Source organism: Pristiophorus japonicus, chromosome 6, assembly GCF_044704955.1.
Source record: "Pristiophorus japonicus isolate sPriJap1 chromosome 6, sPriJap1.hap1, whole genome shotgun sequence".
Classification (NCBI taxonomy): Eukaryota; Metazoa; Chordata; class Chondrichthyes; family Pristiophoridae; genus Pristiophorus; species Pristiophorus japonicus.
The window spans coordinates 65043392-65620107 of NC_091982.1; the positions used below are offsets into that span (position 1 = coordinate 65043392).

The 576716-nt window shown below is 47.2% G+C and overlaps 1 protein-coding gene across 1 annotated transcript; it reads left to right on the top strand.

The window, feature by feature from the left end:
* Positions 1–190306: 190306 nt before the first annotated feature.
* LOC139266116 (sterile alpha motif domain-containing protein 15-like) lies at positions 190307–473987 on the top strand. Its single transcript, XM_070883964.1, has 34 exons — positions 190307–190403; positions 195558–195620; positions 198434–198496; positions 199648–199710; positions 207319–207381; positions 216478–216540; positions 218133–218195; positions 252963–253025; positions 253739–253837; positions 263264–263326; positions 271540–271602; positions 275334–275396; positions 300082–300144; positions 309241–309303; positions 321743–321805; positions 330843–330905; positions 343555–343617; positions 344513–344575; positions 356487–356549; positions 357445–357507; positions 358437–358499; positions 393118–393180; positions 398768–398842; positions 402235–402315; positions 411895–412005; positions 414190–414273; positions 417128–417229; positions 418155–418304; positions 426734–426850; positions 427758–427874; positions 433864–433962; positions 452448–452619; positions 473751–473838; positions 473949–473987. Exons 2-34 carry the CDS (start codon positions 195614–195616, stop codon positions 473985–473987), a joined length of 2538 nt encoding a protein of 845 aa, XP_070740065.1. The 5' UTR covers positions 190307–190403; positions 195558–195613.
* The last annotated feature ends 102729 nt before the right edge of the window (positions 473988–576716 follow it).

A 576716-nucleotide genomic window follows, 5' to 3' on the forward strand; every position in this document is an offset into this window, starting at 1 on the left:
TGGACGCTGTGTACTTTGCTGTACAGAGAGTTTAGCTCATTTCTGACAGGATTTCCTCTCACTTTTTATTTAACCACGTTTTTAGACTCCTGTACTCTAACTCTATTTGCTCCCGTACTATCAATGCCCTCCCTTACTTTATTCTTTCCTAGGCTCTCTTTTCCTGTTTTGTTTATATTTAGGCTGGTTAGGTTTCTTGTAGATCCCTCCCCTCATCTTACCAGTTTAAATCCTTTGCCATCTCCCTATTTACCCTTCCCACCAGGACACGGGTCTCATCCTGGTTCAGGTGAAGCCCGTCCCATCGGTACAGCTCCTTCCTGTTGCAGAATTGGTGCCAGTGTCCCATGAAAAGGAACCGCTCTTTCCCACACCAGCCCTTGAGCCACGTGTTAATTCTCCTGATCTGTCTGCTTCTATACCAATTTGCACGTGGCTCGGGCAATAATCCAGAGATTATTACCCTCGAGGTCCTGCTTTTTAATTTAGAGCCTAACTCCTTGTCATATATCCTACATGTTTACTGCTGGTACCATTACTTATGATGTACCACCAGAGGGCAATGCAGTGGGAGACTTGTAGGTTACCTGTGCAGGTGTGCCTGTCCTAGTATAAAATGCAGGCCACCATGTGTGATCCTCACTCTGGCGTTATCAATAAAGGACTAAGGTCATTACAGTTCAAGTACAACACATTACCTCGTGGAGTCATTATCAGAGCATTCAAAGACATTGCTGGTTAAAGAGGAAATGAATGCAATAGTAAGAAAGGACATTAGCTTGGATGATGTGGAATTGGTATGGGTGGAGCTATGGAATACCAAAGGGCAGAAAACACTAGTGGGAGTTGTGTACAGACCACCAAACAGTAGTAGTGAGGTTTGGGACAGCATCAAACAAGAAATTAGGGTGCATGCAATAAAGGTACAGCAGTTATCATGGGTGACTTCAATCTACATATTGATTGGGCTAGCAATGCGATGGAGGAGGATTTCCTGGAGTGTATTAGTGATGGTTTTCCAGACCAATATGTTGAGGAACCAACTAGGGAGCTGACCGTCCCAGACTGGATGATGTGTAATGAGAAAGGATTAATTAGCAATCTTGTTGTGCGAGGCACCTTGGGGAAGAGTGATTATAATATGTTAGAATTCTTTACTAAGATGGAGAGTGACACAGTTAATTCAGAAACTAGGGTCCTGAACTTAAGGAAAGGTAACTTCAATGGTATGAGGCGTGAATTGGTTAGAATAGACTGGCAAATGATACTTAAAGGGTTGATGGTGGAGAGGCAATGGCAAACATTTAAAGATCACATGGATGAACTTCAGCAATTGTACATCCCTGTCTGGAGTAAAAATAAAACGGGAAGATGGCTCAACCGTGGCTAACAAGGGAAATTAAGGATAATGTTAAATCCAAGGAAGAGGCATATAAATTGGCCAGAAAAAGCAGCAAACCTGAGGACTGGGAGAAATTTAGAATTCAGCAGAGGATGACAAAGGATTTAATTAAGAGGGAAAAATAGAGTACGAGAAGAAGCTTGCCGGGAATATAAAAACTGATTGCAAAAGCTTCTATAGATATGTGAAGAGAAAAAGATTAGTGAAGACAAATGTAGGTCCCTTGCAGTCGGATTCAGGTGAATTTATAATGGGGATTAAAGAAATGGCAGACCAATTGAACAAATACTTTGGTTCTGTCTTCACGAAAGAAGACACAAATAACCTTCCGGAAGTACTAGCGGCCCGAGGGTTTTGTGAAAAGGAGGAACTGAAGGATATCCTTATTAGGCGGGAAATTGTGTTAGGGAAATTGATGGGATTGAAGGCCGATAAATCCCCAGGGCCTGATAGTCTACATCCCAGAGTACGTAAGGAAGTGGCCCTAGAAATAGTGGATGCATTGGTGATCATTTTCGACTCTGGATCAGTTCCTATGGACTAGAGGGTAGCTAATGTAACACCACTTTTTAAAAAAGGAGGGAGAGAGAAGGCGGGTAATTATAGACCAGTTAGCCTGACATCAGTTGTGGGAAAAATGTTGTAATCAATTATTAAGGATGAAATAGCAGCGCATTTGGAAAGCAGTGACAGGATCGGTCCAAGTCAGCATGGATTTATGAAGGGGAAATCATGCTTGACAAATCTTCTGGAATTTTTTGAGGATGTAACGAGTAGAGTGGACAAAGGAGAACCAGTGGATGTGGTGTATTTGGACTTTTGACAAGGTTCCACACAAGAGATTGGTGTGCAAAATCAAAGCACGTGGTATTGGGAGTAATATACTGACGTGGATAGAGAATAGGTAGGCAGACAGGAAGCAGAGAATCGCAGGCAGTGACTAGTGGAGTGCCGGAGGGCTCAGTGCTGGGACCCAGCTCGTTACAATATACATCAATGATTTAGATGAAGGAATTGAGTGTAATATCTCCAAATTTGCAGATGACAGTAAACTGGGTGGCAGTGTGAGCTGTGAAGGGGACGCTAAGAGGCTGCAGGGTGACTTGGACAGGTTAGGTGAGTGGGCAAGTGCATGGCAGATGCAGTATAATGTGGATAAATGTGAGGTTATCCACTTTGGGGGCAAAAACGCGAAGCCAGAATATTATCTGAATGGTAGCAGATTAGGAAAAGGGGAGGTACAACGAGACCTGGGTGTCATGGTTCATCAGTCATTGAAAGTTTGCATACAGGTACAGCAGGCGGTGAAGAAGGCAAATGTTATGTTGGCCTTCATAGCTAGGGGATTTGAATATAGGAGCAGGGAGGTCTTACTGCAGTTGTACAGGGCCTTAGTGAGGCCTCACCTGGAGTATTGTGTTCAGTTTTGGTCTCCTAATCTGAGGAAGGACATTCTTGCTATTGAGGGAATGCAGCGAAGGTACACCAGACTGATTCCCGAGATGGCTGGACTGACTTAGGAGGAGAGACTGGATCAACTGGGCGTTCATACACTGGAGTTTAGAAGGATGAGAGGGGATCTCATGGAGACATATAAGATTCTGATGGGACGGAACAGGTTCGATGTGGGTAGAATGTTCCCGATGCTGGGAAAGTCCAGAACCAGGGACACAGTCTTAGGATAAGGGGTAGGCCATTTATGACTGAGATGAGGAGAAACTTCTTCACTCAGAGAGTTGTTCACCTGTGGAATTCCCTGCCGCAGAGAGTGCTGATGCCAGTTCATTGGATATATTCAAGAGGGAGTTAGATATGGCCATTACGGTTAAGTGGATCAAAGGGTATTGAGAGAAAGCAGGAAAGGGGTACTGAGGTGAATGATCAGCCATGATCTTATTGAATGGTGGTGCAGACTCGAAGGGCCGAATGGCTTACTCCTGCACCTATTTGCTATGTTTCTATGTTCCTATAACACTCCTGATACTGTTTCAGCAGGACCTCCTCCCTGTTCATGGCATTCGTTGGACATAACTTGGGAAAATAGCCCAATTCTCCTTCCGCAGAGGCCTTTTTCCCAGGGATGCGTTGGGTCTGTTCAAGAGAATTCTTGACAGCACGCACATTCCAGGTTTTCACGCATGTGCATGGCGGACAAAAACATGGAACTTGTGCAGCACTTGTGATCGCGTGACCACCTCGTGCCTACGCATAGCAGCTGCAATTTATGGCCCGTAGTAAACAGCCCAATCCGCTAAGTTCACCTGGGCAGATTCACCATTTCCTGCATTTCTGTGGCTCGTGTTTCCCAGTTATGATCTGTGACTTTGAACGCTGTGTTCAGTTTGTTTATGTTGTGTATCTGCAAAGCATGTACTCCCATGTTCCACCACCAGGGAGCTCATCCCCTGAAGTCCCAAGGGATCCCAGCATCCCTTGGGAGCACTGTATATAAGTCGGTCCCTAAGGCCTGTTCCTCACTCTGGAGTGTCTTATTAAAGACTGAGGTCACTGTTACTTTAACGTCCCTGTGTGCCGCCTCATCTGTGTTAGGAACACAACAACTGGCGACGAGAACACGAATCCAATGCAAAGATGCAGCAAACTGTGCGCATTCTAGAGAAGTTCTCGGAGGGTGAGGACTGGGAAGCCTATGTCGAACGGCTAGACCAGTACTTTGTAGGCAACGAGCTGGATGGAGAAGGAACCACTGCAAAAAGGAGAGCGGTCCTCCTCACAGTCTGCGGGGCACCGACCTACAGCCTCAGGAAGAATCTTCTAGCTCCGGTGAATCCCACAGATAAGTCGTATGAGGAGCTGTTTACACTGATTCGGGAGCATCTTAACCTGAGGGAGAGCGTGCTGATGGCGAGGTATCGGTTCTACACGTGCCAGCGATCTGAAGGTCAGGAAGTGGCGAGCTACGTCGCCGAGCTAAGGCGACTTGCAGGACAATGTGAGTTTGATGGCTACCCGGAGCAAATGCTCAGAGACATTTTTGTACTGGGCATTGGCCATGACGTTTTTGTACTGGGCATTGGCCACGAGACTATCCTACTAAAACTTTTGACTGTAGAGACACCGACTCTCAGTAAGGCCATTGCGATAGCACAGGCGTTTATGTCCACCAGTGATAACACCAAACAAATCTCTCAGCACACAAGTGCGAGCAATGTTCATAAATTAACTGGAACTGTGTTTGCGAGCAGAAATGTACAGGGCAGAACCCACGAGTCTGCAACTGCCAGTAGGCCTCAGGTGACCCAGATGACTCAGAGTCTGCAACAAAGGATGAATGCAAGGCAATTCACACCTTGTTGGCATTGTGGAGGCTTCCATTCAGCCTATTCATTCGCTTCAAAGGGTATGTTTGCAAGCTCTGCAAAACCTGCTAACCCCCACGTCGCAGAGGAAGATCGGTCCATGGTGAATCTAAGCAATGTCGAGCCTCAGAGAGAGGAGGCTGAAGTACACGGGGTGCACACATTTTCGATGAAATGTCCACCTATAATGCTAAACGTAAAATTGAATGGCTTACCCGTAGCCATGGAACTGGACACTGGTGCTAGCCAATCAATCATGAGTAAAAAGATGTTTGAGAGACTGGTGCAACAAGGCATTTAGACCAGCCCTGAGCCCCATCCACATGAAACTGAGAACATACATCAAAGAGCTTATCACTGTCCTGGGCAGCGCCATGGTCAAGGTCACCTACAAGGGCACGGTGCACGAACTGCCACTCTGGATTGTCCCGGGCGATGGCCCCACACTGCTTAGACGGAGCTGGCTGGGCAAAATCCGCTGGAACTGGGATGACATCTGAGCGCAATCACATGTCGATAAGGCCTCGCATACTCAGGTTCTTAACAAATTTTCTTCCCTTTTTGAGCCAGGCATTGGAAACTTTTCCGGGGCGAAGGTGCGGATCCCAGAGGCACAACCCATTCACCACAAGGGGCGAGCGGTACCTCACATGATGCGGGAGAGAGCGGAAATCGAGCTGGACAGGCTGCAACGCGAGGGCATCATCTCCCCAGTGGAATTCAGCGAGTGGGCCAGCCCAATCGTTCCAGTACTCAAAAGTGATGGCACGGTCAGGATTTGCGGCGCTTATAAAGTAACTATTAATCGTTTCTCGCTACAGGACCAATACCCGCTACCTAAGGCAGACGACTTATTTGCGACGCTGGCAGGAGGCAAGACGTCCACCAAGCTTGATCTGACTTTGGCCTACATGACGCAAGAGCTGGAGGAGTCTTCGAAGGGCCTCACCTGCTCATCACGCACAAGGGACTGTTCATCTACAACAGATGCCTGTTTGGAATTTGGTCGGCTGCAGCGATCTTCCAGAGAAACATGGAGAGCCTACTCAAGTCAGAACCCCGCACGGTGGTCTTTCAGGACAACATATCGGTCATGGGTCAGGACACAGCCGAGCACCTATAAAACCTGGAGGAGGTCCTCCAGTGACTGCATCGCATAGGGAGGCGGCTGAAGAGGTCGAAATGCGTCTTCATGGCAACAGAAGTGGAGTTTTTGGGGAGAACGATCGCGGCGGATGGCATTCGGCCCACAGACGCCAAGACAGAGGCTATCAGGAATGCGCCCAGGCCACAGAATGTCACAGAGCTGCGGTCGTTCCTGGGACTCCTCAACTATTTTGGTAACTTCCTCCCGGGGTTAAACACCCTTTGAGAGCCCCTACATGTGTTATTGCGCAAAGGTGAGAACTGGGTATGGGGAAAAAACCAAGTAATTGCTTTTGAGAAAGCCAGAAACATTTTATGCTCCAACAAGCTGCTTGTATTGTATAACCCGTGTAAAAGACTTGTGCTTGCATGTGACGCATCATCGTACAGAGTCGGGTGTGTATTACAACAAGCTAACATTGCGGGAAAGTTGCAACCTGTCGCCTATGCTTTCAGGAGATTGTCTAAGGCCGAGAGGGCCTACAGCATGATTCAGAAAGAGGCATTAGCGTGTGTGTTCGGGGTAATGAAAATGCATCAGTACTTGTTTGGTTTCCAGCTCAAATTTGAGGCCAATCACAAGCCCCTCACATCCCTGTTCGCTGAAAACAAGGGGATAAATACAAATGTCTCAGCCTGCATACAAAGGTAGGCACTCACGCTATCAGCATATAACTATACCATCCGCCACAGGCCAGGCACCGAGAGCTGTGCGGATGCTCTCAGTCGGCTACCATTGCCCAACACGGCGGTGGAAATGGCGCAACCTGCAAACTTATTGATGGTGGCACAGCCCGCAGACTTGTTGATGGTCATGGAAGCATTTGAAAATGATAAATCACCTGTCACGGCCCGCTAGATTAGGACTTGGACCAGCCAAGATCCTCTGCTGTCCCTAGTAAAAAAACTGTGTACTGCATGGGAGCTGGGCCAGCATCCCCGCTGAAATGCAAGAGCCAATCAAGCCATTCCAGCGGCGAAAGGTTGAGCTGTCCATTCAGGCAAACTGCCTGTTGTGGGGTAACCGCGTAGTGCTGCCAAAAAAAGGCAGGGAGACGTTCATCTCGGATCTCCACAGCACACACCCAGGTATAGTAATGATGAAAGCGATAGCCAGGTCCCACGTGTGGTGGCCCGGTATCAACTCTGAATTAGAGTCCTGTGTACGGCAATGCAGCGTATGTGCTCAGTTGAGCAACGCGCCCAGAGAAGCACCACTAAATTTGTGGTCCTGGCCCTCCAGACCATGGTCGAGGATCCATGTCGACTATGCAGGCCCGTTTCTCCGTAAAATGTTCCTGGTGGTGGTGGATGCTTTTTCAAAATGGATTGAATATGAAATAATGTCGGGAAGCACTGCCACCGCCACCATTGAAAGCCTGAGGGCCATGTTTGCCACCCACGGCCTGCCTAACACACTGATCAGTGACAACGGGCCATGTTTCACCAGTGCTGAATTTAAAGAATTCATGATCCGCAATGGGATCAAACATGTCACCTCGGCCCCGTTTAAACCAGCCTCCAATGGGCAGGCAGAGCGGACAGTACAAACCATCAAACAGAGCCTTAAACGAGTCACAGAAGGTTCACTCCAAACCCGCCTGTCCCGAGTATTGCTCAGCTATACCGCACGAGTCCCCACTAACTCACAGGGGTGCCCTCTGCTGAGCTACTCATGAAAAGGACAAGTAAAACCAGACTCTCGCTGGTTCACCCCAACCTGCATGATCAGGTAGAGAGCAGGCGGCAGCCACAAAATGTAAACGATGGCTGCGCTACTGTGTCACGGGAAATTGATCTGAATGACCCTGTGTATGTGCTAAACTATGGACATGGTCCCAAGTGGATCACAGGCACGATGATAGCTAAAGAAGGGAATAGGGTGTTTGTAGTCAAACTAGACAATGGACAAATTTGCAGAAAGCACCTGGACCAAACGAGGCTGCGGTTCACAGACTGCCCTGAACAACCCACAGCAGACACCACCTTTTTCGAGCCCACAACAAACACCCAAAGGATCAATGATACCACGCCGGACCAGGAAATTGAACCTATCACGCCCAACAGCGCAGCAAGGCCAGGCTCACCTAGCAGCCCTGCGAGAGCACAGCCAACACACCAGAACAGACATTTGTACCGAGGCGGTCCACCAGGGAAAGAAAGGCTCTCGGACCGCCTCTCCTTGTAAATGGTTTTCACTTTGACTTTGTTGGGGGAGTGATGTTATGTATCTGTAAAGCATGCACTCCCATGTTCTGCCACCAGGGAGCTTATCCCCTGAAGTCCCAAGGGATTCCAGCATCCCTTGGCAGCACTGTATATAAGCCGGCCCCAAAGGCCTGTTCCTCACTCTGGAGTGTCTTAATAAAGACTGAGGTCACTGTTACTTTAAACTCCCTGTGTGCAGCCTCATCTGTGTTAGGAACACAACAGTTTACATGCTCGTGGAAGAGGTCAACTTCGCTGCTGTACCTTATCGAGGAAGAGATCGCATCCCACTTATATCAGATGATGAAGAGAATAGATTGTGTTCCAATTGAAGGTTTGTCCCAATTAAATAGTTTAGGGAGGACCAGGGGGTCACAATTTTAGGCTGTACAAGGCCAGTTCTAGGTTACATGTCATGAGGTGGATCTTTTAGAAACATAGAAACATAGAAAATAGGTACAGGAGTCGGCCATTTGGCCCTTCGAGCCTGCACCGCCATTCAATAAGATCATGGCTGATCATTCCCTCAGTGCCCCTTTCCTGCTTTCTCTCCATATCCCTTGATCTCCTTAGCGGTAAGGGCATTATCTAACTCCCTCTTGAATACATCCAATGAACTGGCATCAACGACTCTCTGCGGTAGGGAATTCCACAGGTTACCAACTCTCTGAAGTTTCTCCTCATCTCAGTCCTGTATGGCCTACCACTTATCCTAAGACTATGTCTCCTGGTTCTGGACTTCCCCAAAATTGGGAATATTCTTCCTGCATCTAACCTGTCCAGTCCTGTCAGAATCTTATACGTTTCTATGAGATCCCAACTCATCCTTCTAAACTCCAGTGAATAAAGGCCCAGTTGATCCAGTCTTTCCTCCTATGACAGTCCAGCCATCCCTGGAATTAGTCTGGTGAACCTTTGCTGCACTCCCTCAATAGCAAGAACATCCTTCCTCAGATTAGGGGACCAAAACTGAACACAATATTCCAGGTGAGGGCATACTAAGGCCCTATACAACTGCAGTAAGACCTCCCTGCTCCAATACTGAAAGCCCCTAGCTATGAAGGCCAACATAACATTTGCCTTCTTCACTGCCTGTTGTACCTGCATGCCAACCTTCAATGACTGATGAACCATGACTCCCAGGTCTCGTTGCACCTCCCCTTTTCTTAATCTGCCGCCATTCAGATAATATTCTGCCTTCGTGTTTTTGCCCCCAAAATGGATAACCTCACATTTATCCACATTATACTGCATCTGCCATGCATTTGCCCACTCACCTAACCTGTCCAAGTCACACTGCAGCCTCTTAGCATCTCCCTCACAGCTCACACCGCCACCCAGTTTAGTGTCATCTGCAAACTTGGAGATATTACACTCAATTCCTTCATCCAAATCGTTAATGTATATTGTAAAGAGCTGGGGTCCCAGCACTGAGCCCTGCGGCATTCCACTAGTCACTGCCTGCCATTCTGAAAAGGACCCGTTTATCCCAACTCTCTGCTTCCTGTCTGTCAACCAGTTCTCTATCCACGTCAGTACATTACCCCCAATACCATGCGCTTTGATTTTGCACATAAATCTCTTGTGCGGGACCTTGTCAAAAGCCTTTTGAAAGTCCAGATACACCACATCCACTGGTTCTCTTCTCCCTTATCCACTCTACTAGTTACATTTCAAAAAATTCTAGAAGATTTGTCAAGCATGATTTCCCTATCATAAATCCATGCTGACTTGGACCGATCCTGTCACTGCTTTCCAAATGCACTGCTATTTCATCCTTAATGATTGATTCCAACATTTTCCTCACTACTGATGTCAGGCTAACCGGTCTATAATTACCTGTTTTCTCTTTCCCTCCTTTTTAAAAAGTGGTGTTACATTAGCTACCCTCCAGTCCATAGGAACTGATCCAGAGTCGATAGACTGTTGGAAAATGATCACCAATTTATCCACTATTTCTAGGGCCACTTCCTTAAGTACTCTGGGATGCAGACTATCAGGCCCCGGGGATTTATCGGCGTTCAATCCCATCAATTTCCCGAACACAATTTCCCGCCTAATAAGGATATCCTTCAGTTCCTCCTTCTCACTAGACCCACTGTCTCCTTGTACATTCGGAAGGTTATTTGTGTCTTCCTTCATGAAGACAGAACTGAAGTATTTGTTCAATTGGTCTGCCATTTCTTTGTTCCCCATTATAAATTCACCTGAATCTGACATTTGTCTTCAGTAATCTTTTTCTCTTCACATATTTATAGAAGCTTTTGCAGTCAGTTTTTATGTTCCCTTCAAGCTTCCTCTCGTACTCTATCTTCCCCCTCTTAATTAAACCCTTTGTCCTCCTCTGTTGAATTCTAAATTTCTCCCAGTCCTCAGGTTTGTTACTTTTTCTAGCCATTTTATATGTCTCTTCCTTGGTTTTAACACTATCCTTAACACTTTTCCCAGAGAACAGCGGGCCTCAGGAACAGGCTATCGTCTCATGCGGTGAATGTTGATTCGTTGAATTCCTTCAAGCGAGAGCTGGACGCCTTTCTGGCTGCAGTGGAGATCACCTCTTACAGAAATAGGTACTGCAGGGAATTCAGGGCCAGAGCGATCTCCTGAACTAGTTCCAATCACCTAGATGCATAGGAGAGGACTTTTCCAGATTTTTTTCATCAAATTGGCCTGCGAGCTGTTATTTTTTGCTTCTCCCGGGAGATCACATGGCTTTTGGGTGGGGCGGAGATTGTATTTATTGTGATGCACAAGGCATCACGACTGAGTGGGAGAGGCTGGATGTAGCAGAGGGGCGTTACCTGTCCATCGTTATTCGTATGTTCATACATTCGAGCAGTTCACATGCAAGGGCAAAGGTGAAGAGTGACACCGCCATTCAATGGAAGTGTAATGGATTCTTGTGCCTCTTCCTACACACGCAATTTAGGGTTTGCAATAATTGCAATAATGATCCTTAATTCGAAGATTATGTGGGGGCTTGACAAGGTGGGTGCAGAGAGGATGTTTCCACTGATGGGGGAGACTAGAACTAGAGGGCATAAACTTAGAATAAGGGGCCGTCCATTTAAAACTGAGATGAGGAGGAATTTGTGTAATTTACTGCCTCAGAGAGCTGTGGAAGCTGGGTCACTGAATAATTTTAAGACAGCGATAGACAGTTTCTTAACCGATAAGAATAAGGGGTTATGGGGAGCGGGCAGAGAAGTGAACCTGAGTCCATGATCAGATCAGCCATGATTGTATTAAATGGCGGAGCAGGCTCGAGAGGCCATCTTGCCTACTCCTGCTCCTATTTCTTATGTTCTTATGTTCTTATCTTGAAAATTCAGCCGTGGCTCAGTAGGTAGCGTTTTCCAGCAACATTGGCTGTAAGTTACTGTTGGGTGCAACTCCAAAATGCAGACTTAAAGTGGCCATTTTCCAATGCGCACTGTCGACAGGGGAACTTACCTGTCAGCAACGCTATTCTGTAAGAACAAAAATTGCTGGAAACACTCAGTAGGTCAGGCAGCATCTGTGGGGAGAGAAACAGGATTAACGTTTCAGGTCGATGACCCTTCATCAGAACTGGAAAAATGTTAGAGATGTGACAGGCTGTTAAGCAAGTGCAAGGGCAGGGAAAGGGGGGAAGGGGAGGGATGAACAAAAGGAAAGGTCTGTGATTGGGTGGAAAGCAGGAGAGATTAAATGACAAAGAGGATGATGGTGCAAAGCAAAACGAGATGGTAATGGGGCAAGTTAAGAAACAAAAGATGTGTCTAGATAGGTTGTAAATGGAGATGGGAAAATCATCAACAGTTGCCGTGGGAAAGGAACAGAAAAAAAGAGAAAAAAAATATTTGGGCAGAGTTTATGGTCTGAAATTGTTGAACTCAATGTTGAGTCCAGAAGGCTGTAAAGTGCCCAAATAAAAGATAAGGTGCTGTTCCTCGAGCTTGCGTTGAGCTTTGTTGGAATAGTGTAGGAGGCCGAGGACGGAGAGGCCAGAGTGGCAGTGGAGTGGGGAATTAAAGTGACAGGCGACCGGAAGCTCGGGGTCACACTTGCAGACTGAACGGAGTGTTCTGCAAAGCGGTCACCCAATCTACATTTGGTCTCCCCAATGTAAAGGAAACCACATCATGAGCAGCGATTACAGTACAAGTAAATCACTGTTTCACCTGGAAGGAGTGTTTGGGGCCCGGGATAGTCGGAAGGGCAGATGTTGCATCTCCTGCGCTTGCATGGGAAGGTGCCGTGGGAGGGGGAGGGGGTGCTGGGGGTGATTGTGGAATAGACCAGGGTGTCGCAGAGGGAGCAATCCCATCGCAATGCTGAGAGGGGAGGGGAAGAAGTGATTGGTGGTGGGATCACGCTGGAGGTGGCGGAAATGGTGGAGGATGATCCGTTGAACATAAAGGCTGGTGGGGTGAAAGGTGAGGACAAGGGGAACCCTGTCATGGTTCTGGGTGAGAGGGCAAAGGGTGAGAGCAGAAGTGCGGGAAATAAAATGGACACGGTCGAGGGCGAAGTCAACCACAGTGCAGGGGAATCTTCGGTTTTAGGCCAAAGGAAGACATATCGGCAGCACTAGTATGGAAGGTGGCGTCGTCAGAACATTCTCGACGGAGACGGAGAAACTGTGAGATTCAATCCTGCCATCGATACATGCTCAGGTTCAGTACCACCAGTTGCTGCCATAAGGGGTCGGAGCTTCTAACTTTTATTGAGTTGACTCTCACTGCCCTATATCTGCTTGCACTGTAACCCAGGCATGTAACAATAGTTCCCCCTTGTGACCTGTGCTGGAATTTCACATCTTTCTCCTGTTCACGTCAAAAAGAAAGACTTGCATTTCTATAGCGCCTGTCACGACCACCGGATGTCCCAAACTGCTTTACAGCCAATGAAGTACTTTTTTTGAAGTGTAGTCACTGTTGTAATGTAGGACACGCAGCAGGCAATTGGTACACAGCAAGCTCCCACAAACAGCAATGTGATAATTACCAGATAATCTGTTTTAGTGATGTTGATTTTGGATAAATATTGGCCCAGGGCACTGGGAATAACTCCCCTGCTCTTCCTAAAAATAGTGCCATGGAATCTTTTGCATCCACCTCAGTTTAACATCTCATCTGAAACATGGCATCTCTGACAGCGCAGCACTCCCTCTGTGCTGCTTTGCAGTGTCAGCCTAGATTTTTGTGCTCAAGTCTCAGGAGGGGATTTGAGCCCAGAACCTTCACTAACTAAGAGAGAGACGATGTTAGCCACTGAGCCAGTGAGCCACATACAAATGAATCAGCAAATACTTGTTGAGGTGAGGCTTGATATGAGTCAACCACTTCACCTCAAATTAATATACAGAAGTTATGATCAGATTCATTTCGTTCCATCAGTATAACTTGTTTTCATGTATTAGTACAAAATAATGAACGCGCTACATTTCACCACATCAGCGGCACATCGGGCTTCACTTAACTAGAATGACCTCTGACCCACTCTCCTGCGTTCCAACCTTCTCGTGGCCTTTGCCCTCGGGGATGGTTCATAACATTCTGTTTCCAAAAGCTGACAGACTGCCATCTCAGAGATACAGAGGGACCTGGGGGTCCTTGTGCATGAAACACAAAAGGTTAGTATGCAGGTACAGCAAGTAATCAGGAAGGCAAAAGGAATGTTGGCCTTTATTGCAAGGAGGATAGTGTATAGAAGCAGAGAAGTCTTGCTACAACTGTACAGGGTATTGGTGAGGCCACACCTGGAGTACTGCATACAGATTTGGTCTCCTTATTTAAGGATGGACATACTTGCATTGGAGGCTGTTCAGAGAAGGTTCACGAGGTTGATTCCTGAGATGAAGGGGTTGTCTTGTGAAGAAAGTTTGAGCAGGTTGGGCCTATACTCATTGGAGTTTAAAAGAATGAGAGGTGATCTTATTCAAACGTATAAGATTTTTAGGGGGCTGGACAGGGTAGATGCAGAGAGGATGTTTCCCCTCGTGGGGGCATCTAGAACTAGGGGGCATAGTTTCAGAATATGGGGTCACCTATTTAAAATGGAAATGAAGAAGAATTTCTTCTCTCAGAGGATTGTAAATCTGTGGAATTCTCTACCCCAGAGAGCTGTGGAGACTGGATCATTGAATTTATTCAAGGGGGAGATAGACAGATTTTTGAACGATAAGGGAATGAAGGGTTATGGGGAGCGGGCAGGGAAGTGGAACTGAGTCCATGATCAGATCAGCCATGATCGTATTGAATGGCGGAGCAGGCTCGAGGGGCCAAATGGCCTACTCCGGTAACTGTTTCTTATGTTCTTATGTCTCTGTTTCATCTCTTACCATACAGCCAGAAAGGGCTTCCAATACAATGGGCGTTATAAGGGGTATAAATAGCAGGCAAAAGAGCAGACACGTAAGTGGTCACAACACAATGCTGAAGGTGGTGAACTAATCAGTATTAGGGGGGGTCTGAGAAATTGCCTATATATGTAACACTTGCTTATGTAGGTATAACACACTTATAATGCATTAAAACTGTATGGTTAACCTTAGTAACATTTAAACAGCCGAAGTCAGTAGTTGCAAATTTTGATTAGAAGTCTCTGAGGAAGAGATAAGAAAGCCAGTATTTTGGAGCAGTTACTCCAGGTGATATAGACTAAGGCAAAGGGCACATTTAAGTGAACAAACACAATTAACATATGATGGGAGATGGACAATTGCATGTACCACTCAGAGCCAGTCTGATAAGAGTCGACAAATCAATGGAACTCCGCCGATAGCAATAAACCTATCGATGATTTTGTAGAAGGGTAGCTCCTCGCCAAAACCTCTATAAATTATACTCGAAACCTCGTGTATTTTGAGGGTTTCCAGGACTGAACTTTCCCTTGCATTGCTCGAAATGAAGCCGGTTCAACCTGAGGTTTCATGTGATTACTTCCGTGGTCATTATACAGAGGAGAAGGGCGAGGTATCGATTATCTATATCAGGTAGTCCGCCCCGAGGAAGAGAAGCCTTCCTTTTTACCCCGACAATTGGCGCTGCGAGCAGGGTACAGACCCTCCGACCTGGATGATGTGGCAGCTAGCAAGGACAGTGAGTATGATTTTGTACCATTTGCAGCTGTAGCATTGATGGGGAAGGAGGTAATCTGTATAAAAAACTAGAAGGGGGTAATCTGTAGAACAAAGTTATAGCGAACCACCGAAGGCCGAAAACCAAGGTTGGGGATAGGTGTATTGCCTGAAAAAGAAGGAATACAACCTAAAAAGGGGGTGGGATCCCAGGATGTTTAGTAAAACTGGCCAGTGGGATAAAATGAAGACCAAAAGGGTCCTGGGTATAAATGCTAATAGAGAAAAGACGAAAAATAAAACCGACACTTCCAGTCAGAGTAACCAGATTAGGGTATCTGATAGCAGTATTGTTAGTCCGGCTGGACTTTAGAGGGGTCAAAAGACTTGGAAACAATACATGGAATCTGGTAGAGGGGTAAACATACCCAGAGTAAAAAGTGTTTGCAATAAAGTTGCTGGAAGAAACATTGAATTCACAAAGAACAGCTTGATAATAATCAAAAGATAAAGATACAGCCTTGAAAGCAACAGCTGCTAAAAAGGAAAACAAATTGAACATCTAATTGGGAAAAAAAAGTGTTTGCGATTGTCTTATGATTTTAAATTAACAAATTCACGGAGACACAAGCCCTCTGTGTAAAAATACAAAAACTAATTTGAAGAAAGGAGATTTAAATTGGCTGTGAAAAAGATATTGGTTTGATTGGAGGGTAATTAACCAATGAAAGCCGAATTTTCATAATGGCCACAGTGAAATCTCGGCTTTGTTTCAAAGTGTGAAATTGGAAAAGAGATATAAGACACTCTATGTTGATAATGATTTTAAATTACGAGGAAATTTCACTGCAGTAAAGAAAAATTTTAATTTCGGGTTTAAAAACCTTTTCAAAATGGATGGTGCTTATCGAGGAAAAGTCCCGAACACTTTAAACAAGCAGGAGGGTTTTGGAGATAACAAGGGGGAAAGATCTAAGCTATGTCAAGTCAGCACAGGAAGGAAAAAAAACTGGGAATTAGAAAATGTTACTGAATTTTAAATTCTTAAAAAAGATGGAACCGGCATGAAAGTTTAGCTTTTGTGCTGAGAGAAATAAAACACAAGATTTGCTCAGTGAACAGGACCTTAAAAAAAACAAAATGCTGGAATGTATATAACGTTTGTGAAAATGTAAAAAGTGTGGCCGTTTCCCTGAATGTTTTGACTATGATTTACAGAGCTAAGAAAAATAAGCCACAGTTGCCAGTACTTACTTTAAATGGGATTTCAGTAAACAAAATAGCTATTAGAAATGTGTGGTCTCGTTTTAAATCAACTAAAAAAAATCTTTGGCAAGTATTTGAATTGGAAGTTTCGAAAAATTTGAGTTTAATCTAAAATGCTGTCTTTCCCGATGAGATGGTTTCATTTAAAGCTAATTATGTCAGCTTTACTAATGATTTCTGCTGTTTTAGCGGATTCCTAATTTCTAAGCAAGTTTTGAAGGCATAAAGATTGGGGGGAAATTCTGATGATTACGCAAAGGCCCAATGACATCAGGCTTTCTTACAAACCTGTAAAGGAATTAACCCTTTCCATTGACAGCTGTTTTATACTGGACATTATTAATTTGGGTTTTTTAATAAAAGAAATGAAAAAGCAAGGAAGGTAGCCAGAAGACTCACCTGGCAGACAGAGGAAATGGTGGGATAGTCAGAATAAAAATAAAACGAAGAAAGCCTATGTAATAATACTCGCCTGCCACAGAGGACAGATAAAAGAAATAGATATGCAAACAAAACAAATTCAAGAGTTAGAAGCTAAGATAAATAAGCTGGAAAAGATAAAAGACGGACAGCACAGTGCACAGCCGTAAGGAAAACAAAATGCAAAAATTCCTCAAGCACGGGATGTTTAAAGACAAGCTAGGAGAAGCCCATCAAAAAATAATAAAGTTGGGATTTAAAGTGGGGCATGATCACGATGAAACTTTGGAGTAGGCAGAACACGTAGAGGAGTTAAAGTCAGAACAAAGGGAGAAGATAGCAAAAATAACAGCAACGACGGTAGCAGCAGATAAGAAGGGGGAAGAGACACACCCCCGCGCAGCTCCCCTGATATGATTTCGCTGCAATAAGGGAGGAGGCGCAGGAAGGCAAGGCCCCCAACAGGCAAAGAAGGGAGCACCCTTTCGCAGTGTGTGGATGATATCCTTATTGCCTCCAGCACAGAACAACAACACGTACTAGCTTTAACTACAGTGCTAGGAGCTCTACAGTGCAGGATTAAAAATAAATCCCAGTGGGAAGGAGCGAAGTAACATATCTAGGATACATAATATCACAAGGGAAGAGACAGATGCCTGAGGACAGCAAGGAAGCAATTTGATCAACTCCCAGGCCAGGAACCATGAAAGGGATCAGGCAGGTACTAGGGCTATTCAACTACTGCAGAAATGCCCAGATCAAGAAATTGTGGTTGTAAGGTTAAAACAAGCTCTCACAAGTGCTCCAGCCCTGGCATTACCCGATCAGAATAGGCCCTTCCACATCTATACCCACCACAGTAAAGATCATTACATAGGGACAGGCATAGGCCAGTGGCATAGTAAGGTCGGGACACATACCCAGCATACCTTAGTAGAATTGTTTAACACAAAAACGGTATCCAATGTGCGAAGGGCAAGGTGGGAAGCAATGCTCTTACCCCCCCCCAATGGGATGGTAACAATAAAAGACAACTGTAACAACCCTGCAGGGTGAATCATTACGCAGGGAGAGGAGCATCAGTGTAGCCCGAGAGTTGTGAGCATGTGGAATTCTCTACCACAGAAAGTTGTTGAGGCCAGTTCATTAGATATATTCAAAAGGTAGTTAGAAGTGGCACTTACGGCTAAAGGGATCAAGGGGTATGGAGAGAAAGCAGGAATGGGATACTGAAGTTGCATGATCAACCATGATCATATTGAATGGTGGTGCAGGCTCAAAGGGCCGAATGGCCTACTCCTGCATCTATTTTCTATGTTTCTATGTCTATGAGAGAAGTAGTCAGCCTTGCGGAGGCAGACATGGATCTATACATAGATGGGTCTCGGTGCTATATCAACGGGACACCACGGACGGGATGGGCCGTGGTAGATAGCAGCGGACAGGTCAAAAGGGAAGGACGGTTAGAAGGGGCCTTATCAGCTCAAGTGGCTGAATTAGTGGCTTTCACTGAGGCTCTGAGGCTGGCTAAGGGAAACGGAGTAAACATCTATACAGACAGTCGATATTCTTTTGGAGTAGTGCATGATTATATGATAGCCTGGAGCAGACGGGGATATATGACCCTCAGGAGGAAGGCCGATTAAACATGAGGAGATTGTTAAAAAATTAGTGGAAGCCTCCCTCCTACCCCAGGAGTGTGCGATAATAAAGGTCAAAGTTCACATAAAAATTACCAATCAACTCCAACAGGGAAACGGATGAGCAGACGAAACAGCCAAATGGATGGCAGAGACAGGTACACTGGCCGGTGAAGCCCAGGTCGGAGCATGTACAATTGGGCCTGAGGAAGTAAACATGCTTAAGGTACAAGGAGAAGCCACTCCACAGGAAAAGGTGGAGTGGAAGCAAAGTGGGGCCCAACAAGAAACCGACGGGATATGGAGGAAAGATAGGAATGTGGTGGCCCCGGAATACATCCAGGGGAGCCTATTAAATTTATACCACAGGTATGTCCATACAGGTAGAACCAACATGATAAGCTCGATGTCCAGATGCTGGTGGTGGAAGGGAATGGGTAGAGATATGGAGCACCACTGTAGAAGGTGCGTGACATGCGCAAAATACAACCTAGGGGGAAAGTAAAGGTCAGAATGGGACATCAGCCTGACCGAAAGGACCCTGGGAAAACTTACAGATAGATTTTACTGGACCATTACCCAGCAACAAGGGGAAAACATACTGCCTAGTTATCATATCCCGATGGGGAATACCATTGTAGCTACTCTCAGATCAAGGTACACACTTCACAGGAAAGGTAATAAAACCGGCCTGCACTTTACTAGGGATCAGGCAAAAATGAAACTGCCAGAAGTCTTGGTTACAGGAAGAGAGGATGAAGGACCTTATAAAGATAGGATACGGAGGTTTGTGATGGAACTCTGTAAGCAGTTACATGATTTAAAGACACAGGCTAGAGATCAACAAATAACCAAGGACTTAGAGAATGACACTAAGGAACAGAAGGTCCAAATACCCCAAATAGACAGTCAGGTGATTACCCCAGAGAGGTCCGGGCACGCATCCAAATGGACCGGACCCTATTAGGTAATAATGGTAAGTTATGGTAGTTATAAGGGGTATCAGCAGATGGAAACATGGACCCAGTTGAAAAAGCATAATCACTAAATTAACCGGTGACGACCGGGAAGTATTGTTTTTTTGCAAGACTCTGGTGCTCATGGAAACAATGTGGGGTAACACAGCCTCACATCAAGGAGAACAGGCTGAGGGATGGCAAGGCCTGTATTACAGGGACTCGGGCGACATTAGTTTAATAAAGAATCAAAAACACTGATGGTGATGGACGGAGCAACAGTAGACTTAAATAACGGGCATAGAACAACGTAACGAGGAAACAAAACAACATTGGAGATAGGCCAGTAATACGGGACCAATAATTAGTGGGAATAAGACCACGGTATGTTTTAGAATCAGGAGGGACAGAGATACTGCACCCGGGGGAAGGAGATGCAGATTTCACTCAACATCTATGAATGGTGGTGGAGAGATATCTCCCGAGGTAGACCCACCAACACAGCCCCGACCACCACACCCCCAGCGCCACAAACGTGTCCAACTATGAACACTGGGGCAAAAGGGGGATTGATAAGACAGACCCAGGATAAGATACACTTCGGGGTACGCCAACGAATAACTACTAAATTTAAACACTATAACCACCCCCAACTTCCGCGGGTCAAACACCATAAGCCTGTATAAAAACCTGACCCTGCGGGCACTTAAAGGCCTTGAATTAAAAACCATGACGTTTAATGTGGAAAGAGGGTCAGGTAGAAAGTGGGACCGGGGAAAAAGAGGGAGACTAGAAATGGTAGACGGCGGGATACACGGCAGGATACGAGGCAGATTACGCAGCGGGATACGCGGCAGGACTTGCGACGGTAAGCACAAGATAGATGATTGAGTTGACGCCCTAACACGAACCTTACAGAGATTGTTGGAGAGAAATGTAGGAGAAACTCGTGTACGGTACCATGACAATCCAGAAATGTAACTAAAGAGAACAATAGTACCAAGAGTCTCAGCATCGATAATTGTTATAAAAATGACCAAGTTGCTTTATGTCGAGATCCACGAGGAATGATCAAAGTTGACTGTGGATGTGACCAAGTGCACGGGTGCACCTTGAGTATCACCCCACTAACACAGCACTACGAAATTATCACTGTTCCACGAGGAAATGGAGATTGGTGTGTGAGCACCACGGCAACTGAAATGAAGAAGGAACACCTCATGCACCATCATAGATATTGACTTTTGCTTTACTCCGTTTGACGAGACAGATATAAACGGGTTTATTATAACCCCCGAACTAAAGGAGAAAAGATCGATGGGACAATGATGGACATTACCTGAGGAGGTTATGCGAAGGCCATCGGGCCGCAAGGAAAACCGATACTCGAACTGAAAGAGGAACAAACTCGACTGAATTGGACACCATTTGACGACATGGGGCAGAAATTTGGCAGAATAGAGAAGACCCCAAGTGGAGAAAAGATAGAAGAAACAGAGGATACCCCAGGTGGGGCATAATTCGAACACCGAGAAAATGTTGGCTAAAAAGGACTTATACACGAACTATGCTGGACTCAATGTGCATGGATAAGGAGAGTGTCAATAATACTGGTTGTAATGCAAAGGGTCATCTTGGTCATCCTACTATTGTTAGCCTGTAAGAAGTGTGACTTACGTAAGAGGCAGGCCCTAGCCCGTACAATAGATAAAACATTGAGTAAAGGGAAATCAGACAGTCCGGCATTACAATAATCTTGATGGGAAAGTCAACAGGTAGGTCCTGCAGCTCTGGAAGTAAAGCTACCCAAGCAAAAGGACAACGCTGGAAGCTCACCTATGAGGGATTAATTGGGAAATGGCCTATCTTGGGCATATAGCCAAGGGCCATTCGGGGGGAATTGTAAAGAATATAAATAGCAGGCAAAAGAGCAGACAGATAGGTGGTCACAACACAATGCTGAAGGTGGTGAACTAATCAATATTAGGGGGGGTCTGAGAAATAGCCTATGTATGTAACACTTGCTTATGTAAGGTATAACACACTTATAATGCATTAAAACTGTACGGTTAACCTTAGTAACATTTAAACAGCCAAAGTCAGTAGTTGCAAATTTTGATTAGAAGTCTCTGAGGAAGAGATAAGAAAGCCAGTATTTTGGAGCAGTTACTCCAGGCGATATAGACTAAGGCAAAGGGCACATTTAAGTGAACAAACACAATTAACATATGATGGAAGATGGACAATTGCATGTATCACTCAGAGCCAGTCTGATAAGAGACGACAAATCAATGTAATTCCGTCGATAGCAATAGACCTATCGATGATTTTGTAGGAGGGTAGCTCCTCGCCAAAACCTCTATAAATTATACTCGAAACCTCTTCTATTTTGAGGGTTCCAGGACTGAACCTTCCCGTGCATTGCTTGAAATAAAGTCGGTTAAACCTGAGGTTTCATGTGTTTACTTCCGTGGTCATTATACAGAGGAGAAGGGCGAGGTATCGATTATCTACATCAGGTAGTCCACCCCGAGGGAGAGAAACCTTCCCATTTACCCCTACAGGCATGATGTACTTATCGATTGTCGAGGCAAGCTAAGGATTTGTCGATTGTTTATGGTCTTTGGGAAAACAGCAACGATGAGCATAACAGCCACTGTTTGCCCAGGTGTCTTTTCATGTAAACTTTCAGGAATAAACTTTAAAAAAAAACCACAAGGACAATGAATTTGCAGCTGTCATGACGGCGTACCGCCTTTGAAATTGACCACAAGTTCGGGATTTTCACGGTGCTTGCGCTAAATCCCGAACTTGAGATCTGTCACATTCCGAATAGAAAGCTAACCTGCTGCGACTTTCAAATCCTCATTGTTGGCGAAAAGTTGGGCTAATTGTCCACCTACTGCACATCAATTACACTAGACAATTTTACGGCTGGTGCAAATAGGCACAGGAGCTTGTTGGCACAGCGTAAGGGGAGGGAGGCTGAGAAAATTGCAATTTCAGGGCCATAATAATTGACAATGTACATGTAAAAGAATCTATGAGGCAGCTGTACAGGCCTGTTGTGAGGCATGAGATCGCTTTAATTATTTTTTAATCTTACAGAGTAAAATTAATCTATTAATCTTAATTTTTTAATCTTCTCGTTTCAAAATTGAAACTCAACCAGAATTAAAATCTGTATTGATCTACTTTCATTGACGAAAGGGTTTGGTCGTGACAATGCTGAGGTGCCAGGGTTTTGCATTCAAAGAGCGAACACCAGCCAGTGTGCTTCACTCCGCTGGCGACTGGATTCCAATTGGTTTGTATCTTCCTTTAAAACATATCAGTCAAACAGGGCTTTCTATGTTTCCTGATTGGCTGGTGAAAGGAGCAGTTCCCCACATGGTCTCAGATACACTCATGCCTCAGGTCCATGAGTCATTACACTGCGCACAGCTCCGTGGCGATTCAAAGCAGGTTTTCGCTTGGCGCTTGGCACGACGTAAGTGTGGATTTTGTTCGGAGGCCGGCGGCGTAGTCCTTAGCTACAACAACAAATTGTACTTATATAGCGTCTTTACCACAGTAAAACGTCCCAAGGCGCTACCTTGAGTCCCATTAGCCTGTCCAGCACTACCCCCTAGTGATAGTGATGATCTCAAGGTCCTCCCTTCCCACATTCCCGTGACCAGCAATTTTTGGCATGGTTTTTGTGTCTTCCACTGTGAAGACCGAAGTAAAATAATTGTTTAAGGTCTCAGCCATTTCCACATTTCCCATTATTAAATCCCCCTTCTCATCTTCCAAGGGACCAACATTTACTTTAGTCACTCTTTTCCGTTTTATATATCGGTAAAAGCTTTTACTATCTGTTTTTATGTTTTGCGCAAGTTTACTTTCGTAATCTATCTTTCCTTTCTTTATTGCTTTCTGAGTCATTCTTTGCTGTTGTTTAAAATTTTCCCAATCTTCTAGTTTCCCACTAACCTTGGCCACCTTATACGCATTGGTTTTTAATTTGATACTCTCCTTTATTTCCTTGGTTATCCACGGCTGGTTATCCCTTCTCTTACCGCCCTTCTTTTTCACTGGAATATATTTTTGTTGAGCACTATGAAAGAGCTCCTTAAAAGTCCTCCACTGTTCCTCAATTGTGCCACCATTTAGTCTGTGTTTCCAGTCTACTTTAGCCAACTCTGCCCTCATCCCACTGTAGTCCCCTTTGTTTAAGCATAGTATGCTCGTTTGAGACACTACTTCCTCACCCTCAATTTGTATTACAAATTCAACCATACTGTGATCACTCATTCCGAGAGGATCTTTTACTAGGAGATCGTTTATTATTCCTGTCTCATTACACAAGACCAGATCTAAGATAGCTTGCTCCCTTGTATGTTCTGTAACATACTGTTCCAAGAAACAATCCCGTATGCATTCTATGAATTCCTCCTCAAGGCTACCCCGTGCGATTTGATTTGACCAATCAATATGTAGGTTAAAATCCCCCATGATTACTGCCATTCCTTTTTCACATGCCTCCATTATTCCCTTGATTATTGCCCGCCCCACCGTGAAGTTATTATTTGGGGGCCTATAAACTACACCCACCAGTGACTTTTTCCCCTTATTATCTCTAATCTCCACCCACAATGATTCAACATTTTGTTCATTAGAGCCAATATCATCTCTCACAACTGCCCTGATATCATCCTTTATTAACAGAGCTACCCCATCTCCTTTCCCTTGTTGTCTATCTTTCCGAATTGTCAGATACCACTGTATGTTTAATTCCCAGTCTTGGCCCCTCTGCAACCACGTTTCTGTAATGGCCACCAAATCATACCCATTTGTAATGATTTGTGCTGTCAACTCATTTACTTTATTTTGAATGCTGCATGCATTTAGATAGAGTGTTTTAATACTAGTTTTTAAACCTCTCAAGGTAGACAAGTCCCCTAGTCTTGATGAAATGCATACCAGGGTATTAAAAGTGATGGCGGAAGTTATAGCAGATGCATTCGTTATAATCTACCAAAATTCTCTGGACTCTGGGGAGGTACCAGCGGATTGGAAAGCAGCTAATGTAACGCCTCTGTTTAAAAAAGGGGGCAGACAAAAGGCAGGTAACTATAGGCCGGTTAGTTTAACATCTGTAGTGGAGAAAATGCTTGAAGCTATCATTAAGGAAGAAATAGCGGGACATCTAGATAGAAATAGTGCAATCAAGCAGACACAACATGGATTCATGAAGGAGAAATCATGTTTAACTAATTTACTGGAATTCTTTGAGGATATAACGAGCACAGTGGATAGAGGTGTACCGATGGATGTGGTGTATTTAGATTTCCAAAAGGCATTCGATAAGGTGCCACACAAGTCAGAGGAAATATATTAGCATGGATAGAGAATTGGCTGGCTAACAGAAAGCAGAGAGTCGGGATAAATGGGTCCTTTTCAGGTTGGAAATCGGTGGTTAGTGGTGTGCCACAGGGATCGGTGCTGGGACCACAACTGTTTACAATATACATAGATGACCTGGAAGAGGGGACAGAGTGTAGTGTAACAAAATTTGCAGATTAGTGGGAAAGCGGGTTGTGTAGAGGACACAGAGAGGCTGCAAAGAGATTTAGATAGGTTAAGCGAATGGGCTAAGGTTTGGCAGATGGAATACAATGTCGGAAAATGTGAGGTCATCCACCTTGGAAAAAAAAACAGTAAAAGGGAATATTATTTGCATGGGGAGAAATTACAACATGCTGCGGTGCAGAGGGACCTGGGGGTCCTTGTGCATGAAACTCTTTTAGATCCTTGTGCATGAAATCCCAGAAAGTTAGTTTGCAGGTACAGCAGGTAATCAGGAAGGCAAATGGAATCTTGGCCTTCATTGCGAGAGGGATGGAGTACAAAATCAGGGAGGTCCTGCTGCAACTGTATAGGGTTTTGGTGAGGTCGCACCTGGAGTACTGCGTGCAGTTTTGGTCACCTTACTTAAGGAAGGATATACTAGCTTTGGAGGGGGTACAGAGATAATTCACTCGGCTGATTCCGGAGATGAGGGGGTTACCTTATGATGATAGATTGAGTAGACTGGGTCTTTACTCGTTGGAGTTCAGAAGGATGAGGAGTGATCTTATAGAAACATTTAAAATAATGAAAGGGATAGACAAGATAGAGGCAGAGAGGTTGTTTCCACTGGTCAAGGAGACTAGAACTAGGGGGCACAGCCTCAAAATACAGGGGAGCCAATTTAAAACCGAGTTCAGAAGGAATTTCTTCTCCCAGAGGGTTGTGAATCTGTGGAATTCTCTGCCCAAGGAAGCAGTTGAGGCTCACTCATTGAATGTATTCAAGTCACAGATAGATTTTTAACCAATAAGGGAATTAAGGGTTTCGGGGAGTGGGCGGGTAAGTGGAGCTGAGTCCACGGCCAGATCAGCCATGATCTTTTTGAATGGCGGAGCAGGCTCGAGGGGCTAGATGGCCTACTCCTGTTCCTAATTCTTATGTTCTTATGTTCTTATAGGAGTATTATGAGCTTTAAAAATTTGACACGAAACACATAAGGAGAAATTACAGCAGGTGACCAAAAGTTTGGTCAAAGAAGGAGGTTTTAAGGAGCGTCTTGAAGGAGCAAAGAGAGGTAGAGAGGCGGAGAGGTTTCGGGAGAGAGTTCCAGAGCTTGGGGCCCAGGCAGCTGAAGGCACGGCCACCAATGGTTGAGCGATTATAATGTTAGCTGTGGCTCAGTGGGTAGCACATCTAACTCTGGGTCAGAAGGTTGCGGGTTTAAGTCCCACTCCAGGCACTTGAGCACATAAATCAAGGCTGACATTCCAGTGCGGTGCTGAGGGAGAGCTGCACTGTCGGAGGTGCCGTCTTTTGGATGAGATGGTAAACTGAGACCCTATCTGCCCTCTCAGCTAGGCATAAAAGATCCCAATTCAAAGATTTCAAAGAAGAGCAGGGTAGTTATCCCCGGTGTCCTGGCCAATATTTATCCCTCGATCAACATAAAAGAAACAGATTATCTGGTCATTATGACATTGCTGTTTGTGGGAGCTTGCTGTATGCAAAATGGCAACAGTGACTACACTCCAAAAGTTCTTAATTGGCTATAAAGTGCTTTGAGACGTCGGGTGGTCATGAAAGGCGCTATAGAAATAACTCTTTCTTTTACACATCTCTTCCGATCTTCATTTCTATTGAAGTCACCAGAACTAAAAACCGTGGGAGATGTCTAACGCACAGCTGATCTGATTGACACCTCACCCAAATTACCCCCAACTCTTTATCCACATCCTTTCTGTGGAAAAATAGTCAAATCATGACAGGCTCATATTGGAATCTCCCAATTTCTGATATGAGGTTTCAGCAGATGAGAATCCCCGTGAGTCACATAATGTCAGTAAATGAACCCGTAAATGAGGTCATGTGATGCACCTCTGTCCATTATTTTAACAGGTGACTTGAGACCTGTGATCCCCAAAGTTTTCCCCCACTGGGGGTTTTCCTCACCTCGTGTCTGGGTCTGTTGTAGACTCATTGATCGAGATTGGTCAACAACTCCAGTATCGTTGGATCATGCGATTACCAGGATGGGAGAAGGCGGACTGGTTGGACCTTGGCATTTTTTCCGACTAGCAATTCCGATATTTCTGCGGTCGCAAAACCCCACAAAATGAATATTGAGTATATTAAAGTAATCTTACAATCCTTTTAGTAGCCTGTTTGCCCCACCCAGATTTGGGTATTCTTATTACAGGATACATGCCCCATGTTACAAAGTGAAGCTAATCTTAAAATTAATGTTCGCAATGATGACAAACGCATTAAAAGTAAGTTTGGAATCAAATTATCTTAACAGAGAAGTGGACTGCAATGAAATAATGGGCCGAGAAGTCCGGTCTCTGCGGGTGTGTACGGAGTGCGCACGAACACGGCGAGGTTTGGCAAAAGCCAGTTCTCGGGGCACGATGCGCATGCGCTGAAAACCGGCTTTTCTAATCTGTCACGATTTCTCTGCACAGATCCTCCGCATCCCTGGGAGAAGGAGATCCGTGCGGGAGAGATTGGGCTAACTCATGCCCAGTGAATATCCTTCAAACTCTTACGCCTGGTAAAAGCAAGCGCATAGCTTACTTTTACCAGCATAAGAGTTTTATAACAAATAAAATTTTAATTTAATACTAATTTTTATATTAAAATCCCTGTCCATTAAGGTAAATTTATTTTTAACACTATTAAAACACCTTAAAAAAAATTTCAAAAAATATATATTTTTTTCGAAAACATTTAATTACATTTAAATTCAATTAATTGTAAATATGTGAGGTGTTTTATTTATTTATTATGCTGTATTTGGGTGTTTTCGGGTTGTTTCTCATTGATAGTAATGGGAGTCCGTACAAACAGAGCTCACATTTTTATCAATGAGAATACTGCATCGTGATTGGTGGAGGCCCATGTGACTCCAGCATGTACGTACGTACCTGAAAGGCATCTTCCCATGCGCTGCGCAGCGAATCTAGACCTCTAACTGGGATCCTACGTTCCTCCGGGACCAACAGGTAGTTTTGTAGATTTTCTGGGGGGTTGGAGACGTTTGTATGAAGAAAGCCACCGCCCACAATTTCTCCCCCGATAGAATTATATTTGATGCCCAAAAAAATACTTTAAAACTAATAGGTAACAGAACTGAAAAGGGTTACATTTATATAGCACCTTCCACAAATCAAACCATTTCCAGTCAATGAAATGCTTTTGAAGTGTAGTTGCAGTTATTTGGGCAATCATGACAGTCAAATTTCACAGCCCAGCAATAACAATGCAATAAATGACCAGTTAATGTAGTTGGTGGTATAGATGAGGAGGTCTCAGCCATGGGTAGCACACTCACCTCTGGGTCTCAAGGTAGTGGGTTCTCACTCCAGTACTTGAGCGCAAAATCCAGGCTGGCACTCTAAGTGCAGTACAGAGAGAATGCTGCACTGTCGGAAGTGCCGTCTTTCAGATGTGATGTTAAATGGAGGCCCTGTCTGCACTCGCCAGTGGACAAAAAGTGATCATAGATAGAATCATAGAAGTTTACAGCACGGAAGGAGGCCATTTTGGCCCAACGTGTCCATGCCGGCCAACAAGAGGCTATCCAGCCTAATCCCACTTTCCAGCTCTTGGTCCGTAACACTGTGGGTTGCGGCAGTTCAGGTGCACATCCAAGTACCTTATAAATGTGCTGAGGGTTTCTGCCTCTACCACCCTTTCAGGCAGTGAGTTCCAGAGCCCCACAGCCCTCTGCATGAAAACATTTCCCCTCAAATCCCCTCTATACCTTCTATCAATTACTTTAAGTATATGCCCCTGGTTGTTGACCCCGCTGCTAAGGGAAATAGGTTCTTTCTATCCACTATATATAGGTCCCTCATCATTTTATACACCTCAATGAGGTCTCCCCTCAGCCTCCTCTGTTCCAATGAAAACAAATCCAGCCTATCTAATCTGTCCTCATAACTAAAATTCTACTCTCCTGGCAACATCCTCGTAAATCTCCTCTGTACCTTCTCCAGTGCAATCACATCATTCCTGTAATGCGGTGACCAGAAATGCATGCAGTATTCCAGCTGTGGCCTAACCAATGTTTTATACAGTTCAACCATAACCCTCCTGTTCTTGTATTCTATGCCTCAGCATTCCGTATGCCTTCTTAACCACCTTATCTACCTGGCCTGCTACTTTCAGGGATCTGTGGACATGCACTCCAAGGTCTCGATACTTTGTTCCTCTATACTTCTCAGTGTCCTACAATTTAATGTGTATTCCCTTTCCTTGTTAGCCCTCCCCAAATGCATCACCTCACACTTCTCAGGACTAAATTCCGTTTGCCACTGTTCTGCCCACCTGACCAGTTGATTGATATCTTCCTGCAATCTGCAGCTTTCTTCTTCATTATCAACCACACAACCGATTTTAGTATCATCTGCTAACTTCTTAATCATACCCACTATATTCAAATCTAGATCATTGATGTATGTCACAAAAAACAAGGGACCTAGTATTGAGCCCTGCGGAATCCCACTGGAAACAGCCTTCCAGTCGCAAAAACACCCATCAACCATTACCCTTTGCTTCCTGCCTCTGAGCCAATTTTGGATCCAACTTGCCACTTTGCCCTGGATCCCATGGCACTATTTCAAATTAGAACTGGGGAGTTCTCCCCAGTATCATAGCCAATATTTATCTCTCAACCAACATCATTGGAACAGATTATCTCATCGTTATCACATCGCTGTTTGTGGGAGCTTGCTGTGCGCAAAATAGTTGCCACATTGCCTACATTACAACAGTGACTACACTTCAAAAAGTACATCATTGGCTGTAAAGTGCTTTGGGATGTTCTATGGTCATGAAAAGCGCTATATTAATGCATGTTCCTTTATTTCCTTATTTAAGTTGAGGGTTTAATGTTGGCCAGGGCTCAGTGGGAGAACTCCCTGCCCTTCTGCAAATGGTGCCATGGGAACTTTTACTTCCTAAGACCAATTAAACGGATTTGGTGCCATGAGCATTGAGAAGGATATTAATGGCCAGGACACTGGAGCAAAAGCCTGTTCTTCAAATAATGCTATAGTTTTAGAATTCCAGATTTCTACTGTACTTTGTGTGTAAAAGTGATTTCTTCTTTCACTCCTGAACAGCCCAGCTCTAATTTTAAAAGTGTTCCCTTTGGATTATTCGGAAATCTTTCTTTCTTTGAGAATTTCAATCTGATCAGAGAGTCATTCTAATTTGGAAATATCCAATAACGTCAAGAACTCAAACCGAAAATGTTTATTTTGTCTTTCCGAGTCCAAGATCAACCTGACATACATTATGCAAATCGCCTGCCTCATGCCTGTTTGAGAAACATAGAAACATAGAAAATAGGTGCAGGAGTAGGCCATTCGGCCCTTCGAGCCTGCACCACCATTCAATAAGATCATGGCTGATCATTCACCTCAGTACGCCTTTCCTGCTTTCTCTCCATACCCCTTGATCCCTTTAACCGTAAGGGCCATATCTAACTCCCTCTTGAATATATCCAATAAACTGGCATCAACAACTCTCTGCAGTAGGAATTTCCACAAGTTAACAACTCTCTGAGTGGAGAAGTTTAGTCTCATCTCAGTCCTAAATGGCTTACCCCTTATCCTTAGACTGTGTCCCCTGGTTCTGGACTTCCCCAACATTAGGAACGTTCTTCCTGCATCTAACCTGTCCAGTCCCGTCAGAATTTTATATGTTTCTATGAGATCCCCTCTCATCCTTCTAAACTCCAGTGAATACAGGCCCAGTCGATCCAGTTTCTCCTCATATGTCTGTCCCGCCATCCCAGGAATCAGTCTGCACTCCCTCAATAGCAAGAATGTCCTTCCTCAGATTAGGAGACCAAAACTAAACACAATATTCCAGGTGAGGCCTCACTAAGGCCCTGTACAACTGCAGTAAGACCTCCCTGCTCCTATACTCAAATCCCCTAACTATGAAGGCCAACATACCATTTGCCTACATCATCGCCTGCTGTACCTGCATGCCAACTTTCAATGACTGATGTGCCATGACACCCAGGTCTCATTGCACCTCCCCTTTTCCTAATCTGCCGTCATTCAAATAATATACTGCCTTCGTGTTTTTGCCACCAAAGTGTATAACCTTACATTTATCCACATTATACTGCATCTGCCATGAATTTTCCCACTCACCTAACCTGTCCAAGTCACACTGCAGCCTCTTAGCGTCCTCCTCACAGCTCACACCGCCACCCAGCTTAGTGTCATCTGCAAACTTGGAGATATTACACTCAATTCCTTCATCTAAATCATTGATGCATATTGTAAATAGCTGGGGTCCCAGCACTGAGCCCTGCGGCACCCCACTAGTCACTGCCTGCCATTCTGAAAAGGATCCATTTATCCCGACTCTCTGCTTCCTGTCTGCCAGCTAGTTCTCTATCCATGTCAGTACATTACCCCCAATACCATGTGCTTTAATTTTGCACACAAATCTCTTGTGTGGGACCTTGTCAAAAGCCTTTTGAAAGTCCACATCCACTGGTTCTCCCTTGTCCACTCTACGAGTTACAAATATTCTAGAAGATTTGTCAAGCATGATTTCCCTTTCATAAATTCATGTTGACTTGGACCGATCCCGTCACTGCTTTCCAAATGCGCTGCTATTTCATCTTTAATAATTGATTCCAACATTTTCCCCACTACTCATGTCAGACTAACTGGTCTATAATTACCCGTTTTCTCTCTCCCTCCTTTTTTGAAAAGTGGTGTTACATTAGCTACCCTTCAGTCCATAGGAACTGATCCAGAGTGGATAGACTGTTGGAAAATGATCACCAATGCATCCACTATTTCTAGCACCACTTCCTTACATACTCTGGGATGCAGATTATCAGATACCGGGGATTTATCGGCCTTCAATCCCATCAATTTCCCAAACACAATTTCCCACCGAATAAGGATTTCCTTCAATTGCTCCTTCTCTCTCAACCCTCGGTCCCCTAGTATTTCCGGAAGGTTATTTGTGTCTTCTTTCGTGAAGACAGAACCAAAATATTTGTTTAATTGGTCTGCCATTTCTTGGTTCCCCATTATAAATTCACCTGAATCTGACTGCAAGGTGCCTACGTTTGACTTCACTAATCATTTTCTCTTCACATATCTATAGAAGCTTTTGCAGTCAGTTTATATGTTCCCAGCAAGCTTCCCCTCATACTCTATTTTCCCCCTCCTAATTACTGCTTTATGCTGAAAGGGATTGCAGGAGGCCACCACCTCAAGGTGCGTTAAACACAATACTTATGTGGATGTGAAGCCGGGAGGGTCAGGAGTGATTGTCCCGGACCCACTTCAGTCTCAAAGATCATTAGCAGAACTTATTCATCACCCCCCTCCCCCAATCACCTGACCCCCTCCAGCTCACCCCCCTCCCGATTATCCCCCCTCCTCCCCCAAATCACCCTTCCCAATCACCCCCCCTGCCCGCTCAAACCCCCGATCACGCCGCCCCCAACCACCCCTTCCCGATCACCACCCTGAATTCCCCCATCTCCATCATCCCCGCAACCTCCAGGTTACATCCTGGCCACCCCCACCCGCCCGATCTCCCCCCACCCAGGACCTAACTGAGAGTGACTTCCGGAGAAGGCACCCAGCCCAACTTCACCGTTGTCAAACCTGTGAGCTGCCTCTGGACATCCAATTGGCACCCACAGCTCATCATGTCCACCTGAGAGAGCAGACGAAGCCTCAGTTTGACAGCTCATCTGTAAATCGGCACCTCCGACAGTGCAGCGCTCCCTCAGCACTCCACTGGAGTATCAGCCTAGATTTCTGCGCTGATGTCCCTGGAGTGGGACTAGAACCCTCAACCTTCTGACTCAGAGACAAGGGTGCTACCCACTGAGCCACTGCTAGTAAAGAGATGGCTGAGTGTGACCTGATAGAGGTCTTAAACATTATGAAAGGGTTAGAAAATAAGAAGATAAGAAATAGGAGCAGGAGTAGGCCACTCAGCCCTTCGAGAGATTCAATAAAATCACGGCAGATCTTCGACCTCAACTCTACCTTCCCGCCCTATCCCCATAACCCCTTGAATCCCTTAATATCCAAAAACCTATCGATCGCAACAACAGAGCATCCACAGCCCTCTGGGGTAGAGAATTCCAAAGACTCACAAACCTTTCAGTGAAGAAAGGCCATAAATACAAGATAGTCACTGAAAAATCCAATAGGGAATTCAGTTGAAACTCCTTTACCCAGGAAGTGGTTGAGGCGAATAGCAGAGATGCATTTAAGGGGAAGCTGGATAAAATCACGTGGGAGAAGGGGATAAGGAGTCATGGGGAGCGGGCGGGGAAGTGGACCTGAGTCCATGATCGGATCAGCCATGATCTTATTGAATGGCGGAGCAGGCTCGAGGGGCCGAATGGCCTACTCCTAGATCTTATGTTTTTATGTTCTTATGTTTAGAAGGATATGCTGATGGAGGGGTGAGATGAAGAGGGGTGGGAGGAGGTGTCTTGTTTCTGTGCTGTAAATTCTGTGTGATTCTATGTTTCACAATGCACCACTAGCCCATCGGAGGAAATGCGCAACTTACAGCCACACTGTACTGTCACCTTCCACACCAATGTCACCAGAACTGCGACAGTTTTTTTCCCACTTTTGCAAACCCGCTCCTCCAGCTGCTATTCTACTGATTTTTCACCTCGCTTGGACGTTACACAGAACAGGTTTTATTTCCGTCAGGTCCTGAAAAATGTGATTTTGATCCTGGCTCCTGCTTCACCCCCTTGGGGCATTATCCCAAAGTTAAACCCAACCGAATCGCTATCGGCGTGGTTTAGAGACGCTGGCTGAGGTAGGAATTGTCAAAGTACAAACGGATGTTTGTATATGGCCCCTGTCTCCTTGTTTCCCACACAAATATATTCTGTGTTTAAAATTTATAAAGCTGGACAGCACCCTTCTCACGCTGTACAAAGTAAAATATTGCAGTGTGGTTCCCTGTGTATGACGACCAACAAATAGTCTCTTGTTGTCGAACTTTTTTGCCTGCGAGGTTAATGAGTGCGGGTTCAGGAGGTTAATTCCAGCAGATAGCGTTTTCTTTTGACTAAACAGATGTTGGTGCGGGTTTAATGTGGTTATCAGACCCTCTGCCCTCCAAGCTGTGCTATCTGTGGCCTTCTGCATTGTTCCCGGTGCATTCCAGCATCGCACTATGGAAATGCACTGGGGCAGAACATACCAAAGGATAACATTTAGCAAACACATCCACCACGGAACAGGTTACCATTAAAAGGACCCCTTGTGAGCCTGCAGTGTGAAGCGATGAGGAATACAGCAGACGTGATCTCATAGCGGTACACAAGTGTATAGCAAAGGTTAACCCGCAATATTGCTTTAAATTCAAGGATGGGAGTGGAACTAGGGGACAAGCTAGTAAAGGGGCATTTTAAGATTGATATTGGGAAGGGCTGTTGGGGAGGGATTTCCAGGATTTTGATCCAGTGACGATGAAGGAACAGCAATATATTTCCAAGTCGGGATGGTGTGTCTAACTTGGAACTTGGAGGGGAACGTGGAGGTGGTGGTGTTCCCATGCACCTGCTGCCCTTGTCCTTCTAGGTGGTAGAGGTCACGGGTTTGGGAGGTGCTGCCGAAGAAGCCTTGGTGAGTTGCTGCAGTGCATCTTGTAGATGGTACACACTGCAGCCACAGTGCGCCGGTGATGGAGGGATTGAGGGGTCAAAATTGCCCTCCAACCGAAAGTGGGTGCACTCACTGAGCGTGAAGGAGTAGAGCGAAATTCATCCCTTTAAATGTTGTTTTTCTTTTGTGCGGTGTTCAAGGCGGACGTGGGTCAGTGTCATCAGCGCTGCGTCATAACATCTCTCCCCTTCAGTTAAAGGGGAGGGCCGCTGCGAACTCTGCAGGTAGTTTAGTTTGGCTCACTGGGCCACCAGGGAGGGTTTCAGCCGGGCCAAGGACCTGGTACCCAAGAGGAGGTGCTGGGCTGCCAGTTGGCAGCCCAGCCGAACCCATGGCCATCATTGTTGGGAACGACTTCAGAGTCGGCCGACAATTAAAATAAAACGGTGGCCGCGGCAGTGCGCCCTCCCCTTTAAGGACGGACGCGCCGTCCAGCCACAAGAAGCTTCCCGCCAGGGAAAGCTGTCGGGGGCACCGAGCGGCGATGAATCCTCTCCCACGGGGCAATTTCCAGTGGGGTGGAAAGGGTCACCGCTGGTCAGTGGGGATTGGCGCGTGCCTGATGGCGCGGCAACATGGGCTGCGCGGTGATGATCACCGCTGGAAAACAAATGGAGAGCAATTTATGAAATGTCGGCGACTCTGCCGACTAGGCGATGAGTCCATGCTGACCTGTATCCATTTCTTTGAGGCGCTCATGGCTCTTATAGAAAGGGACAATTTCGGCCCCTGAATGTTTAACAACAATGTGTATCTATATAGCACCTTTAACATAGTAAAACTTCATAGGAGTATTATTCTGCTAAAAATTTGACACTGCACCACATATAGAGAAATTAGGACAGGTGACCAAAAGTTCGGACAAAGAGGTAGGTTTTAAGGAGCACCTTAAAGGAGGAAAGAAAGGTAGAGAGGCGGAGAGGTTTAGGGAGGGAGTTCCAGAGCTTGGTGCCCAGGCAACAGAATTCACGGCCACCAATGGTGGAGCGATTATAATCAGGGATGCTCAGGAGGGCAGAATTAGAGGAGCGCAGATATCTCGGGGGGGTTGTAGGGCTGGAGGAGATTACAGAGATAGGGAGGGGCGAGGCCATTGAGGGATTTGAAAACAAGGATGAGAATTTCGAAATCGAGGTGTTGCTTAACTGGGAGCGAATGTGGCTCAGTGAGCACAAGGGTGATGGGTGAGCGGGACTTGGTGTGAGTTAGGACACGGACAGCTAAGTTTTGGATGACATCAAGTTTTCACAGGGTAAACTGTGGGAGGCCAGCCAGGAGTGCGTTGGAATAGACTGTCTAGAGGTAACAAAAACATGGATGAAGGCTCCAGCAGCGGATGAGCTGAGACAGCGACTTGCGATGTTACGGAGATGGAAATAGGCGGTCTTAGTTATGCTGCGGATATGTGGTCGGAAGCTCACGTCCGGGTCAAATATGACACCAAGGTTGCGATCAGTGTGGTTCACCCTCAGATAGATGTTGGGGAGAGGGATGGAGTCAATGGTTAGGGAACGGAGTTTGTGGCGGGGACCGGAAACAATGCCTTCGGTCTTCCCAATATTTAATTGGAGAAAATTTCTGCACATCCAGAAGTGGATGTCAGACAAGCAGTCTGACAATTTAGAGACCGTGGAGGGGTGGAGAGAAGTGGTGGTGAGGTAGAGCTGCGTGTTGTCAGCGTACATGTGGAAACTGTTTGCGGATGATGTCGCCAAGGGGCAGCATACAGATAAGAAATAGGAGGGGGCAAGGATAGATCCTTGGGGGACACCAGAGGTAATGATGCGGGGGCAGGAAGAGCTGCCATTGCAGATGATTCTCTGGCTACGATTAGATAGCTAAGAATGGAACCAGGCGAGTGCAGTCCCACCCAGCTGGACGATGGTGGAGGGACGTTGAAGAAGGAACGAATGGTCAACCATGTCAAAGGCTGCAGACAAATCAAGAAGGACGAGGAGGGATAGTTTACCTTTGTCACAGACATAAAGGATGTCATTTGTGACTTTGATGAGAGCCATTTCAGTACTGTGGCAGGTGCGGGAACCTGATTGGACGGATTCAAACATGGAGTTGCAGGTAAGATGGGCACGGATTCGGGAGGCGACAACACATTCAAGAACTTTGGAGAGGAAAGGGAGGTTGGAGATGGGGCGGTAGTTTGCAAGAATGGAGTGGTCAAGTGTTGAGGATAGGGGTGATGATGGCAGATTTGAGGGGAAAAGGGGACAGTACCTGAGGAGAGAGAACCGTTAACAATGTCAGCTAATATGGGAGTCAGAAAAGGAAGTTGGGTGGTCAGCAGTTTGGTGGGAATAGGATCGAGGGAGCAGGAAGTGGGTCTCATGGACAGGATGAGTACGCAAAGGTCAAGAGGGGAGATTGGAGAGAAACTGGACAGGGCTAGGGCAGTCGGGATCCTTGAGAATTTTGGCCCGGTGGGCGAGGGGAAGGGAGGGAAGAGGCAGCGTTAGTCGATCGAATGGCCTCAATCTTAGAGACAAAGAAGTCCATGAGCTCCTCACCTTTGTTGTTGGCAGCGAGGGTGGAGGAGATAGGGGCGAGGGGTTTTAGAAAACGGGTAGCAATGGAGAATAGAAGCCAGGGTTCATCTTTACATTCCAGATTGATTCTGGAATACTGAACTATTTTGGCAGACGAGAGCAGGATCCGATAATACTTTATGTGGTCCAGCCAGATCTGGCGGTGAATGGCTAAACCAGCTATCCACCATGTCCGTTCAAGTCTGCGTCCCTTGGAGTTAAGAGAGTTAAGATGAGGGCTGCACCAGAGGGAATGGCCAGGTTAAGAGAGGGGAATTATTTTAACAGGGACTAGGGCATCTAAAGTGGTGGTGACAGTGTGGTTGAGCAGATCGGTAGCTGCAGAAATGTCATGGTGAATGGAGAGCCAAAGGCTGGACAGTTGGGCCAATAAAGCGGCCTTCTTCGTGCTGGATGGTGTCGAGCTTCTTGCGTGTTGTTAGAGTTGCACTCATCCCGGCAAGTGGAGAATATCCCATCACACTCCTGACTTATGCATTGTAGATGGTGGGGAGGCTTTGGGGAGGTGAGTCAGTCGCTCCAGAATACCCAGCCTTTGACCCGCTCTTGGAATCACAGCATAAATCAGGCAATTCAGTTCCTGCTTGTAAAAAAAGAAACCGAGAGCTCATTCATTGCAGGACAGACACCAGAATATATCTGCTTAGCCCTGGAATTAGCCTGTGGAGATATCAACCTCCGATCTCTTGGCCTACGTGTTCGAAACTCTTTTGTCTGCTAGTCTGGTGCAGGTGTCAACCCATTTGTTTCAAACATTTTTTAGCCCCATGCATTGTTTGAGATCTGATTGTTCACCGAAACACAAAGCACTTGAAGTTACACTGTGGGATGCCAGCATAACCCTCCTTAAAGAAACTAGCAGGCTAAACATCAGCTGTCATTTAAGTGTTTATTCGTTTTTGGTTCCCGAAGGCGCTTGCAACACAATTTGTAAACCAATATGAAGAGGTTACAGTCATCAGTGTTAAAACATATCATACAGATAGTCACATATTTCCTGAGCAATGCATGCAAACAGGCTAAAATAGTGGACAGACGAGTTTCAGACGAATCCGTTAAGCATTCTTATATTGGTAAGAAAGAAAGACGTATTTATATAGCAGCTTTCACAACCTCAGGATGTCCAAAAGCGCTTTACAGCCAATGAAATACTTTTTCCAGTGTAGTCACTGATGCAATATAGGAAACAAGGCAGCCAGTTTGTGCACAGCAAGCTCCCACAAACAGTAACATCTGAGTCAGAAGGTTGTGGGTTCAAGTCCCACACCAGAGACTTAAGCGCAAAAATCTAGGCTGACACTCCCAGTACAGTGCTGAGGGAGTGCTGCACTGTCGGAGGTGCCGTGTTTTGGATGAGATGTTAAACTGAGGCCCCGTCTGCTCTCTCAGAAGGATGTAAAAGATCCCATGGCTCTATTTCGAAGAGGATCAGGAGAGTTCTCCCCGGTGTCCTGGCCAATATTTATCCCTCGACCAACATCACAAAAACAGATTACCTGCTCAATTATCACATTGCTGTTTGTGGGAGCTTGCTGTGCGCAAATTGGCTGCTACGTTTCCTACATTACAACAGTGACTACATTTCAAAAAGTACTTCATTGGCCATAAAGCACTTTGGGACATTCTGAGGTCGTGAAAGGTGCTATAGAAATGCAAGTCTTTCTTGCTTTATGCCATACAAATATGTTAACCATAATATCTCCAGCACGAATTGTTAGTTTTGAAGTGATAATTAAAAAAAATATTTTGACGTGTTTTTCGAGAACCCTAAACTTTCTGAGATCCAAATATATCAAGTTATTAATTTAGTTCAATACAACTTCCTCCGAAGATGCAAAATCAAGCCATCTCAGTATGTGCTCTACATAGTTTCAATATAAGTTTGTTCATTGTGTTCTGCCCTGGGACAGATCCTAACTCAAGTCGCACACATGCGTCACCCACTGGGGAAGAGGAGCTGAGGTGGTTCCTGGTAATTTCCTCATGGTTTTTATCTTCAGAGTATCTTCTGTTCGGTGAACTGCAACCAGTGCTGAAGATCCCCACCTACCCTTTACATCAGTATTCCTACATTACAACAACAACTACACGCCAAAAGTATTTCATTGGCTGTAAAACAATTTGGAGCATCCTGAGGTTGTGAGAGGCGCTATTGAAATGGAAGTTCTTTCCTTCAGTCCGAACTCTGCTCGCAAGGGCTATCTGGAACTCAACCCCTCTGACTCAGTGATGGGATTACTACTCCTGAGCCAGTGGTCACTCTGCCTGGACACAAGTACCCCACCGGATGTCAGCCGGTATAAAGAGGCAGGAAGCAAAGGGTGATGGTTGTTGGGTGTTTTGGTGACTGGAAGGCTGTTTCCAATGGGGTTCCACATGGCTCAGTACTAGGTCTCTTGCTTTTTGTGATATACATCAATGACCTATACTTGAATGTAGGGGGTATGTTTAAGAAGTTTGCAGATGATACTAAAATCAACTGTGTGGTTGATAATGAAGAAGAAAGCTGCAGACTGCAGGAAGATATCAACGGGCAGAACAGTGGCAAATGGAATTTAATCTGGAGAAGTGTGAGGTAATGCATTTGAGGAGGGCTAACAAGGCAAGGGCATACACATTAAATGGTAGGACACTGAGAAGTGTAGAGATACAAAAGAACCTTGGAGTACATGTCCACAGATCCCTGAAGGTAGCAGGCCAGATAGATAAGGTGGTTAACAAGACATAGAAACATATATATATAGAAAATAAGTGCAGGAGTAGGCCATTCGGCCCCTCGAGCCTGCACCACCATTCAATAAGATTTTGGCTGATCATTCCCTCAGTACCCCTTTCCTGCTTTCTCTCCATACCCCTTGGTCCCTTTAGCCGTATGGGCCATATCTCACTCCCTCTTGAATATATCCAATGAACTGGCGTCAACAACTCTCTGCAGTAGGGAATTCCACAGGTTAACAACTCTCTGAGTGAAGAAGTTTCTCTGGTTCTGGGCTTCCTCATCATCGGGAACATTCTTCCCGCATCTAACCTGTCCAGTCCCGTCAGAATCTTATAAGTTTCTATGAGATCCCCTCTCATCCTTCTAAACTCCAGTGTATAAAGGCCCAGTTGATCCAGTCTCTCCTCATATATCAGTCCCGCCATCCCGGGAATCAGTCTGGTGAACCTTCGCTGCACTCCTTCAATAGCAAGAACGTCCTTCCTCAGATTAGGAGACCAAAATTAAACACAATATTCCAGGTGAGGCCTCACCAAGGCCCTGTGCAACTGCAGTAAGACCTCCCTGCTCCTATACTCAAATCCCCTTGCTATGAAGGCCAACATATCATTTGCCTTCTTCACCGCCTGCTGTACCTGCATGCCAACTTTCAATGACTGATGAACCACGACACCCAGGTCTCGTTGCACCTTCCCCTTTCCGAATCTGCCGCCATTCAGATAATATTCTGCCTCTGTGTTTTTGCCCCCAAGGTGGATAACCTCACATTTATCCACATTATACTGCATCTGCCATGCATTTGCCCACTCACTTAACCTGTCCAAGTCACCCTGCAGCCTTTTAGCTTCCTCCTCACAGCTGACACCACCACCCAGTTTAGTGTCATCTGCAAACTTGGAGATATTACACTCAATTACTTCATCTAAATCGTTAATGTATATTGTAAAGAGCTGGGGTCCCAGCACTGAGCCCTGCGGCACCCCACTAGTCACTGCCTGCCATTCTGAAAAGGACCCGTTTATCCCGACTCTCTGCTGCCAACCAGTTCTCTATCCACGTCATGTACATTACCCCCAATACCATATGCTTTGATTTTGCACACCAATCTCTCGTGTGGGACCTTGTCAAAAGCCTTTTGAAAGTCCAAATAAACCACATCCACTGGTTCTCCCTTGTCCACTCTACTAGTTACATCCTCAAAAAATTCCAGAAGATTTGTCAAGCATGATTTCCCTTTCATAAATCCATGCTGATCCAGTCTCTGCTTTCCAAATGCACTGTATTCCATCTTCTACATACGGAATACTTGCCTTTATTAGCTGAGGCATAGAATACAAGAGCAAGGAGATTATGCTTGAACTATATAAAATACTAGTTAGGCCACAGCTGGAGTACTGCATGCAGTTCTGGTCACCACATTACAGGAAATATGTAATTGCACTAGAGAGGGTGCAGAGGAGATTTACGAGGATGTTGCCCGGACTGGAGAATTTTAGCTATGAGGAAATATTGGATTGGCTGGGTTTGTTTTCTTGAAACAGAGGAAGCTCAAGGGAAACCTTATTGAGGTATATAAAATTATGAGGGGCCTAAATATAGTCGATAAGAAGGACCGATTTCCCTTAGCCGAGGGGTCATCAACCAGGGGTCATAGATTTAAAGTAATTGGTAGGAGGTTTAAAGGGGATTTGAGGAGGTTGGGGGTTTGGAACTCACTGCCTGAAAGGGTGGTAGAGGCAGAAACCTTCACCACATTTAAAAAGTGCCTTAACCTACAGGTCTATGGACCAAAAGCTGGAAAGTGCGATTAGGCTGGATAGCTCTTTGTCGGCCGGCATGGACACGATGAGCAAAATGGCCTCCTTCTGTGCTGTAAATTTCTATGATTCTGTGATACTGGATGAGTAGAACTTTTCTCCAATTAAATATTGTCTTTGGTCCCCGCCACAAACTGCGTTCCCTAGCCACTGACTCCTACCTTCTCCCTCACATTTATCTGAGGCTGAACCTGACTGTTCGCAACCCAGGTGTCATATGAGCTGAAATGAGCTTCTGGACACATATCCGCGGTGTAACTAAAACCGCTTATTTCCACCTCCATAACATTGCCCACCTCCGGCCCTGCTTTAGCTCATCTGTTGCTGAAACCCTCATCCATACCTTTCTTACCTCTAGACTTGACTATTCCAACGCACTCCTGGCTGGCCTCCCACATTCTACCCTACCTAAACTTGAGATCATCCAAAACTTGGCAACCCGTGTCCTAACTCGCACCAAGTCCCGCTCACCCATCACCTCTCTGCTCGCTGACCTACATTGGCTCCCAGTTAAGCAACACCTCGGTTTCAAAATTCTCATCCCTGTTTACAAATCCTTCCATGGCCTCGTCCCCTCCCTATCTCTGTAATCTCTTTCAGCCTCACAACCCCCCCCGAGATGTCTACACTCCTCAAATTCTGTCCTCTTGAGCATCCCTCATTATAACTGCTCAAACATCGGGGGACGTGCCTTCAGCTTCCTGGGCCCCAAGCTCTGGAACTCCCTCTCTAAACCTCTCCACCTCTCTACCTCTCTCTCCTCCTTTAAGATGCTCCTTAAAGCCTACCTCTTTGACCAAGCTTTTGTTCATCTGCCGTAATTTCTTCTTATGCGGCTCAGTGTCAAATTTACTTGTTTTGTCTTATACTACTCCTGTGCAGCACCTTGGGACATTTTACTACCTTAAAGATGCTATATAAATACAAGTTGTTGTTGTTATATTCCAGTCTCCACTTGCCGTAACTGTCTGAAGTGAGGATTCTAACCCCAGACTCAGACGTGTGAATGCTGCCAATTAGCTGAAGACTCTCTCTCCCAGGCTATGTCAGGATATCGCAAATCAAGTGCGTAGAATTACAGGAAATTCACACTGGGATGTTCTATTAAACATCTTAACCCTAACCCTAACCCTCTATTAAATATACAGACCCTAATACTCCCACCCACATTCCCCAACTTAACCCTAACCCTAATACTCCCACCCACATTCCCCAACTTAACCCTAACCTTAAACCTCTATTAAATAGCCTGACACTAACCCTAACCCTAATCCTCCTGCCCACATTCCCCAAATTAACCTTAACCATAACACTCTATTAAACATCCTAACCCTAACCTTCCCACCCACATTCCCCATCATAGCCTTAACCTTAACTATAATGGAAGGAAATGCTGAAATAAATTTGAGTTAATAAACAGTTACTAAAACCATTGTCAAATACTCATGGTGAACTTTTAGAAATTCCTCCAAAATGAAATAAAACTTGAAGTTTGTACACGCAAAAAAAATGTGTCCTTTTTCACTGTAAAATTCCATTTTGGAGATCACTGATTTTACAAAAGTCTGAAAGCAAATTTGTTTCATATTTCAGCTTCCTCTAATAGAAGGGCCTGAGACTGACGTTAAGGAGTGGCCTGATAGAGGTCTTCAGGATTCCCGAGGGTTGGGAGAGGGTAATCAATTATAGATTGTTCCCATCGGTCAGCGAGATGGGCTGAGTGTGCACAAATCTAAAGCAGTCACAAAAAGACTTAAAAGGGAGGGTTGGAAGAACTCCTTTACACAGAGGGAGGTTAAAATGTAGAAATCTCGGCACAGACCATGGTCCATACATTATTTTAAAAGTTGCTTACAAAAGAGGAATAGTAAAAGGTTTGGGGGCCATGTGAATAAATTGGGATTAGGCTGGATTACTCGTGTAGGAAAAGGCATTGGTGCTGGTTTGATGGGCTGATTCTGTGCTGAATCATTCTAAGGTTCTATGCTAATCAAAAATTAATGATTGTACAGTATAAAAAGAAATCGTAATTTTATCTGTGACGATGTGGGTTTCACAATGTCTGTAATGAAGACATGCTGTTGCAGTTCATTTCATCAAACCCCCCCCCCGAGTTAAATTCTAAGCTTATTACACTCTCTGGGCAGCCATAATTCTCCATATCAAATCTTCTCTCATGGCACGGATATTAAGCAAGTCTAAACAAGTCTGTTCTCCAACAAAACCCTATTTGCTTGTTGCACGTTGCAAATAAAGCTTCACTCTAATGATGTTCATGCCACGTGTGGCGTCACCAAATCTGGTTGGACCATATTCCAGGAGGATTCATCACATGATCTTCCCATCTCCAACCGCCCCAGTCTGACACTCCTGCCATGGTTGCCGGATTAATCAATCATTCAATAATGATGGCTACAGTACCCACAATCCTCTGCACTCCGAAACCCCTCGATCCAACGCATGGTTTTACTGCAGCCCACATGTGCCAGGGCTCCATTGCAACCTGGGCGTGTTACGTTCCTGCTGTTCATTGGGAGTCCAGGAGAAGAAATTGTCCCTACGATTTTTCCACCAGATTTCTCGCCCTCCCCTCCCTATCTCTATAACCTCCTCCAGCCCTGCAACCCTCCGAGATCTCTGCGCTCCTCCAATTCTGGCCTATTGCGCGCCCCTGATTTTAATTGCTCCAACATTGGTGGCCATACCTTGAGCTGCCTGGGCCCCAAGCTCTGGAAATCCCTCCCTAAACCTCTCCGCCTTTCTTCCTCTCTCTCCTCCTTTAAAACACTCCTTAAAACCATCATCGTTCTTAATATCTCATTATGTGGCTCTGTCATATTGCGTTTGATAACGCTCCTGTGAAGCATCTTAAAGGTGCTATATAAATGCAAATTCTTGTTGTTGAGGTTAATTTTTAATTCCCTGACAATCCGGTAGGGTTGGAAATCCCTAACCATGCGACATGTCAAACCTGCATCAATAATGGCAACCTTCTCTAGATTTGAATGATAGAACTAGAAGTGATCTATCCCTAATATTAAAAATCTTACACCTGAGCACAATTGCTGGCAACTTTTACTATTACAAATTCCTATGTCTGCATTTACAGTGGAAAATGTCTATGTAAACATGCGATATTGTAATTCCACCTTCCTGCCAGTGATGGCGCTGCACTATTCTATCCAACAGTGTGCCTTAACCCTGACCTCTAAACTTGTACCTCCTACTGCAAATGTATGTTATTTACAGTCCTCCCACACCAGAGATCCCTACAGCCCCTTTTAAATGTCACTAACATAGGACCTGAAATTTTGGTCGGGGGGTACTTTTGGACGAACGCCTCCAACCAGAGAATTTTTACGAATTTACCTGATGGTCCCGCAGGCGACTGCGATTGTGGTGGGGTGGCCTTCTCTTCCCGCGTTGCGAAGCGCGCTCCTGTCCTCCAGGTTCGGACGCAGAAGGTGCAGTCACATGTAAATATTCTCATTAACAGCAATGGGAACTCCGTATCTATGAGTTCTCATTGCTATTAATGAGAAAAAAAATAAACACTAAATACATTATAAAAAATAAAAAACACACCTCACATAATTAAAATTAATTGAAATTAAAGTTAATAAATCTGTTAGAGAAAAAAAAAGTTTTGATTTTCTTTAAAGTTTTGTAATTAGGGTTTAAAATAAACTTACCTCAGTGGGCAAGGTTTCTATCATAAAAATGTGTTTTAAAATTTTATTTTTATATGTTTTTTTAATGTTTTAAAACTCTTACGCTGGTAAAAGTAGGCTATGACCCTGCTTTTATCAGGCACAAGAGTTTTAAGGACATTCGTTGGGCAAGAGATGGGCAAAAAGAGAAGCCAGAACTTGACAGTTTGGAAAAGCTGTCATTTGGTGCATACACATCACCTTCCGGAAATAATAGGGGACCGAGAGTCTAGTGAGAAGGAGGAACTGAAGGATATCCTTAATAGGCGGGAAATTGTGTTAGGGAAATTGATGGGATTGAAGGCCAATAAATCCCCGGGGCCTGATAGTCTGCATCCCAGAGTACTTAAGGAAGTGGCCCGAGAAATAGTGGATGCATTGGTGATCATTTTCCAACTGTCTATCGTCTCTGGATCAGTTCCTATGGACTGAAAGGTAGCTAATGTAACACCACTTTTTAAAAAGGGAGGGAGTGAGAAAGCAGGTAATTATAGACCGGTTAGCCTGACATCAGTGGTGGGGGAAATGTTGGGATCAATTATTAAGGATGAAATAGCAGCGCATTTGGAAAGCAGTGACAGGATCGGTCCAAGTCAGCATGGATTTATGAAGGGAAAATCATGCTTGACAAATCTTCTGGAATTTTTTGAGGATGTAACTAGTAGAGTGGACAAGGGAGAACCAGTGGATGTGGTGTATTTGGACTTTCAAAAGGCTTTTGACAAGGTCCCACACAAGAGATTGGTGTGCAAAATCAAAGCACATAGTAATGGGGGTAATATACTGACGTGGATAGAGAACTGGTTGGCAGACAGGAAGCAGAGAGTCGGGATAAACGGGTCCTTTTCAGAATGGCAGGCAGTGACTAATGGGGTGCTGCAGGGCTCAGTGCTGGGACCCCAGCTCTTTACAATATATATCAATGACTTGGATGAAGGAATTGAGTGTAATATCTCAAGTTTGCAGATGACACTAAAATGGGTGGCGGTGTGAGCTGTGAGGGGGATGCTAAGAGGTTGCAGGGTGACTTGGACAGGATAGGTGAGTGGGCAAATGCATGGCAGATGCAATATAATGTGGATAAATGTGAGGTTATCCACTTTGGGAGCAAAAACGCGAATATTATCTGAATGGCGGCAGATTAGGAAAAGGGGAGCTACAACGAGACCTGGGTGTCAAGGTTCATCAGTCATTGAAAGTTGGCATACAGGTACAACAGGCGATAAAGAAGACAAATGGTATGTTGGCCTTCATAGCTAGGGGATTTGAGTATAGGAGCAGGGAGGTCTTACTGCTGTTGCCTTGGTGAGGCCTCACCTGGAATATTGTGTTCAGTTTTGGTCTCCTAGCCTGAGGAAGGACGTTCTTGCTATTGAGGGAGTGCAGCGAAGTTTCACCAGACTGATTCCCGGGATGGCTGGACTGACATATGAGGAGAGACTGGATCAACTGGGCCTTTGTACATTGGAGTTTCGAAGGATGAGAGGGGATCTCATAGAAATGTATAAGATTCTGAAGGGATGATACAGGTTAGATGCGGATAGATTGTCCCCGATGTTGGGGAAGTCCAGAACTAGGGGACACAGTCTTAGGATAAGGGGTAGGCCATTTAGGACTGAAATTTGGAGAAACTTCTTCACTCAGAGAGTTGTTAACCTGTGGAATTTCCTGCCGCAGAGAGTTGTTGATGCCAGTTCATTGGATATATTCAAGAGGGAGTTAGATATGGCCCTTATGGCTAAGGTGATCAAGGGGTATGGAGAGACAGCAGGAAAGGGGTACTGAGGGAATGATCAGCCATGATCTTATCAAATGGTGGTGCAGACCGAAGGGCCGAATGTCCTACTCCTGCATCTATTTTCTGTGTTTCTATGTTGCTATCATGCGCCGAAAACCGGCTTTTGAGATGCCTTCCCGGGTCCGTACACACTCTGTACGCACTCCATACGGACCCGGGGGAAGCCGGGATTTCAGGCCCAATGTTTTTGACTGGTACCCATTAGGTACGGGATTAAGACTGCTGACATTAATTTAACTTATAATTCTTAATGGAGGGAGCAGTCTGGAGACAGTTACAAGAGATGAAGGAAGACTAGGTTAATCCATTGCAGCAGCCAAATCTTCAAAGATAGGCTTAACTTCTTAACATAGGTCTCAGCGGCTCAGTGGCTTGCCCGGTCATCTTTGAGTCAGAAGGTTGTGGGTTCAAGTCCCACTCCAGAGAATTGAGCACAAAATCTAGGCTGACATTCCAGTGCAGTACTGAGGGAACTCTGCACTGTCCGAGGTGCCATCTTTCAGATGAGACATTAAACCGAGGCCCCATCTGCTCCCTCAGGAGGACGTAAAAGATCCCACGGCACTATTTAGAAGAAGAGCAGGGGAGTTATCCCCAGTGTTCTGGAGCCAATATTTATCCCTCAATCAAAATTACTAATATAGATTATCTGATCATTAACACATTGCTGTTTGTGGGAGCTTGCTGTGTGCAAATTAGCTGCTGCATTTACTACATTACAACAGTGACTACACTTCAAAAGTACTTCATTGGCTGTAAATTGCTTTGGAACAGCGGATGACCGTGAAAGGCGCTATAGAAATGCAAGTCTTTCTTTTTCTTTGAGCTGAATATAGCCAATAAACATGCTTTAAATATGTTGCTTGCAGGAACTTTCAGCCTAATCTATTTCTCAATAAGAAAATTCATTATAAAATAGCAGATTCAAAATTAAATCTGATCGAATTTATTTGATCTAGAAAGATCTCTTGCAGCAGGTGTAAAAGTCAGACTTTCCTCTTCATTTTCGGCGGTTTTCTTGGTGGTACAGCTCTTTTTCAGCATAAAACCGCCTGGCGAAAGTTTCCTCTTCATTAAAGAGTTCCGCCGACATTTTCAAAATACTGTTGGGGAGCGGACCGCCCAACGTGCATCTGCGTGCACCGCCGAGAAAACCACCACGGTCCAAGTTTTGCCTCAACGGTAACCCATACGTAAGATCGAAAAAAAAACACCCACAGAAAGCTACCGAAACAGGGCAGTAGGTAAGTACCCTGCAGAGAAAGGTAAGTCAAAGGGTTTTTTTTATAATTAATTTTTAATTCTTTCACGGCGATTAAGTTAAAAAGGGACTTGAGAATGTTTTCTAAATTTTTACTTCTTGTTTCGTTGAAAAAATATTTTTTGAGTTTCCCCCCCTCCCTAGGCCCAACTTGCCTCGGTCTAAATTTTGAGTACTTACCGCCCATTCTGGTAAGAACTGCCGATTTTGCCAAGTTTCGCCTTTAACCGCTGAGAAACCACCGTGAATCTACGTGTAAGATCCATTTTCTCGCCGGGCGATAATTTTTCGCCAACGTTATTTGAAGAATCTTAGCGGTCTTTTTAGGCACCAATCTGGTGGTGGGAGACTTCAGGGAAAGTCTAGTCCAGAGTTTTTAGAAAAGAATATTGTTTGAAATTAAATGTTTTTAAGGCTCAGGAATATTTTTTCCGATGCTTTAAAATATACAACCCATCGTATTCTGATGGAACTGCAGGTCTTACTGTATGTTCATTGGACTGCAACTGGTTGTATCTAAAATGCATCTTTTTAAAACATTGTGATATTCATAATTCTAGAGAAATTATTTTGCTTAAATAGAAGTCTCAATATCGTGATGCTTTCCAACAACAACAACAGCTTGTATTGATATAGCACCTTTAACATAGTAATACCTCCCAATTTGCTTCACAGGATCGATTATCAAAGAGAATTTGATACCGAGCCACATAAGATTTTAGGACAGATGAATAAAAGCTTGGTCAAAGAGGTAGGCTTTAAGGAGCATCATTAAGGAGGAAAGAGAGGTAGAGAGGTGGAGAAGTTTAGGGAATTCCAGAGCTTAGGATCCAGGCAGCTGAAGGCACGGCCGCCAATGGTGGAGCGATTAAAATCGGGGAAGCTCAAGAGACCAGAATTGGTGGAGCGCAGAGATCCCGTCGCAATTATTTTCACATAAGTGCACAGCAAATAACCTACTTGTAAAATTCCAGTCAGATTTTTTTTTAATCGAATCTCGGGTTGTGGGCAAGGCTGACATTTATTGGTCATCCCTGATACAACTGAATAATGTGTAGGCCACTTCTGAGGGCAGTTGAGAGTCAACCACATTGGGGTGAGACTAGAGTCACATATAGAAACATAGAAACATAGAAATCTACAGAGCAAAAGGAGGCCATTTTGGCCCATCGTGTCTGCGCTGGCCAACAAAGAGCCACACAACCCTTCGTCAGCAGCCCTAAAGGTTACATACAAACCCATGAACCCATGAACAATAACGGAAAGGCAAAGAGCACCCAGCCCAACCAGTCCGCCTCACACCACTGCAACCTTATATTAAAAACATCTACAGTCCACCCCAACTGGAGCCATGTGATCTCCTGGGAGAAGCAAAAACCAAATAAAAACCCAGGCCAATTGGGATAAAACAGCAGGTTTCCTTCCCTAATCATCATCATAGGCAGTCCCTCGAAATCGAGGAAGACTTGTTTCCACTCCAAAAGTGAGTTCTCAGGTGACTGTACAGTCCAATAAGGGAATTACAGTCTCTGACACAGGTGGGACAGACAGTGGTTGAAGGAAAGGATGGGTGGGACTGGTTTGCCGCACGCTCCTTCCGCTGCCTGCGCTTGTTTTCTGCATGCTCTCGGCGACAAGACTCGAGGTGCTCAGCGCCTTCCTGGATGCTCTTCCTCCACTTACATAGAAACATAGAAACATAGAAAATAGGTGCAGGAGAAGGCCATTTGGCCCTTCAAGCCTGCACCACCATTCAATAAGATCATGGCTGAACATTCACCTCAGTACCCCTTTCCTGCTTTCTCTCCATACCCCTTGATCCCTTTAACCCGTAAGGGCCATATCTAACTCCCTCTTGAATATATCCAATGAACTGGCCTCAACAACTCTCTGCGGTAGGGAATTCCACAGGTTAACCACTCTCTGAGTGAAGACGTTTCTCCTCATCTCAGCGTTAATGGCTAACCCCTTATCCTTAGACTGTGTCCCCTGGCGGTCTTTGGCCAGGGACTCCCAGGTATTGGTGGGGATGTTGCACTTTATCAGGGAGGCTTTGAGGGTGTCCTTGTAGCGTTTCCTCTGCCCACGTGGGGCTCGCTTGCCGTGTAGGAGTTCCGAGTAGAGCGCTTGCTTAGAGAGTCTTGTGCCGGGCATGCGGACAATGTGGCCGGCCCAATGGAGCTGATCGAGTGCGGTCAGTGCTTCGATGAGCTAAAGGACACGGAAGGACATTAGTGAACTAGATGGGTTTTTACGACAATCCGATAATTTAGATTTATTTAAAACTGAATTCAAATTTTCAAACAGAGATTGACATCCTCTGGATTACCAGTCCCGCAGTATAAACACTAGACTAACCTTAACCAGATAAGACAGTTCAGAATCACAGGTGCAGAATAAATAAACCCGACCAGTGAGCTCTGCAGCCAGGCTTGGTGTGAGATGCAGCATTGAATAACTATCTGTTATATAAAATAAATCCATTTTAAGATGGGGATTGAGATGAAGTAATTACACAAATATAAACTGAGACAACTGTATGTGTACAGAAGAAGAGAGTTGAACATAAGCCTTTTGGAGCCCGGGTAAAGGGTTTATCGTGTTTAATATACTTGAGAGGACAAAGGAGTGAAAAGAATACATTAAAGAGTTCTCCCGATCGCTTGGATTCTTTGAAAATTCCTGGAAATATATGGTTCAGTAGCATTGCCCTCCACTGCCAGCTTGCACCGTGGTTGTTGTGCCCGGTTAGAACAATGACCGAGACACAATGGGAATATTCAATTAAGCATTAAATACCCTCTTAAATTAGTGATGATTTATTAATCCGATTGATGATCTAAATGAACCAATTCCTTTTATCGTCCAAGCGGAAAGACAAAAGACTCCAGCTCGCTGGGAAATGATCAGGATTTCTAAGTCGATTAGAGTTAAGTGCACCCTCGGTGCTGGAGGTGAATGATGTGAGCCGTATTTGCACAATGCTAATTTAAATGAGAGGGGATACATCATGCCTCCGAGAGCTCCTGAAGTTTAACCGTGGCAGCAAATATTAATTTCACTCCGGAGTATTTAAATTAGCCCCAGGGTTTTTTTTTGGAGTGTATCATTAAACATGACTGATCAATTTCTAATTACAGCCGAAACCACCCTCGCGACATCTGGCTCTCTGCAGGAGAGACTGGGAGACAAGTGGTGCTTTTAGAGAAACAATCAAACGATAATTCTCCTATATCGACCGATTATCGGGAGGGAGACGGCTGTACGCCCCTCTGAACTCACAAAGTGGCTGTGTTTGAATGGTCCCATCACTGCATTATTCCTGTTGCTTATTTCGGGGTTTGTTGAATAATGCAATCTTTATCTCCACGCAAGACATTTCAAAAAATACACGCTGCCTTTGATTGGAAAGTCGATGCCTGGGTCTGCCGAAGTTGTTTGTGTGTTTTGTTTGGCTGCCATGAGTTTAAAAATATCGAAATGTGCCAGCAACAGACATTTGCAAAGTTTGTGCACATTTCGAAAGCTGCTTGAGATTCAGCCTCGAACTGCTTATCAAGAGAATGTAAGTTCGGCTGTTACAAACTAACTGCTAAAACATTAAAGTGAACATTAAAACAAAGTTGATAGAGGTTCAAACTCCCCCCTCAGTAAACTTCATCAAGCACAGCCCAACTTCGGATACTTATTTAAAGTTTGAAACTTGAGCAACTTTTGGAGTTCTCCAGTGGGAACATGTGGTGTCAAGTTGCCTTTAATTTTTGGTTGAAGAAAAACGCACCTGGGTCGGAGAGAAAGCTTAACCCTGGCCAGGCCAGCCCTCCTCCCCCTCCCCGCAATCCTTTCCCCTTGACAAATTCGGCGGCTTTTTTTTTCTTGCACAAACCCCCGGTTTCTTTCGCTTGACTTTCTTTTTCCAATTGGGAGTTATTGATCGCCCTGCTTGCTTGAGTTGCTAAAGGTCTATAGAAGTCCGACTGTGGGCCGCTCAATTCCATCTGACAGCTCCGTGACATGACGAATAGAAGCGGCTCTTTCTCAGGCAAATGAGTCTCATTCAGCCCGGCTTCAGACACTTTCAATGCAAGAAGTCACATTCTCCCCCATTCCGTCAGATGCGGAATTATTTACTGCAATCTCCCAGCCATCAAACTCCCTTTAAAGTGGCGGAATCCCTCTCCCTCTCTCTCTCTGTGTGTCAGCCTTTGTTAAATCAAAAATCGTTTCACACTTTTTGTTCCACAAGATATTTCTGCAAACTTTTTCAAACGCTGAGTTGTTGAGTGAGCACGCAACTTTCAACGTGTTTGCAGTTAAATATTCTGCACTTCGAGTGTTGCAAATAAAACGCCGAGCTTATATCAGACAGTTACAGCTCCGAGTCAGGTGTACATTTTCTTTGCAATAGATGGTGGAATCTGAACTAAACACAGAACATGCTGGAAATACTCAGAGGGTCAAGAGACAAACGGAAATCCCGGTCTGAGGGCAGGGCAGAGCTTCTTCAAGGTGGGCATTCCTAGAAGTGTCAGTGAATTCAACACTAATACTGAAGCAAAATACCGCGGATGCTGGAATCTGAAATAAACACAGAAAATTTTCTTTGAATAGCCCGATGTAAAAATATCCCTGTTCTCCAAACATGTTCTCAGCAGAAAAACATGTTGGCAGTTGGACGTGTGAAATTCCCTGGATTGTTCACAGAATGGCAGAAATCAGAGCACGAGAGGAGGTCTGTGCTGTATCTAAGTCTGCAGCTCTGCCCGTTCCTTCCCATATATATATACTTCCCTTTCAATTATTTCCCCGATTCCCTTTTAAACCTCGACAGCCACTTGTGCTGAAACATTCCACGCTCTATAAGTGGAGAACTGCGTTCAGTTCTGGTCGCTATATTATAAAAAGTATATGGAGGCACTGGAGAGGGTGCAGAGAAGATTTACAAGGATGATACCAGAAATGCGAGAGTACACATATCAGGAAAGGATGAACAGGCTGGGTCTCTTTTCTCTTGAAAAAAGAAGGCTCAGGAGTGATCGAATAAAGGAAATTATGAAAGGTTTTGATAGAGTGGATCCAAAGAGAGTGTTTCCATTTGTGGGGAAGAGAATAACTCGAGGCCATCAATATAAGATAGTCATCAGGAAGTCCAATAGGGAATTCAGGAGAAACTTCTTTACCCAGAGAGTGGTGAGAATGTGGAACTCGCTGCCACAGGGAGGGGTTGAGGTGAATAGTATTGATGCATTGTTTTTTGGCGTGGAAGCAAGTCATCCTCGTTTCGAGGGAGCACCTATGATGATGATAGATGCATTTAAGGGGAGGCTAGACAAGCATGTGAGGCAGAAAGGAATAGAGGTTATGCTGATAGATTCAGATGAGGAAAGACGGGAGGAGGCTCGAGTGGAGCATAAACGCCGGCATGGACTGGTTGGGCTGAATGGCCTGTTTCTGTGCCATATATCCGATGTAATCCTGTTATTATTCAAATAAGAAATACTGTAGGGTTTCTGCATCTTTCAAACAATGAGTAAATAATGATTGTTGTTAATTTTGATATTTCTAATGTCCATTCTTCACATTTCTATTTACCCAATGAAATTTAAGATGTCTTTTATGATTTTAATAAATCTTTCAATGCCATAAAATAGCAGATGGATGAAATGAACCCTCAGATTAGCAGTCCATGCCCGCATGCAGCAAGACCTGGATGACATTCAGGCTTGGGCTGATAAGTGGCAAATAACATTTCCATCACACAAGTGCCAGGCAATGACCATCTCCAACAAACGAGAGTCTAACCACCTCCCATGACATTCAACGGCATTACCATCGCCGAATCCCCCACCATCAACATCCTGGGGGTCACCATTGACCAGAAACTTAACTGGACCAGCCACATAAATACTGTGGCTACAAGAGCAGGTCAGAGGCTGGGTATTCTGCAGCGAATGTCTCACCTCCTGACTCCCCAAAGCCTTTCCACCATCTACAAGGCACAAGTCATGAGCGTGATGGAATACTTTCCACTTGCCTGGATGAGTGCAGGCTCCAACAACACTAAAGTAGCTCGACACCATCCAGGAAAATGCAGCCCGCTTGATTATCCCCCCATCCATTACCTTAAACATGCACTCCCTCCACCACCGGCGCACCGTGGCTGCAGTGTGTACCATCTACAAGATGCACTGCAGCAACTCATCAAGGCTTCTTCGGCAGCACCTCCCAAACCCACGATCTCCACCACCTAGAAGGACAAGGGCAGCAGGTGCATGGGAACAGCATTACCTGCATGTTCCCCTCCAAGTCACACACCATCCTGACTTGGAAATATATTGCAGTTTTTTCATCGTCACTGCGTTAAAATTCTGGAACTCCCTCCCTGACAGCACTGTGGGAGCACCTTCACCATACAGACTGCAGCGGTTCAAGAAGGCGGCTCACCATCACCTTCTCAAGGGGCAATTAGGGATGGGCAATAAATTCCGGCCTTGCCAGCGATGCCCACATCCCGGAACACATTTTAAAAAGTATACCAACATTGCAGAGCAACAGTGGCATGGCAATGAAGAGGTTTCTTTTCAGATCATTCTCTGCTTTTTGGACTTTTATATGGATACGGAAATAATATTAAGATGTGTCGATGTCTTTGAAAGGCACATAGGGGGTTAACCACCGTACGGACAGTAGGGGTAACAGATTGGGATCACTGTTTACACCCCACCCGCATTTTACTTGGCTTCAGTCTGATGAAGGGGGCTGGCCAAGTTGAGAAGACTGCTAATAAAAAGCATACGGGATTCTGGGCTTTATTAACAGAAGCATATGGTTTAAAATCAAATAAGTTTTGCTGTATATTTATAAATCACTGGTTAAGCCCCAGCTGGAGTATTGTGTCCAATTCTGGGCACTGCACTTTAGGAAGGATATCAAGGCCTTGTTGAGGATGCAGAGGAGATTTACTAGAATGGTACCAGGGATAAGCACATAAGAACAAAAGAAATAGGAGCAGGAGTAGGCCATACGGCCCCTCGAGCCTGCTCCGCCATTCAATACGATCATGGCTGATCCGATCATGGACTCAGGTCCACTTCCTCGCCCACTCCCCATAATCCCTTATCCTCTTATCGTTTAAGAAACTGTCTATTTCTGTCTCAAATTTATTTAATGTCCCAGTTTCCACAGCTCTCTGAAGCAGCGAATTCCACAGATTTACAATCCTCTGATAGAAAAAATTTCTCCTCATTTCAGTTTTAAATGGGTGGCCCCTTATTCTAGTCTCCCTCATCAGTGGAAACATCCTCTCTGCATCCACCTTGCCAAGGGACTTCAGTTATGTGGAGACTGGAGAAGCTGGGGTTGTTCTCCTCCGAGCAGAGAAGTTTAAGGGGAGATTTAAATTGAGGATTTCAAAATTATTAAGGGTTTTGAAAGAGTAAACAAGGAGAAACTGTTTCCAGTGGCAGGAGGATCGGTAACCAGAGGACACAGATTTAAGGTAATTGGCAAAGAAACCAGAGGGGGAGCTGAGGAGATATTTTTACGCAGCGAGATATTGTGATGTGGAACGCGCTGCCTGAAAGGGCGGTGGGAGCAGATTCAATAGCAACTTTGAAAAGGGAATTGGATAAATACTTGAAGGGGAATAATTTGCGGGGCTGTGGGGAAAGAGTAGGGAAGTGGGCCTGATTGGATCGCTCGTTCACAGAGTCAGCACAGGCTCGATGGGCCAAATGGAATGTAAGATTCTATGATGGCTCTTTATTATATGATGCCTCTTTATTATATAACTGAGTACCGAATCCTAATTATTTCCCTAAATTGAGGTTTGGTCATTTTAGCCTCAATGACGACTTTAGTTAAATGTAGCCATGTCAAAAGCACCATCCCTTGGAAGTTTCTGCGGGTGCCCCAGCCTGTTAGTTGAACACTGTTTGTTTTGGAATATCACCCCTTCCCTTTTACTCGAAGGAGTTCCCAATGGAAAAGTTGAGTGGGGTTTGACTACATTAATGAGCGGACCAATAGACAAGCAGATCAGTGGGCGTTGTACGCACCTGTCACAACCCAAATGAATCGGAAAATGCACACTTTATAAATGAACACTGCAACTCAAACAGGAATGAGAGAAAGCAAATGCATTGGAAGGCGCTCACATTCATGGGATGTTTAGCACTTTATTTGCGATACAAAGATTTTAAAAAAACAATTGTGATTATATTTCCCTGAAACATTGTCCACGACTACTTAAGTCAACTTTGCCCTAAGCTATTATTTAATATATTGTGAGGAAACAGATTGTCTATTGCGGTGATGCCCACTCTGTTGGTTTTCTCGTTTAAGAACTTGTTCACGCTGTTTACCAAGGACTTGTCTGCTGTGACAGCTTTCATCCAAACATAAACCCGTGAATGATCTGTTGCAAACTGATGTTCCCCACCAAGCAGCCAAAGAAACGGATCATTCAGAATCAATCATGTGAACTTTTCTTACAGAACAACCTCCCCAGACAGAGCTATTCAGGCGAAGTACCGTGAAACAGGGACCTTGGGGTTGAATCTCACGTCGCAAGCCTTTCAGACGAGGCAAAGTCAAGGCCACCAGAGTCGCATTCGTCAGGAGAGCTACTGTGTGCAGCAAAAATGCCTAATGTCTTTCAACAGAAGGCTTTTCATCATATCCGCGATGAGTACTGTATCTGCTAAATGTAAGATCTCCAAAGTCACCAGCGTAGCACTGTCATTCAGAATTTAGCAGCCAATCACACAGACAATTGTGCGTTGGCACCTTTGTGTAAATTCAGACTGACAGGCGGATTACAGTGATATGTCGGGGCCAGTCGAAAATGTGGCCATGGTTTTTCAGGCAGTGGCCCTTAATTCGATTATTTCCGTTAGTTTCGTGGGATTGCATTCACCCTAGTTTCAATTTTTTTTAAAAATCGCCATTACGTATTTTTTTTTGTATTCTGTGCCAATTTACAGGTCGCGCTTTTAAAATAGCAGTTACAGCACTGAGGTTACCAATGGAGGCTTGCTTGGTCCACTCGATAAAATGGCCAATGTACATCGCAAAATGGCTGCCTGCACCATAACTGAAAGTGAAATGTCAGCACGTTGGTTATTATCTCTGCTGCTTCAACCCATTCTGCAACAACAACAGCGCCTTTAACAGTAAAACGTCCCAAGTCACTTCACAGGAGCGTTACCAGACAAAATTTGACACCCAGCCACATTAAGGGGATATTAGAGTACATGACCAAACTCTTGGTCAATGAGGTAGTTTTGAAAGGTGTAATTTAAAGGCAGAGAGTGAGAGAGAAAGGCAGAGAGGTTTAGGGAGGGAATTCCAGCAACTAAGGGCCCAGGCAGCTGAAGGCATGGCCCACCAATGGTGGAGCGATGGAAATCGGGGCTGTGCAAGAGGCCAGAATTAGAGGAGCGCAGAGATCTGGGAGGGTTGTAGGGCTGGAGCATAAGAACATAAGAAATAGGAACAGGAGTAGGCCATTCGGCCCCTCGAGCCTGCTCCGCATTTCAATACGATCATGGCAGATCTGATCATGGACTCAGCTCCACTTCCCCGCCCGCTCTCCATAACCCCTTATCTCCTAATCGTTTAATAAACTGTCTATTTCTGTCTTAAATTTATTCAATGTTCCAGCTTCCACAGCTTACTGAGGCAGTGAATTCCACAGATCTACAACCCTCTGAGAGAAGAAATTTATCCTCATATCTGTTTTAAATGGGCAGCCCCTTATTCTAAGATCATGCCCTCTAGTTCTAGTCTCCTCCATCAGTGGAAATATTCTCTCTGCATCCACCTTGTCAAGCCCCCTCATAATCTTATACATTTCGATAAGAGCACCTCTTAATAAGGTTACAGAGATGGGGAGAGGGTGAGGCCATGGAGGGATTTGAACAAAATGATGAGAATTTTGAAATTGAGGCTTTGCTGAACCGCGAGTCAATGTAGCCTCCATTGGCACTGTCAAACCACTCAGGCTTCCTGCAAGCAGGTTTATCCTTGCAAGGGTTCAAAATTTGCAATTCCCCAGTCCTCTGGTACCACTTCCATATCTAAGGAGGATTGGAAGATTCTGGCCAGTACCTCTCCAACGTTCACCTTAACTTCCCTCAGCATCCTAGGACGCATCCCATCTGGTCCTGGTGACTTATCTACTTTAAGCACAGCCAGCCTTTCTAGTACCCGCTCTTTATTGATTTTTAGCCCATCCAGCAAAGTCACTATGACTTTGGCAGCATCTTCTTCCTTAGTAAAAGACAGATGCAAAGTACTCATTTAGCACCTCAGCCATGCCCCCTGCCTCCATGCGTAGGTCTTCATTTTGGTCCCTAATCGGCTCACCGCTGTTGTTACTTTTCGCTGACTTTTCACAAACAACTTACATTTCTATCGCGCCGTTCATAGCCACCGGACGTCCCAAAGAGCCTCACAGCCAATTAAGTAGTTTTGAAGTTCGGTCACTGTTGCAATACAGGAAAATCTAGATGAGATTGATGAGATAAGTTACAGATAAGTTCATGACACTTATCTGGAAGTGTTGCTGATAATATGAGACTTAATATATATAATGCAAGGCTTTATATTCATGTGATAGCGAGTCAGCGGCCCGTTCTACATTTCGTCCATTTTTATGTCCATTGCAGCGCACACGGTGAGATGTACAAGGGGCTCCGACTCACTCGCACAAGGTCCAGACCTAGCCGCTTTCGGCAAATCTACGGCAGACGATCGGGAGAAACCCGGGAAAAACCCACCCCAGAGAAACCGTTAAAAGATTTGCTAACCTGCTAAACTTTAGTGTATCGAGCATGGAATTATATTCTCACTCATAGTCTTTGTCTGCCTGCACAATTGGCCATGTGCCATTAGAAGATCTTTTCAATCTTCATTTTTCTAGGATGCTTTCATAGATTCATAGGGCTAGAAATTAAATTTTTGGCACTATCATTTTTTTAGTTATTTTACAGCAAAAATACCACAAAAAACTTTACCGTTTTTTAAGAGGTAAAATTGGCAAAAGAATGCACCCGACGGGGTGAAAATCGACGTTGTACGAGGATTCCCACTGGAAACTGTGGTCCTCGCCGAATTTAGCCTGAGGCCTATCACCGCCAAATATACAAGTCCTGAGAGAGGAGAAAACACACACAAAATGTTTTTTTTTCAAAAATCAAAAAATAAACAATCAGAAAACATTCACCATACATACTGAATGTATCGCTGAAAAAAAATGTAAAAATAAAAACCTCAACTTACCTTTTTTGTCGGTCTTCATACCTACCGCTGTTACTGGGGCTTTAGCGTAGGCTTTTCTCAGGCGGTGTATTTTCACCCTGAGTATGGGTTTGCCGAACGGCCAATTTTAAGCGGTGCGATTTATTTTGGTGTTGCATGTCGTCGCTCCGCTTTTCGGCGATATTTCAAAACCGCCAATTGTTAACTTTGGCCAATTTAGGGTGAGTACCTATAACGGCAAATAAGGAGAAATATTGCCGACAAAACGTGTGCAAGACTGGTCAATGATAGAATCATAGAAATTTACAGCATGGAAGGAGGCCATTTGGCCCACCATGTTCACGCCGGCCGACAAAAAACTATCCAGCCTAATCCCACTTCCAGCTCTAGGTCCGTAGCTCTGTAGGTTCACATGTAAGTGCACATCCAAGTACTTTTTAAATATAGTGAGGGTTCCTGCCTCTACCACATTATCAGGCAGTGAGTTCCAGACCCCCACTACCCTCTGGATGACAACATTTCCCCAGAAATCCTTCTCAACCTCCTACCAATTACTGCAAATCTATGCCCCCTGGTTGTTGACTCCTCTGCTGATGGAAATAGGTCCTTCCTATCCACTCTGACTAGGCTCCTCATAATTTAATACACCTCAATAATGTCTCCCCTCAGCCTCCTCTGTTCAAAAGAAAACAACCCCAGCCTATCCAATCTTTCCTCATAGCTAAAATTCTCCAGTCCAGGCAACATCCTCGTACATCTCCTCTGTACCCGCTCTGGAGCAATCACATCTTTCCTGTAATGTGGTGACCAGAACTGCACGCAGTACTCTAGCTGTGGCCTAACTAGTGTTTTATACAGTTCAAGCATAACCTCCCTGCTCTTATATTCTATGCCACGGCTAATAAAGGCAAGTATTCCGTATGCCTTCTTAACCACCTTATCCACCTAGCCTGTTACCTTCAGGGATCTGTGGACCTGCACTCCAAGGTCCCTTTGTTCCTCTACACTTCTCAGTGCCCTACTATTTAATGTGACAGAGATGGTAATTCCCATATTGGACTGTACAGTCATCTGAGAACTCACTTTTGGAGTGGAAACAAGTCTTCCTCGATTTTAAGGGACTGCCTATGATGATGATGATGATGACTATTTAATGTGTATTCCTTTGCCTTGTTATCCCTCCTCAAATGCATTAACTCACACTTCTCAGGATTGATTTCCATTTGCCACTGTTCTGCCCACTTCAGCAATTATGCCAGTACATAAAGTAAATGTTTTGCCTTACCTCTCATGAAATTGTTCAAAGGAGCCTCGCTGCCTCTCAGAGCTTTTGCCAACTTGGCAAATGTGTTCACAGTCATTTATTTTTTGACGGGGGCGGACTCGTCTGAACCTGGAAATTGGAGTGTTAGGTCAGATCCGAATTTCAGGAGGGGATCAGATGGCATGGGTGCAGCTCAATCCCCAGTGAGAGGCCGCAGCGCAAGGTGGAACATGGATCCACCGGATATCCACCCCACATACCACTCACTAGAAATAAATCGGCGAGGGGGAACGCAGGCGTTTCTTGTAGCTGACCCCATTACAATGGTGGACCACCTTTCCAGCCATGCGAGGTGTGGTGGGAGGGCGGGGGGGGGGGAGGTTGGCGATGGCTACCCAGGCTACCCCAGGAAGTCTGCCCAACTTGATGGACCCAGCAGAGCTCACACCTGCTGAGAGCAGGCGTGGGTTCAATTCTAGGCACCCAACATTACAGGAATCAATGGTAATCAATCCCAGGAAGATGGACCACCTTACATCAGTTGCCCCGGCATTTCTCTGAAGGGATTAAAGTCATTTTTGGCCCAAGGAGAAATGAAATAAATGCATTTATATAGTTCCTTTGATGACCACTGGACGTCTCAAAGCGCTTTTCAGCCAATGAGGTACTTTTTGAAGTGTAGTCACTGCTGTAATGTGGGAAACGCGGCAGCCAATTTGCACACAGCAAGCTCCCACAAACAGCAATATGATAATGACTCAGATCATCTGTTTTAGTGATAAATATTGGCCAGGACACCAGGGATAACTCCTGTGCTCTTTTTTGAAATAGTGTTGTGCATTCTTTTACACCAACTTGAGTGGACAGATGGGGTCTCAGTTTAGCCTCTCATTTGAAAGATGGCACCTCCGATACTCCCTCAGCACTGCACTGGAGGGTTGGCCTAGATTGCTCAATTTGCTGGAGTGGGACTCAAACCCACAATCTTCTGATTCAGAGGCAAGTGTACTACCCATTGAGCCACGGCTGACTGTGAGTGGATTCACCTATGAAGTAGGAAAGACTGGCGGGTTTGCTTCCCTGAAGGACATTGGGAAACCTGTTGGATTTTTACAACAATAGTGGGAGGACCTTGGGTGCCGGCTCTTGGGGAGGGAGCATGCAACTCCACACGCTCTGCCACTTCTCTCAGTTGCGACCCTACAGGTGTGGGTTGCCCACCTTGAATGTTTCAATCACCCCACCCCTGGCACTTGGGGCAGGGTCAACGGCAATGCAAAATGGTGGGGTAAAGTCCCGCCCTGTCCCATTTCTGTCCCATTAAAAGGGTCCGTGGAATTTTGAGACCGTGGACTGGGTTTACCAGCTGTGTGAACACTTGCCATTCTATATGACGAGAATTTTCTCGTCCATCTGTATTGAACTGAAAATCTGATCCTGTCATTAAGGAGATCAACTAAATGTTCCTTTTGCTATCATTGAACAGGTAACTAATATAGGTTTTCAACTTATTGTAAATAGTCAATGAACAGATTGTTATATAATCCTGAGTTGATTCAATATCTGACAGCATGCTTTTCATGTGTTCCAAAGAAAGACTTGCATTTCTGTAGCGCCTTTCAAGACCTCAGAATGTCCCAAAGCACTTTACAGCCAATGAAGTACTTTCTTGAAGCGTAGTCACTGTTGTAATGTTGGAAGCGCAGCAGCCAATTTGCGCACAGCACGCTCCCCACAAACAGCAATGCGATAATGACCAGATGATCCATTTTAGTGATATTGATTGAGGGCTAAATATCGGCCAGGACACCGGGGATAACTCCCGAGCTCTTCTTCGATATAGTGCCATGGGATCTTTTACGTCCACCTGAGAGAGCAGACGGGGCCTCGGTTCAACATCTCATCCGAAAGAAAAAAATCTGCACATTCTCTCCTAAATAAAGGAGCTTTTCGATTGAAAGTGAAAGAATAGTAACATTCTGACTTCAAATTCAGAAGGTTGTTGCTGCAAGCTCGACACCAAGAATTGAGCACACAATCAAGGCTAACAATTTGGAGGAGTGTTGTGTACATTGTTACAATTACTGAGGAGTGGGCATCACTCATTGGCGAGGCCAATATTCATTGTCCATGCTTAGATTACCTGCGAAAGCTTGATGCAACAGAGAGTCTTGCTAGGCACGCTCAGGGGGCAGATTAAGAGTCAAACACGTTGGGGTGGGACTGGAGTCACCTGTAACATAGAAACATAGAAACATAGAAAATAGTTGCAGGAGCAGGCCATTCGGCCCTTCGAGCCTGCACCACCATTCAATATGATCATGGCTGGTCATGCAACTTAAGTACCCCATTCCTGCTTTCTCTCCATACCCCTTGATCCCTTTAGCCGTAAGAGCCACATCTAACTTCCTTTTGAATACATCTAACGAACTGGCCTCAACAACTTTCTGTGGTAGAGAATTCCACAGGCTCACAATTCACTGTGAAGAATTTTCTCCTCATCTCATTCCTAAATAGCTTACCCCTTATCCTTCAACTGTGACCCCTGGTTCTGGACTTCCCCAACATCGGGAACATTCTTCCTGCATCTAACCTGTCCAATCCCGTCAGAATTTTATATGTTTCTATGCAATCCCCTCTTATTCTTCTAAATTCCAGTGAATATAAGCCTAGACGATCCAATCTTTCTTCATATGTCAGTTCTGTCATCCCGGGCATCACCTGTAAGCCAAAGTGGGTAAGGACGGCAGGTTTCTTTCCCTAAAGGGCATCAGTGAATCAGTTGGGTGTTTACGACAATCTGACAGCTTCATGGTCACTTTTACTGAGACCAGTTTTATATTTCCTTGCTAGTATTTTCCTTGAAACTAAGTTCAGATTCTCAGACGGGCATGGTGGAAATTGAATTTCACATTTTTGGATTAACGAGTCCAATCATTTAACTGCTACACTACCATGCCCATGCTTGCGTTGGTGATCAGTATGGGACAGAGGGCAGGATTCTGATCAAACAAACAGAGTCAGTCCTCTTACATTATTAATGTTTGCAACATTACAACAGCGACTACACTCCAATAGTACTTCATTGGCTGTGAGACGTCCGGTGGGCGTGAAAGGTATAGCAAGTGATCAGGAAGGCCAATGGAATCTTGGCCTTTATTGCAAAGGGGATGGAGTATAAAAGCAGGGAAGTCTTGCTACAGCTATACAGGGTATTGGTGAGGCCACACCTGGAATACTGCGTACAATTTTGGTTTCCATATTTACAAAAGGATATACTTGCTTTGGAGGCAGTTCAGAGGTTCACTCGGTTGATTCCAGAGATAAGGGATTGACTTATGAGAAAACGTTGAGTAGGTTTGGCCTCTACTCATTGGAATTCAGAAGAATGAGAGATGATCTTATCGAAACGTATAAGATTATGAGAGGGGCTTGACAAGGTGGATGCAGAGAGGATGTTTCCACTGATGGGGGAGACTAGAACTAGGGGGCATAATCTTAGAATAAGGGGTCGCCCATTTAAAACTGAGATGAACAGGAATTTCTTCTCTCAGAGGGTTGTAGATCTGTGGAATTCATTGCCTCAGAGAGCTATGGAAGCTGGGTCATTGAATAAATTTAAGACAGAGATAGACAGTTTCTTAAGGGAATAAGGGATTGTGGGGAGCGGGCAGGGAAGTGGATCTGAGTCCATGATTGGATAAGCCATGATCGTATTAAATGGCGGAGTAGGCTCGAGGGGCCTTATGGCCTATTCCTGCTCCTATTTCTTATGTTCTTATGAAAGGCGCTATATAAATGCAAGTCTTTCTTTTTCTTTCTTAACAGCCCTCTGAAGTGGCCCAGCAAGCGGCTCAATACATCAAATCACAATAGATCAGGAAGGCCCACCACCGCTTTCTCATGGCAACGGGGGTTCGGCAATAAAGGCCCACTTCCCAAAAATTAATTTTGAAAAAAAAAGCTGGTTTGGGGAAACCTAAATGTTCAGCGAGGTAACTGTCATTTAGCTTTGGTTTAATTTCTCTCCTTCGAATGAAACGGCAGAATGTTCACATTCCCCGAGTGTGAGTATTCTGCACTGTGCGCACATCCTAACATGCACAGAGTGGGCCACTGCATGACTCACTATATAGAATCCCACTGAACAAACACACTTGCCTGCTACTGCTGAATAAAGCATTCTTTCACTCAAGCTCGTGATCTACGGATCATTCTCATGCATGACAGGACTATTGTATTGAACAATCATGGGTGAGTTATTACTGATTCCATCACTTCCAAAGCAATGTAAATACCACAGAAAATATGACTGTGCTGTGATATTGTGCGATGCTGTCACTCGCGTTTTTTTATACCGTTTACTCGCGGACATTTATTGCCCATCTCTGCTCGCTTTGGGCGTCTTGCCCGTCCATTGACCGTCTTACAACTCGCTGCGAACGTGGCTCGCCAACTCTGTTCGGACATATTCCAGGAGGTTTCATCACATAACCTCCAATAGCCCCGCCCCCACACTCCTGTCATTGGTCACCCAACACGTCCATCATTGTGGTGTCCAGCCTTCCCGTGGCCAGTTCTAAAGCGCCAAGCCCCATCCTCACCCTGACTGGATGATTCGTGGCTGTCAGTCAAGCAGCCTTTGCCCCCCTCTCCCACCCCGTCTCCAATATTTATATAACTAATAAATCAAAGCATTCAAAGAAAATGAGAAAATAAACAGACAATTTAAGTATTGCCCCCTTGGTGGTTTACCTCCTGGGGTCTTTGCACGCAGCAGTTTCCTGGAGATTAATCTTCAAATCCTGGAGAAGCCGGAGCAACCCTGGAGGATTGGCAACCCGTAGTGCTAACCCACAGCCTCCCGGCATCAGTCATCGCCACAACTGGCTATGGTTGGATTTGGACTCCCTGGTCGATATTTTCGCTCCCTTCGCCTGGCATTAAAGGGGGTGCTAACGGCTTCAGAATGGGGGTGAAGAGCCTCAGCGTCCCGCTAACACCGGCGATGTGACTGGCTCCACTTCGCAAGGCATTTCCTGCTGGGTGTCCAAGGGCAATGGGCCCCCTTTTCATGTGCAAATAGGATCCCCAATTGCCCTCACACGTTGGCGCTGGGCGGAGGGTACAGACTACGAACACTTCCACAGGCCAGGGAGCCGAAGGAGCTCTTCCCGGCCTCGCCAAAATAACCAGGAACGCTGCTGCTTCAGAACGCTCCCTCCCCCCCCACCTCCGCGATCATTAACTCTAACCCTTGGCGGCCAAGGAGGCCCAATACTGGGAGGCCACACGGTCCTGTGAGATTCGTCCGGACAATGACCCGCAGCCAATGCGCGTGTGGGTGACCGGCTGACGCACTCCGTCCAGCCAATGGTCAAACCCGAGCCCTCTTTCTCGAGCTCCTGCCCTTCCTGCCCCTGGACGAACTACCTTGCTGACCATCCCCACCACACGCTCGTTATGCCACCGGAGCCCTTTGGTGAAAATAATTATTGATATTCACTCTGAAATGAACAGAGAAGTCAGCCGTACCCAGAGCAGCTGATTGGGTTTTCATGGAGAAAATTGGGATTGGATCGTGGACTTAATGCTCAAAGTGTCAGTAAAATAGCTGAGGGTTAATCTGGAGTCTGTGCGAGAGTGTGAAAAGGCCGATAGCCAGTTAGCAGCCCGTTTTACATCTCTCTCCATTTTTATTACCATTGAGTTCAACTGGGAGAGATTTAAAACGGTGGCCAATCAGCGTGCATCTATACATCGTGAGTCTGGGCTATGAATAGAGCTAGAGTGCCCGGCCCTGGAACATTGTGGGCTGCCCCGACCTGTGCGAGAACACCACCGGAGGTCGGGGCTATAAATAGAACTGGAGCGCCGGGCCCTGCAACGTCGTGGGCGGAGGTGCGGCGAATGAGAGTACGGGGCCCAGAAGAACCTAGGGCCCGGGGCAGCATGGGCCTGCCCACACTGCGATATGTGTGCACACTCGGTCCGTGCAGCAGAGCGGGTCTCCAGTCGTCCTGGTTAACCCTTGCCACTGGATAAAGGCCTAGCTCTTTTAAGCCCGTGTGGTGGCTGGTGTGCAACGGTCACCACACGTTAAAAAAATCCAGGCACAGGCATCTTCCACCCCCTCAATTGGAGTTCAGGATTGGAACATCGGGTCCTTCATTGAAACATCTGTGAAAGCAAGTCATCCTCATTCGAGGGACTGCCTATGATGATGATGATGATAATAAGAGAGTAAAAAAAGAGCAACAGCAGATTCTGGAAATCTGAAATTAAAGGGCAGGCCTGATTGAGGTGTGTAAAATTATGAGGGGCCTCGATAGAGTGGATTACATAAGAACATAAGAAATAGGAGCAGGAGTAGGCCATACGGCCCTTTGAGCCTGCTCCACCATTCAATACGATCATGGCTGATCTGATCATGGACTCAGGTTCACTTCCCTGCCCGCTCCCCATAGAACAGAAATAGGAAGGACCTGTTTCCCTTGGCAGAGGGGTCAACAACCAAGGGGCATAGGTTTAAAGTAATTGGTCTGAGGTTTAGAGGAGATTGGAGGAGAACTTTCTTCGCCCAGAGGGGTTTGGAACTCACTGCCTGAAAGGGTGGTAGAGGCAGAAACCCTCATCACATTTAAAACATATTTCGATGTGAACTTGAAGTGCCGTAACCTACAGGGCTACGGACCTAGAGCTGGAAAGTGGGATTAGGCTGGGTAGCTCTTTGTCGGCCGGCGCGAACACAATGGGCCGAATGGCCTCCTTCTGTGCTGTAAATTTCTATGATTCTATGAAAAGCAGAACAAGCTGGAAATACACAGCAGGGCAGGAAGCATCTGTGGAGAGAAAAAGAAAATGATGGCATTTTCTTTCATTGCACTTTTATAAAAATAGTTTTTTTTGGAACATCATTAGTCACATTTTATGAAGCTATTATGCATATAGGTGGACATTGATATATATTGCATGAAGCCATTGTGTAATTAAGGTTACATAGAATTACATCAAGTCTACTGCACAGAAACAGGCCATTCGGCCCAACTGGGTCTGCTCAAGCCTCCTCCCACCCCTCTTCTCTCAGCCTACAACAACAACGTATTTATATAGCACCTTTAACATAGCCCCAAGGCACTTCACAGGAGTGTTATAAGAAAGAAAAAAAATTTGACACCGAGCCAATTAGGGCAGGTGACCAAAAGTTTGGTCAAAAAGGTAGGTTTTAAGGAGCGTCTTAAAGGAGGAAAGAGAGGTAGAGAGGCAGAGAGATTCAGGGAGGGAGTTCCAGAGCTTGAGACCCAGGCAGCTGAAGGGATGGCCGCCAATGGTGGAGTGATTATAATCAGGGAAGCTCAAGAGTGCAGAATTAGAGGAGCGCAGACATCTCGGGGGGGTGTTGTGGGGCTGGAGAAGATTACAGAGATAGGGAAGGGCGAGGCCATGGAGGGATTTGTAAACAAGGATGAGAATTTTGAAATCGAGACGTTGCTTAACCGGGAGCCAATGTAGGTCGGCGAGCACAGGCGTGATGGGTGAGCGGGGCTTGGCATGAAATAGTACATGGGCAGCCGAGTTTTGGATGACCTCAAGTTTACGAAGGGTAGAATGTGGAAGGCCAGCCAGGAGTGCGTGGAATAGTCAAGTTTAGAGGTAACAAAGGCGTGGGTGAGGGTTTCAGCAGTGGATGAGCTGAGGCAAGAGGTGGAGACGTGCGATATTACGGAGGTGGAAATAGGCGGTCTTAGTTATCAGCATCATCATAGGCAGTCCCTCGGGGTCAAGGATGACTTGCTTCCACACTAAAATTGAGTACTCAGGTGACTGATGAACTCATTTTAAAGGGTGGAAGATGCCTGTGCATGAATTCTTTTAATGTGGGGTAGCCATTGCACACCAGCCACCACACGGGCTTGACTGAGCAAGGTCTTGGTCCATTGACAAGGGGATCCAAGACAACTGGAGACCAGGCTCCGCCGCATGTGCCAATACATACACACAAACTCAAACATACTCCTCCTGTCCTCCTTCCTTCCTCCTTCCCACAGGACCTCTCTCTACATGGAATTCATAGTATGCAATGTGAGCCTCACCAGCTCACAGCCTCGCTACTGGCTCATGCTGCGCCTTCCCTTGGTCTTGTCCAAGCTGCTCCCGCTCTGGGCTCCGACCTCTCTGCTCCTCTGTGCCTTGTCCATCCTCTCCTCTTCCGCTTCCGATCTCTGGACCTCGCCCGTCTTGACCTCTGCTCCTCGTCCCTTCTGACCTCCGCTCCTCACCGCTTCTGACCTCTGCTTCTCCCGCTCCTGCTCCTGGGTCCTGACCCCTCCACTAGGCTCCATCACGCTCCAAGAGATGCCACCAATCATCTACTGCAGTATGATGACGTCTCATTTTGCCGCCCACCTTGGTTTTGTTGCTCTCTTCAACCCGCTGTTGATTCTGCGGCTGCAGTGGCCTTTCTTTTATCAGCATAACCTACTATTCCTTTCTCGCTTATGTACTTATCTCACTTCCCCTTAAATGAATCTGTGCTATTCACCTCAACCACTCGTTGTAATAGCGATTCCACATTCTCACCACTCTCTGGCTAAAAAAGTTTCTCCTGAATTCTCTATTCCCATGTTAGCTGACATTATTAACGGTTCTCTGTCCCCTTCTCCCTCAAATCTTCTGGCCTCACCCCTCAAAAAAACAACCCATGACCCCTCCTTCCTTGCAAACCTCCAATCTCTCTTTTCTCTCTGACGTGTTTTCACCTCCCAAACCCGTTCCCATTTTTCCCGCAACTCCATGTTTGAATCCCTCCAATCTGGTTTCCGCGCCTGCCGCAGTACCGATACGGCTCTCATCAAAGTCACAAATGACATCCTTTGTCACTGTGACAAGCGCAAAATCTCCCACCTCGACCATTCCTTCCTTCTCCAACGTCCCTCCATCATCATCCAGCTGGGTGGGACTGCACTCGCCTTGTTCCATTCTTATCTATCTAACCATAGCCAGAGAATCACCTGCAATGGCTTCTCTTCCCACTCCCGCATCGTTACCTCTGGTGTCCCCCAAGGATCTATCCTTGGCCCCCTCCTATTTATCATCTGTATGCTGCCCTTTGGCGACATCATCCGAAAACACAGCGTTAGTTTCCACATGTACGCTGATGACACTCAACTCTACCTCACTATCATTTCTCTTGACCCCTCCACGGTCTCTAAATTGTCAGACTGCTTGTCCATCATCCAGTTCTGATAAGCAGAAATTTTCACCAATTAAATATTAGGAAGACCGAAGCCATTGTTTTCAGTCCCCGCCACAAACTGCGTTCCCTAACCACTGACTCCATCCCTCTCCCCAATCTCTGTCTGAGGCTGAACCAGATTGTTCACAACCTTGGTGTCATATTTGACGCTGAAATGAGCTTTCGACCACATATCCGTAGCGTAACTAAGACCGCCTATTTCCACCTCTGTAACATCACCCGCCTCCGCCCTTGCCTTAGACCATCCATTGCTGAAACCCTCATCCATGCCTTTGTTATCTCTAGACTTGACTATTCCACGCACTCCTGGCTGGCCTCCCACATTCTACCCTACGTAAACTAGAGGTCATCCAAAACTCGGCTGCCCATGTCCTAACTCGCACCAAGTCCCGCTCACCCATCACGCCTGTGCTCGCTGACCTACATTGGCTCCCAGTTAAGCAACGCTTCGATTTCAAAATTCTCATCCTCATTTTCATATCCCTCCATAGCCTCGCCCCCTCCCTATCTCTGTAATCTCCTCCAGCCCCACAACCTCCCGAGATGTCTGTACTCCTCTAATTATGCCCTCTTGAGCATCCCTGATTATAATCGCTCAACCATTGGTGGCCGTGCCTTCTGTTGCCTGGGCCCCAAGCGCTGGAACTACCTCCCTAAATCTCTCCGGCTCTCTACCTCTCTTTCCTACTTCAAAACGCTTCTTAAAACCTACTTCTACGACCAAGCTTTTCGTCACCTGCCCTAATTTCTCCTTTTGTGGCTCAGTGTCAAATTTTGTGTCTCATAATATTCCTGTGAAGCACCCTGGGATGTTTCACTACAACAACAACAACTTGTATTTATATAGCGCCTTTAACAAAGTGGGCTGAACCAAGACACTTCACAGGAGTGTTAAGAGGTAAAAAATATATGTTTAAGGCGCTATATAAATACAAGTTATTGGATTTATTAGTGACTATCTTATAATGATGACCACTAGTTTTGGTCTCCCCCACAAGTGGAAACATTTTCTCTACATTTACTCCATCAAACCCCTTTCATTATCTTAAAGACCTCTATCAGGTCACCCCTCATCCTTCTCTTTTCTACAGACAAGAGACCCAGCCTGTTCAGTCATTCCTGACAGGTATAACCTGTCAGCTCTGGTATCGTCCTGGTGAACTGTTTTTTGGAACTTCTCCAGTGCCTCTGTATCCTTTATATAGTAGGTAATTTCATAAGGACATAAGAAATAGGAGCAGGAGTAGGCCATACGGACTCTCGAGCCTGCTCCGCCATTTAATATGATCATGGCTGATCTGATCATGGACTCAGCTCCACTTCCCCGCCAGCTCCCCACAACCCCTTATTCCCTTCTCGGTTAAGAAACAGTCTATCACTGTCTTAAATTTATTCAATGTCCCAGCTTCCGTAGCTCTCTGAGGCAGCAAATTCCACAGATCCATAACCCTCTGAGAGAAGAAATTTCTCCTCGTCTCAGTTTTAAATGAGCAGCCCCTTATTCTAAGATTATGCCCTCTAGTTCTAGTCTCTCCTATCAGTGGAAACATCCTCTCTGCATCCACTTTGTCGAGCCCCCTCATAATCTTATACATTTCGATAAGATCACCTCTCATTCTTCTGAATTCCAATGAGTAGAGGTCCAACCTACTCAACCTTTCCTTATGTCAACCCCCTCATCCCTGGAATCAACCTAGTGAACCTTCTCTGAACTGCCTCCAAAGCAAGTATATCTTTTCTTAAATATGGAAACCAAAACTGCATGCAGTATTCCAGGTGTGGCCTCATCAATACCCTGTATAATGTTGCAAGTCTTCCCTGCTTTTATACTCCATCCCCTTTGCAATAAAGGACAAGATTTCATTGGTCTTCCTGATCACTTGCTGTACCTGCATACTATCCTTTTGTGCTTCATGCACAAGTACCCCCAGGTCCCGCTGTAAGTTATGAGGTAATAGTATATTTTGATGTACAATCATGAACATTTTATAAGAAAGCATTTCCGTAGCTAGCTTAAGAAATCACAAAGAAAATATCAATCAGAATGGTACTGCATATTAAATATATTTTTTAAACTTAATGGGGACCATTGAGGTGATGTTCAGTGGTTGTCAGCCATGGCTCAGTGGGTGGAACTCTCATCTTTGAATCAGAAGGTTGTGGGTTTAAGTCCCACTAAAGTATCTAGGCTGACACTCCCAGTGCAGTGCTGAGCGAGTGTGGCACTGTCAGAGATGCTGTCTTCTGGATGAGATGTTAAACCCTTTCAAGTGGATGTAAAAGTTCCCTTGGCAATATTTCAAAGAAGAACAGGGTAGTTATCCCCGGTGTCCTGGCCAATATTTATCCCTCAATCAACATAACAAAAAAACAGATTATCTGGTCATTATCACATTGCTGTTTGTGGGAGCTTGCTTGTGTGCAAATTGGCAGCCGAGCTTTCCTATATTCCAACAGAGACTACACTCCAAAAGTACTTCATTGGCTGTAAAGTGCTTTGCGACGTCCGATGGTCATGAAAGGTGCTGTATAAATCCAAATTGTTCTTTTTTTCTTTTAAATGAACTGTAAAGTTAAACAAACAAATTAGACCATGATTGTGATCTCAGAGCAGGAATTCCAAATGAAAGCTTGATTGTAAATACAGATTTTTCAGGTGAGGTGGAGTGATGCTGTTTTATTTGCACAGAGAGAATTATTGAAACTGATCAAGTGTGGAATAACCCTGAATGTTGGAGTAAAATTAATTGCACGATGAGGGCTGAGATGCACAATCTGTGCCACTCTCGTTCTCGTTCCTTTCTCATGAATAAAGTAAGAATTAGTGTTTTTCAGTTAATCTAAATCAAAAGAATCAACTTGTCACATATTGCACAGATAATGCAATCAAGGAAGGACAGCAACAAAGGCTTTGTGTGTGTGACACTTCCTATAGTGGAACTTTGTTGTCCTTCAAGAACTTACACTCTCACTTTTAGACAACAAATTCTCATTAACACCCTGCATTCCTCCGCTCAAGAGTTATTCAAAGCTCCACTCAGATGCGTAATGAGATTGGAGCTGAATGCCCATGATTGCCTCGTAAGGAGTGCAGCCGTGAAACCCTGGGCCCCTGACTTGCTGCCTATTAAAAGCCGGAGCATTGGAAGAAAGCAAGCTGACAAAGATTGTCAATCTCCACTGCCCCCAAACCCTTGGTTCACAGGGATGACAATGACAACCCCCCTCGCTCTGAGCACAATACATCAATCTGTCTCTCCTACCAGCACAGTCCCCCCCCCCTCACCCCAACCGCCCCCCCCCCCACCCCCCACCCCTAACCCTTTGTGAAGGACGCAGGTGCCTGTTCTGGTACCCGTGGCAGCTTCCTGCAGAACTCACCCTGGGGAAGCAGGATCTGCTGACAATGGGGCTCTGTGGGTTGGTGGTGGTGGTGGGTGCTGAGGGATTGAGCAGCAGCTGGGGAAGGGGGTATGGGGAGGCAGAGGCGGTTTTTTGAAAGGTTTCCATTGAGAGTGCAGCATTTCGAGGCGATCGTTAACCTTTTATGGATTGGATTCTGCTCAGCGAACCTAGCAACTAAAACAACAGGACCTAGCTGAAAATCCTGTTCTCCAAAGGGTGCAGAAATTCCACATCTTTCAGTGTATGACACAGGAAGCATATTTTAAGCTTCACGTCTTTATAAGTGGAACTAAAAGATATTTTATTCATGTCGCGTGAACATACTAGTACCGTTAACCCTTTCAGCAGCTGGTGGATGCTGCACTTCTGACCCTCTGTACTGGGCAACAGGAACATAGCAACAGGAGGAGTCCATTCAGCTCCTCGAGCCTGTTCCGGCATTCAATGAGATCATGGCTAATCTGTGACCTAACTCCATATACCTGCCTTTGGCTCATATCCCTTAATACCTTTGGTTAACAGGAATCTATCAATGTCAGATTTAAAATTAACAATTGATCAGCATCAATTGCTGTTTGCGGAAGCGAGTTCCAAACTTCTACTACCCTTTGTGTGTAGAAGTGTTTCCTAATTTCACCCCTGAAAGGTCTGGCCCTAATCTTTAGACCAGGCCCCCTTGTCCTAGAATCCCCGACCAGCAGGAATAGTTTCTCTATCTACCCTATCCCCCGTAATATCCTGAAAATTTCAATCAAAGCACCCCTTAACCTTCGAAATTCTAGGGAATACAACCCTAATTTGTGTAATCTCTCCTCTGGGTATGAATTGGCTGCCATGTTTCCCTAAATTACAACAGTGACTACACTTCAAAAAGTACTGTATTGAATGTAAAGCGCTTTGGAGCATCCTGAGGTTTTGGAAGGTGCTTGGTGTGTCATACACTGAAAGATGTGGAATTTCTGCACACTTCGGAGAGCAGAGTTTTAAGCTAGGTCCTGTTGTTTTAGTTGCTAGATTCGCTGAGCAGAATCCAATCTTTAAAAGGTTATACCCAGCAAGGTCCCAGAAATTAACCTCTGGTGTGCTGGTATCACTCTGGTAAACCTACACTGCACTCCCTCCAAGGCCAATATATCCTCCTTAAGATGTGCTGCCCAGGACTGCTCACAGTGCTCCAGATGTGGTCTAACCAGGACATTGTACAGCTGCAGCATAACCTCCACCCCCTTGTATTCTAGTCCTCTAGATAGAAAGGCCGCATTTCATTCGCCTTTTTGATTATTTTCTGTACCTGTGCAGGATATTTTAATGATCGATGTGCCTGGACCCCCCAAGTCTCTTTGGACCTCCCCTATTTTTTGCCTTGCACCATTTAGAAAGTACCCTGTTCTATCCTTTTTAGGTTCAAAGTTGGATGACTTCACATTTGCCTGCATTGAAATCCAGTAACATAAAGATGCAGAAAGCCTCCAATGTAAAGCTGCAAAATGAAAGAATGGCCTTTTGCATTTAAATAGCACCTTTCACAACCTCAGGGTGCCCCAAAGCAGTACTTTTTGAAGTGTAGTCACTGTTGTCATTTGGGGAAATGGACCAGGCGGTTTATACCCAGCAAGGTCCCAGAAACAGCACTGTGATAATGTCCAGATCCTCTGCTTTTTCGTGATGTTGGTCGAGGGACCGATATCATCCAGGACAGCTCTTCTTCGAAATAGTGCTGTTGGATCTTTTACCTCCGCATGAGAGGACAGAGGGGCCATGGTTTAACAAAAGACAGCAGGGTAGAAATGGCCTCCTGCCCAAAACGGGGCACACGCACCCCGTGTGAATGGTGTTTATGCAGCCGCAGTTCAAGTGGCCTCTTGAGCGAAATTTCGATTTTTGTTTGTTCTTTCCTTTGGATCCAGAAGTCGTTCATAATAGGGGCGGTGAGTACACGAGAGGGGCGGCTATGCAGTGCTGAGTACACCGAGAGGAGCGGGTACGCGGCGGTGAGCACACGAGAGGGGCGGGTACGCAGCGGTGAGCACACGAGAGGGGCGGGTACGCGGCGGTGAGCACACGAGAGGGGCGGGTACGCGGCGGTAAGCACACGAGAGGGGCGGGTACGCAGCGATGAACGGAGAAAACAAAACAATTACAGATTAGATTAGCAAAAATCTCTTTTCATAACTTCAAATCCTTAATCATCGAATCATAGAAAGGTTACAGCACAGAAGGAGGCCATTCGGCCCGTCAAGCCCGTGCCGGCTTTCTGCAAGAGCACCTCAGCCAGTCCCACTCCCCCACCCTTTCCCCGTTGCCCTGAAAAATGTTTTCCTTCAGGTACTTATCCAATTCCCTTTTGAAAGCCACGATTGAGTCGGCCTCCACTGCCCTTTCAGGCAGTGTATTCCAGATCCGAACCGCTCACTGCGTAAATAATTTTATCCTCATGTCGCCTTTGATTCTTCTGCCAATCGCCTTAAATCTGTGTCCTCTGGTTCTCGACCCTTCTGCCAATGGGAACAGTTTCTCTCTATCTACTCTGTCCAGGCCCCTCGTAATTTTGAACACCTCGATCAAATCTCCTCTCAACCTTCTCTGCTCCAAGGTGAACAGCCCCAGCTTCTCCAGTCTAACCTAGGAGTCACTCGCACCTTTGAATATGATTATTCATAATATGAGAAAACAAAAAGATAGACAATGGAAGCCCAGTAAAATTCCAGTCAGTGGCCAGTCGAAAAGGGACACAAAAAGTAAATCCCAAAATGTGTCAAATGAAAGCTGAGATGTACAAGAGTTGCCTCAAAAGAGTTGGAGAAGGTTGGGAAGTATCTTGATGAGGAGAGCCAGGAAGACTCTAGTTTTAATGAAATTGTCAGTTGAGAATAGTGATGGGTGTGTGAGTGTCAGATATAAGATTTAGTTTGTTAAACCCGAGAGCGGAATCAGTGAGAGTGAAAACCCATATCCTTTAGGTGGAAGTGAAGGATAATTTGTGGTCTGTGGATGTATATCATACTTTAGCCCATAGGCTGTTAAATGCACGTGTGTCAGCACATAGCTGCTCATCAGTGCTATGGGGCTTTCTGCATTTTATCGCACCTTGTCTTGCAAAGGATCTGATTGTGTTATTTTGTAATGTAGTCTGTGACAAAAAGGGTAACTATTTCCTAATCCTCACCAGAGTTAAGTGGAGAGATTGAGTAGATTGGGCCTATGCTCGCGGGAGTTTAGAAGAATGAGACGTGGACACATTGAAACATAAGATTCTGAAGGGCACTGGCAGGGTAGAAGCAGGGAGCATTATTTCCCAGGGCTGGGGAGTCTAGAATCAGGGGTCACAGTCTCAGGATAGGGGGTCGGCCATTTAAGGCTGAGATGAGGAGGAATTTCTTCCCTCAGGGGGTGGTGAATCTTTGGAATTCTCTACCCCAGAGGACTAAGGAGACTCAGAGGGCTCAATTTTGCCCAAAGCCGTTTTTTGACATATTGCCAGAGTTACGCCCGTTTTTCTAGGCCACAACTGCTCCAAAAATAAATGAGCCAAGTTTCCCCGTTCTATTTTTTTAAATTGGCACTGCGCAGCCTGTCCTGTAGCCTCGGGAGATGGAGCCTAATGTCTGCGCCGAAAAAACGATGCCGCCCCTTCTGCGCATGTGCGAAAAAAAAGGAAGTTTTTGACGTGATTCCTGTGGGCGCGCGTGGACAGTACAGCTCCCGGTCTGCAATTAGCCATTTTTAAAGAGCCAGTTGTGTGTGTGAGAACGTTGAGTGTTGTGTGAGAACTTTAATTCTCATTGGAAAAATCGGAGCTGCAATACAAGATGCACAGTGGTGCAGGGACCAAGAATTTCTTACAGGATGAAGTGGAGGCACTGGTTACTGTGATTGAGGCCAGATGGCAGAAGCTGGACATCAGCAGAGGTCACATAAATGAAGAAACGCTGGAACCAACTTGCAGAAGATTACTGTGCAATGTGACCACCCCGAGGTCTGGAGGCCAGTGCAAAAAGAAATGGTAGGACCTTGGTCAAGTAGTTAGTGTAAGTAATAATTTTATTTTTCAATGGAATTGCAATTGTAAATGTGATCATCAGTATATGTCCCACTCAGCAGAAAGGCACCCTATCTAAAAAGTTATATATTCATCTTTGCAGAGGAAAGTGGCACACAACAAAAGGGAAAGAATTCGAACAGGAGGAGGCCCAGCAAATCTGCACACACTGACACCCTTGGAAGACAGGGTCCCTGCTTTGGTGGGCCCTGCCTGGAGCAAAACAACCACCACTGCACAAGCTGGGCCCACACTCGAGGGAGAGGGTAAGTCCTGCAAATTCCACAGTCTGGCTTTGCTAAATGTTAAGTACTGCGCGGGCTAGCCATGCTTCGGTTCATGGGGATGTCTCCGTCAGCTATGCTTCGGTTGATGCAATGTGCTATCATTCATCGTGGTCCTTCAAATCAGCCTGCTGCCTGCGCTGTGTGAGCCTACTCATGTCACCCACTTTGCCCCCTCCTCTGCTGCTAATCATTTGTCTGTTCTGTTAAATTTTGCAGAACTTGAGGCCAACCCTGATGATGCAGAAGAAGATTCAGATACGGACGAGCCCGAAGGGGAGAACATCTTCCAATCTCACCTTCCAGACCAAGAGCATGGAGGTGAGGAGGAGGAGGAGGTGGGGGAGGGGGAGGGGATGGATAAAGCCCCATCTCTTGTCCTCACTTTGGAGGAGGTGCAGGTGCCGCCCATTGAGATGCCAGCCCCTTCCCTGAGTAGTGGATTGAGTGTTGATGGGACATTTTATGGTTTCCCACTGTCCAAGGCTGGGGATTCTAGTGGGCACCCAAGGCCCCACCATCCGAGGCTGCGGGTCCCAGTGGGGTGCAGTGAGGCACACCCAGGGTGAGGAGGGGAAGGAGAGCTCGACCGTGCTCTCCTGATTTGCATGATCGAGCAGATGTGGTTCAGATGATGGCAATGAATGCAGAGAGCATTGACCTTACGCGATCACTCCTGGACACCATCAGTGGGGTGAGTGATGAGGTATCAGGACTGTTGGGAGACGTAACAACACTCTCAAGAGAAATGGGAACACTGTCCGGGCACATGAGGGAGGGAATATATCAGTCAGCAGAAACAATGTCGGTGCAGATGAGGGAGGGAATGTCACAGATAGTTCAAACACTGTCAGTGAACATGGGGGAGGGAAGGTAGTTGACACACTTTTGTTCAACATGAGAGAGGGCATGTCACAGGTAACTGGGACACTGTCAGGGCACATGAGGGAGGGAATATTGGAGTGAGCTGCTGCAATAAGGGAAAATGCCCAGGCCCTGCGCCCATTGACAGAATCAACTATCACTCCCTCTCCAATCCACAGACCAGTCTCTGAAGAAGCCCAAGCCGGGCCCTCCACATTACCACCTGCCCCCGCCTGCATTCCCCCCACCCCTACTACCACTGCCCACCCCTCCATCCCCCCATCAAGAAGTGCAGGGAAATAGTGATGGGGAACACGGAGTTGGCAGAAACTCTGAACAAATATTTTGTATCAGTCTTTACGGTAGAGGACACTAACAATATTCCAACAGTGGATAGTCTAGGGGCTATGGGGGGGGAGGAACTTAACACAATCACAATCACTAAGGAGGTGGTACTCAGTAAGATAATGGAACTAAAGGCAGATAAATCCCCTGGACCTGGTGGCTTGCATCCTAGGATGTTAAGAGAAGTAGCGGCAGGGATTGTGGATGCATTGGTTGTAATTTACCAAAATTCCCTGGATTCTGGGGAGGTCCCAGCAGATTGGAAAACTGCAAATGTAACACCCCTATTTTAAAAAGGAGGCAGACAAAAAGCAGGAAACTATAGACCAGTTAGCCTAACATCTGTGGTTGGGAAGATGTTGGAGTCCATTATTAAAGAAGCAGTAGCAGGACATTTGGAAAAGCAAAATTTGGTCAGGCAGAGTCAGCATGGATTTATGAAGGGGAAGTCATGTTTGACAAATTTGCTGGAATTCTTTGAGGATGTAATGGACAGGGTGGATAAAGGGGAACCAGTGGATGTGGTGTATTTGGACTTCCAGAAGGCATTTGACAAGGTGCCACATAAAAGGTTACTGCACAAGATAAAAGTTCATGGGCTTGGGGGTAATATATTAGCATAGGATTGGCTAACGAACATAAAACAGAGAGTAGGGATAAATGGTTCATTCTCGGTTGGCAATCAGTAACTAGTGGGGTGCCGCAGGAATCAGTGCTGGGACACCAATTTACAATCTATATTAACGACTTGGAAGAAGGGACTGAGTGTAATGTAGCCAAGTTTGCTGACAATACAGAGATGGGAGGAAAAGCAATGTGTGAGGAGGACACAAAAAAATTTGCAAAAGGACATAGACAGGCTAAGTGAGTGGGCAAAACTTTGGCATTTGGAGTATAATGTTGGAAAGTGTGAGGCCATGCACTTTGGCAGAAAAAATCAAAGAGCAAGTTATTATTTAAATCGAGAAAGATTGCAAAGTGCTGCAGTACAGCAGGACATAGAAACATAGAAACATAGAAAATAGGTGCAGGAATAGGCCATTCGACCCTTCTAGCCTGCACCGCCATTCAATGAGTTCATGGCTGAACATGCAACTTCAGTACCCCATTCCTGCTTTCTTGCCATACCCCTTGATCCCCCTAGTAGTAAGGACTAAATCGAACTACTTTTTGAATATATTTAATGAATTGGCCTCAACAACTTTCTGTGGTAGAGAATTCCACAGGTTCACCACTCTCTGGGTGAAGAAGTGTCTCATCTCGGTCCTAAATGGCTTACTCCTTATCCTTAGACTGTGACCCCTGGTTCTGGACTTCCCCAACATTGGGAACATTCTTCCTGCATCTAACCTGTCTGAACCCATCAGAATTTTAAATGTTTCTATGAGGTCCCCTCTCATTCTTCTGAACTCCAGTGAATACAAGCCCAGTTGATCCAGTCTTTCTTGATAGATCAGTCCCGCCATCTCGGGAATCAGTCTGGTGAACCTTCGCTGCACTCCCTCAATAGCAAGAATGTCCTTCCTCAGGTTAGGAGACCAAAACTGTACACAATACTCCAGGTGTGGCCTCACCAAGGCCCTGTACAACTGTAGCAACACCTCCCTGCCCTGTACTCAAATCCTCTCGCTATGAAGGCCAACATGCCATTTGCTTTCTTAACCGCCTGCTGTACCTGCATGCCAACCTTCAATGACTGATGTACCATGACACCCAGGTTTCGTTGCACCTCCCCTTTTCCAAATCTGTCACCATTCAGATAATAGTCTGTCTCTCTGTTTTTACCACCAAAGTGGATAACCTCACATTTATCCACATTATACTTCATCTGCCATGCATTTGCCCACTCACCTAACCTATCCAAGTCACTCTGCAGCCTCATAGCGTCCTCCTCGCAGCTCACACTGCAACCCAACTTAGTGTCATCCGCAAATTTGGAGATACTACATTTAATCCCCTCGTCTAAATCATTAATGTACAATGTAAACAGCTGGGGCCCCAGCACAGAACCTTGCGGTACCCCACTAGTCACTGCCTGTCATTCTGAAAATTACCCATTTACTCCTACTCTTTGCTTCCTGTCTGACAACCAGTTCTCAATCCATGTCAGCACACTACCCCCAATCCCATGTGCTTTAACTTTGCACATTAATCTCTTGTGTGGGACCTTGTCGAAAGCTTTCTGAAAGGCCAAATATACCACATCAACTGGTTCTCCCATGTCCACTCTACTGGAAACATCCTCAAAAAATTCCAGAAGATTTGTCAAGCATGATTTCCCTTTCACAAATCCATGCTGACTTGGACCTATCATGTCACCTCTTTCCAAATGCACTGCTATGACATCCTTAATAATTGATTCCATCATTTTACCCACTACTGATGTCAGGCGGACTGGTCGATAATGCCCTGTTTTCTCTCTCCCTCCTTTTTTAAAAAGTGGGGTTACATTGGCTACCCTCCACTTGATAGGAACTGATCCAGAATCAATGGAATGTTGGAAAATGACTGTCAATGCATCCGCTATTTCCAAGGCCACCTCCTTAAGTACTCTGGGATGCAATCCATCAGGCCTTGGGGATTTATCGGCCTTCAATCCCATCAATTTCCCCAACACAATTTCCCGACTAATAAGGATTTCCCTCAGTTCCTCCTCCTTACTAGACCCTCTGACCCCTTTTCTATCCGGAAGGTTGTTTGTGTCCTCCTTAGTGAATACCGAACCAAAGTACTTGTTCAATTGGTCTGCCATTTCTTTGTTCCCCGTTGTGACTTCCCCTGATTCTGACTGCAGGGGACCTACGTTTGTCCTTACTAACCATTTTCCCTTTACATATCTGTAGAAACTTTTGCAATCCGTCTTAATGTTCCCTGCAAGCTTCTTCTCGTACTCCATTTTCCCTGCCCTTATCAAACCCTTTGTCCTCCTCTACAGAGTTCTAAATTTCTCCCAGTCCCCGGGTTCGCTGCTATTTCTGGCCAAATTGTATGCCACTTCCTCTGCTTTAATACTATCCCTGATTTCCCTTGATAGCCACGGTTGAGCCACCTTCCCTTTTTTATTTTTACGCCAGACAGGAATGTACAATTGTTGTAGTTCATCCATGCGGTCTCTAAATGTCTGCCATTGCCCATCCACAGTCAACCCCTTAAGTATCATTCGCCAATCTATCCTAGCCAATTCACGCCTCATACCTTCAAAGTTACCCTTCTTTAAGTTCTGGACCATGGTCTCTGAATTAACTGTTTCATTCTCCATCCGAATGCAGAATTCCACCATATTATGGTCACTCTTCCCCAAGGGGCCTCGCACAACGAGATTGCTAATTAATCCTCTCTCATTACACAACACCCAGTCTAAGATGGCCTCCCCCCGAGTTGGTTCCTCGACATATTGGTCTAGAAAACCATCCCTTATGCACTCCAGGAAATCCTCCTCCACCTTATTGATTCCAGTTTGGTTAGCCCAATCTATGTGCATATTAAAGTCACCCATTATAACTACTGCACCTTTATTGCATGCACCCCTAATTTCCTGTTTGATGCCCTCCCCAACATCGCTACTACTGTTTGGAGGTCTGTACACAACTCCCACTAACGTTTTTTGCCCTTTGGTGTTCTGCAGCTCTACCCATATAGATTCCACATCATCCAAGCTAATGTCCTTCGTAACTATTGCATTAATCTCCTCTTTAACCAGCAATGCTACCCCATCTCCTTTTCCTTTTATTCTATCCTTCCTGAATGTTGAATACCCCTGGATGTTGAGTTCCCAGCCCTGATCATCCTGGAGCCACGTCTCTGTAATCCCAATCACATCATATTTGATAACATCTATTGGCACTGTTAATTCATCCACCTTATTACGGATACTCCTTGTATTAAGACACAAAGCCTTCAGGCTTGTTTTTTTAACACCCTTTGTCCTTTTAGAATTTTGCTGTACAGTGGCCCTTTTTGTTCTATGCCTTGTGTTTCTCTGCCCTCCACTTTTCCTCATCTCCTTTCTGTCTTTTGCTTTTGTCTTCTTTTTGTTTCCCTCTGTCTCCCTGCATTGGTTCCCATCCCCCTGCCATATTAGTTTAACTCCTCCCCAACAGCACTAGCAAAAACTCCCCCTCGGACATTGGTTCCGGTCCTGCCCAGGTGCAGACCGTCCGGTTTGTACTGGTCCCACCTCCCCCAGAACCGGTTCCAATGCCCCAGGAATTTGAATCCCTCCCTGCCGCACCACTGCTCAAGCCACGTATTCATCTGCACTATCCTGCGATTCCTACTCTGACTAGCACGTGGCACTGGTAGCAATCCCGAGATTACTACTTTTGAGGTCCTACTTTTTAATTTAGCTCCTAGCTCCTTAAATTCGTTTCGTAGGACCTCATCCCTTTTTTTAACCTATGTGATTGGTACCAATGTGCACCACGACAACTGGCTGTTCTCCCTCCCTTTTTAGAATGTTCTGCACCCGCTCCGAGACATCGTTGACCCTTGCACCAGGGAGGCAACATACCATCCTAGAGTCTTGGTTGAGGCCGCAGAAACGCCTATCTATTCCCCTCACAATTGAATCCCCTATCACTATCGCTCTCCCACTCTTTTTCCTGCCGTCCTGTGCAACAGAGCCAGCCACAGTGCCATGAACTTGGCTGCTGCTGCCCTCCCCTGATGAGTCATCCCCCTTAACAGTATCTGTTTTGCAGGTGGATGACCACAGGGGACCCCTGCACTACCTTCCTTGCACTACTCTTCCTATTGGTCTTCCATTCCCTAGCTGGCTGTGGACCCTTCTCCTGCGGTAAGACCAACTCGCTACACGTGCTACTCACGTCATTCTCAGCATCGTGGATGCTCCAGAGTGAATCCACCCTCAGCTCCAATTCCGCAACGCGGTCCGTCAGGAGCTGGAGGCAGATACACTTCCCGCACACGTAGTCGTCAGGGACACCAGAAGTGTCCCTGAGTTCCCACATGGTACAGGAGGAGCATATCACGTGACCGAGCTCTCCTGCCATGACTTAACCCTTAGATACACTTAAATTGGTGACAACACTGTTAACAGGTTACTTACTGATATAAAAAAGAAAAAGAAAAACTACTTACCAATCACCAGCCAATCACTTACCCCTTTGGCTGTGACGTCACCTTTTGATTCCTTTCTACTTCTTTTCTGCTTTTTCTCCCAGCTGGAGCTGCACAAGCTCGCCTCTCGCCGCCTGCCGCTGCCTGTGGAACAGCTGTTGGGCCTTTTATAGGCCTCACCACGCTGCTCCCGCCTCTCGCCGCCTGCCGCTGCCTGTGAAACACCCGCTGGGCCTTTTATAGGCCTCACCACGCTGCTCCCGCCTCTCGCCGCCTGCCGCTGCCTGTGGAACACCTGTTGGGCCTTTTATAGGCCTCACCACGCTGCTCCCGCCTCTCGCCGACTGCCGCTGCCTGTGGAACACCCGCTGGGCCTTTTATAGGCCTCTCCACGCTGCTCCCGCCTCTCGCCGACTGCTGCTACCTGTGGAACACCAGCTGGGCCTTTTATAGGACTCACCACGCTGCTCCCGCCTCTCGCCGACTGCCGCTGCCTGTGAAACACCCGCTGGGCCTTTTATAGGCCTCACCACGCTGCTCCCGCCTCTCGCCAACTGCCGCTCAAGGACCTGGGGGTACTTGTGCATGAAACACAAAAGGTTAGTATGCAGGTACAACAAGTAATCAGGAAGGCCAATGGAATCTTGGCCTTTATTGCAAAGGTGATGGAGTATTGCTACAGTTATACAGGGTATTGGTGAGGCCACACCTAGAATACTGCGTGCAGTTTTGGTTTCCAAATTTACGAAAGGATATACTTGCTTTGGAGGCAAAATTCACAAGGTTCACAAGTTTGATTCCAGAAATGAGGGGGTTGACTTATGAGGAAAGGTTGAGTAGGTTGGGCCTCTACTCATTGGAATTCAGAAGTGATCTTATCGAAACTTATAAGATTATGAGGGGGCTCAACAAGGTGGATGCAGAGAGGATGTTTCCACTGATAGGGGAGACTAGAACTAAAGGGCATAATCTCAAAATAAGGGGCCGCTCATTTAAAGCTGAGACAAGGAGAAATTTATTCTCTCAGAGGGTTGTGGATCTGTGGAATTGGCTGCCTCAGAGAGCTCTGGAAGCTGGGATATTGAATAAATTACAGACAGAAATAGACAGTAAACAATAAGGGAATAAGGGGTTATGTAGAGCGGGCAGGGAAGTGGAGCCGAGTCCATGATCGGATCAGCCATGATCGTATTAAATGGCGGAGCAGGCTCGAGGGGCCATATGGCCTACTCCTGCTCCTATTTCTTATGATCTTATGTTCTTCTTACCCGAGATGTGCGAAAGAATATGCTTGGTACCAACCCAAGCAACGCTGCAGGCAGGGGTGGAGTCAACAAGACCAAGCGCAGCGGGCAGTCTTGGAATAAGGTGAAGGAGAGATGGGTGCAGCCTTTCTTTGCTGCTGTTGTTGTTGTTATTATTATTGTTACTATTGTAACTTTTCTCAAATTAAAAGGTTGTGTAAGTTATGTAAATTTACAAGTTTAAAAGTTAGAAAGTGATCTTAAAGTTTTTAAATGATCTTAGAATTTGTAAGTGATCTTAAGTGAAAACTTTAAAGTTTGATACCAGAATATGTTCACTAAAGTTAAGTTAAGTACAAACAAATGTTTGTTAAACTTTTGAATAAAATATATTTTAAATTATAACTGAATCATTTACATTATTTGTTCCATTTTTAACACAATATTTTGAAGTAAAGAAAAACCATTTCCATTATTTGTTCCATTAACACAACGCAACATTACAGAATAGGTCCAAACAGTAAACATGGTCCATTTGGAATAGTTGCCGCTGAGCCTTCAGGCAGCAAAGCATTCAGGGATGAGCTGCTGGTTCAAGGCTCAAGCAATTGTTAAAGGGGAACGATGGCCCGCCCTCCTCCGCCGTCGTGATCTGGGTTCAGGCAGTTGCATGGCTTCCTCATCCTCCTCCACCTCGTCATCTGCATCTTCCTCCTCATCATCAGCCACTCTCACCTCAGGTGGGTCTTCTAATACCAGCTGCTGCTGCCTCATGATGGCTAAGTTATGCAGCATACAGCACACAACAGTGAACTGATCGACAATCTCAGGGGAGTATTGCAAGTAGCCTCCAAAATGGCCAGGCATCGGAAACTCTGTTTCAAGATGCCACTGGTTCTTTCTATTATGCTACGTGTCACAAAGTGCGACATGTTGCATTCCCGGTCAGTTTCCGTCCGGGTTATGCGTCGGGGTGTCATGAGCCAGTTGGCGAGGCCATACCCTTTGTCTCCCAGTAGCCAGCTCTGCCCTTCTGGCTGCTGCTGAAACATGGCAGATATAACGCTCTCGCATAGGATGAATGCATCATGGGTGCTCCCAGGATATCTTGCATCAACTAACATGATGCGATGCATGTCGTCACAAATGAGCTGCACATTAATGGAGTGGAAGCCTTTTCTGTTCCTGTACATCTCGGAATCCTCCAAAGGTGCTCACAAGGCGATGTGGGTACAATCAAAGCAGCCCTGTACCTTTGGGAAGCTAGCAATCCTGGAGAAGCCCATAGGCCTGTCGCGCATTGTCTGGGCGGTCATGGGGAACTTTATGTAGTCATTCCTCTGGGCATATAGTGCAGCAGTCACCTGCCGAATGTGTTGCATGTTAAGAAATGGCGCACACATCCCCAGTTGTAGCTTGGAACAATCCAGATGCATAGAATAAAAGTGCAGCTGTAATCTTCACTTCCCAACTGACAAAGCAGTCCTCCTGATGCTGCTAGGGTGCAGGTCTGCTTTTATTAATTCACATATCTCAGTTACAACTTCTTTGCGGAAACGCAGCCTTCTGACACAGTCTGCGTCACTCAGGTGCAGGTATGAATGCCTGTCTCGATACACCCGACGTGGGTAAGGCCTCCTGCCCATCACCCTACAGGCTCAAAGGTTCCTCATGCGATGACGTCGAATCAATTGTCTCCTCCGCAGTACCATCATGCAGAAAGCTTGCACAAGGTATGGCATTGTCAGTATTGCCCACATGCTTAAATGTTAACTTTGTAAGAAGCTCAAAACTTCAGGCAGGCAGGACAAAGTTCTTTGTTCTCTCTCCCCACAAGGTCTCTATGGACCATACCCAGGTCTGAGCAGGTGCGGTGATTGGGAACCCCACCCACCCACCCCCACTCCACAGCCCCCTGGTCTACATTTGATGGGTAGAGCAGGCTTCTGATGCCTTCCGTATGCCTTCCACAGCCCCACCCCCCGCCCCCAGGCTTCTTTTTCAGCCAAGCCCCTGTGTTCGGGCACGGGACCGATTCTGCCGACCGACGCACCGATCCTCTAGCCCTGTTTGCAGACGTTGGGTGGCGGCGTGTCATTTGACAAAATATGAAAACTTACAGAATTCCATTTACTGCATTATAAGGTTAAAAAAAAATCTTTATTATTCCCTCCAAAACGCTGAAAAACAATGGCGTCTTTCTGCGCCGATTTTTTAATGCACGCTGGTTTTCCTTAACTCACCAGAAGGTTTTTCAGAAATGGTCACATACGCCGACCTAGGAGAAATTTTTTGGGGGCAAACTTACATAATTGACAAAAACTGGTGCAGACATCAGGTTACGCCCCTGTGACACAAAAAAAAACTGAACCTAAAAAGATAGTAACTGAGTTACACTGGTGCACATTCCTTGGGCAAACTTTAATTTTTTAACTTACGCCAAAAAAAGCGGCATGCGCCAAAATAACAGCACAAATCACTGGGGAAAATTGAGCCCACAGAATTTGAGTATATTCAAGGCTGCGATCGATAGATTTTTTGGACTCTAGGTGAATCAAGGGATATGGGGATCAGGCGGGGAAGTGGAATTGAGGTCGAAGATCAGCCATGATCGCATTGAATGGCAAAGCAGGTGCGAGGGGCCGTATGGCCGACTTCTGCTCCTAATTCTTATATTCTTAAGATCTATTCATACATGTCGCGAAAGCAATTATGTGAACTCGGGAGTCCCAAAGTGCTTTTTAGCAATGAATTACTTTTGAAGTGCAGTCACTGCATGAAATGATGCACTCAATTTGTGCACAGCAAGGTCCCACAAGCAGTGATGCGATAAATGACCAGGCAGTGGTTTTGGTGGTTGAGGGAGGAATGTTGGCCGGGACACCAGAAAGACTTCCCGGTTGTTCTTCAAATAATGCTGCGGGATTTTTTATATCCACCGGAGAGAAAAAAAGACTTGCATTTATATAGCAACTTTCACAACTTCCCCGACTACTTTACAGCCAAAAAAGTACATTTGAAGTGCAGTCACTGTTGTAAAAGAGGGCAGACGGGGACTTGGTTTATCATCGCATCACCAAAGACGCCATCTCCGACAGTGCAGCACTCTCTCAGTGCTGCTTCGAAGTGTCAGCCTAGGTTAATTGCTTGTCTCTGGCATGGGGCTTGAACCCAGAACCTTCTGAATCTAAATGCTGCTTCTGAACCAAGGCATTAGGGGAAATTATGAGACTTACCTTCCTGACTTGCTTGTTGATGAGACTGCCTGACATTGTGTTTGTGCAGACATTTTGAAGATCGCAGCAGCATTGAATTCTGACCTTGCTCAAAGAAAACTCTTTCGTTTTCTATTAATTATGTTTCACCAGGATTGTCAGTCACTGTGGCAAAATCTATAGTACAGATTTTTATTGACCTTGCACCATCATTACTCACATTGATGTTCAAAAATAGGCACCTGGCCTTGTTCGTGAGGTGTTGTCTTTTCAGTGCAAAGCCGACTTTGTTATCTTGCTCAAAGGATGTTGTTCAGAAAGTGAAGCTATCACAAGGTCCTTTAAATCTTTGCTAATGGCATGCATTTCTATGAAAATGTTCAATCTGTAATAAAAAAATGATTTATATCCAGAGTCAGTTCCTCACCTGTCAATGGCCAGTTTTTTTCCCATTCTCCAAAGTTTAGAGCAAGATTTTCTTTATAACATTTATATAACATCTCTCACGAAGCACTTTACAACCAATGAAGCACTTTTGAAGTGTAGCCACTGCTGTAATGTAGAAAACACGGCAGCCAATTTGTGCACAGCAAGCTCCCACAAGCAGCAATGTGACAAATGACCAGATTATCTGTTTTAGTGATGTTGGTTGAGAGATAAATATTGGCCCCAGGACAGAACTCCCCTGCTCTTCTTCAAAATAGTGCAATGGGATTTTTTACATCCACCTGAGAGAGCAGGTAGGGCCTCAGTTTAATATCTTATCTGAAGCACAGCACCTTGGACAGTGCACATTCCCTCAGCATGGCACTGCGAGTAGTCAGTCTGGATTTGGTGGGATTTGAACCCTTTGGGCTCAGAGGCAAGAGTGTTACCCACTGAGCCACGGCTGACACATTCATGTTGCGTCCATCTACATCGAATGACAGTAATAATTAACATCAGTACAGTACGGTGGTAAACGTGTAACAAGCATTGCTTTACCTAATGCTGATCAGCGAGTTTTACTGTCTTTTTGCCTGTTGCCACATTTCAGTCGTGTCTGTACCTGTTTACTCATCATCATCATAGGCAGTCCCTCGGGGTCGAGGATGACTTGCTTCCACACTAAAAGTGAGTTCTCAGGCGACTGATGAACTCATTTTAAAGGGTGGAAGATGCCTGTACATGAATTCTTTTAACATGGGATGGCTATTGCACACCAGCCACCACACGGGCTTGACGGCGCAAGGTCTTGGCCCAGTGGCAAGGGGATCCAAGACGACTGGAGACCAGGCTCTGCCGCATATGCCAATACATACACACAGACTCAAACATACTCCTACTGTCCTCCTTCCTTCTTCCTTCCCACAGGACCTCTCTCTACGTGGAATTTATAGTACGCAATGTGAGCCTCACCACCTCACAGCCTCGCTATTGGCCCGTGCTGCGCCTTCCCTTGGTCTTGTCCATGCTGCTCCAGCTCTGGGCTCCGACCTCTCTGCTCCTCTGTGCCTCGTCCATCCTCTCCGCTTCCGACCTCTGGATCTCGCCGGTCCCAACCCCTGGACCTCACCGGTCCTAATCTCCGGGCTTCACTTGTCCCGACCTCCGCTCCTCTCTGCTTCTGATCTCCGGACCTCACCAGTCCCAACCTCCGGAATTCGCTCGTCCAGACCTCCACTCCTCCCCGCTTCCAATCTCCGCTCCTCACCGCTTCCAAACTCCAATCCTCGACACTTCCGACCTCTGCTCCTCACCACTCCCGACCTCTGCTCCTCGTCGCTTCCGACCTCTGCTCCTCGCTGCTTCCGACCTCCGCTCCTTGCCACTTGACTGAAGATGAAATGAAAGCGCTGAGAAGCTTAAAAAAAAAGAAAGACTTGCATTTCTATAGCGCCTTTCACGACTACCAGACATCCCAAAGCGCTTTACAGCCAATGAAGTACTTTTGGAGTGTAGTCACTGTTGTAATGTGGGAAATGCGGCAGCCAGCTCCCAGAGACAGCAATGTGATAATGACCAGATAATCGGTTTCAGTGAAGTTGATTGAGGGAAGCGTATAGGCCCCAGGACATTGGGGAGCACCCTGCTACTCTTCTTCAAAATAGTGCTATGGGATATTTTACATCCACCTGAGAGGGCAGACAGGGCCTCGGTTTACTGTCTCATCTGAAAGACGGCACCTCTGATAGTGCAGCACTCCCTCAGCACTGCACTGGGAGTGTCAGCCTGGATTTTTGTGCTTGTGTCCCTGTAAGCACACCTGGATCCATGGTTAGAGCACACCTGGATCCATGGTTAGAGCACACCTGGATCCATGGTTAGAGCACACCTGGATCCATGGTTAGAGCACACCTGAATCCCTGTTTAGAGCACACCTGGATCCATGGTTAGAGCACACCTGGATCCATGGTTAGAGCACACCTGGATCCATGGTTAGACCACACCTGGATCCATGGTTAGAGCATATATGGATCCATGATTAGCCCACAGCTGGATCCATGGTTAGACCACACCTGGATCCATGGTTAGACCACACCTGGAGCCATGGTTAGACCACACCTGGAGCCATGGTTAGACCACACCTGGAGCCATGGTTAGACCACACCTGGAGCCATGGTTAGACCACACCTGGAGCCATGGTTAGACCACACTTGGATCCATGGTTAGACCACACCTGGAACCTTGGTTAGACCACACCTGGAACAGTCTGGTCTCCATATTATAAAAAGGGCCCCTTTCTCCAGAAAAGAGAAGACCGAGGAGTGACCTATAGAGGTCTTTAACATTATGAATGGGTTTGATGGAGTAGATGTGGAGAAATAAAAAGAGAAAATACTGCAAATACTCATCATGTCAGGCAGCATCTGTGGAGCGAAAAACAGAGTTAGCGTTTGGGGTCGATGATCTTTCATCAGAACTGGAAAAAGATTTTACAGGATTTAAGCAAGTACAGAGGCAGAGAAAGGGGATGGGGCAGGGAAAAGGGGAGGGGAGGAAAGAACAACAGGGAAGGTCTGCGATAGGCTGGAAGGCAGGAGAGATTAAATGACAAAAGTGATGGTGTGCAAGGTGAAAGGAGATGGTAATGGGATAAGTAAAGAAACAAGGACATGTTAATTTGCAACACCTAAAACTCTGATTGGGCCCGCTTGATCACAAGACCTGATTGCTGATTGGTCCTCTTGGAGCATAAGACACATCCAGCAGTTTCTCTTTGCAAAGTGTAATTTGAGCCCTTCTGACTGCCGACTCCAGACAGAACAGAGCTCACTTGGAACAGACAGGGCTCGCTCTCATGGGTAAAGACCTTCTCCCGCCCCCCCAACGAAGTTCCGGTCCCCACCCCCCAAGTTCCTGATCCCCCCCTCCCCAGCCCAGTTGCCTGATCTTCCCCCCCGCCCCCCCAGACCAAGTGCCGCCCCCCACCCCAGTTCCTGACTTCCTGTCCATGGGTCACGGATTGTTAACAGGTTTATTGGGTATGGTGAATATTGACAGTGTCGTGACTTCTGGATTTCGTCCAGTCCAATGATGTCACTTGCCACAAATGCACCGAGCTTTCCGAGAAATCAACCAGGTGTAGGGGGAGTGGGGGAACATGGTGCGGGTGTAAAAGGGGTGGGGTTGCAAGAACATGATCTGTCTTTTCATCTGGATCACATTCTCGCTCTCAACATCTGTCCCCCCTTACACTTGGATTATATTCCTACAGAGTTCCTGACCTCCTCCCCTCCTCTCCCCTCCCCTCCCCTCCCCTCCCCTCTCCCCTCCCCTCCCTCTCCAATCCCCTCTCCCCTCTCCCCTTCCTCCCCTCCCCTCCCTTCACCCTTCCCCTCCCCTCTCTCCTCCCCTCTCCCCTCCCCTCCCCTCGATCCCCTCTCTCTCTGTCTCCTCTCTCTCTCTGCTCCATTCTCTATCTCTCTATCTCTACCCCACTCTCTCTCTTTCTCTCTCCGCCAGTCTCTCTCTCACACTGACTGTCTCTCTGCCCCAATCTCTCTCTCTCCCCCTCTCTCTACCTCACTTTCTCCCTCACTCTGAATCTCTCTCTCTCTCTCTCTCTCTCTCTGCCCCCTCACTCTCTCTCTCTCAGCCCCACTCTCATCTCTCTCTGCCCCACTCTCATCTCTCTCTGCCCCACTCTCATCTCTCTCCCCCTCTCTCTACCTCACTTTCTCCCTCACTCTGAATCTCTCTCTCTCTCTCTCTCTGCCCCCTCACTCTCTGCCCCGCTCTCTCTCTCTTCCCACTCTCTCTCTCAGCCCCACTCTCATCTCTCTCTGCCCCACTCTCTTTCTCTCTCTGCCCCTCTCTCTCTGCCTCATTCTCTCACTCTCTACCCCACTCTCTCGCTCTCTGCCCCATTCTCTCTCTCTCTCCCACCACTCTCCCTGTCTCTCTGCCCCACTCTCTATCTCTCTGCAACACTCTCTCTCTCTCTCACCCCCAACTCTCTCTCTCTGCTCCCCACTCTCTCTCTCTCTTTCCCCCCTCTCTCTCTCTTTCCCCCCACTCTCTCTCCCTCCCCCAGTCTCTTTTTCTCTCCCGACTCTCTTTCTCTGCCCCCCACTCTCTCTCTCTCTCTCCAAGTCTATCTCTCTCTCCCAGCTCCGATTTCCTCTCTCTCTCAGGAGGGCATGAAAATGTTGATGTAGATAATCACAGCGATATTCTAGGCAAAGGTCCCAGAGGCTCCATTACGATAGTCATTGATTTTTGATCGATAACCCAAAAGCCCCAGTAACATGCTCTGGCTCAGGCTCGAGTGACAATGGCAACACCTCTAGGCTCGGCAACGTGGTTCGGCCCCACTCCTGGCGTCCTCAAGTATCGCGCTGCGCATGGGCGACCGGATCGAGAGCCCATGGGCAAAAAGGGGCGGAGCCAATGGCATGCCTGCACTGAAGGTCACAAAAATGTTCGTGCAGATAATCACTTTGAAGAAACAAAAGCTGGGTCGGAAGAGTAGTAAATGGGAATCGTAGATTCATCAGCAACAGCTGCGATCCATACAAATGGGGGCAAAGGTTATGGTCTGAAATTGTTGAACTCGATGTTGAGTCCAGAAGGCTGTAAAATGCCTAAACAAAAGATGAGGTGCTGTTCCTCGAGCTTATGTTGAGCTTCATTGGAACAGTGTAGGAGACCAAGGACGGAGAGGTCGGAGTGGGAATGGGATGGAGAATTAAAGTAACAGGCGATCGGAAGCTCAGGATCACGCTTACAGACTGAATGGAGGTGTTCCACAAAGTGGTCACCCAATCTACGCTTGGTCTCCCCAATGTAGAGGAGACCACATCGTGAGCAATGTAAAAATATTCGCGGCTTCACCTGGAAGGAGTATTTGGGGCCCTGGACAGTGGGAAGGGTGGGGGTAAAAGGGTAGGTGTTGCATCTCCTGCGCTTGCACGGGAAGGTGCTGTGGGGAGGGGAGGGGGTGCTGGGGGTGATTGAGGAGTGGATCAGGGTGTCGCGGAGGGACCGGTCCCTTCGGAATGCTGAGAGTGAGGGAAGAGAAGGTGTGATTGGTGGTGGGATCACGCTGGAGGTGGTGGAAATGGCAAAGGATGATCCGTTGAATGTGGAGGCTTTTGGTTAACAAAAATCTATCAATCTCAGATTTAACATTAACAATTGACCTAGCATCAGTTCCTGTTTCATAGAATCATAGAAATTTTCAGCATTTCGGCCCATTGTGTCCACTCTAGCCGACAAAGAGCTATCCAGCCTAATCCCACTTTCCAGCTCTTGGTCCATAGCCCTGTAGGTTACGGCACCTCAAGTGCACATCCAAGTGAGGGTTTCTGCCTCTACCACCCTTTCAGGCAGTGAGTTCCAGAGCCCCCAAGTGTGAAGAAATTTCTCCTCATATCTCCTCTAAGCCTCCTCCCAATTACTTTAACTCTATGTCCCTGGTTGTTGACCCCTCTGCTAAGGAAAACAGGTCCTTCCTATCCACTCTATCCAGGCCGCTCATAATGTTATACACCTCAACCAGCTCTCCCCTTAGCCTCCTCTGTTCCAAAGACTAACCCTAACCCTAACCCTAACCCTATCCAATCTTTTCTTGTAGCCAAAATTCTCCAGTCCAGGTAACATTCTTGTAAATCTCCTCTGCACCCTTTCCAGTACAATCATATCGTTCCTGTAATGTGGTGACCAGAACTGCACACAGTACTCCAGCTGTTTTATACTGTTTAAGCATAACCTCCTTGCTCTTGTATTCCTCGATTAATAAAGGCAAGTATTCCATGTGCCTTCTTAACCACCTTATCTACCTGGCCTGCTACCTTCAGGGATCTGTGGACATGCACTCCAAGGTCCCTTTGTTCCTCTACACTTCTTAGTGTCCTACCGTTTAATGTGTATTCTATTGCCTTGTTAGACCTCCCCTCATGCATTACCTCACATTTCTGTGGATTAAATTCCATTTGCCATTATTCTGCCCACCTGACCAGTACATTGATATCTTCCTGCAGTCCGCAACTTTCTTCTTCATTATCAACCACACAGCTTATTTTAGTGTAATCTGCAAACTTCTTAATCATACCCCCAATATTCAAATCCAAGTCATTGATATATATGACAAAAAGCAAAGGACCCAGCACCGAGCCTTGCGGAACCCCACTGGATACAGTCTTCTAGTCACAAAAACACCTGTCAACCATTACCCTTTGCTTCTTGCTTCTGAGCCAATTTTGGATCAAACTTGCCACTTTGCCCTGGATCCCATGGGCTTTAACTTTTGTGACCAGTCTGCCATGTGGGACCTTATCAAAAGCTTTGCTAAAATTAATATACACTACATCATATGCACTGCCCTCATCGGCCCTCCTGGTTACCTCTTCAAAAATTCAATCAATTTAGTCATACATGACCTTCCCTTAACAAATCCATGCCGACTGTCCTTGATTAATCCATGTCTTTCCAAATGAAGATTTATCCTGTCCCTCAGGACTTTTTCCAATAATTTTCCCACCACTGAGGTTAGGCTGACTGGCCTGTAATTATTCGATCTATTCCTTTCTCCCTTTTTAAACAAAGGTACAACATTAGCAGTCCTCCGGCATCACACCTGTAGCCAGAGAGGATTGGAAAATCATGGTCAGAGCCTCTGCTATTTCGTCTTTTGCTTTTCTTAACAGTCTGGGATACATTTCATCTGAGCCTGGGGGTTTACCCACTTTCGAAGCTGCTAAACCCCTTAATACTTTCTCTCTCACTATGTTTATCTTGTCTAATATTTCACATTTCTCATTTAAAAGTCTGCATCTCCCCATTTTTTTGTTAAAACAGATGCAAAATATTAATTAAGAATCATACTCATGTCTTCTGCCTCCACACACAGATTTCCTTTGTGGTCTCTAATAGACCCCATTCTTTCTCTAGTTATCCTCTTGCTCTTAATGTATTTATAAAACATCTTTGGGCTTTCCATGATTTTACTTGCCAACAATCTTTCACGCTCTTTCTTTGCTTTCCTGATATCTTTATTAATTGCATCCCTGCACTTCTTATACTCCTCTAGAGTCTCTGCAGTATTGGGTTCTGGTATCTGTCATTAACTTCCCTTTTTTTTTTATCTTACCCTGTATGTCCTTTGACATAGAGGGGGCTCTAGATTTGTTAGTCCCACCCTTTTTATTTAAGGGAACATACTTGCTATAAACCCTACGGATCTCCTCCTTGAATGCCTCCCACTGCTCTGAGACTGATTTACCATCAAGTAGCCGTTTCCAGTCCACTTTGGCCAAATCCCATCTCAGCTCAGCAAAATTGGCTTTTCCCCAATTAAGAACTTTTATTCCTGGTCCATCTTTGTTCTTTTCCATAATTACCCTAAATCTTACTATGTTATGATCACTAGCACCAAAATGCTCTCCCACTGATACCCCTTCCACCTGCCCCTCTTCATTCCCCAAAATTTAGTCCAGAACCACCCCCTCCCTTGTTGGGCTTGTTACATACTGGCTAAAGAAGTTCTCCTGAATGCATTTTAGGAATTCCGCACCCTCTGTACCACTCACACTACTTTTGTCCCAGTTAATATTAGTATAGTTGAAATCCCCCACTATTACAGTTATAATTTTTGCACATCGCAGCAATTTGCCCACATATTTGTTCTTCTATCTCCCTCTGACTGTTTGGGGGCTCTATAATACACTCCCAGTAGTGTAATCGCCCATTTTTTGTTCTTTAATTCAAACCCTATAGCCTGGTTTAATGACCCCTCTAACATATCATCCCTTCTCACAGTTGTAATTGTTTCTTTAATCAACACTGCGTTCCCCCCCTCCTTTTTTACCCCTCTCTCCATCCTGTCTGAAAATCCTGTAACCAGGAATGTTGAGCTGAATTACCTGTCCTTCTTTCAGCCATGTCTCAGTAATAGCTATAATATCGTACTCCCAAGTGTCTATTTGTGCTCTCAGCTCATCTGCTTATTCCCCATACTCCTTGCATTGAAGCACACACCATTTAGTATTGCCAAACTCCCCTGTTGTCTATTTTCAAGCCCTTGCCTTCCAAATTCACTTTCTACGTTTCTGCTGCCCAATTCCAGCTTTGCTTCTCTCCCCACTGAAAATATTCATTGGTTCCCATCGCCCTGCCATGCTAGTTTAAACCCTCCCCAACAGCATCAGCAAACCCTCCTGTGAGGATACTGGTCCCGGCTCTGTTGAGGTGCAACCCGTCTGGCTTGTACAGGTCCCACCTCACCCAGAAGCAGTCCGATGCCTCAGGAATCTAAAGCCCTCCCGCCTGCACCATCTCTCCAGCCACGTATTCATCTTCTCTGTCCTCCTATTTCTGTACTCACTAGCACATGGCACCAGGAGTAATCAGGAGATTACTACCTTTAAGGTCCTGCTGTTTAATCTCTCTCCTAGCTCCCTAAACTCTGCCTGCAGGACCTCACCCTTCTTTCTACCTATGTCATTGATACCAATATGGACCGCAACCTCTGGCTGTTCACCCTCTCCCCCTAGAATGTCTTGCAGCCACTCGGTGACGTCCTTGACCCTGGCACTAGGGAGGCAACATACCATCCTGGAGTCACGTCTGCGGCCGCAGAAACGCAGAAAAGATTTCAAAACTTCTACCACTCATTGTGTGTAATAATATTTCCCTACTTCATTCCTGATAGGTATGGCTCTAATTTCTAGACTATGCCCCCTAGCCCTAAACTCCCCAACCAGCAGAAATAGTTTATCTCTAACTACCCTATTGTACCCCTTAATATCTTGATCATATCTAGATAAGTACATAAGGGTGAAAGGAATAGAGGGTTATGCTGATGGGGTTATATGAAGTAAGGTGGGAGGAGTCTTGTGTGGAGCATAAGCACTGGCACGGACCAGTTGGGCTGAAAATTCTATGAAATTAATTTTAATTCCTGGGAACTCCGAGACAATACTGCAGGGTTGGAAACCCTAGGAGAAGTGACAGAGTCTCTTGTATTGGGTCGTCTAACATAACTAAAGGCAAAGTTGGGTCTGATGACACATTTTCAACCAGAATTGGCCATTGGAGATTTATGGTTTACCTGTCTGGCAAAAAATAAGTCTAGAACTGACTCGTGGAGATATTGGTGGACATCCTCTTCGTGCCTCCATGTGATGCACCTCTCATGATCAGTTGACTGTAGGCATCAACCCAACCATTTAAAAAGGAAAGAAAGACTTGCATTTCTATAGCGCCTTTCATGACCACCGGACCTTTCAAAGCGCTTTATAGCCAATGAAGTACTTCTGAAGTGTAGTCACTGTTGTAATGTGGGAAGCGCGGCAGCCAATTTGCTCACAGCAAGATTCCACAAGCAGCACAGTGCTAATGACCAGATAATCTATTTTTGTTATGATGATTGAGGGATATATATTGACCCAGGACACCAGGTTGAACTCTCCTGCCCTTCTTCAAAATAGCGCAATGGGATCTTTTACATCCACCTGAGAGAACAGACGGGGCCTCGGTTTAACTTCTGATCCGAAAGACGCCCACCTCCAACAGTGCAGCACTCCCTCAGCACTGCACTGGAGTGTCAGCCTCGATTTAAAATGGCTTGATTGCCGCTGCTCAAATAGCAGACAAAATGTTAAATTAATGCGGTCAGTGTTTTATTCGCTATTTGCGGCAACAGTAAATCTTCTAGGCCACAATGTGTATGCTCAACAATGGTCTGGAATTTGCATTCACCATCATTCTGCCTTTGACACTGATCCCAACTTCAGGTTTTAGTTTGCCGATATCCTGAAGTTGCGGTCTGTCAATAACAGATCTGAAACTATCTGCTCTGTGCCCCCTCCCAGCCCCCACAGAGCAGACAATCTGCGTAATCAGCCCAGTCATTGTAACGGACCAAAACTTTGGCTCCTCCGCAGTCGGTACATTGTTAAATTCCCCACTAAAACTTAGACCTGAAGGGGTGAGGTGTAACTGTTGTTTGTCTTTTCCCCATGTGAGAGCCCCAATCTTTGTTTTGCTCTCTTCAACACCTTTTAAAAGTTAGAATTTTAAGAGCTTGCCCACTTCCTGGTTTGCTTGTCTGTGATAATTCTGTGTTTGGATTGGCTACTCAAATGGCCTGATGACGTCACGCTAGGGGATCCTCACTACAGTTCGTTCATTTGAATAGAAGGTTGGAAAACCAAAAGTTCTCGATACAGGAATCGCGAGATCCATTGTACGAAGCTTCATTCAGGGCCAGCAGTGAACGGCTTCGCCACTGACCGCAAATTCTAGGCCCAATGACTTAAATCAAGTTCAATACCATCAAATCCCAATATAAACGTACATTTTAAAGATGCCCAAATGCTCAGTGTCATTTCTGATAAACTTTTTACAAGTTCTGTCAGATTTGTGTGCCAGTTTCTGGCGGATGGTAGCTGTGATTTTTTTTTAAACAAAGAGCACCAGTGGATTATTCAGGTTTTGACAGGAGGCTCTCGTGTAAGATACGATGCTGCTCTATTGCATTCCATAGACACATAATGTTATGTGGCAACATCACCTACAGGTGCAATACCTTTGACATTGTGTTAAAATCAACTTTTCCTGTCACAAGTGGACCTTATTATGCACAACATGGGTGTTTCCAAAGTGAAATAAAGTGTAGACTTCAAGAATAGGTAAATAGTCTAAACTCCATGGGTGCAATTAACTTTGATGTCCCAGAACTGACCTACTCAGATTATCATTATCATAGGCAGTCCCTCGGAGTCAAGGATGACTTGCTTCTACATTAAAAATGAGTTCTCAGATGATTTATAAGTCTGATGCGGGAACTACAATCTCTGCTGCAGGTTGGACTGATGGTGGTTGAAAGGACATTTGGTGAAGTGTCGGTTTGTTGAAGGGCTTGGGATGCCGTCCGCTCCTTCCGCCGTTTGCGCTTGGTCTCCGCTTGCTCCCGGCGAAGAGACTCGAAGTGTTCGACGCCCTCACAGATTATTCTCCTCCACTTTGAGCGATCTTGCGCCAGGGATTCCCAGGCGTCGGTGGGGATGTTGCACTTTTTCAAGGAGGCTTTGAAGGTGTCCTTGAAGCGTTTCCTCTGCCCACTTGGGGCTGATTTGCTATGTCGGAGCTCCGAGTAGAGCGCTTGCTTTGGGAGTCTCGTGTCGGGCACGTGGGCAATGTGGCCTGCCCAACGAAGCTGATTGAGCGTGGTCAGTGCTTCGATGCTGAGGATGTTGGCCTGGGTGAGGACACTGATGTTGGTGCATCTATCTTGCCAGTGGATTTGCAAGATCTTGCGGAGGCAGCGTTGCTGATACTTCTCCAGTGTTTTGATGAGCCTGCTGTACATAGTCCATGTCTCTGAGCCATATAGGAAAGCAGGTATCACTACTGCTCTGTAGACCATGAGCTTTGTGCTGGCAGATTATACCAGATTATACCAAGCCTTCCGTGATGTGACTGATAGGAAGACAGGCAGTATGTTCAACTGATGTCACTCATAGTAGACTAAAGGAGAGAGGCCATGAATGCAAAATTGTTTAAAAGTTGCTAATGGGTTTTGTTCACGTTATTGATTTACTCCACATAATTATCATCTCATAGAGAGGGAGGTACAACTGCAGGCTCGCATGCCTCTCTTATTTCCCTTCAAAGTAGATAAGCTCTGAAACACTGTGCTACCTTCTTGGGTTACATGATACCATGTTTACAGCATAGAAGGAGGGTGTTAAAGCCACCATTCCTGTTCAGCTGTGGCTCAGTGGGCAACATCCTTGCCTCTGAGTCAGAAGGTTGTGGGTTTAGGTTCCACTCCAGGGACTTGAGCATAAAATCTAGGCTGACACTCCCAGTGCAGGGCTGAGGGAGTGCTGTATTGTCGGAAGAACCATCTTTCAGACGTGATATTAAACACAGTCCCCGTCTGCTCCCTCAGGTGGATGTAGAAGATCCCATGGCATGATTTTAAAAAGAGCAGGGGAGTTTTACCCGGTGTCCTGGTCAATACTTATCCCTCAAACAACATCAGTAAAACAGATTATCTGCTCATTTATTAAATTGCTGTTTGTGGGAACTTGCTGTGTGCAAATTGCCGCGTTTCCCACATTACGACAGTGACTACACTTCAAAAAGAACTTCATTGGCTATAAAGCGTTTTGGGAAGTCCTGAGGTTGTGAAAGGTGCTATATAAATGCACGTTCTTCCTTTCTTACATTAAGCTATCCATCATTTTCTTCCAGTTAATCTCGCTTTATGAAATATGCCTACTTTCACGGTGCTACCTAAAGCCCAGAGGGCAGTGAAAAGTCTGATTCTCCATCTGCGCAGGAGATCAAACTGATTCGGATCTGCTGACCTAATCTGAATCAGATCTTCCTCAGACTTTTTATGGCACTTTTCCCTTCAAGCACTACACGCATCAAAGGGTCGCAAATCACAGTTCATCCATGTGTTATGTTGTACAATGGGGCGGGAAATTAGTGAGGACACGGATCAGGTTTGATTAAGTGGACTGATTTTAGTTATTCTGATCTTCAGACAGCCTAAAACCTACACAAGGAAGTGAGCACATTGACTCTAGAGTGACCATGTAGTTAACAGCTCCGTACTGTTTAAATTGGGTGTCAGCCGTGGCTCAGTTGGTTAAACTCTTGCCTGTGGGTCAGAGGGTTGTGGGTTTGCATCCAGCTCCAAAATCCAGGCTGGCACTCCCAGTGCAGTGCTGAGGGAGCACTTTGGATGCCGTCCTTTGGATGGGATGTTAAACCGAGGCCCCCGTCTGCCCTCTCAGGTGGATATAAATGATCTCATGGCCACATTTCGAAGAAAATTAGGGGAATTATTCCCGATGTCCTGGCCAATATTTATCACTGAAACAGCTGATCTGGTCATTATCACATTGCTGTGTATGGGAGTTTGCTGTGCGCAAATTGGCTGCCGCGTTTCCCACATTACAACAGTGACCACTCTTCAAAAAGTATTTCATTGACTGTAAAGCGGTTTGGGATGTCCTGAAGTCGTGAAATGTCCTATTTAAATGCAGGTCTTTCTTTCATTCATAGCCAACAATCTTTTATCCAAAAGGCGAGCCGACCATAATTTTCCTAGTTATGTTTTCAAGTGGTTTCAAACATCTGTTCTTTTTATTAATTCATTCATGGGATGGGGGCATTGCTGGCAAGGCCGGCTTTTATTGACCATCCCTAATTGCCCCTTGAGAAGGTGGTGGTGAGCCGCCTTCTTGAACCGCTGCAGTCCGTGTGGTGAAGGCACTCTCACATTGCTGTTAGGGAGGGAGTTCCAGGATTTTGACCCAGCGACGATGAAGGAACGGTGATATATTTCCAAGTCAGGATGGTGTGCATGACTTGGAGGGGAATGTGGAGGTGATGGTGTTCCCATACGCCTGCTGCCCTTGTCCTTCTAGGTGGTGGAGGCCGCGGGTTTGGGAGGTGCTGCCGAAGAAGCCTTGGCAAGTTGCTGCAGTGCATCTTGTAGATGGTACACAACCACTACGTTGCTGACCTCCATGGCTGCATCAGAGAATCAGGGTCTTGTGGTCAACATCAGGCTGCCTTCCACCCAGGAATGCACCCATTTAAGAGCTGCGGGCTGCCTTTAAGTGAGACGGGTTGGCCGGGTCTCCCGCCCCCTTGCATAGCGAGCTGCCAACAAGCAGTCCGATTAATGCTGGGGCTCGACTGTTCTATTTCAGTGAGACCCGAGCCCTCCCAAAACCTACCAGGCCTCCTGCCAACGTCATTGGGTGGGTGGGCAGAGTGTGTTTGCCTCTCACTGCCTGCTCGATCTGTGCTCCACACCAATATCAACCCCAATAGTCTGGATGTTAATCGGAAAGAAAGACTTGCATTTCTATAGCACCTTTCATGACCACTGGACGTCTCAAAGGGCTTTTCAGCAAATGAAGTACTTTTGGAGTGTTGCACTGTGAGGAAACGTGGCAGCCAATTTGTGCACAACAAACTCCCTGAAACAGCAATGTGATAATAACCAGATAATCTGTTTTTCAGTGTTGGTTGAGGGATGATTATTGGTTAGGACACCGGGGATAACTCCCTTGCTCTTCTTCAAATTAGTGCCATGGAATCTTTTACATCCACCTGAGAGAGCAGACGGAGATTCGGCTTAATGTCTCATCCGAAAGCCCCTGCAACAGTGCAGCACTCCCATGGCACCACATTGGAAGTGTCAGCCTCGATTTTTGTGCTCAAGTCCCTGGAGTTGGTTGTGATCCCACAACCTTCTGACTCAGAGGTGAGTGCGCTACCCACTGAGCCACAGCTGACACTCCTCGGAGAAGTGTTATCGTGCAAAACCATCTCACGCTCATATCAAATGAAAGGGGTAATTCCCCAGTTAATACAGTGGACAGAGGAATCTATTAAGCATCCATGTAATAATATTGCCACAAGTAATTTTCAGGTTCGTAAACATGCTCAGGATTTGCACAATACAATCCCATCAAACTCCAAGTGTCTGTCGAATCTGTAAAGATTTATAAATAAAACATCAGGTGGGGTGTTTTGATAGCTCTTCAATTAATTGAACATATTTGAGATTTATGTCTTGTTTCTGTTACTTGAGTCAGCTATCACTACTCTACAACAACAACTTGAATTTATATAGCACCTTTAACGTAGTTAAACATCCCCAAGTGCTTCACAGGAGCGTTATCAAATAAATTTTGACACCGAGCCACATAAGGAGATATTAGGACAGGTGGCCAACAAACGAGCATCGTAAAGGAGGAAAGAGAGATAGAGAGGCGGAGAGGTTTAGGAAGGGAATTCCAGAGCTTGGGGCCCAGGCAGCTGAAGGCACAGCCACCAATGGTGGGACGATGAAAATCGGAGATGCTCAAGAGTCCAGAATTGGAGGATGCAGAAATCTTGGAGGGTTGTAGGGCTGGAGGATGTTACAGAGATAGGGAAGGGCGAGGCCATGGAGGGATTTGAAAACAAGGATTTTAAAATTGAAGCATTGCCAGACCAGGAGCCAATGTAGGTCAGCGAGCACAGGGTGATGGGTGAACAGAACTCTAAGTAAAGAAGTAAACAGAATATTTAATTTGTAAGGTCAACAAGCAACAAGCTATTTTGAGAATACGGTAGAAGTCTTATTTGCTGTTAACCTTATTTGGTGTATGCTAGTCGATGGCTGATTGGGTTGTCACTCTCAGATATCTCTGCCTCTTCAGAAGACTATGACCTGTTTCCATGAATCAGCCCTTACATTTCTGATAGCTCTTTTTGTTGTATGAAATAAATACAACCAGCTTGTGTTCATCATTAAGTGGATTGATTGCTGAGATCGAATGGATTCTCCAGAGTCACTGCTAACATCTGTGCCACCTCCAGCTGTCTTATCTACAGATGTGCTCTGTGCGTGCAGATGGGCAACAGGACCAGTGCTACTGCGAAGTATTGCTATTTGATCACCATTTACAGGGAGACTAGAGTCACACCAATGTGACCTGCTTCACTTCAGTTATCACAGGATTGGAGAGAAACATTTTAATGGGGCGTTGTGAGACAAAAATTCTCTCCTGTCCTCTCTTCATTTCTCATAGAAGCTTTGAAAAGCAGTGTAGCCTGCTACCTTAAGAAAAATTAACGTGCTAAATTCTAATTTATTGAGCACAGGGGGAGACCATTTGGCCCATGGTGCCTGTGAAAGAGCGATCTGATTACTCCCACTACCCCCATCGCTTTCCCCACAGCCCTGTAAATTTTCCCTTTGCAAGTATATGTCCAATTTCCTAAATGCTGACATCTTGGGCTCAAGTCTCAGGTCTTGGCAACTTAAAAAGAAAAACAAAGCGTGTTTATAAAGGTATCTGCTTTTTGTAGTAAAACGAACATCTTTTACATAAAGCAGCTTCTGTGTTTGCATTTTTAAATTTCCTCTCGGGATGTGGGCGATGGGGGCAAGGCTGTCATTATCGGCCATCGCTAATTGCCCTGAGAAGGTGATGTTGCGCCCTGTCCTAAAACTGCTGGAGTCCTTGTGGTGAAAGTGCGATCACAATTGTACTAGGGAGGGAATTCCAGGGTACTGGCCCAGCAATGATGAAGGAACAGTGATACATAAGAACATACGAAATAGGAGCAGGATTAGGCCATATGGCTCCTCGAGCCTGCTCCGACATTCAACAAGATCATGGCTGATCTTCGACCTCAACTCCACTTTCCTGCCCGATCCCCATATCCTTTGCTTCCCCTAAAGTCCAAAAATCTATCGACCTCAGCATTGAATATACTCAATGATTGAGCATCCACAGCCCTCTGGGGCAGAGAATTCCAAAGATTCACAGCCATCTGAGTGTAGAAATTCCTCCTCATCTCTGTCTTAAATGGCCGACCCCTTATCCTGAGACTGTGACCCCTGGTTCTAGACGCTCCAGCCTGGGGGAAACATCCTCTCAGCATCTACCCTGTCAAGCCCTCTCAGAATCTTGTATGTTTCAATGAGATCATCTCTCATTCTTCTAAACTCAGAGTATCGGCCCATTCTACACAATTTCTCCTCATAAGTCTTATCCCAGGAATCAATCTGGTGAACCCTCATTACACCACTTCCAAGGCAAGTATACCCTTCCTTAGATAAGGAAACCAATTCAGGATGGTGTGCGACTTGGAGGGACTTGGCTCCAACAACATTGCTGCTCTTGTCCTTTTCGGTAGTGGAGGTCGCTAGGGAGGTAGGCAAAGTAACCCTGATGAGTTGCATCAGGGCATCCTGGAGATCGTACAAATTATAACCACAATGATGGAAGGGATGGATATTGAATCCAATGGCAGAGACACAGTGATCAAGTGAGTTGCTCTGTCCTTGATGGTGTTGAGTTCATTGAGTGTGATTGTGGCTGCACCCATCCAGACAAGTGATAAGTATCCCATCACATCACATTCCTGTCTTGAGCCTTGTTGGCACATGGTGAAGAGGCTTTGAAGGCTCAGGACCAAGCCCCTGCTTTGCCTTGTGTAGCCATGGTGTGGATACAGCTGGTCCAGTTCAGCTTCTGTTCAACGATGACCCCCAAGATATTGATGTTGGGGGACCCGGCGATGGCGACGTCATTGAAGATAAAGAGGAGATTTCTGGAAGTTCACTTGTTTGAGATGGTGATTACCTGCCACTTGTTGGCCCAAGGCTTTAGTGTATCCAGGTCTTCCTACAGGCTGCAATGGGCTGCTTCATCATCGAGAGGTTTTGAATGAAGTTAAGCACTGTGGAACCATCAGTGAATAGGTCCGCTTCTGTCCTTGTGATGGTGGAAGTTCATTGATGAAGCAGCTGAAGATGGTTGGAGTTAGGACGTTGTTCTGAAGAACTCCTGTAGCGATGTTTTTGGACTCTGATGATTGGCCTCCAACAAACACAACCATCTTCCTTTGTATCTGGTTTGACTCCAGTGCTGGAGGGTTTGAGCTTCATTGGGGTCAGTTTTTCTAGAGCTCCTTGGTGCCACACTCAGTAAAATGCTGCCTTCATGTTGAGAGCAGCAACTTACATCTCTCCTGGACTATTTAGGGAGAGTCCACCTCGGGGACATGCGTATTGGAAACATTCAGATGCAATGCCCATGAGCTCCCATCCATTAGAGAAGGTGATAGCAAATAGTCGGCAGTGTACCCGAATTCTTTGATATGTATGGCTCTCTGCTAATAAAGCACCTTTGGTAAATCAACCCCTAAATGTGCAGAATGAGTGTTTGAGGCCAACCCAAGCTGATTATTACAGGCTCGCACAACATGATTGGATAAAGAGGCCCTTTTTGGCCCATCGGAGTGACTGCTACCAATGACCGAAAGCTGTGCATTAATCTGAAACCGGAAGTATGATGTTTCTGCCTCCCCCCACCCACCACCCCGCCCCCCCCCCACCTCTGCCTCACCCCCAGAGCCCGCTCCCTCCTCGGCATTTTTCCCCAGAGTCCTTGAGTCGCGAAGTCAGTCACATGCGCAACTACTTCAGCTGCGTTGGCAGCAGTCATGTTCTTGCTTTCTTGGTCTCAGCATGCCAGCTCGACTCTGTTCTCCTTACAACATCTACTCGAGTCTGGCACCCCCAACCACCCTTCCTGATAACGCATTACAACTCTCCATTGTCCTTCATTGATTGTAAAGTGCTTTGGAACAGCCTCAGGTCGTGACTGTAAGGCACTATATAAATGCAAGATTCTCTTCCTTAATTGCCCTTTGTGTAAAGAGATATTGTGTGATATCTATCACAAAGTTGCCCATCACAACCCTTAACCTGTGCCTCTTATTCTGCTGTACTAGGGTTATGAAAGCACTGTATCTGGTTTACTTTCTCTACAACAACAACAACTTATATTTATATAGCGCCTTCAATGTAATAAAATATCCCAAGACACTTCAGAGGAGTGTTACCAAAAATATTTGACACTGAGCCATATAAGATGTGAGGGCAGATGACTAAGGTCTTGGTCGAAGAGGTAGGTTGAGAAGGAGATCTTAAAGGAAGAGAGAAAAGTGGAGAGGTGGAGAAGTTTAGGGAGGGAATTCCAGAGCATAGGACTGGGGTAGCTGAAGGCACGGCCACCAATGGTGGAGCGGTTAAAATCGGGGTGATCAGAAGGCCAGAATAAAGCGGAAGTCAGAGGTCAAGGAGATTATAGGGTTGGGAGGTTACAGAGATAGGGAGGGGCAAGGGCCATGGAGGGATTTGAAAACAAGGATGAGAATTTTAAAATCAAGGTATTTGTTTTTTTTTCACATATAAATTTGTACTTTATTTTTGTGGTTGTCATTTTGATGTAACACTCAAAGTTGCTCCATTACGTATACAAGAAATAGAAAACACACAAACGAAGGTACACCTTAGGTAGACAAATCGAGGGAAGCTCAGTTTAGTATGAACTCATCCATCACTGCTCCAACCCCATTCCAAAGTCTAAGTGGTAAGTAGGCAGTAACTGTTCAAGTTAAACAGAAAACAGACTAAACAATGAATACTGCTGGACAGCGCCTGGTCCATATTGCAGAACTGATCAAGAATCACTTCAGACTGTATCACAATCACTCCTCAGCAAATGATGGGTTAAAAATCACAAACAATATATTTGAACTGGGAGCCAATGTCGGTCAACGAGCACAGAGGAGGTGGGTGAGCAGGTCTTGGTGCGGGTTAGCACATGGGCGGCAGAGTTTCGGATGACCTCAAGTTTATGGAGGGTAGAACAAGGGAGGCCGGCCAGGAGAGCATTGGAATAGTCAAGTCTGGAGGTGATGAAGATATAGGTGAGGGTTTTGGCAGCAGGTGAGCTGAGGTGAGGGCGGAGACTGGCAATGTTACATCGAAACATAGAAATTTACAACGCAGAAGGAGGCCATTTCGGCCCATCATGTCCGCACCGGCCGAAAAAGAGAAGCATGGCCATCGGTCAGCAGCCCTAAAGGTTACTTATCAACCTATGAGTATAGGAGCAGGGAGGTCTTACTGCAGTTGTACAGGGTCTTGGTGAGGCCTCACCTGGAATATTGCGTTCAGTTTTGGTCTCCTAATCTGAGGAAGGACATTCTTACTATTGAGGGAGTGCAGCAAAGGTTCACCAGACTGATTCTCGGGATGGCAGGACTGACATATGAGGAGAGACTGGATCGACTAGGCTTATATTCACTGGAATTTAGAAGAATGAGAGGGGATCTCATAGAAACATATAAAATTCTGATGGGACTGGTCAGGTTAGATGCAGGAAGGAGTTCCCGATGTTGGGGAAGTCCAGAACCATGGGTCACAGTTTAAGAATAAGGGATAAGCCATTTGGGACCGAGATGAGGAGAAACTTCTTCACTCAGAGATTTGTTAACCTGTGGAATTCCCTACTGCAGAGAGTTATTGATGCCAGTTCGTTAGATATATTCAAGAGGGAGTTAGATGTGGCCCTTATGGCTAAAGGGATCAAGGGGTATGGAGAGAAAGCAGGAAAGGGATACTGAGGTGAATGATCAGCCATGATCTTATTGAATGGTGGTGCAGGCTCGAAGGGCCAAATGGCCTACTCCTGCACCTATTTTCTATGTTTCTCTGTTTCTATGAACAATGACAGAAAGGCAAAGAGCACCCGAACCAGTCCACCTCACACAACTGCGACACCCCTTACACTGAAACATTCTACGTTCCACCCCAAACGGAGCCATGTGATCTCCTGGGAGAGGCAAAAACCGGATTAAAAAAACCCAGGCCAATTTAGGGAGAAGAAAATCTGGCAAAATTTCAAAGGTGGAAACGGATGATCTTAGTGATAGAATGGATATGAGCTAGAACGCTCTGCTCTCTAAAGTATCTGGTATACCCCTTTGAGGTCCTTTCTGAGCTGTGTCCTTTTCAGGCTGAAGAGCCCGAGCTGATCAAATTGCCCCTCGAATCTCTATCTTCCCCACGCGAGTACCGGCGCCCCTCATCCTCACACGTCCCAGGTAACGCACGACTTCGACGATGCCTGGATTTGATCTCTGATGGTCCTCGACTCTTGATGTCGCTTGAGGTATTTTATTCCCTTCTATGTGCGTGTGAAACATTCCATCTGTGTCAGCTGGCTACAGAAATGAAGATGCCGCTGGCAACAAAGAGTAATGGGACACCGAGCATCCGGATACATAGGGTTATAAATTCATATCGGGCAGTGCGGCAAATCAGGCGATAGCGAATCGGCAGAGCATTTTGTGCCCAACCTGATTTTCATCTCCCTGGGAACAAAGGGAGACAAATTGTGGTGAAGACAACTCACATTAAAGGGGTCTCACAAAGGAATGCAATGGAAAGGCTGGGAAGCATCTGAACATCTCCCATAACCATTGCTTCTGCACCTAGGGGTGAATATTAAAGATTAATACTCCGAGCACAGAGGTTTGTGTGATGGGAACTTCTCTGAGGAATTGCCCGAGCAACCAAAATCGCTTCTATTGCGCGAAGCTCTCCAGCAATGGCGCTGACTCGTGAGATTAACTCCGTAGTTCCGAGTCACAACAGAAAGGAGACGTACCTGCTTTCGTTGGACTGTTTGACCAGTTCTCCAGAGGAAGAACAGTACTAAACGAGGAACTGCCATTTCGCCTCTCGCGATCTCATGATGTTCCAAGGCACTTCACATCAAATTTATGTATTTTTTTGAAACGCAGTCGCAGCTATAATGTGGGAAACACAGGAGACAATTTGTGCACAGCAAGCTCCCACAAACAGCAATGAGATAAATGACCAATTAAACTGTTTTTAGTGATGTTGATTGAGAACTAAATATTGGCCAGGACACCGAGGAGAACTCACCGACTCTTCCACAAAATAGTGCAGCCAACGAAGCAATTTTGGAGTGTAGTCACTGTTGTAATGTGGGAAACGCAGCAGCCAATTTGCACACAGCAAGCTCCCACAAACAGCAATGTGATAATGGTCAGATCATCTGTTTTCTCTTAAGATGTTGATTGAGGGATAACTATTAACCACGACACCAGGTTTAACTCCCCTGCTTCTCTTCAAATCTTTTACGTCCACCTGAGAGGTCAGGTGGGGCCTGTTTAACATCTCATCTGAAAGATGACACCTCTGGCAGTGCAGTGCTCACTCAGTACTGCCCCACTGACAGTGCAGCGCTCCCTCACTACTGCCCCTCTTTGCGGATGATACTAAGTTGGGTGGCAGTGTGAGCTGCGAGGAGGATGCTATTAGGCTGCAGAGTGACTTGGATAGGTTAGGTGAGTGGGCAAATGCATGGCAGATGAAGTATAATGTGGATAAATGTGAGGTTATCCACTTTGGTGGTAAAAACAGAGGGACAGACTATTATCTGAATGGTGACAGATTAGGAAAAGGGAAGGTGCAACGAGACCTGGGTGTCATGGTACATCAGTCATTGAAGGTTAGCATGCAGGTACAGCAGGCGGTTAAGAAAGCAAATGGCATGTTGGCCTTCATAGCGAGGGGATTTGAATACAGGGGCAGGGAGGTGTTGCTACAGTTGTACAGGGCCTTGGTGAGGCCACACCTGGAGTATTGTGTACAGTTTTGGTCTCCTAACTTGAGGAAGGACATTCTTGCTATTGAGGGAGTGCAGCGAAGGTTCACCAGACTGATTCCCGGGATGGCGGGACTGACCTATCAAGAAAGATTGGATCAACTGGGCTTGTATTCACTGGAGTTCAGAAGAATGAGAGGGGACCTCATAGAAACGTTTAAAATTCTGACGGGTTTAGACAGGTTAGATGCAGAAAGAATGTTCCCAATGTTGGGGAAGTCCAGAGCCAGGGGTCACAGTCTGAGGATAAGGGGTAAGCCATTTAGGACCGAGATGAGGAGAAACTTCTTCACCCAGAGAGTGGTGAACCTGTGGAATTCTCTACCACAGAAAGTAGTTGAGGCCAATTCACTAAATATATTCAAAAGGGAGTTAGATGAAGTCCTTACTACTCGGGGGATCAAGGGTTATGGCGAGAAAGCAGGAAGGGGGTACTGAAGTTTCATGTTCAGCCATGAACTCATTGAATGGCGGTGCAGGCTAGAAGGGCTGAATGGCCTGCTCCTGCACCTATTTTCTATGTTTCTATGTTTCTAATGCAGCACTCCCTCAGTACTTTCCCTCTGACAGTGCGGCATTTCCTCAGTACTGACCCTCCAACAGTGCAGCGCTCCCTCAGTAAAGCCATTCCGACAGTGCAGCACTCCTTCAGTACTGCACCTCCAACAGTGCAGCACTCTTTCAGTACTGCCCCTCCGACAGTGCAGCGCTCTCTCAGTACTGACCCTCCAACAGTACAGCGCTCTCTCAGTACTGTCCTCCAACAGTGCAAAACTCCCTCAGTACTGCCCCTCCGACAGTGTGGCGTTCCCTCAGTACTGCCACTCCGACAGTGCAGCACTCCCTCAGAACTGCCCCTCCGACAGTGCGGCGCTCCCTCAGTACTGCTCCTTCAACAGTGCGGCGCTCCCTCAATACCGCACTGTAAATGGGGTTGTGAAGTGTATACTAATATCTAACTCTGCAGCTGCACCAATTCTAATAGACCCAACATCACCATGTCCTCATTCTTCATCTGTTCTTCATTCAGGAGATGTAAGCTGAACATTTTTGCAATTTGCCTTTTGTGATTTGCATATCAGTTTCCTTTCATTCATCGTGTATCTTGATGGAAATTAACACAAAGAATTTGTTTCAACCAAAAATGATGCAAAGAATTACTAACAATTCAATGAACATAAAGGTAGCAAATACATTGAACAGATAAACGTACACAGTATGCTAAAAGCAAAGGCGCTGGATTGTATATTTTGCAGCCCTTTGGCTAAAGTCATTATTATTTTATGAACTATTGGTGCCATCGGTGGTTGAGTAAACTTGATCGAGAGCAGCAGCCTTTCTACCCTGACATGTCCTCCAGCACACTTCCGTTAAGATTCCTAAACGTGAAGTGGAAATCAGCACTTAAAGCTCCATTTTAACCAACTGCGCTCAAGACTGCAAAGCAAGCCTGTGTGTGAGAGTATTATTTTAGAAAAAAAAATGTTGAAATGTTTTTTAATGTGTTTTGATAGGATTAAGAATAAACTTACCTTAATGGACTGGGTCTTCAATATAAAAATTAGTGACTAAATTTAATATGGAACCAATGCAATCGTATCAATGGGTTGCATCATTCAGCGAGCTCTGGCATTGAGGTTGTTTCATGAAATGACCAGATTTCAAAGGGCTGAAAATTGCGGCCTCGCTGGATGCGTACGATGTACTCATGCACCTGAAGCAGCCTCGCAAATGCCGGTTCTCGGCGCGCAATGCACATTGCCGGGAGAAGGACATCCACGCAAAAGGGATTGGACTGTTTGTCCAACTCCTGCCCAACGAATGTCCTTCAAACTCTTACACCTGGGTAAAGTAGGCGCATAGCTTACTTTTACCAGCGTAAGAGGTTTAAAACATAGAAAAATTAAATTTAGTCAATAATTTTTATATTGAAGACCCAGTCCATTAAGGTAAGTTTATTCTTAATCCTATCAAAACACATTAAAAAACATTTCAACATTTTTTTTTCTAAAATATTTAATTACATTCAATTTCAATTAATGTTAAATATGTGACGTGTTGTTATTTATTTATTGTGATGTGTTTCTTGTTTTGGGGGTTATTCTCATTGATAGTAAGGGGAGTCCGTACAGATAGAGCTCCCATTTTTATCAATGAGAATACTGCATCGTGATTGGTGGTCCAGGCCCACATGATCTCCGGATACGAATACGTATTTGGAGGACATGTTCCCGTACGCTGCACAGCGAATAGAGGTATCCGACCGCAATCCTACGTTCCTCTGGGACCACCAGGTATTTCCGTGAAAGATTTTACAGGAAGACTCCGACCGCAATTTTCCCCCCAAATATATATATGTGAAGTGGTGGATTTTGTTAGGAGGAATTAGGAGACCACATACTGCTGACGTCCACTGCTGAGAGAGCAGAGGTGGGCCTCGGTTTAACGTCTCATCCTAAAGACGACACCTCCGACAGTGCAGCACTCCCTCAGCACTGCACTGGAAGTGTCAGCCAGAAGTAAATACAATATCTTCTTGGGTGAGCCTGGGTGGAGTGAGTACGATTGGAACTAGTTTAGAGTTTGCTGCACCGCGTTTGAAGTCCTGCACCTTGCACACACTGAAAACATTGGCCGAAAACTTTATATAGCACAACTATTTTCATACCGAAGTTGTGGAATGATTTCAGGCCCGGAGCGCCCTCTGGTGGAATATTCAGTAGTCCTGATTTTCGGTGCTGCCCCAAATAGGTTCCTTGTATTGAATTGCGATGTGATGCTTCACAGGATATTCCAGGTGAGACATCACCTTCAAACAGAAGGAATGCAAATCATAGCTGACCACCCCTCCTCACACCCCGGTTACATTCACAGGGTAGACTCCTAATTCCTGTTCAGACCTCAGACGGTCCTTTGGATGAGGCGTTAAACCAGGCGGACGTAAAAGATGCTATGGCCACTATTTCAAAGACGAGTAATCGTCCTCCAGTGTCCTGGCCAATATTTATCCCCCAAACCATTGTCACTGAAACAGATGATCTGGTCATTAGCACATCGCTGTTTGTGGGAGCTTGCTGTGCACAAACGTGCTGCCACGTTTCCCACCTTGCGACAGTGGCTGCACTCCAACAGTATTGGCTGCAAAGCGCTTTGGGATGTTCCGAGGTCGGGAAAGGTACAGAAGAAATGCAAAAATTTTTTTCTTTATGTTGAAATGACCCAGTCAGACATTGGGTGAGAGATTTGATTTGTGGCTGTAGCCCAGAACGGAGGGTGTTGCATCGGCCGCCCGGGCTCAGTTCCCTTGCATCAGGCGGGGTACATTACCTGCAGCCGATGTGATTCTGCCCTTTGTGCACGAATTCCCACCCCACCATGTCCTCCATCGGCACAGCAGAATATAATCTGGGCTCTCACTGAACCTTGCGGGAGTTTACAAGGATGACTGCGATAGGTGCACTGACTTGCTCCTTGGTACCAGCTGTGGGAGCCACATGCCCGTCTTTAAAGGAATGGCCCACAACAGAAGTGCTGGCCACCTGTGCAGGTAAGGACCAGCCGGAGCGCTGAGCCAAGCAGTTACCAGCCCCCCTCCCCATCATCCCCACCCCCCACCTTGGGTGGATTGCAACTGTAGGAGAAGTGTGTCACTTGTACAGGTGAGCCCTATATTGAACCCTACAGGTGAGGTCAGCCCGACAGGTGAGGGCAGCAGGTACCCAGCAGACCAACAGGTGAGGGCAGGTAGCAGGTGAGGTGAGCCCGACAGGTGAAGTGAGCCTTGCTGGTGAGCCATATAGGTGAGCCCGGCAGGTACTCAGCTGACCAACAGGTGAGGGCAGCAGATGAGGTGAGTCTGACAGGTGAGGGAGGCAGTAGGAGAGGAGGGCAGTAGGCCAGGTGAGTCCGACAGGTGAGGAGGGCAATAGGTGAGGGAGGGCAGCAGGTGAGGGAGGGCAGAAGGTGAGGTGAGTTCGACAGGTTTGGAGGGCAGTAGGTGAGGGAGGGCAGTAGGTGAGGGAGGGCAACAGGTGAGGGAGGGCAGTAGTTGAGTTGGACAGATGAGGGAGGGCACTAGGTGAGGGAGGGCAGTAGGTGAGTCAGACAGGTGAGGGAGGGCAGTAGGTGAGGGAAGGCAGTAGGTGAGGGAGGGCAGGTGAGGGAGGGCAGTAGGTGAGGGAGGGCAGTAGGTGAGGGAGCAGTAAGTGAGGGAGGGCAGTAGGTGAGTGGGACAGGTGAGGAAGGGCAGTAGGTGAGGGAGGGCAGCAGGTGAGGGAGGGAAGAAGGTGAGGTGAGTTCGACAGGTTTGGAGGGCAGTAGGTGAGGGAGGGCAACAGGTGAGGGAGGGCAGGTGAGGGAGGGCAGTAGTTGAGTTGGACAGGTGAGGGAGGGCAGTAGGAGAGGGAGGGCAGTAGGTGAGTCAGGTAGGTGAGGGAGGGCAGTAGGTGAGAGAGGGCAGGTGAGGGAGGGCAGTAGGTGAGGGAGGGCAGGTGAGGAAGGGCAGCAGGTGAGGGAGGGCAGAAGGTGAGGTGAGTTCGACAGGTTTGGAGGGCAGTGAGGGAGGGCAACAGGTGAGGGAGGGCAGGTGAGGGAGGGCAGTAGTTGAGTTGGACAGGTGAGGGAGGGCAGTAGGAGAGGGAGGGCAGTAGGTGAGTCAGGTAGGTGAGGGAGGGCAATAGGTGAGGGAGGGCAGGTGAGGGAGGGCAGTAGGTGAGGGAGGGCAGGTGAGGGAGGGCAGTAGGTGAGGGAGGGCAGTAGGTGAGGGAGCAGTAAGTGAGGGAGGGCAGTAGGTGAGTGGGACAGGTGAGGAAGGGCAGTAGGTGAGGGAGGGCAGTAGGTGAGGGAGCAGTAAGTGAGGGAGGGCAGTAGGTGAGTGGGACAGGTGAGGAAGGGCAGTAGGTGAGGGAGGGCAGCAGGTGAGGGAGGGAAGAAGGTGAGGTGAGTTCGACAGGTTTGGAGGGCAGTAGGTGAGGGAGGGCAACAGGTGAGGGAGGGCAGGTGAGGGAGGGCAGTAGTTGAGTTGGACAGGTGAGGGAGGGCAGTAGGAGAGGGAGGGCAGTAGGTGAGTCAGGTAGGTGAGGGAGGGCAGTAGGTGAGAGAGGGCAGGTGAGGGAGGGCAGTAGGTGAGGGAGGGCAGGTGAGGAAGGGCAGCAGGTGAGGGAGGGCAGAAGGTGAGGTGAGTTCGACAGGTTTGGAGGGCAGTGAGGGAGGGCAACAGGTGAGGGAGGGCAGGTGAGGGAGGGCAGTAGTTGAGTTGGACAGGTGAGGGAGGGCAGTAGGAGAGGGAGGGCAGTAGGTGAGTCAGGTAGGTGAGGGAGGGCAATAGGTGAGGGAGGGCAGGTGAGGGAGGGCAGTAGGTGAGGGAGGGCAGGTGAGGGAGGGCAGTAGGTGAGGGAGGGCAGTAGGTGAGGGAGCAGTAAGTGAGGGAGGGCAGTAGGTGAGTGGGACAGGTGAGGAAGGGCAGTAGGTGAGGGAGCAGTAAGTGAGGGAGGGCAGTAGGTGAGGGAGGGCAGTAGGTGAGTCGGACAGTTGAGGGAGGGCAGTAGGTGAGGGAGGGCTGTAGGTAAGGGAGCAGTAGGTGAGGGAGGGCATTAGGTGAGTCGGACAGGTGAGGGAGGGCAGTAGGTGAGGGAGGGCTGTAGGTGAGGGAGCAGTAGGTGAGGGAGTGCAGTAGGTAAGTCGGACAGGTGAGGGAGGCGGGGCTGCGGGTCCTTTCGGGCCATTCTGCCGCCCCCCGGTGACCGGGTTCCCGGCCTGTCTGCAGCCAATGACGCCACAATGCTGTTGCCAGGCGGCGGGGGCGGTGCGGGACGCAACATTTCGCAGAGCGGCAGCGCACCGCCGGCCGGCAGCACATGTCCCTGGCAGCGACTGCCCATGATTCTCCGGCCGCTCCTGCTCTCCGCCTGGCTGCTGCTCACCGGATATATTCCGCAAGGAGCAGATGGGGAACCGGTGCACGGTTCGGCCTCCAGGAGTAAGTGGTTCTTCCCGCACTGCCCTCCATCCCAAACAGCAACACGCTAAGTCACAATTCTACACCCACATCCACAACATCCCCATTGCAAACTTGCAGTGACCAAGGTTTCTCTTTAACGCTTCCCTGCAGAATTCTCCAGACATTCGCCTGTCCACCACGTGGAGGCTGAGGTTGAGTCCATCGCGGCCATTGACGAAGACAATCCATCAAATGGTAAGGCATTGGGCCAGTGAAGTGCATACTGGTGGCATCAACAGGCAGGCTTCAGCCACGATTCCATACCTCCCCTCAACTCTGCATATCCTCTCTTAAAAGACCATTGGAACTTGTCCTGGGCAGGAACGCTAGACTGGCGATAGATACTGCATCTTTGGGTTAAAAACAGAAAATGCAGATAGTTAACATTTCAAGCAGATGACCTTTGGTCAGAACTGTTCTGAGGAAGGGCCATCGACCCGAAACGTTAACTCTGTTTCTCTATCCGCAGAACTCCTGAGCGTTGCCAGCATCTGCTGTTTTTATTTCAGATTTGCAGCACCCGCTGCATTTTGCTTTTGCATCTTTGGAATATTGACATCGCTGAAACTGAATATCGGGTGTGGCGTATAGCCGGCGGTAGGTGATATACTGCCCGCTTTGCGTCTCCGACCAAGACAACTTTCACCCCTCCCCCGCTGCCTCTCTCTGTTTCTTTTCAAAGCTAAAGAAAAAGACTTGCATTGATATAGCGCCTTTCACACCCACAGGATGTTCCAAAGTACGTTGCAGCCAATGAAATACTTTTTGGAGCATAGCCACTGTTGTAATGTGGGAAACGCAGCAGCCAATTTGCACACAGCAAGCTTCCACAGACAGCAATGTGATAATGACCAGATAATCTGTTTTTTTCTTAAGATGTTGATTGAGGGATAAATATTAGCCATAGTGCAACGGGGATAACTCCCCTGCTCTTCTTCGAAATATTGGCCATGGGATTTTTTTACAGCCACCTGAGAGAGCGGACGAGGCCTCGGTTTAACATCTCATCTGAAAGACGGCACCTCCGACAGTGCAGCACTCCCTCAGCACTGCACCGGGAGTGTCAGCCTAGATTTTTGTGCTCAATTCCCTGGAGTGGGACTTGGACCCACAACCTACTGCCTAGTGCCTCAATGGCGAGTGTGCTACCCACTGAGCCACGGCTGACACTAAGGTTATTTCGCCTATCAGTGGCGGCTCACTCCACAACAGTAGTTTTTACTCATCTGTGATCTCCCCAAGAAAATAACTTTTTGCACGAATGAAAGTCTCTTGGCTTGAAATTGCTGTTGGCCTTTTCAGCCAGCCAGCCAATGCTTAACGCTGGCGTATTACATAGCTCTGTCAGCTATTTTAATGCAGGCACTAGCCCAGGTACAGTACATGCGTTAATGTCTCGGTTGAGATAGCGGGCAGGGGATAGGCTTTTTTTGTTACAAAATCTTTCTTGGCAAACCTTTTGTTGTTCACAAACATTTAACACGATGGCAACAAATTGGATCATTCATATTCTGTTGTAATGAATGTCAGTGATCAGCCTCTGGTTCTGCCTCCATTTCAGCTCCGCCAAGGATTTAGAATCATAGAATCATAGAATGGTTACAGCACAGAAGGAGGCCATTCGGTCCATCGAGCCCGTGTCCACAAGGGCACTTCAGCTAGTCCCACTCCCCGCGATTTGTTCAAGAAGGCAGCGAACTAGTTTATTAGGATCCCACCACTGTAAAGCTCATCCAAAATGATTATTTGACTATATTTTAAAATAGACGGCCATCCTTCTCAGCTCCCAATAGAAAGTGTGTGATTCCGGTTTCCAAACTATTCCCAGTCCTGGCTATGCTCTCGAGGTACCCAAGAACCTGCTTGACTCGGAGCTGAGTTTCGAACCCTACATCTAGTCCTGGTGCTTCCATCTGTCTGTCTCGTTGCTCAATACCCCCGCCCCCCTCAGCTTGATTTCTCCAAAACTCACCTCACTAGCCTCCTAAGCTCCAGCCCAACCCAAATTCCAGCTTGTCCAAAACTCTGCTAGTGCTAACCTAACCCGCGGTGATTCCTGCACGTTTATCATCGCGGTCCTCAATGAGCTTATTGTCCTCCAGTGTTAGCCATGTCTCAGTGGGCAGCACTCTTCACTGATAGTCAGAAAGTTGTATGTTCAAGTCCCACTCCATAATCCAGGCTGACACTCCAGATTTGACGCAGCTCTACACTGTTGGAGGTCTTTTGGTTGAGCCGTTGAACTACTGCATTTTCAAAAGATCCCACGGCACTACGAGGAGGCCAGCTCTCCGTGGTAACCTGGCCAACAGTTATTCTTCCACCAACACTTTCAAAAATCCCAGATTATTTGATCATTGATTACATTGTTGTGTGTGGGAGCTTGCTGTGCGTAATTTGGCTGCCGCGTTTCCTATGTTACAACAGTGACTACACTTCAAAAGTACTTCATCAGCTGTAAAGCGCTTAATGTTGCTTCTATCTTTCTCTTGTTTTCTTAACTTCATGGTTAACTCTCCGATCTACCGATACTATCTTCTCCAACGCAATGTCCCAGCTCTGCTCATATCACAAATATTTACTGTGTGTCATCCTCCCTCTGTTCTCTGCTCTGCCATTGGTGGGCGGGCTTTGAACACCCGTGGCCTTTTACTCTGAAATTTCGAGCTGAACCCCTCCTCCTTGCAACCGCTCTTAGCCTTCACAAGCCTTATCCAAGCCTTTGGATGCTTTTGCCAGCTTCCGTCACCCTCTCGTGCTCGAGTGCTTGGCTCCCTGTGAAGTGCCTCGGGATCCCTTGCTAGCTGGAAGGCACAATAAAGTTGCAAGTAGTTCTTGTTGCTAAACTTAAAACTCAATTTGACAGATTCTAAAATGTAGTTACATTGCAGGCTTAGAAACATAGAAACATAGAAAATAGGTGCAGGAGTAGGCCATTCAGCCCTTCTAGCCTGCACCGCCATTCAATGAGTTCATGGCTGAACATGAAACTTCAGTACCCGCTTCCTGCTTTCTCGCCATACCCCTTGATCCCCCGAGTAGTAAGGACTTCATCTAACTCCCTTTTGAATATATTTATTGAATTGGCCTCAACTACTTTCTGTGGTAGAGAATTCCACAGGTTCACCACTCTCTGGGTGAAGAAGTTTCTCCTCATCTCGGTCCTAAATGGCTTACCCCTTATCCTTAGACTGTGACCCCTGGTTCTGGACTTCCCCAACATTGGGAACATTCTTCCTGCATCTAACCTGTCTAAACCCGTCAGAATTTTAAACGTTTCTATGAGGTCCCCTCTCATTCTTCTGAACTCCAGTGAATACAAGCCCAGTTGATCCAGTCTTTCTTGATAGGTCAGTCCCACCATCCCAGGAATCAGTCTGGTGAATCTTCGCTGCACTCCCTCAATAGCAAGAATGTCCTTCCTCAAGTTAGGAGACCAAAACTGTACACAATACTCCAGGTGTGGCCTCACCAAGGCCCTGTACAACTGTAGCAACACCTCCCTGCCCCTGTACTCAAATCTCCTCGCTATGAAGGCCAACATGCCATTTGCTTTCTTAACCACCTGCTGTACCTGCATGCCAACCTTCAATGACTGATGTACCATGACACCCAGGTCTTGTTGCACCTCCCCTTTTCCTAATCTGTCACCATTCAGATAATAGTCTGTCTCTCTGTTTTTACCACCAAAGTGGATAACCTCACATTTATCCACATTATACTTCATCTGCCATGCATTTGCCCACTCACCTAACCTATCCAAGTCACTCTGCAGCCTCATAGCATCCTCCTCGCAGCTCACACTGCCACCCAACTTAGTGTCATCCGCAAATTTGGAGATACTACATTTAATCCCCTCGTCTAAATCATTAATGTACAATGTAAACAGCTGGGGCCCCAGCACAGAACCTTGCGGTACCCCACTAGTCACTGCCTGCCATTCTGAAAAGTCCCCATTTACTCCTGCTCTTTGCTTCCTGTCTGACAACCAGTTCTCAATCCACGTCAGCACACTACCCCCAATCCCATGTGCTTTAACTTTGCACATTAATCTCTTGCGTGGGACCTTGTCGAAAGCCTTCTGAAAGTCCAAATATACCACATCAACTGGTTCTCCCTTGTCCACTTTACTGGAAACATCCTCAAAAAATTCCAGAAGGTTTGTCAAGCATGATTTCCCTTTCACAAACCCATGCTGACTTGGACCTATCATGTCACCATTTTCCAAATGCACTGCTATGACATCCTTAATAATTGATTCCATCATTTTACCCACTACTGAGGTCAGGCTGACCGGTCTGTAATTCCCTGTTTTCTCTCTCCCTCCTTTTTTAAAAAGTGGGGTTACATTGGCTACCCTCCACTCGATAGGAACTGATCCAGAGTCAATGGAATGTTGGAAAATGACTGTCAATGCATCCGCTATTTCCAAGGCCACCTCCTTAAGTACTCTGGGATGCAGTCCATCAGGCCCTGGGGATATATCGGCCTTCAATCCCATCAATTTCCCCAACACAATTTCCCGACTAATAAAGATTTCCCTCAGTTCCTCCTCCTTACTAGACACTCTGACCCCTTTTATATCCGGAAGGTTGTTAGTGTCCTCCTTAGTGAATACCGAACCAAAGTACTTGTTCAATTGGTCTGCCATTTCTTTGTTCCCAGTTATGACTTCCCCTGATTCTGACTGCAGGGGACCTACGTTTGTCTTTACTAACCTTTTTCTCTTTACATACCTGTCGAAACTTTTGCAATCCGCCTTAATGTTCCCTGCAAGCTTCTTCTCGTACTCTATTTTCCCTGCCCTAATCAAACCCTTTGTCCTCCTCTGCTGAGTTCTAAATTTCTCCCAGTCCCCGGGTTCACTGCTATTTCTGGCCGATTTGCATGCCACTTCCTTGGCTTTAATACTATCCCTGATTTCCCTTGATAGCCACGGTTGAGCCATCTTCCCTTTTTTATTTTTACGCCAGACAGGAATGTACAATTGTTGTAGTTCATCCATGCAGTCTCTAAATTTCTGCCATTGCCCATCCACAGTCAACCCCTTAAGTATCATTCGCCAATCTATCCGAGCCAATTCACGCCTCATACCTTCAAAGTTACCCTTCTTTAAGTTCTGGACCATGGTCTCTGAATTAACTGTTTCATTCTCCATCCTGATGCAGAATTCCACCATATTATGGTCACTCTTCCCCAAGGGGCCTCGCACAATGAGATTGCTAATTAATCCTCTCTCATTACACAACACCCAGTCTAAGATGACCTCTCCCCTAGTTGGTTCCTCGACATATTGGTCTAGAAAACCATCCCTTATGCACTCCAGGAAATCCTCCTCCACCGTATTGCTTCCAGTTTGGCTAGCCCAATCTATGTGCATATTAAAGTCACCCATTATAACTGCTGCACCTTTATTGCATGCACCCCTAATTTCCTGTTTGATACCCTCCCCAACATCCCTACTACTGTTTGGAGGTCTGTACACAACTCCCACTAACGTTTTTTGCCCTTTGGTGTTCTGCAGCTCTACCCATATAGATTCCACATCATCCAAGCTAATGTCCTTCCTAACTATTGCATTAATCTCCTCTTTAACCAGCAATGCTACCCCACCTCCTTTTCCTTTTATTCTATCCCTCCTGAATATTGAATACCCCTGGATGTTGAGTTCCCAGCCCTGATCATCCTGGAGCCACGTCTCCGTAATCCCAATCATATCATATTTGTTAACATCTATTTGCACAGTTAATTCATCCACCTTATTGCGGATACTCCTTGCATTAAGACACAAAGCCTTCAGGCTTGTTTTTTTAACACCCTTTGTCCTTTTAGAATTTTGCTGTACAGTGGCCGGTTTTGGTCTTTGCCTTGGGTTTCTCTGCCCTCCACTTTTCCTCATCTCCTTTCTGTCTTTTGCTTTTGCCTCCTTTTTGTCTCCCTCTGTCTCCCTGCATTGGTTCCCATCCCCCTGCCATATTAGTTTAACTCCTCCCCAACAGCACTAGCAAACACTTCCCCTCGGACATTGGTTCCGGTCCTGCCCAGGTGCAGACCGTCCGGTTTGTACTGGTCCCACCTCCCCCAGAACTGGTTCCAATGCCCCAGGAATTTGAATCCCTCCCTGCTGCACCACTGCTCAAGCCACGTATTCATCTGCGCTATCCTGCGATTCCTACTCTGACTAGCACATGGCACTGGTAGCAATCCCGAGATTACTACTTTTGAGGTCCTACTTTTTAATTTAGCTCCTAGCTCCTTAAATTCATTTCATAGGACCTCATCCCTTTTTTTTACCTATGTCGTTGGTACCAATGTGCACCACGACAACTGGCTGTTCTCCCTCCCTTTTCAGAATATCCTGCACCCGCTCCGAGACATCCTTGACCCTTGCACCAGGGAGGCAACATACCATCCTGGAGTCTCGGTTGCGGCCGCAGAAACGCCTATCTATTCCCCTCACCATTGAATCCCCTATCACTATCGCTCTCCCACTCTTTTTCCTGCCCTTCTGTGCAACAGAGCCAGCCACGGTGCCATGAACTTGGCTGCTGCTGCCTTCCCCTGATGAGTCATCTCCCCCAACAGTGTATCTGATTTGCAGGGGGATGAGCACAGGGGACCCCTGCACTACCTTCCTTGCACTACTCTTCCTGCTGGTCTTCCATTCGCTACCTTGTTGAAAGTGAATAGAATGCATTGACTTTAAAAACAACTGAGAAATACTATTCTCCTACCACAATTATGCTTATCAAAGTAAACAAATAATAGAAAGATCTGGGAATAAAACAGCAAAGACAATTAGTTAAGGAATTGGACAATGCAGATCGCAATGGGATTGTGCTCAAAAGGCTTGCCTCCAAACTTGCAATGTTATAGAATTGCATCATGAGAGCAATGATCGCCATATTCCCCTTCTCCTGTTGGATAGTCTATTTGTGTTACAGGCTGTCTGAAAATAGTTTTTGCTGATTCGCTTTCGTTGAGTGCAAGGGTGAATTCTGAGTGGCCTGTGGCTGTGTGAAGCTTTGCCCAGAGCTGTATTTGTGACAGAAGGACCGGTGATCACAGGGTGAGGAGGGAGGCTGATTAGTTCTGAGTACGTCCAACAGGGTAGATTTTGCAAATTAGATCGTCCGGCATAGAGTTTCGCTTGCTGGGAGTCCTATTGGGAATATCGGACGTGCTGGTTAACGCGTCCTTTTTAGGTTCCATGAGAGTTTTAATCCATTAATGGTCATGCATTGAAAATCAAACAGTGCGCGAATGGCTGCTAAAACGTTTCGTACAAACATGCCACACCTTCTACCTGGCCTGTCTTTCCTGTCAACATGGAGATTCAATGAACTGGCAGACTATGTATCTCAGAATGCACCAGTGTCACTGCATGACAGCTCTCAAAATGCAGTCTTGCTACAAACACTTTGAGGGGGCGGATTTTCGGGCTTTCTGTGCCCTGTTTTCCGCCCCAGAGCAGTGGCAATGGCGGCGGTGAAGTGTTCTGGCCCGGCGGCCAGCCTCCAGCGCCCCACGGCGATCCTTGGGTCGGATTGAGTGGCGGCGCAGAGCAACACCCCTGGCTGTGACACCAGCGCGACTTTTGACTCGTGCCCCGCACTGACCGCCCGGGAAATCAGGGCGGGGCACCTCTCCCGACAGCGAAGAGGTGAGTAATGGACTCCTAACATAAGCGCAATTGTTTTTTCTTTACATTTTTTGGTGTGATTTGCCTTGTGATGTCATGGGTAATGTTTTGGGAATGTTTTTGTGTGCATTTATTTACTTATTTATTCCCCTCCTCCCCCCAGGGGTCTCTCGAAGCGCTCCCGGCCGAGCTCTTTTGTTCGGGAATTTCCTACCCTTATTGCTGCGTCCCCTGACTCAGGGCCCAGCTAACCAATTCTACTTACTGTTCCCGGGCCTCGCCACCATTACTGCCCCAAAAACATCAAAGCCGAAAATCCAGCTCTTCAGTTTCTATTTAGAGGTTCTAGAAACATAGAAACATCGAAACTAGATGCAGGAGTAGGCCATTCGGCCCTTCGAGCCTGCACCACCATTCAATATGATCATGGCTGATCATTCACCTCAGTATCCCTTTCCTGCTTTCGCTCCATGCCCTTTGATCCTTTTAGCCATAAGGGCCATATCTAACTCCCTCTTGAATATATCTAATGAACTGGTATCAACAACTCTCTGCGGTAGAGAATTCCACAGGTTCACAACTCACTGACTGAAGAAGTTCCTCCTCATCTCGGTCCTAAATGGCTTACCCCTTATCCTTCGACTGTGTCCCCTGGTTCTGGACTTCCCCAACATCGGAAACATTCTTCCTGCATCTAACCGGTCCAGTCCCGTCAGAATTTTATATGTTTCTATGAGATCCCCTCTCATTCTTCTAAACTCCAGTGAATACAGGACCAGTCAATCCAGTCTCTCCTCATATGTCAGTCCTGCCATCCCGGGAATCAGTCTGGTGAACCTTTGCTGCACTCCCTCAACAGCAAGAATGTCCTTCCTCAGATTAGGAGATCAAAACTGAACACAATATTCCAGGTGAGGCCTCACCAAGGCCCTGTACAACTGCAGTAAGACCTCCCTGCTCCTATACTCAAATCCCCTAGCTATGAAGGCCAACATACCATTTGCCTTCTTCACCGCCTGCTGTATTGCTGCATTGTTTTGGTGAGGGGGCTAGAAATCAAATGTTTGGTTTAGAATTGGCAGCAAGCTTAGCCATTTACAAGATTAGCAGGGGCATAGAAAGGAAGAGCCTATGGACGTCGACCTCCGTAACATCACCTGCCTCTGCCCTTCCCTCACTGAAATGTACCTTTGTCGCCTCCAGACCCAACCATTCCGACACAGTCCTGGCAGGCCTCCTTCCCGCCATTCCCTGCAAACTCCAGCTCATCGGAAACTGTGCTGCTCGTACATACAAACATAAGAACTAGGAGTAGGAGTAGGCCATTTGGCCCCTTGAACCTGCTCCGCCATTCAATAAGATCATGGCTGGTCTGATCTTGGCCTCAGCTCCACTTTCCCCGCTGTCCTGTATCACGTCCTGCTCACCCGTCACCCCCTCTCATCGCTGAGCTACTTTGGCTCCTCAGTCCCCAATGCCTCAAGTTGCAAATTAATTTCCTTGTGTTGAAATCTACACATGCCCTTGCCCCTGGTTACATAGAAACATAGAAAATAGGTGCAGGAGCAGGCCATTCGGCCCTTTGAGCCTGCACCACCATTCAATATGATCATGGCTGATCATGCAACCTCAGTACCTCACCCCTGCTTTCTCTCCATACCCCCTGATCCCTTTAGCCGTAAGGGCCACATCTAACTCCCTTTTGAATATATTCAACGAACTGGACTCCACAACTTTCTGTGGTAGAGCATTCCACAGGTTCACCACTCTCTGGGTGAAAAGGTTTCTCCTCATCTCGGTTCTATATGGCTTACCCCATATCCTTATACTGTGTCCCCTGGTTCTGGACCTCCCTAACATCGGGAACATTCTTCCTGCATCTAACCTGTCCAGTCCCGTCAGAATTTTATATGTTTCTATGAGATCCCCTCTCATTCTTCTAAATTCCAGTGAGTATAAGCCTAGCTTATCCAGCCTTTTTTCATATGTCAGTCCTGCCATCCCGGGAATTAGTCTGGTGAACCTTCGCTGCACTCCCTCAATAGCATGAACATCCTTCCTCAGATTGGGAGACCAAAACTGAACACAATATTCCAGGTGAGGCCTCACCAAGGCCCTGTACAACTGTAGTAAGACCTCCCTGCTCCTATACTCAAATCCTCTCGCTATGAAGGCCAGCATGCCATTTGGTTGTCTCTAGTTGCTACAGCAGCCCCCCCCGGACAGACTGTTCCACTGATTCTGACCGTTTGTGGGGCAATTTTGATAGAGTAGACGAGGAGAAATTGTGTCCACTGGCAGGAGGGTCAATAAGCAGAGGCCGCAGATTAAAAAATATTTGGCAAAAAAATCCAGGGGGGAAATGAGTTGTTACCATTTGGAATGCACTGCCTGAAAGGGTGGTGGGAGATCGTTCAATAGTAACTTTCAATTGGGAATTGGATATATACTTGACCTGGAAAAAAGTACAAGCCTCTGTGGAAAGACTGGGACAGTGGGTCTAATTGGATCGCTCTTTCAAAGAGCGGCATAAGCACGATGGGCCGAATGACCTCATTTTGTGCCGCCTGATTCAATGATTGTGCTTTTCTCCCACTATTGGCAGCCCTGCCTTCAGCCACCTAGGCCCCATGCTCTGGATCACTCTTGCTTTAACCCTTCCGCCTCTCCACCTCCCTTTCTTGCTTCAAGACCCTCTTTAAAACTTGTTTCTTTGGCCAAGCGTCTTGAAAATGGCAGCTGGTCATTATCTCATCATTCATACCGTATCTTGACTAATGTTTTTCTAACTCCTGGCATTATCATTTCTATTTGGCCCATCATCCCTTTTGTCTCTCGAACCTCTCCTGCCGTCCACCCTATCACAGATCTTCCCTTTTGTTCTTTCTTCCCCTCCCCCTTTCAGTTCTTGTTAAGAATCTGTTCTATCCGAACACTCTCCAGTTCTGACGAAGGGCCATCGACCCAAAACGTTAACTCTGCTTCCTCTTCACAGATGCTGCCTGACCCGCTGAGATTTCCAGCATTCTCTGTTTTTATTTCTGAAATTTTCTTCATTGGCTCAGAGTCCATTTTCCGATAATGCTTTGGGCGCTTTTCTATGTTAAAGGTGTTATATAAGTGCAAATTATCATTATAGAAAGAGAGAGAGGGAGAGAGAGAGAAAGGGTTTACAGAGGATTACATCGGATATACGGCACAGAAACAGGCCATTTGGCCCAACCAGTCCATGCCGGTGTTTATGCTCCACTCGAGCCCTCTCCCATCTTTCCTCATCTAAATCTATCAGCATAACCCTCTGTTCCCTTCTCCCTCATAAGCTTGTCCAGCCTCCCTTTAAATGCATCGATACTATTCGCTTCAACCACTCCCTGTGGTAGATTTGGACGCTCTGGGCTAGAATTTCCTAACAGCCCACCAGCGCCTGATTGCCGCCCAAATGACCGCAAAGATTCCCAACATTATCGCCGGCGAAAACTTGCCCCCAAAAAAGAAAAAAATTCACCCAGCGCAGAAAATGGGCGTTGCACCCGATTCTGGGTGAAAAAGTGGAATCTTGGTCTGATTGAACAGTAAAGAAAATGAGCGATAAATAAAAAATTCACTAAAAATTTACCCCGAGACTGCGGGTTGGGCCTAGGAGGAGAAAAACACAAAAAATATTTTTTTAAATAAGAGAACATAAAAAAATCAAAAAAACATTCCCAAGACCTTTTTAACCTAAATTACCATATCAGAATTTTAAAATAATGAGCAATAAAACAATTACTAACCTTTTTCTTGCAGAGCTACTTACCCACCGCCCAGCTCCGCTGATCCTCATGGGCGCTTTTTTAAATACTCACCTACGGGTCACCGCTGAGCCATAGATCGCGCCAGAGCGATCTGTGGACGGTGCACACCGGCGGTCCATAAGAACATAAGAAATAGGAACAGGAGTAGGCCACCTGATCCCTCGAGCCTGCTCCGCCATTCAATAAGATTATGGCTGATCTGATCATAGACTCAGCTCCACTTCCCTGCCCGCTCCCCATAATCCATCACTCCTTTATTGCTCAAAAATCCGTATATCTCCACCTTAAATATATTCAATGTCCCAGCCTCCACAACTCTCTGGGGCAGAGAATTCCACAGATTTACAACCCTCAGAGAAGAAACTTCTCCTCATCTCAGTTTTAAATGGGCGGCCCTTATTCTGAAACCATGTCCCCGAGTTTTAGTTTCCCCTATGAGTGGAAATATCCTCTCTGCATCCACCTTGTCGAGCCCCTTCATAATCTTATCTGTTTCAATAAGATCACCTCTCATTTTTCTGAACAATGTGTATAGGCCCAACCTATTCAACCTATCCTCATAAGTCCGCTCCCCAGGGGTACCTCGAAACCGCCAGCGTAACTCAGTTGGGCAATTTCTCGCCCAAAAATGGCCAATACCGCCCAGAAACCGGGCGGTGAGCCACATCAATTTCTAGCCCTATGATACAACCAAACACATAGCTACAGAAAAGCCGAGACGCACATGTTTGTATGTGAGCAGTGGTGAGGAACTCGGCAGGTCTCAGTAATTGGTGTGTGCCTTGATGGCCAATAATAATGAGCTGGCTCTTTGGGTTGGAATGTAGGTGTCAGCTGTGGCTCAGTGGGAGCAATGCTCGCCTCTGTGTCAGAAGGTCGTGAGGTATAGGGAGCGTTTCCTCTGTTTGTCACAGACCACATTGCAAAATAACACAATCAAAGATGAGGTGCGCTAAAATGCAGAAAGCCCCATGGCACCGATGAGCAGCTGTGTGCTGACACACATGCATTTAACAGCCTGTGGGCTTAAGTACGATCTACAACCACAGACCACAAATTATACTTCACTCCCACCTCAAGGATATGGGTTTTCACTCTCACTGATTTTAGCTCAAGGGTTTAACAAAACAAATAGTACTGTAATTTTCAGGTATGTATGCTAAATTCTTGTTTCAGGCCAGAGAATCATGGTTGAGGCGAAATGCTGTTGAAAGCATGTGCTTCAAGCTTATTACCGCACACCTCTCAGTCCTCTGAGTCAGAAGGTTGTGGGTTCAAGTCCCACTCCAGAAATCAAGCATAAATCTAGGTTGACATTCCAATGCAGTGCTGAGGGAGTGCTGCACTGTCCGAGGTGCCGTCTTTCGCACCAGGCTTCAAACCGAGGCGCCTTTTTGATCACCCATCAAAAACACCTCCTTCTTGGGCTCATGTGCCTACAACACCTCTGTGAAGTGCTTTGGGGCATTTTTTCTATGTTAAGGGTGCTATATAAGTGCAATTTGTTACTGTAGAAAGAGATGGACATTAAACATCCCATAGCACTATTTGAAGAAGAGAAGGGATTTCTTCCTGGTGTCCTGGGGCCAAAATTTATCCCTCAACCGACACCAATAATAGGCTATCTGGTCATTATCACATTGCTGTTTGTGGGACCTTGCAGTACGCAAATTGCCTGCCCCGTTTCCCACATTACAACAGTGACTACACTCCAAAAGTATTTCATTGGCTGTAAAGCGCTTTGGGATGTCCTGAAAGGTCGCAAAAGGCACTATAGAAATGCAACTATTCTTTCTTTCAATGAGATAATGCTTTCTAGTGGTCTCTTTGGCCAGATCAGTGATCTTCTCAAATCTTAGTGGCACTTTTCAGTAACCAAAAGTTGTTGGCCTGTTCCTGCCTCAACGTTGCCGATGTGTTGCGGAGTTTTCTTTCAGTATTTTCCTTCTACTTTTTCTTGTTTATGCCCATCAATGAAAACTCATTAAGGAAAGTTTTTGAAACTCATTGTCGGAAAGTCCGTGTAGTGAATAGTTTTGCTTTTGATGGTTTATCTAATTTACCCAACGCTCACAGTGTGTGTGATCTGTTGTGCTACTGATTGCCTCTGAGCAGTCCAATTTTATGCCACCTTGTCAGAACATAGAAACATAGAAACATAAAAATAGGTGCAGGAGTCGGCCATTCGGCCATTCGGCCCTTCAAGCCTGCACCCACCACCATTCAATAAGATCATGGTTGATCATTCCCTCAGTACCCATTTCCTGCTTTCTCTCCATACCCCTTGATCCCTTTGGCCGTAAGGGCCATATCTAACTCCCTTTTGAATATATCTAACAAACTGGCCTCAACAACTCTCTGCGATAGGGAATTCCACAGGTTAACAACTCTGTGAGTGAAGAAGGCAGTCTAGCCAGAATATTCCCTGTTCAAAATACCTGAATATCGTGCAAAGGCATGCCATTCAACAGAGGTTTCCTCATCGACTAGGCCTCCTCCAGATTCTATTTACTGTGCCTGTTTTGGGGGTGCTGTCATCAAGGTCTCCTTATTAAGAGCCTCTGCCTATTTCTGTACACGGATATGGAAATTGGTTATCCCCCGCCCCCCCCAGCAGCCCCGCTTAGAACCCTTCCTTGCTAGACTTGCTTGTTGTAGGACGCGTGCACTCTTAGCTTCTGTATTGTCTACTTTGACTGTGGCAGTTACCCAGTGAATGATTCCTGAGCTCTTCGAGTGTGTAGGATTTCTGGTGCTTTACTGTTTAGCCTCCTCGAGCATTCTTTTCCCATCCCCTTGCAGATGGCCTTGTAGGATGACCTCAAGGAGCTGGTGGGTGGGAGAGTGAAATCCAGTGATGGTGTTTCTTCTTGTTTTTGTTCGTCTTCTCCTTCTCCTTCTCCATGTGCCTGCCAAGAATGGCCAGCACCATCGCCACCAAGGGGGTGAAGTGAAGCTAGGGATTGGAGTTGTTCCTCGTGTTTGGTAGAGATTGTTAGTATTTGAGAGATAAAGGGTGGTGGGGTTGGCGGTGTGTGTTGCATCGAGCGAGGCTACTGGTGCAGTTGGCTTTTGGAGATGCACTCACTGACCTTGACTACTCATCTGAGGTCATGAAACCTCTTGGGACACTGGAGCTAGGACCTGTTTTTTTTTAATTCATTCATAGGATGTGGGCATCACTGGCAAGACCAGCATTTATTGCCCATCCCTAATTGCCCTTGAGAAGGCAGTGGTGAGCCACCTTCTTGAACTGCAGAGGGCAGTTATGTGTGAACCACATCGCTGTGGGTCTGGAGTCACATATCGGCCAGACCGGGTGAGGTTGGCAGATTTCCTTCCCTAAAGGACATTAGTGAAAGGGATGGGTTTTTACTACAATCCAGTAGTTTCATGATCACCATTACTAATACTATTTTAAGATTCCAGATTTATTATTTAATTAACTGAATTAAAATTCCCCAGCTGCTATGGTGGGATTTGAACTCGCGTCTCAGGGTCATTAGTCGAGGCCTCTGGATTACTAGTCCTGTAGCATAACCATTATGCTACCGTACCAGTTAATCCTGGGGGCAATAATAGCTCCTGGCCCCAGTGGATAGAAGGCCTCTCTTCCAGTGTTCACCCCCTGCACAAAACTGGAGTGCTGTATGCAAGACCCTGAATGCCATTTCCCTGGTCTGTTGAGCCATTTCTGTTAGTGCTAAAGCACTTTTCGCACTTTTGATCAGCAGAATGCAGCTCATCTTTAAGAAGTGCAGACTGCCTATTTTACATTTTTACATTAAAGCAATTTTAATTTATGTAATCTGCTTTAAGAGGTGCAGACTGCCAAGTGCTGAAGCAATTTAATTTTTTTTTAAATCTGCAGAAAGCAACTCAGATTTAAGAGCCACAGATTACCTTGAAGAGGAGCAGGCCAGTTTTAAGTAAAGCCAGCCTTGCTCCAGCAATGCAAACTTTACCCCTCTGCTGAGTGCACAACCTGTCAGCAACGCATTCAACACTAGGCTGTGCGCTGCAATTGTGGTAATTAGTTGACGTGCTTTCTGCGCTTTTTGAATGGGCATGGGCATATCTCACATCACTGTCCATGGCCGTTTTCAGCGGTATCAAATTTCCCGGCTGTATTCTTTGGGATAACGTTGATGCAATCTTGGGGAAAATACTGGTGCATTCTGAGGATAACATCGAACTCTGGATAACTTTGGTGCATTCTCGACGATAATGCTGATATATTGTTGGGGTTAACTTTGATGAAATCTTGTGGAAAATGATGCTGCATTCTTACTGAACGCACTGACGTATGTTTCTGGGTAACACTGATGCATTCTTGGGGCTAACACTGATGCATTCTGAGGATAATATTGATGGATTATTAGCGATAATTTTGATGCTTTCTCTGAGATAATGCTGATGCATTCTTGTGGCTATGTTCATTCATTCTGAGGATAACATCAATGCAAGATGTGGATATCTCTGATGCATTCTTGGAGATTATGCTGAGACATTGTTGGAGATAATGCTGCTCTATTCTTGATGGTAACGCTGATGCATTCTTGGGAATAACATTGATGCAGTCTTGAGGATAATGATGAGGAATTCTTGGGAATAACATTGATGCAGTCTTGGGGATAATGATGAGGAATTCTTGGGGATAACACTGAAGCGTTCCTGGGAACATTGCTGAGCAATGTTGCTCTAATCATTTTTTTGGCTCGCGCGGCCCATTTAAATTTCTGCGCATGACCGTTTTTCTATTTAAAAGCCGGCAAGGTGCAGTCACTGACCTTGACCACTCATCTGAGTTCATGAACCCTCAAGCTGCACTCACCCAGGCAAGTGGCGAGTATTCCATCACACACCTGATGTGCCTTGTAGATGGTGGAATGGCTTTGGGGAGTCAGGAGGTGAGACACTCGCTACAGAATACCCAGCCTCTGACCTGCTCTTCTAGCCACAGTATTTATGTGGCTGGTCCAGTTAAGTTTCTGGTCAATGGTGACCCCCAGGTTGTTGATGGTGGGGGATTTGGCAAAGGTAATGCTTTTGAATATCAAGGGGAGATGGTTAGACTCTCGCTTTTTGGAGATAGTCACCGCCTGGCACTTCTGTGACATGAATGTTGCGACTGGACCTGAACAGTGTGCAATCATCAGCGAACATCCCCATTTCTGATCTTATGATGGAGGGAAGTTCATTGCTGAAGCAGCTGAAAATGGTTACGCTTAGGACACTGCCCTCAGAAACTCCTGCAGCGATGTCCTGAGGCTGGGATGATTGACCTCCAACCACCACAACCATCTACCTTTGTGCTGGGTATGACTCCAACCAGTGGAGAGTTTTCCCCCTGATTCTCATTAACTTCAGTTTTACTAGGGCTCCTTGATGCCACACTCGGTCAAATGCTGCCTTGATATCAAGGGCAGTCACTCTCACCTCACCTCTGGAATTCAGATCTTTTGTCCATGTTTGGTCGAAGGCTGTAATAAGCTTACCAGCAAAATTGAAGCCCATGGAATAAAAGGGACAGTGGCAGCCTAAATATGAAATTGGCTAAGTGACAGGAAACAGAGAATAGTGGTAACGGTTCTAGGACCACTGTTTTTCGGGATATATATTAATGATTTGGACGTGGGTGTACAGGGCACAATTTTAAAATTTGCAGATGACACAAAACTTGGAAGTATAGTGAATAGTGAGTAGGAGAGTGATTGACTTCAGGAAGACATAGACAGGCTGGTGAAATGGGCAAAAACGTGGCAGACGAAGTTTAACGCAGAAAAATGTGAAGTGATGCATTTTGGTAGAAAGAATGAGGAGAGGGCATATAAATGAAATGGTACAATCCTAAAGGGGGTGCACGAACAGAAACCTGGGGGTATGTGTGCATAACTCATTGAAGGTGACAGGGCAGGTTGAGAAAACAGTTAAAAAGGCTTACGGGATCTTGGGCTTCATAGGTAGGGGAGTAGAGTACAAAAGTGTGGAAATTACGATGAATTATGATAAGACACTGTTTCGGCCCCACGCTGGAATATTGTGTCCAATTCTGGGCACCTCACATTAGGAAGGATGTGAAGGCCTTAGAGAAGGTACAGAAACAATTTATGAGAATGATTGCAGGAATGAGGGACTTCAGTTAAGTTGATAGACTGGAACAGAGAAGATTGAGAGGAGATTTGATTGGGGGGGTCTGGACAGAGTAGATCGAGAGAAACTGTTCCCATTGGCACAAGGGTCGAGAACCAGAGGACGCAGATTTAAGATGATTGGTAAAAGAACCAAAGGCGATGTAAGAAAAAAAACTCTTTTATGCAGCGAGTGGTTAGGATCTGGAATGCACGGCCTGAAAGGGTGGTGGAGGCAGACTCAATCTTATCTTTCAAAAGGGAGTTGGATAAGTATCTGAAGGATATGGGGAAAGGACGGGGGAGTGGGACTAGCTGAGAGTCTTTTGACAGATTGCACGTATCCCCGGGAGAAGGACATTCACTCACTATTTGCCCAACTCCTGCCATCGAATGTCCTTCAAACTCTTACACCTGATAAAAGCACACGTATGGCCTGCTTTTTCCAGCTTAAGTGTTTTAAAAGATGGGAAAATAACATATCAATCATTTTTATTTTAAAAACCTTGAACATTAAGGTAAGTTTATTTTACCCTTCTTAAAACATATTCAAAAAATTTCAAAAGATACATTTTTGTCTAAAACATTTAATTACATTTAATTTCAATTCATTTTAAATATGTGAAGTGTTTTTCTTATTTATTTAAAATGTTTGGAGGTAATCCCATTAATAGAAACTGTAATCGCCGTACAAACAGAACGCACTATTACTGTGAATGGGGATGCGCCATTTTCATTGGTTGGTCCGGCCCTCATGATCCCAGGCAGCACATACGCTCCCGGATTTTGTGGGCCCCCATGCTGGGCTGCACACAGAGGCCTCAGAGCACAAGTGTTCATTCCTCCGGGACCACCAGGTACTTTTGTTAAAAAAAAAATAATTCTTCAATCAACAAAGCAAAAAAACAGATGATCTGGTTATTATCATATTGCTATTTGTGGGAGCGCAGGTTGGCTGCCATGTTTCCCACATTACAACAGTGACTACGACCGCAATTTCTGTGCCATTGTTGTGGGCAATGCTGTTGCATTTGTGAAGATAATGCTGATGCACTATTGTGGGTAGCATTGATGCATTCTTGGGATTACATGGATGCATTCTTGGATATAATGCTGATGCCTTCTAAGGCTAACGCTGGTGCATTTTTGATGGATGATTTGATGCAAATCTGTGGGTAATGCTAATGCATCCTTGGTGGATAAATTGATGCATGCTTTTGCAAAAGGTAGATGTATTATTGTGGACATTCCTGTGAAAAAGCATGGTGCATTCTTGATGGCTGAATTGATGCATTCTTGTGGAAAACACTGATGCATTCTGAGGATAACATTAATGCAATCTGGATATAAGATTGATGCATTCTGGGGATAAGGTTCCACGTAAGAAACTGTTAGCTAAAATTAAAGCTCCTGGAATTGGAGGCAAATTATTGATCTGGTAAGGAGATTGGTGATGCGGTAGAAGGCAGCGAGTGGGGATAATGGGTATGTACACGAATTGGAAGGAAATGACAAGCAGTGTCCCACAAGGATCTGTGCTTTGGTCTCAAATATTCACTATATTTATTAATAACTTAGATAACACAATAGATAACACATATATCCAGGTTTGCCAATGAGACAAAGATTGGTGGTATAGTAAGTAGTGTAGATGGGAGCATAACATTCCAAAGAGACATTGATAGATTAAGTGGTTGGGTGAAACGGTGGCAGATGGATTTCAACGCAGCGTGAGCTTATCCAATTTTTACCAAAAAAGGATAGATCTGTGAAATATTTAAATGGTAAAAAGCTATGTACAGATGAGGTCCAAAGAGATCACTAAAGTGTAGCAGTCAGGTACAAAAATTGATCAAAAAGGATAATGGAATGTTAGCCTTTATAAGTAGAGGGCTAGAATATAAAGGGAGGAAGTTTTGCTACAGCTTTACAAAGCCCTAGTTAGACCACACTGTGTACAGTTCTGGGCACCACAGTTTAGATATTGGCCTCGGGAAGCGTATAGCACAAATTGTTACCAGGGTTCCAGGGGTAAGATTATGAGGAATGATTACATGAACTAGGCTTGCATTTCCTGGAATTCCCTCAATAGCTGTAAAAAGCAGGAGCTGCTCGCTCTATGAAATCTGACATTGATACGTTCTTGCCAGACAAGGTTATAAAATGATATCGAGCCAAGGCAGGTGGATAGAGTTAAATACAGATCAGCCATGATCTCAATGAATGGCGGAACAGGCTCGAGGGGCTGAATGGCCTCCTCCTGTTCCTATGGGTAACATTGATGCATTCTCGAATACACCATCAATGCATGATATAGATACTTTAGATGGATAACATTCTGAGCAAAACATCAATGCATTCTTGTGGATAACATTGATGCATTCATGGAGATAATGCTGATGGATTCTGAGGATAATATAGACGCATTCTTGTGCAAAACATTGATGCATTGTGAGGAACATTGGGACAGGAGTAAGCGATTCAGTCCCTTGAGTCTGTCCCATCATTCAGTGGGATCATGGCTGATCCATATCTTAACTCCACCCACCCACCTTGGCTCCATATCCTTTCATACACTTAGCGAGCAAAAATCTATCGCTCTCAGATTTAAAATGATCAATTGAGCTCTCTGCTATTGCTTTTTCTGAGAGAATTCCACACTTCTATCGTCCTTTGCATTTAGAAGTGTTTCTTAATACCTCTCCTGAATGGCCTAGCTCTGATTTTATGTCCCCTTGTCCTAATCTGCCCCACCAGTGGGAAAAGTTTCTCTCTATCTACCCTATCAATTAATTTCAAAATCCTAAGAATCTCAATCAAATCCCCCCTTAACCATTTATATTCCAGAGAATAGAAGCTAGTTGATGTAATCTCTGCTCATAATCTATGTGTCACAGTGTCAGCTGTGGCTCAGTGGGTAGCACTCTTGAATCTGAGTTAGAAGGTTGTGGATTCAAGTCCCACTACAGGAACTTGAGCACATAAATCCAGGCTGACACTCCCGGTGCAGTGCTGAGGGAGTGCGGTACTGTTGGAGGTGCTGTCTTTTGGATGAGACGTTAAACCCTGTCTGCTCTCTCAAGTGGACATAAAATATCCCACGGCAGTATTTCAAAGAATGTAGTACCCTTGTTTAAGAAGGGAAAAAGGGATAGGCTGAGTAATTACAGGCCTGTTAGCCTAACGTCAGTGGTGGGAAAATTATTGGAAAAAATCTTGAAAGACAGGATAAATCTGCATTTGGATAGGCAAGGATTAATTAGGGACAGTCAGCACGGATTTGTTAAGGGAAGATCGTGTTTGAATTTTTTGAGGAGGTAACCAAGAGGGTCGCTGAGGGTAGTGCGTACGATGTAGAATATATGGACTTTAGCAAAGCTTTTAATAAGGTCCCACATGGTAGAATGGCCATGAAGGTTAAAGCCCATGGGATCCAGGGCAAAATGGTGTTGGATCCAAAATTGGCTTGGAGGTAGGAAGCAAAGGGTAATGATTGATGGATGTTTTTGTGACTGGAAGGATGTTTCCAGTGGGGTTCCGCAGGACTCAGTACTGGGTCCCTTGCTTTTTGTGGTATATATCAATGATTTAGATTTGAATATAGGAAGTATGATTAAGAAGTTTGCAACGACACTAAAACTGGCTGTGTGGTTAATAATGAAGAGGAAAGTCATGGGCTGCAGAAAGATATCAATCTACTGGTCAGGTGGGCAGAGCAGTGGCAAATGGAATTTAATTCAGAGAAATGTGAGGTGATGCACTTTGGGAGTGCTAATAAGGAAAGGGTATATTCATTAAGCAGTAGGCCACTTAATAGTGTCGATGAACAAAGGGACCTTGGAGTGCTTGTTCACAGATCCCTGAAAGTAGCAGGCCAGGTGGATAAGGTGGTTAAGAAGGCATACGGAATGCTTGCCTTTATTGGCCGAGGCATGGAATATAAGAGCAGGGAATTTATGCTTAAATTGTATAATACTTTGGTTAGGCCACAGCTGGAGTGCTGTGTGCAGTTCTGGTTGCCGTATTATAGGAAGGATGTGATTGCACTAGGGAGGGTGCAGAGGAGATGTACTAGGATGCTGCCTGGAATGAAGAATCTTAATTATGAGGATAGATTGGATAGGCTGGGTTTGTTCTCCTTGGAACAGAAGAGGTTGAGAGGAGATCTCATTGAGGTGTACAAAATATTGAGGGGCCTGGACATATTGGATAGTAAAGGTCTATTTCTATTGGTGGAGGGGTCTATTACGAGGGGATATAGTTTTAAGGTGGTTGGTGGAAGGTTTAGAGGGGATTTGAGGGGGAGGGGGCTTCTTTACACAGAGGGTTGTGGGGATTTGGAACTTGCTGCCTGGAAGAGTGGTGGATGCAGAAACCTTCACCACTTTTAAGAGATGGTTGGATGGGCACTTAAAGTGCCGTAACCTGCAGAGTTACGGGCCTAGAGCTGATAATTGGGATTAGGCTAGATGACGGCGCAGATATAATGGTAAGTACTGCAGGGAATAGAATACGGCCAGGGTGATCTCCTGGACTAGTTTCGATTGCTGGATGGGTCAGAGAGGAGTTTTCCCAAATTTTTTCTCCCTAAATTGACCTGGGTTTTTAGCTGGTTTTTGCCTCTACCAGGAGATCACATGGCTCCAGTTGGGGTGGAGTGTAGATGTTTTTTAGTGTAAGGGGTGTTGCAGTGATGTGGAACTGGGTGCTCTTTGCCTTTGCATCATTGTTCATAGGTTTCTATATAACCTTTAGGGCTGCTGACGAAGGGCCGTGCAGACACGATGGGCCGAAATGGCCTCCTTCTGCACTGTAAATTTCTGTGTTTATGTGTGTTTCTGAGTTATCCCTGGTTTGCTGGGCAATATTTATCCCTCAATCAACATAATAAAAAAACAGATTATCTGGTCATTATGACGTTGCTGTGTGTGGGACCTTGCTGTGTGCAAATTGGCTGCTGCGTTTCCCACATTACAACAGTGACTACACTCCAAAAGTACTTCATTGGCTGTAAAGCACTTTGAGACATCTGGTGATTGTGAAAGGCGCTATATAAATCCAAGTCTTTCTTTCTTTAATCTCTCCTCAGAATCTAACCCTTGGAGCCCTGGTAACATTCTGTGCTGCACTCCTTCTAAGGCCAATATATCCTTTCTCAGGGGCAGTGCCCTGAACTGTACACACTGCTCCAGGTGTGGTCTAACCAGGGCTTTGTATAGCTGCAGCAAAACTTATTCCCCTTTATATACTAGCCCTCTCGTTATAAAGGCTAACATTCTAGTCGCCTTTTTGATTATATTTTGCATTTGACCACTATATTTTAGTCCCATAAATCTGTTCCTAGCTTTTCACCATTTAAATAATACTCGTCTGTCTTTCTATTTTTGGAAATGGATGACATCACATTACATTGAAATCCATCTGCCACCGCTTTGTCCAATCACTTAATCAATCAATGTCTCTTTGTAATTATATGCTCTTGTCTACACTACTTACTACGCCACCAATCTTTGTGTCATCGGCAAACCTGCTTTTTTGGCTCTCTCTCATGTTAGTTAAGTCAGTGGTTCCCTTTGAAGGACCTCTTTTCAAATTGATTGGTAATCACGGACACCCGTCTGAGTTATAATACTACATAATACTCATCCCGTGACTGAATAAAGGTAAATATGAAATTGCTGCATGGAAAGAGTGTTTTAATAATGCTTTTAAGCAAACTGATATTTACTTACAGATATTGGTGAAATGGGTGTGCCTGCTTGCCGCACCAACTCTGGGCACTCCGCAGCAACAGATGGCCACTATTCACCACGTAGTGTTGAGCAATTCTTAAAGCCGACTGCAGGGTGGCCAAGGTGAGCGAGGGCCCGAGCTCTTGTGCAACTGCTGGGATGCTGCTGGAAACATAGAAACATAGAAAATAGGTGCAGGAGTAGGCCATTCAGCCCTTCGAGCCTGCACCACCATACAATAAGATCATGGCTGATCATTCACCTCAGTACCCCTTTCCTACTTTCTCTCCAGACCACTTGACCCCTTGAGCCGTAAGGGACATATCTAACTCCCTCTTGAATATATCTAACAAACTGGACTCAACAACTCTCTGCGGAAGAGAATTCCATAGGTTAACAACTCTGTGAGTGAAGAAGTTCCTCCTCATCTCAGTCCTAAATGGCTAACCCCTTATCCTTAGACTGTGACCCCTGATTCTGGACTCCCCCAACATCGGGAACATTCTTCCTATCCAGTCCCATCAGAATTTTATATGTTTCTATGAGATCCCCTCTCATTTTTCTAAACTCCAGTGAATACAGGCCCAGTCGATCTAGTCTCTCCTCATATGTCAGTCCTGCCATCCCGGGAATTAGTCTGGTGAACCTTCGCTGCACTCCCTCAATAGCAAGAACATCCTTCCTCAGATTAGGAGACCAAAACTGAACACAGTATTCCAGGTGAGGCCTCACCAAGGCCCTGTACAGCTGCAGCAAGACCTCCCTGCTCCTATACTCAAATCCCCTAGCTATGAAGGCCAACATGCCATTTGCCTTCTTCACCGCTTGCTGCACCTGCATGCCAACCTTCAATGACTGATGTACCATGACACCCAAGTCTCGTTGCATCTCCCCTTTTCCTAATCTGCCTGCATTCAGATGATATTCTGCCTTCATGTTTTTGCCACCAAAGTGGATCACCTCACAGTTATCCACATTATACTGCATCTGCCATGCATTTGCCCACTCACCTAACCTGTCCAAATCACCCTGCAGCCTCTTAGCATCCTCCTCACAGCTCACACAGACCACCCAGCTTAGTGTCATCTGCAAACTTGGAGATATTACACTCAATTCCCTCATCCAAATCATTAATGTATATTGTAAATAGCTGGGGTCCCAGCACTGAGCCCTGCAGCACCCCACTCGTCACTGCCTGCCATTCTGCAAAGGACCCATTTATCCCGACTCTCTGCTTCCTGTCTGCCAACCAGTTCCCTATCCACGACAATACATTTCCCCCAACACCATGTGCTTTAATTTTGCACACCAATCTCTTGTGTGGGACCTTGTCAAAAGCCTTTTGAAAGTCCAAATACACCACATCCACTGGAAGCTGTACTCAGCGCCACCCTGTCCCACGGGCATGAAAAGAAAGAAAGACTCGAATTTATATAATTGCTTTCATGGCCACCGGATGTCTCAAAGCTCTTCACAGCAAATGAAGTACTTTTGAAGTGTAGTCACTGTTGTAATATAGGAAACGCGGCATCCAATTTGCGCACCCAACTCCACTTTCCCGCCCGATCTCCATATCCCTCGATTCCTCTCGAGCCCAAAATTATATCCACTTCAGCCTTGAATATACTCAATGACTCAGCATCCACAGCCCTCTGGGGCAGAGAATTCCAAAGATTCACCACCCTCTGAGTGAAGAAATTCCTCCTCATCTCAACCTTAAATGGCCAACCCCTTATCCTGAGACTGTGACCCCTGGTTCTAGACTCCCCAGTCCGGGGGAAACATCCTCCCTGTCAATCCCCCTCAGAATCTTATGGGCCGGAAATTCGGTTGTGTAGCACCGCAGTTAGCACCCTGGAGAGGCGGTAATGCGTCTGGAATTGCTTAATGCCCGGCCGCGCTGCCTGCAGTGCCCCGCAGGGAGATTTGGTACCGGTTTTGCGGTGGTGCAAAACGCTCCTGCCTCGCGGTGTACTTTCAGTCAGATTGTGACCTCAGTCATCGTGCAACGACCCGCTAGCACCCCACTCGCGAAATTAGGTGTGGCCACCTCATTTAGCGCCCGCCCCTAATCACGCCCGAGAAACCACAATCCTTTGGCGCTACCTGCAGCCTGTTTAATCGGAGGGAGGAGGAGCATTAATCGGAGGTCATATTGAGCGTAACGTTTCCGCACAGCACTCTGCGTGATCCTCTGACTTTAAGGAGGCAGACTTATCTGCCACTGCAGCTTGTGTGAAATAATGTAATGGTGCATTAGTTGTTCGCCAGCATTGCCTACTTCATGCTGTGGTTAGGCCGCATGATGATAGAAGGGTTGTTGGCCATGCAAGGCCACGAATGAGGAGAGGCTGTAGATTTCTGGACAGGAGGCCTTACCCCCCACGGGTTTATAGGCAGCAACACTCGTACCTCCATCATCATCAAAGGCAGTTCCTCGGAGTCGAGGATGAATTGCTTCCACATTAAAAATGAGTTCTCAGATGACTGATGATTCCAATGTAGGACCTACAGTCTCTGTTGTAGGTGGGGCAGACTGTGGTTGAAGGAAAGAGTGGGTGGGAAGCCTGGTTTGCCGTGTGCTCCTTCCGCTCTCGACGCTTGGCTTCAACTTGCTCCTGGCAACGAGACTCGAGGTGCTCAGCGTCCTCCCGGATGATCTTCCTCCACTTTGGGCGGTCTTGAGCCAGGGACTCCCAGGGGCGGTGGGGATGTTACATTTTTTCAAGGAGGCTTTGAGGATGTCCTTGAAGCATTTCCTCTGCCGTGTCGGAACTCCGAGTAGAGCGCTTGTTTTGGGAGTCTCGTGTCAGGCATGCGGATGATGTGGCCCACCGAACGGAGCTGATCGAGTGTGGTCAGTGCTTCAATGCTGAGGATGTTGGGCTGAGCGAGAACACTGACGTTGATGCGCCTATCCTGCCAATGGATTTGCAGGATCTTACAGAGCCAGCACTGGTGGTACTTCTCCAGTGTGTTGAGATGCCTACTGCACATAGTCCACGTTTCTGAGCCATATAGGAATGCGGGTATCACCACTGCTCTGTAGACCATGAGCTTGGTGCTGGGTTTGAGGTCCTGGTCTTCAAACACTCTTCCTCAGGCGACCGAAGGCTGCACTGGCACAATGAGGGTGGTGTTGGACCTTGTCGTCGATGTCTGCCCTTGTTGACAGTAGGCTCCTGAGGTACAGAAAATGGTCCACGTTGTCCAAGGCCTCGTCGTGGATTTTGATAACTGGGGGCAGTGATGTGTGGCGTGGTAGGTTGATAGACGACCTTTGTCTTACGGATGTGTGATATCTTTAAGAGCACACTTAACACACAGCCTCTACGATGGCTGCAGGTCTGGAACTTCCTGTGGAAGTCTCCTTCCTGACAGGTGACCTGACTGTTTATTAAACAGCACTAGCTGCCTTAACACAGTCCGTCCACTGTGTGGAGCTACATACATTACACTTCTCCCGCCTGAATGAAGAAGTCATTATAACAAACAATCATCATATATAACTTGCATGGTTATACATAACAAAGGACTTATTTTGCCATATTTACAAATCAAGCTTAACCACTTGTTTCCTGTTTCGAAGAGGATACCTTCGCTTTCGAACAGAACCTTCCAAACATGGTGTCGAATTTAAACTCATTCGAAGCTGATCCTGAGGGAAGTTTTCCTCCAAGGGATGCCCTTGATTTCCATTTGAACTCCCTCTCACTTCAAACTGTTTGTTTGACTGACTCGGACTCAGACATACATTTTGACTTTCTCTTGGATTTGTTTCCAGTATATTGGATGCAGGATTTGCTCCTGGTGTATCAAAACTATCTGATGAGTCAGAAATAATTGAATCACTCCCACCTTCAACTACTTTCATGTCTGTCGGTAAAATATGATCAATGTGAACATACCTAACCTGTCCATTATCAAACATCTTGACCAAATATGTGCGAGGACCACATATCTTCACCACTCTTCCTGGTAACCACTTTACCCATTTATGGTGATGGTTCTTCACTCTCACCTTCTGGTTTAATTTCACACTTCTCTCTCTTACTCTACCTCTATCATGATTCTCTTTCTCTCTTAATTGTTTCTCTTTATGGATTGTGCCAAGTTTGGTTTTAACAACGAGAATCTGGTTTGTGGCTGTCGTTTGAGAAACAACTCTGCTGGTGTTCTATCTGTAGTTGTGTGAGGCATATTACGATACATTATTAGAAAATTAGCCAATTTGTGTTCCAATGACAACTGTCATTTCTTTGGATTTGGATCCAATATCTGTTTGATGAGGGCATGTTTTACAATTTGTACAGTGGGCTCTGCTGCACCATTCGAAGCAGGGTGGTATGGTGGAACCTTGGTATGTTTCACAGCATTTTTGCTCGTGAACTGTGCAAATTCTTCTGAACGAAATTGTGGTCCATTATCCGAAGCAATTTCTTCTGGGAAGCCAAATGAAGAAAATAATCTTCGTAAAATATCTAATATTTTACTTGCTGTTATTTTCCATATTAGAAACACCTCAACCCACTTTGACGGGCTATCAATCACAATGAACAATTGTTGTTCTTCCAACTCAGCAAAATCAATATGTAGCCTTTGTCACACCCTCGGAGGCCATTTCCATGGCTGTAATGATACTGATGGTGGTTGCTTGCTTACCGATTGACAGGTTGTACACTGACTTACGATGTACTCTATATCTTTATCAAAACCTGGCCACCATAAGTAACTGCGTGCAAAACCCTTGGTCAAGCACATTCCCAGGTGCTGGTCATGGAGGTCTCCTAATAATTTGGACCTGAATTTATTTGGTATAACCACTCTTAGACCCCACATGATACAATTTATCGACTGATAATTCATTTCTACGAATGAAGAATGTATGAATATCTTTGTCTGTTACCTGGTTTGACCATCCGTTTGCAATATAAGCATAAACCATTGACATAAGTGGGTCATGTTTGGTTGCTCTACCAATCTCTTCAGCTGAGACTGGCAGTTTATCAATGTATGAAAAATAGAACACTTCTTCCCTACTGGGTGTAACTTGTGATGGAGAAGGAAATCTAGACATAGCATCAGCATTACTGTGATCAGCTGATCGTCTGTATTCAATATCTTATGTATATGCTGACAAAATCAAAGCCCATCTCTGCATTCAGGCTGCAGCTAATGTTGGAACTGGGGACTTTGGATGGAGGATTGTTGTCAGGGGCTTATGGTACATAACGAGAGTAAACTCACGACCATACAAGTATTTGTGGAACTTCTTGACCCAAAAAATTAATGACAAAGCTTCCCTTTCGATTTCCGCATAATTACACTCTCTGGCACTGAGCGTGCGTGAAGCAAAAGCAATTGGTCTCTCCTCCCACTACGTAATACATGAGAGATTACTGCCCCAACTCCATATGGTGAGGCATCACATGCTGGCTTGATCTCCTTAGATAAGTCATAGTGAACTAACATGATGTTTTCAACCAATTTGCTTTTACACTCCTTGAATGCTGTATCGCATTCTTTTGATCACTCCAATGGGCCTGTTTTTTTTTTTAAAAGTTCATTCAGTGGATGTAGCCAAATTTGGTAAGAACTTCCCATAATAGTTCAAACGACCCAAAAATGATCGAAGTTCAGTGACATTCTTGGGAGTTGGTGCATTTCTGATTGCACCTAGCTTTCCCTTGATTGGATGTAAATCATCTTTGTCTACTCTGTGCCCTAAGTACTCCACTGAGTTTTGAAATAACTCACACTTACGAGCAGACACTCGTACTCTGTGCTTCTCTAGCCGTTTGAAAATTTCATTCAATATGTTGTTATGAATTTGCCTATTTGGTGCTGAAATTAACATGTCATCTAAATAACATACTACCCTTTCAATACCTTGCAAAATCTGGTTCATCACCCCTTGGAATATGGCAGGGGTGGAAGACACTTCAAACAGTAGCCTATTAAATTGATATAGGCCTACATGACTATTTATAGTCAAGCATGACTTGAACTCCTCATCGAGTTCAAGTTGTAAGTAGACATTTATAAGATTCAACTTTGAGAAGATCTGACCATCTGTCAGTGTTGTGAACAAATCTTCTATATTCGGCAATGTATTGGGGACATTACCCTCTAGAACCTGGTTTACGGTTACTTTATAATCACCGCACAATCTTACCTTACCATCGGATTTAGGTACAACAACAATGGGTGTAGCCCAATTACATCGATCTATCTTGCAAATAATGTTCTCAGTCTCTAGTCTTTTAAGTTTTTGCTCAACTTTCTCCTTGAGTGCATATGGTACGGAACATGGCTTGTAGTAAACCGATCGAGCGTCCTTCTGTACCCTGACACTCGCCTTGAAGCCTTGGATCGGACTGCCCGTTTCACAGAACACCTTCGGATAATTCTTGATGACATCATCCTTTGACGCAAATCTTGTTTCAACACGAAAAATCTCACTCCAATCCAGCTTCAGTGATCTCAACCAATTTCTTCCGAGTAAGGCAGGCTTGTCTCCTGCAACTATTATTAGAGGCAAACTCTGAAATTGATCCTTGTATTTCACCGGTACGGTGATACGACCTACCACCGGAATGTTCTCTCTCTCGAAGCCTCGCAGCTCTATCTTGGCTTGCTCCAATGGGAAATCATGCAATTTGTTGAGGTATAGCGACACCAGTACTACACTCATGAATGCACCAGTGTCGATTTCCATGGGTATTTTGAATCCCACAACATCTATGTGGATTATGATACTTTTCAAATCGCTGTCCATTAACCTCGTGCTCCTGATGACATTTAACTCTAACATCTCCTCGTCCTGTTGTTGTTCTTCCACGCTACGTAGTCTCTGGGGATTTCTACTCATAGCTTTGAAAGCCGGTTTACCCTTCAGTCGGCATGCCTTTGCAAAATGCCCAGTTTTCCTGCAGAAGAAACACTCTGCCTTCACATATGGACAACTTTGAGCAATGTGTTGTCCCAGGCACCGATAGCAAGACATCAATGCTCTGTTCCCATTTCCAGTTTCTGAGACTTTGGGGCCCCACCGCCTTTGACTTTGAGTCTGCAGGTGATTCACCTCAGTTGAAATTAGTATGAAATTCTTGGGAATATTGCTCAGCCATGCTCATCGACCTAGCTGCCTGACAAGCTACATCAAAAGTCAAGTTTGCCGTTGTCAATAACTTTCTTCTGATCACATCATTTTTCATCCCACAAATAAGGCGGTCTCGCAATGCTTGTTTCTGAAAATCTCCGAAATTACAGTGAATTGATAGTTTTTTTAATGCTACAATGTACTCGCTGATATTTTCTTTGGTCTTCTGATTTCCTATTCCGAAACGATAACTTTTAGCAATTTCTAACGGAACAGGGCTGTAACGTTGTTCTAACTTCATTAGAATCTGTTTCAGCGTTGTATCCTTTGGCTTGTCAGGCACAAGCAAATGTATCAGCATTTCATACAACTCGGGCCCGGCCTCAATTAAAAATATAGCTCTTTTTCATTCCAACCCCGCCCGATTCTGGTTTCCATCATCAGGAATTTTGATTATATTATTCGCATTGAAAAACATTTCTAGCCAATCCACATAAGCTCTGAAACTTTCCCGGTCCCATTGAAATGTCCCCCCATGTCCTATGACTCCCATGGGGGCAGCCATTTTGACTCTGGCAGTTTACCAAGTGTGCTCGTAATTTAGCTCGAATTTGTAGCTGTTTTCAAAAACAGAGAAGCTCTCAAAGTCTCTCTAGCGGCTGGCTGAATCCTTCATCAACAAAAATTTCAGCTTTGTATTGTCCAATTACATCTCCATTCTCGTCGCCAATGTGATATCTTCAAGAGCACACTTAACACACAGCCTGTACGATGGCTGCAGGTCCGGAACTTCCTGTGGAAGCCTCCTTCCTGTCAGGTGACCTGACTGTTTATTAAACATAGTACGTCCACAGTGTGGAGCTACATACATTACAGGATGTTTAGTATAAGGCCCATGTTCTCATACGCCTCAGTGAAGTGTTGACGATGGCTTGGAGTTTGGCCTCCGAGTGTGCGCAGATGCAAGCGTCATCTGTGTCATGTAATTCGATGATGGAGGATGGGACAACCTTGGATCTGGCCTGAAGGCGGCGGAGATTGAACAGATTCCCATTTGTCCTGTAATTTAGCTCCACTCCAGCGGGGAGCTTGCTGAGGGTGAGATGGAGCACTGCAGCAAGGAAGATCGAGAAGAGCTTGACCCCGATCCGGATGTGGATTGGGTCTGTGGTGGATCCGTTGGTCAGGATCACAGCTTGCATATCATCGTGAAGCAGGCAGAGGATGGTGACAAACTTTGGAGGGCAGCTGAATCTGAGGAGGACGCTCCATAATCCCTAATGTTTGACAGTGTCAAAGGCATTTGTGAGGTCAAAGAAGGTCACGGAGTAGAGTTGATGTTGTTCCCTGCATTTCTCTTGTATCTGCCGCGTGGTGAAGATCATGTCCATTGTGCCCTTTAGTGGGCGGAATCCGCATTACAACTCTGGGGGGAGCTCTTCAGCCACGGGGAGAAGGCAATTGTGGAGGATTCTTGCGATGGTCGACAGCAAGGAGATTCCTCTGTAGTTACCATAGTCGGACTTGTCACCTTTCTTGAAGATGGTCACGATTACAGCGTCTCTGATCTCCTCCTTCCAGATAAGAAAGATGAAATCATGAATTCGTGCCAGTAGTGCTCCTCCGCCATCGCCATGTTTTAATGCTTCAGCGGAGATTCCCTCTGTTCCTGATGACTTGTTGTTATTGAGCTGACGGAAAGCCTTTTCAACCTTGTGCCAGGCTGGGGTTGTGCTGAGATGGTGGTGGGTGGTATGCTGTGGGATGGAGTCAAGGACACTCACGTCGAAGACAGAGTCTCGGTTGAGGAGATCTTCGAAGTGCTCCTTCCAGCGGGCACTGACTGCCTCTCTGTCCTTGATGAGCGCCTCTCTGTTCTTGGCCAGAAGCGGGGTAGGGCCTTCGGTGCTTGGGTCGTAGGTCGACTTGACTGCACTGAAGAATCCTAGCTGCTGGATTTCTTGAGCTTTCTCCACCCACCATCTGTTCTTTAGCTCGAGGGTTTTCTGTTGGACCTCAGCCTTCAGACGTCTGTAAAGCTGCTTTCTTGCTCTCAAGTTGTGTTACTGTTTCCACTCTAAGAATGCCTTGCACTTGTGGCTTATTGGCTCCTAGATCTCCTGGTCATTCTCATTGAACCAGTTTGGTGTTTCCTGGTCGAGTGACCAAGTGTTTCTTCTCAGGTGCTAATTATGGAAGCCTTGAGGGCAGACCAGGCGCTGTGGACACTCTGCATCTCTGGGTCACGGGAGTCATCAGGTTGGTCGCGAGGCACTGGCTGAATAGGGCATTCTTAGCAGAGTCTTTGAGTGCTCTGGTGTTGATTTTCCTGCGGCATTGTTTCTGTTGCCATCGCTGTTTTGAGTCAGTGTTGATGGTGATAACAGAGCAGATTAGGCAGTGGTCCGTCCAGCAGTCATCAGCTCCTGTCATAGTGCGGGTGATGCGCACGTCTTTGCGGTCCCTCGCTCGGATGATGACGTAGTCGAGCAGATGCTAGTGCTTGGAGCTAGGGTGTTGCTATGAAACTTTATATTTGTCCTTCTGATGGAACAGTGTATTGGTTATGACGAGGCCGTGTTCTAAGCATTTCGTCAGGAGGAGGGTGCCATTGGAGTTGGCTTTCCCTAACCCCTCTCTGACGATAACACATCCCCAGAGGTCAATGCCCTTTCTAACTCTGGCATTGAAGTTGCCAAGGAGGATCAGCTTGTCGCCCGTTGGGACGCAGGACAGGGATTGTTCGAGGTTGGAGTAGAATCCCTCTTTGGTCTCGTCTGTAGCTTCCAGTGTTGGGGTGTACGCGCTGAAGACCATAGAACACTGGTTCCGGGCTAGGGTGAGCTGAAGAGTCATGAGGTGCTCGTTTATCCCACAAGAGGAGTCTCTGAGACGGCCCACTAGCTCGTTTTTTACGGCGAAGGCCACCCCATGGAGATGGCATTGTTCTCCTGGTTTGCCTTTCCACAAGAAGGTGTAGCCACTTACCTTGCTCTTTGAACTGGCCTTCCCCTGCCCACCGGGTCTCGCTTAGGGCAGCGATGTCAACGTCGAAGCTTCTGAGTTCCTGGGCAACGATGGCAGTGCGGCGTTCCGGCCTGTCGCTGTTGGAGTTGTCCATTAAGGTCCTGATGTTCCAGGTCCCGAACTTCATCTTATAGTGTGGAAGTTGCTTGTGCCTGAATTATTTTAACGTGGGGTGGCAGTTGCACACCAGCCACTACATGGGCTTGACAGAGCGACATCTTGGTCCAGTGACAAGGGGATCCAAGACGACTGGAGACCAGGCTCTGCTGCATGGGCCTAGTACATACACACACACATTCTCCTACTGTCCTCCTTCCTCCTTTCCCCAGGAACTCTCTCCTTGAGATTCACATTGTAGTCCTCACGACACCTCGCTGTTGGACTGTGCTGTTCCTTTCCTGGGTCACTCCTTGGCCTCGATCTCACCGCTTCTGACTCCACTCTGGGTCACGACCTCTGACCTCCGCTCTGGGTCACGACCTCTGACCTCCGCTCTGGGTCCCGACCTCTATTCCCGCTCTGGGCCATGACCTCCGACCTCCGACACCTCCTGGCCCCGACCTCCGAATCCTCCTGGCCCTGACCTCTGAATCCTCCCAACAATGGCTTTGGTCTTCCCAATATTTAATTGGGGAACATTTTTGCTCATCTAGTACTGGATGTCGGACAAGCAGTCCAACAATTTAGAGACCATGGAGGGGTCGAGAGGTGGTGAGGTAAAGCTGGGTTTCGTCAGTGAACGTGTGGAACCTGACATTATATTTTGGGATGATATCGCCAAGGGGCTGCATGTATATAGGAGGGGGCCGAGAATAGATCCTTGGGGGACACCAGAGATAATGATGTGGCAGTGGAAAGAGAAGCCTTTGCAGGTGATTTTCTGGCTATGATTAGATAGATAAGAACGGAACCAGGCGAGTGCAGTCCCACCCAGCTGGATGATGGTGGAGAGGCGCTGGAGAAGGATGGAGTGGTCAACGCTGCAGACAGGTCGAGAACATAAAACATAACAAATAGGAACAGGAGTAGGCCATACGGCCCCTCGAGCCTGCTCTGTCATTCAATAAGATCATGGCTGATCTGATCATGGAATCCGCTCCACTTCCCCGCCCGCTCCCCATAACCCCTTATCTTCTTATCATTTAAGAAACTGTCTATTTCTATCTTAAATTTATTCAATGTCCCAGCTTCCACAGCTCCCTGAGGCAGCAAGTTCCACAGATTTACAAATCTCTAAGAGAATAAATATCTCATCTCAGTTTTAAATGGGCGGCCCCTCATTCTAAGATCATGCCCCCTAGTTCTAGTCTCCCCCATCAGTGGAAACATCCTCTCTGCATCCACCGTGTCAAGCCCCCTCAGAATCTTATACGTTTTGATAAGATCACCTCTCATTCTTCTGAACTCCAATGAGTAGAGGCCCAACCTACTCAACCTTTCCCCATAAGTCAACCCTCTCATCCCCGGAATCAACCTAGTGAACCTTCTCTGCACTGCCTCCAAAGCAAGTATATCCTTTTGTAAATATGGAAACCAAAACTGCAAGCAGTATTCCAGGTGTGGCCTCACCAATACCTTATATAGCTGTAGCAAGACTTCCCTGTTTTTATACTCCATCCCCTTTGCAATAAAAGCCAAGATTCCATTGGCCTTCCTGACCACTTCCTGTACCTGCATACTAACCTTTTGTGTGTCATGCACAAGTACCCGCAGGTCCCGCTGTACTGGGCACTTTGCAATCTTTCTCCATTTAAATAATAACTTGCTCTTTGATTTTTTTTTTCTGCCATAGCGCATGACCTCACACTTTCAAATATTATACTCCTCTGCCAAGGATGAGGAGGGATAGTTTACCTTTGTCACAGTCACTAAGGATGTCATTTGTGATTTTATTGAGAGCCGTTTCAGTACTGTGCCAGGGGTGGAAACCAAATTGAAAGGATTCAAACATGGAGTTCCGGGAAAGATGGGCATGGATTTGGGAGGCGACAACACGTTCAAGGACTTTGGACATAAGAACATAAGAATTAGGAACAGGAGTAGGCCATCTAGCCCCTCGAGCCTGCTCCGCCATTCAATAAGATCATGGCTGATCTGGCCGTGGACTCAGGTCCACTTACCCGCCCGCTCCCCGTAACCCTTAATTCCCTTATTGGTTATAAGAAAGGGAGATTGGAGATGGGGTGGTAGCTTGCAAGCACCGTGGGGTCATAGGTTGTTTTTTTTGAGGAGAGGGGTGATGACGACAAATTTGAAGGAGAGGGGGACAGTACCTAAGGAGAGAGAACCGTTAACAATGTCAGCTAAATTGGGAGCCAGAAAGGAAGTTGGGTGGTCAGCAGTTTAGTGGGAATAGGGTCAAGGGAGCAGGAAGTGGGTGTCATGGGCAAGATGAGCGTGGAGAGGTGAAGAGGGAAGATCAGAGAGAAACTGGAGAGAGATGCGAGTTTAGGGCTGGGCCAGGCGGGAACCTCAAAGAAAGTTTGGCCCGGTAGGCTAGGGGAAGGAAGGGAAGAGGCAGAGGCAGCTGATCAGATGGTCTCAATCTTTGAGACAAAGAAGTCCATGAGCTCCTCACACTTGTTGGAGGTGAGTGTGGTGGAGACAGGGGAGAGGGTATTAAGGAGAAGGTTAGCAGTAGAGAATAGTAGCCGGGGGTTACCTTTGCATTCCAGAATGATCCTGGAATAGTGAGCATGCTCATAATCGACACTTGTCATCTCGGTGACCTGCTGTAGGGCTGAAAAAGCTTCACCTGGTTAATGTAAAACCATTTAATAGGGACCCTTGTACAGGGGTTCAAATGTGCCCTCTCTCCCAATGTTATGGGCAGCCCTGAGATTCATTTCCTTTAAAGTTTCCCAAAGGTCATTCAGGAACCTGTCCCAAGTCACTTCCTTAGTTTGTCAGTTAAAGTGGGAACCAATTTTGTGAAATTTTCCACTAAAACCAAACAATATTTATGCCCTTCTTAGAGATAAAATCCACCTGCACACACTGCTTTGATCACTCTAGTCGATGGGTATGTCCTAGGGGAGCCTTTCTTTTGTGTGGGTCAGGATTGTTAGCTGCACATACCAAACATATTTTATAGTAATCCCCTACATCTTCCCTCGAACGGGGCCACCATCACACCTCCTCTACTTACTTCTAAGTTATTTCATATCTGGGATATCCTGCCCCGATTGCCAATTTCACCCCTTCTTCCTGAAGGTCACCTACTTAAAACAAAAATAACAGAAAATCCATTGTGACTCTGCTTAAGAACCCAAGGGGTAAATTTGTCAAATCTAAAATTCCTTCTGCCCCATGGGGGAAATAGTCACTTAAAATTAAGAAACTTCCATTTAATAATATCCAATATCTTAAAAATTTCATTCAGCAATTCAAAAGTGGTTCCTTGCTGAATTAAGAAATCATATGTCAGTGGAAAGGGTTAACTTCTTTCTGAGTTTCTAAGAAGGTGGAGCAAAACATTGTCTGACGTCATTACGTCACTTCACGTAATTTAAGAAAAACTTTTCCAACCAACCAAACACCATCTTTTTATTTTTTCCCTGCAAAAATCATCATTAATATAAGGTGTCTTCCTTTTTTTTCAAAGTGAACGTCTCATGTCTGGAACTAGAGACATTCACACTTTGAAATAACCAGAATTTCACCGTGGCCACAATGAAAGTCAGGTTTTCATAGGTTAATTAACTTCAATAACTCAAGGGACACCACGCAAAGACAAAAACTTTCCCTTTCTCCTTTCTTTCTGCAATCACTTTCCTCTGGTATATGTTTACTATTCCCATATTTTAGCTTCTCATCATAGACTAATATATTTTCAAATGGAATTAAAACCGTTAAGTCAATAACAATTTTGTGTAATCCAATTTTCTTTAGCAGACACCATAGCAACTAACTTCAAGGCTGAAGCATATCTTTTGCAGAACAAAAGGAGTTCTGTGCATTTCATAGCTCCATAAAACATAATCAAAATAGATCAGCACCCATGTTTCGAACTTAAAATAGCGTTCAATTCTAGGTACACAATTCAACTTATTCACACTTTCTTAAAACTTCCGACATCCAGGACAACACTACAAAGGGTTAAAACAGCTGTCACACAGAAAAGTGGGTGGAGCTAAAACAAACATAACAGACACTTTATTTTAAAGATAGACTTTCACACAAACTGAAATTCCATCAACTTCCCAAACATTCACTGTCGGGAAAATTTCAACACAAATACACACACTTTCATACAAACTGAACAACATCCTTTAAGGTTACATCGGTATTCAGGCTGGGCTTCCCAACGGATCTCCCCATGGGCTGCATTTCCTTGAGATGCCTCAACCGCTTTCATACGCGTAGCCACAATGCTAAGCAACTCCTCGTAACTAGGGGCGCTAGTCTGAAGTCCCTCTGACTGCGGACCCTCAGTCTTCCCTTAGGCTTCTTACAGTGCTTAATAATGTGCCCTTGCTCTCCACAGTTAAAACAAGCCTGTCATTCTTCCCCTTTCTCGTATTTTGACCATTCCTGCTGCCACTTCTTTGTGCCACCTCCATTCATTTCACACACCTTGCCCTTAGGTGTATCCATTACCCCAGCATTCTTTTTGTCCATCTGACCTATCTCAAAATGCAGTGTCACTTTTCTCAGAACCCTGGCCTCTGAGTTACCTTCACCCTCATCCTCCGGATCAAAATCTGACATAGCTACTTGTAAATATAGCAGACTACCAGCTATCCGGGCACGCAGCCAATGGTTATGTGCCTGCCCATTCAGATCTGCTCGCCTTACTACCCCACCCATGACATCTTTATACATGGCCTTTTTCGATCTTACAAAGGCCTTTGACACTGTCAACCGTGAGGGTCTGTGCAGCATCTTCCTCCGTTTCGGATGCCCTCAAAGGTTTGTCAACATCCTTCGCCTTCTTCACGATGGCATGCAGGCCGTGATCCTTAACAACCGATCCATTACAGACCCAATCCACGTCCGGACCGGGGTCAAACAGGGCTGCGTTATCACTCCAACCCTCTTCTCAAACTTCCTCGCCACCATGCTCCACTTCACAATCAACAAGCTCCCTGCTGGAGTAGAATTAAACTACAGAACCAGTGGGAAGCAGTTTAACCTACACCGCCTCCAGGCCAGGTCCAAGATCACCCCAAGCTTGTCATTGAGCTACAGTATGCAGACGATGCCTGCGTCTGTGCACATTCAGAGGCTGAACTCCAGGATATAGTCAATGTATTCACTGAGGCATATGAAAGCATGGGCCTTATGCTTAACATCCGTAAGACAAAGGTGTCTTCTCCTGTCATTGCCGCACAGCACTGCCCTCCAATCATTAAGATCCACGGCGCAGCCCTGGACAACGTGGACCATTTCCCATATCTCGGGAGCCTCTTATCAACAAAAGCAGACATTGATGCAGAGATCCAGCATTGCCTCCAGTGCGCCAGCACAGCCTTCGGCCGCCTGAGGAAAAGATTGTTTGAAGACCAGGCCCTCAAATTTACCACTAAACTCATGGTCTACAGGGCTGTAGTAATACCCGCCCTCCTGTATGGGTCTGAGGCATGGACGATGTACAGAAGGCACCTCAAGTCGCTGCAGATATATCACCAATGATGTCTCCGCAAGATCCTGCAAATCTCCTGGGAGGACAGGCGCACCAACATCAGTGTCCTCAACCAGGCTAACATCCCCAGTAGTGAAGCACTGACCACACTCGATCAACTTCGCTGGGCAGGCCACATAGTTCGCATGCCAGATACGAGACTCCCTCAGCAAATGCTTTATGCGGAGCTCCTTCATGGTAAAAGAGCCAAAGGAGGACAGCGGAAACGTTATAAGGCCACCCTCAAAAAGCCTCCCTGGTAAAGTGCGACATCACCACTGACACCAGGGAGGCCCTGGCCGCAGACCGCCGAGGTGGAGAAAGTCCATCCGGGAGGGCGTTGAGCTCTTTGAGGCTCGACGTAAGGAGCATGAAGAGGCCAGGCGCAGGCAGCAAAAGGCGCGCGCGACAAACCAGCCCCACCGACCCCTTCTCCCGACGAATGTCTGTCCCACCTGTAACAGGGTCTGTGGCTCTCGTTTCGGATTGGTCAGCCATCAAAGAACTCACTTTGGGAGTGGAAGCAAGTCTTCCTCGATTCCGAGGGACTGCCTATGATGATGTTAGTTGGCCACAGTCGGTCAGCAAAAGCAATTGGGGCTCGTTGGGGCCCTGCTCTACCTCCGCCATGGCTTTAAATAGATTCCCTTTACCGGCCCCCATTACTTGTACAACTCGTGCCTTCAAACCATCATACTCGCCCCCTGCCCTTTTACATTCTGGGGGAAGACCCGCAAAGATACCAGGCGATGAGACTCGAGGTACTCAATGCCCTCCCAGATGCTATTCCTCCACTTAGGGCAGTCTTTGACCAAGGATTCTCAGGTGTCGGTGGGGATGTTGCATTTTATCAAGGAGGCTTTGAGGGTGTCCTTGAAATGTTTCCTCTGTCCACCTGGGGCTCGCTTGCTGTGTAGCAGGTAATCAGGAAGGCGAATGGAATGTTGGCCTTCATTGCGAGAGGGATGGAGTACAAAAGCAGAGAGGTCCTGCCGCAACTGTATAGGGTATTGGTAAGGCCGCACCTGGAGTACTGCGTGCAGTTTTGGTCACCTTACTTAAGGAACGATATACTGGCTTTGGAGGGGGTACAGAGACGATTCACTGGGCTGATTCCGGAGATGAGGGGGTTACCTTATGATGATAGATTGAGTAGACTGGGTCTTTACTCGTTGGAGTTCAGAAGGATGAGGGGTGATCTGATAGAAACATTTAAAATCATGAAAGGGATAGACAAGATAGAGGCAGAGAGATTGTTTCCACTGGTAGGGGAGACTAGAACTAGGGGGCACAGCCTCAAAATACGGGGGAAGCCAATTTAAAACCGAGTTGAGAAGGAATTTCTTCTCCCAGAGGGTTGTGAATCTGTGGAATTCTCTGCCCAAGGAAGCAGTTGAGGCTAGCTCATTGAATGTATTCAAGTCACAGATAGATAGATTTTTAAGCAATAAGGGAATTAAGGGTTATGGGGAGAGGGCGGGTAAGTGGAGCTGAGTCCACGGCCAGATCAGCCATGATCTTATTGAATGGCGGAGCAGGCTCGAGGGGCTAGATGGCCTACTCCTGTTCCTAATTCTTATGTTCTTATGTTCTTATATGACTTAGGGTGTAAAGCAATAAATATTTCTTTTCTTCACTATCCAGGTTACTCAAAGCAGCTATCTGTTCTACCTCTAGGAAAGGAACTTGAGGCTCTTCCCCCACTTCTAATCCCTTTATGTTAGTAGCCATCTTTCTCAAATTTTCCGTACTATACGGAATCACAAATTCCCTATCATCATTATCGGCAGTCCCTAAAAATCGAGGAAGACTTGCTTCCACTCTAAAAGTGAGTTCTCGGGTGGCTGTACAGTCCAATACGGGAATTACAGTCTCTGTCACAGGTGGGGCAGACAGTCATTGAAGGAAAGGGTGGGTGGGACAGGTTTGCCGCACGCTCCTTCCATTGCCTACACTTGGTTTCTGCATGCTCTCGGCGATGAGACTCGAGGTACTCAATGCCCTCCCAGATGCTCTTCCTCCACTTAGGGCAGTCTTTGACCAGAGATTCTCAGGTGTCGGTGGGGATGTTGCATTTTATCAAGGAGGCTTTGAGGGTGTCCTTGAAATGTTTCCTCTGTCCACCTGGGGCTCGCTTGCTGTGTAGGAGTTCCGAGTAGAGCGCTTGCTTTGGGAGTCTTGTGTCAGGCATGCGAACAATGTGGCCCACCCAACGGAGCTGGTCGAGCGTGGTCAGTGCTTCGATGCTGGGGATGATGGCCTTGGCGAGAACACTGACTTTGATACGTCTATTCTCCCAGGGGATTTGCAGGATCTTGCGGAGTCATCTAAGGGTCCCAGAGTTCCTGCCCCCCCCCCCCCCCCGTGCTGGTGGTGTGTGCCGTCTTTCACGTATTGGAGCCATAGGTGGTGGTCTTGCTCCCTCCGATGGGTTATTCTGTTCTATTTCTATTTGGCCTTCATCACTTATTCCTGTTCCCTCATCTGACTGAGGGGTCATTGCACATACAATGCCCCTTTGAATCCATAGCTTATCTTCCAACTCTTTTACCTTCCTGTTGCACTCGGTATGATCCCCTTTTAACTTTCGCCGCTCTACAATCTGCTCCTGGATGACATGTATGCGACTTTTAAACCCATATTAGATCTTTCTGCTGACTCAGCGCGACTTCTTTGACATTCCTCTTTCTCTGCCCACACATCTGCCTCTGATTATTAATACATTGACTCTCGAGGTAGTGCTCCTTATTACACCACCTCTCCTTTTTCTTTGCCAATTTTTGCTCGAGCTCCCTCTTACTTAATCTTTCTTCCTCGAGTTCTTGTAAAAGTCGGTTTACCACCACTTCTCTATCTTCTATTTCCTTTCGTAACTTACTATTTGCACATTCCTTGTTCTTAACCTGCCTTCGATAGGCCAACAACCAGACGGCTTTCTTCAACTTCGGCCGACAAGTGGACCCTTGGATCCATAAATCATCCTCCACCACCGGATCATCATTGTCTATAATGACCCGCACCCACCCCTCCCTGAGGGGCAACTTCTTCATCACATATTTTGTAACCGACTCATCCATAGTCCTTGACATTGTTTGTCTATCACAAGTCTCTCGTACGGGCACCAAATGTAAGACTTATCTTAATTAAGACAGGTTTTAGTCTGTAAGATTTATCTACACGTTACAGAGTTCAGACTTGTGAGACAAAAAGAACAACACACACAGACACAGCATGTTTCTTTTTCTCATCCAGGGGGCATCTTTACTGAAAATATTCAAAGGAAATACAAGCGATTTACGATAGCATCAAAAGCTCTCATTAGCCCACACCAACCTATCGCTATTAGTATACTTTTTAACAGTAACAATTGCCAATCCCCTAAGTGATTAAAAGAAACAAAGACACTCACACCAGACCATGGTCAGCAACTGTAAGGCTTAACCCCCTAATTCTCTTGATAACTGACCAGGTTACCAGTTCTCTTGACTGCAGCAGCCCTCTATCTCACGTGTGACAGCCATTTTATACTGTTTTTCTGGATGTTTGCCCAACATGTACGCAATGGCCTTGCATTGAAATAAAAGGCACCCTCTCTCACGATGAATAGTTCTTTCATTCTCTTATCTTCTGGACAGTCTTCATTTTTCACAGTTCCCAGACAAGCCTTTTGCAGCTGTGAGTTAAAACCCATGAGAAAGTCTTTTGACTTCACACAGCATTTTGGGTCATTAAAAATGGTCAAGTCAATTTCAGCCATCTTGGAGCAGTTTGCAAGCACATTTATTAGCAGAAAAATGAGACAAATAAAATGCTGTAGTCTTACAGTGTTGAGTTCTTGAGTGTTGTTGGAGCTGCACTCATCCAGGCAAGTGGAGAGTATTTCATCACACTCCTGACTTGTGCCTTGTAGATGGTGGAAAGGCTTTGGGGGGATGGCTCGGTTAATAATCCTGAGATTGCTACCCTTGAGGGTCCTGCTTTTTAATTTAGCTCCTAGCTCCTGATACTCCCTCAGCAGGACCTCCTCTTCCCTTTTGTTCCTTATGTCATTGACCACGACAACTGAGTCTTCCCTCTCCTTTTCTAAATTCCTTTCCAGCCACATTGAGGTATCCGTTATCCTGACACCAGGTAGCTAACACTTGATCGTGATGGCAGAGGAATCGCCTATAGCTACTACATTTGTATTTCCCCCCTCAGCTCGCCTTACCCTGCTGACTGACAATCACACCCTTCCCTTCCTGCAACTGCACTTTCCTCTGAGGTGCGACTGTACTCTGGAGAAAACTATCCAGAAATTCCTCCCCCTTCCCTTATGTGTCGGAGTGTCTCTAACTCATACTCCAGCTCAAGAACTCTGAGCTGGAGTGTCTCAAGGCAGAGATATTTCCAACAGAGGTGACAATGCGGTACACTCTCACTCTGCACAAACTCCCACATATTAAATTCCCGGCAAGCAGGCATTTCTAGTTTTCATTCCCTCATTTATTTATTTATTTATTTGTTAGCAGTAATTTAATTCTAGATATAATAGAATCATTTGAGATCGAGATTATATTTAGTAGATGGATTTTTCTTGATTTCAGGTTAACTTTTAACTAATTAGTCCTGTTCATAAATGTCTTTGTTACCTCACCATACCTCCTATTTAGTTTTTATGTGTACCAGATTTTTATTTAATGCAAGTCGGATCACTTTCAGAACATAAGAACAAAAGAAATAGGAGCAGGAGTAGGCCATTCAGCCCCTCCAGAAGATCATGGCTGATCTTCTACATCAACCCCACCTTCCTGCACTATCACCATTTCCCTTAATTCCCTTCCTTCCCAAAAATTTGTCAACCTCTGTGTTGAATATACTCAATGACTGAGCCTCCACAGCCCTCTGGGGCAGAGAACACCAAAGATTCACAGCCCTTTGAGTGAAGCAATTTCTCCTCATCTCAATCCTAAATGGCCGATCCCTTATTCTGAGACCGTGACTATTCTAGACTCCCCAGACAGGGTAAACATTTTCCCAGTATTAATCCTATCAAGCCCATTAAGAATTTTATATGTTTCAATTAGATCACCTCTCATTCTTCTCAACTCCTGGGAAAATAGGACTGGTCTGCCCAATCTCCCCTCATAGGGCAATCCCCTCATCCCAGGAATCAATCTGGTAAACCTTTGTTGCACTCACTGATGTTATGTATTTAACCCCTTGTAACCAGTATTACACTACCACCAGAGGGCCTACCTGTTGGAGTCCCAAGGGATTCCAGCATCCCTTGGGAGCACGGTATATGAGCAGGCCACCCACGAGGTATCTGCACTCTGGAGTCCTATTAAAGGAGCTAAGGTCACACTTGCTCATTGTACACAGTGCTCAGTTTCATCCTTAAATGTGAATGTATCAATTGGCAACGAGATAATGAACAATCGCGCGACAATGCAAAGAACAGTTGGTATCCTGGAGAAGTTCTCAGAAGGGGACGATTGGGAGGCCTTCGTGGAATGACTCGACCAATACTTTGTGGCCAATGAGCTGGAAGGGGACAAGAACGCTGCCAAATGAAGGGTGATCCTCCTAACTGTCTGTGGGACAACAACCTATGGCCTCATGAAGAATCTCCTAGCTCCAGCAAAACCAACAGCTAAATCCTATGAAGAATTGTGTACGCTGGTCCGGGAGCACCTAAATCTTAAGCAAAGTGTTTTGATGGTGAGATATCGGTTCTACACGTGTCAATGGTCGGAGGGCCAGGAAGTGGTGAGCTATGTCGTCGAACTAAGGCACCTCGCAGGACATTGCGAGTTTGAGGGATTCCTAGAACAAATGCTGAAAGACTTTTTTGTACTGGGCATTGGCCATGAGGTAATCCTTTGCAAACTGTTGACTGTTGAAACTCCAAATCTAATTAAAGCCATAACAAAAGCCCAGGCATTTATGTCCACCAGCGACAACACCAAACAGATTTCGCAGAGTAAAGAGGTTTCAGCCAGTACTGTGCACAAAGTAACGTCGTTTTCGAGCAGGAATATACATGGCAGAATGTACACGCCGGCTGCTGCTGCCTGACCTCATGACCCAATGTCCGCCATCAATCATTAATGCGAGGCAGTTAACACCTTGTTGGCGCTGTGGAGGTGATCATCGGCCCATCAATGCCACTTCAAGCACTATGCGTGCAATGGTTGCAGAACAATGGGACACCTCCAGCGAATGTGCAGGCGAGCTGCAAACCCTGCAAACCCTGCAAACCACCTTGTTGCAGAGGAAGATCGATCCGCTGTGGATCAGGCTGAATTGGAGACTCGTACCGAGGAGGCAGAAGTGTACGGGATACACACATTCACTACGAAATGTGTTCACCAATAATGTTGAAAGTTGAACTGAACGGAGTTCCAGTATGTATGGAACTGCACACAGGTGCGAATCAGTCAATAATGAGTAAATAGGCCTTCGACAGGCTGTGGGGCAAAAAGGCACACAGGCCCAAGCTCAGCCCCATTCACACCAAACTAAGGAGTTATACCAAGGAACTAATCACTGTAATTAGTAGTGCAGAAGTCAAAGTCTCCTATGATGGAGCAGTACACGAACTCCTGCTGTGGATTGTGCCAGGGGATGGCCCCACATTGTTTGGCAGAAGCTGACTGGGAAAAATCCGCTGGAACTGGGATGACATCCGAGCGCTTTCATCCGTCGATGATGCCTCATGTGCCCAGTGTCTGAGCAGATTTCCATTGTTGTTCGAGCCAGGCATTGGAAGCTTCTCGGGGGCGAAAGTTCAGATCCATTTGGTTCCCGGTACGTGACCCATCCACCACAAGGCACGGGCGGTACCATATATGATGCGTGAGAAAGTAGAAATTGAGCTGGACAGGCTGCAGCGAGAAGGCATCATCGGGCCGGTGGAATTCAATGAGTGGGCTAGTCCGATTGTTCCAGTACTTAAAGGTGACGGCACAGTCAGAATTTGTGGGGACTATAAAGTAACGATTAACCGTTTTTCGCTACAGGACCAGTACCCGCTACCCAAGGCAGACGACCTATTTGCGACCCTGGCTGGAGGGAAGACGTTCACTAAACTGGATGTGACCTCGGCCTACATGACGCAGGAGCTGGAGCATTCTTCGAATGGCCTCACCTGCAACAACACGCACAAAGGTCTTTTCATCTATAACATGTGCCCATGCGGAATTCGGTCGGCTGCGGTGATCTTTCAATGGAACATGGAGAGCCTGCTAAAGTCGGTTCCTCGCACTGTGGTTTTCCATATTTCCACGACTGGATGTTTAAGATAGTCAGAAAAATTAGCTGGCTGTCCGAATAACTGTTTCCAGTAGCAGTTTCCAGTAACCGGAGGGCACAGATTTAAGATTATTGATGGAAGAACCAGGGGGGTAGACGAGGAGAATTTGTTTTTACGCAGCGAGTTGTTGTGATCTGGAATGCGCTGCCTGAAAGGACAATGGAAGCAGATTCAATAGTAATTTTCAAAATTGAATTGAATAAATACTTGAATGACTGTGGGGAAAGAGCAGGGGGAGCGGGACTAATTGGGATCGCTCTTTGAAAGAGCCGACACAGGCACGATTGGCGGAATGGCCCCCTGCTCTGCTGTACGATTCTATGATTCATTGCTTCATGTTCTTTTGGTAGGTCCTTGGTAATTTTCGTAAGTACTTGGTAGTTCTTAATTAATTGTTTTCGTTTCTGCTTTTCGTTGGCACGATTCCTACCAGTTCATTTGCAACTTGATGCTGTTTTGCAGATATGAAACTGGAGACAATATGAAGCAAATATGATGCAGAAAGTTGCATGTGTGATAGCCTTGACTCCTGAAATGTGACAAATGGCGACATGATCCAGATGCCATGGGCCACAGATGCGTGTAACATCAGACCTCCCATGGTGTAATATTTAGATTGGAATCTGGAACCTGATTATGATGTGTTCCTCAACTTCTGCCCTCTTGCGTATCCCTGATTATAATCGCACCACCATTGGTGGCCGTGCCTTTTGTTGCCTGGGCCCTAAGCTCTGGAATTCCCTGCCTAAACCTCTCTGCCTCTCTACATCTCTTTCCTCCTTTAAGACGCTCCTTAAAACTTTTGGTCGCCTGCGCTAATTTCTCCATATGTGGCTCAGTGTCAAAATTTTTGTCTTCTAACACTCCTGTGAAGTGCCTTGGGGTGTTTTACTTCATTAAAGGCGCTATATAAATAGAAGTTGTTGTTGTTGAGCTGTTAATCTGAGTGGCCCCAATTGAGGGAGTGCAGCGAAGGTTCACCAGACTGATTCCCGGGATGGCAGGACTGACATGAAGAAAGACGGGATCGACTAGGCGTATATTCACTGGAATTTAGAAGAATGAGAGGGGATCTCATAGAAACATATAAAATTCTGATGGGATTAGATACAGGAAGAATGTTCCCGATGTTGGGGAAGTCCAGAACCAGGGGTCACAGTCTAAGGATAAGGGATAAGCCATTTAGGACTGAGATGAGGAGAAACTTCTTCACTCAGAAATTGTGAACTTGTGGAATTCTCTGCCACAGAAAGTTGTTGAGGCCAGTTCGTTAGATATATTCAAAAGGGAGTTGGATGTGGCCCTTACGGCTAAAGGGATCAAAGGGTATGGAGAGAAAGCAGGAGTGGGGTACTGAGGTGAATGATCAGCCATGATCATATTGAATGGTGCTGCGGGTTCGAAAAGCCGAATGGCCTACTCCTGCATCTATTTTCTATGTTTCTATGTTTCTATGAATGAGCTGCTCTCTGTGAGAAACGGTCTAGGAAGACCCACTCATATTTGGGTGAGGGAGAAGGGGGTGCATTCGAGGCATTTGCTGGGGGGGAGTAGAAGGTACTTTACTCTCCAATTAGCCATACTGTTTACAAACTGTTTCATTCCTCAGCACTATCGTGATTCGCGAACAATCTTCACTTGCTACTGTTTCTTGTGTAGGTGAAAATCATGATTGGAACGGTGCCAAAATTGTCATACAGAGAGGGAAAAATTCATCAGTGAACCTACAAGAAGCCATAAATGATTTACAGAACAAGTGTCGTAAGTACAATTTTCAGACAAAATTGATTTCTTTCCCCCCAAAAAAGTGATTCCACAATAATTAAATGAGTTTTCACCTAACCTCTTTTTTAAAAATAAACTTAGCACTTAAAATAAATCATAAATTACAGCAAGACTATACAACTGGCAATCTGTCTTCAAAGGATTCAGCATGGTCTCATTCACACAGACGTTAATGTTAAACTTTCTAATTATTTTATATTGGCTCAAGCATTACTGAACATCATGGTGGGGGTGGGGGGCGGGGGGGGTGAATTCACTTGCGGGTTCTCCCGCTGTGCCGTTGGACGTCCAGCGAGCTTAATATGGTGCAACAGAAAAAGCCTCACCAACATTCAACCCCCAGGAGTTCTTGCTGAAGCTGTGTTTCCATTGGTGGCCTGTGTGGTGCATTGGGCATTGAAGACCTTGTTAATGGAAGTACATTGTGCAGCAGGAGAGTTGTTGACCATAAGCAGATCCTCACAGAGGATCATCCTACTGAACTTTGTCACTTTTGTTGCCCGTACCCCTGATTTACCTTGTCCAAGAACCCTGGTTTTGCACCTTGGATGGATACACTAATTCAGATGGGTTATATTTGGTCATGAGCCATGAGCTCCATGAGCCTCTGCATTGACGTGATTAGCGAATTACATCTTTTTGCATTCCTGGATGAAGATAGGAGCAGAGATTTTGGGGCCGAAATTGCACACTGCTGGAAACAGGGCGCACCCACCCCATTTCTCGTGTTTTTACCGTCGTGGTGGATGAGGTGGCCTCTTGAACGAAATTACACTCTTTGGCAGGTTTTTTTTCAGGCGGACCAGACGTCAGTCATAATGGGGGCGGATATGCGGCAATGAGCACACTAGAGGGGTGCGGAAGTTGGGGAGTGGGCGAAGTGGCTGCCGCTGTCAGTCATCATCGTAGCGGTGATGATGCCATCATGGGGAGAGCCTGCGTGATTTTAAAGGTTCGGTCCCACTGGGCCACCAGAGAGCGTTTCGGCCGGGCCAGCGGCCTGGCACCCAAGAGGGAATGACAGGCTGCTTGTTGGCGGCCCAGGGGATAATTGTCGAGGTGACATTGCAGTCGGCCGACAAAAAAAACAAGGCGGCAGCGGCAGTGCATCCTCCCCTTTAACAGGAGCCGCTCCGCCACTTCAGAAGGCCACAGCCTCACTGGACCATTGGGAAAAAGCAGGTTTTGGCCCTGCCCGACGGGAGGAAGATTTTCTCGGTGCAATTTCGTCATCGGGAGTGGGGGGGTGTAGCATTGGCGGTGCGCACTGTGATAACGCACGTGGGACGGATCGACAGCAGCGGAGAGGGGGTCACTGCCGGGATACCGCAGGAGCGGAATTTTGATAATGACGACCATTACACTCCGCAGAGTAGCCGCCGATTTCCGATGGTAACAGGCCTTAAGGTAAGGGGCAATTTCGGCCCCTTAGCGTTGACAATATTATGGTATGAACACTTAATGGGCTTATATCAAGTGTGTCTCGCTGCTATTTTAACAAAATCATAGAATCTTACTGCACAGGAGGAGGCCATCCAGCCCATCATTCCTGTGCCGGCTCTTTTTAAAAAGAGCTAACCAATTAGTCCCACTCCCCCGCCCTTTCCCCAGAGCCCTGCCACTATTTATTTTTCAAGTATATATCCAATTCCCTTTTGAAAGCACTAACTTGTTTAAAATTAATGGGTTAACTGCTCTGACTTAAATAAGTGGAGCGTGGATATTGGTTTGAGCCAATGAAGCATTTGTGTGATAAGATCGTCAGTGGTGATTTCTAACTTTAACTCTCAACTTAGTCTCTGGCAAATAACAACACGTAAAACTTGGAATGTACACTCATTTTTTAACAAAAATAACATACAATTGCTAGAAGTTATGACCAAGCAGGGCGGCCCAGCTGGCCGCTGGGGAGGGACACGGAGACCGGGCCGCACTGTAACGGAGCGGCAAGGACCCGCTGGGAGACAGCTCCATACAGAGGGATTGCCGCCGCACTGGGCGCTTCTGCCCATCACTGCAAATGGCCCTGCCCCCACCTTTGTTATTGATTGGCTACTTCCTTCCCGCCTCTGTCCCTGATTGGTTTCCGGGCTCATGCGGGGGCGGTTGGATTCAAATGTGAAGCTGTTCCCGGGATGCGCGCTGTCAATCCCGCCCTTTCTCCAACAGCAAAAGCGACGCTTTTTACAGGTGACTCCCGGCATCGCCCGTGGGGCAATTTTATACATGGAACATGGCGGGAGTTGGCATCACTGCATTGGGCCAAAGGCAGTGTGTGTGAAGGCGGGCGGGCGGGTGCTGGGCTGGAGCGGGATTGGATTGTAGGACGGACAGTGATTGGGGAATCGATGGCAGCAAAGGGCAGAATGACGCCTTGTTGAGGAGCCTGTTGACTGAAATCTCCTGGTGGATGGGAGCTGGGATTCCGGGCCGGGCCTGAAGCTCTCACTTGTTCATACAATCTGGGAAAGCTCACTAGGATCCATCATTGGATTGTAGTACTTGGCTCACATTTCAATAATGAAAGCTCCAAAGTGGAGAGAAGTTCTGTAAATTGGAGGTGTGACAATCAATGTACATTTTCACATTGCACACAGCAAATTGCCCCGAGTGACTGCTGGCAACATGCTTGGCAAATATTTTGGAACCTGTCCCATTTCTGCTGAACTGTGGAGTCCTTTATTGGGTAAGAGGAAGGCAGTGATTTTCCTTATTAATCAGCACGGCTGTGATTGTGTTGGGATGTGGTAATGATAATGGGGGACTTCAACTATCCTAATATAGACAAGAATAGTAATAGTGTAAAGGGCAGAGAGGAGGCGAGAATCCCTGAAATGTGTTCGGGAGAACGTTCTTGATCAGTACCTTTACGGCCCAATGAGGAAGGAGGCATTGCTGCATCTGGTTCTGGCGAATGAGGTGGGTCAGGTAGAGCAAGTGTCAGTAGGGGAACATTTAGGGAACAGTGATCATAGTATCATGGGGGAGACTAGAACTAGAGGCCATAATCTTAGAATAAGGGGCTGCCCATTTAAAACTGAGATGAGGAGAAATTTCTTCTCTCAGAGGGTTGTAAATCTGTGGAATTCGCTGCCTCAGAGAGCTGTGGAAGCTGGGTCATTGAATAAATTTAAGACAGAAATAGACAGTTTCTTAATCGATAAGCGGATAAGGGATTAAGGGGAGCGGGCGGGGAAGTGGAGCTGAGTCCATGATCGGATCAGCCATGATCGTATTAAATGGCGGAGCAGGCTCGAGGGGCCGTATGGCCTACTCCTGCTCCTATTTCTTATGTTCTTATATACCATTCTTCAAAGATCCAGTGATGTTGCTGGGAAACAGTGTACTCTAAGGGCTGGATTTTCGACTGATTTGCGCCCCATTTAGCGCCTCGGTGAGATGCAAAAGCAATGTTTTTTGCGTGAAACGAGGCGCACAACATTTTGCACCCGGGTGGAATTTTCGGCAATGGGTTTGCAGCGGCGCTAAAACTTACTGCCCCACCGCTGTTTTGACCGTTGGGACGACGTAAATCGTCGTACATCACTGCGCTAGCGCCCCGGGCGAAACTTGCGAGCATTTCGACCGAGTTAGCGTCCGCTCGGGAAACCCGCCCAGAAAAACCAGACGGACCCCGGGTGCACCGGGCGCGAACGGCGCCATCTGGTAAACGGTGGAGAACGTCACAGTTGTGAGTGATTAAAGATTGGGAGAAGAATGCTACGTTACTGCACACTTTTCATTGTGAAGTTTATGTGAGTTTCTAGATTGTTTTATAAAGGACATTTTAAAAGATGGGGCCGTGCTGTGTTGGGAGCAAGTAATCCTGGCTACTATATTCATACGGCATCGAGCTGGAAGAAGGATTATTGTTGATCATTTGCAACAAAATCGAAGAGGTCGCAGACATATGGGGAGGAGGCCTTATCCCCCACGAGTTTACAGGGAACATCGCTCAAACCTGCAGCTCCCTGAGGCACAGTGTGTTCGAAGGCTGCGCTTCCGAAAAGAAATGCTGACAGAGATATGCCAGCTCATACAGGCAGACCTACGGCCTACCAGTGCCAACAGGACTGCACTGCCCGTCGAGGTGAAGGTGACTGCGGCACTTGTCTTCTATGCCTCCGGCTCCTTTCAGGCATCAGCGGGGAACATATGCTCCATGCATTCGCCAGGTGACTAATGAACTGTACGCACACAGAATGGACTTCATAAACTTCCCAATGACTAAGGAGACCCAGAATGAGAGGGTGTAGTTTTTGGACAATTTGATGGATTCCCCAAGGTTCAGGGTGCCATTCACCCTGTGTGCACATCGCCCTGCGAGCACCTTTACGGAATCCAGAGGTTTTCCAAAACTGAAAGGGATTCCACTCCATGAAAGTACAGATCATCTGCGACCATAATCAGCACATCATGGCAGTCAATGCCCAATATCCAGGGAGCATCCATGATGCTTTCATCTTGCGTGAGAGCACTATCTCAGGCCTGTTCCAGCTTCAAGCAGAAGGCCAGAGCTGGATGCTCAGGGACAAAGGTTACGGCCTCGCCACCTGGCTCATGACCCCCCTCCAGAAACCTCAGACTGAAGCCGAGCATCGCTATAATGAGAACCATGCAGCCACACGCAACATCATCGAATGGACAATTGGAGTGCTGAAGCAGCGCTTCCGATGTCTGGACCACTCTGGAGGCAGCCTGCTATACTCCCCTCAGCAGGTCTCTGAGTTCCCCGTGGTATGCTGCATGCTACACAACTTAGCCACCATGAGGGGACAGGAATTGCCAATGGGGATTGCAGAACCAGCTCAGGAGAGAGGGAGGTGGAAGATGAGGAAGAGGAGCCTGGCGAGGAACCCATGCCACCACCATCACCCCACCACAACCACAGGGGAGGCTTTGTGGAGATTTTGCCACGGCAAAAGCCTTACATCAGCAGCTCATAATTGAAAGCTTTGCTTGAAGAGTGAACGGCAGGTTTGAGCATTGCCTGGCCACTCTATCCCACCATGTTGACTATTCCCTCTCTTCTGCAAATGAGACACTACACAGGACTGGTTAAGGTGAACAAAAGAATTTATTAAACATTATAAACTTTGTCAACTTTGTAAACTTAATTGTGAAACTTTAAGAAAATAACATAAATTAGCTGCATCTAGCAGTGTGATCATTAAACAGCACCAACATCATCAACAACATAATACAGAACATAATAATAATGCAATGTAAAACACAGGATGCATCCAGCATCAACAATATAATGCAGCAACTCCTGCCGCACTATTTTTTACCACCGGCTTTTCACCCCTTCCCCTTATCACCCTCCCTTGCTTGCTGTTCCTAACCAAGTGTGACACCAAGATGGTGTGCAGAAGGGCTGCCAGAGCACTGTTGTGTTGGGGGGAGAGACAATGGAGACACTGCCTGGGGACTCAGTGGACCAGCTCGTGGTATGGAAGGCCCGGCTTCTGACTGGCGAGACACTTTATCGGTGTCGCCTGTCACAGGTGGTTTGGGTTTGGGTGTGACAGTGGGGAACGCAGAGAGTATGGCGGGAGGGTTTATGGCTTGCATCACCTGCCCAAACTGGAGCTGAGCTTGTGCCTGTGATGCACCATATTCCGCAAGGGTTCACGCCATACTCTCCGGGATTCCAGTGTCACTGCTGGAGGCCATCAGCCGCTGTGTGTGGGCACTGATGGCCTCGCTGGTATCTGTGTGTGGGCACTGATGGCCTTGCTGGTATCTGTGTGTGGGCACTGATGGCCTTGCTGGTATCACGGCTCACACTGACAATCTGCGACCCTATCTCCGTAATGGTCGCTTTCAGACTGTCGATGTTCATGGGAATCCTACCCAAGACATCAAGGAGCTGATGGCTGATTAGGATGCTCTCCCTGGACATTCCCACCACGTCGAGTTCCATGTCTGCCTGTCTGTTAGCAGACCAACTTTGCCGACTCACTCTCCGGAGAGATGGCATGCGGGATTCGGCCCCAGCACTGCGTTGCTGCACGCCACTGGTACCAAGAGCCTCGGATTCCTCGAACCCCGAGAACGTCACGTCATCGTCCTCAGACGAGGTGAGTGCCGGTGGTAAAACGGGTGGATTGCATCTGCACCGGAGTCGGCTGATCGGTCTCCTCCTCCTCTACCTCCTCCTACAGACAATGCCCTGACGTGGAAGGGTCCCTTGAGGGATGCGGTGCCTGTGACTGGTCATCTGGAAGTAGAAAGCAACAGATGAATGGTTAACAGCAGGGGAGGGGGCAGGGTGACATGAGGAAGCACATAGCACAGGCTCATTTGAAGGACTGCCACTACTCCATTGTATCTAGTCTAGAGACACTGCAGGACATTGCCCCTACCCAGCCCAGGGAGTGTAGAGGACATTGCCCCAAACCTATTCCACAGACACTGCATGACATTGCCCCAACCCAGCCCAGGGAGTGTCCAGGATGTTGCCCTAACCCAGCCCAGGGAGTGTGCAGGACATACCCTCAGTTTCTGAGCAGGGGTCAGCGCCCCCAATGGCAGCTGCCCAACCAGTGATGCTGATGAGGCCGGCCACTCACTCCTCGATGTCCGTGAGCGACAGGGTCTGAGGCAGACCGCTGCCTGCCTGCAACTGCTCGCGGCGATTATGGGACTTCTTTGCCTGCAAAGATGAAAATGGGAATGGTTACAAGGGGGTCCATCTGCTCTTGTGGCACACACAGATAGCCACCAAAACACTTATGCCATAATGTCTGAATGTAATACAGTCCTCTGTTTAATGGCCTTGGAAGTTGCACGTGGTTCATCAGGAGAACATCGAAGTGCGAAGACATCTTATGAGATCTCAGAAAGCAATCTTAATAATGTGTAAAGATCATTCATGGCAAATAGGGTGCTGAACTAAGCCTACCTATGTGTCATGCATTGTAGGAGGCAACCCACAGAGTGCTGAGGGACACCAACAGCATGAGAACAAATAGTGTGTCAGATTTATAATTGAAGTAATGAAGGAGTGCATGAATTAAAATTGTACTCACTCTAACCACCCTTGAAAGATCATCGAACTTCTTTCGGCACTGTGTGCCAGTCCTGATCACAGTGTCTGAGACAGAAACCTCCTCAGCGATTTCCCTCCAAATCCACTTGAAAATCGATGGCAGTGGTGTCGATCCACCCCTACAAAGTAACTCCTGCCATCTTCTCTCCACAGCCCCCACTAGAGCTTCATTAGCCTCGTGGCTGAATCGCCTGGCACACTGTCTTGATTTGTCATCCTCCATCATGAAAATCCAAATTTTAATTGGTGATTCAACCTTGGGTGTACTGCGCTTGCGCGCGGCTGTGCCCTGCATTAGCGTTTGCGATCGGACAATGACCAGAAGCGTGGGGAAAAAAAAATTGCGAATGCGCAGAATGAGCAATTTTTTTTAGCACCGGAACTTTCGGCTCTGCTGCGCAAATTGTGTGATGCAACTCAGGAGTTAACACTAACGCTACTTGTGAACTTTCATTTGGTGAAAGTTGCGGGCTCTGGCACTAACGTTAACCCGGCACTAAATGTTTGAATCGGGCGAAAACGCAAAAAGCCGAAAATTCAGCCCTACACCTGCTTCAATGGAGGCTCCTAGCAAGTAGAGCTTTGTTATTTATTGCAACCCCACAATGAAACAGGAGCCAAAGACTAAAGGCTTAGGCCAAGAAATTCGTCTCTGGCAGTGGCACAAAGTGGGCGGTATCGGGCCGGTACCCTCAGTTATATGTAGCCCCTTGTAAATGTGTTTCTGATATTGTCACATAGGTGACATCTAAGGTGATTTTATTCAACTGTGAAATTTAGTATTGCCCCATTGTATTGGATGGGGATGGGGATCAAAAAGTACAACTTACTAAGCTGGTTAAAGCAATTCGTGAAAGCCAGTGCCCTGTGCCCTGATAGGGGGCGGCAGTCTCGCCCCCACTGCGAAATTACCCTTACCGCCCCTCCCACACTCCACTTTCTTTGGGGGCGGTAATTGGGGTGCTGACCCACTTCAACGCCCTTCCACTTCGATTAAAGGGAATATCATAAACATCTATGCTGTTCGCTCAACCACTCCCTGTGGCAGCGAGTTCCACATTCTCACCACTCTCTGGGTAAAGAAGTTTCTTCTTAATTCCCTATGGGATTTATTAGTGACTATCTTATATTGATGGCCCCTAGTTCTGGTCTCCGCCACAAGTGTAAACATCTTCTCTACCCTATTCAGTATCTTAAAGAGCTCTATCAGGTCACACCTCAGTCTCCTATTTTCTAGAGAAAAGAGCCCCAGCCAGTTCAATCTTTCCTGATATGTATAACCTCTCAGTTTTGATATCATCCTAGTAAAACATTTTGCATCTTGTAATTTTTATAATATGGCAATCAGAACTGTGCACGGTGCTCCAAGTATGGTCTAACCAAGGTTCAATACAAGTTTAACATAACTTCTCTGCTTTTCAATTCTATCCCTCTAGAAATGAACCCCAATGCTTTTTTATTTGCATTTTTATGGCCTTATTAACCTGTGTCACTACCTTTAGTGATTTGTGAATTGTACCCCGAGACCCCTTTGCTACTCTACCCTATGTCGACTTACTTTCCAAGTAGTATGTGGCCTCCTTATTCCTCCTCCCAAAATGCAGCACCTCAAACTGATCTATATTGATATTATATTGTCTATTTTCTGTTTGCCGGACTTTGCTGTGCACAAAGTAGCTGCCGTGCATGCCGAAGTAACAACCGTGAATGCACTTCCACAGTAATTTGTTGGTTGTGAAGCATTTGGGATGTCCAGAGGACATGTTAATGCACCATATGGATGCAAATGTCTTCATTGATTCATTGACAGATGCACGCTCAAGCACAGCGGTTAAATCAAGCACTGGTAGTTCATTCCATTCGTAGTGGGGTGTGTGACTGTGGCTAGTGTGTATTGTAACTTAGGCTAACTTGTGGCTTAGCCCTCCTAGTGCTGTTATTTGCCAGAGACTCATTATGAGAGCAGCATATTGCATATTTCTTCCGTGGAGAAACTGCGTCTGCTTGTTTTGGGCAATTAATTTATAAGTTTTCCTGCGGAATTATCTCTCTGTGTATTTCTTAATTTTACAGATATAAACCTGACTGGCAACTTCGCTAATTTTAACACTCTAATAAATTCATTAAAAGACCTAGAAACAGAAGGTAGGTAGAGACATTATTAGAAGCTGGCTTTTTGTTAATAGTAAAGATTAAGTTCGAACAGCAAAGTTTCTGTAAAATTGTGTTTCTGCTTTTGCCGAGTTGCTTTGTCTCCTTCTTCGCTTTCCTTCTTCCTTCCCTCCCTCCCCCAGTGCAATACCTAAAGTCACCAAGATCCAGGTCGGTGATTGGAGCGTGGGCAGGTACAGCAGGAGCAGCAAGGTCGAGGTGCAGGAGCGGCGACAGATTGCAGAATGACATGATCGGGCCCCAGGAGAGGCGTGAGTTCGGGGCCCAGAAGAGGCGAGGGCCCAGGGGCAGCACGGGCCAGCCCACACTGCGATATGTGTGTGTACTAGGTCCGTGCAGCAGAGCTGGTCTCCAGTCGTCTTGGGTAATCCTTGCCACTGGACCAAGACCTAGCTCTGTCAAGCCCGTGTGGTGGCTGATGTGCAATGGCCGCCACATGTTAAATAAATCCACGCACAGACATCTTCCACCCTTCAACATGTAGTTCGGGATCTGGAATATTAGGTCCTTCATTGAAACACCTGTGAACTCATCCCCTTTTGGCATGGAAGCAAGTCATCCTCAATATGAAGAACCGCCTATGATGATGAGATGCGGCATGCTACAACTTTTGGGGAGTTTAACTGTTAACTCATTGGGTGAGAAATTGAATAAATTATCGGCAACTGTTAGTGCTGGCAATGGGCGCTAAAGGGTTATCGCCCGGACGCAGCGATATTAGCGCTGCTCGGCAACTTGAAGCGGGTTTTAGCGGCGGCAGTTAATACTTAGCGCCAGTTAATGTAGCGCCATTATGCAACGCCCCCGGCAGCATCATGGAAGCCAACTTGAATGTTAGTGCTTGCCTTACCGCCTAGCGCTAATCACCCCAGAAATAGTTGCCATTCACAGCTGTCCCGGGGCGCAAATGAAAGGGATGAGTGTAACAGGTAAGTTTTAGAGATTTTATTTAACTTCATGTGCATTGATTCTACTTTATTTGGTGTTCCTGGTATGTTAATTATTTGACTTGTGATGTTTTTTAAGTTTTCATTTTTTACAGCTAACCTCTTTAAGCGCTAGGATGCCGGTACGTTAGCACCAGAATTTCAGTAGTGCTATTGGCTCCGTGTGTGGAACACTTCCCTTAGTGCTCCACTCCACTCTTAAGGCGCTAAAAATCAATATGGCTACCTCCGCCGCTAAATATCGCCCAGCGCTAAAATTAGCGCTCAGGCGATGTTCGTGCCACAAAATGGTCGATAATCAATTTCCCCCCCACTGTGTGTTAAATTTTGTTCCATTTCACAAACTCTCAGGAACAAACAAGTTTGCACATTGGGATAAATTTTGCAAGCTCAGCTTCCCGGTGTGGGGAACTGAGCGCAGAAGGCAGTAGGGCTGATTTCGCGAGCCATTGAAATGAACCCTGCTGCATATTCTTGGAGACAGCCGAGCACTCGGTCCAAAGAGATCTACCATAATGGCTCTGCCTCACCCATTAACCTGACCTTTAATCAGCGCATCAGGATAACAAATCAGTGCATCAACCTAGTTAAAATTAGAATCACTCTGTTTTACTGATGAGGCCCTTCAGATTATTGCCGGTGTTGAGAGGGAACATTGTCGGGTAGGAGGATCCCATCAGGCAGGGATTGGACAGGTTAGATGCAGGAAGACTGTTTCAGATGTTAGGGAAGTCCAGAACCAGGGGTCACATCTAAGGATAAGGGGTAAGCCATTTAGGACCGAGCTGAGGAGAAAATTCTTCACTCAGAGAGTTGTGAACCTGTGGAATTCTCTACCACAGAAAGTTGTTGAGGCCAGTTCGTTAGATATATTCAAAAGGGAGTTAGATGTGGCCCTTACAGCTAAAGGGATCAAGGGGTATGGAGAGAAGCAGGAATGGGGTACTGAAGTTGCATGATCAGCCATGATCATATTGAATGGTGGTGCAGGCTCGAAGAGCCGAATGGCCTACTCCTGCACCTATTTTCTATATTTCTATGTTTCTATGTACGCGTTCAACGTGGCCCCAACAATTCACCACACTTGGAAGGATTTGCAGAAGATATACAATTTGAAGAAAAATGCCAAAGTAAGCAATTAGGATCACTGTAAATTTTGTCACGGTGCTCAGAATGATCAGTATTACCAATTTTCATACATTGATCGAAATGTTTTAGCAAAGTGTCAGCTATGTTTGCCTGAATACTTCCAGAGTAGAGTACTATGAACCCAAGTCTTGCCGGCACCTTGCTGTAAGTTGAATATTTAGCTGAGTGAGATTTTGGCAGCGATTTGAAATTAGTTCCTGCTGCATGGGTTTCCTGGGGTTCATGAAATTCATCCGTGAAATGGAGGCAAAATTGAACGGCACTTCATGGAGCTGGTTGAAGGCCAGGTGTCCCAATATGAATAGAAGCATAGAAATTTACAGTGCAGATGGAGGCCATTTCGGCCCATCGTTTCCGCGCCGGCCGACAAAGAGCCGCACGGCCCTCGGTCAGCAGCCCTGAAGGTTACATATAAACCTATGAATAATGAACAATGGCGGAATGGCAACGAGCACCCAGCCAAACCAGTCCGCCCCACACAACTGCAACACCCATTACACCGAAACATTCTACACTCCACCCCAACCAAAGCCATGTGAGGGGATGCAAAAACCAGATAAAAACCCAGGCCAATTTAGGGAGAAAAAAATCTGGGAAAATTCCTCTCCGTCCCATCCAGGCGATCAAAACTAGTCCAGGAGATCGCCCTGGCCGTATTCTATTCCCTGCAGTACTTACCATTATGAATAGAGGCTCGATGCTCACAGCTGCTTTCTCAGTTCCCTCTGAGAAACGGTTTGGTGAAAGGACATGAGAAAATTATTTGCACGGTTTGGAGGTGTTCACACACACACGCACACATACATCAGGATGGGAGACGTCATGGTTGCTTTCGATCGGACCGTTCGAGGTAGACCATCAGCATCCACAGCAGCAGGGGCTTGGTGTGGGGGGAGCAACAGAGGAGCCGAGGTGGCAGGAGACACTACCCACCCAACAGGGTCTACAGACAGAGGCTCAGCCTCCTTGGCCTCACGGGAGAACAGTACTTCCGCAGACTGAGAGTGTTGCGTCAGGTGGTGGCAGACATCAGCAGCCTCCTAGAAGAAGATCGCCTACACACTGGACCTGGTCTCCACGAGGACCTGTGGCTGTCAAAGTGACCACTGCCCTCAAGTTTATTTGCCTCTGGTTCCTTCCAGGGCAGTGCCGGAGACATTTCATAGGGTCCCGCAGTCTGCTGCACAATAATGCATAACGCAGGTAAAGGATGGATTGTTTGCCATGGCTGGGAGGTATGTAAACTTTCCCTTGGTAACAGTAGCCATCATAAGAACATAAGAATGGTCACACCAGCGGGTTTCTTCCTTGCTGTAGTTTGGGAACATTATCTCCATCCTGGTCCTTACTGCATGCAGCATTACATCAAGCGTCTCCTCCTCGAAGCGGGCTGCAGCCTTTTGAACATCTTCGGGGAAAATTTAAATATCGCCCCGTTTGGGGATGGTAACAATCAGAAGAACATAAGAACATAAGAAATAGGATCAGGAGTAGGCCATACGGCCTCTCGGGCCTGCTCCACCGTTTAATAAGATCATGGCTGATCTGATCATGGACTCAGCTCCACTTCACCGCCCGCTCCCCATAACCCCTTATTCCCTTATCGTTTAAGAAACTGTCCATTCTGTCTTAAATTTATTCAATGACCCAGCTTCCACAGCTCTCTGAGTCAGCGAATTCCACAGATTTACTACCCTCTGAGAGAAGAAATTCCTCCTCATCTCAATTTTAAATGGGTGGCCCCTTAGTCTACGATCATGCCCCCTAGTTCTAGTCTCCCCTATCAGTGGAAACATCCTCTCTGCAACCACCTTGTCAAGCCCCTTCATAATTTTATACATTTCGATAGGCGCGGGACTTAGTGCCAGGCGATGAAGCTTCCCCCTCTCCAAAAATTCGGGTTACTGCTCCCAGAAGTAAGTGGTATGGTAAATCAAGCGCTCCACTACTTCTTGGGGGGATAACGGGCCAGACGCCTAAGCAGCGCTGCCGTGTCCGAGAGGCTCTTCCCTCACTTAAAGGGACCTAGCTGGACCACCGAGGAGTGGGGGTGCCATGCAATCAAGCAGAGTGCCGGGCTGAGTGATCACGGCCAGGACCCTGCGAAGAAACCGAATCAGGAGCGAGAAAACAAAGGTACGTTTTTTTCAATTTTTTGACTCCGTCACCTCGCTTTTAATTTTCGCCCCGGTAATGGCCAGCCGCCCGAGACGCACCTCCTGCAGCAATTTTGGTGCCGGTGCGCTAGCGGCGTGATGTGTGCGGCAATGATGTCACGACCTCCGGGCGCAGGAGGTCTGGGCGCAAACCGTAGCGCTGCCGCTAAATTCACACCCAATACGGCGGGAGTCATTAACAGTGCCCAGTCCAGGCGCAAACGCATTTGTGTCCCATGAGCAACCCCCCCCCCCCCCCGGAGGCGCTAACGTGAGGCGCAAATTAGCTGAATTTCTAACCCCCTGACTCGATCTGTGAATATTTTACGCTATTTCCACTGAATTCTATGATTATACTGGCCCTTTAAATAGTCCAGGTGAAATCACGTCACGGGGGAGCACATCACTCCCACTCACGTGCGTTGGAGACATGAAAGCCGCAAGTAAAATAACAATGAGGCATCCGTGTCGAAAGCAGACATTCCCAGGTGTCCCATGATCTTCTCTGTTTCGCAAAATTTCCCCCCCCCTCCGGATGTACCCCCCTGCCCCGCTTGCACCCCCCTCCCCCCCCACCCGCACCTAACACCCGCAGCCCCCACCCCCCACACCCCCGGCCACTCAGATCCCACCTATCGTTATCATCGTGGCTTTTGCTCTTCACTGTGGCTCAGGCAGGTGTCAAGTTGCAGCATTGGGCTGTGTCCAATACTCTATGGAGTAAGTTTTTAACCACATTGAGGATTGACAAATGTTTATTCCTACAATCAAGTTGAGGAGAAGGGGAAAAGACTAATGTGTCCCGAGTTAAGACCAACCCACAAGATCATTAACCATTAAAGTATAATAGACTGCTCTGCCTCTAATAGTCACAGTATGCTTAACAAAACGCAATGCCTCTCCTTATATTTTTTTAGAATTATTAGCCTGTAACATTTCAAAGGCAATTGCCAAACTGAGAAAAAAATATGTTCCGATGGCTTCAGAAGGTAAGACGGTATTAAAAATGGACAATTAAAATGTTAATGTAGGAACATTATGGGGTATATTCTCGGGCGGGCAATGTTCACATATGAACATCACAGGAAAGATGTTATTGCACTCGAGAGGGTACAGAAGAGATGTTACCAGGACTGGAGAATTTTATCTGTGGGGAAAGATTGGATAGGCTGGGGTTGTTTTCTTTGGAACCAGGAGGCTGAGGGGAGACTTGATTGAGATGTATAAAATTATGAGAAGCCTAGGCCTAGAGAAGAGATTTAAAGTCATTGGTAGAAGGATTAGAGGGGAGTTGAGGAGAACTTTTTTCAGGGGTCTAGAACTCACTGCCTGAAAGGGTGGTAGAGCAGAAACCCTTTACCGACCAAGAGCTGGAAAGTGGGATAAGGCATGCATAGTTCTTTTTCGGTCTGCACAGGTGTTGTAAATTTCTATTATTCACAATTAGTGTACTTTTACGAAATTCCTCACAGACAAATTTGGTTTAACATCTGTGCTAAATGAAAAAGTACACGGAGAAACGTAATCGAAATGCATTAAGCGTTCATTGTCTACAGCACAGGCCATATTGGGTTCTTTTGCTTTGCTCTGTGTTATTTAAGAACATAAGAAATAGGAACAGGAGTAGGCCATTCGGCCCCTCGAGCCTGCTCCGCCATTCAATAAGATCCTGGCTGACCTGATCATGGACTCAGCTCCACTTCCCTGCCCGCTGCCCATAACCCTTTACTCCCTTACCGCTCAAAAATCTGTCTATCTCCGCCTTAAATATATTCAATGACCCAGCCTCCACAGCTCTCTGGGGCAGAGAATTCCATAGATTTGCAACCCTCTGAGAAAAGAAATTCCTCCTCATCTCATTTCAAAATGGACGGTCCCTTATTCTGAAACTATGCCCCCTATTTCTAGATTCCCCCACGAGAAGAAACATCCTCTACCTTGTCGAGCCCCCTCATTATTTTATATGTTTCAATAAGATCACCTCTCATTCTTCTGAACTCCAGTGAGTACAGGCCCAACCTGCTCAACCTATCTTCATCAGTCAACCCCCTCATCTCAGGAATCAACCTAGTCACACTTCTCTGAACTTCCTCCAATGCAAATATATCCCTCCTTAAATATGGAGACCAAAACTGCACGCAGTACTCCAGGTGTGGCCTCACCAATACCCTGTACAGTTGTAACAGGACTTCTCTGCTTTTATACTCTATCCCCCTTGCAATAAAGGCCAGCATTCCATTTGCCTTCCTGATTACTTGCTGTACCTGCATACTAACTTTTTGTGTTTCATGCACAAGGACCCCCCAGGTCCCTCTGTACTGCAGCACTTTGTAATTTTTTTCCATTTAAATAATCTGCTTTTTTATTTTTTCTGTCATAGTGGATAACCTCACATTTTCCCACATTATACTCCACCTGCCAAATTTTTGCCCACTCACTTAGCCTGTCTATATCCTTTTGCAGATTTTTTGTGTCCTCCTCACAATTTGCTTTCCCACCCATCTTTGTATCATCAGCAAACTTGGCTACATTACACTCGGTCCCTTCATCTAAGTCATTAATATAGATTGTAAATATTTGAGGCCACAGCACCGATCCCTGTGGCACCCCACTCGTTACAGTTTGCCAACCGGAAAATGACCCATTTATCCCGACTCTCTGTTTTCTGTTAGTTAGCCACTCCTCTATCCATGCTAATATATTACCCTCAACCCTGTATACTATTTCTGGTGTAAAACAAGCATATTATTTTGACAATGCCATCAAACATCAATGCTTAGTCCTCATTTTTGCGAAGATGTAAGCTGCATCAATACCTCTGACATGAGCATTGACATTGAGGAATTGTTTGGACAAGGAATTAATATTTGGATTATTACAACAGTTAAATAACAAGCAATGGAATTCCCTACAAGCAAATTAATTTCCTTAAGCTAATATTTGCACAGTATCATTTTGAAGCCTTTGCCCTAAAGAACTCTACAAACTATATGTCACTGTATGCAAAGCCTAATTCTAGAGTGTTTTCTGATTTCTTTGTCTCTCAATATTAGAAGATCTATTTTGTCTTCCAACCTTTTTAAATCACCAGCAGCCAAGTTTGAGCCATGGCTCAGTGGGCAGCGTTTTTGCCTCTGAGTCAGAAGGTCAGGGGAATGTCTATAATCCAGTTTGACACTTCAGTGCAGTACTGAAGGAATGCTGCAAGTCGGAGCAGCCGTCTTTCGGATGAGACGTTCAACCGAAGCCCCATCTGCTTTCGCAAGTGGGCGTAAAAGATCCCATAGCACTATTTTGAAGAAGAACAGGGGATTTATCCCCCGTGTCCTGGCTAATATTTAATATTTATCCCTCAATCAACATCACTAAAAGAGATTATTTGGACATTATCACATTGCTGTTTGCAGGAGCTTGCTTGTGCACAAATTGGCTGCTGCATTTCCTACATTACAACAGTGACTACACTCCAAAAGTACTTCATTGGCTGCAAAGCTCAGGTGGTCATGAAAGGTGCTATATAATTGCAAGTCTTTCTTTTTATTCAATGAAGAGCAGGGGAGTTTTTCCTGGTGTTCTGGGGCCAATACTTATCACTCAATCAACATCACTAAAACAGATTATCTGATGATTTATTTTGTGGGAGCTTGCTGTGCGCAAATTGGCTGCTGCTTTTGCTTACATTAAAGCAGTGACTACACTCCAGAAGTACTTAATTTACGAACCTTTGGACATCCTGAGATTGCAAAAGGCACTATATAATTGCTAGTTACTTCTTTCTTGCTGGGCTGTATTTCCTGATGAGTGGAGTTTAGGTGTATATGATACTAATATTGACTGTGTGGTTGATAATGAAGAAGAAAGCTGTAGACTGCAGGAAGATATCAGTGTACTGGGCAGGTGGCAAATGGAATTCAATCCAGAGAAGTGTGAGGTAATGCATTTGGGGAGGTCTAACAAGGAAAGGGAATGCGCATTAAATGGTAGGACACTGAGAAGTGTAGAGGAACAAAGGGACCTTGGAGTGCAGGTCCACAGACCCCTGAAGGTGGCAGGCCAGGTAGATAAGGTGGTTAAGAAGGCATACGGAATATTTGCCTTTATTAGCCGAGGCATAGAATGCAAGAGCAGGGGTGTTATGCTTGAACTGTATAAAACACTGGTTAGGCTGCAGCTGGAGTACTGCATGCAGTTCTAGTCACCGCATTACAGGAAAGATGTGATTGCACTGGAGAGGGTACAGAGGAGATTTACGAGGATGTTGCCTGGATTGTAGAATCTTAGCTATGAGGACAGATTGGATAGACTGGGTTTGTTTTCCTTGGAACAGAGGAGGCTGAGGGGAGACCTTATTGAGGTGTATAAAATGATGAGGGGCCTAGATATAGTGGATAGAAAGGACCTGATTCCTTGAGCAGAGGGGTCAACAACCAGGGGGACATTTATTTAAAGTAATTGGTAGAAGGTTTAGAGGAGATATGAGGGGAGATTTCTTCACCCAGAGGGTGGTGGGGGTCTGGAACTCACTGCCTGAAAGGGTGGTAGAGGCAGAAACCCTCACCACATTTAAAAAGTACTTGGATGTGCACCTGAAGTGCTGTAACCTACAGGGCTACGGACCGAGAGCTGGAAAGTGGGACTAGGCTGGATAGTCTCTTGTTGGTCGGCAGGGACACGATGGGCCGAAATGGCTGCTTTCCATGCTGTATACTTCTATGATTCTATGAATTTCGTGCTCACACGGCTTTTCAAAATGTGAAGCCTGCTTCAAAGTTAGTGCAAACACTGCACAAAGCCGCCTCAGTGAGCAAATGCTTTAGCCCCCCTCAAAGCTCATCACTCTAGGAATGTGACACTTCCAGTTTGATCATGAATAACATCAATGTATTTGCCTCTATTATCCTGTCTGGCAAATAATTGCAGACATTTATCATTCTTTGGGTAGAGATGTTCTTTCTCGTGATCAGCGAACTCAATAGAATGTTGAACTTTATAGCAGGAAGAGTAGATTGTAATTCTTAGAATCATAGAATAATACAGCACAGAAGAAGGTCATTCGGTCCATCGTGTGCCTGTGCCTGATAAGTTAGTGGAACTTGTTCTCAAACTGTGTCCCGTTCTGGTCACACCCACCTTGAGCACTGTGTCAAGCTCTGGTCAGACCCACCTTGAGCACTGTGTCTAATTCTGATCAAACCCACCTTGAGCACTGTGACCAGTTCTGGTCACACCCACCCTGAGTACTGTGTCCAGCTCTGGTCAGACCCACCTTGAGCACTGTGTCCAGTTCTGGTCAGACTGCAGCTTGAGCACTGTGTCTAGCTCTGGTCACTGCGACAGAAATGAGACACTCAAGAATTAGAGGCAATGCAGGGATAATGCCCTAGAACCGAATTATGACAAAAGTTGAAGAAACGTGGGCATTTCTGCCTTGACAGGGCACAAGCATTGGAGGCAGGGCAGAGTTGAGGCAGGAGGACACATGTGAAAGGACATATCTGGGAAGGGAGCATAGAGGAATATGACAATTAAGGGAATGGAAAATGTAAATTCAAAATTCAAAATAAAGCATATTTCTCATCCTCGGTATGCCCCAAAGTGATTCACTCTCAGCAAATTACAACTCAAGTGCAGTCACTGTTGTATAGCTTGGATCCATTCTTACCTATTCAATCGTAGTCAGATCATCTACACCAATTAGCTTCTCTTCCTGCCTCCAGATTTATTTTGGACACCTCCAATGATCTATCCTTGGGACCCTCCACTTCCTCATCTCCATGTAGCCTCTGAGCAACATCAACCGAAGCTATGGGCTTAACTTTCACATGTTCTCCGATGTCACACAGCTGTACCTCTCCATCGCCACTCGTGACCTCTCCACTACCTCTGTGCTGTAGCACCCTAGCCTCTGAGTCAGAAGGTTGTGGGTTCAAGTCCCACTCCAGAGAAGTGAGCACCAAAATCTAGGCTGACACTCCCAGTGCAGTACTGAGGGAGCGCCGTACTGTCGGAGGAGCGGTCTTTTGGATGAGACGTTAAACCAAGGCCCCATCTGCTCTCTCAGGTAGACATAAAAGATCCCATGGCATTATTTTTAAGAAGAACAGGGGAGTTATCCAGGTGTGCTGGCCAATATTTATCCCTCAATCAACAGCACTAAAACAGATTATCTAGTCATTATCATATTGCTGTTTATGGGAGCTTGCTGTGCATAAGTTGGTTGCCGGGTTTCCCACATTACAACAGTGACTACACTTTGAAAAAGTACTTCATTTGCTGTAAAGCGCTTTGGGAGGTCCAGTGGTCATGAAAGGTGCGATAGAAATGCAAGTCCTTCCTTCCTTCCTTCCTTTCTTCAAGGGAAATTAAGGATAGTGTTAATTCCAAGAAAGAGGCATATAAATTGACCAGAAAAAGCAGCAAACCTGAGGACTGGGAGAAATTTAGATTTCAGCAGAGGAGGACAAAGGCTTTAATTAAGAGGGGGAAAATAGAGTATGAGAAGAAGCTTGCCAGGAACATAAAAACTGACTGCAAAAGCTTCTATAGATATGTGAAGAGAAAAAGATTAGTGAAGACAAACGTAGGTCCCTTGCAGTTAGATTCAGGTGAATTTATAATGGGGAACAAAGAAGTGGCAGACTAATTGAACAAATACTTTGGTTCTGTCTTCACGAAGGAAGACACAAATAACCTTCCGAAAGAACTAGGGGACCGAGGGTCTAGTGAGAAGGAGGAACTGAAGAATACCCTTATTAGGCGGGAAATTGTGTTAGGGAAATTGATGGGATTGAAGGCCGATAAATCCCTGGGACCTGATAGTCTGCATCCCAGAGTACTTAAGGAAGTGGCCCTAGAAATAGTGGATGCATTGGTGATCATTTTCCAACAGTCTATCGACTCGGGATCAGTTCCTATAGACTGGAGGTTAGCTAATGTAACACCACTTTTTAAAAAGTGAGGGAGAGAGAAAGCAGGTAATTATAGACCGGTTAGCCTGACATCAGTAGTGGGGAAAATGTTGGAATCAATTATTAAGGATGAAATAGCAGCGCATTTGGAAAGCAATGACAGGATTGGTCTAAGTCAGCATGGATTTATGAAGGGGAAATCATGCTTGACAAATCTTCTGGAATTTTTTGAGGATGTAACTAGTAGAGTGGACAAGGGAGAACCAGTGGATGTGGTGTATTTGGACTTTCAAAAGGCTTTTGACAAGGTCCCACACAAGAGATTGGTGTGCAAAATTAAAACACATGGTATTGGGGGTAATGTACTGACGTGGATAGAGAACTGGTTGGCAGACAGGAAGCAGAGAGTCGGGATAAACGGGTCCTTTTCAGAATGGCAGGCAGTGACTAATGGGGTGCTGCAGGGCTCAGTGCTGGGACCCCAGCTCTTTACAATATATATCTATGATTTGGATGAAGGAATTGAGTGTAATATCTCCAAGTTTGCAGACGACACTAAACTGGGTGGCAGTGTGAGCTGTGAGGGGGACGATAAGAGGCTGCAGGGTGACTTCAACAGATTAGGTGAATGGCAGATGCAGTATAATGTGGATAAATTTGTGGTTATCCACTTTGGGGCAAAAACGCAAAAACAGAATATTATCTGAATGGTGGCAAATTAGGAAAAGGGGAGGTTCAACGAGACAGGGGTGTCATGGTACATCAGTCATTGAAATTTGGCATACAGGTACAGCAGGCGGTAAAGAAGGCAAATGGTATGCTGGCCTTCATCGCTAGGGGATTTGATTATAGGAGCAGGGAGGTCTTACTGCAGTTGTACAGGGCTTTGGTGAGGCCTTAACTGGAATATTGCGTTCAATTTGGGTCGCCTAATCTGAGGAAGGACATAGAAACATAGAAAATAGGTGCAGGAGTAGGCCATTCGGCCCTTCGAGCCTGCACCGCCATTCAATAAGATCATGGCTGATCATTCCTTCAGTACCCTTTTCCTGCTTTTTCTCCATACCCCTTGATCCCCTGAGCCATAAGGGCCATATCTAACTCCCTCTTAAATATATCCAATGAACTGGCATCAACAAGTCTCTGCAGCAGGGAATTCCACAGGTTAAAAACTCGATGAGTGAAGAAATTTCTCCTCATCTCAGTCCTAAATGGCCTACCCCTTATCCTAAGGCTATGTCCCCTGGTTCTGAACTTCCCCAACATCGGGAACATTCTTCCCGCATCTAACCTGTCCAGTCCCGTCAGAATCTTATATGTTTCTGTGAGATCCCCTCTCATCCTTCTAAACTCCAGTGAATAAAGGCCCAGTTGATCCAGTCTCTCCTCATATGACAGTCCAGCCATCCCGGGAATCAGTCTGGTGAACCTTCTCTGCACTCGCTCAATAGCAAGAACGTCCTTCCTCAGATTAGGAGACCAAAACTGAACACAATATTCCAGGTGAGGCCTCACTAAGGCCCTGTACAACTGCAGTAAGACCTCCCTGCTCCTATACGCAAATCCCCTCGCTATGAAGGCCAACATACCATTTGCCTTCTTTACCGCCTACTGTACCTGTATGCCCACTTTCAGTGACTGATGAACCATGACACCCAGGTCTCGTTTCTCCTCCCCTTTTCCTAATCTGCCGCCATTCAGATAATATTCTGCCTTCGTGTTTTTGCCCCTAAAATGGATAACCTCACATTTATCCACATTATACTGCATCTGCCATGCATTTGCCCACTCACCTAACCTGTCCAAGTCACCCTGTAGCCTCTTAGCTTCCTCCTCACAGCTCACACCGCCACCCAGTTAAGTGTCATCCGCAAACTTGAAGATATCACACTCAATTCCTTCATCTAAATCATTGATGTATATTGTAAAGAGCTGGGGTCCCAGCACTGAGCCCTGCGGCACTCTACTAGTCACTGCCTGCCATTCTGAAAAGGACCCGTTTATCCCGATCCTCTGCTTCCTGTCTGCCAACCAGTTCTCTATCCACGTCAGTATATTACCCCCAATACCATGCACTTCGATTTTGCACACCAATCTCTTGTGTGGGACCTTGTCAAAAGCCTTTTGAAAGTCCAAATACACCACATCCACTGGTTCTCCCTTGTCCACTCTACTAGTTACATCCTCAAAAAATTCCAGAAGATTCGTCAAGCATGATTTCCCTTTCATAAATCCATGCTGACTTGGTCCGATCCTGTCACTGCTTTCCAAATGCGCTGCTATTTCATCCTTAATGATTGATTCCAATATTTTCCCCACTACTGATGTCAGGCTAACTGGTCTATTATTACCCGTTTTCTCTATCCCTCCTTTTTAAAAAAGTGGTGTTACATTAGCTACCCTCCAGTCCATAGGAACTGATCCAGAGTCGATAGACTGTTGGAAAATGATCACCAATGCATCCACTATTTCTAGGGCCACTTCCTTAAGTACTCTGGGATGCAGACTATCAAGCCCCGGGGATTTATCGGCCTTCAATCCCATCAATTTCCCTAACACAATTTCCCGCCTAATAAGGATATCCTTCAGTTCCTCCTTCTCACTAGTCCCACTGTCCCCTAGTACATTTGGAAGGTTATTTGTGTCTTCCTTCGTGAAGACCGAACCGAAGTATTGGTTCAATTGGTCTGCCATTTCTTTGTTCCCCATTATAAATTCACCTGAATCCGACAGCAAGGGACCTACGTTTGTCTTTACTAATCTTTTTCTCTTCACATATCTTGCTATTGAGAGAGTGCAGCGAAGGTTCACCAGACTGATTCCCGGCATGGCCGGACTGACCTATGAGGAGAGACTGGATCAACTGGGCCTTTATACATTGGAGTTTAGAAGGATGAGAGGGGATCTCATAAAAACATACAAGATTCTGATGCAACGGGACAGCTTAGATGCGGGTAGATTGTTCCCGGTGTTGGGGAATTCCAGAACCAGGGAACACAGTCTTAGAATAAGGGGTAGGCCATTTAGGACTGAGATGAGGAGAAACCTCTTCACTCAGAGAGTTGTTACCCTGTTGAATTCATTGCCGCAGAGAGTTGTTGATGCCAGTTCATTGGATATATTCAAGAGGGAGTTAGATGTGGCCCTTACGGCTAAAGGGATCAAGGGGTATGGAGAGAAAGCAGGAAAGGGGTACTGAGGTGAAGGATCAGCCATGATCTTATTGAATGGTGGTGCAGGCTCGAAGGGCCGAATGGCCGACTCCTGCACCTATTTTCTATGTTTCTATGTTTCCTTCCTTCCCTCCTTCTTTCCTTCCCTCCCTTCCCCCCTTCCCTTCTTTCTTTCCTTCCTTCCTTTCATTCCTTCTTCCCCTTCCTTCCTTCCTTTCTTCCTCAATCCACAATTGAGGAAGAGCTACAAATTCCTCAAATTAAATATTGAGAAGAACAAAGTCATTGTCTTCAGCCCCTGCCACCGATTCCAAACCCTCTCCTCGCCCACCGTCTCAGGCAACACCAAACTCTTCGCAATCTCAGCATTGAACTTCTGACCCCATGACTGTAGTTCTGCCCTTTCCTGGCTCTCCACCTCATCATCTTTTCCTCTCTCTGCTCAGCGTCCACGCAACTTAATCAAGTGCGCTTAGATATCTCTCGAAGTAATGAGGCTTGTAAGAAATAAAGAAAGATGCATTTCTATAGCGCCTTTCACAACTTCAGGATGTCCCAAAATGCTTTACAGCCAATGAAGTACTTTTGAAGTATATTTACTTGTTGGAATGGTTAGAACACAGAAGGAGGCCACTTAGCCTATCCAGCCCATGCCGGCTCCCTGCAAGAGCATCTCAGCTCGTCCCACTCTCCCGTCCTTTCCCGGTAGCCCTGCAAATTTTTCTCCGACAGGTACTTATCCAATTTCCTTTTGAAAGCCACGATTGAGTCTGCCTCCACCACTCTCTCAGGCCATGCATTCCAGATCCTAACCACTCGTTGCGTAAAATATTTTTCCTCATGTCACCTTTGGTTCCTCTGCCAATCACCTTAAAACTGCATCCTCTGGTTCTCGACCCTTCGGCCAATGGGAACAGTTTCTCTCTGCAATGCAGGAGACACAGCTGCTAATTTGCGCACAGTAAGCTCCCAGAAACAGCAATGTGATCAGGACCAGATCATTTGTTTTATTGATGTTGATATAAATATTGGCCAGGACACCAGGGAGAAGCCCCCCACTGCTCTTCTTTGAAATAGTGTCATGGGATCTTTTACATCCCCCTGAGAGCAGGGGCTGGGCCTTGCTTTAATATCTCATCCAAGCACCACTACCTCTGACAGTGCAGCACTCTCTCAGTACTGCATTGGGGTGTTAATCTGAATTTATGTGTTTAAATTTCTGGGGTGGACTTGAACCCATAATCTTATGACTTTGAGGCAAGCATGCTAGCCACTGAGCCACGGCTGACACTGATTATGTATTTTGAAGCAGCAGATGAATATGTTCGCTAAGTTAATGTATTTTTACAGATACACCAAAAGCAGTTGAGGCACCTAAAGTGGAACTGATTGATGAGCCAGAATTCCCATTATTTCAAGGTAAATATCCTACGGATTCTTTATTTACCAACCTGCTGATGCAAAATGATGGTGCAAAATAGTTTCCTTACTCTTTTATCCTCGTTTTTATCTTGAGACTATGACTGTACCCTCTGGAACTGTCACTCCTGGTACTGTCCAATATCTCAATAACAACAAGAAGTTGCCTTTATATAGCGCATGGCGCTTCGCAGGAACGATTATCAGACAAGTTTTGTCACTGAGTCACGTATGGAGATATTAGGATAGGTAAACATAAGCTTGGTCAGAGGTTGGCTTTAAGGAGCATCTTAAAGGAAGCATTAGAGGTAGAGAGGCGGAGAGGTTTAGGGAGGGAATTCCAGAGCTTTGGGCCGAGATGACTGAAGGCACGGCTGCCAATGGTGGAGCGAAGGAAGTCAGGAATTCGCAAGAGACCCGAACTGGAGAGTGCAGATTTCTCAGAGTGTTGTAGAGCTGTCGGAGATAAAGGAGGAGCGAGGCCATGGATGGATTTAATAACAAGGGTAACAATTTTAAATTTAAAGCATTACCGGACCAGGAACCAATGTTGGTCAGTGAGCACAGGGGGTGATGAGTAAACGTAGTGAGGCGGGGCTTAGACACCGAGTCGCTAATCTGATGCGTGCTTGCTCCTTCTATCATTGGGGCCAGAGGCCGGGACAGAGATGAGAGATCCATGGAACGTAGTACGGTCGAGCAGGTGAGCAGCGCGGTTTTGGGCAAGTTGCTATTTTTGTGCAGAGTGGAGTTTGGAAGCCTGGCCACGGCAGCATTCAGGGAAGTCGAGCCTGGAGGTGATCAGGGTATGAATAAGAATTTCAGTAGCATTGGTCACGAGGTGGGGATGGAAGCGGGCAACTGTACAGAGGTAGAATTCGGAAGCCTTAGCTGTGGAAAAGAGGTGGGTCTCAATCTCAGCTTGCAGGGGGCGGGGTGGGGGAGAGTTGGGCAAACCAAGGGGTCGAAATTGCCTACTCTGTCCACTCTGTGTATATACTATGCTCGTACCACTAGAGGGTGCAACTGTGGGAGGTCCAGGCAGGAGCTGTATAAAAGGCTGGTCACCACGCAGTGAAGGCACTCTGCAGTTACAATAAAGAGACCAAGATCACAGCAGTTCAAGTACAGCACTAGGCCTTGTGGAGTGATTCTACAGATAAGTAGAGAAATATTAGAAGGAGTTACCACTCAGTCGGGGCGGAGTGGCCAACAATCAGGATATTACCCTCGTCCCCTTTTTCCGGCAGAGAAGGTTACCGGCCCCGCCCGTGCTTCCGCCCCGTCGGCCATGCGCCAACCCCTTACCGCTCGGCAGTGACTCCTTTCTGCGACCACCGGTCAGTGCCCCCGACAGATTTCCCCGGCGGGAAGCTGCCAGTGCCAAGGCAGTGCGTCCGCCCTTAAAGGGCGCCATGCACCACCATTTTATTTTAATTTTCAGCCAACTCTGAAACCCTCCCCAGTGGCCCAGTGGGCGCCTCTAAATAACTGCAGAGCTCGCAGCGGCCCTCCCCTTTAACCGAACGGGAGGGAGTTTGCTACGCGTCAACGCCACGCTGATGACACCGCCCGCCTTCTGCTCCGCTGCTGCCCGAAACACCACCCCCGGCAGAATTGCTCAGCAAACGAAGGTAAATTCGCACTAATCACCGGCCCATCAATTGGGGCGGTAAATCAACAATTTAATCGGTAAGTGCGCCTCCATTGCACTATTTCATAGAAGAGCAGGGGAGTTATCCCCGGTGTCCTGGGGCCAATATTTATCCCTCGATCAACATCACTAAAACAGATGATCAGGTCATTATCACATTGCTGTTTGTGGGAGCTTGCTGTGCACAGGTTGGCTGCCGCGTTTCCTACATCACAACAGTGACTACATTCCAAAAGTACTTCATTGGCTGTAAAGCGCTTTGAGATGTCCGGTGGTTGTGAAAGGTGCAATATAAATGCGAGTCTTTATTTTTTTTTATTGCCTTTGTCCAATCCTGGCGCTGGCAAGGCCGGCATTTATTGCCCATCCCTGATTGTCCTCGAGAAGATGGTGGTGAGCCGCTTTCTTGAACCGCTGGCAGTCTGATATAACGGAGTGGTTTGCTCGACCACACCAGAGGGCAGATAAGAATCAACCATCTTGGTATGGACTGGAGTCACATATAGGCCAAACCAGGTCAGGACGGCAGGTTTCCTTCCCTAAAGTCATTAGTGAACCAATTGGGTATTTATAAGAACATAAGAACTAGGAGCAGGAGTAGGCCATTTGGCTCCTCGAGCCTGCTCCGCCTTTCAATAAGATCATGGCTGATCTGATCATAGCCTCAGCTCCACTTCCCTGCCCACTCCCCATAACCCTTGACTCCCTTATCGCTCAAAAATCTGCCTATCTTCACCTTAAAGATATTCAACCAGCCTCCACAGCTCTCCGCAGTAGAGAATTCCAAAGATTCAGGACCCTCCGAGAGAAGAAATTCCTCCTCATTTCTGTTTTAAATGGGTGACCCTTTATTCTGAAACTATGCCCCCTAGTTCTAGATTCCCCCACGAGGGGAAACATCCTCTCTGCATCTACCCTGTCAAGCCCCTTCAGATTCTTACACGTTTCAATAAGATCACCTCTCAGTCTTCTAAACTCCAATGAGTACAGGACCGATCTGCTCAACCTATCTTCATGACAACCCCTTCATCTCAGGAATCAACCTAGTGAACCTTCTCTGAACAGCCTCCAATGCAAGTATATCCTTCCTTAAATACGGAGACCAAAACTGTACACTGTACTCGAGGTGTGGCCTCACCAATACCCTGTACAGTTGTAGCAGGACTTCTCTGCTTTTATACTCCATCCCACTTGCCATAAAGGCCAACATTCCATTTGCTTTCCTGATTACTTGCTGTACCTGCATACTAACTTTTTGTTTGCAACATTCTGACAGCTTCATACCAACTGTTTTGTTACTTCCAGCATTTTTTGAAAAACTAAATTTAAAATCTCAATACGGCATTATTTGAACTCGAATTCGCATTCTCAGGATTATCAGTCTAGTTCTCTGGCTCACTAGACCTCTAACATAATAACTATGCTGCTGTACCCTGTTAATGATCTGGAACGTTTCAATTATCACCTCTCAGTCTGCAAAAGCTCACCAATGGCACGACAGTATCTTGTTTCCTGTCTTGGCACTGGAGCTTAATGCCATATATCGCTGCCGCCACACTATGCAGTCGGCCCGGATTTCGAGGTAGGATTAAACATAGAAACATAGAAAATAGGTGCAGGAGTAGGCCATTCAGCCCTTCAAGCCTGCACCACCATTCAATAAGATCATGGCTGATCATTCACTTCAGTACCCCTTTCCTGCTTTCTCTCCATACCCCTCGATCCCTTCAGCCCTAAGGACCATATCTAACTCCCTCTTGAAGATATCCAATGAACTGGCCTCAACAACTCTCTGCGGTCGGGAATTCCACAGGTTAACAACTATCTGAGTGAAGAAGTTCCTCCTCATCTCAGTCCTAAATGGCTTATCCTTAGACTATGTCCCCTGGTTCTGGAACTCCCCAGCAACGGGAACATTCTTCCTGCATCTAACCTGTCCAATGCCGTCAGAATTTTATATGTTTCTATGAGATCTCCTCTCATTCTTCTAAACTCCAGTGGATACAAGCCCAGTTGATCCAGTCTATCCTCATAGTCCTGCCATCCCGGGAATCAATCTGGTGAACCTTCGCTGTTAGTGGGGAGGCTGTCGGCCCTCACCGTTATAAGGTGTAAATGGGACGGCAACTTCTGGAGCCCGTTAAGGTGGAGCAGTTAAACACAGAAATCTGGAATTTGCCGATCGAGGTGCTCCTCTAGAAGCCGCGCTAAACCGATACCTCACCGATAGACTCGGCAATCAAACACGTGAAAGGCATGAATTTGCGGCACTTACCCAGGAGATATCCACTAAGCACACCAGGAAACATTAGGGATTGTCCATTCAAGTGGAAGTGAATTTTTAATGCCGTGATCAGTCTTATTTATTGCCAAGCAACCTCTCTGGCCCGGAAAATTAACTTTTAACAGTGTGGAGTCACATTCCTACAGACTTGAATTATTGTTGCCGATTTTGTAGAATCTTTTTTTTAACTTTTTCTTTCTGTTCCTTTTATCCCTCTCTTAATTGCTTCCTTTGTTCCCTTTCTTTGTTTTGCTTTCTGTACATTATTTGGTATTGAATCAAATATTCTAACTTACATATCCTGGGTCACATGTGCACACCTCGGTAATGATTCTTCAGTCTGATTGGTTAAGTGGGTAGGCCCATGCTCGCCGTGTTCAGGTCCCTGATCCCCTGCGGAGGGCTCCACTCTCTTTTGGATTTCTAATCACAAAGTCGCAGTGCAATAGCCCATGGAACTTCTGTGGGTAAGAGTTTACTGAAGGCAAATTCCGGGCCACTCCATAACAGGCACTCAACCCTGCACTCGGCTGCCCGTGTCCTAACTCGCATCAAGGCCCGCTCACCCATCACCCCTGTGCTCGCTGACCTACATTGGCTAATGGTCTGGCAACGTCTCAACTTCAAAATTCTCATCTTTGTTTTCAAATCCCTCCATGGCCTTGTCCCCTCCCTATCTCTGTAATCTCTTCCAGCCCCACATCCCCCTGAGATGTCTGCGCTCCTCAAATTCTGCCTTCTTGAGCATCCCTGATTATAATCGCTCAACCATTGGCGGCCATGCCTTCTGTTGCCTGGAGCCCAAGCTCTGGAACTCCCTCCCTAAACCTCTCCACCTCTCTACCTCTCTTTCCTCCTTTAAGATGCTCCTTAAAACCTACACTCTGCCGTCATTTCTTCTTATGTGGCTCGGTATCATATTTATTTGTTTTGTCTTATAACACTGCCATGAAGCGCCTTGGGCTTTTACTATTTAAAGGCGCTATATGAATACAACTTGTTGTAGTTGTTGTAAATGCCAAGCACAGCGCCATCTACAGATACAGCAGGTAAATGTTGACACTGTTAAAAGGAGTTTTCCCATTGAAAGAGCCTGACTATGGGACGGTCTCAGTGCAATTTGAGATGGAAAGATGCAACACACAAGGCATTTGTCATTTATAATAGAATAGCAGGTGATTTTCTTAACCGAGTTATTTTTGTTACATCCATGCAGAATTACACTTTGCATCCCCTGAAACCGAATTTATTGAGGAGGAGCCAACACATGAAATGCCAGGTAAGCATCCAGCTCAACACCGTTGGGTTCGGGAATTAACCGTGAGTTGCGGATCTGCTGCGACTGACAATATTCAGGTGGAGCAGGGTGAGAAGGCAAAGGGGAAAATTGGACCCAAGCGAAGAGGGGGAGGGTAGAGAGACAGCTTTCAGAGTATGGGGAATGGTCTGTGGGAACTGGATGTCTGTGAGCTCCTGTTTCGGGGAGTTATAATGACATTCATCTTCGCCTACTGTTATTGGAGTTACCTGAAAGAACAGATCAAAAAAGTAAATCATTATCAAAAACTCAAAGGGGGCAAATTTAACCGAAAACAACGGGTGGACTGGGAGTATGTGCATAGGTAACATTTAACAATCTGATTCCCGACCTGAACCAGCTGGCAAACCACCCACTTCTGGTTTTAAGGAGGTAGGACTATTTAACTATTATAATGAGACTGGAAGCGTCAGCTTTAACCTCCACTTTGTGTGTAACTGTAGCTGGTCGGGTTTCCCAGGCAAGGCGTAGCCTGCATTTACAGCCCCTCCTGGATCCAGGGACCCTGCCTAACTCACCATGTAATCGGAGAGGCCCCCCCAACCCACACCCACGACGAGGCATCACACACCCAGGCCTTCGATCCTCCCGGCCCCGGTCCTTCCCGTACTGCTCCTCCAGACCCCGCCTCCATCATCCAAAAGCCCATCCTCCCCCGACCCCCCGATCTTCTCCCCACCCCCAACCTCCCAATCTTTTCCCGGCCTGCAATCCACTCCCATCCCCCGACCCCCTGATCTTCTCCCATCCCCTGACCCCTCGATCTTCTCCCATCCCCCGACCCCCAAGACATTCCCATCACTCGATCCACTCCCATCACCCGACCCCCCCGATACACTCCCATCACCCGACCCCCTGATCTTCTCCCATCCCCTGACCCCCAATACACTCCCATTCCCCCGACCCCCCGATCTTCTCCCCACCCCCAACCCCTCGATCTTCTCCCCGCCCCCAATCCACTCCCATCCCCTGACCCCCGATCTTCTCCAATCCCCCGACCCCCCGATACACTCCCATCCCCCGACCCCCCGATCCTCTCCCATCCCCCGACCCCCCGATCTTCTCCCATCCCCCGACCCCCCGATACACTCCCATCCTCCGACCCCCCCGATCTTCTCCCATCCCCCGACCCCCCGATACACTCCCATCCCCTGACCCCCCCGATCTACTCCCATCCCCCGACCCCCCGATCTACTCCCATCCCCCGACCCCCCGATACACTTCCATCCCCCGACCCCCCCGATACACTGCCACCCCCGATCTTCTCCCATCCCCCGACCCCCCGATACACTCCCATCCCCCGACCCCCCGATACACTCCCATCCCCCGACCCCCCGATACACTCCCATCCCCCGACCCCCCGATCTTCTCCCATCCCCCGACCCCCCGATACACTCCCATCCCCCGACCCCCCGATACACTCCCGTCCCCCGACCCCCCGATACACTCCCATCCCCCGACCCCCCGATACACTCCCATCCCCCGACCCCCCAATACACTCCCATCCCCCGACCCCCCGATACACTCCCATCCCCTGACCCCCCGATCTTCTCCCATCCCCCGACCCCCCGATCTTCTCCCATCCCCTGACCCCCCGATCTTCTCCCATCCCCCGACCCCCTGATCTTCTCCCATCCTCCGATCCCCCGATACACTCCCATCCCCTGACCCCCCCGATCTACTCCCATCCCCCGACCCCCTGATACACTCCCATCCCCGACCCCCCGATCTTCTCCCATCCCCCGATCTTCTCCCCGACCCCTCGATCTTCTCCCAGACCCCCCGATCTTCTCCCCGACCCCCCGATCTTCTCCCCGACCCCCCGATCTTCTCCCCGCCCCCGATCCACTCCTTTCCCTCGACCCCCCATGCACTCCCATCCCCCAACCTCCCGATACACTCCCATCCCCGACCCCCCGATCTTCTCCCATCCCCCGATCTTCTCCCCGACCCCTCGATCTTCTCCCCGACCCCCCGATCTTCTCCCCGACCCCCCGATCTTCTCCCCGCCCCCGATCCACTCCCCGCCCCCGATCCACTCCTTTCCCTCGACCCCCCATGCACTCCCATCCCCCAACCTCCCGATACACTACCATCCCCCGACCCCCTGATCTTCTTCCCCACCCCCTGATCTTCTCCCCGACCCCCGACCCCCGATCATCTCCCCAACCCCAGATCTTCTCTCGCCCCTGACCCCCCCCCCGACCCTTCATTCGTCTTTCCGCCCCTGACCCCTCAGTCCTTGACCCCCCCGCAACCACTCGGCCCCCCCACTCCACCTCTTCTGTGCGGCCGAGTGCTGAAGGCCCGCCCGCCCAGGGACAGCCAGCCTCTCCATCAGGCTGACTGTGGGAGGGAAGCAGAGGCTTCCCATTCAAATCAGGCCCGGCCGTTAGTCAGCTTGGTTCTCCCTAGTTTCACGGCCACCTCCGAGCGCCCCACCCGCAACCCACCCATTAAAATTCAGCCGCAAAGTCTTCACACTGGACCTTAATGCCAAGTCTTGCTGCCACACTGTACTATTGCTGGGCTTTGCACCTAATGTTATGTGACAGGCACTGAACCTTGTAAATGCCAAGCACGGCGCTACCTACAGGTAAACATTGACATTTGTAAAGTGAGTTTTCCCATTGACAGAGCCAGACTTAGGGGGGGTTTCAATGTAATTTGAGATGGAAAATTGCAAACTCCACGATATTTGTAATTTATAATAGATTATTCCTGTTAAAATAGATAATCTTGTTAAATGAGAAATTTTTGTTCTGTCTGTGCAGAAATACACTATACAACCCCTGAAGTAGAATTGATTGAGTTGGAGTCACCAGATACAATGTCAGGTAAACATCTACTCTACGACCCTGAATTTCTGCTCGGTGGGGAGTTGCGATTGTTCTATTTCTAGGCGTCAATTATCTGAATAGTGGGGAGAACATAAGAAATAGGAACAGGAGTAGGCCATTTGGCCCCTCGAGCCTGCTCCGCCACTCAATAAGATCATGACTGATCTGATCATGGACTCAGCTCCACTTCCCTGCCCGCTCCCCATAACCCTTCACTCCCTTACCACTCAAAAATCTGTTTAACTCCACCTTAAATGTGTTCAATGACCTAGCCTCCACAGCTCTCTGAGATAGAGAATTCCAAAGATTCACCACCCTCTGAGAGAAGAAATTCCTCCTCATTTCTATCTTAAATGGGTGACCCCTTATTTTAAAACTATGCCCCCTAATTTTAGATTCCCTCACGAGGAGAAACATCCTCTCTGCATCTACCTTGTCAAGCCCCTTCAGTATTCTGTTTCAATAAGACCACCTCTCATTCTTCTAAACTCCAATGAGTACAGGCCCAACCTGCTCAAACTTTCTTCACATGGCAACCCCGTCATCTCAGGAAGGTTCATACCGCAGCTCCTGGTGCCATCACCGACAGGGAGAGCCGGCATTCTGTGGAGGCTCCCGGGGCGATATTCAGTGTGAAATCTTTAAACGTCGCTGTGATTTCTCTCGTGTTTCGGGTGGTCCGATTGACCTCCCTGTTCGGCACGAGGATGCCCTTTTCCGCGTGTCAGAACTTCATTATCCCTAAAGTGCTACCGCTCCACTCCCCGCCTGGGGCGCTAGTAGTGAATATCCCAGTTGGAGGCAGTAAACATCATCCAGCGCTAGAATTAACGTCCAGGCAGTGTCTCCGCCTCTAACCTGGCTATAATGAATTTTTTTGGCTTAATGCCGGGTCTCGTTGCCACAACACCGAACCATCGATGGGCTTTTCACCGAACGTTATGTAACAGGCACTGAACCCTGTAAATGCCAAGCACGGGGTCACCGACAGATACAGCAGGTAACTGTTGACACTGTTAAAAGGAGTTTGACAGAGCAGCCTCGAGGGGCCAAATGGCCTTCTCCTGCTCCTATTTCTCAAGTTCTTATGTTCTTACGTAACAGCGTGTGGATTCGTTACCCGAGATAGTTTTGTTTTGCCCCTGCAGAAAGACACGTGCCACGGACTGAAGTGGAGGGGATTGAGCCGAAGCCAACACATGCAGCGGAAGGTAAGCATCCAGCCCAACACCGTTGGGTTTGTGAATTAACCGTGAGTTGCGGATCTGCTGCGACTGAGCAATATTCAGGTGGAGCAGGGTGAGAAGGCAAAGGGGAAAATTGGACCCAAGCAAAGAGGGGGAGGGTAGAGAGGCAGGGAATGGGAGGAGGGCAGGAGGGAAGTGGAGGGAGGAGGAGAGGGGTAAGTAAGATGGACAAGGAGAGGGGACTTGGGGGAGAGATGTGAAAGGTCTGACGTTTTCTATTCCTTTCACATGGTAGTAGGTATAGGAACAAAAACAAATCAAACGTCAATATCTAAGTCAGATATCTAGGCTAAAGCTTCCGGTGTAACAGCATGGATATCTTGTAGGCTGCCTGTGAATTCCCTCTGAGGGCAGTGCTCGATGATGTGCTCCAGGGTCTGATTAGGAGCTCCACAGTCACATTATGGGGAAGCTTTAATCTTTCATCTATGGAGAAGGTGGCAGCATCGACCGTGACCGGTTCTGAGGCGGTTGATGGTTGTCCACTGTTTGCGAGGAAGGTTTGATTCTTCAGGTGGTACTGTGGGGTCCTCTAAAAGGAGGAATCCATTCCGTATGTCGCAGTTCTTCCAAGCATTTCGCCATCGGTCATTGAGGCTGAGGGGAGGTCGCTAAAGGGCTTTGGCGAGGGTCAAAATGGCCTCTTGTATTTGAGACGGGTTGGTGGTAGGTTGGTCATTTCAGCCTGAATCAGCAATTGCATTCTCTGGAGACTATATATTCACGGCGTAGGTGTGTTGCTGCGATGTTTGAAAGTGCGGGAAGCCCAAGGTGCTGTTGTCAATATAAGCATGTGACAAGGAGAGGAAGAAGGAGGATAGATGGAGGAGGGGGAACATGGAAGGTTGGTGAAGGGGAAATGGGAAGAGAATGGGGTGGGTATAGGGAAGCGGGCAGCAAACACTCTTGGGGGGGGAGGGGGTTGTATAAATCTCCTCTGTATCCTCTCTAGTGCAATCACATCTTTCCTGTAATGCAGTGATCAGAACTGCACGCAGTACTCTAGCTCTGGCCTAACTGGTGTTTTACACAGTTCAAGCATAATCCCCAGCTCACGTATTGTATGCCTCAGATAATAAAGGCAAGTATTCCATATGCATTCTTAACCACCTTATCTACCTGGCCTGCTACCTTCAGGGATCTGTGGACATCCACTCCAAGGTCACTCTACACTTCTCAGTATCCTAACATTTAATGTGTATTCCCTTGCCTTGTTAGCCCTCCCCAAGTGCGTTACCTCACACTTCTCCAGATTGAATTCTATTTGCCACTGTTCTGACCACGTGATCAGTACATTGATATCTTCCTGCAGTCCGCAGCTTTCTTCTTCATTATCAATTACGGCCAATTTTTATATCATCGGCAAACTTCTTTATCATAACCCCTACATTCAAGTCTAAATCGTTGATATGTATTACAAAAAGCAAGGGACCCAGCATTGAACCCTTCGGAATCCCACTGAAACAGCCTTCCAGTCACAAAGTCACCCATCAACCATTACCCTTTGCTTCCTGCCTCTGAGCCAATTTTGGATCCAACTTGCCACTTTGCCCTGGATCCCATGGGCTTTAACTTTCGTGACCAGTCTGCCATGTGGGACCTTTTGAATTGCCTTGCTAAAATCTATATACACTACATCAAACACTACCCTCATCAATACTCCTTGATAACCCCTCAAAAAATTAAATCAGGTTAGTCAGACATGACCTTCCCTTAACAAATCCATGCTGACTGTCCTTGATTAATCCGTGTTTTTCTAAACAAAGATTTATCCTCCCCTTCAGAATTGTTTCCAATATTTTCCACCACCGTAGTTAGGCTAACTGGCCTGTAATTACTGAATATATCCCTTTCTCCCTTTTTAAACAAGGATCTTGTTCTTCTTAGGCAGTCCTCTGGAGTCGAGGATGACTTGCTTCCACACTAAACTGAGTTCAAAGGTGACTAATGAGGCCAATGCGGGATCTTCAGTCTCTGTCACCGGTGGGACAGATGCTGGGTGAAGGGACGGGTGGGTGAGGTGCTTGATTTGTCGTGCGCTTCTTCCGCTGTTTGTACTTCGCATCCGTGTGCTCCCGGCGAAGAAATTTGTGGTGTTTGGCGCCTTCTCAAATGCTTCTCTTCCACTTTGAGCGGTCTTTGGCTAGGGATTCCCCAGAGTCGAAGGGGATGTTGCATTTTTTCAAGGAGGCTTTGAGAGTGTCCTTGAAGCATTTCCTCTGCCCTCCTGGGGCTTGCTTTCCGTGACGTAGCTCGGAGTAGAATGCTTCTTTCGGGAGTCTAGTATCGGGCATGCGGACGATCGAAGCTGATCGAGCGTGGTCAATGCTTTGTTGCTGGGGATGTTGGCCTGAGCGAGAACGCTGACATTGGTGCGCCTATGCTGCCAATGAATTTGCAAGCTTTTGGGGAGGCAGCGTTGGTGGTACTTCTCCAGTACTTTGAGGTGCGTACTGTAAATAGTCCACGTCTCTGAAGCATATAGGAGGGCGGGTGACACTCCTACTCTGTAGACCATGAGCTTGGTGGCCGGGTTTGAGATCCTGTTCTTCGAACATTCTTTTCCTCAGGTGGCTGAAGGCTGCACTGGCACACTGAAGGCAGTGTTGGACTTTGTCATTGATATCTGTCCTTGCCGATAATAGGCTCCCAAAATGGGAAGTGATCCACATTGTCCAAGGTCTCATCATGGATCGTGATAATCGGGGAGCAGTACTGTGTGACGGGGGCAGACCATAACTTCTGGCCATTTTGGGTTACATTCCTCCCCCCCTCCTCCCCCCCCGAAGCTTATGTTTTATTTCTCTTTGACTTCAATGGCAGCTGGGCATTATTCCTCCATTCACACCCTGTCCAGATTAACCTTTTTCTACTTCTGCCATTACCATTTCAATTCGGCCCATCCCTTTTGACTCTCTAATCTCTTCTGTCTTCCACCCTATCACAGACCTTCCCTTTTGTTCTTTTTCCCTTCCCCTTTCAGTGCATCTTAAGAATCTGTTCTTTTCGAACACCCTCCAGTTCTGACGAAGGGCCGTCGACCCGAAACGTTAACTCTGCTTCCTCTCCACAGCTGCTGTCCGACCCACTGAGATTTCTGTTTTTATTTCAGATTCCAGCATCCGCAGTATTTTGCTTTGTGTTGTGGTAGAGAACCTTTGTCTTACTGACGTTTAATGTAAGGCCCAGACTCTCGTACACTTCAGTAACGGTGTCAATGATGATTTGGAGTTCGAACTCCGAGTGTGCACAAACGCAAGTGTCATCTGCACATTGTAATTCAACGACAGAGGTTGGAGCAACCTTGGATCTGGGCTGCAGGCATCGGAGATTGAACAAGTTCCCGTTTGTCCTGTGGATTAATTCCACTCCAGCGGGGAGCTGGTTAAAGGCGAGATGAAGCATTGCAACGAAGAAGATTGAGAAAAGCGTTGGTGCGATGACACAGCCTTGCTTGATCCTGGTCTGCACGTGTATTGGGTCTGTGATGGATCTGTTGGTCAGGATCACGGCTTGCATGTTGTCGTGAAGCAGGTGAAAATTTTTTGAAGACAGCCGAATTTGAGAAGGACACTCCATAATCCTTCACAGTTGACAGACTCGAAGGCTTTTGTGAGGTCAAAGAAAGCTATGTACAGAGATTGGTGCTGCTCTCTACATTTTTCTTGGATTTGCCGCGCGGTGAAGATCATGTCCGCTGTGCGCCTTAGTGGGCGGAATCTGCATTGCGACTATGGGAGGAGCTCTTCAGCCACAGGGAGAAGGCGATTGAGGAAAATTCTTGCGATGATTTTTCCCTGTGGTAGACAGCAGGGAAACTCCTCTGTAATTACCACAGTCAGACGTGTCCCATTTCTTGAAGATGGTCACGATTACAGTGTCTCTGAGATCCTCTGGCATGCTCTCCTCCTTCCAGATGAGAGAAATTAGGTCGTGGATTCATACCCAGAGTATTCTCCGCCCTGCTTTAGAACTACAGCGGGGATTCCATCTGCTCCTGAGGCCTTGTTGTTCTTCAGTTGTCGGATGACCTTTTCAGTCTCTTGCTGGGCTGGGGTTGTGCTGAGATGGTGGCAGGTTGCATGCTGTGGGATGGAGTCAAGGGCACTCACGTCAAAGATAGAGTCTTGGTTGAGGAGATCCTCGAAGTGCTCCTTCCAGCGGGCACTGGCTGACTCTCTGTCCTTGATGAGCACCTCTCCGTTCTTGGCTCTCAGTGGTATAGGACCTTGAGTGCTTGGGCCGCAGGTGGTCTTGACTGCGCTAAAAAATCCACGCCCATTGAGGTTGTCGGCTAGCTGCTGGATCTCCTGCGTTTTTTCCATCCATCATCTGTTCTTTAGGATCCAAGTTTTTTGTTGGACCTCGGCCTTCAGTTGCCTGTAGATCAGTTGAGTTTCCAATTCAGAAAATGCCTTGCGTTTGCAGCTTATTAGCTCCTGGATCTCCTGGACATTCTCATCGAACCAGTCTTGATGTTTTCTGGTAGAGTAACCAAGAGTCTCTTCGTAGGACCAGGCACTGTGGACAGTCTGCGGCTCTGGTTCATTGGGAGTCGTCATTTTGGTTGTGAATCACAGGCTGAATCGCGCTTTCTTGGCAGGGTCCTTGAGTACTCCAGCTTTGATTTAATTGTGGCAGCATTTCTGTTGCCCCTGCCGTTTTAAGGCTATGTTGATGGAGATAACAGAGTGGATTAGGCGGAGGTCAGTCCAGCAGTCATCAGTTCCAGTCATGGCGCGAGTGATTCGGACGTCCTTGCGGTCCCTCGCTCAGACGATGATATAGTCTAGCCAATGCCAGTGCTTGGAGTGAGGGTGTTGCCAGGAGGCCTTGTACTGGTCTTTCTGACACAGCAAGACTTGAACAATCCCTGTCTCCAGTCTCAACGGGTGGCAAGCTGATTCTCCTAGGCGACTCTAATGCCAGAGTTGGAAAGGACACAGACCTCTGGAGATGGATGATTGGCAGGGAAAGGGTAGGGAAAACCAACTCCAATGGTATCCTCCTCCTGACGAAATGCTCAGAACATGGTCTTGTCATAACCAAATTCGCAGTCCTCCAGCACCACACCTGTAGCCAGAGCGGATTGGAAAATGATGGTCAGAGCCTCTGCTATTTACTCTTTTGCTTCTCCTAACCTGGGATACATTTAATCCAGGCCTGGGAATTTATACATTTTCAAAGATGCTAATCCCCTTAATACTTCCTCTCTCACTATGCTTATTTTAGCTCATATTTCCCACATCTCCCAGCTGATTGCAATGTCTGCTTCACCCCTCTCTTTTGTGAATACAGATGCAAAGTATTCATTAAGAAGCATACCTACGTCTTCTGCCTCCACACACAGTTTACCTTTATGGTCTCTAATAGGCCTTACTCTTGCTTTAGTTAGAAAGAAGAGGGCAAAGGGTAGCTAGTGGGCAGCAAACACTCTTGAGGGGGGCGGGGGGGTGTTGTATTGAGTTACTTTTTCCTCCATCAAGCCTGGATTTTCTTTCCCGTACGGAACATAGAAACATAGAAAACATAGAAAGTAGGTGCAGGAGTAGGCCATTTGGTCCTTCGAGCCTGCACCACCATTCAATATGATCATGGCTGATCATGCAACTTCAGTACCCCACTCCTGCTTTCTCTCCATATCCCTTGATCCCTTTAGCCATAAGGTCCACATCTAACTCCCTTTTGAATATATCTAATGAACTGGCCTCAACAACTTTCTGTGGTAGAGAATTCTACAGGTTCACAATTCTCTAAGTGAGGAAGTTTCTCCTCATCTCGGTCCTAAATGGCTTACCCCTTATCCTTAGACTGTGACCCCTGGTTCTGGAATTCCCAGGACCCAATTTCCTGTGGGGCACGACCAAATCTTTGCTCCGGTGCAAAAATGGGTCACTGCGCACAGTCATAAGAACATAAGAAATAGGAGCAGGAGTAGGTCATATGGCCTCTTGAGCCTGCTCCGCCATTTAATAAAATCATGGCTCATCTGATCATGGACTCAGCTCCAGTTCCCCGTCCGCTCCCCATAACCCCTTATCCCCTTATCGTTTAAGAAACTGTCTATTTCTGTCTTAAATTTATTCAATGTCTCAGCTTCCACAGCTCTCTGAGGCAGCAAATTCCACAGATTAACAAACCTCTGAGAGAAGAAATTTCTCCTCATCTCTGTTTTAAACGGGCGGCTCCTTATTCTAAGATCATGTCCTCTAGTTCTAGTCTCCCCCATCAGTGGAAACATCCTCTCTGCATCCACCTTGTCAAGCCCCCTCAGAATCTTATACGTTTCGATAAGATCACCTCTCATTCTTCTGAATTCCAATGAGTAGAGGCCCAACCTACTCAACATTTCCTCGTAAGTCAACCCCCTCATCCCCAGAATCAACCTAGTGAACTTTCTCTGAACTGCCTCCAAAGCAAGTATATCCTTTCATAAATATGGAAACCAAAACTGCACGCAGTATTCCAGGTGTGGCTTCAGCAAAACCCAGTATAGCTGTAGCAAGACTTCCCTGCTTTTATACTCCGTCCCCTTTGCAATAAAGGTCAAGATACCATTGGCCTTCCTGATCACTTGCTGTACCTGCATACTAATCTTTTGTGTTTCATGCATAAGTACCCCCAGGTCCCGCTGTACTGCGGCACTTTGCAATCTTTCCCCATTTAAATAATAATTTGCTCCTTGATTTTTTTCTGCCAAAATGCCTCACAATTTCCAACATTATACTCCATCTGCCAAATTTTTGCCCACTCACTTAGCTTGTCTATGTCCTTTTGCAGATTTTTTGTGTCCTCCTCACACATTGCTTTTCCTCCCATCTTTGTATCGTCAGCAAACTTGGCTACGTTACGCCCAGTCCCTTCTTCCAAGTCGTTTATATAGATTGTAAATAGTTGGGATCCCAGCACTGATCCCTGCGGCACCCCACTAGTTACTGGTTGGCAACCAGAGAATGAACCTTTTATCCCAACTCTCTGTTTTCTGTTAGTTAGCCAATCCTCTATCCATGCTAATATGTTACCCCGAACCCCGTGAAATCTTATCTTCTGCAGTAACCTCTTATGTGGCACCTTGTCAAATGCCTTCTGGAAGTCCAAATACACCACATCCACTGGTTCACCTTTATCCACCCTAATGTGCAATTAGCCAATTAGCGCCACTGCTAACCTCCCGCGGAATTTTGCGGGAGTCAGTAGCGGTACCTTGCCTGGTCGAAAAGTAATTTGCCCCCCAGTTAGCATCCCCAGGGGCCACTAATGGTTTTCGCCCAAAGTCTATACACTGGAGCTTAATGCCAAGTTTCGCTGACACAACATCGTACCATCGATGGACTTTGCACTGAACATTATGTAACAGGCACTGAACCCTGTAAATGCCAAGCATGGGGCCACCTACAGGTAAACGTTAACACTGTTAAATTAAATTTTCCCATTGACAGAGCCTGACTATGGGGGATTTCAATGCAATTTGAGATGGAAAGTTGCAACACACACAGCATTTGTCATTTATAATGAATTATTGGAACAGCAGGTGATTTTGTTAACTGAAATATTTTTGTTTTCTCCATTCAGAAATACTCGTGCCATGGACTGATTTGGAGTTGTTCGACCCGAAGGTCACACATGCAGCGGAAGGTAAGCATCCAGCTCAGCACCACTGTGTTCGGGAATTAACTGTGAGTTGCAGATCTGCTGCGACTGAGCAATATTCAGGTGGAGCAGGGTGAGAAGGCAAAGGGGAAAATTGGACCCAAGCGAAGAGAGGGAGGGTAGAGAGGCAGGGAATGGGAGGAGGGCAGGAGGGAAGTGGGGGGAGGGGGAGAGGTCTTGGGAATGGAGGTGGAAGGGGCGAATAGGAGCAAGGAAGGGGAATGCTTGGTTAGGAATGGGGAATAGTGAAGGTTGGTGAAGGGGGAAATGTGAGGACATAAGGTGAGAAGCGGGCATCAAACGCTCTTAGTTGTGTTGAGCCGGCGGGGATGTTTCAAGCTTGAATTTTCTTTCCAGTGAGGACCAGTTCCCTGTGTTCCCAGAGCCTGATTTCCAGCTTAATGGGGGAGGGGTGAAGGGATATCTGTGCCCTACTCTACCCCCCTGAATTTCTGCACAGTGGGGCGCTGGGGTTGTTCCATTCCTAGGGGTGAGTTATCTGAATAGTGGGGAGGGGGGAATGGGGCGGGGATTCTCAGTCCCGACTTCGTGCTTAGGGTGGGGATTGGTGGGAACTCTGGGATATATTTAGGAAAGAGATTTACAGGGCTGGAGGGAGATGGAATTTCTGTCCATGCCGGGAAACAAAACTTTCAGATTATCGGGAATGGTCTGTGAGCTCCTGTTTCGGGAAGTTAAAATCACGTTGCCCCAGCAAGTGTGGTCGGAGGCTTCCTGTGGCTGGATGCCTTCAACCTGGAAAATTTCTTTGACTCTACCTGGTGGTCCTGGAGGTTCGGATGCTTGTGGTCCTTGGGGCTCTACGCAAAGACCAGTGTAGATGCACATGTATCCCAGGATCGTACGGGTTTCGTACGCAGTGCAAGATTTCTAAATCTCTGGCATTGAATTGACAGCAAGACCAATTCTTTTAAAACAATTTGGAATAAGTTTATTAAACACACACACATGCAAATAGCTTATCAAACACAACAGCAATCTATTAGTGTCCGACGGACTCTACTTAATTACAACGGGTACAATGATCTTACAATAAAAAAGGTATAAAAAGGTATACTTTACTTCCTCTGGCAAAGCACACGGCCTGCTCCTTTGTATGTAGAGGGAGGTCCTGCTTTTTTCCATGTGCTTAAGAAAAGAGAGACCCAACAATCTTTGGCTTGAGTTTTTATACCTCTTAAGGCCTTAGGGCTAGCTTTTACACTTTTATGCAGATCGGCCAAAAAGGATGTTAAAAATGGGTTTTCAGATCGCCGGCTTGTCGCACATTCTGAAAGCATCTAGTCTCCATTTTTTAAATTGGGAGTTACCGCGAGCGATATGAAATGGGCGGGTAGCGATAAATCTCTCTGACCTTCTGCCATAAAGCGCGCCGTCTTTAGCAACGGCATGGCAATGCTTGATTTCCGCGAATCAGGAGGTCAAGGATCATCATTACATGTGTGGAGGAGGAGACAAAGAGAGAGGAGCTGAAGGGACTGAAGGCATGTGTGGTGTGTGATTGCTTGGCTGTTGTTGGAGGCACGAGGGAGATTCACCAGCAGCAAAAAGCCTGCGAAGCACCAAGAACATAGTTGGCACTGAGTTTTTGTCCAACAAATAAGATATAACATGGAAGGGATGGAGGAGGCCCTGGAGCTGGTAGCCAGGAACACTGGTGGCAGAAGGCTCCCAGTGGGCCTGGAGCGCGGCACTGCACCCCAAGGTGCCGCAGCCCCATTGCCAACCACACGTGAGAGCCAGGAGCAACATCTTACTTCTGGCTCGGAGGACGTTCCCACCTCGGGACCGTCCTCTCCCATATCGTTCCAAACAGCGTTTGGGCCATCATCCCCCCCAATGAAGCAATGCCTGAGGAGCTCCTCAGCCAGGCGGCTTGGAGTCAGGAGGGGAAGGGGTAGAGATGGGGAGGAGAAGTGGGGGGGAGGGTTGGTTTTTACAGAAATACTGATGATTTCAGACAAATGTTCAGTTTAAATGTTTTTATTTAACAAAACCTTTTTGCGTATTGGCTCAGATAGCTGCACCATTTCACGCTGGTGATTCCTTAACATCAAAGGGTATAATTACACTTAACTTCAATCAACTTAAACTTTTAACACTCACCAAGGTGATGCTCACCATTGATGTTAGACCTGCACACCCAGCAGTGTGTCAGCCTTGTAAATACCACCAACGTTCTTTCAGGCAAAGCGCTCATTGATGAGCTCCTGACATAAGACTCTTGCAGCTATCATGCCACCACGGGCCCTTTCATGCGGTCTACGGAGGGCGGGGCATGGCTTCTGCATCAGCCTGATTGTCTGGGCCGATGTCAGCGTCCACCTTGTCTTCCTCTTCCTCTCTCTGGTGAGATGGACTGTCAGACTCTTCAGGCAATTCTTGACCCCTCCTGATAGCCAAGTTGTGCAGCATGGAGCACACCACCACGAATTGGGATACCCGCTCAGGGTGGTATTGGAGCTCGCCTCCTGAGTGGTCCAGGCATCTAAAACGCTGCTTAAGCACCAATGGTTTTTCTCCTCGATATTGCGAGTGGCTCTGTGTCTCTCATTGTATCGCCTCTCTGCTTCTGTGTGGGTGTTTCACGCGGGGGGGTCATCAGCCAGGTGGTGAGGCCATATCCTTTGTCACCAAGTATCCAGCATTGACCTTGTAACTGATTGTTTAACAAGCCAGATACAGTGCTCTCACGCAGGATGTGAGCATTATGGAAGCTGCCCGGAAATTGAGCATTCACTGCCAGTATAATTTGCTGGTGGTCGACAACGAGTTGGACATTCAGGGAGTGGAATCCCTTGTGGTTCCTGAAAAAGTGCCACATCGTGATGTGCATACAGTCTATTGCTCCCTGCACCTTGGGGAAGTTTGCAATTCTGGAGAATCCTCGAACCCTCTCAGTCTGTGCCTCCCTGGTCATAGGGAAGCTAATCAAGTCCCTCCTGCATGCATACAGGACTTCAGTGACCTGTCAATGCAGCAATGTGTGGCATGCTGAGACAGACCCCAAATGTCACCAGCTGAGGCCTGAAAAGAACCTGATGCGTAGAACGACAGTGCCGCGGTGACTTTGACCTCAACGGACAGTGTAGTACTGATGGTGCTGGCAGGCTGCAGATCTCCCTCAGTGATAATCTCTTTGTGGAAGTGCAGTCTCCGAAGGCAGGTGGTGTCGGGCAAGTCGAGGTAAGAATGCTTCTCCCTGTACTTGTGGGGGGTGTAATGTATGGTCCTCCTCATCAGTCTGGCACGTCTTACATTGGGCACATAATGCTGTGGAGCGTACTTAGGGCATCTTGAGTCTGCAGCTTGTAATTGGTCATCAGGAGAGAGTGAGAAAGGACAGGCCCCATTGCAATAGCTCTCTGTTTTCTACCGATTGGTCACAAAGAATGAATGATCCAACGAAGACACCTATTAATTTCCAATCATTCACAGTATGATAAAGATGTTGTACAGATGTTCACATCACCTCCAAAGACCTCCAGAGTACATCTGAACTCCCCCGAGGTTGAAGCAGAGCAGCCTTTTAAATGATGCGACATGTGATGTAGAACATGGCATCCATAACTGGTTAGTTCCACTTTTTCCGGGTGTTTTTTTGGGTGAGCGATATTGTGGGCGATATGTGTTTGAGGTGGTGAAAGTGACACTGGGCGATCTCCTGGCCATTAGTTTTGGCAAATGTGATCTTTACGACAAAAAAAAGTGGGCGGTCAGTAATATTGAATCTCAGCATTAATTCCGTGCGGGAACTAACGCTGGGCGATATTATGGGCGTTGATTTCGCCCATTCTGATGATTCCGCCGAAAAAAATTGGGCGGGCGGTATTATTTTTTCCCAGCCTTACGCACATGGGGAAAGTAACACTCGGCGATAAAATAGAAACATAGAAACATAGAAAATAGGTACAGGAGTAGGCCATTTGGTTGATCAATCACCTCAGTACCCCTTTCCTGCTTTCTCTCCATACCCCTTGATCCCTTTAGCCGTAAGGGCCACATCTAATTCCCTCTTGAATATATCTAACGAACTGGCATCAATAACTCTCTGTGGTAGAGAATTCTGTGGTAGAGAATGCCCGTCAATTTCCATTTTGTGGCTAAATGGGCAATATATGGGCGTTATACGTCATTTCCGCAGTAAAATGGATGTTAAGTGTGAAGTTAAGCATGTAAAAAAAGTGGAAAATCTAGCCCATAGTTTCTCAGAAAGCCTCAGGATTGGGATTAGGTCCCAGGGCTGTTCCTGATTGGCTGCTCCTCATACATGTTTGTGCCTGGAGGCCTAGTGCCATTCATTGATTAGGTTAATGGCTTTCCACTTAACATCTCTTCTAGTCTGCTGAGTTTCAAAGCCATGCTTCCTTTGTAACTTGAACTCTGCCCGGCCAGGAGACATGAACTTGGGGGAAGATATCCATTTTGTCTCTTCAAACTTGCCTTTTCGTATAATCTACACTTTTAACATTTATATATTTATATACACAGATTCAATTTTATCATTACTAAACACTTTTATTTTTGCAGCAACGTCGGCTGGCCCAACCAATCAAAGTAGGGGGATCCCCATTTATACTTATGGTAATTCGGTATGGACAGAGCAGCCATAAGTATGCATGGGAGTACTCACAAAAACACTGAAAATAACTAAAAAAACAACATCACATATTTCAACTGAATAAAAATGGAATTTAATTAATTATTTTTTTTTTGAAATATAAATTTACATATATTAAAGGGTCCAAAATTAAATTTACCTTATTAAATAGGATTTTAAATGCTTAAATGTTTTTTTAAAAATGTATTTTTCTTTACTTTAAAAGTCTTACGCTGATAAAAGCAAGCCTTAAGCCTACTTTTTTACCCAGAATTTGAAGAACATTCGCTTGGCAGGGGGTGGGGCAAATGGCCCGACTCTTCGCCCGCGGAGGCCCTTTAGTTTCACAGGCGTGCGATGTGTCAACAGAATTTTAGATAGGTTGCAGGTGTCGGGTTTAGGCGCATGCACTTCGCGGAACTTGCAGGGACCCCACAGGCTTCTGCACACCCGGTACGCGCCCATGGAGAGCACGAATTCAGGCCCATTGTGCTGCTGCTGTTATTGAGCAGTTAGCTACAATGAATGAATTGGAGAAAGTAGGTAATTCTCAAATATTCAGTGGGCTGAAAATTCGGGGCGGTAAGAGCCGCGAGGCGGGACAGCCTGTGCCCGGTGCAGAAGTCCCGCCCCGTGAGTTATATTGGCCTTACCGCCCCCCCCCCCCGACTGGAACTGCAGCGCAACATCTCGCACTTCCTGTCGGGGGCGGGGCTGGGGCAAAATGGGACATGGATTTTCCAGAGCTATGCAGAGGGACAGGTCGCGCTGGTGGGGAGACAAGGCCCTCCCCTTCAATCAAAGGGAGGGCCATGCTGCCGACTCTGCGGGTGGACCATCGGGGAACAAGGTACCGGGCTGCAAGATGGCGGCACGGACCCCACGATCGGCGGTGAAGAAGGCCGCGACCGGTAAGTCGACCATTTTGAGATATTTCACCGCAGCTCTCTCCTTTTAATTTGCGCCCCACGAGTGGCCTGCAGCCCAGCACGCGCCCCATGGAGGTGTCGCGTGCGTCACCAGCAGCAGCTCCTCAGGACGCTAACGGAGATTCTCGCTCCTGGGCGAAAATGGGTTGCTGCACATAATGGTGACACCATCTCTGTCAGCGCAGTGGCCCGGGGCGTGAGCGGGGCGTTATCGGTTAGAGCGCCGCGGTTAAACTCCCGTGGAATATGACAGGAGTCAGTAGCAACGCCGCACCAGGCAAAAAGCCGTGCGCACCCCATTAGTGCCCCCCGACCCGGGTCACTGACGGGAGGCACAAATGACCGGAATTTTTCCTCCAAAGTCTATATACTGGACCTTAATGCCAGGTCTCGCTGCACAACACCATACCATTGATGGGTTTTGCAATGAATGTTATGTCATCAGCATCATAGACAGTCCCTCGAAATCGAGGGTGACTTGCTTCCACTCTAAGAATGAGTTCTCAGGTGACTGAACAGTCTAATGCGGGAATTACAGTTTCTGTCACAAGTGGGACAGACAGTGGTTGGAGGAAAGGGTGGGTGGGGAGTCTGGTTTACCGCACGCTCCTTCTGCAAAGCAGTAAACCTGAGGACTGGAAGAAATTTAGAATTCAGCAGGTTTTAATTAGGAGGGGGAAAATAGAGTATGAGAGGAAGCTTGCAGGGAACATAAAAACTGACTGCAAAAGTTTCGATAGATATGTGAAGAGAAAAAGATTAGTGAAGACCAACATAGGTCCTTTGCAGTCAGAATCAGGTGAATTTATAATGGGGAACAAAGAAATGGCAGACCAATTGAACAAATACTTTGGATCGGTCTTCACTAAGGAAGACACAAATAACCTTCCGGAAATACTAGGGGTTCGAGGGTCTAGTGAAAAGGAGGAACTGAAGGAAAGCCTTATTAGTCAGGAAATTGTGTTAGGGAAATTGATGGGATTGAAGGCTGATAAATCCCCAGGGCCTGATAGTCTGCATCCCAGAGTACTTAAGGAAGTGGCCCTAGAAATAGTGGATGCATTGGTGATCATTTTCCAACAGTCTATCGACTCTGGATCAGTTCCTATGGACTGGAGGGTAGCTAATGTAACACCACTTTTTTAAAAAGGAGGGATAGAGAAAACGGGTAATAATAGACCGGTTAGCCTGACATCAGTAGTGGGGAAAATATTGGAATCAATCATTAAGGATGAAATAGCAACGCATTTGGAAAGCAGTGACAGGATCGGACCAAGTCAGCATGGATTTATGAAGGGGAAATCATGCTTGACGAATCTCCTAGAATTTTTTGAGGATGTAACTAGCAGAGTGGACAAGGGAGAACCAGTGGATGTGGTGTATTTGGACTTTCAAAAGGCTTTTGACACGGTCCCACACAAGAGATTAGTGTGCAAAATTAAAGCACATGGTATTGGGGGTAATGTACTGATGTGGATAGAGAACTGGTTGGCAGACAGGAAGCAGAGAGTCGGAATAAACAGGTCCTTTTCAGAATGGCAGGCAGTGATCAGTAGGGTGCCGAAGGGTTCAGTGCTGGGACTCCAGCTATTTACAATATATATCAACGATTTAGATGAAGGAATTGAATGTAATATCTCCAAATTTGCAGATGACACTAAGCTGGGTGGCGGTGTGAGCTGTGAGGAGGATGCTAAGAGGCTGCAGGGTGACTTGGACAGGTTAGGTGAGTGGGCAAATGCATGACAGATGCAGTATAATGTGGATAAATGTGAGGTTATCCACCTTGGTGGCAAAAACAGGAAGACAATATTATCTGAATGGTGACAGATTAGGAAAAGGGGAGGTGCAACGAGACCTGGGTGTCATGATACATCAGTCATTGAAGTTTGGCATGCAGGTACAGCAGGCGGTGAAGAAAGCAAATGGCATGTTGGCCTTCATAGTTAGAGGATTTGAGTATCGGAGCAAGGAGGTCTTACTGCAGTTGTACAAGGCCTTGGTGAGGCCACACCTGGAATATTGTGTTCAGTTTTGGTCTCCTAATCTGAGGAAGGACGTTCTTGCTATTGAGGGAGTACAGCGAAGGTTCACCAGATTAATTCCCAGGATGGCAGGACTGACATATGAGGAGAGACTGGATCAACTGGGCTTTTATCCACTGTAGTTTACAAGAATGAGAGAGGATCTCATAGAAACATATAAAATTCTGACAGGATTGGACAGGTTAGAGGCAGGAAGAATGTTCCCGTTGCTGGGGAGTTCCAGAACCAGGGGTCACAGTCTAAGAATAAGAGGTAAGCCATTTAGGACTGAGATGAGGAGAAACTTCTTCACTTAGAGAGTGGTAAACCTGTGGAATTCTCTGCCACAGAAAGTTGTTGAGGCCAGTTCGTTAGATGTATTCAAAAGGGAGTTAGATATGACCCTTACGGCCAAAGGGATCAAGGGGTATGGAGAGAAAGCAGGAATCGGGTACTGAGGTTGAATGATCAGCCATGATCTTATTGAATGGTGGTGCAGGCTCGAAGAGATGAATGGCCTGCTCCTGCACCTAATTTCTATGTTTCTGTTGCCTGCGCTTGTTTGCTGCATGCTCTCAGCGATGAGACTCGAGATGCTCAGTGCCCTCCACTTTGGGCGGTCTTAGTGCTGGGACTCCCAGGTGTCAGTGAGGATGTTGCATTTTTTCAAGGAGGCTTTGAGGGTGTCCTTGAAGTGTTTCCTCTGCCCAGCTGGGGCTCGCTTGCCGTGTTGAAGCGCTTGCTTTGTGAGTCTCGTGTGAGGCATATGGAAGATGTGGCCCGACTAACGGAGCTGATCGCGGGTGGTCAGTGCTTCGATGCTGGGGATATTGACCTGGTGGGAACACTGACGTTGGTGCATCTGACCTGCCAATGGATTTGCAGGATCTTGCGGAGGCAGCGCTGGTGATACTATTCCAGGGTTTTGAGGTGCCTGCTGTACATAGTCCATGTTTCTTCGCCATATAGGAGGGCGGGTTTCACTACTGCTCTGTAGACCATGAGGTTGGTGCTGGGTTTGAGGTCCTGGTCTTCAAAATCTCTCTTCTGGCATACTGATGGTTGTATTGGACCTCATCGTCGATGTCTGCCTTAGTTGACAGTTGGCTCCCGAGGTATGGAAAATGGTTCACGTTGCCCATGGCCTCATCGTGGATTTTGATAACCAGGGGGTAGTGCTGTGTGGCGCGGGCAGCTTGGAGAACTTTTGTCTTACGGATGTTTCGTGCAAGGCCCATGCTCTCGTATGCTTCAGTGAAGGTATTGACGATGGCTTGGAGTTCGGCCTCTGAGTGTGCGCAGACCCTGTAAATGCCAAGCACGAGGCCACCTACAAGTACAACTGGTAAATGTTGACACTGTTAAAATGAGTATTCACACTGACCAAGGGGGGTTTCAATGCAATTTGAGATGGAAAGTTGCAACACACAGCATTTGTCATTTATAATAGATTGTTAGAGCAGCAGATGATTTTGTTGACCGAGATATTTTTGGTTTGTCCATGCAGAAATACTCATGCAAAAACCTGAAGTGAAGGTGATTAAGCCGAAGCTAGCACATGAAGTGAAAGGTAAACATCCAGCTAAACACCGTTGGGTTCGGGAATTAACCGTGAGTTGCGGATCTGCTGCGACTGAGCAATATTCAGGTGAAGTAGGGTGAGAAGGCAAAGGGGAAAATTGGACCCAAGCGAAGAGGGGGAGGGTAGAGAGGCAGGGAGGGCAGGAGGGAAGTCATCATAGGAAGTCCCTCGAAATCGAAGACTTGCTTCCACTCGAAAAGTGAGTTCTCAGGTGACTGAACAGTCCAATATGGGAATTACAGTCTCTGTCACAGGTGGGACAGACAGTGGTTGAAGGAAAGGCTGCGTGGGGAGTCTGGTTTGCCGCACGCTCCTTCTGCTGCGTGCGCTTGTTTTTTGCATGCTCTCGGCGACGAGACTCGAGGTGCTCAGCCCTCCTGGATGCTCTTCCTCCATTTAGGGCGGTCTTGGGCCAAGGATTTAAAAAGATGGCGGATGGGATGGCAGCTCCCTAGGGAGCTCTCCCCAAACAAACTTCCCCCTGGCCATCTGCTGCCACCTTTCTCTCCCTCAATCCCCCCGCCCCCCCCCCCCCCCCCCACTGTTTAAACCCCTTCCCCGGCCTTAATAGTGGGTGCATATCCCGCCCCCCCAAAAGTATCTCCCTTATCCCTAAAATTCATGCGGCAAGTGCAGCTTCCTGGGCCCACTGCCCACCCTCCAATCAAGACTTACCTTCCAGATCGACCTCCCTGCTGCCAAGACCTTCCAACTGGACTCTCACTTCTCGCTCCCCATTGGCCGACTCAGCCGCTCCACCCGATCCCCGACGGCGGTGAACCTCTGACTTGCTCCGACCACAGGTTTGGGCCCTACCTTGTCTCTCCACCCTCACGCACGGGCCTTCCTCTCCCCGGTGACGTTGGGGCCTTCCTTCCTCCAGCGACGTTCAGGCCTTCATCCCTCCGGCGACGTTCAGGCCTTCATCCCTCCAGCGACGTTCTGGCCTCCCCCCGGCCGCTGGCCCCACTCAATGGCGGAGTCTCTATCGAGCACATGGTGTGCACAATGGCTGTGGCCACTCTAACCTCTCTGACCTCTCCTTCTTCCATGAAGTTGACCTCTGACCATCCTGGCAGAGATGTGGGAGGAAGAGGGGAGGACTTGGGAATGGAGGCGGAAGGTGTGAATCAGAGCGAGGAAGGAGAATGCTAGGTGAAGAATTGGGAACATGGAAGATTGGCGAAGGGGGCAAGGGGAGGGCATAGGATGGGGAGCGGGCAGCAAACACTCTTAGTTGTGTTGAGTTAGGGGGGGTTGATGTTGAGTTAGGGGAAGTTGTGTTGAGTTAGGGGGGGTTGTGTTGAGTTAAGGGGGCGTTGGGTTGAGTTAGGGGGGTTTGTGTTGAGTTAAGGGGGAGTTGTGTTGAGTTGGGGGGGGGTTGTGTTGAGTTAGGGGGGGGAGTTGTGTTGAGTTAGGGGAGTTTGTGTTGAGTTAGGGCGCGTTTCAGTGCAATTTGAGATGGAAAGTTGCAACACACACAGCCATTGTAATCTATAATTGACTATATTGAAAAGCGGATGATTTTCTTAATCAAGATATTTTCCTTACATTGCTTGTCACGTGTGTTTATTTTGCAGAAACACACGTGTCAAGGAATAAAGCGAAGGTGAATAAGAAGAAGCCCACACGTGCAACGCCAGGTAAACGTCCAGCTCAACATTGAGCGCAGGGCAGAAGTGGGGGAATGGGGCAAGGCGGGTAAGCAAGATGGACATATGGAGGGGACTTGGGGAAGGCATATGTAACTTGTGATTAGGAGTGTGGAAGGGGGAGGGTATCACAGAATCATAAAAGTTCACAGCACGGAAGGAGGCCATTTCGGACCATCGTTCCTGCGCCGGCCGACCAAAAGCTATCCAGCCTAATCGAACTTTCTAGCTCTTGGTCCGTAGCCCTGTAGGTCAGCACTTCAAGTGCACATCCAAGTACTTTTTAAATGTGGTTAGGGTTTCTACCTCTACCACCCTTTCAGGCAGTGAGTTCCAGACCCCCAACACCCTCTGCGTGAAAGAAATGCCCCTCAAATCTCCTCTAAACCTCCCCCCAATTACTTTAAATCTATGCCCCCTTGTTGTTGACCCCTCTGCCAAGGGAAGCAGGTCTTTTCTATCCACTCTATCCAGGCCTCTCATAATTTTATACACCTCAATAAGCGGCTGGATTTTCCCTACCTTTGCACTCCGGGTTTTGCCCCGGAGCTGCGAGAAATGGGGCGGCAAAGTCTTCTGCGCCCCGTCGCGATCCTTCGGTCCTGTTTGGCGGTGGTGCTTAGTAGTACCACCAGGAAGAGCTGCGCCTCACGTTGCGACACTGGCGCGAGTTTCGACTCGCACCCGACCCGTAAGCCCTGAAATGCGCCTCGCGATGACCGCCAGGAAAAACACAGCAGTCCAGTCCTGCCAGCGGCGGTGAGGTGGATAAACTGCAAAAAAGTTAAGTTCGAGTGTTTATTCTTTTATTTTTCTGTAGCCATTTGTGTTGTGGTGGTGTGGGCAATGTTTTTGGAATGTTTTGGTGATTTTTGGGGGGAGGGGGTTTCTCCTCTCCAAGGCCTCTCCCAGAGCGATCCTGGCCCCGCACATCATTTGGCGAGGTTCCCATTTTTGCACAGCGAAGGTTGTACAACGCCTCCTTTTGTGCAGCGTCCCTGACAAAAATCTCTGCACACAGCGCAAACATTACCAGGCGGTAATTTTCCCGCCCTGCCTCCGTTTTCGCCCCGAAAACGGCAAAACCGAAAATCCAGCTCAAGATCTCCCCTTAGCCTCCTCTGTTCCAAAGAAAACAATCCCAGCCTATCCAACCTTTCTTTATAGCTAAAATTCTCCAGTCCAGTCAACATCATCGTAAATCTCCTCTGCACCCTCTCCAGTGCAATCACATCCTTCCTGCAATGAGGTGAGCAGAACTGCATGCAGTACTCCAGCTGTGGCCTCACCCGTGTTTTATACAGTTCAAGCATAACCTCCCTGCTCTTATATTCTCTGCCTCGGCTAATAAAGACAAGTATTCAGTAAGCCTTCTTAACCATCTTATCTACCTGGCTTGCTACCTTCAGGGATCTGTGGACCTGCACTCCAAGGTCCCTTTGTTCCTGTACACTTCTCAGTGTCCTACCATTCAATGTGTATACCCTTTCCTTGTTAGCCCTTCTGAATTCCTGCAGTCTAAAGATTTCTTCTTCATTATCCAGCACACAGCCAATTTTTGTATCATCTGCAAACTTCTTTATCATACCCCCTATATTCAAGTCTAAATCATTGATATATATCACAAAAAACAAGGGACCCAGTACTGAGCCCTGCAGAACCCCACTGAAAATAGCCTTCCAGTCACTAAAACACCCATCAACCATTACCCTTTGCTTCCTACCTCTGAGCCAATTTTAGATCCAACTTGCCACTTTACCCTGGATCCCATGGGCTTTTACATTCATGACAATTCTGCCATGTGGCACCTTATCAAAAGCTTTGCTAAAATCCATTTACACTACATCAAACGCACTACCCTCATCGACGCTCCTTGTTACCTTCTCGAAAAATTCAATCAAGTTAGTCAGATATGACCTTCCCTTAACAAATCCGTGCTGACTGTCCATCATTATTCAGTATCTTTCCAAATGAAGATTTATCCTGTCCCTCAGAATTTTCTCTAATAATTTTTCCACCACCAAGGTTAAGCTGACTGGCCTGTAATTACTCGGACTATCCCTTTCTCCACTTTTACACAAAGCTACAACTTTAGCTGTCCTCCGGTCCTCCAGCACCACACTTGTAGCCAGAGAGGATTGGAAAATGATGGTCAGAGCCTCTGCTACTTCCTCTTTTGCCTCTCTTAACAGCCTGGGATACATTTAACCAGGCCTGGGGATTTATCCATTTTTATGGCTAAGCTCCTTAATACTTCCTCTCTCACTATGTTTATTTCATCTAATATTTCACATTCCTCCTCCCTGATTGCAATGTCTGCATCACCCCTCACTTTTGTGAAAACAGATCTGTGGTATTTCAGGGAGCTCACAGCACTCATAGCCTGAAGATGGCAGAATCTTCCAGAAGTCACCAGTCAGGTGACCTGGTCCCTTTATTATAAACAGCACTGGCTGCAGTGCCACAGGAGTCCACAGTGTGGAGCAACAGACATTACACTTCTCCCTCCTTAATGAAGAAGTAATTCTAACAAACAATCATCATACATAACTTGCATGGTTATACATAACAAAAGATATGGACTGTTTTGCCATATTTACAAATCAAGCTTAACAAATTGATTTCTGTTTCGAAGAGGATACCGTTTTGCTCTCGAACAGAACCTTCCACACATGGTGTCGAATTTAAACTCATTCGAAGCTGATCCTGAGGGAAATTTTCCTCCAAGGTATGCCCTTGATTTCCAATTGAATTCTATCTAACTTCAGACTGTTTGTTTGCCTGACTCAGACTCAGACTTAAATTCTGACTTTCTCTTAGATTTGTTTCTAGTACATTGGATGTAGGATATGCTACTTGTATATCAAAACTATCTGATGAGTCAGAAATAATTGAATCATTCCCACCTTCAACTACTTCCACATCTGTAGGTAAAATATGATCAATGTGAATAAACCTATCCTGTCCATGATCAAACATCTTGACCAAATATGTGCGAGGACCACATATCTTCACCACTCTTCCTTGTAACCACTTTAACCATTTATGTTGATGGTTCTTCACTCTCACCTTCTGATTTAATTTCACACTTCTACCTCTATCATGATTCTCTTTCTATCTTAATTGTTTCTCTTCTACGGACTGTGCCAAGTTTGGTTTTAACAACGAGAATCTGGTTTGTGGCTGTCTTTTGAGAAACAACTCTGCTGGTGTTCTACCAGTAGTTGTGTGACGAGTATTACGATACGTAATTAGGAAATTAGCCAATTTGTGGTTCAAGGACAACTGTCGTTTCCTTGGATTTGGATCCAACATCTGTTTGATGAGGGCACATTTTACAATTTGTACAGTGCGCTCTGCTGCACCATTTGAAGCAGGGTGGTACGGTGGAACCTTGGTATGTTTCACAGTATTTTTGCTCGTGAACTGTGCAAATTCTGAATGAAATTGTGGTCCATTATCAGAAACTATTTTTCTGGGAGGCCAAATGAAGAAAATAAACTTCGTAAACTTCGATATGTAGCCTTTGCCACATCCTGGGAGGTCATTTCCATAGCTGTAATGGTACTGATGGTGTTGCTTGCTTACTGATTGACATGTCGTACAGTGATTAATGATGTACTCTATATCTTTATCAAGACATGGCCACCATAAGTAACTGCGTGCAAAACTCTTGGTCAAGCACATTCCCAGGTGCTGGTCATGGAGGTCTCCTAATAATTTGGACCTGAATTTATTTGATCTGACTAATCTTGCACCCCACTTGATAAATCTATATCGACTGATAATTCATTCCCTCAAATGAAGAATGGATGAATATATTTGTCTATTACCTGGTTTGGCCATCCATTTGCAATATAATCATACACCTTTGACATCATTGGGTCATGTTTGGTTGCTCTATCAATCTCTTCAGCTGTGACTGGAAGTTCATCAAGTTATGAAAAATAGAACACTTCTTCCCCATCGGGTGTAACTTGTGATGGGGAAGGCAATCTAGACATGGCATCAGCATTATTGTGATCAGCTGATCATCTGTATTCAATATCATATATATATGCTGACAAAATCAAAGCCCATCTCTGCATTCGGGCTGCAGCTAATGTTGGTACTGGGGACTTTGGATGGAGGATTGCTGTCAGGGGCTTATGGTCCATAACGATGGTAAACTTATGACCATACAAGTATTTGTGGAACTTCTTGACCCCAAAAATTAATGCCAAAGCTTCCCTTTCTAATTGTGCATAATTACGCTCACTGGCACTGAGAGTGCCTGAAACAAAAGCAATTGGTCTTGCCTCCCCACTACGTAATACATAAGAACATAATTACATAGGAACAGGAGTAGGCCATAAGGCCCCTCAAGCCTGCTCCATCATTCAATAACATCATGGCTGATCTGATCATGGACTCAGCTCCACTTACCCGCCCGCTCCCCATAACCCCTTATTGGCATCATGGAGACATGGCTGGGAACTCTACATCCACGGGTATTCAACATTCAGGAAGAATAGACAGAAAGGAACAGGAGATGGGGTGGCGTTGCTGGTTAAAGAGGAAATTAATGCAATAGTAAGGAAGGACATTAGCTTGGATGATGTGGAATTGGTATTGGTGGAGCTACAGAATACCAAAGGGCTAGTGGGAGTTGTGTACAGACCACCAAACAGTAGTAGTGAGGTTGGGGACAGCATCAAACAAGAAATTAGAGATGCGTGCAATAAAGGTACAGCAGTTATCATGGACGACTTTAATCTACATATTGATTGGGCTAACCAAACTATAGCAATGCGGTGGAGCAGGATTTCCTGGAGTGTATTAGGGATGGTTTTCAAGACCAAAATGTCGAGGAACCAACTAGAGGGCTGGCCATCCTAGATTGGGTGATGTGTAATGAGAAAGGACTAATTAGCAATCTTGTGAGAGGCCCTTTCGGGAAGAGTGACCATAATATGGTAGAATTCTTTATTCAGATGGGGAGTGACACAGTTAATTCAGAGACTAGGGTCCTGAACTTAAGAAAAGGTAACTTCGATGGTATGAGACGTGAATTGGCTAGAATACACTGGCGAGTGATACTTAAAGAGTTGACGGTGGATTGGCAATGGCAAACATTCAAAGATCACATGTATCAACTTCAACAATTGCACATCCCTGTCTGGAGTAAAATGAAACGGGGAAGGTGGCTCAACCGCGGCTAACAAGAGAAATGAAGGATAGTGTTAAATCCAAGGAAGAGGCATATACATTGGCCAGAAAAAGCAGAAAATCTGAGGACTGGGAGCATTTTATAATACAGCAAAGGAAGACAAAGGGTTTAATTAAGAGTGAGAAAATAGAGTATGAGAGGAAGCTTGCTGGGAACATAAAAACTGACTGCAAAAGGTTCTATAGATATGTGAAGAGAAAAAGAATAGTGAAAACAAACGTAGGTCGCTTGCAGTCAGATTCAGGTGAATTTTATAATGGGGAACAAAGAAATGGTGGCCCAATTAAACAAATACTTTGGTTCTGGCTTCACGAAGGAAAACACAAATAACCTTGCAGAAATACTAGGGGGCCGAGGGTCTAGTGAGAAGGAGGAACTGAAGGAAATCCTTATTAGGTGGGAAATTGTGTTCGGGAAATTGATGGGATTGAAGGAGGATAAATCCCCGGGCCTGATAGTCTGCATCCCAGAGTACTTAAGGAAGTAGCCCTGGAAATAGTGGATGCATTGCTGATCATTTTCCAACAGTCTATCGACTCTGGAGCAGTTCCTATGGACTGGAGGGTAGCCAATGTAACACCAGTTTTTAAGAAAGGAGGGAGAGAGAAAATGGGTAATTATAGACCGATTAGCCTGACATCAGTAGTGGGGAAAATGTTGGAATCGATTATTAAAGATGAAATAGCAGCGCATTTGGAAAGCAGTGACAGGATCGGTCCAAGTCAGCATGGATTTATGAAAGGGAAATCCTGCCTGACAAATCTTCTAGAATTTTTTGAGGATGTAACTGGTAGAGTGGACAAGGGAGAACCAGTGGATGTGGTATATTTGGACTTTCAAAAGGCTTTTGACAAGGTCCCACACAAGAGATTGGTGTGCAAAATTAAAGCACATGGTATTGGGGGTAATGTACTGACGTAGATAGAGAACTGGTTGGCAGACAGGAAGCAGAGAGTCAGGATAAACGGGTTCTTTTCAGAATGGCAGGCAGTGACTAGCGGGGTGTCGCAGGACTCAGTGCTGGGACCCCAGCTATTTACAATATACATTAATGATTTAGATGAAGGAATTGAATGTAATATCTCCAAGTTTGCAGATGACACTAAACTGGGTGGTGGTGTGAACTCTGACGAGGACGCTAAGAAGCTGCAGGGTGACTTGGACAGGTTAGCTGCATGGGCAAATGCATGGCAGATGCAGTATAATGTGGATAAATGTGAGGTTATCCGCTTTGGTGGCAAAAACACGAAGGCAGAATATTATCTGAATGGCGGCAGATTAGGAAAAGGGGAGGTGCAACGAGACCTGGGTGTCATGGTACATCAGTCATTGAAAGTTGTCATGCAGGTACAACAGGTGGTGAAGAGGGCAAATGGTATGTTGGCCTTCATAGCTAGGGGATTTGAGTAAAGGAGCAGGGAGGTCTTACTGCAGTTGTACAGGGCTTTAGTGAGGCCTCACCTGGAATATTGTGTTCAGTTTTGGTCTCCTAGCCTGAGGAAGGACGTTCTTGCTATTGAGGGATGTAGCGAAGGTTCTCCAGACTGATTCCTGGGATGGCAGGACTGGCATATGAGGAGAGACTGGATCAACTGGGCCTGTATTCACTGGAGTTTAGAAGAATGAGAGGGGATCTCATAGAAACATATAAAATTCTGACGGGACTGGACAGGTTAGTTGCAGGAAGAATGTTCCCGATGATGGGGAATTCCAGAACCAGGGGACATAGTCTAAGGATAAGGGGTAAGCCATTTAGGACTGAGATGAGGAAGAACTTCTTCACTCATTCTTCACTATCGAGTTGTTAACCTATGGAATTCCCTACTGCAGAGAGTTGTTGATGCCAGTTCATTGGATATATTCAAGAGGGAGTTAGATATGGTCCTTATGGCTAAAGGGATCGAGGGGTATGGAGAGAAAGCAGGAAAGGGATACTGAAGTGAATGATCAGTCATGATCTTATTGAATGGTGGTGCAGGCTCGAAGGGCCGAATGGTCTACTCCTGCAACTATTTTCTATGTTTCTATGTTTCTATCCCCTTATCATTTAAGACACTGTCTATTTCTGTCTTAAATTTATTCAATGTCCCAGCTTCCACAGCTCTCTGAGGCAGCGAATTCCATAGATTTATAACCGTCTGAGAGAAGAAATTTCTCCTCATCTCTGTCTTAAATGGGCAGCCCCTTATTCAAAGATCGTGCCCTCTTGTTCTAGTCTGTCCCATCAGTGAAAACATTCTATCTGCATCCACCTCGTCAAGCCCCCTCATAATCTTATACGTTCCGATAAGATCACCTCTCCTTCTTCTGAATTCCAATGAGTAGAGACGCAACCTACTCAACCTTTCCTCGTCAGTCAACCCCCTCACTCCCAGAATCAACCTAGTGAACCTTCTCTGAACTGCCTCCAAAGCAATTATATCCTTTCGTAAATATGGAAACCAAAACTGCTTGCAGTATTCCAGGTGTGGCCTCACCAATACCTTATATCGCTGTAGTAAAACTTGAGATATCACTGCCCCAGCTCCATTCGGAGGGGCATCACATGCTAGCTTGATCTCCTTCGACATGTCATAGTGAACTAACATGGTGCTCTCCACCAATTTGCTTTTACACTCCTTGAATGCTGTATTGCATTCTTTTGACCACTTCGAATGGACCTGTTTTTTCAAAAGTTCATTCAGTGGATGTAATACTGTAGGCAAATTTGGTCGGAACTTCCCAGAATAGTTCAAAAGACCCAAAAATGATCCCAGTTCAGTGACATTCTTGGGATTGGGTGCATTTCTGATTGCATCTAACTTTCTCTTGGTTGGATGTAAACCACCTTTTTCTACTCTGTACCCTAAGTACTCCACTGAGTTTTGAAATAACTCACACTTGCGAGCAGACACTCGTACTCTGTGCTTCACTAGCCGTTTGAGGACTTCATTCAATATGTTATTATGAATTTCCCTATTTGGTGCTGAAATTAGTATGTCATCTAAATAACATACTACCCCTTCAATACCTTGCAAAATCTGGTTCATCACCCTTTGGAATGTGGCAGGGGCGGAAGACACTCCAAATAGTAGCCTATTAAATTGATATAGGTCTACATGAGTATTTCTCGTCAAGCATGATTTGGACTCCTCATCTAGAACAAGCTGTAAGTAGGAATTTGTAAGATCCAACTTTGAGAAGATCTGACCACCTGTCAGTGTTGTGAACAAATCTTCTATATTTGACAATGTATTGGGGGCATTACCCTCTAGACCTGGTTTAAGTAACTTTATATTCAACACACAATCTTACCTTACCATCGGACTTGGGTACAACAACAATGGGTGTAGCCCAATTACATCGATCTATTTGACAAATAATGTTCTCAGTCTCAAGTCTTTTGAGTTCTTGCTCAACTTTCTCCTTGAGTGCATATGGTATGGAACATGGCTTATAGTAAACCAATCTAGCGTCCTTCTGTACCCTGACACTCGACTTGAAGCCTTGAATCGGACTGTCTGTTTTGCAGAACACCTATGGATAATTCTTGATGACATCATCCTTTGATGCAAATCTCATTTCAACACAAAAAATCTCACTCCAATCCAGCTTCAGTGATCCCAACCAATTTCTTCCTGGTAAGGCAGGCTTGTCTCCTGCAACTACTATTAGAGGCAAGCTCAGAAATTGATCCTTGTATTTCACCGGTACAGTAATAAGACCTACCACAGGAATGTTCTCTCCCGAGTAACCTCGCAGCTACATCTTGGATTTCTCCAATGGGAAATGATGCAATTTGTTGAGGTATAGCAACTCCGGTACTACACTCACGGATGCATCAGTGTCGATTTCCATGGGTATCTTGATTCCTGCAATATGTATGTGGGTTATGATACTTTTCGAATCACTGTTAGTTAACCTCGTGCTCCTGATGATGTTTAGCTCCAACATCTCCTCGTCCTATTGTTTTTCTTCCATGCTATGTAGTCTCTGGGAATTTTTACTCATAGCTTTGAAAGCTGGTTTACCCTTCAGCTGGCATGCCTTCGGGAGATACCTAGTTTTCCTGCAGAAGAAACACTCTGCCTTCACATATGGATAACTTTGAACAATGTGTTGTCCCAGGCACTGATGGCAGGACTTCAATGCTCTGTTACCATTGCTAGTTTCTGAGACTTTGGGGCCCAACCGCCTTTTACTTTTAACCTGCAACGATTCACCTCGGTTGTCTGACGACTGAAAATAGTATGAATTTCTCGGGAATATTGGTCGGCCATATTGATTGACATAGCTGTCTGACACGCTAAATTAAAAGTGAAGTTCGACATTGTCAATAACTTTTTCCTCATCGCATCATTTTTACTCCCACAAACAAAGCAGTCACGCAATGCTCGATCCTGAAAGTTTCCGAAACTACACTGAACAAATAGCTTTTTTAATGTGACAATATACTTACTGATATTTTCTTTGGTTAACTGATCTCGTATTCCGAAACGATAACTTTCAGCAATTTCTATGGGCAACGGGCTGTAGTGCTGTTCTTACTTAGTTAGACTCTGCTTAAGAGTGGTATCCTTTGGCTTGTCAGGCGCAAGCAGATTTTCCAAGGTTTCTTGCACCTCGGGCCCTGCTTCAGTTAAGAAAATAACCCTTTGTCATTCCAACACCACCCGGTTATGGTTTTCATGATCGGGGACTTCGATATTATTTGTGGTGAAAAATATTTCTAGCCGCTTCACATATGCTCTGAAACTTTCACGGTCATGTTGAAATTCCCCCAAACGCCCTATTACCCCGATAGGCGCGGCCATCTAGACTCTGGCAGTTCAAACATAGAAACATAGAAACATAGAAAATAGGTGCAGGAGTAGGCCATTCAGCCCTTTAAGCCTGCACCGCCATTCAATGAGTTCTGAATTTCTCCCAGTCCCTGGGTTCACTGCTATTTCTGGCCAATTTGTATGCCACTTCCTTGGCTTTAATACTATCCCTGATTTCCCTTGATAGCCACGGTTGAGCCACCGTGGCTATCAAGCCAACTTCCCTTTTTTATTTTTACGCCAGACAGGGATGTACAATTGTTGTAATTCATCCATGAGGTCTCTAAATGTCTGCCATTGCCCATTCACAGTCAACCCCTTAAGTATCATTCGCCAATCTATCCTAGCCAATTCACACCTCATACCTTCAAAGTTAACCTTCTTTAAGTTCTGGACCATGGTCTCTGAATTAACTGTTTCATTCTCCATCCTAATGTAGAATTCCACCATATTATGGTCACTCTTACCCAAAGGGCGTCGCACAATGAGATTGCTAATTAATCCTCTCTCATTACACAACACCCAGTCTAAGATGTCCTCCTCCCTAGTTGGTTCCTCGACATATTGGTCTAGAAAACCATCCCTTATGCACTCCAGGAAATCCTCCACCACCATATTGCTTCCAGTTTGGTTAGCCCAATCTATATACATATTAAAGTCACCCATGATAACTGCTGCACCTTTATTGCATGCACCCCTAATTTCCTGTTTGATGCCCTCCCCAACATCACTACTATTGTTTGGAGGTCTGTACAAGACTCCCACTAATGTTTTTTGCCCTTTGATTTTCTACAGCTCTACCCATATAGATTCCACATCATCCAAGCTAATGTCCTTCCTAACTATTGCATTAATCGCCTCTTTAACCAGCAATGCTACCCCACCTCCTTTTCCTTTTATTCTATCCTTCCTGAATGTTGAATACCCATGGATGTTGAGTTCCCAGCCCTGATCATCCTGGAGCCACGCCTCTGTAATCCCAATCACATCATATCTATTAACATCTATTTGCACAGTTAATTCATCCACCTTATTACGGATACTCCTTGCATTAAGACACAAAGCCTTCAGGCTTGTTTTTTTTTAACATCCTTTGTCCTTTTAGAATTATGATGTAGTGTGGCCCTTTTTGTTTCTTGCCTTTGTTTACTCGGCTTTCCACTACTGCTTTTTACCTTTCTACCATCTGTTTCTGACTCCATATTACTTTGCCCTATCTCACTGCATAGGTTCCCATCCCCCTGCCATATTAGTTTAAACACTACCGAACTGCATTAGCAAATGTTACCCCTAGGACATCAGTTCCAGTCCTGCCCAAGTGCAGACCGTCCCTTTTGTACAGGTCCCACTTCCCCCAGAACTGGTTCCAATGTCCCAGGAATTTGAATCCCTCCCTCTTGCACCACTGCTCAAGCCACGTATTTATTCTAACTATCCTGTTCCCACTACTCTGATTAGCACGTGGCACTGGTAGCAATCCAGAGATTACTACCTTTGAGGTCCTACTTTTTAATTTAACTCCTAGCTCCCTAAATTCAGCTTGTAGGACCTCTTCCCGCTTCTTACCTATATCGTTGGTACCTACATGTACCACAACAACTGGCTGTTCACCCTCCCTCTCCAGAATGCTCTGCAGCCGCTCTGAGACATTCTTGACCCTTGCACCAGGGAGGCAACATACCATCCTGGAGTCTCGGTTGCGGCCGCAGAAGCTCCTATCTATTCCCCTTACAATAGAGTCCCTATCACTATAGCTCTCCCACTCTTTTCCCCACCATTCTGTGCAGAAGAGCCACCCATGGTGCCATGAACCTGGCTGCTGGTGCCTTCCCCTGGTAAGTCATCTCCCCAACAGTATCCAAAACGGTATATCTGTTTTGGAGGGAGATGACCGCAGGGGACTCCTGCACTACCTTCCTGCTCTTGCCTTGTCTCTTGGTCACCCATTCACTATCAGTCCTAACCCTTACCTGCGCTGTGACCAACTCACTAAATGTGCTATCCACAACATTCTCAGCATCGCACATGCTCCAGAGTGAGTCCATCCGCAGCTCCAGTGCCGTCATGCGGTCTGTCAGGAGCTGCAGCTGGACACACTTCCCGCGCACATAGTAGTCAGGGACACTGGAAACGCCCCTGACTTCCCACATAGCGCAGGAGGAGCATGACATGGGTCCGAGCTCTCCTGCCATGACTTAACCCTTAAATTAATTTACTTACTAAAATTTACTTAAACACCAAACAGCTACTTATTGGCTGGCTGCCAATTAAACCAATCTAAAAGTCGGTCTAAAAGAGAGTTATACTTACCAGTCGAATAGCCAACCACTTACCAGCTTGGCTGTGACATCACCTCTCAATTTCGCACCCCTCTATCTTTGTCTGCAACTGGTTGGGCTGGTCTCTGGGCCTCCATCTCCTACTCTCGCACTCCTTATCAGCTGCTCTCATGTCAGCACTGGTAGGAAAAACAAGGCAAAACAGCACCTGCCACCCTCGCTTGCCCGAACTCACTCACTTACCAAACTCACAAATAGTTGGGAATCTTTCAGGTTTAGGCAGAGAAAAACAAGGTAACTCTCCTGTAGGAGGCAATTAGCAGCTAGTTAAAACCAGTTCTGTAAACGGCTGACCTAGATACAGTTTAAAAAGAGGCAGCTCGTGCAGAGTTCTTGTAATTTATCTCTGATTTGTAGCTGTTAATCAAAACAGAGAAGCTCTCAAAATCTCTCTGTTGGTTGGCTGAATCCTCCAACAAAAATTGCAGCTTTGTTTTATTCACTTAATCCCATCTTCGCCACCATTGTGATATTTCAGGGAGCTCACAGCACACACAGCCTTCAGATGGCAGAATCTTCCAGAAGTCACCAGTCAGGTGACCTTGTCCCTTTATTATAAACAGCACTGGCTGCAGTGCCACAGGAGTCCACAGTGTGGAGCTACAGACATTACAAGACCCAAAGTATTCATTAAGAACCAGACTCACGTCTTCTGCCTCCACACACAAGTTACCTTTATGTTCTCTAATAGGCCCCGCTCTTTCTTTAGTTATCCTATAGCTTTTAATGTATTTATAAAACATCTTTGGGTTTTCCTTGATTTTACTTGCTAACCTTTTTTCATGCTCCTTCTTTGCTTTCCTAATTTCCTTTCTGTCTCATCCCTGCACTTTGTATACTCCTCTGAGCTTTCTGCAATATTAAGCCCTCGGTATCTGTCATAAACTTCCCTTTTTCTTTACCCTACCCTATCCAGCCCCGTGAAGTCCATGGGGCTCTAGATTTGTGATTCCTACTGTTTTGCTTTAAGGGAACATACTTGCTCTGAACCCTCCGGATCTCCTCCTTGAATGCCTCCCACTGCTCTGACACTGATTTACCTTCAAGTAGCTGTTTCCAGTCCACTTTGGCTAAATCACATCTCAGGTTGGTAAAATTGGCTTTCCTCCAATTGAGAACTTTTATTCCTGGTCTATCTTTGTCCTTTTCCATAACTACCTCAAATCTAACTGAATTATGATCACTAGCACCAAAATACGTTCCCACTGATACCCCTTTCACCTGCCCAGCTTCATTCCCTGAAACTAAATCCAGAACTGCCCCCTCCCTTGTTGGGCTTGCTACATACCAGCTAAAAAAAGTCTCCTGAATGCATTAAAGGAATTCTGCACCCTCTATATCTTTCACACTAATTTTAACCCAGTTAATATCAGGTTAGTTGAAATCCCCTACTATTACTGCCTTATAGTTTTTGCACTTTTCAGACAATTGCCTAAATAATTGCTCTTCTATCTCCCTCTGACTGTTTGGGAGGTCTATAATACACTCCCAGCAATGTGATCACCCCTTTTTTGTTCTTTAATTCAACCCATTTGATGATCCTTTAAAAAAGATGGGAGGAAAAGCAATGTGTGAGGAGGGCACAAAAAATCTGCAAAGGAACATAGACAGGCTACGTGAGTGGGAACAAATTTGGCAGATGGAGTATAATGTTGGAAAGTGTAGGGTCATGCATTTTGGCAGAAAAAAAATCAAAGAGCAAGTTATTATTTAAATGGAGAAAGATTGCAAAGTGTCACAGTACAGCGGGACCTGGGAGTACTTGTGCCTGAAACACAAAAGGATATTATGCAGGTACAGCAAGTGATCAGGAAGGCCAATGGTATCTTGGCCTTTATTGCAAAGGGGATGGAGTATAAAAGCAGGGAAGTCTTGCTCCAGCTATATAAGGTATTAGTGAGGCCACACCTAGAATACTGTGTGCAGTTTTGGTTTCCATATTTACGAAAGGAGATACTTGCTTTGAAGGCATTTCAGAGAAGGTTCACTAGGTTGATTCCGGGGATGAGGGGGTTGACTTATGAGGAAAGGTTGAGTAGGTTGGGCCTCTACTCATTGGAATTCAGAAGAATGAGAGGTGACCTTATCGAAACATATAAGATTATAAGGGGACTTGACAAGGTGGATGCAGAGAGGATGTTTCCACTGATGGAGGAGACTAGAACTAGAGGGCATGATCTTAGAATAAGGGGCCACCCATTTAAAACAGCGATGAGGAGAAATTTCTTCTCTGAGGGTTGTAAATCTGTGGAAATCACTGCTTCAGAGAGCTGTGGAAGCTGGGACAATGAATAAATTTAAGACAGTTTTTTAAATGATAAGGGGATAAGGGTTATGGGGAGCAGGCGGGGAAGTGGAGCTGAGTCCATGATCAAATCAGTCATGATTTTACTGAATGGTGTAACAGGCTCGAGGGGCCGTATGGCCTACCCCTGCTCCTATTTCTTGTGTTCTTATGTTCTTATCATCCCTCCTCACAGTTGTAATTGTTTCTTTAATCAATACTGTGACCTCCCTCCTTTTTTATCCCCGTCACTATCCCGTCTGAAAACCCTGTAACCAGGAATGTTGAGCTGCCATATCTGCTCTTTTAGCCATGTCTCAGTAATAACTATAATATCGTACTCCCAAGTGTCTATCTGTGCTCTCAGCTCATTTGCCCTATTCCCTATACTGCTTGGATTGAAGTATATAAGATTTAGCACTGCCATACTCACTTGTCTATTTTATAGCCTTTGTCTCCTCTATCTTCCAAATTCACTTTCTAATTTTATGTTTTCCAATTCCATCTTTGCTCCTCTCCCTTCTGAATCTACTCTCATCTAAATCTGTTCCCATCCCCCTGCCAAGCTAGTTTAAAACCTCCCTAAGAGCACTAGCAAACCCCTCCGCGAGGATATCGGCTCTCACCCTATTGAGGTGCAACCTGTCCGGACTTTACAGGTCCCACCTCCCCCAGAATCATTCCCAATGCCTCAGGAATCTAAAGCCCTCCATCCTGCACCATCTCTCCAGCCATGTATTCATCTGCTCTATCCTCCTATTTCTGTACTCACTAGCACGTGGCACCGGCAGTAATCCAGAGATTTCTACCTTTAAGGTCCTGCTTGTTAATCTCTCTCCTAGCTCCCTAAGCTCTGTTGCAGGACCTCTTGTCATGTATGTATGCTTGGGTTTACTAGCCACGAGGTAGCCCCACTATCAGCGGTCACGTGTGTGCGGCCCAGGTACATCTTGTAATGTAATCACTTTGGGCCCTAATAAAGTAGAGCCAGGTTTGTACCTGTTCAGAGTTTACAGTATTCAGTCTATTGAGTTAATGCATACACAACATTTGGCGACGAGGTAACAAGAACCTTCGCATGCAAAAATGAACACAATTGGAATTCTGGAGCGATTCGTGGAGTGAGAAGATTGGGAAGACTTTGTAGCCCGCTTGAACCAGTACTTCGTGGCCAACAAAATGGAGAAAGAGGCAGACGCAGTTCGGCACCGGGCAGTTCTCCTCACGGTTTGTGGTCCGAAAATCTATGGACTCATAAAGAATCTCCTCTCGCCCTTAAGTCCAACAGAGAAGGACTATGAAAAACTGTGATTTCTGGTATGTGACTATCTCAAATCAGATGAAGGCATCGTTGCCGACCTAAAACGTCTAGCTGGACCGTGTAAGTTCGAAACTGCGTTAGCAGACATGCTGCGGGACTTCTTTGTAATTGGCAGCAACCACGAGGTGATCCTGCGTAAGCTACTGGTGGCGGAGACGCTGGATTTGAGCAAGGCCATCACGATTGCCCAATAATGCATGACAACGGACAAAAGCTTAAAGCAGATATCATTGAAAAATCTGAACTCAGCAAGTACTGTAAACAAGATAGTATCGTCGTTTGGCAGAGCTGCATATGCCAGGGCCTACCTGACTGCGTACGTGAAACCTGTGGCTGCCCAAAGTCCACCAACGGGAATGAATCCGATATCACCGTGTTGGCATTGTGGGGGAAATCATCAGCATCATCAGTGTTGGTTTAAAGGGTATATTTGTAAAGGCTGTTCAAGAGTAGGGCATCTCCAGCGCATGTGCCCGCAACTGCGCAAGTGTGCTGCGACACACCAGTCTAGCATGGATCCGGATATGCAATCCGAGATACCAGATGAGGAAGTGTATGGACTGTATTCATTCCTAACAAAGAGCCAACCAATAACGATTAATGTAAAACTTAATGGTGTGCCGGTATCGATGGAATTAGACATGGGTGCAAGTCAATCAATAATGAGCCAGAGGACATTCGACAGGCTGTGGGATACTAAGTCTGTGAGGCCTAAGCTGAGTCCAGTCAATAAGTTGCATATGTATACTAAAGAACTCATAACGGTGATTGGCAGTGCAGTAGTCAAGGTGTTGTATAATGGTGCGGTTCACGATTTACCGTCATGGATTGTTCCAGGCAATGGTCCAACGCTGTTCGGCAGGAACTGGTTAGAAAAAATCAAATGGAACTGGAATGAGATCAAAGCGTTGACGTCGGTGGAGGATACTCCATGTGCTCAAGTGCTGAGCAAGTTCCCCTCGCTGTTTGAACCAGGCATCGGCATTTTCACGGGAGCCAAGGTGCAGATCCACGTGGACTCGGATGCAAGACCCATCCATCATAAAGCTCGGGCAGTTCTGTACATGCTGAGGGAGAAGATCGAAATCGAACTGGACAGACTCCAGTGTGAAGGGATCATATCACCGGTTGAATTTAACGAATGGGCCAGCCCCATTGTTCCCATGTTGAAAAGTGATGGCACTCAGGACTTGTGGAAACTACAAGGTTTCAACCGAGTTTTGAAACAAAATCATTACCCATTACCGAAGACTGATGACCTGTTTGCAACGCTAGCCGGGGGGAAATGGTTCACAAAACTGGATCTAACGTCGGCTACATGACACAGGAGCTGGTCGACACGTCGCAGAAACTTACGTGCATCAACACTCAAAAAGGACTGTTTATCTGCAACAGCTGTCCTTTCGGAATTCGCTCGGCTGCAGCCATATTTCAGAGGAACATGGAGAGTCTACTGAAGTCCATCCCCAGAACCGTCGTGTTCCAAGGTGACATACTAGTCACAGGTCATGACTCTGCTGAACATCTGAACAACCTGGAAGAGGTTCTATATCATCTGGACTCAGACTGAAACACTTGAAGTGCATCTTCACGGCACCGGAAGTCGAATTCCTGGGGAGGAAAATTGCTGCTGATGGTATCAGGCCTAGGGACTTGAAAACCAAGGCCATCAAAAATGCACCCAAGCCTCACAACGTGACGGAGCTGCATTCGTTCCTTGGTCTACTCAACTACTTTGGTAATTTCTTACCTAGGTTGAGCACCTTATTAGAGCCATTGCACATGCTGCGAAGAAAAGGCGACAACTGGGTTTGGGGTGCGTTTCAAGATAGAGCTTTTGAGAAAGTTACTAATCTACTTTGCTCTAACAAGCTGCTGGTACATTATGATCTGTGTAAGAATCTAGTATTAGCCTGTAATACTTCGTCATATGGAGTTGGTTGCGTGCTCCAACAAGCTAATGAGTGGGCAAATTACAACCTGTTGCATATGCTTCAAAAAGTTTGTCAAAGGCAGAAAGAGCCTACAGCTGGTAGAAAAAGAATCATTAGCCTGTGTGTATGGGGTTAAAAAGATGCATCAGTATCTGTTTGATCTTTGGGTTGAACTGGAAACAGATCAGAAGCCACTCATTTCATTGTTTTCGGAAAACAAAGGTATCAATAGCAATGCATCGTCCCGAATCCAGAGGTGGGCGCTGACATTATCTGCCGATGATTATGTCATTCGCCATAGACCCGGCACTGAGAATTGTGCCGATGCATTGAGCCGCCTGTCGTTGCCCACACCGGAGGTGGAGACGCCACAACCGGCAGACCTACTGTTAGTCATGGATGCTTTTGAAAGTGAAGGAACCCCTGGGCCGCCCAACAAGTTAAGACCTGGATCAGCCAGGGCCCGATATTATCGGTTGTGCAACGTTGTATCCTTAGTGGTGATTGGTCTGCCCAAGCAAATGTTTGAGGAGACCAAACTTTACATCCATCGCAAAGATGAACTATCCATTCAACAGATTATATACTGTAGGGTAATCGTGTTATCATGTCCAAGAAAGGCAGAGAGAATTTGTGCATGATCTACATAGCACACATCCTGGTATTGTCATGATGAAAGCCATTGCCAGGTCTCATGTATGGTGGCCTGGAATTGACTCTGATCTGGAATCATGTGTGCATCACTGCAACACTTGCATGCAGCTTAGTAAAGCACCAGTAGAATCGCCGCTGCATCTGTGGTTGTGGCCTTCTAAACCATGGATCCACACCACACCATGGATCCAGGATCCACATCGACTTTGCAGGTCCCCTCCTGGGAAAGGTGTTCTTAGTTGTGGTGGATGCTTATTCCAAGTGGATAGGGTGTACAATCATGTCATCCAGCACATCCACAGCTACCATTGAGAGCCTTCGTGTCAGGTTTGTTACGCATGGTCTGTCTGACATCGTTGTAAGCGACAATGGATCTTGCTTCACCAGTATGGAGTTTCAAGAATTCGTGAAACTCAATGGTATCAAACAGGAGAGGTCAGCACCATTGGACAAGCAGAGCTTGCAGTCCAAACCATCATGCAGAGCATGAAACATATAACTCAAGGTTCACTGCAAACTCTCTTACATAGAACCACAGAAAATAGGTGCAGGAGTAGGCCATTCAGCCCTTCGAGCCAGCACCACCATTCAATATGATCATGGTTGATCATCCAACTTTAGTACCCATTTCCTGCTTTCTCTCCATACCCCTTGATCCCTTTAGCTGTAAGGGCCACATCTAACTCCCTTTTGAATATATCTAACGTACTGGCCTAAACAACTTTCTGAGGTCAGCAAGGGTATCATGATCGCGCGACTGTGTCACGTGACATTTCTATCAATCCCACAGGTTCACAATTCTCTGAGTGAATAAGTTTCTCCTCATCTTGGTCCTAAATGGCTTACCCCTTATCCTTAGACTGTGACCCCTGATTCTAGACTTCCCCAACATTGGGAACATTCTAACCTGTCCAGTCCCATCAGAATTTTATATGTTTATATGAGATCCCCTCTCATTCTTCTAAATTCCAGTGAATATAAGTCTAGTCGATCCATTTTTTCATTTGTCAGTCCTGCCGTCCCGGGAATCTGGTGAACCTTCGCTGCACTCCCTCAATAGCAAGAATGTCCTTCCTCAGATTAAGAGACCAAAACTGTACACAATATTCAAGGTATGGCCTCACCAAGGCCCTGTACAACTACAATAAGGACTCCCTGCTCCTATACTCAAATCCTATCGCGATGAAGGCCAACATGCCATTTGCCTTCTTCACCGCCTGTTGCACCTGCATGCCAACTTTCAATGACTGATGTACCATGACACCCAGGTCTCGTTGCATCTCCTCTTTTTCTAATCTGTCACCATTCAGATAATATTTTGCCTTCCTGTTTTTGCCACCAAAGTGGATAACCTCACATTTATCTACATTATACTGCATCAGCCATGCATTTGCCCACTCACCTAACCTGTCCAAGTCACTTTGCAGCCTCTTAGCATCCTCCTCACAGCTCACACTGCCACCCAGTTTAGTGTCATCTGCAAACTTGGAGATATTACATTCAATTCCTTCATCTAAATCATTAATGTATATTGTAAATAGCTGGGGTCCCAGCACTGAACCTTGCGGTACACCAGTAGTCACTGCCTGCCTTTCTGAAAAGGATCCGTTTATTCCTACTCTGTGCTTCCTGTCTGCCAACCAGTTCTCTAACCACATCAATGCATTACCCCCAATACCATGTGCTTTAATTTTGCACACCAATCTCTTGTGTGGGACCTTGTCACGCATATTGCTTAGTTACAGGACAACACCTCATACGCTTACCGGGGTCTTTCCTGCTGAACCATTGAAGAAGAGAGGTCTCAAAACCAGGCTCTCTCTTGTCCACCCTGACTTGAATAGTCGTGTTGAATACAGACGTCAAAGTCAGCAAGAGTATCCTGATTGCACTACTGTGTCATACAACAGTTCTATCAATGATCCTGTGTATGTACTGAATTATGGTCAAGGTCCTAAATGGATCACCGGTACTGCTACGGCCAAGGAGGGTAACAGAGTGTTTATTGTTAAGCTCAAGAATGGGCAGACATGCAGGAAACATGTTGATCAGATAAAGCTGCGGCACACGGATGAACCGGAACAGTCTGAGGAATACTCAATCAGTGACCAACCAACCTACCCTCAGTCATCAGAGGACTCCGCTGTCATCAGTGAATCTGGACTTTCAATCACTGACATGGTAAATAAATCTGGACTTTCAATCCCTGACGTGGCCATTGCCACTCCCATCAGATCGGCTACCCAGCCCCCAGTCATAACAGACTCAGAACGCACGCCCATGGCTGGAGTTGAACTGAGACGTTCAACTCAGGAACGGAAAGCCCCGGACCGTCTCAATTTGTAAAAAAGCCTTTACTAATATCTTAAAGGGAGATATTGTCATGTATGTATGCTTGGGTTTACTAGCCACCAGATGGACCACTGTCGGAGGTCATTGGGCTGTGCGCACGTGTGTACGGCCCAGGTATAAAAGGCAAGCCATCTTGTAATGTAATCATTTTGGGCCTAATAAAGTAGAGCCAGGTTTGTACCTGTTCGGAGTTTACAGTATTCAGTCTATTGAGCTATTGCATACGCAACAACCTCATCCTCTTTCTACCTGTATCATTGGTCCTGATAATGGACCACCACCTCTGGCTGTTCACCCTCCCCCCTCCAAATGTCCTGCAGCCGTTCAGTGACATCCTGAGTAGGTGGAGAAGGGGAAATAGAGAAGGTTGGTGAAGGGGGAATGGGAAGAGCATGGGTTGGATACAGGGAAGGGGGCAGAACATTCTCGTAGGATGATTGTGTTGAGTTAGGGGCAATGTGTCAAGCCTGGATTTATTTTCCAGTAAGGACCAGTTACACGTGTTCCCAAGGCCCGATTTCCAGCTTAATGGGGGAGGGGAGACGGGGTATCTGTGCCCTACTCTACCTGGAGAGAATTTCTGCAGAGTGGGGTGTTGGGGATGTTCCATTCCTAGGGGTGAGTTATCTGAATAGTGGGGAGGGGGGAATAGGGCGGGGCTTCTCAGTCCTGAATTGATGCTTATGGTGGGGAATGGTGGGAACTCTGGGATATTTTTAGGGAAGAGATTTACGAGGCTGGATTGAGTTGGAATTTCAATCAGTGCTGAGAATCGAAGCTTTCAGAGTATCAGGAATGGTCTGTAAGTGGTTTTGATCCTAGTCCAATTGCTAGATGGATGGTTTGAATCACCCCCGCCTTACGAGAATTCTATACCCGGGGATTATTATTCAGAGTGTAAATGGAATAAGCCACAGATAGGAATGCTTCGGTGAAAAATTGCACTTATTTATTTGGTCTAACATACACTGGCTAAAACATGCACTATGAAACAAAACCACTGTCTCTGTGGGGAATAAGATCCAGGTTAAAACAACATACAGTTCAACACTGAGGACCGGTGACAGGCAGTAATTTCCTTGTTGCTATGATGGAGTCTAACTCCCCACGACCAGCGAATTATCCAGTCACATGAAGCTCCCTCCCCGGAATAGCCTGAAAAAGCTTCACTTCTAAGAAAACTGAGCCCTTTACACCCCACACAGCTCGGCTGGTGCTCTGGTTCCCAGCTTGGGACACTCGCGACCATGCTCACCAGTTGGTCTGGATCGCTCAGCTGGTCCTTCATGTAACGTCGGTCTTGGTAGAGTGAGAGAAAGAGGGGGAACGCTCGAATGCTCCAGAATGCTAGAGAATAGTGGAAAAGAGCCTATCTTTAAAGGAGTCCTGCTGCCCTTATCTCACCCGCCAATCTTTGGAATCCTTTTGCTTCTAAGTACTCCGGTGCTTACTCGGTGATGGGCCATCAGACTCATGTGTATTGTATTGGACTGATGGCCCTGGGTCTGGGACATCTCTCGGCTTTTGTGTAGGGAAGAACTGGCCCCTCTTGGTCTGGCCAGGCTAGTGGCTCCATTGTTCTGCTTCTCATCTGAGATGGAGGTGAGAAGTGCCTTTGCATATTAGAGTGGTTTTCCAATAGTTTATGCATGCCTCAGATATCTGAGGACCTTTCCCTTTGTTGGGCGAACCCGTACATTCCAGATGACTGACAGTTCTTTGTCACAGCCAACTGCCATGCGGTCTTTGGAGTTTTAACAAACCAGCCTTTTCATGTATCTGCACAGGATGATCCCATCACAGAGAAAGTATCTCCATAAAGTCCACGAAATATGCTCGACTGAGTCCATTCTTTAAACAGAGACTTTGCGATCTCTTCAGATCCGAGGGGCCGAATTTACATAGAAACATAGACATAGAAACATAGAAAATAGGTGCAGGAGCAGGCCATTCGGCCCTTCGAGCCTGCACCACCATTCAATAAGATCATGGCAGATCATTCCGTCAGTACCCCTTTCCTACTTTCTCTCCATATCCCTTGATCCCTTTAGCCGTAAGGGCCATATCTAACTCCCTCGTGAGTATATCCAATGAACTGGCATCAACAACTCTCTGTGACAGGGAATTCCACAGGTTAACAACTCTCTGAGTGAAGAAGTTTCTCCTCATCTCAGTCCTAAATGGCCTACCCCTTCGCCTAAGACTGTGTCCCCTGGTTCCGGACTTCTCTAATATCGGGAACATTCTACCCGCATCTAACCTGTCCCGTCCCATCAGAATTTTATATGTTTCTATGAGATCCCCTCTCATCCTTCTAACCTCCAATATATAAAGGCCCAGTTGATCCAGTCACTCCTCATATGTCAGTTCTGCCATCCCGGGAATCAGTCTGGTGAACCTTCGCTGCACTCCCTCAATAGCAAGAACGTCCTTCCTCAGATCAGGAGACTAAAACTGAACAAAATTTTCCAGGTGAGGCCTCACCAAGGCCCTGTACAGCTGCAGTAAGACCTCGCTGCTCCGTTACTCAAATCCCCTTGCTATGAAGGCCAACATACCATTTGCCTTCTTCACCGACTGCTGTACCTGTATGCCAACTTTCAATGACTGATGAACCATGACACCCAGGTCTCGTTGCACCTCCCCTTTTCCTAATCTGCTGTAATTCAGATAATATTCTGCCTTCGTGTTTTTGCCCCAAAAGTGGATAACCTCACATTTATCCACATTATACTGCATCTGCCATGCATTTGCCCACTCACCTAATCTGTCCAAGTCACCCTGCAGCCTCTTCGCGTCCCCCTCACAGCTCACACCGCCACCCAGTTTAGTGTAATCTGCAAACTTGGAGATATTACACTCAATTCCTTCATCGAAATCATTGATGTATATTGTAAAGAGCTGGGGTCCCAGCACTGAGCCCTGTGGCACTCCACTAGTCACTTCCTGCCGTTCTGAAAAAGACCCGCTTACCCCGACTCTCTGCTTCCTGTCTGCCAACCAGTTCTCTATCCACGTCAGTACATTACCCCCAATACTAAGTGCTTCGATTTTGCACACCAATCTCTTGTGTGGGACCTTGTCAAAAGCCTTTTGAAAGTCAAATACACCACATCCACTGGTTCTCCCTTGTCCACCTTACTAGTTACATCCTCAAAAAATTTGTCAAGCATGATTTCTCCTTCATAAATCCATGCTGACTTGGACCGATGCTGTCACTGCTTTCCAAATGCGCTGCTATTTCATCCTTAATAATTGATTCCAACATTTACCCCACTATAGATGTCAGGCTAACCGGTCTATAATTTCCCGCTTTCTCTCTCCCTCTCTTTTTAAAAAGTGCTGTTATATTAGCTACCCTCCAGTTCATAGGAACTGATCCAGAGTCGATAGGCTGTTGGAAAATGATCACCAATGCATCCACTATTTCTAGGGCCACTTCCTTAAGTACTCTGGGATGCAGACTATCAGACCCCGGGGATTTATCGGTCTTCAATCCCATCAATTTCCCTAACACAATTTCCCGCCTAATAAGGATATCCTTCAGTTCCTCTTTCTCACTCGACCCTCGGTCCCCTAGCACTTCCAGAAGGTTATTTGTGTCTTCCTTCGTGAAGACAGTACCAAAGTATTTGTTCGATTGGCCTGCCATTTCTTTATTCCCCATTATAAATTCACCTGAATCTGACTGCAAGGGACCTACGTTTGACTTCACTAATCTTTTTCTCTTCACATATCTATAGAAGCTTTTGCAGTCAGTTTTTATGTTCCCAGCAAGCTTCTTCTCATACTATATTTTCCCCCTCTTAATTAAACCCTTTGTCCTCCTCTGCTGAATTCTAAATTTCTCCCAGTCCTCAGGTCTGTTGCTTTTTCTGGCCAATTTATATGCCTCTTCCTTGGATTTAACAGTATCCTTAATTTCCCTTGTTAGCCACGGTTGAGCCACCTTCCCCGTTTTATTTTTACTCCAGACAGGGATGTACAATTGCTGAAGTTCATGCATGTGATCTTTAAATGTTTGCCATTGCCTATACCCTTTAAGTATCATTTGCCAGTCTATTCTAGCCAATTCACGCCTCAAACCATCGAAGTTAGCTTTCCTTAAGTTCAGGACCCTAGTTTCTGAATTAACTGTGTCACTCTCCATCTTAATAAAGAATTCTACCATGTTATTGTCACTCTTCCCCAAGGGGCCTCACACAACGAGATTGCTAATTAGTCCTTTCTCATTACACATCACCCAGTCTAGGATGGCCAGCCCTCTAGTTGGTTCCTCGACATATTGGTCCAGAAAACCATCCCTAATACACTCCAGGAAATCCTCCTCCACTGCATTGCTACCAGTTTGGTTAGCCCAATCAATATGTAGATTAAAGTTACCCATGATAACTGCTGTAGCTTTATTGCATGCATCCCTAATTTCTTGTTTGATGCTGTCCCCAACCTTACTACTACTGTTTGGTGGTCTGTACAACTCCCACTAGCATTTTCTTCCCCTTGGTACTCCGTAGCTCCACCCATACCGATTCCACATCATCCAAGCTAATGTCCTTTCTTACTATGGCATTAATTTCCTCTTTAACCAACAATGTCACCCCGCCTCCTTTTCCTTTCTGTCTATCCTTTGTAAATGTTGAATACCCCTGGATGTTGCGTTCCCTGCCTTGGTCACCCTGGAGCCATGTCTCCGTGATGCCAATTATATCATACCCGTTATCTGCGCAGTTAATTTGTCCACCTTATTCTGAATACTCCTCGCATTGAGGCACAGAGCCTTCAGGCTTGTCTTTCTAACACACTTTGCCCCTTTAGAATTTGGCTGTAATGTGGCCCATTTTGCTTTTTTGCTTTAGGTTTCTCTGCCCTCCACTTTCACTTTTCTTCTTTCTATCTTTTGCTTCTGCCCCCACTCTACTTCCCTCTGTCTCCCTGCATAGGTTCCCATCCCCCTGCCATATTAGTTTAACTCCCTCCAACAGCACTAGCAAACACTACCCCTAAGACATTGGTTCCGGTCCTGCCCAGGTGCAGACCGTCCGGTTTGTACTGGTCCCACCTCCCCCATAACTGGTTCCAATGTCCCTGGAATTTGAATCCCTCCCTTCTCCCATGTATTCATCTGTGCTATCCTGCGATTCCTACTCTGACTAGCATGTGGCACTGGTAGCAGTCCTGTGATTGCTACTTTTGAGATTCTACTTTTTAATTTAGCTACTAGCTCCCTAAATTCGTCTTGTAGGACCTCATCCCGTTTTTTACCTATGTCGTTGGTACCTATATGCACCACGACAACTGGCTGTTCATCCTCTCTTTTCAGAATGCCCTGCACCCGCTCCGAGACATCCTTGACCCTTGCACCAGGGAGGCAACATACCATCCTGGAGTCTCGGTTGCGGCCGCAGGAATGTCTATCTATTCCCCTTAAAATTGAATCCCCTATCACTAGAGCTCTCCCGTCCTTTTTCCTGCCCTCCTGTGCAGCAGAGCCACCCACGGTGCCATGAACTTGGCTGCTGCTGCCCTCCCCTGATGAGTTATCCCCCTCAACAGTACCAAAAGTGTATCTGTTTTGTAGGGGGATGACCGCAGGGGACCCCTGCACTACCTTCCTTGCACTGCTCTTCCTGTTGGTCACCCATTTCCTATCTGGCTGTGTAAGACCAACTCACTAAACATGCTATTCACGTCATTCTCAGCATCGTGGATGCTCCAGAGTGAATCCACCCGCAGCTCCAGTGCCGCAATGCAGTCTGTCAGGAGCTGCAGGCGGATGCACTTCCCGCACACGTAGTTGTCAGGGACACCAGAAGCATCCCTGACTTCCCACATAGTACAGGAGGAGCATAACACATGCCCGTGTTTATTGCTGATGGTCAGGTTTAATTTGGATGTGATAAAAGTGATTGAAATGTGTTTAGGCTGATGGAAACTTTGGTGCAGCTTGTGCCTGCAGCCGCCAAGGATCCACTGGAAATGTATGTGTTCTGGGAGATTCCTCCGGAACCGCCCATCTGTCGTCCAGGTTCCGCTCGGCAGGAGATTGGTCGCGGAGGGATCTGCCGGCGTGATGTCATGTTACCTGCCCGTGCCGGAGGCTGCAAATCGACCATTTTGGTCAGGGACGCTGGCCTCAGATTGACCTGCTGCCCACCAGAAGGACCGCTGGCATAAAGCCGGTGTGAGCTGGCCGTGAGTCGGGTGGCAGGGAGAAGGGCTCCGAGTGCCGGAGCGCTGCCCACCGTGGCTATGGTGCAGATGCTCGACCGTCAGGAGTGGGACTGCTGGGAAAAGTTAGGTGCTTTATTTTATTGCTGATGGTCAGGTTTAATTTGGATGTGATAAAAGCGACTGAAATGTGTCTCGGCTGATGGAAACTTTTCTCTTTGACCTTGCTGAAAGACCTTCATTGAGAAGCCCAATGGCGAAGGCAAAATAATTATGAATGTGTAAAGTCATATTTTGTCCATCCAAGCTGATTAATTCTGTGACACAGTCCTTCAAGAAGTTTTCAGGGAAGCACTACATATCACAGAGAGGTTGAGAGGATTAGGGTTAAAATGATCTATTGTAAGCCTGAGACAGCCGCAGACTCTGACAACATTTGTCTGGGAGGAAAAGGGTATAAAGTTACAGCTATTCGACTTTACAGTCGATTGCAGACCAGACTGAATGTTCTGTATGCAATGAAGGTTCAAACTGAGTACTGTTTAATTAAGCAAGGTACAACCTTGCTCTGCTTTATTTAGCCCCAAAGTACCTGACTCTCAAAATGGCTGGCCTTTTATACCAGAGCGGCACCATATGAGTGCTGCTCAGTGGCCTCCAACAATGACGCCATCTGGTGGCTACAAACAGAATGTACATACATGACACTGAGGAAGGACAACGGTCAATAGAACACAGCAAGGGACAAGTGCCGGGGTGACTCAGTGGCCTACCGTTGAGGTTTCAATGACTTGACTGTCACTATCGCCTTGTTCATGTGTCTTTCTTTGTACTGCAAGGAAAGTACTTCATAAAATCTGTTCTGATTCATCACAAAAGACCTGTACCCAGCGTGCCTTGTTATGGTGATGGACATAATCTATTTAGAGAGATATAATTAATCTGACACATCGAATAACTCTCACAGCACATAAAGCATGTTGTGATGTCCTGATGACCCTACCCATTATGCACTTCAGTCATATGTGGATGGGGAGATATTCCTGATATAGCAGATGACCTGAGGTCCCTCACACACACTCCCACACACAATCCCACAAACACACACACTCCCACACACATCTGGCACACAACTCTTCTGGTGTTGGACAGGAGGGAGCAAATACATTTGTACTCACTCTTGCTGCCGCCACCAAGTCGTCCCAACGTTTCCGGCATTGGTCCCCATCCCACTCAGCGTTGCCCATTGCGGACACGATCTCAGCGATCGCCCTCCAAATGCATCGGTATTGGGATGGTGGACGCTTGCCACGACCATCCCAGGTGAGATCTTTGTACCTGCGCTCCATCTCCATCACGAGCTTCTCCAATTCCTCCTCATTAAACCAGGGAGCTCTGGGCCTGGTTTGGCCGGTCTTCATTGCTGGTTTCTCGTCACTCATCATCAATGATGAAACGAATGGGTGCTCAACAGTTTATGGGTCTCAATTCCTCCGACTGCCCCCTCTGCAACTCAGACTGCTCCCTCTCCAACCTCCAACTCTGTCCTCTGCAACCTCCAACTCTGTCCTCTGCAACCTGCAACTCTGTCCTCTCCAACCTCCAACTCTGTCCTCTCCAACCTCCAACTCTGTCCTCTCCAACCTCCAACTTTGTCCTCTCCAACCTCCAACTCTGCCCTCTCCAACTTCCAACTCTCAAATGCCAACTCTCTCATCTCCCCTCTCACACTCACAGATGCAATAAATGGATGTGCCTTTCTGCACATGTGCAGTACAGAAATCAGCCTCAAACAGCCCAGACATGACAACACGTCGGTAGACAAAAACTACAAAAGAAACAACGTCTCGCGCATACGCATTTGAGGCCCTCTGAAGATCCCCGAGTGGAGAGGCCTCCAACTGCCGAACACTGATGACGCTGGCCACTCACTCCCATCCCCGCCCGCTCACTCCCGCCCCCGCCCGCTCACTCTCGCTCACCCCAGCTCACTCCCAACCCCGCCCGCTCACTCCCTTCCCCGCCCGGCAACTGCCGCTGCCTGCCGCTAATGCCCATACAACGGAGCCGAAAGTAGTTCCCGACAGGATCCGGCGGCAAAAAGGTAGGTGCCGCCGGGTGCCGCCGAAAAATGGGCGGCGACCAAATTTGCCCACTTAATGGCTGACTTCCTGTTTCGGGAAGTTAGAATGACATTTTCCTTTTCCAATATTGCAGTTACCTGAAAGAACGAATTGAAAAACCACAGCGTCATCTAAAATTAAATGGGCTGGATTTCCGTTATGTTTCTGCCTCTGTTCACGCTGCAGAGAGGCAGTAATGGCTGAGGAAATGAATTCCGGGCAGGAGGCCAGCTCCCAACGCCCCACCGGCAAATGAATCCTCCTGCAAGATGGAGTGAGGCCCACCTCCTCTCCACCGCACTCACTAAGGCATCACTCGCCACCCGGCTGAAGCGCCTGGCACGCTGCCTTCCCTCCTGCTCCTCCATCCCAGCAGAAGTGGCTGAAGTGGGCTGGTTTAAATGCACATGCGCACGGGAAGTTGGCGCGGCCTGCATTTGCATTTGCGACCAGAAAAGAAAGCAAAAGGGAAAAAAAAAAATTAAATGCGCATGCGCAAAATGGCCGCTTCCTTCACCGCCGAAAGTCTCGGCACCGGCGCAAAAGTCTAACCTTACTCCAACGCTCCTCCAGATGACTTTTTGTCAGAAAAGCCATGACGAGGGCATAAACTATTTCTAGGTGCAAACATCTTGCGCTCTGCCATGATTTGCGCGCAGAAATGCTAAGAGCCGGGAATCCAACCCAAAGTCTTTACACTGGAGTTTAATGCCGGGTCTCGTTGCCACAACACCGTGCCATCGACGGGCTTTGCACTTAAAGTTATGTAACAGGCACTGAACCCTGTAAATGCCAAGCACGGGGCCACCTACAGATATAGCAGATAAATGTGGACACTGTTAAAAGAAGGTTTCCCATTGACAGAGCCTGACTATGGGGGGTTTCAGTGCAATTTGAGATGGGAAGGTGTAACACACACAGCATTTGTCCTTTATAATAGAATAGCAGGTGATTTTGTTGTTGTGTTCCTAACACAGATGAGACTGCACACAGGGAGGTTAAAGTAACAGTGACCTCAGTCTTTATCAAGATACTCCAGATTGAGTAACATGCCTTAGATGCCGGCTTATGTACAGTGCTTCCAAGGGATGCTGGGATCCCTTGGGACTCCAGGGGATGCGCTCCCTGGTGGCGGAACATGGGAGTGCATGCTTTACAGATACACAACATCACACCCCACACCAAAGTCAAAGTGAAAACTATTTACAAGGTGAGGCGGTCGGGAGCCTTTCTTTCCCTGGTGGACCACCTCGGTACAAATGTCTGTTCTGGGGTGCTGGCTGTGCCCTCGCTGGGCTGGCGTGTTGTTGACCCTGCAGGGCTGCTAGGTGAGCCTGGCCTTGCTGGGCTGTTGGGCATGATGGGTTTGATTTCCTGGTCCGTGTGGTGTCGTTGATCCTTTGGGTGTGTGTTGTGGGCTCGACAAAGGTGGTGTCTGCTGTGGGTTGTTCAGGGCAGTCTGTGAACCGCAGCCTCGTTTGGTCCAGGTGCTTTCTGCAAATTTCTCCATTGTCAAGTTTGACTACAAACACCCTACTCCCTTCATTAGCTATCACCGTGCCCGCGATCCACTTGGGACCATGTCCATTGTTTAGCACATCCACAGGGTCATTCAGATCAATTTCCCGTGACACAGTGGCGCGACCATCCTTTACATTTTGTTGTTGCCGCCTACTCTCTATCTGATCATGCAGGTTGGGGTGAACCAGCGAGAGTCTGGTTTTAAGTGTCCTTTTCATGAGTAGCTCAGCCGGGGGCACCTTTGTGAGCGAGTGGGGTCTCATGCGGTAGCTGAGCAGTACTCGGGACAGGCGGGTTCAGAGTGAGCCTTCTGTGACTCATTTGAGGCTCTGTTTGATTGTTTGTACTGCCCGCTCTGCCTGCCCATTGGAGGCTGGTTTAAACGGGGCCGAGGTGACATGTTTGATCCCATTGCGGGTCATGAATTCTTTAAATTCGGCACTGGTGAAACATGGCCCGTTGTCACTGACCAGTGTGTCAGGCAGGCCGTAGGTGGCAAACATAGTCCTCACGCTTTCAATGGTGGCGGTGGCAGTGCTTCCCGACATTATTTCACATTCAATCCATTTTGAAAAAGCTTCCATCACCACCAGGAACATTTTACCGAGAAACGGGCCCACATAGTCGACATGGATCCTCCACCATGGTCTGGAGGGCTAGGACCACAAACTTAGTGGTGCCTCTCTGGGCGCATTGCTCAACTGAGCACACACACTGCATTGCCGTACACAGGACTCTAATTCAGAGTCGATACCGGGCCACCACACGTGGAATCTGGCTATCGCTTTCATCATTACTCTACCCGGGTGTGTGCTGTGGAGATCCGAGATGAACATCTCCCTGCCCTTTTTGGGTAGCACTACGCAGTTACTCCACAACAGGCAGTCTGCCTGAATGGACAGCTCGTGCTTTCGATGCTGGAACGGCTTGATTGGCTCTTGCATTTCAACGGGGATGCTGGCCCAGCTCCCATGCAGTACACAGTTTTTTACGAGGAAGAGCAGAGGATCTTGGCTGGTCCAAGTCCTAATCTGGCAGGCCATGACAGGTGATTTATCATTTTCAAATGCTTCCATGACCATCAACAAGTCTGCGGGCTGCGCCACCATCAACAAGTTTGCAGGCTGCGCCATTTCCACCCCCGTGGTGAGCAATGGTAGCCGACTGAGAGCATCCGCACAGTTCTCGGTGCCTGGCCTGTGGCGGATGCTATAGTTATACGCTGATAGCGCGAGTGCCCACCTTTGTATGCTGGCTGAGACATTAGTATTTATCCCCTTGTTTTCAGCGAACAGGGATATGAGAGGCTTGTGATCGGTTTCCAGTTCAAATTTGAGGCCAAACAGGTACTGATGCATTTTCTTTACCCCGAACACACATGCTAATGCCGCTTTCTCAATCATGCTGTAGGTCCTCTCGGCCTTAGACAAGCTCCTGGAAGCATAGGCAACAGGTTGCAACTTCTCCGCAATGTTAGCTTGTTGTAATATACACCCGACTCCGTACGACGACGCATCACATGCTAGCACAAGTCTTTTACACGGGTTATACAATACAAGCAGCTTGTTGGAGCATAAAATGTTTCTGGCTTTCTGAAAAGCAATTACTTGTTTTTTTCCCCATACCCAGTTCTCACCTTTACACAATAATACATGTCGGGGCTCTAAGAGGGTGCTTAACCCCGGTAGGAAGTTACCAAAATAGTTGAGGACTCCCAGGAATGACCGCAGCTCCGTGACTTTCTGTGGCCTGGGCGCGTTCCTGATAGCCTCTGTCTTGGCATCAGTGGGCCGAATGCCATCTGCCATGATCTTTTTCCGCAAAAGCTCCACTTCTGTTGCCATGAAGACGCATTTCGACCTCTTCAGCCGCAGCCCTACGCGATCCAGTCGCTGAAGGACCTCCTCCAGGTTTTGTAGGTGCTCGATGGTGTCCCAACCCATGACCAATATGTCCTCCTGAAAAACCACCTTGCGTGGTACCGACTTGAGTAGGCTCTCCATGTTTCTCTGGAAGATCGCTGCAGCTGACCGAATTCCAAATGGGTATCTGTTGTAGATGAACAGTCCCTCGTGCGTGTTGATACAGGTGAGGCCCTTCGAAGACCCCTCCAGCTCCTGCATCATGTAGGCTGAAGTCAGGTCGAGCTTGGTAAACGTTTTGCCTCCTGCCAGCGTCGCAAATGGGTCGTCTACCTTAGGTAGCGGGTATTGGTCCTACAGCGAGAAATGATTAATAGTTACTTTATAATCGTCACAAATCCTGACCGTGCCATCACTTTTGAGTACTGGCCCACTCACTGAATTCCACTGGGGAGATGATGCCTTCGCGTTGCAGCCTGTCCAGCTCAATTTCCACTCTCTCCCTCATCATGTGAGGTACCGCTCGCGCCTTCTGGTGAATGGATCGTGCCTCTGGGACCAAGTGGATCCGCACCTTCACCCCGGAAAAGTTTTCAATGATTGGCTCAAAAAGGGAAGGACATTTATTTAGAACTTGGGTACATGAGGCCTCATCGACATGTGATAGCGCTCGGATGTCATCACAGTTCCAGCGGATTTTGCCCAACCAGCTATTTCCAAGCAGTGTGGGGCCATCGCCCGGAACAATCCAGAGTGGCATTTCGTGCACCATGACCTTGACCATGGCGCTGCCCAGGACAGTGATAACCTCTTTGGTGTACATTCCCAGTTTCGTGTGGATGGGGCTCAGGGCTGGTCTGAGTGCCTTGTTGCACGACAGCCTCTCAAACATCTTTTTACTCATGGTGGATTGGCTAGCGCCAGTGTCCAGTTCCATGGCTACGGGTAAGCCATTCAGTTTTACATTTAGAATTATAGGTGGACATTTCATCAAAAATGTGTGCATCCCGTGTACTTCAGCATCTGCCTCCTCTCTCTGAGGCTCGAAATTGCTTTGGTTCACCATGGACCGATCTTCCACTGCCACTTGGTGGTTAGCAGGTTTTGCAGAGCTTGCAGCTCATCTGCAAGCTCGTTGGAGGTGCCCCATCGTTCCACAGCTCTTGCAAACATACCCTTTGAAGCAGCATGAATGGGCTGAATGGAAGCCTCCACAATGCCAACAAGGTGTGAATTGCCTTGCATTCATCCTTTGTTGTGGACTCTGAGTCATCTGGGTCACCTGAGGCCTGCTGGCAGTTGCAGACTCGTGGTTTCTGCCCTTTACATTTCTGTTCGCAAACACAGTTCCAGTTAATTTATGAACATTGCTAGCACTTGTGTGCTGAGATTTGTTTAGTGTTATCACTGGTGGACAAAAACGCCTGTGCTATCGCAATGGCCTTGCTGAGGATCGGCGTCTCTACAGTCAAAGGTTTTCATACGATGGTCTCGTGGCCAATGCCTCGTACAAAAAAGTCTCTGAGCATTTGCTCCAGGTAGCCATCAAACTCACATTGTCCTGCAAGTCGCCTTAGCTCGGCAACGTAGCTCGACACTTCCTGACCTTCAGATCGCTGGTATGTATAGAACAGATACCTCGCCATCAGCACGCTCCCCCTCGGGTTAAGATGCTCCCGAACCAATGTACACAGCTCCTTATACGACTTATCTGTGGGGTTCACCGGAGCCAGAAGATTCTTCATGAAGCTGTAGGTCGGTACCCTGCAGACCGTGAGGAGGACCGCTCTCCTTTTTGTAGCGCTTCATTCTCTGTCCAGTTCGTTGGCTACAAAGTACTGGTCTAACCAGTAAGCTTCCCAGTCCACACCCTCCGAGAACTTCTCCAGGATGCCCACAGTTTGCTGCATCTTTGCGTTGGATTCGTATACTCGTCACCAGTTGTTGTGTTCCTAACACAGATGAGGCTGCACACAGGGAGATTAAAGTAACAGTGACCTCAGTCTTTATTAAGACACTCCAGAGTCAGGAACAGTCATTCGAGGCCGGCTTATGTACAGTGCTCCCAAGGGATGCTGGGATCCCTTGGGACTTCAGGGGATGCGCTCTCTGGTGGCGGAACATGGGAGTGCATGCTTTACAGATACACAACATTTGTTAATTGAGATATTTTGGTTTTGTCCATTCAGAAAACCACTCGCAAATACCTGTAGTAAAGGTGCTTGAGCCAAAGCCAACACATGCAGCGGAAGGTAAGCATCCAGCCCAACACCGTTGGGTTCGGGAATTAACCGTGAGTTGCGGATCTGCTGCAACTGAGCAATATTCAGGTGAAGCAGGGTGAGAAGGCAAAGGTGAAAATTGGACCCAAGCGAAGAGGGGGAGGGTAGAGAGGCAGGGGATGGGAGGAGGGCAGGAGGGAAGTGGGGGGAAGTGGAGAGGCCTTGGGAATGGAGGTGGAAGAGGTGAATACAAGTGTGGAAGAGATGAATACAAGTGTGGAAAGGGAATGCTAGCTGAAGAATGGGGAATAGGGAAGGTTGGTGAAGGGGGAATGGGGAGAGAATGGATTGGGTAGAGGAAAATGGGCAGAAAACACTCTTCGGGGGGTTGTGTTCAGTTTGGGGTGAAATTTAAATGGGAGTTGCACACTGCCATTTTGCGATCTCGGCCGACCCACCAGTCCAGCGTACCGTTGTGTTTTTCACGGGGTCCATGCCCCAATGGTGCAGCTAGGCACTCCGCTTCCCGCATCCCCAGGGGTGTAGTGGAGGCCCTTCGCCCCACTGCAGAGCTCGCAGCATTTGTTCCCCTTTAATGGAAGGGGAGGGCCCTGTGCTCGAGCCGGCACTGCAGGGAGAGGCCGCGTAGCGCTGGAAAATTCATGGGCTCACCGCTGTGATCCTGCCCCCGAGAGCAAGTGGATGATTTTGTTAACAGAGATATTTTTGTTTTGTCCATTCAGAAAAATACTTGCAAAAACCTGAAGTGGAGGTCATTGAGTTGAAGCCAGCAGAAGAAGTGCCAGCAACCATCTCAACACCACTGCGTTTGGGAATTAACCGTGAGTTGCAGATCTGCTGTGACTGATAAATATTCAGGTGGAGCAGAGTGAGAAGGCAAAGGGGAAAATTGGATCCAAGCGAAGAGGTGGAGGGTAGAGATGCAGGGAATGGGAGGAGGGCAGGAGAAAAATGGGGGAAAGGGGGAGAGTCCTTGGTAATGGAAGTGGAAGGCCAGGAAAAGGAATACTAGGTGAAGAATGGGGAATAGGGACGGTTGGTGAGGGGGGAATGGGGAGGGAAGCGATTGGGTACAAGATAGCAGGCAGCAAACACTCTTTGAGGGGCTGTGTTGTTGAGGAGGATGTGTCAAGCCTGGATTTTCTTTCCAGTGAGGACCAGTTTTCTGTGTTCCCAGGGCCCGATTTCCAGCTTAATAGGGGAGGGGTGACAGGATACCTGTGTCCTACTCTAGCCCCCGCCCCCCCCCCCCCCTGAATTTCTGCACAATGGGGCATTGGGGTTGTTCCATTCCTAGGGGTAAATTATCTGAATAATGGGGAGGGGGAATAGGGCGGGGCTTCTCAGTCCCGACTTGATGCTTAGGGTAAGCAGAGTGGTGGGAACTATGCGGTATTTTTAGGGTGAGATTAACTGGGCTGGATTGAGATAGAATTTCTGTCCATGCTGGGAATTATAGCTTTCAGAGTATCGGGAATGATCTGTGGGAACTGGATATCTGTGAGCTCCTGTTTCGGGGAGTTATAATGACATTGTTCTTCTGCTCTTGTTGGAGTTACCTGAAAGAACGGATTGAAAAACTAGATCATTCTCAAAGACTCACTGGGGGAGGAATTCGCATTGTTTGCGGAGGCACAAGACCGGCAGTGCCCCGCTCCCGCCGGTAGCTCGCCGGACCGCTGTTCCGATGATCATGATGATGTCATCGCCATGCGCAGCCACTCGTTTTCACTCCGAAGTGGAAATTGGACGGCGCCGCGTGAAGTCGCTGTGAGGCGATATCAGCGCCGGCCTCGCGGGTCCCGAACCGGGCCGCACTCCACTCGCGGGGCGAAACTTAAAGCGGAGTTGCGCCATTTTGTCCTCTCAGCCGACCTACATAAGAACATATAAGAACATAAGAAACAGGAGCAGGAGTAGGCCATTTGGCCAGTTGGCCCCTCCAGTCTGCTCCACCATTCAATAAAATCATACTGATCTATTCATGGACTCAGTTCCACTTCCCTGCCCGCTCCCCATAACCCTTTATTCCCTTGTCAAAAATCTGTCTATCTCTACCTTAAATATATTCAATGACCCAGCCTCCACAGCTCTCTGAGGCAGAGAATTCCACAGATTTACAACCCTCTGAGAGAAGAAGTTACTCCTCATCTCAGTTTTAAATGGGCAGCGCCTTATTCTAAGACAATGTCCCCTAGTTTTCGTTTCCCCTCTGAGAGGAAATATCCCCTCTGTGTCCACCTTGTCGAGCCCCCTCATTATCTGAAAAGTTTCACTAAGATCACCTCTCGTTCTTCTGAACTCCAATGTGTATAGGCCCTACCTACTCAACCTATCTTTATAGGTCAACCCCCTCATCCCCAGAATTAACCTAGTGAACCTTCTCTGAGCAGTCTCCAATGCAAGTATATCCTTCCTTAAATACAGAGACCAAAACTGTACGCAGTAATCTAGGTGTGGCCTCACCAATACCCGGTACAGTTGTAGCAGAACTTCTCTGCTTTTATACTCTATCTCCCTTGCAATAAAGGCCAACATTCCATTTGCTTTCCTGATTACTTGCTGTACCTGCATACTAACTTGTGTTTCATGCACAAGAACCCCCAGGTCTCTCTGTACTGCAGCACTTTGCAATTTTTCTCCATTTAAATTATAATTTGCTTTTCTATTATGTCTGCCAAAGTGGATAACTTCCCATTTTCCCACATTATATTCCATCTGCCAAATATTTGCCCACTCACTTAGCCTGTCTATATACCTTTGCAGACTTTTTGTGTCCTCCTCACAATTTGCTTTTCCACCCATCTTTGTGTCATCAGCAAACTTAGCTACATTACATTCGGTCCCTTCATCCAAGTCATTAATATAGAGTGTAAATAATTGAGGACCCAGCACTGATCCCTGTAGAAACCCACTAGTCACTGTTTGCCAACCAGAAAATTACCCATTTATCCCAACTCTCTGTTTTCTGCTAGTTAGCCAATCCTCTATCCATGCTAATATATTACACCCAACTTTTATCTTGTGCAGTAACCTTTTATGTGGCACTTTATTGAATGCCTTCCAGAAATCCAAATATACCACATCCACTGGTTCCCCTTTATCCACCCTGCTTGTTACATCCTCAAAGAATTCCACCAAATTTGTCAAACATGATTTCCCTTTCATAAAACCATGCTGACTCTGCTTGATTGAATTATGCTTTTCCAAATGTCCCGCTACTGCTTCCTTAATAATGGACTCCAACATTTTCCCAATGACAGATGTTAGTCTAACTGGTCTATAGTTTCCTGCTTTTTGTCTGCCTTTTTTTAAAAATGGGGCATTATGTTTGAGGTTTTCCAATCCGTTGGGACCGCCCCAGAAACCAGGGAATTTTGGTAAATTACAACCAATCCATCCACTATCATGCAGCCACTTCTTTTATGACCCTAGGATGTAAGGCATCAGGTCCAGGGGACTTGTCCACCTTTCGAACCATTATTTTACTGAGTACTTCTTCATTAGTGATAGTGATTGTATTAAGTTCCTCCCTCCCTATAGCCCCTTGATCCCTTGATTATCCACTATTGGGATGTTTTTAGTGTCTTCTACCATGAATGCCGATAAAAAATATTTGTTCAACGTCTGTGCCATTTCCCTGTTCTCCATTATTAATTCCCCAGTCTCATCGTCTAGGGGACCAACATTTACTTTCGCCACTCTTTTCCTTTTTATGTACCTAAAGAAATTCTTACTATCTGTTTTTATATTTCGTGCTACATAGAAACATAGAAAATAGGTGCAGGAGTAGGCCGTTCGGCCCTTCAAGCCTGCACCACCATTCAATATGTTCATGGCTGGTTTACTTTCATAATCTACCTTCCCTCTCTTAATCATTTTTTTAATCGTTCTCAGCTGGCTTTAAAAAAATTCCCAATCCTCTGGCCTCCCACTAGTGTTGGCCACATTGTATGTCTTTGTTTTCAATTTGATACTATCCCTTATTTCCTTAGTTAGCCACGGATGGTTATCCCTTCTCTTACAGCCTTTCCTTATCATTGGGATATATTTTTGTTGCGACTTACGAAATATCTCTTTTAATGTCTGCCACTGCTCATCAACCGTCCCACACTTTAATCTATTTCCCCAGTCCACTTTAGCCAACTCTGCCTTCATACCTTTGTAGTCTCCTTTATTTAAGCTCAGGACACTGGTTTGAGAATCAACTTACTTACCCTCCAGCTGAATTTGAAATTCAACCATATTATGATCACTCATTCCTAGAGGATCTTTTACTATCTCATTACAAAGTACCAGATCTAAGATAGCCTGGTGCGCAATGTACCGATCAAGGAAACTTTTCCAGATACACTCTATGAACTCCTCTTCAAGGCTACCCTGGCCAATTTAATTTGTCCAATCAATATGAAGGTTAAAATCACCCATTATTATTGCCGTTCCTTTATTACAAGCATCCATTATTTCTTGATTTATACTCCGTCCAACAGTGTAGCTACTGTTAGGGGGCCGATAGACTACACATACTGGTCACTTCTTCCTCATATTATTACTTATCTCCACCCAAACTGATTCTACGGGCTCAATTTTCCCCAAGCCCGTTTTCTGGCATATTGCCAGAGTTTCGCCTGTTTTTCTGGGCCAAAAATACAGCAGAAATCTTTTGCCAAAATTTCTCCAATGTATAATTTGAATTTGGTGCCGCGCAGTGTGTCCAATGGCCTCGGGGGGGTGGAGCCTGCTGTCTGCACCAAAATACAATGCCGCACCTTCTGCGCATGCGCGGAAAAAAAAGTTACGTTTTTGACGTCGTTCCAATGGACGCGCATGCTCAGTACAGCTGGGATTTGGCAATCGGCCATTTTTAAAGAGCCAGGTGTGTGTGTGAGAAGGAGTGCTGTTAAGAACATTGGAAAAATCGCAGCTGCAGCAATACAAGATGCAACGCAGTGCAAGGACCAAGAATTTCTTACAGGATGAAGTTGCAGCACTAGTTACTGTGTTTGAGAACAGATGGCACAAGCTGGACACAAGCAGAGGTCACATAAAAGTTCGGCCAAAAGAAATGAAGAAACGTTGGAACCAACTTGCAGAAGATTACTGTGCAATGGTGACCACCCTGAGATCTGGAGGCCAGTGTAAAAAGAAATGGCAGGACCATGGTCAAGTAGTTAGTGTAAGTAATATCTTCCTTTATTCAATGCAATTGTAAATGTGACCAGCTGTATATGTTCCACCCAGCAGAAAGACACCCTCTCTAAAAAGTTGTATTTTCATCTTTGCAGAGGAAGGTGACACATAATAAAAGGGAAAGAACTCGAACAGGAGGAGGCCCGGCAAATCTGCAGCCACTGACACCCTTGGAAGAGAGGGTTGCTGCTTTGATGGGTCCTACCTGGAAAAAAGCAATCACCACTGCACAAGCTGGGCCCACACTTGAGGGAGAGGGAAACTCCTGCAAATTCATAGTGGTTCTTCAAATCAGCCTGTTGCCTGGTCTGCGATGTGTGAGCCTACTCATACCACACATCCTGCCCCCTCCTCTGCTACTAATCATTTGACTGTTCTGTTATATTTTGCAGAAGTTGAGGCCAACCCTGACGATGCAGAAGAAGATTCAGACGCGGACGAGCCTGAAGAGGAGAACGTCTTGTAATCCATCCATAGGGGTGAGGGGGAGGGGATGGAGCTGGATGAAACTCCCACTGTTGTACTGACTTTGGAGGAGGTGCCGCTTATGGAGGTGACAGTCCCTTCCATGACTAGTAGATTGAATGTTGGTGGGACATTCCATGGTTTCACACCTTCTGAGGTTGCGGGTCCCGGTGGTGGGGTTTGAGCCACACCCGTAGGGAGGAAGGGAATGAGAGCTTGACCGCACTCTTCTGAGGTGCAGGATCTAACAGATATGGTTCAGATTATGTCATTGAGTGCGGAGAGCATTGACCTTACCCAATCACTCCTGGACCCCATCCGTGATGAGGTAGTGGGACTGTCAGGAGAAGTAACAGCAATGATATGAGAAATGGGAACGATATCCGGGACCATCAGTGAGGGAATAGTGGCCATGTGGGAGGTAGTGCAAACCACGTCACTGACCATGAGGGAGGGAATGTTGCAGGTAGTTGAGACACTGTTAGGGTGCATGAGGGACGGCATGTTGGAGTTAGCTGTTGCAATAAGGGAACACGCCCAGACCCCGCGCCCATTGACAGAATCGACTGCCACTCCCACTCCAATCCCCACACCAGCCTCTGAAGAGCCCAAAGCCGGGCCCTCCAACTTGCCGCCTGGGCCCTCCAACTTGCCACCTGAGGCTGACACCCCCCCCGCCACCCGCGCCCCCCCCCCCCCGCACCCTAAAGAGGTGTGCAGTACCCAAGATGTTGGAAAGAATAACCTTGGTATCAAGCCGAGAAACACTGTGCCACCGCCTGTGGACAGGGGTAGTGGAGAGTCCTAGACCAAGCGCAGCGGACGGTCTGAGAATAAAGTGGAGGAGAGATGGATGCAGCCTTTCTTTGCTGCTGCTGCTGTTGTTGTTATTATTGTTACTGTTGTAACTGTTCTGAAATTAAAAGTTTTTTGTAAGTTATGTAAATTTACAAGTTTATAAATGATCTTAAAGAGTGATATTAAAGAAAAGTTTGATACAAGAATCATCTTATTAAAGTTAAGTTAAGCCATTTGTAAACATTTGAATAAAATATTTTTTACATTAAAACTGAATCACGTGCCATTAACACAACACAACATTACGGAACAGCTCCAAACAGTAAACATGTCCATGTGGAATAGTTGTCGCTGAGCCCATCAGGCATCAGTAAATGTTCACGGATGAGCTGTTGGTGCAAGGCTCAAGCAATCGATAAAGGAGCATGATGGCCCGCCCTCCTCCGCCGTCGTGCTCCGGCCTCAGGCACTTGCATGACTACCTCGTCCTTCTCGTCCTCCTCCTCCTCCTGCTCGTCACCTGCATCTTCCACATCATTATCATCAGCCACTCTCACCGCAGCTGGGTCTTCCACTACCAGGTGCTGCTGCCTCATGATGGCTAAGTTATGCAGCATGCAGCAAACAACAGTGAACTGACCGATAATCTCAGGGGTGTACAGCAAATAGCCTCCGGAATGGTCCAGGCATCGGAAATGCTGTTTCAATATGCCAATGGTCCTCTCAATGATGCTGCATGTCACAATGTGCGACATGTTGTATTGACGGTCAGCTTCCGTCCGGGTTACACATAGGAGCATCGTGAGCCAGGTGGCGAGGCCGTACCCTTTGTCTCCCAGTAGACAGCTCTGCCCTTCTGGCTGCTGCTGAAACATGGCAGATATAATGCTGTCGGGTAGGATGAATGCATCATGGGTGCTGCCAGGGTTTCTTGCATCGATTCACATGATATGATGCATGTCGTCACACACGAGCTGCACATTAATGGAGTGGATGCCTTTTCTGTTCCTGTACATCTCGGTATCCTTCAAAGGTGCTCGCAAGGCGATGTGGGTACAATCAATGCAGCCCTGTACCTTTGGGAAGTCAGCAATCTTGGAGAAGCCCACAGCCCTGTCAGCACAGATTTGTGAATGTGCGCTGGTTTTCTTAACTCACCAGAAGGTTTTTCGGGAGTGGCCAGATACGCCGACCTAAGAGGAAAAAATGTTGGCCAAACTGCGAACCATTGAAAAAACTGCCGCAGACTATGACATCAAAAAAAAACTGGCCTAGCAAAATCGTAACTAAATCAGTTACACCGGCGCAGATCGCAAGGGGAAAAAAATAAATACGCCAGAAAAAATGGCACATGCCAAAAAAAGGCACAAATGACCGTGGAAAATTGAGCCCAACATCTTGATCCTCTGAGCCAATATCGTTTCTCACTAACGCACTGATCCCATCTTTTAATAACAGAGTTACCCCACCTCCTTTTCCTTTCTGTCTATCCTTCTGGTTTTTCAAATACCCCTGAATATTTAATTCCCAGTCCTGGTCACCTTGCAACCACATCTCTGTAATGGCTATCAGATCATACCCATTTGTCTCAATTTGTGCCGTCAACTCATCTATTTTGTTACGAATGCTACGTGCATTTAGACAAAGAGCTTTTAAATTTGTTTTTTTACCCTTTTTTCCTGCTTGTTTCCTTTGTCCTTCAAACTCACTTTCTGCATTTTTGCTTTCTAACTCCAGCTTTATTCCCCTCCCTACTAAATCTAGGTTCCCTCCACCCTGCCAAGCTAGTTTAAAACCTCCCCAACAGCACTAGCAACTCTCCCCGGCCCCCCCCCCTCCCCCCCCCCCGCACGAAGAGATATTGGTCCCGGCTCTGTTGAGGTGCAACCCGTCTGACTTGTACAGGTCCTACCTCACCGAGAAGCATTCCGATGCCTCAGGAATCTAAAGCCCTCCCGCCTGCACCATCTCTCCAGCCATGCATTCATCTGCTCTATCCTCCTATTTCTGTACTCACTAGCTCGTGGCACCGGGAGTAATCTGGAGATTATTACTTTTGAGGTCCTGCTTTTTAATCTCTCTCCTAACTCCCCAAACTCTGCCTATAGGACCTCATCCTTCTTTCTACCTATGACATTGGTCCCGATATGGACCACGACCTCTGGCTGTTCACCCTCTCCCCCCAGAATACCCTGCAGCCGCTCGGTGACATCCTTGGCCCTGGCACCAGGGAGACAACATGCCATCCTGGAGTCATGTCTGCGGCCGCAGAAACACCTGTCTGCTCCCCTGACTATTGAATCCCCTACCACTATAGCTCTTCCATTCTTCTTTCTCCCCTCTGCAGCTGAGCCACCCGTGGTGCCGTAGACTTGGCTCTGGCTGCAATCCCCAGAGCCACCATCGCCCTCACCGGTATTCAGAACAGAGTACTGGTTGGAGAGCGAGATAGACTCGGAGTCTCCTGCACTACCTGCCTAGTCCTCCTCTTCTGTCTGGCAGTCACCCACGCCCTCTCTGCCTGCACACTATTAAACTGCTGGGTGACCGCCTCTAGAAACGTGCTTTCCACGTAGCTCTCAGTCTCACGGATGCACCGCAGTGACTCCAGCCGCCGCTCAAGCTCTAAAACACGGAGCTCGAGTTGGTGAAGCTGGAGATATCTACTGTACACGTGGTCGTCCCAGCTGTTTGAAACATCCAGGACTTTCCACATGCCACAGGATGTGCAATCCACGGGACTGAGCTGCCCTGCCAACCCTCTAGTTACACTCGCAACTATCAAATAGAACTAAACTCTAAACATTAGCAAAACACACCCAGCAACTACTCAGCAATCAGCTGATTTAGCTAACTTAACTGAGAAAAAAAACACTCACCAATCAGCTACTTCCCTTGTGCCGACGTCACTTTTAAACTCTGACATCCCTCTCAAATGTTGCCTGTTGAGACTCCCGCTGCTGCTCCCACGCAGGTCTGCTGCCTCTGAGACATCACTTACCTATTTTTAATTTTTAAATTAATCTTCCCCTCTTATCCAAATTCCCACTCTTTCCAAATTCCCAAATAAACCACTCTGTTTAACTCTGCTCCATTTAAGACCTCTCTGTGCAGACCTACCATTGTATCTTTCGCGGGGTCCGTGCCCCAATAGTGCAGCCCGGCACTCCGCTTCCTGCATCCCCGGGGGCAAAGTGGAGGCCCCTCGACCCATGGCAGAGCTCGCAGTGTTTGTTCCCCTTTAACAGAAGGAGAAGGCCCTGTGCTCGAGCCGGAGCTACGGTTGAGGCCACATAGCACTGAAAAGTTCGTGGGCTTACCGCCGTGGTCCTGCCCCCGAAAGCAAGTGGAGCGCCCGACATTGGTTCCACTCCCTCTCGGGGGCGGTACCCCAATTTGACGTCCGGGGTCGAGACTTCCACGAAGGGCGCAAGAAGTCCCGCCTCACCTCAGTTACCGTCCCCAAACGGAGCGATACCGAATTTTGTCCTGAATGTCTTACACTGGAGCTTAATGCCGGGTCTCGCTGCCACAGCACCGAACCATCGATGGGCTTTGCACTGAACATTATGTAACAGGCACTGAACCCTGTAAATGCCAAGCACGGGGTCACCTACAGATACAGCAGGTAAATGTTGACACTGTTAAAAGGCATTTTCCCATTGACAGAGCCTGACTATGGGGGGTCTCAGTGCAATTTGAGATGGGAAGGGGCAACACATACAGCATTTGTCCTTTATAATAGAACAAAATATGATTTTGTTAACTGAGATACCTTTGTTTTGTCCATTCAGAAAAACACTCGCAAATACCTGAAGTGAAGGTGCTTGAGCCGAAGCCAGCACATGCAGTGGAAGGTAAGCAAACAGCTCAACGTCGTTCGGTTCGGGAATTAACCATGAGTTGCGGATCTGCTGTGACTGAGCAATAGTCAGGTGGAGCAGGGTGAGATGGCAAAGGGGAAAATTGGATCCAAGCGAAGAGCGGGAGAGTAGAGAGGCAGGGAATGGGAGGAGGGCAGGAGGGAAGTGGGGGGAAGAGGAGAGGCCTTAGGAATGGAGGTGGAAGGGGAGAATAGGAGCGAGGAAGGGGAATGCTGGGTGAAGAATGGAGAATAGGGCAGGTTGGTGAAGGGGGAATGGGGAGGGAAGGGATTGGGTATAAGATAGCAGGCAGCAAACACTCTTCGGGGTGTTGTGTTGAGCCGGGGAGGATGTATCAAGCCTGGATTTTCTTTCCATTGAGGACCAGTTCCCCGTGTTCCCAGGGCCCGATTTCCAGCTTAATGTGGGAGGGGTGACGGGGTATCTGTGCCCTACTCTACCCCCCCCCCGAATGTCTACAGAGTGGGGTGTTGGGATTGTTCCATTTCCTAGTGGTGAATTATCTGAATAGTGGGGAGGGGGGAATGGGGCAGGGCTTCTCAGTCCCGAATTGGTGCTTAGGGTGGAGAGTGGTGGGAACTCTGGGATATATTTTGGGAATAGATTTACGGGGCTGGAAGGAGATGGAATTTCTGTCTCTGCCGGGAATTACAGAGTATCGGGAATGGTTCATGGGAACTGGATTACGAGATTCAACACCGCCTCCAGTGAGCCAGCGCAGCCTTCGGCTACCTGAGGAAAAGAGTGTTCGAAAATCAGACCCTCAAATCTGCAACCAAGCTTATGGTCTACAGGACTGTAGTGATATCCACCCTCCTGTATGACTCAGAGACATGGACCATATGCAGTAGACACCTCAAATCGCTGGAGAAATACCACCAACGATGTCACCGCAAGATCCTGCAAATCCCCTGGGAGGACAGACGCACCAACGTTAGCGTCCTCAACCAGGTCAACATCCCCAGCATCGAAGCACTGACCACACTCGATCGCATGCCTGACACAAGACACCCAAAGCAAGCGTTCTACTCGGAACTCATACACAGCAAGCGAGCCCCAGGTGGGCAGAGGAAACATTTCAATGGCACCCTCAAAGCCTCCTTGATAAAGTGCAATATCCCCACAGACACCTGGGAGTCCCTAGCCCAAGACCGCCCTAAGTGGAGGAAGAGCATCCAGAAGGAGCGTGCGGCAAACCAGTCCCACCCATCCTTTCCTTCAACCACTGTCTGCCCCACCTGTGACAGAGACTGTAATTCCCATATTGGACTGTTCAGTCACCTGAGAACTCACTTTTAGAGTGGAAGCAAGTCTTCCTCAAAGGACTGCCTATGATGAATGATTACTCTTCTGTCATCATCATCATAGGCTGTCCCTCAGAATCGAAGAAGACTTGCTTCCACTCTTAGCATGAGTTCTTAAGTGGCTGTACAGTCTAATACAGTCTCTGTCACAGGTGGGACAGATAGTTGTTGAGGGAAAGGGTGGGTGGGACTGGTTTGCTGCACACTCCTTCTGCTACCTACGCTTGATTTCTGCATGGTCTCGGCGACGATACTCGAGGAGCTCAGCGCCTTCCCGGATGCACTTCCTCCACTTAGGACGGTCTTTGGCCAGGGACTCCCAGGTGTCAGTGGGGATGTCACACTTTATCAGGGAGGCTTTGAGGGTGTCCTTGTAACATTTCCTCTGCCCACCTTTGGCTCATTTGCCGTGGGCGAGTTCCGAGTAGAGCACTTGCTTGCTTTGGGAGTCTCGTGTCTGGCATGCGAACAATGTAGCCTGCCCAGTGGAGCTGATCAAGTGTGGTCAGTGCTTCAAAGCTGGGGATGTTGGCCTAGACGAGGACGAGGATGAGGACGCAATGGCTGTTAGACTGAGTACTGTTTAACTCCAAGAGGTTTAACCTTGGCTCTGCTTTATTAAGGCCCAAAGTGACTAATATACAAAATGGCTGGCCTTTCATACTTGGGTTACACACACATGTGTGCAGCTCACTGGCCTCCAACAGTCATGCCATCTAGTGGCTAGTGATCCTAAAAGTACATACATAACAATTACGATACGTAATTAGAAAATTCGTCAATTTGTGGTCCAATGACAACTGTCAATTCTTTGGATTCAGATCCAACATCTGTTTGATGATGGCACATTTTACAATTTGTACTGTGTGCTCTGCTGCACCATTTGAAGCAGGGTGGTATGGTGAAACCTTGGTATGTTTCACATTTTTTGCTCGTGAACTGTGCAAATTCTTCTGAACAAAATTGTGATCCATTATCAGAAACGATTTCTTCTGGGAGGCCAAATGAAGAAAATAATCTTTGCAAAATGTCTAATGTTTTACTTGTTGTTATTTTCTGCATTGGAAACACTTCGACTCACTTCGAGTGGCTATCAATCACAATAAACAATTGTTGTCCTTCGAGCTCAGCAAAATCAATATGTAACCTTTGCCACACTCTGGGAGGCCATTTCCATGGCTGTAATGGTACTGATGGTGGTTTCTTGCTTACCGACTGACATGTCGTACACTGACTCACGATGTACTCCATATCTTTATCAAGACTTGACCACCATAAGTAACTGCGTGCAAATCTCTTGGTCAAGCATATTCCCAGGTGCTGGGCATGAAGATCTCCTAATAATTTGGACCTGAATTTATTTGGTATAACCACTCTTGCACATGATACAATCTTTATCGACTGATAATTCATTCCTATGAATGAAGAATGGATGAATATTTTTCTCTGTTACCTGGTTTGGCCATCCATTTGCAATGTAATCATACAACTTTGACATAAGTGGGTCACGTTTGGTTGCTCTACCAATCTTTTCAGCTGTGACTAGCAGTTCATCAATATATAAAAATAAAACACTTCTTCCCTATTGGATGTAACTTGTGATGAGGAAGATAATCTAGACATAAGCATCAGCATTACTGTGATCAGCTGATCGTCTGTATTCAATATCATATGTATATGCTGACAAAATCAAATCCCATCTCTGCATTCGGGCTGCAGCTAATGTTGGAACTGGGGACTTTGGCTGGAGGATTGCTGTCAGGGGCTTATGGTAACGATGGTAAACCTACGACTATACAAGTATTTGTGGAACTTCTTGGCCCCAAAAATCAATGCCAAAGCTTCCCTTTCGATTTGCGCATAATTACGCTCACTGACACTGAGTAGTGAAACAAAAACAATTGGTCTCTCTTCCCCTCTATTTGTAGTACATGAGAGATCACTGCCCCAACTCCATACGGAGAGGCGTCACATGCTAGCTTGATCTCCTTAGATACGTCATAGTGAACTCATGATCATCATAGGCGGTCCCTCGAACGAGGATGACTTGCTTCCACATGAGTTCACAGATGCTTCAATGAAGGACCCGATGTTCCAGTCCTGAACTCCAATTGAGGGTGGAAGATGCCTGTGCGTGGATTTTTTTTAACGTGGGGTGACCGTTGCACACCAGCCACCACACGGGCTTGACAGAGCTCGGCCTTTATCCAGTGGCAAGGGTTAACCAGGACGACTGGAGACCTACACGCTCTGCTACACGGACCTAGTGCGGTGCGCACACATATTGCAGTGTGGGCAGGCCTGTGCTGCCCCTGGGCCCTCGGCTCTTCTGTACGAAATTGAAGGTGTTCATGGTCCAGCAGGACAGCATCAGGATAACTTAAATGGCAGGGAATGTTGGGGATGCTCAGTGGGTCAGGCAACATCTGTGGGGAGAGAAACAGAGCTGGTGTTTCATCGATGAACTTTCGTCCTAACTGGAAAAGGTTTGAGATGCAATGGATTTTAAGCAAGGGAGAGGGTAGGAAAGAACAAAAGGGAAGGTATGTGATAAGGTGGAAAGCAGGAGTGATTAAATGGCAAAAGGTTTGATAGTACAAAGCAAAACCAAAAAGTAATGGGATATGTAAAGAAACAAAAGGTGAGTCTAGAAGAGGTGTATATGGGAATGGCAGATCCAGCTGACATGTGAAAAAATAGAGGCAGAGGTTATGTTCTTCCCACTCAGGACACCCTCCATCATGTTGTGTGGCACGACCATCATGCGAGAGAACATATCCTCAGGTCAGGGCTATAAATAGAGCTGGAGTGCCCGGCCCTGGGACATCATGGGCCACCCCGACCCTCTCTACCAATTGGCTTTTACACTCCTTGAATGTGTATCGCATTCTTCTGATACTTCCAATGGACCTGTTTTTTCAATAGTTCATTCAGTGGATGTAACACTGTAGCCAAATTTGGTAGGAACTTTTTACAGTAGTTCAAAAGATCCAAAAATGATCGAAGTTCAGTGACATTCTTGGAAGTGGATGCATTTCTGATTGCAACCAGCTTTCCCTTGGTTGGATGTAAACCATCTTTGTCTACTCTGTGCCCTAAGTACTCCACTGAGTTTTGAAATAACTCACACTTGCAAGCTGCCACTCATACTCTGTGCTTCTCTAGCCGTTTGAGTACTTCATTCAATATATTATTATGAATTTGTCTGTTTGGTGCTGAAATTAGTTTGTCATCTAAATAACTTATTACCTCTTCAATACCTTGCAAAATCTGATTCATCACACTTTGGAATATGGCAGGGGCGGAAGACACTCCAAATGGTAGCCGATTAAATTGATATAGGCCTAGATGAGTATTTATAGTCAAGCATGACTTGGACTTCTCATCTAGTCCAAGTTGTAAGTTGGCATTTGAGAAGATCTGACCACCTGTCGGTGTTGTGAACAAATCTTCTACATTTGGCAATGTATTGGGGAGATTACCCTCTAGAACCTGGTATATGGTTACTTTATAATCACCACACAAACTTACCTTACCATCTGACTTAGGTACAACAACAATGGGTGTAGCCCAATTACATCGATCTATCTTAGAGATAATATTCTCAGTCTCTCGTCTTTTGAGTTCTTGCTCAACTTTCTCCTTGAATGCATATGATACAGAATGTCGCTTGCAGTAAACTGGTCTAGCGTCCTTCTGTACCCTGTCACTCGTCTTGAAGCCTTGGATCGGACTGCTTCTTTCGCAGAACACCTTCGGATACTTGGATACCAGTTGATGACATCATCCTTTGATGCAAATCTCGATTCAACACGAAAAATCTCATTCCAATCCAGCTTCAGTGATCCCAACCAATTTCTTCCTAATAAGGCAGGCTTGTCTCCTGCCACTACTAACAGAGGCATGCTCTGAAATTGATCCTTGTATTTCACCGGTACAGTGATACGACCTACCACAGGAGTGTTCTCTCCCGAGTAGCCCCACAGCTCTACCTTGGATTTGTCCAGTGGGAAATCACGCAATTTGTCGAGGTATAGCAACTCCGGCACTACACTCACAGATGCACCAGTGTTGATTTCCATGGGTATCTTGGTTCCTGCAACATCTATGTGGATTATGTACTTTTTGAATTGCTGTTAGTTAATCTCGTGCTCCTGATGATGTATAGCTCTAAAATCTCCTCGTCCTGTTGATTTTCTTCCATGCTATGTAGTCTCTGGGGATTTCTACTTAGAGCTTTGAAAGTTGGTTTACTCTTCAGCCAGCATGCCTTCGCAAGATGCCCAGTTTTCCTGCAGAAGAAACACTCTACCTTTACATATGGACAACTTTGAGCAATGTGTTGTCCCAGGCACTGATGGCATGATTTCAATGCTCTGATACCTTGGCCAGTTGCTGAGACCTTGGGGCCCAACTGCCTTTTACTTTTAACCTGCGGGTGATTCACCTCGGTTGTCTGACGACTGAAATGCTACGAAATTCTCGGGAATATTGGTCGGTCATGGCCATTGACATTGCTGTCTGACAAGCTAAATCAAAAGTCAAGTTAGGAGTTTCAATAACTTTCTTCTGATCGCATCATTTTTCATCCCACAAACAAAGCGGTCACGCATTGCTCAGTCCTGAAAGTTTCCGAAATAACAGTGAATAGATAGCTTTTTAATGCTGCAATGTACTTACTGATATTCTCGTCGATTAATTGATCTCAAAGTTTCTACGGACCCGGGAAGGCATCGGAAAAGACAGTTTTCAGCGTGCAATGCGCATGTGCTGAAAACCGGCTTTTGCGATCTGTCGAGCTGGAGCTGGACAGACCCTCCGTATCCCCACAGACAGGACATTCGCAAGGGTGAGATTGCAGGATTTACCCATATCTTGCCCAGCGGATGTCCTGAAAACTCCTGCGCCTGATAAAAGCAGGTGCATAGCCTACTGTTACAGGCGTAAGAGTTTTAAAACATACAAAAACAAAACAAAATAACATTTAACAAACACATTTTATTGTTAAAAACCCTGCCCACTACGGTAAGTTTATTTAAAAACATAATTAAAAAAATGTTTTAAAAAATCTGATATTTTTTTTTATAAGACAGAAATAACTTTAATTTAAATTAATCTTAAATATGTAGTATATATTTTCTATTTTTTATTAGTGCTTTGGTATTTGGGGGCTGTTTCTCAATCATAATAACGGGAGCTCCTAGTTATAGAGTTCCCATTATTAGGAATGAGAAAGTACTGTACTTTGATTGGCTGCCCAGAGACATGTGACACCAGCTCACGGACGTCTCGCTGAACACGTGCTCCAACCCGCAAGGAGAGGGGGCCTGCGGACCGGGATCTCGAGTGGACGCAGCAGGAACAGGTAAGTGCGCATCTTTTTTCCCATTTCCAGTCGTTTGCCCACAGGAAGTTATCGGGATTTCTAGGCCGATAACTTTCAGCAATTTCCAGAGGCTCAGGACTGTAGTGCTGTTCTAACTTAGTTAGAACCTGCTGAAGAGATGTGTCCTTTGGTTTGACAGGCACAAGCAACTTTTTCAGGGTTTCATGCACCTCGGGCGCTGCTTCAGTTAAGAAAATAGCCCGTTGTCTTTCCAACACCACCCGGTTATGGGTTTCATCATTGGGGACTTTGATGATATTATTTGCGGTGAAAAACATTTCTAGACGCTCCATATGCTCTGAAACTTTCACGATCACGTTGAAACTCCCCCAAGCGCCCTATTATTCCCATAGGCGCGGCCATCTGGACTCTGGTAGGTCAGCCAAGTGTGCTTGTAATTTACCTTAGATTTGTAGCTGTTAATCAAAACAGAGAAGCTCTCAAAGTCTCCCAGTCGGTTGGTTGAATCCTCCACCAAAAAAAATTTCAGCTTTGTTATCCGATTATCCCATTCTTGTACCAAATGTTACGTTTTCAGTACGACATCACAAACACACAGGCTGTAAGATGGCTGATAACGTCAGGAAGCTGGTCAGGTGACTTCCTCTTTAATATTGCAAACAGCAATGGCTGCAGTGCCACAGTAGTCCACTGGATGGAGCTATATATATTACAACCCCGAAGCAGAAATTGGACGGCGCCGCGGAAGGCCGTTGTGGGCGATGTCAGCGCCAGTCTCGCGGGACCTGACCGAGCCACACTCCACTCGCGGGGCAAAGCTGAAAGGGGAGTTGTGCACTGCCATTTGTCCTCTCGCCTGACCTACCATTGTATCTTTCACAGGGTCCGTGCTGCAATGGTGCAGCCCGGCACTCCGCTTCCCGCATCCACGGGGGTGTAGTGAAGGCCCCTCACCCCACTGCAGAGCTTGCATTATTTGCTCCGCTTTAACGGAAGAGGAGGGCCCTGTGCTCGAGCTAGCGCTGCGGGTAGAGGCCACGTAGCACTTGAAAATTCCTGGGCTTACCGCCATGCTCCTGCCCCGAGAGCAAGTGGAGCATCCGACTTTGGTTCCACTCCCTCTCGGGGGCGGTACCCCAATTTCACGTCCAGGGTCGAGACTTCCACGCCGGGCGCAAGAAGACTCGCCTCACCTCGGTTACTGTCCCCAAACTGCGCAAATTTCAACCCGAATGTCTTACACTGGAGCTTAATGCCAGGTCTCGCTGCCACAACAACGTACCATCGATGGGCTTTGCACTGAACGTTATGTAACAGGCACTGAAGCCTGTAAATGCCAAGCACGGGGCCACCGACAGATACAGCAGGTAAATGTTGATATTGTTAAATTAAATTTTCCCATTAACAGAGCCTGACTATGGGGGGGGTCTCAGTGCAATTTGAGATGGGAAGGTACAGCACACACAGCATTTGTCCTTTATAATCGAACAACTAGTGATTTTGTTAACTGAGATATTTTTGTTTCGTCCATTCAGAAATACACTTTAAAATTCCTGCAGTGGAGGTGATTGATGAGAAGCCAGCAGAAGAAGTGCCAGGTAAACATCCAGCTCAACACCATTGGGTTTGGGAATTAACCGTGAGTTGCGGATCTGCTGTGACTGAGCAATATTCAGGTGGAGCAGAGTGAGAAGGGGGAAAATTGGACACAAGCGAAGAGGGTGAGGGTAGAGAGGCAGGGAATAGGAGGAGGGCAGGAGAAAAGTGGGGGGAAGAGGAGAGGCCTTGGGAATGGAGGTGGAAGGGGTAAATGGGAACGAGGAAGGGGAATGCTAGGTGAAGAATGGGGAATGGGGAGGGAAGGGATTGGGTGCAGGATAGCAGGGAGGAAACACTCTTCGGGGGGCTGTGTTGAGCTGGGGAGGATATGTCAAGCCTGGATTTTCTTTCCAGTGAGGACCAGTTTCCCGTGTTCCCAGAATACGATTTCCAGCTTAATGGGGGAGGGGTGATGGGGTATCTGTGCCCTACTCTACCCTCCCCCCCCCCGCCGAATGTCTGCACAGTGGGGCGTTGGGGTTGTTCCATTCCTAGGGTGAGTTATCTGAATAGTGGGGAGGGGGGAATGGGGCTTGGTATCTCAATCCCCACTTAATGCTTAGGGTGGAGAGTGGTGAGAACTCTGGAAAAAATTATAAGTTACAGCTTTCAGAGTATCGGGAATGATCTGTGGGAACTGGATGTCTGTGAGCTCCTGTTTTGGGGAGTTATAATTACATTGTTCTTCTACTCATATTGGAGTTATCTGAAAGAACGTATTGAAAAAATAGATCATTCTCAAAGACTCAATGGGAGAGAAATTTGCATTGTTTGCAATTCCCGTTGGATGTGCTAGGGAGGCGCTAATTCGGTGCAAATGATTTCTCACCAGTGGTGTGGTGGGAGGGCAGGGGGTTGGGGTCCACTGACTCCCGTGAAATTGCACGGGATTTATGTAGCAGGCGGGCCACTGCGCCGATGATAATGACGTCATTGCCGTACACAATGACCCATATTCACCCCTGTTATGTTTTCAGTATGACATCACAAAAGCACAGGCTGTAAGGTGGCTGATAACGTCAGGAAGCCTCGTCAGGTGACTCCCTCTTTATTGTTGTAAACAGCAATGGCTGTAGTGCCACAGTCGTCCACTGGGTGGAGCTATATATATATTATACTTCTCCCTCCTTAATGAAGAAGTAATTATAACAAACAATCATCATACATAATTTGTATGGTAATACATAACAAAAGATATGATTTATTTTGCCATATTTACAAATCAAGCATAACCACTGGTTTTCTGTTTCAAAGAGGATACCTTTGCTCTCGAACAGAACCTTCCAAACATGGTGTCGAACTTAGACTCATTTGAGGCTGATCCTGAAGAAAGTTTTTCTCCAAGGGATGCCCTTAATTTCCATTTGAACTCTATACAATTTCAGATTGTTTGGCTACCTGACTTGGACTCAGACTTAAATTCTGACTTTCACTTAGACTTGTTTCTAGTACATTTGATGTAGGATATGCTACTGGTACTGTACTTGTATCAAAACTATCTGATGAGTCAAAAATAATCGAATCATTCCCACTTTCAACTCTTTCTACGTCTGTAGGTAAAATATGATCAATGTGAACAAATCTAATCTGTACATTATCAAACATCTTGACCAAATATGTCCGAGGGCCACATATCCTCACCATTCTTCCTGGTAAACTCTTTAACCATTTATAGTGATGGTTCTTCATTATCACTTTCTGATTTAATTCCACTCTTCTCTCTTTTACTCTATCTCTGTCATGATTCTCTTTCTGTCTTAATTGTTTCTATTCTATGGACTGTGCCAAATTTGGTTTTAACAACAAGAATCTGGTTTGTAGCTGTCGTTTAAGAAACAACTCTGCTGATGATCTACCAGTAGTTGTATGAGGAGTATTACGATACATAATTAGAAAATTAGCCAATTTGTGGTCCAATGACAACTGTTGTTTCTTTGGCTTTGGATCCAACATCTGTTTGATGAGGGCACGTTTTACAATTTGTACAGTGCGCTCTGCTGCACCATTTGGAGCAGAGTGATACGGTGGAACCTTGGTATGTTTCACAGCATTTTTGCTCGTGAACTGTGCAAATTCTTCTGAACAAAATTGTGGTCCATTATCAAAAACAATTTCTTCTGGGAAGCCAAATGAAGAAAATAATTTTTGCAAAATGTCTAATGTTTTACGTGTTATTTTCCACATTGGAAACACTCGACCCACTTCAAATGGCTATCAATCACAATGAACAATTGTTGTCCTTCTAGCTCAGCAAATTCGATATGTAGCCTTTGCCACACCCTGGGAAGCCATTTCCATGGCTGTAATGGTACTGGTGGTGGTTGCTTGCTTACCGATCGACATGTCGTACACTGACTCACGATGTACTCTATATCTTTATCAAGACCTGGCCACCATAAATAACTGCGTGCAAAACTCTTGGTCAAGCACATTCCCAGGTGCTGGTCATGAAGATCTCCTAATAATTTGGACCTGAATTTATTTGGTATAACCACTCTTGCACCCTACATGATACAATCTTTATCGACTGATAATTAATTCCTATGAATGAAGAATGGATGAATATCTTTCTCTGTTACCTGGTTTGGCCAGCCATTTGTAATATAATCATACATAACTAGGTCACGTTTGGTTGATCTACCAATTTCTTCAACTGTGATTGGCAGTTCATCAATATATAAAAAATAGAACACTTCTTACCTATTGGGTGCACCTTGTGATGGGGAAGGCAATCTAGACATAGCATTAGCATTACTGTGATCAGCTGATCGTCTGTATATGCAGACAAAATCAACGCCCATCTCTGCATTCAAGCTGCAGCTAATGTTGGAACTGGGGACTTTGGATGGAGGATTGCTGTCAGGGGCTTATGGTTCGTAACTTTGGTAAACTTACGACCATAAAATTATTTGTCGAACTTCATGACCCCAAAAATTAATGCCAAAGTTCCCTTTCGATTTGCGCATAATTACGCTCACTGGCACTGAGAGTGCGTGAAGCAAAAGCAATTGGTCTCTCTTCCCCACTAGGTAGTACATAAGAACACATGACATAAGAAATAAGAGCAGGAGTAGGCTATAGGGCCCCTCAAGCCTGTCTGCCATTCAATAAGATCATGGCTGATCTGATCATGGACTCAGCTCCACTCCCCTGCCCGCTCGCCATAACCCTTTATCCCCTTATCGTTTAAGAAACTGTCTATTTCTGTCTTAAATTTACTCAATGTCCAGGCTTCCACAGGTCTCTGAGGCAGCGACTTCCACAGATTTCTGAGAGAAGAAATTTCTCCTCATCTCAGTTTTAAATGGGCGGCCCCTTATTCTAAGATCATACCCTCTTGTTCTAGTCTCCCCATCAGTGGAAACATCCTCTCTGCATCCACCATGTCAAGCCCCCTCATAATCTTATACGTTTCGATAAGATCACCTCTCATTCTTCTGAATTCCAATGAGTAGAGGCCCAACCTACTCAACCTTTCCTCATAAGTCAACCCCCTCATCTCTGGAATCAACCGAGTGAACCTCCTCTGAAATGCCTCCAATGCATGTATATCCTTTCGTAAATATGGAAACCAAAACTGCACGCAGTATTCCAGGTGTGGCCTCACCAATACCCTGTAGAACTGTAGCAAGACTTCCCTGCTTTTAAACTCCATCCCCTTTGCAATAAAGGCCAATATAATAGAACAAGTGATTTTGTTAACTGAGATATTTTTGTTTTGTCCATTCAGAAATACACTTGCAAATACCTGAAGTGGAGGGGATTGAGCCAAAGCCAACACATGCAGCAGAAGGTAAATATCCAGCCCAACACCGCTGGGTTCGGGAATTAACCGTGAGTTGCGGATCTGCTGCAACTGAGCAATATTCAGGTGGAGCAGAGTGAGAAGGCAAAGGGGAAAATTGGACCCAAGCGACGAGGGGGAGGGTAGAGAGGAAAGGAATGGGAGGAGGGCAGGAGAGAAGTGTGGGAAGGGGAGGGGTCTTGGTAATGGAGGTGGAAGGGGTGAATAGGAGCGAGGAAGGGAAATGCTAGGTGAAGAATGGGGAATAGGGAAGGTTGGTGAGGGGGGAATGGGGAGGGAAGGGATTGGGTACAAGATAGCAGGCAGCAAACAGTCTTCGAGGGGTTGGGTTGAGCCGGGGGGGATTGTGTCAAGCTTCAATTTTCTTTCCAGTGAGGACCAGTTCCCCGTGTTCCCAGGGCCCAAATTCCAGCTTAATGGGGAAGGTGATGCGGTATCTGTAGCCTACTCTACCCCCCTGAATTTCTGCACAGTGGGGCGTTGGGTTTGTTGCATTCCTCGGAGTGAATTATCTGAATAGTTCAGAGGGGGGAATGGGGCGGGGCTTCTCAGTCCCAACTTGGTGCTTAGGGTGGAGAGTGGTGGGAACTCTGGGACATATTTTGGGAAGAGATTTACGGGGCTGGAAGGAGATGGAATTTCTGTCTCTGCCGGGAAATGCAGCTTTCAGTGTATCGGGAATGGTTAGTGGGAACGGGATGTCTGTGAGCTCCTGTTTCAGGAAGTTAATAAAATGTTGTTCTTCAGGCAGCAGAAAGAGCATGAGGCAAACCAGTCCCACCCTCCCTTTCCCTTAACGACTATCTGTCCCATCTTTACAGGGACTGTGGTTCCCGTATTGGACTGTTCAGCAACCTAAGGACTCAATTTAAGAGTGGAAGCAAGTCTTCCTCGGTTCCGAGGCACAACCTATGATGATAATGACGATGTTCTTCTGCTCATATTGGAGTTACCTGAACGAACGGATTGAAAAAATAGATCATGCTCAAAGACTCAATGGGGGAGAAATTCATAGTTTGCGATTCCCGTTGGAGTGCCCGGGAGGCGCTAATGGGGTGCAAACGATTTCTCACCCATGGTGTGGTGGCGGTGAGGGAGGGTAGGGAGTGTCTACCAGCTCCCGTGAAATTGCACGGAATTTGTGCAGCTCCTTGGGCTGCTGCACCAATGATGATGACGTCATTGTCCTGCGCAGCGACCCGTTTTCACCCGAACATCACAACATCAAAACAATTTCAGCACAACATCTTCACGACATCATCGAAAATAAATGAAAGATAAATCAGCTACTGAAAATAGAGCAGTCCTGCCATGCCGACTGCAGAAAACACCGGCTAGCTCTTCGGCATGACTGTAGGGGTGAGGGATTTTTTTTTTTACAGTTGTTCCTAAATGGTGTGTGGTGATAATGGAACATGATTCAATCTTAATGCAAAATATCTTTGATTGAAAAGTTTTCAATGCACTTCCACGACAACAGTAACAAGAACAGCAACAAAGAAAGGCTGCACCCATCTCTCACCCACATCTCGGGGAATGTGCACTTCCTCATAGGGGCAGTGATGGTGGTAAGGCGGGACCTGGGGGCCCGGCTTGGATCTCAACAGAGGCTGGTGTGGGGATTGCAGTGGGAGTGGCATTTGATTGTCAGGCCTATGTGCCCTTATTGCAGCAGCTAACTCCCTCATGGCCTCTGCCATCGTTTGCACTCCCTCTGACATGCCCGCCCTCAGTTCCCGTCACAGTGCTGATATTTCTCCCGACAGTGTCACGACCTCATCCCGCATCCCAATGACAGTGGCCACAAGTGATCGGGTAAGGGCACTGGTGTCCTCACCCAATGACATAACCTGATTAACATCTGATGTAGGCTGCATCTCAGAAGAGACTGTTCGGCTTCTCCTTCCCCCTCACCGTGGGTCTGCATTGCGGCACTCCTCCAGTGCGAGGCACAGGCTGGGACAGTGGGGCCCTGTGTGTTCCAACCTGCATTCCACCACCGCCACTGGGACCCGCAACCTCGGAAGGTGGGAAACCAAGGAATGTCGTGGCAGAGCTCATGGAGGTGTCTGGCAAAGTGATGCCCTGTACCATGGACTGGTCCATATCATGATCAGCATTCTCCCATGAACACAGATCCATGGACCCCTCCTCCCCCCACCCACCTTGGTCTGGAGCGGACGCATCTGGATCTTCTTGTTGATCTTCAGAGTGTTCAGGATTATCTTATTCTTCTGCAAAAAACAACAGACCAGTCAAATGGTTAGCAGGAAAGGAGGGGCAGGATGGGTGGAATGAGTAATCTCACGCATAGCAAGCCAGTCAGCAGGTTGATTTGAAGGGCGACGATGCATTTTCATGATTGACCCTCACCCTCGCGAGTGCAGTGCTGATTCTTTTTCTGCAGGTGCGACTCAGCAAAGCAGCGACCCTCTGTTCCAGGGATGATAGTTGGTGCAGATTTGGTGGCCCTCCTCCTGTTCTAGTTCTCTCCCTTTTGTTGTCGGCCAATTTCTTCTGCAAAGTTGAAAATATAATTTTTGCCACATGGTGATCACACTAACAATTGCAATTCCATTTAAAACTCAAGATAATACTTACACTCACTACTTGACCAACGTCCTGCCATTTCTTTTTACACTGGCTTCCATTTCTTGCGGTATTCACCCCTGTGGAGAATTCTTCTGCAACTAGTTTCCAGCATCTCCTCATTTCTTTGGGTGGAACTTTTGCGGGACCACTCTTACTGATATCCAGCTCCTGCCATCTGTCCTCAATGACAGTGACTAGTTTCTCCACTTCCTCATGCAAGAAGTTCTTTGTTCTTGTTGCATGCTCTTGCGTAATTGGTGTATCGGATTCACACTCAGGTAATGTTGAAATAACACAGTTCTCACCTTGCATGCACCTATGCAGCACTCCTTTCCACTCCCTCAGTCACCCAAAAATCAATATTAACACCTTACTTTCCAATACGGCCCACTGCCAATGTTGCTGATGCACTGAGGACGCTCGCCCTTTAAATGGCTGATTGCCAAGGTTCCTGGCCCATTGCGCATGCGCACATGCTTCAACATGCATTGCGAATGCGCGCATGCACAAACGGTCATACGTCCCCATGATGGCTGCGCTGAGCAAGCATGACCCAAGCTCCGCCCCCCCCCCCACCCCCCACAGGTTTCACGCCGCCATGCTACAGGACCACAGGGATCCAGGAGCGACCAAATTATCCCGGTAAGTTTTTGGCGTGTTTTCTCCACCACGAAGTCGGCGCATCACGTCTAACTGCGCCGCTCTAAGCGGTTGGCGCCCATAGTACGCATCCCGGTATTGTCATGATGAAAGCTATCGCCAGGTCCCATATTTGGTGGCCTGGCATTGACTCGGACTTAGAGTCATGCATGCATCAGTGCAGCGCTTGCATGCAGTTAAACAATGCCCTAAAGCTCCGCTCAGTCTGTGTTCATGGCTATCCAAACTGTGGTCTCGAATCCACATCGACTTTGTGGGCCACTTCCTCGGTAAAATGTTTTTTTGTGGTGGCAGATGCATACTCCAAATGGACAGAATGTGTGATCATGTCATACCGCATTTCCACCGCCACCATTGAGAACATGAGAACCATGTTTGCCACACATGGCCTGCCAGACATCATTGTCAGCGACAACGGACCCTGTTTCACGAGCCTGGAGTTTCAAGAGTTCATGAAACGCAACGGCATAAAACACGTGAGGTCAGCCCCATTCAAACCCACATCCAATGGTCAAACAGAGCGGGCAGTTCAAACCATCAAGCACAGCCTGAAACGCGTAACTCACGGTTCCTTGCAGACATGTCTGTCACGCATACTGCTCAGTTACAGGACAAGGCCACACACGCTCACTGGGGTTCCGCCTGCCGAACTATTGATGAAGAGAGGCCTCAAAACCTTACTCTCTCTAGTCCATCCTGACCTTAACGATCATGTCGAAATCCGATGTCAACGCCAGCAGTGGTATCACGACCGCGCCGCAGTGTCACGCGACATATCTGTAAATGACCCAGTGTATGTACTTAACCATGGTCAAGGGCCCAAGTGGCTCCGAGACAATTTTACAGATAAGGAGGGTAACCAGGTGTATATGGTTAAGCTCAAGAATGGGCAGATGTGCAGGAAACACATTGATCAAATCAAGCAAAGACACACTTGACGAACCGGAACAGTTGGAAGAAGACACCGCGAGCTTAGACGACCAACCAACTCACATCCAGCCATCCGAAGAACCCAATGTGGTCAACACCCAGCCCCAAGTCGTGAGAGACTCAGAAAGCACTGGGATTGTACTGAGATGGTCAACCAGGGAGCGAAGGGCTCCGGAACGTCTGAACTTGTAATATGGACTTGTGCCAAGAACTGGGAGGGAATAATGTAATGTATGTTTATAAGGTCTGCCCACCACCAGGAGACACTATCGTCGTAGGTCCTCAGGTCATAGGTACACTCGTGCTGGGCCCGGTATATAACCTGAACTTCACCTTTGTATCTTCACTTCTGGAAGCCATTAAAGACTGACCAGGTTACACCTAGTCACTGGCTCACAATACGGAGTTCATTGTATCTTTTCATACACCACAATGGTGGTTTCTTGCTTATCGATTGACATGTTGTACACTGACGATGTACTTATCATTATATCTTTATCTAGACCTGGCCACCATAAGTAACTGCGTGCAAAACTCTTGGTCAAGCACATTCCCAGGTGCTGGTCATGAAGATCTCCTAATAATTTGGACTTGAATTTATTTGGAATAACCACTCTTGCACCCCACATGATACAATCTTTGTCGACTGATAATTCATTCCTATGAATGAAGAATGGATGAATATCTTTCTCTGTTATCTGGTTTGGCCAGGCATTTGCATTATAATCATACGCCTTTGACATAACTAGGTCACGTTTGGTTGCTCTACCAATCTCTTCAGCGATGACTGGCAGTTCATCAATGTATAAAAAATAGAACACTTCTTACCTATTTGGTGTAACTTGTGATGGGGAAGGCAATCTAGACATAGCATCAGAATTACTTTCATCAGCTGATCATCTGTATTCAATATCATATGTATATGCTGACAAAATCAAAGCCTATCTCTGCATTCGGGCTGCAGCTAATGTTGGAACTGCGGACTTTGGATGGAGGATTGCTGTCAGGGGCTTATGGTCTGTAACAATGGTAAACTTATGACCATACAAGTATTTGTGAAACTTCTTGACACCAAAAATGAATGTCAAAGCTTCCCTTTCGATTTACGCATAATTACACTCACTGGCATTGAGAGTGCGTGAAGTAAAAGCAATTGATCTCTCCTCCCCACTATGTAGTACGTGACAGATAACTGCCCTAGCTCGTTGCTGTTAAGTCCTGACTCTAATTTACTGACTTACACGAGACACATGCTGAAGTCAAGGTCACTCAGGACCTGCACCTTTAATTCCCAGCTCGCCAGTGCTGCACTTGCCTGAGACCTCCCTTTATATACCTCAGTGGGACAGGTATGGAGTGTCTTCTGCAAGTGCACGCCTTGTGTAAGGTATGTTTATTGTTACAGGTCATATCCAGTTACAGTCATGTATAGCATGGTAAGATACAGTTATATACAGTAATATGAGATACATGACATCACCTTCCCCCAAGGTCTTATTGCCTTTATAGATTCAATCTCTCAGGTGGTCTGCGCTCTCGCGTGGTGCGTCTTAGTTGTGGTTCAGTTGTTTGCCTTAGTGCCTGTTTTACGTTCGGTGTGATTGCTGGTATCTCGCCTGGGCTGTCTGTTGAGACTGCCCTTTCCTCAGGTTGTTCCGCCTGTCTGTCCACCAGGTGTGGTGTGAGTTCCACATTGTAGTCTGCCTCTGGTTCTTCAGTGTTATAAGTGAATCTACTTTTTACTTGGTCTACATGCCTCCGGCAGGTTTGGCCATTGTCCATTTGTACAACCAGTAACCCATTTCCCTCTTTGTCTGTTACTGTCCCTGCAAGCCATTTGGGACCCCGGCCATAGTTTAGCACAAACACTTTGTCCCCTATCTCATTCCACCTCCCCCTCGAATTTCGGTCATGGTACTCAGTTAGCTTTTGACGCTTAGCCTCAACAATTTCATGCATGTCTGGGAGGATTAACGAGAGCCTGGTCTTTAAGGTTCGTTTCAATAGTTGCGCGGAGGGAACCCCAGTCAACGAACACGGACGAGATCTGTATGCCAGCAGCAGTCGCGACAGGTGGCCCTGCAGTGTGGGACCTTGGATTCTGAACATGCCTTGTTTAATGATCTGCAGTGCTCGCTCCACCTAGTCATTGGAGGCCGGCTTGAAAGGTGCTGTCTTAACGTGATTTATATCGTGGTCAACTATAAAATCGTGAAATTCTGTGCTGGTGAAGCACGGACCATTATCACTGACCAATATGTCAGGAATGCCGTGCGTTGCAAACATGGTTCTAAGGCTCTCCACAGTGGTGGAAGTGGTGCTCGAGTTTAAAATGGTGCATTCGATCCATTTTGAAAATGCATCAATGACTACGTGGAATATTTTGCCCATGAATCAGCCCGCTTAGTCTACATGCATCCGCGATCACGGTTTAGTGGGCCAGGGCCAGGGGCTTAGGGGGGCCTCCCTGGGGGCATTACTGAGTTGGGCACAAATGGTGCACCGACGGACGCAGAGCTCCAAGTCCGCGTCAATGCCAGGCCACCAGACATGAGATCTGGCTATGGCCTTCATAAGGACGATCTCCGGATGCTCGCGATGGAGCTCCCGGACAAACGCCTCCCTGCCTTGTAAGGGCATAACCACACAGCTGCCCCACATCAGGCAGTCTGAGAGTTCATGCATGCATCTATGGAAGGGTTTGAGCTCCTCGGGGCAGGCTTCGCGAGCCTCTGCCCAGTCACCGGTTAAAACGCAACTTTTAATTAGAGATAACGTGGGGTCGCTGGTCGTCCAGTCTCTGATTTGGCGAGCCGTCATGGACGAACCTGTGAATTCAAAGGCATTGATTGCCATGACCATCTCACAGTCCTGTTCGTCGGACCCTTCTGTGGTCGCCAGGGGTAGCCTGCTAAGCACGTCGGCACAGTTGTCTATGCCTTATCGTGTAGTCGTAAGCCGCCAGCATGAGTGCCCACCGCTGAATGCGCGCCGAGGTGTTGGCGTTGATTGCCTTGCACTCGGATAGCAGGGACGTGAGGGGTTTGTAGTCGGTTTCTAATGCAAACTTGGCCCCAAAAAGGTATTGGTGCATCTTTTTGACACCGTACACACACGCGAGCGCCTCTTTCTCAACCATACCGTGCCCGCGAAAGTGACCTGGAGGCATAAGCAACGGGCTGCAATTTACCCGCATCATTGACATGCTGTAAAACGCACCCGACCCCATACGCTGATGCATCACACATAAGGACTAACTTTTTATCTGGGTCAAAAAAGTCGAAAACACTCTTGGAACATAGAAGGTTGCGTGCCTTATTGAAGGCGCGTTCTTGGGCGTCCCCCCAAAACCAATCGCACCCCTTTCTGAGCAGCACATGGAGAGGCTTCAGCAGTGTGCTCAAGTTCTGCATAAAGTTCCCAAAGTAATTGAGTAGCCCGAGAAAGGCGCGCAGTTCTGAGACATTCCGGGGCCTGGGTGCCAGGCGAATTGTTTCAGTTTTGGATTCGATTGGGCTGATTCCATCAGCGGCAATCCTTCTGCCCAAAAATTCAAACTCGGGCGCGAGAAACAGACACTTGGATTTCTTAACTCTTAGGCCTATCCGATCCAATCGACTTCGTACTTCCTCAAGATTGCGGAGATGAGAGTCGGTGTCCCTGCCCGTGATGAGTCTGTCATCTTGAAACATAACCGTCCCCGGGATGGACTTGAGCAGACTCTCCATGTTGCGCTGGAATATAGCAGCTGCCGACCTGATGCCGAATGGGCATCGATTGTACACAAAAAGGCCTCGATGTGTGTTGATGGTGGTGAGTAGCTTAGACTCTTCGGTCAGTTCTTGCATCATATACGCAGATGTGAGGTCAAGTTTCAAGAAAAGTTTTCCTCCAGCCAACGTGGCAAATAGGTCCTCCGCTCTGGGCAGCGGGTATTGGTCCTGTAGGGAGACTCTGTTTATGGTAGACTTGTAATCCCCACAGATTCGCACGGATCCATCAGGCTTCATGACAGGGACGATGGGGCTTGCCCAGTCGCTGAATTCCACGGGAGAAATTATGCCTTCCCGCAGAAGCCGGTCCAGTTCGTTTTCAAGTCTGGCATTCTGTGTGATGTAGATTCTAACTTTAGCCCCTTTGAAGGTGCCCACACCGGGCTGAAAGAGATGTTCAAAATGGCTTAGAACGGTTGAGCAGGAGGTTCGTTCCTCTGACGACATGGCATGAACATCATCCCATTTCCAATTAAGTTCTACAAGCCAGCTTCTCCCCAACAGGGCTGGGAGATCCCCGGGGACAATCCACAGGGAAAGTCGGTTCACCATCCCTTTGTGTGTGACTGAGAGCATGGCGCTGCCAAGGACTGGGATGATTTCTTTGTATAGGTCCTTAGTTTGGTGTCGATCTTTGTGAGTTTTGGTCTGTTGCTTTTGTGCGGCCACAGCTGTTCAAATTGTTGAACCTCATGAGGGATTGACTGGCCCCCGTGTCCAGTTCCATGTTGACGGGTAACCCGTTGAGTAGAACCCTCATCATAATTGGAGGCGTCTTGGTGTAAGAACAGTGGACATTGATCATGTTAACCCGCTGTACCACGGTGTCCCGTGCACTGTTCCAACCGTCTTCTGGTTCGCTTTCCGACCCTTCCGATTTGTATACCAGCCGAGCTGCTGTTTTTCTGCACATGCGAGCCAGATGCCCTGTGTAGTTGCAGTTTCTACAAATGGCATGCTGAAATCAACACACCCTGGTTGAGTGCCTTCCCCCACATCTCCAACACAGACCGTTTCCATTGTTTCCAAAGGATGAGCTCCGACTGGCTGATTTCCCTTGAGCTTCTCTCAATCTGTTCTTGATTGCTCACATTGTGGGTTGATTGTGTAATCGGCCGTACATGTGGCCCTTGATTTTGATGGCTTCTGGCGCCACTGTCTGCTGTTGAAGGCCTGCTCTCCTGCCTTTGTCTGTGTGTGGGGGTAGTGTTTTGTTTCACAATGTGAACCCCTTGTTCCGATGCCTCGTTGGTTGTCGTACCCGAAGTATAGATCAGCCTCGTTTCTTCTTCTCCTGCCAAGAACGTCTGTGCAACCAGTGCTGCTGCCTCTAGAGTCAAGTTCTTAGTCTCTATAAGCTTTTGGAATATGCCTGCGTGGCCTATTCCTTCAATGAAAAAGTCTCTCAGCATTTCTCTCCTCAGTTCATCGGAGAACTCACATAAACCAGCCAACCTCCGAAGTTCCGCCACGAAGTCGGGTATGCTCTGGCCCACACAGCGTCTGTAGTTGTAGAACCTGTGTCTGGCCATGTGTAGCTGCTCGCTGGTTTCAGGTGGTCTCTCACCAGTGTGCTGAACTCCTCAAACGACTTGCTTGCTGGTTTCTCGGGTGCCAGCAGGTCTTTCATTAAAGCGTATGTTTTCGAGCCACAGCTGGTCAAGAGATGGCCTCTTCTCTTGTCTGCCGTATCGTCGCCCAGCCAGTCTTTGGTCACAAAGCTTTGCTGGAGCCTTTTTCTAAAGTCATTCCAATTGTCTCCAGCATTGTATTTCTCATCTGAGCTGTTGGTAGCCATTCTGTGGATTCTGTGATCCCGTAACACGTCACCACTCTTAAGTCCTAACTCTAATGTACTGACTGACACGAGACACATGCTGAAGTCAAGGTCACTCAGGACCTGCACCTTTAATTCCCAGCTCGCCAGTGCTGCACTTGCCTGAGACCTCCCTTTATATACCTCAGTGGGACAGGTATGGAGTGTCTCCTGCAAGTGCACCCCTGGTGGTAAGGTATGCTCATTGTTACAGGTCATATCCAGTTACAGTCATGTATAGCATGGTAAGGTACAGTTATATACAGTAGTGTGAGATACATGACCGTTACGGAGAGGTGTCACATGCTAGCTTGATCTCCTTAAATACGTCATAGTGAGCTAACATGGTGCTCTCTACCAATTGGCTTTTACGCTCCTTGAATGCTGTGTCGCATTCGCCTAACCACTTCCAATGGAACTGTTTTTTCAATAGTTCATTCAGTGGATGTAATACTGCAGCCAAATTTGGTAGGAATTTCCAAAAATGTTCGAAGTTCAGTGACATTCTTGGGAGTGGGTGCATTTCTGATTGCATCCAGCTTTCCCTTGGTTGGATGCAAACCATCTTTGTCTACTCTGTACCCTAAGTACTCCCTGAATTTTGAAATAACTCACACTTGCGAGCGGACACTCATACTCTGTGCTTCTCTAGCCATTTAGAAACATAGAAACATACAAAATAGGTGCAGTAGTAGGCTATTCGGCCCGGCGAGCCTGCACCACCATTCAATACGATCAAAGCTGATCATTCACCTCAGTACCTCTTTCCTGCATACCCCTTGATCCCTTTAGCCATAAGGGCCATATTTAACTCCCTCTTGAGTATATCCAATGAACTGGCATCAATAATTCTCTGCGGTAGAGAATTCCACAGGTTAACAACTATCTGAGTGAAGAAGTTTCTCCTCATCTCAGTCCTAAATGGTTTACTACTTATCCTTAGACTGTGTCCCCTGGTTCTGGAATTCCCCAACATCGGGAACATTCTTTCTGCATCTAACCTGTCAAGTCCCGTCAGAACTTTATGTGTTTCTATGAGATCCCCTCTCACCCTTCTAAACTCCAGAGAATACAGGCCCAGTCGATTCAGTCTCTCCTCATATGTCAGTCCTGCCATCCCAGGAATCAGTCTGGTGAACCTTCGCTGCACTCCCTCAATAGCAAGAACGTCCTTCCTCAGATTAGGAGAGCAAAATGAACAGAATATTCCAGGTGTGGCCTCACCAAGGCCCTGTACAACTGCAGTAAGACTTCCCTGCTCCTATACTCAAATCCCCTAGCTATGAAGGCCAACATACCATTTGCCTTCTTCACCGCCTGCTGTACCTGCATGCCAACTTTCAATGACTGATGTACCATGACACCCAGGTCTCATTGCACCTCCCCTTTTCCTAATCTGCCACCATTCAGATAATATTCTGCCTTTGTGTTTTTGCCACCAAAGTGGATAACCTCACATTTATCTACATTATATTGCATCTGCCATGCATTTGCCCATTCACCTAACTAGCCCAAGTCACCCTGCAGCCTCTTAACATCCTCCTCACAGCTCACACCACCACCCAGCTTAGTGTCATCTGCAAGCTTGGAGATATTACACTCAATTCCTTCATCTAAATCATTGATGTGTATTGTAAGTAGCTGGGGTCCCAGCACTGAGCCCTGCGGCACTTCACTAGTCACTGCCTGCCATTCTGAAATGGACCCATTTAACCCAACTCTCTGCTTCTTGTCTGCCAACCAGTTCTCCATCCACATCAGTACATTACCCCCAATACCATGTGCTTTAATTTTGCACACCAATCTCTTGTGTGGGACCTTGTCAAAAGCCTTTTGAAAGTCCAAATACACCACACCCACTGGTTCCACCTTCAAAAAATTCTCGAAGATTTGTCAAGCATGATTTCCCTTTCATAAATCCATGCTGACTTGGACCGATCCTGTCACTGCTTTCCAAATGCGCTGCTATTTCATCTTTAATAATTTATTCCAACATTTTCCCCAGTACTGATGTCAGGCTAACCGGTCTATAATTACCCATTTTCTCTCCCCCTCCTTTTTTTAAAAGTGGTGTTACATTAGCTACCCTCCAGTCCATAGGAACTGATCCAGAGTCGATAGACTGTTGGAAAATGATCGCCAATGCATCCACTATTTCTAGAGCCGCTTCCTTAAGTACTCTGGATGCAGACTATCAGGCCCTGTGGATTTATCGGCCTTCAATCCTATCAATATCTCCAACACAATTTCCCGCCGAATAAGGATTTCCTTCAGTTCCTCCTTCACACTAGACCCTCGGTCTCCTAGTATTTCCGGAAGGTTATTTGTGTCTTCCTTCATGAAGACAGAACCAAAGTATTTGTTCAACTGCTCTACCATTTCTTTGTTCCCCATTATCAATTCACCTGAATCTGACTGTAAGGGACCTACGTTTGTCTTCACTAATCTTTTTCTCTTCACATATCTATAGAAGTTTTTGGAGTTTGTTTATATGTTCCCTGCAAGCTTACTCTCACACTCTATATTCCCCCTCCGAATTAAACCCTTTGTCGTCCTCTGCTGAATTCTCAATTTCTCCCAGTCCTCAGATTTGCTGCTTTTTCTAGTCAATTTATATGCCTCTTCCTTGGATTTAACACTATCCTTAATTTCCCTTGTTAGCCGCGGTTGAGCCACCTTCCCCGTTTTATTTTTACGCCAGACAGGGATGTACAATTGTTGAAGTTCATCCATGTGATCTTTAAATGTTTGCCATTGCCTATCCACCGTCAACCCATCAAGTATCATTCGCCCGTCTATTCTAGCCAATTCACGTCTCATACCATCGAAGTTACCTTTCCTTAAGTTCATAACCTGAGTCTCTGAATTAACTGTGTCACTCTCCATCTTAATAAAGAATTCTACCATATTATGGTCACTCTTCCCCAAGGCGCCACGTACAACAAGATTGCTAATTAGTCCTTTCTCATTACACATCACCAAGTGTAGGATGGCCAGCCCTCTAGTTGGTTCGTCAACATATTGGTCCAGAAAATCATCCCTTATGCACTCCAGGAAATCCTCCTCCACTGTATTGCTACCAGTTTGGTTAGCCCAATCTAAATGTAGGTTAAAGTTATCCATGATAACTGCTGTACCTTTATTGCACGCATCCCTAATTTCATGAGTTGGCGAGAGGTGGAGCGGGGAGATTGAGGCGGCCTACATAAGGCACAGTATCGAGCAGAGGCTCGGGAGTTCATGAGTCGGCGAGAGGCGGAGCGGGGAGATCGAGGCGGCCTACAAAAGGCCCAGTATCGAGGAGAGGCTCGGGAGTTCGTGAGTCGGCGAGAGGCGGAGCGGGAAGATCGAGGCGGCCTACAAAAAGCCCAGCGTCGATGAGAGGCTCGGGAGTTCATTGTCGGTCAGAGGCTAGCCAATGCAGCTGCAGCAGGGAGGCAAAAAAGAAGTAAAAAGAATTCGAAAGGTGACGTCACAGCCAAGAGGGTAAGTGATTGGTTGGTGATTGATAAGTGTTTTTTCTTTTTCTTTTCTTTATCAGTAATTAACATTTAGCATTTTGTTGCCAAATTAAGTTAATCTAAGGATTAAGTCATGGCAGGACAGCTCGGACACGTGTTATGCTCCTCCTGTACTATGTGGGAAGTCAGGCACGCTTCCGGTGTCCCTGACGACTATGTGTGCGGGAAGTGTATCCGCCTCCAGCTCCTGACGGACCGCATTGCAGAACTGGAGCTGCTGGTACATTCACTCTGGAGCATCCACGATGCTGAGAATGATGTGAATAGCACGTTGAGCGAGTTGGTCTTACCGCAGGTAAAGGGTACACAGCCAGATAGGGGACGGGTGACCAACAGGAAGAGCAGTGGAAGGAAGGTAGTGCAGGGGTTCCCTGCGATCATCCCCCTGCAAAACAGACACACCACTTTGGGTATTGTTGAGGGGGATGACTCATCAGGGGAGGGCAGCAGCAGCCAAGTTCATGGCACCGTGGGTGGCTCTGCTGCACAGGAGGGCAGGAAAAAGAGTGGGAGAGCTATCGTGATTGGGGATTTGATTGCAAGGGGAATAGATAGGCATTTCTGCGGCTGCAACCGAGACTCCAGGATGGTATGTTGCCTCCCTGGTGCAAGGGTCAAGGATGTCTCGGAGCGTGTGCAGGACATTCTGAAAAGGGAGAGTGAACACCCAGTTGTCGTGGTGCATATAGGTACCAACGATAGAGGTAAAAAACGGGATGATGTCCTACGAGACGAAATAAGGGAGCGAGGAACTAAATTAAAAAGTAGGACCTCAAAAGTAGTAATCTCAGGATTGCTACCAGTGCCACATGCTAGTCAGAGTAGGAATCGCAGGATAGCTCAGATGAATAGGTGGCTTGAGGAGTGGTGCAAGAGGGAGGGATTCAAATTCCTGGGACATTGGAACCGGTTCTGGGGGAGGTGAGACCAGTACAAACCGGACGGTCTGCACCTGGGCAGGACCGGAACCAATGTCCTAGGGGGAGTGTTTGCTTGTGCTGTTGGGGAGGAGTTAAACTAACGTGGCAGGGAGATGGGAACCTATGCAGAGGAACAGAGGGAAATAAAATAGAGGCAGAAAATGGATAGAAAGGAGAATAGTAAAAGTGGAGGGCAGAGAAACCCAAGGCAAAAAACAAAAAGGGCCACATTACAGCAAAATTCTAAAGGGGCAAAGTGTGTTAAAAAGACAAGCCTGAAGGTTCTGTGCCTCAATGCGAGAAGTATTCGGAATAAGGTGGACGAATTAACTGCGCAGATAGCAGTTAACGGATGTGATGTAATTGGCATCACGGAGACATGGCTCCAGGGTGACCAAGACTGGGAACTCAACATCCAGGGGAATTCAACATTTAGGAAGAATAGACAGAGAGGAAAGGGAGGCGGTGTGGCGCCGCTGGTTAAAGAGGAAATTAATGCAGTAGTAAGGAGGGACATTAGCCTGGATGATGTGGAATCGGTATGGGTGGAGCTGCGGAATACCAACGGGCAGAAAATGCAAGTGGGAGTTGTGTACAGACCACCAAACAGTAGTAGTGAGGTTGGGGACAGCATCAAACAAGAAATAAGGGATGTGTGCAATAAATGTACAGCAATTACCATGGGCGACTTTAATCTACATATTGATTGGGCTAACCAAACTGGTAGCATTGCGGTGGAGGAGGATTTCCTGGAGTGTATTAGGGATGGTTTTCAAGACCAATATGTTGAGGAACCAACTAGAGAGCTGGCCATCCTAGATTGGGTGATGTGTAATGAGAAGGGACTAATTAGCAATCTTGTTGTATGAGGCCCCTTGGGGAAGAGTGACCATAATATGGTCGAATTCTTTATTAAGATGGAGATTGACACAGTTAATTCGGAAACTAGGGTCCTGAACTCAAGGATAGGTAATTTCGACGGGTATGAGGGGTGGATTGGCTAGAATAGACTGGCAAAGGATACTTAAAGGGTTGACGGTGGATAAGCAATGGCAAACATTTAAAGATCACATGGATGTGCTTCAGCAATTGTACATCCCTGTCTGGAGTAAAAATAAAACAGCGAAGGTGGCTCAACCGTGGCTAACAAGGGAAATTGAGGATCATGTTAAAACCAAGGAAGAGGCATATAAATTGGCTAGAAAAAGCAACAAACCTGAGGACTGGGAGAAATTTAGAATTCAACAGAGGAGGACTAAGGGTTTACTTAGGGGGAAAATAGAGTACGAGAGGAAGCTTGTAGGGAACATAAAAACTGACTGCAAAAGCTTCTATAAATATGTGAAGAGAAAAAGATTAGTGAAGACAAACGTAGGTCCCTTGCAGTCGGATTCAGGTGAATTTATAATGGGGAACAAAGAAATGGCAGACCAATTGAACAAATACTTCGGTTCTGTTTTCACGAAGGAATACACAAATAACCTTCTGAATATACTCGGGGACAGTGGGTCTAGCGAGAAGGAGGAACTGAAGGATATCCTTATTAGGTGGGAAATTGTGTTCTGGAAATTGATAGGATTGAAGGCCAATAAATCTCCGGGGCCTGATAGTCTGCATCCCAGAGTACTTAAGGAAGTGGCCCTAGAAATAGTGGATGCATTGGTGATAATTTTCCAACAGTCTTATCGACTCTGGATCAGTTCCTATGGACTGGAGGATAGCTAATGTAACACCACTTTTTAAAAAAGGAGGGAGAGAGAAAACAGGTAATTATAGACCGGTTAGCCTGACATCAGTAGTGGGGAAAATGTTGGAATCAATTATTAAAGATAAAATAGAAGCGCACTTGGAAAGCAGTGACAGGATCGGACCAAGTCAGCATGGATTTATGAAAGGGAATTCATGCTTGCCGAATCTTCTGGAATTTGTTGAGGATGTAACTGGCAGAATGGACAAGGGAGAACCAGTGGATCTGGTGTATTTGGACTTTCAAAAGGCTTTTGACAAGGTCCCAGAGATTGGTGTGCAAAATTAAAGCACATGGTATTGGGGGTAATGTACTGACATGGATAGAGAACTGGTTGGCAGACAGTAAGCTGAGCGTCGGGGAAATGGATCTTTTTCAGAATGGCAGGCAGTGACTAGTGAAGTGCCGCAGGGATCAGTGCTGGGACCCCAGCTCTTTACAATATACATTAACGATTTAGATGAAGGAATTGAGTGTAATATTCTCAAGTTTGCAGATGATACTAAACTGGGTGGCGGTGTGAACTGTGAGGAGGATGTTAAGAGGCTGCAGGGTGACTTGGGGAGGTTAGGTGAGTGGGCAAATGCATGGCAGATGCAGTATAATGTGGATAAATGTGAGGTTATCCATTTTGGGGGCAAAAACACGAAGGCAGAATATTATCTGAATGGCGGCAGATTAGGAAAAGAGGAGGTGTAATGAGATCTGGGGGTCATGGTACATCAGTCATTGCAGGTACAGCAGGCGGTGAAGAAGGCAAATGGTATGTTGGCCTTCATAGCTAGGGGATTTGAGTATAGGAGCAGGGAGGTCTTACTGCAGTTGTACAAGGCCTTGGTGAGGCCTCATCTGGAATATTGTGTTCAGTTTTGGTCTCCTAATCTTCGGAAGGACGTTCTTGCTATTGAGGGAGTGCAGCGGAGGTTCACCAGACTGATTCCCGGGATGGCGGGACTGACAAAAGAGGAGAGACTGGATCAACTAGACCTTTATTCACTGGAATTTAGAAGGATGAGAGGGGATCTCATAGAAACGTATAAGATTCTGACGGGACTGGACAGGAAAAATGCGAGAAGAATTTTCCCGATGTTGGGGAACTCCAGAACCAGGGGACACAGTCTTAGGATAAGGGGTAGGCCATTTAGGACTGAGATGGGGAGAAACTTCTTCACTCAGAGAGTTGTTAACCTGTGGAATTCCCTGCCGCAGAGAGTTGTTGATGCCAGTTCATTGGATATATTCAAGAGAGAGTTAAATATGGTCCTTACGAATAAAGAGATCAAGGGGTATGGAGAGAAAGCAGGGAAGGGGTACTGAGGGAATGATCAGCCATGATCTTATTGAATGGCGGTGCAAGCTCGAAGGGCCGACTGGCCTATTCCTGCACCTATTTTCTGTGTTTCTGTGTTTCTTATTTGATGCTGTCCCCAACCTCACTGCTACTGTTTGGTGGTCTGTACACAACTCCCACTAGCGTTTTCTGCCCTTTGGTTTACCGCAGCTCCACTCATACAGATTCCACATCATCCATGCTAATGTCCTTCCTTACTATTGCGTTAATATTCTCTTTAACCAGCAACACTACCCCACCTCCTTTTCCTTTCTGTCTATACTTCCTGAATGTTGAGTACCCCTGGATGTTGAGTTCCTAGCCTTGGTCACCCTGGAGCCATGTCTCCGTGATGCGAATTATATCATATTCGTTAATTGCTGCCTGCGCAGTTAATTCATCCACCTTATTACGAATACTCCTCGCATTGAGGCACACTGCCTTCAGGCTTGTCTTTTTAACACACTTTTCCCCTTTAGAACTTTGCTCTAATGTGGCCTTTTTTGATTTTTGCCTTGGGTTTCTCTGCCCTCCACTTTTACTTTTCTTTTTTCTATCTTTTGCTTTGCCCCCATTCGACTTCATTTGAGGACTTCATTCAACATGTTATTCTGAATTTGCCTGTTTGGTGCTGAAATTTGTATGTCGTCTAAATAACATACTATCCCTTCAATACCTTGCAAAACCTGGTTCATCACCCCATGGAATATGGCAGAGGCAGAAGACACTCCAAATGGTAGCCTATTAAATTTATATCGGCCTAGATGAGTATTTATAGTCAAGCATGACTTGAACTCCTCATCTAGTTCAAGCTGTAAGTAGGCATTCGTAAGATCCAACTTGGAGAAAATCTGACCATCTGTCAACATTGTGAACAAATCTTCTACATTTGGCAATTATTGGGGAGATTACCTTCTAGAACCTGATTTACAGTTACTTTATAATCACCACACAACCTTACCTTCCCATCGGACTTAGATGCAACAACAATGGATGTAGCCCAATTACATAGATCTGTCTTAGAAATAATGTTCTCAGTCTCTTGTCCATTGAATTCTTGCTCAACTTTCTCCTTGGGTGCATATGATACGGGATCTGGCTTGCAGTAAACTGGTCTAGCGTCCTTCTGTACCCTGACACTCGCTGTGAAGCTTTGGATCGGACTGCTTGTTTTGCAGAACACCTTTGGATACTTCTTGATGACATCATCCTTTGATGCAAATCGCGTTTCGGCACGAAAAATCTCACTCCAATCCAGCTTCAGTGATCCCAACCAATTTCTTCCTCGTAAGGCAGGCTTGTCTCCTGCCATCATTAACAGAGACAGCTCTGAAATTGATCCTTGTATTTCACCAGTACGGTGATACGACCTACCACAGGAATGTTCTCTCCTGAGTAGCCTCACAGCTCTATTTTGGATTTCTCCAATGGGAAATCACGCAATTTGTCGAGGTATTGTGATTCCATTCTTACACTCATGGATGCACCAGTGTCGATTTCCATGGGTCTCTTGATTCCTGCAACATCTATATGGTTGTTGCTACTTTTTGAATCGCTGTTCGTTGCCCTCGTGCTCCTGATTATGTGTAGTTCTAAAACCTCCTCAGCCTAAATGGTAGCAATATGGTAGAGGAGGATTTCCTGGAGTATATTAAGGATGGTTTTCTAGACCAATATAGCGAGGAACCAACTAGAGGGCTGGCCATCCTAGACCGGGTGTTGTGTAACAAGAGAGGATTAATTAGCAATCATGTTGTGCAAGGCCCCTTGGGGAAGAGTGACCATAATATGGTAGAATTCTTCATTAAGATGTAGAGTGACACAGTTAATTCAGAGACTAGGGTCCTGAACTTAAAGAAAGGTAACTTCGATGGTATGAGACGTGAATTGGCTAGGTTTGATTGGCGAATGATACTTAAAGGGTTGATGGTGGATAGGCAATGGCAGACATTTAAAGATCACATGGATGAACTTCAACAATTGTACATCCCTGTCTGGCGTAAAAATAAAACGTGGAAGGTGGCTAAACCCGTGGCTAACAAGGGAAATTGAGGATCATGTTAAATCCGAGGAAGAGCCATATACATTGGCCAGAAAAAGCAGCAAACCTGAGGACTGGGAGAAATTTACAATTCAGCAGAGGATGACAAAGAGTTTAATTAGGAGGGGGAAAATAGAGTCTGAGAGTAAGCTTGTAGAAAGCATAAAAACTGACTGCAAAAGTTTCTATAAATATGTGAAGAGAAAAAGATTAGTGAAGACAAACGTAGGTCCCTTGCAGTCAGATTCAGGTGAATTTATAATGGAGAACAAGGAAATGGCAGACCAATTGAACAAATACTTCGGTTCTGTCTTCACCAAGGAAGACACAAATAACTTTCCGGAAATACTAATGGACCGAGGGTCTAGGGAGAAGGAGGAACTGAAGGAAATCCTTATTAGTCAGGAAATTGTGTTAGGAAATTGATGGGACTGAAGGCCGATAAATCCCCAGGACCTGATAGTCTGCATCCCAGAGTATTAAGGAAGTGTCCCTCGAAATAGTGGATGCATTGTTGGTCATTTTCCAACATTCTTTAGACTCTGGATCAGTTCCTATGGATTGGAGAGTAGCTAATGTAACACCACTTTTTAAAAAAGGAGGGAGAGAGTAAACAGGGAATTATAGACCGGTTAGCCTGACATCGGTACTGGGCAAAATGTTGGAATCAATTATTAAGGATGAAATAGTAGCGCATTTGGAAAGCAGTGACAGGATCGGACCAAGTCAGCATGGATTTATGAAAGGGAAATCATGCTTGAAAAATCTAGAATTTTTTGAGGATGTAACTAGTAGAGTGGACAAAGGAGAACCAGTGGATGTGGTGTATTTGGACTTTCAAAAGGCTTTTGACAAGGTCCCACACGAGAGATTTGTCTGCAAAATTAAGGCACATTGTATTGGGGGTAATGTACTTACGTGGATAGAGAACTGGTTGGCAGACAGGAAGCAAAGAGTGGGAATAAACAGGTCCTTTTCAGAATGGCAGGCAGTAACTAGTGGGTTACCGCAAGGTTCAGTGCTGGGTCCCCAGCTATTTGCAATATACATTAATGATTTAGATGAAGGAATTGAATGTAATATCTCCAAGTTTGCAGATAACACTAAGCTGGGTGGCAGTGTGAGCTGTGAGGAGGATGCTAAGAGGCTACAGGGTGACTTGGACAGGTTAGGTGAGTGGACAAATGCATGGCAGATGCAGTATAATGTAGATAAATGTGAGATTATCTACTTTGGTGGCAAAAACACGAAGGCAGAATATTATCTGAATGGTGACAGATTAGGAAAAGTGGAGGTGCAACGAGACCTGAGTGTCATGGTACATCAGTCATTGAAAGTTAGCATGCAGGTACAGCAGGCGATGAAGAATGCAAATGGCATGTTGGCCTTCATAGCGAGAGGATTTGAGTGTAGGAGCAGGGAGGTCTTACTGCAGCTGTACAGGGCCTTGGTAAGGCCTCACCTGGAATATTGTGTTCAGTTTTGGTCTCTTAATCTGAGGCAGGAAATTCTTGCTATTGAGGGAGTGCAGCGAAGGTTCAACAGACTGATTCCCGGGATGGCAGGAGTGACATATGAAGTAAGACTGGATCAACTAGACTTATATTCACTGGAATTTAGAAGAATGAGAGGGGCCCTCATAGAAACATGTAAAATTCTGACGGAATTGGACAGGTTCGATGCAGGAAGAATGTTCCCGATGTTGGGGAAGTCCAGAACCAGGGGTTACAGTCTAAGAATAAGGGATAGGCCATTTAGGACCGAGATGAGGAGAAACTTCTTCACTCAGAGAATTGTGAACCTGTGGAATTCTCTACCGCAGAAAGTTGTTGAGGCCAATTCGTTAGATATATTCAAAAGGGAGTTAGATGTGGCCCTTACGGCTAAAGGGATCAAGGGGTATGGAGTGAAAGCAGGAATGGGGTACTAAAGTTGTATGATCAGCCATGATCATATTGAATGGTTGTGCAGGCTCGAACAGCCTAATGTCCTACTCCTGCACCTAGTTTCTATGTTTCTATGTTGTTTTTCTTCCATGCTATGTACTCTCTGGGGATTTCTACATATAACTTTGAAAGTTTGTTTGCTCTTCAGTCGGCATGCCTTCACAAGATGCCAACTTTTCCTGCAGAAGAAACACTCTGCCCTCACAAATGGAGAACTTTGAGCAATGTTTTGTCCCAGGCACTGATAGCATGACTTCAATGCACTGTTACTATTGACAGTTGCTGAGACCTTGGGGCCTTACTGCCTTTTACTTTTAACCTACAGGCAATTCACCTCGGTTGTCTGACGACTGAAAATGGTGCGAAATTCTCGGGAATATCCATTGACATAGCTGTCTGACAATCTAAATGTAAAGTCAAATGACTTTCTTCTGATTCCATCATTTTTCATCCCACAAACAAAGCGGTCACGCAATGCTCGGTCCGGAATGTTTCCAAAATGACAGTGAATAGATAGCTTTCTTAATGCTGCAATGTTCTCACTGATATTCTTGTCGTTTAACCTGATCTCGTGTTCTGAAACGATAACTTTCAGCAATTTCCAGGGGCTCAGGACTATAGTGCTGTTCCAACTTGGATGGAATCTGCTTAAGTGATTTGTTCATTGGCTTGACAGGCACAAGCAAATTTCTCAGGGTTTCATAGACCTCGGGCCCTGCTTCAGTTAAGAAAATAGTCCGTTGTCTTTCCATCACCACCCAGTTATGGTTTTCATCATTGGGGGCTTCGATGATATTATTTGCAGTGAAAAATATTTCTAGCCACTCCACATATGCTCCGAAACGTTCACGGCCGCGTTGAAACTCCCCCAAGTGCCCTATTGTTCCCATAGGCGCGGCCATCTGGACTCTGGCAGTTCAGACAAGTGTGCTTGGAATTTACCTTAGATTTGTAGCTGTTAATCAAAACAGAGAAGCTATCAAAGTCTCTCTGTCGGTTGGCTGAATCATCCACCAACAAAAATTTCAGCTTTGTTATCCGATCATCCCATTCTCATCGCCAAATGTTATGTTTTCAGAATGACATCATAAACACACAAGCTGTGAGATGCCTGATAACTTCAGGAAGCTAGTCAGGTGACTCCCTCTTTATTGTTGTAAACAGCAATGGCTGCAGTGCCACAGTAGTCCACTGGGTGGAGCTATATATATTAGAACCCCAAAGCAGAAATTGGATGGCGCTGCGGGAGGCCGCCGCGGGCAATGTCAGCGCCAACGTCGCGGGATGCGAACCGGGCCGCACTCCACTCGCAGGGCAAAACTGAAAGGGGAGTTGCACACCGCCATTTTGTCCTCTCGGCCGACCTACCATTGTATTTTCAGTAGGGTCCGTGCTGCAATGGTGCAGCCCGGCACTTCGCTTCCCGCATCCCCGGGGGTTTAGTGGAGGCCCCTCACCCCACTGCAGAGCTTACAGCATTTGCTCCCCTTTAATGGAGAAAGATTTCAAAGTGCCACAGTATAGTGGGACCCCGGGGTACTTGTGCATGAAACACAAAAGGATGCTATGCAGCTACAGCAAATGATCAGAAAGGCCAATGGTATCTTGCAGTTTTGGTTTACATATTTACGAAAGGATATACTTGCTGTGGAGGCAGTTCAGAGAAGGTTCACTAGGTTGATTCCGGGGATGAGGGGGTTGACTTATGAGGAAAAGTTGAGTAGGTTGGGCCTCTACTCATTGGAATTCAGAAGAATGAGAGGTGATCTTATCGAAACGTATAAGATTATGAGGGGGCTTGACAAAGTGGATGCAGAGAGGATATTGCCACTGATGGGGGAGACTCGAACTAGAGGGCATGATCTTAGAATATGGGTCACCCATCTAAAACCGAGATGAGGAGAAATTTCTTCTCTCAGAGGATTGTAAATCTGTGGAACTTGCTGCCTCAGAGAGCTGTGGAAGCTGGGACATTGAATACATTTAAGATAGAAATAGATAGGGAGATAACGGGTTATGGAGAGCGGGCGGGGAAGTGGAGCTGAGTACATGATCAGACCAGCCATGATCTTATTGAATGGCGGGACAGGCTCGAGTGGCCATATGGCCTATTCCTATTCCTATTTTTTATGTTCTTCTGTAAAAGGTAACAGGACGACATGGCATGAGATCATTGCGTGATATCATTGCTTGGTACTGTCACAGAGACTGATACAACACATAACCGACAGATGTAATCATGATTATCATGATAATTATCATTCTTTACGTAAAGACATGCAGCGTGACTGCAGGCTTTGAGTACAACATTCCCGGTAAAAGTGAAAGACCTCACACCTGATGATAGTCACTCATGACTCTTACAAATCAAATTATATAAATACATAAGTATATGTAAATAAATGTAATAATTACTCTTGCGGATCCGACAAGGTCGTTCCATTACTTTAGGCATTGGTTGCCCTCAGGCACCTCGTTGGTCGCCGACGAGACCACTTCTGCTATCTCGGCCCATATCCTCTGGTATGCGTTTGGGGTGGGCTTCCCACGCCCTCCCTGTGTCAAATCACCCCAGCATGACTCGACCTCCTGCAGGAGGGAGACATTTGCCTCTTCCGAGAACCTCCTCGCTATTTTGATTCCTCCAATGTGTTCCTCTCCCAGCTCACTGCTCTCGCCAGCTTCAGTCCACAGCGTGCTGTGTCGCCTCCTCCTCTCCCTCCATTATAGGCACCAAATTCGGAAGGTAGCAGGCTGGTAACAGCTAATTTTATTTTCCCAATTTGCTATAAAGCTTGAAACTCTCCCTCCTTTCTCCCAAAGCAGTCACACCACACCCACACACGCCTTCAGTCCCCCTCAGCTCTCTTTCTCTCTGTCTCCTCTTATGCGCATGTCATGATGACGCTTGACCTCCTGAATCCCGGGAGTCGAGCATTGCCGTGCCATGGCTAAAGACAGCAACACTTTACGGCAGAAGACCAAAGAGATTTAATGCTAACGCCCATTTCAGATCGCTCGTGGTAACACCTAATTTTTAAAATGGAGACTAGGGGCTTTGAAAATGGGTGACAAGCTGGTGATCTGAAAACCCATTTTTACCGCCCACACCGGAAATAACACCTATTTTCGGGCAATCTGCACAAAAGTGTAAAATCTAGCCCTATGTACAGGCACTGAACCCTGTAAATGCCAAGCACGGGGCCACCTACAGATACAGCAGGTAAATGTTAACACAGTTAAAAGGAGTTTTCCCATCGACAGAGCCTGACTATGGGGGGTTTCAGTGCAATCTGAGATGGGAAGGTGCAACACACACAGCATTTGTCATTTATAATAGAACAGCAGGTGATTTTGTTAGATAGTTTTGTTAGATAGTTTTGTTTTGTCCATTCAGGAAAACACTCGCAAATACCTGAAGTGGAGGTGATTGCTGAGAATCCAGCAGATGAAGAACCAGGTAAATATCCAGTTCAACATCGTTGGGTTCGGGAATTAACCGTGAGTTGCGGATCTGCTGCGACTGAGCAATATTCCGGTGGAGCAGGGTGAGAAAGCAAAGGGGAAAATTGGACCCAAAAGAAGAGGGGGAGGGTAGAGAGGCAGGGAATGGGAGGAGGGCAGGAGAATTGGAGGAGGGGGGAAGGGGAGAGGTCTTGGGAATGGCGGTGGAAGGGGTGAATAGGAGCAAGGAAGGGGAATACTAGTTGAAGAAAGACGAATAGGGAAGGTTGGTGAAGGGGGAATGGGGAGGGAAGGGATTGGGTACAAGATAGCGGGCAGCAAACACTCAGGGAGGTGTGTTGAGCCGGAAAGGATGTGTCAAACCTGGATTTTCTTTCCAGTGAGGACCAGTTTCCTGTGTTCCCAGCGTCCAATTTCCAGCTTAATAGGGGAGGGGTGACAGGGTACCTACTCGACCCCCCAAATGTCTGCACAATAGGGCGTTGGGGTTGTTCCATTCCTAGGGGTGAATTATCTGAATAGTGGGAAGGGAGGAATGGGGCGGGCTTCTCAGGCCCGACTTGGTGCTTAGGGTGGAGCGTGGTGGGAACTCTGGGATATATTTTGGGAAGAGATTTACTTGGCTGCAAGGAGATGGAATTTCTGTCTCAGCTAGCAGAGTATCGGGAATGGTCTGTGGGAACTGGATGTCTGTGAGCTGCTGTTTAGGTCAGTTATAATTACGTTGTTCTTCAGCTCATATTGGAGTTACTTGAAAGAACGTATTGAAAAAATAGATCATTCTCAAAGACTCAATGGGGGAGAAATTTGCATCTTTTGCGATTCCCGTTGGAGCCCCCGAGAGACGCTATTGGGATGCAAACGATTTCTCACCCATGGTGTGGTGGGAGGGGAGGGGGGGCTACCGGCTCCTGTGAAATTGCATGTGATTTATGTAGCCCCTTGGGCCGCTGCGCCAATGATGATGGCGTCTTTGCCATGCGTAGCGACTCATTTTCACCCCTATTGTGTTTTCAGTATGACGTCACAAAAACACAGGCTGTAAAATGGCTGATAACTTCAGGAAGCCTAGTCAGGTGACTCCCTCTTTATTGTTGTAAATAGCAATGGCTACAGTGCCACAGAAGTCCACTGAGTGGGGCTATAATTATTACACTTCTCCCTCCTTAATGAAGCAGTAATTAGAACAAGTAATCATCAGTCATAACTTGCATGGTTATACATAACAAAAGATATGGACTTATTTTGCCATATTTACAAATCAAGCATAACAATTGGATTTCTGTTTCGAAGAGGATACCTTCGCTCCTGAACAGAACCTTCCAAACATGGTGTCGAACTTAGACTCATTCGAGGCTGATACTGAGGAAAGTTTTCCTCCAAGGGATGCCCTTGATTTCCATTTGAAGTCTCTACAATTTCAGATTGTTTGTCCACCTGACTCGGACTCAGACTTAAATTCTGACTTTCTTTTGGACTTGTTTCCAGTACATCTGATGTAGGATATGCTACTTGTATCAAAACTATCTGATGAGTCAGAAATAATCAAATCATTCCAACCTTCAACCCCTTCCACGTCTGTAGGTAAAATATGATCAATGTGAACAATCCTAACCTGTCCATGATCAAACATCTTGACCAAATATGTGCGAGGACCACATATCTTCACCACACTTTAATCATTTATGGTGATGGTTCTTCACTCTCACCTTCTGATTTAATTTCACACTTATCTCTTTTATTCTACCTCTATCATGATTCTCTTTCTGTCTTAATTTCTCTTCTACAGACTGTGCCAAGTTTGGTTTTAACAACGAGAATCTGGTTCGTGGCTGGTGTTCTACCAGTAGTTGTATGAGGAGTATTACATTACATAATGAGAAAATTAGCCAATTTGTGGTCCAATGACAACTGTCATTTCTTTGGATTCAGATCCAACATCTGTTTGATGAGGTCACGTTTTACAATTTGTACAGTGCGCTCTGCTACACCATTTGAAGCAGGGTGTTACGGTGGAACCTTGGTATGTTTCACACCATTTGTGCTCGTGAACTGTGCAAGTTCTTCTGAACGAAATTGTGGTCCATTATCAAAAACAATTTCTTCTGGGAGGCCAAATTAAGAAAATAATCTTCACAAAATGTCTAATGTTTTACTTGTTGTTATTTTCCGCATCGGAAACACCTCGACCCACTTCAAATGGCTATCAATTACAATGAACAATTGCTGTCCTTCTAGCTCAGCAAAATCAATATGTAACCTTTGGCACACCCTGGGAGGCCATTTCCATGGCTGTAATGGTACTGATGGTGGTTTCTTGTTTACCGCTTGACATGTCGTACACTGACTGACGATGTACTTTAAATCTTTATCTCAACCTGGATAACATAAATAACTGCGTGCAAAACTCTTGGTCAAACACATTCCCAGATGCTGGTCATGAAGAACTCCAAATAGTTTGGACCTGAATTTATTTGGTATAACCACTCTTGCATCCCACATGATACAATCTTTATCGACTGATAATTCATTCCTTCGAATGAAGAATGGATGAATATCTTTGTCTGTGACCTGGTTTGGCCATCCATTTGCAATATAATCATTACTGGGTCATGATTGGTTGCTCTACCATCACTTCAGTTGTGACTGGCAGTTCATCAATGTAAAAAAATAGAACACTTCTTACTTATTGGATGCAACTTGTGATGGGGAAGGAAATCTAGACATAGCATCAGCATTACTATGATTAGCTGATCGTCTGTATTCAATATCACATGTATATGCTGACAAAATCAAAGCCCATCTCTGCATTCAGGCTGCAGCTAATGTTGGAACCGGGGACTTTGGATGAGGATTGCTGTCAGGTCCATAACAATGGTAAACTTACGACCATACAAGTAATTGTGGAACTTCTTGACCCCAAAAATTAATGCCAAACCTTCCCTTTTGATTTTCGCATAATTACACTCACTGGCACTGAGAGTGCGTGAAGCAAAAGCAATTGGTCTCTCCTCCCCACTATGTAGTACATGAGAGATCACTGCCCCAACTCCATGTGGAGAGACGTCATTTGCTAGCTTGATCTCCTTAGATACGCCATAGTGAACTAACATGGTGCTCTCTACCAATTGGTTTTTAAAGTCTTTGAATGCTGTGTCGCATTCTTCTGACCACTTCCAATGAACCTGTTTTTTCAATAGTTTGTTCAGTGGATGTAATACTGTAGCCAAATTCGGTAGGAACTTCCCATAATGGTCCAAAAGACTCAAAAATGATCGCAGTTCAGTGACATTCTTGGGAGTGGGTGCATTTCTGATTGCATCCAGCTTTCACTTGGTTGGATGTAAACCATCTTTGTCTACTTTGTGCCCTAAATACTCCACTGAGTTTTAAAAGTACTCACACTTGTGAGCAGTCACTCGTACTCTGTGCTTTTCTAGCCATTTGAGTAGTTCATTCAATATGTTATTATGAATTTGCCTGTTTGGTGCTGAAATTAGTATGTCATCTAAGTAACATACTACCGCTTCAATACCTTGCAAAATTTGGTTCATCGCCCCTTGGAATATGGCAGGGGCGAACAACACTCCAAATGGTAGCCTATTAAATTGATATAGGCTTAGATGAGTATTTATAGTCAAACATGACTTGGACTCCTCATCTAGTTCAAGTTGTAAGTAGATATTTGTAAGATCCAACTTTGAGAAGATCTGACCACCTGTCAGCGTTGTGAACATATCTTCGACATTTGGCAGTGTATTGGGGACATTACGCTCGAGAACCTGGTTTATGGTTACTTTATAATCACCACACAACCTTACCTAACCATCGGACTTAGGTACAACAACAATGGGTGTCGCCCAATTATATCGATCTGTCTTAAAGATAATGTTCTCAGTCTCTAATCCATTGAGTTCTTGCTCAACTTTCTCCTTGAGTGCATTTGGTACGGGATGTGGCTTGTAGTAAACTGGTCTAGCATCCCTTCTGTACCCTGACATTCGCCTTGAAGCCTTGGATCGGACTGTCTGAGTCGCAGAACCCCTTCGGATATTTTTGATGACATCATTCTTTGATGCAAATCTCATTTCAACACAAAAAATCTCACTCCAATCCAGTTTCAGTGATCCCAACCAATTTCTTCCTAGCAAGGCAGGCTTGTCTCCTGGCACTACTAACAGAGGCAAGCTCTGAAATTGATCCTTATATTTCACCGGTACGGTGATATGACCCACCACAGGAATGTTCTCTCCTGAGTAGCCTCGCAGCTCTATCTTGGATTTCTCCAGTGGGAAATCCCACAATTTGTTGAGGTGTCGAGATACACTGGAGCTTAATGCCAGGTCTCACTGCCGCAACACCGTACCATCGATGTGCTTTACACTGAATGTTATGTAACAGGCACTGAACCCTGTAAATGCCAAGCACGGGGCCAACTACAGATACAGCAAGTAAATGTTGACACTGTTAAAAGGAGTTTTCCCATCAACACAGGGTTTCAATGCAATTTGGCATGGGAAGTTGCAACACACACAGCATTTGTCCTTTAGAATAGAACAACAGGTGATTATGTTAACTGTGATATTTTTGTTTTGTCCATTCTGAAATATACTTGCAAATACCTGAAGTGGTGGTGAATGAGTCAGGTAAATATCCAGTTCAACGTCGTTGGGTTCGGGAATTAACCGTGAGTTGCGGATCTGCTGCGACTGAGCAATAATCAGGTGAAGCAGGGTGAGAAGGCAAAGGGGAAAATTGGACCCAAGCGAAGAGGGGGAGGGTAAAGAGGCAGGGAATGTGAGCAGGGCAGGAGGGAAGTGCAGGAAAGAGGGACAGTCCTCGGGAATGGAGGTGGAAGGGGTGAATAGGAATGAGGAAGGGGAATGCTAGGTGAAGAATGGGGAACAGGGAAGGTTGGTGAAGGGGGAATGGGGAGGGAAGGGATTGGATACAAAATAGTGGGCAGCAAACACTCTTTGGGGGGCTGTGTTGAATTAGGGGGGATGTTTCAAGCTTGAATTTTCTTTCCAGTGAGGACCAGTTTTCCGTGTTCCCAGGGCCCGATTTACAGCTTAATGGGGGAGGGGTGACATAGAATCGTAGAAAATAGGTGCAGGAGTAGGCCATATGGCCCTTCGAGCCTGCACCACCATTCAGTATGTTTATGGCTGATAATTTTTGCAACTTCAGTATCCCATTCCTGCTTTCTCTCCATACCCCTTGATCCCTTTAGCCGTAAGGGCCACATCTAACTCCCTTTTGAATATATCCAACGAACTGGCCTCAACAACTTTCTGTGGTAGAGAATTCCACAGGTTCACAATTCTCTGAGTGAAGAAGTTTCTCCTCATCTCGGTCCGAAATGGCTTCCCCCTGGTTCTGGCCTTCCCCAACATCGGGAACATTCTTCCTGCATCTAACTTGTCCAATCCCGTCAGAATTTTATATGTTTCTATGAGATCCCCTCTCATTCTTCTAAATTCCAGTGAATATAAGCTTAGTCAATCCAATCTTTCTTCATATGTCAGTCCTGCCATCCTGGGAATCAGTCTGGTGAAACTTCGCAGCACTCCCTCAATAGCAAGAATGTCCTTCCTCAGATTAGGAGACCAAAACTGTACACAATATTCAAGGTGTGGCCTCACAACTGCAGTAAGACCTTCCTGTTCCTATACTCACATCCCCTCGCTATGAAGGCTAAAATGCCATTTGCATTCTTCACCGCTTGCTGTACCTGCATGCCAACTTTCAATGACTGATGTACCATGACACCCAGGTCTCGTTGCACCTCCCCTTTTCTTAATCTGTCACCATTCAGGTAATATTCTGCCTTCCTCTTTTTGCCACCAAAATGGATAACCTCATATTTATCTACATTATACTGCATTTGCCATGCATTTTCCCACTCACCTAACCTTTGCAAATCATCCTGCAGCCTCTTAGCATCCTCCTCACAGCTCACACTGCCACCCAGCTTAGTGTCATCTGCAAACTTGGAGATATTACATTCAATTCCTTCGTCTAAATCATTAATGTATATTGTAAATAGCTGGGGTCCCAGCACTTAACTTGCGGTACCCCACTAGTCACTGCCTGCCATTCTGAAAAGGACCCGTTTGTTCCTACTCTTTGCTTCCTATCTGCCAACCAGTTCTCTATCCACATCAATACATTACCCCCAATATCACGTGTTTTAATTTTGCAGACAAATCTCTTGTGTGGGACCTTGTCAAAAGCCTTTTGAAAGTCCAAATACACCACATCCACTGGTTCTCCCTTGTCCACTCTACAACTTGCATCCTCAAAAAATTCTAGAAGATTTGTCAAGCATGATTTCCCTTTCATAAATCCATGCTGACTTGGACCGATCCTGTCACTGCTTTCCAAATGCGTTGCTATTACATCTTTAATAATTGATTCCAACATTTTCCCCACTACCGATGTCAGGCTAACCGGTCTATAATTCCCTGTTTTCTCTCTCCCTCCTTTTTTAAAAAGTGGGGTTACATTAGCTACCCTCCAATCCATAGGAACTGATCCAGGGTCTATAGAATGTTGGAAAATGACCACCAATGCATCCACTATTTCTATTTCCTTAATACTCTGGGATTCAGACTATCAGGCCCTGGGGATTTATCGGCCTTCAGTCCCATCAATTTCCTAACACAATTTCCTGACTAATAAGGATTTCCTTCAGTTCCTCCTTCTAGCTAGACCCTCAGTCCCGAGTATTTCTGGATGGTTATTTGTGTCTTCCTTAATAAAGACAGAACCAAAGTATTTATTCACTTGTTCTGCCATTTCTTTGTTCCCCATGATAAATTCACCTGATTCGACTGCAAGGGACCTACATTTGTCTTCACTAATCTTTTTCTTTTCACATATCTATAGAAGCTTTTGCAGTCAGTGATAGGATACTCTACTGTATCCTACTCTACCCCCCTGAATTTCTGCTCAGTGGAGCGTTGGGTTTGTTCCATTCCGAGTGGTGAATTATCTGAATAGTGGGGAGGGGGAATGGGGCGGGGCTTCTCAGTCCCCACTTGGTGCTTAGGGTGGAGAGTGGTGGGAACTCTGGGATATGTTTTGGAAAGAGATTTACAGGGCTGGAGGGAGATGGAATTTCTATCTGTGCCGGGAAATGCAGCTCTCAGTGTATGGGGAATGGTCTGTGGGAACGGGATGTCTGTGAGCTCTTGTTTCGGGGAGTTATTTTTACATTGTTCTTCTGCTCATCTTGGAGTTACCTGAAAGAACAGGTTGGAAAAAATAGATAATTCTCAAAGACTCAATGGGGGAGAAATTTGCATCATTTACGATTCCCGTTGGAGCCCCCGGAAGGCGCTAATGGAGGGGCAATCGATTTCTCACCCAGGGTGTGATCATCATCATCATCATCAATATCCTAAGCAGTCCCTCGAAATCAAGGAAGACTTGCTTCCACTCCAAAAGTGAGTTCTCAGGTGACTGAACAGTCCAATGTGGGAATTACATTCTTTGTCACAGGTGGGACAGGCAGTGGTTGGAGGAAAGGGTGGATGGGGAGTCTGGTTTGCCACACGCTCTTTCCGCTGCCTGCGCTTGTTTTCTGCATGCTCTCGGCGCTGAGACTCGAGGTGCTCAGCGCCCTCCCGGATGCTCTTCCTCCACTTAGGATGGTCTTTGGCCAGGGACTCCCAGGTGTCAGTGGGGATGTTGCACTTTATCAAGGAGGCTTTGAGGATGTCCTTGAAACGTTTCCTCTGCCACCTGGGGCTCGCTTGCCGTGGAAAAGCGCTTGCTTTGGGAGTCTTGTGTCGGACATGCGGACAATATGGCCCACCCAACGGAGCTGGTTGAGTGTGGTCATTGCTTCGATGCTGAGGATGTTGGCCTGATCGAGAACACTGACGTTGGTGCGGCTGTCCTCCCAAGGTATTTGCAGGATCTTGCGGAGACATCGTTGGTGGTATTTCTCCAGCGATTTGAGGTGCCTGCTGTACATAGTCCATGTCTATGAGTCATACAGAAGGGCAGGTATCACTGCAGCCCTGTAAACTTTAAGCTTGGTGCCAGATTCAAACACTCTCTTCCTCAGGCGTCCAAATCGGGTTGTGTTGGGAGGGAGCGGGGGGGCGGGGGGCATTACCGACTCCAGTCAAAATGCATGGGATTTGCAGAGAAACAAGACCGGCAGCGCCCCGTTCCTGCCGGTAGCCCCCCAGGCCGCTGCTCCGATGATGATGACTTCATTGCCGTGTGCAGCACGCCGTTTTCACCCCGAAGTGGAAATTGGACCTTGCCGCGGGAAGGCGCCGTGGGCGATGTCAGCGCCAGCCTCGCGGTTCGCGAACCGGGCCGCACTCCGCTCGCGGGGTGAAACTGAAAGGGGAGTTGCACAGTGCCATTCTGTCCTCTTGGCCTACCGGTCCAGCCTTCTGTTGCGTTTTTCGCAGGATCGGTGCCCCAATGATGCAGCCCAGCACCCCGCTTCCTGCATCACCGGGGGCGATGTGGAGGCCCCTCATCCCACGGCAGAGCTCGAACATGTGCTCCCCTTTAACGGAAGGGGAGGGCTCTGTGCTCGATCCAGCGCTACAGGGAGAGGCCGAGTAGTGCTGGAAAATTTGTGGGCTTACCGCTGTGGTCCTGTCCCCGAGAGCAAGTGGAGCATCCGACATTGTTTCCACTCTGTCTCGGCGGCGGTACCCCAATTTTGCGTCCGGGGTCGAGACTTCCGCGTGGGGCGCAAGAAGTTCCGCCTCACCTCGGTTACCGTCCCCAAACGGGGCGATACTGAATTTCGGCCCGAATGTCTTACACTGGATCTTAATGCCGGATCTCGCTGCCACAACACCGTGCCATCGCTGGGCTTTGCACTGAATGTTTTGTAACAGGCACTGAACCTGTAAATACCAAGCACAAGGCCACCTATAGCTACAGCAGGTAAATGTTGACACTGTTAAAAGGAGTTTTCCCATTGACAGAGCCTGACTATGGGGGGTTTCAGTGCAATCTGAGATGGGAAGATGCAACACACACAGCTTTTGTCCTTTATAATAGAACAACATGTGATTTTGTTAACTGAGATATTTTTGTTTTGTCCATTCAGAAAAAAACTTGCAAATACATGAAATGGAGATGATTGATGAGAATCCAGCAGATGAAGTCAAAGGTAAACATCCAGCTCAACACCGTTGGGTTCGGGAATTAACCGTGAGTTGCGGATCTGCTGCGACTGAGCAATATTCAGGTGGAGCAGGGTGAGAAGGCAAAGGGGAAAATTGGACCCAAGCGAAGAGGGGGAGGGTAGAGAGGCAGGGAATTGGAGGAGGGAAGTGTAGGGAAGGGGGAGAGGCCTTAGGAATGGAGGTGGAAGGGGTGAATAGGAGCGAGGAAGGGGAATGCTCAGGGAAAACAGAGAACAGAGAGTCAGGATAAATGGTTCATTCTCTGGTTGGCAATCAGTAACTAGTGGGGTGCCGCAAGGATCAGTGCTGGGACCCCAACTATTTACAATCTATATTAATGACTTGGAAGAAGGGACCGAGTGTAACTGATGATACAAAGATGGGAGGAAAAGCAATGTGTGAAGAGGACACAAATAATCTGCAAAAGGACATGGACAGGCTAAGTGAGTGGGCAAAAATTTGGCAGATGGAGTATAATGTGTTACAAATTGAGGTTATTCGCTTTGGCAAAAATAACAGAAAAGCAAATTATAATTTAAATGAAGGAAAATTGCAAAGTGCTGCAGTACAGCGGGACCTGGGGTCCTTGTGCATGAAACACAAAAGGATAGTATTCAGGTACAGCAAGTGATCAGAAAGGCAAATGGAATGTTGGCCTTTATTGCATGGGGGATAGAGTATAAAAGCAGGAAAGTCTTACTACAGTTATACAGGGTTTTGGTGAGACCACACCTGGAATACTGTGTTGAGTTTTGGTTTCCATATTTAAGAAAGAATATACTTGCTTTGGAGGCAGTTCAGAGAAGGTTCACTAGGTTGATTACGGAGATGAGGGAGGAAAGATTGTGTAGGTTGGGCCTCTACTCATTGGAATTCAGAAGAATGAGAAGTGATCTTATCAAAACGTATAAGATTATGAGGGAGCTTGACAAGGTGAATGCAGAGAGGATGTTTCCACTGACTCAAACTAGAGGGCATGATCTTAGAACAAAGGGCCTACATTTAAAACAGAAATGAGGAGAAATTTCTTCTCTCGGAGGGTTGTAAATCTGTGGAATTCGCTGCCTCAGAGAACTGTGGAAGCTGGGTCATTGAATAAATTTAAGACAGAAATAGACAGTTTCTTAAATGATAAGGGGATAAGGGGTTATGGGGAGTGGGCGGGGAAGTGGAGCTGAGTCCATGATCAGATCAGCCATGATCTTATTGAATGACAGAGCAGGCTCAAGGGGCCATATGGCCGACTCCTGCTCCTATTTCTTATGTTCTTATGTGAAAAATGCGGAATAGGGAAGTTTGGTAAAGGGGGTATGGGAACGGAATGGATAGGTTACAGGATCTGCAGGGATTACACAAGGAGCACGCTTCAGCAGCACCAACCGATCTGGGAGGATAAGAAGTAAAATTATTCAAAGTATGATGTCACAGAAGAGCAGGGAAGTGATTGGTTGGTCAGTTTTTCTCTTTTCTTCGGCATTGGTTTAAAGTAAGAGCGGGAATTATAAACCAAACGTTCAAATCTTAATTAGTTAAATCATCATCATCATCATAGGCAGTCCCTCGAAATCGAGGATAACTTGCTTCCACTCTAAAAGTGAGTTCTCAGGTGACTGAACATTCCATATGGGAATTACAGTCCCTGTCACAGGTGGGACAGACAGTGGTTGAAGGAAAGGGTGGGTGGGGAGTCTGGTTTGCCGTACACTCGTTCCGCTGCCTGCACTTGTTTTCTGCATGCTCTCGGCGACGAGACTCGAGGTGCTCAGCGCCCTCCCGGATGCTCTTCCTCCACTTACGGCATCCTTTGGCCAGGGACTCCCAGGTGTCGATGGGAATGTTGCACTTTATCAGGGAGGCTTTGAGGGTGTCCTTGAAACATTTCCTGTACGCACCTAGGGCTCGCTTGCCATGTAGGAGTTCCGAGTAGAGCACTTGCATTGGGAGTCTCGTGTTGGGCATGCGGACGATGTGGCCCGCCCAACGGGGCTGGTCGCGTGTTGTCAATGCTTCGATGTGGGTGACCACCAGACGGAGTAAGTGTGCTAGACAGGTAGCGCAGGAATCCCCCCGTGAGTCCATCTCGCTTTCAAACCAATATTCACTTCTGAGTATCGGTAAGGACGATGGTGCCTCTGGGGAGTGCAGCCAGAGCCAATTCCAAGGCACCACGGGTGGCTCAGCTGCACAGGGGGGTGGGACGAGGAACAAAAGGGCCCTAGTGATAGGGGATTCTATAGTTAGGGGAACAGACAGGCGTTTCTGCGGCCGTAGACGTGACTCCCAAATGGTTTTGTGCCTCCCTGGTGCCAGGGTCAAGGACGTCACAGAGCGGACGCAGGGCATCCTGGGGGCGGGGGGTGAGGGTAAACAGCTAGAGGTCGTGGTCCATATCGGGACCAATGACATAGGTAAAATAAGGGATGAGGTCCTACAGGAAGAATTGAGGGAGCTAGGAAGAATATTAAAGGGGAGGACCTCAAAGGTAGTAATCTCCGGGTTACTACCGGTGCCATGTGCTAATGAGTATAAGAATAGAACGATAGAGAGGATGACCACGTGGCTGGAAAGTTGGTGTAGGAGGGAGGGTGTTTACATTCTTGAGGAATCCCTGAGGCTTCTGGTGGAGATGGGACCTGTACAAACCGGACGGGTTGCACCTCAACAGTGCCATGACCAATATCCTCGCGGGGAGTTTTGCTAGTGCTGGTGGGGAGAGTTTAAACTAGCTTCGCAGGGGGATGGGAACCTGAGAACGAATTCAAAAGGGAAGGAAGTAAAGCAGAAATTGGATAGCAAGAATCTAGAAAGCGAATCTGTAAGACACAGGAAGCAGGGCTTAGTATGTAGTAAGCAAGGAGGTCTTCCTGTGCTGAATGGTATATACTTTAATGCAAGGAGTATAGCGAATAAGGCAGATGAGCTAAGAGCACAGGTAGACACTTGGGAGTATGACATTATAGCCACTACAGAAACATGGCTGAAAGGGGGGCAGGTTTGGCAGATTAATATTCCTGGCTACAGGATTTTTAGACAAGATAGAGAGGGGGTAAAAAGGTCGGTGGGGGGTCGGGGGGGGGTCAGCGGGGAGAGGTTGTGGTATGCTAAAGAAACTATTACAGTGGTGAGGAGGGATGATATTTCAGAGGGATCATCAAATGAGGCCATATGGGTCGAATTGAAAAATAAAAAAGGGGCGATCACTCTGCTGGGTGTGTATTATAGACCCCCAAACAGTGGGAGGGAGATAGCGGAGCAAATATGTAGGCAAATTGCTGTGAAGTCCAAAAACCATAGGGCAGTAATAGTAAGGGATTTTAACTATCCAAATATTGATTGGGATAAATTTGGTGTGAAGGGTACAGAGGGTGCGGAATTCTTGAAATGCATTCAAGAGAACTTTTTTAGTCAGTATGTAGCAAGCCCAACAAGAGAGGGGGCGGTTTTGGATTTAGTTTTGGGGAATGAATTGGGCAGATTGAAGGGTTATTAGTGGGAGAGCACTTGGGTGTCAGTGACCATAATTCAAGTTGGTTATGGATAAGGACAAGAATAGGCCTGGAATAAAAGTTCCGAATTGGGGAAAAGCTAATTTTGGTAAGTTAAGGAGTGTTTTGGCCTTAGTGGACTGGAAACAACTACTTGTGGGTAAGCAGTGTCAGAACAGTGGGAGGCATTTAAGGAGGAGACCCGGAAGGCTCAGGCCAAACATGTGCCCTTAAAAAAAAAAGGCTGGGGAAAAAATTCTAGAACTCCCTGGATGTCTAGAGACTTACAGGAGAGGATTAAGAAAAAAAGGGACGCTTATGTCATATACCAACGGCTAAATACTATAGAATCTTTCGAGGAATATAGAAAATTAAGAGGCAAAAGTTTAAATGTTAAGAGAGAGCACGAGAAATTCTTGGCCAGTAAAATTAAGTAAAACCCTAAGAGGCTCGAGAAATATATTAAGAGTAAGAGAGTAACTAAGAACATAAGAACATAAGAATTAGGAACAGGAGTAGGCCATCTAACCCCTCGAGCCTGCTCCGCCATTCAACAAGATCATGGCTGATCGGGCCGTGGACTCAGCTCCACTTACCCGCCCGCTCCCCATAACCCTTAATTCCCTTATTAGTTAAAAATCTATCTATCTGTGACTTGAATACATTCAATGAGCTAGCCTCAATTGCTTCCTTGGGCAGAGAATTCCACAGATTCACAACCCTCTGGGAGAAGAAATTCCTTCTCAACTCAGTTTTAAATTGGCTCCCCCATATTTTGAGGCTGTGCCCCCTAGTTCTAGTCTCCCCGACCAGTGGAAACAACCTCTCTGCCTCTATCTTGCCTATCCCTTTCATTATTTTAAATGTTTCTATAAGATCAACCCTCATCCTTCTGAACTCCAACGAGTAAAGATCCAGTCTATTCAATCTATCATCATAAGGTAGCCCCCTCATCTCCGGAATCAACCTAGTGAATCGTCTCTGTATCCGCTCCAAAGCCAGTATATCCTTCCTTAAGTAAGGCGACCAAAACTGCACGCAGTACTCCAGGCGCGGCCTCACCAATACCCTATACAGTTGCAGAAGGACCTCCCTGCTTTTGTACTCCATCCCTCTCGCAATGAAGGCCAACATTCCATTCGCCTTCCTGATTATCTGCTGCACCTGCAAACTAACTTTTTGGGATTCATGCACAAGGAAGACTCTAAAAGAGTTTCATGCACAAGGATCTGGTGTGTCACCCAGTTCGGGTGGCACGGTTAAATGTTTTGTTTTACAGATAAACTCTAAAAGAGTTTCATGCACAAGGACTCCCAGGTCCCCTCTGCACCGCAGCATGTTGTAATTTCTCCCCAACTAAAGAAAGGGCAGGAGCTATTAGAGACCATGAAGGTAATCTTTGTGTGGAGGCGGAAGAAGTTGGTAGGGTTCTTAACGAATACTTTGCATTGGGCGTTAGATATGGCCCTTATGGCTAAAGGGATCAAGGGGTATGGAGAGAAAGCAGGAAAGGGATACTGAGGTGATGATCAGCCATGATCATATTGAATGGTGGTGCAGGCTCGAAGGACCGAATGGCCTACTCCTGCGCCTATTTTCTATGTTTCTATGTTTCTATCTGTTTTCACAAAGGAAAGGGGCAATGCAGATACTGCTATCAAGGAGGAGTGTGATATTCTGGATGAAATAAATATTGTGAGAGAGGAAGGATTGAGGGGTTTAGCAGCTTTGAACGTAGGTAAATCCCTAGGCCCGGATGAAATGCATCCTAGGTTGTTGAGTGAAGTAAAAGAGGAAATAGCAGAGGCCTTGACCATCATGTTCCAGTCCTCTTTGGATCTGGGCATGGTGCTGGAGGATTGGAGGACTGCTAATGTGGTACCCTTGTTTAAGAAGGGAGAAAGGGATAGGCCGAGTAATTACAGGCCTGTCAGCCTAACCTGAGTGGTGGGAAAATTATTGGAAAAAAATCCTGAAAAACAGAATAAATCTTCATTTGAAAAGGCAAAGATTAATTAGGGACAGTCAGCACAGATTTGTTAAGGGAAGATCGTGTTTAACTAACCTGATTGAATTTTTTGAGGAAGTAACCAAGAGGGTCGATGAGGGTAGTGGTGCGATGTAGTATATATGGACTTTAGCAAGGCTTTTGATATGGTCCCACATAGCAGACTGGTCATGAAGGTTAAAGCCCATGGGATACAGGGCAAAGTGGCAAGTTGGATCCAAAATTGGCTTGGAGGTAGGAAGCAAAGGGTAATGATTGGTGGATGTTTTTGTGACTAGAAGGATGTTTCTAGTGGGGTTCGGCAGGGCTCAGTACTGGGTCTCTTGCTTTTTGTAGTATATATCAACGATTTAGATTTGAATATAGCGAGTATGATTAAGAAGTTTGCAGACAAGACTAAAATTGGCTGTATGGTTGATAATGAAGAGGAAAGTCATAGACTGCAGGAGGATATCAATCTACTGGTCAGGTGGGCAGAGCAGTGGCAAATGGAATTTAATTCAGAGAAGTGTGAGGTAATGCACTTTGGGAGGGCTAATAAGGAAAGGGTATACACATTAAGTGGTAGGCCACTTAATAGTGTAGATGAACAAAGGGACCTTGGAGTGCTTGACCACAGATCCCTGAAAGTAGCAGGCCAGGTGGATAAGGTGGTTAAGAAGACATACGGAATGCTTGCTTTTATTGGCCGAGGCATAGAATATAAGAGCAGGGAGGTAATGCTTAAATTGTATAATACTTTAGTTTGGCCACAGCTGGAGTACTGCGTGCAATTCTGGTCGCCGTATTATAGGAAGGACGTAATTGCACAGGGAGGGTGCAGAGGAGATTTACTAGGATGCTGCCTGGAATGGAGAATCTTAGTTATGAGGATAGATTGGATAGGCTGGGTTTGTTCTCATTAGAACAGAGGAGGTTGCGAGGAGACCTCATTGAGGTGTAAAAAATATTGAGGGGCCTGGATGTAGTGGATAGTTCCATCGGAGGAGGGGTCTATTACAAGGGGTATAGTTTTAAGGCGGTTGGTAGAAGGTTTAGAGGGGATGTGGGGGGGTGAGGGGGCTTCTTTACGTAGAGGGTTGTGGGGATGTGGAACTCGCTGCCTGGAAGAGTGGTAGATGCAGAAACTCTCACCACATTTAAGAGATGGTTGGATGGGCACTTAAAGTGCCGTAACCTGCAGGGTTACGGACCAAGAGCTGGTAATTGGGATTAGACTGGATGACCTTTTGTTGGACGGCGCAGATATGCAGGTTCGACCTCCCGAATCCAGCAACCTCGGGACCGAAGCCGAGCCAGTTTTTGTGTTTTTCCAGACTTCAAAACATCTTTCTGACATCACGAATCCAGTAACACCCAAGCCCAGGTTCGGGTATTTCCGGATTTCAAAACGTCAGAAAGAGGCAGGAGGGTGGGGAGCTCGCCGAGTAGCAGTTAGGGTCACTGGCCCCATCGATGAGGTCATTGGGCGGGTCCAAGCCTCCGAGGACCTGATTGAGCGGGGCCCCGCCACCGTGGAGGAGTTCCTTGTCTGGCCCGAGGTAGGTGAGGTCAGGCAGCTGAGGTAAAGGGGAGGGAGAGGTGCCGGGCGAGGTCGGGCCGCACAAAATCGGGGCGGGCGAAGTCGTGGCAAAGTTGCGGCGAGCGAAATTGGGGCGGGCGAAGTCGGGGCGGGCAAGGACGGGGCAGGCGAGGTCGGGCTGCGCAAAGTCGGGAAGGTGAAGTCATGGCGAAGTCAGGCCGGGGCGAAGTCGGATCGCCGAGGGTGGGGGGGGTGGGTGGGAATCCGGATATCAGAACATTTTCCAGTTTCCAGACGACCCCGCCATGGATCGGCCCAGTGTCCAGATTCCGGAACATTGTGGATTCCAGAACTCCGGATTTTGGAGGTCGAACCTGTAATGGTAAGTATTGCAGGGAATGGAATACAGCCAGCGCGATTTCTTGGACTAGTTTCGATCACCTAGATGGGTTGGAGAGAAATTTTCCCAGATTTTTTTCTTCCTAAATGGGCCTGGGTTTTTATCTGGTTTTTGCCTCTCCCAGGAGATCACATGGCTCTGGTTGGGATGAAGTGCAGAATGTTTCAGTATAAGTGGTGTCGCAGTTGTGTGGGGCAGACTGGTTGGGCTGGGTGCTTTTTGCCTTTCTGTCATTGTTCATTGTTCATAGGTTTATATGTAACCTTCAGGACTGCTGACCAAGGGCCGTGCGGCTCTTTGTCGGCCGGCGAGGGCACGATGGGCTGAAGTGGCCTCCTCCTGCGCTGTAAATTTCTATCTTTCTATGCTAGGGATGTTGGCCTGAGCGAGAACACTGACAGCCTTATGTACAACAAACTGATCCTCCTCGGCGACTTCAGCACCAGAGTCAGTAAGGACACACACCTCTGGGGAGGCATGATCAGCAGAGAGTGGGTCGGGAAAACCAACTCCAGCGGTACCCTGATCCTGACAAAATTCCTAGAACCCGACCTTGTCATCACCAACATCTTGTTCCATCAGAGGGACAAGTACAAGGCTTCATGGCAACACCCTCACTTCAAGCACTGGCATCTGCTCGACTACATCATCGTCCGAGCGAGGGACCGTAAGGACGGGCGCACCACCCGGTCCATGACAGGAGCCAACGAATGCTGGACGGACCACCGCCTAATCCACTCCGTCATCAACATTAACATAGCCCCAAAGCAGCAACGGCAACAGAAACAATGCTGCAGAAAAACCAACGTGGGGGCACTCAAAGACCCAGCTAAGAGAGCCCGATACTGCCAGTGCTTCACAGCTAACCTGGCGACCCTCGATGACCCTAAGGTGCAGAGTGCCCACAGCACTTGGTCTGCCCTTCAGGCCACCATAACCAGTACCTGCGAAGAGACGCTCGGTCACTCAACCAGGAAACACGAAGACTGGTTTGATGAGAATGACTAGGAGATCCAGGAGCTAATAAACTGCAAGCGCACGGCATTTCTGAACCTAAAGCAGCAACCCAACTTGGGAGCAGCAAAGCAGCTCTACAGACGGCTGAAGGCTGAGGTCCAACAAAAAACCTAGGACCTGAAAAACAGATGGTGGGTGGAGAAAGCACAGGATATCCAACAGCTGGCTGACAGCCATGATGTGCGAGGATTCTTCACCTCAGTCAAGGCCACCTACGTCCCAAGCGCCCAAGGCCCCAACCCACTGCTGGCCAAGAATGGGGAGACATTCAAGGTCACATGTCAAGGACATCGAGGCAATCAGGGCCTGCTGGAAGGAGCACTTCAAAGATCTCCTTAATCGAGACTCTGCCTTCGAAACGAGTGTCCTCGACTCCATCCCACAGCACGCTACCCACCACCATCTCAGAAAAACCCCAGCCTGGCACGAGGTAGAAAAGGCCATCCGTCGGTCAAGAACAACAAGGCATCAGGAGCAGGTGGAATCCCCGCTGAGGCACTAAAATATGGCGGAGAGGCACTTAATTAAATACAATAGAGATGGCGGGACAGACGATGTGTTACTGCTGCATGTGGGAGCTGGTTGACCCCACTGAGGTCCACAGAGACCACATCTGCAGCAAGTGTCTGCAGTTCAAGGAACTTCGGCTCCGTGTTGATGAGCTGGAGTCCGAGCTGCAGACACTGCGGCAGATCAAGGAGGGGGAGAGTTACCTGGACGTTGTGTTCCAGGAAGCACGCACACCCCTTAGATTAATTAGTTCAAATTTGGTCCGTGGTCCGGGACAGGAGGGTGTGACTACGAGCGAGGAAGGTATGGGGACTCAGGATGGAGTGATGGAGGAGCCTCGGCCCTTGCTCTTGTCCAACAGGTTCGAGTATCTTACTCCCTGTGTGAATGAGAGCAGGGGCTGCAGGGAGGATGATCAAACTGACCACAGCACCGTGGTACAGGAGGCCATTCAAGTATCGGGAGTAAAAAGAAATGTTGTAGTGATAGGGGACAGTATCGTTAGGGGGATAGATAAGGTTTTCTGCAGCCAAGAGCGTGAGTCGTGAAGGCTGTGTTGTCTGGTCACAATCACTGCATCTCTCAGAACTCCCGGCATGCTCTCCTCTCTCTCGATGAGAGAGATGAAGTCATGTATCTGCGCTAACAGCGCCTCTCCACCATATTTTAGCGCCTCAGCAGGGATTCCATCCGCACCCGTAGTCTTGTTATTCTTAAACTGTTTTATGGCTTTGCCTACCTCGTGCAACGTTGGAGTTTCACTGAGTTGATGGTGGGTCGCAGGCTGCGGTATGGAATCGAGAACACTCGAGTCAAAGGCAGAATCTCGATTGACGAGATCTTCAAAGTGCTCCTTCCATCGGGCTCTGATGCGGATTTCATCCTCTACGGGGCACAACAGGCATGATCTTTGCAGCGTGCCAGTTGCAGAAAAAATACAGGGAGTAGCGCCAGCCCTTATGCATCTTACAAAGGCCTTTGACACTTTCAACCGCGAGGGTCTATGGAGTGTCGTCCTCTGTTTTGGATGCCCACAAAAGTTTGTCAACATCCTTCGCCTGCTTCACGATGACATGCAGGCTGTAATCCTTACCAACAGATCCATTATAGGCCCAATCCACATCCAGACCAGGGTCAAACAGGGTTGCGTTATCGCTCCAACCTCCTTCTCAATCTTCCTCGCCGCCATGCACCACCTCACAATCAACAAGCTCCCCGCTGGAGTGGAACTAAACTGCAGAACCAGTGGGAAGCTGTTTAACCTACGCCGCCTCCAGGCCAGGTCCAAGATCACCCCAACCTCTGTCATTGAACTGCAGTATGCGGACGACGCCTGCGTCTATGCACATTCAGAGGCTGAATAGTACGCATGCCAGATACGAGACTCCCTAAGCAAATGCTTTATGCGGAGCTCCTTCGTGATAAACGAGCCAAAGGAAGACAGCAGAAATGTTATAAGGATACCCTCAAAGCCTCGCTAATAAAGTGCGACATCACCACTGACACCTGGGAGACTCTGGCCGCAGACCGCCCGAGCTGGAGAAAGTCCACCCGGGAGGGCATTGAGCTCTTTGAGTCTCAACGCAAAGAGCGTGAAGAGGCCAAATGCAGGCAGCGGAAGGAGCGCACGGCAAACCAGCCCACCCACCCCTTCCCTCGACGAATGTTTGTCCCACCTGTAACAGGGTCTGTGGCTCTCGTATCGGACTGTTCAGCCACCAAAGAACTCACTTTGGGAGTGGAAGCAAGTCTTCCTCGATTCCAAGGGACTGCCTATGATGATGATGATGTTGCCAGGGTTAAGGACATCTCCTCTGGGCTGGAGAGGAACTTGGAGTGGAAGGGGCAAGATCCAGTTATCGTGGTCCACGTGGGAACCAATGACATCGGGAGGACAAAGAAAGAGATTCTGCTGAGGGAATATGAGCAGATAGGGGATAAATTAAATAGCAGAACCACAAAGGTAATAATCTCTGGATTACTACCTGAGCCACGAGCAAATTTGCATAGGGTAAATAAGATCCGAGAGATGGATGCCGTAGAAGACACCTGGAGTACTACGTACAGTTTTGGTCTCCGTATTTAAGGAAGGATGTACTTGCATTGGAGGCAGTTCAGAGAAGGTTCACTAGGTTGATTCCGGAGATGAGGGGATTGTCATTACAAGAAAGGTTTAGCAGGTTGGACCGATACTCGTTGGAGTTTAGAAGACTGAGAGGTGATCTTATTGAAGCGTATTGATTCTGAGGGGGCTTGACAGGGAGGACATTCCCCTCGTGGGGGAATCTAGAACTAGGGAGCATAGTTTCAAAATAAGGGGTCAACAATTTAAAACGGAAGTAAGGAGGAATTTATTTTCTTAGAGGGTTGTGAATCTTTGGAATTCGCTACCTCAGAGAGCTGTGGAGGCTGGGTCATTGAATGTATTTAAGGTGGAGTTAGACCGATTTTTAAATGATAAGAGAATAAAGGGTTATGGGGAGTGGACAGGAGAAGTGGGGTTGAGGCCAGGATCAGATCAGCCATGATCTTATTGAATGGCGGAGCAGGCTCGAGGGGCCAAATGGCCCACTCCTGTTCCTATTTCGTATGTTCATATGAAAGCGGGCAGCAAACACTCTTCTGGGGGTTTCTGTTGAGCCGGGGGGGATTATGTCATACTGAATTTTCTTTCCAGTGAGGACCAGTTTCCCGTGTTCCCAGCACCCGATTTACAGCTTAATGGGGGAGGGGTGATGGGGTATCTGTGCCCTACTCTGACCCCCCAAATTTCTGCATAGTGGGGCGTTGGGGTTGTTCCATTCCTAGGGGTGAATTATCTGAATAATGGGGAGGTGGGAATGGGGCGGGGCTTCTCAGTCCCCACTTGGTGCTTCGGGTGGAGAGTGGTGGGAACTCTGGGATATATTTAGGGAAGAGATTTACGGGGCTGGAGGGAGATGGAATTTCTGTCCATGTTGGAAATTATAGCTTTCAGAGTATCGGGAATGGTCTGTGAGAACAGGCTGTCTGTGAGCTCCTGTTTCGGCGAGTTTTAATGACATTCTTCTTCGCCTGCTGTTATTGGAGTTACCTGAAAGAACGGCTCAAAAAAGTAAATCATTATCAAAATCTCAGTGGGGGAGGAATTGGCATCGTTTGCCTGAAACGGGGCGGGACTGAAATTCGACCCAAATGTCTTACACTGGAGCTTAATGCCGGGTCTCGCTGCCACAACACCATGCCATCGATGGGCTTTGCACTGAATGTTATGTAACAGGCACTGAACCCTGTAAATGCCAAGCACGGGGCCACCTACAGATACAGCAGGTAAATGTGGACACTGTTAAAAGGAGTTTTCCCATTGACAGAGCCTGACTATGGGGGGGTTTCAGTACAATCTGAGATGGGAAGGTGCAACACACACATTTGTCATTTATAATAGATTATTAGAGCAGCAGCTAATTTTGTTGACCGAGATATTTTTGTTATGCCCATGAAGAAATACTCCCGGAAGTGCGTGAAGTGAAGTTGATTGAGCCGATGCTAGCAGAAGAAGTGGAAGGTAAACATAAGAATATAAGAAATAGGAGCAGGAGTAGGCCATACGGCCCCTCGAGCCTGGTCCGCCATTCAATAAGATCATGGCTGATCCAATCATGGACTCAGCTCCACTTCGCCGCCTGCTCCCCATAACCCCTTATCCCTTTATCGTTTAAGAAACAGTCTATTTCTGTCTTAAATATATTCAATGTCCCAGCTTCCACAGCTCTCTGAGGCAGCGAATTCCATAGATTTACAACCCTCTGAGAGAAGAAATTTCTCCTCATCTCAGTTTTAAATGGGTGGCACTTTATTCTAAGATCATGCCCTCTAGTTCTAGTCTCCCCTATCAGTGGAAACATCCTCTCTGCATTCACCTTGTCAAGCCCCCTCATAATCTTATTCGTTTCAATAAGATCACCTCTCATTCTTCTGAATTCCAATGAGTAGCAGCCCAACCTACTCAACCTTTCCTCATAAATCAACCCCCTCATCCCCGGAATCAACCTAGTGAACCTTCTCTGAACTGCCTCCAAAGCAAGTATATCCTTTCGTAAATATGAAAACCAAAACTGCACGCAATATTCCAGGTGTGGCCTCATCAATACCTTATAGAGCTGTAGTAAGACTTCCCTGCTTTTATCCAGGGAATTTTAGTAAATTACAACCAATGCATCCACAAACCCTGCCGCTATTTCTCTTAAGACCCTAGGATGCAAGCCATCAGGTCCAGAGGATTTATCTGCCTTTAGTCCCATTATCTTACTGAGTACCACCTCCTTAGTGATTGTGATTGTGTTAAGTTCCTCCCCCCCCCCCTATAGCCCCTAGACTATCCACTGTCAGAATATTGTTAGTGTCCTCTACCGTAAAGACTGATGCAAAATATTTGTTCAGAGTTTCTGCCATCTCCATGTTCCCCATTACTAATTCCCTGGTCTTGTCCTCTAAGGGACCAACATTTACTTTAGCCACCCTTTTCCTTTTTATATACCAATAGAAACTCATGCTATCTGTTTTTATATTTTGCGCAAGTTTACTTTCATAGTCTATCTTCTCTTTCTTAATCATTTTTTTAGTCGTTCTTTGCTGGCTTTTAATAGTTTCCCTGTCTTTTGTTCTCCCACTAGTTTTGGCCACTTTGTATGTCCTTGTTTTTAATTGGATACCATCCTTTATTTCTTTAGTTAGCCACAGATGGCTATCTTTTCTCTTACACCGTTTCCTCCTCACTGGAATATATTTTTCTTGAGAGTTGTGAAATATCTCCTTAAATGTACACCACTGTTCATCAACCGTCCTACACTTTAATCGATTTTTCCAGTCCACTTTACCCAACTCTGCCCTCATACCTTCATAGTCTCCTTTATTTAAGCTTAGTACGCTGGTTAGAGATCCAACTTTCTCACCCTCCGTTTGAATTTGAAATTCAATCATGCTATGATCACTCATTCTGAGGGGATCCTTTACAAGGAGATTGTTTATTAATTCTGTCTCATTACACAGGACCAGATCCAAGATAGCCTTCCCCGTTGGTTGGTTCCGTTACATATTGCTCAAGGAACCCGTCCCTTATGCACTCTATGAACTCTTCCTCAAGGCTACCCTGACGGATTTGATTTGTCCAATCAATATGGAAGTTACAATCACCCATGATTATTGCTGTTCCCTTTTTACAAGCTCCCAATATTTCCTGGTTTATGCTCCGACCAACAGAGTTGTTACTGTTAGGGGGCCTATAGACTACGCCCACCAGTGACTTTTCCCCTTATTATTCCTTATCTCCCCCCAAACTGTTTCAACACCCTTAGCATTTGAATCAATATCGTTTCTTATTATTGCAGTCATTCCATCCTTTATCAATAGAGCGACCCCACCTCCTTTTCCTTTCTGTCTGTCCTTCCAGATTGTCAAGTACCCCTGAATATTTAATTCCCAGTCCTGGTCATCTTGCAACCACATCTCTGTAATAGCTATCAGATCATACCCATTTGTCTCAATTTGTGCTATCAACTCATCTATTTTGTAACAAATGCTACGTGCATTTAGACAAAGTGCCTTTAAGTTTGTTTCTTTACCCTTTTTGTTTCCTCTCCCCTTCAAACTCACTTTCTTTATTTTTGCTTTCTAACTCCAGCTTTACTCCCCTCCCTACTGAATCTAGTTTCAGATTCTCATCCCCCTGCCAAGCTAGTTTAAACTCTCTCCAACAGCACTAGCAAACCCCCCCAGCAAGGATATTGGTCCCGGCTCTGTTGAGGTGCAACTTGTCCGGCTTGTACAGGTCCCACCTTCCCCATAAGCGGTTCCAATGCCTCAGGAAACTAAAGCCCTCTCGCCTGCACCATCTCTCCAGCCACGTATTCATCTGCTCTAGCCTCCTATTTCTGTTCTCACTAGCTCGTGGCACTGGGAGTAATCTGGAGATTACTACCTTTGAGGTCCTGCTTTTTAATCTCTCGCCTAGCTCTCTAAACTCTGCCTGCAGGATCTCATCTCTCTTCCTACTTATGTCCTTGGTACCAATGTTGTTGTGTATAGAAGAACTCCACGAGGCTGAGTAGTGTGAGCTAAACTGAGTGTGACCTTAGTCTTCTTTATTACAACTCCAAAGTGCCTAAACAACATGGCAGCCAATCTTTTATACTGGCCCTGCACATGTGTGCGGGTGACCATTAGGACTCCAACAGTCGTGCCCTCTGGTGGCAAGTATTACATAGTTATATACATAAAATCATTCCCACCAAAGTCTTTGCTGCAAGTTATTTACAAGTTGAGGCGATCCGGAGCCCTTCGCTCCCTGGTTTATCATCTAAGTTCAAACCCTGGCGTGTGTCAGTTGGTCAGGCCATTGCTGCACTGCACCGTGGCTGGTCTGACCGGACTGTCAGGAATGGTGGGTTCATCCTCGTGATTGACAGTGAGGTCGATTGCTGGTTGGGTGTGTGTTAGTGGATCGTCGAAGGTGATGTCCTCTTCAAGTCATCCCTAGTTGTCAGTAAATCGCAATTTATCTGATCTAAATGCTTCCTGCACGTTTGTCCATTTAACTGTTTGATTATAAACACCCTATTCCCTTCTTTGGCCAAAACAGTGCCAGCAACCCACTTGGGACCATGACCGTAATTCAGGACAAACACAGGGTCGTTAACATCAATGTCATGTGAAACAGATGCGCGATCATGGTACATGTTCTGCCGGTGTCGCCAGGTTTCCATGTGATCATTCAGATCTGGGTGGACCAGAGAGAGCCTGGTTTTGAGGGCTCTCTTCATTAACAATTCTGCCGGGGGAACCCCGGTGAGCGACTGGGGTCGTGTCCGGTAACTGAGCAGAATGCGAGACATGCGGGTCTGCAGGGAGCCGTCCGTCACACGTTTCATGCTCTGCTTGATTGCTTGGACTGCCCGCTCCGCTTGACCATTAGACGCGGGCTTAAACGGGGCAGACCTGACATGCTTGATGCCATTGCGGGTCATAAACTTGTTGAATTCTGAGCTGGTGAACACAGTCCATTGTCGCTGACAAGGTCATCGGGCAAGTCATGGGTGGCGATCATGGCCCGGAGGCTTTCAATGATGGCTGTGGACGTGCTGGATTACATGATTACGCATTCAATCCATTTGGAGTAAGCATCCACAAATACTAAAAACATCTTTCCTGGAAAGGGGCCGGCAAAATCTACATGGATCCTGGACCACGGTTTGGAGGGCCATGACTACAGACTCAGTGGAGTCTCCCTTGGTGCATTGCTCAGTTGCGAGCAAGTGTTGCACTGATGCATGCATGACTCCAAGTCCAAATCAATGCCGGGCCACCAAACATGCGACCTGGCAATTGCCTTCATCATGACAATGCCTGGGTGGATACTGTGTGGGTCACGTATAAACGTTTCCCTGCCTTTTTTTGGCAAAACCACACGATTACCCCATAAGAGACAATCCGACTGGATGGACATTTCAGTTTTGCGTCGGTGAAACGGCTTAATTTCATCTTGCATTTCCCTGGGAACGGCCGACCAGTTCCCATTTAGGAGGCAACTCTTTACTAATGAGAGCACAGGATCCTGGCTGGTCCAGGTTCTGATCTGGCTAGCTGTGACGGGTGAACCCTCACTCTCAAAAGCATCCATGACCAGTAGCATGTCTGCAGGCTTCGCCATTTCAACCCCAGTGGTGCGTAATGGTAGCTGGCTGAGAGCATCGGCACAGTTTTCAGTGCCTGGTCTGTGGCGGATACATAGTCATAAGCGGATAATGTTAGGGACAAAGCATTGGTATTTATACCTTTGCTTTCTGAAAACAGCGAAATGAGCAGCTTGTGCTCAGTTTCAAGCTCAAACCGAAGTCCAACTATTTATTGGTGCATTTTCTTAACCCCATATACACATGCTAATGCCTCTTTCTTGACCATACTATAGGCTCTCTCAGCCTTAGACAGACTTCTAGACACGTATGCAACCGGTTGGAGTTTGCCTGATACATTGGCTTGCTGTAACACACAGCCGACCCCGTACTAAACATTTACATGGGTCATAGTGTATAAGTAACTTATTTGAACATATCAGGTTCCTGGCCTTCTCAAAGGCTGTATCTTGAGATTTTCCCCAAACCCAGTTGTCACCCTTACGTAGCAACATGTTCAAAGGCTCTAACAACGTGCTCAACACGGCTAGAAAGTTACCGAAATACTTGAGTCCCAGGAACGAACGCAGCTCCGTCACATTCTGTGGTCTGGGTGCATTCTTGATGGCCTCTGTCTTTGAGTCTGTGGGCCTAATGCCGTCTGCTGCAATCTTTCTCCCCAAAAATTCGACTTCTGGCGCCAGGAAAACACACTTTGAGCATTTCAGCCTGAGTCCCACTCTGTCTAGGTGACTTAGAACCTCTTCCAGGTTCTGTAGATATTCGATGGTGTCACGACCGGTGATCAGGATGTTGTCTTGAAACACAACGGTGCGCAGAACAAATTTCAGCAAACTCTCCATGTTTCTCTGGAAAATGGCTGCAGCCGAGTAAATCCCAACAGGGCATTTGTGGTATATAAACAGCCCTTTGTGTGTGTTGATGCACGTCAGACTTTTTGAAGATTCAGCCTGCTCCTGTGTCATGTAGGCGGAGGTTTGGTCCAACTTGGTGAACGACTTCCGCCCCGCTAACGTTGCAAACAGGTCATCTGTCTTGGGTAGCGGGTACTGGTCCTGTAGTGAGACTCGGTTAATTGTTACCTTGTAGTCTCCACAGATTCTGACCATGCCATCGCTCTTCAACACCAGAACAATTGGACTGGCCCGTTCATTGAACGGGATTGGCGATATGATTCCTTCGCGTTGGAGTCTGTCCAGTTTAATCTCGACTTTCTCCCTCATCATGTACGGAACCGCCCCGAGCCTTGTGATGGAAGGGCCGTGCATCGGGGCCTAGATGGATCTGTACCTTGACGCCTGTGAAGTTGCCGATGCCTGGTTCAAATAGCGAGGGAAACTTGCTTAACACTTGCGCACACAATGCGTCATCCACTGAAGATAGTGCTTTGATGGCATTCCAATTCCATCTAAACTTTTCGAGCCAGCTTCTGCCGAACAGCATTGGGCCATTTCCTGGAACAATCCATAATGATAGGTCATGCACAGCTCTATCATACGATACATTCACTGCCGCACTTCCAATGACTGGTATGAGCTCTTTGGAATAGGTACGCAGCTTTGCATTAATCAGGCTCAGTTTGGGCCTTTGTTCTTTATAGCCCCACAGTTTCTCGAAAGCCTTCTGGCTCATTATTGACTGACTTGTACCCATGTCCAACTCCATGGATATTGAAACTCCATTTAATTTGACTTTCAGCATTATAGGAGGGCTCTTGGTGGTGAAAGTATGTACCCCATATACTTCTTCCTCGGGTTGAGTTGCCTGTGCTGCATGATCCACGCTGGATCGATCATCCTCTGCCACGTGGTATGTTGCAGCACATTTGCACATTCACTGGAGGTGCCCCATCATTGCACAGCCTTTGCACACGTAGTGCTTGAATCGACATTGATGGGCCCAATGATTACCCCCGCAGCGCCAACACGGTGCTAATGGATTCACATTCACCCCCGATGACGGACTCTGAGTCATCACAGGTCTTGCAGCCGCAGACGTATAGGCCCTGCCATATGCAGTTCGGTCTGATAGCAACGTCATTTTATGCACAGTACTTGCCGGTGTGCTTCAATGTTGAGAAGAAATCTGGTGCTATCGTCCGTGGCCAAGTATGCCTGGGCGATCGCGGTGGCCCTGCTTAGTCAAGGGTTTCGGCAGCCAGCAGCTTTCGAAGAATGTCCTCATCTTTGATGCTCAGCATAAAAAAGTCCCACAGCATTTGCCCCAATGCAGCTCCAAAATCGCAAGGTCCCATGAGACGTCTCAGGTCAGCGACGTAATCAGCCACGTCCTGGCCCCCGGAGCGATGGTGCGTGTAAAAAAGATATCTGGCCATGAGGATACTCTCCTTCGGCTTGAGGTGGTGCCAGCGTGCACAACTCTGTATATTCCTTCTCTGTTGGTTTTGTCGGTGCGAGCAGATTCTTGATGAGGACGTACATTTTAGGCCCACAGACGGTGAGGAGAACCGCCCTGCGCTTGGCCGCATTAGTGTCTCCTTCCAAAGGCTTCCCAATCATCACCCTCTACGAATCTCTTTAATATTCCAACAGCAGCCATGATTGCGTGAAGGTTTGTATTCTGTTACTCATCGCCAATTGTTGTGTATGGAAGAACTCCACGAGGCTGAGTACTGTGAACTAAACTGATGGTGACCTTAGTCTTCTTTATTACAACTCCAGAGTGCCTAAACAACATGGCAGCCAACCTTTTATACTGGATGCACATGTGTGCAGGAGACCATTAAGACATGAACAGTCGCGCCCTCTGGTGGCAAGTAATTACATAGTTGCATACATAACAGATGTGGACCATGACCTCTGGCTGTTCACCCTCTCCCCCCAGAATGCCCTGCAGCTGCTCAGTGACATCCTTGACCCTGGCACCAGGGAGGCAACATACCATCCTGGAGTCACGTCTGCGGCCGCAGAAACACCCGTCTGCTCTCCTGACTATTGAATCCCCTACCACTATAGCTCTTCCATTCTTCTTCCCCCCCCCCCCCCCTCCCCACCATGTAGCTGAGCCACTGTGATGCCGTGGATTTGGCTCTGGCTGCATTCCCCAGAGCCACCATCGCCCCCACCGGTACTCAGAACAGAATACTGGTTGGAGAGAAAGATGGACTCAGGGGACTCCTTCACTACCTGCCTGGTCCTCCTCTTCTGTCCGGTGGTCACCCACTTCCTCTCTGCCTGCACACTCTTAAACTGCGGGGTGACCACCACTGGAAACGTGCTATCCACGTAGCTCTCAGTCTCATGGATGCACCGCAGTGACTCCAGCCGCCGCTCAAGCTTCAAAACACGGAGCTCGAGTTGGTGCAGCCAGAGACACCTCCAGTACACATGGTTGCCCCAGCTGCGCGAAGCGTCTGGGACTTCCCGCATGCCACAGGATGTGCAATCCACAGGACTGAGCTGCGCTGCCATCCCTCTAGTTACACTCGCAACTATCAAGTAGAACTAAACTCTAAACCTTAGCACAACACACCCAGCCGCTACTCAGCAAACAGCCAATTTAATTAACTGGCTCTCCTTAGATAATAAAGATCACATTTATTTACTGGCAGATGCTACTTACAACAATGCCAAAGGGTTCCTTCCGAAAAGATAAAGAAAAATACTCACCAATCCACCAGCAAATTACTTACCCGCTTGGCTGTGACGTCACACTTCGATTTTGATTTTTTTTAAAACTTTTTGTCCCTGCACCAACTGGCTCCTCCGACTCTCGGGCCCCTTTTATGGGCCTCTCGATCCTCCCGCTCCTGTTCAAAATCATTCGGTTTGGGAATTAAGTGAGTTGCGGATCTGCTGCGACTGAGCAATATTCAGGTGGAGCAGGGTGAGAAGGCAAAGGGGAAAATTGGACCCAAGTGAAGAGGGGGAGGGTAGAGAGGCAGGGAATGGGAGGAGGGCAGGAGAGAAGTGGAGGGAGGGGGAGAGGGGGTAAGGTAAATGGACAGGGAGAGGGGACTTGGAGAAGGGGTGTGGAAGGTGTGACTCGGAGTGTGGAAGGGGGAGGGTAAGTGCAGAAGGGGGAATAAGGAAGGTTAATGAAGGGGGAATGGGAAGAGCATGGGTTGTGTCGAGGGAAGCGGGCAGAACACTCTTTGGGGGGCTGTGTTGAGCTGGGGGCCATGTGTCAAGCCTGGATTTTCTTTCCAATGAGGACCAGTTTCCCGTGTTCCCAGCGCCCGATTTCCACCTTAATGATGGAGGGGTGATGGGGTATCTGTGCCCTACTCTACCCCCCCGAATGTCTGCACAGTGGGGCGTTGGGGTTGTTCCATTCCTAGGGGTGAATTATCTGAATAGTGGGGAGGGGGAAATGGGGCGGGGCTTCTCAGTCCCGACTTGGTGCTTAGGGTGGAGAGTGGTGGGAACTCTGGGATATTTTTAGGGAAGAGATTTACAAGGCTGGAGGGAGATGGAATTTCTGTCCACGTTGAGAATTAGCTTTCAGAGTATGGGGGAATAGTCTGTGGGAACTGGATGTCTGTGAGCTCCTGTTTCGGGGAGTTATAATGACATTCTTCTTCGCCTGCTGTTATTGGAGTTATCGGAAAGAACGGATCAAAAAAGTCATTATCAAAAACTCAGTGGGGGAGGAATTGGCATCGTTTGCCCCAAACGGGGCGGTACAGAAATTCGACCCAAATGTCTTACACTGGAGCTTAATGCCAGGTCTCGCTGCCACAACACCATGCCATCGATGGGCTTTGCACTGAACGTTATGTAACAGGCACTGAACCCTGTTAAAAGGAGTTTTCCCATTGACAGAGCCTGACTATGGGGGGTTTCAGTACAATCTGAGATGGGAAGGTGCAACACACACATTTATCATTTATAATAGATTATTAGAGCAGTAGATGATTTTGTTGACCGAGATATTTTTGTTATGCTCATGAAGAAATACTCCCGGAAGGGCCTGAAGTGGAGGTGATTGATGAGAATCCAGCACATGAAGTCGAAGGTAAATATCTAAATATCCAGCTCAACACCGCTGGGTTCGGGAATTAACCGTGAGTTGCGGATCTACTGCAACTGAGCAATATTCAGGTGGAGCAGGTTGAGAAGGCAAAGGGGAAAATTGGACCCAAACGAAGAGGGGGAGGGTAGAGAGGCAGGGAATGGGAGGAGGGCAGGAGGGAAGTGGGGACAGTTGGAGAGAGGGTTGATGGAGAGGGAGTGGGGACTTGGGGAAGGGCTATGGAAGATGTGACTATGAGTGTGGAAGTGGGAGGGTAGGTGGAGAATGGGGAATAGGGAAGGTTAATGAAGTGGAAATGGGAAGAGCATGGGTTGGGTAGAGGGAAGTGGGCAGAACACGCTTCGGGGGGGGCTGTGTTGTTGGGGAGGATATGTCAAGCCTGGATTTTTTTTCCAGTGAGGACCAGTTCCCCGTGTTCCCAGGTCCCGATTTCCAGCTTAATAGGGGAGGGGTGACGGGATATCTGTGCCCTTCTCTACTCCCGCCGAATGTCTGCACAGTGGGGTGTTGGGGTTGTTCCATTCCTAGGGGTGAGTTATCTGAATAGTGGGGAGGGGGGAATGGGGCGGGGTTTCTCAGTTCCCACTTGGTGCTTAGGGTGGCGAGTGGTGGGAACTCTGGGATATTTTTAGGGAAGAGATTTACAGGGCTGGAAGTGTTGTGTATGGAGAAAGAGCCAGATTTAACACTGTGAGCTAAAAGTAAAGTGTGACCTGAGTCTTTTATTGCAGGTCTCCAGAGTGCCTCTCAAGCCTTCTTAAATACCTCTGCTTCCAAGGGATTATGGGACCCCTTGGGACTCCAGGGGATGAGCCCTCTGGTGGCTGTACAAAGCAAATACAAGTCCACATGTACAACAACATTCCGCCGCAAAGTCAATAGTGTAACTCTTTACAATGTGAGTCGATCTGGGGCCCTTCTTGCCCTGGTTGATTGTCTCGGTGTGAAAGCTGTTGTTGAATCATTTGTTGGGCCCTTGCTGGGCTGCTGTGCAGCTGGCCTTGCTGGGCTGCCTGGTGTGTTGGGCCCTACAGGGCTGCTGTGGATGATGAGTTCTGCTTCGTGGTCAACCGGGGTGTCGGTTGCCACTGGTATGTGTGTTGGGGGATCAAAAAAAGTAGGGTCCAAGTTGGGTTGCTCAGGGTAGTCGGTGAATCTGAGTTTGATTTGGTCCAAGTGTTTCCGGTGAATCCATTTGAAAGTTTGACCCGAAACACCCTGCTCCCCTCTTTGGTCACGACAGTGCCGGGAAGCCACTTGGGACCTTGTCCATAATTTAATACAAATACAGGTCATTGACTTCAATCTCGCGTGACACATTCGCGCTATCATGGTATGCACTTTGTTGAAGCCGCCTGCTCTCTACCTGTTCATGTAGATCAGGTTGAACTAACGAGAGCCTTGTCTTAAGCGCTCTTTTCATGAGCAGTTCAGCAGGTGGGATCCCAGTAAGTGAGTGTGGTCTCGTGCGGTAGCTAAGCAGGACTCAGGATAGGCGAGTCTGCAGCGAGCCTTCAGTTACCCTCTTCAAGCCTTGCTTGATGGGTTGCACTGCTCTCTCTGCCTGACCATTGGACGCTGATTTAAACGGGGCAGATGTGACATGTTTGATCCCGTTGCAGGTCATGAATTCTTTGAACTCAGCACTGATACAACATGGCCTGTTGTCGCTCACCAGGACTCAGGTAAGCCGTATGTGGCAAACATGGCTCGCAGGCTTTCAGTGGTGGCAGCGGACGTGCTAGCCGACATTATCTCACATTCAATCCACTTGGAGTACGCGTCTACAACCACAAGGAATATTTTACCCAAGAACGGGCCTGCATAGTTGACGTGTACCCTAGACCACGGTTTGGAGCGCCAAGACCATAAACTTAGCAACGCCACCCTGGGTATATTGCTTAACTGCGAGCATGTATTACATCTGTGAACGCAGGACTCCCAAGTCCATATCGCTACCGGGCCACCACACATGGGATCTAGCTATCGCTTTCATCATTACGATGCCTGGGTGGGTATTGTGGAGGTCATTGATGAAGGTGTCTCTGTCCTTCTTGGGGACTACTACTCACTTGCCCCACAGAAGGCAGTCTGCCTGTATAGACATTTCATCTTTGCGCTGCTGGAATGGCTTTATCTCTTGCTGCATTTCCACTGGGACACTGGACCAGCTCCCATGAAGTACACAGCTTTTGACTAGAGATAATAAGGAGTCCTGGCTTGTCCAGGTTTTGATCTGCCGGGCAGTGACGGGTGATTGCTCACTCTCAAATGCTTCCATAACCATGGCTAGATCTGCGAGCTGCACCATTTCCACCCTCGTGGTGGGCAATGGCAGCCTACTGAGAGCATCGGCGCAGTTTTCTGAGTCTGGCCTGTGGCGAATGGCATAGTTGTATGCGGACAACATGAGCGCCCATCTCTGGATGCGGGCCGATGCATTGGTATTTATCCCTTTACTCTCAGAAAACAGGGATATAAATGGCTTATGGTCAGTTTCCAATTAGAATTTTAGCCCAAACAGATATTGATACATTTTCTTTACCCCATAGACACACGCTAACGCTTCTTTTTCAATCATGCTGTCGGCTCTCTCGGCCTTAGACAGACTCCTGGATGCATAAGCAACCGGTTGCAGTTTCCCAAAACCATCAGCTTATTGCAATACACACCCGACGCCATATGACGACACATCATATGCTAATATCAAACGCTTACATGAATCATACAACACAAGCAATTTGTTTGAGCATAACAATTTTCTCCCTTTTACAAAGGCATTTTCTTGGAGTTTGCCTCAAACCCATTTGCCCCCTTTTTGTAGTAAGACATCTAGTGGTTCTAGCAGGGTGCTGAGACCTGGTAAGAAGTTACCAAAGTAGTTCAAGAGTCCCAGAAACGACCGCAGCACCGTCACGTTTTGTGGCCTCGGTGCGTTCTCGATTGCATCCGTCTTCCCGTTGGTGGGCCTGATGCCGTCCGCTGCAATCCTCCTTCCCAGGAACTCCACTTCAGGTGCCAGGAAAACGTACTTCGAGCGTTTTAACCTGAGCCCCACGCGGTTCAATCAACAAAGAACTTCCTCCAGGTTCTGCAGGTGCTCGACTGTGTTCCGACCTGTGACCAACATGTTGTCCTGGAAGACCACGGTGTGCGGGATCGACTTCAGTAAACTTTCCATGTTTCTCTGGAATATCGCCGCCGCTGATCGTATTCCAAACGGGCATCTGTTATAAATAAAAAGACCCTTGTGCGTGTTGATGCAGGTGAGGGCCTTCGATGATTCCGCCAGTTCCTGCGTCATGTAGGCTGAAGTCAGATCCAACTTCGTGAACGTCTTTCCTCCTGCCAGCGTTGCAAAGAGGTCGTCGGCTTTTGGGAGTGGGTATTGGTCCTGCAGGGAGAAACGATTGATAGTTACTTTGTAATCGCCACAGATTCTGACAGTGCCGTCTCCCTTGAGGACTGAACATAAGAACATGAGAATTAGGAACAGGGGTAGGCAATCTAGCCCCTCGAGCCTGCTCCGCCATTCAACAAGATCATGGCTGATCTGGCCGTGGACTCAGCTCCACTTACCCGCCCGCTCCCCATAACCCTTAATTCCCTTTTTGGTTAAAAATCTATCTATCTGTGATTTGAATACATTCAATGAGCTAGCCTCAACTGCTTCCTTGGGCAGAGAATTCCACAGATTCACAACCCTCTGGGAGAAAAAATTCTTTCTCAACTGGTTTTAAATTGGCTCCCCCATATTTTGAGGCTATGCCCCCTAGTTCTAGTCTCCCCGACCAGTGGAAACAACCTCTCTGCCTCTATCTTGTCTATCCCTTTTATTATTTTAATGCTTCTACAAGATCACCCCTCATCCTTCTGAACTCCAACGAGTAAAGACCCAGTCTACTCAATCTATCATCATAAGGTAACCCCCTCATCTCCGGAATCAGCCTAGTGAATCGTCTCTGTACCCCCTCCAAAGCTAGTATATCCTTCCTTAAGTAAGGCGACCAAAATTGCACGCAGTACTCCAGGTGCGGCTTCAGCAATACCCTATACAGTTGCAGCAGGACCTCCCTGCTTTTGTACTCCATCCCTCTCCCAATGAAGGCCAACATTCCATTCGCCTTCCTGATTACCTGCTGCACCTGCAAACTAACTTTTTGGGACTCAGCACAAGGACCCCCAGGTCCCTCTGCACCACACCATTCCCTTCCATTCTTCCATTCACATCGCCGAGAGCATGCAGAAAACAAGCGCAGGCAGCGGAAAGAGCGTGCGGCATACCAGTCCCGCCCACCCCTTCCCACAACGACTGTTTGTCCCACCTGTGACAGAGACTGTAATTCCTGTATTCGACTGTACAGTCACCTGAGAACACTCACTTTTAGAGTGGAAGCAAGTCTTCCTCGATTTCAAGGGACTGCCTATGACTATAGCTTCTCTTTACATTGTACAAAGCGTGCACCAATATAGCCAGCCGACATTTATCCCTCCATCAACATCACTATAACAGATTATCTGGTCCCTATCACGTTGCTGTTTGTGAGACCATTGTACAAATTGGCTGCATTACAACTGACTACACTTCTTGTTTAAGTACTTCATTAGTTGTAAAGCGCTTTGGGGTGTCTGGTGGTCGTGAAAAGCGCTCCATAAATGCAAGTCTTTTTTCTTTAGGAATTCTCCTCTCTCTTTAGTTTGGGGTAATTCACATCGTTGTCTTGAGTTGAATAGCAACTGGACATCTTGTAAAATCACCCCCCCCCCCCCCCCCCGCCCTTAATCCTGATCAACTTTTTTGCTGTGTTTCTGTTTTTGTAACAGGCTGCAGCCCCTTTACCTCACTCATTAACTCCACCAAATTCCAATGGCAGTTGTGTCCCTTTCTGGAGCGGAAACGTTCCCAATGTTTGGAGTTCCTTTTAAATTCTATTTCTCTCTCTGGCCCGCGATCTACTAGGGAGGGTGGTGTGGTCTTGTTCCCTGACTCGGCCAATGCTGGCTATTGCTAAATGCACAAGAGTAAGCAGGTTGAAACACACAAAGTTGATGGAGGAGGAAGTGAGCTAACTTTTCAAAGATAAAACTCCTCTTGGATGTCCTTTTTGCATGAGTTTGCCTAGCCTTTCTGCTGGGAGCAGGATCATGCCGTAAGCAGATGAACCCATGCGATGGAACTGCTACTGTTGTACCTGAAATCAAATATTTTTGATAAACAAGTATTACTTGTTGAAGGTTGGGAGGGGGAGAGAAACGACTTATTAACTTCAGGTACTTTGCTGCATATTTACTTGGGTGTTTGGTCACTGATTCATATGACTAAATCTAGAAGATTATCAAGACATCAAATTGGGAATTCAGGAGGAACTTCTTTACCCAGAGAGTGGTTAGAAACATAGAAAATAGGTGCAGGAGTAGGCCATTCGGACTTCAAGCCTGCACCGCCATTCAATATGATCATGGCTGATCATGCACTTCAGTACCCCATTCCTGCTTTCTCTCCATACCCCTTAATCCCTTTAGCCGTAAGGGCCACATCTAACTCCCTTTTTAATATACCTTTACGAACTGGCCCCAACAACTTTCTGTAGTCGAGAATTCCACATGCCCACAACTCTGAGTGAAGATGTTTCTCCTCATCTCGGTCCTATATGGCTTACCCCTTATCCTTAGACTGTGACCCCTGGTTCTGGGCTTCCCCAACATCGGGAACATTCTTCCTGCATCTAACCTGTCCAGTCCCGTCAGAATTTTATATGTTTCTATGAGATCCCCTCTCATCCTTCTAAACTCCAGTGAATACAAGTCTTGTCGATCCAGTCTTTCTTCATATGTCAGTCCTGTCATCCCGAGGATGTGGATCTCTGTACCACAGGGAGTAGTTGAAGTGAATAGTATAACGGGTATGAATATTGAAGCGAATAGTATAGTTGCATTCAAAGGGAAACTAGATAAGCACATGAGAAAGGATTAGAGGGTTATGCTGATCGAGTTAGATGTGGAAAGACTGGAGGAGGCTCGAGTGGAGCATAAACGCCGGCGTGGACTGGTCGGGCCAAATGGCCTGTTTCTGTGTCATATATCCTATATATTCCTACGTAATCAAATGTAAATTCTTGGCATGGAACTGTTCTCAATGTTTCTGAACTGGTACTTGTATTGATTGTAACTTGTCTATGTTGTGGAATCTTCTAGTTATAGCAGAGGCACTAAAGAAAATTGGTTACATTGGGTATTGTAATTAAAATGTTTTGCCCATTGATGCATTACAATTCAAATATCCTTGAATGCCAACAGATGCTGCTGAGCTGGTAAATGGGACAAATGCCACTTTAGTGCTAATGCAGTCTAATTCTCATCAGCACTTTGGTGGTTTGCCTTAGCCTGCAGTCTTTGAGTATATTAACATATATTTTTACTAGAAATGTAACAGCCCCTCGAGCCTGTTCCATCATGCTATTAGATCATGGCTGATCTGTACCTCAACTCCATTTACCCGCTTTTGCTCCTTTTCTTTGATACCCTAACCTAACAAAATCTGTCGATCTCTGTCTTGGAAATTTCAATTGGCCCATCATCCAAAGCCTTTTGGGGATGAGAGTTCCAGATTTCCTGGCTGCGGAAATGTGCTTCCTGATTTCACTCCTAAGTAGCCTTGTTTTAATTTTAATATTCTGCATTTCCCCACCAGAGGAACTTGTAGCTACCCTATCAAAATGTTTTATCATGTTGAAAACCTCAGGTAGATCACTACTCGACCAGGGTTTTGAGGGTACCTATCCGTACCTCTCTAAGGATCCAAGTTTCCACACGTGCCTAGAACGGCGCAGTCCCGACCTGGACGCCCGTTTTTCGCGCCACAAAGTGTGCCTAAAAAAATCCTCCGTATTCTCCACCTATCTGCAGGTCCTCTGGCCCTCGGCGCAGCCAGCACGAGCTGTGGGGGGGCGGAGCCAGGTCCCTGCTCTGAAAACAGTGCTGGGACCTCTGCACATGCGTGCTACAGTGGGCACGCAAGTGCAGTAGCTTCAGGCGCCCGAAGCACGCAGCCCCTAGCCCTGGCCAAATGGCCTCACTGGGGCTGCGTGAATAAGGCTCCTCCCATGGCCAGCTCCTCCTTCCTCCGCGCCCCCCACCCCCTCCGCCCCTGCCTCCGGACCAGACCCGACACCCGCTCCCCCCCCCCCCACCCCGACTGGACCCGACCCGACCCCCCCCGACTGGACCCGACCCGACCCGACCCGCGCTCCTGCTCCCGCTCCCCCGCCCCCACCCCCCCCCCCCCCCCGACTGGACTGGACCCGACCCGACCCGCGTTCCCCCCCCCGACTGGACCCGACCTGACCTCCCCCTCTCTCCCTCTCCCTCCCCCTCTCTCTCCCTCCCCCTCCCTCTCTTCCCCCCTTCCCTCCCCCCTCCCCCTCCCTCTCTTCTCTCCCCCTCCCTCTCTTTCCCCCCCCCTGCCCCCCTCCCTCTCTTCCCCCCCCTCCCTCCCTCTCCCTCCCCTCCCTCTCCCTCCCCTCCCCCTCCCTCCCCCCGACCCGAACCGAACTGAACCTCCCCGACCCGACCCAACGCCACCTACCTGTAAATCTGGTGCTGGGTACGGGCCCTGCCCGAAGTCTCGGGCTGGCCCGTTCAGCCTTCGGTCCCGAAAGGCCTGCCTGAAGCACTTTCACACAGGTAGGAAGATGGTTTATTTAATCTTTTCTTTGCTTATAAATGTTTATTCAGGTTGGATTTATTTGTATAATATTTGTATAAGTATAAATAAGGATTTATTATAGAATTTAATGACTTCCCTTCCCCCCCCCCCCCCCCCGCCACCTCGTTCTGGACGCCTAATTTGTAACCTGCGCCTGATTTTTTAATGTGTAGAACAGGTTTTTTCAGTTCTACAAAAATCTTCACTTGCTCCATTCTAAGTTAGTTTGGAGTACGTTTTCACTGTGGAATCTTTGAAATCAGGCGTCAGTGGCCGGACACGCCCCCTTTTTGAAGAAAAAATTCTGTTCCAAAGTGGAACTGTTCTACCTGACTAGAACTGCAGAAAAAAAAATGTGGAGAATTGCGATTTCTAAGATAGTCCGTTCTCCACCAGTTGCTCCTAAAAATCTGGCGCAAATCATGTGGAAACTTGGGCCCTAAGTGACACATTGCAGCTTTTCTGAATTTACCTTTGCCAGAAAATTATGCTAAATCACAAGAGTAGAACAGGCTCAAACTAGTAAATGGCAGATTTAGGATTGATATCAGGAAGATCTTCACAGTGATCAAAATATGGAATGTGCTCCTGGATAGGCTGGTGGGGGTGAAAACCCTGGAAGCATTCAAGAACCAATTGGATACTGCAACTTTAGGTTCATTCTGGATAGTTGGGTCAAAGGTAAATTCAGAAAATAATGCTAAATTGTGAGTAGAACAAGGGGGCACAGGTTTACTATCTTTTATAGCTCGAAATAATTTCACAGTTTAAAAAGCCTAGGTTTCTCGATTCTATCTCCAGAAATCAGTGCTCGTAACACCAGACATTAATCCGCATTGTGGCTCTCTCTCTCTCTCTCTCTCTCTGCGGCCTCCAATGTCGGTTTTGTCTTGGTGAGCAGAACTGGGCACTGCTCAAGATGTGGCTAGACAAGAGCACTGTAGTTTGATCATGACTTCTTCTGACTTGTGTTTCACTGTTTTGGGCTATAGAATTCAATATTCAGTTGGCTTTTTGTTCTCCCTCTTTCACTCTCCCACCCCCTGCCCCAGCTTGGGGAATGTGAAATCCCATATATCCTTAGTATTGAGACAGCTGAGGTGCAGCAGGGACTTGGGGTTGAACCTGGAGTTATTCATGTCATTCAGTACTATGCTATGCAAAATCTATCCACTGATAAATCACGAATGCTTGTTTTTTTTTAAGCTTTTAATCATTTCCCTTTCCCTGCCAATTGATTTGTAACCTTTAGCTAGAGCAGCCCCTGCTGAAAGTGGCTAAAAAATCCTTTTTGGTAGAGGAAGAAGTGGGTGGGATTGTTTTTTTTTTCATTCTTGTCAGATCAACTCCAGCGCCAAAGATCACTTTGCGCTACTATACTTGATCTTAGCCAAAAGGCCGAGAGGGGAAGCTGCACCGTTCCTGGAAACACTGCAATACCAGGTCGATGCGTGGAGTGGACGGAGCAAGCCCCTGATTGGGGTGGTCTGGCTCACAGCAGGCATGTCTGCTGACTGACAGAAGCCTTACCAGCAGGAGATCCGGACCATAAATGCACAGAGCTGCTTCAAAATGTGGCTGCACATTGTCAGTAATGTTAGACTATTTGTTCCAGTTCAACACCTCAAACTGTGTGAAACAGTATTGCTTTTATGTTTCCTTGGAAGGGAAGATTTTCTATGGGATTAAAAACCAAGTGCAGATACATCTATCATAGTGTGTCTATGTAAATTTGATATTGTGCGGTTCCCAACGTGTTGCTCAAAGGTCCATGCTAAGCACATGATACCATGGGTCAATTATTTTAAGCTTTGATAAGCTTTGAGGGTCTTCCATTCCCTATCTGGCTGTGTACCCTTTACCTGCGGTAAGACCAACTCGCTAAACGTGCTATTCATGTCATTCTTAGCATCGTAGATGCACCAGAGTGAATCCACCCTCAGCTCCAGTACCACAATGCGGTCCATCAGGAGCTGGAGCCGGTCACACTTCCCGCATACGCATACACCAGAAGCGTCCCTGATTTCCCACATTGTACAGGCGGAGCATAACACGTGTCCGAGCTCTCCTGCCATGACTTAACTCCTAGATTAACTTAATTTGGCAACAACAATGCTAAATGAAATAGAAAACAAAAAGAAAAACTACTCACCAATCACCAGCCAATCACTTACCCGCTTGGCTGTGACGTCACCTTTCGATTTCTTTTACTTTTTTGCCTTCTGTCCCTACTGCAGCTGCACTGGTACGCCTCTCGCCGACCCCGGACTCGCGCTGCTCCGAGCTCCCGCCTCCTCGACCTGCCCGACTCCCACTGGCCTTTATAGGCCTCTCGCCGACCCCGGACTTGCGCTGCTCCGAGCTCCCGCCTCCTCGACTGACTGCTCGAACTGCCCGACTCCCGTTGGCCTTTATAGGCCTCTCGCCGACCCCGGACTCGCGCTGCTCCGAGCTCCCGCCTCCTCGACCTGCCCGACTCCCACTGGCCTTTATAGGCCTCTCGTCGACCCCGGACTTGCGCTGCTCCGAGCTCCCGCCTCCTCGACTGACTGCTCGAACTGCCCGACTCCCGTTGGCCTTTATAGGCCTCTCGCCGACCCTGGACTCGCGCTGCTCCGAGCTCCCGCCTCCTCGACTGACTGCCAATAGGACTGGCCCACTCACTGAATTCGATCGGTAAAATGATGCCCTCTCGTTGCAGCCGGTCTAGCTCGATCTCTACCCTTTCTCTCATCATGTACGGTACTGCGCTTGCATTGTGATGGATGGGTCGCACCCCCCGAAATTAGGTGGATCTGTACTTTTGCTCCTTGGAATTTCCCGATGCCTGGTTCGAACAGCGAAGGAAATTTGTTTAAGACCTGGGCACACAAAGTGTCGTCAACGGGCGATAGCGCTCGGATGTCGTCGCAGTTCCAGCATTTCTTTCCCAGTCAGCTCCTGCCGAGCAGCGTGGGACCATCGCCCGGTACCACCCAGAGTGGCAGCTTGTGTACCGCTCCATCGTAGAAGACCTTTACGGTAGCATTACCGATTACAGGAATCAGTTCTTTCGGGTAAGTTCTTAGTCTCGTGCGAACTGGAGTTAAGACTGGCCTTGAGGCCTTGTTGCACCACAACCTTTCGAAAGACATTTTTGCCCATGATGGACTGGCTCGCGCCGTTGTCCAGCTCCATTGACACCTGGAGTCCATTTAGTTCAACATTCAGCATTATAGGGGGACAATTCGTGGTGAATGTATGCACCCCATGTACCTCTGCCTCCTCTATCTGAGTCACTGGTTCGTAGTGATCCTCCGTGGATCTGTCCTCCTCTGCACCATGGTGGTTTGCAGGTTTAACAGGCTTAGCAGCTTGCCTGCACACTCGTTGGAGGTGTCCCATTGTTCCATAGCCCTTGCAAATGTATCCTTTGAATGCAAATGATGATCACCCCGCAGCGCCAACAAGGTGTTAATGGCCTTGCATTCATCACCGTTGATGATGGACTCTGAGACATCTGCAGACGTGTAGCTGCAGGTTTGTGTGACCTGACCTGTACGTTATGATTCGAAAACAACATCACTTTGTTCACAGTACTTGTAGCAGCACTTGTGTGCTGAGAGATTTGCTTAGTATTGTCACTGGTGGCAATGAACGCCTGGGCTATCGCTGTGGCCTTACTCAAGGTTGGGGTCTCTGCAGTCAAAAGATTGCAAAGTATGGTTTCGTGGCCAATGCTAAGTCCAAAAAAGTTTCTGAGCATGTGCTCCAAACGTGCTTCAAATTCGCAATGTCCTGCAAGGCGTCTCAGCTCGGCGACATAACTTGGCAGTTCCTGACCTTCGGACCTTTTGTCGGTGTAGAACCGGTACCTCGCCATCAGAGCCCTTTCCTTTGGGTTCAAATGCTCTCGGACCAGTGTGCACAAATCGTCGTACGATTTATCCGTGGGTTTCGCTGGAGTGAGCAGATTCTTCATGAGGCCATACATTAGTGCCCCACAGACGGCGAGGAGGATCGCTCTACATTTGGCAGCGCTCTCTTCCCCATCTAGCTCATTGGCCACGGGTATTGGTCGAGTCGCTCCACAAAAGTTTCCCAATCATCTCTCTCCAAAAATTTCTCCAGGATGCCCACTATTCTCTGTAACTTTGGGTTCACTATCTGTATCTCGTTGCCAGTTGTTGTGTATGGAGAAAGAGCCAGACTGAACACTGTGAGCTCAAAGTAAAGTGTGACAGTCGTCTTTTATTTCAGGTCTCCAGAGCGCCTCTCCAACCTGTGAAGCCTTCTTAAATACCTCTGCTCCCAAGGGATTATGGGATCCCTTGGGACTCTGGGGAATGAGCCCTCTGGTGGCTGTACAGAGTAAATACAAGTCCACATATATAACAGGAAGGAGATGGAATTTCTGTCCCTGTTGGGAATCACAGCTTTCAGAGTATGGGGAATAGTCTGTGGGAACTGGATGTCTGTGAGCTCCTTTTTGGGGGAGTTATAATGACATTCTTCTTTGTCTGCTGTTATTGGAAATACCTGAAAGAATGGACCAAAAAAGTAGATCATTATCAAAAACCCAGTGGGGGAGAAATTGGTATAGTTTGCCCCAAACGGGGCGGGACTGAAATTCGACCCGAATGTCTTACACTGGAGCTTAATGCTGGGTCTCGCTGCCACAACACCATGCCATCGATGGGCTTTGCATTGAATGTTATGTAACAGACACTGAACCCTGTAAATGCCAAGCACGGGGCCACCTACAGATACAGCAGGTAAATGTGGACACTGTTAAAAGGAGTTTTCCCATTGACAGAGCCTGACTATGGGGGGGTTTCAGTACAATCTGAGATGGGAAGGTGCAACACACACATTTGTCATTTATAATAGATTATTAGAGCAGCAGATAATTTTGTTGACCGAGATATTTTTGTTATGCCCATGAAGAAATACCCCCGGAAGTGCCTGAAGTGAAGTTGATTGAGCCGATGCTAGCACATGAAGTCGAAGGTAAGCATCAAGCTCAAAACCGTTGGGTTCGGGAATTAACCGTGAGTTGCAGAACCGTGACTCGGAGTGTGGAAGGGGGAGGGTAAGTGGAGAAGGGGGAATAGGGAAGGTTAATGAAGGGGGAATGGGAAGAGCATGGGTTGGGTAGAGGGAAGCGGGCAGAACACTCTTCGAGGGGCTGTGTTGTTGGGAAGGATGTGTCAAGGCTGGATTTTCTTTCCAGTGAGGACCAGTTCCCCGTGTTCCCAGGGCCAGATTTCCAGCTTAATGGGAGAGGGGTGACGGGGTATCTGTGTCCTACTCTACCCTCCCGCCCGCCACCGAATGACAGCACAGTAGGGCGTTGGGGTTGTTCCATTCCGAGGGTTGAATTATCTGAATAGTGGGTAGAGGGGAATGGGGCGGGGCTTCTCAGTCCCCACTTGGTGCTTAGGGTGGAGAGTGGTGGGAACTCTGGGCTATATTTAGGGAAGAGATTTACAGGGCTGGAGGGAGATAGAATTTCTGTCCATGTTGGGAATTATAGCCTTCAGAGTATCGAGAATGGTCTGTGGGAACAGGATGTCTGTGAGCTCCTGTTTTGGGGAGTTATAATGAATTCTTCTTCGCCTGCTGTTATTGGAGTTACCTGAAAGAACGGATCAAAAAAATAAATCATTATCAAAAACTCAGTGGGGGAGAAATTGACATCGTTTGCCCCAAACGGGGCGATCTACAGATACAGGTAAATGTGGACAATGTTAAAATGAGTTTTCCCATTGACAGAGCCTGACTATGGTGGGTTTCAGTACAATCTGAGATGGGAAGGTGCAACACACACATTTGTCATTTATAATAGATTATTAGAGCAGTAGATGATTTTGTTGACCGAGATATTTTTGTTATGCCCATGAAGAAATACTCCCGGAGGTGCCTGAAGTGGAGGTAATTGATGAGAATCCAGCACATGAAGTCGAAGGTAAGCATTCAGCTCAACACCGTTGGTATTGGAAATTAACCATAAGTTGCGGATCTGCTGTGACTGAGCAATATTCACGTTGACACGCTCATAATAAGGGATGAAACTGAGTACTGTGAACAATGAGCAAGTGTGACCTTAACTCCTTTAATAAGACTCCAGAGTACAGGTACCTCGTGGGTGGCTTGCTTATATACTGTGCTCCCAAGGGATGCTGGGATCCCTTGGGACTCCAACAGGTGGGCCCTCTGGTGGTGATGTGATACAGGTTACAATCGGTTAAATACATAACATCACTCCCTCTTAAAGTTCATAGTACACTTATTTACAGGGTGAGATGATCCGGGGCTTTTCGCTCCCTTGTCGATCGTCTCGGTACAAATGGGTGAGTTGGTTAGGTTTTCAGTGGGCTGCTGGGCAGTCGGCCTTGCCAAGCTGCTGGGAATGGTGAGCTTGGCTTCGTGGTCAACCATGATATCGGTTGCCACTTGTGTGTGTGTTCGAGGGTCAAAGTTGGTGGTGTCTTCTTCGGGTTGTTCGTAGCTGTTGGTGAACCGCAATTTGATTTGGGCTAAATGTTTTCTGCACGTTAGTCCATTGGCCAATTTGACCTGAAACACCCTACTCCCCTCTTTGGCTATAACCGTGCCAGCGAGCCATTTGGGACCATGTCCATAATTGAGTATAAACTCAGGATCATTAACCTCAATATCGCATGACAAATTTGCGCCATTATGGTGCATACATTGTCGATGCCGCCTGCCCTCCACGTGATCATGGTGATCAGGGTAGACAAGAGAGAGCCTTGTTTTGAGCACTCTTTTAATGAGCAGCTCGACAGGGGTAACCCCAGTGAGCGAGTGAGGTCTGGTGCGGTAGTTGAGCAGCACTCGGGACAATCGGGTCTGCAGGAAGCCTTCCGACACACATTTCAAGCTTTGCTTGATGGTCTGTGTTATATATGTAAACTTGTATATACTCTGTACAGCCACCAGAGGGCTCATCCCCTGGAGTCCCAAGAGATCCCATAATCCCTTGAAAGCACAGGTATTTATGGAGGCCTCACAGTTTGGAGAGGCACTCTGGAGACCTGCAATAAAAGACTAAGGTCACACTTTACTTTGAGCTCACAGTGCTCAGTCTGACTTTTTATTCATACATAACAACTGGCGACGAGATACAGATAATGAACCCAAAGATGCAGAGAACAGTGGACATCCTGGAGAAATTCTCAGACGGAGATGATTAGGAAACCTTTGTAGAGCGACTCAACCAATACTTCACAGGCAACAAGCTGGATGGAGAAGAGAACGCTGCCAAACGAAGGTTGATCCTCATCACCGTCTGTGGGGCACCAACTTATGGTCTCATGAAAAATCTGCTTACTCCAATGAAACCCACGGAGAAATCGTATGGCAATTTGTGTACACTGGTCCGGGAGCATTTGAACCCGTAGGAAAGCATTCTGATGACGAGGTACCGGTTCTACACCTACAAAGGTCTGAAGGCCAGGAAGTGGCAAGTTATGTCGCTGAGCTAAGACGCCTTGCAGGACATTGCGAATTTGAAGGACATTTGGAGCACATGCTCAGAGACTTTTTCGTACTTGCCATTGGCCATGAAACCATACTTCGCAAACTTTTGACTGTGGAGACCCCAACCTTGAGTAAGGCCAGCGATAGCCCAGGCGTTCATTGCCACCAGTGACAATATGAAGCAAATCTCTCAGCACACAAGTGCTGCTACAAGTACTATGAACAAAGTGATGTTGTTTTCAAATTGCAACATACAGGGCAGGTCACACATGCCTGCAGCTGCACGTCTGCATATGTCTCAGAGTCCACCATCAAGGGTGATGAATGCAAGGCCATTAACACCCTGTTGGTGCTGCGGGGTGATCATTGTTTCCATTCATGCCGCTTCAAAGGGTACGTTTGCAAGTGCTGTGGAACAATGGGACACCTCCAATGTATGTGCAGGCGAGTTGAAAATCCTGTTAATCCTGCAAACCACCATATTGCAGAGGAGGACAGATCCATGGGGGATCATGACAAACCAGAGCCTCAGACCGAGCTGGCAGAGGTACATGGGGTGCACACATTCACCACAATGTCCCCCCCGATAATGCTGAATGTTGAACTAAATGGACTCCCGGTGTCAATGGGGCTGGACACGGGCGCGAGCCAGTCCATCATGGGCAAAAAGACTTTCGCAAGATTGTGGTGCAGCAAGGCCTCAAGGCCAGTCTTAACTCCAGTTCGTATGAAACTAAGAACTTACACAAAAGAACTGATTCCTGTAATCGGTAATGCTACCGTAAAGGTCTCCTACGATGGAGCGGTGCACAATCCACCACGCTTTGTGGTACCGGGCGATGGTCCCACGCTACTCGGCAGGAGCTGGCTGGGAAAGATACGCGGGAACTGGGAGGACGTCCGAGCACTATCGCCCGCTGACGACACTTCGTGTGCCCAGGTCTTAAACAAGTTCCCTTCGCTATTCAAACCAGGCATTGGGAAATTCCAAGGAGCAAAAGTGCAGATCCACCTAATTCCAGGGACGCGACCCATCCATCACAAGGCGAGAACAGTACCGTTCATGATGAGAGGAAGGGTAGAGATCAAGCTGGACCGGCTACAACGGGAGGGCATCATTTCACCGATCGAGTTCAGCGAGTGGGCCAATCCTATTGTCCCAGTCCTCAAGGAAGACGGCACCATCAGAATCTGTGGCGATTACAAAGTAACTATCAATTGTTTCTCCCTGCAGGACCAATACCCACTACCAAAGGCCGACAACCTCTTTGCAACACTGGCGGGAGGAAAGACGTTCATGAAGCTGGATCTGATTTCAGCCTACATGACGCAGGAACTGGAAGAATCATCGAAGGTCCTCACCTGCATCAACATGCACACAGGACTTTTCATTTATAACAAGTGCCCGTTTGGAATTCAATCAGTGCCGGCGACATTCCAGAGAAACATGGAAAGCTTGCTGAAGTCGGTCCCATGCACCGTGGTCTTCCAGGATGATATCTTTGTCATAGGTCGTAACACAGTCGAGCATCTGCAGAACCTGAAGGAGGTTCTTAGTTGACTCAACCACGTGGGGCTCAGGTTAAAACGCTCGAAGTGCATTTTCCTGGCGCCTGAAGTGGAGTTCTTGGGGAGGTGGATCGCGGCGGACGGCATCAGGCCCACCATTTCGAAGACAGAGGCACCGAGGCCACAGAACGTGATGAAGCTGCGGTCGTTTCTTGGACTTCTGAACTATTTTGGTAACTTCTCAGCACACTGTTAGAACCACTGCACGTCTTACTGCATAAAGGGGACGAATGGGCATGGGCAAAAGCCAAGAAAATGCCATTGTATAAGCTAGAAAATTGTTGTACTCAAACAAATTGCTTGTTGTACGATCCATGTAAACGTTTGGTACTAGCATGTGATGCATCGTTGTATGGCGTCGGGTGTGTATTGCAACAAGCTAATGATTTTGGGAGACTGCAACCAGTTGCTTATGCATCCAAGAATCTGTCTAAGGCTGAGAGAGCCTACAGCATGATTGAAAAAGAAGCATTAGCGTGTGTACATGGGGTAAAGAAAATATATCAATATCTGTTTGGGCTAAAATTCGAATTGGAAACTGACCATAAACCACTCATATCCCTGTTTTCCGAGAGTAAAGGGATAAATACCAATGCCTCGGCCCACATCCAGAGATGGACACTCGTCCGCATACAACTATGCCATTCGCTACATGCCAGGCACAGAAAACTGCGCCAATGCTCTCAGCAGGCTGCCAGTGCCCACCATGGGGGTGGAAATGACGCAGCCCGCAGATTTAGCCATGGTTATGGAAGCATTTGAGAGTGAGCAGTCACCCGTCACTGCCTGGCGGATCAAAACCTGGACAAGCCAGGACCTGTTATTGTCCCTAGTCAAAAGCTGTGTGCTTCACGAGAGCTGGTCCAGTGTCCCAGTGGAAATGCAGGAAGAGATTAAGCCGTTCCAGTGGCGCAAAGATTAAATGTCAAGACAGGCAGACTGCCTTCTGTGAGGCAATCGAGTAGTGGTTCCCAAGAAGGGCAGAGACACCTTCATCAGTGACCTCCACAGTACCCACCCAGGCATCGTAATGATGAAAGCAATAGCTAGATCCCATGTGTGGTGGCCTGGTATCAATGCGGACTTAGAGTCCTGCATGCACAGATGTAATACATGTCCACAGTTAAGCAATGCACCCAGGGAGGCGCCGCTAAGTTTATGGTCTTGCCCCTCCTAACCGTGGTCTAGGGTACATGTCGACTATGCAGGCCCATTCTTGGGTAAAATGTTCCTTGTGGTTGTAGATGCGTACTCCAAATGGCTTGAATGTGGTCCAATGTCGGCTAGCACGTCCACTACTGAAAGAATGCAGGCCATGTTTGGCACACACGGCCTACCCGATGTCCTGGTGAGCGACAATGGGCCATGTTTTACCACTGCTGAGTTCAAAGAATTCATGACCTGCAACGGGATCAAACATGTCACATCTGCCGCATTTAAACCAGCATCCAATGGTCAGGCAGAGAGAGCAGTGCAAACCATCAAGCAGGGCTTGAAGAGGGTAACGGAAGGCTCACTGCAGACACACCTATCCCGAGTCCTGCTTAGTTACCGCACGAGACCATACTCAATCACTGGGATCCCACCTGCTGAACTGCTCATAAAAAGAACACTTAAGACAAGTCTCTCGTTAGTTCACCCTGATCTAAATGAACAGGTAGAGAGCAGGCGGCTTCAACAAAGTACATACCATGATAGCGCAAATGTGTCACGCGAGATTGAAATCAATGATCCTGTATTTGTATTGAATTATGGACAAGGTCTCAAGTGGCTTCCCGGCACTGTCGTAGTCAAAGAGGGGAGCAGGGTGGTTCAGGTTAAAGTTTCAAATGGACTCATTCACCGGAAACACTTGGACCAAATCAAACTCAGATTCATGGACTACCCTGAGCAACCCACCTTAGACCCTACCTTTTTTGATCCTCCAACATACACACCAGTGGCAACCGGCACCACCGTTGACCACGAAGCAGAACCCATCATCCACAGCAGTCCTGCAGTATCCACCATATCAGGCAGCCCAGCAAGGCCAGCTGCACAACAGCCCAGCGAGGGCCCAACAAATGATTCAACAACACCAGCTTTCACACCGAGACAATCAACCAGGACAAGAAGGGCCCCAAATCGACTCACATTGTAAAAGTTACACTATTGACTTTGTGGGGAGTGTTGTTATATATGTAAACTTGTATATACTCTGTACAGCCACCAGAGGGCTCATCCCCTGGAGTCCCAAGGGATCCCATAATCCCTTGGGAGCACAGGTATTTAAGGAGGCCTCACAGGTTGGAGGGGCACTCTGGAGACCTGCAATAAAAGAATGTCACACTTTACTTTTAGCTCACAGTGTTCAGTCTGACTCTTTCTCCATACATAACAGTCTGAAATACCTGTTCTGCCTGGCCGTTGGATGCGGGCTTGAACGGCGCAGATGTGACGTGCTTCATCCCATTGCGGGTCATGAATTCCTTGAATTCAGCACAGGTGAAACACGGCCCATTGTCGCTGACTAGGACATCAGGCAGGCCATCAGTGACAAACATGGCTCATAAGCTTTTGATGGTGGTCGTGGATGTGCTTACAGACATTATTACACACTCAATCCATTTTGAATAAGCCTCTATGACAACCAAGAACATTTTGCCTAGAAATGGGCCCGCATAGTCCACGTGGATCCTCAACCACGGTTTGGAGAGCCACGACCACAAACTTAGCGGTACCTCTCTGGGTGCATTGCTCAAGTGTTGCACTGGCACAAGCATGACTCTAAATTTGAGTCGATGCCAGGCCACCACACATGGGATCTGGCTACGGCTTTCATCATTACAATGCCTGGGTGGGTGCTGTGTATGTCACAAATGAATGTTTCTCTGCCTTTCTTGGGCAAGACCACGCGATTACCCCACAACAGATGGTCCACCTGCAAGGACATTTCATCTTTGTGCCTGTGGAACGGCTTAATCGCCTCCTGCATCTCTGCTGGGATGCTGGACCAGCTCCCATGGAGGACACAGTTTTTTTACCACGGACAGTTAAGGACCTGGCTGGTCCAGGTCCTGATCTGGCGGGCCGTAACAGGTGACCTTTCATTTTCAAATGCATCCATTACCATGATCAAGTCTGCAGGCTGTGCCATTTCCACCCTGGTGGTGGGCAATGGTAGCTGACTGAGAGCATCAGCGCAGTTCTCTGTGCCCGGTTTGTGGTGGATTACATAGTTGTATGCTGACAGCATGAGCGCCCATCTTTGGATGTGGGCAGAGGCATTGGTGTTAATCCCTTTGCTCTCAGAGAATAGCGATATGAGCGGCTTCTGGTCAGTTTCCAGCTCAAACTTGAGGCCAAACAAATACTGGTGCATTTTTTCACCCTGTAAACGCACGGCAGAGCCTCTTTTTCAATCATGCTGTCGGCCTTGGACAAACTCCTGGACTAAGCGACCGGTTTCAAAATCCCCGATTCGTTAGCCTGTTGTAACACACGCCCGACCCCATATGATGACGCATCGCAAGCTAGCACTAATCGTTTACATGGGTTATACAGGACAAGCAGTTTGTTTGAAGACAACAGATTTCTGGCTTTCTCAAAGGCAGCCTCTTGTGAATTCCTCCATACCCAGTCGTCTCCCTTGCGCAATAGCACATGTAGGGGTTCGAGCAGGGTGCTTAACCCAGGTAGGAAATTACCGAAATAGTTGAGGAGTCCCAGGAACGACCACAGCTCCATCAGGTTCTGTGGTCGCGGCACGTTCTTGATGACATCCGTCTTGGCATCGGTAGGTTTGATGCTGTCTGCTGCGATTCTTCTTCCCAAGAACTCGACCTCCGGCGCCAGGAAAACACACTTCGAGCACTTCAACCTGAGTCCCATGCAATCCAACCGACTAAGAACGTCTTCCAGATTCTTCAAGTGCTCAATGGTGTCCCGACTTGTAACCAGTATGTCGTCCTGTAAAACCACGGTGCAAGGGACCAACTTTAGCAGGCTCTCCATGTTCCGTTGGAAGATTGCCGTGGTCGACCAAATCCTGAACGGGCATCAGTTATGTGCGTGTTGATGCAGGTGAGGCCTTTCGAAGATTCCGCCAGCTCCTGCGTCATGTAGGCCTAGGTCAGATCTAGTTTGGTGAATGTCTTCCCTCCAGTCAGGGTCGCAAACAGGTCATCTGCCTTGGGTAGCGGGTACTGGTCCTGTAGCGAAAAACGGTTAATCGTTACTTTATAGTCCCCACAAATTCTGACTGTGCCGTCACCTTTAAGTACCGGGACAATCGGACTGGCCCACTCATTGAATTCCACCGCCACGATGATGCCTTCTCGCTGCAGCCTGTCCAGCTCAATTTCCACTTTCTCACACATCATATCCGGTACCGCCCATGCCTTGTGGTGGATGGGTCGCGTACTGGGAACCAAATGGATCTGCACTTTCGCCCCCGAGAAGCTTCCAATGCCTGGCTCAAACAACGATGGAAATCTGCTCAGAACCTGGGCACATGAGGCATCGTCGACGGATGAAAGCGCTCGGATGTCCAGTTCCAGCAGATTTTTCCCAGCCAGCTTCTACCAAACAGTGTGGGGCCATCCCCTGGCACAATCCACAGTGGGAGTTCGTGCACTGCTCCACCATAAGAGACATTGACTTCTGCACTGCCAATTACAGGGATCATTTCCTTGGTGTAAGTTCTTAGCTTGGTGTGAATGGGCTGAGCTTGGGCCTGTGTGCCTTTTTGCCCCACAGCCTGACGAAGGCCTTTTTACTCATTATGGACTGACTCGCACCCGTGTCAAGTTCCATAGATCCTGGAATTCCGTTCAGTTCAACTTTGAACATTATTGGTGGACATTTCGTGGTGAAGGTGTGTATCCCGTACACTTCTGCCTCCTCGGTTCAAGTCTCCAATTCAGCCTGATCCACAGTGGATCGATCTTCCTCTGCAATGTGGTGGTTTGCGGGGATTGCAGCTCGCCTGCACATTCGCTGGAGATGACCCATTTGTTCTGCAGCCGTTGCACGCATAGTGCTTGAAGTGGTATTGATGGGCCCGATGATCACCTCCACAACGCCAACAGGGTGTTAACTGCCTTGCATTTATGATTCATGGCGGACTCTGGGTCATCTGAGGTCATGCAGCAGCCTATTCTGCCATGTATATTTCTGCTGGAAAACGACGTTACTTTGTGCACAGTACTGGCCGAAACCTCTTTATGCTGCAAAATTTGTTTGGTGTTGTCGCTGGTGGACATAAATGCCTGGGCTATCGTTATTGCTTTGCTCATATTCGGAGTTTCAACAGTCAACAGTTTGCGAAGGATTACCTCATGGCGAATGCCAAGCACAAAATGGTCTCTCATCATTTGTTCTAGGAATCCATCAAATTCGCAATGTCCTGCGAGGCGCCTTAGTTCGGCAATGTAGCTCACCACTTCCTGGCCCTCTGACCATTGACGCGTGTAGAACCGATACCTCGCCATCAGAATGCTTTCTTTAGGATTTAGGTGCTCCAGGACCAGCATACACAATTCTTCATAGGATTTAGTTGTTGGTTTTACCGGAGCTAGAAAATTCTTCATTAGGCCATAGGTTGTTGCCCCACAGACAGTAAGGAGCATCGCACTTCGTTTGGCAGCATTCTCGTCCCCTTCCAGCTCGTTCGCCGCGATGTATTGGTCGAGTCTCTCCGTGAAGGCCTCCCAATTGTCCCCTTCTGAGAACTTTTCCAGGATACCAACTGTTCTTTGCATTTTCACACGGTTGTTCGTTATCACGTCGCCAATTGATACACTCATAATAAAGGATGAAACTGAGTACTGTGAGCAATGAGTAAGTGTGACCTTGACTCCTTTAATAAGACTGCAGAGTGCAGGTACCTCGTGGGTGGCCTGCTTATATACAGTGCTCGCAAAGGATGCTGGGATTCCTTGGGACTCCAATAGGTAGGCCCTCTGGTGGTGGTGTGATACAGGTTGCCAAGGGTTAAATACATAACACAGGTGAAGAGGGTGAGAAGGCAAAAGGGAAAATTGGACCCAAGCAAAGAGGGGGAGAGTAGAGAGGCAGAGAATGGGAGGAAGGCAGGAGGGAAGTGGGGGGAGGGAGAGAGGGTGTAAGGTAGATAGAGAGGTAATGGGGACTTGGGGAAGGAGTGTGGAAGATGTGACTCGGAGTGTGGAAGGGGGAGGGAAGGTGGAGAAGAGGGAATAAGGAAGACACGAATAAACACCCGAAAATACAAGGGGACCGAGGGTCTAGCGAGAAAGGGGAACTGAGGGAAATCCTTATTAGTCAGCAAATTGTGTTAGGGAAATTGAAGGGACTGAAAGCCGATAAATCTCCAGGGCCTGATAGTCTGCATCCCAGAGTACTTAAGGAAGTGGCCCTAGAAATAGTGGATGCATTGGTGGTCATTTTCCAACATTCCATGGACTCTGGTTCAGTTCCTATGGATTAGAGGGTAGCTAATGTAACCCCACTTTTTAAAAAAGGAGGGAGAGAGAAAACAGGGAATTATAGACTGGTTAGCCTGACATCGGTGATGGGGAAAATGTTGGAATCAATTATTAAAGATGTAATAGCAGCGCATTTGGAAAGCAGTGAAAGGATCGGTCCAAGTCCGCATGGATTCATGAAAGAGAAATCATGCTTGACAAATCTTCGAGAGTTTTTTGAGGATGTAACTAGTAGAGTGGACAAGGGAGAACCAGTGGATGAGGTGTATTTGGACTTTCAAAAGGCTTCTGACAAGATCCCACACAAGAGATTAGTGTGCAAAATCAAGGCACATTGTATTGGGGGTAATGTACTGACGTGGATAGAGAACTGGTTGGCAGACAGGAAGCAAAGAGTGGGAATAAACGTGTCCTTTTCAAAATGGCAGGCAGTGACTAGTGGAGTGCCGCAGGGTTCAGTGCTGGGACCCCAGCTATTTAAATGTACATTAATGATTTAGACAAAGGAATTGAATGTAATATCTCCAAGTTTGCAGATGACATTAAGCTGGGTGGCAGTGCGAGCTGCGAGGAGGATGCTAGGAGGCTGCAGGGGGACTTGGACAGGTTATGTGAGTAGGCAAATGCATGGCAGATGCAGTATAATGTGGATAAGTGTGAGGTTTTCCACTTTGGTGGCAAAAACAGGAAGGCAGATTATTATCTGAATGGTGACAGATTAGTAAAAGGGGAGGTGCAATGAGACCTGGGTGTCATGGTACATCAGTCATTGAAGGTAGGCTTGCAGGTACAGCAGGCAGTAAAGAAAGCAAATGGCATGCTGGCCTTCATAGCGAGGGGATTTGAGTATAGGAGCAGGGAGATCTTACTGCAATTGTACAGGGCCTTTATGAGACCACACCTTGAGTATTGTGTGCAGTTTTGGTCTCCTAATCTGAGGAAGGACATTCTTGCTATTGAGGGAGTGCAGCGAAGGTTCACCAGACTGATTCCCAGGATGGCAGGACTGACATATGAAGAAAGATTGGATCGACTCGGCTTATACTCACTGGAATTTAGAGGAATGAGAGGGGATCTCATAGAAACATCTAAAATTCTGATGGGATTGGACAGGTTAGATGCAGGAAGAATGTTCCCGATGTTGGGGAGTTCTAGAACCAGGGGTCACAATCTAAGGATAAGGGGTAAGCCATTTAGGACTGAGATGAGGGGAAACTTCTTCACTCAGAGAGTTGTTAACCTGTGGAATTCTCTACCACAGAAAATTGTTGAGGCCAGTTCGTTAGATATATTCAAAAGGGAGTTAGATGTGGCCCTTATGGCTAAAGGGATCAAGGGGTATGGAGAGAAATCAGGAATGGGGTACTGAGGTGAATGATCAGCCATGATCTTATTGAATGGTGGTGCGGGCTCGAAGGGCCGAATGGCCTACTCCTGCACCTATTTTCTATGTTTCTATGTTGGTGAAGTGGAAATGGGAAGAGCATGGGTTGGGTCAGGGGAAGCGGGCAGAACACTCTTCGGGGGGACTGTGTTGTTGGGGAGGATGCGTCAAGCCTGGATTTTCTTTCCAGCGAGGGCCAGTTCCCCGTGTTCCCAGGGCCCGATTTCAAGCTTAATGGGGGAAGGGTGATGGGGTATCTGTGTCCTACTCTACCCCCCCCTCCCCGAATGTCTGCACAGTAGGGTGTTGGGGTTGTTCCATTCCTAGGGGTGAATTATCTGAATAGTGGGGAGGGGGAAATGGGGTGGGGCTTCTCAGTCCCGACTTCGTGCTTAGGGTGGGGAATGGTGGGAACTCTGGGATATATTTAGGGGAGAGATTTACAGGGCTGGAAGGAGATGGAATTTCTGTCCATGTTGGGAATTAGCTTTCAGAGTATTGGGAATGGTCTGTGGGAACTGGATGTCTGTGAGCTCCTGTTTCGGGGAGTTAAAATGACATTCTTCTTCGCCTATTGGAGATACTGAAAGAACGGATCAAAAAAGTAAATCATTATCAAAAACTCAGTTGGGGAGAAATTGGCATCGTTTGCCCCAAACAGGGCGATACCGAATTTCGACCCGAATGTCTTACACTGGAGCTTAATGTCGGGTCTCGCTGCCACAACACCATGCCATCGATGGGCTTTGCACTGAACGTTATGTCACAGGCACTGAACCCTGTAAATGCCAAGCATAAGGCCACCTACAGAACTGGACACTGCTAAAAGGAGTTTTCCCATCGACAGAGCCTGACTATGGGGGGTTTCAGTACAATCTGAGATGGGAAGGTGCAACACACACTTTTGTCATTTACAATAGATTATTAGAGCAGCAGATAATTTTGTTGACCGAGATATTTTTGTTATGCCCATGAAGAAATACTCCCGGAAGTGCCTGAAGTGAAGTTGATTGAGCCGATGCTAGCACATGAAGTCGAAGGTAAGCATCAAGCTCAAAACCGTTGGGTTCGGGAATTAACCGTGAGTTGCAGAATCGTGACTCGGAGTGTGGAAGGGGGAGGGTAAGTGGAGAAGGGGGAATAGGGAAGGTTAATGAAGGGGGAATGGGAAGAGCATGGGTTGGGTAGAGGGAAGCGGGCAGAACACTCTTCGAGGGGCTGTGTTGTTGGGAAGGATGTGTCAAGGCTGGATTTTCTTTCCAGTGAGGACCAGTTCCCCGTGTTCCCAGGGCCCGATTTCCAGCTTAATGGGAGAGGGGTGACGGGGTATCTGTGTCCTACTCTACCCTCCCCCCCGCCACCGAATGACAGCACAGTAGGGCGTTGGGGTTGTTCCATTCCGAGGGGTGAATTATCTGAATAGTGGGTAGAGGGGAATGGGGCGGGGCTTCTCAGTCCCCACTTGGTGCTTAGGGTGGGGAGTGGTGGGAACTCTGGGCTATATTTAGGGAAGAGATTTACAGGGCTGGAGGGAGATAGAATTTCTGTCCATGTTGGGAATTATAGCATTCAGAGTATCGGGAATGGTCTGTGGGAACAGGATGTCTGTGAGCTCCTGTTTTGGGGAGTTATAATGAATTCTTCTTCGCCTGCTGTTATTGGAGTTACCTGAAAGAACGGATCAAAAAAATAAATCATTATCAAAAACTCAGTGGGGGAGAAATTGACATTGTTTGCCCCAAACGGGGCGATCTACAGATACAGGTAAATGTGGACAATGTTAAAATGAGTTTTCCCATTGACAGAGCCTGAGTATGGGGGGTTTCAGTACAATCTGAGATGGGAAGGTGCAACACACACATTTGTCATTTATAATAGATTATTAGAGCAGCAGATAATTTTGTTGACCGAGATATTTTTGTTATGCCCATGAAGAAATACTCCCGGAAGTGCCTGAAGTGGAGGTAATTGATGAGAATCCAGCACATGAAGTCGAAGGTAAGCATTCAGCTCAGCACCGTTGGTATTGGAAATTAACCATAAGTTGCGGATCTGCTGTGACTGAGCAATATTCACGTTGACACGCTCATAATAAGGGATGAAACTGAGTACTGTGAACAATGAGCAAGTGTGACCTTAACTCCTTTAATAAGACTCCAGAGTACAGGTACCTCGTGGGTGGCTTGCTTATATACTGTGCTCCCAAGGGATGCTGGGATCCCTTGGGAGTCCAACAGGTGGGCCCTCTGGTGGTGGTGTGATACAGGTTACAATCGGTTAAATACATAACATCACTCCCTCTTAAAGTTAATAGTACACTCATTTACAGGGTGAGATGATCCGGGGCTTTTCGCTCCCTTGTCGATCGTCTCGGTACAAATAGGTGAGTTGGTTAGGTTTTCAGTGGGCTGCTGGGCAGTCGGCCTTGCCGAGCTGCTGGGAATGGTGAGCTTGGCTTCGTGGTCAACCATGATATCGGTTGCCACTTGTGTGTGTGTTGGAGGGTCAAAGTTGGTGGTGTCTTCTTCAGGTTGTTCGTAGCTGTTGGTGAACCGCAATTTGATTTGGGCTAAATGTTTTCTGCACATTAGTCCATTGGCCAATTTGACCTGAAACACCCTACTCCCCTCTTTGGCTATAACCGTGCCAGCGAGCCACTTGGGACCATGTCCATAATTGAGTATAAATTCAGGATCATTGACCTCAATATCGCATGACAAATTTGCGCTGTTATGGTGCATACATTGTCGATGCCGCCTGCCCTCCATGTGATCATGGTGATCAGGGTAGACAAGAGAGAGCCTTGTTTTGTGCACTCTTTTAATGAGCAGATGGGAAGGTGCAACACACACTTTTGTCATTTATAATAGATTATTAGAGCAGCAGATAATTTTGTTGACCGAGATATTTTTGTTATGCCCATGAAGAAATTCCCCCGGAAGGGCCTGAAGTGGAGGTGATTGATGAGAATCCAGCAGATGAAGTGGAAGGTAAATATCTAAATATCCAGCTCAACACCGTTGGGTTTGGGAATTAAGCGTGAGTTGTGGATCTGCTGCGACTGAGCAATATTCAGGTGGAGCAGGGTGAGAAGGCAAAGGGGAAAATTGGACCCAAGTGAAGAGGGGGAGGGTAGAGAGGCAGGGAATGTGAGCAGGGTAGGAGAGAAGTGGGGGGAGGGGGAGAGGGGGTAAGGTAGATGGACAGGGAGAGGGTACTTGGGGAAGGGGTGTGGAAGGTTATACTCGGAGTGTGGAAGGGGGAGGGTAGGATTAGAAAAGGGAATAGGGAAGGTTAATGAAGTGGAAATGGGAAGAGCATGGATTGGGTAGAGGGAAGCAGGCAGAACACTCTTGGGGGGGCTGTGTTGAGCTGGGGGCTATGTGTCAAGCCTGGATTTTCTTTCCAGTGAGGACCAGTTTCCAGTGTTCCCAGGGCCCGATTTCCAGCTTAATGGGGGAGGGGTGACGGGGTATCTGTGCCCTACTGTACCCCCCAGAATTTCTGCACAGTGGGGCGTTAGGGTTGTTCCATTCCGAGGGGCGAATTATCTGAATAGTGGGGAGGGGGGAATGGGGCGGGGCTTCTCAGTCCCCACTTGGTGCTTAGGGTGGAGAGTGGTGGGAACTCTGGAATATATTTAGGGAAGAAATTTACACGGTTGGACGGAGATGGAATTTCTGTCTGTGCCAGGAAATGCAGCTTTCAGTGCATCGGAAATGGTCTGTGGAAAGCTGATGTCTGAGTTCCTGTTTTGGGAAGTTATAGAATCAGAGAATGGTTACAGCACGGAAGAGGGCCATTGAGCCCATCGAGACCATGCTGACTCTCAGCTAGTCCCACTCCCTCACCCTTTCTCCGTAGCCAAAATTCTGTCTGCCTCCACCACATTCCAGATCCTAACCACTTGCTGCGTAAAAATGTTTTTCCTCATGTCGCCTTTGGTTCTTCTGCCAATCACCTTAAATCCGTGTCCTCTGGTTCTCGACCCTTCCGCCAATGGGAACAATTTCTATCTACTCTGTCCAGACCCCTCATGATTTTGAACACCTCTATCAAATCTCCTCAGTCTTCTCTGCTCCAAGGAGAACAACCCCAGCTTCTCCAGACTATCCACGTAACTGAAGTCCCTCATCCTTGGTATCATTTTCGTAAATCTTTTCTGCACCTTCTCTAAGGCCTTCACATCCTTCCTGAAGTGCGGTGCCCAGAATTGGACACAATACTCCAGTTGGGGCCAAACTCGTGGGGAACACTACTGTACACCTTCCTCCAGTCCGAAAAACAACCATTCACCACTACTCTCTGTTTCCTGTCACTGAGCCAATTCCGTATCCATGCTGTCATTGTCCCTTTTATTCCATGGGCTTCAACTTTGCTGGCAAGCCTATTATGTAACACTTTGTCGAATGCTTTTTGGAAATCCAAGTACACTACGTCAACCGCATTGCCCTCATCAACTCTACTGTTACCGCATCAAAAAACTCGACCAAGTTGGTTAAGCACGATTTGCATTCAACAAATCCGTGCTGGCTTTCCTTAATTAATCCACCCCTATCCAAGTGGCTGTAAATTTTGTCCCTGATCACTGTTTCTAAATGCTTCCCCACTACTGAGGTTAAATTGACTGGCGTGTAGTTGCTGGGTTTATCTTTACACCCTTTTTTGAACAGTAGTGTAACATTTGCAATTCTCCAGTCCTCTGGCACCAACCCCGTATCTATGGAGGATTGGAGTATTATGGCCAGTACCTCCGCAATTTCCGCCCTCAAATTCCCTCAGCATCCTAGGATGCATCCCATCCACTCCTGATGATTGATCTACTTTAATTACAGCCAGCCTTTCTTTATCAATTTTTATCCTATCACTTGTCTCCACTACCTCCTCCTTCACAATGCCTTTTGCCCCTCGTTTTCTATTTCACTTCTCCTCTGACCAACATATAGCCTGATTGTCGAATGTATTTGTAACCTGGCATCTGTCATACGCACTCTTTTTCTGCTCAAGAACATAGGAACATAAGAATTAGGAGCAGGAGTAGGCCATTCGGCCCCTCGAGCCTGCACCACCATTCAATAAGATCATGGCTGATCATCGATCTCAAACTCCACTTTCCTGCCCGATCCCCATATCCTTTGATTCCCCTAGACTCCAAAAATCTATCGATCTCAGTCTTGAATATATTCAGAGATTCAGCATCCACAGCCCTCTGAGGCAGAGAATTCCAAAGATTCACCACCCTCTGAGTTAAGAAATTCCTCCTCATCTCTGTCTTAAATGGCCGACCTCTTATCCTGAGACTATGCCCCCTGGTTCGAGACTATCCAGCCAGGGGAAACAACCTCTCAGCATCTACCCTGTCAATCCCCTTCAGAATCTTGTATGTTTCAATGAGATCACCTCTCATTCTTCTAAACTCCAAAGAGTATCGGTCCATTCTACACAATCTCTCATCATAGGACAGCTCTCGCATCCCAGGAATCAATCTAGTGAACCTCTGTTGCACCGCCTCCAAGGCAAGTATATCCTTTCTTAGATAAGGAGACCAAAACTGTGTACAGTACTCCAGGTGTGGGCTCACCAAGGCCCTATATAATTGCTCTTATACTCCAACCCCCTTGCAATAAAGGACAACATGCCATTTGCGTTCCTTATTGCTTGCTGTACCTGCATGCTAGCTTTCTGCATTTCTTGCACAAGGACACCCAAATCTCTCTGAACACCAATATTTAAAAGTTTCTCACCATTTAAAAAGTACTCTGTTTTTTTTATTCTTCCTACTAAAGTGAATAACCTCACATTTCTCTACCTTATACTCCATCTGCCACCTTACTGCCCACTCACTCAGTCTATCTATATCCCTTTGCAGACGCTTTGTGTTCTTCTCACAGCTTACCGTCCCACTGAGCTTTGTATCTTCAGCAAATGTGGATACATTGCACTTGGTCCCTTCATCTAGATCATTAATAGTAAATAGCTGAGGCCCCAGCACTGATCCTTGCGGCACCCCATTAGTTGCAGCCTGCCAAACTAAAAAAGGTCCATTTAACCCTACTCTCTGTATTCTGTCTGTTAATCAAATCTCTATTCATGCTAATATATTACCTCTAATTCCATGAGCCTTTATCTTGTGTAATTATCTTTTATGTGGCGCCCTATCGAATGCCTTTTGGAAATCCAAATATATTATATCCACTGATTCCCTTTTATCTACCCTGCTAGATAGACCCTCAATATATGATTTCCTTTTCATAAAACCATGTTGACTCTGTTATGATTTTCTAAGTGTCCTGTACTACTTCCTTAACAATGGATTCCAGATGCTTCATCATAGAAACATAGAAAATAGGTGCAGGAGTAGGTCATTTGGCCCTTCGAGCCTGCACCACCATTCAAAGTGATCATGGCTGATCATTCACCTCAGTACCCCATTCCTGCTTTCTTTCCATACCCTTTGATCCCTTTAGCCGTAAGAGTCACATCTAACTCCCTCTTAAATATATCTACCATTTCTGTGGTGGAGAATTCCACAGATTCACAATTCTCTGGATGAAGAAGTTTTTCCTCATCTCGGTCCTAAATGGCTTACCCCTTATCCTTAGACTGTGACCCCTGGTTATGGAACTCCCCAACATCGGGAACATTCTTCCTGCATCTAACCTGTCCAATCCCGTCAGAATTTTATATGTTTCTATGAGATCCCCTCTGATTCTTCTAAATGTCAGTGAATATAAGCCTAGTCGATCCAGTCTTTCTTCATATGTCAGTCCTGCCATCCCAGGAATCAGTCTGGTGAACCTTCGCTGCACAGGTATTCTCTATCTGTTTCATCATCCAGGGAGCTCTGACTTTAGTTGCCCTGTCTTTCACACACTGATCAAGAAAGTTCTCCTGAACACACTTCAGAAATTCTTCCCTTACACCGCCCTTTACACGATTACTATCCCAGTCTATATTAGGATAGTTGAAGTCCCCCATTATCACTACTCTATAGTTCTTGCACCTCTCTGTAATTTCTCTGCAGATTTGCTCCTCCATATTTGGTGGTCTATAGAATACACCTAGCAATGTAATGGTACCTCTATTATTTCTTAACTTTAGCCATGTAGATTCTGTCCTTGACTCCTCCAGGACATCATTAATATGTAATTAATATGTCTCTACTTATCTGTAGAATAACTCCACGAGGCCTAGTGCAGTGCTTGAACTGCTATGACCTTAGTCTCTTTATTCACTGCCGAGTGTCTGCACCGCGTGGTGACCAGCCTTTTATACAGCTCCTGCCTGGGCCTCCCACAGTTGCACCCTCTAGTGGTACCAGCATAGTATATATACAGAGTATACATATATGACAACATTCCCCACCCCCTCCCCCGCCAAAGTCTTTGATGCAAGTTAGTTACAAGTTGAGGCGATCCGGAACTCTGCGCTCCTTGGTTGATCGTCTGAGTGTCACTTCTGACATGGGTGAGTTGGTCGGGCCACTGCTGTCTTGCAGCGCTGTTGGTCTGACTGGACTGTTGGAGATGGTGGGATCATCCTCGTGGCTGTCAGCTAGGTCTGTTGCTGATTGGGTATGTGTAGGTGGATCACTGAAGGTAAGGTCCTCTCCCGGTAGTTCCTGGTTACTTGTAAATCGCAATTTGGTCTGATCCAAATGCTTTCTGCACGTTTGTCCGTTAAACAGTTTGACAACAAACACTCTATTCCCCTCCTTGGCTAAAACAGTGCCAGCGACCCATTTGGGGCCATGACCGTGATTCAGCACAAACACCAGGTCGTTTACAGTGATGTCGTGTGATACAGCCGCGCGATCATGGTCCATGTTTTGCCAATAACGCCTGGTTTCCACCTGATCGTTGAGGTCAGGGTAGATTAAGGAGAGCCTGGTTTTGAGTGCACGTTTCATTAGTAACTCCGCAGGGGGGACCCCAGTAAGCGAGTGGGATCGTGTCCTGTAATTGATCAGCACCTGGGATAATCGGGTTTGTAAAGAGCCTTCCGTGATGCGTTTCAAGCTCTGCTTTATGGTTTGGACTGCCCGCTCCGCTTGGCCGTTGGATGCAGGCTTGAATGGGGCAGACCTGACATGCTTGATGCCATTGCAGGTCATGAATTCTTTGAATTCTGAGCTGGTGAAACACAGACCATTGTCTCTGACCAGAATGTCGGGTAAGCCATGGGTGGCGAACATGGCCCTGAGGCTTTCAATGGTGGCGATGGACGTGCTGGCTGCCATTATTACACATTCGATCCACTTAGAGTAGGCGTCCACTACAACGAAGAATATTTTTCCTAGAAAGCGGCCCGCATAATCTACATGGATCCTGGACCATGGTTTTGAGGGCCAGGGCCACAGACTAAGTGGAGCCTCCCTGGGGGCATTGCTCAATTGTGAGCAAGTGTTACACTGGCACACACAAGACTCCAAGTCCGAGTCAATGCCGGGCCACCAGACGTGGGACCAGGCGATCGCCTTCATCATGACGATGCCTGAGTGGGCACTGTGTAGGTCACGTATGAAGGTTGCCCTGCCTTTTTCTGGCAGGACGACGCAGTTGCTCCATAAGAGGCAATCCGATCGGATGGACATTTCATCTTTACGATGGTGAAATGGCTTTATCTTGTCTTGCATTTCTCTTGGGACCAGCCCCAATTGAGGATGCAACTTTTTACAAGAGATAAACAGGGTCCTGGTTGGTCCAGGTCCTGATTTGGAAGGACATTACGGGTGACCCTTCGCTTTTGAAGACGTCCATGATCAAGCACAGGTCTGCGGGTTGCGCCATTTCCACCCCGGTGGTGGGCAACGGTAGCCGGCTGAGGGCATTGGCGCAGTTTTCAGTGCCTGACCTGTGGCGGATCGTATAATCGTAGGCCGACAGTGTTAGTGCCCATCTTTGGATTAACAATGAAGCATTGGTGTTTATGCCTTTGCTTTCCGAAACAGTGAGATTAGGGGCTTGTGGTCAGTTTCTAACTCGAACCTGAGTCCAAACAAATACTGGTGTATTTTTTTTATCCCATAGACACAGGCCAAAGCCTCCTTCTCTACCATACTGTCTTTCTGCCTTGGATAGACTTCTAGACGCATATGCAACCGGTTAGAGTTTGCCCACTACATTTGTTTGCTGTAAAACACACCCGACACCGTACGACGATGTGACACATGCTAAAACTAGACATTTGCCTGGGTCATACAATACAAGCAACTTGTTCGAACACAGCAAGTTTCTAGTCTTTTTGAAGGCGGCCTCTTGATTTTGACCCCAAACCCAGTCATCTCCCTTGCGTAACAACTTGTGCAACGGTTTGAGCAAGGTGCTCAACCCTGGAAGAAAGTTACCTAAATAGTTGAGGAGTCCCAGGAATGAGAGCAGCTCCGTTACATTTCATGGTCTGGGTGCATTCTTGATGGCCTCTGTCTTCGAGTCCGTGGGCCTGATGCCGACTGCCACAATCTTCCTCCCAGGAATTCTATCTCTGGCACCAGGAAGACACACTTGGATCGTTTCAGCCGGAGTCCGACTCTGTTCAGTCGACTTAAAACCTCTTACAAGTTGTGCAGATGTTCGGTGGTGTCGCAACTAGTCATTAGGATGTCATCCTGAAATACAATGGTGCGTGGAACTGATTTCAACAGACTCTCCATGTTCCTTTGGAAGATGGCTGCAGCCGAGCGGATCCCGAACGGGCACCTGTGATACAAAAACAGTCCGTTGTCTGTGTTAATGCACGTTAATTTTTTCGATGACTCATTCAGCTCCTGGGTTATTAAGCGGAGGTTAGATCCAGCTTGGTAAACGCCTTTCCCCCTGCTAATGTCGCAAAGAGATCATCGGTTTTGGGTAGCGGGTACTGGTCCTGTAATGAAACTCGGTTGATCATTACCTTGTAGTCGCCGCAGATTCTGACCGTCCCATCGCTCTTTAGTACCGGAACATTCGGGCTGGCCCACTCATTGAATTCGACTGGTGATATGATTCCCTCACGTTGAAGTCTGTCCAATTCGATCTCCACTTTCTCCCTCATTATGTAAGGGACCGCTCGAGCCTTGTGATGAACAGGCCATGCCTCGGGGACCAAATGGATATGCACTTTGGCGCCTGTGAAGTTGCAGTTACCTGGTTCAAATAAGGATGGGAACTTGCTCAGCACTTGAGCACAGGAAACATCGTCCACTGAAGATAGTGCTTTGACGTCTTTCCAGTTCCACCGAATCTTCCCCATCCAGCTTCTGCCAAGCAGCGTTGGCCCGTGGCCTGGTACAACTCACAGTGGCAATTCATGTATCTCTCCATCATAGGATATTTTTACGTTCGCACTACCGATAACTGGGATCAGTTCCTTGGTGTAAGTGCGCAGCTTTGTCTGAATCGGGCTCAGCTTGGGTCTTTGTTCTTTGTTGCCCCACAGCCTCTCAAATGCCTTCTGGCTCATAAGTGACTGACTCGCCCCCGTGTCCAAAGCCATGGAAACAGGAATGCCATTTATCTTGATTTTCATCATCATGGGGGGATTTTTGGTCATGAAGGTGTGCACCCCGTGCACTACTTCCTCGGGCTGAGTCGCCTCTCTAGCTTGTACTTTATGATCCTTGCTGGATCGGAAACCTCCTGCCGACTCCTCTGCCACGTTTTGAGTCGCAGTTCTTCTGCACATTCGCTGTGGGTGGCTCTTTTGGCCGCAGCCTTTGCACACAGTGTCTGAATCGACACATATGGGCCCGATGGTTACCTCCACAATACCAGCATGTTAAACAATTCACATTTACACCCCTTGGCGGGCTCTGAGTTGGTCTAATTCTTTGTTCAACGGTTATTTTCTGTACAGTACTTGGCATTGAGTTTTGATTCTGGGAGAATCTCAATGTTGAGGTCGTGAACGCCTGGCTTAAGGCGATGGTCCGCTTCACGTCCCATCCCGTTGCAAAAACATCCCGGAGCACATTGTTGAGGTGTTCGCCAAATTCGCACGGTTCCACGAGCCTTCGTAGGTCTGCGACATATTCCGCTAAATCCTGGCCCACGGTGCGGCGGTGTGTGTAGAAGCAATACCTGGCCAGCGAACCCCAAGTAAAGGCTTCACCCTCTGTAAACTTTTCTAAACGATCAATGGCAGCCGTCTCTGCGTGTAAGACCGTGATCTCTCCACGTCGCCAATTAATATGACTACTTATCTGTAGAATAACTCCACGAGGCCTAGTGCAGTGCTTGAACTGCTGTGACCTTAGTCTCTTTATTCACTGCCGAGTGTCTGCACCGCATCGTGACCAGCCTTTTATTCAGCTCCTGCCTGGGCCTCCCACAGTTGCACCCTCTAGTGGGACCAGCATAGTATATACACAGCGTATACATTTATGACAGTAATATTCTCCTCAACCAATACTGCCACCCCACCTATCTTTCATCCCCTCCTATCTTTCCTGAACACCTTATAACCAGGAATATTTAATACCCAATCCAGCCCTTTTTTGAGCCAGGTCACAGTTATTGCCACATGATATTCCCCTGTGGCTATTTGTGCCTGCAGCTCTCTTACCTTGTTTACTACGCTTTGTGCGTTCACATACATACACTATGAACCCATTTTAGACCATCCTGTACGCTCTCTTAGTCTGATCCCACCTAATACCCTAATATTTCTTACTTTAGTGCTCACTGCCTCTCCCAATCCTTTGAGCACTTTATTTTCCCTTTCTAATGTTACATCCTGGTGACCATCACCCTTCCAAATTTGTTTAAACTCTCCCCAACAGCACAAGCAAACCTCCCCACGAGGATATTGGTCCCAGCTCTGTTGAGCTGCAACCTGTACAAGTCCCACCTCCCCCAGAAATGGTCACAATGCCCCAGGAACCTGCAGCCCTCCTTCCTGTACCATCTCTCCAGCCTTGCATTCATCTGCTCTCTATCCTCCTATTTCTGTACTCACTCGCGCGTGGCACCGGAAGTAATCTCTTTCCTAGCTCCCTAAAATCTGCCTGCAGGACCTCATCCCTCTTTCTTCCTATGTTATTGGTACCACTATGGAGCATGACCCCTGGCTGTTCACCCTCTCCTTCCCCCCCCCCCCCCCCCCCCCCCGTCTGCAGCCGCTCAGAGACATCCTTGATCCTGGGACTAGGGAGGAAACACACAATCCTGGAGTCACGCCTGCGGCCACACAAAAGTCTGTCTGTTGCCCTAACCATCGAATCCCCTACCACTATTGCTCTCCCACTGTTCTTCCTCCCCTGCTGCACAGCTGAACCACCCGTGCTGCCACGGACTTGGCTCTGGCTGCACTCCAATAGAGGAACCATCACTCTCACCAGTACTCAGAACAGAATATTGATTGGAGAGCGAGATGCACTCAGGGGACTCCTGCACTCCCTGCCTGGCCCTCCTTTTCTGTCTGCTGGTCACGCATTCCCTCACTGGCTTTTTAAACATTTGTTCGTGGGATGTGGGCATTGCTGACAAGGCCGGCATTTATTGTCCATCCCTAATTGCCCTTGAGAAGGTAGTGCTAAGCTGCATTCTTGAACCGCTGCAGTCCGTGCGGTGAAGGTGGTCCCACAGTGCTGTTACGGAGGTAGTTCCAGGATTTTGACCCAGCGATGATGAAGGAATGGTGTTGTACTTCCACATCAGGATGGTGTGTGACTGGAAGGGGAACGTGGAGATGGTGGTGTTCCCATGCGCCTGCTGCCTTTGTCCTTCTAGGTGGTAGAGGTCGTGGGTTTGGGAGGTGCTGCCGAAGAAACCTTGGCGAGTTGCTGCAGTGCATCTTGTAGGTTGTACACACTGCAGCCACGGTGCATCAGTGGTGGAAGGAGTGAATGTTGAAGTTGATGGATGGGGTGCCAATCAAGCGGGCTGCTTTGTCCTGGATGGTGTCGGTTACGTATAGAAGAACTCCACAAGGCTGAGTACTGTGAGCTAAACTTAGTGTGACCTTAGTCTCCTTTATTACAACTCCAAAGTGCCTAAACAACATGGCAGCCAACCTTTTATACTGGCCTTGCACGAGGTGTGCAGGTGACCATTAGGACTCCAACAGTCGCGCCCTCTGGTGGCAAGTATTATACAGTTACATACGTAATATCATTCCCCGAACCGCCCCACCCAAAGTCTTCGGTACAAATTGAGGTGATCCGGGGCCCTTCACTCCCTGGTTAATCGTCTAAGTTCAAATCCTGGCATGTGTGAGTTGGTCGGACCATTGCTGCACTGCACCGCGGCTAGTCTGACCGGACTGTCAGGAAGGGTGGGTTCATCCTCGTGATTGACAGTGAGGTCGATTGCTGGTTGTGTGTGTGTTGGTGGATCGACGATGGTAAAGTTGTTCCTGGTTGTCAGTAAATCGCAATTTGCTCTGATCTATATGCTTTCTGCAGGTTTGGCCATTTAACAGTTTGATTATAAACACCCTGTTCCCCTCCTTGGCCAAAACAATGCCAGCAACCCACTTAGGACCATGACCGTAATTCAGGACAAACACAGGGTCGTTAACATTTATGTCACGTGATACAGCCGCGCGATCGTGGTACATGTTCTGCTGGTTAGCCCGGGTTTCCACATGATCCTTTACGGTGGACTAGGGAGAGCCTGGTTTTGAGGGCTCTCTTCAGTACCAATTCTGCTGGGAGAACCCCAGTGAACAAGTGGGGTCGAGGCCAGTAACTGAGCAGAATGCGATTTAAACGGGTCTGCAGGGAGCCGTCCTTCACGCGTTTCAGGCTCTGCTTAATGGTTTGGACTGCCCTCTCCGCTTGACTGTTGGATGCGGGCTTAAACGGGGCAGACCTGACATGCTTGATGCCATTGCGGGTCATAAACTTGTTGAATTCTGAGCTGGTGAAACACGGTCCATTGTCACTGACAAGGACGTCAGGCAAGTCATTGGTAGCGAACATGGCCCGGAGACTTTCAATGGTGGCTGTGGATGTGCTGGATGAGATAATTGTGCATTCAATCCATTTGGAGTAAGCGTCCACTACTACTAAAAACATCTTTCCAAGAAAGGGGTCAGCAAAATCTACGTGGATCCTGGACCACGGTTTGGAGGGCCATGACCACAGACACAATGGAGCCTCCCTTCGTGCATTGCTCAGTTGTGAGCACGTGTTCCACTGCTGTATGCATGATTCTAAGTCCGAGTCAGTGCCGGGCCACCAAACATGCGACCTGGCAATAGCCATCACCATGATGGTACCCCTGGGTGGGTACTGTGTAGGTCACTTGTAAACGTTTCCCTGCCTTTTTTTGGCAAAACCACGCGATTACCCCACAAGAGACAATCTGACTGGATGGACAGTTCATCTTTGCATCGGTGAAACGGCTTAATTTCATCTTGCATTTCCCTGGGAATGGCCGACCAGCTCCCATTGAGGATGCAACCTTTTACCAGTGATAGCACAGGATCCTGGCTGATTTGGCGAGCCGTGACGTGTGATCCCTCACTCTCAAAAGCATCCATGACCAGAAGCAAGTCTGCGGGCTGCGCCATTTCAATCCCGGTAGTAGGCAATGAGCATCAGCATGGCTAAGAGCATCAGCACAGTTCTCTGTGCCTGGTCTGTGGCAGATAACATAGTGCCCAGCTTTGGATGTGGGACAAAGCATTGTATTTATACCTTTGCTCTCTGAAAACAGCGAAATGAGCGGCTTGTGGTCAGTTTCAAGCTCAAACCGAAGTCCAGATAGCTATTGGTGCATTTTCTTGACCCCATATGCAAATGCTAATGCCTCTTTCTTGACCACGGTCAGCCTTGGACAGACTTCTAGATATGTATGCAACCGTTTGGAGTTTACCCGATACATTAGCTTGCTGTAGCACACAGCTAACTCCGTACGAAGTGGCGTCACAAGCTAGCACTAAACGTTTACATGGCTCATAATGTACAAATAACTTATTTGAACATAGCAGGTTCATGGCCTTCTCATAGGCTATGTCTTAAGATTTGCCCCAAACGCAGTCATCACCTTTACATAGCAACATGTGCAATGGCTCCAGCTAAGTGCTCAACCCGGGTAAAAAGTTACCGAAATAGTTGAGTCCCAGGAACGAACTCAGCTCCGTCACATTCTGTGGTCTGGGTGCATTCTTGATGGCCTCTGTCTTTGAGTCCGTGGGCCTGATGCCGTCTGCTGCAATCTTTCTCCCCAAAAATTTGACTTCTGGCACCAGGAAAACGCATTTGGAGCGTTTCAGCCTGAGTCCCACTTTTGTCTAGGTGACTTAGAACCTCTTCCAGGTTGTGCAGGTGTTCCATGGTGTCATGACAGGTGATCAGGATATTGTCTTGAAACACAATGATACGCGGAACAGATTTCAGCAGACTCTCCATGTTTCTGGAAAATGGCAGCAGCCGAGCGAATCCCAAAAGGTCATTTGTGGTATATAAACAGTCCTTTGTGCATGTTGATGCATGTCAGTCTTTTCGAAGATTCTGCCAGCTCCTGTGTCATGTAGGCGGAGGTTAGGTCCAACTTGGTGAATGACTTTCCCCGCCCCCCCCCCCCCCCCCCCCACTAACGTTGCAAACAGATCATCCGCCTTGGGTAGCTGGTACTGGTCCTGTATGGAGACTCGGTTGATCGTTACTTTGTAGTCTCCGCAGATTCCGACCGTGCCATCGCTTTTCAACACCGGAACAATTGGACTGGCCCATTCGTTGAACTCGACTGGTGATATGATTCCCTCTCATTGGAGTCTGTCTAGTTCGATTTTGACTTTCTCCCTCATCGTGTACGGAACCGCCTGAGCTTTGTGATGAATGGACTGTGCATCGGGGCCCAGATGGATCTGCACTTTGACGCCTGTGAAATTGCCGATAACTGGTTCAAATAGCAAGGGAAACTTGCTCAGCACTTGAGCACATGAGGCGTCATCCACTGAAGATAGTGCTTTGATGTCGTTCCAGTTCCATCTAATCTTTTCTAGCCAGCTTCTGCCTGGAACAATCCACAATGATAAGTCATGCACAGCTCCATCGTACGATACCTTCACTGCCGCACTTCTGATGACTGGTACGAGCTCTTTGATGTAAATGCGCAGCTTTGCATTAATCGGGCTCAGTTTGGGCCTTTGTGCCTTGTGGCTCCACAGGTTAGATGCAGGAAGAATGTTCCCAATGTTGGGGAAGTCCAGAACCAGGGGTCACAGTCTGAGGATAGGGGGTAAGCCATTTAGGACCGAGATGAGGAGAAACTTCTTCACCCAGAGAGTGGTGAACCTGTGGAATTCTCTACCACAGAAAGTAGTTGAGGCCAATTCACTAAATATATTCAAAAGGGAGTTAGATGAAGTCCTTACTATTAGGGGGATCAAGGGTTATGGCGAGAAAGCAGGAAGGGGGTACTGAAGTTTCATGTTCAGCCATAAACTCATTGAATGGCGGTGCAGGCTAGAAGGGCTGAATGGCCTGCTCCTGCACCTATTTTCTATGTTTCTATGTTTCTCAAAAGCCTTCTGGCTGATTATTAACTGACTCGCAGCTGTGTCCAACTCCATGGATACTGGAACTCCATTTAACTTGACTTTCAGCAATATAGAAGAGATCTTGGGATTGAAGGTATGTACCCCATACGCTTCTTCCTCGGGTTGAGTTGCCTGTGCTGTGTGATCTGCGCCGGATCGATCATCCTCTGTCACGTGGTGTGTTGCGGCACGTTTGCACATTCACTGGAGGTGCCCCATTGTTTCGCAGCCTTTGCACACGTAGTGCTTGAATCGACATTGATGGGCTCGATGATTACCCCCGCAGCACCAACACGGTGCTAATGGATTCACAATCATCCCCGATGGCAGACTCTGAGTCATCACAGGTCTTGCAGCCACAGACGTATAGGCCCTGCCATATGCAGTTCAGCCTGCTAGTGACGTCATTTTATGTACAAAACTTGCCGGTGGGCTTCGATGCTGAGAAGGTATTATCGTTCGTGGTCATGAATGCCTGGGCGATCGTGATGGCCCTGCTCAGGTCAAGGGTTTTGGCAGCCAGCAGCTTTTGAAGAATGATCTCTTGGCTGATGCCAAGCATGAAAAAGTCCCGCAGCATTTCCCCCAACGCAGCTCCGAAATCGCAAGGTCCCGCGAGGCGTCTCAGGTCAGTGACATAACTCACCACATCCTGGCCCCCGGAGCGATGGTGCGTGTAAAAACGATATTGGGCCATGAGGATACTCTCCTTCAGCTTGAGGTGGTCCCGAACCAGCGTACACAACTCTGTATGTTCCTTCTCCATTGGTTTTGTCGGTGCGAGCAGATTCTTGATGAGGCCGTATATTGTAGACCCACAAACGGTGAGGAGGATCGCCCTGCACTTGACTGCATTAGTGTCTCCTTCCAGCTCATTGGCCTCGAAGTACTGTTCGAGGCCAATGAGCTGGAAGGCTTTCCAATCATCACCCTCTATGAATTTCTCTAATATTCCAATGTCAGCCATGGTTGCGTGAAGGTTCGTATTCTGTTATCATCGCCAATTGTTATGTGTAGAAGAACTTCACGAGACTGAGTACTGTGAGCTAAAACTAATGTGACCTTAGTCATAGAAACATAGAAACATAGAAAATAGGTGCAGGAGTAGGCCATTCAGCCCTTCTAGCCTGCACCGCCATTCAATGAGTTCATGGCTGAACATGAAACTTCAGTACCCCCTTCCTGCTTTCTCGCCATAACCCTTGATCCCCCGCGTAGTAAGGACTTCATCTAACTCCCTTTTGAATATATTTAGTGAATTGGCCTCAACTACTTTCTGTGGTAGAGAATTCCACAGGTTCACCACTCTCTGGGTGAAGAAGTTTCTCCTCATCTCGGTCCTAAATGGCTTACCCCTTATCCTCAGACTGTGACCCCTGGTTCTGGACTTCCCCAACATTGGGAACATTCTTTCTGCATCTAACCTGTCTAAATCCGTCAGAATTTTAAACGTTTCTATGAGGTCCCCTCTCATTCTTCTGAACTCCAGTGAATACAAGCCCAGTTGATCCAATCTTTCTTGATAGGTCAGTCCCGCCATCCCGGGAATCAGTCTGGTGAATCTTCGCTGCACTCCCTCAATAGCAAGAATGTCCTTCCTCAAGTTAGGAGACCAAAACTGTACACAATACTCCAGGTGTGGCCTCACCAAGGCCCTGTACAACTGTAGCAACACCTCCCTGCCCCTGTATTCAAATCCCCTCGCTATGAAGGCCAACATGCCATTTGCTTTCTTAACCGCCTGCTGTACCTGCATGCTAACCTTCAATGACTGATGTACCATGACACCCAGGTCTCGTTGCACCTTCCCTTTTCCTAATCTGTCACCATTCAGATAATAGTCTGTCTCTCTGTTTTTACCACCAAAGTGGATAACCTCACATTTATCCACATTATACTTCATCTGCCATGCATTTGCCCACTCACCTAACCTATCCAAGTCACTCTGCAGCCTAATAGCATTCTCCTCGCAGCTCACACTGCCACCCAATTTAGTATCATCCGCAAATTTGGAGATACTGCATTTAATCCCCTCGTCTAAATCATTAATGTACAATGTAAACAGCTGGGGCCCCAGCACAGAACCTTGCGGCACTCCACTAGTCACTGCCTGCCATTCTGAAAAGTACCCGTTTACTCCTACTCTTTGCTTCCTGTCTGACAACCAGTTCTCAATCCACGTCAGCACACTACCCCCAATCCCATGTGCTTTAACTTTGCACATTAATCTCTTGTGTGGGACCTTGTCGAAAGCCTTCTGAAAGTCCAAATATACCACATCAACTGGTTCTCCTTTGTCCACTTTACTGGAAACATCCTCAAAAAATTCCAGAAGATTTGTCAAGCATGATTTCCCTTTCACAAATCCATGCTGACCTGGACCTATCATGTCACCATTTTCCAAATGCGCTGCTATGACATCCTTAATAATTGATTCCATCATTTTACCCACTACTGAGGTCAGGGTGACCGGTCTATAATTCCCTGTTTTCTCTCTCCTTCCTTTTTTAAAAAGTGGGGTTACATTGGCTACCCTCCACTCGATAGGAACTGATCCAGAGTCAATGGAATGTTGGAAAATGACTGTCAATGCATCCGCTATTTCCAAAGTCTCCTTTACTACAACTCCAGAGTGCCTAAACTACATTGCAGCCAACCTTTTATACTGGCCTTGCACGAGGTGTGCAGATGACCATTAGGACTCCAACAGTCGCGCCCTCTGCTGGCAAGTATTATACAGTTACATACATAACAGTGTCGAGCTTCTTGAGTGTTGTTGGAACTGCACTCATCCAGGCAAGTGGAGAGTATTCCATCACACTCCTGACTTTTGCCTTGTAAATGATGGAAAAGATTTGGGGAGTCAGGAGATGAGACACTCGCCGCAGAATACTCAGCCTCTGACCTGCTCTTGTTGCCACAGTATTTTTTGTGGCTGGTCCAGTTAAGTTTCTGGTCAATGGTGACCCTTGTGGCTCCCAGGATGTTGATGGTGGGGGACTCGACGATGGTAATGCTGTTGAATGTCAAGGGGCAGTGGTTAGACTCGCGCTTTGTTGTGTATGCAATAACTGTTAGACTGACTACTGTTTAACTCCAATAGGTATAACCTTGGCTCTGCTTTATTAAGGCCCAAAAGTGACTAATATACAAAATGGCTGACCTTTTATACTTGGGCTGCACACACGTACGTGCAACCCAATGGCCTCCAACTGTGACGCTATCTCGTGGCTAGTGATCCCAATAGTACATACATGACAATATCCCCCTCTGAGAAATTAACACAGTCTTTTACAAATTGAGATGGTCTGGTGTTTTACGCTCCCAGGTTGACCGTCTCAGTTCAACTCCAGCCTTGGGTGAGTGTTCAGAGTCTGTGGTGACTGGTGGCTGGGTGGCTGACCTGGTGGGAGTGGCAATGGCCATGTCAGGGATTGAAAGTCCATTTTCATTGAACATGTCAGTGATTGAAAGTCCCGATTCACTGATGACCACCCCCTGAGTCCTCAGATGATGGGGTTTAGGTTGGTTGGTCGTCGATTGTCTCTTCCTCCAACTGTTCCAGTTCATCTGTGTGCCGCAGCTTTGTCTGATCCATATGTTTCCTGCATGTTTGCCCATTTTTGAGCTTGACAATAAGTGGCTCAACTGTGGCTATCAAGGGAAATCATGGATAGTATTAAAGCCAAGGAAGTGGCATACAAATTGGCCAGAAATGGCAATGAACCCGGGAACTGGGAGAAATTTAGAACTCAGCAGAGGAGGACTAAGGGTTTGATTAGGGCAGAGAAAATAGAGTACGAGAGGAAGCTTGCAGGGAACATTAAAGCGGACTGCAAACGCTTCTATAGACATGTAAAGAGAAAAAGGTTAGTAAAGACAAACATAGGTCCCCTGCAGTCAGAATCAGGGGTAGTCATAACGGGGAACAAAGAAATGGCAGACCAATTGAACAAGTACTTTAGTTCGGTATTCACTAAGGAGGACACAAACAACCTTCCGGATATAAAAGGGATCAGAGGGTCTAGTAAGAAAAAGGAACTGAGGGAAATTCTTATTAGTCAGGAAATTGTGTTGGGGAAATTGATGGGATTGAAGGCCGATAAATCCCCAGGGCCTGATGGTCTGCATCCCAGAGTACTGAAGGAGGTGGCCTTGGAAATAGTGGATGCATTGACAGTCATTTTCCAACATTCCATTGACTCTGGATCAGTTCCTATGGAGTGGAGGGTAGCCAATGTAACCCCACTTTTGAAAAAGGAGGGAGAGAGAAAACAGTGAATTGTCGACCGGTCAGCCTGACATCGGTCGTGGGTAAAATGATGGAATCAATTATTAAGGATGTCATAGCAGCGCATTTGGAAAGAGGTGACATGATAGGTCCAAGTCAGCATGGATTTGTGAAAGGGAAATCATGCTTGACAAATCTTCTGGAATTTTTTCAGGATGTTTCCAGTAGAGTGGACAAGGGAGAACCAGTTGATGTGGTGTATTTGGACTTTCAGAAAGCTTTCGACAAGGTCCCACACAAGAGATTGATGTGCAAAGTTAAAGCACATGGGATTGGGGATAGTGTGCTGACGTGGATTGAGAACTGGTTGGCAGACAGGAAGCAAGGAGTAGGAGTAAATGGGTACTTTTCAGAATAGCAGGCAGTGACTAGTGGGGTACCGCAAGGTTCTGTGCTGGGGCCCCAGCTGTTTACATTGTACATTAATGATTTAGACGAGGGGATTAAATGTAGTATCTCTAAATTTGCGGATGACACTAAGTTGGGTGGCAGTGTGAGCTGCGAGGATGCTATGAGGCTGCAGAGTGACTTGGATAGGTTGGGTGAGTGGGCAAATGCATGGCAGATGAAGTATAATGTGGATAAATGTGAGGTTATCCACTTTGGTGGTATAAACAGAGAGACAGACTATTATCTGAATGGTGACAGATTAGGAAAAGGGGAGGTGCAATGAGACCTGGGTGTCATGGTACATCAGTCATTAAAGGTTGTCATGCAGGTACAGCAGGCGGTTAAGAAAGCAAATAGCATGTTGGCCTTCATGGCGAGGGGATTTGAGTACAGGGGCAGGGAGGTGTTACTATAGTTGTACAAGGTCTTGGTGAGGCCACACCTGGAGTATTGTGTACAGTTTTGGTCTCCTAACTTGAGGAAGGACATTCTTGTTATTGAGGGAGTGCAGCGAAGGTTCAGCAGACTGATTCCCGGGAATTGGGACTTAAAAAACAAGAAAGACTGGGCTTGTATTCACTGGAGTTCAGAAGAATGAGAGGGGATCTCATAGAAACGTTTAAAATTCTGACGGGTTTAGACAGGCTAGATGCAGGATGAATGTTCCCAATGTTGGGGAAGTCCAGAACCAGGGGTCACAGTCTAAGGATAAGGGTTACCCCATTTTGGACCGAGATGAGGAGAAACTTCTTCACCCGGAGAGTGGTGAACCTGTGGAATTCTCTACCACAGAAAGTTGTTGAGGGCAATTCACTAAATATATTCAAAAAGGAGTTAGATGTAGTCCTTACTAGTAGGGGGATCAAGGGGTATGGCGAGAAAGCAGGAATGGGATACTGAAGTTGCATGTTCAGCCATGAACTCATTGAATGGCGGTGCAGGCTCGAAGGGCCGAATGGCCTACTCCTGCACCTATTTTCTATGTTTCTATGTTTCTACTCTGTTGCCCTCCTTGGCCATGACAGTACCAGCAATCCACTTGGGACCCTGACCATAATTCAGAACACATACAGGATATTGCATGACACAGCTGCCCGATCATGATACCCTTGCTGACTCTGTCTTTTATATTCAACATGATTATTCAAGTCAAGGTGTACAAGAGATAGCTTGGTCTTAAGACCTCTCTTCATCATTAGTTCAGCAGGCGAGACTCCGGTAAGCGTGTGTGGTCTTGTCCTGTAACTAAGCAGTATGCATGACGGGCGTGTCTGCAGTGAGACTTGGGTTACTCACTTCATACTCTGCTTTATGATTTGGACAGCACGTTCTGTTTGCCCATTGGATGCCGGTTTGAATGGTGCTGACCTTACATGTTTGATACCATTGAGTTTCATGAACTCTTGAAACTCCTGACTGGTGAAGCACGATCCGTTGTCGCAAACAACGATGTCAGGCAGACCATGTGTCGCGAACATGACACTGAGATTCTCAATGGTAGCTATGGATGTGCTGGATGACATGATTATACACTCTATCCACTTTGAATATGCACCCACCACAACTAAAAGCATCTTCTCCAGGAAGGGAGCTGCAAAGTCTATGTGGATCCTGGACCATGGTTTCGACAGCCATGACCACAGACTCAGTGGCGATTCCGCTGGTGCTTTGCTGAGCTGCATGCAAGTGTTGCACTGATGCACACATGATTCCAGCTCAGAGTCAATTCCCGGCCACCATACATGAGACCTAATGATGGCTTTCATCATTACAATGCCGGGATGTGTGCTATGTAGCTCATGTACAAATTTCTCTCTCCCTATGTTGGGCATAACAACACGATTGCCCCACAGTATACAATCCGACTAAATAGACAGTTCGTCTTTGCGACGAATGTAAGTTTTGGTCTCATAGAAACATAGAAACATAAAAAACAGTTGCAGGAGTAGGCCATTCGGCCCTTCGAGCCTGCACCACCATTCAATATGATCATGGCTGATCATGCACTTCAGTACCCCATTCCTACTTTCTCTCCATACCCCTTGATCCCTTTAGCTGTAAGGGCCATATGTAGCTCCCTTTTGAATATATCTAATGAACTGGCCTCAACAACTTTCTGTGGTAGAGAATTCCACATGCTCACAACTCTGAGTGAAGAAGTTTCTCCTCATCTCGGTCCTAAATGGCTTACCCCTTATCTTTAGACTGTGACCCCTGGTTGTGGACTTCCCCAACATCAGGAACATTCTTCCTGCGTCTAATCTGTCCAATCCTGTAAGAATTTTATATGTTTCTATGAGTCTCCTCGCACATTTGCTTGGGTATGGCAAACCAATCACCTTTGAGGATGCAACTCTTCACCACTGATAAAATCGGGTCGTGGCTGGTCCAGGTCTTAAATTGTTGAGCCGTGACAGGGTTCCTTCACTCTCAAAAGCATCCATAACTAACAATAGGTCCGCCGGTTGTGGCGTTTCCATCTCCGTTGTGGGCACGGCAGACGACTCAAAACATCGGCACAATTCTCGGTGCCAGGTCTATGGCGAATGACATAATCATAAGCGAATAATGTCAGCGCCCACCTCTGGATGCGGGATGAAGTATTGGTATTGATACCTTTGTTTTTCGAGAACAGTGAAATGAGCGGCTTGTTATCTGTCTCCAGTTCAAACTGAAGACCAAACAGGTACTGCTGCATCTTTTTAACCTCATACTCACAGGCTAGTGCTTCCTTCCCTACCATGCTGTCGGCACTTTCCGCTTTAGACAAACTTTTTGAAGCATACGCGACTGGCTGAAGTTTACCTGACTCATTAGCTTGTTGGAGTACGTAACCAATTCCATATGACGAAGCATCACAGGCCAATACTAAATGTTTACATGGGTCATAATGTACCAGCAGCTTGTTAGAGCAAAACAGATTAGTGGCTTTCTCAAAAGCTCTGTCTTGAGACGCACCCCACACCCAGTTGTCGCCTTTTCTTAGCAGCATGTGCAGTTGTTCTAATATAGTGCTCAACTTAGGCAGGAAGTTATCAAAGTAGTTGAGTAGACCAGGAACGAATGCAGGTCGTCACATTCTGCGGCTTGGGTGCATTCTTGATGGCCTTGGTTTTTGCGTCCGTGGGTCTGATGCCGTCAGCAGCAATTTTCCTCCCCAGGAATTCGACTTCTGGTGCCATGAAGACACACTTCGAGCGTTTCAATCTGAGTCCCACTTTGTCCAGACGATGTAGAACCTCTTCCAGATTGTTCAGCTGTTTCTCGGAATAACGACCTGTGATGTCATCTTGGAACACGACGGTTCTGGGAACGGACTTCAGTAGACTCTCCATGTTCCACTGAAATATTGCTGCAGCCGAGCGAATTCCAAAAGGGCACCTGTGATAAATAAACAGTCCTTTATGCGTGTTAATGCATGTCAGTCTCTTCGACGTCTCGACCAGCTCCTGTGTCATGTAGGCCGACGTCAAGTCCAGTTTGGTGAACGAATTCCCCCTGGCTAATGTTGCAAACAAGTCATCAGCCTTCGGTAATGGGTACTGATCCTGTTTCGAAACCCTGTTGATTGTAGCCTTGCCGTCTCCACAGATTCTGACTGTGCCATCACTTTTCAGCACAGGAACAATGGGGCTGGCCCATTCATGAAATTCAACTGGTGATATGATCCCTTCACGCTGGAGTCTGTCCAGTTCGATTTCGGCCTTCTCCTTCATGATATACGGAACTGTCCAAGCTTTATGATGGACGGGTCTTGCATCCGAGTCCACATGGATCTGCACCTTGGCTCCCGTGAAGTTGCCGATGCCTGGTTCAACTTGCTCAGTACTTGGGCACACGTATCTTTCGCCGACAAAAACGCCTTGATGTCGTTCCAATTGCATCTGATTTTTTCAAGCCAGATCCTGCTGAACAGCGTTGTGCCATTGCCTGGGACAATCCATAGTGGTAACTCGTGAACCGCACCGTCTTACAACACTTTAATTGTGGCACTTCCAATCACCGTTATGAGTTCTTTGGTGTATGTGCGCAGCTTGGCATTGACTGGACTCAGCCTGGGCCTCACAGCCTTTGTATCCCACAGCTCGTTGAATGCCCTCTAGTTCATTATCGATTGACTTGCCCCCGTGTCCAGTTCCATCGACATCGGCACCCCATTAAATTTCACATTGATCATGATCAGTTTGCTCTTAGCTAGGAATGAGTACAGTCCATAGAAACATAGAAATTAGGTGCAGGAGCAAGCCATTCGGCCTTTCGAGCCTGCACCGCCATTCAATAAGATCATGGCTGATCATTAAACCTCAGTACCCCTTTCCTGCTTTCTCTCCATAACCTTGATCCCTTTAGCTGTAAGGGCCATATCTAATGAACTGGCCTCAAGAACTTTCTGTGGTAGAGAATTCCACAGGTTAACCACTCTCTGAGTGAAGAAGTTTCTTGGTCCTAAATGGCCTACCCCTTATCCTTAGACTGTGACCCCTAGTTCTAGACTTCCCCAGCAACGGGAACATTCTTCCTGCCTCTAACCTGTCCAATCCCGTCAGAATTTTATATGTTTTCTTGAGATCCCCTCTCATTCTTCTAAACTCCAATGAATACAAGCCCAGTTGATCCAGTCTCTCCTCATATGTCAGTCCTGCCATCCCAGGAATCAATCTGGTGAACCTTCGCTGTACTCCCTCAATAGAAAGAACATCCTTCCTCAGATTAGGGGACCAAAACTGAACATAATATTCTAGGTGTGGCCTCACCAAGGCTCTGTACAACTGCAGTAAGACCTCCCTGCTCCTATATTCAAATCCCCTAGCTATGAAGGCCAACATGCCATTTGCCTTCTTCACCGCCTGCTGTATCTACATGCCAACTTTCAATGACTGATGTACCATGACACCCAAGTCTTGTTGCACCTCCCCTTTTCCTAATCTGCCACCATTCAGATAATATTCTGTTTTCCTGTTTTTACCACCAAAGTGGATAACCTCACATTTATCCACATTATACTGCATCTGCCATGCATTTGCCCACTCAACTAACCTGTCCAAGTCACCCTGCAGCCTCTTAGCATCCTCCTCACAGCTCACACCACCACCCAGTTTAGTGTCATCTGCAAACTTGGAGATATTACATTCAATTCCTTCATCTAAATCATTGATGTATATTGTAAATAGCTGGGGTCCCAGCACTGAGCCCTGCGGCACCCCACTGGTCACTGCCTGCCATTCTGAAAAGGACCCGTTTATTCCAACTCTCTGCTTCCTGTCTGCCAACCAGTTCTCTATCCACGTCAGTACATTACCCCCAATACCATGTGCTTTAATTTTGCACACCAATCTCTTGTGTGGGACCTTGTCAAAAGCCTTGTCAAAAGCATACACTTCCTCCTCTGGTATCTCAGATTGTGTATCCGGATCCGCGCTAGTCTGACTCTCATCCTCCACGTGGTGTGTCGCAGCATCTGCGGACACTTGTGCTGGAGATGCCTCACTCTCAGACAGCCTTTGCAACTATTTTGCTTAAATTGGCACTGCTGGTGCCGGTGACTTCCCCCACAACGCCAACACGGAAAAATCGGATGTATTCCCGCTGGCGGACTTTGGGCAGCCACAGGTTTCACTTACGCAGTTGGATAGGCACTGCCATGTGCCGCTCTGCTGAACACCGAATCAATCATATTTACAGTCCTTGCCGAGTTTCGATTTTTCACTGATATCTGCTTTGGACTTCCATCCGTCGTCATGCATGACTGAGCGATCGTGACGGCCCTGTTCAAGTCCAACATATCCACCGCCAGTAGTCTACGCAGAATCACCTCGTGGTTGATGCTGATTACAAAGAAGTTCCGCAGCATGTCTGCCAACACAGCTCCGAACTTACACGGTCCCTCTTAGACATCTCAGCTCAGCAACAAATTCCCCCTCATTCTGGCCCTCTGAGTGAACATGCGTGTAAAATCTGTATCTCGAGATGATGATGCCTTCATCTGACTTAAGGTGGTCCTGTACCAGTGTACACAATTCTTTATACGTCTTCTCTATTGGACTCACAGGCAGGAGTAGAATCTTTATCAGACCATAAATTTTTGGACCGTAAACCGTGAGGAACACCGTCCGGCGCCGATCTGTGTTGCCGACCTCCTCCATTTTGTTGGCCACGAAGAACTGGCTCAAACAGCTCACAAAGTCTGCCCAATCTTCTCCTTTCACAAATCGCTCCAACAATCCAGTTGTGCTCATTTTTGCATGCAAAGGTTCTTATTGCCTCGTCGCCAAATGTGTATGCAATAACTGTTCGACTGAGTCCTGTTTAACTCCAAGAGGTATAACCTTGGCTCTGCTTTATTAAGGCCCAAAGTGACTTAATATACAAAATGGCTGGCCTTTTATACTTGGGCTGCACACACATGTGTACAGTCCAATGGCCTCCAATAGTGACGCCATCTCGTGGCACTTGTGTGATGCAAATGTTACTTGCCACTTATCAGCCCAAGCCTGAGTGTCATCCAGGTCTTGCTGCATGCGGGCATGGACTGCTCCTTTATCTGAGGAGTTGTGAATGGCACTGAACACTACAGTCATCAGCGAACATCCCCACTTCTGACCTTATGATGGAGGGAAGGTCATTGATGAAGCAACTGAAGATGGTTGGGCCTAGGACACTGCCCCGAAGAACTCCTGCAGCGATGTCCTGGGGCTGGGATGATTGACCTACAACCACCACAACCATCTTCCTTTGTGCTAGTATGACTCCAGCCAGTTGAGAGTTTTCCCCCTGATTCCCATTGACTTTATTTTTCTAGGGCCCCTTGATGCCACACTTGGTCAAATGCTGCCTTGAAGCCAAGGACAGTCACTCTCACCTCACCTCTGGAATTCAGCTCTTTTGTCCATGGTTGGACCAAGGCTGTAATGAAGTCAGGAGCCAAGTGGTCCTGGCGGAACCCAAACTGGGCATTGGTGAGCAGGTTATTGGTGAGTAAGTGCCGCTTGATAGCACTGTCAATGGCACCTTCCATCATTTTGCTGATGATTGAGAGTAGACTGATGGGGTGGTAATTGGCTGGATTGGATTTGTCCTGCTTTTTGTGGACAGGACATACCTGGGCAGTTTTCCACATTGTCGGGTAGATGCCAGTGTTGTAGCTGTACTGGAACAGCTTGGCTAGAGGCGCGGCAAGTTCTGTAGCACAAGTCTTCAGCACGACAGCCGGGTTGTTGTCGGGGCCCATAGCCTTTGCTGTATCCAGTGCGCTCAGCCGTTTCTTGATATCACATGGAGTGAATCCAATTGACTGAAGACTGGGTTCTGTGATGGTGGGTACCTCAGGAGGAGGCCGATATGGATCATCCACTCAGCACATTTGGCTGAAGATGGTTGTAAACGCTGAATTCAGCCTAGTCTTTTGCCCCCACGTGCTGGGCTCCGCCTTCATTGAGGATGGGGATATTCATGGAGCCTCCTCCTCCCGTTAGTTGTTTAATGGTCCACCACCATTCATGACTGGAAGTTTTGCAGGACTGCAGAGCTTTGATCTGATCCATTGATTGTGGGATCGCTTAGCTCTGTCTATAGCATGCTGCTTCCACTGTGTAGCATGCATTTAGTCCTGTGTTGCAGCTTCCCCAGGTTGGCATCTCATTTTTAGGTACACCTGGTGCTGCTCCTAGCATGCTCTTCTATACTCCTCATTGAACCAGGGTTGGTCCCCTGGCTTGATAATGGTAGAGTGAGGGATATGCCGGGCCATGAGGTTACAGATTGTGGTGGAATACAATTCTGCTGCTGCTGATGACCCACAGCGCCTTGTGGATGCCCAGTTTTGAACTGCTAGATAGAAACATAGAAACATAGAAAATAGGTGCAGGAGTAGGCCATTCGGCCCTTCTAGCCTGCACCGCCAGTCAATGAGTTCATGGCTGAACATGCAACTTCAGTACCCCATTCCTGCTTTCTCACCATACCCCTTGATTCCCCTAGTAGTAAGGACTTCATCTAACTCCTTTTTGAATATATTTAGTGAATTGGCCTCAACAACTTTCTGTGGTAGAGAATTCCACAGGTTCACCACTCTCTGGGTGAAGAAATTCCTCCTCATCTCGGTCCTAAATGGCTTCCCCCTTATCCTTAGACTGTGTCCCCTGGTTCTGGACTTCCCCAACATTGGGAACATTCTTCCTGCATCTAACCTGTCTAACCCCGTCAGAATTTTAAACGTTTCTATGAGGTCCCCTCTCATTCTTCTGAACTCCAGTGAATACAAGCCCAGTTGATCCAGTCTTTCTTGATAGGTCAGTCCCGCCATCCTGGGAATCAGTCTGGTGAACCTTCGCTGCACTCCCTCAATAGCAAGAATGTCCTTCCTCAGATTAGGAGACCAAAACTGTACACAATACTCCAGGTGTGGCCTCACCAAGGCCCTGTACAATTGTAGCAACACCTCCCTGCCCTTGTACTCAAATCCCCTCGCTATGAAGGCCAACATGCCATTTGCTTTCTTAACCGCCTGCTGTACCTGCATGCCAACCTTCAATGACTGATGTACCATGACACCCAGGTCTCTTTGCACCTCCCCTTTTCCTAATCTGTCACCATTCAGATAATAGTCTGTCTCTCTGTTTTTACCACTAAAGTGGATAACCTCACATTTATCCACATTATACTTCATCTGCCATGCATTTGCCCACTCACCTAACCTATCCAAGTCGCTCTGCAGCCTCATAGAATCCTCCTTGCAGCTCACACTGCCACCCAACTTAGTGTCATCCGCAAATTTGGAGATACTACATTTAATCCCCTCGTCTAAATCATTAATGTACAATGTAAACAGCTGGGGCCCCAGCACAGAACCTTGCGGTACCCCACTAGTCACTGCCTGCCATTCTGAAAAGTCCCCATTTACTCCTACTCTTTGCTTCCTGTCTGACAACCAGTTCTCAATCCATGTCAGCACACTACCCCCAATCCCATGTGCTTTAACTTTGCACGTTAATCTCTTGTGTGGGACCTTGTCGAAAGCCTTCTGAAAGTCCAAATATACCACATCAACTGGTTCTCCTTTGTCCACTTTACTGGAAACATCCTGAAAAAATTCCAGAAGATTTGTCAAGCATGATTTCCCTTTCGCAAATCCATGCTGACTTGGACCTATCATATTACCTCTTTCCAAATGCACTGCTATGACATCCTTAATAATTGATTCCATAATTTTACCCACTACCGATGTCAGGCTGACCGGTCTATAATTCCCTGTTTTCTTTCTCCCTCCTTTTTTAAAAAGTGGGGTTACATTGGCTACCCTCCACTCCATAGGAACTGATCCAGAGTCAATGGAATGTTGGAAAATGACTGTCAATGCATCCACTATTTCCAAGGCCACCTCCTGAAGTACTCTGGGATGCAGTTCATCAGGCCCTGGGGATTTATCGGCCTTCAATCCCATCAATTTCCCCAACACAATTTCCCGACTAATAAGGATTTCCCTCAGTTCCTCCTCCTTACTAGACCCTCCGACCCCTTTTATATCCGGAAGGTTGTTTGTGTCCTCCTCAGTGAATACCGAACCAAAGTACTTGTTCAATTGGTCCGCCATTTCTTTGTTCCCCGTTATGACTTTCCCTGATTCTGACTGCAGGGGACCTACGTTTGTCTTTACTAACCTTTTTCTCTTTACATATCTATAGAAACTTTTGCAATCCGTCTTAATGTTCCCTGCAAGCTTCTTCTCATACTCCATTTTCCCTGCCCTAATCAAACCCTTTGTCCTCCTCTGCTGAGTTCTAAATTTCTCCCAGTCCCCGGGTTCGCTGCTATTTCTGGCCAATTTGTGTGCCACTTCCTTGGCTTTAATGCTATCCCTGATTTCCCTTGATAGCCACGGTTGAGCCACCTTCCCTTTTTTATTTTTACGACAGACAGGAATGTACAATTGTTGTAGTTCATCCATGCGGTCTCTAAATGTCTGCCATTGCCCATCCACAGTCAACCCCTTCAGTATCATTCACCAATCTATCCTAGCCAATTCACGCCTCATACCTTCAAAGTTACCCTTCTTTAAGTTCTGGACCATGGTCTCTGAATTAACTGTTTCATTCTCCATCCTAATGCAGAATTCCACCATATTATGGTCACTCTTCCCCAACGGGCCTCGCACAACGAGATTGCTAATTAATCCTCTCTCATTACACAGCACCCAGTCTAAGATGGCCTCCCCCCTAGTTGGTTCCTCGACATATTGGTCTAAAAAACCATCCCTTATGCACTCCAGGAAATCCTCCTCTACCGTATTGCTTCCAGTTTGGTTAACCCAATCTATGTGCATATTAAAGTCACCCATTATAACTGCTGCACCTTTATTGCACGCACCCCTAATTTCATGTTTGATGCCCTCCCCAACATCACTACTACTGTTTGGAGGTCTGTACACAACTCCCACTAACGTTTATTGTCCTTTGGTATTCTGCAGCTCTACCCATATAGATTCCACATCATCCAAGCTAATGTCCTTCCGAACTATTGCCTTAATTTGCTCCTTAACCAGCAATGCTACCCCACCTCCTTTTCCTTTTATTCTATCTTTCCTGAATGTTGAATACCCCTGGATGTTGAGTTCCCAGCCCTGATCATCCTGGAGCCACGTCTCCGTAATCCCAATCACATCATATTTGTTAACATCTATTTGCACAGTTAATTCATCCACTTTATTGCGGATACTCCTTGCATTAAGACACAAAGCCTTCAGGCTTGTTCTTTTAACACCCTTTGTCCTTTTAGAATTTTGCTGTACAGTGGCCCTTTTTGTTCTTTGCCTTGGGTTTCTCTGCCCTCCACTTTTCCTCATCTCCTTTCTGTCTTTTGCTTTTGCCTCCTTTTTGTTTCCCTCTGTCTCCCTGCATTGGTTCCCATCCCCCTGCCATAGCAGTTTAAATCCTCCCCAACAGCACTAGCAAACACTCCCCCTAGGACATTGGTTCCGGTCCTGCCCAGGTGCAGACCGTCCAGTTTGTACTGGTCCCACCTCCCCCAGAACCGGTTCCAATGCCCCAGGAATTTGAATCCTTCCCTGTTGCACCACTGCTCAAGCCACGTATTCATCTGCGCTATCCTGCGATTCCTACTCTGACTATCACGTGGCACTGGTAGCAATCCTGAGATTACTACTTTTGAGGTCCTACTTTTTAATTTAGCTCCTAGCTCCTTAAATTCGTTTCGTAGGACCTCATCCCTTTTTTTACCTATGCCGTTGGTACCAATGTGCACCACGACAACTGGCTGTTCTCCCTCCCTTTTTAGAATGTCCTGCACCCGCTCCGAGACATCCTTGACCCTTGCACCAGGGAGGCAACATACCATCCTGGAGTCTCGGTTGCGGCCGCAGAAACGCCTATCTATTCCCCTCACCATTGTTCTGAATCTATCCCATTTAGCATGATGGTAGTGCCACACAACACGATGGAGAATGTCCTCAGTGTGAAGACGGGACTTTGTCTCCACAGTGGCTGTGAGGTGGTCACTGCTCTCATGGACAGATGCATCGGCGACAGGTAGATTGGTGAGGACGAGGTCAAGTAGGTTTTTCCCTCGTTTTGGTTCTCTCACCACCTGCCGCAGGCCCTGTCTGGCAGCTCAGTCCTTCAGGACTCGGCCAGCTCGGTTATCAGTGGTGCTACCGAGCCACTCTTGGTGATGGACATTGAAGTCCCCCACCCAGAGCACATTCTGTGCCCTTGCTACTCTCAGTGCTTCTTCCAAGTGGTGCTCAACATGGAGGGGTACTAATTCATCAGCTGATGGAGGGCGGTAGGTGGTAATCAGCAGGAGGTTTCCTTGCCCATGCTTGGCCTGAAGCCTCTGGATTCAATGTTGAGGATTCCCAGGGCCACTCCCTCCCAACTGTAAACCACTGTACCGCCACCTCGGGTGGGTCTGTCCTGCCCGTGGGACAGGACATACCCAGGTATGGTGATAGAGGAATCTGGGACATTGGCTGAAAGATATTATTCTGTGAGTATGACTGTGTCAGGCTGTTGCTTGACTAGTCTGTGGGACAGCTCTCCTAATTGTGGCAGAAGTGCCCAGCTGTCGGTGAGGAGGACTTTGCAGGGTCGACTGGGCTGTGTGTGGCGTTGTCGTGTCCAAAGCCGGTGTCCAGTTCGATGCCGGATTGTCCGTCCGGTTTTATTCTTCTTATTGTTTCTCGTAGCAGTTTTGTCACAATTGAGTGGCTCGCTGGGACATTTCAGAGGGCAGTTAAGAGTCAACCACATTGCTGTGGGTCTGGAGTCACATATAGGCCCAGACCGGGTAAGGATGGCAGATTTTCTTCCCTAAAGGACATTAGTGAACCAGATGGGTTTTTATGACAATCCCATAGTTTCATGGTCACCATTACTGACACTAGCTTTTTATATTCCAGATTTATTTAATTAATTGAATTTAAATTCCCCAGCTGCCGTGGTGGGATTTGAACTCGCGTCACTTGATTTTTCGTCCAGACCTCTGGATGACTAGTCGAGTAACCTTACCACTATGCTATCAGTATGCACACTCTTAAGCTGCAGGGTGACCAACTCCTGAAACATGCTATCCACGAAGCTCTCAGCCTCACTGATACCCCGCAGTAACGGCAGCTGCTGCTCAAGCTCCAGACCCAGGGCTCGAGCTCCTCCAGCCAACTTCCTGCACGTGTGGCTGTCCAGGACACGGGAAGTGTCCTGGAGTTCCCACATGGCACAGGATACACACTCCGTGGGGCTGAGCTGCCCTTTTATTTAATATATTAGTATTAGGCAGTCCCTCCTATCGAGGATGACTTGCTTCAACACTAAAAAGGGATGAGTTCACAGGTGTTTCAATGAGGGATCTGACATTCTAGGTCCCAAACTCCATGCTGAAGGGTGGCAGACGCCTGTATATGGATCCTTTTAACGTGGGGTGGCCGTTGCACACACACGGGCTTGACAGAGCTAGGTCTTGATCGAGTGGCAAGGGTTAACCAAGACGACTGGAGACCAAGCTCTGCTGCACAGATCTAGTGCGCACGCATGCTCCTACTATCAATAGTTCGCAGTGTGGGTTGGCCCGTGCTGCCCCTGGGCTCTCTCCTTTTCTGGGCCCCGAACCTTCGCCTCTCCTGGGCCCCGATCACATAGAAACATAGAAAAACATAGAAAATAGGTGGAGGAGTAGGCCATTCGGCCCTTCGAGCCTGCACCACCATTCAATAAGATCATGGCTGATCATTCACCTCAGTACCCCTTTCCTGCTTTCTCTCCATACCCCTTGATCCCTTTAGCTGTAACAGCCAGATCTAACTCCCTCTTGAATACATCCAATGAACTGGCAACAACAACTCTCTACGGCAGGGACTTCCACAAGTTAATAACTCTCTGAGTGAAGAAGTTTCTCCTCATCTCAGTCCTAAATGGCCTACCTCTTATCCTAAGACTGTGTCCCCTGGTTCTGGACTTCCCCAACATTGGGAACATTCTTCCCGCATCTAACCTGTCCCATCCCGTCAGAATCTTATACGTTTCTATGAGATCCCCTCTCATCCTTCTAAACTCCAGTGTATAAAGGCCCAATTGATCCAGTCTCTCCTCATATGTCAGTCCAGCCATTCCTGGAATCAGTCTGGTGAACCTTCGCTGCACTCCCTCAATAGCAAGAATGTCCTTCCTCAGATTAGGAGACCAAAACTGAACCAAGGCCCTGTACAACTGCAGTAAGACCTCCCTGCTCCTATACTCAAATCCCCTCGCTATGAAGGCAACGTGCCATTGCCTTCTTCACCGCCTGCTGTACCTGCATGCCAACTTTCAATGATTGATGAACCATGACACCCAGGTCTCGTTTCACCTCCCCTTTTCCTAATCTGCCGCCATTCAGATAATATTCTGCCTTCGTGTTTTTGCCACCAAAGTGGATAACCTCACATTTATCCACATTATACTGCATCTGCCATGCATTTGCCCACTCACCTAACCTGTCCAAGTCACCCTGCAGCCTCTTAGCATCCTCCTCACAGTTCACACCACCACCCAATTTAGTGTCATCTGCAAACTTGGAGATATTACACTCAATTCCTTCGTCCAAATCATTGATGGATATTGTAAAGAGCTGGGGTCCCAGCACTGAGCCCTGCGGCACTCCACAAGTCACTGCCTCCCATTCTGAAAAGGACCCGTTTATCCCGACTCTCTGCTTCCTGGCTGCCAACCAATTCTCTATCCACGCCAGTACATTACGCCCAATACCATGTTCTTTGATTTTGCACACCAATCTCTTATGTGGGACCTTGTCAAAGGCCTTTTGAAAGTCCAAATACACTACATCCACTGGTTCTCCCTTGTCCACTCTACTAGTTACATCCTCAAAAAGTTCCAGAAGATTTGTCAAGCATGATTTTCCTTTCATAAATCCATGCTGACTTGGACCAATCCTGTCACTGCTTTCCAAATGCGCTGCTATTTCATCCTTAATGATTGATTCCAACATTTTCCCCACTACTGATGTCAGGCTAACCGGGTCTATAATTATCCATTTTCTCTCTCCCTCCTTTTTTAAAAAGTGGTGATACATTAGCTACCCTCCAGTCCACACTGATCCAGAGTCGATAGACTGTTGAAAAATGATCACCAATGCATCCACTATTTCTCGGGCCACTTCCTTAAGTACTCTGGGTTGCAGACAATTAGACCCCGGATATTTATGGGCCTTCAATCCCATCAATTTCTCTAACACAATTTGCTGACTAATAAGGATTTCCTTCAGTTCCTTCTTCTCGCTAGACCCTCGGTCCCCTCATATTTCCAGAAGGTTATTTGTGTCTTCCTTCATGAAGACAGAACCAAAGTATTTGTTCAATTGGTCTGCCATTTCTTTGTTCCCCATTATAAATTCACCCGAGTCCAACTGCAAGGGACCTATGTTTGTTTTCACTACTCTTTTTCTCTTCACATATCTATAGAAGCTTTTGCATTCAGTTTTTATGTTCCCGGCAAGCTTCCTCGCGTACTCTATTTTCCCCCTCCTAATTAAACCCTTTGTCCTCCTCTGCTGAATTCTAAATTTCCCCCAGTCCTCTGGTTTGCTGCTTTTTCTGGCCAATTTATATGTCTCTTACTTGGATCTAACACTATCCTTAATTTCTCTTGTTAGTCACAGTTGAGCCACCTTCCCTGTTTTATTTTTACTCCAGACAGGGATGTACAATTGTTAAAGTTCGTCCATGTGATCTATAAATGTTTGCCATTGCCTATCAACCGCCAACCCTTTGAGTATCACTCGCCAGTCTATTCTAGCCAATTCACGCCTCATGCCGTCGAAGTTAGCTTTCCTTAAGGTCAGGGCCCTAGTTTCTGATTTAACTGTGTCACGATGCTCCTGACACAGGATCAAAAATGGAGCAGTCAGAAACAGGACATCAATTCGTCTCCTCTTATCTTGAAGACATAAAATATCAACACTGTTATATCCTATTAACTCACTGAGTAGAAATAAATTTAATGCTTACTGACTAATACTAATTACTGACCGGGGGTGGATGGATGGGCCGCCCTCTCCAAAATTGCCCCTGGGCCGAAAGCAGCGAAAACAGGTTTCCGCTCGCCCCGTTTTCCCGCCAGGTCGGGCACACGCCAAACCCACACTGACCAGCGGTGATCCCCTTTCTGACCCTCACGTGGTACTTCCCAGCGGGATGCAATATTGTGGCTGGGCGGCATGTCCTTCTTTAAAGGGCGGCCGGTGACTCTGTGTTATTTTTTATTGTCGGCCGACTGCCAGGTCGGCCTGACAATTATGCACCCCTTACTCCCCAGGATCGGCTGGACCGACAACAGGCAGCCGGGCACCCCCTCTTGGGTGTCAGACCGCTGGCCCACCCGAGACTTTCCCCGGTGGCCCAGTGGGCCAAATTGAAATTGTTGCAGCGGCCCTCCCTTTTAACTGAAGTGGAGGGACGTTGTTACGCGTCAGCACGCCGCTGGTGACTGGTCGGGGAGGCTGACCCGCTGCCAGGGCACTTCCACCCCACTGCCGCCACAACGTGCGCCGTGGGCAAAAAAAAAATTCTAGCAGCTGAATATCTCCGATACATCCGCCCCGTGGGTTAGGGACAAGAATTTTTTTTTTAACGGAAGGTGCGCCCCATTTGGGGTGGGGGGCAATTTCGGCCCCCATGTCTTTACACTGGAGCTTAATGCCGGGTCTCGCTGCCGCAACACCGTGCTTTGCACTGAACATTATGTAACAGGCACTGAACCCTGTAAATGCCAAGCACGGGGCCACCTACAGATACAACAGGTAAATGTTGACACGGTTAAAAGGAGTTTTCCCATCGACAGAGACTGACTATGCAACTTGAGACGGAAATTTGCAATGCACACAACAGTTGTCATTTATAATGGATTATTAGAAAAGCTGATTTTGTGAACTGATATATTTTTGTTATGCCCATGCAGAAATACAGATTGTAACCCCTGGAAATACACGTATGAAGAAAAAACTACAACATGCAATACCAGGTAAATATCTAGCTCAACGTCGTTGGGTTTGTGAATTAACCGTGAGTTGCAGATCTGCTGCGACTGAGCAATATTCAGGTGGAGCAGGGTGAGAAATCAAAGGGGAAAATCGGACCCAAGCGAAGAGGGGGAGGGTAGAGAGGAAGGGAATGGGAGGAGGGCAGGAGGGAAGTCGGGGGTGGGGAAGAGGGGGTAAGGTAGATGGACAGGGAGAGGGGACTTGGGGAAGGGGTGTGGAAGGTGTGACTCGGAGTGTGGAAGGGGGAGGGTAGGTGGAGACGGGGGAATAGGGAAGGTTGGTGAAGGGGGAATGGGAAGAGCATGGGTTGGGTAGAGGAAAGCAGGCAGGGAAACTCGCTTAGTCGGGTTTTGTTCAGTTACCTTTCATTTCGTGAAGCTTGCCTTTTGTTTTTATTGAGGATTACTTTCCAAGGGGGGAACATGGTCACGGGGTATATGTGTCCTATTCCACAGCCCCGAATTTCTGCTCTGAGGAGCATGGAGATTGTTACATTCCTAGGGGTCAATTATCTGAATAGTGGGAAGGGGGCAAATGGGCTGGATAGCTTCTCAATCTAGACTTTGTACTTAGGGGGCAGGGTGGTGATATATCTCTTAGGGAAGAGATTTATGGGGCTGAAGTGAGGTGGAATGTCTGTCTATGCCAGGAAATACAGCTTTCAGACTATTGGGAATCGAATTTTGGAAGTTCATGTCTATGAATTCCTGTTTCGGGAAGTTAAAATGACATTGTTCTACTGCTGTTTTTGGAGTTACTGGGTGGTCCACATCGTCCGCATGACCGAAATGAGACTCCCAAAGCAAGCGCTCTATTCGGAATGCCTGCACGGCAGGCGAGCCCCAAGTGGGCAGAGGAAACGTTTCAAGTAGTAATCTCGGGATTGCTACCAGTGCCACGTGCTAGTCAGAGTAGGAATCGCAGGATAGCTCAGATGAATACATGGCTTGAGCAATGGTGCAGCAGGGAGGGATTCAAATTCCTGGGGCATTGGAACCGGTTCTGGGGGAGGTGGGACCAGTACAATCCGGACGGTCTGCACCTGGGCAGAATCGGAACCTATGTCCTCGGGGGAGTGTTTGCTAGTGCTGTTGGGGAGGAGTTAAACTAATATGGCAGGGGGATGGGAACCGATGCAGGGAGATAGAGGGAAACAAAAAGGAGGCAAAAGCAAAAGACAGTAAGGAGATGAGGAAAAGTGGAGGGCAGAGAAACCCAAGGCAAAGAACAAAAAGGGCCATTGTACAGCAAAATTCTAAAAGGACAGAGGGTGTTAAAAAAACAAGCCTGAAGGCTTTGTGTCTTAATGCAAGGAGTATCCGCAATAAAGTGGATGAATTAACTGTGCAAATAGATGTTAACAAATATGATGTGATTGGGATTACGGAGACGTGGCTCCAGGATGATCAGGGCTGGGAACTCAACATCCAGGGGTATTCAACATTCAGGAAGGATAGAATAAAAGGAAAAAGAGGTGGGGTAGCATTGCTGGTTAAGGAGGAGATTAAGGCAATAGTTAGGAAGGACATTAGCTTGGATGATGTGGAATCTATATGGGTAGAGCTGCAGAACACCAAAGGGCAAAAAACGTTAGTGGGAGTTGTGTACAGACCTCCAAACAGTAGTAGTGATGTTGGGGAGGGCATCAAACAGGAAATTAGGGGTGCGTGCAATAAAGGTGCAGCAGTTATAATGGGTGACTTTAATATGCACATAGATTGGGCTAACCAAACTGGAAGCAATACGATGGAGGAGGATTTCCTGGAGTGCATAAGGGATGGTTTTTTAGACCAATATGTCGAGGAACCAACTAGGGGGGAGGCCATCTTAGACTGGGTGCTGTGTAATGAGAGAGGATTAATTAGCAATCTCGTTGTGCGAGGCCCCTTGGGGAAGAGTGACCATAATATGGTGGAATTCTGCATTGGGATGGAGAATGAAACAGTTAATTCAGAGACCATGGTCCAGAACTTAAAGAAGGCTAACTTTGAAGGTATGAGGCGTGAATTGGCTGGGATGGATTGGCGAATGATACTTAAGGGGTTGACTGTGGATGGGCAATGGCAGACATTTAGAGACCGCATGGATGAACTACAACAATTGTACATTCCTGTCTGGCATAAAAATAAAAAAGGGAAGGTGGCTCAACCGTGGCTATCAAGGGAAATCAGGGATAGTATTAAAGCCAAGGAAGTGGCATACAAATTGGCCAGAAATAGCAGCGAACCTGGGGACTGGGAGGAATTTAGAACTCAGCAGAGGAGGACAAAGGGTTTGATTAGGGCAGGGAAAATGGAGTATGAGAAGAAGCTTGCAGGGAACATTAAGACGGATTGCAAAAGTTTCTATAGATATGTAAAGAGAAAAAGGTTAGTAAAGACAAACGTAGGTCCCCTGCAGTCAGAATCAGGGGAAGTCATAACGGGGAACAAAGAAATGGCGGACCAATTGAACAAGTACTTTGGTTCGGTATTCACGAAGGAGGACACAAACAACCTTCCGGTTATAAAAGGGGTCGGGGGGTCTAGTAAGGAGGAGGAACTGAGGGAAATCCTTATTAGCCGGGAAATTGTGTTGGGGAAATTGATGGGATTGAAGGCCGATAAATCCCCAGGGCCTGATGGACTGCATCCCAGAGTACTTAAGGAGGTAGCCTTGGAAATAGTGGATGCATTGACAGTCATTTTCCAACATTCCATTGACTCTGGATCAGTTCCTATAGAGTGGAGGGTAGCCAATGTAACCCCACTTTTTAAAAAAGGAGGGAGAAAGAAAACAGGGAATTATAGACCGGTCAGCCTGACATCGGTAGTGGATAAAATGATGGAATCAATTATTAAGGATGTCATAGCAGTGCATTTGGAAAGAGGTAATATGATAGGTCCAAGTCAGCATGGATTTGTGAAAGGGAAATCATGCTTGACAAATCTTCTGGAATTTTTTGAGGATGTTTCCAATAGAGTGGACAAGGGAGAACCAGTTGATGTGGTATATTTGGACTTTCAGAAGGCGTTCGACCAAGTCCCACACAAGAGATTGATGTGTAAAGTTAGAGCACATGGGATTGGGGGTAGTGTACTGACATGGATTGAGAACTGGTTGTCAGACAGGAAGCAAAGAGTAGGAGTAAATGGGTACTTTTCAGAATGGCAGGCAGTGACTAGTGGGGTACCGCAAGGTTCTGTGCTGGGGCCCCAGCTGTTTACACTGTACATTAATGATTTAGATGAGGGGATTAAATGTAATATCTCCAAATTTGCGGATGACACTAAGTTGGGTGGCAGTGTGAGCTGCGAGGAGGATGCTGTGAGGCTGCAGAGTGACTTGGATAGGTTAGGTGAGTGGGCAAATGCATGGCAGATGAAGTATAATGTGGATAAATGTGAGGTTATCCACTTTGGTGGTAAAAACAGAGAGACAGACTATTATCTGAATGGTGACAGATTAGGAAAAGGGGAGGTGCAAAGAGACCTGGGTGTCATGGTACATCAGTCATTGAAGGTTGGCATGCAGGTGCAGCAGGCGGTTAAGAAAGCAAATGGCATGATGGCCTTCATAGCAAGGGGATTTGAATACAGGGGCAGGGAGGTGTTGCTACAGTTGTACAGGGCATTGGTGAGGCCACACCTGGAGTATTGTGTACAGTTTTGGTCTCCTAACCTGAGGAAGGACATTCTTGCTATTGAGGGAGTGCAGCGAAGGTTCACCAGACTGATTCCCGGGATGGCGGGACTGACCTATCAAGAAAGACTGGATCAACTGGGCTTGTATTCACTGGAGTTCAGAAGAATGAGAGGGGACCTCATAGAAACATTTAAAATTCTGACGGGATTAGACAGGTTCGATGCAGGAAGAATGTTCCCAATGTTGGGGAAGTCCAGAACCAGAGGTCACAGTCTTAGGATAAGGGGTAAGCCATTTAGGACCGAGATGCAGAGGAACTTCTTCACCCAGAGAGTGGTGAACCTGTGGAATTCTCTACCACAGAAAGTTGTTGAGGCCAATTCACTAAATATATTCAAAAAGGAGTTAGATGAGGTCCTTACTACTAGGGGGATCAAGGGGTATGGCGAGAAAGCAGGAATGGGGTACTGAAGTTGAATGTTCAGCCATGAACTCATTGAATGGCTGTGCAGGCTAGAAGGGCCAAATGGCCTACTCCTGCACCTATTTTCTATGTTTCTATGTTAAGGACACCCACAAAGCCTCCTTGGTAAAGTGCAATAGCCTCACCGACACCTGGGAGTCCCTGGCCAAAGACCGCCCTAAGAGGAGGAAGAGCGTCCAGGAGGGCGCTGAGTACCTCGAGTCTTGTCGTCAAGATCATGTGGAGGAGAAGCGCAGGCAGCGGAAGGAGCTTGCGGCAAACATAAGAACATAAGAAATAGGAGCAGGAGTAGGCTATTTGGCTCCTTGCGCCTGCTCCGTCATTCAATAAGACCATGGCTGATCTGATCATGGACTCAGCTCCACTTCCCTGCCCGTTCCCCATAACCTTTGACTCCCTTATTGCTCAAAAATCTGTCTATCTCCGCCTTAAATATATTCATTGACCCAGCCTCCACAACTCTCTGGGGCAGAGAATTCCACAGATTTACAACCCTCTGAGAGAAGAAATTTCTCCTCATCTCAGTTTTAAATGGGCGGCCCCTTATTCTAAGATTATGTCCCTTAGTTTTTGTTTCCCCTATGAGTGGAAATATCCTCTCTGCATCCACCTTGTCGAGCCCCCCCCCCCCCGCCTTATTTTATATATCTCAATAAGATCATCTCTCATTCTTCTGAATTCCAATGAGTAGAGGCCCAACCTACTCAACCTGTCCTCATAAATTAATCTCCTCATCTTCGGAATCAACCTAGTGAACCTTCTCTGAACAGCCTCCAATACAAGTATATCCTTCCCTAAATATGGAGACCAAAACTGTACGCAGTACTCTAGGTGTGGCCTCACCAATACCCTATACAGTTGTAGCAGGATTTCTCTGGTCACTCATTCCTAGAGGATCTTTTACTGCAAGATCATTTATTAATCCTGCCTCATTACTCAGTACTAGATCCAAGATAGCCTGCTGCAGACGCCTCACTCACCCTTTCCTCCAACCACTGTCTGCCCCACCTGTGATAGAGACTGTAATTCCTGTATTGGACTGTAAAGTCACCTGAGAACTCATTCTTGGAGTGGAAGCAAGTCTTCCTCGATTTCAAGGGATTGCCTATGATGATGATGATGATGCCTGAAAGAATGGATTGAAAAATTACATCATTATCAAAACCTCCATGTCTTTGCACTGGAGCTTAATGCCCTGTCTCACTGCCACAACAACGTACCATTGATGAGCATTGCACCTAACGTTATGTGACAGGTACTGAACCCTGTAAATGCCAAGCATGGGACCACCTACAGATAAAACACGTAGATGTTGACTCTTTTAAGATGAGTTTTCCTGTTGATACAGCCTGACGTAGGGGGGTTTCAATGCAACTTTGAGATAAATTTGTCATTTGTAATGGATTATTAGAGCAGCAGATGATTTTATGAACTGAGATATTTTCCTTCTCTCCATGGAGAAATAGGCTTTGTAAGCCCTGAAATGGATAAAGGTTTGATGAAGCTAGAATTCGCAACGATTTCCCCAATACCAGGTAAACCTCCATCTGATCACCGTCGGCTTTGTTGATGTTACAGAACGACAGTTGTTGACTCATTTTACATAAGAATATAAGAAATAGGAGCAGGAGTAGGCCATACAGCACCTCGAGCCTGCTCTGCCATTTAATACGATCATGGCTGATCTGATCATCGACTCAGGTCCACTTCACTGCCCACTCCCTGTATTACATATACGTTAATGATTTAGATGAAGGAATTGAATGTAATATCTCCAAGTTTGCAGATGACACTAAGCTGGGTGGCAGTGTGAGCTGTGAGGAGGATGCTAAGAGTTTGCAGGGTGACTTGGACAGGTTAGGTGAGTGGGCAAATGCATGGCAGATGCAGTATAATGTAGATAAATGTGAGGTTATCTACTTTGGTGCCAAAATCAGGAAGGCAGAATATTATCTGAAAGATTAGGAAAAGGGGAGGTGCAACGAGACCTGGGTGTCATGGTACATCAGTCATTGAAAGTTAGCATACAGGTGCAGCAGGCAATGAAGAAGGCAAATGGCATGCTGGCCTTCATAGCGAGAGGATTTGAGTATAGGAGCAGGGAGGTCTTACTGCAGTTGTACAGGGCCTTGGTGAGGCCACACCTTGAATATTATGTACAGTTTTGGTCTCCTAATCTGAGGAAGGACATTCTTGCTATTGAGGGAGTGCAGCGAAGGCTCACCAGATTGATTCCTGGGATGGCAGGACTGACATATGAAGAAAGACTGAATCGACTAGGCTTATATTCACTGGAATTTAGAAGAATGAGAGGGGATCTCATAGAAACATCTAAAATTCTGACGGGATTGGACAGGTTAGATGCAGGAAGAATGTTCCCGATGTTGGGGAAGTCCAGAATCAGGGGTCACAGTCTAAGGGTAAGGGGTAAGCCATTTAGGACTGAGATGAGGAGAAACTTCTTCACTCAGATTGTGAACCTGTGGAATTCTCTACCACAGAAAGTTGTTGATGCCAGTTCATTAGATGTATTCAAAAGGGAGTTAGATGTGGCTCTTATGGCTAAAGGGATCAAGGGGTATGGAGAGAAAGTAGGAATGGGGTAATAAAGTTGCAAAAATGATCAGTCATGATCATATTGAATGGTGATGCTGGCTCAAAGGGCCAAATGGCCTACTCCTGTACCTATTTTCTATGTTTCTATAACCCCTTATTCCCTTATCAGTTAAGAAGCTGTCTCTCTCTGTCTTAAATTTATTCAATGACCCAGCTTCCACAGCTCTCTGAGGCAGCAAATTCCTCCTCATCTTAGTTTTAAATAGGCGGCCCCTTATTCTAAAATTATGCCCCCTAGTTCTAGTCTCCGCCATCAGTGTAAACATTCTCTCTGCATCCACCTTGTCAAGCCCCCTCATAATCTTATACGTTTCGATAAGATCACCTCTCATTCTTCCAATAAGTAGAGGTCCCACTTACTAAACCTTTCCTCATAAGTCAACCCCTTCATCCCCGGAATAAACCTAGTGAACTTTCTCTGAACTGCCTCCAAAGCAATAGATTCTTTGTTAAATATGGAAACCAAAACTGTACGCAGTATTCTCGGTGTGGCCTCACCAATACCCTGTATAACTGTAGCAAGACTTCCCTGCTTTTATACTCCATCCTCTTTGTAATAAAGGCTAAGATTCCATTGGTCTTCCTGGTTACTTGCTGTACCTACATACTAACCTTTTGGGTTTCATGCACCAGGATCCCCAGGTCTCGCTGGACTGCAGCACTTTGCAATTTTTCTCCATTTAAATTATAATTTGCTTTTCTATTATGTCTGCCAAAGTGGATAACTTCCCATTTTCCCACATTATACTCCATCTGCCAAATATTTGCCCACTCACTTAGCCTGTCTATATACCTTTGCAGACTTTTTGTATCCTCCTCACAATTTGCTTTCCCACCCATCTTTGTATCATCAGCAAACTTGGCTACATTACACTCTGTCCCTTCATCCATGTCTTTAATATAAATTGTAAATAGTTGAGGACCCAACATCGATCCTTGCGGCACCCCACAAGGCACTGCCAACCGGAAAATTACCCATTTATCCCAACTCTCTGTTTTCTGTTAGTTAGCCAATTCTCTATCCATGCCCCCAACCCCGTGAACTTTATCTTGTGCAGTAACCTTTTATGTGGCACCTTACTGAATGCCTTATGGAAATCCAAATACACCACACCCACTGGTTCCCCCTTATCCACCCTGCTCGTTACATCCTCAAAGAACTCCAAAAAATTTGTCAAACATGATTTCCCTTTCATAAAACCATGCTGGCTCTGCTTGATTGAATCATGCTTTTCCAAATCTATCTTCTCTCTCTTTATCCTTTTTTTTTGTCATTCTTTGATGGCTTTTAAAAATGTCCATATCCTCTGGCCTCCCATTAGTCTTGGCCACATTATATGCCCTTGTTTTCAATTTGATACCATCCCTTATTTCCTTAGTTAGCCACTGATGGTTATCCCTTCTCTTACAGTCTTTCCTTCTCATTGGGATACATTTTTGTTGCGAGTTATGAAATATCTCCTTAAATGTCTGCCACTGCTTATCAACCGTTCCATACTTTAGTCTATTTTCCCAGTGCACTTTAGCCAAATCTGCCCTCATACCTTTGCAGTCACCTTTATTTAAGCTTAGGACCCTTACAACCATGTTCGAGTGGCAATGCTCCTGGCATTGATATATTGAGCAATGCCCTCCCATTGCCCCCCTCATCAGATGCTTGGAGGGGTTCCTGCCCCCAAGGGGGGGAAGGTTGTCCCTCCTCCTGCCCACTGCCTACACCAAGACCTGCAATGCAGCATCAGAGAACTTTCTGTGTCTGCTCCCTCCCTCCTTCAGCCATTTCTTCAGAGGTAGTTGCACAGTCTTTGCAGCCAGATTTCTCCTCCCTTTTAAAAGATGTTGGCTGCCTTTAAGTAACATCCAAGCCTCCCGATATGGCCCCACCCCTCCAAGAGGCATGTAGCCAATGAGTACCACAGATAGTGCTGGCTGCTTGTAGGAATCATTGCAATAAGCAGGCAACTACAACAACCCTGCCCATTTGTGGGCATTAACTGATTTCTAGTCCATTGTCTTTACCTTGCATTGGAGTTTAATGCGGAGTCTCGCTGCCACAACAACACCATACCATTGATGGGTTTTGCACCTAGCATTATGTAACCGGTATTTAACCTGTAAGTGCCAAGCACGGTGCCACCTACAGGTACTGCAGGTAAATACTGACACTTGTAAAAGAACGGAGCCTGATTAAGGGGGGCTTAATGCAATTTGAAATGGAAAATTGCAACCCACACAACATTTGCATTTATAATGGATTATTAGAACAGTAGATGATTTTGTTAATTGAGATATTTTTGTCATGTCCATGCAGAATTAGGTTTTGTTAGCCCTGAAATGGTATTCAATCAGATGGAGCACAAGGAAGAAAAGACAAGAACTGAACCAGTAACACGTAAGCATCACCATTAGGTTTGCTAACCTGATGTCACAAAATCAACAAACAAAATGGCTTATTTTGATTAATTTTCTTTCATTTTCAAAGCTAAACGCAAACTATACTCAGAAAAAATTGAGTTACATATTATTTATAGACAGGAACAGATCATTCAATCCAACAGGTCCGTGCCAGTGTTTATGCTCCACACGAGCCTCCTCCCACCTCTCTACATCTCACCCTATCAACATATCCGTTTAACCCTTTTGCATTCATGTGTTTATCTAGCTTCTCTTTAAATGCATCTCTGCTATTCATGTTAACTAGTCCCGGTGGCAGTGAGTTCCACATTCTCACCTCTCTCTGGGTAAAGAAGTTTCTCCTGAATTCCCTCTTGGATTTATTAGTGACTATCTTATATTGATGACCCCTAGTTTTGAACTCCCCACAAGTGGAAACATCTTCTCGATGTCTACCTTACCAAATCATTTCATTATCTTAAGGACCTCTTTCAGATCACCTCTCAGCCTTCTCTTTTCTAGAGAAAAGGGCCCCGGCCTGTTCAGTATTTCCCGATAGTTATAACCTATCAGTTCTGGCATCATCCTTATGAATCTTTTTTGCACCTTCTCCAAGTAATTTGCAAATCTGCTGTTACTATCAGATCTGTCAGCTGTGGCTCAGTGGGACGCACTCTCACCTTTGTGTCAGAAGGTCATGGGTTCAACCCCACTCCAGAGACTTGAGCACATAAATCTAGGCTGATGCTCCCAGAGCATGCTGAGAGAATGCTGCACTATTGGAGGTGTCGTCTGTCGGATGGGATGTTAATCAGAGGTCCCATCTTTGCACTGGAGCTTAATGCCAAGGCTTGCTGTCACAACACTGTACCATTGATGGGCTTTGTGCCTAATGTTATGTGACAGGCATGTAACCCTGTAAATTCCAAACACTGTGCCACCTACAGGTACTGCAGGTAAATGTTGACAGAGCCTGACTTAGGGGGGGTTTCAATTCAATTTGAGATGGAAAGTTGCAACACACATGGCATTTGTCATTTTTAATAGAATATTACGACAGCAAATGATTTTGTTCACCGATATATTTTTGTCATGTGCATTCAGTGATACAAAGTCCAAACCTTAGCGAGAATGAGACTGAGGAGTTAGATGAGCTAATACAGCAAATGCCAGGTAAACTTCCAGCTCAACATCATTGGTTTTACTAACCTGCTGGTTCACCATGTGTAATAGCTCCTTTTGATTCATCTGCTTTTCATTTTTAACGCTAAACGGCAACTGTGCTAAAAAAAAATCAAAAATAATTTGCGGATCTGCCGCGCCTGTGCAGGATTCAAGTGAGGAGGGTAAGGGGGCAGGAGGGAGCGTTCGGGACGAGGGCAGGACTTAAGGGGAGGCAGGGGAGAGGGATAGAGAAGATGAACAGGAAGAAGGGACATGGGGAAAGGGGCTGGAAGGGGTAACTAGGAGTGGGGAGGGTAGGTAGAGAACGGGGAATGGGAAGAGAATGAGGTGGGTAAAGGGGAGCGGGCAGCAAACTCTCTTAGGGCGCTGGTGTTGAGTTACCTTTCCCTCTATCAAGCTTGCATTTTTTTCAGAGAGGAAGAGTTTCTCTTTATTCCCAGGGTCTCGCTTCCCATTTAATGGGAGAGGGGTGAAGAGAAATTGTTCCATTGCTAGGGATCAATTGTCTGATTAATGGTAGGGATGGTGCGTCTCAGTCCATACTGTGTGCTTAGGATAGGGAATGGTGGGAACTCGGATTAGATTATTTTTGTGATGTGATTTATAGAGCTGAATTTCTGTCTATCCTGACTATTACAGTATCAGGAATAATATTTTGGAACTTGATGTCGGTGAGCTCCTGTTTCGGGGAGTTAAAATGACATTGTTCTTCTGCTGTTATTGAAGTTACCTGAAAGAACGGATCTAAAAAGTAGATCATTATCAAAAACTCGAAGGGGGGAAACCTCCAATACCTTAGCGCCTCCCATTAGCGGCAGCAGTAGCGCCAGGGTGAGGTGACTCCAGCAACGCACAACAAATCCGCCCCCCCCCTCCCTCTCCCATTGCGCAACTGGTATGAGGTACCCCCGGGGACTTCCACGCCGGGCAGACCATGACGGCAATGCTCACTGGCCGCCCGATGTGGAAAATTTAGGGAAGAGTGACCATACTATGATAGACTTGTATATTGAGTTTGAAAGTGATTTTGTTAAATCTAAACAAAGGAAACTCATCATCACCATCGAAATCGAGGAGGACTTGCTTCCCACTCTAAAAGTGAGTTGTCAGGTGGCTGTACAGTCCAATACGGAAATTACAGTCTCTGTCACTGGAGGGAAAACTGTGGTTGAAGGAAAGGGTGGGTGGGGAGCCTGGTTTGCCTTCTTCCGCTGTCTGCACTCGATTTCCGCATGATTTTGGAAAACAAACAAAGTAAACTACGTAGGTACGAGGGGCGAGTTGGCTAAGGTAGATTGGGAAACTACATTCAAAGGTATGACGGTAGACAAGCAATAGCTGGCATTTAAAGAATTAATATATAATTTACAACAAACATACTTTCCTTTAAGTTACAAAAACCCCCATACGAAAAGTAGTTCAACCGTAGCTAACAAGAGAAGTTAAAGATAGTATTAGATCAAAGGAAGAGGCTTATAATGTTGCCAAAAAGAGCCATAAGCCTGAGGATTGGGGGATTTCATAATTCAGCAAAAGATGAGCAAGAAATTGATGAAGAAGGGGAAAATAGAATATGAGAGTAAACGAGAGACATAAAAACAGATGGTAAAATCTAAAGTAAATGTAGGTCCCCTGAGACAGGAGAAATTATAATGGGGAATAGGAAATGGCAGAGACATTAAACAAATATGTTGTGTCTGTCCTCTCGGAAGAAGACACAAAAAACCTCCCGGAAATAGTGGAGAACCAAGGCTAACATACCAAGGATCTGGCGAGAATGAGGAACTGAAAGAAATTAGTATTAGTAAAAAAAATAGTACTGGAGAAATGAATGGGACTGAAAGCCAATAAATCCCCTGGACCTGACGGACTACATCCTAGGGTTTGAAAGAGATGATTATAGAGACAGTGGATGCATTGGTTGTCATCTTCCAAAATTCCATAAATTCTAGAATGGTTCCAGCGGATTGGCAGGTAGCAAATGTAACCCCACTATTTAAGAAAGGAGGGAGAGAGAAAACGGGGAACTACAGGTCAGTTAGCCTGACATCAGAAGTAGAGAAAATGCTAGAATTTATTATTAAGGACGTGGTAACAGAGCACTTCGAAAATAATAATAGGATTGGGCAGAGTCAACATGGATTTATGAAAGAGAAATCATGTTTAACAAATCTGTTAGATTTTTTTGCGGTTGTAACTAGTGGAATAGATAAGGGGGAACGAGTGGATGTAGTGTGTTTAGATTTTCAGAAGGCATTCGATAAGTTGCCACACAAGAGGTTATTAAACAAAATTATGAGATTGGGGGTAATATACGAGCATGGGTTGAGGACTGGTTAACAGACAGAAAACAGAGAGTAGGAATAAATGGGTCATTTTCAAGTTGGCAGGCTGTAACTAGTGGGGTGCCACAAGGATCGGTGCTTGGGCCCCAGCTATTCACAATCTATATCAATGATTTAGATGAGGGGACCAAATGTAATATATCCAAGTTTGCTGATGATACAAAGCTAGGTGGGAATTTAAGTTGTTAAGAGGATGCAAAGCGACTTCAAGGGGATATAGACAGGCTAAGTGAGTGGGCAAGAACATGGCAAATGGGATATAATGTGGAGAAATGTGAAGTTATCCACTTTGGTAGGAAAAATAGAAAAGCAGAGTATTTTTTAAATGGTGAGAGATTGGGAAATGTTGGTGTTCAGAGGGTCCTGAGTGTCCCTGTACACGAATCACTGAAAGTTAACATGCATGTACAGCAAGCAATTAAGAAAGCAAATAGTATGTTGGCCTTTATTACAAGAGGATTTGAGTAGCATGGTAAAGACATCTTACTGTAATTATATAGGGCCCTGGTGAGACCACACTTGGAGTATTGTGTATAGGTTTGGTCTCCTTACCTAAGGAAGGATATACTTGCCATAGAGGGAGTGCAACGAAGGTTCACCAGACTGATTCCTGGGATGGAGGGTGTTATGTATATATGTAAACCTTACCAAATATAAGACTTGTTACTAGGGGGCACACCTGTGGGAGACCTAAGGGTCACCTGTGCACCCTGGGGCAAGCAGGTATAAAAGGTGATTCACTATGCTGCTTCCCCACTCTGGAATCTGAATAAACAGACCAAGGTCATAACAGTTTGAGCTTGCGATATAGTACTGTGGATTTATTCTGAACGTAACAGGGGGATTATCCTATGAGAAGAGATTGAGTAGACTGGACCTATATTCTCTAGAGTTTAGAAGGAGAGATGATCTCATTGAAACTTACACAATTCTTACAGGGCTTGACAGAGTAGATGCAGGGAGGTTGTTTCCCTCGGGCTGGGAAGTCTCGAATCAGGGGTCACAGTCTCAGAATAAGGGGTCGACCATTTAGGACTGAGATGAGGAGAAACTTCTTCACTCATAGGGTGGCAATTCTTTGGAATTGTCCACCCCAGAGGGCTGTGGAGGCTCAGTCTTTGAGTATATTCAAAACAGAGATCGATAGATTTTTGAATATTAAGGGAATCAAGGGATTTTGGGGACATTACAGGACAGTGGAGTTGAGATAGAAGATCAGCCATGATCTTATTGAATGGCGGAGCAGGCTCTAGGGGCCTGCTCCTAATTCTTATGTTTTTTGTAAATCATTGTTGCCACTTACCTTTGCACATCAACCAGACAGAGACTGGCAGAGCAGGCGTGCAGCTCCAGGAAGCTGGCTGCAGCGATGTTATTTAAAGGCAGTAATCACGCCCAGCTGTCAGGGCAGGTTAGTTTTAGTGGTTTGTTGTCAGTTTCACCCTGTCGACCAGTTCCTATGAGTAATTTCAAACTTAATTTGTATCAGCAGCATTCTGGCAACTAAAAAGTAGCTACATTTATTGTTCAAAGATTCAAATTACTACACTTGGTTCCATTAATGGGGGCTGTGCTGGCATATCACCTCGCACTCTAGAATTTAAGATGGCGGGAATGTAGGCTGCGAAAAATGTGGAACCATGTGTGCAGAGGGCCGAGGAGAGACATCAGGGCTCACACCAGGGGGCCTTACCCACCGAGGGTATTCTGACAGAACTTCTCCTGCCTTCAGTTAAGTGACAAGCAGTGTATTAGACTGAGAGGGGATGTCATAGAAACATATAAAATTCTGACAGGACTGGACAGGTTAGATACAGGAAGAATGTTCCCGATGCTGGGGTAGTCCAGAACCAGGGGACATAGTCTAAGGATAAGGGGTAAGCCATTTAGGACTGAGATGAGGAGAAACTTCTTCACTCAGAGAATTGTGAACCTGTGGAATTCTCTACCACAGAAAGTTGTTGAGGCCAGTTCGTTAGATATATTTAAAAGGGAGTTAGATGTGGCTCTTCCGGCTAAAGGGATCAAGGGGTATGGAGAGTAAGCAGGAATGGGGTACTGAAGTAGCATGATCAGCCATAATCATATTGAACGGTGGTGTAGACTCGAAGGGCCGAATGGCCTACTCCTGCACCTATTTTCTATGTTTCTATGTTTTATGTCTCTGCATCACTAAGGTGGTGGTCACAGAACTCTGCCACCTCCTCCAAACAGACCTCTAGCCTCACACAAGGGTGACTTAACCCCCAAATCCCTTTTGCTCACCACATCCCCATCATACCTTCCTTGTGTTATGCCATATCACTGCGTCCTCCTAGGTATGAAGGTGAAATGAGAGAGACCACAAAATATTGCAGACTCCATCAATAAAATCATGCATAAACAGATCACCCATATCACATTTATTCTAATAACTAATGACCTTTGTGCCTGCTATAGTGAATAGCTATAATTGTGTGCAAGGTGTGAGTGTTGGTAGGTAGTGATTGTTGGTGGGTGAGTGCTGGGGATGTGTTGCTTTGGGCAGTGTGTGAAGCTTGCGGTACAGATGGTGGTATGTAGCATTTGTTGAAGCATTCACTCACCTGGGGTCAAACAGGGCTGCGCCATCGCCCAACCCTCTTCTCAATCTTCCTCGCTGCCATGCTCCGCCTCACTGTCAACAAGCTCCCCGCTGGAGTTGAACTAAACGACAGAACCAGTAGGAAGCTGTTTAACCTACTCCACCTCCAGACCAGGTCCAAGACCACCCAAACTTCTGTCGTTGAACTGCAGTACGTGGACGATGCCTGCGTCTGCGCACATTCAGAGACTGAACTCCAGGATATAGTCATTGTATTCACTGAGGCATATTAAAGCATGGGCCTTACGCTTAACATCCGTAAGACAAAGGTCCAATCATCAAGATCCACGGTGCGACTCTCGACAACAGGGACCACTTCCCATACCTTGGGAGCCTCTTGTCAACAAAGGCAGACATTGATGCGGAGATTCAACACCGCCTCCAGTGCGCCAGTGCAGCCTTTGGCCGCCTGAGGAAAAGACCAAGCCCTCAAGCCTACCACCAAGCTCATGGTCTACAGGGCTGTAGTAATTCCCGCCCTCCTATATGGGTCAGAGGCATGGATGATGTACAGAAGACACATCAAGTCGCTGGAGATAAATCACCAACAATGTCTCCGCAAGATCCTACAAATCCCCTGGGAGGACAGACGCACCAACATCAGTGTCCGGGCCCAGGCTAACACCCCCAGTATTGAAGCACTAACCACACTAGATCAGTTCCGCTGGTCTGGCCACTTAGTTCAGATGCCAGACACAAGTCTCCCTAAGCAACTGTTATATGCGGAGCTCGTTTATGGAAAACGAGCCAAAGGTGGGCAGCAGAAACATTACAAAGACACCCTCAAAGCCTCTCTGGTGAAGTGCGACATCACCACTGACGCCTGGGAGACCCTGACCAAAGACCGCCCTAGGTGGAGAAATTGCATCCGGGAGGGCGTTGAGCTCTTCGAGTTTCAACGGCGCGAGTGTGAAAAGGTCAGGGGCGCAGGAGGCGGAAGGAGCGTGTGGTAAATCAGTCCCACCTCCCCCTTCCCCCGACAACTATCTGTCCCACCTCTGACAGGGTCTGTGGCTCTCGTATTGGACTATTCAGCCACCAAAGAACTCACTTCAGGAGTGGAAGCAAGTCTTCCTCGATTCCGAGGGACTACCTATGATGATGACTCACCCTGCCCACTCGACTGAGGTGGATCTGCCATGAGCGCACCTGCCTCAATTCTCTGGCTCCTTCTCCTTCACATGCTTCTCCTTACTGAGCCACCTGCACAGCCAGCAATGCTAAGAACAAGGTTCTGCCATATCAATGAACCTCCCTTTTAAGTACTGGGAAAAGCCTGTGGCAATGATGAGTTGCGATTAGACTGCACCTGATACTGGTCCAGGAAAGCAAATGGAATGTTGGCCTTTATTGCAAGGGCGATAGAGTATAAAAGCAGAGAAGTCCTGCTACAACTGTACAGGGTATTGGCGAGTCCACACCTGTAGTACCACGTACAGTTTTGGTCTCCGTATTTAAGGAAAGATATACTTGCATTGGAGGCTTTTCAGAGAAGGTTCACTAGGTTGATTCCGGAGGAGAGGGGGTTGACTTCTGAGGATAAGTTGGGTCTATACTCATTAGAGTACTGAAGAATGAAACATATAAGATAATGAGGTGGCTCGATAAGGTGGATGCAGAGAGGATATTTCCACTCATAGGGGAAACTAAAACTAGGGGACATAGTCTCAGAATAAGAGGCCGCCCATTTAAAACTGAGATGAGGAGGAATTTCTTCTCTCAGATGGTTGTAAATCTGTGGAATTCTCTGCACCAGAGAGTTGTGGAGACTGGGTCATTGAATATATTTAAGGCGGAGATAGACAGATTTTTGAGCGATAAAGGATTAAAGGGTTATGGGGAGTGGGCAGGGAAGTGGAGCTGAGCCCAAGATTAGATCAGCCATGATCTTATCGAATGACGGAGCAGGCTCGAGGGGCGAAATAACCTACTCCTGCTCCTATTTCTTATGTTCATTGAGTGTAACACCGATGAGCTCAGCCTTTAAGACTTGAATTAGTGCTCCAATCATTTCTTTGAGCAGTGAGAATGAATTTTGCGTGCAGTCTAAAGCATTAACACCTGGCGCTAATTCTCACACGTTTCTAAGTTTGCTGCCCATTCCTGGGCTATAACGAATTTCTAGCCCATTACACTGGAGCTTAATGCCAAGTCCCGCTGCCACAACACCGTACCATCGATGGGCTTTGCACTTAATGTTATGTGACAGGCACTGACCCGTAAATGCCAAGCACGGGGCCACCTACAGATACAACAGAGGTAGATGTTGACATTTTTAAAAGGCGTGTTACCATTGACAGAGCCTGACTTCTGAGGGGGGGGCGGGTTACAGTGCAATTTGAGATGGAAAGTTGCAACCCATCATCATCATCACCATAGGCAGTCCCTTAGAATTGAGGAAGATGTGCTTCCACTCTTAGCATGAGTTCTTAGGTGGCTGTACAGTCCAATATGAGAACCACAGTCTCTGTCACAGGTGGGACAGACAGTGGTTGAAGGAAAGGGTGGGCGGGGAGTCTGGTTTGTCGCACGTTCCTTCCGCTGCCTGCGCTTGATTTCTGCCTGCTCTCGGCGACGAGACTCGAGGTGCTCAGCGCCCTCCCGGATGCTCTTCCTCCACTTAGGGTGGTCTTTGGCCAGGGACTCCCAGGTGTCAGTGGGGATGTCGCACTTTATCAGGGAGGCTTTGAGGGTATCCTTGTAACGTTTCCTCTGCCCACCTTTGGCTCGTTTGTCATGGACGAGTTCCGAGTAGAGCGCTTGCTTTGGGATTCTCGTGTCTGGCATGCGAACAATGTGGCCTCCCCAGCCGAGCTGATCAAGTGCGGTCAGTGTTTCAATGCTGGGGATGTTGGCCTGGTCGAGGATGCTAATGTTGGTGCATCTGTCCTCCCAGGGGATTTGTAGGATCTTGTTGGTGGTATTTCTTCAGTGACTTGAAGTGTCCACTGTACATGATCCACGTCTCTGAGCCATGCAGGAGGGTGGATATTACTAGGGCCCTGTAGACCATGAGCTTCGTGACAGTTTTGAGGCCATGGTCTTCAAACACTCTTTTCCTCAGGCGGCCGAAGGCTGCACTGGCGCACTGGAGGCGGTGTTGGATCCCGTCATCAATGCCTGCTCTTGTTGATCGGAGGCTCCCGAAATATGGGAAGTGGTCCATGGTGTCCAGGGCTGCACCGTGGATCTTGATGTCTGGGGGGCAGTGCTGTGCGGTGAGGACCTTTGCCTTACTAATGTTTAGCGTAAGGCCCATGCTTTCATACGCCTCGGTCAATACGGGTCCGGACATGGATTGGGTCTGTAATGGGATCCGTTGGTAAGGATCACTTGCAACCCACAAAGCATTTGTAATGTATAATAGATTGTTAGAGCAGCAGGCGATTTTGTTAACTGAGATATTTCTGTGATCTCCCTGCAGCAATGGACTCGTCCGAAGAGGATTGGTCTGAGGAAGAGGAGCCAATATATGAAGACACAGACAGTGTGCACAGTGGAGACCGGCCAACATTTCCATCAAAGTCAATATTAGGTAAATAGCCAGCTTATTGCGGACAGTATTCCTAACCCACTGATTACAATACCAAGATGCATAATAGATTCTTTTGATAATCGCTTTTATTTTTAATGCTAAAAGCAACTGCGTGAAGAAAACAATTCAATTTTACAGAGCTGCTATGACAGCGTAGTATTCAGTTCTGACAAAAGGTCATTGATCTGAAACGCTGGAGGGGGATTTTCTGGGGGGTGGGGGAGGAGTCAGCGGGAGTGTTTGTTGGCGGATCGGGTGCGGAAAAACATTTTTCTGACAGTGGGTCGGGAACTCACAGTGATTCTGTCACCAGGGTCTGTCAGCACTGAATAGGCCCGACACAAAGTGGCAGGGGAGGCAATTCAGGTCATTGTGACCTTGTTAAGAGCCACTTAAAAAGTATTTTGAACTTACCTTCAGAGTTTGCCAGGTCGCCCACGGGGTCCATGCTGCTCGGGGATCACATCAGGTAAGGAAGTCGGGAGTTGTGTTACCATGAAATGATCTCTTTACTTGACAGCTGCAAATGTGCCATAAAAGCTCCCATCTCACAGCTGTTCACTTTCCAAGATCAAAAGCTGTTGCTTACTGCATTTGGAAAGCAAAAGAGCTTTATGCAGGTTGCAAGTGTTTGGAGTAAACTCTGTATCCAGTGTCACCTCATTGGAACAATCTCTCTCACCAATGACAGATCGCTTCTGTCATCGCAACCTCACCTGCAGCTATTATATCAGCATCAGTCCCCTTGAAACTATCGCCCCTTAGTCCTTAGAATCTCACCATGATCAGCCCCAACACCAGCAGCACCGCCAACAATACCTGATGCTGCACAGGACACAGGGCATTAGCACCCAACCATATTGCTGCCCGGGAAGCCAGGGATGGCCAGATTTACTTTACTTGATGCTGTACATCCTGACTGCCACATGATGCGCCAGGTTGGCACCACCCCACACCACTACCACCATAAAGCATCCCTATAATGCCCAAGCCATACCTTACACACTCATTACCATCGCGGCGGGGGGGCGTACCGTTATGTCTCACCATTCACTGCAATTCACTAAGCTACTTCCAAAAGTGCACACAAATCTTTTCAAGAATGCAAAGTATTGAAAATAAAGATTTCAATGTTTGACAACACATTAACAGAAACTTTATATGAACATTGGCTAAAACACATAAGTGCCTACCCTTGTGCGTTGTTAGTTGGTATGATTGCATTAGGATGAGGGTGAATGTAAGGGATGGCTAGTGAGATGAGGAAATGATAATGTAGAGCGAGAGGGATGGATGGAGGTGCAAGGTAAGTTGGTGTGAGTAAAGATGTGCAGGAGTAGGGTAGGGAAGACAGAGTGAAGGGGATGTGATGAGTGGCACAGCAGGATGAGATTGAGTGTGGCTTTGCGGTAACGTTTCGGGATCTACTGAGATCATTGAAAGGTTTGCACCACTGCAGCCTGGTCCTTCTGACCATATCCCTGCTTGTGTCCTCCTGTACAATGTGCAACCAGGCTGCGTTGGTCTCTTGGGGAGGTCGCTTCCACCCATTGAAAGGGAAGAGGACCTCCCTGTGTGCTGTGACTCCCTCCATCAGAATCTGGAGGGAGTTATGTGGAGCCTGGGTGCAGCCGTGCCCCTCTGTCAGTGTTTGCAGCAACTCAATGCTGTAGAACATTGATAGCACAACTAGTCAAAATCAATTTGCGCGTGGTCCCTTTCAGGAAACCAGCTGATAACGTGTCATCAAATGATGTCATCAGATCCGCTTCCTCTAATTGGCCGGGAAACACACTAGGCGGGGCTTAATAAACCCCCTCAAGAGAAATTAATTTTGGACCGACATCGCCCATACCGGACCCGTGGTCGACAATACAATTTAAAATGAAATTGGCTAAGCAAGAATATAAAAGCATATAGAGAAAGAACAAAGAGAAGGGATTAGATGACTAGTTATCTGTATCATTGTTGCTGGTCAAGTAATGATGGCCTGGGCACTGGGAAAACTTCAGTGCTCATTTATAAATAGGCTCTTGGTTCCTTGATATGTGTCTGAGCAGGCAGACGAGCCCTCGGTTTAACATTTGATCCAAAAATTATAATTGAAAGAATCGATCTGCAATAAAATAATTTAGCGCTAAGCATTCTGTAACAGACTCACAAACCTCTTCTGTTTTGGAATAGAATATGAAGAAATAATTTATCCAGACCCTGATGAGCAAAAGGTTCAGGATATCCTACAGAGCTTCCAGCAAGCAACAAAAGAAGGTTAGGACAGTAATTGTAATGCATGCACCTCCGAGTATACTCACAGGTTTGTAAGGTTGTTGCATTGTGAGTGGCTTAGCCAGTCACATGATGGTCACATGACACAATAAAACCCCAGCCAGTTGGGTCTGAGCCATCCACGATGAGGTATGCAGTTGCGAGCGTAGTGGATGAACTGATAATGTGTAGTGTGATTGTTAAACCTTTGTTAATAAACCAACTACTGCTTAATAGCAATGCATTCTTAATAGCTATGAATTCTTAAGCAAAGAACCCTTGAAGCATATACATATCCTGAAGCATAGTGATATCCTGAAAATATTACTGTGCAACAGAAAGAATGACGTGGACTTATATAGTGCCTTTCATGACCACCAGACATCTCAAAGCGCTTTCCAGCCAATGAAGTACTTTTGGAGTGTAGTCACTGTTGTAATGTAGGAAACACAGCAGCCAATTGGGAAAGGTGGCGTGAAAAAAACCGATAGAAACCCAGGCCCATTAGGGAAAAGAATCTGGAAAATTCCTCTCCGATCCCTTTAGGCAACCAAAACTGGTGCAGGAGATCACATTGACCCTGACTTGCGTTACAGGGAATGAAAATGTTTGCTTCATGTCAGTCCTCCAATGTTCCTGATCAGTTGTCTCTCCTTCTTGCTAGAAACATAGAAACATAGAAATTAGGTGCAGGAGTCGGCCATTAGGTCCTTCGAGCCTGCACCACCATTCAATAAGATCATCGCTAACCTTTTACCTCAGTACCCCTTTCCTGCTTTCTCTCCATACCCCTTGATCCCTTTAGCCGTAAGGGCCATATCTAAGTCCCTCTTGAATATATCTAACGAACTGGCATCAACAACTCTCTGCGGTAGAGAATTCCACAGGTTAACAACTCTCTGAGTGAAGAAGTTTCTCCTCATCTCAGTCCTAAATGGCTTACCCCTTATCCTTAAACAGTGTCCCCTGGTTCTGGACTTCCCCAACATCGGGAACATTCTTCCTGCATCGAACCTGTCCAGTCCCGTCAAAATGTTATACATTTCTATGAGATACCCTCTCATTCTCCTAAACTCCAGTGAATACAGGCCCAATCGATCCAGTGTTTCCTCATATGTCAGTCCTGCCATCCCAGGAATCAGTCTGGTGAACCTTCGCTGCACTCCCTCAATAGCAAGAACGTCCTTCCTCAGATTAGGAGAACAAAACTGAACACAATATTCCAGGTGAGGCCTCACCAAGGCCCTGTACAATTGCTGCAAGATCTCCCCACTACTGATGTCAGGCTAACCAGTCTATAATTCCCCGTTTTCTCTCTCCCTCCTTTTTTTAAAAAGTGGTGTTACATTAGCTACCCTCCAGTCCACAGGAACTGATCCAGAGTCGATAGACTGTTGGAAAATGATCACCAATGCATCCACTATTTCTAAGGCCACTTCCTCAAGTACTCTGGGATGCAGACTATCAGACCCTGAGGATTTATTGGCCTTCAATCCCATCAATATCCCTAACACAATTTCCTGACTAATAAGGATTTCCTTCAGTTCCTTCTTCTCGCTAGACCCTCGGTCCCCTAGTAATTCTGGAAAGTTATTTGTGTCTTCCTTCATGAAGACAGAACCAAAGTATTTGTTCAGTTGGTCTACAATTGCTTTGTTCCCCGTTATAAATTCACCTGACACTGACTGCAAGGGACCTACGTTTGTCTTCGCTAATCTTTTTCTCTTCACATATCTATAGAAGTTTTTGCAATCAATTTTTATGTTCCCAGCATGCTTCCTCTCATACTCTATTTTCCCCCTTCTGATTAAACCCTTTGTCCTCCTCTGCTGAATTCTAAATTTGTCCCAGTCCTCAGGTTTGCTGCTTTTTCTGGCCACTTTATATGCCTCTTCCTAATTTAACACTATCCCTAATTTCCCTTGTTAGCCACGGTTGAGCCACCTTCCCCGGTTTATTTTTATTCCAGACAGGGATGTACAATTGTTGAAGTTCATCCATGTGATCTTTAAATTTTTGCCATTGTCTATCCACTGTCAACCCTTTAAGTATCATTCACCAGTCTATTCTAGCCAATTCATGTCTCATACCATCGAAGTTACCTTTCCTTAAGTTCAGGACCCTAGTCTCTGAATTAATTGTGTCACTCTCCATCTTATTAAAGAATTCTACAATATTATGGTCACTCTTCTACAAGGGCCTCGCACAACAAGATTGCTAATTAGTCCTTTCTCATTACACATCACCCAGTCTAAGATGGCCAGCTCTCTAGTTGGTTCCTCGACATATTGGTCTAGAAAACCATCCCTAATACACTCCAGGACATCCTCCTCCACCGTATTGCGACCAGTTTGGTTTTACCAATCTATATGTACCTTACAAAATCATTGTTAATAGCGTCACATGTGGAAACCTTAGGGAAGATCCCATGATCCAGTACTTCAGGCAGAGAGCTGCATTTTCAGGAAGCTGGGGGAGGGGGCAGCCTGTATTATTCCGTCAATTAATTTTATTGGATCGATTTTAATAGTTCCACCATCGGTGGCCAGCCTTCAGCTGCCTGGGCTCCAGAATTCCATCCCTAAACCTTTCCGCTATCTCTCCTCCTTTTAGATTCTCCTTAAAACCTTGAGCTTTGACCAATTCTACGCTAATAGCTCCCTATGTGGCTCGGTGTCAAATGTTGTTTTATAACACTGCTGTGAAGCGCCTTGGAATGTTTTACTACGTTAAAGGCGCTGTATAAATACAAGTTGTTGTTGTATCTGTGTAACCATGAAGGTCAAAGAAATATTTCTACACTTAAGCATTTGTGATGAAGTTACATGCCTTTTGTTGTGCCAATTATGCGCTGTAGATCAGCTGAACGATAACGCAAAAATAAAAGCAAGATTAATGTTGAGGAGGAATGAACCTTCTAATGGTTTCAGAGGAGCTGCTCGGCTACAAATACAAAGAGGTTAGAATGCTATTCAATTTAAATTTGCTTACACTTTGATTTCAAGGTACAAAATATAGGGTTGACTTACCAATGGGGGTTGTTCTTCCGATTAACCGCGGTAACTTTGGTGGAATAGCGGCGGAAAACATCATAGAATCACAGAGAAATTATGACACATAAAGAAGCCATTTAGCCCGTCATATCCGTGCTGGTGCACAAACAGTATCAACGCCATTTTTCTGGACTTCCCACAGCTTGTCCGATGATGTTACGGCGACAGAAAGCTTGAAAAACGTTGCGTTTCTAAAGCACTTTTCATGTCTTCAGGTTGTCCCAAAACGCTTTGCAGTCAATTGAGGACTTTTTTTTGAAGCGTAATCACTGTTGTAATGTAGGAATCGCAGCAGCCAATTTGCGCACAGCAAGGTCCAACAAGCAGCAATGTTGTGTACATGTAATTTTTGGGTGATTCCTATTCATGCTTATGGGGATTCTGTACTTAAATGGAATGCCCATCAGCATAATGAGAATCACCCTTTATGATTGGTTGGGCTGGCCCACATGACCTCAAGGCCGATTGTGAACCACCTGAGCCCCTGGGGTACGTGGGCCTCTAGGCAGGCTCATCCTGCAGGCCAGGAGCAGAGTGCCCATGGATCCGGGACCATCAGGTGGATGCGTGGTCTTATTGCAGTTCGGAGGCATTTGTCCGCGGGAGGGTTCCGACCGCAAATTCAGGTGCCTTATTAAGCAAAGGAGACGCTTCACGTGACGTTTTTGTCTTTTGAGATTTTCCCCTGTGGCACAGAGAGAAACTGTGCAGTGTACAACCTAGCCGGCTGGAAAGACCAGGGGCCTTTTTCCGCTTTTGTGTTTACTCACACTTTCATTCTGGAGCAAGGTCACAAATCTGCTGCGTTGTTGTCCCATATATACATTACAGATCAGAGGGATGAAAATTTAGGACCGACAAGGAGAAACCTTTCAGTCTATCACCGTGACAACCGGGACACCACAGGAGGCAACCTCTCAGAAGATGACAGCGATATTGTTGAGGAGAAGCTGGACGAGTTGGAAGCGAGCATAATACCCGGTTAGAATAATAGTCATCTCTCATTTGTGTGTTTGAGTATTGGTGATAAAAGCAAAATATGAAATAGATTCCATACAGGACAAGCTAAGCGTTGTGCAAGTCAGGTGAAATAGAAGCATAGAAAGAGTGTCGTAACTACAGAGATAGCAGAAAGGTTGGGGAAAGTGGAGTCTAAGGGGCCGACAAACAGGATGCAATGACTGCTGCTGCTCAGGCCCACCCGTGCCTGAATGTGTTGACTCATCCCCTTGAACTCAGCTCATTGGGCTGGGAAAACTTGCGGCCCAGTGTGCCACTCACGCTGAGCTGGTAGGGAGGCTGGATCGGTGGGGGGGGGAGGTGGTGGTGGGACCTCCGGCACTGGCGGAAAGTTATAGGCTGCCATGGTCTGGGGGAGGAAAGAGTCCCCGGGGGGGGTGGGTGTTGTGTGGGGTAAAAGAGGAGGGAGCGCGAGAGAAATCGGCCTCCTGGCTCGGCGGTTCGGCGGCAGGTAAGTTGAGTGGCTCTTGTTGTTGAAGCACCAGTCTGTTGAAATGCCCATCTGTAATGGGCTCTGTATCACTGGTGAACCTCTCGGGCACTCCCGCCATGACAGGGCAAGCAGGTCCCAGGCTCTTTCATTGTGCCTTGTGCACAGACAGCACTCTGCGTGTTATGTATGTGAACCTCACCTATATGTCAGACTTGCCACTAGGGGGCACACCTGTGGGAGACCTATGGGTCACTTATGTATACCCTGGAGCAAGCAGGTATAAAAGGCAGCCTACCATGCTGCTGCCTCACTTTGGAGTTATATTAAAGAGACCAAGGTCACAATGGTGTGAGCTTTACAACACAGTCTCATGGAGTTATTCTGAACTTAACATAGAAACATAGAAACATAGAAAATAGGTGCAGGAGCAGGCCATTCAGCCCTTCTAGCCTGCACCGCCATTCAATGAGTTCATGGCTGAACATGAAACTTCAGTACCCCCTTCCTGCTTTCTCGCCATAACCCTTGATCCCCCGAGTAGTAAGGACTTCATCTAACTCCCTTTTGAATATATTTAGTGAATTGGCCTCAACTACTTTCTGTGGTAGAGAATTCCACAGGTTCACCACTCTCTGGGTGAAGAAGTTTCTCCTCATCTCGGTCCTAAATGGCTTACCCCTTATCCTCAGACTGTGACCCCTGGTTCTGGACTTCCCCAACATTGGGAACATTCTTTCTGCATCTAACCTGTCTAAACCCGTCAGAATTTTAAACGTTTCTATGAGGTCCCCTCTCATTCTTCTGAACTCCAGTGAATACAATCCCAATTGATCCAATCTTTCTTGATAGGTCAGTCCCGCCATCCCGGGAATCAGTCTGGTGAACCTTCGCTGCACTCCCTCAATAGCAAGAATGTCCTTCCTCAAGTTAGGAGACCAAAACTGTACACAATACTCCAGGTGTGGCCTCACCAAGGCCCTGTACAACTGTAGCAACACCTCCCTGCCCCTGTATTCAAATCCCCTCGCTATGAAGGCCAACATGCCATTTGCTTTCTTAACCGCCTGCTGTACCTGCATGCCAACCTTCAATGACTGATGTACCATGACACCCAGGTCTCGTTGCACCTTCCCTTTTCCTAATCTGTCACCATTCAGATAATAGTCTGTCTCTCTGTTTTTACCACCAAAGTGGATAACCTCACATTTATCCACATTATACTTCATCTGCCATGCATTTGCCCACTCACCTAACCTATCCAAGTCACTCTGCAGCCTAATAGCATCCTCCTCGCAGCTCACACTGCCACCCAACTTAGTATCATCCGCAAATTTGGAGATACTGCATTTAATCCCCTCGTCTAAATCATTAATGTACAATGTAAACAGCTGGGGCCCCAGCACAGAACCTTGCGGCACTCCACTAGTCACTGCCTGCCATTCTGAAAAGTACCCGTTTACTCCTACTCTTTGCTTCCTGTCTGACAACCAGTTCTCAATCCACGTCAGCACACTACCCCCAATCCCATGTGCTTTAACTTTGCACATTAATCTCTTGTGTGGGACCTTGTCGAAAGCCTTCTGAAAGTCCAAATATACCACATCAACTGGTTCTCCCTTGTCCACTTTACTGGAAACATCCTCAAAAAATTCCAGAAGATTTGTCAAGCATGATTTCCCTTTCACAAATCCATGCTGACTTGGACCTATCATGTCACCATTTTCCAGATGCACTGCTATGACATCCTTAATAATTGATTCCATCACTTTACCCACTACTGAGGTCAGGCTGACCGGTCTATAATTCCCTGTTTTCTCTCTCCCTCCTTTTTTAAAAAGTGGGGTTACATTGGCTACCCTCCACTCCATAGGAACTGATCCAGAGTCAATGGAATGTTGGAAAATGACTGTCAATGCATCCGCTATTTCCAAGGCCACCTCCTTAAGTACTCTAGGATGCAGTCCATCAGGCCCTGGGGATTTATCGGCCTTCAATCCCATCAATTTCCCCAACACAATTTCCCGACTAATAAAGATTTCCCTCAGTTCCTCTTCCTTACTAGACCCTCTGACCCCTTTTATATCCGGAAGGTTGTTTGTATCCTCCTTAGTGAATACCGAACCAAAGTACTTGTTCAATTGATCCGCCATTTCTTTGTTCCCCGTTATGACTTCCCCTGATTCTGACTGCAGGGGACCTACGTTTGTCTTCACCAACCTTTTTCTCTTTACATACCGATAGAAACTTTTGCAATCCGCCTTAATGTTCCCTGCAAGCTTCTTCTCGTACTCCATTTTCCCTGTCCTAATCAAACCCTTTGTCCTCCTCTGCTGAGTTCTAAATTTCTCCCAGTCCCCAGGTTCGCTGCTATTTCTGGCCAATTTGTATGCCACTTCCTTGGCTTTAATACTATCCCTGATTTCCCTAGATAGCCACGGTTGAGCCACCTTCCCCTTTTTATTTTTACGCCAGACAGGAATGTACAATTGTTGTACTTCATCCTTGCGGTCTCTAAATGTCTGCCATTGCCCATCCACAGTCAACCCCCTAAGTATCATTCGCCAATCTATCCTAGCCAATTCACGCCTCATACCTTCAAAGTTACCCTTCTTTAAGTTCTGGACCATGGTCTCTGAAATTACTGTTTCATTCTCCATCCTAATGCAGAATTCCACCATATTATGGTCACTCTTCCCCAAGGGGCCTCGCACAATGAGATTGCTAATTAATCCTCTCTCATTACACAACACCCAGTCTAAGATGGCCTCCCCCCTAGTTGGTTCCTCAACATATTGGTCTAGAAAACCATCCCTTATGCACTCCAGGAAATCCTCCTCCACCGTATTGCTTCCAGTTTGGCTAGCCCAATCTATGTGCATATTAAAGTCACCCATTATAACTGCTGCACCTTTATTGCATGCACCCCTAATTTCCTGTTTGATGCCCTCCCCAACATCCCTATTACTGTTTGGAGGTCTGTACACAACTCCTACTAACGTTTTTTGCCCTTTGGTGTTCTGCAGCTCTACCCATATAGATTCCACATCATCCAAGCTAATGTCTTTCCTAACTATTGCATTAATCTCCTCTTTAACCAGCAATGCTACCCCACCTCCTTTTCCTTTTATTCTATCCTTCCTGAATGTTGAATACCCCTGAATGTTGAGTTCCCAGCCCTGATCATCCTGGAGCCACGTCTCCGTCATCCCAATCACAACTGGTGACGAGTTACAGATCACAAACTTTCACGCGGAAATGGCTGCTGTTGGCATTCTTGAGAGATTTGTTGAGGATGATGATTGAAGCCTTCGTTGAGCATCTCGACCAGTACTTCGTGGCCAATGAGCTGGACACGGCTGAGACGGAGAGCAAGAGAAGGGCGATTCCCCTCACCGCATGTGGGTCGTTGATATATGACCTCCTCAAAAATCTACTGGTCCCAGAAAAACCAACGGACAAGACTTACACAGAGCTGTGTGCACTGGTTCGGGAACACCGCCAGCCAAAGGAGAACATCTTAATGGCCAGGTATCGCTTTTATACGCACCATCGCTCCGAGGGCCAGAACGTGGCGAGTTTTGTCGCCGACCTAAGACGCCTTGCGGGACAGTGCAAATTTTCAGGATCTTTGGGGGAAATGTTGCGGGACTTTTTCATGCTCAGAATTGGCCACAAAGCCATCCTCCGCAAACTACTGTCTGCCGAATCCTTAGATCTGAGTAAGACCGTCACGATAGCCCAGGCCTTCATATCCACGAGCAACAACATGAAACAGATATCTTCACAGAATTAAAGCTCACCAGCAAGTACTGTGCATAAAATAATGCCTTCAGCAGGCAGAACTGTACATGGCAGGGTCTACACGACCACAGAGGCCAGGCCTCGGGGGACTCAGAGGCCGCTGTGGAGTGCTAATGCGTATCCATTAACAGCATGCTGGCGTTGCGGGAGCAGTCATAGAGCCCATCAATGTCAATTCAAGCACAATGTGTGCAAGGGCTGTGGAACAATGGGGCACCTCCAGCAAATGTGCAAGCGACCTCGGACTCACCACGTGGCAGAATCAGCAGAGGATGACCCATCCAGCGCAGGTCACGCTGAACGAGCAGGAGAGACAAATCAACCTGAGGATAAAGCGGAAGTGTATGATGTACACACCTTCACCACCAAAAGCCGTCCGATAACGCTAAAAGTTAAACTTAACGGCATTCCAGTCTCCATGGAATTGGACACGGGGGTGAGTCAATCGATTATGAGCCAGAAGGCTTTTGAGAAACTGTGGAGTAACAAGGCACAGAGGCCAAAACTGAGCCTGATTCACACTACGCTGCGCACTTACACCAAATAACTCATACCTGTTATCGGCAGTGCGGCAGTGAAAGTATCGTATGATGGAATGATGAATGACTTACCACTATGGATTGTACCAGGCGATGGGCCAACGCTGTTCAGCAGGAGCTGGCTAGGCAAGATCCGGTGGAACTGGGATGACATCAAAGCACTCTCTTCGGTGGATGATGCCCCGTGCGCCCAGGTGCTAAACAAATTCCCGGCGTTATTTGAACCAGGCATTGGCAATTTCACAGGCGCCAAAGTGCAGATCCATCTTGTTCCTGGGGCACGCCCCGTTCATTACAAGGCCCGAGCAGTGCCATATATGATGCGAGAGAAAGTCGAAATCGAGCTGGACAGACTTCAACGAGAGGGAATCATATCACCAGTCGAGTTCAACGAGTGAGCAGTCCAATCGTGCTGGTGCTAAAGAGCGATGGGACGGTCAGAGTCTGTGGGGACTACAAGGTAATAATCAACCGAGTCTCGTTACAGGACCAGTACCCACTACTCAACGCGGAGGACTTATTCGCAACGCTAGCAGGGGGAAAGCCGTTCACCAAGCTAGACCTAACCTCTGCTTACATGACACAGAAGCTGGCTGAACCATCAAAAAAGTTGACATGCATCAACACGCATAAAGGACTGTTCATGTACCACAGATGCCCCTTTGGGATTCGCTCGGCTGTGGCCATCTTCTTGAGGAACATGGAGAGTCTGCTGAAATCGGTTCCATGCATCATGGTATTCCATCTTGATCACTGGTCGCAACGCCACTGAACACTTGCACAACCTGGAAGAGGTTCTAAAGCGACTGGACAGAGTGGGACTCAGGCTGAAACGCTCCAAGTGTGTTTTCCTGGCACCAGAGGTCAAATTTCTGGGGAGGAAGATCGCGGCAGACGGCATCAGACCCACGGACTCCAAGACGGAGACCATCAAGAACGCACCTAGACCACAGAATGTGACGGAACTGCAATGGTTCCTGGGACTCCTCAACTATTTTGGTAACTTTCTACCGGGGTTGAGCACACTGCTGGAGCTCTTGCATCTATTGCAAGGGGGAAGACTGGGTTTGGGGTAAATCGCAAGAGACAGTCTTTAATAAGGCAAGAAATCGGCTATGTTCTAACAAGCTACTTGTATTGTATGATCCATGTAAACGCTTAATATTAGCATGTGATGCGTCGTCGTACGGGGTTGGTTGTGTGTTACAGCAAGCATATGTGTCAGGCAAACTGCAACCAGTTGCATATGCGTCCAGGAGTTTATCCAAGGCTGAAAGAGCCTACAGTATGGTTGAGAAAGAAGCGTTGGCTTGCGTATACGGAGTTAAGAAAATGCACCAATATCTATTTGGCCTCCGGTTCGAGCTCGAAACCGACCACGAACCGCTCACCTCACTGCTCTCAGAAAACAAAGGTATCAACACCAATGCTTCATCCCGCATCTAGAGATGGGCACTAACATTGTCTGCTTATGACTATGTAATCCGCCACAGACCAGGCACTGAGAACTGTGCTGACGCTCCCAGTCGGCTGCCATTGCCCACCACCGGAATGCAGTTGAAATCCTACATCGCACAACTTTTCATTATTCATGGTAAGTAACCTGTAGTTCCGATCGCGATCACGCGACTTTTCTTTGCTTATTGCATGTACACAACTCCGAACATTAATTGTACATTTTACATCTAACTCACAGTTGCTGTTACATTGAGACTTTTCTTTGCTTATTGCATGTACACAACTCCGAACATTAATTGCACATTTTACATCTAACTCACAGTTGCTCTTACATTGATTAAGAACGTGGAACTGTCCCTTTAAGTGTGGTGGGTTGCAGGCCTCCTTTAAGAGAGCCTTGCTTTACCCCAATCCTCTTCTCCATTTGGTGCCACGTGTTGCTCCATCAACGCTGCACTCGTGGTCTGGCCGCCGCCATCTTTTTCTTCAGCGCATCACCTCGTGGTTTGGGTGCCATCTTTCCTCCATCCACGATGTTGACTGCGGTGATCCTCTTCGCCCCGGGTTCTGCCACCGAAGCTGGGAAGTCACCTTTGGAACCGATTTTCTTCCTCCGGAGTTCTGCCACTGGAGCGTTCGGGTCGTCTCAACTGGATCATCTCCACGCAGTCATACTGCCTTGGATGTTGTGTTGGTCTGCTCTCCGGTGCCGGATCCAACATCAGGTGAGGGCTTGCTTTACCTCTGAGCACGGAGGACGTTGATCGCTGGAGGTATGAGATCTTCCCAGCTCCAGTCGATCTTCTCCATCCACCTTCTTCCGAGTAGCGTTGGTCCATCACCTGCAACAATCCACAGAGGTAACTTGTGCACCGCGCCATCATGGAGTACCTTTACATCCGCACTATCAACGACTGGGATAAGTTCATTGGTGTAGGTGAGCAGCTTTGCCTGAACCGGGACCAACATGGATCATTCAGCTTGATTGTCCCATAGCCTCTCAAAGGCTTCTTGATTCATTACTGACTGGCTCGCCCCCGTGACTACTTCAATGAAGACCCTTATTAGGCGGGAAATTGTGTTAGGGAAATTGATGGAATTGAAGGCCGATAAATCTCCGGGCCCTGATAGTCTGCATCCCAGAGTACTTAAGGAAAACTCTTTCCACGCCCCCTCCCCCCCCCCCGATCAAAACTCTTCCCCCCCACCAACCTGTCTCTTGTAGCCCTCAGCGCGGGAAGGCAGCGGCCGGCCTGTGTGGCAGGCCATTTGGCCCGGGATAGGGACGGCGAGCATTAGCCGCTCCCACGCAGCCTGCATCACACACTCTCAGATTCTGGGGGTTTGGAGCTACTGCGCATGCGTGCACACTCGAGCGCGCATGTGCAGAGGTAGTGCCGGGACCTGGCTCCTCCCCTGAATCCAGTTGCCACGCTACGCCACCATGGAGGAGAAGCTGGGGAGCAGCCAAACTCGGCCCGAAGATTTTTGCCGCCCTTGGAGTTCTACAAAAGCGGTGCACCTCTGGTGAGTACGCCAGAAAGCTGTACTGGCCAAATTTGGGCTCCATATATTGGGCGCCAGAAACTGTACACAATATTCTAACTCTGGCCTCAACGTTGCCTTGTATAAATTGGGGCAGGGTGCCAGGATTTCCACTGGTCTGTCTGTGTCTGTGTGTGTGTGTGTGTATGTGTCTGTATCTCAGCCACATTATTAAACCCATTTTTTTGAGCACATTTACAGCTTCACCAGAGATAGGATCAGACGAAATCTTCACATTGTGTCTGCGTAGTTACTAACACACAGCGATCAGAAGAAATCTACACACTGTGTTTGCACAGTGACGATGAGAGACCACAGGAGGTCTTCACAGTGGGTTGGCAAAGTCACTAACACACACCCAGCAGAGGAAATCTTCGCCCTGTGTAGGTGCAGTCACTTACAGGGAGACCAGAGGAAGTCTTCACACTGCGTCAGCTGAGTCACTAACACACAGCGACCTGAGGAATTCTTCCCTGAAAATATTTAACGAAAGGTTGCGTGTCTAGGGAAGTGTCATCTCAAATCTAATCTGCACTGAAAGGATTAATGAGTGAGACAAAAAATATATTTTTATCAGCTTTAGTAATTGATGTCAAACCAAACATATTTTGCAGAAACCTATGAAAGCAGTGACAGCAAAAGTATCGACCTTCAGGAAACACATGAGTTAGATTCTGATGAAGATGCCTTTGAGGAGCTTATGGAAGAACTGGAACCAATAGATGACAATGGTTAGACTTCTGTTCGTCTGTATTTACATATTTAGAAAGCATTGTGCAAGATTACTTCCTTTGATAGTATTACTAATTCCGTAATTGGAGGAGTGGCAAATGTGTGTACATTCACGGATGCTTGAACTGAACCGATCATGAAAAAGATGACATATTATTTACAGCACAGAATGAGACCATTCAGCCCAATGGGTCCATGTCGGTGTTTCTGCTCCACACCAGCCTCCTCCCACCCCTCTTCATCTCACTCTATCAGCATATCCTTCTATTCCCTTCTCCCTCATGTGCTTTTATAGCTTCCCCTTAAATGCATCTATGCTATTCGCCTCAACATACAGTGACCAGAGGAAATCTTTACCCTGTGTTAACACAGTGACTATAAGAGACCAGAGAAAATCTTCACGCTCTGTTTGCACAGTGACTAACACACAGCACCTCCCAAACCCGTGACCTCTACCACCTAGAAGGACAAGGGCAGCAAGCGCGTGGGAACACCACCACCTCCACATTCCCCTCCAAGTCACAAGCTATCCTGACTTGGAAATATATCGGCCGTTCCTTCATCGTCGCTGGGTCAGAATCCTGGAACTCCCTCCCTAATAGCACTGTGGGAGCACCTTCACCACACGGACTGCAGTGGTTCAAGAAAGCGGCTCACCACCACCTTCTCAAGGACAACTAGGGATGGGCAATAAATGCTGGCCTTGCCTGCGACGCCCACATCCCGTGAATACATTTTTAAAAACAGCAACCAGAGGAATTCTTCCCTGAAAATGTTTAACGAAAGGTCACGTGTCTAGGGAAGTTTTATCTCAAATTTAATCAACACGGAAAGGATTAATGAGTGAGGCAAAAAATATTTTTTATCAGCATCGGTAATTGATATCAAACCAAACATATTTTGCAGAAAACAGTGAAAGCAGTAAGCGGGAAGATAAGGTCATTGAGGAAACACATTATATAGATTCTGATGAAGATCCCTTGAAGGAGCTTATGGAAGAATTGGAACCAAAAGATGACAATGGTTAGACTTCTGTTCGTCTGTATTTACATATTGAGAAAGCATTGTGCAAGATTACTTCCCTTGATAGTATTACTAATTCCGTAATTGGAGGAGTGGCAAATGTGTGTACATTCACGGAGCAAACAGATGCTTGAACTGAAAAGATCATGAAAAAGATGACATATTATTTATAGCACAGAAACAGACCATTCAGCCCAACTGGTCCGTGCCGGTGTTTATGCTCCATACGAGCCTCCTCCCACCCTACTTCATCTCAACTTATCACCATACCCTCTATTCCCTTCTCTCTCATGAGCTTATCCAGCTTCCCCTTAAATGTATCCACGCTATTCGCCTCAACCATTCCCTATGTGCGAGTTCCACAGTCTCACCATTTGATAAATAAGTTTCTCCTGAATTCCCCATTGGATTTATTAGCGACTATCTTAAATTTATGACCCCTAGTCCTCCATAACTTGAAACATCTTCTCTAAGCCTACCCTATCAAACCCCTTCATCTATTTTAAAGTTCTCTATCAGGTCACCCCGCAACCTTTTTGCAAGAAAATAGAGACCCAGCCTGATAGTTATATCATCTCACTTCTAGTATCATACTTGTAAATCATTTTTGCACCTTCTCCAGTGCCTCTATATCCTTTTTATAATATGGAGACCAGAACTGTGCACAATACTCCAAGCGTGGTCTAACCAAGGTTCTATGAAAATTTTACATAACTTCTCTGTTTTTCAATTCTATTCCTCTCGAAATTAATCCTAGTGTTTGGTTTGGTTCTTGATGGCTTTATTAACCTGCGTTGCTACTTTTAGTGATTTGTGAATCCGTACCGCTAAATCCCTTTGATCCTCTACCCCATTTACAATCTTATTTTCCAAAGAACATGTGGCCTACTTAATGCTCCTACCGAAATGCACCACCTCACACTTACCTATGTTAACATTTATTTGCCATTTACATGCCCATTCTGTACGTTTATTAACCTCGTCTTGTATTTTGTGCAGTCTTTCTTAGTGTCAACTACACCGCTAATTTGGTATCATCTGCAAATTTTGAATTCGTACTTCCAATTCCTGACTCCAAACCATTTATGTAAATTCTGAACAACAGTGGTCCCAGCACCGATCCCTGTGGATCACCACTGCCCACGTTCCACCAGTCTGAGTAAATACATTTAACGACTACTCTTTAGGTGTCTTCGTACAGGAAACACAGAGACTTAGCATGCAGGTACAACAAGCAATTAGGAAGGCAAATGGCATGTTGGCCTTTATTGCAAGGGGGAGGGGGTTGAAGTACAAGAGTAAGGAAGTAAGAGTAAAGGCCTGACTAACTCCCAAGAAATTGAGCGGGAGTTAGTGGAGGTGCTAACATGGTAGCGCACAACCGGCGACGACATCTGCCATGCGCGGTGACCGCTTAGAGCCCCGCGGCAGAAATAGGCCAGCGCACCACGAGCGGTGTCAGCACCAGCCTCACGGGTCGCGAACCGGGCTGACCTCCACTCCCAAATGCGCTGCTATTACATCTTTAATAAGTGATTCGAGCATTTTCCCCATCACCGATGTCAGGCTAACCGGTCTATAATTCCCTGTTTTCTCTCTCCCTTCTTTTTTAAAAAGTGGGGTTACATTAGCTACCCTCCAATCCATTGGAACTGAACCAGAGTCCATGGAATGTTGGAAAATGACCACTAATGCATCTACTATTTATAGAGCCACTTCCTTAAGTACTCTGGAATGCAGACTATCAAGCCCTGGGGATTTATCGGCTTTCAGTCCCTTCAATTTCATAACAACATTTCCTAACTAATAAGGATTTCCCTCAGTTCCCCCTTCTCGCTAGACCCGCGGTCCCCTAGTATTTTCGGGAGGTTATTCGTGTCTTCCTTAGTGAAGACAGAACCAAAGTATTTGTTCAATTGGTCTGCCATTTCGTTTGTCCCCATTATGAATTCCCCTAATTCTGACTGCAAGGGACCTACATTAGTCTTCACTAATCTTTTTCTCTTCACATATCTATAGAAGCTTTTGCAGTCAGTTTTTATGTTCCCTGCAAGCTTACACTCGTACTCTATTTTCCCCCTCCTAATTAAATCCTTAGTCCTCCTCTGCTGAATTCTAAATTTCTCCCAGTCTTCAGGTTTGCTCACCAATTTATATGCCTCTTCCTTGGATTTAACACTTTCCCTAATTTCTCTTGTTAGCCACGGTTGAGCCACCTTCCTTTTTTATTCTTACGCCACACAGGGATGTACAATTGTTGTAGTTCATGCATGTGATATTTAAATGTCTGCCATTGCCTATCCAAGTCTTCTCTTTAAGTATCATTCTCCAGTCTATCCAAGCCAATTCACATCTCATACCGTCGAAGTTTCCTTTCTTTAACTTCAGGACCCTAGTCTCTGAATTAACTGTGTCACTCTCCATCTTAATGAAGAATCCTACCATATTATGGTCACTCTTCCCCAAGGGCCCCACACGACCAGATTGCTAATTAACCCTCTCTCGTTACACAAGACCCACTCTAGGATGGCCTGCTCTCTGATTGGTTCCTCGACATATTGGTCTAGAAAACCATCCCTTATACACTCCAGGAAATCCTCTTCCACAGTATTGCCTTCAGTTTGGTTAGCCCAATCAATATGTAGATTAAAGTCACCCATGATAACTGCTGTACCCTTATTGCACGCGTCCCTAATTTCCTGTTTGATGCCATCCCCAACCTCCCTATTTCTGTTTGATAGTCGATACACAACTCCCACTAACGTTTTCTGCGCTTTGGTGTTTCGCAGCTCTACCCATATAGATTCCACATCATCCACGCTAATGTCCTTCCTTACTATTGCATTAATTTCCTCTTCAACCAGCAACACTACCCCACCTCCTTTTCCTTCCTGTCTGTCCTTCCTGAATATTGAATACCCCTGGATGTTGAGTTCCCAGCCTTGGTTACCTTGGAGCCATGTCTCCGTAATCCCAATTACATCATATCCGTTAACAGCTATCTGCGCAGTCAATTCATCCACCTTATTACGAATGCTCCTCGCATTGAGACTCAGTGCCTTCGGGCTTGTTTTTTTAACATTCTTTCTCCTTTTAGAATTATGTTGTAATGTGGCCCTTTTTGATTGATTTTTGCGCTTGATTTCTCTGCCCTCCACTCTTGCTTTTCTCCTTCCTACCGTTTGCTTCTGCCCCCTTTTTACTTCCCTCTGCCTTCCTGCATAGATTCCCATCCCTCTGCCTTGTTAGTTTAAACCCTCCCCAACAGCACTAGCAAACACTCTGCCTCGGATATCTGTTCCGGTCCTGCCTTGGGGTCACGCGGGCAGGCCCAACCAATCACAAAGAGGGATTCCTATTGTGCTGATAGGGATTCCATTTACGTACGGGATCCCCAGAAGCTGGAATAGGAATCCCCTAAAAAACACATTAGCGCAGCCCTGCGATAAAAATAAATCATTACATGTTCAAAATTAAGCAAAATACAATTTAATTAAACAATTTAAAACGAAAATGTAATTTTTTGAAAAATAAATTTGAACATTTTTCAAGGGGCCAAAAGTAACCTGAATTAATTTTAAAGGTTTTTGTATGGTTAAATCATTTTTAAATTGTTTTTTAAAAATAATTTATTTAAACCGTTACACTAGTAAAAAGAAGGCCTTAGGCTTGCTTTTACCAGGGGTAAAAATTTCGAGGGCATTAGCTGGGCAGTAGTAGGGCCAACACTCCACCAGTAAATGTCCATTTCCCGGGGATTCGTACAATCAGTCGAGCTGAAACTTGACAGATCGCAAGTTCTGGGTTTTCGCGCATACGTATCACATGCGGGAACCCGGAACTTTCGGGGCCCTTACGACTGCGTACGCAGTGCATGCTCGGTCATAGGTACCAGAAAATCCGGGCTACTGCAGTTTAAGCACCTAAGCAGTTTTTTGTTCCCTGCCCTATCTTAGCATGAGAAGTTAGCATCACAGGCAAGGAAAGGTTTAGGATCTAAAACCACGGGTACTCCTGAAGTGGCACTCCTGTATCCACCAACATCAAAGTGGATCATCACCGTGACTTCCTCTCGCCTGGTGATACGACACGTCTCCAAAGCTGGTCTCTTTGTAGGAGCCAAAATATTTGTAAAAATTAGAAGAAAAAATACACTTGAAAGTAATTTAATAATGCTTCCCTCGTGATTGCACCACTGCTTTGAGGAGCGCTTGAAGAGTTCACCTGTAATGTTGCTATGGGTAATTTTGAATCTTGTAGGTGTAGGGACGTGGACCATATACAGTAGACACCTCAAATCGCTGAAGAAATACCTCCGCAAGATCTTGCAAATCCCCTGGGAGGACAGATGCACCAACGTCAGTGTTCTCGATCATTCCAACATCCCCAGCATCGAAGCACTAAGCAGTCGACCAGCTCCATTAGGTGAGCCACATTGTCCGCATGCCGGACACGAGAATCCCAAAGCAAGCGCTCTACTCGGAACTCCTACATGGCAAGCGAGCCCCAGGTGGGCGGAGGAAACATTACAAGGACACCCTCAAAGCCTTACTGATAAAATGCAACATCCCCACCGGCACCTGGGAGTCCCTGGCCAAGGACCGCCCTAAGTGGAGGAAGAGCATCCGGGAGGACATTGAGCACCTCGAGTCTCATCGCCGAGAGCATGCAGAAACCAAGCGCAGGCAGCGGAAGGAGCGTGCGGCAAACCAGACTCCCCACCCACTCTTTCCGCCAACCACTGTCTGTCCCACCTGTGACAGAAATTGTAATTCCCATATTGGACTGTTCAGTCACCTGAGAACTCACTTTTGGAGTGGAAACAAGTCTTCCTCGATTTCGAGGGGCTGCCTATGATGAGATGGAGAAAACTGAGAGCCTCGCCATTTGTTGCATGGCACAACGCATCTACTGGCAGCAGAACCACTGACTGCAGGGTTACAGCCGCAGAATTGCGATATTGTTCTCCCCAACCTGGAGTACCACTCGATGGAGTGTGGATCAGAGAACATTTTTCTTTCTGCAATAAAAACTGAAAATAATGGCACTCTCAGCGGGTCAGGCAGCATCTGTGGAGAGAGAAAAGCCGAGTTGACGTTTCGGGTTGATGACCCCTCGTCAGAACTGGTGAATGTTTGATATGAACAAATTCTTAAGGAGCAAGGTATGGGGGAGGGGAGCAAAAAAAAACAAAAGGGAAGGTCTGTGATAGGTTGGAAGAGACTTGAGAGACAAAGGGATGATGGGCCAACTTGAGATGGTAAAGGCAGAAGTTAGAAAAAGATTAGTTTAGGTAGGATGTGAATGGCGGGATAATTATCAGCTGCCATGGGAAATAAAGAGAGAAAAATACATCAGAGCCAAATAGGGGCAAAGGTTAGGGTTTGAAATTGTTGAACTCGATGTTGAGTCCAGAAGGCTGTAAAGTGCCTAAACGAAAAATTAGGTGCTGTTCCTTTTTTCAATTCGTTCCTGGGATGTGGGCGTTGCTGGCAAGGCTGGCATTTATTGCCCATCCCTAATCGCCCTCGAGGACATTTTGGTGAGCCGCCATATTCAACTGAGTGTCTCGCTGGGCCATTTCAGAGGGCAGTTAAGAGTCAACCACATTACTGTGGGTCTGGAGTCACATATCGGCCAGACCGGGTAAGGGTGGCAGATTTCCTTCCCTAAAGGACATCAGTGAACCAGAGGGGTTTTTATGACAATCCAGTGGTTTCATGGTCACCATTACTGACACTGGCTTTAAATTCAAGATTGTGGACATCATTACTCTGACTTATATGGCTCCCAATTTCATGGCATTTTGACCCCAATGACTGATTTCTGACTTACACGCCTGTCGAGTGAGTGTGTGCTCCTGGACCCAAGTCTTGCAATTCCGCACCTTCAGTGTTTTCTGTTTCGTGACTGTGAGTAAAAGTGCAATTGTTATTTTTTTTTTAAAGTGAATTCAATTACAACTTTTTTTTCTTTTTAATCCAAAAAGAGAAACACGTCCTAAAGAGCGGTAGTTTACCTCGCAAGCTGACAGATGAGGAAATGGTTCAGAACAGCCTCAACAAATTGCAGTCGGAACAGCAAGCGGGTTTGTATACCAGTAATCTTCTTCTGCTTCTTACAGAAAGGGTGGAGGGTGGAATTTTCTGTGACAGGCGTAATTGGCAAACTACACGCAAAGTTATGGCCATCCATGCACCCATTCTGCCAGTTTACGCCCACATTTCCTACTAATCGCGTTGGCCTACGCCAGAACAGGGAAATCATAAATCAGCGTAAAAAAAAATCAGGGCTCGAGGAAAGCACATAACCCTCACCATGTATTCCTTATGTAGGAAATTAAGGTTTCAAGCCATTTAACCATCGTTCATTCACATTAGGCACAGCATATTCAACAACATGCAAGTGTGGAAGCTCTGCAATTATTAGTTGTAACTCTAACTGATGTCATAAAAATGCATTCAAAGGAAAAGAAAATACAGAGCAGGCCTCAGTGAGGAGAACATTTAAGCAAAAATAACAAGTCACGATAGAACACCAGAAAAAATGAGTTTTGTTTCCTGTTGGCTTAAAATTCTGGGGGTAATTTTACAGCAGTTTTGAAACAGTGCAATTGCAGGAACTTCGCAAGTGCGCCTCTTTAGCCTGGGGTTGCCGCCAGATTAATGAGCCAAGATGTGTTTGCGCAATCGACAGACGGATATAAAAGGCATTTGATAAGGTTTCCGCACAGGAGATTATTGGCAGAAATGGCAGCACATGGAATTGGACATCAGCTTGTGATGAGTTGGTAATTGGTCGAGAGGTAGGAGACAGATGGTCGGGATAAAGGGTTGCTGTCTAGCGTGTAAGAAGTGGTGATCGGCAGGCATCTGTACTGGAGCCTCAGCTTTTCACCATATCTATTAATACCTTGCGTGAAGCAATTTTACAGGAGGGGGCGGGGGTCAGCGGGCACGTTTGCTGGTGGGTCGGGTGCGAACATTTTAATTTTTTCACCCGCTGCCGCACACTTTTCCAGAGGTCGGGTCTGTCAGCGCTGAACAAACACGACGCAGCAGCGAGGGAGGCAATTCAGGTCATCATGACCTTGTTAACAGCTACTTAAAAAGTATTATGAGCTCATCTTTACATTTTACGAGGTCGCCCACAGGGTCCAAGTTGCTCGGGGAAGGAGGGGGGTGTTGTATGACCATGGTTTCTTTACTTGACAGCTGCAAATGTGCTATAAAAGCTTCTATCTCACAGCTGTTCACTTTCCAAGCTCAGAAGCATTTTGAAGCCAGATTGGGGGTGAACTTGGGCTCCTTTGCGCCTCCATCTGCACTCCCAGAGGGGTGATAACGGGGTGCAAATTGTTTTGCAACCGGGCACAGTGAGGTCAGCAACTCCAGCCATATTCGGCTTGAGTTTTGTGGCGGTAGTACAGCATTGCGCCCCAATCTTCTTTGCCCAAAGATCGTACGTCAGCCCTGTGCGCATCGCCCCGGTATCACCCCGAACCCAAAATTGCCTTCCTACCCCTACAACATCGGCGGGCGAAAACACGGACAGCTGCAGGAGGCAATCATCGGGCGGCCGGGGGCTTTAGGGGGCGATGATTAAAGGGCGGGGTGGCTGAGGTAACTTACCATCTCTCTGGCAGGTTTTTTCGTGGGTTCCTGCTCACAATCGATCAGCCCGACTTTCTGCTGGAGTGCTGGGCTGATCGGGCGGGATCGCGGCTACCGTCTGGGTCCAGGTAAGTTTGTTTTCACTTGCCGAGCCTGCAGCGATGACCCTTCCCTTTAAGGGAGGGAAGGAGTCTTTCAACGCGGCAGCACCGCCCAACCCAGTGTCATCATCATAGGCAGTCCCTCGGAATCGAGGAAAACTTGCTTCCACTCTTAAAATGAGTCCTTAGGTGGCTGAACAGTCCAACATGAGAGCCACAGACTCTGTCACAGGTGGGGCAGATAGTCATTGAGGGTAAGGGAGGGTGGGACAAGTTTGCCGCACGCTCCTTCCGCTGCCTGCGCTTGGTTTCTGCATGCTCTCGGCGATGAGACTTGAGGTGCTCAGTGCCCTCCCAGATGCACTTCCTCCACTTAGGGTGGTCTTTGGCCAGTGACTCCCAGGTGTCAGTGGGGATGTTGCACTTTATCTGGGAGGCTTTGAGAGTGTCCTTGTAACATTTCCTCTGCCCACCTTTGGCTCGTTTGCCATGAAGGAGTTCTGAGTAGAACGCTTGCTTTGGGAGTCTCGTGTCTGGCATGCGAACAATGTGGCCTGCCCAGCGGAGCTGATCAAGTGTGGTCAGTGCTTCAATGCTGGGGATGTTGGCCTAGCCGAGGACGCTGATGTTGGTGCATCTGTCCTCCCAGGGGATTTGCAGGAACTTGTGGAGACATCATTGGTGGTATCTCTCCAGCGACTTAAGGTGCCTACTGTACATGGTCCATGTCTCTGAGCCGTACAGGAGGGTGGGTATTACTAAAGTCCTGTAGACCATGAGCTTGGTGGCAGTTTTGAGGGCCTGGTCTTCGAACACTCTTTTCGTCAGGCGGCCGAAGGCTGCACTGGTGCACTGGAGGCGGTGTTGAATCTCGTCGTCAATGCCTGCTTTTGTTGATAAGAGGCTCCCGAGGTATGGGAAATGGTCCACATGTGGCCCAGTGTGTACCGTTCCATTTACCGCCCCGCCTACTGCTCATTGCACTCCAGGAAGGAAGTGGAACGCCTGATTTATCTGCTCCACTTCCTTCTTGGTGCGCAAACGCCAGATTTTTTTAAAGTTTGAAATGATTAGCGCCTAACACTAATTTTTCAAACTTTGAAGAGTTACCGCCGGGCCGACAGCCAATTTTGTCCCGATTGAGCTTTTTGCACGTTGCAAGTGTTTGGAGCAAACTCTCTATCCAGTGTCACCTCGTTGGAATAATCTCTATCACCATTGACTTCTGTCATCTCAAGTTCTATTACATCATTTACATCAGCCAGCTATTACATCAGCATCGGTGCCCTTGAAACTTTCTCCCCTTAGTCCTCAGAATCCCATCACAATCATCCCCAACACCAGCAGCACCAGGCACACCAGCAGCACCAACAACATCAACCTTCTCCGCAATCAACTGATGCTGCACAGGACGCAGGGCATCAGTACCCAGCCACATTGCTGCCTGGGAGGCCAGGGATGGCCTCACCATGGCTAGATTTATTTCACTTGAAGCTGTACACACTGGCTGCCACATGATGCGCCAAGTTGGCACCACCCCAAACCAACACCATAAACCATCCTTGCAATGCCCAAACCATTCCTTTCACACTCATCACCATTGCGGGAGGTACCATTATGTCTCACCATTCACCGCAACTCACGAAGCCACTTCAAAAGGCGTACACAAATCTGTCCAAAAACGCAAAATGTTGAAAATAAAGATTTCAATGTTTGACAACACATTAACAGAAACTTCATGTGAACGTTGTCTAAAACACACTAGTGTCTACCCTTGTGTGTTGATAGTTTTTATGCTTGTATTAGGATGAGGGATGGCTAGTGAGATGGGGAAGTGTTAAGTAGATGGAGGGGGATGGGTGGAGTCAGTGTGAGTAAGAATGTGCAGGAGTAGGGTAGGGAAGGCAGAGTGATGGGAATGTGATGAGGGACACAGCAGGATGAGGTTGAGTGTGGCTTTGCGGTAACGTTTCGGGATCTACTGAGATCATTGAAAGATTTGCACCACTGCAGCCTGGTCCTCCTGACCACATCCCTGCTTGTGCCTTCCTGTGCAATATGCAACCAGGCTGCATTGGTGTCCTGGGGAGGACGCTTCCACCCATGGGAAGAGTGTTCATGCTGTGACTCCATCCATTCGCATCTGGACGGAGTGATAGGAGAGCCTGGGTGCAGCCGTGCACCTGTGTGCAGTGCTTTGCAGTGTTTGCAGCAGCTCAATGCTGTAGAACACAGACAGCACAACTGTCAAAATTAATTTGCGCATGGTCCCTTTAAAGAAACCAGCTGATGAAGCATCATTAAGTGATGTCATCAGACCGGCTTCCTTCAATTGGCCGGCAAAGGCACAGGACGGTGCTTAACAAGCCCAATCGACAGAAAATCATTCTCTACAGCCCGCTGGAGCCTGCAGTGAGGTCGGGACATAAGAACATAAGAAATATGTACAGGAGTAGGCCATTTGGCCTCTCGAGCCTTCTCCACCATTCAATAAGACCCGCCATCCATCCTCCAAGGCAGGGGAAATCATGGCCAGAGAGCTGTATATCCAGATTTGCAGATGACATTAAGTTAGGATGGAAAGAGTAAGTTACAAAGGGACACAGACAGACTAACTGAATGGGCAAAGTTATGGCAGATGGAGTTCAACATGGAGAAGTGTGAGGTCATCTACTTTGGATTGGGGAAAGACAAATCGGAATATTTTCGAATTTAAAAAAAAATTCATTTACGGGATGTGGACATCGCCGGCAAGGCCAGCCTTAAATGCCCATCCCTCAAGAATATGATGAGCCGCCTTCTTGAATACAACCAAGTGTCTCGCTGGGCCATTTCAGAGGGCAGCTAAGAGTCAACCACATTGGTGGGGGTCTGGAGTCACATATTGGCCCAGACCAGGTAAGGGCGGCAGGTTTCCTTCCCTAAAGGACATCAGTGTAAGACAAGGAGCAGTGTTGGAGCGTAGTGACACAGGCGTTCAGGTACACAAGGCACTGTTTCCTCTGATGCGTGCCCATTAGCTACATCTCATTCAGGCATGACTGTAGGTAACTCTCTATAAAGTTTGGAGCCTGTCTCTGCCTCTTTGAGATGCTCTGCCCCCTTCTTTGGGTGCCTCTGCCTGGTCCTCCACTAGAAATTTAGAAATTTACAGCGCAGAAGGAGGTCATTTCGGCCCATCGTGTCCGCGCCAGCCGACAAAGCTCTCGGTCAGCAGCCCTGAAGGTTACATTTAAACCTATGAACAATGGTGGAAAGGCAAAGAGCACCCAGCCCAACCAGTCCGCCTCACACAACTGTGACACCCCTTATACTGAAACATTCTACACTCCACCCCAACCGGAGCCATGTGATCTCCTGGGAGAGGCAAAAACCAGATAAAAACCCAGGCCAATTGGGGAAAAAAAAAATCTGGGAATATTCCTCTCCGATTCATCCAGGCGATCGAAACTAGTCCAGGAGATCACCCTGGCCGTATTCGATTCCCTGCAGTACTTACCATCGTATCTGCACCAGCCAACAAGAGGTTATGCAGTCTAATCCCAATTGAAGATATGCTTTAGAAGTGGCAGCAAATTTTATAGGAGCCTTCTATGCCTTAAACCGACCGTGCACTCAGCCTGGCAAACATCATCATCATCATAGGCAGTCCCTCGGAATCGAGGAAAACTTGCTTCCACTCCTGAAGTGAGTTCTTTGGTGGCTGAACAGTCCAATACGAGAGCCACAGACCTTGTTACAGGTGGGACAGACATTCATCGAGGGAAGGGGTGAGTGGAACTGGTTTGCCGCACGCTCCTTCCGCTGCCTGCGCTTGACCTCTTCACGTTCTCGGGGTTGAGATTCAAAGAGCTCAACGCCCTCCCGGATGCACTTTCTCCACCTAGGGCGCTCTTCGGCCAGGGACTCCCAGGTGTCACTGGTGATGTCGCACTTTACCAGGGAGGCTTTGAGGGTGTTCTTGTAACACTTCCGCTGCCCACATTTGGCTCATTAACATGAAGGAGCTCCACATAGAGCATTTGCTTAGGGAGTCTCATGTCTGGCATGCGAACTTTGTGGCCTGCCCAGCGAAGCTGATCGAGTGTGGTCAGTGCTTCAATGCTGGGGATGTTGGCCTGGATGAGGACACTGATGTTGGTGTGCCTGTCCTCCCAGGGGATTTGCAGGATCTTGCGGAGACATCATTGGTGATATATCTCCAACGACTTGAGGTGTCCTCTGTACATCGTCCATGCCTCTGATCCATACAGGAGGGCGGGTATTACTACAGCCCTGTAGACCATGAGCTTGGTGGTAGACAAACAATTCACCTGCTGATACCCCAGGCTGCACTTACAATCTGCAACATGCTTTTTTAACGGCTGCAGTGCTCATTTCCAAGATCAGCAGAAATCCTGCAGAAATGGGGCAAACAGATCTCCTGAAGTTACAGCGAAGGATCCGGAGAACCCACAGGGAAATTCCAGGCCACTCTGAATTAAACAAAGTATTGATTGATTCAGATGCTTTGTGCACTTTAACACTGATTAACGCCTTAGAACGTAACCACACGAACCTCGTTAATATAAAGAAAATATCATTGAAAATGCTGAACTTAGGTCCAACATCATCAAAGAGAGAAAATACAACCATTAAAATTGATAGGCCGAAATAAACATTCAAAGTTCAATTTGGGCTTTCTTTCCAAACAGTATATTCTAATCTTTTTACTTCCACAGCACGTGAAATGTAAATCCAATTTACGAAATGTAGGGACACAAAGAAAAAGGACAATTTTCCAATTGAAGATCAAAGCGCCAGCAACTGCACCTCGAAGCCATCCTTCACTATTGATCTTCTCACACAACATCAATTTTTCACACCTCAATGATGGTTTAATAATCATAGAATCATAAAATGGTTACAGCATGGAAGGAGGCCATTCGGCCTGTCGAGCCCGTGCCGGCTCTCTGCAAGAGCACTTCAGCCAGTCCCACTCACCCGTCTTTTCCCCGTAGCCTTAAAAAAAAATTATTTCAGTTACTTAACCAACTTCCTTTTGATTGAGTCTGTCTCCATCCCTTTCAGGCAACGCATTCCAGATCCTAACCAATCGCTGCGTAAAAAAGTTGTTTCTTATGTCGCCTTTGGTTCTTTTGCCAATCACCTTAAATCTGTGTCCTCTGGTTCTCGGCCCTTTCCCCAATGGGAACAGTTTCTCTCTATCTACTCTGTCCAGATCCCTCATGATTTTGAACACCTCGATCAAATCTCCTCTCAACCTTCTATGCTCCAAGGAGAACAACCCCAGCTTCTCCAGTCTATCCACGTCACTGAAGTCCCTCATCCCTGGAACCATTCTTGTAAATCTTTTCTCCACCCTCTCTAAGGCCTTCACATCCTTCCTAAAGTGCAGTGCCCAGAATTGGTCACAATACTCCACTTGTGGCCGAACTAATGTTTTATACAGGTTCATCATAATTTCCACACGTTTGTACTCGAAAACTCTAATTATGGAGCCCAGATAAGAAATAAACTGGGAAAATAATGCCAAATCTATCTTTGTCTTTGTAATGCTTTGTAAGTTGCAGCTGATGATTTAGCACAAGGAAAAACCATCTCCCCTGTATCAGGAGTGCAGAGGGGCTCATAATCACCTTTTCAAAATAGTTGTAGAAATTGTAATCCCTTGTACAATTTATACGTAGCATGCTCATTTGGTAAAGGAACATAGTAATTGCTAGACGAAAAAAGACCAAGGTCCATCTAATTCGCCTTCTACCATCCTGGTAGTCACATGATCCGACGATAATGGAGTTGTTGACCAATCACAGTAACCAACCTCTATCAATGAGTCGACAACTGAGGGAGAAGAGTGACGTGTGCATGGGCGATGGGATGGCCAGAAATTGCTGTGCAAAGGTATGACTCGTATAAATGGAAGTTCTGTAATCTCACCCTGTCCTGGTGAGGTAATTGAACCTCTTCCTGCACTGGAACCACATCCTTGGGGTGCTCGCCACTTCAGCCACTGCAACTGGGTGCTTTCGGCACCTTGGTGCCGTCCCATGGGTAGGGCTTCTGCCTCCGCTCATCGCACCTTCTCCACCAACACCTCTGCTGTGATGTCACGGAAATGTGGAGCACCTGCTCTCGACATTCTGCAGATGCAAGCAAGTCGGCCAACAGCAGAAGCAACCCTTCTGGAGACCATGCAACATGCAGCTAATGCTGAGAGTTAAACAGCATAACATGCACTTCACAGGCACAGTGAGGCTGAGAAACCGCCTCAGTTCCTCAGCAAACACTTTTCTGAGGGCGGCTGCACAGCTTTCTTTAAGAGGTGCGTTCGCCCTTCAAACACTTTAGGTCCGCGATGGAAATCCCCGTCTCCCAACGTGCCGCTCCCAACGCCTGGCCTGGCCGGCCAACACAGTACGAGTAAGGGCCGCCCATAAAAACCCGAGCAACATCGCTGCTCGGCAACTCTCTCAACACAATCCAGGGGTATAATCGATCCCAATGTCACTGAAACTAAAGACACGCTCCTTGACATAAGGAAACACTGGTCCAGAAATGTTTTGTCTATACACTGAAAAGATTGCCCACGGACAGGATTTTCGATTTATAGCCGCCCCTGTTAGCACCCCGGTGGGGCGGCAATGCTTCCGTGTGGGCGGCCAGCTTCCAGCTCCCCGCTGGGACATTCGGTCCAGTTTCGAGGGGGCACAGAGCATTACGGCCCGGGAGAGGCGAGCTGGTGTGCAACGCCCCCTGGTTGCGGCACCGGCTCGAATTTTGTTCGCTGCCTGATCTGTAGCGCCCTGCAGCGCCCCCTGCTGGGATCGCCTGTGGAAACGGGCGTTCCGAGCTGTAGCAGCTGCAGTGAGCGAAGTAATGTCGACCTCGGGTAAGTGCGATTGTTGTTTTTTGCAATTTATGTTGTGGTGGTGTGAGTTATGTATCGGGAATGTTTTTGGTGTTTCTTTTCAGGTTTTTTCTCCCCCTGAGACCTCTCTCAGAGCGCTCGGAGGCCGGCTGTTTAGCTCGGGATGTTCCCTTGCATAGCGGCCGAAGAAAGGTGTGTAACGCCTCCCTTAGCGCGCCGCCCCACACTCCGGGCCCAGCTGATGAATTTTGTTGACTGAGGCGCAAACTGTTCCCGGGCGCAAACTTTACGGCCCAGCCGCCATTACCGCCCCAAAATGACCAGAACCGAAAATCTAGCCCTCAAGTTTAGAACAAAAAAATGTGGATTCATAGAGTGCCTTTCATGACCTCAGGACGTCCCAAAGCACTTTACAGCCAAAGAAGTACTTTTTGAAGTGTAGTCATGGCTGTAAAGCAAATTATTATTTAAATGGGGAGAGATTACAAAATGCTGCTGTACAGAGAGACCTGGGGGTCCTTGTACATGAAACACAAAATGTTAGTATGCAGCTACAGCAAGTAATTAGGAAGGCAAATGAAATGTTGGCCTTTATTGCAAGGGGGATAGAGTATAGAAGCAGAGAAGTCCTGCTCCAACTGTACAGGGTATTGGTGAGGTCACACCTGGAGTACTGCGTACTGTTTTGGTCTCCTTATTTAAGGAGGGATATACTTGCACTGGAGGCTATTCAGAGAAGGTTCATGAGGTTGATTCCTGAGATGAAGGGGTTGTCTTATGAAGATAGGTTGAGCAGGTTGAGCCTATACTCATTGGAGTTTAGAAGACTGAGAGGTGATTTTTTAGAAACGTATAAGATTCTGAGAGCGCTTGACAGGGTAGATGCAGAGCGGGTGTTTCCACCAGTGGAGGAATCTAGAACTAGGGGGCATAGTTTCAGAATATGGGGTCACCCATTTAAAACTGAAATGAAGAGGAATTTCTTCTCTCAGAGGGTCGTGAATCTGTGGAATTCTCTGCCCCAGAGAGCTGTGGAGTCCAGGTTATTGAATATGTTCAAGGTGGAGATAGACAGATTTTTGAACGATAAGGGAATAAAAGGTTATGGGGAGCGGGCGGGGAAGTGGAGTTCAGGCCAGGATCAGATCAGTCATGATCTTATTGAATGGTGGAGCAGGCTCGAGGGGCCAAATGGCCGACTCCTGCTCCTATTTCTTATGTTCTTATGCAATTTAGGAAACGCGGCAGCCAATTTGTGCACAGCAAGCTCCCACAAACGGCATAGAATAGAATCATAGAATGGTTACAGCGCAGAAGAAGGCTATTCGCCCGTCGAGCCCGTGCCGGCTCTCTGCAAGAGCACCTCCGCCAGTCCCACTCCCCCACCCTTTCCCTGTAGCCCTGCAATTTTTTTTCATTCAGGTGCTTCTCCGACTCCCTTTTGAAAGCCACGATTGAGCCTGCCTCCACCACCCTCTCAGGCAGCGCATTCCAGATCCTAACCACTCGCTGCGTAAAAAAGCTTTTTCTTATGTCGCTTTTGATTCTTTTGCCATTCACCTTATATTTGTGTCCTCTCGTTCCTGACCCTTCTGCCAATGGGAACAGTTTCTCTCTATCTACTCTGTCCAGTCCCTTCATAATTTTAAACACCTCCACCGCAATGAGATAATGACCAGATCATTTGTTTAGATGTTGATTGAGGGATAAGTATTGGCCAGGACACGGGGGGATAACTCCCCTGCTCTTCTTTAAATAGCATCATCTTTTGTATCCACCCGAGAGGGCGTTTCATCCGAAATACGGCTCCTCCAACAGCACAGCACTGGAGTGTCGGCCTGGATTATTGGTACAAATCTCTGGAGCTCGAAATTTATGGCCTTCTAATTCAGCGGAGAGAGTGCCATCACGTCCTGTCACACAAACCTAAATCTACTCAGAAAAAGAAAGTCGCGGCCAGCCTGCGCCCAGTCTGTTACAAAATCCCAAACCTGTTTTCTTATGTCGACAGATAAAAAGGTGCCTCAAACGGCGCCGAACGTGGAGGTATTGATCGAGGATAAACCTGAAGATGAATCAGATTTAGGTTAGAACACTGGACAGCTGTGCAAGCACATCTGCCGATTTAGATAATAAGGACACAAAATAGCTTCATTAAAAATTAAATCTAAATCTGGTGTATTACTTGGGAGGTTTGAGATTCAGGAAGCCAAAGATTGAGAGGCGAAAAGTTTATTTTTAGACAAAGATAAGAGGGATTTTACCTGTGGGAAATAATGATGCAAAAGAGTTAACATTTCATCGAGACAAACCAGGAACGGCCCATCACAGCAAAAATAAACAATTCTGCCATTTGGATCTCCTTCCATATTATTAACGTTTTAGCAGTGAGGTTCAGAGTAAGAATCCCGATAGTGCCTTGAGACACCCGTCAAGCACTGCGCTGTTCCCATCTTCACTTCTCGGCTTAGCCCATTTTTCAAGGCGTGAATCAGTTGCAAATCGGACCAATTTAGCAGTGGGCCAGCCTGCACCCAATCTGTGCAAGGCCCTTTCCTTGGGAGGACGGCCAGAACAGGTGTGGAGCATCCTTAACTGCGTAAATTAGCAACCTAACACCCCAGTTAGAAATGAATCGGTGATGAGCGGGGTAGGCGTGGGGACATGGCCTGCTCAGGAAGATTGAGATCTCCCGTAGGCCATCAACCAAAGGGAAATGTATTTTTTTTTAAAGAAAAAATGTTGATGTGGAGTAGCAATGCTCCCCCAACTCTACAGGACTCGCCATCGCCACAACAACCCCCCACCCCCCCAATCGAAGACATACCTGAGGGAAACTGCCGAATACCATTTTAACCGTGGGCCTGACTACGGCCCATGCAGTCCCTCAAACCCCCCCTCCCCATCCAGGATCCCCGCCAAAGGAGGCTCAGGAAAAGGACACTTTTCTCAATTTATAAAGGCTGGTGATGGGCTGGAGCCTGTAAGCAGGAGTGCTCTTCCTGAACCCACAAGGATCCCCTAGATCTTCCCCATCCAGGGCTTCCTCCCCCCACCCCCTATTCAGAATCAGCCCCTTCCCCCACAATCCCTTACTTAGCTGCAAGAGGACCTTGCTATGCGTCTCCGGCAGCAGCCTCACGCCAGCCGCACCCCCCCCCCCGCCACCCACCCATGAGTATTGAGTTCTGCCCGGCAACCATGAGATCATTCCCACTGGCTTCTGGTTGGAGGAGGGGGGGGGGGCAGTCAAATGAGATTGAGGTGTTGAAATCCACCGAGCCCCTCACCCTGTGACAGTTCAGCGCTCGCTTCGGTCCCAACACACCTGGTTCCAGCCCTGTTAAAATCAGGGCTGTAGCGCGAGAGGACGAAGAGATATGATCTGGAAATCGGGACGAGAAACGTTGGTTGAGGCTGTGGAAGCAGCTGTAAATGAGGATTTGATGTGTTGATGGATGAGGGCGAGGGGGCGGGAGAGCGTGTGGGGGTCAGCGAGGACAAGACAATGTACTTGGTACATTTCCAGCTTTAAGAGGATACATTTGATAGTGATGTTGATTGAGGGATCAATATTGGCCAGGATACCAGATATAACTCCCCTGCTCTTCTTTGAAATAGTGCTATGGGATCTTTTATGTACACCCGAGAGAGCAGACGGGGCTTCGGTTTAATGTCTCATCCGAAAGACGGCACCTCCGACAGTGCGGCGCTCCCTCAGCACTGCACTGGAATGTCAGCCTAGATTTTGTGCACAAGTCTCTGGAGTGGGATTTGAACCCACAACCTTCTGGCTCTGAGGCAGGAGTGTTACCATACTTACAGCCCACTGAGGCTTTCCATCAGTGACACTGCACATAAACCTCCAGCAGCTTTGCAACTTCTCTTTCTGACCTGATGGCTTCTCCACGATACAGAGCATCATGGACTCTGGTGATGCAGTCCGCAGATGTTCAGACACTGCGCAGAACCAGGCCATGCATATTAGTACGTGTGTCCCAGGTCATTTTACCTCCCATGCCTGGTCTCAAATTGTCTTGGACCCCCTCGCCATTGCTCTGCTAAGCCCGTGTGGTGTGCAACGGCCACCCTATGTTAAAAGAACTCACGCACAGGCATCTTCCACCCCCTTAAAATGAAGTTCTGGACCTGGAGGTGGGGAATTTGGGGGTCTGGGGACTGCAGGCACTCGGGGAGAGGGGAGCGGGTGTCTTTGGGTCTAACAAGGCTCAGATTATGGTATCCAGCATCAGCAGGGTCTGGAGTACTGGAGCATCGGTATTTGTGGGGAGATCACCGCAGCGTTCAGGATCGAGGGGTGCAGAGAAAGCTGTCAGAATGGGTACGCAATTGAACGCCGAGCACCCTGAGAGAAGTTAGCATCCTCAGGCAAAAGCTGCTGATTTCCAACAGGAGCTGGGCACGTTTTGTCAGTAGCTTGCAAGGTTTGGGTTGCTCTAACAAACAGCCAGTACCGTGCATTGACTGGCCTCCTGCTATACTGTAAACATAGAAAATCGGTGCAGGAGTAGGCCATTCGGCCCTTCGAGCCTGCACCACCATTCAGTATGATTATGGCTGATATGGTCTGTTGATGGAAGCTTTAAAAAAATGTGCAGGAGTTTTGATTCTTTGCTCACTGCAAGCTGATTGGCATCGCTTCTGATCCAAATAGTGAATGGAACAGATTTCTGATCAGCTCATTGACTAAACAATGAATGCGATTTACAAAGCAGGAGTTATTTGAGCCAATCGTGACCTTGTCCCGTGTATGTGGACCACTGTTCTGAGCGGTGACGATTTTGTGAGATGTGATGCCGCATACACGCCAGAGGCAAGACTTAATTAGATAGATAGAAGCGGATGCTGAACTTACAAACAATTAATAAGACCGTACCTACGGTAGCTAAAGTAATATTTCTGCAACAGATTTAGACCCGTTTGATTAGATTTTCTTTTAATATTCTTTCTCGGAATGTGGGCATCGTTTGCATTTATTGCCCATCCCCTAGTTGCCCTTGAGGAGGCAATGGTGAGCCGCATTCTTGAATACAATTGAGTGTCTCGCTGAGCCATTTCAGAGGGCAGTTAAGAGTCAACCACATTGCTGTGGGTCTGGAGTCACATATAGGCCAGATTTCCTTCCCTAAAGGGAATTAGTGAACCGGATGGGTTTTTACGACAATCCAGTAGTTTCATGGTCACCATTACTGACACTAACTTTTTATTCCAGATTTATTTAATGATCTGAATTTAAATTCCCCAGCTGCCGTGGTGGGATTTGAACTTGTGTTGCTGGATCATTAGTCCAGGTCTCTGGATTACTGGTCCACTAACAGTTCCCCCAAATGGAACGGAAAGCCATTTGCTGACAGCGGGGGAGAATTTCGACTTGTGGCCAAACTTGCCGAGCGACTGCTCCACACGCCTGTCCGAGCCAAATCCGGCTTCACTTAAAGGGAAGTGGTGAGCTGCAGGCGCCAAACGACCATCCTGTCGTAGCTTGCAGGTTGGGGCCTGACGAATGAAGAACTGGCACTAATGCCGAATGGCCTGTAGGTAAACCCTGGGAGGGGCGGGACGGTTGGGAGGAGGTGGGGGGAAACAAGGACAACGGGACGCGGGCCCGGTTCAGCAGTGGCCCGTGCACAGTATTCCTTGCGGAGCTGGGAGAAAACGTTTTGTGGCAATTTTTTACTGGAGTGGCCTCCTTTCAGGGCCTCTGCTGAGACCGCTCAGTACCTGGTACAAGTATTCAGTGGCAGCTTGCCAAATTGATGCCTTTCCTTTTTCGGCATTGAAAAGTGAAGAATAGTGAGCAGAGCCCAGGCATTACTGGTATTGTTAACCTGTGTGTGTGTGTTAAATTAGAGAATACTAATGAAAAATGTTATTGCATCGTGGCCCTACAGCCAGCGTACGGACCCCGACTTGCATAGTAAAGCAGCCTTATGCTGTTTCAAGTGGGCAGGCTACTCACCTATTTACAGACATAAGAACATAAGAAATAGGAGCAGGAGTCGGCCATTTGGCCCCTCGAGCCTGCTCCGCCATTCAATAAGATCATGGCTGATCTGATCATGGACTCAGCTCCACTTCCCTGCACGGTCCCCATAACCCTTTATTAACTTATCACTCAAAAATCTGTCTATCTCCTCCTTAAATATATTCAATGACCCAGCTCTCTGGGGCAGAGAATTCCACAGATCTACAACCCTCTGAGAGAAGAAATTTCTCTTCATCACAGTTCGAAATGTGCGGCCTCTTATTCTTAAACTTTGCCCTTAGTTCTAGATTCCCCTATGAGTGGAAACATCCTCCCTGCAACTACCTGGTCGAGCCCCCTCATTATCTTATATGTTTCAATAAGATCACCTCTCATTCTTCGAAACTCCAATGAGTATAGGCCCAACCTGCTCAACCTTTCTTCATAAGACAACCCCTTCAACTCAGGAATCAACTTTGTGAACCTTCTCTGAACAGCCTCCAATGCAAGTATGTCCTTCCTTAAATAATAAGACCAAACCTGTACGCAGTACTCCAGGTGTGGCCTCACCAATACCCTGTACAGTTGTAGCAGGACTTCTCTGCTTTTATAATCTATCCCCCTTGCAATAAAGGCCAACATTCCATTTGCCTTCCTAATTACTTGCTGTACCTGCATGCTAATTTTTTGTGTTTCATGCACCATGACCCCCAGGTTCCTCTGTACTGCAGCACTTTGGAATTTGTTTCCATTTAAATAATAATTTGCTTTTATATTTTTCCTGCCAAAGTGGATACCCTCACACTTTCCCACATTATACTCCATCTGCCAAATGTATGCCCACTTACTTAGCCTGCCTATCTCCTTTTGCAGATTGTTTGGAGCCGAAATTTCTCTCCTTAAGGCCTGTTACCCCCAAAAATCGGCAGCCATGCTGCGGAGTGGAGTGGCCGCCGACTTTTGGTGGAATGGCTGGTGCTCGCCCAATTACCCTCCAGAGGTTTCCCACCGGTGCCCTGATTTCCCACCCCCACCCACTGCCCCGCTGTATCCGATCCGTGTTAAGCGCGTCATCACCCTGTGCACCGCCGATCTCCCCGCAACGGTGACATTCGCCTCGGATAAACTTCGGCCCGCCCAGCGGTGCCAAAACAGCCTTTTCCCCGGTGGTTCAGTGAGGCTGTGGCCTTCTGCAACAGCGGTGCGGCATCCCTTGAAGGGGAGGGCACACTGCCGCTGCCGCCATGCTTTTGTTTTGTCGGCCAACTGCCAGGTCGAGTAGACAATTATGCCCCCGGGCTCGGTCGGGCCACCAACAGGCAGCCTTGCACCCCTCTTGGGTGCCAGCCAGGCTGCTGGCCCGGCCAAAACCCTCCCTGGTGGCCCAGTGGGCCGAAGTTTTAAAATTGCGAAGACTCTCCCTTTTAAGTGAAGAGGTGAGCCGTGATGACATGGCGCCGTGATGTTCTCATCGCGGCGGTGAATACACACCCCCTCCCCCCCCCTCCAACTTCTGCCCTTCAGGAGTATTCACCGTCCCCATTTACACCGACCTCCAATCAAAACAACAAAGCCGAATGTTGCTCAAGAGGCGACCTGAACGGCAACGGCGGTAAAAACCATCAAAACGGGGTGGGAGCAGTCCGCTTCAGGTGGGGAGCAATTTCTACCCCTTTGTGTCTTCCTCACAACTTGCTTTCCCACCCATCTTTGTATCATCAGCAACCTTAGCTACATTATATTCAATCCCTTCATCCAAGTCATTAAAATAGATTGTAAATAGTTGAGGACCCAGCACCGATCCCTGTGGCATCCCACTAGTTACTGGTTGCCAACCGGAAAATGACCCATTTATCCCGACTCTCTGTTTTCTGTTAGTTAGCCAATCCTCTATCCATGCTACTATATTACCCCCAACCCCGTGAACTTTTAGCTTGTGCAGTAACCTTCCATGTGGCATCTTATCAAATGCCTTCTGGAAATCCAAATACACCACATCCACTGGTTACCCCTTATCCACCCTGCTCGTTACATCCTCAATGAACTCCAGCAAATTTGTCAAACATGATTTCCCTTTAATAAAACCATGCTGACTCTGCCTGACTGTATTATGCTTTTCCATATATCCTGCTACTGCTTCCTGAATAATGGACTCCAGCAGTTTCCCAATGACAGATGTTAGGCTAACTGCTCTATAGTTTCCTGCTTTCTGCCTGCCTCCTTTTTTGGATAGAGGCGTAACATTTGCGGTTTTCCAATCCACTGGGAACTCCCAGAATCCAGGGAATTTTGGTAGATTACAACCAATGCATCCACAATCACTGCAGCTACTTCTTTAAGACCCTAGGATGCAGGCCATCAGGTCCAGGGGACTTCTCCACCTTTAGTCCCATCATTTCACCGAGTACTTTTTCATTAGTGATAGTAATTGTTTTAAGTTTACCCCCTCCCTATAACCCCTTGATTATCTATTATTGGGATGTTTTTAGTGTCTTCTACCGTGAAGACCGATACAAAATATTTGTTCAAATTCTCTGCCATTTCCCTGTTGCCTATAATTAATTCTCCAGTCTCGTCCGCTAAGGGACCAACATTTACTTTAGCTACCAGCTTTCTCTTTATATACCTGTAGAAGCTCTTACTATCTGTATTTATATTTCTTGCTAGTTTACTCTCATAATCCATCTTCTCTATTATTATTTTAGTCGTCCTTTGCTGGTTTTTAAAAACTTCCCAATCCTCTGGCCTTCCACTAATCTTGGCAATATTATATGCCCTTGTTTTCAATTTGATACCATCCTTTACTTCCTTAGTTAGCCACGGATGGTTCTCCCTTCTCTTAGACTTTCCTTCTCACTGGAATATATTTTTGTTGAGAGTTATGAAATATCTCCTTAAATATCTGCCACTGCTCATCCACTGTCCCACACTTTAATCTATTTTCCCAGTCCACTTTAGCCAACTCTATCTTCATACCTTTGTAATCGCCTTTATTTAAGATCAGGACACTGGTTTGAGATCCAACTTTCTCACCCTTCAACTGAATTTGAAATTCAGCCATGCTCTGATCACTCTTTCTTAAAGGATCCTTTACTATGAGATTATTTATTAATCCTGTCTCATTACATAGTACCAGATCTAAGATAGCCTGCTCCCTGGTTGGTTCCACAACATTACTGTTCAAGGAAATTATCCCAGATACACTCTATGAACTCCTCTTCATGGCTACCTTGGCCAAATTAAATTGTCCAATCAATATGAATATTGAAATTGCCCATGATTATTGTCGTACCTTTCTTACAAGCCTCCATTATTTCTTGATCAATGGAGCAATCAAGCTGCGTCTCACCACTCCCCCTCCCTTTGACCCCAACACAACTTTCAATTCCTACCGACCCATATTTCAGGCACGAAACAAGCAGCCGTGAGTTGAATCTCGCCTGCCCCACCCAGTGATTTTACATTGGGGTACATTTCTGAGCACGTGACCAGTGAATGAATCTAATGACTGGGAGAATAAATACGTGGAGTATCCATCCTGATAAATCCACTCTACAAACAGGCAAATAAATTGAATTACATATTACTTTTAACAGTTTCACTAATGTCCTTTTGGGAAGGAAATATGCCGCCTTTACCCGGTCTGGCCGATATGTGACTCCGGACCCACAGCAATGTGGTTGACTCTTAACTGCCCTCTGAAGTGGCCCAGCAAGACACTCAGTTTTAAGAAGGCGGCTCACCACCACCTTCCCAAGGGCAATTAGTGATGGGCAATTGATGCTGGCCTTGTCAGCGACGCCACATTCCATGAACAAATACATTTTAAAAAAATGATTTTTAACTTAAATATGTTAAAAAATCTTTCTTGTTACTCCAATTAAGCGAAATAAGGAGATTGTGGTGAAGGGCATTTTCTGTTGGAACATTATCGTGTTCTTTTTTTTTGGCCCTTGGAATGACTAATATGAGAGACAATTTTCTCTTTCTTGGCTTTTCCAGAAGAATTGATAGACAACGATATCTCAAAGGCTAACAAGAACCAATCCAAACAGTCAATGAGAGACATGGTGGAGGATCTCATCGCAGCCAGCCTCATTGCAGTCTTTGTTATTTTAGCTCTAATTGCAATGTTCTATACCGTCTCCTTTGTCAGAGCCAAAGAAAAACAAAAGTAAGTAGATTTAATATTGAATTTCAATGTGTAACAGAAAAGGAAATACACAAATTTTGGCCTCGAAATTCGGGGGTTTAGCATGGCAGTTAAGGCCCGTTTTGATGAAAAAAATGGCGGCTGACTGACTTCCGCCCGCTCCTGGCGCATCCCACGGTGGCCGCCATTTTGGGTAGGTCAGCAGCGCTGCCGTTGCCAGCACTCGCTGGAGAAATGGAAATGAGCAGATCGTGACCTCGGTGAGTGTGCAGCACTGATTTGACGCCGCTCCATTAACCGCCGTCTCTCAAATCACATCCAGCTGACCAAGCGTTCCTGTTATGTGCCACCTTGGCCTGCAAGACCAAAGGAAGTGTGTCAGTGAGTGTAGCACAGTGAGTTTGGGTGATGTGCTGCCATAATTGAATAGTTGCCAGTGTGTGCAAGGTGTGACATCATAGAACCATAGAAGTTTACAGCACGGAAGGAGGTCATTTCGGCCCATCATAGCCAACAAGAGGCTATCCAGCCTAATCCCACTTTCCAGCTCTAGGTCCGTAACCCTGTAGGTTACGGCACTTCAAGTGCACATCCAAGTATTTTTTAAATCTGGTGAGGGTTTCTGCCTCTACCACCCTTTCAGGCATTGAGTTCCAGATCCTCATCACCCTCTGGGTGAAGACATTTCCCCTCAAATCGCCTCTAAACCTTCTACCAATTACTTTAAATTTATGTCCCCTGGATGTTGACCCCTCTGCGAAGGGAAATAGGCTCTTCCTATCAACTCTATCTAGGCCCCTCATAATTTTATACACCTCAATGAGGTCTCCCCTCAGCCTCCTCTGTTCCAAGGAAAACAAACCCAGCCTATCTAATCTGTGGGTGTGAGTGTTGCAGCACTGGTAAGGTTTGGAGGGTGAAGTGAAGCTCTGATTGTGATGTATGAATGGTGATAGCTAGAGATTGTTAGTAGGTGAGTGATGAGGAGTGTGGTGCATTGAGCAGTGTGTGAGGCTCGCGGTGCAGATGGTGGGATATGGCATTTGCTGAAGCCTTCACTCACCTTGACCAGCCATGTGAGATCATTAAACTTTTTTCCGCCCCTGGGACCAAGCTGATAGCCATGACAGGGTCAGCAATCTCGTCCCACAACCTCCCGCAAATGGACTGGGATGGCCTCTTACCTCCCCGCGGGAACAGGACCGTCTGCCTTCATTGCACCGCCAGGACCAAGGCCCCCAGTGCAGCATCTAAAAGCCTTCATGCCCTTTCCTGAGGTTGCACTGCCATGGCTTACTCCACAATGACAATGAGGCGCTCCTGCAACAAAGCATTTGGGGGCTGGATTTTCGGGTCCTCTCCACTCCAGTTTTTTCCCCGGAGTGGCTGCAATGGCGGCGGTGAGGTGTTCTGGGCGGGCGATCAGCCTCCAGCGCCCCGCGACGATCCTCGAGTCCGGTTTAGCGGCGGCGCGGAGCAGCACCGTGCGGAAGAGCTGCGCCCGGTGTGCAACACCTCCGGTTGCGACACCAGCACGAGTTTTGATTCTTGCCCAACCCGTCCACCCCACAGCGCGTCCCGCACTGACCGCCTGGGACATCAGGGCGGGGAACCTCTCCCAACAGTGAAGAGGTAAGTAATGGACTCCTAACGTAAGTGTGATTGATTTTTCTTTTAATTTTTTTTGCGATTTGTGTTGTGGTGGCATGGGCAATGATTTGGGAATGTTTATGTGGGGTATTTTTGTTTGTTTCCTTGCCCCCCCCCTCCCCAGGCGTCTCTGGGAGCACTCCCGGCCCGGCTCTTCAGCTCGGGAGTTTCCCATCCTCACACCCCACGAGAGGTGTACGTGGCTCCCTTAGCGCTGCGCCCCCTGACTCAGGGCCCAACTGCCCAAACTTACTCGGCACAAACTGTTCCTGGGCGCTAACCTTACCGCCGCCATTATCGCCTCAAAAACATCAAAGCCGAAAATCCAGCATTGCCCTTTAAGTAGTGCAGTCAGCCTAGGCCAAACTTTATAGGCCATTAGACTGCACCCGATATTGATTCCCCTCCGTTGAGGTTACGAGGTGATCTGATCAAAGTTTTCAGGATATTATGAGGAACAGATAGTGTAGATAGAGAGAAACTATTCCGGCTGGTTAGGGATTCAAGGACTAGAGGCATTATCTAAAAATTAGAGCCAGACTTTCAGGAGTGAAATTAGGAAACACTTCTACACACAAAGGGTGGGAGAAGTTTGGAACTCTCTTCCACAAATGGCAATTGATGTTGGGTCAATTGTTAATTTTAAATCTGAGATAGATAGCTTTTTGTTAACCAAAAGTATTAAGGGATATGGGCCAAAGGCAGGTATATGGAGTTAGGTCGCAGATCAGCCATGATCTCATTGAATGGCGGAACAGGCTCAAGGGGCTGAATTGTCTCCTCCTGCTCCTATGTTCCTTGACCACACTTGGAGCGCTGTGCGTTGTTCCGGTCTCCATATTATAAAACGGAATCAAAGCACCAGTAAAAGTGCTAAACAGATTTACACAGTTAATACCAGAACTGAGAGGGTACAACTGTCAGGAAAGACTGAATAGGCTGGGGCTCGACATGATAGAGGTCTTTAAAATTATTAGCAAGAAATAAAAAAGTTGTTTCCACTTGTGGGGAGTCCAAAACGAGGGGCAGTGGGGGAGAAATTGCGTAGCGTGCAGGTGTGCAAAGGTATCGGCGGGCGTTATGCAACTGAAGCCGACGTGAAATTCCGGTTTAGCACTCCAGGAAGAAAGTGGAGCACTAAATAAAGCACTACCGCTTCCCTTGGAGCGCTAACACCGGCAAGATGGGCGGTAGTGGCAGAACGCTGCACAATGTCAAGGGCAATGCTGCTGGATCAGAGGCTTCTTCCCTCCCTTAAAGGGAAGGGCCGTCGCCGTGGCTTCTGCAATAAATCGATATCCCTCCTCGCCGACGGCAACCGCGATCCGCGACCATGAAGCCCCACGCCCTCGAGCAGAGCGCAGGGCCGATCAATCGCGGCCGGAACAAAATGGTGAAAAATTAACCAAAGGGTTCCAAACAAATTTTTAGCCTTATGCCAAGTGACATTACCTAACAGAGTGCAGGGTCGATCAATCACGGCACAGCAAAATGTTGGAAAAACAACCTAAGAGAAAAAAAAAGAATTTTTCTATGGACACAAGCGGCCTTACGTTGAAATGCCGCTCCCCAAGCAGACGGCCTGACAACAACACCTGCTGCTGTCGATGCTGAGCCTGGCGATGCTGCAGGGGGCGGGACCAAAGTCGATGACGTCACGATCTCCAGGGCACACGTGTTAACGCCGCAAACATCCATGGCAATTTGGCGGGCATCAGTACTCTCGCCACGCCCGGCCGCAGAGCACGGTAGTGCCCCTTTATTGCCCCCCTGGAGGTGCAAAGGAGGCCAATTTCCAGCCCATGGTAGTCACCAGTAAATCCAATAAGGAATTCAGGAGAAACTTCTTCAGTCAGAAAGTGGAACTCGCTATCACAGGGAGTGGTTGAAAGGTATGGAAGGATATGCTGATAGGGTGAGATAAAACAAACAGGAGTGGAAGGAGGCTCGTGTGGAGCATGAAAACCGGCATATTGTTAACTGAGTGTCAACACTTTGGGCTAGAAACTCGGGAAAGGTGAAAAGCTGCCATTGCCATGGCAGTCTGCAGTTAGCGGCTGCCCAAATTAATCACGCGGTATTTTGGTGCTGCCTGCTGTTTTACATTAGCGCAGCGCTGAACTTGCCGTGTAAGGCTGGTCTTTGAGCGTTGCTCATAGCAGGAAGCCCAATGTGGCATGGCCATAGCGTCTCAAGATCAGGAGCAGCGTTCTCTTAAAGCTCGTCTTTCATTTTAGAAAGCAGTATCGAGCCTTCAAAGGGGAACTGCCTTCTAAAATGAAAAAAACTAAAAATCATTTAAAATTAGGCAGTCTCTAGCCTATAGAGCTCAACTGCCTTCTGAAAAAAAATAAACAATAAAAATAATTCCCAAATGGTAGTCTTCAGCTCTTAAAGCTGAACTGCCTTCCACACAAATGGTAAAAGTACTTCAGCACTAAAAGTACTAACACAAATGGCTCAACATGCCAGGGAAGGGGGACCCAAGGTCTCGCACGCAGCACTCCAGCTTTGTGCAGAGGATAAACACTGCAACAGAGGTCCTCTATCCACAGGGGCCAGGAGGCCCGCCTGAAAGAACAATGTGGGACCACTACTGGGACAACCACTTTTGCAATAAGTGCCTGCATCTAGAGGGACTTCAGCAGACACTGTGGGTCATCAGGGAGGGGGAGAGTTACCTGGACACCCCTTTGGTTAGGTAGTGGTGCAGGCCTGGTTAGTGGTCAGGGACAGGAAGGTGTGACTGCAACTCAGGCAGGTAAGGGGACCCCAGGTGCAATGCTGGAGGAGCCTCAGCCTTTGTCCTTATCCAACAGGTATGAGGTTCTTGCTACCTGTGTGGATGAGGGAAAAGCCTGCAGATGGATGAGCAAGCTGACCATGGCACCATGGTGCAGGAAGCCATTCAAGTGGGGGGGAGTGAAAGGGAATGCAATTGTGGTAGGGGACAATATATTCAGAGGGATAGACACTGTTCTCTGTAACCGTGACCGAGAGTTCCGAAGGTCATGCTGCCTGCCCGGTGCCAGGGTTAAAGACATCTCCTCGCGGCTGGAGAAGAACTTGGAGTGGGAGGAGGAGGATCCAGTTGTCGTGGTCCACGTAGGAATGAAGTTCTGCTGAGGGAGTTTGAGGAACTAGAGTCCAAATTAAAAACCAGAACCTCAACGATAATAATCTCTGGATTGTTACCTGAGCCACGCGTCAATTGGTATAGGGACAAGCAGTTTAGAAGGTTAAATGCGTGGCTCAAAGAGTGGTGTGGGAGGCAGGGGTTTTGCTTCATGGGGCACTGGCACCAGTACTGGGGAAAGAGGGAGCTGTTCCGTTGGGATGGGCTCCACTTGAACTGGGCTGGTAGACAGGGCTTTAAATAATGAAGGGAGGGGAATTCAGGAAAAAGTAAATTTAAAAGCAGCAAGTGAAAACTCTAGAGCAGAGCAGAGTTTTGGGTAAAAATAAGCAGAGTGGGTCAGGAAGGGACAGAGAGAGTAACAAAGGTCATAGGGCATCAGTGACATTAGGGAAAAATAGAAAAAAAGGCAAAGCTAAAGGCATTATATCTGAATGCATGAAGAATTCGCAACAAACCAGATGACTTAATAGTGCAGATAGAAATTAATGGGTTTGATCTAATTACGGAGGCGTGGTTGCAAAGTCACCAAGGTATGGACCAAAGTGACCAAAATATTCCAGGATACTTAACATTAGAAGATATAGGCAAAATGGAAAATGAGAAAGGGTAGCCCTGATAATAAAGGATGGGATAAAGACAGTAGACAGAAAGGATCTTAGCTCGAAAATCATGAAATAGAATCAGTTTGGTTTACATAGAAACATAGAAAATAAGTGCAGGAGTAGGCCATTCGGCCCTTCGAGCCTGCACCACCATTCAATATGATCATGGCTGATCATTCCGTCAGTACCCATTTCCTGCTTTCTCTCCATACCCCTTAGAGCTAAGAAACAGCAAGGGGCAGGAAACATTGGTGGGAATTGTTTATAGTTTCCCAAACAGTAGTGGTAATGTCGGGCACAGTATAAATCAGGAAATTAGAGGTGCATGTAACAAAGGTAATACAATAATCATGGGGGACTTTAATCTACATATAGAATGGGCAAACCAAATTTGCAGTAATAGTGTGGAGGACAAATTCATGGATTGTATACAAGATGGTTTTGTAGATCAGTATGTTGAGGAACCAACTAGAGAACAGGCAATTTTAGTTCTAGTATTATGCAATGAGAAAGGGTCAATTAATAATAACCTATAGTAAAAGGGCCTTTAGGGAAGAGTGACCATAATCTGATCGAATTTTACATTAAAAGGTACGACAGTAGACCGGCAATGGCTAGCATTTAAAGAATTAATACATAATTTGCAACAAACATACATTCCTCTTAGGCACAACAACCCCACAGGAAAAGTGGCCTAACCGTTGCTCACAAGAGAAGTTAAAGAAAGTTTTAGATCAAAGGAAGAGGTGTGTAATGTTGCCAAAAAGAACAGTAAGCCTGAGGATTTTAGAAGTCAGCAAAGGTGGACCAAGAAATTGATAAAGAAAGGGAAAATAGAATGAGAGTAAACTAGCGAGGGACATAAAAATAGATGGTAAAAGCTTCTATAGGTATGCAACAAGGAAATGATTAGCAAAAGTAAATGTGGGTTCCCTACAGGCTGAGACAGGAGAAATTATAATGGGGAATAAGGAAATGGTGCCGGCAATTCTCGGCAGAGGCATGGCTGAGCCCTTGGCCAGCGGCGGGGCTGAAAAGATACAAGATACTGGTATCCTCGTACATTATCCTCCTTCTGCCCTCCCCTCACCACAATTCCATCCTTGTACCTTCCTCATTTCACACACCCAAGCAATTCAACTTGCCCAGCTGATGGTTGGCCAAGAAGAGGGAGAGGAGAGTGAAGAAGAAGAAACACTGTCATTGGATTTCACTCTCCCAGCCACTAGCACCTCGAGGTTGACCAGCAAGGCCATCTGCAGTGCCCCCCACTGAAAGTCAGCAGCCTTCCACCAGCCTTGCTGCAGCCACTGGGGTAGCACTACGTGACATCAGTAGGATAGGCAAAGGCATTCACTAAGGGAATGCACTAGGGTGGTTAGTTGATGTCTTGATGTCATATTGGATGCATATGTGGATAAAGCTGGATTGGAAGGTTTGCTCTGTGGTGGTTTGTATTTCAGCATTGTGGCCGAGGAGCTGCTGTGACGGTCAGTAACCGCAGGAAGGGAAGGTGTGGGACTGATGTTGAAAGGGGTATTGGGGTCGTGGACACTGGGAGCGCAGATGGATGATTCCATCCTGGATATCTCGACCAGAAAGGGGCTGAAGGGGATGCATCCTTCCTTCTGCTTCCTCCTCTTCTGCGTCTTCCTCTTCCCTCCGCGAACGGATGCTGGAAATCTGAAATAAATCAGAAAATGTTGGAAATGCTCAGCAGGTCAGGCAGCATCGCGACCTAAACCATTAACTCTGTTTCTCTCTCCACGGATCCTGCCTAACCCGCTGAGTATTTCCAGCATTTTCTGTCTTTTCCGAGGACTTCATTTACCATCCGGGGCCTGGAAAACATCCCTGCACACTAAAAATAAATGTTTTAACATATATTGCACCCAGCCACTACTTCAATAAAATATTTAAAAATCCAGTCCATGTGCTTAAATACAAACTTACCTGAAAGATGTGTGTGTCCCTTTAAGTAGCGCTGACAGCGTCTCTGACGCACCCTCATTTTTCAGAGCAAGCTTAGGACCCAGCGTTAAAGTTAGCGCTAACGTCCACATTTGCAGAGCATGACATCACATAGGTGTTGCGCGACGACTGCCGTCATGCTCTGCTGTTTGCGTTTCTCGGGCCAGCGCGCAACAAAATGGCGGCTGCCCAGTCTTGCGCCAGAGGCAGGCGTAAGCGACGCAATCGGCATGTGTTTTCAATAAACGGGCCTTACCGGAGAGTGGTAAGTACTCGGATTTCTAGGTCGTAGTGTTCATGGTGGCTATGTGGTTGATGTGAGGAGCGTGAATACCTTTAATGGATCCACCTATAATGCCCTGCCCTCTTAGCAGGACTCCCTGGGGACAAAAGTTCTGCAAATCATGACTGAGGTGTGCCCTTTTCCACAGGAAAGTGATCAAGTTATTTTCTGTGGCAAACATGATAGGAAGCACATGCTTTATGCAGCAGTGAGCTGGAGACTGACTTCATGGAATCATAGAAAATTACCTCACAGAAGTAGGCCATAGAAACATAGAAAATAGGCGCAGGAGCAGGCCATCTGGCCCTTCAAGCCTGCACCACCATTCAATAAGATCATGGCTGATCATTCCTTCAGTATCCCGTTCCTGCTTTTTCTCCATACCCCTTGCTCCCTTTAGCCGTATGGGCCATATCTAACTCCCTCTTGAATATATCTAATGAACTAGCATCAACAACTCTCTGCGGTAGGGAATTCCATAGGTTAACAACTCTCTGAGTGAAGAAGTTCCTCCTCATTTCAATCCTAAATGGCTTACCCCTTATCCTAAGACTATGTCCCCTGGTTCTGGAATTCCCCAACATCGAGAACATTCTTCCTGCATCTAACCTGTCCAGTCCCGTCAGAATTTTATATGTTTCTATGAGATCCCCTCTCATCCTTCTAAACTCCAGTGGATACAGGCCCAGTTGATCCAGTCTCTCCTCATATAATAGTCCTGCCATCCCTGGAATTAGTCTGGTGAACCTTCGCTGCACTCCCTCAACAGCAAGAACGTCCTTCCTCAGATTAGGAGACCAAAACTTAACACAATATTTCAGGTAAGACTTCCCTGCACCTATACTCAAATCCCCTTGCTATGAAGGCCAACATAGCATTTGCCACCTGCTGTACCTGCATGCCAACCTTCAGTGACGAATGAATCATGACACCCAGGTCTTTTCCTAATCTGCCACCATTCAGATAATATTCTGCTTTTGTGTTTTTGTCCCAAAGTGGATAACCTCACATTTATCCACATTATACTGCATCTGCCATGTATTTGCCCACTCGCCTAACCTGTCCAAATCACCCTGCAGCCTCTTAGCATCCTCTTAGCATCCTCTTCACAGCTCACACCGCCACCCAATTTGGTGTCATCTGCAAACTTGGAGATATTACACTCAATTTCATCATTGAAATCATTAATATATATATTGTAAAGAGCTGGGGTCCCAGCACTGAGCCCTGCGGTACTCCACTAGTCACTGCCTGCCATTCTGAAAAGGACCCGTTAATCCCAACTCTCTGTTTCCTGTCTGCCAACCAGTTCTCTATCCACGTCAGCACATTACCCCCAATGCCATGTGTTTCGATTTTGCACACCAATCTCTTGTGTGGGGCCTTATCAAAAGCCTTTTGAAAGTCCAAATACACCACATCCACTGGTTCTCCCCTGTCCACTCTACTGGTTACATCCTCAAAAAATTCAAGAAGATTTGTCAAGCATGATTTTCCCATCACAAATCCATGCTGACTTGGACCAATCCTATCACTGCTTTTCAAATCTGCTATTTCATCCTTAATGATTGATTCCAACATTTTCCTCATTACTGATGTCAGGCTAACTGGTCTATAATTATCCGTTTTCTCTCTTCCCTCCTTTCTTAAAAAGTGGTGTTACATTAGCAACCCTCCAGTCCATAGGAACTGATCCAGAGTCGATAGACTGTTGGAAAATTATCACCAATGCATCCACTATTTCTAGGGGACTTCCTTAAGTACTCTGGGATGTAGACCATCAGGCCCTGGGGATTTATCAGCCTTCAATCCTGTCAATTTCGCAAACCCAATTTCCCATCTAATAAGGATATCCTTCAGTTCCTCCTTCTCACTAGACCTTTGGACCCCTAGTACATCCGGAAGGTTATTTGTGTCTTCCTTTATGAAGACAGAACCAATGTACTTGTTCAATTGGTCTGCCATTTCTTTGTTCCCCATTATAAATTCACCCAAATCCGACTGCAAGGGACCAACGTTTCTCTTCACTAATCTTTTTCTCTTCACATATCTATAGAAGCTTTTGCAGTCATTTTTTATGTTTCCAGCAAGCTTCCTCTCGTACCCTATTTTCCCCCTCTTAATTCAGCCCTTTGTCCTCCTCTGCTGTATTCTAAATTATGTCCTGTCCTCCGACTTGCTACTTTTCTGGCTAATTTGTATGCCTCTTCCTCGGATTTAACACTATTCTTAATTTCCCTTCTTAGCCACAGTTGAGCCACCTTCCCCGTTTTATTTTTACTCCAAACAGAGATGTACAAATGTTGACGTTCGTCCATGTGATCATTAAAGGTTTGCCATTGCCTATCCACCATCAACCCTTTAAGCATCATTTGCCAGTCTAATCAAGCCAATTCGCACCTCATACCATCAAAGTTACCTTTCATAAGAACATAAGAATTAGGAACAGGAGTAGGCCATCTAGCCCCTCGAGCCTGCTCCGCCATTCAACAAGATCATGGCTGATCTGGTCGTGGACTCAGTTCCACTTGCCTGCCCGCTCCCCGTAACCCTTAATTCCCTTATTGGTTAAAAATCTATCTATCTGTGATTTGAATACATTCAATGAGCTAGCCTCAACTGCTTCCTTGGGCAGAGAATTCCACAGATTCACAACCCTCTGGGAGAAGAAATTCCTTCCCAACTCGGTTTTAAATTGGCTCCCCCGTATTTTGAGGCTGTGCCCCCTCGTTCTAGTCTTCCCGACCAGTGGAAACAACCTCTCTGCCTCTATCTTGTCTACCCCTTTCATTATTTTAAATGTTTCAATAAGATCACCCCTCATCCTTCTGAACTCCAACGAGTAAAGACCCAGTCTACTCAATCTATCATCATAAGGTAACCCTCTCATTTCCAGAATCAGCCCAGTGAATCGTCTCTGTATCCCCTCCAAAGCTAGTATATCCTTCCTTAAGTAAGGTGACCAAAACTGCACACAGTACTCCAGGTGCGGCCTCACCAATACCCTGTACAGTTGCAGCAGGACCTCCCTGCTTTTGTACTCCATTCCTCTCGCAATGAAGGCCAACATTCCATTCGCCTTCCTGATTACCTTCTGCACCTGCAAACTAACTTTTGGGGATTCATGCACAAGGACCCCCAGGTCCCTCTGCACCATAGCATATTGTAATTTCTCCCCATTCAAGTAATATTCCCTTTTACTGTTTTTTTTTCCAAGGTGGATGACCCTAGTTTCTGAATTAACTTTGTCACTCTCCATCTTAATAAAGAATTCTACCATATTATGGTCACTCTTCCCCAAGGGGCCTTGCACAACAAGATTGCTAATTAGTCCCTTCTCATTACACATCACCGAGTCTAGGATGGCCAGCTCTCTGGTTGGTTCCTCGACATATTGGTCTAGAAAACCATCCCTAATACACTCCAGGAAATCCTCCTCCACCGCATTGCTACCAGTTAGGTTAGCCCAATCAATATGTAGATTAAAGTCGCCCATGATTACTGCTGTACCTTTATTACACACATCCCTTATTTCTTGTTTGATGCTGTCCCCAACCTCACTACTACTATTTGGTGGCCTGTACATAACTCCCACTAGCGTTTTCTGCCCTTTGGTATTCCGTAGCTCCACCCATACCGATTCCACATCATCCAAGCTAATGTCCTTCCTTACAATTGCATTAATTTCCTCTTTACCCAGCAATGCCACTCCGCCTCCTTTTCCTTTCTGTTTATCCTTCCTAAATGTTGAATACCCCTGGATGTTGAGTCGTGTCCGTGTGAGTCGAAAAAGAGCTACCCAGCCTAATCATACCTTCCAGCACCTGGTCTATCACTCTGTAAGTGCATATCCAAGTACCTTTTAAATATGATGGGGGTTTCGGCCTCTACCCCACCCCCCCTCCCCTTTCAGGCAGTGATATCCAGACCCCCACCACCCTCTGGGTGATGAAATGTTTCATTATCTCCCCTCTAATCCTTCTACCAATTACTTTAAATCTATGCCCCCTGGTTATTGCCCCCTCCGCCAAGGGAAAAAGGTCCCTCCTATCCACTCTACCCAAGCTCCTCATAATTTTATACACCACAATTAAATCTCCCCTCAGCCTCCTCTTCTCCAAGGATAACAAAGCCAGCCTATCCAATCTTTCCTCACAGCTAAAGTTTTGCAGTCCCGGCAACGTCCTGATAAATCTCCTCTGTATCCTCGCTAGTGCAATCACATCTTTCCTGTCATGTGGTGACCAGAACTGTACGCAGTACTCCAGCTGTGGCCTAACTATTGTTTTATACAGTGAAGAACATAAGAAATAGGAGCAGGAGTAGACCATTTGGCCCCTCGAGCCTGCTCCACCATTCAATAAGATCATGACTGATCTGATCATGGACTCAGTTCCACTTCCCTGCCCGCTCTCCATAACCCTTTACTAGCTTATCACTTAAAAATCTGACTATCTCTGCCTTAAATATATTCAATGACCCAGTCTCCACAGCTGTCAGGGGCAGAGAATTACACAGATTTACAACCCTCTGAGAGAAGAAATTTCTCCTCATCTCAGTTTTAAATGGGCGGCCCCTTATTCTAAGACTACATCCCCTAGTTTTAGTTTCCCCTATGAGTGGAAAAATCTTCTCTGCATCCACCTTGTCGAGCCCCCTCATTATCTTATAAGTTTCAATAAGATCACCTCTCATTCTTATGAACTCTAATGTGTACTCAACCTATCCTCATAAGTCAACCCCCTCATCTCCGGAATCAACCTAGTGAACCTTCTCTGAGCAGCCTCCAATGCAAGTATATCCTTCCTTAAATACGGAGACCAAAACTGTACGCAGTACTCCAGGTGTGTCCTCAGCAATACCCTGTACAGTTGTAGCAGGACTTCTCTGCTTTTATATTCTATCTCCCTTGCAATAAAGGCCAATGTTCCATTTGCCTTCCTGATCACTTGCTGTACCAGCACACTAACTTTTTGTGTTTCATTCACAAGGACCCCCCAGGTCTCTCTGTACTGCAGCACTTTGCAATTTTCCTCCATTTAAATTATAATTTGCTTTTCTATTATTTCTTGCCAAAGTGGATAACCTCACATTTTCCCACATTATACTCCATCTGCCAAATGTTTGCCCACTTACTTAGCCTGTCTGTATCCCTTTGCAGATTTTTTGTGTCCTCCTCACAATTTGCTTTCCCACCCATCTTTGAATCACCAGCAAACTTGGCTACATTACACTCGGTCCCTTCATCCAAATCATTAATATAGATTGTAAATAGTTGAGGCCCCAGCACTGATCGCTGCAGCACCCCACTAGTCACTGTTTTCCAATGACCCATTAATCCCGACTCTCTGTTTTCTGTTAATTAGCCAATCGCTAATGTTACCTCCAACCCCGTGAGCTTTTATCATGTGCAGTAACCTCTTATGTGGCACCTTATAGAATGCCTTCTGGAAATCCAAATACACCACATCCACTGGTTCCCTTTCATCCACCCTGCTCATTACATCCTCAAAGAACTCCAGAAAATTTGTCAAACATGATTTCCCTTTCATAAAACCATGCTGACTCTGCTTGATCGAATTATGCTTTTCCAAATGTCCCACTACTGCTTCCTTAATAATGGACTCCAGCATTTTCCCAACAACAAATATTAGGCTAACTAGTCTATAGTTTCCTGCTTTTTATCTGTGTCCTTTTTTAAATAGTTCTAGCATTACTTCCCTGCTCTTGTATTCTGTGGCTTGGCTAATAAAGGAAAGCATTCCGTATACCTTTTTAACTAGCTTATCGACCTGTCCTGCTGCCTTTAAGGATCTGTGGACATGTACTCCAAGGTCCCTCTGTTCCTTCACATCTCTCAGACGTCATATCATAGGCTGTCCCTCAAAATTGAATCTCCTCTTAACCTTTTCTGCTTTAATCCCAACTTCTCTAGTTTCTCTATGTAACTGAAGTTCCTCATCCCTGGTACCGTCCCAGTAAATCTCCTCTGCACCCTCTCCAAGGCCTTGTTATCCTTCCTAAAGTGTGATGCCCAGAATTGAACACAATAGTCCAGCTGAGGCCTAACTAGTGTTTTATTAAGGTTTAGCATAACTTCCTTGTTTTTGTACTCTATTCCTCTAAAGTGAAGAATCCAATGGGCTTTTTTTTTTAACAGCCTTCTCAGCCTGTCCTGCCACCCTCAAAGATTTGTGTACATACATCCCCATGTCTGTCTGTTCCTGCACCAGCTTTAAAATTGTATCATTTAGTTCACAGTGCCTCGATTCATTCTTTCTACCAAAATATATCACTTCACATTTCTCCATGTTAAATTGCATCTGCCATATGCCCGCCCATTTCACCAGTCTGTTTATATCCTCCTGAAGTCTGTTACTATCCTCCTCACTGTTTACTACATTTCCCAGTTTCATATCATCTGCAAACTGTTAAAATTATGTCCGGTATACCCAAGTTCAAATCAGTAATATATATCAAAAAGAGCAGTGGTCCTAGTACCGACCCCTGGGGAACACCCCTGTATACTTCCCTCCAGTCTGAAAAACAACCGTTCACCACTACTCTCTGCTTTCTGTCCATTAGCCAATTCTGTACCCACGCTGCCACCATCCTTTTAGAACATAAGAACATAAGAGATAGGAACAGGAATGGGCCATACGGTCCCTCGAGCCTGCTCCACCATTTAATACGATCATGGCTGATCCGATTATGGACTCAGTTCCACTTCCCTGCCCACTCCCCATAACCCCTTATTCCCTATCGGTTAAGAAACTGTCTATCTCTGTCTTAAATTTATTCAATGACCCAGCCTCCACAGCTCTCTGCGGCAGCAAATTCCACAGATTTACAACCCTCTGAGAGAAGAAATTCCTCCTCATCTCAGTTTTAAATGGGCGGCCCCTTATTCTAAGATTATGCCCCCTAGTTCCAGTCTCCCCCATCAGTGGAAACATACTCTCTGCATCCACCTTGTCAAGCCCCCTCATAATCTTATAAGCATGGGCTTTAATTTTGCTAACAAGTCTGTTATGCGGTACTTTGTCAAACGCCTTTTGAAAGTCCATATATGTAACATCAACTGCACTACCCTCATCAACCCTCTCCATTACTTCATCCCAGAACTCGATCAAGTTAGTTCAACATGATTTGCCTTTAACAAATCCGTGCTGAATTTCATTTATTAGTCCAAACTTTTTAAAATACCGACTAATTTTGTCTCAGATTATTGTCTGTAAAAGTTTCCCCACCACCGACGTTAGGCTGATTGGCCTGTAGTTGCTGGATTTATCCCTCTCCCCTTTTTTAAACAGGGGTGTCTAACATTTGCAATCCTCTAGTCCTCTGGCACCACCCCCATATCCAAGGAGGATTGGAAGATTGTGGCCAGAGCCTCTGCAATTTCCACCCTTACTTCCCTCAGTAACCGAGGATGCATCCCATCCGGACCGGATAACTTTTCTACTTTGAGAACTATCAAACTTTTAAGTCCCTCCTCTTTATCTATTTTTGTCCTATCCAATATTGCTGCTGCATCCTGCTTAACTGTGACATTGGCAGCATCCTCTTCTCGAGTGAAGACAGATGCAAATTACTCAATAATTACCTCAGCCATGTCCTCTGCCTCCACAAGAAGATCTCCATTTTGGTTCCTAACTGACCCCACTCTTCCTTTGGCTACCCTTTTACCATTTATACATCTGCAGGAACCAGCTAATTTTGTGAGATCCCATTGCTGAATCAGTAAATTGGGCATACAACCTCATGGGCCTGATTCTAAGTGCACCCAACTTTCTGTTGGGGGTCCTGGAGGGCAGGAGCACAGTCAGGCCCAGTACAATACCTAAATGTTCAAGGTCCCGCACTGTATTTCATGAGTTTGGCCAAACCTCCATCCACTTTGGTAGCCTCACTCTTAAAATCACGGGCACCCCAGTGCCGGGCAGGCCAAGACTAGGTGTTACTACTTCTTAGATGTAGTTCGCTATTGCTGGGCTGTTTTTCAAGTTACCAATATTTTGACGAGGAGCAGTTTCCAGCTTTTGCATTAACATTTTGCAACTTTTTTTGCAAATCCTCTATTTGATTGTGCTCCATTGACATTCAATGTGCTAAATTCCTACAGCAATATAGTCATGCCGAAGCAGGTTGTGGGATGGGAGCCTGAAACTTCTGCCGAGGTACTCCCAACTTCCTACCCTAGTTACGCTAAACATAACAATGTAAGAACATAAGAAATAGGATCAGGAGTGGGCCATACGGCCCCTCAAGCCTGCTCCGCCATTTAATACGATCATGACTGAACATCGACCTCAACTCCACTTTCCCGCCCGACCTCCATGTCCCTTGATTTCCCCAGACTCCAAAAATCTATCGATCTCAGCTTTGAATATATTCAGAGACTCAGCATCCACGGCTCTCTGGGGCAGAGAATGCCAAGATTCACCACCCTCTGAGTGAAGAAATTCCTCCTCATCTCAGTCCTAAATGGCCTTATCCTGAGACTGTGACCCCTGGCTCCAGCCCAGGGGTAACAACCTCTCAGCATTTACCCTCTCAGTCCCCTTCAGAATCTTATATGTTTCAATGAGATCTCCTCTCATTCTTCTAAACTGCAGAGAGTATCGGTCCATTCTGCACAATCCCTCATCATAAGACAATCCTCTCAACATAAGAATCAATCTAATGAACCTCCATTGCACCGCCTCAAGTCAAGTATATCCTTCCTTAGATAAGGAGACCAAACCTGCACAGGACTCCAGGTGTGGTCTCACCAAGGCCCTGTACAATTGTAACAAGACTTCCTTGCTCTTATATCCAACCCCTTTGCAATAAAGGACAACATGTCATTTGCCTTCTTTATTGCATGCTGTACCTGCATGCTAGCTTTCTGTATTTCTTGGACAAGGATGCCCAAATCTCTCAACACCATCATTTAAAAGTTTCTCACCATTTAAAAATTGTTTTTCTATTCTTCCTATCAAAGTGAATAACCTCACATTTCCCCACATTATACTCCATCTGCTACCTTACTGCCCACTCACTTAGTCTATCTATATCCCTTTGCAAATGCTTTTTGTTCTCCTCAGAGCTCACCGTCCCACTGAGCTTTACATAAGAACATAAAAAATAGGAGCAGGAGTAGGCCATAAGGCCCCATGAGCCTGCTCCGCCATTCAATAAGATCATGGCTGATTTGATCATGGACTCAGCTCCACTTCCCTGCCCGCTCCCCATAACCCCTTATCCCCTTATCGTTGTATCATCAGCAAACTTGCATGCATTACACCCATCCCTTCATCTGCGGCACCCTACTCGTTATAGCCTATCAACCTGAAAAAGACCCGTTTATCCCTACTTTCTGTTTTTTGGCCATTAACCAATCCTCTATCCATGCTAATACATTACCTCCAATCCCATGAGCCCTTATCATGTGTAATAACCTTTTATGTGACTTCTTATCGAAGGCTTTTCACTTGTTTCCCTTTATCTACCCTGCCACTTACATCCTCAATAAACTCTAATAAATTTGTCAAACATGATTTCCTTTTCATAAAACCTTGTTGACTCTGCCTAGTCATGTTATGATTTTCTAAGTACCTGATACCACTTCCTTAACAATGGATTCCAGCATTTTCCCGAAGACTGATGTCAGGCTTGTAGTTCCCTGGTTTCTCTCTCCCTCCTTTCTTGAAAAGCGGTGTTACATTTGCTACCTTCCAATCTGCTGGGACCCTTCTAGAATCGAGGGAATTTTGAAAGATCAAAACCAGTGCAGCCACTATCTCTGCAGCCACCTCTTTTAGAACCCTAAGATGCAGACTGTCAGGTCCAGGGGATTTGTCAGGTTTTAGTCCCATTAGTTTCTCTAGTACTTTTTTTCTACTTATATTAATTACATTAAGCTCCTCACCCTCGTTAGACCCTTGGTTCCCCACCATTTTAGATATGCTTTTTGCGTCTTCGACTGTGAAGACAGATACAAAATATTTGTTTAACGTTTCTGCCATTTCCTTATTCCCCATAATTTTTCCTGTCTCAGTTTCTAAGGCACTAATGTTTACTTTTGCTACTCTTTTCCTTTTTACATATTTGTAGAAGCTCTTACAATCTGCTTTTATATTTCTTGCGAGTTTTCTCTCAGTCTATTTTTTCCCTTTTTATCAATTTTTTTGGTTTCTGAAACTCCCAATTCTCAGCCTTGCTTCTATTTTTTGCAACATTATAAGCTTCTTCTTTCAATCTAATGCTATCCTTAACTTCTCTATTTAGCCACGGATGGATCAATTTTCCTGTGTAGTTTTTGTTTCTCAATGGAATGTATTTTGTTGAGGATTATGAAATAGTTCTTTAAATGCTAGCCGCAGCTTATCTACTGCCGTACCTATTAATTTATTTTTGCAATCTACCTTAGCCAACTCACCCTTCATACCTATATGATTGGCTTTATTTAAGTTTAAGATTCTAGTTTTGGACTTAGGCTCTCAAAAGCAACGTGAAATTCTATCATATTATGATCACTCTGCCCCAGAGGATCCTTTACTATGAGATTGCTAATTATCCCTGTCTCATTACACAATACAAGATCTAAAACAGCCTGTTTCCTGGTTAGTTCCATGATGTATTGCTGCAGTACAGAGGGACCTGGGGTACTTGTGCATGAAACACAAAAGGATAGTATGCAGGTACAGCAAGTGATCAGGAAGGCTAGTGGAATCTTGGCCTTTATTGCAAAGGGGATGGAGTATAAAAGCAGGGAAGTCTTGCAACAGCTATACAGGGTATTGGTGAGGCCACACCTGGAATGCTGTGTGCAGTTTTGGTTTCCAAATTTACGAAAGGATATACTTGCTTTGGAGGCAGTTCAGAGAAGGTTCACTAGGTTGATTCCGGAGATGAGGGAGTTGACTTATGAGGAAAGGTTGAATAGGTTGGGCCTCTACTCATTGGAATTCAGAAGAATGAGAGGTGATCTTATCGAAACATATAAGATTATGAGGGGGCTTGACAAGGTGGATGCAGAGAGGATGTTTCCACTGATGGGGGAGACTAGAACTAGAGGGCATGATCTTTGAATAAGGGGCTGCCCATTTAAAACTGAGATGAGGAGAAATGTCTTCTCTCAGAGGGTTGTAAATCTGTGGAATTCGCTGCCTCAGAGAGCTGTGGAAGCTAGGACATTGAATAAATTTAAGACAGAAATAGACAGTTTCTTAAACGATAAGGGGGTAAGGGGTTATGGGGAGCGGCCAGGGAAGTGGAGCTGAGTCCATGATCAGTACAGCCATGATCTTATTGAATGGTGGAGCAGGCTCGAGGGGCCGTATGGCCTACTCCTGTTCCTATTTCTTATGTTCTTATGTATTGTTCTAGGAAACTTTCCTGAATGCATTATATAAACTCATCCTCAGATTACTTTTACCAATTTGATTTGGCCAATCTATATGAAGATTAAAGTCCCCCACGATTATTGCAATACCTTTGTTACAAGCATCTACTATTTCTTGATTAATATTCTGTCCAATGGTATAGCTACTGTTAGGAGACTTATATACTACTCCCACTAGCGTTTTCTGCCCCTTGTTATTCCTTATCTCCACCCATACTGATTCTACTTCCTGATCTTCCAAGCCAAGATCCTTTCTCTCTACTGTCCTTATGTCACCCTTTATTATCAGGGCTATCCTCCCTACTTTACTATTCTGCCTGACTTTCCAAAATGTCAAGTACCCAGGAACATTTAATTCCCAACCTTGGTTACCTTGCAACCACGTCTCTAATGGCTATTAGATCAAATCCATGTATCTCTATTGGGGTCTAGTTCGTCTATCTTGTTACGAATGCTCCATGCATTCAGATAAAGAGCCTTTAATGAAAACATTTTTCACCATTATTCCCTGCTTTGACATTATTCTCTGCTACACTGCTACAATTAAACTCTCTGACCCTTCCTGTCAGACTGCGTATTTTTATCCAAATCGCTACACTGTGACCTTTCTCTTTAGATATCTAAATTTCTCCTCACGTGATCCTTCCCCCGCTTATAAACCTTTATAAATCACTAGTTAGCAACCAGTTGGAATTTCTTTTTAGGAAGGATATCAAGGCCTTGGAGAGGTGCATTGGAGATTTATTGATTAGTACCAGGGATGATGGACTTCAGTTATGTGAAGAAGCTGGGGTTGTTCTCCTTAGAGCATAGAAGGCTGCGGGGTGATCACCTCTTGAAATGTGCTATCCACATAGCTCTCAGCCTTACAGATGCACTGCACTGAAGCCCAGCTGCTGGTCAAGCTTCGGAGCTTGAGCTCCTCCAGCTGACGACACTTCCTGCACATGTGGTTGTCCAGGACAAGGGAAACATCCTGGAACACCCAGATGGCATAAGATGGCATTGCCCTGCCATCTTATGCCTTTGTTTAAAAGAATATTAACTACTTAACAGAAACAAGCTCAAGGCTTTAAAAAAACACAATCACCAACTACTCACCAAGATGTCGCTTTGGATTTAGTTTGCCTCGCTCCCTGAAACTTGCACTCCCTCCAGGCTCAAAGGCTGACCTTGATCTCCAGCCCCTCCTCTCACTCTCCCTTAGGTCCGCTCTTGGTCCCATTAGCTTAGAATCCTTGGGTTCTGTGGCTCCACTCCTCATTTTCAGTCAGGAGTCTCACCCGCCTTTCTCCTCTCCACTGATTCCTATGCTCATCAAATTCCTCACTCTGCTTGCGTTCCACTCTGACTGCATTCACCCAGCTCTGTCTCCAACCACATTCCCCCTCCAAGTCACATACCTTGGCAATATATCGGCCGTTCCTTCAACATTGCTGGGTCAAAATCCTTGAACTCCCTCCCTCACAGCACCGTGGGACCACTTTCACCAGACAGACCGCAACGGTTCAAGAAGGCGGCTCACCAGCCACATTCTTGAGGGCAGTTAGGGATGGGCTTGCCAGCGACGCCCACATCCTGTGAATGTATTAAAAAAATTGGATGGCTTTTCATTAGAAATGTTGGAGATTGAACAGTTTTTAAGCAAGTACAGAGCCAGGGAAAAGTGGTAGGGTAGCGAGAGGGTGGGGGGTGGAAAGAACAAAGGAGAAGGTGTGATAGGGTGGAGAGCAGGAATGATTACATAACTAAAGGGACGATGGGCAAAAAGGGGAAGGCAATGGGACAAGTAAAGAAACAAACGATGGGTCCAGAAGAGGTGTGAATAGTTACAGCACAATCGCAGAGGGGGTGAGGCACATGGCAAAGAGAGAGGAAGGTGCCCGTGGCCTGGCAATGTGGCGGAGAAACGAGGGTCGACCCCAGGAGTGTGGACTACGCCACTGTCTGTGTAAGAAACTAATGTATCATTTATATGTGACTTTTAGCATTACTACAAGCTGACAAATTATGTGTGACAGTTCAATTTGTTTATACTTAAGAGTAGATTTCCATAAAAGATGTCTTTTCAAATAGTTTTGCTTGAAAACACATACTGAAAGTCCAAATTTATTTCAGGTCTCCTACGATAACCATTATAGAAAGTGGATCCCCAGAGGGTGCACGGAAATATACTGTTGGTCCCTCAGGAAAAAACAACACGCCTGTATGCCATAGTAAAAGATTATGGTCACCAAGGCAACAGCAAGTGCGGCATAAGCGTGAAAGGATGCCACCTCAGAAATCGGTATTATCTAATGCGTCAACGGAAAGTAGCAACAGAACCACGGAAACAATTACTCTCCCACCACCTAGGATAATATCTACTTGTCCACGACCACTTCACACACAAATCTGCCGCTCACTTTACCCCCGCCCACTATCCCCTTTTGCATTACTACCTCGCCCAGTCTGCCCTTGCTCACAATCTCCTCACTTACCACCCAAATCCCAAAGGGACATTCTCCCAGCACGCCCACAGCATACGTACGAAGCAACTGTTAAACCAGATCATCTTGTTCCCCATCTTCCCGCAACCTCACAAAGGAGATCATTGTATGATGCAACATGTCCCATTCCTGAAATGGACAGAACATTGCCAGATCATATCGCTTCCCGTCTTCCCGCACGCTCGCAAAGATCGTTGTATGATGCAACATCTCCCATTCTTGAAATGGACAGAACATTGCCAGATCATCTCGCTTCCCGTCTTCCCGCACGCTCGCAAAGATTGTTGTATGATGCAACATCTCCCATTCTTGAAATGGACAGAACATTGCCAGATCATCTCGCTTCCCGTCTTCCCGCACGCTCGCAAAGATCGTTGTATGATGCAACATCTCCCATTCTTGAAATGGACAGAACATTGCCAGATCATCTCGCTTCCCGTCTTCCCGCACGCTCGCAAAGATCGTTGTATGATGCAACATCTCCCATTCTTGAAATGGACAGAACATTGCCAGATCATCTCGCTTCCCGTCTTCCCGCACGCTCGCAAAGATCGTTGTATGATGCAACATCTCCCATTCTTGAAATGGACAGAACATTGCCAGATCATCTCGCTTCCCGTCTTCCCGCACGCTCGCAAAGATCGTTGTATGATGCAACAACTCCCATTCTTGAAATGGACAGAACATTGCCAGATCATCTCACTTCCCGTCTTCCCGCACGCTCGCAAAGATCGTTGTATGATGCAACATCTCCCATTCTTGAAATGGACAGAACATTGCCAGATCATCTCGCTCCCCATCTTCCCGCAACCTCACATAGATCATTGTATGATACAACAACTCCGATTCTTGAAATAGACGGAACATTGGCAGATTATGAAGCTCCTCACCTTGCTGCAACCTCACAAATGAGATCATTATATGATGCAACATCTTCCATTCCTGAAATAGACGGAACATTGGCAGGTTATGAAGCTCCTCACCTTGCTGCAACCTCACAAATGAGATCATTATATGATGCAACATCTTCCATTCCTGAAATAGACGGAACATTGGCAGGTTATGAAGCTCCTCACCTTCCTGCAATCTCACAAACGAGATCATCGTATGTTGCAGAATCGCCTTTACCAGCGAGTAAAATGCCATTTGGTTCAGTTTCTGACAAAGGTCTTGTTAGAAGAAGGTACGGAGACAGTATTGCACCCAAATCACTAACCCAATCACATCCCGTTCTTAAAACCACTCGTTCAGCACTCAGACAACCAACACCCTCTCACCTCCTATACCAACAAGATAGAAAAGCTGATCCTGATTCTCAATATCCTTCATCAATTCTGAGGTCAAAAAGAAAATCAGTTAGGTTGCTGTCTGAACCCGATGTGCATCAAATAACTAATTCCTTGGAATCAGAGAGGAGCAGGTCAGCCTATATTTCAGATGATGGTGACGTTATAAGCGTTGACTCATACCCTGACCCAACATCAGCTATCTTCAAACCAATCACCAATTCACAACATGTGCAGGAATCCTCTCTCTCACACTTCACTCCTCTATCTAGGCACATAGCACCCTCCTTACCGCCATCACCCATATCGGTATCATTTGCTCACCCATCAGCGAAATACCTATCTCCTTATCCTGCAACACAAAGAGCCAGAGCAAAATCAGTTAATATACCAATGGCACCTGCATCAGCCTTTTATCCAGATCTGCATCCATACCAAGGTAGCCTTTCGACAGGCGATTTGAGTCCCAGGATAAACTATGATCCAAAAAGAAGTGGAATAATTTCACCAGAATACGTACACCCATTAACTGCTCTTCCACAAGCTGTTGCCCAGGCACAGTACCAATTACCTGCCTCATCGTATGAAAGTGTAGCACCCATATCTGTTCAGGGTGTATACCAAGCGAATGCTTCACTGCCGAGAAAAGATACACCATATCCTCTGTCTATTATTTCACACTCACCATCATTCCAAGGCTGGATTTCCACCGACAGCCCCACAATGGGAGATGTCAGTATAAGCAATATTCCAAGTTATGGTGACTTTGTACCCGACGATCTTGAATTAAGCCAGCAGTCTTTTAATCCAGCAATGACTTCCCCACAACTTAGTTATTCACCAATTAGAGAATTGTCATTTTTCCCATCATACCACGGGATGGGAGCGAGTCAGAGTTCGGGTTTCATACCATCTGAGGCTGATGTCTATCGAGGGTCCCACAGTGTGTTACAAAGCCCACTGCCGAGTGCACCACCACCGCCTCTCTCGCTATCTGCTCTGCCGCGCTCTGAGCCCAGGCTGCGTTCAGCGTCTTTCCCAACATACCAGCCGCGATCTCCTTCAGCACTACCATTTCCTCGTGGGGGGTCATTGGCAGCAATGCCGCGATCAATCTTGGCTGCTCCTTCTCGTAGCCCGAGTCCAAGACCCCAGGATTCATTCCGGAGCAACATGCTGGAGGACAGTGAGTTTTTGAAAGGGTCACCCATTTCTACGTCATTCATTTACAAAGATCACTTTGATGCACCGTTGTCATCTATAGGCTCCATTTCTAAGTCATTTATTTTCAGACCAAGAGAACCTTCTTACGTGGATGACGATGTGTTCTTATATCCAGATGAGTCACAACATCATTCATCAACCCCAAATCAGTCAAGATCACTGTCAGTGAAAATAGCTCCTGATATCTTTTACTCCGCCCTTACCTCACCGAGCAGTATCAGTTCGGTATCTACAAACGGACAACGTTCTGTTCAGAAAAGTATGGACGACAGCTTTCCAACTTCCTCGGACAGTATGTACCATGTACCTTCAACTTCAATCAGAGATAGCCACCCTGGTCCATCCAGTGACTATTCCATCAACGAAATTGGCAGTGACTCCAATTTGACGCCTAATACACACTACTATACAGCTCAAAGTTTCTTTAATGACTCCAGTGATTACACAACCAGCGATTGAATAATGGACTCCTCACAGAAAAATTGGAAGAAAAATTTTACTTGTGATCATAATTTTAAAAATATATAATGTAATAAATAATTCAGTACAGAGTGCAACATTATTAGTTAACAGTAGATCACTGACAGTGATTCAGCCCATATCTGTTAGTTGGCTAGATACATAGATACCAGTGATTGGTCAAAATATCGCAAATAAAGGCTTATAATCCTATAATTATGAATATTTTTCTCTGATCCTATAACAATTGTTGATTGTGTCTTCATCATCGTTTATTAGCATGTTCAATTCTTAGCTTATAATTCTTAGCTTGTTTTATTCAGTAAAGTGATCATTTAAACTGAATATAGAGACTCGAAGATTTTAAAAAAAACTTTGTACATCTTTTGCCTGCCTGTCTATTTCTAGATATTTGGGAGGAGAAATTCGGGTCGTTTGCGCCTCCCATTTGCAACCCGAAGCAAACGGCTCTTCCATGGGGGGGCGCTACTGACCCCCCACAAAATTCCACAGGAGCTTAACAGCGTGCTAACTGGTACCACCCCGGACCATCTTTAAATCGCGGGGTCTATGCCGCGATGTTGCAGCAAGGCATTTCGCTTCTCTGCCAGTGGTGTAGCAGTGGCCCCATCTGCCCTAATGCAGAGTCCGCAGCGTACCTTCCCCTTTAATGACAGGGAAGGGCCCTGTGTTCCCACCAGTGCTACGCATCTCTCTGCGTAACACTGGGAAGTTCCCAAAGTTAAGCGCCCCTGCCCCCGCCCCCGAGAGGCAGTGGTGCACGAGAATTTGCGCTCCACTTCCTCTCGGGGGGAGGGAGGAGGGGGTGGTAAGCCCAATTTAGCTGCCGGGGCGGGACTTCTGCACCTGACGCGGGAAGTCCCGCCCCACAGCTGTTACCGCCCCCAAACCAGGGTGGTCTGCCATTCCGGCCCCTTGGTCTGTACAGTGTATCTGTACAGCCTGGTCTATCTCACCAGTAATCGAACCACTGTATAATGAACAGAATGCTTGGCAGGGATCGGATAAGACATTCAGTCCCTGTCAGCTGGTTTCTTGTTCCCTTGGGCCCTTGTTGCGCCATTGGCCCAGTATTTGCTGCCCTGCCCCCCCACTCCTGATCTAGCTCCACATCGTACCAGCTCCACAGTGAAAGAATTCCTCTGTGAGTTATCACACCAAATCATCAACCCATTTTTCAAAGAAAGCTTATGATTTCATATAACAGAAGAAATCTCAGCCACAATTGAGAACATTTGGCTCTTCAGGCTTTCTTCTTCGAGCAGAGAAGTTTAAGGAGAGATTGAGTAGAGTCGTTCAAAATTATAAGGGGTTATGATAAATAAATAGGGCGAAACTGTTTCGAGGACACAGATTTAATATGATTGGGGAAAAAAACCAGGAGGGGGGATGAGAAGATTTTATTTACTGTGTGGATGGTGTTCGGTTCCAGTGGTGTCAGACACATGCCTGATAAAACCCTTTCAAATGGCAGAGATGTTCAAATATTACAAGAGCAATGGCTAGTACAGGGCTAAGGGTTACCAGAAATTACTCACGGAACATTTAATAGGCATAACAGTTATTATAGGCATGTAACAGATCATCATCATAGACAGTCCCTCGAAGCAAGGATGACTTGCTTCCACACCAAAAAGGGATGGATTCACAGGTGCTTCAATGAAGGACCTAATATTCCAGATCCCGAACTACATCCTAAAGGGTGGAAGATGCCTGTACGTGGATTTTTTTAACGTGTGGTGGCCGTTGCACATCAGCCACCATCATACGGGCTTGACAGAGCTAGGTCTTGGTCCAGTGGCAAGGATTACCCAAGACGACTGGAGACCAGCTCTGCTGCACTGACCTAGTGCACACACATATCACAGTGTGGGCTGGCCCATGCTGCCCCTGGGCCCCTGGCCCCGAGCTCATATGTAACAGATAGGGTTGAATTCAATAGCGAGGAGTTACACAGAGGATTTCAGGGGAAATTAAATGTGGAGTTTAGCACAAAGGCACTGTTAAAGGTTGGGGTCCTAGGAGACATGTATCCTCCATGTGTCACTTACTAGTATTTATCTTATGTTTTAAGCATTCCAAATTAAGATCTGTTGGAAGCTATTTTTAACAAAGGTGCATATTTTGTACATGTCACATCAGCATATCACGTGTGCATGAATACATGATGGTGACAGGCATCATGATATGCTTTGGGGTCATTGTGCGAGTGATTCTTTGCTTCGGATATTCATTATTCCAGGTTTGGATATGGGGGTAAACAGCATAATAAACAGGATAATGGATCTTGAATAATCAAATAAAGATTGGAAATACAATTGCCTTCAGTATTTGGTTTAAGCGTAAACAGAGCACGCCAAACACTTTAGACTGGAGATTACTGGTGCAGTTATTAACAGAGGAGCCCAACACATTCCTGTGGCCTTCCTCTATCTTCTATTTAACACAAGCATCTACGAATTTAAAATAGCTTTGTTAGCCTCGCTGCTAAATAGAGGATCTGAAAGCATTAACAATTTGTTGGCTAATCTTTTCGACAATAATTTCTAGGCTTTACCTCGTCGGTGCTATCCTTAGATTTAATCATCATTGATATATTAACAAAGGGCTGGATTTTACGAACCTTGGCGGGTCTGGTGCGGGCGACGTCAGTGGCGGGTCCCGACCCCGGCTCCATCCCGCTCTGGAAAATTAATTTCTCAAGATTGGACTTGTTAAGCCCGCCCAGCTCATTTCCCAGCCAATTAGAGGAAGCGGGACTGATGACATCATTTCACAACGCGTCATCAGCCGGTTTCCTTAAAGGGACCACAGCCAACTTTAATTTGACAGTTGTGCTGTCCGTGTTCTACAGTATTGAGCTTCTGCAAACACTGACAAACACTGCACAGAGGGGCACGGCTGCACCCACGCTCTCCCATTACTCCCTCCATATGCTTAGGGAGTCAGAGCATGCAGGGAGGTTCTCTTCCCTTCCAATGTTGGAAGAGACCTTCCCAGGAGATCAACACAGCCTGGTTGCACATTGCACAGGAGGGCACAAGCAGGGATGTGGTCAGAAGGACCAGGCTGCAGTGGCACAAACCTTTTAATGGTCTCATTGCATCGCAAAATGTTAGTAGAAAGCCAAACTCAACCTCATCCTGCTGTGACTCTCATCACATCCCCTTCACTCTGTCTTCCCTACCCTACTCCTGCACATCCCTACTCACACCAACTTACCTTGCACCTCCACCATCCCTCTCTATCGACATTATCACTTCTCCATCTCACTAGCCACCCCTTACACTCACCCTCATCCTAGTGCAAGAATACCAACTAACAAATTTTTAAAAAACAGTAGGGATTTGGCTATTTTATGCACTGTTCATCTAAAGTTTCTGTTAATGTGCTATCAAACATTGAAACCTTTATTTTCAACACTTTGCCTTCTTGGACAGATTTGTGTGCACCTTTGGAAATGGCTTAGCGAATTGCACTGAATGGTGAGACATCACGTTACCTCCAGCAATGGTCATGGGTATGAAAGGAATGGCTTGGGCATTATAGGGATGCTTTATGGAGCTGGTGTGGGATGGTGCCAACCTGGCGCATCATGTGGCAGCCAGGAATTTTAAACGACAGCAAAGAATGACTAAGAAAGCAATAAAGAAAGGAAAGATAATTACAAAAGTAAACTTGCGCAAAACATAAAAACAGATAGTAAAAGCTTTTACCGATATATAAAACGGAAAAGAGTGACTAAAGTAAATGTTGGTCCCTTAGAAGATGAGAAGGGGGATTTAATAACGGGAAATGTGGAAATGGCTGAGACCTTAAACAATTATTTTGCTTCTGTCTTCACAGTGGAAGACACAAAAACCATGCCAAAAATTGCTGGTCACGGGAATGTGGGAAGGGAGGACCTTGAGATAATCACTATCACTAGGAGGGGTAGTGCTGGACAGGTTAATGGGACTCAAGGTAGACAAGTCCCCTGGTCCGGATGAAATGCAACCCAGGGTATTAAAAGAGATAGCGGAAGTTATAGCAGATGCATTCGTTATAATCTACCAAAATTCTCTGGACTCTGGGGAGGTACCAGTGGATTGGAAAGCAGCTAATGTAATGCCTCTGTTTAAAAAAGGGGGCAGACAAAAGGCAGGTAACTATAGGTCGGTTAGTTTAACATCTGTAGTTGGGAAAATGCTTGAAGCTATCATTAAGAAAGAAATAGCGGGACATCTAGCTAGGAATAGTGCAATCAAGCAGACGCAACATGGATTCATGAAGGGGAAATCATGTTTAACTAATTTACTGGAATTCTTTGAGGATATAACGAGCATGGTGGATAGAGGTGTACCGATGGATGTGGTGTATTTAGATTTCCAAAAGGCATTCGATAAGGTGCCACACAAAAGGTTACTGCAGAAGATAAAGGTACGCGGAGTCAGAGGAAATGTATTAGCATGGATAGAGAATTGGCTGGCGAACAGAAAGCAGAGAATCGGGATAAATGGGTCCTTTTCGGGTTGGAAATCGGTGGTTAATGGTGTGCCACAGGGATCGGTGCTGGGACCACAACTGTTTACAATATACCGAGATGACCTGGAAGAGGGGACAGAGTGTAGTGTAACAAAATTTGCAGATGACACAAAGATTAGTGGGAAAGCAGGTTGTGTAGAGGACACAGAGAGGCTGCAAAGAGATTTAGATAGGTTAAGCGAATGGGCTAAGGTTTCGGAGATAGAATACAATGTCGCAAAATGTGAGGTCATCCACCTTGGAAAAAAAAACAGTAAAAGGGAATATTATTTGAATGGGGAGAAATTGCAACATGCTGCGGTGCAGAGGGACCTGGGGTCCTTGATCAAGTCATACAGCAACTGAGAGGGGAATTTTCCCGGTCGGTAACTTCCTACGCTCCCATTAATGCCCCCTCTGGCCGCTAAATGAGGCATTAAACAACCACAAATCCAGCCGTCGGTCTTCCCAGTATTTAATTGGAGAAAATTTCTGCTCATCCAGAACTGGATGTCGGAAAAGTAGTCAGACAATTTAGAGACCGAGAGAGGGGGTCGAGAAAAGTGGTAGTGAGGTAGAGCTGGGTGTAGTCAGTGTACATGTTGAAACTGACGCTGTGTTTTTGGATGATATCGCCAAGGGGCAGCATGTAGATGAGAAATAGAAGGGGGTCAAGGATAGTTCCTTGGGGGACACCAGAGGTAACAATGCGAGACTGGGAAGAGAAGCCATTGCAAGAGATTCTCCGGCTATGATTAGATAGATAAGAAAGGAACCAGGTGAGTGCAGTCACACCCAGCTGGACGATGGTGGAGAGGAGTTGGAGTAGGATAGAATGGTCAACCGTGTCAAAGACTGCAGGCAAGTCAAGAAGGACAAGGAGGGACAATTTAACTTTGTCACAGTCACGAAGGATGTCGTTTGTGTGTTTGATGAGAGCTGTTTCGGTACAATGGCAGGGACGGCAACCCTGTTTCTATCTTTCAGGTCTGGAGTCCTTCTCGTTGCTTTTGTTGTACAGCAGCCATAAGGCCCTGCAGAGAGTGGTCATAACCCTTACATACAACCTTGGTTAGACTACACTTAAGAATACTGTGAACAGTTCTGGTCTCCACAATTCAAAAAAGACTGGAGAAAGTGCAGAAATAATTTAAGTGGATGATACCAGAACTGAATGGGGACAACTACCAGGATGTTTCCACTTATGGGAGAATCCAGAACTAGGGGCCCATAAATATAAGACAGTCACTAACAAATCCAATCGGGAATTCAGGATAAACTTCTTTACCCAGAGAGTGGTGAGAATGTGGAACTTGCTACCACAGGAAGTGGTTGAGGTGAATAACATGGGTGCATTTAAGGGGAGGCTAGATAAGCACATGAGGGAGAAAGGAATAATAATAATTATTATTTATATAGCACCTTTAATGTAGTAAAACGTCCCAAGGTGCATCACAACCATTTTACAACACGTTAGATATTGACCATTGAGGGAAAGAGAGAAAAAGCGTGAGAAGGCCATGTAAAAAGAAGAGAAGGATATGCTAATAGGGTGAGGTGAGGTAGACATAAACTCCAGCATAGATCTAACTGCACGTGGGAATTGTTTGAGCACTCTCAGGGCTGCTTTTAAAATGCGATGGGGTTAAAATTCACAATAGCAACATGGCAACTGTTTTCCTGATGGGCACTATTCACTTTCACGCATGTCTTATTTTGTGCAGATAAACAAAACTTTATCCTGCGTGTAGCACATGGCCATCAGCACCATGCTAACGAATATTTCATGCTCCATGCGCGACGCTTCGAAATACAACAACCACAAATTTAACTAGCGCCTTTACCCTAGAAAATGTCCCAAACTGCTTCATGGAGTATTAGCAGACAAAATTTGGCACTTAGCCACTACAAAAACTATTAGGACAGGTTACCAAAAGCTGGGTCAAAAAGTAGGTATTAAAGGGGGGTCTTAAAGGAGGGTAGAGGCGGGAATTCCAGAGCTTAGGACCTCGGCAGCTGAAGGCACGGCTGCCAATGGTGGGACAATTATAATCGGGGATATGCAAGAGCCCAGGATTGGAGGAGCCCAGAGATCTCGGAGGATTGTAGGGCTGGAGGTGGTTACAGATATAAGGGATATGAAGGGATTTGAAACCAAGGATGAAAATGTTAAAATTAATGCAGACATTAATGCAAGAACTACAGAGAAGTGGTAATAGGGGACTTCAAATATTCTGACATAAACTGGGATAGTAACAGTGTAAAGGGCCAAGAGGAATTCCTGAAATATGTTCAAGAGAACGTTCTTGATCTGTGTGTTTCCATCCCAATGAGGAAGGAAGCAGTGCTGGATCTAGTTTGTGGGAATGAAGATGGGGCAAGTGGAGTACGTTTAATTGGGAGAGCATTTGGGGAACAGTGATCATAATATCAGGTTTAGAATAGTTATGGAAATGGACAATGTAATGTATGCACCTGTGAGTGTCGAGCTGTTGAGTTGGGACTGGCTAAGCCAGTCACATGATGTTCACAAGACTCAATAAAATCCCAGCCAGTTGGGAGCCACGATGAGGCAGGTGGTTGTGAGTCTGGTGGATGAACTGGTAATGTAGATAGTGTGATTGTTAAACCTTTTGCTAATAAACCAACTAGTTCTTAAAAGCAATGTGTTGCTATGAATTCTTGAGCAAAGAACCCATGAAGCAAAGGCATTACAGACAAGGTGCAATCAAGTGTAAAAATACTTAACTGCTGGAGGGATAACTTCAATGAGTTGAAATGGGATCTGGCTCAGGTTTGCAATAATTTGCAATAATAATGTATTCAAGATAGTTTTTGAAATAAATATGTTGACTAGGGAACAGTTATTTTAGATCTAGTATTGTGCAATGGGAAAAGGTTAATTAATAATCTCATAGTAAAGGAACCTCTTGGCAAGAGTGATCATAATACGTTAGAATTTAGAATCCTGTGTCTAGTTTTAGTCTCCTCACACGGTGGGTGATATTGAGGCTCTGGAAAGGGTGCAGAAGAGGGCCACTAGACTAATCCCAAGTCGAAAGCATCTTAGTTATCAAGGTAGGCTAAAAGAGTTGGGATTCTATACCTTACAGCAGCGTAGACTGAGGGGGGATATGATTGAGGTTTATAAGATAATGAAGGGAATAGACAGTGTTCCAGCCGAGAGTTTATTTCAATTAAATAGCTTAGGCAGGACCAGGGGCACAAATTTAAGTTGTAAAAGGCCAGATCTAGGTTAGACATCAGGAGGTGGTTCTTTTCAGAGAAGAGTAGGCCTCTGGAACAAGCTGCCGTTTCATGTGGTGGATGCAGACTCGCTAAATTCCTTCAAGTGAAAGCTGGATTTGTTTCTGGCTGTGGCAGAGATCACCTCTTACAGAAGGTGGGTACTGCAGGGAATTTAATGGCTAGAGTGATCTCCTGGACTGGTTTCGATCGTCGAGATCAGTTGGAGAGGAATTTCCCATATTTGTCCCCCCAAATTGGCCTGCATTTTTAATCTGTTTTTTTTGCCTCCCCCAGGAGATCACAGGGTTTTGAGTAAGGTGGAGTGTATGGGCTGGATTTTTGGGTCCTCTGCGCTCTGTTTTTTGCCCCGGAGCGGCGGCAGTAGCGGCGGTGAGGTGTTCTGGGTGGGCGGTCAGCCTCCAGCGCCCTGCGGCGATTCTCGGGCCTGCTTTAGCGGTGGCACGGAGCAGCACCGCGCGGAAGAGCTGCGCCCGGTGTGCAACGCCCCCTGGTCACGACACCGGCACGAGTTTGAGCTCCTGCCCAACCTGGCCGCCCCGCAGCGCGCCCCCTAGTGACTGCCCGAGAAATCAGGGCGGTTCCACCATCCCGTCGGAGGACAGGTAAGGAATGGACTCCTGAGGTAAATGCGATTGTTTTTTAAATTTTTTTTGCAATTTGTGTTGTGGTGTCGTGGGCTATGTTTTGGGAATATTTTTGTAGTATTTATTTTAGTTTTTGTTGCCCCCCCACGCAAGCTCCTCTCGGAGCGCTCCCAGCCCGGATCTTCAGCTCAAGATTTTCCGATGCTAACGCCCCACGAGGGGTGTACAACGCCTCCCTTAGCACTGCGCCCACTGACCCAGGACCCAGCTGCTCAAACTTACTGATTGAGGCGCAAATTGTTCCCGGGCGCTAACTTTACCGCCCCGTCGCCATTACCGCCCCAAAAACATCAAAGCCAAAAATCACAAGGTATGTCAATTGTGTGGGACAGGTTCGATGGACCAGAGGGTCTTTACCTGTCCGTCATTGTTCCTATGTTCCTAATTCGTCATTGAGTTTGAGAGTGATTTAGTTCAATCCAAAACTAGGGTATTAAATCTGAATAAACAAAACTAGGTAGGTATGAGGGGCGTGTTGGCTAAGGTAGATTGGGAAACGACATTAAAAGATATCGGACTGGAACCTCCACTTTTGTGGTTATTGTAAAGTCCTTACTCGACAGTATGAAACCACACGAGGCACATTCTGGGGACAAGGTCACTCTGTGACCTTAACTCTTTATTCACAGGCCCTTCCTTTTTATACCTGTGTGATCAGGTAAGGAGTGTCTCCCACAAGTTCAACCCTTGTGGTCAAGGTGTGCATCTAGGTTGAGTGTATACAGTAATACAGTGATGTTACATTGTGGTTACATACATGACATCACCTCCCCCCCCCAACGTCTTATTGGGATCATAGGTTTAGTCTTTCAGGTGGTCTATGCTCCCTCGTGGAGCGCCGCAGTTGGGGCTCTGGTTGTTGGACACTGACGTGAGTGTCTGTCACCTGTGGTGATTCCGGCCTGACCAGGCTGACCGCAGGGACTGTGTATTCTTCTGATTGCTCTTGTTGCTCGTTCACTGGCGGTGTTGTGAGCTCCATCTCTTCTTCAGGTTCCTCTGTGTCGATGCTGAATCTTTTTTTTACTTGGTCCAGATGCTTACGGCATATCTGACCATTGTTGAGTTTTACCACGATGACCCTATTCCCCTCTTTGTCAATTACAGTGCCCTCCAGCAATTTGGGCCCCATGGCGTGATTGAGGATGAATACAGGATCATTTATTTCTATACATTCCCCCTCGAATTACGGTCATGGTACTCATTTTGTGACTTGTGCTTGCCCTCAACTATGTCAGTCAGGACTGGGTGAATGAGGGACAAACGAGTTTTGACTGTCCGTTTCATTAGTAGCTCTGCGGGTGGGACCCCCGTGAGCGAGTGCAGACGGGATCTATAGGCCAGCAGGAAATGCGATAGGCAGCATTGTAGGGAGGGTCCTTGAATCCTGAGCATACCTTGCTTAATGATTTGGACCGCACGTTCCGCCTGGCCATTGGAGGCCGGCTTGAACGGCGCAGTCCTGACGTGGTTGATGCCATTGCCCAACATAAACTCTCAGAATTCGTAGCTTGTGAAACATGGGCCATTATCACTAACCAGGATGTCAGGCAAGCCATGGGTTGCAAAGATCGAACGTAGACTTTCCACGGTGGTGGATGATGTGCATGAATTCAGAATGATGCAATTGATCCATTTCGAGTACGCATTTACCACAGTAAAGAACATCTTACCCATGAACGGGCCCGCGTAGTCAACATGAATGCGTGATCATGGCCTGATGGGCCAGGGCCACGGGCTGGGTGGGGCCTCCCTGGGGCATTACCCAGCTGGGCACACGTTGTGCACCTGCAGCACACTGTTCCAGGTCTGAATCAATTCCAGGCCACCAAATGTGTGACCGGGCAATGGCCTTCATCAGCACAATGCCTGGGTGCTCACTGTGGAGTTCCCTGATGAATGCCTCCCTGCCCTTCTGGGGCACAACTACCCGGCTGCCCCGTAGTAGGCAATCAGCTTGGATGGAGAGGTCATCCATCCGTCTGTGGAACAGTCTCACCTCCTCAGGGCATGCTCCGCGTGCGGGCGCCCAATCCCCAGTCAGGACACATTTCTTAATCAGGGATAGGAGGGGATCTCTGTTTGTCCAGATTTTGATCTGGCGGGCTGTGATGGGTGAGCCTGCGCTGTCAAAGGCATCGACAGCCATGACCATCTCGGCGCTTTGCTCTGCTGCCCCCTCAGTGGTGGCCAGTGGAAGCCTGCTGAGCGCATCAGCGCAATTTTCAGTGCCGGGCCGGTGCCGGATGGAGTAGTCATAAGCAGCCAGCGTCAGAGCCCATCGCTGTATGCGAGCTGATGCGTTGGCATTGATAGCCTTGCTGTCTGACAACAAGGATGTTAATGGCTTGTGGTCCGTCTCTAATTCAAACTTCCTACCAAAGAGGTGCTGATGCATTTTTTTTACACCATAGACACATGCAAGCGCTTCCTTCTCGACCATCCCACATCCCCGTTCTGCTTGAGAGAGCGACCTGGAGGCATAAGCCACAGGTTGTAGTTGACCCCTCAGCATTGCCCTGCTGCAACACGCACCCAACCCCATAGGACGATGCATCACATGTCAGAACCAATTTTTTACAGGAGTCGTACAAGGTCAACAACTTGTTTGAACAAAGTAGGTTTCGCGCCCGTTCCTGACAGTCCCCCCAAAACCAATCGCATCCCTTACGCAGGAGCACGTGTAGGGGCTCCAACAACGTGCTCAAGTTCGGCAGAAAGTTCCCGAAATAGTTCAACAGTCCCAGGAATGAATGCAACTCCGATGTATTGCAGGGCCTGGGTGCTTGTCGAATCGCCTCTGTTTTGGATTCGGTGGGCCGAATCCCATCTGCAGCAACCCTCCTGCCCAGAAACTCAACCTCAGGAGCTAAGAACACACATTTAGACCAGTCGGCGTAGCACCTCCTCCAGGTTGTGGAGGTGTTCCTCGGTGTCTCGACCCGTGATGAGGATGTCGTCCTGGAATACGATCGTTCCAGGAATGGATTTAAGCAGGCTTTCCATGTTTCTTTGAAAAATTGCGGCCGCTGATCGAATGCCAAACGGGCACCTGTTATAAACGAACAGTCCCTTGTGTGTGGTGATGGTGGTCAGTAGTTTAGATTCATTGGCCAGGTCCTGGGTCATATAGGCTGAAGTGAGGTCCAACTTGGTGAACAGCTTGCCACCTGCCAGCGTGGCGAAGAGGTCCTCCACTTTCGGGAGCGGGTATTGATCTTGTAGGGACACCTGATTGATGGTGGCCTTGTAGTCGCCACAAATCCTGACAGAGCCATCCGCTTTTAGGACGGGAATGATGGGGCTCGCCCAGTCGCTGAATTCAACAGGCGAGATGACGCCCTCTCTCAACAGCCGGTCCAATTCGCTCTCGATCTTTTCCCGCATCACATACGGCATCGCTCTGGCTTTGTGGTGCACTGGCCTGGCGTCCGGGGTGATGTGTATCACTACTTTAGTGCCTTTGAAAGTCCCGACACCAGGTTGGAATAGTGAATTGAATTGTTGTAGGACTTGTGAGCACGAACTTCGCTCCACAGATGACATTGCGTGAATATCCCCCCATTTCCAGTTCATCTCGGTTAACCAGCTCCTCCCCAACAGTGCGGGACCATTACCCGGGACAATCCAGAGCGGCAGCCGATTCACTAACCCATTGTGTGTGACAGCCAACATTGCACTGCCAAGCACCGAAATGATTTCTTTAGTGTAAGTCCGTAATTATGTCTCAATACATGCTAATTTGGGTCTACTGGCTTTAAGTGGCCATAGCTTCTCAAATTGCTGAACTCCCATGAGTGACTGGCTGGCCCCAGTGTCCAGCTCCATGCGTATGGGAATACCGTTTAATAAAACCCTCATCATCATTGGTGGCGTTCTGGTGTATGAACTGTGAATATTCGCCACATGGACCTGCTGAACCATCGATTTGTCCCAAAAGTCATCCTGCCTCAAAGAACCCTCTTCTGGTCCATCCGCCTCATATATTAGTCTGGTTGCAGATTTCCTGCACATTCGAGCTAAGTGGCCACTGAGATTGCAGTTTCTGCAGATAAACTGTTGAAATCTGCAGGATCTAGCTGAGTGTTTTCCCCCACATCTCCAGCATGAGTTAAAGTTTCCATTGTTGGGAACAAAGGGACTATGGCCAGGCATTCCGCACTGACTGTCCCTTTGACTGCTCTTAAGTACCCTATTAGTAGGTGTCAATGGACCCATCCCGGGCCGCATTGTCCACTGTGATGGCGTGAATGTCCGTTCAGCCTGCTATTGTCTCTGTTGAAGTCCTACTCTGGGGCCTATTGCTGCCTGGGGAGTGTCGGACTGCCCCTGCCTGTCTGCGGGGCTCTGAGTCACATTGATGATGTTGATTCCCTGATCCATTGCCGCGTTAGAGGCAGAATTGCGCGCGTATATTATTTTCGTCTCTTCCTCCCCCGCCATGAAAGTATGAGCTAGCAACGCTGCCGCTTCCAAGGTCAAATCCTAGGTCTCAATTAATTTGCAGAAAATTCACGCATGACCGATGCCCTCGATAAAGAAGTCCCTTAGCATCTCCCCCCTGCAGGCATCTGTGAACTTACAGAGGCTGGCCAAACGCCGGAGGTCCGCTATGAAGTCCGGTATGCTCTGTCCTTCACTACGTCGGTAGGTGTAGAATCTGTGTCGGGCCATGTGTATGCTACTCGCCGGTTTGAGGTGCTCCCCGATGAATTTGCTAAGTTCTTCAAAGGTTTTGTCCGCCGGCTTTTCGGGTGCTAGTAAGTCCTTCATGAGCGCGTAAGTCTTTGGCCCACAGCTGGTCAAAAGATGAGCCCTTCGCTTGTCGGCCGCTGCATCCCCCAGCCATTCTTTCGTAACGAAGCTTTGATGAAGCCTCTCGACAAAATCGTCCCAGTCTTCCCCAACACAGTACCGTTCCTCTGTGCTACTGGTGGCCATTCTCGTAGGTCGTGAATTCCCGTTTCTCGTCGCCAATGTAAAGTCCTAACTCTACAGTATGAAACCAAACGAGGCACATTCTGGGACCTTAACTCTTTATTCACAGGACTCCAAAGATGATGACCCTGTGTGGGACCTCCCTTTTTATGTCTGTGTGATCAGGTAAGGAGTATCTCCCACAAGTTCACCCCTTGTGGTCAAGGTGTGCATCTAGGTTGAGTGTATACAGTAATACAGTGGTGTTACATTGTGGTTAAATACATGAAAGTTATCGCCCAAAATTTCTGGCATGGGCGGTAAAAAAGGGTTTCTCGCCCATTCTCAAAGCACCTAGTCTCCACTTTTGAAAATGGACGTTACTGCGAGCAATATAAAATGTGCGGAAGCCGTTAAATTTTTCTGACCTTCTGCCGTAAAGTGTGGCCATCTTTAGCAACCAGCATGGCAACGCTCGATTCCCTCGATTCTGGAGGTCAAGGGTCACCATGACATGCGCAGAAGAGGAGACAGAGAGAGGGAGCTGAGAGGGACTGAAGGCGTGGCTGGGTGTGGTATGGCTGCTTTGGGAGGAAGGAGGGAGACTTTAGAGCTTCATAGCAGCAGGCAAACAAAAAGTAGGTGTTACCAGCCACATATTTGACCGAATGTGGCCTATAATGGAGGTAGAAGAGGAGGCATCACAGCACGCTGTGGAGACTGAAGCTGGAGAGAGCAGTGAGCTGAGAGAGGAGCACATTGGAGGGCGCAAAAGAGCCAGGAGGTTCTCGAACAAGGCAAATGCCTCCCTCCTGCAGGAGGTCACGTTACGCTGGGGTAATTTGACACAGGTAGGGCATGGGAAGCCCACCCTAAAGGCCTACTCAAAGGTATGGACCGAGATAGCAGAAGTGGTCTCGTAGGCAACCAATGAGGTGCGTGAGGGCAACCAATGCTGCTAACGATGAAACGACCTTGTGGAATACGCAAGAGTAAGTATTACATTGATTTACATGTACATATGTATTTATATAATTTGATTTGTAACAGTCATGAGTGACTATCAGCAGATGTGAGGTCTTGCACTTTTACGAGGAATGTTTTACTCAAAGCCTGCGGTCACGGTATACGTCTTTAGGTAAAGAATGATAATAATCATGATTACATCTGTCGGTTATGTGTTGTATCAGTCTCTGTGACAGTACCTAGCAATGATATCACGCAATGATCTCATGCCATGTCGTCCTGTCACCTTTTGCAGAAGAAGCTATCGACGATGAGGTCCGTGCAGAGGCGAACGGGTGAAGGGCCACCAGTCCCCAGCGACATCACTGACATGGAGGAGCGTGTGCTCGCACTCATGGGAAAGCACACCTGGACAGCCACGGATGCATCTGCAGAGCCTGAAGTGATGCCACGTGAGTAAAGCTTAAACCATTGTGTCATGTAAATTCTATAGATGACACATCCACTCATGTCCGAACAATCATATATTATAGTTGACTTCTAAAGTTGTCATAGAAATAATGCTGGCCTAATGATAATCATTGCAATGCACAATGTGTTGATGGTCATGAAATGTGATGTCTGTGATGATTTTGATAGCGGTGGTGCTTTTGTTGTGCATATGCTGTGTGTAGCGTTGGACTCACTTTGTCACCCTAGCACCCCCTTCTCCTCTAATAACCTCATTTGTGTTTTGCAGCTCAGCCAGCAGTGCGGCCCCAGGCAAGACCACAGAGGCCAGAAGGTGGTGATGCAGGGTAGGAGTCGGCAGACGATCCTACTACATCTGATGTTGAGGAGTTCCAATTCTGGCCTGTCAATCCGCTGGGTATATTCTCGACGGATGAGAGCGCGGACTTCGAAGAACCTGCATCGCCATGCTCAAGAAGCCATTCCACCCCAAGGCCATTTAGTGGTCTTCCGGTCATTCCCGCCTCCACTCTGGAGGTATCGGCCCCAAGTACTTCGCCACAAGGCATCCCATTTGTCCCCAGAACGGCGCCAACTCTGTGGAGGCCTCGTGGACGCGGCAGGTCCATTCCACGAGTGCGATATGAGAGCGGAGAGATGGTACAGTTGTCCAGGAGGACTGTAGACATTGGTGACAAGCTCATCGAAGCATTGGGGGGCATATCCCGACCGCTGGCCACCATGACTGAGTATATTCCGCGCATGCCTGAGGCCCTGGATGAGATAGCCAGGAACACTGCTGCCACAGGCCTTCCAGTGGTCCCCGAGCACGGCACTCCACCCCTAGGTTCCGCACCACCACTGCAAACGACAGATGAGAGCAAGGATCAAGATTCTGCTTCTGCATCAGAGAATGTTGCCCCCTTGGCACTCCCCGCTCCCGTACCCGAGCAACCAACGCCTCTGCCTTCATCCCCCCCAATGAGGCACCGCCTGAGGAGCTCCTCGGCCAGGTGCCGTGGAGTGGGGAGGGGAAGGGATAGAGGTGGGGAGAAGAAAGAGAGGGGAGAAGGAAAGAGAGCTGCATGTGTGCAGGTGATGGCTGTGTTAAATCTCCATCTGGGTGTATGCAATTTGTTGCAATGTATGGGGGCTGGGGACCATGCTCTGCTTTGCCTTTATATTCTGTGCAGCTGGACATGTTGAACATGTGCTTTATGTCACTGGTGGAAAAAGTGGGGTGTGGGCGGCGATTGGGTGTTATTGGCTGTAATACTTATGATTTCAGACCAATGTTGCGATTAAATTTTTGTTATTGAACATAACCTTGTTGTACATTGTCTCAGATAACTGGACCGTTACACACTGGTGATTCATAGAAACATACAAACATAGAAAATAGGTGCAGGAGTAGGCCAATCGGCCCTTCGAGCCTGCATCACCATTCAATAAGATCATGGCTGATCATTCACCTCAGTACCCCTTTCCTGCTTTCTCTCCATACCTCTTGATCCCTTTAGCCGTAACGGCTATATCTAGGTTTTCTTTCTCTTTTCTTTATCAGTAAGTAACCTTTTAACATTGTTGTTGCCCAATCAGGTTAATCTAAGGGTTAAGTCATGGCAGGAGAGCTCGGACACATGTGATACTCCTCCTGTACTATGTGGGAACTCAGGGGCGCTTCTGGTGTCCCTGACAACTACGTGTGCGGGAAGTGCATCTGCCTGCAGATCCTGACGGACTGCATTGCGGCACTGGAGCTGCGGGTGGATTCACTCTGGAGCATCCACAATGCTGAGAATGACGTGAATAGCATGTTTAGCGAGTTGGTCTTACCACAGGTAAAGGGTCCACAGCCAGATGGAGAATGGAAGACCAACAGGAAGAGCAGTGCAAGGAAGGTAGTGCAGTCATCCCCCTGCAAAACAGATGCACCGCTTTGAGTACTGTTGAGGGGGATGACTCATCGGGGGGGAGCAGCAGCAGCCAAGTTCATGGCACTGTGGCTGGATCTGCTGCACAGGAGGGCAGGAAAAAGAGTGGGGGAGCTATAGTGATAGGGGATTCGATTGTAAGGGTAATAGATAGGCATTTCTGCGGCCGCAACTGAGACTCCAGGATGGTATGTTGCCTCCCTGGTGCAAATGTCAAGGATGTCTCGGAGCAGGTACAGGACACTCTGAAAAGGGAGGGTGAACAGCCAGTTGTCGTGGTGCATATAGGTACCAATGATATAAGTAAAAAACGGGATGAGGTCCTACGAGATGAATTTAGGGAGCTAGGAGTTAAATTAAAAAGTAGGACCTCAAAAGTAGTAATTTCAGGATTGCTACCAGTGCCACGTGCTAGTCAGAGTAGGAATCGCAAGATAGCTCAGATGAATACGTGGCTTGAGCAGTGGTGCAGAAGGGAAGGATTCAAATTCCTGGGGCATTGGAACCGGTTCTGGGGGAGGTGGAACCAGTATAAACCGGACGGTCTGCACCTGGGCAGGACCGGAACCAATGTTCTAGGGGGAGTGTTTGCGAGTGCTGTTGGGGAGGGGTTAAACGAATATGGCAGGGGGATGGGAACCTATGCAGGGAGACAGAGGGAAACAAAATGGTATCAGAAGCAAAAGATAGAAAGGAGAATAGTAAAAGTGGAGGGCAGAGAAACCCAAGACAAAAAACAAAAAGGGCCACATTAAAGCAAAATTCTAAAGGGCAAAGTGTGTTAAAAAGACAAGCCTGGAGGCTCTGTGTCTCAATGCGAGGAGTGTTCAGAATAAGGTGGACGAATTAACTGAGCAGATAGCAGTTAATGGATATGATGTGAATGGCATCACGGAGACGTGGCTCTAGGGTGACCAAGGCTGGGAACTCAACATCCAAGGGTATTCAGCATTTAGGAAGGATAGACAGAAAGGACAAGGAGGCGGGGTGGCGTTGCTGGTTAAAGAGGAAATTAATGCAATTGTAAGGAAGGACATTAGTTTGGATGATGTGGAATCGGTATGGGTGGAGCTACGGAATACCAAAGGGCAGAAAACGCTAGTGGGAGTTGTGTACAGGCCACAAAATAGTAGTAGTGAGGTTGGGGACAGTATCAAACGAGAAATAAGGGATGTGTGCAATAAAGGTATGGCAGTAATCATGGGCGACTTTAATCTACATATTGATTAGGCTAACCTAACTGGTAGCAATGCGGTGGAGGAGGATTTCCTGGAGTGTATTAGGGATGTATTTTTTGACCTATATGTCGAGGAACCAACCAGAGAGCTGGCCATCCTAGACTGGGTGTTGTGTAATGAGAGAGGATTAATTAGCAATCTTGTTCTGCGAGGCCCCTTGGGGAAGAGTGACCATAACATGGTAGAATTCTTTATTAAGATGGGGAGTGACGCAGTTAATTCAGAAACTAGGGTCCTGAACTTAAGGAAAGGTAACTGTGACAGTATGAGGCGCAAATTGGCTAGATTAGACTGGCAAATGATACTTAATGGGTTGACGGTGGATAGGCAATGGCAAACCTTTAAAGATCATATGGATGAACTTCAGCAATTGTACATCCCTGTGTTCCCGATGTTGGGGAAGTCCAGAACCAGGGGACACAGTCTTAGGATAAGGGACAGGCCATTTAGGACTGAGATGAGGAGAAACTTCTTCACTCAGAGAGTTGTTAACCTGTGGAATTCCCTGCCGCAGAGAGTTGTTGATGGCAGTTCATTGGATATATTCAAGGGGGAGTTAGATATGGCCCTTACGGCTAAAGGGATCAAGGGTTATGGAAAGAAAGCAGGAAAGCGGTACTGAAGGAATGATCAGCCATGATCTTATTGAATGGTGGTGCAGGCTCGAAGGGCCGAATAGGCTACTCTTGCACCTATTTTCTATGTTTCTATGTTTCTATATTCTCTTGAATATATCCAATGAACTGGCATCAACAACTCTCTGCAGTAGGGAATTCCACAGGTTAACATCTCTCTGAGTAAAGAAGTTTCTCCTAATCTCAGTCCTAAATGGCTTATCCCTTATCCTTAGACTATGTCCCCTGTTTCTGGACTTCCCCAACATCGGAAACATTCTTCCTGCATCTAACCTGTCCAGTCCTGTCAGAATTTATTATGTTTCTATGAGATCCCCTTTCATCCTTCTAAACTCCAGTGAATACAGTCCCAGTTGATCCAGTCTCTCCTCATTTGTCAGTCCTGCCATCCTGGGATTCAGTCTGGTGAACCTTCGCTGCACTCCCTCAATAGCAAGAATGTCCTTCCTCAGATTAGGAGACCAAAACTGAACACAATATTCCAGGTAAGGTCCCACTAAGGCCCTGTACAACTGCAGTATGACCTCTCTGCTCCTATACTCAAATCCCCTAGCTTTGAAGGCCAACATACCATTTGCCTTTTTCACCGCCTGCTGTACCTGCATGCCAACTTTCAATGACTGATGTACCATGACACCCAGGTCTCGTTGTACCTGCCCTTTTCCTAATCTGCCGCCATTCAGATAATATTCTGCCTTCGTGTTTTTGCACCCAAAGTGGATAACCTCACATTTATCCACATTATACTGCATCTGCCATGCGTTTCGCCCACTCAACTAACCTGTCCAAGTCACCTTGCAGCCTCTCAGCGTCCTCCTCACAGCTCACACTGCCACCCAGCTTGGTGTCATCTGCAAACTTGGAGATATTACACTCAATTCCTTCATCTAAATCATTGATATATATTGTAAATAGCTGGGGTCCCAGCACTGAGCCCTGCGGCACCCCACTCATCACTGCCTGCCATTCTGAAAAGGACCCGTTTATCCCGACTCTCTGCTTCCTGTCTGCCAACCAGTTCTCTATCCACATCAGTACATTACCCCCAATACCATGTGCTTTAATTTTGCACACCAATCTCTTGTGTGGAACCTTGTCAAAAGTCTTTTGAAAGTCCAAATACACCACATCCACTGGTTCTCCCTTGGCCACTCTGCCAGTTACATCCTCAAAAAATGCAAGAAGATCTGTCAAGCATGATTTCCCTTTCATAAATCCATGCTGACTTGGACCGATCCTGTCACTGCTTTCCAAATGCGCTGCTATTTCATCTTTAATAATTGATTCCAACATTTTCCCCACTTCTGATGTAAGGCTAACCGGCCTATAATTACTCGTTTCCTCTCTCCCCCTTTTCTTAAAAACTGGTGTTACATTAGCTAACCTCCAGTCCATAGGAACTGATCCAGAGTCGATAGAACATTGGAAAATGATCACCAATGCATCCATTATTTCTAGGACCACTTCCTTAAGTACTCTGGGATGCAGACTATCAGGCCCTGGGCATTTATCGGCCTTCAATCCCATCAATTTCCCCAACACAATTTCCCGCCTAATAAGGATTTCCTTCAGTTCCTCCTTCTCACTAGACCCTCGGTCCCCTCGTATTTCCAGAAAGTTATTTGTATATTCCTTACCATAAAAGGATGAAATACAACTTAACATCATTGAATGTAAACTTTAACTGGCACCTTTGATGTCTGAGTTGCACACACACAGCAGTGTGTCAGCGTTGTCACTCGCATCAACGCTCTTTCAGGCAAATCTTTCAGATATCAGCTCCTCACATAAGAGTGGGATTTAACAAATGCCAGCCACACCGTTCGTTCTGGTTAGTTCCACTGTTTTTGGGCAGTTTTTTGTACGAACGATATTGCGGGCGATATGTGTGCGATGTGGTGAAATTGACGCTGGGCGATCTCATGGCTGTTAGTTTGGGTAAATATGCTCTTTACGACAAAAAACAGTGGGCAGGCGTTCATATTGAATCTCGGCGTTAATTCCGTGCAGAAAGTAACGCTGGGCAATATAATGGATGTTGATTTCGCCCATTCTGCTGATTCCGCCCAAATAAAGTGGGCGGGTGGTAATATTTTTTCCAGGTGTTAAGCACATGGGGAAAGTAATGCTCGGCGATAAGTTTCCTAAAAAAGCTCGCAATTTTGTTCGATATATGGGCATTATACGTCATTTCAGTGGTAAAATGGGCGTTAAGTGGGCGTTAAGCATGCAAAAAATAGTGTCGGTTCCAGCCCATAATGGTAGATAAGCAATGGCAAACATTTAAAGAATTAGTTCATAATTCATAACAAATATGCATTACCCTAAAAAATAAAAACCCCAAGGGACTGGTAGCCCAACTGTGGCTATCAAGAGAAGTTAAAGAAGTGAAAAGTTATCCACTTTGGTTGGATAAATAGAAAAGCAGAATATTTTTTAAATGGTGAGAGATTGGGAAATGTTGGTTCAGAGGGACCTGGGTGTCCTTGTACACAAATCACTGAAAATTAACATGCAGGTACAGCAAGCAATTAAGAAAGCAAATGGTATGTTAGCCTTTATTGCAAAGGGATTTGAGTATCAGAGTAAAGGCATCTTACTACAATTATATCGGGCCCTGGTGAGACCACACCTGGAGTATTGTGTACAGTTTTGGTCTCCTTACCTAAGGAAGGATATACTTGCCGTGGAGGGAGTGCAACGAAGGCTCACCAGACTGATTCCTGGGATGGGGGGATTGTCCTTTGAGGAGAGATTGAGCAGACTGGGCTTATATTCCCTTGAGTTTAAAAGAATGCGAGGTGATCTCATTGAAACATAAAATTCTGTAGGGCCTTGACAGGATAAATGCAGGAAGGATTTTTCCCCTGGTTGAGGAGTCTAGAACTAGAATCATAGAATTGTAGAATGCTGCAGCACAGAAGGAGGTCATTCGGCCCATCATGCCTGTGCTGGCTCTGTGAAAGAGCAATCCAATTAGACCCACTCCCTCCTGCTCTTTCCCCACAGTCCGGCAAATTGTTCCTCTTCAAGTATTTATTCAAATATTGTATTCACTTTTTAATTATCTGAACCTTAGAAGCACAACATGATTACTCTTCTCTCTCCTTCCCCTGCCTTAGGGCAAAGTTTACAAAGAAGAATGTTAGTAAATCATATAGTCCCAGTTCAGCAATGCCTCATTTTTAAGATTCTCATATTTGTTTTCAAATCCCTCCATGGCCTCGTCCCTCCCTCCTTATCTTTGTAACCTCCCCCAGCCCTGCACCCCTCCCTATCTCTGTCACCTCCTAAAGCCCGTACACCCCTCCCTATCTCTGTAACCCCCTCCAGCCCCTACACCCCTCCCTATCTCTGTAACCTCCTCCAGCCCTACACCCCTCCCTAGCTCTGTAACCTCCTCCAGCCCTACACCCCTCCCTATCTCTGTAATCTCCTCCAGCCCCTGCACCCTTCCCTATCTCTGTAACCTCTTCCTGCCCTAAAACCATCTGAGATCTCTTCACTCCTCCAATTCTGGCCTCTTACGCATCACTGATTTTCATCGCCCCACTATTGGCGGCCGTGCCTTCAGCTGCCGGGGCCCTAAGCTCTGGAATTCCTTGCAATAACTCTCTATCTCTCTCGCACCTTCTTTAAGACGCTCCTTAAAACCTACCTCCTTGACCAAGCTTTGGTCATCTGCCCCAATATCTCCTTATGCGGCTCGGTGTCAAAGTTTGTTTGAAAATGCACCACGTTAAAGATGCTGTATAAATACAAGTTGTTGTTGTAATTTTCAACAAAAAATGTAATGGAATCCATGTGGCCTATATAATCAGTGGTAGAGGATATCAAGGGATGTGGAGTTAGTGCAGGAAAGTGGAGTTGAGGTTTATGATCAGCCATGATCCCACTGAACCAGGGGTCACAGTTTCAGAATAAGAGGTTGGCCATTTAGGACAGAGATGAAGAGAAATATCTTCACTCAGCGGGTTGGGAATCTTTGGAATTTTCTACCCCAGAGGGCTGTGGAGGCTCAGTCATTGAATATATTCAAGGCTGAGAGGGATATATTTTTGGACTCTAGGGGAATCAAGGGATATGGAGATTGAGCGGGAAAGTGGAGTTGATGTCGAAGATCAGCCATGATCCTATTGAATGGTGGAGCAGACTCAAGGGGCCGTGTGGCCTTCTCCTGCTCCTAGTTCTTACGTTCTTATGACTAAAGATATAGGGCCGGATTTACAACTCGCTTGCACCTCTGTTATCGCGGATGTCCAGCTTTTACCGCCCGGCCGCAAAATTCAGCTCATGGTTTGTGTTATATATGTAAACTTGTATTTACTCTGTACAGCCACCAGAGGCTCATCCCCTGGAGTCCCAAGGGATCCCATAATCCCTTGGGAGCACAGGCATTTAAGGAGGCTTCACAGATTGGAGAGGCACTCTGGAGACCTGCAATAAAAGACTACGGTCACACTTTACTTTGAGCTCACAGTGTTCAGTCTGACTGTTTCTCCATACACAACTGGCGACGAGGTACAGAAAGCAAACCCAAAGATGCAGAGAACAGTGTGCATCGTGGAGAAATTCTCGGAGGGAGATGATTGGGAAACTTTTGTGGAGCAACTCAACCAATACTTCATTGCCAACGAGCTAGATGGGGAAGAGAGTGCTGCCAAATGAAGGGCGATCGTCCTCACCGTCTGTGGGGCAGTAACGTATGGGCTCATGAAAAATCTGCTCACTCCAGCGAAACCCACAGAGAAATCGTACGACGATTTGTGCACACTGGTCCGAGAGCATTTGAACCCGAAGGAAAGCGTTCCAATGGCAAGGTACCGGTTCTACACCTACAAAAGGTCTGAAGGCCTGGAAGTGCCAAGTTATGTCGCCGAGCTAAGATGCCTTGCAGGACACTGCGAATTTGAAGGACATTTGGAGCACATGCTCAGAGACTTGACATTGGCCACGAAACTGTACTTCGCAAACTTTTGACTGTAGAGACCCCAAGCTTAAGTAAGGCCACAGCGATAGCCCAGGCGATCATTGCCACCAGTGACAATACGAAGTAAATCTCTCAGCATACAAGTGCTGCTACAAGTACTGTGAACAAAGTGATGTTGTTTTCGAATCGTAACGTGCAGGGCAAGTCACACATACCTGCAGCTACACGTCCGCAGATGTCTCAGAGTCCACCATCAAGGGTGATGAATGCAAGGCCATTAACACCTTGTTGCTGCTGCGGGGGTGATCACCATTTCCATTCATGCCGATACAAAGAGTACGTTTTCAAGGGCTGTGGAACAATGGGACACCGCCAATGAATGTGCAGGCAAGCTGCAAAGCCTGTTAAACCTGGAAACCACCATGTTGCAGAGGAGGACAGATCCATGGAGGATCACGATAAACCAGAGCCTCAGATCAAGGAGACAGAAGTACATGGGGTGCATATAATCACCATGAATTGTCCCCCGATAATGCTGAATGTTGAACTAAATGGAGTCCCGGTTTCAATTAGGCTGGAAACGGGCGCTAGCAAGTCCATCATGGGCAAAAAGACTTTCGAAAGGTTGTGGTGCAACAAGGCCTCAAGGCCAGTCTTAACTTCAGTTCGCACGAAACTAAGAATTTGCACGAAAGAACTGATTCCTGTAATCGGCAGTGCTACAGTAAAAGTCTCATACGATGGAGCGGTGCACAAGCTACCATTATGGGTGGTACCGGGCAATGGTCCCACACTGCTCGGCAGGAGCTGGCTGGGAAAGATACACTGGAATTGGGACGACGTCCGAGCACTATCACCTGCTGACGACACTTCGTGTGCCCAGGTCTTAAACAAATTTCCTTCACTGTTCGAACCAGGCATCGGGAAATTACAAGGAGCAAAAGTGCAGATCCACCTAATTCCGGGGCACAATCCATCTATCACAAGGCGAGAGCAGTAACGTACATGATGAGAGAAAGGGTAGAGATCAAGCTAGACCGCTGCAAAAAGAGGGCATCATTTCCCCGATCAAGTTCAACGAGTGGACCAGTCCTATCGTCCCAGTCTTCAAGGGAGACAGCACCGTCAGAATCTGTGGCGATTACAAAGTAACTATCAATCGTTTCTCCCTCAGGACCAATACCAACTACCAAAGGCCGACGACCTCTTTGCAACGCTGGCGGAAGGAAAGACGTTCATGAAGCTGGATCTGACCTCAGCCTACATGATGCAGGAACTGGAGGAATCATCGAAGGCCTTCACCTGCATCAACACGCACAAAGGTCTTTTTGTTTATAACAGATGTCCGTTTGGAATCCGATCGGCGGCAGCGATATTCCAGAGAAACATGGAAAGTTTACTGAAGTCGGTGATGCACACCGTGGTCTTCCAGGATGACATCTTGGTCACAGGTCGGAACACAGTCGAGCATCTGCAGAACCTGGAGGAGGTTCTTAGTTGACTCAACCGTGTGGGGCTCAGGTTAAAATGTTCGAAGTGTGTTTTCCTGGTGCCTGAAGTGGAGTTCCTGGGAAGGAGGATTGCGGCAGACAGCATCAGGCCCACCAACGCGAAGACAGAAGCAATCGAGAACGCACCGATGCCACAGAATGTGACGGAGCAGCAGTCATTTCTGGGACTCCTGAACTACTTTGGAAACTTCTTACCGGGTCTCAGCACACTGCTAGAACCACTGCATGTCTTACTACGAAAAAGGGAGGAATGGGTTTGGGGCAAAAGCCAATAAAATGCCTTTGTAAAAACGAGAAAATTGTTATGCTCAAACAAATTGCTTGTGTTGTATGATCCATGTAAACGTTTGGTACTAGCATGTGGTGCGTCGTCATATGGTGTCGGGTGTGTATTGCAACAAGCTAATGATTTCGGGAAACTGCAAACGGTTGCTTATGCATCCAAGAATCTGTCTAAGGCTGAGAGAGCCTACAGCATGATTGAGAAAGAAGCGTTAGCGTGTGTCAATGGGGTAAAGAAATTGCATCAATACCTGTTTGGGCTAAAATTTGAATTGGAAACTGACCATAAGCCACTTATATCCCCGTTCTCCGAGAGTAAAGGGATAAATATCAACACATCAGCCCGCATCCAGAGATGGGAGCTCACGTTGTCCACATACAACTACGCCATTCGCCACAGGCCAGGCACAGAAAACTGCACCGATGCTCTCAGTAGGCTGCCATTGCCCACCACGGGGGTGGAAACGGTGCAGCCCGCAGATCAAGCCATGGTTATGGAAGCATTTGAGAGTGAGCAATCACTCGTCACTGCCCGGCAGACCAAAACCTGGACAAGCCAGGACCCCTTATTATCTCTAGTCAAAAGCTGTTTGCTTCACGGGAGCTGGTCCTGTGTTCCAGTGGAAATGCAGAAAGTGATAAAGCCGTTCCAGTGGCGCAAAAATGCAATGTCTATACAGGCAGACTGCCTTCTGTGGGGCAATCGAGTAGTGGTCCCCAAGAAGGGCAGAGACACCTTCATCAATGATCTCCACAGTACTCACCCAGGCATCGTAATGATGAAAACGATAGCCAGATCCCACCTGTGGTGACCTGGTATCGATGCGGACTGGAGTCCTGCATTCACAGATGTAACACATGCTCGCACTTAAGCAATGTACCCAGGGAGGCGCCGCTAAGTTTATGGTCTTGGCTCTCCAAACCGTGGTCTAGGGTACATGGCGACTATGCAGGCCCGTTCTTGGATAAAATGTTCCTTGTGGTTGTAGGCGCGTACTCCAAGTGGATTGAATGTGAGATAATGTCGGCTAGCACGTCCGCTGCCACTACTGAAAGCCTGCGGGCCATGTTTTCCACACACGGCCTACCCGATGTCCTGGTGAGTGACAATGGGCCATGTTTTACCAGTGCTGAGTTCAAAGAATTCATGACCCGTAATGGGATCAAACATGTCACATCTGCCCCGTTTAAATCAGCATCCAATGATCAGGCAGAGAGAGCAGTGCAAACCATCAAGCAAGGCTTGAAGAGGATAACTGAAGGCTCACTGCAGACTCGCCTATTCCGAGTCCTACTTAGCTACTGCACGAGACCCCACTCACTCACTGGGATCCCACCTGCTGAACTGCTCATGAAAAGAGCACTTAAGACAAGGCTCTCGTTAGTTCACCCTGATCTACATGAACAGGTGGAGAGCAGGCGGCTTCAACAAAGTACATACCATGATAGCGCAAATGTGTCACGCGAGATTGAAATCAATGATCCTGTATTTGTATTAAATTATGGACAGGTTCCAAATGACTTCCTGGCACTGTCAGAGAGGGGAGCAGGGTGTTTCAGGTCAAACTTTCAAATGGACTCATTCTCCGGAAACACTTGAACCAAATCAAACTCAGATTCATGGACTATCCTGAGCAACCCACCTTGGACCCAACATACACACCAGTGGCAACCGGCACCACGGTTGACTTCGAAGCAGATCTCATCATCCACAGCAGGCCTGCAGGGCTCAACACATCAGGCAGCCCAGCAAGGCCAGCTGCACAGCAGCCTAACGAGGGCCCAACAAATGATTCAACAATACGAGCTTTCACACCGAGATGATCAACCAGGGCAAGAAGGGCCCCAGATCGACTCACATTGTAAATAGTTACACTATTGACATTCAGGGGGCATGATGTTATATATGTGGACTTGTATTTACTCTGTAGAGCCACCAGAGGGCTCATCCCCTGGAGTCCCAAGGGATCCCATAATCCCTTGGGAGTGCAGGTATTTAAGGAGGCCTCACAGGTTGGAGAGGCACTCTGGAGACCTGCAATAAAAGACTAAGGTCACACTTTACTTTGAGCTCACAGTGTTCAGTCTGACTCTTTCTCCATACACAACAGTTTGCAGCAGCGCAAAAACTTACCGCCCCGTCCTGTAATTTCCCTGACATCATGACATCAATCATTATGCAATGCTGCGCTAGCGCCCCGGATGCAAAATTAGGTCCTAACGCCTCATTAAACACCCGCCCCAGGAAACGTCTGAAAAACCAGGTGTTCCCAAGGTGCAGCAGGCGATATTGGTGGCATATTGAAACGGAGGGATGAGGATCCAACATCGCAGCTCACACTGACTGCAACGGTTGCGCATAGCAAGCTGCGTGAAGCTCTGACTTACAAATGGCAGTTTTATCTGTCATTACAGGGTCCTTACAACTTCAGGGAGAGAATTTAATGGGGGCATTACTAGTTCACCAGTGTATCATGCTGCATGCTATTGCCAGGCGGCATCAAGCTAGAAGAAGGGCTCTTGGCCATGTCGGCCCATGGATGAGGAGAGGATATAGACGTCTGGACAGGAGGCCTTGCCCCCCCACGGGTTTACAGGCAGCAATGGTCATTCCTCCAGCTCTCTGAGGAGCAGTGTGTGAGAAGGTTGCGCTTCCGAAAGGAAATGCTGACAAAGATAAGCCAGCTCCTATAGGCAGACCTGCAGCCTCACATCGGCACCAGGACTGTGCCGCCCGTCGCAGTGAAGGTCACTGTGGCGCTGGCTTTCTACACCTCTGGCTCCTTCCAGGCAGCAGCAGGAGACATATGCAGCATCTCTCTACGTGCTACACATCACTGCATTCGCCAAATCACAAAGGCTCCCTACACCCGCAGAATGGACTTCATAATGTTCCCAATGAGCAGTGGCATCAAGAATGTTGGGTTTAGCAGAATTGCTGGCTTCTTGAGGGTCCAAGGAGCCATTGACTGCACACACGTGGCCTTGCGAGCACCATTTCACAATGCAGAGGTATTCAGAAACCGAGAGGGATACCTCTCCCTAAACATCCAGCTGGTCCGCGACCACCGGCAGCGCATCCTCGCAGTCAATGCCCACTATCCAGGGAATGCACATGATGCTTTCATCTTGAGTGAGAGCAGTGTCTCACGAATGTTTCAGCGACAAAGGGAAGGGCGTGGCTGGCTGCTCGGGGACAAAGGATACGGCCTGGCCACCTGACTAATGACCCCCCTCCGGAACCCTGCCACAGAAGCCAAGCAGCACTACAATGACAGCCATGCAGACACCCGCAACATCACCGAGCAGACAATGGGCGTGCTCAAGCAGCACTTCTGATGCCTGCACCGCTCAGGAGGCAGCCTTCAATACTCCCCTCAACAGGTTTCCGAATTCATCGTGGTGTCCTGCATGCTGCACAACTTGGCCATCATGAGGGGCTAGGCCTTGCCAGTGGGGATCGCAGGACCACATCAGGAGGAAGAGGACAAGGAAGACGAGCCTGGTGAGGAACCCATTGCGGATCCTCCACAACCACAGGGGAGGCAGTGGGAGATGTGGCCGCAACAAGAGTCTTATGTTGGCAGCTCATCATTGAATGGGGAAGGTGGAGATGCCGCTTTGACTCGTGACTCTGTGCCGCCATGACGACTCATCTACGCTAAATTCTGCAATGAGACACACGGCACCACTGGCAAAGGAGCATGAAACATTTTTATAAACATCAATAATGAACAATGCCCCACCTTCCCAACAAACCAAAACAATACATTGATAAAACGAAAACAAAATAAACACAAGTCAATGCAAACTATCCCATGTCAGCATTTTCACATGTGCTGAAACTTGTGCCAGGCCTTAATGGCTCTTAATGGCACTTCCCCCAACCCCTTCCCATCAGCCCCCTCCCACGCCTGTTACTCCTCCTCAATAAGGCTTCAGTGCCTACAGCAAAGCTGCTAGAGGGCTGCTATGTTGCAGCTGTGTCTGAAGACGCCCTGCACCAGCTCTTGGCCTGGAAGGCCCAGCTACGGACTGCTGCACCTCAGCATCGGTAGAAGCAGTGATTGGTGGCTGGGGTATTAACCAGTCAGTGGTGGGAGCCGGAATGCTTTCATCCTGAGGAAGGACAGCACCTTCCATTTCCTGGGAGCCACTGACTCTCTGACGAGGCTGGGCCTCAGTATCTGGAGCACAATGTGTCTCCACTTGCTGGTCTGCTTCGGCACCATCCCTTCCCCGTTGGACAGTGGGGAACACAGATGGCAGCAGTCAGTGACCACATCACATCACCAAGCTGCAATGTGATCATCGGCACACGCCACGCACTCTGGATCACCACTGTCGCTGCTGGAGGCCAGCAGCCTCTGTGTGTGGGCAATGATGGCCTCGCTGGAGTCCTGAGTTACATTGACAATCTGTGACGCTGCCTCCGCAACAGTCACTGTGAGCTTGTCAATGCTGTCTGGGATCCGTCCCAATGCATCCATCAGCTCACGATGCATTCCTGTGGTTACCTGGACATTTCCACCAAGTCCAGTTCCATGCCTGCCTGTCGTTGAACAGATCGACTTTGCCGACTCACGCTCCGGAGACCTGGCCTGTGAGACTCCCCTCTCACTGCGTTGCTGCAGGTGACTGGGGCCAGGAGCCTTCGAAGACTCAAACCCCTCGACAAAGATCTCATTGCCGCCAGATGAGGAGTGTGGAGACGGGGTAACTGGTGGGCTCTGTGGCTCAGTGATATTCATTGTCTCCACTCCTTCATCATCACCGCCACGGGCAGAGGTAGATGCGTCCCGGAAAGGCTGGTCTTCTGCAAACACAAAAACACAGACGTGTGGCTAGCAGCAGGGGAGGGGGCAGGGTGACAGGAGGAAAGTGGCATTGTACATGTTCATTATACAACTCAGTGCAGTCTCTTCAGGCACCCTATCCATTTACATACCCTCACTACCCCAAGGGGGCTCAACATCGCCCCCGGCAACTGCCTGAGCTGCTACTCCAATGAAGGCCGACACCCGTTCCTCGACATCAGTCAGTTGCAGTATTTGAGGCGGCCCCCGCCTGTCAACAGCTGCTCCCTCCTGTTGGGGGAGTGCTCCGACTGCAAGGAGAAAAATAGGAGGGATTCAGTCAGAAAGGGTTTCTCTCCTGTTGTGGCACATATGCCTACCGTAGTACAACAGGTGAGGCTGTGTGAATGTTCCAGTTCAATCTGTTTTGATGTTGCATGAGCTCCGTGAGCAATTGCTAAGAGGTTAGAGAGTTGTAACATAGGGGCTGTAGGTGATCTTTCTGAGAACCATAGCAGCAGTGGGAGTGTACAGCGAGGAAGGGGTGTGAGTTAGTGAGTTGATGTGCATCGATCATTTGAAGGCAATGGATGCAGAAGTAAGCCGTTATTTTTCTTATACATTGTGAAACCCACCCCACAGACAGTGAGGGCCCGAGCTTGGTAAGCTGTAAGGGCCGCCCAATTTTCGGCAGTCCCTGGTCGGCACCTACCTTTTTGGCGCCTGCTGCTGCCAGGTCCAATCGGGAGCCAGTTTCGCCGCGGTATTGTGGGCGGCAGCGGCAGCGGCAGGCAGTGGGAGTCGGTGGGCGGGAGCAGGCGGCGGGATCAGTGGGCGGGAGGTGCACCGCGTCTCGAATTGGAGAACTTCGGGGGCCCTGCACTGCGCATGCGCAAGATTTGATTTTTATTTTGTAGTTTTATTATCCACCTGACGTCAGTTTTGCCGCGATTGAGACTGCTGGGACATCTGCGCATGCACTTAAATGGTGATCACTCTCTTGTAGAGGGGGGAATGTTGGACATACACCATCAGCCGGTCCAGGCAGCGGGCGGTCGATGGGGTCGTTCAGCCTGACTGCCTGCCTCTCTTCCGCGCCTACATCCGGGCCAGGGTGTCCTTAGAGATGGAGCACGCGGTGTCCACTGGTACACTCGCGGCCTTCCACGAGAGGTGGGCACCGAAGGGACTGGAGTGCATCATCACGCCCGGCAACCAAATTTTAATTTGATTTTATTTATTTTACAGTTTAATTTGTTTTAATTGCCGGTTTTAGTGTCCCCCTCCCCTTTTATAGGGGGCACTTGTAAATTATATGATTTTAATGCCCAAAAAAAAAATCACAAAAGGAAAAAAAACAACAACAAAAAAAGAGGGCAGGTATAAGTGTCTGGAGTGTCCCCCAGATCGGGGGGCACTTGATTTAATGTTTATTTTGTCTCCCCCAAAAAGAGTTGTTGGACATACAGAGCTGCAAAATTTCATCAGCCATTCCTTAAGTGATTTATCATGAGTGGAAAAAAACCATCGAGGTAGACTGTCAAAACCAGGCCCAGCACTCCCTGGTTTAATGATGAGGAACTGGAGGAGCTTGTATCAGAGGTGGAGCGCAGGTATAAAGGCCTTGCCCAGGATGGTCATGGCAAGCCTCCAGCACCCCAGTACAGACACATCTGGAGGGAGATTGGTGAGGCCATGTCGTTAATGGGCAACATTGAGTGAGATGGAGGCCAGTGCCAGAAATGTTGGAACGATGTGGTGGCGTTAGCAAGAGTGAGTACAACTGCAAAACGTTATGAGCCAGAGGTGTGTGTGTGTGTGTGTGTGTGGGGCATGAGCAAAGGGGGTAAAGGCTGCAACGTTTCTTTCTGCAGAAGAAAAATACATCCAAGGCAGTAAGCCTGAGTACGGCGGGAGGGGGCCCGGCAGAGGTGATAGAGTTGAGCAGCCTGGAGGAGCGTGTGCTGGCATTGGTGGGTGACTGCCGCCGTGCCAGCACAAAGGGTGATGCAGATCCCGTGCTGGAGCATGGTAAGGGTATAATAATGCCCGGTGTGAGTAACGCTCACGGCATGGAAGGTCATGCAATGTCAAGGCAGATGTGTTTTAACGCACAGAGTGTCGGCCATTATTGGTGTGCCCATTAGAGATGGAACTCCTTGCTGGCATGATGTGAGATGGGGCAGCTCACATATCAGCTAGACCAACTCCCCCACCCCCCCGCCCCCCCTCAATAGACTGAAATGTTGTCCTCTACTTGCAGATGGTGAGTCGGGCAGCACCGATCAATGCTCACCATCCACCTCTGGCACACAAAGGAGGAGTGTGACCCCAGCCATCTCCCACCCCAACGTTGTCCCCAGCCCAAGACAGCAGCTCCTTCCTCCACACCTCCCCCCTCCCCCGCCACAAGACCACCCATATGCACCGCAGAGTCAGGAAGAAGAGGAGAGAGAGGAGGTAGAAGGGCCCGTGTTTGGGCCCCTTGAGGTCAAGGAGCTGGAAGAGGATGACACCAGGCTCCTGCCATGTGTGACACCTGTCCGGAGACCCTCGGCGTCGGGCTCAGAATTCATGGACTTTGAACCGGATGCAACAAGTGCAAGCGTTGCCTGAGGAAAGTGCCGGATTTCCAGCCTCCAGCGTGGGCGGTGGTGAATGGTCATTTTTCAGACTGGAGGAAATTAAAGCGTGGAGTTCCCAGGGGTCAGTATGAGGACCACTGCTCTTTTTGATATATTCATGACCTGGACTTGGGTATACCAGGCATAATTTCAAGATCTGCAAATGACACAAAACTCGGAAATGTAGTAAACAATGAGGATAATAACAGACTTCAGGAAGACGTAGTCAGAGTGGTGAAATGGGCAGACACATGGCAGATGAAATTTAACACAGAGAAGTGTGAAGTGATGCTCCACACTTTAGGAACAGTGTCAAGGCCTTGGAGAGGGCGTGGAGGAGACTGACCAGAATGGTTCCAGGGATGAGGGACTTCAGTTACGTGGAGAGACTGGAGAAGCTGGGGTTGTTGTCCTTGGAGCAGAGAAGGTTAAGTGGGAGATTTGATAGAGATGTTCAAAATCATGAGGGTTTTGATAGAGTAAATAAGGAGAAACAGTTTCCAGTGGCGGGAGGGTCGGGAACCAGAGGGACACAGAATGAAGATAATCGGCAAAAGGACCAGAGGAGACATAAGGAGATGTTTTTATATGCAGCGAGTTGTAACAGACTTCAGGAAGACATAGGAAGACAGGTGATCGGGAACCCGCTGCCTGAAAGGACGGTGGGAGCAGATTCAATAGTAACTTTCAAACAGGGAATTGGGTAAATACTGGAAAAGGAAAAATTTGCAGGGCTACAGGGGAAGAGCGGGGGAATGAAATTAATTGGATAGCCCTATCAAGGAGTCGGCACAGGCATGATGGGCTGAATGGCCTCCTTCTGTGCTGTATCATTCAATGATTAACCTGTTTAAAATAAATGGGTTAACATCTCCACTAAAGTAGAATATAATATGAAAGCAAGCTAATTGCACTCAACTCATGCCCGCCGCTATCGTTCATGAATGTACTGCACAACGGACATAATCTTTACAGCGCAACAGCTGCAGGAAAAATGCAGGGAACAGCGCCAGCCCTTATACATGGCCTTCTTCGACCTTACAAATGCCTTTGACACTGTCAACCGCAAGGGTCTATGGAGCGTCCTCCTCCGTTTCGGATGCCCCTAAAATCTTGTCGCCATCCTCCGCTTGCTCCACGACGACATGCAGTCCGTTATCCTTACCAACAGATCCATTGCAGACCCAATCCATGTCCGGACCAAGCTGCATCACCGCCCCAACCCTCTTCTCAATCTTCCCCGCTGCCATGCTCCACCTCACAGTCAACAAGCTCCCCGCTGGAGTGGAACTAAACTACAGAACCAGTGGGAACCTGTTCAACCTTCGCCATCTCCAGGCCAGGTCCAAGACCACCTCAACCTCTGTCGTCAAGCTACAGTACGCGGACGATGCCTGCGTTGGCGCACATACAGAGGCTGAACTACAGGAAATAGTCGACGTATTTACTGAGGCGTATGGAAGCATGGGCCTTACCCTAAACATCCCGTAAGACAAAGATCCTCCACCAGCTTGTCCTCGCCGCACAGCACTGCCCCCCAGTCAACAAGATCCACGGCATGGCCCTGAACAACGTGGACCATTTCCCATACCTCGGGAGCCTCTTATCAACAAGAGCAGACATTGATGACGAGATTCAACACCGCCTCCAGTGCACCAGTGCAGCCTTCGGCTGCCTGAGGAAAAGAGTGTTTGAAGACCAGGCCCTCAAATCTGCCACCAAGCTCATGGTCTACAGGGCTGTAGTAATATCTGCTCTCCTGTATGGCTCAGAGACATGGACCATGTACAGTAGACACCTCAAGTTGCTGGAGAAATACCACCAACGTTGTCTCCGCAAGATCCTACAAATCCCCTGGGAGGATAGACGCACCATGGAAACATAGAAGCATAGAAAATAGGTGCAGGAGTAGACTATTCGGCCCTTCGAGCCTGCACCGCCATTCAATGAGTTCATGGCTGAACATGCAACTTCAGTACCCTATTCCTGCTTTCTCGCCATACCCTTTGATTCCCCCTAGTAGTAAGAACTACATTTAACTCCTTTTTAAATATATTTAGTGAATTGGCCTCAACAACTTTCTGTGGTAGAGAATTCAATAGGTTCACCACTCTCTGGGTGAAGAAGTTTCTCCTCATCTCGGTCCTAAATGGCTTACCCCTTATCCTTAGACTGTGACCCCTGGTTCTGGACTTCCCCAACATTGGGAACATTCTTCCTGCATCTAACCCGTCAGAATTTTAAACGTTTCTATGAGATCCCCTCTCATTCTTCTGAACTCCAGTGAATACAAGCCCAGTTGATCCAGTCTTTCTTGATAGGTCAGTCCCGCCATCCCGGGAATCAGTCTGGTGAACCTTCGCTGCACTCCCTCAATAGCAAGAATGTCCTTCCTCAAGTTAGGAGACCAAAACTGTACACAATACACCAGGTGTGGCCTCACCAAGGCCCTGTACAACTGTAGCAATACCTCCCTGCCCCTGTACTCAAATCCCCTCGCTATGAAGGCCAACATGCCATTTGCTTTCTTAACCGCCTGCTGTACCTGCATGCCAACCTTCAATGACTGATGTACCATGACACCCAGGTCTCGTTGCACCTCCCCTTTTCCTAATCTGTCACGATTCAGATAATAGTCTGTCTTTCTGTTTATACCACCAAAGTGGATAATCTCACATTTATCCACATTATACTTCATCTGCCATGCATTTGCCCACTCACCTAACCTATCCAAGTCACTCTGCAGTCTCATAGCATCCTTCTCGCAGCTCACACTGCCACCCAGCTTAGTGTCATCCACAAATTTGGAGATACTACATTTAATCCCCTTGTCTAAATCATTAATGTACAATGTAAACAGCTGGGGCCCCAGCAGAAGCAAAAGACAGAAAGGAGATGAGTAAAAGTGGAGGGCAGAGAAACCCAAGCCAAAAACAAAAAGGGCCACTTTGCAGCAAAATTCTAAAGGGTCAAAGTGTGTTAAAAAGGCAAGCCTGAAGGCTCTGTGCCTCAATGTGAGGAGCATTCGGAATAAGGTGGAAGAATTAACTGTGCAGATAGCAGTTAATGGATACGATATGGTTGGCATCACGGAGACATGTTTCCAGGGTGATAAAGGCTGGGAACTCAACATCTAAGGGTATTCAACATTTACGAAGGATAGACAAAAAGGAAAAGGAGGCAAGGTGGCGTTGCTGGTTAAAGAGGAAATTATTGCAATTGTAAGGAAAGACATTAGCTTGGATGATGTGGAATCGGTATGGGTGGAGCTACGGAATACCAAAAGGCAGAAAACGCTAGTGGGAGTTGTGTACAGACCTCCAAACTGTAGTAGTGATGTTGGGGAGGGCATCAAACAGGAAATTAGGGGTGCATGCAATAAAGGTGCAGCAGTTATCATGGGTGACTTTAATATGCACATAGATTGGGCTAACTAAACTGGAAACAATACGGTGGAGGAGGATTTCCTGGAGTGCATAAGGGATGGTTTTCTAGACCAATATGTTGAGGAACCAACTAGGGGGGAGGCTATCTTAGACTGGGTGTTGTGTAATGAGAGAGGATTAATTAGCAATCTCGTTGTGCGAGGCCCCTTGGGGAAAAGTGACCATAATATGGTGGAATTCTACATTAGGATGGAGAATGAAACAGTTAATTCAGAGACCATGGTCCAGAACTTAAAGAAGGGTAACTTTGAAGGTATGAGACGTGAATTGGCTAGGATAGATTGGCGAATGATACTTAAGGGGTTGACAGTGGATGGGCAATGGCAGACATTTAGAGACCGCATGGATGAACTACAACAATTGTACATCCCTGTCTGGCGTAAAAATAAAAAAGGGAAGGTGGCTCAACCGTGGCTATCAAGGGAAATCAGGGATAGTATTAAAGCCAAGGAAGTGGCATACAAATTGGCCAGAAATAGCAGCGAACCTGGGGACTGGGAGAAATTTAGAACTCAGCAGAGGAGGACAAAGGGTTTGATTAGGGCAGGGAAAATAGAGTACGAGAGGAAGCTTGCAGGGAACATTAAGACGGACTGCAAAAGCTTCTATAGATATGTAAAGAAAAAAAGGTTAAAGACAAACGTAGGTCCCCTGCAGTCAGAATCAGGGGAAGTCATAACTGGGAACAAAGAAATGGCAGACCAATTGAACAATTACTTTGGTTCGGTATTCACTAAGGAGGACACAAACAACCTTCTGGATATAAAAGGGATCAGAGGGTCTCGTAAGAAGGAGGAACTGAGGGAAATCCTTATTAGTCGGGAAATTGTGTTGGGGAAATTGATGGGATTGAAGGCCGATAAATCCCCAGGGCCTGATGGACTGCATCCCAGAGTACTTAAGGAGGTGGCCTTGGAAATAGCGGATGCATTGACAGTCATTTTCCAACATTCCCTAGACTCTGGATCAGTTCCTATGGAGTGGAGGGTAGCCAATGTAACCCCACTTTTTAAAAAAGGAGGGAAAGAGAAAACAGGGAATTATAGACCAGTCAGCCTGACATCGGTAGTGGGTAAAACCAATGTTAGCATCTTCGACCAGGCCAACATCCCCAACATTGAAGCACTGACCACACTGGATCAGCTCCACTGGGCAGGCCACATTGTTTGCATGCCAGACACGTGACTCACAAAGCAAGCGCTTTACTCGGAACTCCTTCACGGCAAACGAGCCAAAGGTGGGCAGAGCAAACGTTACAAGGACACCCTCAAAGCCTCCCTGATAAAGTGCAACATCCCCACTGACACCTGGGAGTCCCTGACCAAAGACCGCCCTAAGTGGAGGAAGAGCATCCAGGAGGGTGCTAAACGCCTCAAGTCTCATCGCCGAGAGCATGCAGAAAACAAGCGCAGGCTGCGGAAGGAGCGTGCGACAAACTTGTCCCACCCATCCCTTCCCTCAACGACTATGTGTCCCACCTGTGACAGGGACTGTCGCTCTCGTATTGGACTGTTCAGCCACCTAAGGACTCAAGTTTAGAGTGGAAGCAAATCTTCCTCGATTCCGAGGGACAGCCTATGATGATGATGATTTTACATTGCATTCTTAAATTCCAGAGAAAACTAATAATAAAGTTTTCCCTGTGATTTACAGTTATACAGTATTAAGGATATAAAATAATCTTTTTCTACAAGAGGTTTTTACTCTTTTTTGCACATTATTACATTGGAACACACGTTAAGGGGCCGAAATTGCCCTCCATTCCAAACGGGTGGATAATTCGAATTAAATGAATATTCTCCGCCTGAATCGGTGAGGCAGAGAATAGAGGTAAATTGTTCTCTGTTTGTGTTTTAATCTGTTGCGGCGGTGTTTGGGGCAGCTGAGGGGCGGAGTTGCGTCGGGAGCGGGGCGGAAGGCAGGCAGTGTCATCAGCACCATGCTGAACACGTCAATGTCCCTCCCCTTCAGTTAAAGGGGAGGGTCACTGCGAGCTCTGCAGCCACTTTAGTGGCATCCACTGGGCTACCGGGGAAGGTTTCGGTCGGGCCAGCGGATCGCTACACAAGAGGTGGGTGACAGGCTGCCTGCTGTTGGCGGCCCGGCCGAACCCGTGGTCGCCACTGTCGGGCCCCACTGCAGAGTCGGCCGACAATTAAAACAAAATGGCGGAGACAGCTCAGCACGACAGATTGACGTGTCAGCGAGTTTGGGGGCACCGAGCGCCGGCCGATCTGCTCCCGCGGGTCAATTTCCCTCGCGGGGCAGAAAGGGGTCACCGCCGGGCGGTGAGGGGTCGGCGCGTGGCCGACGGTGCGGGACTCGGGCGGGGCGATAACCCGTTTCCGCCGACCCAACCCGGGAGCAATTTCTGATGGGTTGACCCATCCGTCTGCCCCCGGTTGGAGAGGCCTCACCACCCCGTTATTGCCTCCTAGAGGCAGTAATGAACCATTACGAGGCGGGTAATGTCGGCCCCCAAGAGTTGCCATGTCTGAGCTGGAATGTTAATACATGTCATTCCGCACAGCAGGTGAAGACCGTTGAAACTTGTCTCACACACACACAGCGGCAAGTACATTCGCAGGGCAGTCATTGGTGCGAGTCAAACATTCACTTTTAGATCATTTGAAAATGACAACAAACACGCTGTAAACTGTAGTGAAGTTATCAATGATCGGTTCTAAAGCTGAATGCAGCTCTTTAAAATATACTGCTCAATATCGCAGATATAACCGGTCAATATCTATCCCTCAACCAACCTGACTAAAACAGACCATCTGGTCATTTATCTCATTGCTGTTTGTGGGAGCTTGCTGTGCGCAAATTGGCAGCCGTATTTCCTGCATTGCAACAGTGACTACACGCCGAAGCAAAGTACTTCACTGGCTGTGAAGCGTCTTGGGATGCCCTGAGGTGGAGAAAGGCGCTATAGAAATGCAAGTACTTTTTTTCCTTTGAAACTGACAGCCTCTATGTCATTCACTGACTCTTGGCAGGTGTTTGTCGGGCACGAGGAGTGTTGCTTCATAAGAAAGTATTGCAGCCACACAGCCTGCCCGAGTTGTTAACGTAAGGTTACAGGTAAGGGGGCCAACCCTTATTTCTTCAAGAAATTTGAAACGCAATCCCACCGTTGGCCAGAAAGCTTCCATGTGGGATTCCTTGTCCAGAACAGTCACTCTTCTCTCATGGATCACAGCTCAAATAAAACCAAGTGGTAGCTCTGGCCTTCTCGGCCCAAGGGCCCGTGGCTCACGTTCCACGCCATGGCTGGAGGTCTTAGCACTGAAGGACAAGAGACTGCAGATTGTAAACGGTCAGAAACACCCATGCCTCCACTTTACTTCATGCTCTGCGGTGGAAAAGCAAACACAAAAAGTGATTTGTACATAAATACCTCGCCCAACGCGTTCAGTCAAAGAACATCACTAAAAGCTGCTGAATACAAAAGTCCCCGCCTTCGTCCACATTTCTCTTACCTAATTTGAAGTTTACCTCAGGTCACAAAACACAAAAGAACAGCAGCCAGCAGCAGCGAGTGCAAAGCGCTACAATTGGCAAACCTGATTCTGAGCCAATCTCGCTGACACGTCAATCTGTCGTGCTGAGCTGTCCCTGCCTTGTGCCGGGGTGCTGACAGCGATGATGTGATCTGTTGTTCAAACTGATCCTGTCAGATAGATGCAAAGTTAACATGTTTCGTTTAGGACGTGTCAGATACAGCCCTCCCCCCGCCCAACCCCAGCCTTCCCTCCCTCCCCCCTCCCCGCCCCCGCCAACCCCCCCCCCCCCGCCAACACCCCAGCCCTCCCCTCTCCCACCATCCCCCCATCCCCGGCCTTTTCCCCCCCCCCCCACCCCGGCCTTCCCTCCCTCCCCCCTCCCCGCCGACTCTCCCCCCGCCGCCTCCCCAGCCATCCCCCCTCCCATCATCCCCGACCCTCCCCCCCGCCCCCCGGCCCTCCCTCCCACTGCCCCCTCCAGCCTTCCCTCCCCACCACCCCCAACCCTGGCCCCTCCCCCCGCCCCACCCCAGCTCTTCCTCTCACCCTGTGCTGTATTTGGAATTACATTGTGATACTTTAGAAGCACGGTTAGTACAAATTGTTGACTGTTACAATTGTGCTTAGACTGAAATAAATCAAACTCCAGGTCCTGCTCAGTCCCACATCCCCGCTCTGTGTCCGTAACCCTGTCAGTTCCTCATCCTTCGGTACCCGGCCAACTCTGTTTCAAAATGATTGATGGAATCAGCCTCCACCACCTTTTCAGGCCGAGTGTTGCAGACCGCAACAACTCTCCGAGTGAGAAAACTTCTCCTCAGCTCCCCTCTCGATCGTTGCCAATAATTTTGAGTCTCTGACCTCTGGTTACTGACCCACTCGCCAGAGGGAAGAGCTTTTCTTTCTCCACTCCATCAAAACCCCTCATCATTTTGCAAACCTCTATTAGATCACCGCTTAATCTTCTCTGTTCCAAAAAGAACAGTCTTAACTTCCCCAACCTCTCCTCTTAACTGAAGTCCCTCATCCCCGGTAACATCCTGGTAAACCCCCTCTGTACCATCGCTGAGGCATTTACACCTTTCCTGAAATGTGATGCCCAGAATTGCCCACAATACTCCCACTGAGGCCAAACCATTGATATATAACGTTCTAGCATGATGGCTTTGCTTTTATATTCTATTCTTCTATGTATAAACCCAAGTAACCCATATGGTTTGACCACCTTATCAATGTGCCCTACCACATTTAAGGGTTTGTTGTGATCGGGAATGCGCTGCCTGAAAGGGCAGTGGGAGCAGATTCAATAGTAACTTTCAAAAGGGAATTAGATAAATAGTTAAAGGGGAAAGATCAGGGGAGTGGGATTAATTGGATCGCTCTACCAAACAGCCAGCACAGGCAGGATGGACTGAATGGCCTCATTCTGTGCTGTATGCTTCTATGATTCTTTGAAAACCTCCATTAGGTATTCTTGAGATGATCTTGTGCCATCAGATTGGTGCGCAGCAGATACAAGAGAAATGCAGGGAACAGCACCAACCCCTGCACATGGCCTTCTTAGACCTCACAAAAGCCTTCGACACTGTCAACCGTGAAGGATTATGGAGCGTCCTCCTTAGATTCGACTGTCCTCAAAAGTTTGTTAGCATTCTCTGCCTGCTCCACGATGACCTGCAAGCCGTGATCCTGCCCAATGGATCCATCACAGACCCAATCCACATCCAGACCGTGGTCAAGCAGGGCTCTGTCATTGCACCAACGCTTTTCTCGATCTTCCTTGCTGCAATGCTCCATCTAACCCTCAGCAAGCTCTCCGCTGGAGTGGAGCTAAATTACAGGACAAAACGAGAATCTGTTCAACCTCCACTGCCTCCAGATCCAAGGTCGTCCCATCCTCTGTCATCGAATGACAGTACGCAGACGACGCTTGCGTCTGCGCACACTCGGAGGCTGAACTCCAAGCCATCGTTTACACTTTCACCGAGGCATGGGCCTTACACCTAACATCCATAAGGCAAAGGTCCGCTACCAACCTACCCCGCCACACAGCACTGCTCCCCGGGTTATCAAAATCCACGATGAGGCCTTGGACAACGTGGACCATTTTCCATACCTCGGGAGCCTACTGTCAACAAAGGCAGACATCGACGCGAGGTCCAACATCGCCTTCAGTGTGCCAGTGCAGCCTGAGAAAAAGAATGTTTGAAGACCAGGATCTCAAACCCGGAACCAAGCTCATGGTCTACATGGTGATTCCCGTCCTCCTATATGGTTCAGGGACATGGACTATGTACTGCAGGCACCTCAAAACACTGGAGAAGTGCCACCAACATTGCCTCCGCAAGATCCTGCAAATCCATTGGCAGGATAGACGCACCAACGTCAGTATCCTCGTCAGGCCAATACCCCAGAATCAAAGCATTGACCACATTCGATCAGCTCCGCTGGGTGGGCCACATTGAGCATGCCTGACACGAGGCTCCCAAAACAAGCGCTCTACTCGGAGCTCTGACACGGCAAGCGAGCCCCAGGTGGGCAGAGGAAACATTTCAAGGACACCCTCAAAGCCTCCTTGAAAAAATGTAACATCTCCACCAACACCTGGGAGTCCCTGGCCCAAGACTGCCCAAAGTGGAGGATAAGCATCCAGGAAGGCGCTGAACACCTCGAGTCTCTTCGCCGAGAGCAAGCTGAAGCCAAGCGCAGGCAGCGGAAGGAGCGTGCGGCAACCCAGGCTCCCCACCCACCCTTTCCTTCAACCACCGTCTGCCCCATCTGTGACAGAGACTGTAGGTCCCGCATTGGACTCTTCAGTCACCTAAGAACTCATTTCTAATCTGGAAGCAAGTTATCCTCAGCTCCGAGGGACTGCCTACGATGATGATGAGATGATTTTGCGCTATCAGATTGGTGCTTATATAAAATGATGTTAGGGAGCTGGTGTTCAACACCACCTCCAGTGTGCCAGCGCAGCTTTCGGTCGCCCGAGGAAGAAAGTGTTCGAAGACCAGGCCCTCAAATCTGCCACCAAGCTCATGGTCTACAAGGCTGTAGTGATACCCTTCCTCCTGTATGGCTCAGAGACGTGGACCATATACAGTAGACACCTCAAATCACTGGAGAAATACCACCAACAATGTCGCTGCAAGATCCTGCAAATCCCCTGGGAGGATAGACGCACCAATGTCAGTGTTCTTGATCAGGCCAACATCCTCATCATCGAGGCACTGACCACACTCGACCAGCTCCATTGGGCGGGCCACATTGTTCGCATGCCCGACACAAGACTCCCAAACCAAGCGCTCTACTCGGAACTCCTACACGGCAAGCGAGCTCCAGGTGGGCAGAGGAAACATTTCAAGGAGACCCTCAAAGCCTCCTTGATAAAGTGCAACATCCCCACCGACACCTGGGAGTCCCTGGCCAAAGACCACCCTAAGTGGAGGAAGAGCATCCGGGAGGGCGCTGAGCACCTCGAGTCTCATCGCCAAGAGCATGCAGAAAACAAGCGCAGGCAGCGGAAGGAGCGTGCGGCAAACCAGACTCCCCACCCACCCTTTCCTTCAACCACTGTCTGTCCCACCTGTGACAGAGACTATAATTCCTGTATTGGACTATTCAGTCACCTGAGAACTCACTTTTAGAGTGGAAGCAAGTCTTCCTCGATTTCGAGGGACTGCCTATGATGGTGAACACTCGTGTGCAGGAACTCCCGATAAATAGCTTTGCTTGTGTGCCTGGTCAGGTTGATATAAGTTTCTAAAGTCCTGTAGTTTTACGAACATTGTTTAAGTAATTTTACAATCCTGATATTAGAAAAGGAAGTAGATCTCACAGGTGGGAAAAAGGTGGGCCCTTGAGAAGAACAGATAGAAGGACACACTGGAGGGAGAAAAGGCCACAATCGCTACAGTGAGAGAGAGAATGGTTAATAAAGTGTATGAGAAAACATGGGGTCTCACTATATGGGAATATGGAACTCCCTCCCTGAACCTCTCCGCCTCTCTACCCCTCTTTCCTCCTTTAAGACGCTGCTTAAAACCTACCTCTTTGACCAAGCTTTTGGTCACCTGCCCTAATTTCTTCTTGTGTGGCTCGGTGTCAAATTTATTTGTTTTGTCATCTTCATCATCATCATAGGCACTCCCTCGAAATCGAGGAAGATTTGCTTCCACTCTAAAAGTGAGTTCTCAGGTGACTGAACAGTCCAATACAGGAATTACAGTCTCTGTCACAGGTGGGACAGACAGTGGTTAGAGGAAAGGGTGGGTGGGGAGTCCGGTTTGCCACATGCTCCTTCCGCTGCCTGCGCTTGATTTCTGCATGCTCTCGGCGACGAGACTCGAGGTGCTCAGCGCCCTCCTGGATGTTCTCCCTCTACTCTTTGGCCAGGGACTCTCAGGTGTCAGCGGGGATGTTGCATTTTGTCTTATAACACTGCTGTGAAACGCCTTGGGATGCCTCACTGCGTTAAAGGCGCTATATAAATACAACTTCTTGTTGTTGTTGCTGTTTGCCTCCACAGCACTGGGTCTGGGCCCGTTAATTCCCCTCCCCCCAGCTGTCTCGTAACCCGACGTCAGGCTTCAAGCTGTAACACGACACCCGCATCGGCTGCTCAGTGTAACCCTCTCTATTTTGAGTTAAATTTCACTCGTGGCATTTCTGCACGAGAGCTTTCTACCCTGGGCACGGCTGGATCCTTCAACGGTGCCTCCTTCATCGTACCTCAGCCTGCGGTCGGCAATAGTCTGGCAGTACTTCCAGCGCTTGGTCCTGGCTGCATTGAACACCTTCTTCATGGGATACAACACAGAACATGTGCTCCGTCTGCATTTGCCCACTAAGTATTAAAAAGTGGTACGCTAATAGTTCTTTTTACACAGTGTGCATTGTGTTTATTTTGTGCGTCCAAAATATTGAATGCTTTTCAGCAGTCTAAATCAACAACAATAACTTTATTTATATAGCGCCTTTAATGTAGTGGAACGTCCCAAGGCGCTTCACAGGAGTATTATGAGACACAAATTTGACCACGAGCCACATAAGCAGAAATTAGGGCAGGTGACCAAAAGCTTGGTCAAAGAGGTCGGTTTTAAGGAGCGTCTTGAAGGAGGAAAGAGAGGCGGAGAGGTTTAGAGAGGTTTAGAGCTTAGGGCCTTGGCAACAGAAGGCACGCCACCAATGGTGGAGTGATTATAATCAGGGCAAGATCCGATATTTCTCAATCAATGGTGATTCTGTAATTGGCTGCAAGTGCTCACAGATAGTCGATTGCAAGAAGTTGCCAGCCCACAGACCATGATGGTTAGAGAAGCATTGACCACGCACCATTGGTTTCCCAAGCTGCGGGTGTTGCTCCACACTGCCATCACCCTTCTTGATTTTTACTCAAACTGTAGTTTGATTCAAGTTTCTCGGGCTTCTGCAGAGTCAAATCATCATCATCATCATCATCGTGCATTTGAATAGCACCTTTAATGTAGGACAACATTCCAATCCTCCCAAAGTCAAAGAAAGACTTGGATTTATATAGCGCCACTCGTCATCCCAAAGCACTTTACAGCCGATGAAGTACTTTTGAGTGTAGTCACTGTTGGAATGTAGGAAACGCAGCAGCCAATTTGCGTACAGCAAGCTCCCACAAACAGCAATGTGATCATTGTTATGTATGTTAATGTATATACTGTAACACTAGACCACTGACTGTATCTTCACACTGTATACATCATAGGTGGAGACCTAAGGGTCACTTGCACACTGCAGGTAACCAAAGGAGTTCGCCTCTTGGTGTCCTCACTCAAGGAGCTGCAATAAAAGGACTAAGATCACTACAGTTGAAGTATAATACCCTTACCTCGTGGAGTCATTATTAGAGTGCTTGCATATACTACAATAATGACCAGAAAATCTTTATTTGTGATGTTGATTGAAGGATAAATATTGGCCCCAGGACACCGGGGATAACTCCCACTGCTCTTCTTCGAAATAGTGCCTTGGGATCTTATATGACTACCTGAAAAAGCAGACGGGGCCTCGGTTTAATGACTCAGCCGAAAGACGGCATTGCCGACAGTGCAGCATTCCCTCAATACTGCACTGGAGTGTCAGCCTGGAATTTTGGGCTCAAGTCCCTGGAGTGGGGATTAGAACCCACAACCTGCTGACTCAGAGGTGAGAGTGCTGCCCACTGAGCCCCGGCTGACACAGGAATTATTGGGCTAGTTACTATAATGTGTGGCGTATGCCAGTGGTATCATTGTAGAAGCCGCGATGCCTGTAATGCCAAACCCATTGTTTCCTAAATCACGATGCGAACACGTAAAAATCATGAAATCTGGTAAGAAATCATGAGTTGCTATTTTTTCTAAACATAAACATAAACCAATGTAGATGAGAGAGTGGTGGAGGCAGACTCAACCGTTGCTTTCAAAAGGGAATTGGATAAGTACCTGAAGGAAAACTTTGCAGGGCTGCGGGGAAAGGGCGAGGGAGTGGGACTGGCTGAAGTGATCTTGCAGAGAGCTGGCACGGGCTTGACGGGCCGAATGGCCTCCTTCTGTGCTGTGACCATTCTATGATTCTACAACAACAATGTGTATTTATATAGCGCCTTTAACATAGTGAAACGTCCCAAGGCGCTTCACAGGAGTGTTATGAAATTTAAAAATTCTGTAACAGTTTGTTTATAAACCTCATTAGTGGCTTTCTTTAATCTCTAACAGATCGGCGCTCTTCACACAAACCATATTACTACGTCCGAATATGCTCAGCAAAAAACCTTGTTTAAAACCCTACCCGGAATTATCTGCGTGTTTATGTATGAACTTGTGGAGTCGGGCAGAGTGAGGAGGGACCCAATGGACATTATGGAAAGCCCCAAAAAAAACATGCCACGATTCAGGCGTTCCATCGCAAGAGAAGCCTGACTTCACACGGAAATCACGCGTCTCACGATCGAATGGCCAGGCTTGGAAACACCTGGGTGGATCAGTGCCACTGAATCGGGGCCTTGATTTTCCGAAGCACGCGCTTCTTTCTGCTCGTAGTTCCCAATGACCAAGGTGATTGTGCAAGTCCTTGTTCCCACCATGTCATGTATGTGCCTGACAGTATGCTCACAGGTTTGCAGAGCTTTTGAGGAGGGTGTTCCACGGAGCAGTCCCATGCAATAGGTTTATAAGTCGGTTCACGGACTCCCAAGTCGCCTGCAATTTCTGCGGTCTGCAGGAGTCCGTGTTCCACGCGTATGTACAATGTGTGAGATTGCAGCCCCTGTTCCATTATTTGAAGGGCCTGCTCCTCAAATTCTGGTTGCACTTCAGTCCCACGCTCCTGATCTTTGGGCACCCTGTGCGGAGGGGAGCGGGCAGGTCGGAAGGCTTCCTCATAGGGCTGCTCCTGGTCATGGCCAAGGAGGCCATTAGCTGGTCCAGGCAGCGGGCGGTCGAGGGGATCGTTCAGCCCGACTGCCTGCCTCTCCTTCATGGTTACATCAGAGCCAGGGTGTTCCTGGAGATGGAGCACGCGGTGTCCACCGGTACGCTCGTGGCCTTCCGCAAGAGGAGGGCGCCAGAGGGACTAGAGCACATCATCACCCCTGGCAACCAAATTTTAATTTGATTTAAGTTTACTGTAAAACGTTAATTTGTTTAATTGTCGGTTTTAATGCCCCTATAATAAGGGAGCATTTGATTTATGGTTTTACATCAAAATAGTTGTAGAGCTGTTGCATTGTGAGTGGCTTAGCCAGTCACGTGATGTTCACCAGTCAGTTGGGTTTGGGGGATCCACGATGGGGCAGGTGGTTGTGAGCCTGGTGGATGAACTGGCAATGTGTCATGTGATTGTTAAACCTTTGCTAATAAACCAACTAGTTCTTAATAGCAATGTGTTGCTATGAATTGTGAAGCAAAGAACCCATGAAGCAAATACATTACACAGTGGGAGCGCCACCATTTCAGGGAGTGTGAGGCGGAGGTAGCCAGGACTCAGCAACATCCACTCCCTACAAGCATGGCTCCCTTCTGGGAGCACCGCGGTGATCATGAAATCATCTCTATCGTCGAGTCAAAGAGAAATAAGTGCTTCTGAAATGTTTTTGTGTGATGATGCGATGCTGCCATCTGCTGGTTTGCTCTGACAACAACCAGCAGCCTGGATGATGCTTGTAATTCAGCAGAATGATGTTTTTATCATCATCTTAAGCAGTCCCTCGGAATCGAGGAAGACTTGCTTCCACTCCTGAAGTGAGTTCTCAGGTGGTTGAACAGTCCAATACGAGAGCCACAGATTCTGTCACAAGACTCTGTCACAGGTGGGACAGATAGTCGTTGAGGGAAGAGGTGGGTGGGACTGGATGTTTAAGAAAGGAAGTTACTCAAATTTGATTTAAATTTGCATCTATGCAGTGCCTGTCATGACCTCGGACATTCAAAAGAGCTTTACAGCCAATGAAGTATTTTTTTCAAGTGTAGTCACTGTTGTAATGTAGGAAACATATCGCAATGTGCACTTATCACATAAGAACTTAAGAACATAAGAATTAGGAACAGGAGTAGGCCATCTAGCCCCTAGCTGCTCCGCCATTCAATAAGATCATGGCTGATCTGGCCATGGACTCAGCTCCACTTACCCGCCCTCTCCCCGTAACCCTTAATTCCCTTATTGGTTAAAAATCTATCTATCTGTGATTTGAATACATTCAATGAGCTAGCCTCAACTGCTTCCTTGGGCAGAGAATTCCACAGATTCACAACCCTCTGGGAGAAGAAATTCCTTCTCAACTCAGTTTTAAATTGGCTCCCCTGTATTTTGAGGCTGTGCCCCCTAGTTCTAGTCTCCCCGACCAGTGGAAACAACCTCTCTGCCTCTATTTTGTCTATCTTTTTCATTATTTTAAATGTTTCTATAAGATCACCCCTCATCCTTCTGAACTCCAACGAGTAAAGACCCAGTCTACTCAATCTATCATCATAAGGTAACCCCCTCATCTCCGGAATCAGCCTACTGAATCGTCTCTGTACCCCCTCCAAAGCTAGTATATCCTTCCTTAAGTAAGGTGACCAAAACTGCACGCAGTACTCCAGGTGCGGCCTCACCAATACCCTGTACAGTTGCAGCAGGACCTCCCTGCTTTTGTACTCCATCCCTCTCGCAATGAAGGCCAACATTCCATTCGCCTTCCTGATTACCTGCTGCATCTGCAAACTAACTTTTTGGGATTCATGCACAAGGACCAATTGTGGAGCAGTGAAGGCGTGTCCTGCTCAGTTGGAGCTGTGAGCAGTGAGGAGAGCAGCTATCAACTTTTGCTCCTGCCTGGAGAGCCCTGAGAACAGCCCAGGAAGAGAAGGAAGGAAGGGGTTTCACCACCAACTTTCACCCAGAGGGAGAGGAGGAAGCAGAAAACTTTCAAACAACATTTTACCATTCTGCAAAGAGTTGGAGAGAGGGGGAAAAACCAACAAACATCCAGTGTGGAAGGAGGGAGACTCTACATTTCTACAGGTGGGTGTGGGTGCATTTCCCAAAAAGACTTTGTTATATCGGTGGGGGGAGGAAAGAAGACCACTGAGGGCCGGAACATCGCGGGGGGTGTGTGTGTGTGGAAGTGTGTGTGGGGGCCTTGCTTACAACTAGGCCCCACACACAATTGAATCCCCCCCCCCAATTGCCTAGCCTGGGATAGCTGGAGCTACCAGGCTCAAGAATTTCATCGCCTAATTAAACATCGTTCGGAGTGTGTGCCTGGTGGCTCTAGCTGCCCCAGGTGAAGACATCTTCTCCCCCCACCTGAAGACCAACCCAAAGACTGTGCTTGTGTGTTTTGCCATCTGGGGAGTGCACCCACCCACAGCTGCGAGGGGAGACCTGACCTTGCAGTTCCCCCCCCTTCCCACCCCCCTCTCTCTTTCTCTCTTTCTCCCCTCTCTCTCTGAGACCCCTTTCTCCCAAATTAATTTTTTTTAAATAAAACAATTGAGACAACTGAGCAGAGGGAGCAAGGCCCCTCCCCAATTGCCAACTAGGGGAGAGGTGCCTCGTTAAGGGCTCCTCTGCTCAGTCTTTCGACAAGAGGCCAATTAAGACCATTAAGGCCTGTGACTTTGGGGTGGGTGTAGCCCTTAAAGGGACCCCGTGATGGCGACCCCATCCACGTCGGTGGCAGGGCCAGCAAGGACATATGCGCAGGTGGCATCCACATCCACGGTGCCTCCTGCGCCACCTACTGCCCTGCCACCATTCAAACTAATAACCAAAAAACACGGGGTCAAGAGCTACACTCACCCCACAATGAGCATTGAGGAGTGCGTGCGGGCGATGGCTGGGGTAGTCGACCCCTCGGCCATTGTCGCAGCCTCCAAGATGTCTGGGAAGGCCGTGTTCTTCCTGGGGTCGGAGCGGGCGGTGTCCCTGGCCCTCGAAAAGGGGCTCACGGTGGGCGGGACGTTCCTGCCGGTGGATCCTCTCGAGGCCACCGCGCAGAGGGACATCATATCGAACGTCCCGCCCTTTGTTCCCGCTGAGCTCCTCCTCCCTCACCTACACCAACTGCGGGAGGTAAGGTCGGGGATCAACCCCATACCGCTTGGCCTCCGGGAGAACAGCCTGCGCCACGTGTTCTCCTTCCGCCGCCAGCTCTTTGTCCGGCTGGCGCGGGAGGAGACGACGGAGGGAAATTTTAATGTGGTGCACGAGGGGACTGCCTACCGCGTCTTCTGGACGTCGGACGGCGTGCGGTGCCATGCCTGCAGGGAGGTGGGGCACGTTCGCAAGAACTGCCCCGCCTCCAAGGCCGCCAAACCACCGAAGGCGGCCAAGGCTGGCGCCGCCGCCACCCCTCCCCCTAGTTGCGTCCGCGTGCCGGGAGCCATAGGTGCGCGGGCATCACCGGGGGCCGATGCTTTCACGGCCTCTGGCGGGGGGGAGGGAGAGCGTCCGACCAGAAAGAAGGCGCGGAAGAAGGCAAAACATCCAGAGGCGGATCCCCTCAGTGTGCCAGAAAATTTGACCACCGCGCTCAGCCCAACCCCGTCACCGGCGAGCGCGGGGTGCCCTGAGCCCGTGCCTGAGCCCTTGACCAATACCGCAGAGGGGCCCGGGCGCGGGCAAGAAAAGGAAAAGGGGGGGGCGGAGCGGGAGGCCTCGGCAGACATGGAGGTCTCCCTGCCTTCGCGCACCCCCAGGAACAAAAAGAGGCACCGCCCCAATGAGGCGGAGGGGGAACAACATCCCTCCGCGGAGGAGGCGGTGCCCGCCGCGTGTCCCGCGTCCCCCACCAGCGCCCCCAAATTGCGCTGCAGGCGCGAGGAGTCTGTCCCCGGGGAGGGTGAGGCAGTCGAGGCTGCCCAGCCGCTGCCTCCTGGGGATGGCGTGGAAGATCTGCCTGTCGTGGGGGGCGTGGGGCCAGCGGAAGAATGCGTAGCCGCCGGGTCGAGCGTCCCGGGGACTGAGGAGGGCGGGGCCGAAAAGGCCGAACCTGAGCCCGCCCAGCCAATACCCAACTTCCCCCGGGATTTGCTCGACTCTGAAAATGCCAATTTTATTGAATCCGTACACGCTGGGCTGAGGGGTGGTGGCGGGGAGGGAGAAGAACAACAACCCTCGCCCCCTACTGTGGAGCTGGGGGAATTGGAGGACCTGGAACATTACTTTGACAGGTCTCTCCCTGTTCCCCGGTTCCTGGGGCAGAGGGGGAACCCCTTCCGCTGTCGCTTCCCGACCCAGCACCAATTTTAAAAGAGCCCAGTGGGGACTCCTCTGCCGATGATCCTGGGGGTGGGATCGGGGCAGAGCCAGGGCTAGATGGAGCGGCCGGGCCGTTTGCCGTACCTCGTGCAGTCGACAGGCCGGCTGCTAGTGGCGACCTCCCGGAGGGGGACAGGGACTCGGTGGAGGACGCAGGTGAAGATCTCGAGTCCATCGCCAGTGAGGCGGTGGATCTGCTCGCGGCCGCCACTGAGACCCTCCTCATTCCCGTAGAGGAACTCCGGGACTTTTTGGTCCAGTGCCGGGGTCGCCGCGACCAAGCCCGTCTGGCCCTGGAAAGATGGTACGAGCCGGGGCTGCTCGCCGCGTCCGTCCGCGCCGCCGCTAAAACCATGGCCGCGGGCGGGCCCTTATCAAAGGCTCAGGGTCTTGAGCTGCGCCGGCTCAAAAAGTTCCTCGCTGGGCTGCTGAAGGAGTGGAGGTCAACAAACGACTCCACTCCTCCCCCACAATAGGTTAGGTAGAGGTTGCACTATGCTTTTGCCATGAAGATAACCATAGCCAGCCTCAACATCAACGGCGGCAGAGGGGCACGCCGTAGATTTGACAATTTTTCGCTCCTGCGGGAGGGGAAATATGCGGTGTGCTTCCTGCAAGAAACCCACACCGTTCCGGGAGACGAAGCCACGTGGCTCCTGGAATGGCAAGGAGAGGTCCGCATGAGCCACCTCACCGCCATTTCTAGTGGGGTGGCCATCTTGCTGGGCCCGCATTTTCAGCCGGAGATCTTGGGGGTCGAGGAGCCCGTGCCAGGCCGCTTGCTGCACGTAACGGTTCGCCTGGGGGACGTGCCGCTCCATCTCGTGAACGTGTACGCCCCTCAGCCCGGCCCACAGCAAGCGCGCTTCTTTGAAGAGGTGTCCGCTCTTCTTGGCTCCGTCGACGTCGGCGACTGCATTGTCCTCGGGGGGGATTTTAACTGCACCCTCGAGGCGAGGGACCGCTCCGGTGCCCCGCAATGCATGACGGCGATGGAGAAGTTGAGGGACCTGGTCGGGTCCTTCGACTTGGTGGACGTCTGGCGAAATCTCCACCCCGACTCCAGCGCCTTTACTTGGGTGAGGCCTGGAGTAGGAAGGTCTAGAGTCAACCGCCTTTACGTGTCTCGGGCGTACATTTCCTGCGTCCCGGCGGCCTCCATGCGGCCGGTGCCGTGTTCAGACCACCACCTGGTGTGGACAGAGCTCGCTTCGCTCCGCGCGAGGACGGGGTCCACGTACTGGCACTTTAACAACCGGCTGCTGGAGGACGTGCGGTTCCAGGACTCGTTCCGTCGATTCTGGTCCGACTGGAGAAGGAAGCAGGGGGGCTTCCCCTCCTTGAGGCTATGGTGGGACGTGGGCAAGGCTCACGTCCGCGTCTTCTGTCAAGAGTACGCGAGGGGGTCGACCAAGAGGCGGGCGGCCAGGGTCGGGCGCCTGGAAAAGGAGGTGCTCGACCTGGAAGCCCGTCTCGGTCAAGTCGTCCAGGACCCGGCCCTGCGGACGGTGTACGAAGCGAAGAAGGCCGCGCTGAAGGACCTGCAGCTCGTCGGGTCCCGAGGCGCGTTCGTGAGGTCGCGGATCCGGTTCCTGCGGGATCTGGACCGCAGCTCCCCCTTCTTCTACTCGCTGGAAAAAAGGCAGAGTGTCCGTAAGCAGCTCTTGACGCTGCTGGCCGACGACGGCTCTCTCGTCTCGGATCCGGAGGGCGTCAACAACAGGGCCCGTGAATATTACGGGGCCCTGTTCTCTCCGGATCCGTCCAGCGAGGAAGCGCATAGAGTTTTGTGGGAGGACCTGCCGAAGGTCAGCCCGGAGGGCGCCGAAAATCTGGAAGCTCCGCTAAGCCTGGCGGAGCTGACCGGTGCCCTCGACCGGCTCTCGAGGAGAAAATCCCCGGGGCTGGACGGGCTGACCGTGGAGTTCCACAGGGCGTTCTGGGACGTCCTGGGGGGCGACTACGCGCGGGTCCTGGGGGAAAGTCTGGCGACCGGGGAGATGCCCCTCTCTTGGCGCAGGGCAGTCATCGTCCTGCTGCCTAAGAAGGGCGATCTCCGCCTCCTTAAGAACTGGCGCCCGGTCTCCCTCCTCAGCACGGACTACAAAATTTTCGCCAGGGCGATGTCTGCTCGCCTTGGTGCCGTGCTGGACCACATGATCCACCCCGACCAGTCCTACACGGTCCCGGGCCGGACAATCCACGATAACATCCATCTGGTCTGGGACCTCATCCATTGTTCCCAGGAGGCTGGTCTGTCGGTCGCCTTCCTATCCCTCGACCAAGAGAAGGCATTCGACAGGGTGGATCACGACTATCTGCTCGGAACTCTGCGCGCTTTCGGGTTCGGGACGCATTTCGTCGCCCGGATCCGACTGTTGTACGACGCCGCGGAGTGTCTGATTAAGGTTAACGGGTCCTTGACGGCGCCCCTTCGCTTTAGGAGAGGGGTGCGCCAGGGATGCCCCATGTCCGGCCAGTTATACGCCGTTTGCGTGGAGCCTTTCCTGCGCCTCTTGCGGACGAGGTTGACGGGACTGGCTCTGCAAGGGCCGGGGGTGGAGGTCGTCCTCTCGGCTTACGCCGATGACGTGCTCCTCGCGGTAGAGGATCCCGCTGACCTGCGGAGGATGCGTGAGTGCCAGGAGATTTACTCGGCCGCGTCCTCCGCCAGGATCAACTGGGAGAAATGTTCCGGATTCCTGGTGGGTCAGTGGCGGGTGGACTCCCTGCCGGAGGAGCTCAGGCCTTTTGCCTGGAGCATGACCCATCTCCTCTATCTGGGAGTCTACCTTAGCCCCGACGAGGGAGCCTGGCCGGCGAACTGGCAGGAGCTGGAGGCCAAGGTCACCGCTCGCCTAGGGCGCTGGACAGGACTGCTCCGAGTGCTGTCCTACAGGGGTCGAGCGCTAGTCATAAACCAGCTGGTGGCCGCAATGTTGTGGTACCGGCTGGTCACTTTGACCCCTCCCCCTGCGTTTGTCGCCAAGATACAGAAGAAGCTGGTGGACTTCTTCTGGAACAACAGGAAGCACTGGGTCTCTGCTGCGGTCTTGAGTCTCCCGCTTGAGGAGGGCGGTCAGTCGTTGGTGTGCGTCAGCGCCCAGCTCGCGACTTTCTGTCTTCAGACCCTGCAGAGATACCTTTACGTCGAGCCCCCTCCTAGGTGGTGCGCTCTGGCGAGGTATTTCTTCCGCCAGCAGCGCGACCTCAATTACGACACGCAGCTCCTGTTTGTGAACTTGGGGGGTGTCAGAACCGCCCTCCGGGAGCTGCCTGTCTTTTACAGGGAACTCATCAGGGTCTGGAACAAAGTCTCCACCAAGCGCAGCTCTCCGCCGGCTGGAGTGGCGGCCGTCCTGCAGGAGCCGTTGCTCGGGAATCCGTACCTCCACGACCGAGGTTTTATGTGGCGGTCGGAAGAGAGGGCTGTGGCTGGTGAGGTGACCAGGATCAGGGACCTGCTCGATGGCGGAGGAGTGGGCTGGATGGCGCCAGACACGCTGGCGCGGCGCCTAAATTCTGCCAACGTCCGCCACGCGGCCAATGCCATCGAGTCGCTAAAAACAGCTCTGGGCCCTGACTCCGTTAGGTACATCGAGGAGGCTCAAGCACGAGGGGAGATTCCGTCCGAACTGACCCCCGTCCGGACGGAATTCCTCATCGGCGCCAAACCCCGGAACCTCCCTCGGGGGCCGGCGCCTCACAACTTGAGCCGCCTCGGGGAAATCCCCTCCGTGCCTTTCAGTTCCGCGCGGAGGGGTTTCTTGTACGGGCTGCTCCTGCACACTCTCAACTTTGCCATCCTCGCCTGCCGTCCGGACACGCCATGGCGTACCATCTTGCCGTCCGGAGGAGGCGGGGGTCCCCGATGGAGGGCACTCTACGCAGGGGTCCTCCCACTATTCGTCGGGGACTTGGCCTGGAGGGTGGTGCACGGAGCAGTGCCGTGCAATAAATTTTTAAGCCGGTTCACGGACTCCCAGGCCGCCTGCAATTTCTGCGGTCTGGAGGAGTCCGTGTTCCATGTTTTTATTGAGTGCACGAGGTTGCAGCCCCTGTTCCATTATTTGAAGGGGCTGCTCCTGAAATTCTGGCTGCACTTCAGTCCCACTCTCCTGATCTTTGGGCACCCTGTGCGGAGGGGAGCGGGTAGGTCCGAAGGCCTCCTCGTAGGACTGCTCCTGGGCACGGCCAAGGGTGCCATCAGCCGGTCCAGGCAGCGGGAGGTCGAGGGGGTCGTTCAACCTGACTGCCTGCCTCTCTTCCGCTCTTACATCCGGTCCAGGGTGTCCTTGGAGATGGAGCACGCGGTGTCCACCGGTACGCTCGCGGCCTTCCGCGAGAGGTGGGCACCGGAGGGACTGGAGTGCATCATCACGCCCGGCAACCAAATTTTTATTTGATTTTACGTTTTAAAGTTTAATTTGTTTTAATTGCCGGTGCTTTTAGTGTCCCCCTACCCTTTTATAGGGGGCACTGGGGAAAAATTGTGATTTTAGTGCCCAAAAAGAAAAAGCCAAAAAACAAGAAAAACACAAAAAAAAAAGGAAAAAAAAGGGCCTTGTAAATGTCTGGTGTGTCACCCAGGTAGGGTGGCACGGTTTAATGTCTTTTGTTTTTGCAGATAAACTCCAAAAAGAGTTTCATGCACAAGGACCAATTGTGGAGCAGTGGAGGCGTGTCCTGCTCAGTTGGAGCTGTGAGCAGTGAGGAGAGCAGCTATCAACTTTTGCTCTTGCCTGGAGAGCCCTGAGAACAGCCCAGGAAGAGAAGGAAGGAAGGGGCTTCACCACCAACTTTCACCCAGAGGGAGAGGAGGAAGCAGAAAACATTTAACAACAATTTACCACTTCTGCAAAGAGTTGGAGAGAGGGGGAAAGACCAACAAACATCCAGTGTGGAAGGAGGGAGACTCTACCATTCAACAGGTGGGTGTATTGGTGCAGTCTCAAAAAGACTTTGTTGAATCGGTGGGGGGAGGAAAGAAGACCACTGAGGGCCGGAATATCGTGGGGGGTGTGTGTGTGTGGAAGTGTGTGTGGGGGCCTTGCTTACAACTAGGCCCCCCCCCACAATTGAACCCCCCCCCCCCCAATTGCCTAGCTTGGGATAGCTGGAGCTACCAGGCTGAAGATTTTACTTAATCACCCTATTAAACATCGTTAGGAGTGTGTGCTTGGTGGCTCGAGCTGCCCCAGGTGAAGACATCTTCTCCCCTCACCTGAAGACCACCCCAAAGACTTTGTGTTTTGCCATCTGGGGATTGCACCCACCCACAGCTGCGAGGGGAGACCTGCCCTCGCAGTTCCCCCCCCCCCTTCCCACCCCCCTCTCTCTTTCTCTGTTATTCTCCCCTCTCTCTCTGAGACCCCTTCCTCCTAATTTAAAAAAAAAGATAAAACAATTGAGACAACTGAGCAGAGGGAGCAAGGCCCCTCCCCAATTGCCAACTAGGGGAGAGGTGCCTCGTTAAGGGCTCCTCTGCTCAGTCAAATCAAACGAGGCCAATTAAGACCATTAAGGCCTGTGACTTTGGGGTGGGTGTAGCCCTTAAAGGGACCCCGTGATGGCGACCCCATCCACGCCGGTGGCAGGGCCAGCGAAGACATATGCGCAGGTGGCAACCGCTTCCACGGCACCTCCTGCGCCACCCGCTGCCCTGCCACCATTCAGACTAATTACAAAGAAACACGGGGTCAAGAGCTACACTCACCCCACAATGAGCATTGAGGAGTGCGTGCGGGCGATGGCTGGGGTAGTCGGCCCCTCGGCCATTGTCGCAGCCTCCAAGATGTCTGGGAAGGCCGTGTTCTTCCTGGGGTCGGAGCGGGCGGTGTCCCTGGCCCTCGAAAAGGGGCTCACGGTGGGCGGGACGTTGCTGCCGGTAGATCCTCTCGAGGCCACCGCGCAGAGGGTCATCGTATCGAACGTCCCGCCCTTTGTTCCCGCTGAGCTCCTCCTCCCTCACCTACACCAACTGGGGGAGGTAAGGTCGGGGATCAACCCCATACCGCTTGGCCTCCGTTCTTTGTCCGGCTGGCGCGGGAGGAGACGACGGAGGGTTACTTTAATGTGGTGCACGAGGGGACTGCCTACCGCGTCTTTTGGACATCGGACGGCATGCGGTGCCATGCCTGTAGGGAGGTTGGGCACGTTCGCAAGAACTGCCCCACCTCCAAGGCCGCCAAACCACCGAAGGCGGCCAAGGCTGGCGCCGCCGCCACCCCTCCCCCTAGTTGCGTCCGCTTGCCGGGAGCCATCGTCGGGGGCCTTTGTTTTCACGGCCTCTGGCGGGGGGGAGGGAGAGCGTCCGACCGGTAAGAAGGCGCGGAAGAAGGCAAAACATCTAGAGGCGGATCCCCTCAGTGCGCCAGAAAATATGACCACCGCGCTCAGCCCAACCCCGTCACCGGCGAGCGCGGGGTGCCCTGAGCCCGTGCCTGAGCCCTTGACCAATACCGCAGAGGGGCCCGGGCGCGGGCAAGAAAAGGAAAAGGGGGGGGCGGAGCGGGAGGCCTCAGCAGACATGGAGGTCTCCCTGCCTTCGCGCACCCCCAGGAACAAAAAGAGGCACCGCCCCAATGAGGCGGAGGGGGAACAACATCCCTCCGCGGAGGAGGCGGTGCCCGCCGCGTGTCCCGCGTCCCCCACCAGCGCCCCCAAATTGCGCTGCAGGCGCGAGGAGTCTGTCCCCGGGGAGGGTGAGACAGCCGAGGCTGCCCAGCCGCTGCCTCCTGGGGATGGCGTGGAAGATCTGCCTGTCGTGGGGGGCGTGGGGCCGGCGGAAGAATGCGTAGCCGCCGGGTCGAGCATCCCGGGGACTGAGGCGGGCGGGGCCGAAAAGGCCGAACCTAAGCCCGCCCAGCCAATACCCAACTTCCCCCGGGATTTGCTCGACTCGGCAGAAACTGAAAATTAAACATACATCCACACGCTGGGCTGGGGGGAGGCGGCGGGGAGGGGGAAGAACAACAACCTTCGCCCCCTACTTTGGAGCTGAGGGACTTGGTGGACCTGGAGAATTTTCTAAACCAGGTCTCTCCGTGTTCCCCGGCTCCTGGGGCGGAGGAGGAACCCCTTCCGCTGTCGCTTCCCGACCCAGCACCAATTTTAAAAGAGCCCAGTGGGGACTCCTCTGCCGACGATCCTGGGGGTGGGATCGGGGCAGAGCCAGGGCTAGATGGAGCGGCCGGGCCGTTTGCCGTACCTCGTGCGGTCGACGGGCCGGCTGCTAGCGGCGACCTCCCGGAGGGGGACGGGGACTCGGTGGAGGACGCGGGTGAAGATCTCGAGTCCATCGCCAGTGAGGCGGTGGATCTGCTCGCGGCCGCCACTGAGACCCTCCTCATTCCCGCAGAGGAACTCTGGGACTTTTTGGTCCAGTGCCGGGGTCGCCGCGACCAAGCCCGTCTGGCCCTGGAAAGATGGTCCGAGCCGGGGCTGCTCGTCGCGTCCGTCCGCGCCGCCGCTAAAACCATGGCCGCGGGCGGGCCCTTATCAAAGGCTCAAGGCCTTGAGCTGCGCCGGCTCAAAAAGTTCCTCGCTGGGCTGCTGAAGGAGTGGAGGTCAACAAAAGACTCCGCTCCCTCCCCCACAATAGGTTAGGTAGAGGTTGCACTATGCTTTTGTCATGAAGATAACCATAGCCAGCCTCAACATCAACGGCGGCAGAGGGGCACGCCGTAGATTTGACAATTTTTCGCTCCTGCGGGAGGGGAAATATGCGGTGTGCTTCCTGCAAGAAACCCACACCGTTCCGGGAGACGAAGCCACGTGGCTCCTGGAATGGCAAGGAGAGGTCCGCATGAGCCACCTCACCGCCATTTCTAGTGGGGTGGCCATCTTGCTGGGCCCGCATTTTCAGCCGGAGATCTTGGGGGTCGAGGAGCCCGTGCCAGGCCGCTTGCTGCACGTAACGGTTCGCCTGGGGGACGTGCCGCTCCATCTCGTGAACGTGTACGCCCCTCAGCCCGGCCCGCAGCAAACGCGCTTCTTTGAAGAGGTGTCCGCTCTTCTTGGCTCCGTCGACGTCGGCGACTGCATTGTCCTCGGGGGGGATTTTAACTGCACCCTCGAGGCGAGGGACCGCTCCGGTGCCCCGCAGTGCATGACGGCGATGGAGAAGTTGAGGGACCTGGTCGGGTCCTTCGACTTGGTGGACGTCTGGCGAAATCTCCACCCCGACTCCAGCGCCTTTACTTGGGTGAGGCCTGGAGTAGGATGGTCCAGAGTCGACCGCCTTTACGTGTCTCGGGCGTACGTTTCCTGCGTCCTGGCGGCCTCCATGCGGCCGGTGCCGTGTTCGGACCACCACCTGGTGTGGGCGGAGCTCGCTTCGCTCCGCGCGAGGACGGGGTCCGCGTACTGGCACTTTAACAACCAGCTGCTGGAGGACGTGCGGTTCCAGGACTCGTTCCGTCGATTCTGGGCCGACTGGAGAAGGAAGCAGGGGGGCTTCCCCTCCTTGAGGCTATGGTGGGACGTGGGCAAGGCTCACGTCCGCGTCTTCTGTCAAGAGTACGCGAGGGGGTCGACCAAGAGGCGGGCGGCCAGGGTCGGGCGCCTAGAAAAAGAGGTGCTCGACCTGGAAGCCCGTCTCGGTCAAGTCGTCCAGGACCCGGCCCTGCGGACGGTGTACGAAGCGCAGAAGGCCGCGCTGAAGGACCTGCAGCTCGTCGGGTCCCGAGGCGCGTTCGTGAGGTCGCGGATCCGGTTCCTGCGGGATCTGGACCGCGGCTCCCCCTTCTTCTACTCGCTGGAAAAAAGGCAGAGTGTCTGTAAGCAGCTCTTGACGCTGCTGGCCGACGACGGCTCTCTCGTCTCGGATCCGGAGGGCGTCAACAACAGGGCCCGTGAATATTACGGGGCCCTGTTCTCTCCGGATCCGTCCAGCGAGGAAGCGCGTAGAGTTTTGTGGGAGGACCTGCCGAAGGTCAGCCCGGAGGGTTGAGTGCCAGGAGATTTACGGATGCGTGAGTGCCAGGAGATTTACTCGGCCGCGTCCTCCGCCAGGATCAACTGGGAGAAATGTTCCGGACTCCTGGTGGGTCAGTGGCGGGTGGACTCCCTGCCGGAGGAGCTCAGGCCTTTTGCCTGGAGCACGACCCATCTCCTCTATCTGGGAGTCTACCTTAGCCCCGACGAGGGAGCCTGGCCGGCGAACTGGCAGGAGCTGGAGGCCAAGGTCGCCGCTCGCCTAGGGCGCTGGACAGGACTGCTCCGAGTGCTGTCCTACAGGGGTCGAGCGCTAGTCATAAACCAGCTGGTGGCCGCAATGTTGTGGTACCGGCTGGTCACTTTGACCCCTCCCCCTGCGTTTGTCGCCAAGATACAGAAGAAGCTGGTGGACTTCTTCTGGAACAACAGGAAGCACTGGGTCTCTGCTGCGGTCTTGAGTCTCCCGCTTGAGGAGGGCAGTCAGTCGTTGGTGTGCGTCAGCGTCCAGCTCGCGACTTTCCGTCTTCAGACCCTGCAGAGATACCTTTACGTCGAGCCCCCTCCTAGGTGGTGTGCTCTGGCGAGGTATTTCTTCCGCCAGCAGCGCGACCTCAACTATGACACGCAGCTCCTGTTTGTGAACTTGGGGGGTGTCAGGACCGCCCTCCGGGAGCTGCCTGTCTTTTACAGGGACCTCATCAGGGTCTGGAACAAAGTCTCCACCAAGCGCAGCTCTCCGCCGGCTGGAGTGGCGTCCGTCCTGCAGGAGCCGCTGCTCGGGAATCCGTACCTCCATGACCGAGGTTTTATGTGGCGGTCGGAAGAGAGGGCTGTGGCTGGTGAGGTGACCAGGGTCAGGGACCTGCTCGATGGCGGAGGAGCAGGCTGGATGGCGCCAGACACGCTGGCGCGGCGCCTAAATTCTGCCAATGTCCGCCACGCGGCCGATGCCATCGAGTCGCTAAAAACAGCTCTGGGCCCTGACTCCGTTAGGTGCATCGAGGAGGCTCAAGCACGTGGGGAGATCCCGTCCAAACTGACCCCCGTCCGGACGGAATTCCTCATCGGCGCCAAACCCCGGAACCTCCCTCGGGGGCCGGCGCCTCACAACTTGAGCCGCCTCGGGGAAATCCCCTCCATGCCTTTCAGTTCCGCGCGGAGGGGTTTCCTGTACGGGCTGCTCCTGCACACTCTCAACTTTGCCATCCTCGCCGGCCGTCCGGACACGCCATGGCGTACCATCTTGCCGTCCGGAGGAGGCGGGGGTCCCCGATGGAGGGCACTCTACGCAGGGGTCCTCCCACTATTCATCGGGGACTTGGCCTGGAGGGTGGTGCACGGAGCAGTGCCGTGCAACAAATTTTTAAGCCGGTTCACGGACTCCCAGGCCGCCTGCAATTTCTGCGGTCTGGAAGAGTCCGTGTTCCATGTTTTTATGGAATGTACAAGGTTGCAGCCCCTGTTTTATTATTTGAAGGGGCTGCTCCTGAAATTCTGGCTGCACTTCAGTCCCACTCTCCTGATCTTTGGGCACCCTGTGCGGAGGGGAGCGAGTAGGTCCGAAGGCCTCCTCGTAGGACTGCTCCTGGGCACGGCCAAGGGTGCCATCAGCCAGTCCAGGCAGCGGGCGGTTGAGGGGGTCGTTCAACCTGACTGCCTGCCTCTCTTCCGCTCTTACATCCGGTCCAGGGTGTCCTTGGAGATGGAGCACGCGGTGTCCACCGGTACGCTCGCGGCCTTCCGCGAGAGGTGGGCACCGGAGGGACTGGAGTGCATCATCACGCCCGGTAACCAAATTTTAATTTGATTTTATGTTTTAAAGTTTAATTTGTTATTTAAATGCCGGTGCTTTTAGTGTCCCCTTCCCTTTTTTAGGGGGCACTGGAAAATTGTGATTTTAGTGCCCAAAAAAAAAAAGAAAAAAAAAGAAAAACCCAAAAAAAAAACAAAAAAAGGAAAAAAAAGGGCCTTGTAAATGTCTGGTGTGTCACCCATGTCGGGTGGCACGATTTAATGTTTTATGTTTTTGCAGGTCGACTCTAAAAGAGTTTCATGCACAAGGACCCCCAGGTCCCTCTGCACCTCAGCATGTTGTAATTTCTCCCCATTCAAATAATATTCCCTTTTACTGTTTTTTTTTCCAAGGTGGATGATCTCAACATTTCCAACTTTCCAACATTCTATTCCATCTGCCAAACCTTAGCCCATTCGTTTAACCTATCTAAATCTCTTTGCAGCCTCTCTGTGTCCTCTACACAACCCGCTTTCCCACTAATCTTTGTGTCATCTGCAAATTCTGTTACACTACACTCTGTCCCCTCTTCCAGGTCATCTATATTGTAAACAGTTGTGGTCCCAGCACCGATTCCTGTGGCACACCACTAACCACCGATTTCCAACCTGAAAAGGACCCATTTATCCCAACTCTCTGCTTTCTGTTAGCCAGCCAATTCTCGATCCATGCAAATACATTTCCTCTGACTCCGCGTACCTTTATCTTCTGCAGTAACCTTTTGTGTGGCACCTTATCGAATGCCTTTTGGAAATCTAAATACACCACATCCATTGGTACATCTCTATCCACCATGCTCGTTATATCCTCAAAGAATTCCAGTAAATTAGTTAAACATAATTTCCCCTTCATGAATCCATGTTGCATCTGCTTGATTGCACTATTCCTATCTAGATGTCCCGCTATTTCTTCCTTAATGATAGCTTCAAGCATTTTCCCAACTACAGATGTTAAACTAACTGGCCTATAGTTACTTGCCTTTTGTCTGCCCCCTTTTTTAAACAGAGGCGTTACATTAGCTGCTTTCCAATCCGCTGGTACCTCCCCAGAGTCCAGAGAATTTTGGTAGATTATAACGAATGCATCTGCTACAACTTCCGCCATCTCTTTTAATACCCTGGGATGCATTTCATCAGGACCAGGGAACTTGTCTACCTTGAGTCCCATTAGCCTGTCCAGCACTACCCCGCTAGTGATAGTGATTGTCTCAAGGTCCTCCCTTCCCACATTCCTGTGACCAGCAATTTTTGGCATGGTTTTTGTGTCTTCCACTGTGAAGACTGAAGCAAAATAATTGTTTAAAGTCTCAGCCATTTCCACATTTCCCATTATTAAATCCCCCTTCTCATCTTCTAAGGGACCAACATTTACTTTAGTCACTGTTTCCCGGTTTATATATCTGTAAAAGCTTTTACTATCTGTTTTTATGTTTTGCACAAGTTTACTTTCGTAATCTATCTTCCCTTCCTTTATTGCTTTCTTAGTCATTCTTTGCTGTCGTTTAAAATGTTCCCAATCTTCTAGTTTCCCACTAACCTTGGCCACCTTCTTCGCATTGGTTTTTAATTTGATACTCTCCTTTATTTCCTTGGTTATCCACGGCTGGTTATCCCTTCTCTTACCGCCCTTCTTTTTCACTGGAATATATTTTTGTTGAGCACTATGAAAGAGCTCCTTAAAAGTCCTCCACTGTTCCTCAATTGTGCCACCGTTTAGTCTGTGTTTCCAGTCTACTTTAGCCTACTCTGCCCTCATCCCACTGTCGTCCCCTTTGTTTAAGCATAGTATGCTCGTTTGAGACACTACTTCCTCACCCTCAATCTGTATTACAAATTCAACCATACTGTGATCACTCATTCCGAGAGGATCTTTTACTAGGAGATCGTTTATTATTCCTGTCTCATTACAGAGGACCAGATCTAAGATCGCTTGCTCCCTTGTAGGTTCTGTAACATACTGTTCTAAGAAACAATCCCATATGCATTCTATGAATTCCTCCTCAAGGCTACCCCGTGCGATTTGATTTGACCAATCGATATGTAGGTTAAAATCCCCCATGATTACTGCCGTTCTTTTTTCACATGCCTCCATTATTCCCTTGATTATTGCCCGCCCCACCGTGAAGTTATTATTTTGGGGCCTATAAACTATGCCCACAAGTGACTTTTTCCCCTTACTATCTCTAATCTCCACCCACAGTGATTCAACATTTTGTTCATTAGAGCCAATATCGTCTCTCACAACTGCCCTGATATCTTCCTTTATTAACAGAGCTTCCTCACCTCCTTTCCCTTCTTGTCTATCTTTCCGAATTGTCAGATAACCCTGTATGTTTAATTCCCTGTCTTGGCCACCCTGCAACCACGTTTCTGTAATGGCCACCAAATCATACCCATTTGTAATGATTTGTGCCGTCAACTCATTTACTTTATTTCGAATGCTGCGTTGACCCCTCCTACAGCCCCTTTATATTCATACATATTGTCCCTTCCTATCACCTTGTGGTTTACACTTACCCCAGTGCTACTCTGCTCTGTTGCCTCCTGCCTTTTGCATTCTTTCTGGGGATCCTGTTCATCTGAGCTCTCACCCATTCTAACTAGCTCAGAGCCCTCTCCTGTGTTCCGAATACTCCTTGCATTGAGGCACCGAGCTTTCATGCTTGCCTTTTTATTACACTTTGACCCTTTAGAATTTTGCTGTACAGTGGCCCTTTTTGTTTTTTGCCTTGGGTTTCTCTGCCCTCCACTTTTACTCATCTCCTTTCTGTCTTTTGCTTTTGTCTCCTTTTTGTTTCCCTCTGTCTCCCTGCATTGGTTCCCATCCCCCTGCCATATTAGTTTAACACACTGCGATATGTGTGTGCACTAGGTCCGTGAAGCAGAGCAGGTCTCCAGTCGTCCTGGTTAATCCTTGCCACTGGACCAAGACCCAGCTCTGTCAAGCCTGTGTGATGGCTGGTGTACAACGGCCACCCCACGTTAAAAAAATCCAAGCACAGGCATCTTCCACCCTTTAACATGTCGTTCGGGATCCGGAATATTAGTCCTTCATTGAAACACCTGTGAACTCATCCCTTTTTGGCGTGGAAGCAAGTCATCCTCGTTTCGAGGGACCGTCTAAGAAGAAGACGAGAAGAAGTAGGAAATGTGGCAGCCAATTTACGCACAACAAACTCCCACAATTAGCACGGAATAAATGATCAGATAATCTGTTTTTGTTATGTTGGTTGAGGGATATATATTGGCATATGTTCATTCTGGTGTTGAGGTTTGGTAAAGCTGCTGTTAGTAACCCCTACAACTGGGCTGGAGTTTAATCTGTATCAACGTAAAATAAATTAGCTTTGTGTCCCACATATGCAGTGCGTCGAGTCCTTGATGTCTCAACAATAAGACGAGCTGATTGAGCACTTGTTACAAACTGTGTGGAATCCATCTGAGAACTGAGTTCCCACAACTTTTTAAAAGATGGATCTACAAGATGTCCAAATCTGACAGGACAGAAAATTGTATTATATCACAAGGCCCACTTCAACCATCCAGAGCAGTGAATCTCTGTAATACTGTATTTAATCTGCAGAGCAAGTCTCCAGTCGTCCTGGTTAACCCTTGCCACTGGATAAAGGCCTAGCTCTGTCAAGCCCGTGTGGTGGCTGGTGTGCAATGGTCACCACACGTTAAAAAATCCAGGCACAGGCATCTTCCACCCCCTCCATTGGAGTGCAGGACTGGAATATCGGGTCCTTCATTGAAACATCTGCGAACTCATGTGGAAGCAAGTCGTCCTCGTTCGAGGGACCGCCTATGATGATTGGCAGATCATCATCATCATAGGCAGTCCCTCGGAATAGAGGAAGACTTGCTTCCACTCCCAAAGTGAGTTCTCTGGTGGTTGTACAGTCCAATACGAGAGCCACAGACTCTGTCACAGGTGGGACAGACATTCGTCGGGGAAGGGGAGGGTGGGGCTGGACCTCTTCATGCTCTTTGTGTTGAGACTCGAAGAACTCAACGCCCTCCCGGATGCACTTTCTCCACCTCGGGCAGTCTTCGGCCAGGAACTCCCAGGTGTCAGTGGTGATGTCGTACTTTCCTAGGAAGGCTTTGAGGGTGTTCTTGTAACGTTTCCGATGCCCACCTTTGGCTCGTTTACCATAAAGGAGCTCCGCATAAAGCCACTGGGGAGAACTCCCCTGCTCTTCATCAAATAGTGCCTTGGGATTTTTACATCCACTAGCGAGAGCAAACGGAGGCTCAGTTTATATCTCAACTGAAAGACAGTACCTGCGACAGTGCAGCACTCCCTCGGTACTGTGCTGGAGTGTCAGCCTATACTGGGACTTGAAATCATCACCTTTGTAATGTATGCTCACAGGTTTGTGGAGCTGTTGCTCCTCTTCAAATATTTGAAGGGGCTGCTCTTCAAATTCTAGTTGCACTTCAGTCCCACACTCCTGATCTTTGGCCATTAACTGGTCCAGGCAGCGGGGGGTCGAGCGGGTCATTCAGCCCGACTGCCTGCCCTTCTTCCGCGGTTACATCTGAGTCAGGGTGTCCCTGGAGATGGAGAACACGGTGTCCGCCGGTACGCTCACGGTCTTCCGTGAGAGCTGGGCCCCGGAGGGACTGGAGTGCATCATCATCCCTGGCAACCAAATTTTAATTTGATCTGTTTAACATCTAAAGTTTCATTTGTTTAAATTGCCGGTTTTGGTGCCCCTTTAATAAAGGGGCATTTGGTTTACAGGTTCAACTAAAATAGTTGTGGAGCTGTTGCACTGTGAGTGGCTTAGCCGGTCATGTGATGGTCTCAAGACTCAATAAAACCCCAAGTAATTGTGTTCAGGTTCTCTATGATGAGGTGTGCAGTTGAGAATCTGGTGGATGAACTGGTAGGGTTCAGTTTGATTTTAAACCTTTGCTAATAAACCAGATAGTTCTTTCTTTAAATGTGTAGCTATTAATTCTTAAGCAAAGAACCCATGAAGCAAATACACTACAAAAATGGTGACGAGAATGGGATTCTCTTCTTCAAGACATTTTGGTGAAATTTCCTTTGATCAGAAGGCAATGGCATGTGGAGCATAGTGAGAAGATATACCGGCAGTGTGGTCCCTGAATGAGAATCTGGCAGTACCATTTTTTTTTGTGAGTATTGACCATGTTGAACTGATAAAAAGAGCTTGTGGAAAGCCATTTAGAGTTGTTGGAAAGCAGTTCAGAATTACTGAGAGTGACTAACGGCTATTAAGGAGGCAACATGGACGTGACAACGAGTTATGTGAGTAATTTGGGCGGTTGTGACAAGAATAAGGAATCATTTAGATCCTACAATGAAAGATTTTCAATGTTTTTTTAGAGCTAATGATGTCAATGAAGTCTCAGCAGGTGTGGCAGATTCATAATTAAGCAATCAAGCAGTGCAGGAGAAGATGAAAGCTATTCTGTCAGTTATGATTAGAGCAGAAAATTATAATCGCTTAGTGAATCTGTTAACCCCAAGAAAGGTTAAGGATGTGTTTTTTTTATCAGACATAGTTTAGATATTGGAGAATCATGTTGATACACAGACTTTAGAAATAGCGGAGAGCTATAAGTTAGTAATTAGAAACCATCAGTGAATACATTGTTGCCATAAGAAAATTATCTCTACACTGCAATTAGGAGGATTCCTAGACAGGGGTCTTTGAGACAGATTTGTTTGTGGACTAACAGATGAACGCTATGTATGGATGATCTCTTTTGAGAAAGCTTGCAAGATGGCAGAGAACAATATTGAGGAATTTCACCCATTGCTGGCAGTAGTAGCAGTTCAGTCACTGGGCTGTAAAAACGCAGAAGAGGATGAGCCCTAGTCAGAGGGAGAGTTAATAAACCAAGAAGAATTGATGTAATAGGTGGTTATGGCAACCATACCACATAAGTGTCGGTTCAAGTGGGCATGATGCTACAGGTGCCAAGTAAGGGCACACATGTAAATCCAAGGACAGGCCCAATGATAAACATACTTTACTGGGTGGAAACTGATCAGAACAGTGTAGGTTTTGGTGTAGACAGTGTATATACGGTGAAGGGCAAAACAGTACATAAATAGGAATAGGCCACCTGGCCCCTCGAGCCTGCTCCGCCATTTAATAAGATCATGGCTGATCTGATCATGGACTCAGCTCCACTTCCTGCACACTCCCCATAACCCTATACTCCCTTATCGCTCAAAAATCTGCCTATCTCCGTCTTAAATATATTCAATGACCCAGCCTCCATAGATCTCTGGGGCAGAGAATTCCATATATTTACAACCCTTCGAGAGAAGAAATTCCTCCTCATCTGTTTTAAATGGGCAACCCCTTATTCTGAAACTATGTTCCCTTGTTTTAGTTTCCCTGAGTGGAAATATCCTATCTGCATCCACCTTGTCGGGCCTCCTATCATCTTAAATGAACCGCCTCATCTCCAGAATCAACCTAGTGAACATTCTCTGAACAGCCTCCAATGCAAGTATATTCTTCCTTAAATATGAGACCAAAATTGTACGCAGTACTCCAGGTATGGTCTCACCAATACCCTGTACGGTTGTAGCAGGACTTCTTTGCTTTTATACTCTATCCCCCTTGCAATAAAGGCCAACATTCCTTATGTCAGGATTTCAGAATGTTAGTACTGATCGATGGATTAATATGACCATAGATACTGCGGCTGATCGCTCCAATAATGAGTCAGGATGTGTATTACAAGAATTTCAGAGGCATACCACTAAAAGTGAGCCCAGTGAAGCTGAAAACATATTCAGGGGAAAAACTGCAGACTCTTGGACAAATGGAGTGTACAGTACAATACCAGGGGCAACAAACAAGATTACCCATTATTAATGTGAAATACTTCAATCAGCCAACACTCATGGGCAAAGATTGGCAAAGAATGCTTTGTTTGGATTAGTAAAGTGTCTGTCGTACAGAAATGGTTAAGTCTCGGCTAGATACACTATTGGAGAAATATGGTAACATGTTTCAGGACTCGTCTGAAAGCATCAAGGGATACAATGCACATATTCATATTAAGTCGGATGTCAAACCTATTTTTTGCAGACCGAGGCCGGTACCATATGCATTAAAATCTCGAAGTTGAACAGGAATTTGATATGTTTAGAGCAAATGTGCAGCTGTGAATTCTTAAGCAAAGAACCCATGAAGCAATTACACTACAGCATTCTGACCCAAAGGTGGGAGTGCTGCCACTGAGTCACAGCTGACACAAACCTCTGGTCGGTGCATGCTCTGTCCCCAGGTGTAAAATCGAGTGAAAGAGGGCGGTGGCCTGTAACACCCACTGCCTTCTGACTCTGAGGCAAATGTGCCTCCCACTGAGTCACATCTGACAAATGTTTGTTTGATGGATGGAGTTCAAGGCATGGAATCTGCCCATGATGTCCCACCAACACCAGCAGCACCAACCTTCTCTGCAATCAACTGATGCTACACAGAGCATCAGCATCCTACCCGGGAGGCCAGGGATGGCCTGCCTCACCATGGCCACATTTACTTCACTTGACGCTGTACACCCTGCCACATGATGCACCAGTTTGGCACCACCCCACACCAACACCATAAAGCATCCCTGCAATGCCCAACCCATTTCTTTCTCACACACCACCATTGCATGGGGTACCGTTATGTCTCGCCACTCACTGAAACGCACTAAGCCACTTCCAAAGGTGCGCACAAGTTTCTCCAAGATTGGAAAGTGGTGGGGAAAATAAAGATTTTTATGGTGGAGATTACATTAATGGGAACTTGACATTGACATTGGATAAAACACCCGAGTGGCTACCTTTTGTGAATTTGTGTGTCATCTCTCTACACGCTTCTACAAGGTGCAACCCTGTGGCTTCAGCAGAGGTAGAGGCAGCCCGCTCTCTCCCCTGCTGTGACTGTTTAGACACTCTTGGTGGATGTCCTCTGGGTTTTGCAGTCTGCGTGTATAGCCTCTTATACTCATTGGAGTTCAGAAGAATGAGATGTGATCTTATAAGTTTCAATAAGATAGAGGGGGCTTGACAAGGTGGCTGCAGAGAGGATATTTCCACTCATAGCGGAAACTAAAACTAAGGGACATAATCTTGGAATAAGGAGACACCCATTTAAAACTGAGATGAGAAATTTCTTCTGAGGGTTGTAAATCTATGGAATTATCTGCCCAGAGAGCTGTGGAGGCTAGGTCATTGAATATATTTAAGGCAGAGATACAGAATTTTGAGCGATAAGGGAGTAAAGGGTTATGGGGAGCAGGCGGGGAAGTGGAGCTGAGTCCATGATCAGATCAGCCATGATCTTCTTGAATGGTGGTGCAGGCTCGAGGGGCCGAATGGCCTACTCCTGCTCCTATTTCTTATGAGGGCCCTGCCATCATTGTCTGGGGAGGCCTCTGGGGCTGTGACTGAGGGGGTGACAATGGGGGAGAAGTGTGAGCCCATTGAGAGGAGCCACATTTCCATGTCCCCTCTCTCTATCATCCCTCTCTCAGGCCACCCACACTTCCCTGCTAACAAGGAGATGGAGAGCACCTTGCTGCACAGCAGTGGGGCTATGAGGACCCACGTCTATGTTGACTTCCGTCCAAGAGAGGAGGTCTGAGTCTCTGCCATCTATTCTCCACAGAGACCCTGTGCTCTTGAGGGGCCCACTTGCTGCTCCAGGCAGATGGCCATCCTTTCCATGGAGGAGCCGACATCTACCATCACCTGCAATACGGTGGTGCTCATGTTGGACATGGACTCCTCCGTGCTCTGAGGTTTGCAGATATTGCGCTCGCAAAACCTGTCTGAGCCCCCTGTACTTTTTGCTGCCCCTCCAGGATCGCCCTCTTCTTGGATGGCCCCCCGAGGCTCGGTGCCTGCAGGCAGCTGAGCAAAGCTGGGAGCGTCCCGCGCCCTCCGGTGAGGGGTCCCCACTGCTGCCCCTATTCTTGCTCGCTTGTGAAGTGTGAAACATCAGGCCACAACACTGCACTATCCCGGGCGGGGCCCACCGAGATGTGTGTCCCTGCGCTGGTGTTGGGTGCGCTCATGTCTGGTGATGCTGCACCCTCAGAGGCTGGAGGCTCCCCTGAGGAGTTGTCCTTCTCCTGTACAGTGGTCTGGCCTGGGGGGGGGGGGCGAGCTCTTGATGGACGTGTGGGAGAGTGAAGAGATGAGTTAGATATGTCATATGAAGAAAGGGGTCATGTGCATAATTGGCTGATGATGATAGTCCCCATACAAGTGACTGATTTATGCCATGTGGTTGTTTGATATGTAATTTTGTGACTAGGTTGCTGAGATTCCCCCTCGCTCCGTCTCCCACCTCCAACTGCTCGGCAAATCCCGATCCTTCTAAAGCAGTCTCCTGCTGTTGTAAGGTTTACAAATGATGCAAGAACATCAAGTGGTGATCTCCCTTGTATTGTGGGCTCTCCCTTCCTGCAAGGAGGGAAAGAGAAGGTTGAGTGAGAGTGATGAAATGAGTGTAAGGGACGGATGGATTACATCTTTCGAGGGTGACGATGATGGAGTGGCGTGGCAATGCCACATGGCCTCATGTTAGTTGGTATAATTGCGTTAGGATGAGGGTGAGAGGAGTGGCTAGTAAGATGCGGATGTGATAATGTAGCTAGCTGCCGTTGTTTCAGACCTTGCTGATTCTTGCATTTCTCAGTTACAGAGTGAGTTCTCTGGGCAAAGTTCTCCTGGGCCTCTGGCTATTCAAAATACGAGATGGGCTTGAAAATGCAAAATACGGCGCAGCATAATGGCTGGGCTATCGACATACGGCATACTGGCCCGGTATAATTACTGCCCAGTGAGTGGTGAGAATGTGGAACTCGCTAGTATGTAGGACCACAGGAATTGCTGGACGAAAAAAGGACCCGGGTCCATCTAGTTCACCTTCTCCCATCCTGGTAGTTGCACGATCCAACGATACTAGAGTTGTGGACCAATCACAGCGATCAATCTCTATCACTGAGTCTACAATAGACCCAGACACGAGGTGAGGAAAACCCCCCAGTGGGGGAGAGCTTTAGGGTCCACAATCCCCTGTTCCTCCTGAGCTCGCGACACTCCTCACACGGCACGGCTCACATACTAGCCTAGAAATCCCGGTCAAGGTCTTCCCGCGGACAAACTACTGAAAAAAGGGAAAAAATGCGCACTTGCCTGTTCCTGCTGCGCCCGCTCGAGATCCCGGTCCTGAGGCTCCCTCTTGCTGCGCGTCGCAGCACGTGCACGTCGGGACGTGCGTGAGCTGGAGTCACATGGCTCTAGGCAGCCAATCAAGGTACAGTATTTTCTCATTCATAACGGGATCTCCAACTTATGGAGTTTCCATTATGAATGAGAAACCCCCCCACCCCCCCCCAACACCCAAAACACAAAAAATAGAAAATATATACTGCATATTTAAGATTCATTTAAATTAGTTAGTAATATCGTATAATAAAAATATTTATCCAGTTTTTTAAAGTTTTAAAAAAAAAATTATGGTTTTAAATAAACATGCCGTAGTGAGCAAAGTGTTTATTTAATTTTATTGTGTTTGTTATAAAACTCTTATGCCTGTAACAGTAGGCTATGTGCCTGCTTTTATCCGGCATAAGGATTTTGAGGACATTTGCCGGGCAAGATATGGGTAAATCCCGCGCTCCCGAGATGCGGAGGATCTATCAAGCTCCAGCCCGACAGATTGGAAAAGCCAGTTTTCAGCGCATGCACATTGTGCGCTGAATCAGCCTTTCTGGGTCCATACACACTTCGTACGGATCCGGGATTTCTGCCCTACTGTGTCCCAAAATGGTATTTTCTAAAAGAAATCTTACATTTTTGAGCCACGTGGTGGCAGGCCAGACACATAAACCGATGTGCCTGTACTTCATTCCCTTGGGAGGATAATATGACGCCAATCTGAAGTTAACCTATTGTTCCCATAATAAAACTGGAAGATAATTTGTGTTGGGTTTTTAACACATTTATTCAGAATTTTCCATTTTTATACTAATTTTTCAATATTTTCCTGTGCCTTTTAGGTTCTAATCGGACAATATTCTGTGTTGTATGACGTGGCAAGAGGGGAGAATGATGCAGTGTCAGGTGACCGCATTGTCACTATTCCTGAGTCAGACAACTTCATGGACTAGAGAACTGAATTATCAGCTATGTGCCCTGAATCTGATCAATTAGTACATCGTGTTGCCTGAAAATTAGGTCCAACAGGAAACCGGTTCTTACTGAAGGCAGACAAAGTTTCCTGTTTGCATTATTGACATCTCCTGTGGTTTTCATAGAATCTTAGGCCAAGAAATTGGCCTACTTAGCGCCTCCCATCGCCTCCAGGGGGCGATACCAGTTCGTTGACCACTTGCCGACCGGGAGGCTTGCTAAATTCACCGGGAGGCTTGCGGCGGTAACACGTTGTGCCCTGATCTCCTTCACCCAGAGATCATGACGTCATCGCCCCGGACCCAAACTTGGGTTCCGCTGCCTGCAGCCTCACTAGGCGAAAACACCGGCAGCTGCAGGAGGCTTTCGTTGAGGCCGGGCGCTCCAGGGGCGATGCTTAAAGGTGAGATGTCCGGGATAAGGAAAAAAATTCAACAATGCTGTTTCTCTTTTTTTTAGAATTGTCTTCAGCCTCGCTCGATCAGCCCGGCACTCTGCTTCAGTGCGTGGGGCTGATCGGGCTGGATCGCGACTGCCCTTGGGGAGCAGCTAATTCTTCCCTTACAGAACCTGCAGCGATGGCCCTTCCCTTTTTAAGGGAGGGTAGGAGCATTCCATCATGGCAGCTCTGCATCGCCCCGCCTGTGTCATGTTGTGCTCCAGGAGGGAAGTGGAGCCCTTAACTTTTAAAAGTTGAAGAAAAAATCAACACCCCAAATGGGTCACTTGACTTTCTCCCCCACAGAGGTTACAGCACAGAAGGAGGCCATTCGGCCCGTCGAGCCCATGCCGGCTCTCTGCAAGAGTACCTCAGCCAGTCCCATTCCCCTGCCCTTTCCCCGTAGCCCTACAATTTTTTGTCCTTCAGGTACTTATCCAACTCCCTTTTGAAAGACACGATTGAGTCTGTCTCCATCACCCTTTCAGGCAGCGCATTCCAGATCCTAACTACTCGCTGCGTAAAAAGATTTTTCCTCATTGCCTTTGGTTTTCAATGTGAGAAGTACTGAGTGTCGAGAGTAATCAATGTACAAAATGTTGTTTTTAAAGCGGATTAAGCCAGATTTGTTTGTTTTCGGTGCATTTTCAAAATCTTGGCATAGTTGTGTTAAGTTCAGAATAACTCCATGAGACTGTGTTGTAAGCTCAAACCATTGTGACTTTATCCTCTTTAATATAACTCCAAAGTGAGGTGGCAACATGGTGGACTACCTTATACCTGCTTGTTCCAGGGTACACAGGTGACCCATAGGTCTTCCAAAGATATGCCCTCTAGTGGCAAGTCTTACATAGGTGAGGTTCACATACATAACAAGTTGTATTGTTGACAGATATATATGCAATTTAATGCAGATTTTTCATCAGACATCAAGTATTGCAGCAATGAAACTCTTGCCACAGTCAGAAGCATGTGCCACCATTTTCTGCTTTGGGCCAGGTTGACCCTTGTTGGTGAGTTCAGAAGCCATTCCTCCTATTGTAAATTGCTAAATTTGAGCAAAAAAATAAGGAGCCAATGTTTAAGAACCTGAGAGAAAACCAAAACTTCAAACAGCCTCCCTAGACTTGACTAACCCACGCACTCCTGGCCTTCCACATTCTACCCTACATAAACTAGAGGTGATCCAAAACTCGGCTGCCCATATCCTAACTTGCAGAGAGTCCTGCTCACCCATCACCCCTGTGCTCGCTGACCTACATTGGCTCCTGGTTAAGCAATGCTTTGATTTCAAAATTCTCATCCTTGTTTTCAAATCCTTCCATGGCCTTGCCCCCTCCCCCCTATCTCTGTAATCTCCTCCAGCCCCACAACACCCACCCCCTCCCCCCCCGGAGATTCTGCTCCTCTAATTCTGCTCTCCTCTCCTTGAGCATCCCTGATAATCACTCAACCATTGGTGGCTGTGCCTTCTGTTGCCTGGGCCCCAAGCTCTGGACTTCCCTCTCTAAAACTCTCCACCTCTCTATCTCCCTTTCCTCCTTCAAGATCCTCCTTAAAACCAAGCTTTTGGTCACCTGCCCTAATTTCTCCTTGTGTGGCTCGGTGTCTCATAATTACACCTGTGAAGCGCCTTGGGATGTTTCACTGTTAAAGGCGCTATATAAATACAAGTTGGTGTTGTAGGGGAAAATCAAAACATTTGCTGTTTGGCAAGGTTTCTCTCGGGTAATAGACAGGCCATTCAGCCCCTTGAGCCTGTTCCGCTACGGCTGATCTGTACCTCAACTCCATTTACCTGACTTTCCTCCATTTCCCTTCATACCCTTAAGATGGCCAGAACTCCCCACACACATGCGGCCACATCACCGTTCCTTGCAAAGACTTGCTTTGAATTTTAGTCAAGTGCGTTCAGATAGAAAGTATATACAGGTTGGAACTCCCTTGTCCGGCGTGATTCTGGCAGCCGGGGCCACATGCGCAGAACGCAGCCGACCTCCACTCCGACTTTGAGGCCTGCCGACACTTCAGGCCTGCATGGGGCACACCGACCTTGGGTCGCTCCTCCCTTCCCTCGGCGTGACCTCCCTTTATCTGACACAATCCCTCATTTGGCACAGGCCAGGTCCTGAGGGTGCCGGATAATGGAGGTACAACCTGTAATTAGCCATTAATAAGACTGATTTACATTGGCTGCTTTATCGCTCTTATCCCTCCTCGCACTTCGAGCTTTTTAATATCTACTTATTCTGACTGTCAAATATTGGTGGTTGATTGTTCCTGTGAAGTGCCTTCAGATGTTTTACCCTGTTCAAGGTGCTATATCATAGAACGGTTACAGCATGGAAGGCAGCCATTTGGCCCGTCGCGCCGTGCCATTTCCCCGGGGATGCGGAGGATCTGTCGAGAGAATTCTTCAGATTGCAAGTTCCGGATTTTAGCGCATGCACAGCGCTGCCTAAACCTAGAAATTATGCGGCCCCCAACGGGCATGTGCACACCTCGTACCTGCCCATGGGGGCCGCAAATTACGGGCCACAATGTCTCTAACCATGAGTTTGAATGATTTATTGTGCTAACATAATAACCCGCTTGAATGCTGATTCCATTTTTGGCAGTCAGAGCTATTTTGCCCCGAGGAAATAATTAGGGAGAAAAAACAAACCTTGAAAGGCTTACAGATGTAATGCTGATTCTGGGTGTGTTGCATGTGGCTGTTTCTTCATCGCTCGGATAGAGACGCCCGCTTTTCATGTAAGGAGCAGTACTATAACAGGAACTACACGCTGCCTCCTTCTGTGTCCATGCAGAATGCTAGAAGTTTATGGCACAGAAGGAGGCCATTCAGCCCATTGTGTCTGACGGCTGGAAAAAAACTTTCTAGCCTAATCCCACTTTCCAGCTCTTGGTCTGTAGCCCTGTCGGTTACAGCACTTCAAGTGCACATCCAAGTACTTTTGAACTGCGATGAGGGTTTCTGGCTCTACCACCCTTTCAGGCAGTGAGTTCCAGACCCCCACCACGCTCTGGGTGAAATAATTCTCCTCAACATCCCTCTAATCACTTTATCAATTACTTTAAATCTATGCCTCCCCCCCCCCCCCCCGCCCCCCGCCCCCACCCTGGTTGTTGACCCCTCTGCTAAGGGAAACAGGTCCTCCCTATCTACTCTACCCAGGTCCCTCATCCGCCTCCTGTGTTCCAAAAGAAAACAGCCCCAGTCTTTCCTCATAGCTAAAATTCTCCAGTCCTGGCAACATCCTCATAAATCTCCTCTGTACCATTTCCAGTGCAATCACATCTTTCCTGTGATGTGGCACACAGTTCTCTAGCTGACCAATGCCATAAGATTCAGACATCTAATCTGTTATGTTCAGAATAACTCCAAGACTGTATGCTGTAAGCTCAAACTGTTGTGACCTTGGTCTCTTTAATGTAACTCCAGAGTGAGGAGGCAGCATGTTAGACTGCCTTTTATACCTGCTTGTCCAGGGTGTGCAGGTGACCCTTGGGTCTCCCACAGGTGCGCCCCCTGGTGGCAAGTCTTACACATTTGGATTATGTTTGGTAAAGTTTACATACATATCAGTGGGATGAGCGATCTCGAGCTGTTTAATAACACTGCTTGATATTTGTTCAGGGAGCCGAAGGAAGGAAATTAACTTTCCCTAAAGTTCAACAGATGGAATGAGAAGAAAGCTGATAATAGTGATCATACCTGGGCAATGGATGGAGTGGATTTAGGGGCAGAATGGCCTTTGCTTGTTCCTGGTTTTCTTATGTTTTTCTCTAAGACAATGCAAAGTAAACATATTTGCAAGAACTGGCCAGAAATAATGCTACCTCGGTCGCTCATTCTCAGCAGATATCTTTTTCACTTGGAATCAAAAAGCATCTTCTGCTTTTTCTTCCTGCATAGCCAAACTCAATGTTTATCCTCTCAGCACATATGGTTCATTTATTTAATCTGCTAGAATATAGTTTGTTGATATGTAAACCATAGGCAAATTATGTCAAAGGTCTGGCTGTGTCCTATTCAATCTTCGCATGAATGGCCAACAGGGGAAGATAACTTTTCTTACATTCTGTAAAGTTTATTTTGGCCCTGGCTTTTTCCATTTTATTCCTGATAGCTCCTTCTTGGGCAGTCCCCCGGAGTCGAGGATGACTTGCTTCCACACGAAGGTGACTGAGACCATTGCGGGACCTACAGTCTCTGTCACAGGTGGGGCAGACAGTGGTTGGAGGGACAGGTGGGTGGGGTGCTTGGGTTGTCATACGCTCCTTCCACTCTTTATACTTGGCTTCCGCATGCTCCCGGCTAAGGCTCAAGTGTTCGCCGTCTTCTCGGATGCTTCTCCTCCACCTTTGAGTGGTCTTGGGCCGGGGATTCCCAAGAATCGGTGGGGATGTTACATTTATTTCAAGGAGGCTTTGAGGTGACCTTGAAGCATTTTCTCTGCCCTCCTGGGGCACTCTTGCCATGGCGTAGCTCGGAGTAAAGCGCTTGTTTTGGGAATCTAGTATCGGGCATGTGGACAATGTGGCCCGCCCATCGAAGCTGGTCGAGTGTGGTCAATGCTTTGATGTTGGCCTGAGAGCGCACTGACGTTGGTACGCCTATCCTGCCAACTAATTTACAGGATTTTGCGGAGGCAGCATTGGTGGTTCTTCTCCAGTGCTTTGAGGTGTCTACTGTACATAGTCTTGATACCTGTATGCTTCAAAGACTTGGACTATGCGCACAACAGAGTCCTTAATCAGGTGTAGAAAAAGCAAAAAGAATAGATTTTGGGAACATCACCAATACAGGAATCCCACAAATGACAGGAATTCCTGTGAAGATGGGATAAGTAAACAAGGAACAACAACATATGAACCTTTTATAAGACACTGGTTTGGTCTCAACTGGAGTCTTGTGTCCAACTCTGGGCACAGCACTTTAGGAAGGATGTCTGAACTGTCCTGTATAGCAGGAGGTGCCTTGGCCTATTGGCATGATGTGTGGGTCTGCCTCGCAGAACAGCAGTGCCACTGATGCAGAGGGTAGCGATAATTGAAGGCTTGGTGTTGTTGATTAAGTGAACAGGAAAGGGGAAAATCTCAAATGTGAAACATTGTGGTATCTTCTAACAGGGCATCGAAGGCCCACTGGTTACATTCATTTTCCAGGCCCGTGCTTCCACTAAGGAAATGCAGCACCAATCGGCACATTGCATGAACTCCCCATTTTCTTCCTGTGTCAGCATTATCTCGAGCCAGGCCAAGCTAGCTTGTGGTTTGATCAGCAGAAACGGTGGTGTGAAACTGGGGCATTGCCAGAAAACATGCAACAGCATGTCTGCTTCTCCATCTCACTCTAACCTAGATCAGCATTGCAAAAGGTAACCTTTGGTCATTTGAAAGGTGTAGCATGTCCAATGAAGAATTTCTCGTCATGTTACGGGTAAAGCCAGAGTAAGCTGCTATGATATAAGTCTATCTCATCCGAAAGACAGCACCTCCAACAGTGCAGCGCCTCCCTCAGCACTGCACTGAGGCTGGCAGCCTGGATTATGTACTCGTGTTTGGAGTGGGACTCAAACCCACACAGCAGTCTGACTCCAAGTGCTACTCCCTGAGCCACTGACACTAGGCAGGCAAATCGAGTTGAGGTACAGATCTAATAAAATGGTAGACCAGGCTCGAAGAGCTAAATGGCCTACTTCTGAAGCTACATTCCTATGTTTTAGGATTTGCTGAGGGTGGGATAAGGTGATAAATACAAGCAAATTCTTTGCCTCTTTTCAGTTGCATGCATGTTACTAATAGTGCCTGTTCCTAATTTTTGTGCTAACATGCAATACCACAAAGCACAATTTTTTATTTAAGGTTGTACCTGATTACAAGCCAAAAGCTTTTTGAGTGGTTATGCATATTTATGATTGAAGACATTCTGAGCATTATATCTAAATTTCATCATTGAACAGACTAATTTCACTGGCAATTTTGATCTTAAAGCTGATCCTCTTGCTCCCTTACAACAGTGACTACACTTCAATATGTACTCCACTGGCTGTAAAGCGCTTTGGGACGTCCAGTGGTCGCAAAAGGCGCTATAGAAATGCAAGTCTTTCTTTCCCACTTAAAATAAAAAGTAGAACATTTCATCTCATTCTTGAAAGTGGTCTGTTTACTTTAAAGCATTTGTTTGCATATATAAAATCCCAGTGATTGAAACCAGATTTTTAAAAATCTTTTTTGTTCAATGCTGGCTCGGCCACATACCTTGCCCACTCCCATTTGCTCTGAACAGCTGGTGATGGGCCTTCACCTCGAATTGCTGCAGTCCTTGTACTGATAACACTCCATCAATGATGTTGGGTAGGGAATCCCAGGGATTTGGACCCAGTAATGATGAAGGAACAGCCGTATATGTCCAAGTCAGGACGATACGTGACGGAGCGGAAGTTCGATGACAATGCTTCTCGTCCTTCTCGGGTGATAGAGGTCGCAGGAGAGGGAGGTGCCGTTGCAGTAACCTTGGTGAGTTGCTGCCGTGTATCCTGTAGATTGTACAAACTGCAGCCATGGAATGGCAGTGATGCAGATGGCCAATATTTAATCTAATGGCAAGGCTGCTGATCAAATATGTACAAGTGAGAGTTCTAAAAGAAAGACTTGTATCTATAGAGCACCTTTCACGACCACCGGACATCTCAGCGCTGTACAGCCAACGAAGTACTTTTGGAGTGTAGTCACTATTGTAATGTGGGAAACGCATCAACCAACTTGTGCACAGCAAGCTCCCACAAACAACAATGTGATAATGACCAGATAATCTCTCTTTTTTTTTTGTTACGTTGTTTGAGGGATAAATATTGGCCCCAGGACACCAGGGTAACTCCCCTGCTCGTCTTCAAATAGTGTTGTGGGATCTTTTACATCCAGCTGAGAGGGAAGACAGGGCCTCGGTTTAACAGCCCTCCGCAGTGCAGCACTCGCTCAGCACTGCACTGGGAGTCAACCTAGATTATGTGCTTAAGTCCCTGGAGTGGGACTTGAACCCACAGCCTCCTGACCCCGAGGCGAGTGTACTACTCACTGAGGCACAGCTGACACTCTGTATACTTATTTAGCACCTTTTTTTTTAATGTAGCAAAATGTGCAAAGGAGATTCACAAAATAGAGGGAATGGACACTGGGAGGAGAGAGAACAAGCAAAGAAGGAAGAACTTGTAATTAAGAATAGAAAAAGTAGCATCTGTGGAGAGATTGCGAAGGGCTGGATTTTCGAGAAGTTTGCAACCTGGTTTTCACCGTGATTTGACCCTCCGCGGCGAAAGCCCGGGCGGGATCCTCGCGTACCTGTTTGCAGCAGCGCTGACATACAATGACCTGGATTGCATTGGCATCGGATGTTCCACTCTCCCAACCCGTACGCTGCGCCCAGAATACCAACAGGTTAAACTGCCCATGCAGCCCTGCCAGCAGTGTCAAGTATGAAAACCTGAAAAAAAAGTTAAGTTAAAGTTTTTTTAATTTATTTATTGCAGCGATTTAGATTGGTTAAGGGTCTTGTAAATGTGTTGGAATTTTCTCTTCCTCCCCCCACCCCCCCGGCCCCTCCACCCCCACCCCTTCCTAAGGCCTCTCTCGCAGCACTCCCGGCCCAGACTAAATTTGGCAAAATTCGCGTTTTTCGCTTGTGCAATGCCCCCACGCCCCCCTTACCAATGACCCCCTAGCGCAGACGTAAAGGCCAAAAGTTCGGGCTTAAAAATGGTAGCGCAGCGCAAACGGTAAGTTTCACGTATCGCTGCCATTTTTACCGAAAATCCGGCCCTTAATGTTTCAGGTCTGCAACCCTTCGTCAGAACGCAATTTAACAGATGCTGCCTGACCTGCTGCGTGTTCCTGCTTTTTATTTCACATTCCAGCATCTGCAGTATTTTGCTTTTGTAAGGAAGAACTTGCATTTGGTTAGCACCTTTTCACATCCTCAGGACATCCCAAAACACTTCAGTCAATTAAGTACTTTTGAAGTTTAGTGACTACTGCAAAATAAGCAAGGACGATGGTTTTCGGAATAAAATTTCAGAGGGATGGGGCTGGCTGAAAGTTTTGGCCACCAATTGTGGAATTTGGCATTGGAAAAGCAGAGGGTGTGGTCTGGGATGTAGGGGCAGGGATTACAGGGGTTGACGAGAGACAAGAGGATTGATTCATCAGGAAGAGTGTTTTATTAATCAAGGATAGTATTTTGAAGTCCATGCAGATCAGGGAGGATAAGGTTGTGAGGAAGTGGGATTTTGCATGGAAAATGCAGGCAGTACTATTTTGACTAATAATGAAATAAAAACAGACAATGTGGGAAATACTCAGTGGGTCAGGCAGCATCTGTGGAAAGAGAAACAGTTAACGTTTCAGGTCGATGGCCTTTTGTCAGAACTGAAAAAGTTAGAGATTTTTTTAAGCAAGTGACAGGGGGAGGGAGAAAAACAAAAGGTAAGGTCTGTGTTTGGGTGGAAGGCAGGAGAGATTAAATGGTGGAGAGATGATGGTGCAAGGCAAAAGGAGATGGTAATCGGACCAGTTAAGAAACACAAGATGGGTGACGGCTTTGCAGGACACCTCTGTTCAGTCCGTAAGTGTGACCCTGAGCTTCTGGTCGTCTGTCACTTCTCCACTCCAACTCTGACCTCTGCCCTCGGTCTCCTACATTGTTCCAATGAAGCTCAACGCAAGCTCGAGCAACAGCACCTCTTTCGTTTAGGCATTTTACAGCTTTCTGGATGCAACACTGAGTTCAACAATTTCCGACCATAACCCCTGCCCCATAATGCTTTTTACTACTTCTGTTTTTTTTCTCTTTCCCACAGCTGCTATTGACTCTGCCATTTACACCCTATAGAAGAAACATGGAAACATAGAAATTTACAGCACGGAAGGAGGCCATTCTGGCCCATGTCCACACCGGCTGACAAAGAGCCACATGGTCCTCGTTCAGCAGCCCTGAAGGTTACATATAAAACAATGAACAATGGCAGACAGGTAAGGAGCACCCAGCCCAACCAGTCCACAACTGACGCACCTTACACTAAAACATTCTACATTCCACCCCAACTGGAGCCATATGATCTCCTGGGAGAGGTAAAAAAACAGATTTAAAAACCCAGGACAATTTGTGGTGGGGGGGGGAGAAATCTGGGAAAAATCCCCTCTGACCCATCCAGATCACCACCCTGGCTGTATTCTATTCCCTGCAGTACTTACCATTGTATCTGCACCAGCCAACAAGAGGTTATCCAGTCTAATCCCAATTACCAGCTCTAGGTCCGTAACCCTGCAGGTTACGACACTTCAAGTGCCCATCCAAGCACCTTTTTTTTTTAAATGTAGTGAGGGTTTCTATATTCATCACCGCCCTTCCAGGCAGTGAGTTCCAGACCCCCACAACCTTCTGCATGAAGAAGCTTCCCCTCAAATCCCCTCTGAACATTCCTTTTAAGCAACCTTTTAAATCTATGCCCCCTCGTAATTGATCCATCCACCAAGGAAAATAGGCCCTTGCTATCCACAAATCCAGGCCCTCAATATTTTATACACTCAAAGGTCTCCTCTCAACCTCCTCTGTTCCAATGAGAACAAACCCAGCCTATCCAATCTGTCCTCTTAACTAAGATTCTCCATTCCAGGCAGAATCCTCGTAAATCTCCTCTGCACCCTCTCGAGTGCAATCATGTCCTTTCTATAATACCGCGACCAGAACTGCACGCAGTACTCCAGCTGTGGCCTAACCAGGGCATTATACAATTTAAGCATAAACTCCCTGCTCTTGTATTTTATGCCTTGGCCAATGAAGGCAAGCCTTCCATATGCCACCTTAACCACTTTATCCACCTGTTCTGCTACTTTCAGCGATCTGTGGACAATCACTCCAAGGTCCCTTTGTTCATCTACACTTCTAGGTGGCCTACCGTTTAATGTGTATACCCTTTCCTTATTAGCCCTCCCTAAGTTAATTTGCCATTGTTCTGCCCACCTGATCAGTAGATTGATATCCTCCTGCAGTCCATGACTTTCCTCTTCATTATCAACCACACAGCCAATTTTAGTATCATCTGCAAACTTCTTAATCATACCCCCTATATTCAAATCTAGATCATTGATGTATACCACAAAAAGCAAGGGACCCAGTACTGAATGCTGCAGGACCCCACTAGAAATATTCTTCCAGTCAAACATTCATCCACCATTACCCTTTGCTTCCTGCCTCTGAGCTAATATTGGATCCAACTTGCCACTTTGCCCTGGATCGCATGGGCTTTTACCTTTGTGACCAGTCTGCCATGTGGGACCTTATCAAAAGCTTTGCTAAAGACCATATACACTACATCGTACGCACTACCCTCATCAACCCTCCTGGTTACTTCCTTGCAAAATTCAATCAGGTTAGTCAAACACAATCTTCCCTTAACAAATCCGTGCTGACTGTCCCTGATTAATCCTTGCCTTTCGAAATGTAGATTTTATCCTGTCCTTCAGGAATTTTTCTAATAATTTTCCCACCACTGAGGTTAGGCTGACAGGCCTGTCGTCATCATCATACGCAGGAGATTCAAGAACTAATAGATCATAAGCGCAGAGCATTTCTGAGCCTCTAGCAACAACCCAACTCGGGAGCTGCAAAGCGATGTTTCAGACGGCTCAAGGCTGAGGTCCAACAAAAAACCCGGGACCCAGGTGGTGGATGGAGACAGCACAGGAGATGCAACAACTGGCCGACAGCCATGATATGTGAGTATTCTTCATTGCAGTCAAGGCCACCTACGGTCCAAACTCCCAAGGCCCTACCTCACTACTGGCCAAGAATGGGGAAACACTCATCAAGGACACCAAGGCTGTCGGAGCCGGCTGGAAGGAGCACTCTAAAGATCTCCTCAATCGAGACTCTGCCTTTGACTCACGTGTTCAACTCCATCCCGCAGCATGCGACATGCCACCACCTCAGTGAAACCCCAATCCTGCACGAGGTAGGCAAAACCATAAAATAGCTTGAGAATAACAAGGCAACGAGTGTGGATGGAATTCCTGCTGAGGCGCTAAAGTATGGCGGAGGTGCTGTTGGCATGGATACATAACCTCATCTCTCTCATTTGGAGGGAGGAGAGCATGCCGGGAGATCTCATAGATGCAGTGATCGTGACCATCTTTAAAAAGGGGGACAAGTTCGACTGCGGCAATTACAGGGGAATCTCCCTGCTATCAGCCAGTGGGAAAGTCGCTAGAGTTCTCCTCAACTGTCTTCTCCCTGTGACCGAGGAGCTCCTCCTGGAATCAGTGCAGATTTTGTCCCCTACGGGGCACAACAGACATGATCTTTGCAATGCGACAGTTGCAGGAAAAATGCAGGGAGCAATGCCAGCCCTTATAAATGGCCACTTTCGACCTTACAAAGGCCTTTGACACTGTCAACCGTGAGTGCTTATGGAGCGTCGTCCTCCGTTTTGGATGGCCCCAAAAGTTTGTCAACTTCCTTCGCCTGCTCCACGACAACATGCAGGCCGTGATTCTTGCCAGTGGTTCCATTACAGACCCAATCCACGTCGGGGTCGAGGTTAAACAAGGCTGTGTCATCGCTCCAACTCTCCTCAATCTTCCTCGCTGCCATGCTCCACCTCAGTCAACCAGCTCCCGGCTGGAGTGGAACTAAACTACAGAACCAGTGGGAAGCTGTTTAACCTACGCCACCTCCAGGCCAGGTCCAAGATCACCCAAACCTCTGTCATTGAGCTGCAATACATAGACGACGCCTGCGTCTGTGCACATTGAGGCTGACCTCCAGGATATAGTCAATGTATTTACCGAGGCATATGAAAGCATAGGCCTTATGCTAAACATAGGACAAAGGTCCTCCACCAGCCTGTTGTCGCCGCACAGCACTGCCCCCCCAGTCATCAAGATTCACGGCGTGGCCCTCTACAATGTGGACCATTTCCCATACCTTGGAAGCCTCTTATCAACAAAGGCAGACATTGATGCGGAGATTCAACACCGCCTCCAGTGCAGCCTTTGGCCGCTTGAGAAAAAGTGTTCAAAGACCAGGCCCTCAAATCTACCACCAAGCTCATGGTCTACAGGGCTGTAATAATACCTACCCTCCTGTGTAGATCAGAGGCATGGACGATGTACAGAAGACACCTCATTGCTGGAGATATAGCACCAATGAAAGATCCTGCAAATCCCCTGGGAGGACAGGCACACCAACATCAGTGTCCTGGCCAGGCTTAACATCCCCCAGCATTGACCACACTCTCAGCTTCACTGGGCAGGCCACATAGTTTGCATGCCAGACATGAGACTCCCTAAGCAATTGCTCTATGCAGCGCTCCTTCACGGCAAACGAGCCAAAGGTGGGCAGACGAAACATTACCAGGGAGGCTTTGAGGGTGTCCTTGTAAAGTGCGACATCACCACTAACACCTGGGAGTGCCTGGCCAAAGACCACCCTAATTGGAGAAAGTGCATCTGGGAGGGTGCTGAGCTCTTGAGTCAACACCACGAGAGTGAAGAGGTCAGGCACAGGCAGTGGAAGGGGCATGCGCCAAATCAGTCCCACCCCCCCCACCCCCCTTCCCCCGACGAATGTCTGTCCCACCTGTGACAGTCTGTGGCTCTCATTAGACTGTTCAGCCACCAAAGGATTCACTTTAGGAGTGGAAGCAAGTCTTCCTCGATTTCGAGGGGCTGCCTATGATGAGGCAACTATGGCGTTCCGGCCTGCCTCTGTTGGAGTTGTCCATGAGGGTCCTGAAATTCCAGGTCCCGAACTTCATATTAACGGAGTGGAAGATGCCTGTGCATGAGTTCTCTAACATGGGGTGGCCATTGCACACCGGCTACCCCACGGGTTTAGCTGAGCAAGATCTGTCCAGTAGCAAAAGGTTCCAAGACGGCTGGAGAGCAAGCACTGCTGTATGAGCCTAATTGCCTAAGGCGAGATGTTGGCCGCAAGCTTGGCGCCAAGTAGCGCCCTTGATAGTTGTTCAGCGGGGAGCTCCCTCGGCCTGTAATTTTTCGGCCTATCGCTTTCTCCCTTCTTAAACAAGGGTACCACATTAGCAGTCCTGGCACAATGCCCAAATCCAAAGAGGATTGGAAAATGATGGTCAAGGCCTCTACTATTTCCTCTTTTACTTCGCTCAACAGCCTTGGATGCATTTCATCCAGGTCTGGGAACTTATCCACTTTCAAAGCTGCTAAACCCCTTCTCTGTCTCTCTGTCTGTCACCCATGTTTAAGCTGATCTAAGTTGTACACTTTGAGAACATTGACCACAAGGGGGTGAACTTGTGGGAGACACTCCTAACCTGGACTTTCAGGTATAAAAGGGGAAGCTCCACCCACCTTTATCAGTTGAGGTCTTGGTAGTAATGGTGACTGGTCACAGAGTGACCTTCTCTCAAGTATGGGCCTCATGTGCATTTATACTGTATAGTAAGGACATATCATTGGCGACGAGAAACTGGGATTTAAACCACGCGAGAATGGCCACTAACAGCACAGAAGAGGTACTGTGTTGGTGGTGATTGGGATGGCTTTATTGAGACTACAGCAAAGTATTGTCGCTAAGGAATGGTTGGGACAGGATTCGGCCGACAAATGCAGGGCTCATCTCCTGGTGATTTGTAGATCCAGAACGTACTCCCTGATGAAGGACCTTCTAGCGCCAGAGAAGCCGGCGGACAAGACGTTCAAAGAGCTCAGTAGTTGATCGGGGATCACCTTAAACCGGCGAGCAGCATGCACATGGTGAGACACCGGTTTTACACACACAGTTAGCGAGAAGGGCAAAGCGTTCCAGACTTCGTGGCAGATCTCGGGCTCGCCAGTCGCCGATGTAAGTTCCCAGATGCATGCAGAGCGGAGATGCTGCGAGACTTTTTTTATTGAGGGCATCGGGCACGCTGGGGTTTTCAGGAAACTGAAACCAAAGACTTGACCTTGGAAGCGGCAGCTCTGATAGCCCAGACATTTATCTCGGGAAGAAGAGACCAGAATGATGTATGACACAAATTTTGGCTCAAATGCGGCAAACGACCAGGGAGTCAACATTGTTAATGCGGCACAGTTCTCTAGGCAGACAAGGGCAATCGGACATGCCCCAGCATGTAGTTGAACCCAAAGGGGGAATTCAACCGAGACAATGGCTAGCTGAACGGCGATTTATGCCATCACAATGGGCAATGCGGCCAGGAATGGGGCCATCAACACCTGTTAATGGTGCGCTTAAGGACAGTTAGACAATCAGACGATCAATTGGTAATGGACCTTTTGTTTCCAACAACTGGGCCTCCAGCTCATGCTGGAGGTGTGGAGGCAAACACCCAGCCAGAGCTTGCAGATATCAGCAATATATACCTGCAGAAACTGCAACATCAGCAGTCACTTGGCGCATATGTGCAGGAAGCCTGCAGCCAGGTTGATGTACGAGGAGGACGGGTCCGATGTAAGCCCTACAAGGCCAAATGAATACTGGAGGAAATCGCTGGAAGCTGAAGTTCAGCGAGTTCCTGTGGAGCACATATATACAGTTCATATACCAGGACACCACCGATAATAATAGTGCTCCTCAATGGAATCCCAGTATTAATGGAGCTAGACACTGGGGCCAGCCAGTCCCTGATGAGTATCAAACAGTTCGAAAGGTTGTGGGTGTCCAAGGCCAGGAGGCCAAAATTATTGCCGCACAGCTACGGACATATACAAAGGAGATCATTCTGGTGCTAGGCAGCGCCACGGTAGTCGTGACCCACACAGATTCGGAGAACAGGTTGCCACTCTGGATTGTCCCGTGGGATGGTTCCACACGATTGGGGAGGAGTTGGCTTGCTGTCCTGAACTGGAAATGGGGCAATGTCAATGCAATTTCTTCTGTGGAGCGAGTATCATGCTCACAGGTCCTGGACAAATTTGACTCATTATTTCAACCCGGCATCAGCACTTTCATGGGGGCCAAGGTAGTGATTCACATAAACCCGGACGCCAAGCCAGTACACCAAGGCCAGAGCGGTGCCGTATATGATGCGGGAAAAGATAGAATGTGAATTGGACCGCCTGCTGAGGGAAGGCATCATCTCGTCAGTCGAATTCAGTGACTGGGCGAGCCCGATCGAGCCGGTGCTCAAGGCGGATGGGCCTGTCAGGATATGTGGCGATTACAAGGCCACCATCAATCGGGTGTCACTCCAAGACCAGTACCTGCTCCCGAGAGCGGAGGACCTCTTTGCGATGCTTTCCGGTGGCAAACTTTTTTTCAAAATTGGACCTGACCTCGGCTTACATGACCCAGGAGCTGGCGAGTGAGTCGAAGAAGCTGACCAACATCACGACACACAAGGGGTTGTTTGAGTATAACAGATGTCCATTTGGGATTTGTTCGGCCATTGCGATCTTTCAGCGAAATATGGAAAGCCTCCAAGTCAATTCCAAGGACAGTGGTTTTTCAAGACTACATCCTCATCACAGGTCGCGATACTGAAGAACACCTCCACAACCTGGAGGATGTGCTACACAGACTGGACCGGGTAAGGCTACGACTGAAAAAGGCGAAGTACGTCTTAGCTCCAGAGGTAGAATTCTTAGGGCGGAGGGTAGCAGCAGACAGGATCAGATCCACTGCGTCCAAAATGGAAGCGATCCACAGAGCACCCAGACTCTGCAACATGACGGAGCTGCATTCGTTCCTGGGGCTCCTGAACTATTTTGGTAACTTTCTTCCAAAATTGAGCACGCTGTTAGAGCCGTTACACGTGCTCCTATGCAAAAGTTGCGATTGGGTCTGGGGGACAGCCAGGAAAGGGCTTTTGATAGAGCACGCAACTTGTTATGCTGCAACAAACTTAATGTTATATGACCCGTGTAAGAAACTTGTTCTAACTTGCGATGCGTCGTCCTATGGGGTCGGGTGTGTTGCAGCATGTGAATGCCAATGGTCAGTTACAGCCGGTAGCTTATGCCTCCAGAAGTCTGTCCCAGGCAGAAAGGGGCTAGGTAGAAAAGGAAGCGCTAGCATGTGTATATGCAGTTTATTAAAAAAAATGCACCAGTAATTATTTGGCAGGAAATTTGAGCTGGAGACAGATCACAAACCCCTAACATCCCTTTTGGCCGACAACAAGGCCATAAATGCGAATGCATCGGCCCGCATACAGAAGTGGGTACTCACGTTAGCCGCCTATGACTAAACAATTTGGCACAGACCAAGCACTGAACTGCGCCGATGCACTCAGCAGGCTCCTACTAGCCACTACTGAGGGGGCAACTGAGCATGATGCTGAGATGGTCATGGCTGTTGAAGCTTTCGAAAGCGAAGGCTAATCTGTGACAGCTTGTTAGATTAAAGTCTAGACAAAAAAACCCGCTACTGTCTTTAGTCAAGAAATGGGGACTGGGCAGCCATGTACGGGGCATGCCCTGAGGCATTTAAACCGTTTCATAGACGCAAGGATGAACTCTCGATTCAGGCCGATTGCCGACTTTGGGGAAACAGAGTAGCCATGTCACTGATGGGCAGAGAGGTTTTTACCAGAGTAGTTCACAATGAGCACCCAGGCATTGTCATGATGAAGGCAATTGCCAGGTCACACGTTTGGTGGCCAGGGATGGATGTAGACCTGGAACTATGTGTTCGCAGGTGTAACACATGTGCTTAGCTGGGCAACGCACCCAGGGAAGCCCCCCTTAGCTCCTGGCCCGCCAAGCCATGGTCACGCATTCATGTGGACTACACAGGTCCTTTCATGGGAAAAATGTTTGGTTGTAGTAGTCACCTACTCCAAATGGATTGAGTGTGCCATTTTAAATTCAAGCACATCCTCTGCCACGGTAGAAAGTCTACGGGTAATGTTCACCACCCATGGTTTACCGGACATCTTGGTCAGCGACAATGGCCCGTGCTTCACAAGCACTGAATTCCAGGACTTCATGGCAGGCAATGGAATCAACCATGTCAGAACGGCACCGTTCAAGCCGGCCTCAAACGGCCAGGCGGAATGAGCAGTGCAGATAATCAAACAGTGGATGCTTAGAATCCAAGGGGGTTCCCTGCAAAGCCGCTTATCACGCCTCCTGTTGGCCAATAGATTCTGACCACACTTGCTCAAGGGTTCCAACTGCAGAGCTGCTAATGAAAAGGACGCTCAAAACCAGGTTATCCCTTAGACACCCTACTATGAAAGAAATTGTTGAGAGCAGGCGCCCGTCACAATGTGACTACCATGACAGGAATGCGAGGGCGCGATGTATTGATGTCAATGACCGTTTTTTGTCCTTAATTACGCTGCAGGGCCCAAATGGCTTGCAGGCACTGTGATTGCCAAACAGGGGAATAGGGTTTTGGTAGTTAAACTTACCAATGGACAAATCTGCCACAAACACGTGGATCAAACTAAAAGGAGGTTCAGCAACCCCATAGAAGAAGCAGAGGAAGAACACGACGTAAAGTTTACTCCACCACAGGTGACTGAACACCAGAACCAAGTGGAGGAGAGCCCAGTCAATGTGGGCAGTCCAGACAGGCCTGAGGGACCGCAAACAACAGACACTCAGGCCAGCACCCAACAACCGGAGCCCCAACTCAGGCGCTCTACAAGGGAGCGCAAACCACCAGAGAGACTTAACCTGTGATCCCAATAAGACTTTGAGGGGGAGGTGATGTCATGTATTTAATTGTCATTGTAACCCATGTTTAAGCTGACCTAAGTTGTACACCTTGAACATTGACCACAAGGGGCGAATTTGTGGGAGACACTCCTAACCTGGACTTTCAGGTATAAAAGGGGAAGCTCCAGCCACCTTCATCACTTGAGGTCTTGGTACTAAAGGTGACTGGTCAGAGTGACCTTCTCAAGTATGGGCCTTGTGTGCATTTATACTGTAAGGATCTCTGTCTCTGTCTTTCTTGAAAAAGATGTAAAGTATTCATTTAAGAACCATACCAACTGTACTGTCCCTGCACTTTAATACAAACTCACACGAGGCATGTACTGCAGACATTCACTACGTGACCTTAACCTTTATTCCCACGACCAAGGCGTGCTGATCCTGGGTGGGACCTCCCCTTTTATACCTGGAAACCCAGGTGAGGAGTGTCTCCCACAAGTTCACCCCCTGTGGTCAGGGTGTGCATTTCTAGGGTATAAGTACAGTGTACAGGAGTTGCATGAAGGTTACAGTTATGTGAAGATTACCGTTGCATGATGGTTACATACATGACATCACCTCCCCCTCCCCCCCCTTACGTCTTTTTGTGTCAAAGGTTAAGTCTTTAGGTGGTCGACGCTCTCGTGAAGCACCGCAGTTGTGGCTCTGGTGGCTGAGCCTCGGCATGCGTCTGTCACCTGAGGTGATTCCAGCCTGTCCGGGCTGGCCATAGGGACTGTGCATGCTGTGGATTATCCTCGTTGCTCGTCCACTGGCATTGGTGTGGGTGACATCTCATGCTCTTCTTCAGGTTCCTCCGTGTCTATGCTGAACCTTTTCTTTACTTGGTCCAAGTGTTTGCGGCATATCTGCCTATTGTTTAGTCTGACCACTGTGACCCTATTCCCTTCTTTGCCAATTACTGTGTCCTCAAGCCACTTGGGTCCCAAAGCATGGTTAAGAACAAATACCAGGTCATCCATTTCTATACACCTCCCCCTTGAGTTTCGATCATGGAACTCGGTTTGGGACTGGCGCTTGCCCTCAACAATGTCTGCCAGGGTTGGGTGAATGAGGGACAGCCGCGTTTTAAGAGTGCGTTTCATGAGGAGTTCTGCTGGCGGGACTCCCATGAGCGAGTGCGGGCGGGACCTCTAGGCCAACAGGAGGCGCGATAGGCAGTACTGAAGGGTGGGTCCTTGGGTGCGTAGCATGCCCTATTTTATGACTTGGACCGCACGTTCCACCTGGCCATTGGAAGCCGGCTTGAACGGCGCTGTCCGGACGTGTTTGATACCATTACCCGACAAACTCCTGGAATTCATATCTGGTGAAACACGGGCCATTGTCGCTGACCAGGATGTCCGGCAAGCCGTGGGTCGCGAAAACCGTACGCAGAGTCTCCACGGTGATGGATGTCATGCACGAGTTTAATATGACGCACTCGATCCATTTTGAGTATGCATAGAAAACTATCAGGAACATTTTCTCCATGAATGGGCCCGCATAGTATACGTGACCATGCCCTCGTGGGCCAGGGCCACGGGCTGAGTAGGGCCTCCCTAGGGGCATTGCCCAGCTGGGCACACGTCGTGCATCTGTGAACCCAGTGTTCCAGGTCTGAGTCAATCCCTAGCCACCATACATGTGACCGGGCAATGGCCTTCATTAACACGATACCAGGGTGCTCGCTGTGAAGTTCCCTGATGAACGCTTCCCTGCCTTTCTGGGGCATGACCACCCGGCTGCCCCATAGCAGGCAGTCAGCTTGGATGGCGAGCTCATCCATCCGTCTCTGAAACGGTCTGACCTCCTCCGGGACATGCCCTGTGTGCGAGCGTCTAATCCCCAGTCAGGACACATTTTTTTATCATGGATAGGAGGGGGTCTCTGTTGGTCCAGAGTTTGATCTGGCGGGCTGTGATGGGGGAGCCTGCAGTGTCAAAAGCCTCAACGGCCATGATCATCTCAGTGCTTTGCTCTGCTGCCCCCTCGGTGGTGGCCAGTGGGAGCCTGCTGAGCGCGTCAGCGCAATTTTCGGTGCCTGGCTGGTGCCATATGGTGTAGTCATACGCAGCCAGCATGAGAGCCTATCGCTGTTTGCGAGCTGACGCATTGGCATTGACAGCCTTGCTGTCGGACAACAGGGATGTTAACGGCTTGTGGTCCATCTCTAGCTCGAACCATCTACCGAAAAGGTACTGGTGCATCTTTTTCACACCGTAAACACAAGCGAGTGCTTCCTTTTCGACCATACCGACTCCACTCTCTGCCTGGGAGAGTGACCTGGAGGCATAAGCCACCGGTTGGAGTTGGCCGTCGTCATTACCCTGCTGCAACACACACCCAACCCCGTAGGACGAAGCATCGCACGTTAAAACCAGTTTTTTACAGGGGTCATACAAAGTCAACAGTTTGTTAGAACACAGTAGGTTCCTCGTCTTATTGAAAGCCCGTTCTTGACAGCCACCCCAAAGCCATTCACAACCTTTATGCAGGAGCATGTGTAACAGCTCCAACAGTGTGCTTAAGTTCGGCAGAAAGTTCCCGAAGTAGTTCAAAAGTCCCAGGAATGATCGCAACTCCGACGTGTTGCCGGGCCTGAGCACCCGGCGGATCGCCTCCATTTTTGATTCAGTGGGCCTGATCCCGTCGGCGGCAACCCTCCTGCACAAAAACTCGACTTCTGGGGCCAAAAACACACTTGGCCTTTTTCAGCCGCAGGCCTACCCGGTCTAGTCGGCGTAGCACCTCCTCCAGGTTGTGGAGGTGTTCCTCGGTATCGCGACCCGTTATAAGGATGTCGTCTTGGAATACGATTGTTCCAGGAATGGATTTGAGCAAGCTTTCCATGTTCAGCTGAACGATAGCTGCCGCCGAACGAATGCCAAACAGACACCTGTTGTAGATAAATAATCCCTTATGCGTCGTGATGGTAGTCAGAAGCTTGGATTCTTCAGCCAGTTCCTGAGTCATGTAGGCCGAAGTGAGGTCCAGCTTCGTGAACAGCTTGCCACCTACCAGCGTGGCAAAAAGGTCCTCCGCTCTCGGGAGTGGGTATTGGTCTTACAGCGACACTCGGTTGATGGTGGCTTTGTAGCCGCCACAAATCCTGACCAAGCCATCTGCTTTCAGGACAGGAACGATGGGACTTGCCCAGTCACTGAATTCAACGGCTGAAATTATGCCCTCTCTGAGCAGCCTGTCCAATTCACTTTCAATTTTCTCACGCATCACATACGGCACCACTCTGGCTTTGTGGTGCACTGGTCTGGCGTCCTGAGTGATGCGTATCACTACTTTAGTGCCCTTGAATGTTCCGACACCGGGTTGAAACAGTGACCCGAATTTTTGTAGTACCTGTGAGCATGAACTTCGCTCCACAGATGAAATGGCGTGCACATCCCCCCCCCCTTCCCCCCCCGCATTTCCAATTCATCTCGGTTAGAAAATTCCTCCCCAAGAGCGCGGGGCCATTCCCCGGGACGATCCAGAGTGGCAGCCGGTTCTGTGATCCATTATGTGTTACTACCAAGTTTGCACTGCCTAGCACTGGGATTATCTCTTTGGTGTACGTCCATAGCTGCGTGTCAATGCGTTCCAGTTTGGGCCTGCTAGCTCTCTGTGGCCATAGTCTCAATTGTTGGGCGCTCATAAATGACTGGCTAGCTCCCGTATCCAGCTCCATGCGCACCGGGATTCAATAAAACTTTCATCATCATGGGTGGCATTTTAGTGTATGAGCTGTGGACATCAGCCACGTGAACCCGCTGAACTTCAGCATCCATGGCTTTTCCCCAGGCATCATCCTGCATTGCAGACCCCTCGTCTGGTTCTTCTGTCTCGCAGATTAGCCTCGCTACAGCCTTTTTGCACATCCTGGCCAAGTGTCCACTGACGTTACAAATCCTACAGGTATATTGCTGGAGCCTGCAGCTTTTCGCAGTATGTCCACCCCCACATCTCCAGCATGAACTGAGATTGTTGTTAACAAAGGGACTGTTACCAGGCATTTCTCTGCCCATTTGGTTGTTTCTAAGCATTCTGATGGTGGGTGTTAATGGTCCCATCGCGGGACGCATTGTTCCTCGAGATGGCATGAATTGCTGATCCCCTTTCCATTGTCCCTGTTGCGGGCCCATCCGAGAGTCTTTTGCTGCCTGGGCAGTTTCGAACTGCCCTTGCCTGCCTGCGGGGTCCCTAGTCGCGTTCACAATGTTAACTCCCTGGTCCATTGCCATGTTAGGACCAGGGCTGCGCGCATAAATTAGCTTGGTCTCCTTTTCCCCTGCCATGAAGGTCTGAGCTATCAATGCCGCCCATTCTAAAGTCAAGTCCTTGGTCTCTATGAGCTTCCTGAAAATTTCGGCATGGTTGATGCCCTCAATGAAAAAGTCCCTTAACATCTCCGCCCTGCAGGCGTCTGTGAACTTAGAGACTGGCCAAGTGCCGCAGGTCCACAACGAAGTCCGAGATGCATTGTCCCTCCCGACGCCGGTGTGTGTAGAACCGGTGCCGGGCCATGTGTACGCTACTCGCCGGCTTGAGATGCTCACTGATCAGCTGGCTGAGCTCTTCAAAGGACTTGTCCGCTGGCTTTTGGGGTGCGAGCAGGTCTTTCATCAGCGCATACGTCTGTGGTCCGCAGCTGGTCAGTAGATGCGCCCTCCGCTTGTCAGCCGCTGTCGCTCCCAGCCAGTCCTTTGTGACAAAGCTCTGCTGGAGTCTTTCCACGAAGTCGTCCCAGTCCTCACCACACAGTAACATTCCCGTGTGCTACCGGTGGCCATCCTCGTGGTTCGGTGATTCCCGTTTCTGGTCGCTAAATGTGGTGTCCCTGCACCGTACTCCAAACTCACACGAGGCATGTACTGCAGACACAGTCACTACGTGACCTTAACCTTTATTCCCAGGATCAAGGAGTGCTGACCCTGGGTGGGCCCTCTCCTTTTATACCTGGAAACCCAGGTGAGGAGTGTTTCCCACAAGTTCACCCCCTGTGGTCAGGGTGTGCATTTCTAGGGTATAAGAACAGTGTACAGGAGTTGCATGAAGATTACCGTTGCATGATGGTTACATACTTGACACCAACATCTTCCGCCTCTACAGAAATTACCCTCTAATAGACTCCATCCTTTCTTTAGTTACCCTCTTACTCTTAATATAATTATAGAACATTTTTGGGTTTTCGTTGATTTTACTAGCCAAGAATTTTTCATGCTCTCGCTTAGCATTCCTAATATCCTTTTTAAATTTTCTTCTGAACTTTCTATATTCCTCCAGAGATTCTATAGTATTTATCTGTCGGTATATGACACAAGCTTCCCCTTTTTTCTTTACCCTACCCTGTAAGTCTCTCGACATCCAGGGAGCGCTAGAATTGTTGTTCCCACCATTAAGGGCACATGTTTGGCCTGAGCCTTCCGGATCTCCTCCTTGAATGCCTCCCACTGTTCCAACACTGATTTACCCACAAGCTGTTTCCAGTCCACTGGTCAAATCATCCTCACCTGAGCAAAGTTAGCTTTTCCCCAATTTGGGACTTTTATTCCAGGTCTATCCTTGTCCTTATCCATAACTACCTTCAATCTGAGTGAATTGTGGTCACTGGCAGCCAAGTGCTCTCCCACTGATGCCCCTTCCACCTGCCCAGCTTCATTCCCCAAAACGAAATCCAAAACCGCCCCTCCCATGTTGGGCTTGTTACATACTGACTAAAGTTCTAAAAAGTAGTAATCTCAGGATTGCTACCAGTGCCACGTGCTAGTCAGAGTAGGAATCGCAGGATACCTCAGATGAATACGTGGCTTGAGCAGTGGTGCAGCAGGGAGGGATTCAAATTCCTGGGGCATTGGAAATGGTTCTGGGGGAGGTGGGACCAGTACAAACCGGACAGTCTGCACCTAGGCAGGACCGGAACCAATGTCCTAGGGGGAGTGTTTGCTAGTGCTGTTGGGGAGGAGTTAAACTAATGTGGCAGGGGGATGGGAACCAATGCAGGGAGACAGAGGGAAACAAAAAGGAGACAAAAGCAAAAGACAGAAAGGAGATGAGTAAAAGTGGAGGGCAGAGAAACCCAAGGCAAAAAACAAAAAGGGCCACTGAATGTAAAGGGGCTGCAGGAGGGGTCAAAACTAAAAATCATGGTTTAAAAACTAGCATTAAAACACTCTACCTAAACGCACGCAGCATTCGAAATAAAGTAAATGAGTTGACGGCACAAATCATTACAAATAGGTATGATTTGGTGGCCATTACAGAAACGTGGTTGCAGGGTGGCCAAGACTCGGAATTAAACATTCAGGGGTATCTGACAATTCGGAAAGATAGACAAGAAGGGAAAGGGGGTGGGGTAGCTCTGTTAATAAAGGATGATATCAGGGCGGTTGTGAGAGACGATATTGGCTCTAATGAACAAAATGTTGAATCATTCTGGGTGGAGATGAAAGATAGTAAGGGGAAAAAGTCACTTGTGGGCATAGTTTATAGGCCCCTAAATAATAACTTCACGGTGGGGCGGGCAATAATCAAGGGAATAATGGAGGCATGTGAAAAAGGAACGTCAGTAATCATGGGGGATTTTAACCTACATATCGATTGGTCAAATCAAATCGCACGGGGTAGCCTGGAGGAGGAATTCATAGAATGCATACGGGATTGTTTCTTAGAACAGTATGTTACAGAACCTACAAGGGAGCAAGCTATCTTAGATCTGGTCCTCTGTAATGAGACAGGAATAATAAACGATCTCCTAGTAAAAGATCCTCTCGGAATGAGTGATCACAGTATGGTTGAATTTGTAATACAGATTGAGGGTGAGGAAGTAGTGTCTCAAACGAGCATACTATGCTTAAACAAAGGGGACAACAGTGGGATGAGGGCAGAGTTGGCTAAAGTAGACTGGAAACACAGACTAAACGGTGGCACAATTGAGGAACAGTGGAGGACTTTTAAGGAGCTCTTTCATAGTGCTCAACAAAAATATATTCCAATGAAAAAGAAGGGCGGTAAGAGAAGGGATAACCAACCGTGGATAACCAAGGAAATTAAGGAGAGTATCAAATTAAAAACCAATGCATATAAGGTGGCCAAGGTTAGTGGGAAAATAGAAGATTGGGAAAATTTTAAACAACAGCAAAGAATGACTAAGAAAGCAATAAAGAAAGGAAAGATAGATTACGAAGGTAAACTTGCGCAAAACATAAAAACGGATCGTAAAAGTTTTTACAGATATATAAAACGGAAAAGAGTGACTAAAGTAAATGTTGGTCCCTTGGAAGATGAGAAGGGGGATTTAATAATGGGAAATGTGGAAATAGCTGAGACCTTAAACAATTATTTTGCTTTAGTCTTCACAGTGGAAGACACAGAAACCATGCCAGAAATTGCTGGTCACAGGAATGTGGGAAGGGAGGACCTTGAGACAATCACTATCACTAGCGGGGTAGTGCTGGACAAGCTAATGGGACTCAAGGTAGACAAGTCCCCTGGTCCTGATGAAATGCATCCCAGGGTATTAAAAGAGATGGCGGAAGTTGTAGCAGATGCATTCGTTATAATCTACCAAAATTCTCTGGACTCTGGGGAGGTACCAGCGGATTGGAAAGCAGCTAATGTAACGCCTCTGTTTAAAAAAGGGGGCAGACAAAAGGCAAGTAACTATAGGCCGGTTAGTTTAACATCTGTAGTGGGGAAAATGCTTGAAACTATCATTAAGGAAGAAATAGCGGGACATCTAGAACGGAATAGTGCAATCAAGCAGACGCAGTATAGATTCATGAAGGGGAAATCATGTTTAACTAATTTACTGGAATTCTTTGAGGATATAACAAGCATGATGGATAGAGGTGTACTGATGGATGTGGTGTATTTAGATTTTCAAAAGGCATTCGATAAGGTGCCACACAAGGTTACTGCAGAAGATAAAGGTACGCGGGGTCAGTGGAAATGTATTAGCATGGATAGAGAATTGGCTGGCTAACAGAAAGCAGAGAGTCGGGATAAATGGGTCCTTTTCGGGTTGGAAATCGGTGGTTAGTGGCATGCCACAGAGATCGGTGTTGGGACCACAACTGTTTACAATATACATAGATGACCTGGAAAAAGGGACAGAGTGTAGTGTAACAAAATTTGCAGATGACACAAAGATTAGT

Coding starts and splice junctions, on each gene's coding strand:
- LOC139266116 (XM_070883964.1), top strand. Junction 426,851..427,757: donor GGAACCAATAGATGACAATG/GTTAGACTTCTG, acceptor CATATTTTGCAG/AAAACAGTGAAAGCAGTAAG. Junction 427,875..433,863: donor GGAACCAAAAGATGACAATG/GTTAGACTTCTG, acceptor TAATCCAAAAAG/AGAAACACGTCCTAAAGAGC.